At 43.3% G+C, this 576,716-nt stretch overlaps 7 protein-coding genes and 1 non-coding gene across 18 annotated transcripts; 4 read left to right on the forward strand and 4 right to left on the reverse strand.

Annotated features, from left to right (window-relative positions):
- Positions 1-127,963: 127,963 nt before the first annotated feature.
- LOC121537005 (basic leucine zipper and W2 domain-containing protein 1-A) lies at positions 127,964-148,277 on the reverse strand. The gene is made up of 12 exons (XM_041844717.2): positions 148,164-148,277; positions 147,296-147,369; positions 147,030-147,206; positions 136,014-136,108; positions 134,974-135,039; positions 134,390-134,525; positions 133,875-133,984; positions 133,302-133,472; positions 132,844-132,990; positions 132,486-132,624; positions 128,920-129,042; positions 127,964-128,676 (listed from the first exon to the last, which is right to left on the reverse strand). Exons 2-12 carry the CDS (start codon positions 147,357-147,359, stop codon positions 128,645-128,647), a joined length of 1,260 nt encoding a protein of 419 aa, XP_041700651.1. The 5' UTR covers positions 147,360-147,369; positions 148,164-148,277; the 3' UTR covers positions 127,964-128,644.
- Positions 148,278-189,014: 40,737 nt separating this feature from the next.
- LOC121536318 (trans-1,2-dihydrobenzene-1,2-diol dehydrogenase) lies at positions 189,015-200,397 on the reverse strand. Its single transcript, XM_041843594.2, has 7 exons — positions 200,255-200,397; positions 199,596-199,707; positions 199,217-199,380; positions 196,662-196,914; positions 196,409-196,533; positions 189,961-190,111; positions 189,015-189,689 (listed from the first exon to the last, which is right to left on the reverse strand). Exons 1-7 carry the CDS (start codon positions 200,348-200,350, stop codon positions 189,577-189,579), a joined length of 1,014 nt encoding a protein of 337 aa, XP_041699528.2. The 5' UTR covers positions 200,351-200,397; the 3' UTR covers positions 189,015-189,576.
- Positions 200,398-203,718: 3,321 nt separating this feature from the next.
- LOC121537004 (unconventional myosin-Ib-like) lies at positions 203,719-332,434 on the reverse strand. Of its 8 annotated transcripts, none has more exons than XM_045206693.1 (33): positions 332,228-332,434; positions 305,426-305,571; positions 296,610-296,725; positions 266,947-267,041; positions 257,761-257,865; positions 256,570-256,616; positions 253,974-254,037; positions 246,954-247,052; positions 246,271-246,374; positions 242,054-242,201; positions 240,760-240,878; positions 235,108-235,194; positions 234,868-234,933; positions 234,563-234,568; positions 233,181-233,285; positions 231,530-231,592; positions 230,943-231,143; positions 230,021-230,247; positions 229,156-229,356; positions 219,355-219,448; positions 216,712-216,861; positions 215,116-215,184; positions 214,927-215,013; positions 214,466-214,552; positions 211,238-211,324; positions 209,898-209,984; positions 208,708-208,782; positions 208,141-208,269; positions 207,771-207,877; positions 207,500-207,632; positions 206,916-207,068; positions 206,470-206,600; positions 203,719-206,244 (listed from the first exon to the last, which is right to left on the reverse strand). In XM_045206693.1, exons 2-33 carry the CDS (start codon positions 305,549-305,551, stop codon positions 206,112-206,114), a joined length of 3,501 nt encoding a protein of 1,166 aa, XP_045062628.1. In that variant the 5' UTR covers positions 305,552-305,571; positions 332,228-332,434; the 3' UTR covers positions 203,719-206,111. The 8 variants fall into 8 exon arrangements, with proteins under 8 accessions (XP_045062628.1, XP_045062627.1, XP_041700650.2 ...); XM_045206692.1 differs by lacking the exon at positions 332,228-332,434 and adding an exon at positions 310,086-310,132; XM_041844716.2 differs by lacking the exons at positions 234,563-234,568; positions 332,228-332,434 and adding an exon at positions 310,086-310,132.
- Positions 239,667-239,742, forward strand: trnaa-agc. The gene has a single exon. It is a non-coding gene; the product is annotated as a tRNA-Ala (tRNA).
- A 1,712-nt stretch (positions 332,435-334,146) lies between the features above and the next one.
- Positions 334,147-348,388, forward strand: LOC121537002 (GDP-fucose protein O-fucosyltransferase 2). Of its 2 annotated transcripts, XM_041844714.1 has the most exons (9): positions 334,147-334,355; positions 335,844-336,094; positions 340,512-340,656; positions 341,181-341,291; positions 341,548-341,614; positions 344,664-344,789; positions 345,009-345,189; positions 345,909-346,032; positions 347,066-348,388. In XM_041844714.1, exons 1-9 carry the CDS (start codon positions 334,165-334,167, stop codon positions 347,217-347,219), a joined length of 1,350 nt encoding a protein of 449 aa, XP_041700648.1. In that variant the 5' UTR covers positions 334,147-334,164; the 3' UTR covers positions 347,220-348,388. The 2 variants fall into 2 exon arrangements, with proteins under 2 accessions (XP_041700648.1, XP_041700649.1); XM_041844715.1 differs by lacking the exon at positions 347,066-348,388 and having other exon boundaries at positions 345,831-345,915.
- Positions 348,389-358,715: 10,327 nt separating this feature from the next.
- On the forward strand, positions 358,716-387,955 carry LOC121536152. Its single transcript, XM_041843433.2, has 23 exons — positions 358,716-358,790; positions 359,151-359,244; positions 363,229-363,388; positions 364,809-364,933; positions 365,301-365,374; positions 368,776-368,955; positions 369,184-369,389; positions 370,335-370,456; positions 371,365-371,468; positions 372,576-372,719; positions 375,184-375,353; positions 375,670-375,800; positions 375,959-376,089; positions 377,310-377,480; positions 377,879-378,090; positions 382,502-382,632; positions 383,260-383,380; positions 383,926-384,256; positions 384,526-385,185; positions 385,280-386,659; positions 386,984-387,336; positions 387,675-387,793; positions 387,939-387,955. Exons 1-23 carry the CDS (start codon positions 358,722-358,724, stop codon positions 387,953-387,955), a joined length of 5,205 nt encoding a protein of 1,734 aa, XP_041699367.1. The 5' UTR covers positions 358,716-358,721.
- Positions 387,956-388,300: 345 nt separating this feature from the next.
- Positions 388,301-458,124, forward strand: abca12 (ATP-binding cassette, sub-family A (ABC1), member 12). 2 transcript variants are annotated; one of them, XM_041844712.2, is made up of 58 exons: positions 388,301-388,412; positions 389,348-389,499; positions 389,813-389,943; positions 391,870-392,012; positions 393,532-393,708; positions 393,856-394,079; positions 396,310-396,439; positions 396,595-396,691; positions 396,826-397,178; positions 397,342-398,796; positions 398,927-399,221; positions 399,505-399,730; positions 400,228-400,331; positions 404,750-404,856; positions 405,204-405,412; positions 405,611-405,687; positions 409,009-409,139; positions 409,621-409,791; positions 410,390-410,554; positions 411,026-411,221; positions 411,549-411,688; positions 411,818-411,937; positions 412,220-412,310; positions 412,712-412,891; positions 413,094-413,345; positions 413,834-413,912; positions 414,853-414,967; positions 415,170-415,345; positions 415,529-415,682; positions 415,900-415,969; positions 416,241-416,375; positions 416,662-416,829; positions 417,069-417,252; positions 417,514-417,732; positions 418,033-418,229; positions 418,813-418,970; positions 419,197-419,433; positions 419,614-419,758; positions 420,143-420,389; positions 422,946-423,035; positions 425,404-425,497; positions 425,609-425,736; positions 426,268-426,355; positions 432,317-432,425; positions 433,488-433,542; positions 435,749-435,926; positions 437,883-437,998; positions 439,440-439,599; positions 440,005-440,258; positions 440,738-440,942; positions 441,180-441,289; positions 442,933-443,083; positions 451,905-452,039; positions 452,743-452,846; positions 453,752-453,844; positions 456,020-456,125; positions 456,558-456,695; positions 457,203-458,124. In XM_041844712.2, exons 1-58 carry the CDS (start codon positions 388,302-388,304, stop codon positions 457,317-457,319), a joined length of 10,152 nt encoding a protein of 3,383 aa, XP_041700646.2. In that variant the 5' UTR covers position 388,301; the 3' UTR covers positions 457,320-458,124. The 2 variants fall into 2 exon arrangements, with proteins under 2 accessions (XP_041700646.2, XP_041700647.2); XM_041844713.2 differs by having other exon boundaries at positions 409,012-409,139.
- Positions 458,125-499,297: 41,173 nt separating this feature from the next.
- On the reverse strand, positions 499,298-530,072 carry LOC121537000 (von Willebrand factor C domain-containing protein 2-like). Of its 2 annotated transcripts, XM_041844709.2 has the most exons (5): positions 529,061-530,072; positions 527,481-527,887; positions 523,292-523,429; positions 516,471-516,600; positions 499,298-503,219 (listed from the first exon to the last, which is right to left on the reverse strand). In XM_041844709.2, exons 2-5 carry the CDS (start codon positions 527,868-527,870, stop codon positions 503,068-503,070), a joined length of 810 nt encoding a protein of 269 aa, XP_041700643.1. In that variant the 5' UTR covers positions 527,871-527,887; positions 529,061-530,072; the 3' UTR covers positions 499,298-503,067. The 2 variants fall into 2 exon arrangements, with proteins under 2 accessions (XP_041700643.1, XP_041700645.1); XM_041844711.2 differs by lacking the exon at positions 523,292-523,429.
- Between the last annotated feature and the right edge of the window lie 46,644 nt (positions 530,073-576,716).

A 576,716-nucleotide genomic window follows, 5' to 3' on the forward strand; every position in this document is an offset into this window, starting at 1 on the left:
GCTCCCAGGGAACCGCTCGTCTGCTGGATGCTGCCTCCACTTCACACACTATAGGCTAAACAGGTGTGGGAGCGTAGTCCAGAATGGGAAAATTCTAAATGATGCGGTAGTTACAACATGTGTCTTGGGGGGGAATCTACCAACATCAGTAACACATATGTTGCTGTCATACTGTCATAATTACATGTTTACAGCATAATCACTTAGTGCTTGGCTGCAAAAGCGCTTTAGAAAAACCCTATCTCATATTGATGATGGTGGTGACCATTGCAGGAGCTTCAATTTCTCTCACAGCACACTCAAACGTTTCATACACAATAGCTGCTTCTCACACATCATAGCTACTTGTTTGGTTGATGATTAGCATCAGAAACCCACTTATGGTTGAAATGTCACCTTTACCCTTAAATGTAAAGCCCTTATGCTATTAAAGGTGGCAGCCGTGCACTGAGGGAACTGAGGGGACTAGCACCTGTCAATAATAATAACACTCTTATCCAGACCTGGCGGCCCTGCTGCAGAACACACACACAGACACACACACACACACATCTCTTACATACATAATCAGAACGCACATCTCCTTGACATCTGGTTATATATCTACCGACCTTTAAGGCAGGTCATTTACATTGTATTCTGAGGATATCAAGGGTCACCAATACTGTTGCATTGACCCTGTGACCTCAAATTATGATGTCACTTACGGGTAAGGACAAGAGGACACTCAGAGGTTACTTCAGAATATACAATTTTAGGGTTAGAATTGATTCACACATTTAGTTAACAGTAAAATGAGTGAGACATGATTGTCATGTTGGGTTGGTGGCCGAGAGATAAGTATTGTTGCGTAGCTCCAGCAGTCCCACTCTAACTGACCAAGCTCCAATACCAATTATTACAGCAATTTGATGGATGAATAATTTCACTAGCTACACAAACAACAACCGAGAAGTGGATGAGTCTGTCCACTCTATACATAGTCCGTCACTATGATGTGCTTTCTATTTGCTGTTATTTATAATGGATCAATAAAATTATGATAGTGCAGTAAAAGTCTGGCATGTTCTTTTTTTTACATTATAGAAAACTGTTTAAGTGTCTCTGGTTGTTTTGTTCTATGTTGTGAGAAATGAAGACGTAAATAAATCAACCTTGGACACACACACACACACACACACACACAGTGTAGATAGTTGATACAATGAACAAACTCATAAGAAAAGTGAAAGTGTTTATTTTAGAGGAGAATGACATGCTTCAGCAGAAATAAGTAATTTGTCGTTTTATGTTCTCTGTAGGTAATTACCCTCTGTGTTAATATTGACATCAAAGCAGTTTCATACAGTTATTTGGATAGTGGATACACACAATGAAACACAAAGCAAAGTTAATTATACTTACACTGTTGTTTAACTAATCAGATTTGGTAATGTGTGATTGGGGACAGAAGTTGACTGAACTTCAATTTTTATATACCACAAACCTCTCAACATGTTATTTCGATTTAAGATCGCACACACGCTGTGATGCATGCACCACTTGGCCAGCCTAAAACTGTTTTTGATTTATTTAGATTTCATTATGCATAATCTTATACAATATCCCCTAACACCATGTCAACACCATGTCATTGTAGCTCCTTCTCAGTCCCTGTAAATTAGTTTCAGTTTGATTGCCCAGAGGGGGTCCAGTTCAGCCTACTACTTTGCCCCTTAGGGCCACTGTAGCTCTCAGATCTCTGAGATGAGATTACTTTATATTGCCTACCAGGTTTCATCACCTTCCATCCACCTTTGCAAATGATGTAGCCTAGTTCTAATTATTCAAATGTTCTCCTGTATCTACCTGTATTACTACTGCACCCAGGGCCGTCTTAAGGCTATTTCAATTACTCTCTCTGGCATACATCCCCCTTGATTGGCAACGAATTGAAGATGTGTGCCAGAGGCAATACTGGGTCTGTGGATATGAATCAGGCCTGATAAATACCCCTCTCTCTCTCCCCTTGCTGGAAGGATGGTGAATGTCCCTTCATTCAACCACTGATTGAGATGAAGCAGCCAAAGGACATCAACATCAGATCCGACCAGACCTCGGTCCTCTCATCAAACCACATCTGTTCGCCATCCCATTGCTAAAATTGTCCCTAGAATTGTTCCAAAAGTGTTGCTTTCCACCCACAAGTATACACTCCCTCCCATTTCACCCCCCACAGACACACTTATCCAATCGATTCAGGCCATGGTGATGTTGTTGTGGCAACCATGCCATCCTTTTTGTTGATGTCTCTGTGACAGCCCCAGCTAGGCTACTCTAGGCGGTGGCAGACCTTCATGGCACCTTCCCTTCCAGAGGCTATAGCAGTGGCACACACACACACACACACACACACACACACACACACACACACACACACACACACACACACAGACAGACAGACAGACAGACAGACAGACAGACAGACAGACAGACAGACAGACAGACAGAGACAAACAGACAAACAAACAAACAAACAAACAAGGCTCTTCACCAGCAGCGAGGCTAGCTGTCTGGGTGAAATATAAATAGGTAATTATCTGACTTGTGTGAGCCGGAGAGGAGAAAGGCAGCCAAAGCACCACTTGGCCAGCCTAAAACTAAACCTTCCTCTTGGCACAGGAATATTAATTGCTTCTCTAGTCGGTGCCCGGGAGTCTTTGTATTCTTCCATTCAGTTATTTCCTCCCCAAAAAGCCAAAATAAGGTAATCTCCTACTCTTCCTTTATACATCCACCCATTGATTGTTTACTTCTTTTAACAAGGTTAACATTTGAGGGTGTTTTCATCCCACACATTCATTGAGCCCCTAAAGTGACAGTGTAGTGAATGTATATTATTCTGCATCTCTCTCAGTCTGTCTCTGCTGCTCGTGTCATGAGTTGTTACCCTTTGTATTGTCCTCCTGGCCAGAAATAGATCTGCCTGTCTGTGGTGCCTGGGTGCCCCCTATAGGGCTCTGCACTGAACAGGCACTAAGAGAGGAGTGCTTGGATTCAGCCTTCACCACTTTCAGAATGTATTGTGGATCAAATCTAATAGGAGAGAATATCAAAGAGTGGTGTTTTTGCAGTAAATAATGGAGATAAAATCTGTGTATGTTTACAACTATTATGATGGGTGTTGTGTTGTTGAATTAACGAAGTTGTCCATAGGTTGTAGTTTAACTCGCTTTAATAACAAATAATGTATTATACAGGTCTAACAGCTCAACGCCATTCTAGTTCTCTCCATTCTAGTCATGTCTTCACTACTATAACAGGTAGGTAATCTCACGATATAGTCTAATCAACTATACTGCAATAGGGGCTATATCAGAATTGTGCAGAGAATTTGATATGCTATCCCTTTATTCTATGACCTTTTAATGTTGCCTTAGCCGAGATGCTTGAGATCTCTGGACAAAGATGAAGTACAAAGAAGAATGTCTGTTCGGTCTAAATACAAAAGTACACTTTTGCTACCTTTTAAATCTAACAAAGGTACAGACAGGCAATGATTGGGTAAATTAGAGGTATTCAGACACTGGGAGGCTGATAGAAAATTCTCAAAACCTTTTAACAATAACAGCAATAATAAAAAAAATTCTATGAACTTCCATTTGTCCTCAACAGTGGCTGAATAGCTGTCACCTCTTCGGTATGATCGAGAGACGCTGGCTGACTGATTGGTAACAAATTATCCTGCTTCAGGCAGCTTAGCTCAGCTTACTGCAGCAACACAGCTGAAATAGCCTGCAGTCAGTGGCTCCTATTCAAAGGGACAATTGTAATGGGGAGGACTGGAGAGGCGACTGTCTGAAGATGGATTTCCTCTGTCCTCCACTCAAGCATGGCAGCAACAGTTTTAAGTTTTCTGAGAAATAAGGTGTATTTCAATTTGAGCCACTGATTAGCGCTGTACTGTATGCTGTGTCGGCTGATATTGTACTTCAGAGCCATATGTAAATAAGAGAAAATACTATAGGCCTAAGCCTGTAGTAATAATGCAGTCCAGTCACATACAGTATAAATGTGCATAGAAACTGCAAACACTCTCAGTTCAAGGACTGCTTTTGTCACAGTGTCCTGTATAAATGGGACCACAGTATTTATTTCTAAGGATTTGCAAGTATGCAAATTGTGTTATATATATTCAGAAAGCCTGGTGAGCGAGTGTCTACACAATGAGAGAAACGCCATAGAAGTGGGTCCCTGATGATTAAGAGCTGCATCTTTCCCCAGGCGACTCTCTCTCTGTCTCCAGAGACACATCATCTTCCTGATAGTTTCCAGGGTCTAATGCTGCTGCTGTGGACCTTAGACAGATGAGAGAGAGAGATGGAAATTGATGGAAAGTGGGGTTGGGGGAAAAACATACAACATTATAAAATCCATGTACACAAACAACAAATGTGCGGTTAAAATTGGCAAAAAACACACACATTTCTTTCCACAGGGCCGTGGGGTGAGACAGGGATGCAGTTTAAGCCCCACCCTCTTCAACATATTTATCAACAAATTGGCGAGGGCACTAGAACAGTCTGCAGCACCCGGCCTCACCCTACTAGAATCTGAAGTCAAATGTCTACTGTTTGCTGATGATCTGGTGCTTCTGTCACCAACCAAGGAGGGTCTACAGCAGCACCTAGATATTCTGCACAGATTCTGTCAGACCTGGGCCCTGACAGTAAATCTCAGTAAGACAAAAATAAGGGTTTCCAAAAAAGGTCCAGTTGCCAGGACCACAAATACAAATTACATCTAGATACCATTGCCCTAGAGCACACAAAATACTACACATACCTCGGCCTAAACATCAGCGCCACAGGTAACTTTCACAAAGCTGTGAACGATCTGAGAGACAAGGCAAGAAGGGCCTTCTATGCCATCAAAAGGAACATCAAATTCGACATACCAATTAGGATCTGGCTAAAAATACATGAATCAGTTATAGAACCCATTGCCCTGTATGGTTGTGAGGTATGGGGTCTGCTCACCAACCAAGAATTCACAAAATGGGACAAAAATATTGTCTGTGTACAACGAGAACCACCAAGTAATGCATGCAGAGCAGAATTAGGCCGATACACGCTAATTATCAAAATCCAGAAAAGAGCTGTTAAATTCTATAACCACTTAAAAGGAAGCGATTCTCAAACCTTCCATAACAAAGCCATCACCTACAGAGAGATGAACTTGGAGAAGAGTCCCCTAAGTAAGCTGGTCCTGGAGCTCTGTTCACAAACACAAACAGACCCCACAGAGCCCAGGACAACAACAACAACACAATTAGACCCAACCAAATCATGAGAAAACAAAAAGAGCATTACTTGACACATTGGAAAGAATTAACAAAAAAACTGAGCAAACTATAATGTTATTTGGCCCTAAACAGAGAGTACACAGTGGCGGAATACCTGACCACTGTGACTGACCCAAACTTAAGGAAAACTTTGACTATGTACAGACTCAGTGAGCATAGCCTTGCTATTGAGAAAGGCCGCCGTAGGCAGACCTGGCTCTCAAGAGAAGACAGGCTATGTGCACACTGCCCACAAAATGAGGTGGAAACTGAGCTGCACTTCCTAACCTCCTGCCAAATGTATGACCATATTAGAGACACATATTTCCCTCAGATTACACAGATCCACAAAGAATTCGAAAACAAACCCAATTTTGATAAACTCCCTTATCTACTGGGTGAAAAACCACAGTGTGCCATCACAGCAGCAAGATTTGTAACCTGTTGCCACAAGAAAAAGGCAACCAGTGAAGAACAAACACCATTGTAAATACAACCCATAATTATGTTTATTTATTTTCCCATTTGTACATTAACTATTTGCACATTGTTACAACACTGTGTATATACATAATATGACATTTTAAATGTCTTTATTCTTTTGGAACTTCTGAGTGTAATGTTTAATGTTAATATTTATTGTTTATTTCACTTTTGTTTACTATCTACTTCACTTGCTTTGGCAATGTTAACATACGTTAAAATTGAATTGAGAGAGAGAGAGAGAGAGAGAGAGCACCTCTGGATGGATCTGGGCTTATTTATCTTACAGATGAGTGTATCATAAAGCTTCTAGATGTCTAACTGCAAAGCCACTAGTACAGCAGAGTGAGGGAGCTGCTGTGTTGCTGAGGCAGCTACATGCAGTAGCTCTGTTTTCATAAACTTACTGTAGCTACTAGCTAGCATCCATCAGACTGCATAATCTTTGTTCCAAAGACTGAGCCTACTTCTCAAAGAAACACTACACTAATCATATTTGATCCACTATGATTTCATCTCACTGCCTATAAAAAGCATATCTCTGTGATGAAAAGACCAATGTATTTCTTTTCTATTTTCAGCAGAAGAAAACAAGTTCCTACCTCCACTAATTAGCTAACACAGGAGCTCAGAGAGAGAAAAAAGAAAATTGCTTGAATCGTCCTCTCCTCTGAGTCTGGTGTAATTAGCACCTTTTCTTCCAACCACACAACATCACAGGCTTCCTAAATAGTTGTTTCTCTGCACCCAGTGGATTTCTCGACTCTCGCCTTCTATGGAGTGACCTATATGTAAAAGAAAGGTCAAGCTAGAGACAGAAAGCAGATGAGAGAGAGAGAAACACAAAGGCAAAGGCAGACCCACACCAACCCACCAACCCACACTCAGATTCAATGGAAGAAAAAAAGCTTTGGTTTTCCCCCATGAGAACTCACCTCCTCACAGTTACATGTCAGAGCTGGAAGGTGCACGTAGGGTGTGGGATCCTCCGCTAGTTTTAGCGAGATCAAAGCCCAATTATCAACCAAGGAGAATATTTAGAGCCAATGACATTATTGTGTTTTCGTATTCTAGCTAGTAAACAAGATAGTAGCTTTACCCCTGTGTGTTGTGGTTAGAGATGTAGATACTGAATCTGCCTCTACAAGCTACTGCTTGTGTTGCCTCAGCCTGTGAGATCCTGTTGGTTGCCTATAGTAAATTCAATAGTTTAAAGGGAAATCAAAACGTAACTTGCTACGTTTACCAGAGACTCTTATCCAGAATGATCAGAGGTAAGTGCCTTGCTCAAAGGTACATCCACAGATTTTTCACCTAGTCATCCCTTGATTCAAACAAGCTAACTTTTGGTTACTGGTCCAATGCTGGTACACTGTGGGGGAGTGGTAACTTACCATTTCTGAGCACCTCCAAGACGTGTGATACCTACTAATGGTCTAGTAGTTACTTGAGACAGAAACTAAAGTAGGGAGGATGGGTGGGCAAAATCTGCAACATTTAAGTCATTTTAGCAGACACTCTTATCCAGAGCGACTTACAGTTAGTGAGTACATATATTTTTCATACTGGCCCCCTGTGGGAAACGAACCCACAACCCTGGCGTTGCAAGCGCCATGCTCTACCAACTGAGCTACAGGAGGGCAACAGTCTAGCAATACAAAGGTTGCATGTTTGAGTTAAGTCGGAGACAACTGCAGCATTTTAGCTAACCTTTATTCTAAACATAACCCAATTTACCTAACCTACGTAAATTCACCGAACCTTTGTTGTTAGTTCCCCTAACCGCCAACGTAAATTCTCCCCGTAATTCTACTTTGCTGTTATGCTGTTACTGCACAACAAGCAACCTGGTCTCAGATAGAGACGTGCAATACTATACAAGCTCCAAGATGAATGATAAGTCACATCATCTAATTTGTATGCTATTGTAATACCGGGTAAGGCGTATGATACCATACACCCTCTAATTTGTATTATATTATACGACCGCTGTTCCATTCATAATGTAACCTAGCTTAACATAACATATCATACTGAATGGAGTTCACCGATTTTACGTACAGAATAATACAAATTACCCTGAGACCATGTTGAACTTAGGTATCAGGCAATGGATGTACATAACTCTGGCAGAGGGAGAATCCTGAGGCTGTCTGAGAAACAAGCAGAGGAAAGGGTGCCAGACTAACACTATATCCTCAAAGATGTAAGTAACAGCAAACAATGACATTTTATTAACTTGCTTGCCACATTGTCAAACTCATTATACTTTACAGTATGCCTCGGCCTGATAATATACCACCAGTTAGAGGCTTTACGCAAGAGGTGCTCAAAATGAATCCATCATAAGCAAACTACAGCCCATTAAAAGTTGATAACAAAAAGTATACAGTGCTTCTGGACCTGCCCACCTCTGTGCTTGCTTCACTGAATAGTAGACAGATTATTATTTTAATTTTGCTCCGGGAACTTGATCTTAGCATTTTTACCATCACTGGTTTGACCCGTGGCTTTGGTTTACTTCTGAGCTGACCTCTATGGAGGCATATTAATACATCTAAAGTTGAGGTCGGAAGTTTACATACACTTAGGTTGGAGTCATTAAAACTCATTTTTCAACCACTCCACAAATTTCTTGTTAACAAACGATGGTTTTGGCAAGTCGGTTAGGACATCTACTTTGTGCATGACACAAGTAATTTTTCCAACAATTGTTTACAGACAGATTATTTCACTTATAATTCACTGTATCACAATTCCAGTGGGTCAGAAGTTTACATACACTAAGTTGACTGTGCCTTTAAATAGCTTGGAAAAATCCAGAAAATTATTTCATGGCTTTAGAAGCTTCTGATAGGCTAATTGACATCATTTGAGTCAATTGGAGGTGTACCTGTGGATGTATTTCAAGGCCTACCTTCAAACCTCTTTGCTTGACATCATGGGAAAATCAAAAGAAATCAGCCAAGACCTCAGAAAAAAATGTGTAGACCTCCACAAGTCTGGTTCATCCTTGGGAGCAATTTCCAAACGACTGAAGGTACCACGTTCATCTGTACAAACAATAGTACGCAAGTATAAACACCATGGGACCACGCAGCCGTCATACCGCTCAGGAAGGAGACGCGTTCCGTCTCCTAGAGATGAACGTACTTTGGTGCAAATCAATCCCAGAACAACATCAAAGGACCTTGTCAAGATGCTGGAGGAAACAGGTACAAATGTATCAACATCCACAGTTAAACAAGTCCTGTATCGACATAACCTGAAAGGCCGCTCAACAAGGAAGAAGCCACTGCTCCAAAACCGCCATAAAAAAGCCAGACTATGGTTTGCAATTGCACATGGGGACAAAGATCGTACTTTTTGGAGAAATGTCCTCTGGTCTGATGAAACAAAAATAGAACTGTTTGGCCATTATGACCATCGTTATGTTTGGAGGAAAAAGGGGCTTGCAAGCTGAAGAACACCATCCCAACCATGAAGCATGGGGATGGCAACATCATGCTGTGGGGGTGCTTTGCTGCAGAAGGGACTGGTGCACTTCACAAAATAGATGGCATCATGAGGAAGGAAAATTATGTGGATAGATTGAAGCAACATCTCAAGACATCAGTCAGGAAGTTAAAGCTTGGTCGCAAATGGGTCTTCCAAATGGACAATGACCCCAAGCATACTTCCAAAGTTGTGGCAAAATTGCTTAAGGACAACAAAGTCAAGGTATTGGAGTGGCCATCACAAAGCCCTGACCTCAATCCTATAGAAATTTGTGGGCAGAACTGAAAAAGTGTGTGCGAGCAAGGAGGCCTACAAACCTGACTCAGTTACACCAGGTCTGTCAGGAGGAATGGGCCAAAATTCACCCAACTTATTGTGGCAAGCTTGTGGAAGGCTACCCAACATGTTTGACCCAAGTTAAACAATTTAAAGGCAATGCTACCAAATACTAATTGAGTGTATGTAAACTTCTGACCCACTGGGAATGTGATGAAATAAATAAAAGCTGAAATAAATCATTCTCTCTACTATTATTCTGACATTTCACATTCTTAAAATAAAGTGGTGATCCTAACTGACCTAGGACAGGGAATTTTTAATAGGATTAAATGTCAGGAATTGTGAAAAACTGAGTTTAAATGTTTTTGGCTAAGGTGTATGTAAACTTCCGACTTCAACTGTAAATGATAATGGGCACTCCATCCCAAGAACCTCTTTTTGTTTATTTCTCATGTCAATCAAATATATATTTTTTACTCATCTGAAGAGATGAGCTAGAGGAAGCTTTTATGAAGATGGACAACTTGTTTGCCATAGGAGTGGCTTCAGATTGGGGACAGTTTTCACATCCAACAATTAAATAGGCCCATATGCATTCAAAGATGTGTCTAACTCTTTATAAGACATGACCATTGTTAGAAAACATGTTCGCCCTTCAAATGCAAACAGAGAGATGTTTATCTAGCAAATACAGTGCCTTCGGAAAGTATTCAGACCCCTTGAATTTTTCCAAATTTTGTTACGTTACTGCCTTATTCTAACATTTTTTAAATTGTTTTTTCCCCTCCTCAATCTACACACAATACCCCATAATGACAAAGCAAAATCAGGTTTTTAGAAATGTTTGCTAATATACAGTACCAGTCAAAAGTTTGGACACACCTACTCATTCAAGGGTTTTTCTTTATTTTTACAATTTGTTACACTGTAGAATAATAGTGAAGAAATCAAAACTATGAAATAGCACATACTGAATCATGTAGTAACCAGAAAAGTGTTAAACAAATCAAAATATATTTTATATTTTAGATTCTTCAAAACCCTTTGCTTTCATGACAGCTTTGCACACTCTTGGCATTCTCTCTTCTAGCTTCATGAGGAATGCATTTCAATTAACAGGTGTGCCTTCTTAACAGTTAATTTGTGGAATTTATTTCCTTCTTAATGCATTTGAGCCAATCAGTTGTGTTGTGACAAGGTAGGGGGGATATACAGAAGATAGCCCTATTTGGTAGAAGACCAAGTCCATATTATGGCAAGAACAGCTCAAATAAGCAAAGAGAAATGACAGTCCATCATTACTTTAAAACATGAAGGTCAGTCAATACGGAACATTTCAAGAACTTTGAAAGTTTCTTCAAGTGCAGTCGCAAAAACATCAAGCGCTATGATGAAACAGGCTCTCATGAAGACCGCCACAGGAATGGAAGACCCAGAGTTACCTCTGCTGCAGAGGATAAGTTCATTAGAGTTACCAGCCTAAATAAATGCTTCACATAGTTCAAGTCACAGACACATCTCAACATCAACTGTTCAGAGGGGACTATGTGAATCAGGCCTTCATGGTTCGATTGCTACAAAGAAACCACTACTAAAGGACACCAATAATAAGAAGAGACCTGCTTGAGCCAAGAAACACGAGCAATGGACATTTGACCGGTGGAGTCCAAATTGGAGATTTTTTGTTCCAACCGGCGTGTCTTTGTGAGACGCGGTGTGGGTGAACGGATGATCTCTGCATGTGTAGTTCCCACCGTAAAGCATGGAGGAGGAGGTGTTACACTGTCTGTGATTTATTTAGAATTCAAGGCACACTTAACCAGCATGGCTACCACAGCATTCTGCAGCGATACGCCATCCCATCTGGTTTGGGCTTAGTCCGACTATCATTTGTTTTTCAACAGGACAATGACCCAACACACCTCCAGGCTGTGTAAGGACTATTTTACCAAGAAGGAGAGTGATGGAGTGCTGCATCAGATGACCTGGACTCCACAATCCCCCGACCTCAACCCAATTGAGTTGGTTTTGGGATGAGTCGGACGGCAGAGTGAAGGAAAAGCAGCCAATAAGTGCTAGGCATATGTGGGAACTCCTTCAAGACTGTTGGAAAAGCATTCCAGGTGAAGATGGTTGAGAGAATGCCAAGAGTGTGGCTATTTGAAGAATCTCAAATAGAAAATATATTTTGATTTGTTTAACACTTTTTTGGTTACTACATGATTCCATATGTTTTATTTCATAGTTTTGATGTCTTCACTATTATTCTACAAAGTAGAAAATAGTAAAAAAGAAAGAAAGAAAAACCCTTGAATGAGTAGGTGTGTCCAAACTTTTGACTGGTACTGTATATATACAGTGGGGAGAACAAGTATTTGATACACTGCCGATTTTGCAGGTTTTCCTACTTACAAAGCATGTAGAGGTCTGTAATTTTTTATCATAGGTACACTTCAACTGTGAGAGACGGAATCTAAAAAATCCAGAAAATCACATTGTATGATTTTTAAGTAATTAATTTGCATTTTATTGCATGACATAAGTATTTGATCACCTACCAACCAGTAAGAATTCCGGCTCTCACAGACCTTTTAGTTTTTCTTTAAGAAGCCCTCCTGTTCTCCACTCATTACCTATATTAACTGCACCTGTTTGAACTCGTTACCTGTATAAAAGACACCTGTCCACACACTCAATCAAACAGACTCCAACCTCTCCACAATGGCCAAGACCAGAGAGCTGTGTAAGGACATCAGGGATAAAATTGTAGACCTGCACAAGGCTGGGATGGGCTACAGGACAATAGGCAAGCAGCTTGGTGAGAAGGCAACAACTGTTGGCGCAATTATTAGAAAATGGAAGAAGTTCAAGATGACGGTCAATCACCCTCGGTCTGGGGCTCCATGCAAGATCTCACCTCGTGGGGCATCAATGATCATGAGGAAGGTGAGGGATCAGCCCAGAACTACACGGCAGGACCTGGTCAATGACCTAAAGAGAGCTGGGACCACAGTCTCAAAGAAAACCATTAGTAACACACTACCCCATCATGAATTAAAATCCTGCAGCGCACGCAAGGTCCCCCTGCTCAAGCCAGCGCATGTCCAGGCCCGTCTGAAGTTTGCCAATGACCATCTGGATGATCCAGAGGAGGAATGGGAGAAGGTCATGTGGTCTGATGAGACAAAAATAGAGCTTTTTGGTCTAAACTCCACTCGCCATGTTTGGAGGAAGAAGAAGGATGAGTACAACCCCAAGAACACCATCCCAACCGTGAAGCATGGAGGTGGAAACATCATTCTTTGGGAATGCTTATCTGCAAAGGGGACAGGACACTGCACCGTATTGAGGAGAGGATGGATGGGGCCATGTATCGCGAGATCTTGGCCAACAACCTCCTTCCCTCAGTAAGAGCATTGAAGATGGGTCGTGGCTGGGTCTTCCAGCATGACAACGACCCGAAACACACAGCCAGGGCAACTAAGGAGTGGCTCCATAAGAAGCGTCTCAAGGTCCTGGAGTGGCCTAGCCAGTCTCCAGACCTGAACCCAATAGAAAATCTTTGGAGGGAGCTGAAAGTCCGTATTGCCCAGCGACAGCCCCGAAACCTGAAGGATCTGGAGAAGGTCTGTATGGAGGAGTGGGCCAAAATCCCTGCTGCAGTGTGTGCAAACCTGGTCAAGACCTACAGGAAACGTATGATCTCTGTAATTGCAAACAAAGGTTTCTGTACCAAATATTAAGTTCTGCTTTTCTGATGTATCAAATACTTATGTCATGCAATAAAATGCAAATTAATTACCTAAAAATCATACAATGTGATTATCTGGATTTTTGTTTTAGATTCCGTCTCTCACAGTTGAACTGTACCTATGATAAAAATTACAGACCTCTACATGCTTTGTAAGTAGGAACATCTGCAAAATCGGCAGTGTATCAAATACTTGTTCTCCCCACTGTATATATTTTTTGTACATGGAAATATTACATTTACATAAGTATTCAGACCCTTTACTCAGTACTTTGTTGAAGCACCATTGGCAGCGATTACAACATAGAGTCTTCTTGGGTATGACGCTACAAGATTTGGGGAGTTTCTCCCATTCTTCTCAAGCTTTGTCAGGTTGGATGGGGAGCGTTGCTGCACAGCTATTTTCAGGTTTCTCCAGAGATGTTCGATCGGGTTCAAGTCCAGGTTCTGTCTGGGCCACTCAAGGACATTCAGAGACTTGTCCCGAAACCACTCCTGCGTTGTCTTGGCTGTGTGCTTAGGGTGGTTGTCCTGTTGGAAGGTGCACCTTCGCCCCAGTCTGAGGTCCTGAGCGCTCTGGAGCAGGTTTTCATCAAGGATCTCTCAGTACTTTGGTCCATTCATCTTTGCCTCGATCCTGACTAGTCTCCCAGTCCCTGCCGCTGAAAAACATCCCCACAGCATGATGCTGCCACCACCATGCTTCACCGAAGGTATGGTGCCAGGTTTCCTCCAGACGTGACTCTTGGCATTCAGGCCAAAGAGTTCAATCTTGGTTTCATCAGACCAGAGAATCTTGTTTCTCATGGTCTGAGAGTCTTTAGGTGCCTTTAGGCAAACTCCAAGCAGGCTGTCATGTGCCTTTTACTGAGGAGTGGCTTCCGTCTGGCTACTCTATCATAAAGGCCTGATTGGTGGAGTGCTGCGGAGACTGTTGTCCTTCTGGAAGGTTCTCCCATCTCCACAGAGAAACTCTAGAGCTCTGTCAGAGTGACCATCGGGTTCTTTGTCACCTACCTGACCAAGGCCCTTCAGATTGCTCAGTTTGGCCGGGCGGCCAGCTCTAGGAAGAGTCTTGGTGGTTCCAAACTTCTTCCATTTAAGAATGATGGAGGCCACTGTATTCTTGGGGACCTTCAATGCTGCAGACATTTTCTGGTACCCTTCCCCAGATCTGTGCCTCGACACAATCCTGTCTCAGAGCTCTACGGACAATTCCTTCGACCTCATGGCTTGGTTTTTGCTCTGACATGCACTGTCAACTGCGGGACCTTATATAGACAGGTGTGTGCCTTTCCAAATCATGTCCAATCAATTGAATTTACCACAGGTGGACTCCAACCAAGTTGTAGATCAAGGATGATCAATGGAAACAGGATGCACCTGAGCTCAATTTCGAGTTTTATTGCAAAGGGTCTGAATACTTATGTAAATAAGGTTCTTTTTTTTATACATTTGCAAACATTTCTAAAAACCTGTTTTTCGCTTTGTGAGTATGGGGTATTGTGTGTAGATTGCTGAGAAAAAAAATATTTAATCAATTTTAGAATAAGGCTGTAACGTAACAAAATGTGGAAAAAGTAAAGGGGTCTGAATACTTTCCGAAGGCACTGTATTTATCAAAACAGATTGAAGTCATTGATATCTGAAATAATAGACAAATTCATATTTTCTGAAATTGACTTTCTGTTTCTCCATAACAGTCTTTGAACGTGTGGCTTTGATGCTGAGTGTACACATTGATGTTTACAATCACAGAAAGCTGTTGCAATAAACATCAAAACTCTTTGCACCTGTACTACATTATATCTTATAGTGAAAACAAAGAATAACAAATGTGGAAGGAAATAATCATGAGTCCTGCATCCCCAAAGCCATAGATACATCTCCAGACACTGCAGATTCAAAATTCCTTCCTTGATCAATGTGTAATTTCTCTAGAATTCTAAACCTACAGAACATTCTATCAAGGAGTTAGTCTGGTATGTTGGTGCTTGTTGTAAAATATAATAAACAAAAGTAGAGTGCCACATACATATTACATTTTTTTGTCCTGAAACAAAACGTTTTATCAAAAACGAGATAAACCACATTGACAGTACAAAGCATCTTACTAATCGACAACTGGAGGCCAGTTGACACTTAATTTCAGAGAATCCACACATACACTCTTCTGAGTAACCTTTGACCTCATATGCACTCCTCTGAATGACCTCTGCCGTATCAATTAACCAGTTTTGCCAAGGTCAACCATCAATGTCACCTTTCCTCCCCTTGTGTGACACCCTAGCTACCCAGACCACAGCTGTGGGACCTCAACTTTCATGGAGGCAAAATGTCACGATCATAAATAACTAGCTTTAACTCCATCGAGGCACCATGCATCATAGGCCAACTACACCAACTGTCAGAGATAAATTCTTCAAACCCACGGCAGTACATCAATGAGGTAGTGAACAGTGAATACTCATGCTTTATACTGTCCTTCTAACACCAAAAGCTACTCTGGTAATGATGGAACAAATAACCTCTCTCTGTAAAAGCATCAAAGTCATTCTCATCTAAACCCATGCCAAACCATGCTGTTCAACAACCTCAGGTCTCCTGGCACTCCCTCGACTATAGAGACTTTGGGCATGTTCTATGTCCCACTCTTACCTCTTTAGTGTTCTTCTCCCAATGATAGAACAAACTTCCCATTACTATTAGTCCCATTACCTTCAGTCCTTGGCCAAACCCCAGCTGAAAACAGAAAGCCCATGATGTTCATTACTTCCTTTCCATGTTCACCACTGCTCAACTGAAACATCACTTAGGAACTGTAACTCAGACTGCAGAGCAGTAAGTAATCACTATAATTCATCTTAAGAGGGCTCTAACTAAACATGAGCCATAATCCTTTCTTCAGTCTCAGGGAAAACGATAAACGGACATGACAAGATACTAAAGCATATTGGTCCTTTTCACATTTTCTTGAACACAATTAGACACCCATGGCACAATTAAATCATGTTTAGAGGGCAATTAAAAATAGATAGAGCAAGTTTCTTAAACTCTGTTCAATAGAATTAAATCCTTTCCTTGCAAGCTTGTTGTAACATCATAACAACATGGCAACATGACAGATTCGGCGTTCTTCTTCAGACCTTCCTCTTCTTGTAAAGATTTAAAAACAAGAGCCTTAAGAACACATGTCAAACATCAGAACAGCTTGCATTCCTCAATGCTTGAATAGATCACATCTATTGAAATTGTATGTGCTGTACCTGATCATAAAGGAGGAGTTTTACTGTAAGTGTGCTATAATATGAAGAAATATGTCTCAAAGACTACTCAAAGACAAATAACTGAAGAAGTAAAAAAAAGTAGAATGACTTTCAATGACCTTGCATGTGGAGCAGTGTGTGTGGGGCAAGCAGTGGAAGAGGTATCAGTTCAAGTAGAAGCAGTTGCAGAAGTAATAAGTGGTAGAAAACATGAAAGGTCTCAACCACAGGCACACACACACAAGCTTATTAAGTCTGATCATGATAATAATTACTTGGCCAAGTTCTGTTTCCAAACATGCAAATGTATTAAAATGGCTATAAAAACACAAATTCTGCAAAAGGACAATACTCCACAAATGTTATTTATTTAATATGCAGACAACTGATAAGAGGAACTGATAAGAACACTTCTCTGTACATGCCGTCTGGAATCCCTAATCATAGTTAATACCGCTTAGCATCTGTAGAAATGTGAAACCGGATATCATCTCCCAACATCAAAAGAAAGCCTAATTAATATGGATGTTAATGCATATGTCATGAATAACAGACTTACAATAATTTGTCACTGCTGTTTAGTTAAGCCAAATAGTCATTAATGAATTCACTTTCATGGTGTTTGTTTTGACTTAACAAGGGGAATTTATAATCTTCATGATCACAAAGCTACAATGTTATCAGCCAACCTAAGACATAATTTAAAATATATATATATATAATGCTAACAATAATAATAACAATAATAATAATAAAAGCAACATGCCAATGTTCCCTCTAAGCTGCGCGCAGGCACGCAGTAGCCCGAGACTGCCGCGCAGCTCCCCAGGACTGCCATACAGAATAAATATTAGCCCATGTAGAGAAGCATGAGATTGAACTTTCTAAAGTCTTCCCTGTTCGTTAACACTATCAACGTTTCCTTTTACTGTGGCAATTGTCAACACAATATTAGCCACATTTAATGCAACATACCAAAACAAACTATGCAAGACTTAGTTTGCAAGAGATTTTGTTGTAGGCAGAACGCATACTCTACACAGACCGGTGCAGCATAACCAATCAGAGCTGCAGTAGGCCTACTGTTGAAGTCGGAAGTTTACATACACTTAGGTTCATTAAAACTTGTTTTTCAACCACACCACAAATTTCTTGTTAACAAACTATAGTTTTGGCAAGTCAGTTAGGACATCTACTTTGTGCATGACATAAGTAATTTTTCCAACAATTGTTTACAGACAGATTATTTAACTTATAATTCACTGTATCACAATTCCAGTGGGTCAGAAGTTTACATACACTAAGTTGACTGTGCCTTTAAACAGCTTGGAAAATTCCAGAAAATGATGTCATGGCTTTAGAAGCTTCTGATAGGCTAATTGACATAATTTGAGTCAATTGGAGGTGTACCTGATAGGCTAATTTCAAGGCCTACCTTCAAACTCAGTGCCTCTTTGCTTGACATCATGGGAAAATCAAAAGAAATCAGCCAAGACCTCAGAAAAAAATGTGTAGACCTCCACAAGTCTGGTTCATCCTTGGGAGCAATTTCCAAATGCCTGAAGGTACCACGTTGTCACGACTTCCGCCGAGGCTGCCCCCCCTCCTGGTTCGGGCAGGCTTCAGCGTTCGTCGTCACCGGAGTACTAGCTACTGCCGATCCCATTCTCATCACTCCACTTGTCATGTCTTGTCAATCACACACACCTGGTGCTCATTCCCCTAATTAGTATGTGTATAATTGTTCCCTCTTTTCCCCTTGTCTTTGTGAGTGATTGTTTGTTGTGAGAGCGTGTAGCTCGGTTGAGCTACTATTCTTAGTGTTTATGCCAAGGTGGATGTGTTCCCTTGTTAGTATCGTTTTGACGCTTGGAGCGTTTGATTTATGTAAACGGAATAAACTCTGGACTTCAGTATTTTACCTCCTGCGCCTGACTCCTTCCTTCACACCTCGTCACACACGTTCATCTGTACAAACAATAGTATGCAAGTACAAACACCATGGGACCACACAGCCGTCATACCGCTTAGGAAGGAGACGTGTTCTGTCTCCTAGAGATTAACGTACTTTGGTGCGAAAAGTGCAAATCAATCCCAGAACAACAGCAAAGGACCTTGTGAAGATGCTGGAGGAAACAGGTACAAAATTATCTATATCCACAGTAAAACGAGTCCTATATCGACATAACCTGAAAGGCCGCTCAGCAAGGAAGGGGACAAAGATCTTATTTTTTGGAGAAATGTCCTCTGGTCTGATGAAACAAAAATAGAACTGTTTGGCCATAATGACCATCGTTATGTTTGGAGGAAAAAGGGGGTGGCTTGCAAGCCGAAGAACACCATCCCAACCGTGAAGCACGGGGGTGGTAGCATCATGCTGTGGGGGTGCTTTGCTGTAGGAGGGACTGGTGCACTTCACAAAATAGTTGGCATAGTGAGGAAGGAAAATGATGTGGATATATTGAAGCAACATCTCAAGACATCAGTCAGGAAGTTAAAGCTTGGTCGCAAATGGGTCTTCCAAATGGACAATGACCCTAAGCATACTTCCAAAGTTGTGGCAAAATGTCTTAAGGACAACAAAGTCAAGGTATTGGAGTGGCCATCACAAAGCACTGACCTCAATCCTATAGAAAATTTGTGGGCAGAACTGAAAAAGCGTGTGCGAGCAAGGAGGCCTACAAACCTGACTCAGTTACACCAGCTCTGTCTGTAGGAATGGGCCAAAATTCACCCAACTTATTGTGGGAAACCTGTTAAACAATTTAAATGCAATGCTACCAAATACTAATTGAGTGTATGTAAACTTCTGACCCACTGGGAATGTGATGAAAGAAATAAAAGCTGAAATAAATAAATCTCTCTCCTATTATTCTGACATTACACATTCTTAAAATAATGTGGTGATCCTAATTGACTTAAGACAGGGAATTTTACTAGGATTAAATGTCAGGAATTGTGAAAAACTGAGTTTAAATGTATTTGGCTCAGGTGTATGTAAACTTCCGACTTCAACTGTATATGCAAATAGACTGTGCTATATGGATCTGTGCGAGAGCTGCATGTTGCCACGTGTGCACATTTTGTTCATATCCTTTGCTAGTTAGTGAGTTATAAGCCCAGTTATAGATCATGTGTAGGCAGCAATAGGGGAGTGATTGCTTCCTACAAGAGCATATGACATGTACATTTTCAGTCACCTCCTTGTCTGAAAGACAAGTGGATAAACAGGTTAATGTCAAGCCAGCATGTTTTTTTTCAAAAGTCTCATGGAATGTAGGCCTACATTGAACACCACACATTGGCTGCTACTGTAGGCTGAATGATAGAAAAGCTATTTCCATGTTAAAATGTTATGGGATGCATTTTCTCCATTGTTTTGATGGTATGCCACTCTGGTAGGCCTACATTATGATCAAATACATTTACATTTACATTTAAGTCATTTAGCAGACGCTCTTATCCAGAGCGACTTACAAATTGGTGCATTCAACTTAGGATAGCCAGTGGGACAACCACTCCCCCTTTAATGGGGGGGTGGGGGAGGGGGGAGTAGAAGGATTACTGTTATACTATTCCAGGTATTCCTTAAAGAGATAGGGCTTCAAGTGTCTCCGGAAGGTGGTCAGTGACTCCGCTGTCCTGGCGTCGTGGGGGAGCTTGTTCCACCATTGGGGTGCCAGAGCAGCGAATAGCTTTGACTGGGCTGAGTGGGAACTGTGCTTCCGTAGAGGTAGGGGGGCTAGCAGGCCAGAGGTGGATGAACGTAGTGCCCTCGTTTGGGTGTAGGGTCTGATCAGAGCCTGAAGGTAAGGAGGTGCCGTTCCCCTTACAGCTCCGTAGGAAAGCACCATGGTCTTGTAGTAGATGCGAGCCTCAACTGGCAGCCAGTGGAGTGTGCGGAGGAGCAGGGTGACATGAGAGAACTTGGGAAGGTTGAACACCAGACGGGCTGCAGCGTTCTGGATAAGTTGTAGGGGTTTAATGGCACAGGCAGGGAGCCCAGCCAACAGCGAGTTGCAGTAATCCAGACGGGAGATGACAAGTGCCTGGATTAGGACCTGTGCCGCTTTCTTTGTAAGGTAGGGTCGTACTCTCCGAATGTTGTAGAGCATGAACCTGCAGGATCGGGTCACCGCTTTGATGTTAGTGGAGAACGACAGGGTGTTGTCCAGGGTCACGCCAAGGTTCTTTGCACTCTGGGAGGAGGACACAATGGAGTTGTCAACCATAATGGCGAGGTCATGGAGCGGCCAGTCCTTCCCCGGGAGGAAGAGCAGCTCCGTCTTGCCGAGGTTCAGCTTGAGGTGGTGATCCGACATCCACACTGATATGTCTGCCAGACATGCAGAGATGCGATTCGCCACCTGTTTATCAGAAGGGGGAAAGGAGAAAATGAATTGTGTGTCGTCTGCGTAACAATGATAGGAGAGACCATGTGAGGATATGACAGAGCCAAGTGACTTGGTGTATAGAGAGAATAGGAGAGGGCCTAGAACTGAGCCCTGGGGGAGACAGATTCTCGCCACGCCACCTGGTAGGAGCGACCTGTCAGGTAGGACGCAATCCAATAGTGAGCAGCGCCGGAGATGCCCAACTCGGAGAGGGTGGAGAGGAGGATCTGATGGTTCACAGTATCAAAGGCAGCAGATAGGTCTAGAAGGAGAAGAGCATAGGAGAGAGAGTTAGCTTTAGCAGTGCGGAGAGCCTCCGTGACACAGAGAAGAGCAGTGTCAGTTGAATGACCAGTCTTGAAACCTGACTGGTTTGGATCAACAAGGTTATTCTGAGAGAGATGCAGGATAGTTGGCTAGAGACGGCACGCTCAAGAGTTTTGGAGAGAAAAGAAAGAAGGGATACTGGTCTGTAGTTGTTGACATCGGAGGGATCGAGTGTAGGTTTTTTGAGGAGGGCTGCAACTCTCGCTCTCTTGAAGACGGAAGGGACCAGCGGTATCATTTGACTTAATAAATGAGGATCGGATGTCGTCAACCTTCTTTTCAAAATGGTTGAAGAAGTCATCCACAGAGAGGGAGGAGGGAGGGGGGAGGGAGGGGGAGGGGAGGCTCCAGCAAAGAGGAGAAGGTGGCAAAGAGCTTCCTAGGGTTAGAGGCAGAGGCTAGACACAAACGCCTCACACCGCGTGGCTGCTGCCTCTCTAACCTGGTGGTCCCTGCACGCACCACCCACCTGGAGTTCCAGGTCTCAGGCAGCCTCTGGAACTGCCGTTCTGCTGCCAACAAGGCAGACTTCATCCCAGCCTATGCTACCCTCCAGTCCCTCAACTTCTTGGCGCTGACGGAAACATGGATTACCACTGAAAACACTGCTACTCCTACTGCTCTCTCCTCGTCTGACCATGTGTTCTCGCATACCCCGAGAGCATCTGGTCAGCGGGGTGGTGGCACAGGAATCCTCATCTCTCCCAAGTGGACATTCTCAATTTTTCCCCTAACCCATCTGTCTATCTCCTCATTTGAATTCCATGCTGTCACAGTCACTAGCCCATTTAAGCTTAATATCCTTGTCATCTATCGCCCTCCAGGTTCCCTTGGAGAGTTCATCAATGAGCTTGACGCCTTGATAAGTTCCTTTCCTGAGGATGGCTCACCCCTCACAGTTCTGGGGGATTTCAACCTCCCTACGTCTACATTTGACTCATTTCTCTCTGCCTCCTTCTTTCCACTCCTCTCCTCTTTTGACCTCACCCTCTCACCGTCCCCCCCTACTCACAAGGCAGGCAATACGCTTGACCTCATCTTTACTAGATGCTGTTCTTCTACTAATCTCACTGCAACTCCCCTCCATGTCTCCGACCACTACTTTGTATACTTTTCTCTCTCGCTCTCCTCCAACACTACTCACTCTGCCCCTACACAGATGGTAATGCGCCGTCGCAACCTTCGCTCTCTCTCTCCCGCTACTCTCTCCTCTTCCATCCTATCATCTCTTCCCTCTGCTCAATCCTTCTCCCTCCAATCTCCTGATTCTGCCTCCTCAACCCTCCTCTCCTCCCTTTCTGCATCCTTTGACTCTCTATGTCCCCTATCCTCCCGGCCGGCTCGGTCCTCCCCTCCAGCTCCGTGGCTTGATGACTCATTGCGAGCTCACAGAACAGAGCTCCGGGCAGCTGAGCGGAAATGGAAGAAAACTAGACTCCCTGCGGACCTGGCATCTTTTCACTCCCTCCTCTCTACATTTTCTTCATCTGTTTCTGCTACTAAGGCCACTTTCTACCACGCTAAATTCCAAGCATCTGCCTCTAACTCTAGGAAGCTCTTTGCCACATTCTCCTCCCTGCTGAATCCTCCCCCCCTCCTCCCTCTCTGTGGATGACTTCGTCAACCACTTTGAAAAGAAGGTCGACGACATCCGATCCTCGTTTGTTAAGTCAAATGACACTGCTGGTCCTGCTCATACTGCCCTACCCTATGCTTTGACTTCTTTCTGCCCTCTCTCTCCAGATAAAATCTTGCGACTTGTGACTGCAGGCCGCCCAACAACCTGCCCGCTTGACCCTATCCCCTCCTCTCTTCTCCAGACCATCTCCGGTGACCTTCTCCCCTACCTCACCTCGCTGATCAACTCATCCTTGACCGCTGGCTATGTCCCTTCCGTCTTCAAGAGAGCGAGAGTTGCACCCCTTCTCAAAAAACCAACACTCGATCCCTCTGATGTCAACAACTACAGACCAGTATCCCTTCTTTCTTTTCTCTCCAAAACTATTGAGCGTGCCGTCTTTAGCCAACTCTCTTGCTATCTCTCTCAGAATGACCTTCTTGATCCAAACCAGTCAGGTTTCAAGACTGGTCATTCAACTGAGACTGCTCTTCTCTGTGTCACGGAGGCTCTCCGCACTGCTAAAGCTAACTCTCTCTCCTCTGCTCTTGTCCTTCTAGACCTGTCTGCTGCCTTTGATACTGTGAACCATCAGATCCTCCTCTCCACCCTCTCCGAGCTGGGCATCTCCGGCGCGGCTCACTCTTGGATTGCGTCCTACCTGACCGGTCGCTCCTACCAAGTGGCGTGGCGAGAAGCTGTCTCCGCACCACGTGCTCTCACCACTGGTGTCCCCCAGGGCTCAGTTCTAGGCCCTCTCCTATTCTCGCTATACACCAAGTCACTTGGCTCTGTCATATCCTCACATGGCCTCTCCTATCATTGCTACGCTGACGACACACAACTAATCTTCTCCTTTCCCCCTTCTGATAACCAGGTGGCGAATCGCATCTCTGGATGTCTGGCAGACATATCAGTATGGATGACGGATCACCACCTCAAGCTGAACCTTGGCAAGACGGAGCTGCTCTTCCTCCCGGGGAAGGACTGCCTGTTCCATGATCTCGCCATCACGGTTGACAACTCCGTTGTGTCCTCCTCCCAGAGTGCGAAGAGCCTTGGCGTGACCCTGGACAACACCCTGTCGTTCTCCGCTAACATCAAGGCGGTGACCCGATCCTGTAGGTTCATGCTCTACAACATTCGGAGAGTACGACCCTGCCTTACACAGGAAGCGACACAGGTCCTAATCCAGGCACTTGTCATCTCCCGTCTGGATTACTGCAACTCGCTGTTGGCTGGGCTCCCTGCCTGTGCCATTAAACCCCTACAACTCATCCAGAATGCCGCAGCCCATCTGGTGTTCAACCTTCCCAAGTTCTCTCACGTCACCCCCCTCCTCCGCACACTCCACTGGCTTCCAGTTGAAGCTCGCATCTGTTACAAGACCATGGTGCTTGCCTATGGAGCTGTGAGGGGAACGGCACCTCCGTACCTTCAGGCTCTGATCAGTCCCTACACCCAAACGAGGGCATTGCGTTCATCCACCTCTGGCCTGCTGGCTCCCTTCCTCTGCGGAAGCATAGTTCCCGCTCAGCCCAGTCAAAACTGTTCGCTGCTCTGGCACCCCAATGGTGGAACAAGCTCCCCTCACGACGCCAGGACAGCGGAGTCACTCACCACCTTCCGGAGACATTTGAAACCCCCACCTCTTTAAGGAATACCTGGGATAGGATAAAGTAATCCTTCTACCCCTCCCTTACCGCAACCCCCCAAAAAAACAAAAAAAACATTGTAAAGTGGTTATCCCACTGGCTATAAGGTGAATGCACCAATTTGTAAGTCGCTCTGGATAAGTGTCACGATCGTCAGGGAGAGACCAATGCGCAGCGTGATGAACGAACATACTTTAATTAGTTAAAGTGTAAACACAAATACAAAACAAGAAACGACTCGTGAAGTCCACGGTGACAATGACCGAACACGGAACAAAAACCCACAAACACAAAGGGAAAAACTGACAGTTTAAATATGGCTCCCAATCAGAGACAACCAGCCAACAGCTGACACTCGTTGCCTCTGATTGGGAGTCACTCAGGCAAAACATAGAAATAGACGAACTAGAACCCCCAACATAGAAATACACCACATAGAACAAACACACCCTGGCTCAACAACTAGAGTCCCATAGCCAGGGTGTGACAGTACCCCCCCCTAAAGGCGCGGACTGCGACCGCGCCTCAAAAAGAGCAAAACAGGGGAGGGCTGGGTGGGCATACCTCCTCGGCGGCGGTTCTGGCTCCGGGCTTGCCCACCACCCTCCAACAAACCCCCCATAGCGCCCCTGGTCCGGTCTGGCCCCGCTGGCTGGAGCTGGACTGGACGTAGCAGGAGCGGTTAGCTTCAACTCAGTAGTGGAGCCGTTGACCGGTACCTGGTTAGGCACCGGTGACCCAGGCACGGGTTGTGCCGGACAGACGACGCGCACCCCTGGCTTGGTGCGTCGGGAGTCTAGTTTTCCTCCATTTGCGCTCGGCTGCCCAGAGCCCTGTTCTGTGAGCTCGCAATGAGTCGTCAAGTCACGGAGCAGGAGGGGAGGACCGAGCCGGCCGGGAGGATAGGGGACATAGAGAGTCAAAAGATGCAGAAAGGGAGGAGAGGAGGGTTGAGGAGGAAGAATCAGGAGATCGGCGGGAGAAGGATTTAGCAGAGGGAAGAGATGATAGGATGGAAGAGGAGAGAGTAGCGGGAGAGAGAGAGTGAACATCAACTTCCACTTTAGAAATTATAATTGTTGTAAACTACAGCGGTTCAATGTTTTCTAGGAATAGACTCTAACTTAGTTTATTTAGCTAGCTAACTTGGTACAGTATTCTTCAGTGAAAACCGCCCAGGGCACCATATCCTATGATGCCATAGCTAACTAGCATGCTAGCTTCCAATAACACACGGTTTAGCACCAATACTCGGTTACAACAAACTACCAATAGTGTGTTAACACACTAAACAGATAATTTGTGTCCGTGTCTAACGTTGTGTAAAGTTTTGGGTTAGTTTTGACAGTTTGAGTGAGTACGTCATCAACTTATTCAGCCAGTTAGTTAGCTAGCTAGAATAGTTAGCATATTAACTAGCCATCGCTCTCTGTCAACGAACCAACCCCTCCTCCCACGGTATGAAACACACAGAGAAAGCCAAGCTAACGTTAACTAGTCACCCATGTCTTGAATTCCTTTTAAACGACTCTGGTTACCAGTATGTAAAAAATAAAATAAAAAATAAGTGTAGGTTATAAACTTACCCTTAGTAGATACTGTTAGCTAGTTAAGTATAAAGCTAGCTACTGAATCAATTTATAGCCACAGTAGCCTACTTGGCCACAGTTAAAACTGTAACTTAAAGCGGGTACAGCCTCAGTGTTCACTGTAAATATGCGCTGGAAGTTGCACAGAATTTTCACAACATTTACGTTTGCGCTCAGCAGACCTGTAATTTGCTCAGTGGCTATTTTTTTTTAGAGGGAACATTGGCTACATGTACTGTGTGTAGCGTTGGTTGCTTTTTGTATTTGCTGACAAAGATCTCATAAGACTGCTTGTGATTGGTCCTATACTAAGCCATTAGACTAACATGTCCCAACATGGCACTGATGTTGTTTTGTATTAGGGGAGATATAGGTCCTACAGTAAAGCTCTGCTTGACCCGAGCCCGACAGGCCCCGACATTTTACATCAGGTAAGGCCGTTTTTTTCATCAATAACTAGGGTACGGGGAGGGCTCGGGTATCACTAAATTGATCACTAACATTTTGATGCTGAGCCATTTGCTTGTGCTCTGCTGCGCAGTACAGTCATATTTGACTAAGATCATAACATGTTGTCAGAAGTGCTTTAACCTCGTCAAATATAAGACAGAAAATAATAATGTTCCTAGAGTTTTGTCGGAGTTTAGAGCGACAAATAGTAGCTAAGAGGTAACTGCTCTCTCATGTCTTTTCATTGAGCAGAGCAGCCCAAGTTGAGCCATTGCTATGGATACTCACCGACTCAGAGCTGCAGTGTTGCCGACAGCAACTTTGTCGCTATATTTAGCAAGTTTTCAGACCCCTGCCAGTGTTGCCAACTCCTCAGTAAGGAAAGTAGCTATTGGCTGTCCTAAAAGTCGCTAGAAGTCACTAAATTATGTCATCACCTAATTTGCATAATGTACATTTACATCCTGCCCTGAATGTAAGCCAGGGCGGGATCAGCCAGCGGCGGCTTCCCACATGCGCGATTCATTTGCAGTCTGGACGCAGAGAGGTGAACATCTCCTGCTCTGACTGCAGCTGGGAGGGACTGCTGCGAGAGGACTGGGCTGCCTGTGAGTGCTTTGGGACAGGGGTGGGGCCCACGCACCCGCTGCTCGTTGAGAAGAGTAAGAACGATACGTGCTTTCACGTCAGTCTCCAAAAGTCTCCAATAACACCAGAAAAAGTCGCTAGATTTGTCGCTAGTCGCTTTTTTGAAAATGTGTCGCTAGAGGGGTCTGAATACTCGCTAAATATAGCGACAAAGTCGCTAAGTTGCCAACACTGGTCACAGCAACAGCGCACACACAGGCAGAGAAGCACAAGTGGAGGGGGTGTGCAGCAGGAGAGGGGACACAGCTGTGCCACAGCAAGACAAATTGGTGCTGTGACGTCGTCGCGGCAAGGCAAAACATCATCTAGCGACAAATCAAGGGGCCAATAGCGGATCTCACTGAAAAATAGTTGGCAACACTGGTCGCCATGAGCAGAGAGCGAGCATGCAGCGACTGACAGGTCACTAGTTACCCCAGCCACAAAGTCAGAAGGCCCGCCTACTCAACCAATCAGATGACTTAACATAGCCTTGCAGTCCAACTTTTTGGTATTTTGTACCAGTTGCCATGTTTGTACAAAGGCATGGTCTTCAAGCTATGGAAGATGGCAAAACATGTCATAATAATAATTGATTGGACTTACATGGCACTTTTCTAGACACCCAAAACTCTTGATAGTGTAAGGGTATACTCAACAACCTAACCCTACTTACATACTCTTTATTTTTATTTATTTTATTGTTACATATATGTACATTATTCATAGACTTTACATACATGGTACTTTATACACAGCATTACACATAAAATGGTACTCATCATTACATACAGTACTCTTGCAATAAGTGCCATGGGATGTTTAGTGACCACAGAGTTAGGACACCCATTTAAAGTCCTATCTTCTTCAATTTTATTGAGGAACATTACATTGCTAGTTAGTATTTCAACATTATTCAAATTAAATTAATGTTGTAAAAGTGTATGGTATGAAATACAGTGATACGTCTTTGAACTTACTGCCTTCTTGTTCATTTTAGCAGCATATTTCTCATTGGCTTTTGCTTGTCTGTCTTTCCCCTGGTGGCATTCATACAGTGAGGGAAAAAAGAATTTGATCCCCAGCTGATTTTGTACGTTTGCCCACTGACAAAGAAATGATCAGTCTATAATTTTAATGGTAGGTTTATTTGAACAGTGAGAGACAGAATAATAATAAAACAATCCAGAAAAACGCATGTCAAAAATTTTATACATTGATTTGCATTTTAATGAGGGAAATAAGTATTTGACCCCCTCTCAATCAGAAAGATTTCTGGCTCTCAGATGTCTTTTATACAGGTAACGAGCTGAGATTAGGAGCACACTCTTAAAGGGAGTGCTCCTAATCTCAGCTTGTTACCTGTATAAAAGACACCTGTCCACAGAAGCAATCAATCAATCAGATTCCAAACTCTCCACAATGGCCAAGACCAAAGAGCTCTCCAAGGATGTCAGGGACAAGATTGTAGACCTACACAAGGCTGGAATGGGCTACAAGAACATTGCCAAGCAGCTTGGTGAGAAGGTGACAACAGTTGGTGCGATTATTCGCAAATGGAAGAAACACAAAATAACTGTCAATCTCCCTCGGCCTGGGGCTCCATGTAAGATCTCACCTCATGGAGTTGCAATGATCATGAGAATGGTGAGGAATCAGCCCAGAACTACACGGGAGGATCTTGTCAATGATCTCAAGGCGGCACACTACGCCGTGAAGGACTGAAATCCTGCAGCGCCCGCAAGGTCCCCCTGCTCATAAAAGCACATATACAGGCCCGTCTGAAGTTTGCCAATGAACATCTGAATGATTCAGAGGAGAACTGGGTGAAAGTGTTGTGGTCAGATGAGACCAAAATCGAGCTCTTTGGCATCAACTCAACTCGCCGTGTTTGGAGAAGGAGGAATGCTGCCTATGACCCCAAGAACACCATTCCCACCGTCAAACATGGAGGTGGAAACATTACGCTTTGGGGGTGTTTTTCTGCTAAGGGGACAGGACAACTTCACCGCATCAAAGGGACGATGGACGGGGCCATGTACCGTCAAATCTTGGGTGAGAACCTCCTTCCCTCAGCCAGGGCATTGAAAATGGGTCGTGGGTGGGTATTCCAGCATGACAATGACCCAAAACACACGGCCAAGGCAACAAAGGAGTGGCTCAAGTAGAAGCACATTAAGGTCCTGGAGTGGCCTAGCCAGTCTCCAGACCTTAATCCCATAGAAAATCTGTGGCGGGAGCTGAAGGTTTGAGTTGCCAAACGTCAGGCTCAAAACCTTAATGACTTGGAGAAGATCTGCAAAGAGGAGTGGGACAAAATCCCTCCTGAGATGTGTGCAAACCTGGTGGCCAACTACAAGAAACGTCTGACCTCTGTGATTGCCAACAAGGGTTTTGCCACCAAGTACTAAGTCATGTTTTGCAGAGGGGTCAAATACTTATTTCCCTCATTAAAATGCAAATCAATGTATAACATTTTTGACATGCGTTTTTCTGAATTTTTTTGTTGTTATTCTGTCTCTCACTGTTCAAATAAACCTACCATTAAAATTATAGACTGATCATGTCTTTGTCAGTGGGCAAACGTACAAAATCAGCAGGGGATCAAATACTTTTTTCCCTCACTGTACATATTTGTGTCCACACCATTGAATGGGAAACTTTTAATCTCCCAACTGTTTTTTTCCTGCCACTGTGCATATGTTGAAGGTCAAGAATATGACACATTACTATTAGAATGAAAGGCTTGTAGGGGAACTAACAACTTTGCTCTATCAAATAGAATAACTCCTCAGTGCTTGAAATGGAATCCCTTATGCTAGCAAGCTCATTTTAGATGAGTGGAAAAACGTAGCTACTTAGCTACTATCTAAAAAAAAGAAAATACAACTTATCCAAAACATTTGTCCTTTCTCAATGTTCTGAATTTTAGTGACGTTGCCAATTCTTTTACATTTTAAATTTTTATTGAATTTTAAAACATACAACCTACCTGCAGTGAAGCTCCTCAACATGTACATTACATTCAGTCATCTAGCAGACACTCCCATCCAGAGTGACCCACAGGAGCAACCAAGGTCAAGCGCCACACCCAAGGGCACATCGACAGATCTCCCACCAAGTCAAATTGGCCACCAGCCCTAGCTCCCAACCACCAGGCCAGCAACCATCCAAGATCCCCCCACAGTTCCCCCGAGAGCTGCCCCTCAACCATCTGAGATCCCCCCACAGTCCTCCCCCCAAAAACCTCCCCCTCCACATGTGTGTGTGTGTGTGTGCATGTGTGCGCTTGAATGTGAGTGTATGCATGTGTAACAGCGTTCCGCCACAGTGTCATTCCAATTGTAATTTTAATTGTTAATTTATTTTTTGCTTTTATATTTGACCGTCATTCAGCAACTCCACTCCCACTTGTCTCCAATTCCACATCCCAACCCTCAGCTTCCCAAAACCCATTCCACCTACAGTATCTCTGCTGCCCACCCTCTTCAGATTTTTACGCGCCATATACTGTAAGTGTACAGTGTACATGACCAAAACTACATGATCAAAAGTACACGATATGACTGCTCATCGAACATCTAATTCCTAAATCATGGGCAGTAATATGGAGTTGGTCCCCCTTTGCTTTTATAACAACCTACACTGTTCTGGGAAGGCTTTCCACTAGATGTTGGAACATTGCTGCGGGGACTTGCTTCGATTCAGCCACAAGAGCATTAGTGAGGTCAGGCACTGATGTTGGGCAATTAGACCTGGCTCGCAGTCGGCATTCCAATTCATCCCAAAGGTGTTCGATGTGGTTGAGGTCAGGGCTCTGTGCAGGCCAGTCAAGTTCTTCCACACCGATCTCGACAAACCATTTCTGTATGGACCTCGCTTTGTGCATGGGGACATTGTGATGCTGAAACAGGAAAGGACCTTCCCCAAACTGTTGCCAAAAAGTTGGAAGCACAGAATCGTCTAGAATGTCATTGTGTGCTGTAGCGTTAAGATTTCCCTTTACTGGAACTAAGGGGCCTAGCCCGAACCATGAAAAACAGCCCCAGACCATTATTCCTCCTCCACCAAACTTTACAGTTGGCACTATGCATTGGGGCAGGTAGCGTTCTCCTGGCATCCGTCAAACCCAGATTTGTCCGTTGGACTGCCAGATGGTGAAGCGTGATTCATCACTCCAGAGAACGCGTTTCCACTGCTCCAGAGTCCAGTGGCGGAGAGCTTTACACCACTCCAGCTGATGCTTGGCATTGCGCATGGTGTTCTTAGGCTTGTGTGCACAGCTGCTCAGCCATGGAAAACCATTTCATGAAACTCCTGACGAACAGTTATTGTGCTGATGTTGCTTCCAGAGGCAGTTTGGAACTCAGTAGTGAGTGTTGCAACCAGTAGTGAGAAGTTTCCTCTTCACAATAACAGCACTTACAGCTGACTGGGAGCAGCTGTAGCAGTGCAGAAATTTGACTAACTGACTTGTTGGAAAGGTGGCATCCTATGACGGTGCCACGTTGAAAGTCACTGAGCTCTTCAGTAAGGCCATTGTACTGTCAATGTTTGTCTATGGAGATTTCATGGCTGTATGCTCGATTTTATACACCTGTCAGCAACGGTTGTGGCTGAAATAGCTGAATCCACTAATTTGAAGGGGTGTCCACATACTTTTGTATATATAGTGTATCATTCAACTATGCTGTGATGTTTTACATACAATTTTAATCTTTCTAATCGAATAGAATCCACAGATTGCGAGTTGAAAATAAATACTTTTACTAAGAGTATTATTATATTATTAATTGACTGACCATGTCTCTCCAAATCTCCCAACAATGCTATTTCTAGGGTCAATTTTAGATTCATGTTATGCTTCTTTTTTTTGTGCCATTCCTGAACCTGAGACCAGAAACAGGCTACCTGAGGGCAATACCAGAACAAATGGTCTATTGATTCTTTATCCTCACCACAAAATCTGCAGAGCTGCGATGATTGTATACCCCAAATATTCAACATTTTGTTGGTGGCAAGAATTCTGTACAAGAATTTTAGCTGAAAAGCACTAAGTCTTGAATCTTGCTTCATTTTATATATCAACACTTACACCCTGTGCCATGGAATCAGTACATCAAAATCTAAATTTTACAATCTGTGTGGCACAGCTGTCAACATCCTGGTCCTCAAATGAAACTGGTATAAATTCCTATTTATGCCATTTTTGTTCCTCCGCCAGTTTTGATCCTTTATATTTCGCAGACAGACCAGTTCCCTACCTCCTCCCACTGCCACCTGCCTCCTCCATTTTTGGGATAGTACTGTAATCATTTGGTTGTAATCTTGGATTGAGCAGACCTTCCCATACAATTCCGATAGCCCATGAATACATAACTCTACCATTCCAATCTACAATATCATTTAAAAACAAAATACCCTTTTCAAACATATTTTCCATAAATACAGGTATTTTATCAACCAGAACATTTGAGTTATTTGTTGTAATATTTGTTCTATCTTTTCTGGGGGATGAAATTGAAATTGTAACCAGCTCTGCATTGCCTATTTGAAAAAGAGAGATACTTTGAACAAGGTTTCATTTTCAATTAATCGAAAATGAGACATGGCAATCTGCACTAAGGCAAAAAGGCCATTTTTAAACAAGGGATGAGCTTTTCTTAGTAATCTACTTGAGAACCATTTTGGGTTCAAGTAAAACATTTCTATAAGTTACATTTTTTGAGAGGGGTTAATGCTTTTATATTTAATAATCTCAGCCCACTCAGTTCTGGTTTAGCATCCCAGATAAAGCGAAATATTTTTTGCTCATACGTTTTGCAAAATGAATCATCAGGAGTAGGCAGCGCCATAAGTAAGTGAGTAAACTGAGATATGACTAAGGAGTTAATCAGTGTAATTTTCCCACAATAGACAGGTATTTACCTCTCCATGGTTGTAGAATCTTGTCTATTTTTACTATTTTATTGAAATTCATTGTGGAGAGCTAATTTATATATTTTGTGATATGAATACCGAGTATGTCTACTTTACCGTCTGCCCATTTTGTAGGTAAACTGCAGGGTAATATAAAAGTTGTGTTTTTTAAAGATTGAATACGTAATACAGTACACTTATTATAATTAGGTTTTAGTTTAAATTATCTAGACCTTACATTTACATTTACATTTACATTTACATCATTTAGCAGACACTCTTATCCTGAGCGACTTACAAATAGGTGCATTCAACTTATAGCCAGTGGGATAACCACTTTCCAATGTTTTTTTTTTTTTCTTGGGGGGTAGAAGGAGTACTTTATCCTATCCCAGGTATTCCTTAAAGAGGTGGGGTTTCAAATGTCTCCGGAAGGTGGTGAGTGACTCCGCTGTCCTGGCGTCGTGAGGGAGCTTGTTCCACCATTGGGGTGCCAGAGCAGCGAACAGTTTTGACTGGGCTGAGGCGGGAACTATGCTTCCGCAGAGGTAGGGAGCCAGCAGGCCAGAGGTGGATGAACGCAGTGCCCTCGTTTGGGTGTAGGGACTGATCAGAGCCTGAAGGTACGGAGGTGCCGTTCCCCTCACAGCTCCGTAGGCAAGCACCATGGTCTTGTAGCAGATGCGAGCTTCAACTGGAAGCCAGTGGAGTGTGCGGAGGAGCGGGGTGACGTGAGAGAACTTGGGAAGGTTGAACACCAGACGGGCTGCGGCATTCTGGATGAGTTGTAGGGGTTTAATGGCACAGGCAGGGAGCCCAGCCAACAGCAAGTTGCAGTAATCCAGACGAGATTCAAAGAGACATTGAAGGGGTCTAGCTTGCGGACTTGCGGACTTAATATAGAACTTGAGTCATAGGCATACATAGACACCTTTGTTTTTAAGCCTTTCTAATCCTCTAATGTTATTTGGTCTGATTTTAATAGCTAGCATTTCAATGGCCATAACGAATAGATATGGTGACAGCGGACACCCTACTTTAACTCCTCTTGACAGTTCAAAACTCTCTGAAAAGTAGCCGCTATTTACTATTTTACACCTGGGGTTGCTATACATTACTTTTATTCATTGAATAAGAGAGTCACCGAAATTGAAAAAATACAGGCATTTATACAGTGGGGAAAAAAAGTATTTAGTCAGCCACCAATTGTGCAAGTTCTCCCACTTAAAAAGATGAGAGAGGCCTGTAATTTTCATCATAGGGGACACGTCAACTATGACAGACAAATTGAGAATTTTTTTCCAGAAAATCACATTGTAGGATTTTTTATGAATTTATTTGCAAATTATGGTGGAAAATAAGTATTTGGTCACCTACAAACAAGCACGATTTCTGGCTCTCACAGACCTGTAACTTCTTCTTTAAGAGGCTCCTCTGTCCTCCACTAGCTACCTGTATTAATGGCACCTGTTTTAACTTGTTATCAGTATAAAAGACACCTGTCCACAACCTCAAACAGTCACACTCCAAACTCCACTATGGCCAAGACCAAAGAGCTGTCAAAGGACACCAGAAACAAAATTGTAGACCTGCACCAGGCTGGGAAGACTGAATCTGCAATAGGTAAGCAGCTTGGTTTGAAGAAATCAACTGTGGGAGCAATTATTAGGAAATGGAAGACATACAAGACCACTGATAATCTCCCTTGATCTGGGGCTCCACGCAAGATCTCACCCTGTGGGGTCAAAATTATCACAAGAACGGTGAGCAAAAATCCCAGAACCACACGGGGGGACCTAGTGAATGACCTGCAGAGAGCTGGGACCAAAGTAACAAAGCCTACCATCAGTAACACACTACGCCGCCAGGGACTTAAATCCTGCAATGCCAGACGTGTCCCTGTGCTTAAGCCGTACATGTCCAGGCCCGTCTGAAGTTTGCTAGAGTGCATTTGGATGATCCAGAAGAGGATTGGGAGAATGTCATATGGTCAGATGAAACCAAAATAGAACTTTTTTGGTAAAAACTCAACTCGTCGTGTTTGGAGGACAAAGAATGCTGAGTTGCATCCAAAGAACACCATACCTACTGTGAAGCATGGGGGTGGAAACATCATGCTTTGGGACTGTTTTTCTGCAAAGGGACCAGGACGACTGATCCGTGTAAAAGGAAAGAATGAATGGGGCCATGTATCGTGAGATTTTGAGTGAAAACCTCCTTCCATCAGCAAGGGCATTGAAGATGAAACCTGGTTGGGTCTTTCAGCATGACAATGATCCCAAACACACCGCCCGGGCAACGAAGGAGTGGCATCCGTAGAAGCATTTCAAGGTCCTGGAGTGGCCTAGCCAGTCTCCAGATCTCAACCCCATAGAAAATCTTTGGAGGGAGTTGAAAGTCTGTGTTGCCTAGTGACAGCCCCAAAACATCACTGCTCTAGAGGAGATCTGCATGGAGGAATGGGCCAAAATACCAGCAACAGTGTGTGAAAACCTTGTGAAGACTTACAGAAAACGTTTGACCTGTGTCATTGCCAACAAAGGGTATATAACAAAGTATTGAGAAACTTTTGTTATTGACCAAATACTTATTTTCCACCATAATCTGCAAATAAATTCATAAAAAATCCTACAATGTGATTTTCTGGAATTTTCTTTCTCATTTTGTCTGTCATAGTTGACGTGTACCTATGATGAAAATTACAGGCCTCTCTCATCTTTTTAAGTGGGAGAACTTGCACAATTGGTGGCTGACTAAATACTTTTTTCCCCACTGTATATAATATCCAGTCTTACTTTATCAAAGGCCTTTTCAAAATCCGCTATTGATACCAGATACTTTATATTTGCCATCCGGGTCTTGTTTCAATAATAGTGAAATCAGACCTTCCTGCTGAGTACCTGACAGACTACCATTCCTACAGAAGTATTTAACCTCTTAAGAATCTGACCCTTTTTTTCAATTTTTGCCTAAAATGACATACCCAAATCTAACTGCCTGTAGCTCAGGACCTGAAGCAAGGATATGCATATTCTTGATACCATTTGAAAGGAAACACTTTGAAGTTTGTGGAAATGTGAAATTAATGTAGGAGAATATAACACATTAGATCTGGTAAAAGATAATACAAACAAAAAAACATGCGTTTTTCATCATCTTTGAAATGTAAGAGAAAGGCCACCATATAATATTGCAGTTTAGGCGCAATTTAGATGCTAGCCACTAGATGGTAGCAGTGTGTGTGCAAAGTTTCAGATTGATCCAGTGAAGCATTGCAATACTGGAATATTTTGTATAAAGTCTGCCCAAATGTGCCGAATTGGTCAATTGATACATTTTCAAGTACATAACTATAGAGAACATACAAAAATGATATGGTAATACAAAATGGAAGTTTACACACTCCCAGGAATGTCATACATGATGGATCATTAGCTTATACATTAACTTTCACACATCTAGATGGCCGGGCGGGGTGGGTGTGGAGCCAGAGACAGCAGAGGTTCAAACTGTAGAACCCAGTTCCTACATTGGAATATAACATTTGATTTTATCAAACAAAACTATGCTACATTTTATCTCTGGGACCCTTAGGATGACAAATCAGAGCAAGATTACTGAATGTAAGTACATTATTTACCTTCAGAGGTGAATGTATCAAACCAGTTGCCGTGATACGTTTTTTGTTGTTGTGCACTCTCCTCAAACAATAGCATAGTATTTTTTTCACTGTAATAGCTACTGTAAATTGGACAGTGCAGTTAGATTAACAAGAATTTAAGCTTTCTGCCCATATAAGACATGTCTATGTTGTTACTTACAACAGTCATGCTAATCACATTAGCACACGTTAGCTCAACCGTCCCGTATACGGGACACCGATCCTGTAGAGGTTAAAACAAGCTAATACTGGAGCTTTGAATATATCAAAAAAGACTTGATATACCTCTACCGGTATGCAATCAAGCCCTGGGGTTTCCAGGATTTAATAGCCTCGAACAGTTATTCCTCTGTAATTTGGCCTTCGCACTGATCTTTTTGTGCATTTGTTAATTTTTCACTTTTTTTATTATTTGGAAATAATTCCTTACAGTAATCATCATTCAGAGGGTGAGGAGTGGACGGAAAAGTAAACATCTGCTTAAAATATTTAGCTTTTTCTTCGGACTCCGTCTTTAGTAATGAGTTTCTGCAAATGAGTTTTGGTAGCGTTCCTATGTTGAAGATTCAGGAAGAATTTGGTGAATTTTTCTCCATATTCCATCCAGTTTGCTTTATTTTTGTAATAGATTACATTAGATCGTTCTTGAATAAGTTCCTCCAGTTCTTTTAGTTTTTCCTCTAACTTGTTTTTTATCTCTGTAGTACCGTTTTTATTGCTATCTACCTGTACTGTTAGTTCCTTGTTAGCCTTGTCTCTTTAGACAGAAACAGCTTTTTCTTTACTGATGAATATTGAATTGAATGACCTCTGAAGGTATATTTAAAGGTATCCCAAATACTGTAATAAGGGGATTTGCTGAACCTATATTGTACTGGAAAAATTCAGTTATAAATTATTTTGTCTTAGTTAGGAACAAATTGTCCTCCAGTAGACTTTGATTAAATTTCCAATATCCCCGTCCAAGAGGAAATTCTGTAAGAGTTATGCGAAGGCCAATTAGAGGATTGTCCGATCTCATTTTTTCTCCTATCAATAGTTTTTTAACCTTTGATGCAAGAGAGAAAGAGACAAGAAAGTAGTCAAGACAACTAGCTTGATTAAGTCTCCTCCATGTATATCTCACTAGGTCAGGATTTTTTAGTCTCCAAATATCCACTATTTCTAATGTGTCCATAATATTTGTGATCTCCTTAATGGACCGTAAAGGAAATCACCCTATAAACTATCATCAATGTGCCCTTGAGGTACTTAACTCTGTGTTATAGTCTCCCACCATAATGGTTTGATCGTTTGTTGACTGTAAGATCAATAGATTGGTATAATATTTTCAAAGAAGTGTGGATCATCCTGATTTGGACCATATAGATTAATGAGAAAGTGTACGCCGCTTTATCTCTTGACCAGAGTTCAGATTATGACACTGTTAAAGCTGCTATCCTTCAGGCTTACGAGTTGGTCCCAGAGGCATGAAGACAACAGTTCCATCAATTACGAAAGACAGAATCACAATGCCATGTTGAGTTCGCAAGGGAACAAGCATGTCTTTTTGATCGGTGGTGTGGTTCTCAAGAGGTCAAAGACCTTGAGGATTTAAAGACACATACTTCTCGAGCAGTTCAAGAATTGCCTTCATGAAAGAGTTGCTACCTACATTTATGAGCACAAGGATCTCACTCTTGAGAGAGCTGCAGTCTTTGCAGATGAGTTTGTGTTAACACATAAAACTACCTTCACAAACAAAGCACCCAGTAGTTAGCCCTACACAAAAAGCAATCCAGAGCCACTCTTAAATATCACCTGGGCTAGCACAGGTGAAACATCGTCCGACTAACAAGATGGACAAGCCAACACAGGTGTAACATACAAACTAGGTGACACCAATCCGTGCGCGCTAACGTGCCACCTCGAAATATAAATAGAAAAAACTAAACCTGTAACACCTTCCGCCTTAAGACAAATATAACCTATATTTTTGTTGGACAAGTTAGCTCACCACCAACAGAAAACAACTTTCATTTCACAACATAATCAACTTAAATGCATCGCTACTTAAATGCATTGCCTTCTCCCATATAAAGATGGCGTCTACTGGCTGTCAACAATTTAAAAAAAATATTTTTTATACATAGTTGCCTAAAACTCAAGTTTTGAGAAACGGGTAAAATAATGTAAGTTTCTTATACTCTCATCCCCTTGGAATGAGCGCAACCAAAATAAAACTAATCTCCAAAATGGCAAAACATGCAGTAAAAATGAATTGTGAGCCAGGGCTACACACTGGCTAAACACAAAATGTATTGACTGCTCACCCTTGAAAGACAATCAGCAACCAAGTTGTCCTTACCATGGACATGTCTGATTTCAAGGGGACACTCCTGTAATATGAGACTCCAGCGAAGGAGTAGGTGGTTCGTGGAGCTCTTCTTTTGCAGGAAAACGAGAGTGTTATGATTGGTATACACCACCAGAGGTGTAGAGACCAATACATAAATCTTAAGGTGCTGAAGAGCGAGTACCAAAGTGAGCGTCTCCTTCTCGATAATCAAGTAGTGTTTTTGATATGAGGCCAATTTCTTTGAAAAGTACCCCACAGGGTGCTCAACATTATCGTCTTTCTGTAGGAGCACAGCCTACATCACTGGCATCGGCGTACAAAGCAAATAGACGACGGAAATCTGGAGCAGCAGAGACCAAAAAGGTCTTTGTCTTTTTAATAGCCTCCTGACAGTCGGGGCTCCAACGGAAAATTACTTTCGGACTGGTTAAATCTGTATGTGGCGCAACAACCTGGGAAAAGTTTTTGCAAAAAGCCCGGTACTAGCCAGCCATTCCCAATAATCGGCGTAGTTCCTGGGAGAAGCTGGCACTGGAAAGTTATTGATGGCCTCCACTTTTGCCAGGAGCGGTCGTACTTTCCCTTGCCCCACCACCTTCCCGAGATATTTGACTGTTACTCAGGCAATTTCGCTCTTTGACAGGTTACCTGTCAGGTTGGCAGCTGCGAAATAACTTATCTTGGTTAACTGTCATGTTGCCAATTTTTGTTCCCGAATGTATTTAGTTATTTGGTCCTCAAACCTGAACTCAAGATATGCCATTTCGAAAATGAGCAGTTTCCTACAGACCGGAATATGCATCATCACACTCCCTCATCTGATTGGTCGGGTAGGTGGGCCTTCTGAGCTGGCATATGCGTCATCACACTCCCTCATCTGAATGGTTGTGTAGGCAGGCTTTCCGAGACGGAATAAGTGTCATCACACTCCCTCATCTGATTGGTTGAGTAGGCGGGCCTTCTGACTTTGTGGCTGTGGTAACTAGTGATGACCGTGACAGACAGAAAGAAGCAGCTAATGGATTTACTAACGGAGGAAGTAATTTCTGATTTCGGGTTTCGGGGGAGGCCGGGCCTTCAATTTGGCAGAAGCAATCAGGCCTGGGTAGGGCCTGAACATCGCAGGCATGGGTAGGGCTCGGACTTAATATTCATGCCCGTGCAGGGCTCTACCCTACAGTAGGCTGCGCCTATTACAGATAAGCAAGACCAAACAAGGAAACGCACAGCATCATGGTTCCACTAGTTAACCTAAAGCACCAGCAGTGAGCTGTTGTCAGAATTCAAAGTGGCATCAAAGTCCTTACACATCAAACACCATCATTGATTCTTTATCATCCTATTGCAAATTATGGCAGACAGGTGCACGCTGTTGTTTCGCTCCATCAGTCAATCAGTCAGGCTGCCGATTATCTTTTTCAGAGAGAGAGGGGCCATCGTTGCCTCGCCGACATCCCTGACAAGCGATAGGATTACTTGGAGATGCAATTAAGAGCTCGACAGGGAATCAGCGTTTGACACACTCAGACAGGATTCAGAGGTACACCTTCCAGATATTTCCCTGTTAATGCTCAAACTGTGAAGTGCAACGCAGACCTTGAGTCATGTTAGATGACTTCGCTTCAATTGTCATGGTGTTAATTTATTCTGGGTTTGTGGAGGTTCCATACTTCTTGAGTTGAGGGCAATTACTTATTCGCTGCAGCAAACCAATTACATAATGCAAATTATTACAGTATGTATGGCAAGGGGAAGATAGTCATTTTATACAGTGGCAGATACAGGAGCCGTTCAAAGCCCTTAAAAGGCATGTGATCTGGTGAATAGCTCAAAATACATATCATAGGTCTTTCATATCAAATAGTAACAACCAATATAGCCAATGAAAGTACCAACAATAAGCTTACAAGCATTACATTATTGTCAACAAACTCTGTATCTGTTAAGCAATCTTTGCAGATATGCAAACAGTTTCTAGTTAGTTTCCTAGTTAGTGAGCCGCTACCTCCCAGCACTCTGATCAATAATTCAAGGTAAGAACACAACATGGGTCTGGGTTTTATAACTAGCAGCCTGATCCATCTGATCCATATCCCTACAGCCCCAGTCTCTTTCCTCCATAGTGCCCAGCAAGGAAAACACAAGGAATAAGTACCTTGAAGCCCTCAAGCGAAGCTCTCAGCGAGCAAACATGACCTTATGCGATCATTACGAACTACAAATACTCATAGTCTAACCCGGTCTAGTAGAAACAGTCCCTCCCCAGGGGTTACTCCTCCGCTAGCAGACAAGGCTTCACAACATAGACTGCAACAATAACTAGAGGGCCGGTCGGATAAGGGTTAGGGATGATCTAATAGAGGACTATTGCTTTTTCAGAACTGTATTTGATTGCTCTATCATCCAAAGTTTGTTTGTTTGTTCCTCACTTCACACTTTTCCAATTGTTAGCTATTTCCCTCTCCTCTTCTGCTCTCTCTCGATCTCTCTCTCTCTCTCTCTCTCTCTGTCTATCCGTCTGTATGTCTGCTTGTGTCTCTCTCTCTCTCTCTCTTTGTCTGTCTGTCTCCCTTTCTCTCTGTCTGTCTGTCTGTCTGTCTTTCCGTCTGTCTCACACTATCTCGGTCAATAGGAGTTTTGTCTTCAGAGCTGCTCATTGTCATCGTAATGACCCCCTAAGGGACTTGGGGGTCTGTCTGACTGTCTCTGTCTGTCTGTCTTTAATGCTGCCGGACTGTTTGCTGGAGGAGGAGGTCACCACTGAAGGATTCAGTATGCGGTATGCTGACTATAGAGCCCCGTGTTAAAAATAGAACAGCAGAGCAGAGACCTCCACATCGAAATCAGGAGACATTATTACACAGACCTTCTACACTGGATGGGTAGCATAAGCCAGTCTAGATAGCAGGAACCAATCTAGCAGTTAGTGTTAGACTTGTTTGGCCAAGTGGATACAGTGAGGGAAAAAAGTATTTGATCCCCTGCTGATTTTGTACGTTTGCCCACTGACAATGACATGTTCAGTCTATAATTTTAATGGTAGGTTTATTTTAACAGTGAGAGACAGAATAACGCATGTCAAAAATGTTATAAATTGATTTGCATTTTAATTAGGGAAATAAGTATTTGACCCCCTCTCAATCAGAAAGATTTCTGGCTCCCAGGTGTCTTTTATACAGGTAACAAGCTGAGATTAGGAGCACACTCTTAAAGGGAGTGCTCCTAATATCAGCTTGTTACCTGTATAAAAGACACCTGTCCACAGAAGCAATCAATCAATCAGATTCCAAACTCTCCACCATGGCCAAGACCAAAGATGTCAGGGACAAGATTGTAGACCTACACAAGGCTGGAATGGGCTACAAGACCATCGCCAAGCAGCTTGGTGAGAAGGTGACAACAGTTGGTGCGATTATTCGCAAATGGAAGAAACACAAAAGCACTGTCAATCTCCCTCGGCCTGGGGCTCCATGCAAGATCTCACCTTGTGGAGTTGCAATGATCATGAGAACGGTGAGGAATCAGCCCAGAACTACACGGGAGGATCTTGTCAATGATCTCAAGGCAGCTGGGACCATAGTCACCAAGAAAACAATTGGTAACACACTACGCCGTGAAGGACTGAAATCCTGCAGTGCCCGCAAGGTACCCCTGCTCAAGAAAGCACATATACATGCCCGTCTGAAGTTTGCCAATGAACATCTGAATGATTCAGATGAGAACTGGGTGAAAGTGTTGTGGCCAGATGAGACCAAAATCGAGCTCTTTGGCATCAACTGAACTCGCTGTGTTTGGAGGAGGAGGAATACTGCCTATGACCCCAAGAACACCATCCCCACCGTCAAACATGGAGGTGGAAACATTATGCTTTGAAGGTGTTTTTCTGCTAAGGGGACAGGACAACTTCACCGCATCAAAGGGACGATGGACGGGGCCATGTACCGTCAAATCTTGGGTGAGAACCTCCTTCCCTCAGCCAGGGCATTGAAAAGGGGTCGTGGATGGGTATTCCAGCATGACAATGACCCAAAACACACGGCCAAGGCAACAAAGGAGTGGCTCAAGAAGAAGCACATTAAGGTCCTGGAGTGGCCTAGCCAGTCTCCAGACCTTAATCCCATAGAAAATCTGTGGAGGGAGCTGAAGGTTCGAGTTGCCAAATGTCAGCCTCGAAACCTGAATGACTTGGAGAAGATCTGCAAAGAGGAGTGGGACAAAATCCCTCCTGAGATGTGTGCATTCCTGGTGGCCAACTACAAGAAACGTCTGACCTCTGTGATTGCCAACAAGGGTTTTGCCACCAAGTACTAAGTCATGTTTTGCAGAGGGGTCAAATACTTATTTCCCTCATTAAAATGCAAATCAATTTATAACATTTTTGACATGCATTTTTCTGGATTTTTTTGTTGTTATTCTGTCTCTCACTGTTCAAATAAACCTACCAGTAAAATTATAGACTGATCATGTCTTTGTCAGTGGGCAAACGTACAAAATCAGCAGGGGATCAAATACTTTTTCCCCTCACTGTATATCCAGCTGGGAGTTGCAGGATGGCATTTATTGGGATGAATCTTGTCCTGGAGGCAGCTCTGCAGGGTGGTCACTAGCTGGCACAGCCACAGAGTCATACAATCTTATTTTAAACCTAACCCTAACCTTAACCAGACTGCTAACCTTATGCCTAACCTTAAGTTAAGACCAAAAAGCTAATTTTATGATATAGCCAATTTTGACTTTGCAGCTGGCCCATCTAGCGGAAACCGCTCAGCTCTGCCTCCAGGACAAGATTCATCCCAATAATAAATGTCACCCTGCATAGGAGTTATCATTACCTGTGTTATTAGCAATGTATATTTGTTCAAACACATCTTGAAGAAATTGTAAAACTGTTACATGAAACTCCAATTCAATTCAATTTTAAAGTGTAGGGATACTATCCTTAAAATTCAATATAAAATAACTCACAGTTGTATAGGCTTAGACAGGTCTGAAGAATATTGTGTCTATGCGAGCTGGGAACATTGACAACCTAGAAAGGAAGCTGCTCTCTCAATGATCAGATTCTAATGTCCTGTTGTTTATAATGAGTGTCAATGTCTAGTCTAGACAGTCCCATAATTCAGACCTGAAATGTGTCCTTTTCTAAAGCCATCCCATCCAGACCTGAGAGCCACTGTATCCTCCATTAATTATCTGTCACACACAGAGAGCCGTTATATTATATTCAACACTGATGACTCAGAACTGCATCCTCCCTTCTCTCCTCTCTGTGTACTTCCCTGTTGATTAAAAATACATCTAACAGTCATTGGAATCCATTAGAATCATGTCTGTTCTGTCATCTGTCTGCCATGTGGGTACCCCATCTGACATCCCTCCAGATTGGGTAGTTTCCATTATGGTAATGGTCAGTCATCTTGTCGGGATAAGGTTGTTACAAAAATAGGACTTCATCTGGATACACTGTCAGTCTATCATGATATAAATTACTTGTTAGTTTAGTTACAAAATTAAAGATGACAGTGCCTAAATGAACATAGCTTGTTTCTACTACCCTTTAACCTTGACAATGGCCTCTGTCCCAGAGATGTGCAGTATTAATCAATGTGTATTGCACTAGATACAACTCAACAGCAATCCGTCTCATTGAAAAATAATCATAACCCATTTTCTAGCCTTCAATATTAGCACACAACTGTTTCAATCAATTGTGTTATTTTGTCTGCACTTCTTTGACAAAGTTTATGATGATACTGTCCTCTCATTCACCTATCATTTAGTGTTTAGTTTTATGGTAATCGTTATGGTGATCTCTTACTCTTTCATAAAGTCATTATTCAAATAAATTGAACACATATTTCGAGATATACTTTCATGCAACTGTAAATCATCGTAAAGATCATCATTACATTTACATTTACGTCATTTAGCAGACGCTCTTATCCAGAGTGACTTACAAATAGGTGCATTCACCTTATAGCCAGTGGGATAACCACTTTACAATGTATTTTTTTTTTTTTTGGGCGGCGGGGGGGGGGGTTGGAGTAAAGGGGGGGGTAGAAGGATTACTTTATCCTATCCCAAGTATTCCTTAAAGAGGTGGGGTTTCAAATGTCTCCGGAAGGTGGTGAGTGACTCCGCTGTCCTGGCGTCGTGAGGGAGCTTGTTCCACCATTGGGGTGCCAGAGCAGCGAACAGTTTTGACTGGGCTGAGCGGGAACTATGCTTCCGCAGAGGTAGGGAGCCAGCAGGCCAGAGGTGGATGAACGCAGTGCCCTCGTTTGGGTGTAGGGACTGATCAGAGCCTGAAGGTACGGAGGTGCCGTTCCCCTCACAGCTCCGTAGGCAAGCACCATGGTCTTGTAGCAGATGCGAGCTTCAACTGGAAGCCAGTGGAGTGTGCGGAGGAGCGGGGTGACGTGAGAGAACTTGGGAAGGTTGAACACCAGACGGGCTGCGGCATTCTGGATGAGTTGTAGGGGTTTAATGGCACAGGCAGGGAGCCCAGCCAACAGCGAGTTGCAGTAATCCAGAAGGGAGATGACAAGTGCCTGGATTAGGACCTGTGCCGCTTCCTGTGTAAGGCAGGGTCGTACTCTCCGAATGTTGTAGAGCATGAACCTACAGGATCGGGTCACCGCCTTGATGTTAGCGGAGAATGACAGGGTGTTGTCCAGGGTCATGCCAAGGTTCTTTGCACTCTGGGAGGAGGACACAATGGAGTTGTCAACCGTGATGGCGAGATCATGGAGCGGGCAGTCCTTCCCCGGGAGGAAGAGCAGCTCCGTCTTGCCGAGGTTCAGCTTGAGGTGGTGATCCGACATCCACACTGATATGTCTGCCAGACATGCAGAGATGCGATTCGCCACCTGGTTATCAGAAGGGGGAAAGGAGAAAATGAATTGTGTGTCGTCTGCGTAGCAATGATAGGAGAGACCATGTGAGGATATGACAGAGCCAAGTGACTTGGTGTATAGAGAGAATAGGAGAGGGCCTAGAACTGAGCCCTGGGGGACACAAGTGGTGAGATCACGTGGTGCGGAGACAGATTCTCGCCATGCCACCTGGTAGGAGCGACCTGTCAGGTAGGACGCATTCCAAGAGTGAGCAGCGCCGGAGATGCCCAACTCGGAGAGGGTGGAGAGGAGGATCTGATGGTTCACAGTATCAAAGGCAGCGGATAGGTCTAGAAGGATAAGAGCAGAGGAGAGAGAGTTAGCTTTAGCAGTGCGGAGAGCCTCCGTGACACATAGAAGAGCAGTCTCAGTTGAATGACCAGTCTTGAAACCTGACTGGTTTGGATCAAGAAGGTCATTCTGAGAGAGATAGCAGGAGAGTTGGCTAGAGACGGCACGCTCAAGAGTTTTGGAGAGAAAAGAAAGAAGGGATACTGGTCTGTAGTTGTTGACATCGGAGGGATCGAGTGTAGGTTTTTTGAGGAGGGGTGCAACTCTCGCTCTCTTGAAGACAGAAGGGACATGGCCAGCGGTCAAGGATGACTTGATGAGCGAGGTGAGGTAAGGGAGAAGGTCTCCGGAAATGGTCTGGAGAAGAGAGGAGGGGATAGGGTCAAGCGGGCAGGTTGTTGGGCAGCCGGCAGTCACAAGTCGCAAGATTTCATCTGGAGAGAAAGGGGAGAAAGAAGTCAAAGCATAGGGTAGGGCAGTGTGAGCAGGACCAGCGGTGTCATTTGACTTAATAAATGAGGATCGGATGTCGTCAACCTTCTTTTCAAAATGGCTGACGAAGTCATCCACAGAGAGGTAGGAGGGAGGGGGAGGAGGAGGAGGATTCAGCAGGGAGGAGAAGGTAGCAAAGAGCTTCTTAGGGTTAGAGGCAGAGGCTTGAAATTTAGATTGGTAGAAAGTGTCTTTAGCAGCGGAAACAGAGGAAGAGAATGTAGAGAGGAGGGAGTGAAAAGATGACAGGTCCGCAGGGAGTCTAGTTTTCCTCCATTTCCGCTCGGCTGCCCGGAGCCCTCTTCTTTGAGCTCGCAATGAGTCGTCAAGCCACAGAGCAGGAGGGGAGGACGGAGCCGGCCGGGAGGATAGGGGACATAGAGAGTCAAAAGATGCAGAAAGGGAGGAGAGGAGGGTTGAGGAGACAGAATCAGGAGATCGGAGGGAGAAGGATTTAGCAGAGGGAAGAGATGATAGGATGCAGTGAGATTAGTAGAAGAACAGCATCTAGTAAAGATGAGGTCAAGCGTGTTGCCTGCCTTGTGAGTAGGGGGGGACGGTGAGAAGGTGAGGTCAAAAGAGGAAAGGAGTGGAAAGAAGGAGGCAGAGAGAAATTAGTCAAAGGCAGACGTAGGGAGGATAAAGTCACCCAGAACTGTGAGGGGTGAGCCATCCTCAGGAAAGGAACTTATCAAGGCGTCAAGCTCATTGATGAACTCTCCAAGGGAACCTGGAGGGCGATAAATGACAAGGATGTTAAGCTTGAATGGGCTAGTGACTGTGACAGCATGGAATTCAAATGAGGAGATAGACAGATGGTTCAGGGGAAAAAGAGAGAATGTCCACTTGGGAGAGATGAGGATTCCTGTGCCACCGCCGCGCTGACCAGATGCTCTCAGGGTATGCGAGAACACATGGTTAAATGAGGAAAGAGCAGTAGGAGTAGCAGTGTTTTCTGTGGTAATCCATGTTTCCGTCAGCGCCAAGAAGTCGGGGGACTGGAGGGTAGCATAGGCTGAGATGAACTCTGCCTTGTTGGCCGCAGAACGGCAGTTCCAGAGGCTGCCAGAGACCTGGAACTCCACGTGGGTCATGCGCGCAGGGACCACCAGATTAGAGTGGCAACAGCCACGAGGTGTGAAGCATTTTTATGGCCTGTGCAGAGAGGAGAGAACAGGGATAAACAGACACATAGTTGACAGGCTACAGAAAAAGGCTACAATAATGCAAAGGAGATAGGAATGAAATTAACTAAACATCTGGGAAATTGAGAGAGCGTGACCTCCCTCACTTACGTCTCACTGAAACACTCAAATATAACTCTCCCAACTTCAACTTCAGAAATTATAATTGTTGTAAACTACAGCGTTTCAATGTTTCTAGGAATAGACTAACTTAGTTTTATTCAGCTAGCTAACTTGGTACAGTATTCTTCAGTGAAAACCGTCCAGGGCACCAAATCCTATGACGCCAAAGCTAACTAGCATGCCAGCCTCCAATAACACGGTTTAGCACCAATACTCGGTTACAACAAACCACCAGTGTGTTAACACGCCAAGCAGATCATTCGTGTCCGTGTCTAACGTTTTGGGTTAGTTTTGACAGTTTGAGTGAGTACGTCATCAACTTATTCAGCCAGTTAGTTAGCTAGAATAGTTAGCATACTAGCTAGCCATTGCACTCTGCCAACGAGCTAACCCCTCCTCCCACGGCACGAACACACAGAGAGCCAAGCTAACGTTAACTAGTCACCCATGTCCCGAATTCCCTTGAACGACTCTGGTTACCAGTATGTAAAAACAAAACAAAAATAAATGTAGGTTATAACTTACCCTTAGTAGCTATTGTTAGCCAGTTAAGTGCAAAGCTAGCCACTGAATCGATTCAGCCAGTTCGCGTCTGTCCCAACGGACACTTCACATATGATATCTGAAGTGAAATAAAAGGGGATTGTAGCGATCAGGTTTGTTCCACCATGCTAATCATAACCACCATTGATAATATAATCAGTGCTCTGTTTGTGTGTAACCTTTGATGAGGGGCCAGGAGCTGATCTACGCTGCTATGCCCATCAATGGGGCGGTGGCAAAGACTTTACCTCCAGCCTCACATCTTACTTGCTCGCCAACGGTTGTCTATGGGGAGACCAGAATTAGGTAGGTTTAGTCTGACCTGTTCAAACTTCAAAATAGTATATGTTTGTTTGTCAGATATCACCTATCCTAACTGCCATTGGTAATAGCACAGTGACTGTATGTGTTCACAGATGCATCTATGAAGCCAGCACTTGGAGACTTGCAAGATGATGCAATGAAATCCAGACTGACATATCAGCTTGATACTGATGTCTCTAAATGGAGAGAGACTTGGCAATCGACATAAACAATTTACTAGACACAACTTTGCCATGTATTTACTTTTTTTATTATTGAATTCAATGGTATTAGTCAATATGGGGAGGGAGAAACCCTGTGTATATTCTGCACCAGTATCAGGGAACCCCTGTTGTATTTTTTTATTTTTTTATTTTTTACCTTTATTTAACCAGGTAAGCCAGTTGAGAACAAGTCCTCATTTACAACTGCGACCTGGCCAAGTGGGAGAACTTGCACAATTGGTGGCTGATTAAATACTTTTTTCCCCCACTGTATACAGTGAGGGAAAAAAGTATTTGATCCCCTGCTGATTTTGTATGTTTTCCCACTGACAAAGAAATGATCAGTCTATAATTTTAATTGTAGGTTTATTTGAACAGTGAGAGACAGAATAACAACAACAAAATCCAGAAAAACGCATGTCAAAAATGTTATAAATTGATTTGCATTTTAATGAGGGAAATAAGTATTTGACCCCCTCTCAATCAGAAAGATTTCTGGCTCCCAGGTGTCTTTTATACAGGTAACGAGATGAGATTAGGAGCACACTCTTAAAGGGAGTGCTCCTAATCTCAGCTTGTTACCTGTATAAAAGACACCTGTCCACAGAAGCAATCAATCAATCAGATTCCAAACTCTCCACAATGGCCAAGAACAAAGAGCTCTCCAAGGATGTCAGGGACAAGATTGTAGACCTACACAAGGCTGGAATGGGCTACAAGATCATCGCCAAGCAGCTTGGTGAGAAGGTGACAACAGTTGGTGCGATTATTCGCAAATGGATGAAACAGAAAAGAACTGTCAATCTCCCTCTGTCTGAATGATTCAGAGGAGAACTGGGTGAAAGTGTTGTGGTCAGATGAGACCAAAATTGAGCTCTTTGGCATCAACTCAACTCGCCGTGTTTGGAGGAGGAGGAATGCTGCCTATGACCCCAAGAACACCATCCCCACCGTCAAACATGGAGGTGGAAACATTATGCTTTGGGGGTGTTTTTCTGCTAAGGGGACAGGACAACTTCACCGCATCAAAGGGACGATGGACGGGGCCATGTACCGTCAAATCTTAGGTGAGAACCTCCTTCCCTCAGCCAGGGCATTGAAAATGGGTCGTGGATGGGTATTCCAGCATGTCAATTACCCAAAACACACGGCCAAGGCAACAAAGGAGTGGCTCAAGAAGAAGCACATTAAGGTCCTGGAGTGGCCTAACCAGTCTCCAGACCTTAATCCCATAAAAAATCTGTGGAGGGAGCTGAAGGTTCGAGTTGCCAAACATCAGCCTCGAAACCTTAATGACTTGAAGGAGATCTGCAAAGAGGAGTGGGACAAAATCCCTCCTGAGATGTGTGCAAACCTGGTGGCCAACTACAAGAAACGTCTGACCTCTGTGATTGCCAACAAGGGTTTTGCCACCAAGTACTAAGTCATGTTTTGCAGAGGGGTCAAATACTTATTTCCCTCATTAAAATGCAAATCAATTTATAACATTTTTGACATGCGTTTTTCTGGATTTTTTTGTTGTTATTCTGTCTCTCACTATTGAAATAAACCTACCATTAAAATTATAGATTGATAATTTCTTTGTCAGTGGGCAAACGTACAAAATCAGCAGGGGATGAAATACTTTTTTCCCTCACTGTACCTGCTGGAGCGCATACTAGGGGTGGGTGTTGCTATGGTGACCAATGAGCTAAGATAAGGCGGGGATTTGCCTAGCAGTGATTTATAGATGGCCTGGAGCCAGTGGGTTTGGCGACGAATATGTAGTGAGGACCAGCCAACAAGAGCGTACAGGTCACAGTGGTGGGTAGTATATGGGGCTTTGGTGACAAAACGGATGGCACTGTGATAGACAACATCCAATTTGCTGAGTAGAGTGTTGGAGGCTATTTTGTAAATGACATCACCGAAGTCAAGGATCGGTAGGATAGTCAGTTTTACGAGGGCATGTTTGGCAACATGAGTGAAGGAGGCTTTGTTGCGAAATAGAAAGCCGATTTTAGATTTAACTTTGGATTGGAGATTCTTAATGTGAGTCTGGAAGGAGAGTTTACAGTCTAACCAGACACCTAGGTATTTGTAGTTGTCCACATACTCTAGGTCAGACCCGTCGAGAGTAGTGATTCTAGTCGGGTGGGCGGGTGCCAGCAGCGTTTGATTGAAGAGCATGCATTTAGTTTGACTAGTGTTTAAGAGCAGTTGGAGGCTACTGAAGGAGTGTTGTATGGCATTGAAGCTCGTTTGGAGGTTTGTTAACACAGTGTCCAATGAAGGGCCAGATGTATACAAAATGGTGTCATCTGCGTATAGGTGGATCTGAGAGTCACCAGCAGCAAGAGCGACATCATATATATACACGGAGAATAGAGTCGGCCCAGGAATTGAACCCTGTGGCACCCCCATAGAGACTGCCATAGGTCCAGACAACAGGCCCTCCGATTTGACACATTGAACTCTATCTGAGAAGTAGTTGGTGAACCAGGCGAGGCAGTCATTTGAGAAACCAAGGCTATTTAGTCTGCCAATAAGAATGCGGTGGTTGACAGAGTCGAAAGCCTTGGCCAGGTCGATGAAGACGGCTGCACAGTACTGTCTATTATCGATCGCGGTTATAATATCGTTTAGGACCTTGAGTGTGGCTGAAGTGCACCCATGACCAGCTCGGAAACCGGATTGCATAGCGGAGAAGGTACGGTGGGATTCGAAATGGTCGGTGATCTGTTTGAAGCTGGTGTACAAAACTGGAATTAAAATATGCATAAATGAAACTTAAGAACGGGAAGCATAGACATAGCTCACATAGAACAGATTTACCACTTCTTAGACTTGCTTTTAATGAGAATGACAAATCTATAACTAAAATGTCTATGTTAATTTGGTCGGGTCGCCCCGAAAAGTTACATATTGCAGCTTTAAGGTTTTTACTATATTAGAGAATTCCTGTTTAATCGATTGTTCTGTATAATTACCAGTGTGTCTTCAGTGTACCTCTAGTGTGCCACCAGTGTACCTCAATAGATGGTTGAACAATTACCAGTGTACCACCAGTGCACCTCTATAGATGGTTGAATAATTACCAGTGTACCACCAGTGAACCTCTATAGATTGTTGAACAATTACCAGTGTACCACCTCTACACAGGGACAGGGATAGATTAACAAGGCTGAGCTCCAAGAGCTGTAATCAGAGGGGCATACTACAATGCAGTTCAATGAATTAGCCAGCTAACTTTGATAAACAACCAGAAATAACAATGTATTTTCTGGTTCATAAAAAAAAAGTGATTTTGGTTGTTGAGTTAAGTAGACCATGCTTATTTCAAGCTTATATTTCAGAATATTTTGGCAAGTTAGCAGGCTAACTCATTGATGCTGCTTTGTAGTATACCCCTCAGGATGTTCCTCTCTTAGTCATCACAACAAAATAAGACAGGATCATGAATATGCAGCAGTAGGAAGGGAGGATCCCCTCCAGGCCGGAGAAAAGACACCATTAAGCTCTGATAATGATATCCTCTTCTCCTCAGAACAATAGAGAGCATGGCGTTGAAGTGAGGATCACCTTCTACTTAGATACCTCCAACCATACCCTTACCTTAACCACTCACTAACTTGCTTAATGTAAATATCACATGTTTTGCAATTCTGAGGATATACCATTTATTTATATGGCTGTGTAATACCACCAATGTGATCGATCGTTGTGAGTTCATGTTGGATATCAAGCTCAATTCACTCAAATACACCGCTGGGTTATTTCATTCATGAAAGCAACAACAATCAATAAACAACAACAAAATCCTGAATAAAGAAGATCAGAGCCATTACAAACACTCTTATTATATCACAGCATTATAGTGAGTATGCTGGACTAGGTAGAATGACTTGATTTAAATGCATTGAATATTAAATTACACCGCTGCTTATGGCTGGCGAAGGTGATCCTTAATCCGGTATAATGGCCTTAGGAAGCCGGCATCATGCATAGTACTGATTCAATTACATCAACAACCCTGTCCAGTTCATGGAATAATGGCCATTAGTCAAAAGCTGGCAGAGTAAACATTGTGCAGAGCTGCATTTTTACATGTTTGTTTATAAGCTCATTCCCGTCTATGTGCAGCACAGGCTGTGTATGTACGGTTGGTTGTTTGCAGATTTTTATTTTGTAAGTTTTCCCTACATCACAGTAAATTGTTGTCTTTATCTGTTGTATTCAATACCGCTGATAATAAGGAGGACTACCGCTGTTTTGCAGTCTAGGAGGTTGACTATGTATTCTGTATTGCCTTATCGTCATTCTCTCTCTCTCTCTCTCTCTCTCTCTCTCTCTCTCTCTCTCTCTCTCTCTCTCTCTCTCTCTCTCTCTCTCTCTCTCTCTCTCTCTCTCTCTCTCTCTCTCTCTCTCTCTCTCTCTCTCTCTCTCTCTCTCTCTCTCTCCCAGGCTGTCACATTATTTCTGGGATAATTATTACTGTTTAGTTTGATTTGAAAAGTGGCCTTGAGAGCGGATGGTTCCAAATCCTTCAGAATAATTGGCTGCAGCCTGCTGTAAGGGGAAAATACATTGACACTGTAAAAGCACCTATTACGATTACAGTATGCAGCCAGCTTGCCTTGCCCTGAGAATTTGAAAGTATGGGTCTTTCTGCAAGTTACTTGTCCAACTTCCAATGACTTTCGTGGAATAAGGAGTTGAAAAGAGACCTTTCATACATAAATTATTGATCCCAACTGAACCATGGTACCCCAACAATGGCTGACAATCCTTTCTGTCTGACTGTCTGTTTCTATCCTCCATCCCTTCATCCCTCCATCCAAGCCTTTTTCTTTTCCCTGCTGATGTCTCCATCTTTGTCTGACTTTGTTTCCATCACTCCATCCCATTCTCTCTCTTTCCCTTGCTGATATCTTTATCACTGTCTGTCTGTCTGTAGCTATCCTCTATATCTCTCCATCCCAGTCGTTTCCCCTGCTGACGCCTCCATCTCTGCTGCCATCAGTTAATGAAGCTCAGGCTGGGGCTCTGCACCTGTGGAGCTCTGCTCAACCAATCTGGAGGATAGAGGTCCCCATGTGGTGGATGGAGAGGGGATTTGGGATTTCAGAACCATGTACAGGGATTCAGAGACAGCTCTATTACTGCACTGTCTGTAAGCCTCATCTTCAAACACTAGTCATGTTGACTCATGCTAGCCTCACATATTCAGTTGGGATCTTTTGAGTTCAACCCAAATTTGTTTTGGAGAATGGACATCACACAGACCCAAGTTTATATGTAGGGCTGTAAACTCTTAGAAAAAAGGGTTCCCCATAGGAGAAACATTTTTTGGTTCCAGGTAGAACGCTTTCTGGTTCCAGGTAGAACTATTTTGGGTTCCATGAAGAACCCTCTGTGGAAAGTTTTTTTACATGGAACCCAAAATGGTTCTACCTGGAAACAAAAGGGTTCTACCTGGAACCAAAAAGGGTTCTTCAAAGGGTTCTCCTATGGGGACAGCCGAAGAACCCTTTTCAGTGCTAGATAGCACCTTTTTTTCTAAGAGTGTAGTCAATTGAACATGGCTAGTTTCAAGAGATAAGCCAACAAATAAGATGATTCTTGCAATGCAAGAATACCGGGTTGGATTCATGGACTCAAAAAAGCTATGTTTACAGTGAGACTATAAGAAACTCAACTACATGGCAATTCACAATTCAACTGCGCAAAAACAATCATGTCTTGGCCTATGCCAGAACTCAGGTAACCTGTTTTTATTAAATAGGGTTTTATTCTCTCTGGAACTGAAACCTGATAGTCCTACCTCAGAATGCATTGCCTCCCTGCTTTGTCTTTTTATGTCTGGCTCAGTATTTACAAGAAAGTGTGTGCGAAGAGATGAGACCACAATATTACACCTATACCATGAGGCAGGTAAGAATTGAAACGTTGAGTAGAGAGAGAGAGACATTGCTTTGTCAATGTTAACATATGTTTCCCATGCCAATAAAGCCCTTAAATTGAATTTAATTGAAATTGAATTGAGAGAGAGAGAGAAATACATCGAGAAGGTAGAGCGAGTCAGTCAGCGCTTAGCTTTCTCTTTCTTCCATCAGAATTCTGTCAGTGTTTATATGAGTGGTGCCCTGGGCACCATCTTGAAGTCTCATCCCAGGTATTAGCCTGACCGTCACTTCACTGTTTGGTCAGGTCCCTTCATCAGCACCTCATTACCTCCTGTCAATGTTTATGTGGCCTGAACGGGAATGTGCAGATTCATTGCTGAGAGAGGTACTCTTTCTCTTTCTCTCTCTCTTACCGACTGCTTCTCTCTCTCTCGCTCATTCTTTCACTTTCTCTCTCTCGTTCTGTCACTTCCCCTTTTCTCGGTCTCTGAGAGGTTCTCTTTCTCTCTCTCTATTTTTTCTTTTATGGCTGAAAGGCTGGTCGTTTCTGAGGGATTGAGAGAAAAATGAGGCAAGCCCGGGATCATTCTCTCTGCCTGCATAGCTCTTGTTTGCAGACCTTTCCTGAATTTGGAAGTGTTCCGTTAGAATCACCTCAGAATAGTGTTTTCAGAACAGAATCAGAACACTAAGAACAAAAGTTTAGAACACCTGTTTGTGCGCTCACAAGAATAAGCTGAGTGCTTATCATTCCATGGCACATTCCAAGCACCTGGAATCAGATGCAAAAATATCTTCTCACTGCAGAAAATGATTTCAAACTAACTACATGCATTTTTTATTATGTTACTTTGTGTCTATTTCCAACTAGAAAAATAAATTGTAGTGTTATATAGAGGTGCCTGTTTGAATGGCCCATTGTTCATATTTACCTCCACAATGCCCTAAATATAGAAGCAGGGTTCTTCATACGCTTCATGTAATTAGGGCAGAATAATTACTCTCTCAAAGTAATCAACATGTTGACACTGGATCCATCTAGGCTCCGTCCCTAATGGGACCCTATTTCCTATATAGTGTGCTACTTTTGACCAGGGCCCATAGGGCTCTAGTCAAAAGTAGTGCACTTTATAGGGAATAGGGTGCCATTTGGGAAGCAACCATAGTCTGCACAATCAGTGTGTGTAAACAGGTTTATTATGTGAGGAGGGAATATCATATTTGCATGAGAAATGAATGAAAGTGAGCCAAGTTATTCCTGTAGTGTAGGGATACCTTACCTGCAGCCGAGTTCTCTCTGTAGGAATACCTTACCTGCAGCCAAGTTCTCAGAGCATGTGTAGACCAGCTGGCTGGAGTGTTTACGGACATATTTAATCTCTCCCTATCCCAGTCTGCTGTCCCCACTTGCTTCAAGATGTCCCCCATTGTTCCTGTACCCAAGAAAGCAAAGGTAACTGAACTAAATGACTATTGCCCCGTAGCACTCACTTCTGTCATCATGAAGTGCTTTGAGAGGCTAGTTAAGGATCATATCACCTCCACCTTACCTGACACCCTAGACCCACTTCAATTTGCATACCGCCCCAATAGATCCACAGACGATGCAATCGCTATCACTCTGCACACTGCCCTATCCCATCTGGACAAGAGAAATACCTATGTAAGAATGCTGTTCATTGACTACAGCTCAGCCTTCAACACCATAGTACCCTCCAAGCTCATCATTAAGCTCGGGCCCTGGGTCTGAACCCTGCCCTGTGCAACTGGGTCCTGGACTTCCTGACGGGCCGCCCCCAGATGGTGAAGGTAAGAAACAACACCTCCACTATGCTGATCCTCAACACAGCCCCCTCCTGTACTCCCTGTTCACCCATGACTGCGTAGCCAAGCTCGCCTCCAACTCAATCATCAAGTTTGCAGACGACACAACAATAGTTGGCCTGATTACTAACAATGACAAGACAGCCTACAGGGAGGAGGTGAGGGCCCTGGCGGAGTGGTGCCAGGAAAATAACCTGTCCCTCAACGTCAACAAAACGAAAGAGCTGATCGTGGACTTCAGCAGACAGCAGAGGGAGCACGCCCCCATCCACATTGACAGGACCGCAATGGAGAAGGTGAAAAGCTTCAAGTTCCACAGCATACACATCACTGACAATCTGAAATGGTCCACACACACAGACAGTGGTGAAGAAGGCACAACTGCGCCTCTTCAACCTTAGAAGGCTGAAGAAATTCGGCTTGGCCCCTAAGACCCTCACAAACTTTTACAGATGCACCATTGAGAGCATCCTGTCGGGCTGTTTCACCGCCTGGTACGGCAACTGCACCACCCGCAACCGCAGGGCTCTACAGAGGGTGGTGCAGTTACTCAACCCTGCACCTTAGAGGCTGCTGCCCTATGTACTGTACACAAACATGGAATCACTTTAATAATGTTTACATACTGTTTTACTCATTTCATATGTACTGTATATAGTTTATTCTACTGTATTGTAGTCAATGCCACTCCAACATTGCTCGTCCTAATATTGATATATTTCTTAATTTCATTCTTTTACTTTGAGATTTGTTTGTATTGTTGTGAATTGTTAGATACTACTGCCCTGATGGAACTAGGAACACAAGCATTTCGCTACACCCGCAGTAACATCTGCTAAATATGTGTATGTGACCAATCAAATTTGATTTGATTTGAAGTTATCTCTGTAGGAATACCTTACCTGCAGCCAAGTTCTCTCTATAGGAATACCTTACCTGCAGCCAAGTTCTCTCTATAGGAATACCTTACCTGCAGCCAAGTTCTCTCTATAGGAATACCTTACCTGCAGCCAAGTTCTCTCTATAGGAATACCTTACCTGCAGCCAAGTTCTCTCTATAGGAATAAGTCTAACACATGCATGAGGAGAAGAGAAGCACCACATGTGAGGAAGAAAACACAAAGACAAAGTCAAAATGTTTTGCAATTTTTTTTAAATCATTTTCATTGCAATTGACTCAGCAGTCAAATCATCTCCTAAAGTGTTCTTCAGTAAACCATTCCAAATTGTAATTCTCAAGTAGGAGAGATAGATATAATTCAATTTGTTTTGGGCAAGAGATTTTTGACCGTTTCAAATTCCAGTCTGTTTCCTCTCCATGCATTCTCTCCTGAGACTGAACGCGCACTGTTTCGCTGGAACAGCATAGTTTTCTTATCTGCTGTATTTCCTCCCGTCGTTTTCAAACTGCACGCCACGGCACTCCATCAATTCCCTTTGACAGCTGGGACAAATGGGAACAATAGGGAGAAGGTTTTCAGATTCATTAGAAGTCAGGCTCATATTCATTTCCATACAGAAATCTCTCTCTCTCCTCTCCAAGGTTGCCTTCCCAGGGAGGGATTGACTGACAGTCCTCCAGGTCTGGAATGGTCGTCCACTTCCTTTTATACCTGGTGGTGGTCAGGGTACCAGTGTTTGGCGGTCATGGTAGATAATTTAATTTGAAGTATGTGCTGATAGCTGGGAATTGAACAGTGACCCTTCTCCTGATAGCTTTCACATATAGACACACACACACTCGTAATCACGATAACGCACACACACAAACACAACACACACCAGGCACATAGACATATACAGTATAGCTCTACCATGACCCTTTGCCCTTCCAGTCTCTAAAGTTCCCTTTTGTTTTGGGTTTAAAAAAAATATTATACCGTTTTTGTCGTTGTTCTGAATCAACTGCCTGCAAGTTATTGTTAAATTCGTGTTAAATATGACCCTGCTATAGTGGGAGCACTCCCACAGACAACAACCATACCAATGTGTCTCCAGAGGGGAGGAATGGGTAAGGCTACACAAACCAGCTCTGAGTGCTTGGAGAGACAATCAACAGTATAATAGTTCATTTAATAACTGTATTTTTGTGGATGGCAATACATTTCTCCTCAGAATGTCAGTACATTTCATAATTTATGTGGGAATCATTTGAAACAGCCCAAGTCCCTGTTGAATATAACTGGTCAATAACAAATGAGTCAGAATAAATATTTTTGTCTTCCTAGGGGTAAACTTAATTGGGATACGCAACTAAGAAACATATTTCCACTGTGCTACGAGAGACGTGGAAGCCAGGGGAGCAGAAGTAGAAGACAAGAGTTTGCAGCTAGAGTTGGATTTGTCTTATTTGGCGCCAAAGACTTGGTTATTTTAAGGATTTTTTTCTTTGTCGTTGTTTCTCATTGAAAGCCTCATTGAACGATTTATTTTGAAACAGATGGTAGTTAAAACTTTCGTACACATTCAGTTTGTATATTCAAAGCATCTGAACATAGAACATACATCACATGCTTTCTATTCCCTGTATGGACAGTTTAGCTGTGTCTATTCCCTCTGTAACCCAGTTTAGTTGCATTTGAAAACAGTTTTATTTAGCCAGTATAAATAGCTACATTATAATGTGGCTTCAATGTGGGAATGGCTTTCTGGCAATGAAATATGCTATTAGACAGCAGTACCAGCGTTAACCAGGGACTTGCTATCTCCATTCTATTTGGCTACCGCTGAAATGCTGAGGCTAAACGTCTTAGCCTACCTCATGCTTTTTCTGAAAAATAAAACATTATCAATTTGCTAAATGTATGTTTGTGCCTACATTTCTGACCACATTTGACAAGCGCCAGATAACATTATCCAACGTCAACAACCTAATCATCAACTTAGCATGTCTTGCTGCCTCAAAGCATTGTGGGGCGATCAATAAAGGGTGGCTGGTAGCCTAGTGATAAAGAGCGTTGGGCCAATAACTGAAAAGTCGCTGGTTTGAATCCCTGAGCTGTCTAGGTTAAAAATATGTTGGTGTGTCCTTGAGCAAGGCACTAAACCCTGATTCCTCTTTTAAGTCACTCTGGCTAAGAGCGTCTGCTTAGCGACAAAAATGTAAGGTGACTTTGAAATCCCATGAACATGTTATTTGCTCTTTTTCTCTGAATGAATTGCTGTGATAATAGGGAGTCAGAATTGCCTAGATTGGTAATGTGGACCAATCCTGAGATGATTACAGAATCAGTTTGCTGAATATGTATTTTTGAATGTGACTGCATCCCAAATTAACTATTCCCTACTTAGTGCACTGCTTTTGACCAGAGCCCAATAGGGAACTATATAGAGAATAGGGTGCCATTTAGGACACGCCCTGTCTTTTTCTTGTTAATACATGAGGGGATATATTTCTTTATTTCTGCAGGGAGAAGACGTGGCTTTACACAAAGAGGATGGATTTAATATGGCTTATATACTCTTTTAGGATAAAATTCAAACAAAACGTCTAACAACGTGATAAGCGCTAATGTGTATTGATTTACAGTATTAGAATCAGTTTCAGCGTTTCAGTTTCATTCCAATGTTATGTGAAAAAATTATCCAAGGATGAAAAGGTGTTAGTATCTACATCAATTTAGAACATATTTTCAGTATCATAATAAGAACATAGTACTTAGTAAAAAAATCTCCCATATACAGTATATTAGCGTTTAATAGTATAGCATAGAAATACCAGTAAGTTGTGGCCTTCCGTAAATGGGTCCAACCTCTCTCCATATGCCAGACTACTCACCTGTATAAATGTGTGTCAGCTTCCTGATTGCATTAATATCCATGACCTCCAGAAATAGAGAACTTACTGGGCTAAACGACATACAGATTCCTGCTTTGCATAATAACAGGTCAGTATCTGGAGAAGCAGTCATATGATTGAAAAGGGAACAATGGAAAATGGCCATGGATGGAGATTTATGTTTTGGTCTAACCAATTTCTTCCCCACGTCTTCCTTTTTTCAGTTCTTCACGCATTTTCAGATATCAGGTGATACTGACCTTTACCCTTACCTTGACCCTCACCCCCATGGGAAGAAATTCTAAGGTGAGTGTTTGAAATTTTAAGGTGAGTGTACCTAGAAATAATATATGGTAACTGATACTTACAGTATAACTATGGACATTATTACTGTATATGTGAGTAATGAGTTTCCTCACAGTTTCAAGACCCTATCCACTAGCACCAGTTAGCATCACAGAAGAATATTGTATTAAGTCCGGAAATTGATGTTCAGAGTTATGCTTTTAAAATGTCCCCACAGTCTGTGGTTTCTCCATTTTAATTACAAATGTGAACTTTCTCAGGTGCTTTCCCAAGCTTGAACTGTATGTTAATAAGGAGTGAAAGCTCCCGCTCTACGCATTAAATGTAGATGTAAGATTAAAATCATTTAATGGTACGTAAAGATGACATGAATTTAAATCCTTACAAATTAGATGCAAAGGTCTCTGTACACATTAGTAATAACACGTTGAACATTGCATTTGAATGATTTATAACTACCAAAGTTATACTACTTACAATGTCAATACAGCGTCCTTGATAATATAATATTTTCTCTAAATGTATGTTTTGCATGTCAAATCTAATTTAAGCAAAGCTCTAGCAGCAAGAAGATCTTCCGTCCCTTGACGACCAATAGCCACACTGTGATTTCCAAACTGCTGTGCTTTGAATGGAAAGCTCTAAGGAACTCCATCCATCCATACCCCCCCCCCCCACCCCCCATTGTGTGGTAGTTATTACAGTTGAGACTCAAAAACACTTTTGTTCACTTGCCAAATGTAAATGCCATATCAAATCCCTGGAGACTGTGAGCGTGTCTGTAATGTGGAGGAATACAGGGTTTAAATCTTGCTCATAAATCCAACTTAATTCCACTGTATAATCAATACTCTGCAATAGAATGCTTCCACACAAATGTACTCCTCTGTTCCTGTTAATCTTTTAATACATACTAAACCATCTCACAAGAAAGAACAACGTCTTCGTCGTCCCCTTTGTGTTGACTGAATAAGTAATATGCTTTCAAATTGGATAGACTATCATTAAGACTTAAGGATACTTACCATCAGTAGGAACCATACTGGATATGAGTAGGACTACGTCTCCCCAATCTTAGGCAGAACCACACAAAAAACAGGGGTTAATTAATGGCAATTGTGTTCCCAAAACGTATAATTTTTTATTGATTGATTTTCATTTACAAACAAACACAATGACTAAAAAAATATTTGACATAACTCAATGTCTTTAGGTTGGTATCAAAGCTGTATGCAGAAGGGCTGGCCATTCCCTTGATTGTCTGGGCCGACTCTAGCCTTTTAGTGGCGAAATGTTTTGCCGCGAGGTGGGGGGCCCCCCAACAAAATCTCGCTTAGGGCCCCCAAAGCAAGTTTTTTTAAATTCTACACATTTTTCCATGGGGAGGAGAGAAAATTTGGCATTATTTTAAAAAATCTTGCAATTTTACTAATTTTGCCATGGGATAGAGAGATATTTTTTGCAGTTTAAAAAATAATTTCCGGCAATTCTCTACACATTTTGTAATTACTTATTTCAAGTTTACAGCTAATTTCCTGCAATTCTACCCACTTTGCTATGGGATAGAGAGATTGTTTTGCAGTTTTAAAGATAATTTCCTGCAATTCTACATATTGTGTAATGACTTATGCCATGTTAATATGATATCTGAGTGAAAATGACAAAGAAAATCAATGGGGGCCCCCTGGAGGTCAGGGCCCCTGGGCACGTGCCCTGCGTCCCCGGTCGTTTAGGTGGCTGGCTAGACTAACTACCCCAAAAAAAATGTTAGCTGACATGGCTAATTGAGTGACTGTCAATGACTGACATAACAACTGAAAATCTGCTGATGCACAACCAAATTTCGAAATTGCACCTACTGTATTCTACCATTCTTACTCTCAATAGTAAGTTCAGTAAGTTCCAAAAAATATAAATATATAACTTGTTAAATCCACTTTAATCAGCGTAGATGAAGGGGAGGAAACAGGTTAAAGAAGGATTTTAAAGCCTTGAGACAATTGAGACATGGGATTGTGTACAGTATGTGTGCCCATCCGCTAGGGCCCCCCCGACCCAAATAAATAAAAAATAGAAAAAAACATATACAGTACCAGTCAAAGTTTGGACACACCTACTCATTCCAGAGTTTATTTTATTTTTACATTGTAAAATAATAGTGAAGACATCAAAATTATGAAATAACACATATGGAATCATGTAGTAACCAAAAAGTGTTAAACAAATCAAAATATATTTTATACTGGAGATTCTTCAAAGTAGCCACCCTTTGCCTTGATGACAGCTTTGCACACTTATGGCATTCTCTAACAGGTGTGCCTTGTTAAAAGTTAATTTGTGGAATGCGTTTGAGCCAATCAGTTGTGTTGTGACAAGGTAGCGTTGGTATACAGAAGATAGCCCTATTTGGTAAAAGACCAAGTCCATATTATGGCAAGAACAGCTCAAATAAGCAAAGAGAAACATCAGTCCATAATTTCTTTAAGACATGACGTTCAGTCAATCCGGAAAGTTTCTTCAAGTGCAGTCGCAAAAACCATCAAGCGCTATGATGAAACTGGCTCTCATGAGGACCGCCACAGGAATGGAAGACCCAGAGTTACCTCTGCTGCAGAGGATAAGTTCATTAGAGTTACCAGCCTCAGAAATTGCAGCCCAAATAAATGCTTCACAGAGTTCAAGTCACAGACACATCTCAACATCAACTGTTCAGAGGAGACTGCGTGAATCAGGCCTTCATGGTTGAATTGCGGCAAAGAAACCACTGCTAAAGGACACCAATAAGAAAAAGAGACTTGCTTGGGCCAAGAAACACAAGCAATGGACATTAGACCGGTGGAAATCTGTCCTTTGGCTCCAACCGCCGTCTTTGTGATACGCAGAGTAGGTGAACGGATGATATCTGCATGTGTGGTTCCCACCGTGAAGCATGGAGGAGGAGGTGTGATGGTGTGGGGGTGCTTTGCTGGTGACATTGTCAGTGATTTATTTAGAATTCAAGGCACACTTAACCAGCATGGCTACCACAGCATTCTGCAGTGATACGCCATCCCAACTGGTTTGTGCTTAGTGGGACTATCATTTGTTTTTCAACAGGGCAATGACCTAACACACCTCCAGGCTGTGTAAGGGCTATTTTACCAAGAAGGAGAGTGATAGAGTGCTGCATCAGATGACCTGGCCTCCACAATCACCCGACCTCAACCCAATTGAGATGGTTTGGGATGAGTTGGACCGCAGAGTGAAGGAAAAGCAGCCAACAAGTGCTCAGCATATGTGGGAACTCCTTCAAGGCTGTTGTAAAAGCATTCCAGGTGAAGCTGGTTGAGAGAATGATAAGAGTGTGCAAAGCTGTCATGAAGGCAAAGGGTGGCTACTTTGAAGAATCGAAAATATAAAATATATTTTGATTTGTTCAACACCTTTTTGGTTACTACCTGATTCTATATGTGTTATTTCATAGTGTTGATGTCTTCACTATTATTCTACAATGTAGAAAATAGTAAAAATAAAGAAAAACCCTTGAATGAGTAGGTGTGTCCAAACTTTTGACTGGTACAGTATATATATTCTTTATTTTTTTATTGAGTCGGGGCCAACGTCAGCTGGGCTGGATTGTGTGCAAGAAGTAAGGCAGTGGTTACCTGACAAGCTCACTTTCCCGTTGAACTAGTCATCTTTCTTCTCATATCTGCAGGACATAAAACAATATAGAGGTAACATGGATATTGATTTTGAGACATGACATGTAGTATTTTTTATATTTTAGTATACGCTTTTCATATTAATGAGAAATTCCTGTACTTTTTTGAAGATTTCTCACAAAAACAAGCATATCTCTGTGAAATGTCAACGGAGCACTGAGTGTATACCAAACTTTTTATTTTCTAAGCCTTTTATATTTAATTCAGCTCGTGTCATGCTAATTTAGCTTTTTGCGACCTACACGGAAATAACTTTGAAGACGACGACCATAACATTTAAAATCCTCAATAGTTGTTACGAGAAACCTGCACCGCTATGTCAACAGAGCCCGGTGGTTATTATTGGATGTCAATGATCTGTTAGAGAAAGACCCCCCTGAACGATTCAAAACATGAATAATTATATTTATCTTGGTAAAATGTATTTTCTAACATAACTTTCATCAACAAAGCGCATTTTGGGCAGAGTGGGTGGACACACTACTACTACTGTTACTCCTACATACTGCACAACTGAACTACCTCTACCCAGGGGCAGACTGGAACCATAAATTGGCTCTGGCATTTCTAACACACCGGCCCATTTTTGCCCATGAGGCCCCTACAACGGCCCATTTTTTTCCCTTGAGGCCCCCACGATTAGCCAGATTATACACAAAATGATGCACAGATTATGCACATTTTGCTAAAAAAATAACAAGTTAGACAGGCCCACTTGGCTAAAAATTTACCACTTGGCCAAAAATGTTGCCCGAAATTCCAGATGCTTCTACACTCTTAGAAAAAAGGGTTCCAAAGGGGTTCTTTGGCTGCCCCCATAGAAGAAGCCTTTTTGGTTCCAGGTAGAACCCTTTTTGGTTTCAGGTAGAACCCTTTTTGGTTCCATGTAGAACCCTCTGTGGAAAGGGTTCTTCATGGGACCCAAAAGGGTTATACCTGGAACCAAAAGGGTTCTACCTGGAAATAAAAAGGTTATTCAAAGGGCTCTCCTATGGGGACAGCCAAATAACCATTTTAGGTTCTATATAGTACCATCATCCTTCTCATTCTTATTCAGAGGAGCATAACGGCAGCAGGCTGACCAAGGTCAGGTATTGTCTTGCTCATACACACCAGACAGAGTATCTCAAGTCCAGGTTTCCTCCGACACCTCACACCTGACTGGCCCCCTCGCTAAACGTCTTTGATCCATGCTGTTGGAGCAAGGAGAGCAGATACCACAGTGGATCACAGAGTCTTCCCCATCACCCTTATCAGCGTAATAGAGAGAGAAAGAGAGAGAGAGGGAGAGAGAGAGGGAGAGGGAGAGAGAGAGAGAGAGAGAGAGAGAGAGAGCGAGAGAGAGAGAGAGAGAGAGAGACAGAGAGAGAGAGAGAGAGAGATGGGTGATAAAGAGAGGGAGGAAGGGGGGAAGGGATGGAGGGAAGAGAGAAGGGGGATAGAGAAGGAGAGAGAGAGAGGGTGTGGCAGAGAGAAAGAGAGAACAAGAGAGAGAGAGGGAGAGAAGAGCTGTGTGGAACGAGGACTGAAAATACAAATACAAGACTCATTCTCCCCTGCTCACCCTGCTCTTAGCAACCCAGGCTGAATACTAAGCAATCACAGGAGTGGGTGGCATCTGCAATACCTGACCATACTTCTCTCTCTCTCCTCCCTATCAGACATACACAGCTCCTTGTTCTTGAAGAACTGTTATATATTCAAAAGAATACATCTCAGCAATGTAATTTATAGACATCAATTAGTGTGGTCCTGACCTGTATATGAGTTGGGTGAAGTACATAGAGATCCAGCCTTATATCAATAGATACACATCAATAGGCTATGCATAGAACATCATAAAATACATCAATGTACATCAGATAATCAGACATTTATTTGATCCTATGTACTAGATAGAGGTAAATACATTCAGCCAACTTCTGTTTGTGAGCTAATTACTGATGAAAGGTGTTGAATGACAGATGTAAGGCATCATGTTGAAAATTAATCTGAAATTCCTTGTTGACACTGATATATACTGACAGTAGAATTATCTCTAAGTTTCTGATGATGTCAGAAAACTTTAGAGTGATACTGCGAATGACCTTTCTGCACAAAGCTATACAAGGAATGTGTTGTGAATAAGGTTCCCATGGCATATAAATGGCAAATTTAGAATGAATTAATGTCAGGTGAATGTTTTTAATTTCACATTTGTTTCACTTTGACCTTGGTGTGAAGAATTCTCTCCCATCTCACTACGATGATAGATTATGGGTTTTGTAGTTTATTAGAATTTCCTGCCTCATCTTGTATGACAGAAGGTGATACTCGCGAAGGTGATACTCGCGACTAGCGACTTGCTGGTGCTTAGGCCCAGCATGAGGACTCAATACATTGTTTGGATGGATGTCTGTATATTTTCATCTCACAGAAGAGTCACACTGTCACTAGAACCGATGTGGATGTGGTGGAGGAGTCAGGCGCAGGACACAGAGGTTAAGTCCAACAGACTTTAATGGTCTAATGATTATGAGGAAAAAACCCGACCTCGAATAACACCAAGAGGCGAGGGAAAATTACGCACACGCGTAAACACTAAACACGAAACAAAACAGAGTGCAAACACGTAGCTCTGACAAAGTGGCAGCAATCACAACACACAATCAGTCTAGTGCAAAAACAAGGAACTTATAAGACACGTAATCAACACACAAATGGACACAGGTGTAACAGACAGACAAAAGCAATCAAATAACGAAACATAGAGCGGTGGCAGCTAGTACTCCGGGGACGGCGAACGCCGAAGCCTGCCCGAACCAGGAGGAGGAGCAGTCTCGGCAGAATCCGTGACAGTACCCCGCGCCAGGAGGACGCGGACCCGGGCGCGTGGGATGCCCACGGTGGAACTCAGTCAGGAGGGATGGATCGAGTATGTCCCTCCTGGGCACCCAGCACCGTTCCTCCGGACCGTACCCCTCCCACTCCCACGAGATACTGGAGACCACTCGTCCGGCGCCTCGAGTCCAAGATGGTCCGGACCCTGTACGCCGGGACCCCTCGATGTCCAAAGGGGGCGGAGGGGTCTCTCCTATCTCATCTTCTTGGAGTGGGCCAGCTACCACCGGCCTGAGAAGAGACACATGGAACGAGGGGTTAATATTTTTATACTCTATAGGCAATTGTAACCTGTAACACACCTCGTTCAATCTTCTCAGGACTTTGAAGGGCCCACAAACCGCCGACCCAGCTTCCGGCAGGGCAGGCGGAGGGGCAGGTTTCGGGTCGAGAGCCAGACTCGATCTCCCCGGTGCGTACACCGGTCCCTCACTGCGGTGGCGATCGGCGCTCGCCTTTTTGTTGGCGGATGGCACGCTGCAGATGGACATGGGCAGCGTCCCACGTCTCCTCCGAGCGCCGAATCCACTGCGTCCACCGCAGGGGCCTCGATCTGGCTCTCGTGCCATGGTGCCAGGACCGGCTGATAACCTAAAACACACTGGAAAGGTGTTAAATTGGTGGAGGAGTGGCGGAGAGAGTTCTGGGCCATCTCTGCCCAGGGGATGAACCTAGACCACTCCTCCGGCCGGTCCCGGCAATAGGACCTCAAAAACCTACCCACATCCTGGTTGACACGTTCCACCTGCCCATTGCTCTCTGGGTGGTACCCCGAGGTAAGGCTTACCGAGACCCCCAACCGTTCCATGAACGCTCCCCAAACTCTGGAGGTGAACTGGGGACCTCGGTCAGACACAATATCCTCGGGGACCCCATAGTGCCGGAACACATGGGTAAATAGGGCCTCAGCGGTTTGTAGGGCAGTAGGGAGACCCGGCATTGGAAGGAGACGACAGGCCTTGAAAACCGATCCACAACGACCAAAATGGTGGTATTCCCTGGGAGGGGGTAGGTCGAGTTCACAATCCACCGCTAGGTGGGACCATGGTCGTTGTGGAACGGGCAGGGGATGTAGCTTACCCCTGGGCAAATGTCTAGGCGCCTTACACTGGGCACACACCGAGCAGGAGGAGACATAAACCCTCACATCCCTAGCTAACGTTGGCCACCAGTATTTCATGCTAAGACAGTGCACGGTCCGGCCAATACCTGGATGTCCAGAGGAGGGTGATGTATGAGCCCAATAAATAAGACGATCACGAACCTCGAGCGGAACGTACGTCCGCCCCACAGGACACTCGGGGGAGTAGGGTCGGTACGCAGTGCACGCTCGATTTCATCGACCTCCCATACCACCGAGCCACCAAACAAGACTCCGGCAATATGGAAGTAGCCTCATTGGACCTCTCCTCTGTGTCATACCGCCGGGACAGGGCGTCTGCCTTACCATTCTGGGACCCTGGGATGTATATGATCTTAAAAACAAACCGGGTTAGGAACATATTCCACCTAGCCTGACGAGGGTTCAATCTCCTAGCTGCCCGGATGTACTCCAGGTTACGGTGATCAGTCAGAATGAGGGAAAGGGTGTTGAGCCCCCTCAAGCCAATACCTCCACACCTTTAGGGCCTGGACTACGGCTAACAGCTCCCTGTCCCCAACGTCATAGTTGCGCTCCGCCGAGCTGAGCTTCTTGGAGTAGAACGCACAGGGGCGGAGTTTAGGTGGCGTGCCGGACCGTTGTGACAGGACTGCCCCAATACCGGTCTCGGACGCGTCTACCTCTACTTGGAATGGTAAAGAGGGATCCGGATGCGCCAGCACCGGAGCCGAGGTGAACAGGTTCTTCAGTTTGACAAATGCCCTGTCCGCCTCAGCCGACCACTGCAAACGAACCCGGACCCCCTTTAGCAGGGACGTAATGGGAGCTGCAACCTGTCCAAAAACCCCCGAATAAACCTCCGGTAGTAATTAGCAAAACCCAAGAACTGCTGCACCTCTTTTACAGTGGTTGGAGTTTGCCAATTACGACGGCCGATACCCGGTCTACCTCTATCTCCACACCAGACGCGGACAACCGATAACCCAAAAAGGAGACGGACTCCTGGAAGAACAGGCATTTCTCTGCCTTGACATACAAGTCATGCTCCAACAGTCTTCTCAACACTCGGCGCACCTGGGCTACATGCTCGGCTCGTGTAGAAGAGTACACTAGGATGTCGTCGATGTAAACTACTACACCCTGCCCATGTATGTCCCGGAAAATCTCGTCAACAAAGGATTGGAAGACTGAAGGAGCATTCATTAACCCCGTATGGCATGACGAGATACTCGTAATGACCCGAGGTGGTGCTAAATGCTGTTTTCCATTCATCCCCTCTCCTAATGCGCACCAGATTGTACGCGCTCCTGAGATCCAACTTTGAGAAGAACCGCGCTCAGCGTAATGACTCCGTCATCGTCGCAATCAGTGGAAGTGGGTAACTGTATTTAACTGTGATCTGATTGAGACTACGGTAATCAATAATACGGGCGCAATCCCCGGTCCTTCTTCTTCACAAAGAAGAAACTCGAGGAGACCGGGGAAGTGGAGGACCGTATGTATCCCTGTGCCAAGGACTCGGCTATGTAAGTCTCCATAGCCGCTGTTTCCTCTTGAGACAGGGGATACACACGACTCCGTGGAAGAGCCGCTCCTGTTTGGAGATTTATCGCACAGTCCCCCTGTCTATGAGGAGGTAGCCGTGTTGCCCTCGATTTGCTGAACACGAGTGCTAAATCCTCATACTCAGGGGGAATGCGCAGTGCGGGCACTTGGTTCGGACTCTCTACCGAGGTCGCCCCTACGGAAACACCTAGACATCTCCCTACACACTGGGCAGACCACTCCATAAGAGCCCTCTGTTGCCACGCTATGGTAGGATCATGGGTGCTTAACCAGGGAAGGCCAACACCACGGGGTACGCAGGAGAGTCAATCAGATAAAACTGAATGATCTCCTCATGACCCCCCTGCATCGTCATCGTCAGTGGTGCTGTGACCTCCCTGATCAGGCCCGACCCAACGGCCGGCTGTCTAATGCGTGGACAGGAAATGGAGCTTCTACCGGCCGAGGGGGAATTCCTAACCTACAGCAAAATGCCCGATCAATAAAGTTCCCAGCTGCGCCTGAATCTACTAGCGCCTTATGCTGGGAATGAGGTGCCACCTGTGGAAACCTCACAGGAATACTCATGTGACCAACAGAAAGCTCTGGGTAAGTGGGGCGCCTACTCACCTGAAATGACTCCCCAGTGCGTGGCCTGTTGTCACCTCTCCCAGGAGACCCTCCCCAGCACCTGGCCGCGGTGTGTCCTCCACGACCACAGGTGGTGCAGGGGATGGCCCCCTCGGGTTCCCTCTCCTCCTCTCTCTTGCGCCAGCACCCCCGAGCTCCATGGGAATCGGCTCGGAGGTGCTGGAGGGTGGAATGGACGACCCCCACTGGGACGTCCCGCGGGTAGCCAGCAGGGTGTCTAGACGGATGGAAATGGTCAAAGCGACAGGTTGGTGTCCCTGCAGGCCAGCTCACGACGAACGTCCTCTCGTAGGCTACACCGGTAGTGGTCGATGAGGCCCTCTCATTCCACCCCGCATCCGCCGCTAGTGTCCGGAACTCCAGTGCGAACTCCTGTGCGCTCCTCTTCCCCCTGTCGGAGGTGGAATAGACGCTCTCCCGCCGCTTTCCCCTCAGGTGGATGATCGAGACAGCCCTGAAGCGGCGGGAGAACTCCGCGTAGGTGATGGTTGCGGCGTCTATTCCCCTCCATTCGGCGTTGGCCCACTCCAACGCCTTGCCGGAGAGACAGGAGATGAGGGCGGAGACGCTCTCGTATCCCGAGGGCGCCGGGTGTATGGTGGCAAGGTAAAGTTCCACCTGCAGGAGGAATCCCTGACACCCGGCTGCAGAACCGTCATATGCCCTCGGGAGCGAGAGCCGAATGCCACTGGGTTCCGGTGCTGAGAGAGGAGGACTGGCCGTTGGTGATGGGATGTTGTAAGAGTGCGTGGGCACCTCTCGATTCACCAATCGGCGCAGAGTGTTGGACACCTCGTCCATGGCGGCCCCGAGTTGCCGGATCATAGTGTCCTGGTAGTTGATCCGGTCTTCCAGGGATTCGGGTGCCGCCGCCGTTCCTGCTGACTCCATGATGGTGTGTTGTTCTGTCACTAGAACCGATGTGGATGTGGTGGAGGAGTCAGGCGCAGGACACAGAGGTTAAGTCCAACAGACTTTAATGGTCTAATGATTATGAGGAAAAACCCGACCTCGAATAACACCAAGAGGCGAGGGAAAATTACGCACACGCGTAAACACTAAACACGAAACAAAACAGAGTGCAAACACGTAGCTCTGACAAAGTGGCAGCAATCACAACACACAATCAGTCTAGTGCAAAAACAAGGAACTTATAAGACACGTAATCAACACACAAATGGACACAGGTGTAACAGACAGACAAAAGCAATCAAATAACGAAACATAGAGCGGTGGCAGCTAGTACTCCGGGGACGGCGAACGCCGAAGCCTGCCCGAACCAGGAGGAGGAGCAGTCTCGGCAGAATCCGTGACACACACCTTCACCGTGGCAATCTCCGGGGACGAGACGTTCCCACGGAAGTCCTGGGGTCACTGACGCCAGGAGAGGTGTGAAGAGTTTATAAAGAGCTAAGAATATTGATATGTATGATTACATTGTATATTGGGTTGACTGGTTATCAGACACATTCCTGTTGTTCAGTCATAACATTCAAATGTAGTTGATTAGATTATAGTCTGAGTGTGTTGTTTCTGCCTATTGTTTTCACTAGCAAAGTTGGGGGTGAGTTGGGGGTGAGTTGGGGGTGAGTTCCTGCTTGAATTTGGTTAAAAGGGCAGTGAATTTGCTCATACTTTGAGAACTTATTAGCAAGCTCCTGTGTGTATCAGACACATATCGTTTTTTCTCTTAGAGATCATTTTGAACTGAAGACGTGTAATCACGTTAAGCCTTATCTAGTTGATAGTAATTTACTCTGTGTTAATCATGTACTTCATGTACACTGTAATTGTTTGAGTGTTTGAATTCTTTCGTAACTAATACAGCCTATTAGTTGAATTAAGTAAATGCATCCTTGTTTTAGAGTGTAATTATTTGTTTGACTATACGTTTATAATTTAGTAGGTCTATTGGTATATTATTATAATTATTATTTGTACTACACATAGCATATGCTTCGGTTACACCTTGACATCCCTGATCTACTTCACTCAATACATTAGTGCTAGAACATTGGTCGCCAGGAGTAGCTGTTAGTATCCAGCCTCTTAATAATTGCATAACGGTGCAAGATAGACACATGTTCATTATAGCCATACTGAGAGGTGATGTAAGGCTCGCTACCTTGACTACAGTGGGGAGAACAAGTATTTGATACACTGCCGATATTGCAGGTTTTCCTACTTACAAAGCATGTAGAGGTCTGTAACTTTTATCATAGGTACACTTCAACTGTGAGAGACGGAATCTAAAACAAAAATCCAGAAAATCACATTGTATGATTTTTAAGTAATTGATTTGCATTTTATTGCATGACATAAGTATTTGATACATCAGAAAAGCAGAACTTAATATTTGGTACAGAAACCTTTGTTTGCAATTACAGAGATCATATGTTTCCTGTAGGTCTTGACCAGGATTGCACACACTGCAGCAGGGATTTTGGCCCACTCCTCCATACAGACCTTCTCCAGATCCTTCAGGTTTCGGGGCTGTCGCTGGGCAATGCGGATTTTCAGCTCCCTCCAAAGATTTTCTATTGGGTTCAGGTCTGGAGACTGGAGACTGGCTAGTTGCCCTGGCTGTGTGTTTTGGGTCGTTGTCATGCTGGAAGACCCAGCCACGACCCATCTTCAATGCTCTTACTGAGGGAAGGAGGTTGTTGGCCAAGATCTCGCTATACATGGCCCCATCCATCCTCCCCTCAATACGGTGCAGTCGTCCTGTCCCCTTTGCAGAAAAGCATCCCCAAAGAATGATGTTTCCACCTCCATGCTTCACGGTTGGGATGGTATTCTTGGGGTTGTACTCATCCTTCTTCTTCCTCCAAACACAGCGAGTGGAGTTTAGACCAAAAAGCTCTATATTTGTCTCATCAGACCACATAACCTTCTCCCATTCCTCCTCTGGATCATCCAGATGGTCATTGGCAAACTTCAGACGGGCCTGGACATGCGCTGGCTTGAGCAGGGGGACCTTGCGTGCGCTGCATGATTTTAATCCATGACGGTGTAGTGTGTTACTAATGGTTTTCTTTGAGACTGTGGTCCCAGCTCTCTTCAGGTCATTGACCAGGTCCTGCCGTGTAGTTCTGGGCTGATCCCTCACCTTCCTTATGATCATTGATGCCCCATGAGGTGAGATCTTGATTGACCGTCATCTTGAACTTCTTCCATTTTCTATTAATTGCGCCAACAGTTGTTGCCTTCTCACCAAGCTGCTTGCCTATTGTCCTGTAGCCCATCCCAGCCTTGTGCAGGTCTACAATTGTATCCCTGATGTCCTTACACAGCTCTCTGGTCTTGGCCATTGTGGAGAGGTTGGAGTCTGTTTGATTGAGTGTGTGGACAGGTGTCTTTTATACAGGTAACGAGTTAAAACAGGTGCAGTTAATACAGGTAATGAGGGGAGAACAGGAGGGCTTCTTAAAGAAAAACTAACAGGTCTGTGAGAGCCGGAATTCTTACTGGTTGGTAGGCGATCAAATACTTATGTCATGCAATAAAATGCAAATTAATTACTTAAAAATCATACAATGTGATTTTCTTGATTTTTGTTTTAGATTTGGTCTCTCACAGTTGAAGTGTACCTATGATAAAAATTACAGACCTCTACATGCTTTGTAAGTAGGAAAACCTGCAAAATCGGCAGTGTATCAAATACTTGTTCTCCCCACTGTAGATCCTCCAGAGACGCACAGGGCCTGTTGCATTTACTCACATACAGTGGGGAAAAAAAGTATTTAGTCAGCCACCAATTGTGCAAGTTCTCCCACTTAAAAAGATGAGAGAGGCCTGTAATTTTCATCATAGATACACGTCAACTATGACAGACAAAATGAGGAAAAAAAATCCAGAAAATCACATTGTAGGATTTTTATGAATTTATTTGCAAATTATGGTGGAAAATAAGTATTTGGTCAATAACAAAAAGTTTCTCAATACTTTGTTATATACCCTTTGTTGGCAATGACACAGGTCAAATGTTTTCTGTAAGTCTTCACAAGGTTTTCACACACTGTTGCTGGTATTTTGGCCCATTCCTCCATGCAGATCTCCTCTAGAGCAGTGATGTTTTGGGGCTGTCGCTGGGCAACACGGACTTTCAACTCCCTCCAAAGATTTTCTATGGGGTTGAGATCTGGAGACTGGCTAGGCCACTCCAGGACCTTGAAATGCTTCTTACGAAGCCACTCCTTCGTTGCCCGGGCAGTGTGTTTGGGATCATTGTCATGCTGAAAGACCCAGCCACGTTTCATCTTCAATGCCCTTGCTGATGGAAAGAGGTTTTCACTCAAAATCTCACGATACATGGCCCCATTCATTCTTTCCTTTACACGGATCAGTCGTCCTGGTCCCTTTGCAGAAAAAACAGCCCCAAAGCATGATGTTTCCACCCCCATGCTTCACAGTAGGTATGGTGTAGCTCAGTTGATAGAGCATGGCGTTTGCAACGCCAGGGTTGTGGGTTTGATTCCCACGGGGGGGCCAGTATACAAAATAAAAAAAATGTATTCACTAACTGTAAGTCGCTCTGGATAAGAGCGTCTGCTAAATGACTAAAATGTAAATGTAAATGTGTTCTTTGGATGCAACTCAGCATTCTTTGTCCTCCAAACACGACGAGTTGAGTTTTTACCAAAAAGTTCTATTTTGGTTTCATCTGACCATATGACATTCTCCCAATCCTCTTCTGGATCATCCAAATGCACTCTAGCAAACTTCAGACGGGCCTGGACATGTACTGGCTTAAGCAGGGGGACACGTCTGGCACTGCAGAGTCCCTGGCGGCGTAGTGTGTTACTGATGGTAGGCTTTGTTACTTTGGTCCCAGCTCTCTGCAGGTCATTCACTAGGTCCCCCCATGTGGTTCTGGGATTTTTGCTCACCGTTCTTGTGATCATTTTGACCCCACGGGGTGAGATCTTGCGTGGAGCCCCAGATAGAGGGAGATTATCAGTGTCTTCCATTTCCTAATAATTGCTCCCACAGTTGATTTCTTCAAACCAAGCTGCTTACCTATTGCAGATTCAGTCTTCCCAGCCTGGTGCAGGTCTACAATTTTGTTTCTGGTGTCCTTTGACAGCTCTTTGGTCTTGGCCACAGTGGAGTTTGGAGTGTGACTGTTTGAGGTTGTGGACAGGTGTCTTTTATACTGATAACAAGTTCAAACAGGTGCCATTAATACAGGTAACGAGTGGAGGACAGAGGAGCCTCTTAAAGAAGAAGTTACAGGTCTGTGAGAGCCAGAAATCTTGCTTGTTTGTAGGTGACCAAATACTTATTTTCCACCATAATTTGCAAATAAATTCATTAAAAATCCTACAATGTGATTTTCTGGAGAAAAAAAATCTCAATTTCTCTGTCATAGTTGACGTGTACCTATGATGAAAATGACAGGCCTCTCTCATCTTTTTAAGTGGGAGAACTTGCACAATTGGTGGCTGACTAAATACTTTTTTCCCCCACTGTGATCTTTTTAAGTGGGAGAACTTGCACAATTGGTGGCTGACTAAATACTTTTTTCCCCCACTGTGATTTACAGGATTTTTTTCCCTCAATTTGTCTGTCATAGTTGACGTGTACCTATGATGAAAATTACAGGCCTCTCTCATCTTTTTAAGTGGGAGAACTTGCACAATTGGTGCATTAAGCCTTGTTCTAAAATTTATAAAATAAAACATTTTCGTCATCAATCTACACACAATACCCCATAATGACAAAGCGAAAACAGGTTTCTAGAAAGTTTTACAAATGTATTAAACATTTAAAACAGAAATACCTTATTTACATAGGTATTCAGACCCTTTGCTATGATACTCGAAATTGAGCTCAGGTGCATCCTGTTTCCATTGATCATCCTTGAGATGCTTCTACAACTTGATTGGAGTTCACCTGTGGTAAATTCAACTGACTGGACATGATTTGGAAAGGCACACACCTGTCTATATAAGGTCCCACAGTTGACAGTGCATGTCGGAGCAAAAACCAAGCCATGAAGTCGAAGGAATTGTCCAGAGAGCTCCGAGACAGGATTGTGTCAAGGCACAGATCTGGGGAAGGGTACCAAAAAATGTCTGCAGCATTGAAGGTCCCCAAGAACACAGTGGCCTCCATCATTCTTAACTGGAAGAAGTTTGGAACCACCAAGACTCTTTCTAGAGCTGGCCGCCCGGCCAAACTGAGCAATCGGGGGAGAAGGGCCTTGGTCTAGGAGGTCACTCTGACAGAGCTCCAGAGTTCCTCTGTGGAGATGGAAGAACCTTCCAGAAGGACAACCATCTCTGCAGCACTCCACCAATCAGGCCTTTATGGTAGAGTGGCCAAACCGAAGCCACTCCTCAGTAAAAGGCACATGACAGCCCCCTTGGAGTTTGCCAAAAGGCACCTAAAGGACTCTCAGACCATGAGAAACAAGATTCTCTGGTCTGATGAAACAAAGATTGAACTCTTTGGCCTGAATGCCAAGCGTCACGTCTGGAGGAAACCTGCCACCATCCCTTCGGTGAAGCATGGTGGTGGTAGCATCATGCTGTGGGGATGTTTTTCAGCCTGCAGGGACTGGGAGACTAGTCAGGATCAAGGAAAAGGTGAACGGCGCAATGTACAGAGAGATCCTTGATGAAAACCTGCTCCAGAGTGCTCAGGACCTCAGACTGGGGCGAAGGTTCACCTTCCAACAGGACAATGACCCTAAGCACACAGCCAAGACAACGCAGGAGTGGCTTTGGGACAAGTCTCTGAATGTCCTTGAGTGGCCCAGCCAGAGCCCGGGCTTGAACCCTTTCGAATATCTCTGGAGAGACCTGAAAATAGCTGTGCAGCGACGCTCCCCATCCAACCTGACAGAGCTTGAGAGGAACTTCCCAAATACAGGTGTGCCAAGCTTGTAGCGTCATACCCGTACTCCTGAATGGCGCAGTGGTCTAAGGCACTGCATCGCAGTGCTAACTGTGCCATTAGAGATCCTGGTTTGAATCCAGGCTCTGTCGCAACCGGCCGCGACCGGGAGACTCATGGGCGGCGCACAATTGGCCCAGTGTCGTCCAGGGTAGGGGAGGGAATGGCCGGCAGGGATGTAGCTCAGTTGATAGAGCATGGCGTTTGCAACGCCAGGGTTGTGGGTTCGATTCCCACGGGGGGCCAGTATAAAAAAAAAAATGTATTCACTAACTGTAAGTCGCTCTGGATAAGAGCGTCTGCTAAATGACTAAAATGTAAATGGAAAATGTAAGAATCTAGGCTGTAATCGCTGCCAAAGGTGCTTCAACAAAGTACTGAGGAAGGTTTTTTTTATTTTAATAAATTTGCTACATTTCTAAAAACCTGTTTTTGCTTTGTCTTTATGGGGTATTGTGTGTATATTGATTAGGGGGGGAAAACAATGTAATCCTTGTTAGAATAAGGCTGTAGCGTAAACAAAATGTGGAAAAAGTCAAGGGGTCTGAATACTTTCCGAATGCACTCTATGTTAGGTGGCAAAGTGACAACTCAAAGGTTTTATCTATTTTTATCTTGGCACTCTCAGTTACAGCTGAGCTTTCAATGAATGGACACCATGGTCACCCAGACAACTGTTGGAATCTAGCCTACTCATGTTACAGTTTAATCTTAAACAATAGTTTGAAATTGAGATGTTTAAATACATGTAATTTAAGTTTGTTTTTTTATAAGTAATTTTAAATATATTTATATTTAATAGGTATCACAAGTACTAGAGTAAATAACAAGGTGTGCCTAATGGGTATCGCTAGTAATTACACTGTACTTAGGCTGCATGAGTTTTAACAAAGTTCATGGTCTAGCCTATGTATTGTACAACATCATGCAACATACAAGAGTAGATTTTAGACACTAAACTTTATTCATTTTCTGGCATATAGATGAAATACTATTGATGTGAATTTGTAACTACAGCATAAAGAGTCCATCATATTTAAAATAGATTATATTTTATATTGCACTGCACACATGCAATGTATTTTAATGAACACATGATCCGGATGACTTTGCCGATCCACAAAGCAAAAAGAAAACAGAGGGGTTTTCAAAGACTGGACTACATATCAATCTGCATACATTACATCTCTCAGCTCCCTGGAACACCATCTGGAATTATTTGAGAGAATACACAGGGAGACAGGGGCTGTATCCCAAATGGCACCCAGTGACCTACATAGTGCATTACTTTTGACCAGGGCCCATAGAGCTCTGGTCAAAAGTAGTCCGCTATGTAGTGAATAGGGTGCCATTTGGGACGCACACAGATACTTTCCAAACAATGTATTTGAAAAAAGTTTTCCCCTTGTTTTTGCACATTGTCTACTACGCCTCTAGTCCTCACTTGGGGTTGTGCTTTTACATTTGACCGCTTTTATTATGAAGTTGATCATACAACAACCATTAGTTTATATTTCCTTGGGTGTTTTGTGTGAGACACAGGGAGGGAGTCTTTGTAATCAAACAGATCTGAGTGGAATAGGACCTGCATAAAGAATGAAGAGATTTTGAGGTGCAGCCAGACTGAGCTGCTGTAATTGCTGGAAGCATTAATCATTTGCAACACTGAAAACAAAATGTAATTTCCTTGCTGTCTGTACAAATGAAATTCAAAAATATTCAGAAATGAAAGGCAGCAAAATACACCTACCTAACACACACACTGACACATGAGCATGAACGTATGACACACACACACACACACACACACACACACACTAGTTAATGCAACATCCCAATTACAGAGTGTCTTATTTTTCCCTCTAAAAAGGTCCATACTCCTCCGCCGCTAGGAGCCTTGAATGTTGAGCCAACATTTGCATGCTAAAAAAGGTTTTATAATTCATGACAGTCATAATAAAGTATAATTATCATATGGTCCTGCTCATGAAAATGGGGCTATCCAACATAATGTGGTGGGTTCTTTATTGCATTGTCTTCGCTTGAATTCAAAAGTCCATATACATACTTAAGTACTCAGAAAGCATGACTAGATTCTCCTCATTATACAGCTATGCCCTTGGCCTGCAGAAAATAAGAGGAGCCTGAGCAACAGGGAGCACCAGGTTCCATATGAAGAATGGCATAGGGATGAATGCTAAATTGCAACCTATTCCCTATACAGTGCACTACTAGAGCAGCAGGCTCTGATCAAAAGTAGTGCACTATCTAGAGAAAAGGGTACAATTTGGGACATAATACTAAGAGTCTTTGGATCAGCATGGAGCAGCAGTAGCATGTGAACAATGGCATACATTTGTCTGGCTCCAAGAAACAGACCAGGTGTCTTTCCTTTTGCAAACACGTTTTATCTAGGTCTTTGGTTTTTTCTCTCTCCTTTTGTCTTTCTACTTCCAGTTTCGTGTAGAATATATTTTAGTAAAGAAAGAAAGAAAGAGAGCTGTTGCTTGTTTTTATCTAAAGAAAAGTCACAGGAGCAAAAGCAATAGCAAGGTTACAGTGAAAATCATATCTCCCTTGATGTTAATCAGTGTTGAGTAGGTTACTTTCTAAATGTAATCCGCCACAGTTATCAGTTACCTGTCCACATTTTGATCAGTAGCGTAACGTTTGGATTACCCAAACTCAGTAACGTAATCTGATTTTTTTCCCCTTAAGAGGCATTAGAAGAAGGCAAAAAGGATCCATCGAACGCATTTGTTGTGTCATCATAGTGTGAGTTTGTGTTTGTTTCAATAAGAATCAAATTATGACTGTACTTAGAGGTGATACACTGCATCAGGCTGCCCTAAACAATGGCAATACACACAGACACCAACAAACTACACTATATATACAAAAGTATTTGACACCCCTTCAAATGAGTGTATTCGGCTATTTCAGCCACACCCGTTACTGACCGGTGTATAAAATCGAGCACACCACCATGCAATCTCCATAGACAAATATTTGCAGTAGAATGGCCTGTACTGAAGAGCTCAGTGACTTTCAACGTAGCACCGTCAAAGGATGCCACCTTTCCAACAAGTAATTTCGTCAAATTTCTGCCCTGCTAGAGCTGCCTCGGTCAACTCTAAGTGCTGTTATTGTGAAGTGGAAACGTCTAGGAGCAACAATGGCACACCGCGAAGCATGGAGGAGGAGGTGTTATGGTGTGGGGGTGCTTTGCTGGTGACACTGTCTGTGATTTATTTAGAATTCAAGGCACACTTAACCAGCATGGCTACCACATCATTCTGCAGCGATAAGCCATCCCATCTGGTTTGCACTAAGTGGGACTATCATTTGTTTTTCAACAGGACAATGACCCAACACCTCCAGGCTATGTAAGGGCTATTTTACCAAGAAGGAGAGTGATGGAGTGCTGCATCAGATGACCTGGCCTCCACAATCATCTGACCTCAACCCAATTGAGATGGGTTGGGATGAGTTGGACCGCAGAGTGAAGGAAAAGCAGCCAACAAGTGCTCAGCATATGTGGAAACTCCTTCAAGACTGTTGGAAAAGCATTCCAGGTGAAGCTGGTTGAGAGAATGCCAAGAGTGTGCAAAGCTGTCATCAAGGCAAAGGGTGGTTATTTGAAGAATCTCAAATATGAAATATATTTTGATTTGTTTAACACTTTTTTGGTTACTACATGATTCCATATGTGTTATTTCATACTTTTGATGTCTTCAATTTTATTCATTGTAGAAAATAGTAAAATAAAGAAAAACCCTGGAATGAGTAGGTGTGTCCAAGCTTTTGACGGGTACTGTATGTCAGGAGAACGCTCCCTGCCTGAGTGCATAGTGCCAACTGTAGATTTTGGTGGAGAAGGAATAATGGTCTGGGGCTGTTTTTCATGGTTCGGGCTAGAACCCTTAGTTCCAGTGAAGGGAAATCTTAACGCTACTGCATACAATGACATTCTAGACGATTCTCTGCTCCAACTTTGTGGCAACAGTTTGGGGAAGGCCCTTTCCTTTTTCAGCATGACAATGCCCCCGTGCACAAAGCGAGATCCATACAGAAGTGGTTTGTCAAGATCAATGTGGAAGAACTTGACCAGCCTGCACAGAGCCCTGACCTCAACCTTATCAAAGTCCTTTGGGATGAATTGGAACGCTGAATGCGAGCCAGGCCTAATCACCCAACATCAGTGCCCGACCTCACTAATACTCTTGTGGCTGAATGGAAGCAAGTGCCCGCAGCAATGTTCCAACATCAAGTGGAAAGCCTTCCCAGAAGAGTGGAGGCTGTTATAGCATCAAAGGGGGGACCAACTCCATATTAATGCCCATGATTTTGGAATGAGATATTCGATGAGCAGGTGTCCACATACTTTTGGTAATGTAGTGTATGTTTGGGTGGGTTTTTACCAATATCTGTTATGTAACATCGGAACTCCCTGGGGGTTATTTAATATTAAATGTATTCTTCCTACTCAAACAAACAGTTTTGTAGAGGCTTTCTGTGTGCCTCCATAGCCTGCTTATGTCCCCAGATCCATTGGTGCATAAGTGGGTAAATGAAAGCAGAGTGCGCCATGTAGACCTAACACGCCGTATATTTCTCCCCCTCTCTTCCCATTCCAGAGTTACACAGTCATCAAGGCACACTCCAGGGAGACTTGTTCAACACATTCTGAGAGATCCAAAACTTTCATTTGATTTGTAAGTTATCAGTGCGGTTTATCACTGCCAAAGCGCTGCCATGTAGTCCTGTTGTTCTCCAGGGAATTCCGCCACATATTTTCTTCCCTTGTAGTTGAGTTCCAATTGAATGTTCTTAGTTCCGTAATTCCAGCTCCCATTCTGTTAAGCCAGTGTGCTGCTGATGATGATGTAAAGGGTTGGGTTAGAGGTTTGAGGCATTAATAACCCCTTCGCCCTTCCGATCCAGATCAGCTAACCAGACAGCCTCCCTCCAAGAGAAAGAGAGGAGTGCTAATGAGTGATGTATTTGTAATGTGGGAGAATGCACCATAAATAATCTTTCCTGTAGCCAATACAACACCTTTTTTTTTAGGTCCTTGGGACTAAGCTAAACATAACACAGGTTCTTTCTATCAGGGAGTGGAGCATGGAATAACCAGTCAGATATCATACAAAAATATAGGCTTTATTCACAATTCTGAAGCAACTCCATAAGAGATTGTTCTGAGACAAACTTCCATGGCGTTGCGTTCAATACTCTTTAAGTCAACAGACAAAGGTTACAGCTTGTTATCATAGAATAACGTCATCACAGACAAGTATTCAATCACAATTCAACACAGCATACACTATATATACAAAAGTATGTGAACATCCCTTTAAATTAGTGTATTCGGCTATTTCAGCCACACCCATTGCTAACAGGTGTATAAAATCGAGCACACAGCCATGCATTCGCCATAGACAAACATTCGCAGTAGAATGGCCTTACTGAAGAGCTCAGTGACTTTCAACGTGGCACAGTCATTGGATGCCACCTTTCGAACAAGTTAGTTCATCAAATTTCTGCCCTGCTAGAGCTGCCACGGTCAACTGTAAGTGCTGTTATTGTGAAGTGGAAAGGTCTAAGAGCAACAACGACTCAGCCATGAAGTGGTAGGGCCACACAAGCTCACAGAACCTGACCGCCGAGTGCTGAAGCATGTAGCACGTAAAAATCGCTTGTCCTCGGTTGCAACAGGAACTGTTTGTCGGGAGCTTCATGAAATGGGTTTCCATGGCCGAGCAGCCACACACAAACATAAGATCACCATTCGCAATGCCAAGCATCGGCTGGAGTGGGGTAAAGTTTTGCCGCCATTGGAGTCTAGAGCAGTAGAAACGTGTTCTCTGGAGTGATTCATCACGTTTCACCATCTGGCAGTCCGACGGACAAATCTGGGTTTGGCGGATGCCAGGAGAACGCTACCTGCCCGAATGCATAGTGCCAACTGTAAAGTTTGGTGGAGAAGGAATAATGGTATGGATCTGTTTTCCATGGTTCGGGCTAGGCCCCTTAGTTCCAGTGATGGGAAATCTTAATGCTACATCATACAATGATGTTCTAGACAATTCTGTGCTTCCAACTTTGTGGCAACAGTTTGAGGAAGGCCCTTTTCTGTTTTAGCATGACAATGCCCCCATGCACAAAGCGAGGTCCATACAGAAATGGTTTGTCGAGATCTGTGTGGAAGAACTTGACTGGCCTGCACAAAGTCCTTTACTCAACTTCATCGAACTCCTTTGGGATGAATTGGAACGCCGACTGCGAGCCAGGTCTAATTGCCCAAAATCGGTGCCCGACCTCACTAATGCTCTTGCAGCTGAATGGAAGCAAGTCGCCGCAGCAATGTTCCAACATCTAGTGGAAAGCTTTCCCAGAAGAGTGGAGGCTGTTATAGCAGCAAAGGGGGGACCAACTCCATATGAATGCCCATGATTTGGAATGAGATGTTTGACGAGCAGGTGTCCACTTACTTTTGGTAATGTAGTGTACATTCTCAGTGGTAGAATAATAATAATTGAGATCACCAAAAATATAATTCCAGAATGAAAGGACTCCAAAAACAGGAAAATTGCAGTAATTTGAGATTGTTTGGCAGTTTTTATTTCATAGACTGTAGAATCATCTAGAGCTTAATAGGAATGTTTCAGAGTTATTTCAGTAATATCTTGACAGATACTAGCTAATTCTTCATGTGTATTTCAAACAATCATTATTTCTGTGTCTAAAACATGGCATAAATGTGTTCCCTGTGGCGTTCCTTACACAGTTTCCACCCACAAGAAGTATAATTGCACACATGTTAGTTAGACTAAGGTACCTGTATAATGTGATCATTTTTCTGACAGTTTTAACCCTGATTGACAAATTCTGAGGAGCTTTTGGGCTGCCATTCTGCAACTCTGATGGACAGGAGATTTCTGTTTTGTTTAAACAAGCAATATTAAATACACTTTATCAAACAAAGAAAAAAACCAATTAATGTGGAGAGGAGAGATATCAGTATTGTTAATTACCAGCACTGCTTGTGTGATGTTTAAAATAGCATTAAGTCAGTAAATCAATCATGTTTTCAGCTTTTAACCAAACAACTATGCATATAATACTTATCTTGATCTTTCTAAGTGAAGAGTGACTTTGATTCTGTCGCAAGAGTAGCCCTTTGAAGATCAATTAAGAAATCTGTTTTACAATTAGAGAATGTGGTATATGAAGAGTTTATCATTCATTTTAAAAATTATTTTGGCGCTGATAAATCTGTTCAAGTAAATATACGGAAAGGTTGTGGTTGTCCTTCCAAATACCATTTCAATCATTTGAAAACAGAAAAACTAGATGTCAAGTTACATAACTGAATCACACAAATAACTTTATTTAACAGGCATGTAAGGCAAAGTGAACGTGTGTGCATGTCTGAGTTGTGGCTTTCAGCAGCAAATACATATAGTACTGTAACACACTTTGTTTAGCTCGGCTACATGCATGCCTGCACACGGCTGAGTAAACAGGTCAAACATGATTCCAATTAAAACAGGTTCACTATGACCTATATCCTTAACAGCATGCTATAGGACAGGGGTAGGCAACATTGTTCCTGGAGTGCCGCAGGTACTGCAGGATTTTGTTCCAACTAGGCACCACACCTGACCAACTGAGCAAATTGATAAGTTCAGTGATTGCCTAAATTCAACACACCTGGTCTTCCAGGTCACTTAAATCAAAACACTGAAGTGCCTGCGGCACTCCAGGACCAGGGTTGCCTACCCTTGCTACAGAACATAATGTAGGAAATGATGCAATAAGATAGATACAGAAACTCTGCTTTTGCGTGTTGAATAGATCATGTCCTTGGTGCAGGGTTTCAAGAGTGAAATTCATTATTTTTATGTACAACAACAATATACCAATGAAGAGATATACAGGATACGGTGCAGGTGAACTGTACTCTTAGCAGTCTTGGAAATGTTACATTTTTGTGATATCAGTGGGACAATATTGGTGCTCTTCTCAAGCATTTTGGCATTTTTAGTAATACTCTTCTGGCCAGTGAGGGGAACTACAACCTATTCCCTGTTGGCGCTCCAGTCACGTACTGTGCCTTCAGAAAGTATTCACAACCCTTTACTTTTTACAGCCTGCATTTAAAATGGATTAAATTGAGATTTTTGTGTCACTGGCCTAAACACAATACCCCATAATGTCAAAGTGGAATTGTGTTTTTGGAAATGTTAACAAATTAATTAAAAATGAAAAGCTGAAATGTCTTAAGTCGAAAGGTATTCAACCCCTTTGTTATGGCAAATCTAAATAAGCCTAAACATTTGCTTAACAAGTTACATTAGTTGCATGGACTCACTCTGTGTGCAATAATAGTGTTTAACATGATTTTTGAATGACTACCTCATCCTTGTACCACACACATACAATTATCTGTAAAGTCCCTCAGTCGAGCAGTGAATGTCAAACAAAGATTCAACCACAAAGACCAGGGAGGTTTCCCAATGCCTCGCAGAGAAGGCCAACTATTGGTAGATGGGTAAAAAATAAAAAAGCAGACATTGAATATCCCTTTGAACATGGTGAAGTTATTAATTACACTTTGGATGGTGTATCAATACATCCAGTCACTACAAAGATACAGGCATCCTTCCTAACTCATTGCCAGAGAGGAAGGAAACCGCTCAGGGATTTCACCATGAGGCCAATGGTGACTTTAAAACAGTTACATAGTTGAATGGATGTGATAGGGGAAAACTGAGGATGGATCAACAACACTCTAGTTACTCCACAATACTAACCTAAATGACAGAGTGAAAAGAAGGAAGCCTATACATAATACAAAATATTCCAAAACATGCATCCTTTTTGTAATAAGGCATTAAAGTAAAACTGCAAAAAATACCAAGTGTTATGTTTGGGGCAAATCCAACACAACACATCACCGAGTATCACTCTTCATATTTTCAAGCATTTTCAAGAAAACCTGGTTCAGTCTGCTTTCCAACAAACATTCACCTTTCAGCAAGACAATAACCTAAAACACAAGGGCCAAATACACACTGGAGTTACTTACTAAGACGACATTGAATGTTCCCCGAGTGGCCTGGTTACAGTTTTGACTTAAATCGGCTTGAAAATCTATGGCAAAACTTGAAAAATGGCTATTTAGCAATGATCAACAACCAACATGACAGATCTTGAAGAATAATGTGCAAATATTGTACAATCCAGGTGTGCAAAGCTCTTAGAGACTTACCCAGAAAGACTCACAGCTGTAATCGCTGCCAAAGGTGATTCTAACATGTATTGACTCAGGGGCAGCAGCTACTCTTCCTGGGGTCCAGCAAAATTAAGGCAATTCATACAATTTTAAAAACATTACAGTACAGTCACAGATTTCACAACACACTGTGTGCCCTTAGGCCCCTACTCCACCACTACCACATATCTACAGTACAAAATCCATGTGTACGTGTGTGTATAGTGCGTTTGTTATCGTGTGTGTGTATGCATGTGTCTGTGCCTATGTTTGTGTTGCTTCACAGTCCCCGCTCTTCCATAAGGTGTTTTTTTATCTGTTTTTTAAACTTGCATCAGTTACTTGATGTGGAATAGAGTTCCATGTAGGCATGGCTCTATATAGTACTGTGTTTCTCTGTCTGTTCTGGACTTGGGGACTGTGAAGAGACCTCTGGTGGCATATCTTGTGGGGTATGCATGGGTGTCCGAGCTGTGCGCCAGTAGTTCAAACAGACAGCTCGGTGCATTCAACATGTCAATACCTCTCATAAATACAAGTAGTGATGAAGTCAATCTCTCCTCCACTTTGAGCCAGGAGAGATTGACATGCATATTATTAATATTAGCTCTCTGTGTACATCCAAGGGCCAGCCGTGCTGCCCTGTTCTGAGCCAATTGCAATTTTCCTAAGTCCTTTTTTATGGCACCTGACCACACGACTGAACAGTAGTCCAGGTGTGACAAAACTAGGGCCTGTAGACCTGCCTTGTTGATAGTGCTGTTAAGAAGGTAGAGCAGCGCTTTATTATGGACATACTTCTCCCCATCTTAGCTACTGTGTGTAGATGAGTGAGAGAAAATATATATTTAATCAATTTTGAATTCAGGCAGTAACACAACATAATGTCACATAAGTCAAGGGGTATGAATATTTCTGAAGGCACTGTATATGCCCTTCCATAGACCTACTACAGTATGTGCCTCTATGATATTAGTAGACATATGGAACATGCTTGAGTCAGTTCTGTTGTTCTGCTGATGGCTACAGAACAGATACTATATGAAAAACTGTGTCTGTGAACATAGTCATGAGGGATTGGCAATGCATCACTAGATCCAAGTATGTTGATGTGTCAAATGGGCCAACTGACACCCATACATAAACTAAGAACTAATCTAGGGAACATAAGTAATTACTGGCACACTTTAGATAAATACTCCGTACTGCTGTAGTTGATTAATTTACCCAAAGTGATAAAATGTTACTAAACCTCCAATTGTTCAATGTTTTGCTGAAACAGGGAGGACACCATTCCTTATCAGCAGCACAAAAGAAGGCAAAGACTTGACTCAGCCGAATAAAGATGTCTAAAGCCTTGTAGCGTTTCCTCAACCATGAGATGAGGGATTTGAATTAGAATAACTGTAGCGGGATGTAAGCCGGGTGAATGTGTTTGGAATCAAATAGTTCTGTCTCTGGCAGTGAGGGTGCCTCAGCACGCACACACAGACACTGTCGGTGCCCCAGCAAGCACCCAACAAGCTCTGATTTATCTGCTGTAGTTCATGACTTCATAAAACACATGCATATAAAATCCTTTGTAGTTTAGGCTGTCATGTTAATATACACAAATATTCAAATACACACGCACATGAGTAAGTACACACACACACACAAGCGGGTAGTAGGGGGTTGGGTAGTGGGGGGTTGATCTGCCAGCTAGGACTGTAATCATTCTGTCATGAAATGTATGCAATCATGGAAATGTGTTGGCAGTTTTACACTCTTTTGAACAATGCCTGATGATGTCTAAAGTTATAAATGTCATTCCAAGAGACCAACATACATGTGTGAGGTATTACGTTAATGTATGTATTACATTAGAGGTGTGTGTGTGCATGTGTGTGTGTGTGTGTGTGTGTGTGTGTGTGTGTGAACCATACACTGTTACAGTAAGGGTGGTGGGTGAATCCTGGCAGTATGTAGTATGAGAGGATTATTAAGAAAGCTGTCATGTGTAGCCCCTTGTAGAATCCCTTCAATCAACATAATAGATTTCCTCCATGGCAGAGACGTTCAATACATAAGGATGTAATGAAAACTTCACCAATGAGACTGACAATGAAATACCCAAAGTATCCAACCGTGAACTTAGTCACTCAAAGATTCCCACGCAGTAGGCCTATACAGTGCATTCGGAAAGCATTCAGACGCTTTGACTTTTTTCACATTTTGTTACGTTACAGCCTTATTCTAAAATGGAAAAAACAGAAATACCTTATTTACATAAGTATTCAGACCCTTTGCTATGAGACTCGAAAGTGAGCTCAGGTGCATCCTGTTTCCATTGATCATCCTTGAGATGTTTCTACAACTTGATTTGAGTCCACCTGTGGTAAATTATATTGATTGGACATGATTTGGAAAGGCATACACCTGTCTATATAAGGTTCCACAGTTGACAGTGCATGTCAGCGCAAAAACCAAGCCATGAGGTCGAAGGAATTGTCTGTAGAGCTCAGAAACAGGATTGTGTCGAGGCACAGATCTGGAGAAGGGTACCAAAACATGTCTGCAGCATTGTAGGTCCCTAAGAATACAGTGGCCTCCATCATTCTTAAATGGAAGAAGTTTGGAACCGCCAAGACTCTTCTTAGAGCTGGCCGCCCAGCCAAACTGAGCAATCGGGGGAGATGGGCCTTGGTCAGGGAGGTGACCAAGAACCCAATGGTCACTCTGACAGAGCTCCAGAGTTCCTCTGTGGAGATGGGAGAACCTTCCAGAAGGACAACCATCTCTGCAGCACTCCACCAATCAGGCCTTTATGGTAGAGTGGCCAGACGGAAGCCGATCTTCAGTAAAAGGCACATGACAGCCCGCTTGGAGTTTGCCAAAAGGCACCTAAAAGACTCTCAGACCATGAGAAACAAGATTCTTTGGTATGATGAAACCAAGATTGAACTCTTTGGCCTGAATGCCAAGCGTCACATCTGGAGGAAACCAGGCACCACTCATCACCTGGCCAACACCATCCCTACGGTGAAGCATGGTGGTGGCAGCATCATGCTGTGGGGATGTTTTTCAGCGGCAGGGACTGGGAGACTAGTCAGGATCGAGGGAAAGATGAACGCAGCAAAGTACTTGATGAAAACCTGCTCCAGAGCGCTCAGGACCTCAGACTGAGGCGAATGTTCACCTTCCAACAGGACAACAACCCTAAGCATACATCAAAGACAACGCAGGAGTGGCTGAATGTCCTTGAGTGGCCCAGCCAGAGCCCGGACTTGAACCCGATCTAACATCTCTGAAGAGACCTTAAAATAGCTGTGCAGCGACACTCCCCATCCAACCTGACAGAGTTTGAAAGGATCTGCAGAGAAGAATGGGAGAAACTCCCTAAATACAGGTGTGCCAAGCTTGTAGCGTCATACCCAAGAAGACTTGAGGCTGTCATCGCTGCCAAAGGTGCTTCAACAAAGTACTGAGTAAAGGGTCTGAATATTTATGTAATATTTCATTTTTTGTTTTTAATACATTTGCAAAAAAATCTAAAAACCTGTTTTTGCTTTGTCATTATGGGGTATTGTGTGTAAATTGATGAGGGGGAAAAAAACACTTTAATCAATTTTAGAATCAGGCTGTAACGTAACAAAATGTGGAAAAGTCAAGGGGTCTGAATACTTTCCGATTGCACTGTACAGGACAAAAACTTCAAAACCTTGTTTCTTATTATTATTTTTATTAATTTTTTGCCATTTATGAATGTGTTGTTCTATGCGTCTGAATACTTGTGTATATGTGATATTTCTAAAATCCTGTTTTTGCTTCGTCATTATGGGGTATTGTGTGTAGATTGATGATGGGAAAAATACAATTTAATCAATTTTAGAAGAAGGCTGTAACGTAACAAAATATGGAAAAAGTGAAGGGGTCTGAATACTTTTCAAATGCACTGATGTACACTGAACAAAAATATAAACGCAACATGTAAAGTGTTGGTCCCATGTTTCATGAGCTGAAATAAAAAATCCCAGAAATGTTCCATACGCACAAAAAGCTTATTCCTGCTTGCATCCCAGTTAGTGAGCATTTCTCCTTTGCCAAAAAGATCCATCCACCTGACAGTTGTGGCATATCAAGAAACTGATTAAAGAGCATGATCATTACACAGGTGCACCTTGTGCTGGGGACAATAAAAGGCCACTTTAAAATGTGCAGTTTTGTCACACAACACAATGCCATAGATGTCTCAAGTTTTGAGGGAGCATGTAATTGGCATGCTGACTGCAGGAATGTCCACCAGAACTGTTGCCAGAGAAGTGAATTTTCATTTCTCTACCATAAGCTGCCTCGAACGTCGTTTTAGAGAATTTGGCAGTACGTTCCAACCGGCCTCACAACCACAGACCATGCCAGCCAGGACCTTCACATCCGGCTTTGTCACCTAAGGGATCGTCTGGGGGGTGGGGTGGGGGTGCTGAGGTGGATTTCTGTCTTTAATAAAGCCCTTTTGTGGGGAAAAACTAATTATGATTGGCTGGGCCTGGCTCCCCATTGGGTGGGCCTTGGAGGGCATAGGCCAAGCTGCACCCCTGCCCAGTCATGTGAAATCCATAGATTAGGGCCTAATGAATTTATTTCAAATTACTGATTTCCTTATTTCCTGACTGTAACTCAGTCAAATCTTTGAAATTGTTGCATGTTGGGTTTATATTTTTGTTCTGTATATTATGTCACAGCAGGTGCTAGGGAGAAAGTGTAGTTTTTTGTCCTCAGAGAAACTGGCACCGGTACAAAAGGAATAGATGCCACATCTTAAGAAAGACGGAGAGTGATATTAAAGATGTAACAGACTCTACCAGCTTCACTTCCACTCATCAGTTTGGCCCCCTGTAATGGCGCTGTGACTAGAGAAGCAAAACTCCCCTCTCTTCTTTGAATAAAACATATTCTTTTTCTAAAGTAAGCTCCTTGAGTGACATCAATGAATATATGGGGCCTGGCCAAGGGTTTAAAAATGTATACATCCTCCACTTCAATGCTCTGACTTTTTGCTGTGTGGTTTCTGATCTCATTTGATGTGGTGGGGACAGTGCTGCACAACTTTTCTCCTCACAAAGGAGACTTATTCATTTTCTTTCTTTTTATAGTCGAAGATTAAATGGTTAATGTATGTGTCTATACAGGATGGACCTGCTGTGTCCATATGCTAACATGGAATACATCCCAGCTGTCACGGTTTCGGCCGAGGCTGCCTCTCTTCCTTGTTCGGGCAGGCTTCGGCGTTCGTTGTCTCCGGAATACTAGCTGCCACCGTTGTATGTTTCATGTTCGTTTGCTTTTGTCTGTTTGTTGTGACACCTGTTTCTCGTTTAGCGTAATTAGTGTCCTATAAGTTTCTCGTTGTGTTTGTCTAGTGTTGTGTGTTATTGTATTCTTGCTGTCGTAGTGTTGCTTGTTTGTTGCATTCTCGCTCGGTTGAGCTTTTCTCCACTACGTTGGAGCATTTTTCGCACATGTTTAGTGCGCCGTTATTTTGTCGCCTTCGTGCGTAATTTCGCCTTCGGGCAAGTGTGTTCATCTTTTCCTTGTTGGAAATACTACTAAAGTCTTTTGGACTATACTTCGGTGTCCTGCGCTTGATTCCACCACCACAACCACCTACAGCACTTGACAGAATAACACACCTAAATATGGAATCAGCAGGAGCCGCAGCAGCCCAGGTGACGCTGGAGGACAAGGTTCGGGAACAAAGTGACCAGATCCTGCAGATGGGGACCGCACTGCAGGAGGTGATCACCACCATCCGAGGCTGGAGGACGCCTCCACCGCCATCCTCCCTGCCAGCACCATCGGCCAGTCAGCCCATTCCCGCACCGGAACCCCGAGGAGTCCGACTCTCACTCCCGAGGGCCTACGATGGGACCGCGGCCGGGTGTCAGGGATTCCTTCTCCAGGTGGAGCTGTACCTGGCCACCGTGCACCCGGCGCCCTCGGGACATGAGAGCGTGTCCGCCCTGATCTCCTGCCTTTCCGGGAAGGCATTGGAATGGGCCAACGCGGAGTGGAGGAGGATCGACGCGGACACCATCACATACGACGAGTTCTCCCGCCGCTTCAGGGCGGTGTTTGACCATCCCCCGGAGGGGAAGGCGGCGGGGGAGCGTCTGGTCTTCCTCCGGCAGGGGAGGAGGAGTGCCCAGGAGTTCACCCTAGAATTCCGTACTCTAGCGGCAGATGCAGGGTGGAATGAGCGGGCTCTCGTCGATCACTACAGATGTAGTCTACGAGAGGACGTCCGTCGGGAGCTGGCCTGTAGGGACACCAGCCTCTCGTTCGACCAGTTGGTCGACATGTCCATCAGGCTGGATAACCTGCTAGCTACCCGCGGACGTCCCGAGGGGGGTCCGTCCATTTCACCCTCCAGCGCCTCCGAGCCGTGCCCCATGGAGCTCGGGGGCGCTGGCGCTAGAGAGAGGAGGGGTCGGCTTTCTAGGGGGTCTATCTCCTGCACCAACTGTGGTCGGGGGAGGACACACCGCGGCTAGGTGCTGGGGATGGCCTCCTAGGGGAGAGGACGACAGGTCCCGCACTGGGGATTCCTTCCAGGTGAGTAGGCGCCCCACTCACCCAGAGCTCTCTGTTGCACATTTCTGTATACCTGTGAGTTTTCCACAGGTAGCACCTCATTCCCAGCATAAGGCGCTGGTAGATTCAGGCGCGGCTGGGAATTTTGTTGATAAGAAGTTTTGTTTAGCGTTAGGGATTCCCCTTCTTCCTGTTGATGTCCCTTTCCCCGTTCATGCCCTAGATAGCCGTCCGTTGGGTGCGGGCTTGATCAGGGAAGTCACTGCGCCACTTAGGATGTGTGCGCAGGGGGGTCATCAGGAGATGATTCAGCTATTTCTGATTGTCTCGCCTGCGTATCCGGTGGTGCTGGGCATGCCCTGGTTGAGTACCCATAACCCATTTATTTCGTGGCAGGAGAGGGCTCTGATGGAGTGGTCTGCCCAGTGTGTGGGTCGTTGTTTGGGCGTTTCCGTAGGGGCTACCTCGGTGGAGAGTCCAAACCAGGTGCCCGCATTGCACGTTCCCCCTGAGTATGGGGATTTGGCTATTGCGTTTAGTAAGTCGAGGGCGACGCAGTTGCCGCCCCATAGGCAGGGAGATTGTGCGATAGACCTCCAGGCAGGAGCTGCGCTCCCACGGAGTCATGTGTATCCTCTGTCTCAGGAGGAGAAGAAAGCTATGGAGACTTACATAGACAAATCTCTGAGACAAGGATACATACGGCCTTCCACTACCCCTGCGTCCTCGAGTTTCTTTTTTGTGAAGAAAGGATTGGTGGTTTACGCCCGTGCATCGATTATCGTGGTCTCAATCAGATCACGGTGAAGTACAGTTATCCACTCCCGCTGATTGCGACCATGACTGAGTCGTTGCATGGGGCGCGTTTCTTCACTAAATTAGATCTCAGGAGCGCGTACAACTTGGTGCGCATCAGGGAGGGCGATGAATGGAAGACAGCCTTTAGTACCACCTCGGGCCATTACGAGTATCTTGTCATGCCATACGGGTTGATGAACGCTCCGTCAGTTTTCCAATCATTCGTGGATGAGATCTTCAGGGACATGCAGGGGCAGGGGGTGGTTGTGTACATAGATGACATTCTCGTGTACTCGCCTACCCGTGTCGAGCATGTGGCCATGGTGCGCAGAGTGTTGCGGAGGCTGGTGGAGCACGACCTGTATGTTAAGGCAGAGAAGTGTCTGTTTTTCCAGGAGTCGGTCTCCTTTTTGGGTTATCAGTTGTCTGCGTCAGGGGTGAAGATGGAGGTAGACCGGGTGTCAGCCGTGCGTAATTGGCAAACGCCAACCACTGTGAAGGAGGTGCAGCAGTTTTTGGGGTTTGCGAATTACTACCGGAGGTTTATCCGGGGTTTTGGACAGGTGGCAGCTCCCATCACGTCTCTTTTGAAGGGGGGTCCGGTGCGTCTGCAGTGGTCTGCCGAGGCGGACAGGGCGTTTGGGAGGCTGAAGGACCTGTTTACCTCGGCCCCGGTGCTGGCGCATCCGGATCCCTCTTTGCCATTTCCAGGTAGAGGTGGACGCATCTGAGGCCGGTATAGGAGCCGTGCTTTCACAACGGTCAGGCGCGCCACCTAAACTCCGCCCCTGTGCTTTTTATTCCAAGAAGCTCAGTCCGGCGGAGCGAAACTATGACGTAGGGGACAGGGAGCTGTTAGCCGTGGTACAGGCCCTAAAGGTGTGGAGGCACTGGCTTGAGGGGGCTCAACACCCTTTCCTCATTTTGACGGACCACCGTAACCTGGAGTACATCCGGGCAGCGAGGAGGCTGAACCCTCGCCAGGCGAGATGGAATATGTTTTTGACCCGGTTTACATTTAAGATCACGTACATCCCTGGGTCACAGAACGGTAAGGCAGATGCACTGTCTCGGCGGTATGACACGGAGGAGAGGTCCGTGGAGCCCACTCCCATACTGCCGGAGTCGTGTCTGGTGGCACCGGTAGTGTGGGAGGTCGATGCTGAGCTCGAGCGGGCGTTACGCACTGACCCTAGTCCACCGCAATGCCCGGAGGGTCGGAAGTACGTTCCGCTCGAGGTTCGGGATCGATTGATCTATTGGGCTCACACGTCACCCTCCTCTGAACACCCTGGTATCGGCCGGACAGTGCACTGTCTTAGTGCCAAGTACTGGTGGCCCACGTTGGCAAGGGATGTGAGGGTTTATGTTTCCTCCTGCTCGGTGTGCGCCCAGTGTAAGGCGCCTAGACATCTGCCTAGGGGTAAGTTACTACCCCTGCCCGTTCCACAACGACCATGGTCTCACCTCTCGGTGGATTTCCTTACTGACCTTCCTCCTTCTCAGGGGAATACCACTATACTGGTCGTTGTGGACCGGTTTTCTAAGGCCTGTCGTTTGCTCCCCATGCCGGGCCTTCCTACCGCCCTGCAAACTGCCGAGGCACTATTCACCCATGTGTTCCGGCACTACGGGGTACCCGAGGATATTGTGTCTGATCGAGGTCCCCAATTTACCTCCAGGGTCTGGAGAGCCTTTATGGAGCGGTTGGGGGTCTCGGTGAGTCTCACCTCGGGTTACAACCCGGAGAGTAATGGGCAGGTGGAACGCGTGAACCAGGATGTGGGTAGGTTTCTTAGAACATACTGCCAGGACCGGCCGGAGGAGTGGGCAAGGTACGTTCCCTGGGCCGAGATGGCCCAGAATTCCCTACGCCATTCCTCCACTAACCTAACCCCTTTCCAATGTGTGTTGGGTTACCAGCCGGTTCTGGCACCTTGGCAGCAGAGCCAGATCGAGGCTCCTGCGGTGGATGAGTGGGCACGGCGCTCGGAGGAGACATGGAACGCTGCACACGTCCACCTGCAGCGGGCCCTCCGACGTCATAAGGCGAGCGCCGATCTCCACCGCAGTGAGGGACCGGTGTACGCACCTGGTGATCGAGTCTGGCTCTCTACCAGAAACCTGCCCCTCCGCCTGCCCTGTCGGAAACTGGGTCGGCGGTTTGTAGGGGCCATTTAAAGTCCTGAGAAGGTTGAACGAGGTGTGTTACAAATTACAACTACCTGTTGAATATAAAAGTATTAACCCCTCGTTCCATGTGTCTCTTCTCAGGCCGGTGGTAGCTGGCCCACTCCAAGAAAGTGAGATCAGGGAGACTCCTCCGCCCCCATTGGACATCGAGGGGGCACCGGCGTACTCCGTGAAGTCCATCTTGGATTCGAGACGTCGGATGGGGGGTCTCCAATATCTAGTGGAGTGGGAGGGGTACGGTCCGGAGGAACGGTGCTGGGTGCCGAGGAGAGACATTTTGGACCCGTCTCTCCTGACGGAATTCCATCGTGGGCACCCGACGCACCCTGCTCCGCGTCCTCCTGGTCGTCCCCGAGGCCGGAGTCGGCGCACGTCTGGAGCCGCGCGTCAAGGGGGGGGTACTGTCACGGTTTCGGCCGAGGCTGCCTCTCTTCCTTGTTCGGGCAGGCTTCGGCGTTCGTTGTCTCCGGAATACTAGCTGCCACCGTTGTATGTTTCATGTTCGTTTGCTTTTGTCTGTTTGTTGTGACACCTGTTTCTCGTTTAGCGTAATTAGTGTCCTATAAGTTTCTCGTTGTGTTTGTCTAGTGTTGTGTGTTATTGTATTCTTGCTGTCGTAGTGTTGCTTGTTTGTTGCATTCTCGCTCGGTTGAGCTTTTCTCCACTACGTTGGAGCATTTTTCGCACATGTTTAGTGCGCCGTTATTTTGTCGCCTTCGTGCGTAATTTCGCCTTCGGGCAAGTGTGTTCATCTTTTCCTTGTTGGAAATACTACTAAAGTATTTTTGTCCTGCGCTTGATTCCACCACTACACCCACCTACAGCACTTGACACCAGCTAGCACATTCTAATAAGCATATGTTTCTTAAAGCTTGGTGAGAGTGTGGTTGTCCTATGGTTATTTTGTATACAATCTTCCCACAACTTTCTGTAAATAGCGCAGGGTAGACGCTTGGCTTTGGAACATTCTCAGCACATTTGTCAAGTTTAAGGAACTTGACAAAAAAATCATTACTTTCTTGGTATTTCATTACTTAAACAGAACGTTTCCTAAAAGTTTGAACATGGTTACATTTAACATTTGGTCATGTTCTTGGAACGTTCTCCAACTGGTTTCACCTTGGGAATGTTCTCAAATAGTTCAGAGAACTTTAAGAAACAACGTTCTTCTGTGGGAATTTCAGTACTTCAGCATAACGTTTCCTACACGTTTCCTCATGGTTTTATTTAAAGTCAGGTTCTCAAATGTATCCAAAAACGTTAAGAAAAATGTATTCAAAAACCACAAGAAAACTTTAGTAACTTTAAAGTTTTCTAAGAATGTTCTTTAAAAACATATACATTCCGTTCTCCGCATCAACAAAACTCTCTCTATCCTCTATCTTGTTAAGTGAGTTCAGGTGTGTTGGTCGCGCCCACTAATTGGCCACACCTGCTCTTAATGAGTGCTTGTTTCCTTTGAAACGGGGTCTGTTTGAATAGACAAGTTTGGCTGATAATGTCATGAAAATGATGCGTGCGCATCAATGTGGCCAGAAGCCGTGCTTTGTTATGATTCTGAGTGGTCAGATAGCTAGCAACAATGACAAGAAGCTGCCATGTGGGGAATCATAGGTGGCTCGTTTCAGCTAGTTTTATCTTGTTCTTGATGCAATGTCTTGTTTTGAGGTGTTTTGACTGATTTCATGTCAATGCTAATATGGCAAAATTTTCCTAACTAGCTAACCAACAACTGTAACGATGTATTTGAGAGACAACAAGTGCTCATTGTGCAAAAAGTATTTATTTTTTCAACAAACATTTGGAGACTAAATATAGTTTACATATTGTCAACAATCTAAGCCAACCCAGTCTGTTTTGCTCCATAGTTGCCCACACGTCGGTTTTGTTGCTAAACAACCAACCCGTCTATTGGCTAAAATACCTTTGAATGCATAACTAAACAGGGCACGCTAGCTCCATGCTGGTGGCGCAGTAGACTAATTCCGTTGCTAGAGAACAGAAGATTATAGGTTCGAATCTCACTGATGCCCTGTCACAATAAAAAATAATGTCTAAGGAAATGAATTTCCATGTGTCCTATCTGTGCTTGGAGTTAAAAAAGGTTAACCCCAAATAAGCTAGCAGTGTTATTAAAAGTCCCATTGAAACATTCAGTGAAAGTTTTAAGGAAGTTATTCAAAAACATCAAAATAACCTTTCCCTTCTCTGAGTGTTAATAAAAACCTCCCAGGGAAACTGTCAAGGAACCAGAGTAAAACGTTCTCAGAACCTCCCTGCAACCTAAAAATAAACATTCCCAGAACAGGTTTACATTTTCACTTCTGTTCTCAGAACATATATATATTTTTTAATCAGTTTTACCAGTCAGGAAACGTATGGCTTCATTCCCACAACCAATGTGAAACCAAAAACATACGTTCCCACAATTTCCAAGGAACCAAATGTGCTAGCTGGGTAATCATGTCATGCTACACCAGTTCCAGAACCCTTTTATGGTAGTAGTTCTCAGAGTTTTGCACATGTAAGCATTCCATTAATAGGGATTCAGTTCAACAAGGATGAAGGAAGCATGGCTAGAATGCATGGGATCTATACCAACCAAAGAGTGCACAGATCAAACTATGGCTTAGTTCAGCATATACACTGAGTGTTCAAAACATTAAGAACCTGCTCTTTCAATGACATAGACTGACCAGGTGAATCCAAGTGAAAGCTATGAAGGGGAGGATTTTTAAGCCTTGAGACAATTGAGACATGGATTGTGTATGTGTGCCATTCAGAGGGTGAATGGGCAAGACAAAATATTTAAGTGCCATTGAACGGGGTATGGTAGTAGCTGCCAGGCGCACCGGTTTGTTTCAAGAACTGCAACGCTGCTGGGTTTTTCACGCTTAACAGTTTCCCTTGTGTATCAAGAATGGTCCACCACTCAAAGGAAATCCAGTCAACTTGACACAACTGTGGGAAGCATTGGAGTCAACATAGGAGCATCCCTGTGGAACGCTTTCGACACTTTGTAGAGTTCATGCCCCAACAGATTGAGGCTGTTCTGATATTTTATTTTATTTTGTCTTGTCTTCAATGCAGTATTTGTATGCAGGCTATGTGGCTGCCTTTTTTTTATGATTCAGATAGAAAATGGTTCTCCCCTGCAGGAGAAAAGTACCTATTCTGAAGGAATGCCTATATTTGCAGAGGTTTTTGGAGTTAATGCCTGCCTTTTTGTTTTGTAACCTTTAGAGCGATGCCATCTTTGTGACTATTCTGCGCATAAATGCAGCTGCTCCGTCCATAACCTTTAGAAAATTGCAAACTATAAGATGGAATCCTTCAAATTGGCAACGCACTACCGTACCTCTCCTGAGGGCTAGTGGATGTAATATATACACTGTATATTTTAAGTTTAGGTGATGGAGAGACATGTAATAAAGATAAATAGTAATTGACTCAGTGTGGAAAACTATAATATTAATTTGTTCAAATGGATACAAAGTTATTATGATTGTTGAAATTATCCAATATATAGTTAGTGCTACAAAAGCAACCTCAAAGTGTGATAAAACGAAAATGACTCATGCCTCGTGACAGAATCCCTCAGAAAAACCCTCAGATTACTAACTGTGGTCTTGACATTTTGTTACCCTTCCATTGATACTGTACCTTAGATAAATGTATAATGCTAGCTTCTTACAGGGGCAGTAGAACAAACACACTTATTCTCCTTATGAAAGACACAATCCTCCCTCTAGTGAAAAGACACGCATGACTCTTTTATAACACAGCAGCAACACAGTTACTGATATTCAGGTGTGAAAAGTTGTGCTGCCTGTTAACCCATGCTTAATTTTCTAAACTCCACTCACATGGAACTCCACTCACATGAGAAATATGTAATGTGTTACTGTAAGAAGCAGGATGAATCTCAATTTGCTTAGGGTTTCTTCTATTCACGTTTGGCCTTATTTTGAATAACTTCCAATCTGAAAAAGGTACAGAATTGCTTTGATGTCAAGACGGGTGTGTAATTTAGCCACCTGGTGGCGTCCACATCATTCTCAAACACAATGCCCATCTTTTTTCTTCCTTCTAAATTATATCAAACTGTTTACATCTCTAAAAGAGTGTTTGCGTTATTGTTACAGAGTGACAGAAAGCTATTGACATCGAAAGGAATTTTTGCATGATTCTGCACAGCCGGTGGATGGAATATTGGTTGAATAAGAGGAGCCAAATAATATTCACTTGACATCTTAAATTACAATACAAACACATCAGAACAACCAAAACAAAATGAAATTCACCTTATTCACCTCTGTTCTATATTCTCCAACAGTGCGTTCATAACACAGGTGCATTCTGATTTCCCATAATAGGAGACAGGCAGGCCATGCAGGCAGGAGGTAGCGGCTTAACATGGGGAAATGAACGTTGTCCAAGTCCAAAGTGATTATTCCTCCACAGTCAGTCAACACCACACAGGAGCCTGGAGAGACCAAGGCATTCATTATTCATCCCATTGCAGTGCTCGTAATATATTGTAGGGACAAAAGGCAAACGTGATGGAATATAGTCCCTAAGCCTGAGTAAGGAATGCGTCCCAAATTGCACCCTATTCTCTTTAGTGCATTATGAAGGGAATATGGAGCCTTTGGTATGCAGCCTAAAGCATGTGCTCACCCCTATGTTCTGTGTGAAGTAGTCTATCACGATGATGACAGACAGCACAGGTTATTGATTTATAGGAGAGGCTTGGTGGGAGAAGGATAGAAGACTATTGTGCATCCCAAATGGGATTTGATTCCCTATATAGTGCATTACTTTTGAGCCCTATCAAAAGCAGTGCACTATATAGGGAATAGGGTGCCATTTGGGATGCGGCCTATGGGTACCATTGATGATTCAGATCCAGAACGCCCACTGTTTAACATTTATAGTCTTGCTTACATCATGAAGTGAAGTGGAAGACTCCCTGTGGTTTTAGTCTTGTTAGAGCAGGGCATCACACCAACCAGGGAGAGACTTTGGGGAGAGGTTGGATCTGAATTGTGATGAAATATGAAGGTGTCATACAGAAATAAACACTACTTTCCAATCATCGTTTTTCGTTTCTTAAATAAAACGGTGCTGCTCATGTAACACAAAAAACACAAGCACTGAATAGAGCAGATTCTTTCTACTGAAACAGCGTTGAAAGTATAAAATATCAAATATTAAGGTGTCATTAATTAATAATAATATAATATAATAATATGCCATTTAGCAGACGCTTTTATCCAAAGCGACTTACAGTCATGCGTGCAAACATTTTTTGTGTATGGGTGGTCCCGGGGATCGAACCCACTACCCTGGCGTTACAAGTGCCGTGCTCTACCAGTTGAGCTACAGAGGACCACAAATAAAATAAAATAAAATAAAATGTTATTGGTCACATGCGCCGAATACAACAGGTGCAGACATTACAGTGAAATGCTTACTTACAGCCCTTAACCAACAGTGCATTTATTTTTAACAAAAAAAGTTATAATAAAACAACAACAAAAAAAGTGTAAAAAAGGATGGGGTGGGGGGGGCAGTGCAAATAGTCCGGGTAGCCATGATTAGCTGTTTAGGAGTCTTATGGCTTGGGGGTAGAAGCTGTTGAGAAGTCTTTTGGACCTAGACTTGGCACTCCGGTACCGCTTGCCGTGCGGTAGCAGAGAGAACAGTCTATGACTAGGGTGGCTGGAGTCTTTGACAATTTTGAGGGCCTTCCTTTGACACCGCCTGGTATAGAGGTCCTGGATGGCAGGAAGCTTGGCCCCAGTGATGTACTGGGCCGTACGCACTACCCTCTGTAGTGCCTTGCGGTCGGAGGCCAAGCAGTTGCCATACCAGGCGGTGATGCAATCAGTCAGGATGCTCTCGATGGTGCAGCTGTAGAATTTTTTGAGGATCTGAGGACCCATGCCAAATCTTTTCAGTCTCCTGAGGGGGAATAGGCTTTGTCGTGCCCTCTTCACGACTGTCTTGGTGTGTTTGGACCATGATAGTTCGTTGGTGATGTGGACACCAAGGAACTTGAAGCTCTCAACCTGTTCCACTACAGCCCCGTCGATGAGAATGGAGGCGTGCTCAGTCCTCTTTTTTTTCCTGTAGTCCACAATCATCTCCTTTGTCTTGGTCACGTTGAGGGAGAGGTTGTTGTCCTTGCACCACACGGCCAGGTCTCTGACCTCCTCCCTATAGGCGGTCTCATCGTTGTCGGTGATCAGGCCTACCACTGTTGTTTCAGTCGGCAAACTTAATGATGGTGTTGGAGTCGTGCCTGGCCATGCAGTCATGGGTGAACAGAGAGTACAGGAGGGGACTGAGCACGCACCCCTGAGGGGGCCCCCGTGTTGAGGATCAGTGTGGCAGATGTGTTGTTACCTACCCTTACCACCTGGGGCGGCCCGTCAGGAAGTCCAGGATCCAGTTGCAGAGGGAGGTGTTTAGTCCCAGGATCCTTAGCTTAGTGATGAGCTTAGAGGGCACTATGGTGTTGAATGCTGAGCTGTAGTCAATGAATAGCATTCTCACGTAGGTGTTCCTCTTGTCCAGGTGGGAAAGGGCAGTGTGGAGTGCAATAGAGATTGCATCATCTGTGGATCTGTTGGTGTGGTATGCAAATTGGAGTGGGTCTAGGGTTTCTGGGATAATGCGGTTGATGTGAGCCATGACCAGCCTTTCAAAGCACTTCATGGCTACAGACGTCAGTGCTACGGGTCGGTAGTCATTTAGGCAGGTTATCTTAGAGTCCTTGGGCACGGGGACTATGGTGGTCTGCTTGAAACATGTTGGTATTACAGACTCAGTCAGGGACATGTTGAAAATGTCAGTGAAGACACTTGCCAGTTGGTCAGCACATGCTCGGAGTACACGTCCTGGTAATCCGTCTGGCCCTGCGGCCTTGTGAATGTTGACCTGCTTAAAAGTCTTACTCACATCGGCTACGGAGAGCGTGATCACATAGTCATCCGGAACAGCTGGTGCTCTCATGCATGCTTCAGTGTTGCTTGCCTCGAAGCGAGCATAGAAGTGGTTTAGCTCGTCTGGTAGGCTTGTGTCACACTTAATGAGTGAAAGCTGTACTGTAGTCTACAACGGCATAGCTTTGCCTAACAACCCAAAGTCTGGCTTGAAAAAGGAATCTCAGAATTGCATCTCATCTCATATTAGCCTCCTGCAGCTCAGTTGGTAGAGCATTGCGCTAGCAATGCCAGGGTTGTGGGTTCGATTCCCACGGGGAGCCAGTATGAAAAATGTATGCACTCACTAACTGTAAGTCGCTCTGGATAAGAGCATCTGCTAAATGACTAAAATGTAATGTTAACATAGCTACTGTAGACACAAACGCACGCATACTGACACGCACACACACACACACCTCTCCTTTCAGGCCTGACATATGAGATGGACCTCCCCTAGGGATGATTAGCCAGAGATAGATGTATGTTTCTCATCTGCTGAAGTATACTACAATAGTAAAGCCATGCTGTGGTGGGTATCTCAGCTCAACTACCAGCAGACATAGGGATGAAAGAGGCTTATGCTAAGCCTTACTCTCCATACAGTAAGGTTAGATGTTCTGCCTGGCCGTGGCCCCATATCTATCACTGTTTACTGCAAGCTGAATAGTAATGTGGTCTTCGCAAAGCAAGGGGTCAGATTTAAATTGGCATTTATGAGACAATCCACAATTATTTTTGTTTGTAAAGTTAGAGGTGGGGGTAAATGTGAAGTTGAGTTTCTAAAGGTTTTATTTAGGAGCTAGATGCAAGAGCTAGGAGGAGGGTAGGCCTATATATCATGCATTATTTGGGCTTGGATGAGATTTGGTTCCCATGAAAGAAAATGACCGTCAGGTTTCAGGTAGGAATCATTGATGCGTTTGACCCTGGCTGTCAGAGGGTTTTGTGATGGAAGGGACTCAGCATGGGAGGTGAGAGAGGAAGGCTGCCTCATTACTTCCGCTTGATTGCAGGGGAGTGAGAATGAGAACAATGGAAGGAGGCAAAGGAAAACGATCCTATTCCTACCGCATTGATCTGCAATCAGGCGCAGGCGTTTGTGTGTGTGTCATGTCATGTGTGTGTGGCCATCGGTGTGGAAACACACAATAGAAGGGAATAGAAGGGGAAAAAAACACGATAAAAAACGAACCTGATCAAGTACAGTTCATTGCTGCCCTGAGACGAACTATCTATTTCCCAGGGTTCAATAATGTCAATATTTATTACTGTTCCATTAGTTTCAGCACCTCCTCGTTAATATGGACATAGTGGCTCAAGCTGACCTTCACAATTACTCAGTTTCTTTCCTGGTTTGCCTCCTGTGTCTACACTCAGAAGAAAAGGTGCTACCAAGAACCATAAAGGGTTCTTCAGCTGTCCCTGTTTGATAACCTCTCTTGGTTCTAGGTAGAGCCATGTAGCATGGACTCCTGAGTCCTGAATCTAGCTGCATTGAACTTAAAGGGCTGGTTTCCCGGACACAGATTAAGCCTAGTCTTAAATAGCCCTTTTAATTCAGATTATTTTTGGTCCAGAACTAGGCTTACTCTGGGTCTGGGGAAATTAGGCAAAAAAATGTTGTCCCAGTCCCCTTCATGGTTTTGACCAATCTATTTTGTTTTGAAATATCTGTCACTGCAGGACAAACTATTGAGAGAGGGGAAAAAGCAATTTGTCAGTGCAGCTATGCTTGATGTGTTGTGCCCTCTGTGATTGGGGAGAAAATCAAGGATAAATGTCAACAGCAAAATGCTAACTACTGGGTGGCTTTACTGAGAACCCCTCTTGAATGTTTTTCCGCCACTCTTCATGCTTGCCCAGGCAGCGTTTCCTTTAATCAGTGCAACCATTAGTTCAATCAGGGGACTTAGTGGATCAGTGGAAAACCCTGGCTCTCGAGAACTAACGGGGTTGAGTAGCCTCACTGTAGGTTGAGTAACTTAGCTGTAGGTTGAGTGGCTTTAAACTGTATTGTATAATACTAGCACTGACTTTGCTGAAACTTCTTTATTGAGGAAAAATGTACTTACTACGACTGTAATATGTGGTTATCTTACCTAGTTATCTTAAGATGAATGCACTAACTGTAAGTCGCTCTACCATTCTTTATTCATGGCTGTGTTCTTAGGGAAAATTGTGAGTGAGCCCACACATCATGGCAAAATCCAAAGAAATCAGCCAAGACCTCAGAAAAAAAATTGTAGACCTCCACAAGTCTGGTTCATCCTTGGGAGCAATTTCCAAACGCCTGAAGGTACCACGTTCATCTGTACATGTGGTTTCAACAGGCTTCCCATTACGACGTCGACCACGAAGATCCATCTGCTAGCCCCGGCCCGCTAGCACACGCAAGCCGTGGCCTCTTGCTTGCCAGTGCTGTAGCAGCCCCCGAACTACCTCCGAACTCTCCTATTGCTGTTCACCGGACCTTATGATAACTCAGCTATACAGCTGATGCCTGCTGGACTGTTCCTTTATACGGTACCGCATCCTGTTTATGTTTAGCCTCAGCCCAAACTTTGTCGCCATTACCAGCTGTTGTCTTAGCTCTCTCGAATAACACCTGTGATTGCTTTATGCCTCTCTCCCATGTCAATTTGCCTTGCTTATTGCTGTTTCGGTTATTTCTTATTGTACTATTTAACTGTAGATCCCCCAGCCCAGCTCAACCTGCCTTAGATAGCTCCTTTGTCCCACCCCCCATACACGCAGAGACCAACTCAATTGGTGCCTCCAGTGATGCTATCTCTTTCATCGTTACCCAACGCTTAGGTTTACCTCCACTGTACTCATATCCTTCCATATCCTTGTCTGTACATAATGCCCTGAATCTATTCTACAATGCCCGGAAATCTGCCCCTTTTTTTCTCTGTACCCAACGCACTAGAAGACCAGCACTTAAAGCCTTTAGCCGTATCCTTATTCTACTCATCCTCTGTTCCTCTGGTGATGTAGAGGTTAACCCAGGCCCTGTAGCCCCCAGTATCACTCCTACTTCCCAGGCGCTATCATTTGTTGACTTCTGTAACCGTAAAAGCCTTGGTTTCTTGCACGTTAACATCCGAAGCCTCCTCCCTAAGTTTGAGTTATTCACTGCGTTAGCACACTCCGCCAACCCTGATGTTCTAGCAGTGTCTGAATCCTGTTCATCCTCAACTACAACATTTTCCATCTCGATAGAACTGCCAAAGGAGGTGGGGTTGCAATCTACTGTAGAGATAGCCTGCAGAGCTCTATTGTACTATCCAGGTCTGTTCCCAAACAGTTTGAGCTTCTACTTCTAAAAATCCACCTTTCCAGAAATAAGTCTCTCACTGTTGCCGCTTGCTACAGACCCCCCTCAGCCCGAGCTGTGCCCTGGACACCATATGTGAACTGATTGCCCCCCATCTCTCCTCAGAGTTCGTACTGCTTGGTGACCTAAACTGGGATATGCTTAATACCCCGGCCAACCTACAATCTAAACTAGATGCCCTCAATCTCACACAAATTATCAACAAACATACCAGGTACAACCCTAAATCTGTAAACATGGGCACCCTCATAGATATCATCCTGACAAATTTACCCTCTAAATACACCTCCGCTGTCTTCAACCAGGATCTCAGCGATCACTGCCTTATTACCTGTGTCCGTAATGGGTCCGCGGTCAAACGACCGCCCCTCATTACTGTCAAACGCTCCCTAAAACACTTCAGCAAGCAGGCCTTTCTAATTGACCTGGCCCGGGTATCCTGGATGGATATTGACCTCATTCCATCAGTAGAGGATGCCTGGTTGTTCTTTAAAAGTGCTTTCCTCTCCATCTTAAATAAGCATGCCCCATTCAAAAAATTCAGAACTAAGAACAGATATAGCCCCTGGTTCTCCTCAGACTTGACTGCCCTTGACCAGCAAAAAAACATCCTGTGGCATACTGCATTAGCATCGAACAGCCCCCGCGATATGCAACTTTTCTGGGAAGTCAGGAACCAATATACACAATCAGTTAGGAAAGCAAAGGCTAGCTTTTTCAAACAGAAATGTGCATCCTGTAGCACTAACTACAAAACATTTTGGGACACTGTAAAGTCCATGGAAAATAAGAGCACCTCCTCCCAACTGCCCACTGCACTGAGGCTAGGAAACACTGTCACCACCGATAAATCTACAATAATCGAGAATTTCAACAAGCATTTTGTTACGGCTGGCCATGCTTTCCACCTGGCTACCACTACCCCGGCCACCAGCTCTGCACCCTCCGCTGCAACTTGCCCATGTCCCCCGCGTCTCCTTCACACAAATTCAGACAGCTGATGTTCTGAAAGAGCTGAAAAATCTGGACCCCTACAAATCAGCTGGGCTAGACAATCTGGACCATTTCTTTCTAAAATTAGCCACCGAAATTGTCGCAACCCCTATTACTAGCCTGTTCAACCTCTCTTTCGTAACGTCTGAGATCCACAGAGATTGGAAAGCTGCCGCGGTCATCCCCCTCTTCAAAGGGGGTGACACTCTAGATCCAAACTGTTACAGACCTATATCCACCCTGCCCTGCTTTTCGAATGTATTTGAAAGCCAAGTTAACAAACAGATCACCGACCATTTCGAATCCTATGCAATCCGGTTTCCAAACTGGTCATGGGTGCACCTCAGCCACGCTCAAGGTCCTAAACGATATTATAACCGCGATCGATAATAGACAGTACTGCACAGCCGTCTTCATTGACCTGGCCAAGGCTTTCGACTCTGTCAACCACCACATCTTATTGGCAGACTAAATAGCCTTGGTTTCTCTAATGACTGCCTCGCCTGGTTCACCAACTACTTCTCAGATAGAGTTCAACGTGTCAAATCGGAGGGCCTGTTGTATGGACCTCTGGCCGTATCTATGGGGGTGCCACAGGGTTCAATTCTCGGGCCGACTCTATTCTCTGTGTATATCAATGATGTCCCTCTTGCTGCTGGTGACGCTCGGATCCACCTCTATGCGGACGTCACCATTTAGTATACATCTGGCCCTTCATTGGACACAGTGTTAACAAACCTCCAAACAAGCTTCAAAGCCATACAACACTCCTTCCGTAGCCTCCAACTGCTCTTAAACACTAGTAAAACTAAATGCATGCTCTTCAACCGAACGCTGCTTGCACCCGCCCACCCGACTAGAATCACTACTCTCGGCGGGTCTGACCTAGAGTATGTGGACAACTACAAATACCTAGGTGTCTGGTTAGACTGTAAACTCTCCTTCCAGACTCACATTAAGCATCTCCAATCAAAAGTTAGATCTAGAATCCGCTTCCTATTTCACAAACAAAGCCTCCTTCACTCATGCTGCCAAACATGCCCTCGTAAAACTGACTCTCCTACCGATCCTTGACTTCGGCAATGTCATTTACAAAATAGCCTCCAACACTCTACTCAGCAAATTGGATGTAGTCTATCACAGTGCCATCCGTTTTATCACCAAAGCCCCATATACTACCCACCAATGTGACCTGTACGCTCTTGTTGGCTGGCCCTCACTACATATTCGTCACCAAACCCACTGGCTCCAGGTCATCTATAAATCACTGCTAGGCAAATCCCCGTCTTATCTTAGGTCACTGGTCACCATAGCAACACCCACCTGTAGTCTGCGCTCCAGCAGGTATATTTCACTGGTCATCCCCAAAGCCAACACCTCCTTTGGCCGCCATTCCTTCCAGTTCTCTGCTGCCAATGACTGGAACGAACTGCAAAATCTCTGAAGCTGGAGACTCTTATCTCGCTCACTAACTTTAAGCGTCAGTTGTCAGAGCAGCTTACCGATCACTGCACCTGTACACAGCCATTCTGTAATGAGCCCACCCAACTACCTCATCCCCATATTGTTATTTATTTTGCTAATTTGCACCCAGTATCTCTATTTGCACATCATCTTTTGCACATCTACCATTCCAGTGTTAATACGAAATTGTAACTAATTGCACTATGGCCTATTTATTGCCTTACCTCCATAACTTACTACATTCGCACACACTGTATATATATTTTCTGTTGTATTTTTGACTTTATGTTTTGTTTACCCCATATGTAACTCTGTGTTGTTGTTTTTATCGCACTGCTTTGCTTTATCTTGGCCAGGTCACAGTTGTAAATGAGAACTTGTTCTCAACTGGCTTACCTGGTTAAATAAAGGTGAAATAAGTACAAATAAAATAAATAAAAACAAACAATAGTACGCAAGTATAAACACCATGGGACCACACAGCCGTCATCCCTCTCAGGAAGGAGATGCGTTCTGTCTCCTAGAGATTAACGTACTTTGGTGCGATAAGTGCAAATCAATCCCAGAACAACAGCAAAGGACCTTGTGAAGATGCTGGAGGAAACAGGTACAATAGTATCTATATCCACAGTAAAACGAGTCCTATATCGACATAACCTGAAAGGCCGCTCAGCAAGGAAGAAGCCACTGCTCCAAAACCGCCATAAAAAAGCCAGACTACGGTTTGCAACTGCACATGGGGACAAAGATCGTACTTTTTGGAGAAATGTCCTCTGGTCTGATGAAACAAAAATAGAACTGTTTGGCCATAATGACCATCGTTATGTTTGGAGATAAAAGGGAGCTGCTTGGAAGCCGAAGAACACCATCCCAACCGTGAAGCACGGGGGAGGCAGCATCATGCTGTGGGGGTGCTTTGCTGCAGGAAGGACTGGTGCACTTCACAAAATAGATGACATCATGAGGAAGGAAAATTATGTGGATACATTGAAGCAACATCTCAAGACATCAGTCAGGAAGTTCAAGCTTGGTCGCAAATGGTCTTCCAAATGAACAATGACCCCAAGCATACTTCCAAAGCTGTGGCAAAATGGCTTAAGGACAACAAAGTCATGGTATTGGAGTGGCCATCACAAAGCCCTGACCTCAATTCTATAGAAAATGTGTGGGCAGAACTGAAAAAGCGTGTGCGAGCAAGGAGGCCTACAAACCTGACTCAGTTACACCAGCTCTGTCTGTAGGAATGGGCCAAAAGTCACCCAACTTATTGTGGGAAGCTTGTAGAAGGCTACCCGAAACGTTTGACCCAAGTTCAACAATTTAAAGGCAATGCTACCAAATACTAATTGAGTGTATGTAAACTTCTGACCCACTGGGAATGTGATGAAAGAAATAAAAGCTTAAATAAATCATTCTCTCTACTATTATTCTGACATTTCACATTCTTAAAATAAAGTGGTGATCCTAACTGACCTAAGACAGGGAATTGTGAAAAACTGAGTTTAAATGTATTTGGCTAAGGTGTATGTAAACTTCCGACTTCAACTGTAGGTCGTCAGGTTTCCTTAATGATGAGCCAAAGCAGGCTAATCAACACTGTCCTCCATGAGGCTGCTGTACTTCAGAAAGTGTCAGAAAGTGTGCGTCCCAAATGGCACCCTATTCCCTATATAGCGCACTACCTTTGACCTGAGCCCAGTGAGCCTGGTCAAAAGTAGTGCACTATATAGTGGATACAGTATAGGGTGACATTTGGGATGCAGTCAAAGTTGCCATTGCATCGGCCTGCCTATCTAAATGGAAATGACCTGCGGAGGGAGGAAGGCTGAGGCTGCTACAGTGGCTATGGCTACGCTAGCAAATATGCAGGTGAGGGATTGGATGCACATGAGCCATATTTCCATGGGGATCACCTTGTAACTACTACACAATACAGAGGAACAGATTTTTTTTAAAGTTTGATCCCTCTCCTTCAGTCTTGCCTTCATACTTCTGTATCCCCTGATTGTATCACTTGAAATAGGTTATAGGATATACAGGCAATAGAGGGTGCCATTGTGGATGCAGGCAGTCACAGTGATTGTCAGGAAGGAGGATAAATCCATAACCAAGGACCTTAGGCGTTGCTCTGTGTGTGTGTGTGTGTGTGCGTTTGAAAGTTTGATGAATGGGACTGGAGGCCCAGAGTCAATCACTGTCTCAACACACAGCTGCCTGGTCTGAGATGTTAATTAGTGATGGCTTCCTTTCCTGCCTCCTGCCTCTCACTGAGGCCAGGTGAGACAGAGAGAGAGTGGTAAAAGAGGGAGGGAGGGAGGTGGGAGAAAGGGAAAGAGCTACTAAGGTTGAAAGAGAAAGGGAGGGAGAGAGAGACAGATACAAATACAAATAATGTTCGACCATATTAGAGACATATTTCCCTCAGATTACAGAGATCCACAAAGAATTCGAAAACAAACCCAATTTTGATAAACTCCCTTATCTACTGGGTGAAAAACCACAGTGTGCCATCACAGCAGCAAGATTTGTAACCTGTTGCCACAAGAAAAGGGCAACCAGTGAAGAACATACACCATTGTAAATACAACCCATATTTATGTTTATTTATTTTCCCTTTTGTACTTTAACTATTTGCACATCATTACAATACTGTATATAGCCATAATATAGCATTTGAAATGTCTCTATTCCTTTGGAACTTTTGGTCTGCTTTAGCTTTAGCTTTTGATCTGCTCCCATCACACTCATCTATCTACAGCTCTGTTCCGTTTAGTGAAATTACACAATGATTACAGAGGGCCCTGCTGCAACATCTAGGCTACTACACTGATAACATCTCGAGACAATGATCTGCGTCCCAAATGGCACCCTATTCCCGGCCTATATAGTGCACTATTGGCCCTGGTAAAGTAGTGCACTATGTATGGAATAGGATGCAATTTGCGACTCAGACAATTATCTTCTATGACACATCACAGACAGATTCACCCACTTGACAGTGACTCACTCCCCACGCAGACACCACACTAGACAGAAATCCCACTGGGCACACACTGGTTGAATCAACGTTGTTTCCAATGTAATTTCAATGAAATTACGTTGAACCTGCATGGAATAGACTAGAGGTCTTCAGAGGTCCAAAAAGTTGTACCCGGACCCAAACAGACCCGAGGACAATCAGATCCAAACCGAATGGACCTGATAATAAAACAATTTAAATGGGAACCCGGGTCCAAGAAGTTGTACCCCGACCCGAATGGACCGGAGAACAATCAGACCCGAACCGGAATGGACCCGTGGAGAACTCGACCTAGACCCGACAAGTACCCTAACGGGTCCGGGTCTAGACCAGAAAAAAACATGTTTATCAGCCAAGTTGCTCTTCTGGTTAAATAATAGGTATTTATATGTTGGCTAGGCCTTCTATAAGTCAATATATTCACGTTATTGGCGTAAAAATAAATATGCTATAGGCTATGCGGGTCCATTCCGGTCCACTCGGGCTGTAGTGCCTTCAGAAAGTATTCACACTCAACTGTGTGAAATAATATTTTTTAACAATCTTTTTTTAATGACTACCTCATCTCTGCTCTGTACCCCACACATACAATTATCTGTACGGTGGGTCCCTCAGTCGAGCAGTGAATTTCAAACACAGATTCAACCACAAAGACCAGGGAGGTTTTCCAATGCCTCGCAAAGAAGGGCGCCTATTGGTAGATGGGTAAACATTTTAAAAAGCAGATATTGAATATCCGTTTGAGCATGGTTAAGTTATTAATTACACTTTGGATGGTGTATCAATACACCCAGTCACTACAAAGATACCTGCTTCCTTCCTAACTCAGTTGCCAGAGAGGAAGGAAACCACTCAGGGCTTTCAATGGTGACTTTAAAACAGTTACAGAGTTTAATGGCTGTGATAGAGGAAAAGTGAGGATGGATCAACAACATTGTAGTTACTCCACAATACTAACCTAATTGATAGAGTGAAAAGAAGGAAGCCTGTACAGAATTAAAATGTCCCAAAACATGCATCCTGTTTGCAACAAGGCACTAAAGTAAAACTGCAAAAGAAATGTGGCAAAGCAATTAACATTTGGTACTGAACACAGTTGTATGTTTGGGGCAAATCCAATACAACACATTACAGAGTAGCACTTTCCATATTTTCAAGCGTGGCTGCATCATGTTATGGGTATGCTTGTAATCGTTAAGGACTGGGGAGTTTTTCAGGATATAAAATAAACGGAATGGAGCTAAGCATAGGCAAAATCCTAGAGGAAAACCTGGTTCAGTCAGCTTTCCACTAGACACTGGGAGATGAATTCACCTTTCAGCAGGACAATAACCTAAAACAAAAGGCCAAATCTACACTGGAGTTGCTTACCAATACGACATTGAATATTCCCGAGTGGCCTAGTTACAGTTTTGACTTAAATCGGCTTGAAAATCTATGGCAAGACTTGAAAATGGCTGTTTAGCAATGATCAACAACCAACTTGACAGTGCTTCAAGAATTTTTAAAATAATATGTGGAAATATTGTACAATCCAGGTGTGCAAAGCTATTAGAGACTTACCCAGAAAGACTCACAGCTGTAATCGCTGCCAAACGTATGTATTGACTCCGGGGTGTTTATGCTTATTTAAATTCACATAGAAATGTAAGTTATAGATCTGTCATTCTAATTGAAAGCAAGTCTAAGAAGCAGTAGATGTGTTCTATGTGCGCTATTTCTATGCTTCTTGTTTTTAAGTTTAGTTTTTGCGTCTTTTACTTTCGGTTTTGTACACTAGCTTCAAACAGCTGAAAATACTATATTTTTGTTTATGGAAAATATATTTCACAGCAGTTTAGATGGTACAATGATTCTCTACACTACACTTGCTTGTTTTGTCACATAAACTGAAATTAGGCAAACTATTAGAATTTTAGCAACCAGGAAATGGCGGAGCGATTTTTTGCATAATGCATCTTTAACTTAGATATTGCTGTATTTAATTTTCAATAAATGTGCACACATTTCTAAAAACATGTTTTCACATTGTCATTATGGGGTATTGTGTGTAGATGGGTGATTTAAAAAAAATCTTCAACCACTTTAGATTCAGGGCTTAACACTACAAAATGTGGAATAAGTCAAGGGGTATGAATACTACCTGACTACTACCCGAATGACATGTTAGAATTTCAGACCCGAACCCGATCTAGCCTGTTTAATTGACGTCTGTACCCAGAGGATGCCATTGACTGTACAGTAAATGAGTAAATCTGTGTCCCAAATTGCACAATATTCCCTATATATCTTTTGACCATGGCCCTTTGGTATCTGGTCTAAAGTAGTGCACTATATAGAGAATAGGGTGCCATTTGGGATGCAGCCTAAATGTCACATAGTTGACAGCGCAGGCGCTCCATCTTAGTTAGTGGGGTTCAGGCATGTCGATGAGGCCAGGACCGCAGGCTTCCACAATGCACCCTGTGTAGTCCAGGGATGCCATAGGGATGATTCAGAGTCTGTAAAAACAGTCAGGACTGTAAGAGCCAGACACAGCTTGTGTCCCAAATGGCACCCTATTCCCTACATAGTGCACTACATTTGACCAGGGCCCATAGGGAATGGGGTGCACCATATAGGGAATAGGGTGCCATTTGGGACGCAAACACACTGACATTTCATTCCTCAGACAGGGCCCTTTGTTAGCATATTTTCTCTCACACTTTAGGGGGCTGATGAAAAGCCCCTGAGACTACCAATGATCAGTTCTTCATTAGAGAACAGCACATCACTTTGAGCCAGTGCCATGGTGATGAGGCTAGTCACCCTTACGGTTGCCCTTTTGCAGGGGGATAGAGTTCTATGATCCTCTCACCATAGATTGCATATCCTCACAAGCATGGGACATCCATACTGTGCTGTATGCAGTGGCAGACTTACCATTAGGCAGAAGAGGCATTTACCTCAGGCCTCACATCATCAAGGGGCCTCGTGAGCTGGGCAAAATTAAAACAAAATATTACTAGTAATATTTACAAAGGAAATGGGGAGGGAGGGGGTCAGCTTTGCCTGGCCACTGTGCCCAGGTTAATAAGGCCACATTGTTGAAAATAATCGCTGCCAAATCTGATTCTAACATGTATTGACATGTTTTTATTTTATTTATTGTTTTATTGTTTTGTTTTACAAATGTTTGAATTTTTCTTCCACTTTGACGTTAGAGTATTTTGTGTAGATCGTTGACAAATAATGACAATTAAATCCATTTAAATCCCAAATCAAGGGTTGTGAATACTTTCTGAAGGCTGTGTAGCCCATGTATCTGATGCTGTCGGGCCAAAAATATTATGGCATGTCATGCTCTTTTTGGCCAGACAGCATCAGATACATGGGCTTCATATAGTATGACAGAGGGGCACTGTTTTACTCGCTCGGATGCTTTCTCCGGTGAGATAGTTTCAGCCACTTGCAAATTGAAGGAAAGTTGGCGGGTTCACAGTGCACTGTTCGGATGCTGGAATTCTTTGGATGAACGTGTGAAGATAACCTACCTTTTGAAGTGATTTGTTTGACAATCAGATGAAAACATAATGACTAGTTGTGTTCATGGGACATTAACAGGTAATACATTTTTACAGTTAAATTACTATTAAACCCATTTTAAAAAATTGGCACACATAGGAGGGGGGGCAGATCACTAAGTCACTAACTCCTCCCCTGACTGTATGTAATATATGTGGATGGATAGAACAAGGGCAAATTCAACCACTTGAGGAATTGGCTGGGTCTAATACTGAAGAAGGTCAAATGAAAATGGAAAGAAAATGGCATTTTCATACCTTGGCATAATTACGCATCTATTGTCATCTCATATTGAATATCCTCGTAAGTATAGACCATGCTGTGTGTGGATTAAATGAACAAGGCTATATTCAAGTTAGGAATTACATGTACCATATATGAGAATATACTGTGTCTCTAATGCCAGTAAAGGTCAAATGGGATTCTGAAAGGAAATGGCATAATCCTAGACATACCTTGGCCTAATCACCTGTCCATTGTCCAATCTCTCACGTCATCATCGTCCCTTCAGCCTTATCAGAACGTGGGATGTCACACCTTGTCTATGTCTTAAATAGCACCCTATTCCCTATTGCACTACTTTTTACCAACGCCCTATGGCGCTTGTCAAAACTAGTGCACTACATAGGGAATAGGGTGCTATTTGGGATGCATGCACTACTGTACCAGTGACTGGTGACTCATGCACAGCAGCAGGACAAATGACTAATTATTGATTGCTGAAAAATATAATACCCCTGTAAAATAGATTGGGAATAAAATGGACTATAGGCCTATGACACTCTCTGGAATTGGTTAGCATGTGTCTATGATTTGTGAAAATGTCTCCTCTCATTCTGATGTCAGGATGTAATCTGTCACTACAGGTTGTTGGGGTCGCCTGAAGATACAGTACCTAGGGAGGCGTGCCATGGGAGAATGGGAACCAGTGGCTACGAATACATTTGACACAAACATACTCACAATCCATTCTCATCATCAATTTGGTCTAGGCCACGGTCGTCACACTTGTCCTCCCAAGGTACGCCAGCCTGTACACCACGTGTCAAACTCATTCCACGGAGGGCCAAGAGTCTGTGGGTTTTCGCTCCACCCTTGTACCTGATTGATGAATGAAGGTCACTAATTAGTAAGGAACTCCCTTCACCTGATTGCTTAGGTCTTAATTGAAAGGTAAAACCAAAAAGCCGCAGAAACTCTGCCCTCCGTGAAATGAGTTTGACACTCCTGCTGTACGCAGTAAGGGGGTCCCCTGAATGAGAGAAACAGCACAGCTTACATACAGTGCAATCGGAAAGTATTCAGACCCCTTGACTTTTTCCACATTTTGTTACGTTACAGCCTTATTCTAAAATGGATACAATTATTTTTCCCCCTCATCAATCTACACACAATACCCCATAATGACAAAGTGAAAACAGGTAAAAAATATATATATATATAAAAAGAAAAATACCTTATTTACATAAATATTCAGACGCTTTACTCAGTACACGGGCATGGCAGCCACGCCCTTAATTAACATTTACAGACACCTGGTGCTGAAATAGGGTGTGTTCAACAACTTCATCAGTTTCACCCTGTTACATATTGTCTCACTTATATTTGGCTACTGAGCTCAGAGACCAAATGATGGGCTAACTTCAGTGTACAGCACAGATTGAAGCTCTGTTGTTTTCTCCGTCAAATCAAGCCATCCATTTCTCTGGTCACTTCCCTGTGTACACAAACACATACTGTATAGGAGCCAGTGGGAGGGACAGGAAGGGATGGAGGAATGGCTGTCTGGGCCTCAGTAATGATTTCATTTGTGATGACTGTGTTGACTCAGGGTTATGTGTTTAATCCCTTCACTCTCTCAGCCAGGCGATTATACACCACCACTAGTGTGTTCTGGGTTTCATAAGCCGGCAGAAGGAACTTGAGCCATGAGTGAAGACGCTCTGTTAAAGGAGCTCTGCCTATCCAGACTACTACTCTTTCCTCTCCACATTCTGACCTTATTCTGTTCATAGAATACTGTTTAGAAATTCGGGGGGGTTCTAAACTGATATATGGAATTGTTTTAAGATGGTCATACTATGGATCATTTAGCTTTTTGATTTTGAATGTTAGGACCCCTTTAGGTATCAAAATAAATATATAAAAAATTATTTGACCAAATATTTAATTTGGCCTTTACTACTATAGCCCAGAGAAACACATATAACAACAAATTCATAAATGGCAAAAAATAAATAATAATAAGAAGAAGAAACAAGGTTTTTACGTTTTTGTCCTGTACAGTGCAATCGGAAAGTATTCAGACCCCTTGACTTTTCCACATTTTGTTACGTTACAGCCTGATTCTAAAATTGATTAAAGTGTTTTTTTCCCCCTCATCAATTTACACACAATACCCCATAATGACAAAGCAAAAACAGGTTTTTAGATTTGGTCACCTCCCTGACCAAGGCCCTTCTCCCCCGATTGCTCAGTTTGGCCGGGCGGCCAGCTCTAGGAAGAGTCTTAGTGGTTCCAAGCTTCTTCCATTTAAGAATGATGGAGGTCACTGTGTTCTTCGGGACCTTCAATGCTGCAGAAATTTTTTTGTACCCTTCCCCAGATCTGTGCTTCGACTCAATCCTGTCACGGAGCTCTATGGTCAATTCCTTCAACCTCATGGCTTGGTTTTTGCTCTGACATGCACTGTCAACTGTGGGACATTATATAGACAGGTGTGTGCCTTTCCAAATCATGTCCAATCAATTGAATTTACCACAGGTGGACTCCAATCAAATTATAGAAACATCTCAAGGATGATCAATGGAAACAGGATGCACCTGAGCTCAATTTTGAGTCTCATAGCAAAGGGTCTGGATACTTATGTAAATAAGGAATTTCTGTTTTTTATTTGTATTTTATTTGCTAACATTTCAACAACAAAAAACTGTTTTCGCTTTGTCATTATGGGGTATTGTGTGTAGATTGCTGAGGATTTCTTATGTATTCAATCCATTTTAGAAAAAGGCTGTAAACGTAACAAAATGAGGAAAAAGTCAAGGGGTCTGAATACTTTCCCGAAGGCACTGTATCTAGGAGATATAAGAAAGCTCAGGAAATATATTTTTTCTTACATATATTTAACCCCTTTTTTGGGTAGGTATAAAACTACCTTCATACTTCCATAATAAAAAATAAAAAAACAGTACCGCTTACCTTTTTACATTTGTGTCATTTAACAGACGTTCTTATCCAGAGCGACTTACAGTAGTGAGTGCATACATTTTCGTACTGGTCCCCCTTCAGATAAGTCCCGTGACACTTGTGGGGGTCGTAGAGCAAAACAGACAACACCATCGTGTTCGTGAGAGTCTCCCCTTTCGATAGAGTGGAATAATAATAATAGTTTGTAGGTCAAACCGTTCGGATGCTACAGAAGTTTTTGTAAGAAGATCGATTTCGGGATGTCTCATGGTCTGACAAACAGCGCTCTACATTTACATTTTAGTCATTTAGCAGACGCTCTTATCCAGAGCGACTTACAGTTAGTGAATACATATATATATTTTTTTATACTGGCCCCCCGTGGGAATCGAACCCACAACCCTGGCGTTGCAAACGCCATGCTCTATCAACTGAGCTACATCCCTGCCGGCCATTCCCTCCCCTACCCTGGGCCAATTGTGCGCCGCCCATGAGTCTCCCGGTCGCGGCCGGCTGCGACAGAGCCTGGATTCGAACCAGGATCTCTAGTGGCACAGTCAGCACTGCGATGCAGTGCCTTAGACCACTGCGCCACTCAGGAGACCACTCTAGCTCTGCCACCTTTCACCGCAGATGCAGAAGTGTGACATCGGCGGGTGTGGTGGATTGAGACGCATCCAATGCAAAAAATCTCTAGCTTAAACTGACTGATTTTGATGGGGATTGTATTATGCTACTTATATTGACACACCGGTGTGCGTCAATCGACTCTAGGGGGATATTATAGTTCTCCTCACTCTGATCTCTGGGTTAGCCTATTGATGGGGTATTCAACACACCCTATGAGGTACAGAGCCTGCTAATTTTCTGTTCTACCTGATAATTAATTGCACCCACCTGGTGTCCCAGGTCTAAATCAGTCCCTGATTAGAGGGTAACAATTAAAAAATACAGTGGAACTGGCTTCAAGGTCCAGAGTTGAGTTTGAAGGGCCTATTGTGTTGGAATCTGAGTAGGTTGAATGCTGCTTGTTGTACCACTACCAGCTGTTTTCACTAGACTGTCTCTAAATATATCTTATCTCATCATGCAAGCCATTGCAATCCCAGGGCAGGCACAGAAGCCTGGTAAGATACGAAGCAGGCACTACACTGCCAAGATGATTACAGCCATTCTCCCCAGAGTCCCATTCACAGAGACACACAGAGCTGCTGTCTGACCTGATTGACTCTTACATGAGCTAGATTAGAACATTGGTAGTAGAGGACAGACTTCATGTAGCCTGGAATCCAAACTGAATATCATGTGAAACAGCAATATTCAGTTTGGATTTTAGGCTTGTATCCTGGAGCCTTCATGGAAGTTGCAAAAACATGTTCAACTACATTTGAATGGTTCACATCAACTAGAACTGAGGGTTCATTTCACATTATTGTCTGTCTGTTCACATGTGCCGAGACACTGGTCTCACAATGGAGGACCTTGCAGTTTCCATGAAGGACAGAGAGCTATCAGTTATGGCATGCCATCATTCAGCGCATTGTGCCTCCATAAGTAGGTACACATTTTCTGCTCGTAATTGAAAATGTATACTCAGTTACTAAGATAGAGTAGGAACCAAATGCTCCTTAATTAGACAAACTGATGAAAGCAGGGAATGTACAGTAGCAGCAGCATGAGCCCTTCACAGCAGCACATGCCTTTGGCTTACACAACTACCTGAGCATCTACTGACATTCAGGGAGGAGAAGAGAGGAGTGCACTGTGACAGCTTACCAAGACTACGGCAGGCAGCAGCAGTGTGACAGGCACAGCAAAGTCCCACGGCCATAGCGCCTCTGGTGTTGTTTACAGTATAGGGAGGTGGGAGGAGGACATCACAGCCACCCACAACATGGCTCTCTGCTCTGCTCCTATCACACACAAACACACCTAAACAAAAGCGTGCACACACGCAGCAGGTAGCCTAGTGTTTAAAACGTTGGGCCAGTAACCGAAAGGTCGCTAGTTTGAATCCCCAAGCTAACAAGGTGAAAAATCTGCCGATGTGCCCTTGAGCAAGGCACTTTACCCTAATTGCTCCAGGGTCCCCGTTGATAATAGCAGACCCTGGCCATTACCCCACTCACCGAGGGTGTCTCAGAGGGAGTTGGGATATGCAATAAAATACATTTCCAATTAACACATGCGTATTAATACGCACGTGTGAAAAATGACAAATATAAGCACCCAACAAATTATTATTGCACATGGCCCTCTCAGAACAGTGCCTTCCCTGTACCGGCATGCCACGCTTTCCAATTTTTTCACTCTCTTAAAAAACAAAAAACAAAAAACAAAGCTAAGCTTCCTCGAGGACAGAAGAAAAAGTAGCACTGAGACTAATACTTCCTACTTTTGATAACACTATAGCCAATTTAATAGGTTTCTTTGTCCTATAGGTTTCACTGGAGGAGCACATCTTTAAACATTCCCATACTGCCATCTATTGGTGAGGAGTAAAAATGTATTGCACTCATCTTATTCTCTAATCTTAGTAACTATGGACTCAAAAGCAGTAGAACAAATATGTTCCCTGCAATCTTTACTTTATTATTGTAGCCTTTTTGTGATGGAGGTAAATGCATGCATGGGGCTTCAAAAATATATAGTACATAATGTTCTGCAGGCTGGAAAAACAAGTCAAGGACGGACAGTTCCAGGTCCGCAGGGTGAGGTTCACTGCTTGTTCAATGCACCAGAGTACAGACTGCATTTGTTTAATTAATTCAATCAAAACTGTGTTACCTTACTCAGTGACACAAAATAAAGTGTCTTGCTAATTAAGATATCTGACAACCCCCCAGTCTAACTGCACTGGCCTCAACATTACCCACAATGCAAAGGAATTTGTTTATATATTATATTCTTCTGTTAGAATTGCTGTCATTAATTATCTGTTTTCCCTGCCTCGACCTCCTCAGTGATACTCAGGCGTTTTTCCAACAATTGTTTACAGACAGATTATTTCACTTATAATTCACTGTATCACAATTCCAGTGGGTCAGAAGTCTACATACACTAAGTTGACTGTGCCTGTAAACAGCTTGGAAAATTCCAGAAAATGACATCATGACTTTAGAAGCTTCTGATAGGCTAATTGACATCATTTGAGTCAATTGGAGGTGAGTTATGTCCTATATTGACATAACCTGAAAGGCCACTCAGAAAGGAAGAAGCCACTGCTCCAAAACCGCCATTAAAAAGCCAGACTACAGTTTGCAACTGCACATAATAACCATAGTTATGTTTGGAGGAAGGGGGGGGCTTGGAAGCCGAAGAACACCATCCCAACCGTGAAGCACAGGGGTGGCAGCATCATGCTCTGGGGGTGCTTTGCTGTAGGAGGGACTGGTGCACTTCACAAAATAGATGGCATCATAAGGAAGGAAAATTACGTGGATATATTGAAGCAACATCAAGACATCAGTCAGGAAGTTAAAGCTTGGTCGCAAATAGGCCTTCCAAATGGACAACTGAGTTTAAATGTATTTGTCTAAGGTGTATGTAAACTTCCGACTTCAACTGTATGTATGTATATATACAGCTGCGGAAAAAATTAAGAGACCACTGCAAAATTATCAGTTTCTCTGGTTTTACTATTTATAGGTATGTGTTCGGGTAAAAATATTTTTTTTGTTTTATTCTATAAACTACTGACAACATTTCTCCCAAATTCCAAATAAAAATAGTCATTTAGAGCATTTACTTGCAGAAAATGACAACTGGTCAAAATAACAAAAAAGATGCAGTGTTGTCAGACCTCGAATAATGCAAAGAAAATAAATTCATGTTCATTTTTAAACACAATAGTAATGTTTTAACTTAGGAAGAGTTCAGAAATCAATATTTGGTGGAATAACCCTGATTTTTCAATCACAGCTTTGATGCGTCTTGGCATGCTCTCCACCAGTCTTTCACATTGATGCTGGGTGACTTTATACCACTCCTGGCGCAAAAATTCAAGCAGCTCGGCTTTGTTTGATGGCTTGTGACCATCCATCTTCCTCTTGATCACATTCCAGAAGTTTTCAATGGGGTTCAGGTCTGGAGATTGGGCTGGCCATGACAGGGTCTTGATCTAATGGTCCTCCATCCACACCTTGATTGACCTGGCTGTGTGGCATGGCGCATTGTCCTGCTGGAAAAACCAATCCTCAGAGTTGGGGAACAATGTCAGAGCAAAAGGAAGCAAGTTTTCTTCCAGGACAACCTTGTACGTGGCTTGATTCATGCGTCCTTCACAAAGACAAATCTGCCCGATTCCAGCCTTGCTGAAGCACCCCCAGATCATCACCGATCCTCCACCAAATTTCACAGTGGGTGCGAGACACTGTGGCTTGTAGGCCTCTCCAGGTCTCCGTCTAACCATTAGACGACCAGGTGTTGGGCAAAGCTGAAAATTAGACTCATCAGAGAAGATTACCTTACTCCAGTCCTCTATGGTCCAATCCTTATGGTCTTTTGCAAACCTCAGCCTGGCTCTTCTTTGCTTCTCATTGATGAAGGGCTTTTTTCTAGCTTTGCACGACTTCAGCCCTGCCCCTAGGAGCCTGTTTCTAACCGTCCTCGCCGTGCACTTCACCCCAGCTGCCGTTTGCCATTCTTTTTGTAGGTCACATGATGTCATCCTACAGTTGTTGAGTGACATTCGAATTAGTTGGCGGTCATCCAGGTCAGTAGAGAGTAGTTTTCGCCCTCTGCCGGTCTGTAGCTTTGTTGTCTCCAATGTCTGCTGCTTGACCTTGTACTTATGAACCGCCGTCTTTGAAATTTTAAGGATGGAAGCAACCTGACGCTCACTGTATCCCTCTGCCAGTAAAGCCAGAATTGAACCCTTCTTTTCCTCACTCAAAACTTTCCTTTTCAACTCTTTTGGCATGGTCAATAGTTATTCTTTGATTAATATTACTTTTGAGGTACTATTATTACTGTTTTGACCACAGCAGTGGTTTTTATACTTTTCCTCGTTAAATAACATTTGGTTCATGTGATCACCTAATCAGTACCTAATTCAGTAGAATGAGGTGTGCCTGTGTTGGAATTCAACAGACACTGGAATGGAATGGATGCTGATTTAAGACAAATTTGCAGTGGTCTCTTAATTTTTTCCACAGCTGTATGTATATATACACTGCTCAAAAAAATAAAGGGAACACTTAAACAACACAATGTAACTCCAAGTCAATCACACTTCTGTGAAATCAAACTGTCCACTTAGGAAGCAACACTGATTGACAATACATTTCACATGCTGTTGTGCAAATGGAATAGACAACAGGTGGAAATTATAGGCAATTAGCAAGACACCCCCAATAAAGGACTGGTTTTGCAGGTGGTGACCACAGACCACTTCTCAGTTCCTATGCTTCCTGGATGATGTTTTGGTCACTTTTGAATGCTGGCGGTGCTTTCACTCTAGTGGTAGCATGAGACGGAGTCTACAACCCACACAAGTGGCTCAGGTAGTGCAGCTCATCCAGGATGGCACATCAATGCGAGCTGTGGCAAGAAGGTTTGCTGTGTCTGTCAGCGTAGTGTCCAGAGCATGGAGGCGCTACCAGGAGACAGGCCAGTACATCAGGAGACGTGGAGGAGGCCGTAGGAGGGCAACAATCCAGCAGCAGGACTGCTACCTCCGCCTTTGTGCAAGGAGGAGCAGGATGAGCACTGCCAGAGCCCTGCAAAATGACCTCCAGCAGGCCACAAATGTGCATGTGTCTGCTCAAACGGTCAGAAACAGACTCCATGAGGGTGGTATGAGGGCCCGACGTCCACAGGTGGGGGTTGTGCTTACAGCCCAACACCGTGCAGGACGTTTGGCATTTGACAGAGAACACCAAGATTGGCAAATTCACCACTGGTGCCCTGAGCACATGTGACAGACGTGACAGAGTCTGGAGACGCCGTTGAGAACGTTCTGCTGCCTGCAACATCCTCCAGCATGACCGGTTTGGCGGTGGGTCAGTCATGGTGTGGCATTTCTTTGGGGGGCCGCACAGCCCTCCATGTGCTCGCCAGAGGTAGCCTGACTGCCATTAGGTACCGAGATGAGATCCTCAGACCCCTTGTGAGACCATATGCTGGTGCGGTTGGCCCTGGGTTCCTCCTAATGTAAGACAATGCTAGACCTCATGTGGCTGGAGTGTGTCAGCAGTTCCTGCAAGAGGAAGGCATTGATGCTATGGACTGGCCCGCCCGTTCCCCAGACCTGAATCCAATTGAGCACATCTGGGACATCATGTCTCGCTCCATCCACCAACGCCACGTTGCACCACAGACTGTCCAGGAGTTGGCGAATGCTTTAGTCCAGGTCTGGAAGGAGATCCCTCAGGAGACCATCCGCCACCTCATCAGGAGCATGCCCAGGCGTTGTAGGGAGGTCATACAGGCATGTGGAGGCCACACACACTACTGAGCCTCATTTTGACTTGTTTTAAGGACATTACATCAAAGTTGGATCAGCCTGTAGTGAGGTTTTCCACTTTAATTTTGAGGGTGACTCCAAATCCAGACCTCCATGGGTTGATACATTTTTAATTTCCATTGATCATTTTTGTGTGATTTTGTTGTCAGCACATTCAACTATGTAAAGAAAAAAGTATTTAATAAGATTATTTCATTCATTTAGATCTAGTATGTGTTATTTTAGTGTTCTCTTAATTTTTTTGAGCAGTATATATATATACATATATATATATATAGTGGGGAGAACAAGTATTTGATACACTGCCGATTTTACAGGTTTTCCTACTTAAAAAGCATGTAGTCTAATTTTTATCATTGGTACACTTCAACTGTGAGAGACGGAATCTAAAACAAAAATCCAGAAAATCACATTGTATGATTTCTAAGTAATTAATTTGCATTTTATTGCATGACATAAGTATTTGATACATCAGAAAAGCAGAACTTAATATTTGGTACAGAAACCTTTGTTTGCAATTACAGAGATCATACGTTTCCTGTAGGTCTTGACCAGGATTGCACACACTGCAGCAGGGATTTTGGCCCACTCCTCCATACAGACCTTCTCCAGATCCTTCAGGTTTCGGGGCTGTCGCTGGGCAATACGGACTATCAGCTCCCTCCAAAGATTTTCTAGTGGGTTCAGGTCTGAAGACTGGCTAGGCCACTCCAGGACCTTGAGATGCTTCTTACGGAGCCACTCCTTAGTTGCCCTGGCTGTGTGTTTCGGGTCGTTGTCATGCTGGAAGACCCAGCCACAACCCATCTTCAATGCTCTTACTGAAAGAAGGAGGTTGTTGGCCAAGATCTCGCGATACATGGCCCCATCCATCCTCCCCTCAATACGGTGCAGTCGTCCTGTCCCCTTTGCAGAAAAGCATCCCCAAAGAATGATGTTTCCACCTCCATGCTTCACGGTTGGGATGGTGTTCTTGGGGTTGTACTCATCCTTCTTCTTCCTCCAAACACGGCGAGTGGAGTTTAGACCAAAAAGCTCTATTTTTGTCTCATCAGACCACATGACCTTCTCCCATTCCTCCTCTGCGCTGGCTTGAGCAGGGGGACCTTGCGTGCGCTGCAGGATTTTAATCCATGACGGCGTAGTGTGTTACTAATGGTTCTTTGAGACTGTGGTCCCAGCGCTCTTCAGGTCATTGACCAGGTCCTGCAGTGTAGTTCTGGGCTGATCCCTCACCTTCCTCATGATCATTGATGCCCCACGAGGTGAGATCTTGCATGGAGCCCCAGTCCGAGGGTGATTGACCGTCATCTTGAACTTCTTCAATTTTCTAATAATTGCGCCAACAGTTGTTGCCTTCTCACCAAGCTGCTTGCCTATTGTCCTGTAGCCCATCCCAGCCTTGTGCAGGTCTACAATTTTATAATAATATAAATATAATATGCCATTTAGCAGACGCTTTTATCCAAAGCGACTTACAGTCGTGCGTGCATAAATTTTTTTTTGTGTATGGGTGGTCCCGGGGATCGAACCCACTACCTTGGCGTTACAAGCGCCGTGCTCTACCAGCTGAGCTACAGAGGACCACGAAGACCTTACACAGCTCTCCCTGAAGAGCTTTATCCCTGAAGACCTTACACAGCTCTCTGGTCTTGGCCATTGTGGAGAGGTTGGAGTCTGTTTGATTGTGTGGACAGGTGTCTTTTATACGGGTAACGAGTTCAAAACAGGTGCAGTCAATACAGGTAATGAGTGGAGAACAGGAGGGCTTCTTAAAGAAAAACTAACAGATCTGTGAGAGCCGGAATTCTTACTGGTTGGTAGGTGATCAAATACTTATGTCATGCAATAAAATGCAAATTAATTACTTAAAAATCATACAATGTGATTTTCTTGATTTTTGTTTTAGATTCCGTCTCTCACAGTTGAAGTGTACCTATGATAAAGATTACAGACCTCTAAATGCTTTGTAAGTAGGAAAACCTGCAAAATCTGCAGTGTATCAAATACTTGTTCTCCCCACTGTAATTAACAGCTATATATATATATATATATCTCAAAGTTAGTAATGGATCATTTAAATAATTTACACAAACCTCCCATAGATTACCATCTTCTTAAACAGACAAGGCACATAATCCATATTTTCAAATCCCTCAGATTTTGAGGTTACATTGACAAGATTTCTATGCCCCACCTTTCCATAATTACTGCAGAGGGTCATTTAAGAAGCTTAATGAGAGAACACTATTCAGAATGACAAGCTCAGAGAGTAATTACATCAACACTGAATACTAGTACTGAATTTTATTTTAAAAAGTCAAATTGATATCAGGGTAAAGAAATTATAACAATAACCAAAATTAAATCTCGCACAGTGTTACAGAAGATGTCAAAGAGCGATTACAGTTCATTTTAAATGGTTGTTTACACCACCAGTACCTTTTCAGTAGACTGGTAGCTATAACTTCATCTAGTGTGGATAATAGAGTTCTAGTCTGGCATTCAATTTAAAATCTGATTATCTGGACATGTCACAAAAATGCAAAAGGAGTTAAATAGTGAGCATTTATGTATAAACCACAGGCAAATAAGAGTCCAACTACCGTAACAGATAGCTATGAATCATGCCAGCGGAATGAATAGTCAAATTTAAAAAGGGAACATTCTTTCATAAAACACAGATACATACCAACAGAGGGGCTGGGTGAGTTAAGGGGGACGTTTTTACAAATGTGGCAACATGTCTTTCCCTTCAAATTAGGAATTATTAAGTGTGTCAAGGGACAATGTATTCATGATTCTTGCTATCCAGAAGTGTAAACTTTATTAGTAAAAAAATGAACATGATGTAAAAGCCCTTAAATTACATCTAGACATTATGGTTGTAGTTGAGGAGGTAGAATAGAAAAAAAAGACGTTATTTCATTATTCTAAAAAAGAAAACGAGCCTTGGATTTGGCTTGAGGTTCTTTAGTCAGCCTCTTCCTCCTCGGACTCAGATTCTGAAAAAACAGATGAGATTCAAGTCAACTGCATGCACAGACAAATGTGCTATGGTGAATACAGACAAAACTACATGCTCAGTCACATCAGACAATGGGACAAGCGGCTATTTTGAAGGCTTTACCTGCAATGATGGCGAGGTGGTTATTGTATCTACTATAGTTTAACTGATTTTCAGTCGCTCTGGATAAGAGTTTCTGCTAAATTACTCAACTGTAATGTAAAATGTAAGCCATGCTCACCTTCCTCCGCATTCTTGAGCCACTCCACAAACTTTTTCATTTGTTCCAGGAAAACACTCCTTCCTTTGGCAACGTGGGCCTCGGTGTACCACTTCAGAATGGCCTCCTCACTCAAAACATCCGCTGGGAAAAATAAATCAACATGATCATTACAAACCGGCAGTCATCCCGGGATAAAGATACAGTTATGGCCACTTGACAAAGACAATTATGACCAACTAAAATGTGTTGATGTGAATCTGCTAGGCAACCTTGCATTCACACACTAACGCAGAAATCTGCTTAGATTGGCCGAAATGTTAACTTGTATTTTTCCTTATATAGGACACATCCTGTGTTTTATCCAAATCAACGATATGCACTGAGCTTGTCTGATGCCATAAGCGCACTGTCTGATGAAAAATTAAGTCACACAAATGACTAAATTGAGTATGACTGCAATTTATTTCATTTGATTGAGCCAGGCTCAGACTTGGGTAAGAAATTAAATGATAGCGAGTGACTGTGTCTAGCACCCATAACACGTGAGAGCAAAATGGATGCAGAGGAAATGACAAACTAGAAACGGGGGAATGTTTACTGGTTACTCAGGAGATAAAGGGGAAGTCAGACGTGTGGAATAAATTTGACTAGCTGTGGAAAATACTGGAGATCAAGAAAAAGTAGATATGGAGCAAGTGATGCGTGCATATTGTGTGCCAAACAGGTGCTGTTAGATTACAACATAATTATTCTGAACGTTTGGAACAATGTAAACACTAATAAATAAGCGTACCAGAGTTAGTTGTAACGTTGTTTTGTTTGTAAAGCCTTTATTACAGCAAAGATTAAAAACAGTTGCGTGCATTCGTGAATGCAATTGCCAAAATGGAATGGTTTATTTATTGTTCACGCTAATTATTCAAGGGTTGCTTCATTTTATAATAAAACTCGTATGCTGTGTGATGACATGAACAAATGAATGACTGATACAGTAGCCTATGTAATAATTTAAATATAGGCCTAAGTAAGTAACAGTATTAAGACTAAACAGGATGCACTCTAGGGATCAAGAAAAAGGAGGGTTATTATTACAAATATAATTTCTGACAATTTGGAACAGTGTAAACACTAAATAAGTAATATCAGGAAGGCTGTTCCAACCCCAAAAAAAGTGTAAAGCCTTCATTACAACATAGCAAAGATTGAAAACAGCCACATTTGTGAAATTATTTATCCGCCGTGTGGTTGCGTGATGCTTGGTGCTCACGGAATAAGTAGGCTATTAACCAAACACTCAAACAGGCAACAAAAGCAGGATCAGTCTTATTTCTGTAGATATATACACTACATGACCAAACGTATGTGGACACCTCCTCGTTGAACATCTCATTTCAAAATCATGGGCATTAATATGGAGTTGGTAGAACCTTTGCTGCTATAACAGCCTCCAGTCTTCTGGGAAGGCTTTCCACTAGATGTTGGAACATTGCTGCGGGGACTTGCTTCCATTCAGCCACAAGAGCATTATTGAGGTCGGGCACTGATGTTGGGCGATTAGGCCTGGCTCGCAGTCGGCGTTCCAATTCATCCCAAAGGTGTTCGATGGGGTTGAGGTCAGGGCTCTGTGCAGGCCTGTCAAGTTCTTCTACACCGATCGACAAACCATTTCTGTATGGACCTCGCAGGGGCATTGTCATGCTGAAACAGGAAAGGGCCTTCCCCAAACTGTTGCAACAAAGTTGGAAGCACAGAATCGTCTAGAATGTCCTTGTATGCTGTAGCTTTAAGACTTCCCTTCACTGGAACTAAGGGGCCTAGCCCAAAGCATCAAAAACAGCCCCAGACCATTATTCCTCCTCCACCAAACGTTACAGTTGGCACTATGCATTCGGGCAGGTAGCGTTCTCCTGGCATCCACCAAACCCAGATTTGTCCGTCGGACTGCCAAATGGTGAAGCGTGATTCATCACTCCAGAGAACGCGTTTCCACTGCTCCAGAGTCCAATGGCGGCGAGCTTTATACCACTCCAGCACATGGTGAACTTAGGCTTAAGCTACTCGCCATGGAAACCCATTTCGGCAGTGTGTTGCAACCGAGGACAGGTGATTTTTACGCGCTTCAGCGGTTCCGTTCTGTGAGCTTGTGTGGCCTACCACTTCGTGGCTGAGCAGTTGTAGCTCCTAGACATTTAAACTTTACAATAACAGCACTTAGAGTTGCCTGGGGCAGCTCTAGCAGGGCAGAAATTTGACCAACTGACTTGTTGCAAAGGTGGCATCCTATGACAGTGCCACGTTAAAAGTCACTGAGCTCTTCAGTAAGGCCCTTCTACTGCCAATGTTTGTCTATGGCGATTACATGGCTGTGTGCGTGATTCTATACACCTCTCAGCAACGGGTGTGGCTGAAATAGCCGAATCCACTAATTTGAAGGGGTGTCCACATACTTTTGTATATGTAGTGTATATGGATGATTTATAAAAACCAGGCACATTTAACAGTTAGGTCTATAATCAATCAATAGCCTAATTCAGTTGGTTTATGTTTCTCCTAACTTTTTCTTTGTCAATTAAGGCAAGGGATGTTCTCATCTCCTAACTCCGCTGCTGCCTCCGCCACATTGTTCTCAACACCAATATGCTGGTTAACTTTGCTATTATGCACATAGCAACATGGTCTAGGAAAAGTTGTCAATTCAACAGTGCACTTATGTTTCAGAACTGCAGACCGCGACTGCTATCAGACGCGGCAGAAAGCGCATTTGTTATAAAATAATATTATTTGTATTAGTGTTGCACCATTGTCCTTAACCATATACAATTTCAGTAGCACATGTCTTAGAGTGACGGACTGAGTCATCCCCACAGCTTCAATGGATCAATCCACTCAGACAGGCTCGAATCAGATAGGTGTCTTGTACACCATGAAACATTACATTTTTTTTGCTAATGATCGACTTAAGAAATCTTGGTCGACCAACAGCCTATTGACCAAGCAATCGACTTAATGGGGTCAGCCCTAGAGCATATAATGTCCCATCTCTCATATTTGAATCTAAAACTGACCACTGTCCCTCCAACATTTTCTGGTGGGCTCAGGTTGGCTGAGCAAAGCAGAACAGGAAGTGTAGAAAATAAAGCAGTATTTCCACCGCTTTCACTATGGCCATTGATTCTGCTCCGCTGGGCAAAGCGGAATAGGAACGCCCACTTTTTATGGTAGTCAATGCAGATCCCGCTTTGATTAGCACAGTGGGAAGGTTTTGGCGGCTACGGTCAATGCGAGGTCAGAAGATGGAATCAAAGCTCACTGGATACAAGGATCCTAGGTCCTTCCCTCTGACATTCCCAAGGACGGAGGACACAGACAACGCTATTCACTGTTCTCCTTTCCTTTGTCTAAGTAAGTAAACCTTGTCCGAGCCAGAACAACCCATAAGGGCAGGAGCCTATGTCCTGTTTCTGTAGCGTAAGGCAGCTTGATACACAAGTTCACCCCCTGGACAGGAAGCTAGTCTGTCCCAGGGCCTTTCCCCCAATCCATCTCCTTAAATGCTGAGTGCCAAGCAGAGGCATCGCTTTTACCTTTGTAGAGCAGGACCACGATCTTCTGGAAGGAGTTCATGAAATGGATGTTGTCATAGCAGTACTCCTGCATCTTCACCAGCAGCAGGATCTCAGAGGCTCCCTGGGATGTGAACGCCTTCAGCAGGGGGCTGTATTGCTATGGAGAGACAGGGGGTGTTTCCACAAGTCATGAAATCCAGCAGCACAATATGACTCACTTCCGTCACATTGTGGAGCACCATGTACCTACGCTGTCTGACTGTGAGAATCCTGCAGAGAAGGTGTACTCAAGTTTCTCTCCACACTACTCATATCTAGTTAGATGTGGAAGTGATGGCTCTGAAATCAGTGCAAACCAATCAGCCAAGTAGCTCACCTTCAAGTGTTTGATGGCTTGTTCTGTAACCAGCTCCTCTTTCTTGTTCCACTCCACATAGCTCATAACGCTGGTCCACACGATGCCGATCATGGTCTGCTCTGAGATGTTGTTCTTCTTCATCTCCTCCCTGGCTGAGGCAATGATCTGGAGGGAAAGGAGGGTATGAAAGTAAGTCCATAAGTAAGAACTGTTTCTGGTTATTGGGCATTTCATGTCCATCCCATGCTAACAAAATGAGGAATCATGATCGAAAACTATCCTTCAACACAGAGACTGATCTGATTCTCTACCCCAAGTATGCTCAAATTCACTTCCCATGCTAAAACCAATCCAACACATCTAAATCAATTAGGGACAATGAGAGCAAGTGCACCGTTGAAGGGTTAAGGGTAGGGAATGGAACTCAACCAGAGTGCTCCTGCAGCAATCAGCATAGAGCCAGGCTTTGGACTCACATCTTTGAAAGCATCCCCGCGCTCCATCTGTTCCTGGAGCTCCTTCTGAAGCTCCTTACGGGACCCGATGGCCTGCTGGTTCCTGGCAAAGTCCGACAGCTCCTTGAGTCCAGCATCTGTGAAGTACTTAGAGAAGTGCTCACAGCTCCGCTTGTTGGCAGGAAACAGCTCCTGCAAGACACAAGGTGTAGAAATGGGCTTAACCACACAGAATTAAGTAGAACACATGCTACTATATTGCATCTTTATGCTTAAGCCCTGTCCAAATAAAGCAGCTTCTCCTTGGCTCTCAAAATTAACCTTCCCTAAATTTCTTGCATCCTCTTACCGCTTCCTTATCAAAACCCATTGGAAAGAGGTGAAGTCAGAAGGGAGGGACCTTGAACCTTCTCCGATACAATTGAGAAGGTGAGGAGATAGGATGCGAGGAATCAAGGAAAGACAGAACCTTTGTATTCTGAGAGCTCCCTTTTCTTAACTTCCCTGCTACCCAATGATTGTTTACGCTGAGCCAAGGAAAGCTAGCAGGGCTTCAGATTGGACATCACCCACATAATTGGTGGTCTCACTCACCAGAAGCCTGTTATCCATGCCGACCTTACGGAGACTTCCAGCCACAGAGTTGATGTCCTTCTCATGGATCCAGGATTTGAAAAGTTTCACAGCAAAGGCCGCAGAGACACCTGGGTAAAGAAAGATGGGAAACCATTTATTTTAGGTCTACCAGGTGAAAAGCCAGATTCCACAGGACATGATTCCAGAGGTTTTACAAGCCTGCCCAGTAAAAACAGAAATTAAGCAATTTCACACACAAGGACTGTTGTACGAGACAAAACAATAAATACGCCCTAGGTAAATTAACATCTTACAGTGAATGTTTGCAACTTTCATTTGACTTAAGTCCCTACAAGTCCTTTTCACAAGTAACTGTATATGAGCTTGTAAGTATATAGTCTGGTTTCCCCAGACACAGATTAAGCCTAGTCCTAGATTTAAAATAATACTCAATGGAAAATCTCTATTGAAAGTGATTTTTAGTCCAGGACTAGGCTCAATCTTTGTCCTATTGAGTTGGCACTGCTGCACACCTTCTTTGACAAGGTTCTCGTTGTAGAGGCTGTTGAGGATTGAGGCTGAGATGTTGCCGTTGGCTAGCAGGATGCCAGTCAACATGGCCAGCTTGTTGCGCTCAGACTCAGTGAACCCCTTTAGGAACAGCAGCAACTGAACAAGAGATAAGAACAAGAGGGAAACTCAAACACTGAAAGTTAGAATGGAATACAATAGAATGCTAGTATAAGGATGGAATACAATAATATTCCATTCTATCCTTACCCAACTTGAATTGCACATTCTCCAAAGACAAGAGTATACTTTGGATAGAATGCTGTACTTTGAACTGGATAACACTATGGAACATACGGCCAAGAGTTGAAAGAATTGCATATTCTAGAGCAAAAGTCTCATGCCAGGCTCAATAATGTAGTCTATCAAGTCTGTATCCCAAATGGCACCCTATTCCCTTTATAGTGCACTACTTTTGACCAAAGCCCTATGGGGGTCAATTGGGAAGCAGCAATGAGTTGAATAACTCTACGGTGACAACAGAAAGATCCAACAGAAAAGAGAATGCAACATTTTGAACAATGCTGCACAACAAGAATGTATTCACCTTCTTGATCTCCTCTTCGAACCCTTTCTCCAGGTACTTGTAACGCCTGATTAGCTTGTTGAAAACCTAGGTAACGACAGGGAATATAGTCAGGGCCGGTTTCCCAAAAGCATCTTATGGCTAAGTTAATTATTAGAACCTTCGTTAAAACTGAGCGGTTTCCCAAAACCATTGTCACTAAAGTTGCACTTGAACTACACCACCCATAGAACAGCTAAGTGTGTTATGTTAGATGCTTTTTTTGCCCTCCCATGTCACTTTACACACAGATCTCTGCTAAACATAGAATCACATGGTTTTCAGTCTCTGTGACCGCCGATAACTTCACAACGAAATTGACTACAAATACAAAGTTGCCAATGCCTTTGACAAGTGAAGAATAAAAAACATGCTTCAAATGAAAACCGAGATGACTGCATTAAAAGATAAATTGCCCACCAACAGTATAGGTTACATAGGCCTATATACTGTATTTCAATGATATTGAAAGCAATTTTCTGTTCATTCAATCTAGTTTTATTTTGCTATTTGGCTAGTCTAATTTTTGCCTCAATATATTTCATGTGTAGCCTACCATGTGCGCAATGATGTGCAAAATCTTGATTTAATGCATTATTATAGGGTAAGCATTAGGATAAGCCACCTCAATAATTGCAGCCAAAATCTCTCTAGGGCCTGATCCAGCGTTAGTATTGTGGAATAATTACAATGTTAAGGTAAGATTTGAATGGAGAAAGCTGAACCGAGAGCAGCACTGCCTTTCTTTCGATCCTATCAGTATCGACACGCACCTCAACGACGCACTAAGCGAACGTTCTCTCGGAGTGGCGTTATGAGACACAAATGTTACATCTTCAGCCATTGTAGGAAAGATGCATCGTTAAAACTTGTATCATAATCAACCTTTTCCTTCAGTAGAAGAGGGAAAGGGGTTTGAACCACAGTTACTAATGTAGTGAAGCAAAAAAAGAGACAAGTCAAGGCATCATCATCTTCAGCTCTTTATTGCTAAACCAATAAACTCCATTGCACAAGTGTACCTGAGCATATGCTTGCATGGTCTCCAGGTCTTCTTGGGCTGTAAAGAGACAGAACTCTGTACGGGTCAAGTCATCTGACAAGGTACCCCCTGGGGCTGAAAAAGAAGAAAACAAAAGTGAAGGTTAGGGACAGTTGAAATGTACGCAATTGTACCCGGAGGGTCATGCTTTTTCAATTTCAGTCAGGGGGAAGGTTTACCAGTCAAAAGTTTGGAAACACCTACTCATTCCAGGGTTTTTCTTTATTTTTACATTGTAGAATAATAGTGAAAACAAACACTATGAAACACATTTGGAATCCTGTAGTACCCAAAAAAAGTGTTAAACAAATCCAAATATATTTTATAATTTCAGATTTTTCAAAGTAGCCACCCTTTGCCTTGACGACAGCTTTGCACACTCTTGGCATTCTCGCAACCAGCTTCATGAGGTAGTCACCTGGAATGCATTTCAATTAACAGGTGTGTCTTGTTAAAAAAAGTTATTTAATGCATTTGAGCCAATCAGTTGTGTTGTGACAAGGCAGGGGTGGTATACAGCAGATAGCCTTACTTGGTAAAAGACCAAGTCCATAATATGGCAAGAACAGCTCAAATAAGCAAAGAAAAACGACAGTCCATTACTTTAAAGTCGCAAAAACCATCAGGTGCTATGATGAAACTGGTCTCATGAGGACCGCCACAAGAAAGGAAGACCCAGAGTTACCTCTGCACCAGAGGATAAGTTCATTAGAGTTACCAGCCACAGAAATTGCAGGCCAAATAAATGCTTCAGAGTTCAAGTAACAGACACATCTCAACATCAACTGTTCAGATGAGGCCGTGTGAATCAGGCCTTCATCGTCGAATTGCTTCGACCAAGAAACACCAGCAATGGACATTAGACCAGTGGAAATCTGTCCTTTGGTCTGATGAGTCCAAATGTGAGATTTCTGGTTCCAACCGCCGTCTTTGTGAGATGCAGAGTAGGTGAATGGATGATCTCCGCATGTGTGGTTCCCACCGAGAAGCATGGAGGTATGATGATGTGGGGGTGCTTTGCTGGTGATTTATTTAGAATTCAAGGCACACTTAACCAGCATGGCTACCACAGCATTCTGCAGCGATACGCCACCCCATCCGGTTTGCGCATAGTGGGACTATCATTTGTTTTTCAACAGGACAATGAATTAGCAATCTCCAGGCTGTGTAAGGGCTATTTGACCAAGAAGGAGAGTGATGGAGTGCTGAAATCAGATGACCTGGCCTCCACAATCCCCTGACCTCAACCCAATTGAGATGGTTTAGGATGAGTTGGACCGCAGAGTGAAGGAAAAGCAGCCAACAAGTGCTCAGCATATGTGGGAACTCCTTCAAGACTGTTGGAAAAGCATTCCAGGTGAAGCTGGATGAGAGAATGCCAAGAGCGTGCAAAGCTGTCATCAAGGAAAAGGGTGGCGATTTGAAGAATCTCAAATATATTTTGATTTGTATAACACTTTTTGGGTTACTACATGATTCCATATGTGTTATTCCATAGTTTTGATGTCTTCACTATTATTCTACAATGTAGAAAATAGTACAATTAAAGAAAAACCCTTGAATGAGTAGGTGTGTCCAAACTTGACTGGACCTTTCTGGACCATGTTAACTATAGAGAAAAAGATACATAACTGATCCAAATGATTGCATAATCATGCATAGGCTATATGGTACTCCCTGTATATACAGTTAAAGTTGGAAGTTTACATACACTTTGGTTGGAATCATTAAAACTCATTTTTCAACCACTCCACAAATTTTTTCTTAACAAACTATAGTTTTGGCAAGTCGGTTAGGACATCTACTTTGTGCATGACACAAGTACTTTTTCCAACAATTGTTTACAGACAGATTATTTCACTTATAATTCACTGTATCACAATTCCAGTGGGTCAGAAGTTTACATACACTATGTTGACTGTGCCTTTAAACAGCTTGGAAAATTCCAGAAAATGATGTATTGGCTTTAGAAGCTTCTGATAGGCTAATTGACATCATTTGAGTCAATTGGAGGTGTACCTGTGGATGTATTTCAAGGCCTACAGTCAAACTCAGTGCCTCTTTGCTTGACATTATGGGAAAATCAAAAGAAATCAGCCAAGACCTCAGAAAAACAATTGTAGACCTCCACAAGTCTGGTTCATCCTTGGGAGCAATTTCCAAACGCCTGAAGGTCCCATGTTCATCTGTACAAACAATACAATAGTAGGCAAGTATAAACTCCATGGGACCACGCAGCCATCATACTGCTCAGGAAGGAGACGCGTTCTGTCTCCTAGAGATGAACGTACTTTGGTGCGAAAAGTGCAAATCAATCCCAGAACAACAGCAAAGGACCTTGTGAAGATGCTGGAGGAAACAGGTACAAAAGTATCTACAGTGGGGAAAAAATGTATTTAGTCAGCCACCAATTGTGCAAGTTCTCCCACTTAAAAAGATGAGGCCTGTAATTTTCATCATGGGTAAAAAAAAATCCAGAAAATCACATTGTAGGATTTTTAATGAATTTATTTGCAAATTATGGTAGAAAATAGGTATTTGGTCAATAACAAAAGTTTCTCAATACTTTGTTATATACCCTTTGTTGGCAATGACACAGGTCAAACATTTTCTGTAAGTCTTCACAAGGTTTTCACACACTGTTGCTGGTATTTTGGCCCATTCCTCCATGCAGATCTCCTCTAGAGCAGTGATGTTTTGGGGCTGTCGCTGGGCAACACAGACTTTCAACTCCCTCCAAAGATTTTCTATGGGGTTGAGATCTGGAGACTGGCTAGGCCACTCCAGGACCTTGAAATGCTTCTTACGAAGCCACTCCTTCGTTGCCCGGGCGGTGTGTTTGGGATCATTGTCATGCTGAAAGACCCAGCCACGTTTCATCTTCAATGCCCTTGCTGATGGAAGGAGGTTTTCACTCAAAATCTCACGATACATGGCCCCATTCATTCTTTCCTTTACACGGATCAGTCGTCCTGGTCGCTTTGCAGAAAAATAGCCCCAAAGCATGATGTTTCCACCCCCATGCTTCACAGTAGGTATGGTGTTCTTTGGATGCAACTCAGCATTCTTTGTCCTCCAAACACGACGAGTTGAGTTTTTACCAAAAAGTTATATTTTGGTTTCATCTGACATTCTCCCAATCCTCTTCTGGATCATCCAAATGCACTCTAGCAAACTTCAGACGGGCCTGGACATGTACTGGATTAAGCAGGGGGACACGTCTGGCACTGAAGGATTTGAGTCCCTGGCGGCGTAGTGTGTTACTCAATCAATCAATCAATTTTATTTTATATAGCCCTTCTTACATCAGCTAATATCTCGAAGTGCTGTACAGAAACCCAGCCTAAAACCCCAAACAGCTAGTAATGCAGGTGTAGAAGCACGGTGGCTAGGAAAAACTCCCTAGAAAGGCAAAACCTAGGAAGAAACCTAGAGAGGAACCAGGCTATGAGGGGTGGCCAGTCCTCTTCTGGCTGTGCCGGGTGGAGATTATAACAGAACCATGCCAAGATGTTCAAAAATGTTCATAAGTGACAAGCATGGTCAAATAATAATCAGGAATAAATCTCAGTTGGCTTTTCATAGCCGATCATTAGAGTTTAAAACAGCAGGTCTGGGACAGGTAGGGGTTCCATAACCGCAGGCAGAACAGTTTAAACTGGAATAGCAGCAAGGCCAGGCGGACTGGGGACAGCAAGGAGTCACCACGGCCGGTAGTCCCGACGTATGGTCCTAGGGCTCAGGTCTCTCAGTTGGCTTTTCATAGCCGATCATTTAGAGTTGAAAACAGCAGGTCTGGGACAGGTAGGGGTTTCGTAGCCGCAGGCAGAACAGTTGAAACTGGAATAGCAGCAAGGCCAGGCGGACTGGGGACAGCAAGGTGTCATCATGCCCGGTAGTCCTGACGTATGGTCCTAGGGCTCAGGTTCTCAGAGAGAAAGAGAGAACGAGAGAATTAGAGAGAGCATACTTAAATTCACACAGGACACTGGATAAGACAGGAGAAGTACTCCAGGTATAACCAACTAACCCCAGCCCCCCGACACATAAACTACTGCAGCATAAATACTGGAGGCTGAGACAGGAGCGGTCCGGAGACACTGTGGCCCCATCCGAAGAAACCCCGGACAGGGCCAAACAGGAAGGATATAACCCCACCCACTCCGCCAAAGCACAGCCCCCGCACCACTAGAGGGATATCCCCAACCACCAACTTACAATCCTGAGACAAGGCCGAGTATAGCCCACAGAGGTCTCCACCACAGCACAAACCAAGGGGGGGCGCCAACCCAGACAGGAAGATCACGTCAGTAACTCAACCCACTCAAGTGACGCACCCCTCCCAGGGACGGCATGAAAGAGCACCAGCAAGCCAGTGACTCAGCCCCTGCAACAGGGTTAGAGGCAGAGAACCCCAGTGGAGAGGGGAACCGGCCCGGCAGAGACAGCAAGGGCTGTTCGTTGCTCCAGCCTTTCCGTTCACCTTCACACTCCTGGGCCAGACTACACTCAATCATATGACCTACTGAAGAGATAAGTCTTCAGTAAAGACTTAAAGGTTGAGACCGAGTCTGCGTCTCTCACATGGGTAGGCAGACTGTTCCATAAAAATGGAGATCTATAGGAGAAAGCCCTGCCTCCCGCTGTTTGCTTAGAAATTCTAGGGACAATTAGGAGGCCTGCGTCTTGTGACCGTAGCGTACGTATTGGTATGTACGGCAGGACCAACTCGGAAAGATAGGTAGGAGCAAGCCCATGTAACGCTTTATAGGTTAACAGTAAAACCTTGAAATCAGCCCTTGCCTTAACAGGAAGCCAGTGTAGGGAAGCTAGCACTGGAGTAATATGATCAAATTTCTTGGTTCTAGTCAGGATTCTAGCAGCCGTATTTAGCACTAACTGAAGTTTATTTAGTGCTTTATCCGGGTAGCCGGAAAATAGAGCATTGCAGTAGTCTAATCTAGAAGTAACAAATGCATGGATTAATTTTTCTGCATCATTTTTGGACAGAAAATTTCTGATTTTTGCAATGTTACGTAGATGGAAAAAAGCTGTCCTTGAAACAGTCTTGATATGTTCGTCAAAAGAGAGATCAGGGTCAAGAGTAACGCCTAGGTCCTTCACAGTTTTATTTGAGACGACTTTACAACCATCAAGATGAATTGTCAGATTTAACAGAAGATCTCTTTGTTTCTTGGGACCTAGTACAAGCATCTCTGTTTTGTCCGAGTTTAAAAGTAAAAAGTTTTCAGCCATCCACTTCCTTATGTCTGAAACACAGGCTTCTAGCGAGGGCAATTTTGGGGCTTCACCATGTTTCATTGAAATGTACAGCTGTGTGTCATCCGCATAGCAGTGAAAGTTAACATTATGTTTTCGAATAACATCCCCAAGAGGTAAAATATATAGTGAAAACAATAGTGGTCCTAAAACGGAACCTTGAGGAACACCGAAATGTACAGTTGATTTGTCGGAGGACAGACCATTCACAGAGACAAACTGATATCTTTCCGACAGGTAGGATCTAAACCAGGCCAGAACTTGTCCGTGTAGACCAATTTGGGTTTCCAGTCTCTCCAAAAGAATGTGGTGATCGATGGTGTCAAAGGCAGCACTAAGGTCTAGTAGCACGAGGACAGATGCAGAGCCTCGGTCTGACGCCATTAAAAGGTCATTTACCACCTTCACAAGTGCAGTCTCAGTGCTATGATGGGGTCTAAAACCAGACTGAAGCATTTCGTATACATTGTTTGTCTTCAGAAAGGCAGTGAGTTGCTGCGCAACAGCTTTTTCTAAAATTTTTGAGAGGAATGGAAGATTCGATATAGGCCGATAGTTTTTTATATTTTCCGGGTCAAGGTTTGGCTTTTTCAAGAGAGGCTTTATCACTGCCACTTTTAGTGAGTTTGGTACACATCCGGTGGATAGAGAGCTGTTTATTATGTTCAACATAGGAGGGCCAAGCACAGGAAGCAGCTCCTTCAGCAGTTTAGTAGGAATAGGATCCAGTATGCAGCTTGAAGGTTTAGAGGCCATGATTATTTTCATCATTGTGTCAAGAGATATAGTACTAAAACACTTAAGTGTCTCTCCCGATCCCAGGCCCTCGCAGAGTCTGTGCAGATCCAGGACAGCTAAGCCCTGGAGGAATACGCAGATTCAAAGAGGAGTCCGTAATTTGCTTTCTAATGGTCATGATCTTTTCCTCAAAGAAGTTCATGAATTTATCACTGCTGAAGTGAAAACCATCCTCTCTTGGGGAATGCTGCTTTTTAGTTAGCTTTGCAACAGTATCAAAAAGAAATTTTGGATTGTTCTTATTTTCCTCGATTAATTTGGAAAAGTAGGATGATCGAGCAGCAGTGAGGGCTCTTCGGTACTGCACGGTACTGTCTTTCCAAGCTAGTCGGAAGACTTCCAGTTTGGTGTGGCGCCATTTCCGTTCCAATTTCCTGGAAGCTTGCTTCAAAGCTCGGGTATTTTCTGTATACCAGGGAGCTAGTTTCTTATGACAAATGTTTTTCGTTTTTAGGGGTGCAACTGCATCTAGGGTATTGCGCAAGGTTAAATTGAGTTCCTCAGTTAAGTGGTTAACTGATTTTTGTCCTCTGACGTCCTTGGGTAGGCAGAAGGAGTCTGGAAGGGCATCAATGAATTTTTGTGTTGTCTGAGAATTTATAGCACGACTTTTGATGCTCCTTGGTTGGGGTCTGAGCAGATTATTTGTTGCGATTGCAAACGTAATAAAATGGTGGTCCGATAGTCCAGGATTTTGTGGAAAAACATTAAGATCTACAACATTTAATCCATGGGACAAAACTAGGTCCAGAGTATGACTGTGGCAGTGAGTAGGTCCAGAGACATGTTGGACAAAACCCACTGAGTCGATAATGGCTCCGAAAGACTTTTGGAGTGGGTCTGTGGACTTCTCCATGTGAATATTAAAATCACCAAAAATTAGAATATGATCTGCTATGACTACAAGGTCTGATAGGAATTCAGGAAACTCAGAGAGGAACGCTGTATATGGCCCAGGAGGCCTGTAAACAGTAGCTATAAAAAGTGATTGAGTAGGCTGCATAGATTTCATGACTAGAAGCTCGAAAGATGAAAACGTCATTTTTTTTTTGTAAATTGAAATTTGCTATCGTAAATGTTAGCAACACCTCCGCCTTTGCGGGATGCACGGGAATATGGTCACTAGTGTAACCAGGAGGTGAGGCCTCATTTAACACAGCAAATTCATCAGGCTTAAGCCATGTTTCAGTCAGGCCAATCACATCAAGATTATGATCAGTGATTAGTTCATTGACTATGACTGCCTTTGAAGTGAGGGATCTAACATTAAGTAACCCTATTTTGAGATGTGAGGTATCACGATCTCTTTCAATAATGGCAGGAATGGAGGAGGTCTTTATCCTAATAAGATTGCTAGGGTGAACACCACCATGTTTAGTTTTGCCCAACCTAGGTCGAGGCACAGACACAGTCTCAATGGGTATGGCTGAGCTGACTACACTGACTATGCTATTGGCAGACTCCACTAAGCTGGCAGGTTGGCTAACAGCCTGCTGCCTGGCCTGCACCCTATTTCACTGTGGGGCTAGAGGAGTTAGAGCCCTATCTATGTTGGTAGATAAGAGGAGAGCACCCCTCCAGTTAGGATGGAGTCCGTCACTCCTCAGCAGGTCAGGCTTGATCCTGTTTGTTACTGATGGTAGGCTTTGTTACTTTGGTCCCAGCTCTCTGCAGGTCATTCACTAGGTCCCCCCGTGTGGTTCTGGGATTTTTGCTCACCGTTCTTGTGATCATTTTGACCCCACGGGGTGAGATCTTGCATGGAGCCCCAGATCGAGGGAGATTATCAGTGGTCTTGGATGTCTTCCATTTCCTAATAATTGCTCCCACAGTTGATTTCTTCAAACCAAGCTGCTTACCTATTGCAGATTCAGTCTTCCCAGCCTGGTGCACGTCTACAATTTTGTTTCTGGTGTCCTTTGACAGCTCTTTCGTCTTGGCCATAGTGGAGTTTGCAGTGTGACTGTTTGAGGTTGTGGACAGGTGTCTTTTATACTGATAACAAGTTCAAACAGGTGCCATTAATACAGGTAACGAGTGGAGGACAGAGGAGCCTCTTAAAGAAGAAGTTACAGGTCTGTGAGAGCCAGAAATCTTGCTTGTTTGTAGGTGACCAAATACTTATTTTCCACCATAATTTGCTAATAAATTCATAAAAAAATCCTACAATGTGATTTTCTGGAGAAAATAATTCTCAATTTGTCTGTCATAGTTGACGTGTACCTATGATGAAAATTACAGGCCTCTCATCTTTTTAAGTGGGAGAACTTGCACAATTGGTGGCTGACTAAATACTTTTTTCCCCACTGTATATCCACAGTAAAACGAGTCCTATATCGACATAACCTGAAAGGCCGCTCAGCAAGGAAGAAGCCACTGCTCCAAAACCGCCATAAAAAAGCCAGACTACGGTTTGCAACTGCACATTGGGACAAAGAACTGTTTGGCCATAATGACCATCATTATGTTTGGAGGAAAAAGGGGGTAGCTTGCAAGCCGAAGAACACCATCCAAACCATGAAGCACGGGGTGGCAGCATCATGCTGTGGGGGTACTTTGCTGCAGGAGGGCTGGTGCACTTCACAAAAAGATGGCATCATGAGGAAGGAAAATTATGTGGATATATTGAAGCAACATCTCAAGACATCAGTCAGGAAGTTAAAGCTGGGTCGCAAATGGGTCTTCCAAATGGACAATGACCCCAAGCATACTTCCAAAGTTGTGGCAAAATCGCTTAAGGACAACAAAGTCAAGGTATTGGAGTGGCCATCACAAAGCCCTGATCTCAATCCTATAGACAATTTGTGGGCAGAACTGAAAAAGCGTGTGCGAGTAAGGAGGCCTACAAACCTGACTCAGTTACACCATCTCTATCAGGAGGAATGGGCCAAAATTCACCCAACTTATTGTGGGAAGCTTGTGGAAGGCTACCCGAAACATTTGACCCAAGTTCAACAATTTAAAAGGCAATGCTTCCAAATACTAATTGAGCAAACTGCTGACCCACTGGGAATGTGATGAAATAAATAAAAGCTGAAATAAATCACTCTCTACTATTATTCTGACATTTCACATTCTTAAAATAAAGTGGTGATCCTAACTGACCTAAGACAGGGAATTTTTACTAGGATTAAAAATGTCAGGAATTGTGAAAAACTGAGTTTAGATGTATTTGGCTAAGGTGTATGTAAACTTCAGACTTCAACTATAGCTCCATACTTGTGTATTTTATTCCACGTTACCATTTTATTTTTAAACTCTTCATTGTTGGGAATGGCTCGTAAACAAGCATTTGACAGTAAAGTCTACACCAGTTGTAGTCGGCGCATGTGACAGATAAAACTGTTATTCGGCATGAAGCATTCAAAACAGGACATTTAAGCGGTCTTGCTCTTCACCGTAATCAGAGGGCTAATATCAATAATATTCATGCCAGTCTCTCTTAGCTAAAAGTACAGTTGCAACTGACTGCATCAATTTTTGTTTTTAGAAGCTTTGCGTTAAATTCCAAATTGTTTGCATAGTGAACTTACACACAGCACTGACACACCCACTTACCCTAACAGCTACAGTTGAAGTCGGACGTTTACATACACCTTAGCCAAATACATTTAAACTCAGTTTTTCACAATTCCTGACATTTAATCGTAGTAAAAATTCCCTGTCTTAGGTCAGTTAGGATCACCACTTTATATTAAGAATGTGAAATGTCAAAATAATAGAGATAATTATTTATTTCAGCTTTTATTTCTTTCATCACATTCCCAGTGGTTCAGAAGTTTACATACACTCAACTAGTATTTGGTAGCATTGCCTTTAAATTGTTTAACTTGGGTCAAACGTTTCAGGTAGCCTTCCACAAGCTTCCCACAATACTTTGGGTGAATTTTGGCCCATTCCTCCTGAAAGAGCTGGTGTAACTGAGTGAGGTTTGTAGGCCTCCTTGCTTGCACACACTTTTCCAAGCTGTTTAAAGGCACATTCAACTTAGTGTACGTAAACTTTTTTATACTAGGCCTAATAGGCTTTTTATGGAGAGAAGCAGAATTGCTCTTGCTAATTGCTGAATGTAAAATAGACCTATTAATTGTCGGGGAAAGTTGCAGAGAGAGAGTGTGTCACTGGCCAGTGATGATAACATTGTTGCACTGATGTAGCCTATTAAAATGGTTGCACAGGACAGACAGTTCTGAGCAGCGAAAAAGAGGCCAACGAATTGACATCCATTATCCATTGAGCAACGAGGCAAGCAATGACATGTAAAAGATGCACACGCTAAACAGCATTTCTTGTTGAATTTCTACATGTAATATTATTTTTCTACGCTGGTATTATTTGCAGTTGTCACTATGACAACAAACACACCATGAAGCACTGAATGGTCTGTGTTACCACATTAATAGGCCTACAGCGTGCAGTAGGATGCTTTGATCAGTTGATTGACATGTGTAGGCTACTGTAGAACGATAAACCTTCCTCTAGTTGGATGCTCTCTAATGTTTTATAGATATGTATAATTTATCGTTATTGTCGTGTGGATGCCCTTAACGCTTAAATGAATATGGTATGAACACAGCTGTAGTTCTCAACCACGGTTTGATTTGATAAAAATCACGACAGCAACATCATTGATAGCCTAATATGGGATTTAATATTACCTGCTATTTTGTTTTGGAGGCGGAGGGTTATATATATATATATATATATATATATATATATATATATATATATATATTATTATTATTTTTTACGCTCGGGGAGGGCCAGGTAATAATATATTTTCATCAGGGGGAGGGCCATCCATTTTCACTTCAAAGAGGTCCGATTACCTCCAGGTATCCCCCAATATAAATAACGTTCACTACCTTATTATACAGACTTTCACACAAACACACATTCCTTTCTATTCTATCCTTACCCAGCATTCCGCCAGCCACCAGGATGTCAAAGAGTGTCTCAGCATAGCGGCGATAGTCAAGCTTGGCACCAGAGGCATCAAGAAATTTCGCAACAGCGTCGAGATCACTGCCAGTTTGGTTCAGACCTTGTACAATGGTTTCCTGAAACTGAGTAGGGTCAAACACCTTCTTTTCATCTGTTGAAAGATCAATGCATTCATTAGGGACACAAAATCATAACAGAATATTGCCAGTCATGATAGTAATACATTCAGTTTACACCCACCTCTCTTCCTAGTTTTAAAACGCTGGCCTGTAAGCGTTGGCTTCTGAATCTTCTGATTACTCATAAAAGACACCCTGAATGAGAATGAGTAGAGGACATTATTATTATTATTATAGCTGAAAGATAAGCTTGTTGCCTGTAAGTCAACTAACACCACAATATATGTACAAGTGGCATTGACAGGTGTTGGTTTGGGATAAAAGTGTAATAATTGACAAGTCAGCAACCCCATGGCAATGTCATCCATAGCACACAATGTTGGCAACTGCTGTTAACCAGTCTAGAGCCATATGGCTTTGCAGTCAACTAACTTTAGCTAGCTAGTTAAATTTACATCATAGCTAGTTAGCTAACGTTACCTACATTATGACTTGTTACAAATAAATACCTAGCTAGATAGCTATCTATCTATTTGACAATCATAGGCTGATCATGTCATGACTGCGATGATGACTGTTGAAAAAGTAGCTAACGCGTTACTTAGCTAACGTTAGCTATCCAGCGTAAGGCCCGCCGGATGGGTACCCTGGTCTAGGAGATGCAATACATGCATGGCCCGTTCGCTAACTAGCAAGTTACTGACTAAGGTAACTGCTAATCGGCCTGAAAATCAACAAATACCAGCCATCTGTAACATATTGTAAGGCGAGCTAGCTAGTTATTGCTACTATAAAGACATACCTGCCATGCATGATTGACAGAGTTAGCTAAACGTTAGCTAGCCAGAGTAAGCAGGCTAACTTTAGATAGCTAGCATGGTTGCTAACGCGTAAGCGAACTTGCGCAGAGGCTAATAAACCTAATTGATTTAGCTAGCTACTATTGAAAGCATACCAGTTAATTAACATTACTGTTATATACTACTTACCGAAATCAAAGTTACTCTCAAAAACAGTCGAAAAAATAAGAACGTTACTGCGACAGAACTGAACTGAATTCTCTGGCCCGACAAAAAAAAACTGTGAAACGTGAAGCGGCTGCGCAATCGTCTTCTAAATCTTCTTCTTCTTTGAAATACAGGGGCGGTTGGAATCCATTCATTAAAGGTTCATTAACGCCACCTACTGTGCTGGAGTGTTGGCCAGCGACAGGAAGGCATTAAAATCCTATTTGCCAGCCGGTCATGTCCAATGGTGGCAAAAGTACCCAATTGTCATACTTGAGTAAAAGATACCTTAATAGAAAATGACTCAAGTAAAAGTGAAAGTCATCCAGTAAAAAACTACTTGAGTAAAAGTCTAAAAGTATTTGGTTTTAAATATACTCAAGTATCAAAAGTAAAAGTATAAATCATTTCAAATTCCTTATATTAAGCAAACCAGACTGCATGAGTCCGCCAGATCAGAGGCAGTATGGATGACCAGGGATGTTCTCTTGAGAAGTGCGTGAATTGGACCATTTTACTTTTGGGTGTCAGGGAAAATGTATGGAGTAAAAAGTACATTATTTTCTTTAGGAATGTAGTGAAGTAAAAGTAAAAGTTGTCAAAAATATAAATAGCAAAGTAAAGTACAGATACCCCAAAAAACGAATTAAGTAGTACTTTAAAGTATTTTTACTTCAGTACTTTACACCACTGGTCATGTCTAGATGGGATACAGCTTTTGTCCAATTGACTTCAAAGTAGATATTTTTTTTGCATTTTAGCTAACCTTAACCTAATTCTCGAGAGTAAGAAGAGGGCCCCGACGGAGAAGGGCGACATCTTACGCATTCCAATCCACTTTTACCAGTGTAACGGCTCTTATATGGCTCATCAACAAAGGACACAGTGCTGTTCCACTTTCACTGTTTATTCGGCAAATACATACACAACACTGTGTAAACTTCAGAACAACTGCAAACCCACCAAGCAATATCCATCAAAGTTTAACAACTATTTTGCTGGAAGTGTAATAATTTTATACAAGTTAAATGTATATTTATAATATACATTTTATATATTACATTTATAACAACATAGCTACAGAGGAGCGCTCAACTATAATGACTCCGTCTGACGGCCATAACACATCACCACAGCACATGAGCTACATGTGTACAGTAACATAACATTATTCCATATAATTTGGGAGCACGTACCTGTAAATACATATACAACACTGTAGAAACTTCAGAACAACTGCAAACCCACCAAGAAATCTGAGTGACATGAAATAACATAAAATAAAAATACATTTACACTTCATGAGGTGACTAGCCTCATTAGCAAAGAAAGTACAAGCGAACGTTAGCTAGCCTTTCGCATTACTCAACGTGCAAATTTAGTAAATGTCCATAAAATGTTAAATACATGACAGAACTCTGTAACGCTATCTTATCACATAACATGTCAACATCGATAGTGATTATAAAACAATATGGTTTTCAGCCTAACATACATTAGATATCATTTTAAAAGTGAAAACACTGGGTGCAGCATCGATCATGATACATACCTCCATCAAAGTTTAACAACTCTTTGGCGGATACAGCGTGATCATGTGCACATATATTATATACACAGGGATGCAGTTACTCAAATAATACAGCAGGTGGCTCCACAACTATATATACATATACAGTGAGGGAAAAAAGTATTTGATCCCCTGCTGATTTTGTACATTTGCCCACTGACAAAGAAATGATCAGTCTATAATTTTAATGGTAGGTTTATTTGAACAGTGAGAGACAGAATAACAACAAAAAAATCCAGAAAACCGCATGTCAAAAATGTTATGAATTGATTTGCATTTTAATGAGGGAAATAAGTATTTGACACCTCTGCAAAACATGACTTAATACTTGGTGGCAAAACCCTTGTTGGCAATCACAGAGGTCAGACGTTTGTTGTAGTTGGCCACCAGGTTTGCACACATCTCAGGAGGGATTTTGTCCCACTCCTCTTTGCAGATCTTCTCCAAGTCATTAAGGTTTCGAGGCTGACGTTTGGCAACTCGAACCTTCAGCTCCCTCCACAGATTTTCTATGGGATTAAGGTCTGGAGACTGGCTAGGCCACTCCAGGACCTTAATGTGCTTCTTTTTGAGCCACTCCTTTGTTGCCTTGGCCGTGTGTTTTGGGTCATTGTCATGCTGGAATACCCATCCACGACCCATTTTCAATGCCCTGGCTGAGGGAAGGAGGTTCTCACCCAAGATTTGACGGTACATGGCCCCGTCCATCGTCCCTTTGATGAGGTAAAGTTGTCCTGTCCCCTTAGCAGAAAAACACCCCCAAAGCATAATGTTTCCACCTCCATGTTTGACGGTGGGGATGGTGTCCTTGGGGTCATAGGCAGCATTCCTCCTCCTCCAAACACGGCGAGTTGAGTTGATGCCAAAGAGCTCCATTTTGGTCTCATCTGACCACAACACTTTCACCCAGTTCTCCTCTGAATCATTCAGATGTTCATTGGCAAACTTCAGACGGGCATGTATATGTGATTTCTTGAGCAGGGGGACCTTGCGGGCGCTGCAAGATTTCAGGCCTTCACGGCGTAGTGTGCTACCAATTGTTTTCTTGGTGACTATGGTCCCAGCGGCCTTGAGATCATTGACAAGATCCTCCCATGTAGTTCTGGGCTGATTCCTCACCGTTCTCATGATCATTGCAACTCCACGAGGTGAGATCTTTCATGGAGCCCCAGGCCGAGGGAGATTGACAGTTCTTTTGTGTTTCTTCCATTTGCGAATAATCGCACCAACTGTTGTCACCTTCTCACCAAGCTGCTTGGCGATGGTCTTGTAGCCCGTTCCAGCCTTGTGTAGGTCTACAATCTTGTCCCTGACATCCTTGGAGAGCTCTTTGGTCTTGGCCATGGTGGAGAGTTTGGAATCTGATTGATTGATTGCTTCTGTGGACAGGTGTCTTTTATACAGGTAACAAGCTGAGATTAGGACCACTCCCTTTAAGAGTGTGCTCCTAATCTCAGCTCGTTACCTGTATAAAAGACACCTGGGAGCCAGAAATCTTTCTGATTGAGAGGGGGTCAAATACTTATTTCCCTCATTGAAATGCAAATCAATTTATTACATTTTTGACATGCGTTTTTCTGGATTTTTTTGTTGTTATTCTGTCTCTCACTGTTCAAATAAACCTACCATTAAAATTATAGACTGATCATTTCTTTGTCAGTGGGCAAACGTACAAAATCAGCAGGGGATCAAATACTTTTTTCCCTCACTGTACATAACCTGGCTGCTAACACATTTGGGGCTGCCTTTGAGATCACTGGACCACCTGAAGGCATCTTGGACTGAAGTGATTGACATTGCTTGAACGTCACTAAGGAGGTTTTCGTAGGGCTCACGAAGCAGTCTGTGGCCAACTCCTTTGACAAAGGGCACTCAACTCAGAGCATCAGCAACCGTATTCTGAGGACCCGGCACGTACTTGATGTCAAAATCGTAACTGGCTAACTTGGCCAACCAGTGCTGATCGCAACCGTCCAGCCTCGGCTTGGTTATAATGTGAGTAAGTGGATTGATGTCAATCCAAACAGTAAAGACATGGCCTTTCAACCAGTGACTGAACTTGGCTCAGATTGACCCCTTCCTTGCCAGGAACTCTAACCGATGAGCTGGGTAGTTCTTCTGAGACTGAGACAAAGACTTGCTGGCAAATGCAATGGGCCTGGCACAGGTTTCTCCGTCTTGCAACTGTGACAGGACAGCACCAATGCCATCCAGGGATGCATCTGTCGACAACATGAACGGACAGGAGAAGTCAGGATGTGCCAACACCACCGTGTCTACTAGAGATGTCTTAAACTTTTCGAAGGCCTGCTCATGTTCGCGTGTCCAGTCTGTGACGCTCAACTTTCGACACTGTGAGGAGTGCTTTACTTTCTGGCAACCCTTTTTTCTCTTTGATCCAGTCAACAACGAGAAGAGAGGTCTGGCAATTGCGGAGAAACCTGGCACAAAGTGTTGGTAGTAGTTTACCATGCAGAGGAACGACCTTATCCGTTTCTGTGAAGGAGTCACATCATCAAATTCCATCAGATCAGCACTGCTCATCTTAGAGATGCTGTCAACTTTACTAGGATCTGTAGACACACCATGTTCATCAGTTATGTGACCAAGGAACTTGACAGACTTCCTGAGAAACAAGCATTTATTTGGGGCCAACTTCATGTTGTGACTACGAAGCCTGCTGAAGACCATCTCCAAGAGTTCCAAGGCAGTCTTCTCATCTGGGCCAAAGACCAACAGATCATCCAAGTAACACAGCAAACTCATGAAGTTCTGATCTCTGAAGATACTGGTCATCATGCACATGAAGCTTCCAGGGTTGTTACAGAGACCCTGAGGTAGACGGTTGTATTCAAAGAGCCCCATAGGTGTTGTAAAAAGGCAGAATACTTCCTGTCATCTTCGTGCAGTGGCATGTTATAGAACCCAGAGGTGAGATCCATTGTGCTGAAGAGAGCGTTGCCGCCGAGCGCAGCCAATCTCGCTTAAGACCTGCCGCAACTTCTGGTATTGACTTGGAGGCACTCTTCAGAACGGAAGCCGGAACGGTCTGTTATCGGTCATGCAGATTCTGTGAACAAATCCTTTAGCTTCTCCACAATCAAGATGGTGACGTGAGAAGATATCCTCATAGCGCACTACTAGGTCAGCCAGATGACTCTTGCACAGGAGCTGAGGTCCAAAGCACTCAACTCCAGCAGTCTCAGCTTCTCTTTCGTGGAACGTGTGTCTCTCATGTGGCCCGTCACATCGGCCTCAGACGTGGCTTGAGGACAGCTGACCAGGTGGACTACAGTCTGTTCTAGTTCGGCGTCTTGCATGACCTCCATTGCTACACATGGGAAGACATCTGCAAGCTTCACATTGCGCTTCAGCCACACAGGACGGCCAGACGTGTTGATCAGCTTCAGTGGGACCCATCTTTCTCCCGACAGAGGCATAACAATCCTTGCCACCATGATCCCCCGTGGTGCTGAGCGAGACGTAGTAGGTTCTGTCATCACCTCACTGCCAGGACACACAACAGTGGTTTTCGGTAGCTTACCCCAAACCAAATACTCGCGACCAGGGTCAAGGCAAATGACTGAATTACATCTCACTGTTCTTATCTTGTCAGGGATGTCGTCACCTCTCCAGCAGTTCATTCCAGCCAACATGACGAGAAACTGCTCAGATTCCATGTCATCTGTGATGCAGGGGGCCGTGACTGCTTTCCAATAATTGTCACATTGTGTCGCGATCGTTGAGAGACGGGTCAGACCAAGGTACAGCGTGGTATGCGAACACATGTTTATTTAAACCAAATAAACATTAAACAAAACAAGAAACAACGTAACGTGAAGTCCTCAGGCTAAACACATACAAGCCTAACACGGAACAAGATCCCACAATTAAGGTAGGCAAACAGGTGTCGTAGAAATGTTTGACTCAAAAGTAGTCAACTCAAAAATATCTCTCAAGAGACTGGAGCTTGTGAATCCAAAAATTAGACTTTATTATTTGCGTAACAAAGCCGAGCCACTCCATGGAACGGCTGTCTCTCTTTGGCTCAGAGATCTCTTTCATACACACACAAATGCACAGTCATGTATACATAGCTTACAAAGCTACTCCCCTTAAGATAACTGATTAACATCTTTAACTGCCACGCCACTCTTATCTTTCAAAGTCCAATAACACATGTTGTTTACTCCAAACGGCCATGGGCACTTTTCCTCTTTCCCTTATCTCATTATATTGGTGGCGTGGCTCAGACACTTTAAAAAATAATATATATACATCCATTAAAGCATGTTTACACACTGTCTTGGACATTTCCCAACATTTTCCTTAATGATACATCAAATATTACCATATAAGCCCCCCTTTGGGACATTCCAACAATGTCCCAAAAATACAAAGATACATTTTTAAATGAATGTAAGAATGTGCATTTACTTATTCTTAGCCTTGCCATATGTGGTTACTTTTCATATGCATATATTTAAACCAATATATATTCCTCATTGTTTGACCCATCCTGATGAGGACCCAGAGCCCAGTCAGGTATTGGATACAAGTTTGGAAGGTTTTCCTCTAAATTAACCTCCAAGTTGTTCTATTAGGCTTTGTAACCATTGCAGGCCCATCCACCCCCAGGAACAACTTCATACAAACATTCAGGATTCCCAAATTCCCAAAATTTCCCATATTCATTTACCTACTGTCCTGGAGCTCCGTGAACTGGGTGTATTTCTTTATAAACATTGCTCCCCACTTTTGTTTAGTTATAGCATTTCCCGTATATGTGTTAGTATCCTAACACATCAACATATGAAACTTTGTCTTAACAATAATATCTAGGACATGTTAAGAATGGTGTCAATATCTTTAGCTTACATAACCTTTTTCACCCATATCACAAGTATTATAACAATCAAAATAATCAATATCAATATCTAATCCATTAATTGCAACGTCAACATCACTAGGCATTAATATTAATAACTTATTCAGATCAATCAGTCCACTTATAATTTATAATCATAATCAAATTAATTACCCAAAACAACTTTAGAATGACAATTCTTAGTTAGTCACCTTTGTTCCATCATTCAAAGTTAAAGCTCTCACCTTGGCACATATTGACACTGGCGGAATATATATTTATATTACAATAATTCTAGCATTAACTTCCTCATAATGAGAATTACGACAGATCAATATCTTAATGCATTCCTAGTCCAAATTACTATACATTTAGTAGTGTATAATACCTCCTTAATCAACATACTACCTCAACTAACAGTCCCTTCCTCTACCGGCACTCAATCTTCTGGCGTCTTCATTATGTTCTTCAGATAGCTTCATAGTTCATCTTGCATTACCCATGGCAATGTCCCAATTCCAATGTCACACCTGAACCACCTCACCTCTACCCCCATTCTGTTTTGTCCATTTGCCAACCAGTATACCCAAACTACGAAAAACGTTGCATTGGCATAGACCTCTCTCTTCCTGCTCACTCCACATGGACTCCTGTCACATTCTTGAGAGAAAAGGCACAAAAGAGAAGGCAATTGATTGCTTTGATTTGATGCTGGTTTCAGGTCTCCTGGCAGAGGTGGTGTCGGACAGGAACGTCTTCACCGCCATTGTTTATCCTCTTCAGGCGGGTAGAGGGTTTTTGGTTTTTATTGAGGTTTACACCGCTCTGGACCGAATTATTTCTGCTATGCATTACGACACCATCCGTAGTAACCTCAGGAAAGGACAGATCATAACAGTTTAGTTGAGTTAATTTCCAATCCAAAACATCCCTATTAACATTGTCTACATGACAAATCATTATGTTTCATCACTCATTCTTAATACCCATTTCTATCTAATGCCTGATAGATTTTTCTTTCAGGGGTCCTTGTATTCCAAAAGCTATCTGTTTAAACACCCCCTATTTTCACATTCTCCCTTGAATTCTCCCAAACTATATAACCCAATTGTTTTACTTTAACATTCCTATATTTTTGCTCATAATCTATTTGACATTACTCTGGTGTTTCCCTTTTCCTTGTTCCTATTCTAACAATTGCTTACACTTCTCTCCTCATCCTGGTTGATCATAAAATTGTTTATAGTTAGAATTTCCTAAATATTACAAAAGTTGTGATTGAATCCTAGCACACAGTCCTAGTAACTGTGAAGATGTTGAACTACTGTTAACTATTTAAAACGGAGATGTGGTGCATATTAGACTATTTAATTTTATTTAATTTTAATGCAATATATTGTACTCATCTATACCAATCATTGTTTAACGGCTCCTTCAATTCCCTTTCTTCTGTATTTGGTATGGCTCTAACATGTACAGGGTTCAGTGCACTTTCCAAGGAATAACTACTCCAATAACACTTCCCCCTGGAAATCTAACACTAAATACTACATCAAATTGTTTATCTAAGTCTTGGACTGTTCTCCTTATGTCTATGATTCACCTGTCTCTTTCTTTCATTATCTTAAGGTCACACTACCCCATGTGACTTCCCCATACTCTTTGTGCTGGTTCCTCACACACCAATAATATTTTAACCCTTGTATTTTAATAGTGATCCCATCCTGCATTTTAGTTATGGTTCCTGCCTGTGCAAGAATATACATTATAATCCTGTCTATATCCCTTCTATGTCTTGTTCTTCTGCTCGCTACTATTATCAGTACCCCATTCCCCTTATTCTCAGGGAACTAGTCAAATACAGAGAAATCAATGATGAGGATATCTGGTGCGTCTTGGAGGTCTGGAATCTCTTGGCGGTCTGGAAAGTCTTGGGAGGTCTTGAAAGTCTCGGTGGTCTCTTAGTCATCCGTTCCCTCACTCTGGTACAATGGTTTAGATGATACCCGATTGCGCTCCCCTCTATCCGTACCGCTGTTGGTGTAACCTGGACGACGATGTATGGTCACTTTAGCTGTTAACCTTCTTCCATCACTAGGGTCTCCGGATCAGCCAGAGTCCCTCTCAATCTATTGACATCGTTCTTCGAAGAGTGTCCTTCTATCAGCCTACCCATAGGGAAGCTCTGAGTTACTGCTGCAAAGACACAAGCACAGACACACACAAAAGACAACAATGCTACCCAAATGGCTGAGGTTGGAACACTCATATAGTGGGAAACATGGATCTAAGTATCTGTCTCCACCACTTTTACCAACATTAAGGCAGCCAATAACACCTGGTACAGGCCCCTCCACATAGGGTCTTTCCAGCTCTTTCTTCTGTAGTCTTTTGCCATCACAGCGTCTCCAGGGCGCAGAGAATGCTAAGACTCTCCTACTTAGTTGGGCAGAGTTATCTTCACCCATGAAAATAAAATCTTAAGAGCATTGTTAGGTTAGGTGAGACACAGTATGCTACTTACAGTGGGGGAAAAAAAGTATTTAGTCAGCCACCAATTGTGCAAGTTCTCCCACTTAAAATGATGAGAGAGGCCTGTAATTTTCATCATAGGTACACGTCAACTATGACAGACAAAATGAGAAAAAAAATCCAGAAAATCACATTGTAGGATTTTTAATGAATCTATTTGCAAATTATGGTGGAAAATAAGTATTTGGTCAATAACAAAAGTTTCTCAATACTTTGTTATATACCCTTTGTTGGCAATGACACAGGTCAAACGTTTTCTGTAAGTCTTCACAAGGTTTTCACACACTGTTGCTGGTATTTTGGCCCATTCATCCATGCAGATCTCCTCTAGAGCAGTGATGTTTTGGGGCTGTCGCTGGGCAACACAGACTTTCAACTCCCTCCAAAGATTTTCTATGGGGTTGAGATCTGGAGACTGGCTAGGCCACTCCAGGACCTTGAAATGCTTCTTACGAAGCCACTCCTTCGTTGCCCGGGCGGTGTGTTTGGGATCATTGTCATGCTGAAAGACCCAGCCACGTTTCATCTTCAATGCCCTTGCTGATGGAAGGAGGTTTTCACTCAAAATCTCACGATACATGGCCCCATTCATTCTTTCCTTTACACGGATCAGTTGTCCTGGTCCCTTTGCAGAAAAACAGCCCCAAAGCATGATGTTTCCACCCGCATGCTTCACAGTAGGTATGGTGTTCTTTGGATGCAACTCAGCATTCTTTGTCCTCCAAACACGACGAGTTGAGTTTTTACCAAAAAGTTATATTTTGGTTTCATCTGACCATATGGAATAAGAGTGGTAAATGGTGTAAATGAGTCGCACTCTAAAGTTTGAATGATGAGATATAGAGGTGTGTATGATAATTATATATATACGTTGGAATAATAAGCTTTTCTTGTAAATGATATCTTGGAGTTTTGTACAACAATGGAAGGAACTATATTCCAAATTGGAATGTTAACCCTATCCCAGTTATTATTTTACTGTAGTCAATTTATCATAATACTACATCACCTCTAAAGTTTCCAAATATAATGTCAGAAACATACCCTAAAAGATTGATCAAAATACAATGTATAGACGTCATACGATCACACCGGTACACGTGACCTGTTCCTCCAACAGGATTTATTCTACCCCTCCTGGTAACGTGAATTTTCTACACTCAGTTGGTCAATGAATATCCACGCACCTCTTTCCTAATGTGAGATTGGGCACGCCCTTTCTCCATCAGACAGAAGCTTCAAACGACCTCAAATATAGTTCCTTTCCTTACAGAAAGGCTATTACTTGCAGGATTTCTTATTATACTCACTCACACAGATTAGCAGCCACTTGTGCCCAAATGAATCAGACAGTTGAATGACTCACAGCCGCCCAAGCAAACCATTCACCCATACGAGATGAGCAGACCTACTCTATTTAATACTTTCTCTATATTTTGAAGCCTTAGTGCTTCTACACCTGCATTACTAGCTGTTTGGGGTTTTAGGCTGGGTTTCTGTACAGCACTTCGAGATATTAGCTGATGTAAGAAGGGCTATATAAAATAAAATTGATTGATTGATTGATAGTGACTGTTTAACCCATTCACCTACTCAGGATGACCGGTGTTAACTCCAATTTATGTCACCTACTCCGGATGACCTATCTTTTTACCTGATCGACCCTTTCTGATTCACTTCCCCGACACAAGAAAGACGATTTTATACAGGATTTCTATTTATTTAGCCCCCTAGGTGATACACTTCCTCGACACACTTGGACTTCTACTACGCTTTCCTAAGCGACCTGTAAATTCTGCCCTTTTTTTTCTGATACACTTCCTCGACACAGAAAAGAAGCGGTATTGCACAGGATTTCTGCCTACCTAAGCAGCCTATAAACGATACACTTCCTTGACACGTTTATAGCGGTATTCGCAGGACTTTCTAACATGTTATTGTCTGATCGCTCAACCAGATGGACAACCGCCCGTGCCGAAATGACCCAGACAAAGCGATCAGCTGGATGAATCAAATGAATCAAATGAATCAAATGAATCAAATGAATCAAATGAATCAAATGAATCAAATGAATTGAACAGACGGTTCAGACGAACAACAGAGTGACATCGACATGTATTCTTAAATTCAAAAGCTCCCAGTCTCTAATTTTCTGGTTCTTAAATTTGGAGAGACCTACTTGGTTTTCTGCATCTAATGCCGGACCCCGGATCGAACCACACAAACGTTATACTATATAAGTAAGAACTTGGCTTACCTTTTAAAAGCGGCCGCTATTTGTTTGTATGGTTCGTCCAAGCCGTTTCACAACCACAGATGTACACTGTCTCTTGTCCCTGTTTTCAACTCCTGGCTAGCTCGCCAAATATGTCGTAGAAATATTTGACTCAAAAGTAGTCAACTCAAAAATATCTCTCAAGAGACTGGAGCTTGTGAATCCAAAAATGTGACTTTATTATTTGCGTAACAAAGCCGAGCCACTCCATGGAACGGCTGTCTCTCTTTGGCTCAGAGATCTCTTTTATACACACACAAATGCACAGTCATGTATACATAGCTTATAAAGCTACTCCCCTTAAGATAACGGATTAACATAATTAACTGCCACGCCACTCTTATCTTTCAAAGTCCAATAACACATGTTGTTTACTCCAAACGGCCATGGGCGCTTTTCCTCTTTCCCTTATCTCATTATATTGTTGGCGTGGCTCAGACACTTTAAAAAATAATATACATACATTCATTAAAGCATGTTTACACACTGTATTGGCTATATTCCTTATTTAGACATGCATCTGGATTATAAAATGTCAATCATGTTTGCTATATTTTATCTTTGACATTTCCCAACATTTTCCTTAATGATACATAAAATATTACCATATAATCCCCCCTTTGGGACATTCCAACAATGTCCCAAAAATACAAAGATACATTTTTAAATGAATGTAAGCATGTGCATTAACTTATTCTTAGCCTTGCCATATGTGGTTACTTTTCATATGCATATATTTAAACCAATATATATTCCTAATTGTTTGACCCATCCTGATGAGGACCCAGAGCCCAGTCAGGTATTGGATACAAGTTTGGAAGGTTTTCCTCTAAATTAACCTCCTGTCACGCCCTGGCTCTGGGGACACTGTTATGTTGAGCCAGGGTGTGTAGTTCTATGTTCTTTATTTCTATGTTGGCCTGAGTGACTCCCAATCAGAGGCAACGAGTGTCAGCTGTTTGCTGGTTGTCTCTGATTGGGAGCCATATTTAAACTGTCGGTTTTTCCTTTGTGGGTTCTTGTTTCTAGTTGGTTGTGTTTAACCGTGTACTGTCACGTTACCGTCTTTTGTTGTTTTGATCACGTTTCGCTAATAAATGAGTATGTTTGCCTGCAACGCTGCGCCTTGGTCTACTCCTTACTCTGACGATCGTGACAGAAGAACCCACCAAGACAGGACCAAGCAGCGTGAAGAGGAGAGAGGATGGACCTGGGATCAGTGGAGTAGGAGTCTCGACTGGGCCAAGCCAAGTGAGGAGCAGAAAGGTTGGACTTTGAAGCAGTGGAGTGAGTGTCTGGCTAGAGACATGGAGACCTGGTCCACGGGTAGGAAAGAACCCCAGAACATTTTTAGGGGGGGGCTCACGATGTCGGGGCAGCAGGAGGCCGCGATAGAGCGGTCCAACTGGTTGGCAGAGGAGGCCGCCAGGTTACGGGGGCCACTGGTCGAAGAGGGGATGGAAGGTGGAGAGGCACGGCGAGAGGTACTGGGGTGTGTTACCAGTCCGGTCCGGCCCGTTCCAGATCCCGGTGTAGGGCCAGTGGTGTATGTCCCCAGTACGGTCCGGTCTGTTCCTGCTCCCCGCACCAAGTCTGTGGTGCGTTTCGTCAGCCCTGTCCGGCCCGTTCCTGCTCTCCGCACCAAGTCTGTGGTGCGCGTCGCCAGCCCAGTCCGGCCCATTCCTGCTCCCCGCACCGAGCCTATGGTGCGCGTCGCCAGCCCGGTCCGGCCTGTTCCTGCTCCCCGCACCAAGTCTGTGGTGCGTTTCGTCAGCCCTGTCCGGCCCGTTCCTGCTCTACGCACCAAGTCTGTGGTGCGCGTCGCCAGCCCGGTCCGGCCTGTTCCTGCTCCCCGCACCAAGTCTGTGGTGCGTTTCGTCAGCCCTGTCCGGCCCGTTCCTGCTCTACGCACCAAGTCTGTGGTGCGCGTCGCCAGCCCAGTCCGGCCCATTCCTGCCCCCCTGCACCAAGTCTGTGGTGCGTTTCGTCAGCCCTGCCCGGCCCGCTCCTGCTCTCCACACCAGGCCAGTGGTGTGCGTCGTCAGTCCAGCACGGCCCGTGCCTGTTCCACGCACCAAGCCAGGGGTGCGTATCGTCAGCCCGGTCCGGCCAGTTGCTACTCCACGCACCAAGCCAGGGGTGCGCATCGTCAGCCCGGTCCGGTCCATTCTTGCTCCACGCACCAAGCCAGGGGTGTGTATCGTCAGCCCGGTCCGGCCAGTTGCTACTCCACGCACTAAGCCAGGGGTGCGCATCGTCAGCCCGGTCCGGTCCGTTCCTGTTCCACGCCCAAGCCAGGGGTGCGTGTCGTCAGTCCGGCTCCGGCCAGCGGGGCCAGACCGGACCAGGGGTACTTTGGGGGGTTGGAGAGGGAGTGGGGATCGGGCCCAGAGCCGGATCCGCCGCCAAGGCGGAGTGCCCACCCGGTCCCTCCCCTGTGGTATTTAGTTGGCGCGGTCGGAGTCCGCGCCTTTAGGGGGGGGTACTGTCACGCCCTGGCTCTGGGGACACTGTTATGTTGAGCCAGGGTGTGTAGTTCTATGTTCTTTATTTCTATGTTGGCCTGAGTGACTCCCAATCAGAGGCAACGAGTGTCAGCTGTTTGCTGGTTGTCTCTGATTGGGAGACATATTTAAACTGTCGGTTTTTCCTTTGTGTTTTGTGGGTTCTTGTTTCTAGTTGGTTGTGTTTAACCGTGTACTGTCACGTTACCGTCTTTTGTTGTTTTGATCACGTTTCGCTAATAAATGAGTATGTTTGCCTGCAACGCTGCGCCTTGGTCTACTCCTTACTCTGACGATCGTGACACCTCCAAGTTTTTCTATTAGGCTTTGTAACCATGGCAGGCCCATCCACCCCCAGGAACAACTTCATACAAACATTCAGGATTCCCAAATTCCCAAAATGTCCCATATTCATTTACCTACTGTCCTGGAGCTCCCTGAACTGGGTGTATTTCTTTATAAACATTGCTCCCCACTTTTGTTTAGTTATAGCATTTCCCATATATGTGTTAGTATCCTAACACATCAACATATGCAACTTTGTCTTAACAATAATATCTAGGACATGTTAAGAATGGTGTCAATATCTTTAGCTTACATAACCTTTTTCACCCATATCACAAGTATTATAACAATCAAAATAATCAATATCAATATCTAATCCATTAATTGCAATGTCAACATCACTAGGCATTAATATTAATAACTTATTCAGATCAATCAGTCCACTTATAATTTATAATCATAATCAAATTAACTACCCAAAACAACTTTAGAATGACAATTCTTAGTTAGTCACCTTTGTTCCATCATTCAAAGTTAAAGCTCTCACCTTGGCACATATTGACACTGGCGGAATATATATTTATATTATAACAATTCTAGCATTAACTTCCTCATAACGAGAATTACAACAAATCAATATCTTAATACATTCCTAGTCCAAATTACTATAAATGTAGTAGTGTATAATACCTCCTTAATCAACATACTACCTCAACTAACAGTCCCTTCCTCTACTGGCACTCAATCTTCTGGCGTCTTCATTATGTTCTTCAGATAGCTTCATAGTTAATCTTGGATTACCCATGGCAATGTCCCAATTCCAATGTCACACCTGAACCACCTCACCTTTTTTTATTATAAAATGTCAATCATGTTTACTATATTTTATCTTTGACATTTCCCAACATTTTCCTTAATGATACATAAAATATTACCATACAGGCTACTTAAGTATGATCCCCAATCAGAGACAACGAGCGACAGCTGTCTCTGATTGGGAATCACACCCGGCCAAACATAGAAATACACTACCTAGATCACAAACATAGAATCTCCAGCATAGAATCTCACGCCCTGACCAAACCAACTAAAGACAACAGACCTCTCAAGGTCAGGGCGTGAAAGTAACCCCCCAAAGGTGCGTACTCCGGCCGCACCAACCTGACTCATTAGGGGAGGGTCCGGGTGGGCTTTCAGCCTCGGAGGCGGATCCGGCTCCGGGCGTGACGACCCCCTCCTCTCTGCCTCCCCGTTGTGCCCCTGGTCTGGTCTGGACATTGGCGCGATGCTTCCCCTCTCCTTCCTCCCACGATGCACCAAGCCCTGTCTGGACCCTGGTGTGGGAGACCCCGAACCTGGAGAGGGGCTGACGTCTGGGCCTGGATCGGCAATCCCCCCACGATGCACCAAGCCCTGTCTGGACCCTGGTGTGGGAGACCCCGAACCTGGAGAGGGGCTGACTTCTGGGTCTGAAGTGGAGCCGCTGACCGGAGCTGGACTGGAACCCGGTGGAGCGGAATGCTCTGACACCGGAATGGAGCCGCTGACCGGAGCTGGACTGGACCCCGGTGGAGCGGATTGCTCTGGCTCTGGAGTGGAGCCGCTGACCGGAGCTGGACTGGACCCCGGTGGAGCGGACTGCTCTGGCTCCGGAGTAGAGCAGCTGACGGAGCTGGATCAGGCACCAGTGGACCGGATTGCTCTGGCTCAGGAGTGGAGCCGCTGACCGGAGCTGGATCAGGCACCGGTGGAGCGGACTACTCTGGCTCCAGAGTGGAGCAGCTGACCGGAGCTGGATCAGGCACCGGTGGAGCGGATTACTCTGGCTCCGGAATGGAGCCTCTGACCAGAGCTGAACTAGACCCCAGTGGAGCGGACTACTCTGACTCCGGAATGGAGCAACCGACCGGAGCCGGATCAGACACCGGTGGAGCAGGCCGGGCCGGACTGGGGACACGCACCACTGGTCTGGTGCGAGAAGCAGGCACGGGCCGTACTGGACTGGGAACACGCACCACTGGCTTGGTGCGAGGTGCAGGCACGGGCCGGGCCGGACTGGAGACACGCACCACTGGCCTGGTGCGGGGAGCAGGTACGGGGCGGACCGGGCTGGCGACACGCACCACTGGCTTGGTGCAAGAAGCAGGCACGAGGCGTTCCGGACTGGGAACCAGCGCTGGAGGTCTACGACTGTACCCGTCCTTTACTCTCCGCACCCAATCCTCCTCCAGTGAGGACTCCTCCGGGAGCCCCCACGAGTTAGGGAACAGAAACTCATCGTCGTCGTCATCCTCCGACTCCTCAGTATAAAACTGTTCCCATTCCTGTTCCCATGGTCGTAGGGACTCAAACTGGAAACCCACCGGGTGCAGTGGTCGGGGCTCTTCTCTCTAACTCCCCGACCACCCCTTTAGCCCCCCAATTTTTTTAAAATGGGGCTGCCTCTCGGGCTTCCTCCTCGGCCGAGTCGTTTTGGGTCGCCGTTTCTCATCTCCTGCCTGGGCTTCCTCCTTCGCCCAGGGTCCTTTACCCGCAAATATCTCCTCCCAAGACCACATCTTCCCCACCTGTGTCCAGGGTGTTTGCTCCTCCTGGGCACGCTGCTTGGTCCGTTGGTGGTGGGATCTTCTGTCGCGATCATTGAGAGACGGGTCAGACCAAGGTGCAGCGTGGTATGCGAACATGTTTATTTAAACCAAATAAACAAACAAGAAACAACGTAACGTGAAGTCCTCAGGCTAAACACATACAAGCCTAACATGGAACAAGATCCCACAAATTAAGGTAGGCAAACAGGCTACTTAAGTATGATCCCCAATCAGAGACAACGAGCGACAGCTGTCTCTGATTGGGAATCACACCCGGCCAAACATAGAAATACACTACCTAGATCACAAACATAGAATCTCCAGCATAGAATCTCACGCCCTGACCAAACCAACTAAAGACAACAGACTTCTCAAGGTCAGGGCGTGACACATTGTTTTGATTCACGGAGGATGTGTTTGATCACGTTGGTTCCCAGTATTAGTTCATTATGTTGACCTTCTACTACCAAGGTTGGAACAACCATCTAGCATCCATAGACTTCCATGTTTATGTTGAATGCAGATTTAGGCCTCACACAGCGTCCTCCACAGCCAACAAGCACGACATCTGAGTTAAACTGGCTTTTCTATGCCAGCATCTATCAACTTCAGCCATCTCACTCATTGTGCACGCCATTGACCCACTGTCAAGCATAGCGCCTAGAGTAACTTTGTTACTAACAATCACAGGCGTGTAAAACAGGCTGTCGCTTCTTCCTATCACATGTGCATTCTGGTACACAACATCTCCAGTCATGTCACTAGAGTCTTTGGCTGACATGTATAGAGCTTCGGCATTGGGAGTATCTTCAACTTGACATGTATTGCCTCCCTCAGAATACAGGTCGGCTAGTTTCCCTCAGCCGGACTAGACTGTGACAAAAGCCTGGGGCATGCATGTCTCGTGTGACCAGGAGTGAAACAGAGGAAGCACAGACGCTCTCCCATGCAATGAGACTGTGTTGAGTGACTAGTATCATTACAGACCCTGCAGGCCTGTTCCCTGGTACGATGTTGAGACCTTGTGTTTTGTGCAGGGGGGTTGTGTTCACGAGAACCACTGCTTTGTCGCTGCACTTTCTCCAGCATTAGTTCCAACATACCCATCATACGACCCATCATCTTCTCATCTGGCTGCTGCTGTGCATGTTGAACCAGGGCAGGAATGGCAGAAGTGTGCGGAACTTGATACAGTTGACTTGGAACAGTGTGACACAGATGACAATGAGCCGGAACAGGAGCAAAAGAGGAGTGTGAGGCATGACATTCTTCATCTTTAGATTGGTTGTGTGACACTGGGACCTTGTCATGCAGAGCAGTGGCATGACTCTTCAGCTGTGTAACGCTGCTTTGTTTCATTAAAGCTCGCTGCTCCCTCTGGTACTCATCGATCCTCACCTGAACATCTCTGGAACTCCACTCACGGAGTGCTTGGCAGTTGAACCTGCAGGAGAGCTCAGGAACAGGGCAATGTTTCACAAACATGCAGGCTACTTGATGACTTATGTTTTCCATCCTCCCACCCTGTCTGCGTAAACCCTCATCAGCTAAATCCGCTGCTTTGTTGAGCCTGATCTTGTAGTCTACCGGGTCCTCCCTCAGTTTGGGCTTGGTAGAGTAGAAATCTTCAAGCAGGAGACATGATGACATGTCACTGAAATACTGCAGGAGGATACAAGAGATTAGATCTGGGTTCTGTTTCACATCCAATGACTCGTCACTCCGCAAGCCTATCTTCACTACATCCCTAGCTTTTCCCATCAACCTGCTCATGATCTCTTCCGCTTGATCAGGCACCTCACATCTTTGCTTTTTCAAATAGTCTGTTGTCATATCAACCCACTCTTGAACTGTGTACTTGTCAGAGCTGTCACCTCTGAGCACTCTGGGTTCTCTCTCGGACTTGACATGGACTGTCACATGTGGAACTGGTGGAACTTCCTGTCTTACTGAATAAGTTGCTGACGTTTCTCTTCGTGGTGTACTGTGGAGCTCACCACTCGCATCTATGGCTCCAGCTCACATCAATCTGGCTACTATGGAGTCACCTATCTCCACTCCTAACTGGCTTACCATGTCAGTAAGGTGTAGTATGGCATCTGTATTGCTACTGGGTGTGGATGTGTGTGAACCTCCCCTTAAAAACGGACCCATAGGAGAACAACCTGTGCTCTGACCTTGCCCCGCTCTCCTAACACTATCAGCTAATCACAGATATGTCCCCACTCCCCGAACATGAAACCCACTTGACATCGCATTGCTACCTGTTTGCTTGCCAAACCAAACACCCCTCCCCTCGGCAATAGTAGGAGTAGTAAAATCATCAACTATTTCACTTTCAGTTGAAGATTTGTGAGCCATGACACCACCCTTAGATGAAACACATTAAATGTAAAAGAAAAAGTTAAAGAACAATTGACAGAGAAAATAAAAACTGGAAAAACCCTCAACACTGAAATTACAAAACAGCAGTCCTATAGCCATGAAACCAAAAATCTGACCAGAAGAGCACACTTGATCTTCACTTCCCCCGGTGATCTGCGTCTGGCTGATCTTGAGGATCCAACGGGTCACGGCACCAGTGTAACGGCTCTCATATGACTCATCAACAAAGGACACAGTGCTGTTCCCTTTCACTGTTTATTCTGCAAATACATACACAACACTGTGTAAACTTCAGAACAACTGCAAACCCACCAAGCAATCTCCATCAAAATGTAACAACTCTTTTACTGGAACTGTAATAATTTATAAAAGTTAACTGTATATTTATAATATACATTTGATACATTACATTTATAACAACATGGCTACAGAGGAGCGCTCAACTATAATCACTCCGTCTGACAGCCATAACACATCACCACAGCACATGGGCTACACGTGTAAAGTAACATAACATTATTCAATATAATTTGGGAGCACGCACCTGCAAATACATGCAAACCCACCAAGCAAAAATAACTGAAAACCCACCAAGCAATCTGAGTGACATGAAATAACATAAAATAAAAATAAATGTACACTTCATGAGGTGACTAGCCTCATTAGCAAAGAAAGTACAAGGCGAATGTTAGCTAGACTTTAGCATAACGCAACGTGCAAATGTTTTAAATGTCCTGTTGTGGAGAATTGTCCTTATCCTCAGTAAAAAACAAAGTACTTCCAGAGTTTTTGTAGAATCAAGATATACTTTATTACACAAGCAATAGAGCCGAGCTGGTCTGCAGAGCAACTAACTCTCCAACCCTCAGTTCTCAGTTTATATACAGTTTCATTCCTGCTTATAGTACACACCTTTTTAGCTTAATCACTCCCTGTTGAGTTCCTCCACCATTGTTTCCAAACTTAACATCTTGACCGCCCGCCCACTTCCTTATTCTTTAATAGTGGCGCAACCTGGCTTCTCTTCCTTCTATTCATTCAGTTTTTGGAAACAATAGTGGCGCAACCAAACCTTATTATGTAAAAAATAACAGGTACATTTCCTGACTCTGTTTCCATTTTAAGTCTTTAATTGGCCATTTCCTCCATAGGCATAATCAAATAACAGAGTCATTTCCTGGCTCTGTTTTAAGGCTTCTTCCTTATAATCATTTCCTGTCTTTGTTGGAGGCCTCTTCCTTTGCACCATACTTAGCTTGTCATTCCTTCTATACTTGTATGAGATAGTGTTTAACTGTGATTAACTATGTTTAACTGAAAAATCTCCAATATATCCCCCCTTTGGGACTTTATATGTCCCACACATTTCAATACAATACAAAGGTTTATTTTTCATAATATCCCAAAACAATATAAGTGTTAGTATCCCAACACATTAAAATATATCAAAATATTGCTGCTTTGTTTTTAACCATAATTTCTATATAAGGCATTTATCTTGCAATTATATAAGCCATACATCCCTTATAATATCATCCCTTATGCTTTACAAGGTCTAGTAATGTGTGCTCTCCCTCTCGGACACCTCCCTGACAACTTTTTCTGAATTAAAGCAGAACCTTTACAGGGGATTAAGAGCCTATACTACTTACAGTGGGGGAAAAAAGTAATTAGTCAGCCACCAATTGTGCAAGTTCTCCCACTTAAAAAGATGAGAGAGGCCTGTAATTTTCATCATAGGTACACGTCAACTATGACAGACAAATTGAGAATTTTTTTCTCCAGAAAATCACATTGTAGGATTTTTTATGAATTTATTAGCAAATTATGGTGGAAAATAAGTGTTTGGTCACCTACAAACAAGCAAGATTTCTGGCTCTCACAGACCTGTAACTTCATCTTTAAGAGGCTCCTCTGTCCTCCACTCATTACCTGTATTAATGGCACCTGTTTGAACTTGTTATCAGTATAAAAGACACCTGTCCACAACCTCAAACAGTCACACTCCAAACTCCACTATGGCCAAGACCAAAGAGCTGTCAAAGGACACCAGAAACAAAATTGTAGACCTGCACCAGGCTGGGAAGACTGAATCTGCAATAGGTAAGCAGCTTGGTTTGAAGAAATCAACTGTGGGAGCAATTATTAGGAAATGGAAGACATACAAGACCACTGATAATCTCCCTCGATCTGGGGCTCCACGCAAGATCTCACCCCGTGGGGTCAAAATGATCACAAGAACGGTGAGCAAAAATACCAGAACCACACGGGGGGACCTAGTGAATGACCTGCAGAGAGCTGGGACCAAAGTAACAAAGCCTACCATCAGTAACACACTACGCCGCCAGGGACTCAAATCCTGCAGTGCCAGACGTGTCCCCCCTGCTTAAGCCAGTACATGTCCAGGCCCGTCTGAAGTTTGCTAGAGTGCATTTGGATGATCCAGAAGAGGATTGGGAGAATGTCATATGGTCAGATGAAACCAAAATAGAACTTTTTGGTAAAAACTCAACTCGTCGTGTTTGGAGGACAAAGAATGCTGAGTTGCATCCAAAGAACACCATACCTACTGTGAAGCATGGGGGTGGAAACATCATGCTTTGGGGCTGTTTTTCTGCAAAGGGACCAGGACGACTGATCCGTGTAAAGGAAAGAATGAATGGGGCCATGTATCGTGAGATTTTGAATGAAAACCTCCTTCCATCAGCAAGGGCATTGAAGATGAAACGTGGCTGGGTCTTTCAGCATGACAATGATCCCAAACACACCGCCCGGGCAACGAAGGAGTGGCTTCGTAAGAAGCATTTCAAGGTCCTGGAGTGGCCTAGCCAGTCTCCAGATCTCAACCCCATAGAAAATCTTTGGAGGGAGTTGAAAGTCTGTGTTGCCCAGCGACAGCCCCAAAACATCACTGCTCTAGAGGAGATCTGCATGGAGGAATGGGCCAAAATACCAGCAACAGTGTGTGAAAACCTTGTGAAGACTTACAGAAAACGTTTGACCTGTGTCATTGCCAACAAAGGTCTATAACAAAGTATTGAGAAACTTTTGTTATTGACCAAATACTTATTTTCCACCATAATTTGCAAATAAATTCATTAAAAATCCTACTATGTGATTTTCTGGATTTTGTCTGTCATAGTTGACGTGTAGCTATGATGAAAATTACAGGCCTCTCTCATCTTTTTAAGTGGGAGAACTTGCACAATTGGTGGCTGACTAAATACTTTTTCCCCCACTGTAGGTAATTCAATAGAGAGGCCTAACTTCATTTATCCATTGTTATTGTTATCTGATTATCCATAACCTATTTAAACTAGTCTTCCTGGCATCTCCTGATGCCCATTTATAGGGTCTTTATCATCACTAATGTGATATGGAACATGATATAAATCTGGGAGATTGACATCCCCTGCTCCTGTTCCCTCCAGCTGTTGCTGGTCCTTGTAGTCATGACAAGCCCATCCTCCTCCTGCCACTACCCCATATAGACATTCTGGGTTTTCATAAGGGCAGTCAAGTGGTCCTCCTTTGATGTTGCAGGGCTTCCCGCTAGCATTTGTGTAATGTCTTGGTTTCCCTGGGACTGGGATCACCTCTATCAAGTTCATGTCCCATTCGATTCTGGTCCTTATGGTCATTCTCCTCACAGTCATTTGTTTTACCGTGGTTTGGACCAGGAGTGATTTCACCAAAGGTATTATGCAGCAAAAGACCACTCCCATTACCACCAGTGTTACGCCTGACATGATTGCCATTTTTGCAAACATAGCTCCCCACTTTCCCAGAGTTAAGTCCATCCAGTCCCAGATGTGAGTATCAAGCCCAGCATTGTCCTTAACTTCCTGTCTAAGTCCTTTAAGTTTAATCATAGCTTCAGTGAAGGATCCTTCTGGGGCGGTGTTATTGGGGATAAAGGTACAACACTGTTCCCCAAACATTACACAAACTCCTCCTTTTTCCGCTAACAACCAATCCAACACCTGTCTGTTTTGCCAGGTCATTCTACTGGTTGCATCTACTTGCTCTCCCAGGGCTGTCAGTGCAGAGTCTGTGTAGTTGATAAACCTCTGTTGATTATAGTAAATGTAATTTATCCACTCTAGATATTTGTTAGGTGATATCCAGAGAAATATTGATTTTAATCCAGATGCAATCTCATCCCTTGCCTTATATTCATTTGGGATCCCTCTTGGTTGTCCAATCGCATCCAGATAAACTTTTGGGTCAGCCTTATACGCTCTTCTAACTCTTTTTGGGGTAATGTCTTGATCGTCATTTTCCAAAGGGTCCCAATCTACTATTACCGCTTGTTGCACCAGCTGCACCCTAGCACAAAGTCCTTCCCATTCCTTCGGTAATGTTGCTCTTAGTTGTCGTCCCTGACAAACCCAGAAGAAATCTGCCAATGCCACTGTCTGATCCTCATATGGATTCTGAAAGTGTTCTGGCGTCACTACTTGTTTTCTGCTTGTCCCTGCTGCCTGATACACAGTCCTTTTTGGTGTATCCGCGTTCCAAAAAGTATTCTTGGTTAGATGCCAGATAACGCCACACTCACCCTTGAATTTCCCTAGGTTGTGTTTCCCATTTGTTTCCATTCTTTTAGGGTCTATCTTTATGTCCAGCTGTTTGCACCCCTCTCCCCACCCTGTTCGATTGTAGTATGTTCGATATTCCGAGCTGCCCAGATATGACAAACATTCTGCTGGACAGTACGGTCCCTCCCAGTCTTTTAGATGACAGAAGTTGGTTAAAGTCAGCACATTCCTGGTAACTGTGGGGGTTAGGCATAACTACCAATTCCTTCAGCAGAGAGGGAGTGCATACCAGACAATTTTCCCTCTTCAGGTTTAATGCAGTATATTGTGTCCACTTATACCAGCCATTACCCAGCGCTTTCCTCCATGCCCTTTCTTTTCCGTCTGTTGTGATCCTTATCTCTGGTTCAGTTCTAGTTGCCCAGGGAATAATTATTTCAGTATTGCCTCCTGGGTCTTCCGTGCTTGTAATTACTACATCATATTGTTTATCTAGGTCTAGGGCTGCTGCTCTTATGTCTATGGTCCACCTGTCTCCTTCTGTGGTCATTTTGATATTACAGTTATTATCGCCATCCCATGTGATTTCCCCATGTTCCCGGTGACGGGCCCACCCACACAGTCGTACTTCTGATCCTTGCTCTTTAATAACAACTCCTTTCTGTACTTCCTTCTTGGTTCTTGCTTGTGCAGGAATGTACATTCTAATCCTTTCTGTTTCTCTTCTTTGTCTTGTTCCTGTGCCTTTCACTCTTGCCAGTATGTCATTTTCCTTATTCAGCCGTTTTGGTTTCCGATTTCTGTTAGGTGGACCAGCCAAAGGTAGAGAAATTAATGGTGGGGAAGTCTGGTGACTCTTGGAGGTCAGGGATGTCTTGGAGGTCTGGAAGGTCTTGGAGGTCTGGAATATCTTGGAGGTCTGGAAGGTCTTGGAGGTCTGTAGGATCGTGGAGGTCTGGGATGTCTTGGGGTCTGGAAGGTCTTGGAGGTCTGTCCCTCTGCTGAGGGAATCAGCCAGAGTACATAGCTCATCAACAGCATTCCCACTGCCATCCTCCCCCATTGATTGCAGCCCCAGCAAATACCTGGAAGCCCTCTTGGTCCTCCGTTTTGGTGTGTCTGCTGCTGTGGTCGGTGCCCTTGATTTTTGGGTCCGTTTCCATTGTTTTTGTTTTGCCACTGTCCCGGGGATTGTTGCGTGTACACATTCACTACTGGTGTGGCAGGAGCTCTTTGGTCTTGCTGTTGAGGCAGTGGCTGTGGGCCTCCCTGGGTGACAGGTGCCATGGTGCCCTCTTCTGGCGGTGATGGAGTGATCAATGGGGCTGTGTTTTCTTTTTGTCCTTTCTTGTCAGCTCTTCCAGCTGCATCTGTGTCAGTTTTCTCTGGATGTCTCTCCCCTGCTCTGCCAGTTTCTGTTCGTCCTTCCTGTATCTTTCCATGTGAGCTTGCAGTGCCTCACCTAGTTCTGTTACTATGGATTTGTTTCCAATTTGTTTCTTCCTGCTTTGTTAATTGTTTCTCTAGCCCCCTCTGCTCTTGTTCAGAGGCAGCACAATTTCTTAATTCTTCATCTTCTTCATTACTCTCATCATCCCACTCACTTTGCCCATCATCATCTTGTTCATTTTCCCCATAGTTTTCCAGTTCTGCTAACATGCCCCTCAGTGCTCCATAGCAGTCCATGTCTACTTTTTGTTCTCTTTTTTCTATTGGGGTGGAATCCTAGCTTTACATTTCCTGTTATTTCAACAAGTCCTGTAACCTGAGGGTTTGTCCCCCTTGAATGTATGGTGGGGGTGCGGTAGCGCAAGCCCTTTTTCCTTCTCTCTCTTTTTCTTTTAATATTATTCTGGCCTTAGCCATGCTTTCTCTCCAACCCTTACCTTCCTCCCAAAACATTTTCAAAATCTCTCTCTTTTTCTCTCTTATTTTTTATTTTCTCCCCTTTCTCTCCTACTTTATAGTTTTTTATTACTGTATCCATTTTCTCACACACTGCCACATCAAACGTCCCTTCCTTTGGCCATTTTGTTTCCATCTTTCTGGTTCATATTTCCCATTTTCCAGAGATTTTTCCAATCTCTTCTTTGTTCAATGAGAACCTTCTCTTTATTATGTCTACTGGTGTTCCTGCCATTTCTATTCCTTGTATTGTTGGTCTTCCTGTTGATAGCCTTATGTTTGGTTCAGTGTCTATGTTAGGATGTAGGGTCAGCAATATTTTCCTTACTGTTTTCCTCGTGCCTATTTGTTCCCTTAGTATTGTTACTAGTTTTGGAATAAGCCACTGAACTTCTGTCACAACTATAGACACCTCTAGTTGAGGTTATTTTATTGTTTTTCCTGTCTGTTCTTTCCCTCTTTCAAAACCTTGCTCTTCCCCTAGTGTCAGCCAAGGTTAAACTTGTTTATACATTGGGATTATTAGAAAATATAACCTTTTTTGATCTGCAAACTCTTCAAGAGTTTCTCCAAATTTCTGTACTGTCCAATTCCTTCCTACTATCCCAGCCCAATCCACATATGGCCACTCTTCTCTTGTTTCTGCTAAATTCCCTATTTCTGTTAACGATCTCAACTGAAAGTTTTTATATTCCTCAGTCAATGGTATCCTTCTCCCTAATATATCTTCATACTCTGCTTCTTTCCAAAAATGTGTTTTTATCCCTTGTGTCTCTTTTAATATTATTTTTATTCTTTGTTCCCTTGTCTCATCTCCCATTAAGAAACTACTCTCGCTCTCCTGTCCTTAGGCATTTTCCCAGTGGTCTGTTCAGCCTTGGTCTATTCGACCACACCCTGTTTTCCCCTATCAGTATCCACGTTACTTCCTTCTCTAATGTTCCTCCACTTGTATTACCGTACTCTATGTTTTCTGTATCTAAATTCTTACATCTGTTTTCTCTTTTAAATCGTTTATATCCGGACGGCTAGTCCATATCCTAAATTCTCCTGCCCAGATTTCTATTATTACTATTTCCTGTGCCCACCACTGTTTAATCAGTCGTGGTTTAAATGTTATCTTTTCTCCTGGTCTACACCACCACCTTTGAATGTTGTATTGGGGTGTTCTTATTTGTACCCACCTTACTCATAATTCTAACCCTCCTGGTAGTGTGATTTTTTCCACACTTAGTACTTCAATGGGCATTCACGCACCGTTCACTTTTCCTCTCCTAGTGCGAGATTGGGCACAGGAAATAGTAATAATAGAAATCTGGGCAGGAGAATTTAGGATATGGACTAGCCGTCCGGATATAAACGATTTAAAAGAGAAAACAGATGTAAGAATTACACTTGCCGGGTTACACTTAAGCAATGGTCCAGGAGAGGTGCGCAACCCCTTCCCCACCAGAGACAGAAGTTTTCACACTTCTTACTTTTAGTACTTTAATCACACATGCATTCACACTCTTCCTTACGCTTTCCTAAGCAACCTGCAAATTCAGCCCTTTTCCTGATTCACTTCCTCAACACAGAAAAGCGATATTGTACATGACTTATGCCTGTCAAAACAGCCCTTTATTGTTCCACTTCCTCAATATCATACAGCAATATCCGTAGGGCTTCTTATTTATTTTCTATTTATTTCACCCAAACAGATGGGCAGCCGCTCGCGCCAGAATGAATCGAACAGAATAATCAGCAGGATGAACAGATGAATCAGACGAATTGAACAAATGCACCAGATGAACAACTGAGTGACCCCGATGAATTGAATGCCCGAATTGAGTCAGACTAATTGAATAAGATTGATTGCATTCACAAACTCGAACAGGTTGAACAAAGCAAGTCTGGACAAAACTAACAGATAAAACAACCGGATCAACCAGATTGATTCAAACTCATCAAATGAGCAACCTGAATGAGACAGGTGAACAATCCAACTTAACCGAACTGAATGAAACAAAGCCACCCAAGCAAACTATCCACCCGCATGGGCTGAGCAGATCTACTTCTACCTAGGCTTTTTCTACGTATTGCAACCCTCTAGGCTTTTTATTCCCTAACTTTCCCGTCCGTTCAGACCTCTAGTTTTTATACCAGAGCGGTATCCACGGTTCTATTTATTCTGCCCGTTCAGACCCCTAGTATTACACACTAAGGCGGTATCCACAGAATCTATTCTGCCCGTTCAGATCCCTTGCACTGTACTAAAGCGGTATCCACAGAATCTATTCTGCCCATTCAGACCCCTAGCACTGTACTAAAGCGGTATCCACAGAATCCAACCTGCCCGTTCAGACCCCTAGAGTTCTACTTTCTTAGTTCTCCAGAGCGGTATCCACAGGTACCTGTCCGTTCCGTCCTCTAGTAATATATTTCCTTAATACACCTAGAGCGGTATCCACAGGATTTTTGCCTACCCGTGCAGTCCCCTAGTGATACACTTCCTCAACACACTAGAGCGGTATCCACAGGACTTTACTTATGTTAACATACATGCATGCTTTTTAAAAAATTTCAACAAAAACTCTGTACTTTTCCTAAATTTAGCCCTTAATTCTGGAGAGACCCCCGGTACCTGACCTCCAAATCAGCTGATCCGAACCACACAAATGTCTATGCTAAAAAGTAAGAACTCTGCTTACCTCTGTTACAGTGGCCACTGTGTTTTGTGTGGTTCGTTCAGTCCGATCCGGATGGCTCAGTACCCGTCTAGTCCCTTTTTCCAGTCCCTTCATGGTCGCCAATTATGTTGTGGCGAATTGTCCTTATCCTCAGTAAAAAACAAAGTACTTCCAGAGTTTTTGTAGAATCAAGATAGACTTTATTACACAAGCAATAGAGCCGAGCTGGTCTGCAGAGCAACTCACTCTCCAACCCTCAGTTCTCAGTTTATATACAGTTTCATTCCTGCTCATAGTACACGCCTTTTTAGCTTAATCACTCCCTGTTTAGTTCCTCCACCATTGTTTCCAAACTTAACATCTTGACCGCCCCGCCCACTTCCTTATTCTTTAATAGTGGCGCAATCTGGCTTCTCCTCCTTCTATTCATTCCGTTTTTGGAAACAATAGTGGCGCAACCAAACCTTATTATGTAATAAATAACAGAGCCATTTCCTGGCTCTGTTTTAACCCATCAATCCAATAACAGGTCAATTTCCTGACTCTGTTTCCATTTTAACTCTTTAATTGGCCATTTCCTCCATGGGCGTAATCAAATAACATAGTCATTTCCTGGCTCTGTTTTAAGGCTTCTTCCTTATAATCATTTCCTGTCTTTGTAGGAGGCCTCTTCCTTTGCACTATACTTAGCTTGTCATTCCTTCTATACTTGTATGAGATAGTGTTTAACTGTGATTAACTATGTTTAACTGAAAAATCTCCAATAGTCCATAAAATGTTGAATACATGACACAACTCTGTAACATTATCTTTTCACATAACATGTCAACATCGATAGTGATTATAAAACAATATGATTTTCAGCTTAACATACATTAGATATCATTTTAAAAGTGAAAACACTGGGTGCAGCATGGATCACGATACATACCTCCATCAAAGTTTAACAACTCTTTGGCTGGATGCTGCGTGATCATGTGCACATATATTATATACACGGGATGCAGTTACTCAAATAATACAGCAGGTGGCTCCACAACTATACATACATAGCCTGGCTGCTTAATTATGACAAAACTCATACAACTAAGGTCTATTTCAAGCCTGTTACACCAGCACGTCTCCGGCGCCACTTGGGGTGCAAAAAACCCTAGACCACTTTTATTCTACCAACAGAAACACATATAAGGCCCTCCCTCGTCCGCCCTTCGGCAAATCTGACCATGACTCTATTCTCCTGCTTCCTGTTTACAAACAAAAGCTCAAACAGGAAGTACCAGTGACGTGCTCAATACGGAATTGGTCCAATGAAGCAGACACAAGGCTACAAGACTGTTTTGCTAGTACAGACTGGAATAAGTTCCGGGATTCATCCGATAGCATTGAGGAGTTTGCCACATCAGTCACAGGCTTCATCAATAAGTACATAGATGACGTCATCCCCACAGTGACTATATGAACGTATCGAAACCAAAAAACATGGATTACAGGCAATATCCTTGCTGGCCTAAAGGCTAGAGCTACCGCTTACAAGATACGGGACACGGTCATGGACGTATAAAAGAAAGCCCACTTCGACCTCTGATGAATCCTATTAAACCGGCTCTGACGCACGTTGTATGTGGCAGGACTTGCGGACGATAACGGATTACAAAGGGAAACCCAGCCGTAAGACGCCCAGTGATGCAGAACACCCAAACGAGCTGAATGCCTTTTATGCTCACTTCGAGGAATACAACACTGAGTCTTGCGTGAAAGCCCCTGTTGTTAAGGATGACTGTGTGATCTCTGTGGCTAATGTAAGTAAAACTTTTAAACAGGTTATCACACGCAAGGCCGCTGGGCCAGACCAAGGCGCGTTCTCAAAGCATACGCAGACCAGCTGGCAAGTGTCTACATGGACATTTTCAATCTCTCCTTGTTCCAGTCTGTAATCCTAACATGCTTCAAGCTGACCACCATTATCCCTGTTCCCAAAAACTCCAAGGTAGCCTGCCTAAATGACTATCGCCCTATAGCACTCACTCCAATTCACATACCGCCCCAACAGATCCACAGATGACACAATCTCAGTTGCACTTCACACTGCCCTCTCCCACCTGGACAAGAGGGGAAATAACTATGTGAGAATGCTGTTCATAGACTACAGCTCAGCGTTCAACACCATAGTCCCCTCCAAGCTCATCACCAAGCTAGGGACCCTGGGACTGAACACCTCCCTCTGTAACTGGATCCTGGACTTCATGCCGTTACAGCCCCAGGTGGTGAAAGTAGGCAACAACACTTTTGCCACGCTGACCAACAACACGGGGGGCCCCTCAAGGGTGTTTGCTTAGTCCCCTGCTGTACTCCCTGTTCACCCATGACTGCATCGCCACGAACGACTCCAATACCAACAGCCTACAGGGAGGCCAGAGACTTGGCAGTGTGATACCATGACAACAACCTCTCCCTCAACGTCAGTAAGACCAAGGAGCTGATCGTGGACTACAGGAGAAAGAGGGGAGAGCACGCCCCCATCCACATTGACAGGGCTGTAGTGGAGTGGGTCGAGAGCTATATCTATCGATTTTCTACTCAAATCCTGTATCCTCTTTTCTCTCATACAGCTTCTCAATCTCTCACTCTCCCTCTCATATTGCCCACACTGTACCAACACATGTCTCAATTTGTTTCAATTTCAATTTCCTGGCAGTAATCACACCTTCCTGATGGATGCCTTCCTATTAGGTAATGACTTGTTCAGCCGGCTGTGTCCTACCCTACTAAGACTAGTGAAGATGGCCTCCTCTTTTCTGTCTCATCCAACAATCCTACCATCCCCTTCTCTTCTCTATATTTGGAAGAGATGCCTGCCCTTATTGTCTCTATTCCACTGCCCCTGCCATCTCTGCACCACCAATGTCCATATCAGGCCTTTTGCCTCTGCCTTGCTCATTGAAACTTTACCGTCCACCACCCCAACGCTAACGGCCTATTTCGCCAGTACATCAGCTGCCTCATTCCCCTCCAACCCCACATGGGCTGGGACCCAAGTTAATCTCCTCTGTATATCCATCTGTCTCACCCAGCAATGGGTTTGTAGTACCTCATACAGCAGGTCTTGTCTGCTACGTGAGCTAAAGGACTGCAGACTCATCAATACCGCACATGAGTCAGCACCAGTAGCGGTGCGTGGGTAAAATCACTGGGGAAGCCAAAAAAAAAGCCATATTACAACCTATGTGTTGTGATAATTGCGTTGTTTGCTCTATAACCTGTTAGTTCATATGCCTTCCATAATATACAGTGCCTTGCAAAAGTTTTCATCCCCTTGCCGTTTTTCCTATTTTGTTGCATTACAACCTGTAATTTAAATTGATTTGTATTATTCTAAAAAATAAATAATGGAAAAGTAGTGGTGCATATGTATTCAGCCCCTTTGCTATGAAGCCCCTAAATAAGATAGGGTGCAACCAATTACCTTCAGAAGTCACATAATTAGTTAAATAAAGTCCACCACTGTGCAATCTAAGTGTCACATGACCTGTCACATGATCTCAGTGACTCGGTTAATAAAAAAGTGGTCAGATGACGCAGATGCTAAGCTACAGGACTGTTTTGCTAGCACAGACTGGAACATGTTCCGGGATTCTTCAGACAGCATTGAGGAGTACACCACATCAGTCACTGGCTTCATCAATAAGTGCATCGATGATGTCGTCCCCACAGTGACCGTACGTACATACCCCAACCAGAAGCCATGGATTACAGGAAACATCCGCACTGAGCTAAAGGGTAGAGCTGCCGCTTTCAAGGAGCGGGACTCTAACCCGGACGCTTTTAAGAAATCCCGCTATGCCCTCCGACGAACCATCAAACAGGCAAAGAGTCAATACAGGACTAAGATTTAATCGTACTACACTGGCTCTGACGCTCGTCGGTTGTGGCAGGGCTTGAAAACTATTACAGACTACAAAGGGAAGCACAGCCGCGAGCTGCCCAGTGACACAAGCCTACCAGACGAGCTAAACCACTTCTATGCTCGCTTCGAGGCAAGCAACACTGAAGCATGCATGAGAGCACCAGCTGTTCCGGATGACTATGTGATCACGCTCTCCGTAGCCGATGTGAGTAAGACTTTTAAGCAGGTCAACCTTCACAAGGCCGCAGGGCCAGACGGATTACCAGGACGTGTACTCCGAGCATGTGCTGACCAACTGGCAAGTGTCTTCACTGACATTTTCAACATGTCCCTGACTGAGTCTGTAATACCAACATGTTTCAAGCAGACCACCATAGTCCCCGTGCCCAAGGACTCTAAGATAACCTGCCTAAATGACTACCGACCCGTAGCACTGACGTCTGTAGCCATGAAGTGCTTTGAAAGGCTGGTCATGGCTCACATCAACACCATTATCCCAGAAACCCTAGACCCACTCCAATTTGCATACCACCCCAACAGATCCACAGATGATGCAATCTCTATTGCACTCCACACTGCCCTTTCCCACCTGGACAAGAGGAACACCTACGTGAGAATGCTATTCATTGACTACAGCTCAGCATTCAACACCATAGTGCCCTCTAAGCTCATCACTAAGCTAAGGATCCTGGGACTAAACACCTCCCTCTGCAACTGGATCCTGGACTTCCTGACGGGCCGCCCCCAGGTGGTAAGGGTAGGTAACAACACATCTGCCACACTGATCCTCAACACGGGGGCCCCTCAGGGATGCGTGCTCAGTCCCCTCCTGTACTCTCTGTTCACCCATGACTGCATGGCCAGGCACGACTCCAACACCATCATTAAGTTTGCCGACGACACAACAGTGGTAGGCCTGATCACCGACAACGATGAGACAGCCTATAGGGAGGAGGTCAGAGACCTGGCCGTGTGGTGCCAGGACAACAACCTCTCCCTCAACGTGACCAAGACAAAGGAGATGATTGTGGACTACAGGAAAAAAAAGAGGACTGAGCACGCCCCCATTCTCATCAACGGGGCTGTAGTGGAACAGGTTGAGAGCTTCAAGTTCCTTGGTGTCCACATCACCAACGAACTATCATGGTCCAAACACACCAAGACAGTCGTGAAGAGGGCACGACAAAGCCTATTCCCCATCGAGAGCATCCTGACTGGTTGCATCACCGCCTGGTATGGCAACTGCTTGGCCTCCGACCGCAAGGCACTACAGAGGGTAGTGCGTACGGCCCAGTACATTACTGGGGCCAAGCTTCCTGCCATCCAGGACCTCTATACCAGGCGGTGTCAGAGGAAGGCCCTCAAAATTGTCAAAGACTCCAGCCACCCTAGTCATAGACTGTTCTCTCTGCTACCGCACGGCAAGCGGTACCAGAGTGCCAAGTCTAGGTCCAAAAGACTTCTCAACAGCTTCTACCCCCAAGCCATAAGACTCCTGAACAGCTAATCATGGCTACCCGGACTATTTGCACTGCCCCCCCACCCCATCCTTTTTACGCTGCTGCTACTCTGTTAATTATTTATGCATTGTCACTTTAACTCTACCCACATGTACATATTACTTCAACTACCTCAACTAGCCGGTGACCCCGCACATTGACTCTGCACCAGTACCCCCCTGTATATATAGCCTCCCTACTGTTATTTTATTTTACTTCTGCTCTTTTTTTTCTCAACACTTTTTTTGTTGTTGTTTTATTTTTACTTTTTTTGTTAAAAATAAATGCACTGTTGGTTAAGGGCTGTAAGTAAGCATTTCACTGTAATGTCTGCACCTGTTGTATTCGGCGCATGTGACCAATAAAATTTGATTTGATTTGATTTGATATATGCACACCTATTCTGAAAGGCCCCAGAGTCTGCAACACCAATAAGCAAGGGGAACCACCAAGCAAGCGGCACCATGAAGACCAAGGAGCTCTCCAAACAGGTCAGGGACAAAGTTGTGGAGAAGTACAGATCAGGGTTGGGTTATCAAAAAATATCTGGAGGAAAGAAAACAGGAGCTACCTCCACTATTCCAGGACCGTTTCAACTTCAACATCATCAAATCACCTATGTATAGTCTAATGCAGTGACAACTAGAAGATACCAAAAACTATTTATTCGGAACAACATAAGCTAAATATGATATGGCTGTCCATGGTTCTGATTTCTGTGTGTATGTGTGTGCGCATTCATGCAAGAAGAAAAAACATATTGACTCACCCTACTTGTAGAGAAATGCCAATGCCATCCTCCTCTCTTTCATGTTGACGAAATGGTCTAGCACTCTGTCATACAGTACACACTTTTATTTTTTGTTGTCCTAGGCTACCTGGCTAAAATGCTTTCTCACTAGCCTAACTTCCTTTCATGGGCAATGTTAGCTCGTTAACATTAGCCTTCTACATCAAGCTACATCCACTCAGGCCAGGGGCACAATGTATGAATTAATGGTTGGATCAGAATCGCCGTTATAATCATTAGCCAGCATGGAGAATTAAGTAAAATCACAAGTCCAAATCCCTATCTCTATCCATGGCTAATTTAGGAAAAGGCCCATTTTAGCAAGCTAGCTAGCCACCGGAGGACAACAACACAACGAGATGCAACAATTCAAGATGTTTCTGTCATTGACGTATGCTCTCAATGCGATAGAAATGACGCCAAATCCAAACTGGTTTCCCTTTACACTTTTCTTTGGTGTGCTAGGACCATTCACAGTTGAGCTCACTCAGTTTGGCTATTATTTTACACTTTTTTTATCAAGAGAGGCCCAATGCTTGCTGGCTTCCCTTGCATTCAATGCAATGGGCGGCAACAATGTCATACTCTTTTGGACCAGACAGCATCAGATAGATGGCCTACACATACAGGGACAGAGGAGCGCTGTTTCGCTCAGTCTGATGCTTTCTCCGGTGAGATACATTCAGCCTCTTGTGAATTGAAGGAAAATTGTGAAACACAGAAAGACGAAAGATCCAATAATGTATCTTTGGCATCCATGAATACACACCACTGGTCAGAGCAAATAACTACTCTGTCTGGCTTGACTTCCTCCACCCACTGCAAGGCCAACAGTACAGCCATCAGCTCTGTCATGCATACCGCCAGGTGGTCTATAATACATTTCCTGACAGCAACCCCACATTCCTACACTACGAATGCTGACCCAGTACGAAATGTCCTAAGGTACAGTATTTTGAACCATCTGCATCAGTATCCAGACGTCTTTTAAAGGTCCAGTGCAGTCAAAACATTTATTTTCCTGTGTTTCATATGTGTTTCCACACTACGCGGTTGGAATAATACTGTGAAATTGTGAAAATTATGATAATGCACTTTTAGTGTAAGAGCTGTTTAAAAGACCACCTGAAATTTCAGCTTGTTTGGCTCGGTAGGGTTTTTGGACGGCCTGGTGAGTTAATAGACCAATACGAAAGATAGTTTGCCCTCCTCTCTGCCATTAACAGCTCGCTTTCAGGTTACACATCCCTCCCATTAGGCTTCTCCAATTAGGCCCTTCTCTCAGTCCACTCCCAGACAGTCCCAGCTAAATTCTTGCTTGAGAAATTGCAATTAGCTAAGAAGCTTTTTTTTTTTTTTTTGACAATTTTAATTGAAAACAATCACAGTAAGGTACTTAATTGTTACCCAGAAATATTTTGATATTGAGATAAAAACGGCTGGAACTTTTAAAAAATCAGCAAGGCGCTATTGCGAACGGCCCAGTCCATCACTTGGGCCGAACTCCCTGCCATCCAGGACCTTTATAACAGGCGGTGTCAGCCACCCAAGTCATAGACTTTTCTCTCTGCTACCGCACGGCAAGTGGTACCGGAGCGCCAAGTTTGGGACCAAAAGGCACCTGAACAGCTTCTACCCCCAAGCCATAAGACTGCTGAACAGTTAATCAAATGGCTACCCGGACAATTTCCATTGATCCCCTTTACTATTTACAGTTTTGCTCTGACTCCTTTGCACTCTACCCACACATACTACACTGACACTCCAACACACACACACACACACACACACACACGCTGCTACTCTGTTTATTATATATTCTGATTGTCTAGTCATTTTTACCCCTACCCACATGTACTGTGTTACCTCAAGTACCCCAACTACCTTGTACGCCTGCACATTGACTCGGTACTGTTACTCCTTGTACAGTGAGGGAAAAAAGTATTTGATCCCCTGCTTATTTTGTAAGTTTGCCCACTGACAAAGAAATTATCTGTCTATAATTTTAATGGTAGGTTTATTTGAACAGTGAGAGACAGAATAACAACAAAAAAATCCAGAAAAACGCATGTCAAAAATGTTATAAATTGATTTGCATTTTAATGAGGGAAATAAGTATTTGACCCCACTGCAAAACATTACTTAGTACTTGGTGGCAAAACCCTTGTTGGCAATCACAGAGGTCAGACGTTTCTTGTAAATGGCCACCAGGTTTGCACACATCTCAGGAGGGATTTTGTCCCACTCCTCTTTGCAGATCTTCTCCAAGTCATTAAGGTTTCGAGGCTGATGTTTGGCAACTCAAACCTTCAGCTCCCTCCACAGATTTTCAATGGGATTAAGGTCTGGAGACTGGCTAGGCCACTCCAGGACCTTAATGTGCTTCTTCTTGAGCCACTCCTTTGTTGCCTTGGCCGTGTGTTTTGGGTCATTGTCATGCTGGAATACCCATCCACGGCCCATTTTCAATGCCCTGGCTGAGGGAAGGAGGTTCTCACCTAAGATTTGACGGTACATGGCCCCGTCCATCGTCCCTTTGATGCGGTGAAGTTGTCCTGTCCCCTTAGCAGAAAAACACCCCCAAAGCATAATGTTTCCATCTCCATGTTTGACGGTGGGGATGGTGTTCTTGGGGTCAAAGGCAGCATTCCTCCTCCTCCAAACACGGCGAGTTGAGTTGATGCCAAAGAGCTCCATTTTGATCTCATCTGACCACAACACTTTCACCCAGTTCTCCTCTGAATCATTCAGATGTTCATTGGCAAACTTCAGACGGGCATGTATATGTGCTTTCTTGAGCAGGGGGACCTTGCGGGCACTGCAGGATTTCAGTCCTTCACGGCGTAGTGTGTTACCAATTGTTTTCTTGGTGACTATGGTCCCAGCTGCCTTGAGATCATTGACAAGATCCTCCCGTGTAGTTCTGGGCTGATTCCTCACCGTTCTCATGATCATTGCAACTCCACGAGATGAGATCTTGCATGGAGCCCCAGGCCGAGGGAGATTGACAGTTATTTTGTGTTTATTCCATTTGCGAAAAATCGCACCAACTGTTGTCATCTTCTCACCAAGCTGCTTGGCGATGGTCTTGTAACTCATTCCAGCCTTGTGTAGGTCTCCAATCTTGTCCCTGACATCCTTGGAGAGCTCTTTGGTATTGGCCATGGTGGAGAGTTTGGAATCTGATTGATTGATTGCTTCTGTGGACAGGTGTCTTTTATACAGGTAACAAGCTGAGATTAGGACCACTCCCTTTAAGAGTGTGCTCCTAATCTCAGCTTGTTACCTGTATAAAAGACACCTGGGAGCCAGAAATCTTACTGATTGAGAGGGGGTCAAATACTTATTTCCCTCATTAAAATGCAAATCAATTTATAGCATTTTTTACATGAGTTTTTCTGGATTTTTTTGTTGTTATTCTGTCTCTCACTGTTCAAATAAACCTACCATTAAAATTATAGACTGATCATTTCTTTGTCAGTGGGCAAACTTACAAAATCAGCAGGGGATCAAATACTTTTTTCCCTCACTGTATATACAGTTGAAGTCGGAGGTTTACATACACCTTAGCCAAATACATTTTAACTCAGTTTTTCACAATTCCTGACATTTAATCCTAGTAAACATTCCCTGTCTTAGGTCCGTTAGGATCACCACTTCATTTTAAGAATGTGAAATGTCAGAATAATAGTAGAGAGAATTATCTATTTCAGCTTTTATTTATTTCATCACATTCCCAGTGGGTCAGAAGTTTACATAACTTGGGACAAACGTTTCGGGTAGCCTTCCACAAGCTTCCCACAATAAGTTGGGTGAATTTTGGCCCATTCCTACAGACAGAGCTGGTGTAACTGAGTCAGGTTTGTAGGTCTCCTTGCTCGCACACGCTTTTTCAGTTCTGCCCACACATTTTCTATAGAATTGAGGTCAGGGCTTTGTAATGGCCACTCCAATACCTTGACGTTGTTGTCCTTAAGCCATTTTGAAACAACTTTGGAAGTATGCTTGGGGTCATTGTCCATTTGGAAGACCCATTTGCGACCACGCTTTAACTTCCTGACTGATGTCTTGAGATGTTGCTTCAATATATCCACATAATTTTCCTTCCTCATGATGTCATCTATTTTGTGAAGTGCACCAGTCCCTCCTGCAGCAAGGAACCCCACAGCATGATGCTGCCACCCCCGTGCTTCACGGTTGGGATGGTGTTGTTCAGCTTGCAAGCAGTCCCCTTTTTCCTCCAAACATAACGATGGTCATTATGGCCAAACAGTTCTATTTTTGCAAGGCCCCCCTTTTTCCTCCAAACATAATGATGGTCATTATGGCTAAACAGTTATATTTTTGTTTAATCAGACCAGAGGACATTTCTCCAAAAAGTAAGATCTTTGTCCCCATGTGCAGTTGCAAACCGTAGTCTGGCTTTTCCATGGCGGTTTTGGAGCAGTGGCTTCTTCCTTGCTGAGCGGCCTTTCAGGTTATGTCGTTATAGGACTCGTTTTACTGTGGATATAGATAATTTTGTACCTGTTTCCTCCAGCATCTTCACAAGGTCCTTTGCTGTTGTTCTGGGATTGATTTGCACTTTTCGCACCAAAGTACGTTAATCTCTAGGAGACAGAACACGTCTCCTTCCTGAGCGGTATGACGGCTGCGTGGTCCCATGGTGTTTATACTTGCATATTATTGTTTGTACAGATGAACGTGGTACCTTCAGGCGTTTGGAAATGTCTCCCAAGGATGAACCAGACTTGTGGAGGTCTACAATTGTATTTCTTAGGTCTTGGCTGATTTCTTTTGATTTTCCCATGATGTCAAGCAAAGAGGCACTGAGTTTGAAGGTATGCCTTGAAATACATCCACAGGTACACCTCCAATTGACTCAAATGATGTCAATTAGCCTATCAGAAGCTTCTAAAGCCATGACATCATTTACTGGAATTTTCCAAGCTGTTTAAAGGCACAGTCAACTTAGTGTATGTAAACTTCTGACCCACTGGAATTGTGATACAGTGAATTATAAGTGAAATAATCTGTCTGTAAACAATTGTTGGAAAAATTACTTGTGACATGCACAAAGTAGATGTCCTAACCGACTTGCCAAAACTATAGTTTGTTAACAAGACATTCGTGGAGTGGTTGAAAAACAAGTTTTAATGACTCCAACCTAAGTGTATGTAAACGTCCGACTTCAACTTTAGCCTTATTGTTTTTATTGTGTTACTCTTTCCTTTTTTATTTAGCAAATATTTGTCTAACTTTTTAACTCTACATTGTTGGGAATGGGCTCGGAAGTAAGCATTTCACTATGACAATAACATTTTATTTTAATCAAACCCCTCCCTATCTGTGCGTAGTCTCTCCAACACTTCTACTACTAGAGGCAGGAGTAGCCATGGTGTGTTTACAGGTATGGTCACAGTGGGGCTAACCTCCCTTCCATACAGTCCCATCTCCCTCAACTGGGTATACCCAACCACCCAAAGCTCATGTTCCATCTTTGCTCATGTTCCCAGCATGCCTGTAGCACCCATTTCGCAGGATGAGACACCCCATGTCCCAGTAGGTTGCAAGGTTGATATGATGTGGATCCCTTTTACACTTCAGCGGGAGGGAACAGGGTTGGAGAAAAACATGAATTAATACCAAAATATTATGTAATGTTGAAATATTACATAGCAAAGGATAAAATAATCCCAATTAAAATATTATGAATGTTTATTCTGAATTTATATCCAGTAAATTGATCTAAATCTTACACATGGTAGCCTCTTTCTCCCCATTTCTGACAGTTGCCATGCTCCACTAGAATCAGTCAAGAGTAGAGATCCTATTAAATTGTTCTAATTCCTAATTCTTTGGCACTAATACGTTTGACCTATTTATATTCATTTATATGTCTCGAGCTCTGCACCTGGCTGGCATGTACCTGGCTCCTAATTCTATGGCACTTGTACACGCCCCCTCATGGATTTTGCTTACAGGGGAGTGAACAAGTGCACACTTATTGGGACAATTGGTTTTGCTCAATGCTCCTCCGTCCTGTCCTCGTCTGCTTTTGAAAAAGGTTAAAGGTAATCGAGAAGCAGAGGTGAGGAAACATGGAAACAAATGCACTTCAATGAAATTACTCTCCTTCCCCACTCTTGCCTCATTAGGCAAATGACATTTACATTGGTGGAATCCCAAAATAAATGTGCAAAGTGATCAAAACAAAATGAGCTAGTTGTGTAAGACATTTTATAGATAAAATAATAAGTAGCGTATAGTTTTTAAATGTGTGCATGCTTTTCTTCTTTGAGAAAACAACAGCTGATTCAAAGGGAACTGAATTAAATCACAAATCAAGCTCATTCAAAACATAATTTAGGCTTTGGATTGCACTCAACTCCAATCTGGAGATCAATGCTCTCGCTTACTAGCAATGCCGACCGTATTATCTCCCAAGAGAATTGTCTTACATAGGTATTCCATTACTTGTTAGATATTACTGCACTGTTGGAGCTAGAAGCACAAGCATTTCGCTACACCCGCTATAACATCTGCTAAACACGTGTATGTGACAAATACAATTTGATTTGATTTGATTTGGTTACACGTAGTCTGTTATAACCTATTACCTACTAAGTGACTGGCCAATAGCCTGAGGTCAAACAAGCAAAACGGCAAACTAAAGGGGATGGATGCTGACAAGCTGAACATAACTGGCACATATCCATACAAAAATTCACCATTAATGGGTTGGTCCTCATGAAATAAACATCATAGGCCCATTAGCCTCATAAGTTATTAAAACCTCCTGAGACCATGTCTGCATCCCAAATGGCACCCTGTTCACTTTATAGTGCACTACTTTGACCAGGACTCATTTGGGACACAACCCAAGCTGTAAAAAAAACAACAAAAAAACATTATTACCAGGCAGATCAGATCAGAGGGAGTCTCCCCAAGCATGCCCCCCTTAGTTTAACCATCATAACAGGGTAACCTATAGCATTCATTGGACCGAAGTCACCACTGACTAGCATCAGTAGAGAGTGCATCCATGACTGAGAAAGGGGGACTTGGGTCGCATGATATCTCATTGGATGTTGTCTTGAGTATATGTCACTCCCACCTGTCTTCTGGCTTCATCCATGACCTCGGCGAGAAGGTGTGAGTGTGACCAAGGCATTCCAGAGCTCTCCTTCAGTCCTGATGGAGACAATCAGCATGTTTGAGGTGGTAAGTTTGAGCAAGGCAAAGTGCATAATCGCTAACCTTGATCACATAATGACCAGTTATTTGGGATGCAAGGTGATTTGTAAATGAGTAATTCTGACTGCAACGTAGTCGGTCTCAAACCTGCATATTCCCATACCATTTCCCCTATCGGCTTGGGCTAGTTTTGGTGCAAACTCTATTTTCATTTTAGCAAGGTGTATTGTAATATTCAATGGTTCACTTTGCTTTGTGTAAAGCCTACCTTTAAGCATACACTGCCTGACCTCCTCTGCTTCGTAGCGCAGCCCAGTACTGTGGATGAAGTTGAGGGGAAGGCTGGGCTCAGGGAGAGGGTATTGCTTCACCTCTCCATTCAACTCCAGGCTCGTAGGACACCACATGTGGTTGGGGACCTCAGATAGAAACAACACATAATATGATATTTTCTCTTTGAAGCCATTGATATGAAAGTACAGTGCAATATTGAAGAGCCCTCACTGCTGCTCGATCATCCTATTTTTTCAGCCTAATTGAGGAGAATAAGAAAAATCCTAAAGTTATATTTGATACTGTCGCAAAGCTAACTAAAAAGCAGCATTCCCCAAGAGAGGATGCCTTTCACTACAGCAGTGATGAATTCATGAACTTCTTCGACGAAAAGATAATGATCATTAGAAAGCAAATTACAGACTCCTCTTTGAATCTGAGTATTTCTCCAAAGCTCAGCTGTCCTGAGTCTGCACAAAACTGCCAGGACCTAGGATCAATGGAGACACTCAAGTCTTGACACATTCATGAAAATAGTCATGGCCTCTAAACCTTCAAGCTGCATACTGGACCCTATTCCAACTAAACTACTGAAAGAGCTACTTCCTGTGCTTGGCCCTCCTACGTTGAACATAATAAATGGCTCCCTATCAACTGGATGTGTACAAAACTCACTAAAGGTGGCAGTAATAAAGCCTCTCTTGAAAAAGCCAAACCTTGACCCAGAAAATGTAAAAAAACTATCGGCCTATATCGAATCTCCCATTCCTCTCAATTTTTTTTTAAAAAGCTGTTGTGCAGCAACTCACTGCCTTCCTGAAGACATATAATGTACACGAAACGCTTCAGTCTGGTTTTAGACCCCATCATATTACTGAGACTGCACTCGTGAAGGTGGTAAATGACCTCTTAATGGCGTCAGACCAAGGCTCTGCATCTGTCCTCATGCTCCTAGACCTTAGTACTGCTTTTGACACCATCGATCACCACATTCTTTTGGAGAGATTGGAAACCTTAATTGGTCGACACGGACAAGTTCTTGCCTGGCTAAGATCTTATCTGTCGGAAAGATATCAGTTCGTCTCTGTGGATGGTTTGTCCTCTGACAAATCAATTGTAAGTTTCGGTGTTCCTTAACGTTCTGTTTTAGGACCACTATTGTTTTCACTATATATTTTACCTCTTGGTGATGTCATTCGGAAACACAATGTTAACTTTCATTTCTATGAGGACAACACACAGCTGTACATTTCGATGAAACATGGTGAAGCCCCAAAATTGCCTACCCTGGAAGCCTGTGTTTCAGACATAAGGAAGTGGATGGCGGCACAATTTTTTACTTTTAACCTCGGACAAAACAGAGATGCTAGTTCTAGGTCCCAAGAAACAAAGATATCTTCTGTTGGATCTGACAATTAATATTGATGGTTGTACAGTCGTCTCAAAAGAAACTGTGAAGGACCTCGGCGTTAATCTGGACCCTGATCTCTCTTTTGACGAAAATATCAAGAATATTTCAAGGACAGCTTTTTTCCATCTTCATAACATTGCAAAAATCAGAAACTCTTTGTCTAAAAATTATGCAGGGTTTTACTGCTAACCTACAAAGCATTACATGGGCTTGCTCCTACCTATCTCTCCGATTTGGTCCTGTCGTACATACATACATACACGTACGCTACAGTCACAAGACGCAGGCCTCCTTATTGTCCCTAAAATGTCTAAGCAAACAGCTGGAGGCAGGGCTTCTCCTATAGAGCTCAATTTTTATGGAATGGTCTGCCTATCCATGTGAGAGACACAGACACAGTCTCAACCTTTAAGTCTTTACTGAAGACTCATCTCTTCAGTAGGTCCTATGATTGAGTGTAGTCTGGCCCAGGGGTGCGAAGGTGAACGGAAAGGCACTGGAGCGACAAACCACCCTTGCTGTCTCTGCCTGGCCGTTTCCCATCTCTCCATTGGGATTCTCTGCCTCTGACCCTATTACATTTTTATATTTTAGGCATTTTAGCAGACACTCTTATCCAGAGCGACTTACAGTTAATGAGTGCATACATTTTTTCATACTGGTCCCCCGTGGGGATCGAAACCACAACCCTGGCGTTGCAAGCGCCATGCTCTACCAACTGAGCTACACAGGACTACAGGGGCTGAGTCACTGGCTTACTGGTGCTTTCCATGCCGTCCCTAGGAGGGGTGCGTCACTTGAGTGGATTGAGTCACTGACGTGATCTTCCTGTCCAGTTTGTCGCCCCCTCTGGCTTGTGCAGTGGAGGAGATCTTCGTGGGCTATACTCAGCCTTGTCTCAGGGTAGTAGGTTGGTGGTCTGTTGATATCCCTCTGGTGGTGTGGGGGCTGTGCTTTGGCAAAATGGGTGGGGTTATATCCTGCCTGGTATCGTCGGACGGGGCCACAGTGTCTCTTGACCCCCCCTGTCTCAACCTCCAGTATCTATGCTGCAATAGTCTATGTGCCGGGGTCAGTCTGTTATATCTGGTGTTATTCTCATGTCTTATCCAGTGTCCTGTGTGAATTTAAGTATGCTCCCTCTAATTCTCTCTCTCTCTCTCCCCTCCCGGAGGACCTGAGCCCTAGGACCATGCCTCAGGACTACCTGGCCTGATGACTCCTTGCTGTCCCCAGGCCACCTGGTCGTGCTGCTGCTCCAGTTTCAACTCTTCTGCCTGCGACTATGGAACCCTGACCTGTTCACCGGACATGCTACCTTGTCCCAGACCTGCTGTTTTCAACTCTCTCTCTCTTCCGTACCTGCTATTTCAACCTCTAAATGCCCGGCTATGAAAAGCCAAGTGACATTTACCCCTGATGTCCTGACCTGTTGCAACCTCTGCAACCATTGTGATTATTATTTGACCCTGCTGGTCATCTATGAACGTTTGAACATCTTGGAGAAAAATCTGGCCTTAACGGTCATGTACTGTTATAATTCTCCACCCGGCACAGCCAGACGGGGACTGGCCACCCCTCAGAGCCTGGTTCCTCTCTTGGTTTCTTCCTAGGTTTCTGCCTTTCTAGGGCAGTCCCCGTTCTCCTGAGTGGCGCAGTGGTCTAAGGCGCCGCATTGCAGTGCTAACTGTGCCACTAGAGATCCTGGTTCGAATCCAGGCTCTGTCGCAGCCGGCCGCGACCGGGAGACTCATGGGCGGCGCACAATTGGCCCAGGGTAGGGGAGGGAATGGCCGGCAGGGATGTAGCTCAGTTGATAGAGCATGGCGTTTGCAACGGCAGGGTTGTGGGTTCGATTCCCACGGGGGGCCAGTATAAAAAAATATATAATATATATATATATGTATTCACTAACTGTAAGTTGCTCTGGATAAGAGCGTCTGCTAAATGACTAAAATGTAAATGTAGGGAGTTCTTCCTAGCCACCGTGCTTCTACATCTGCATTGCTTGCTGTTTGGGGTTTTAGGCTGGGTTTCTGTATAGCACTTTGTGACATCTGCTGATGTAAAAATGGCTTTATAATTGACTGATTAACTGATCAATGTCACACTTTGTTGTTCTCAATAGGGAATTGAAGAGAGAGGCTTGTTTGATGATACTAATAAACTTCCAACATAAACTCAAATGGTGTGCTTAATCAAAAACATGCTTTGACAAACACTATGAATAATAAACTCTCAAACTTATCAAATGAACTACTGTGGCTTGCGAAAGTATTCACCCCAAATTGTATTTTTCCTATTTCGTTGCCTTACAGCCTGGAATTAAAATGGATTTTTTGAGGGTTTGTATCATTTGATTTACACAACATGCCTACCACTTTGAAGATGCAAGATAAAAAAAATTGTGACACAAATAAGAAATACGACAAAAATACTGAAAACTTGAGCGTGCATAACTATTCAAAGTCAATACTTTGTAGAGCCATCTTTTGCAGCAATTACAGCTGCAAGTCTCTTGGGGTATGTCTCTATACGCTTGGTACATCTAGCCACTGGGATTTCTGCCCATTCTTCAAGGCAAAACTGCTCCAGCTCCTTCAAGTTGGATGGGTTCCGCTGGTGTACAGCAATATTTAAGTCATACCACAGATTCTCAATTGGATTGAGGTCTGGGCTTTGACTAGGCTATTCCAAGACATTTAAATGTTTCCCCTTAAACCACTCAAGTGTTGCTTTAGCAGTATGCTTAGGGTCATTGTCCTGCTGGAAGGTGAACCGCCATCCCAGTCTCAAATCTCCCTCAAGAATTTCCCTGTATTTAGCGCCATCCATCATTCCTTCAATTCTGACCAGTTTCCAAGTCCTTGCCAATGAAAAACATCCCCACAGCATGATGCTGCCACCACCATGCTTCACTGTGGGGATGGTGTTCTCAGGGTGATGAGAGGTGTTGGGTTTGCGCCAGACATAGCGTTTTTCTTGATGGCCAAAAAGCTCAATTTTAGTCTCATCTGACCAGAGTACCTTCTTCCATATGTTTGGGGAGTCTCCCACATGCCTTTTGGCAAACACCAAACATGTTTGCTTATTCTTTTCTTTAAGCAATGGCTTTTTTCTGGCCATTCTTCCGTAAAGCCCAGATCTGTGGAGTGTACAGCTTAAAGTGGTCCTATAGACATATACTCCAATCTCCGCTGTGGAGCTTTGCAGCTCCTTCAGGATTATCTTTGGTCTCTTTGTTGCCTCTCTGATTAATGCCCTCCTTGCCTGGTCTGTGAGTTTTGGTGGGAGGCCCTCTCTTGGCAGGTTTGTTGTGGTGACATATTCTTTCCATTTATTAATAATGGATTTAATGGTGCTCCGTGGGATGTTCAAAGTTTTGGATATTCTTTGATAACCCAACCCTGATCTGTCCTTCTCCACAACTTTGTCCCTGACCTGTTTGGAGAGCTCCTTAGTCTTCATGGTGCCGCTTGCTTGGTGGTGCCCCTTGCTTAGTGGTGTTGCAGACTCTGGGGCCTTTCAGAACAGGTTGTGTATATATACTGAGATCATGTGACAGATCATGTGACACTTAGATTGCACACAGGTGGACTTTATTTAACTAATTATGTGACTTCTGAAGGTAATTGGTTGCACCAGATCTTATTTAGGGGCTTCATAGCGAAGGGGGTGAATACATATGCACGCACCACTTTTCTGTTATTTATTTTTTAGAATTGTTTGAAACAAGTAATTTTTTTCATTTCACTTCACCAATTTGGACTATTTTGTGTATGTCCATTTCATGGAATCCACATAAAAATCCATTTAAATTACAGGTTGTAATTCAACAAAATAGGAAAAACACCAAGAGGGATGAATACTTTTGCAAGGCACAGAGCAAAAAATATATAAATGCAGCATGTAACAATTTCAAAGATTTTACTGAGTTACAGTTCATTTAAGGAAATCAGTCAACTGAAATAAATTCATTAGGCTCTAATCTATGGATTTCACATGACTGGGAATACAGATATGCATCTGATGGTCACAGATACCTAAAAAAAAAGTAGGGGAGTGGATCAGAAAACCAATCATTATCTGTTGTGACCACCATTTGCCTCATGCAGAGTGACACATCTCCTTCGCATAGAGTTGATCAGGCTGTTGATTGTGGCCTGTGAAATGTTGTCCCACTCCCCTTCAATGGCTGTGCGAAGTTGCTGGATATTGGCGGGAACTGGAACACGCTGTTGTACACGTTGATCCAGAGCATCCCAAACATGCTCAATGGGTGACAAAAGTATGCAGGCCATGGAAGAACTGGGACATTTTCAGCTTCCAGGAATTGTGTCCAGATCCTTGAGACATGGGGCCATGCATTATAATACTGAAACATGAGGTGATGGCGGTGGATGAATGGGACGACAGTGGGCCTCAGGATCTCGTCACGGTATCAGTGCATTCAAATTGCTATCGATAAAATGCTATTGTGTTTGTTGTCTGTAGCTTATGCCTGCCCATACCATAACCCCACCGCCACCATGAGGCACTCTGTTCACAATGTTGACATCAGCAAACCTCTCGCCCACACGACGCCATACACACTGTCTGCCATCTGCCCAGTACAGTTGACACCGGGATTCATCCATGAAGAGCACACTTGTCCAGTGTGCCAGTGGCCATCAAAGGTGAGCATGCAGTCAGGTCAAGACCCTGGTGAGGACGACGAGCACGCAGATGAGCTTCCCTGAGACGGTTTCTAACTGTTTGTGCATAAATTCTTTGGTTGTGCAAACCCACAATTTCATCAGCTGTCCGCGTTTATATTTTCGTTCAGTATACGTAGGTTATTGAAGTTGTTCAGGAGGCTATGGAAATGTTCATTCAAGTCAGCTCTTCAATAAATCATAAACTTGTTTAATTTACTCAGAATCTTCATCATTAGATCAATTATAGTGTGCAGTTCTTCCCTCACCCTCCTCTGGCTGTGACTTGTTAGAATTATGTATTTCCTCTGTGTGTGTGTGTGTCTGCTAATTCCTACCTTGATGGTCCCCTTGGTCCCAGTGATAACAGCATCATTTGTCAGCATCATCGTGATGGAGCACGTGCACACAGCCATTCTGTACCCAGAAAACTTTAAGACCAAAACTACTGTTCCATCCACTCCTGGAGGTGCAAATACAAAGCCTTAGAAATAGCAAAACCATTTATTTATTTCAGTGGGAGACATGAAAAGGGAGACTCTGGTATGTGAGTTAAGCAAGTGGATCTCAAGTCAGAATACCACCAATTACCTGTGTCAATACAGTGTCCCGTGGCTTGGATGGACTCAGGTCTCTCCCCATTAAACACCATGAAGACAAACTGCAGGCAGTAGATCCCCAGGTCTAGTAGTGCCCCTCCACCCAGTTCTCTCTGGGCCAGGCGAGGGATGTGTGTGAGGGGGGCTCCCAAGTCGGCCCTTACCATCTGGACCTCTCCCACCTCACCCTGGCCTAGCAGCCTGCCCACCTCTACAGACACAGGGAAGAAACGAGTCCAGATCGCCTGGGAGACAGAAAGATATAAGGGAGATAGATATAAGAGGGATGTCTTACTACTGCCATACTGCTCTATGATAGAGGCTATCTGGTGTGTATGAAGGGGGATATAGGAGGAATGCTTCCGTACTGCCATACTGCTCTATGATAGAGGCTATCTGATGTGTATGAAGGGGGATATAGGAGGAAAGCTTCACTACTGCCATACCGCTTTACGATAGAGGCTATCTGGTGTGTATGAAGGGGGATATAGGAGGAATGCTTCACTACTCTAGCATAGAAGCTTTCACTTTCTGTGTTGCATTTCATCAGAACATAGTGTACACACGTACAGTACCAGTTAAAAGTTTGGACACACCTACTCATTCAAGGATTTTTCTATATTTTTACTATTGTAGAATAATAGTGAAGACATCAAAACTATGAAATAACACATATGGAATCCTGTAGTAACCAAAAAAGTGTTAAACAAATCAAAATATATTTTATATTTCAGATTTTTCAAAGTAGCCACTCTTTGCCTTGACGACAGCTTTGCACACTCTTGGCATTCTCGCAACCAGCTTCATGAGGTAGTCACCTGGAATGCTTTAATGCGTTTGAGCCAATCAGTTGTGTCGTGACAAGGCAGGGGTGGTATACAGAAGATAGCCCTACTTGGTAAAAGACCAAGTCCATAATATGGCAAGAACAGCTCAAATAAGCAAAGAAAAACGACAGTCCATCATTACTTTAAAGACATGAAGGTCAGTCAATACAGAAAACTTAAAGTTTTTTCAAGTGCAGTCGCAAAAACCATCAAGCGCTTCATGAGGAATGCTTTTCCAACAGTCTTGAAGGAGGTTCCACATATGCTGAGCACTTGTTGGCTGCTTTTCCTTCACTCTGCGGTCCAACTCATCCCAAACCATCTCAATGGGGTTGAGGTCGGGTGATTGTGGAGGCCAGGTCATCTGATGCAGCACTCCATCACTCTCCTTCTTGGTGCTAAATAGCCCTTACACAGCCTGGAGGTGTGTTTTGGGTCATTGTCGTGTTGAAAAACAAATGATAGTCCCACTAAGCCCAAACCAGATTGGATGGCGTATTGCTGCAGAATGCTGTGGTAGCCATGCTGGTTAAGTGTGCCTTGAATTCTAAATAAATCACCAACAGTTTCACAAGCAAGGCACCCCCACACCATAACACCCCCTCCTCCATGCTTCATGGTGGGAACCACACATGCAGAGATCATCAGTTCACCTTCTCTGCGTCTCACAAAGACACGGCGGTTGGAACCAAAAATCTCAAATTTGGACACATCAGACCAAAGGACAGATTTCCACTGGTCTAATGTCCATTGCTCGTGTTTCTTGGCCCAAGCAAGTCCCTTATTTTTATTGGTGTCCTTTAGTAGTGGTTTCTTTGCATCAATTCGACCATGAAGGCCTGATTCACGCAGTCTCCTCTGAACAATTGATGTTGAGATGTGTCTGTTACTTGAACTCTGTGAAGCATTTATTTGGGCTGCAATCTGAGGTGCAGTTAACTCTAATGAACTTATCCTCTGCAGCAGAGGTAACTCTGGGTCTTCCTTTCCTGTGGCGGTCCTCCTGAGAGCCAGTTTCATCAAAGCGCTTGATGGTTTTTGTGACTGCACTTTAAGTTAGTTCTTGAAATCTTCCGGATTGACTGACCTTCATGTCTTAAAGTAATGATTGACTGTCGTTTCTCTTTGCTTATTTGAGCTGTTTTTGACATAATATGGACTTGGTCTTTTACCAAATAGGGCTATCTTCTGTATACCACCCCTACCTTGTCACAACACAACTGATTGGCTCAAACACATTAAGAAGGAAAGAAATTCCACAAATTAACTTTTAAGAAGGCACACCTGTTAATTGAAATGCATTCCAGGTGACTACCTCATGAAGCTGGTTGAGAGAATGCCAAGAGTGTGCAAAGCTGTCATCAAGGCAAAGGGTGGCTACTTTGAAGAATCTCATATATAACATATATTTTGATTTGTTTAACACGTTTTTGGTTACTACATGATTCCATGTGTTATTTCATAGTTTTGATGTCTTCACTATTATTCTACAATGTAGAAAATAGTAAAAAAAATAAAGAAAAACCCTGGAAGGAGTAGGTGTGTCCAAATCTTGACTGGTACTGTATGTCAGCCCAACATATATTATTCAGGAAAAACCATACCACAGTTTAAATATGTCAGTGTTGATGTACTGTATGTGTAAGTATATGATCAGAAGGAGCTTTAGAGTAAACTTGTATGGACAAGTTTAAAATGTCAGGTGTCCCCCGTACAGTACCTCCATCAGAAAGACATCATTCTCCTTGGCTGTGTTGGTGAGCTCCAGTACCTCTCTTAGATTCATGGCCAGGGGTTTCTCTATGAGCACGTTCTTATGGGAGGTCAAGAAGAGCTTACCTGTACTCAGGTGGTGAGAGTGGATTGTTCCCACATACACCACATCTGCAAAGAGAGATAGGGGTACGAGCATGGGTTTACAGCTCCAGTCAATTTAAAGCAACAAACCTATACCAAATAGGTTATCAGGTTTTGTCCTCTGGTTACAGCTGATTTTTGGCCTGAAATGGCCAAACACCTTGGCTCTACAGTATCTCTTGTCAAGGTAAAAATGTTAATCAGGTCTGTACCAGGCTAATGGATTTCATGATAGAACCCACCTATGTCTGAGTCTTTTGCTAGCTCGTCATAGCTCCCATAGGCTCTTGGGATGTTGTGATTTTTGGCAAACTCTTGGGCATGCTGCAGATTCCGAGCAGCAACAGCCACAATCTGAAAAATATAACAATTTTCATTGTTTCAATCAGAGGTGAATTGAATAGAATTTATTTTGTAAAAAATATATACAACAAGATGTACAATGTATTCCCAGGGTATAGCACTTAAAACGCTTATTTCCAAAGTGGTCCTAGATGGTAATAGTATTTAGAGTAGTAATAGCACTCTAAATTACCTTTAATTTCTTACTTGAATCCCATCAACATGTATGTTAGCTTTTCCTCAACCACATTCCTCAATTTGGCAGGGTCAGGCTGTTGAAATGACACATTGTGCCTTACTTACCATAAATAAATATTTGATGGCCCAGTATTTTGAGAATTACGGTAAAGTTTTACACAACATGCAATCAATGGAGAAAATGGAAATGGAGTTATTTACAAAATATATATATATATGTTTTCTTCTCACTGATGTCACTAACGAGTAAAACTTTCATTAAATTATTTTACAATAATACCAAATGGCTGCTCAAAAATACACTTTACCAAGCACCAAGTTTTAGGATTCCCCCACATTCCCAATCACAAATAACGTTTACCTGGTGGTCGTCGTGAGGTAGGGTCCTCAGAGCTACTGTAAAGTCGTGGCTGATTTTCCCTGCACTGCAGATTCCCCACCGTGTTGCCATGATCATTTCTAAACTAGCACGTCTCTCTATCTACCCCAGACAGATTTAGCAGACTTTTTTGATAAGCAAATATTTCCCACCAGTAGGGGGAGACAGAATACCGATAGCCAATCTCAGCTGGTACCTTAACGGAAATTCCACTAGGTGGAGCCAGAGGCTTAACTCTGAAACCTAGAAATACCCGAGGGCCCCATAAGTCTATTTATTAGCATCACTGATGTGATACTATTATGCAGGCATTTAGTTCCAAAAGTATTTTAAGTATTTTAGAGACCACCAAACTCAAACTATATACACAAGAAGGTGATTAATCAAATTATTGCAATGGTGTGCAATAGATTATATTTCTATGTTGAGAGCTCTGATTTCTTATCCACTGTCAATCACATGTAGCCTACATGTGTCTACATAATGTGCTGCTTTGTCTGTTCTGTTTGCCCTTAGCCCTACACACAGAGTGCTGGTTGTCTTCTCAACAGAAGGATAGGCCATGCCATCCTTTCCCAGCCTGCAGAAGACTTCAAGACGGTGGGAACTTGGTCCAGGACAGCCCATAATTGTGGGCTATTTATATCAGTGCTGTGCACAATCTGTCAAGGGCTATTCCCAGGGGCCTGCTGCCGGCAGCCTCCCCAAGCCGCGGAATTTAACCAGGGACAACTCTCCAGATGTGATGGAAAACATCTGGGTCGCTGCCTGGTCTGGTCTGCCTACATACAGGCCTTGCCTGTCCACCCCTTGCTATCAGTGTACCAGGAGAGCTGAAAGAGAGAGAAGGCCTCTCTCAGCTCACCTTTTACACTAGTGATAAATAGCACTTCAGTTTGATCTAATGGATGAAGTGGTGTTAGAGTTTACAGTGAGTGCCCTATTCACTTTAAGTAATGTAGGGTAGGCCTACTGTGGATGGCCAGATGTGACAATACATGCATAACAGGAGTCTAGAAAGAGCTCGAGAGTTCAGAAAGAGTGTTTACTTGAGTTGTGTGATGGACCATAATTATATCCTCCTGATTCCTGCTTACAAGCAAAAACTAAAGCAGGAAGCACCAGTGACATGGTCAATAAATAAGTGATCAGATGAAGCAGATGCTAAGCTACAGGACTGTTTTGCTAGCACAGACTGGAATATGTTCCGGGATTGAGGAGTACACCACATCAGTCACTGGCTTCATCAATAAGTGCATCGATGATGTCGTCCCCACAGTGACTGTACTTACATACCCCAACCAAAAGTCATGGATTACAGGCAACATCCGCACTGAGCTAAAGGGTAGAGCTAACGCTTTCAAGGAGCGGGACTCTAACCCGGAAGCTTATAAGAAATCCCGCTATGCCCTCCGATGAACCATCAAACAGGCAAAGCGTCAATACAGGACTACGATCAAATCGTACTACACTGGCTCCAACGCTCGTCAGATGTGTCAGGGCTTGCTAACTATTACAGACTACAAAGGGAAGCACAGCCGCGAGCTGCTCAGTGACACGAGCCTACCAGACGAGCTAAATTACTTCTATGCTCGCTTCGAGGCAAGTAACACTGAAACATGCATGAGAGCATCAGCTGTTCCGGATGACTGTGTGATCACGCTCTCTGTAGCCGATGTGAGTAAGACCTTTAAACAGGTCAACATTCACAAGGCCGCAGGGCCAGACGGATTACCAGAATGACCAACTGTCTTCACTGACATTTTCAACCTCTCCCTGTCTGAGTCTGTAATACCAACATGTTTCAAGCAGACCACCATAGTCCCTGTGCCCAAGAACACTAAGGTCACCAGCCTAAATGACTACCGACCCGTAGCACTCACGTCTGTAGCCATGAAGTGCTTTGAAAGGCTGGTCAATGCTCACATCAACACCATTTTCCCAGAAACCCCAGACCCACTCCAATTTGCATATCGCGCCAACAGATCCACAGATGATGCAATCTCTATTGCGCTCCACACTGCCCTTTCACACCTGGACAAAAGGAACACCTACAGTTGAAGTCAGAAGTTTACATACACTTAGGTTGGAGTCATTAAAACTCATTTTTCAACCACTCCACACATTTCTTGTTAACAAACTATAGTTTTGGCAAGTCGGTTAGGACATCTACTTTGTGCATGACACAAGTCATTTTTCCACCAATTGTTTACAGACAGATTATTTCACTTATAATTCACTGTATCACAATTCCAGTGGGTCAGAAGTTTACATACACTAAGTTGACTGTGCCTTTAAACAGCTTGGAAAATTCCAGAAAATGATGTCATGGCTTTAGAAGCTTCTGATAGGCTAATTGACATCATTTGAGTCAATTGGAGGTGTACCTGTGGATGTATTTCAAGGCCTACCTTCAACCTACGTGCCTCTTTGCTTGACATCATGGGAAAATCAAAAGAAATCAGCCAAGACCTATAGGGAAGAGGTCAGAGACCCGGCCGTGTGGTGCCGGGTGATCAAGACAAAGGAGATGATTGTGGACTACAGGAAAAAGAAGAGGACCGAGCACGACCCCATTCTCATCGACGGGGCTGTAGTGGAGTAGGTTGAGAGCTTCAAGTTCCTTGGTGTCCACATCACCAACAAACTAACATGGTCCAAGCACACCAAGACAGTCGTGAAGAGGGCACGACAAAACCTATTCCCCTTAAGGAGACTGAAAAGATTTGGTATGGGTCCTCAGATCCTGAAAAGGTTCTACAGCTGCACCATCGAGAGCATCCTGACTGGTTGCATCACTGCCTGGTATGGCAACTGCTCGGCCTCCGACCGCAAGGCACTACAGAGGGTAGTATGTACGGCCCAGTACATCAATGGGGCCAAGCTTCCTGCCAACCAGGACCTCTATACCAGGCGGTGTCAGAGGAAGGCCCTAAAAATTGTCAAAGACTCCAGCCACCCTAGTCATAGACTGTTCTCTCTGCTACCGCACGGCAAGCGGTATCGGAGCGCCAAGTCTAGGTTGTAGAGGCTTACAAACAGCTTCTACTACCAAGCCATAAGACTCCTGAACATCTAATCAAATGGCTACCCAGACTATTTGCCTCCGCACATTGATTCGGTACCGGTACCCCCTGTATATAGCCTCGCTATTGTTATTCTTACTGCTGCTCTTTAATTATGTTACTTTTATTTCGTATTTTATATTGTATTTTTTTGTGATTTTCTTTGGTATTGTTTCTTGAAACTGCATTGTTGGTTAAGGGCTTGTAAGTAAGCATTTCAATGTAAGGTCTAAACCGGTTGTATTCAGCACATGTGACAAATACAATTTGATATAAGATACAGTTAACATGTTTGTGTATGCCTCTCCCCCATAAAGATACCATAAACTGAACTCATTAACATCTGCTTCCACTCTTTCAAAACCAACAATCACAAAGTAGTCAATTTATTTATTGCTTTTTTTATTTGAAAAACATTACTTGTTAATTTGTTACATTGAGGACTATTGAAACACTTCCATGTTCTCTGTCTCGCAGCACAGGTTACATTAGGCACACAACAAGAATGCATACATCAACTTTCTATTTTCGTCTTTTACTTCAAATACAAACACAGAGAGAAGGAGGGTTATAGCAAACTGCATTGACATTTCTAACTGTACAGAACTGAGATGCACAAACACGCTTCGACTCAGTTCAACATCTTCCCTGTGGAAGGAAAAAACAACAAATCATTCCTCAAGTCCACCTGTGGAATTACAAAAACATGTAAACATGTTTTTTTAAAAAAGGTACACCAGTAATCTATAGGAATGTGATCTAGAGCAGTTTGGCTGAGCTTTCACCTGCACATTGCCACCACCAGAGAACCCATTGGTTTAACTTTGAAGTGAACAGTACAAAACCCCCTACTAAAACATCCTGATAAAGAATATCATTAAATATACTTCCAAATAGAGCAATCCCTTAAGTGACATTGGCTTGTGCATGTGTATAAAGTATATCACATTTGTACACAGGCAGAGTAGACAGTGAAGCTGTGATTGCTAGATTTCTGAAAAAACTTCCCAAGAATGTACTATATGGCCATAATCAAAATCCCAAGAAAAACACTGCATTTATTTTTAGCCAGAGTGGGCCTACAAAAAATATAACAGCCCACATTGCAGTGACAAAAACATAGATATTTCTGCAGAACAACAATAAGAGAACTAGCTTAAGGATATTATAATGTATCTGTACATACTCCATCCATGCTGGGTCTATGTTTTAGCATGTACAGTTGATGTGTATGATAGTGAGTGAGTGTTTCTCTCAACAGCATGCGTTTGAGAAATGTCAGTCACAGAATGTAGGACTCAATCTTGTGTCCTGTCTGTCGCCATGCTGCCTCCTCTTACTATTTTATTAGTCTCATGGAGGAGGGATGCTTGAGATGGTGTAGCCTAGCCTAGGCAGCGTTGCAGGCAAAGAGTTACATTTCCCTTCAATTTCACACAAGAGGGCCTTTGAAAACAAGCAGCCTTGTGGCTCTAAAAAAGACTGATCAGCGTTGAATCTGGGATAGTTATCAAGGTAGACTTGGGAACCCTGGGGTCCATCTCAATTATTGTGGTGGTTGGGAACTTCCTGTCCATCCTGCCTATCATAATCCTTCATAGGGGGGAGTACTGACATTTATAAGGATATGGATCTCCACTGCTCAGTTACACATAGCAAAGATAACAGTATAATCATTATTTGTACATGTATATCGAGTAAAGCTTAGAGATGTAAAGTACTTTGAGGACAACTGGAGAGTGAGAAAATAGATATTGATCACATGTGCAGTGTTTTCAAATAAAGTCTTGGTCCTGGTTGATTAAGCCCCCCTTTCAACATATTTTTTTGGCATTTACTTATAATGATAAACTGAGTACGGACCATTCAACTTTGTTTTTTTGTTAGCGTCCAAGACATGACTAGATGACTACACACTAATACATGCAACACGTCATGGCACCTCACAGAGTAGGGGCCAGCTGAATGGCACATTGGAGTTATTATGGATACTAAGTGGTTGACAATCGATCACTTGGCAAATCACATTCTTCTACTTGACCACCCACTGTATAGTAAGGTGTGTAGGTGTCAGCAAAGCACAACGAAAACAATATTTGGACTATTCATCATTATCTTTTCTAATTTTAACTCACCCAGGTGAACATTACAAGTGCAGTCATAGTTTAACTTTCAGAGAAAACTTTAGAGCAACCCTGAAAGCTCTCTGGTCATCGTTGGTCTATAGAGTTGCCATTTCAGAGCTCAAACAGATAAGCCGATGATGACCCAAATCTAGTTCAGGGGTGTGTCTCCACTTTCTTTCTTTGCCCTTTACAGATCTCTGAATATGGGTACGGCTAGGCACAGCTGACTATGATACCACACCACACAGCCATCATATTAGCTTTACCAAGCTCAACAATCATTATCATCATCGTTATCATAATCTGACTGGAGATATCTTGTGCTCCATTGACAAGAGGAGAGCACTTCTTTCTTTCACCCACATCCTTAAAAACAAGTAAAACAAAGTAACTTCTTTATTTATTACTTTCTCTCTCTTATAACCTTATCGTCATGCAATCCTATGGGTCTTTCACGCTCTACCAAAAGTGTCAGCGCAGTTAAATATTACAGTGATGCAATGATTCTGAATAGAGGATATAAGAGAACAAATAACAACAAAAAGCAGAGTAATTGCACAGTCATCGGGGCGGGGGGCTGGGGGGTAGAGTTTAGGCCTGATTGTGAACTGTCATGACAAACCAGTATTATAGGAGGCTATGTCGTCTCTATGGTGATGATGGCACAGACACCTCCAGTAGGCGGTTGTTCTTGCGTTTGCAGGCAGCACTGTTTCCGTTCTTCGGTCCCCCCTGGATGAACTTGACACACACCTTGTCCTGCTTGAACTGCACCAGGAACCTGCCAGGGAGACAGAGGAAGTAGGATAAGAAACCATCTGACATCACATCCTGGGATTGAATTAGCTTGATCCCAGATCTGTTTGTGTAAACATAACAATGACCATAGCGGTTGGCAAGACATTACAAACACATCTGGGACCAGGCTAGGATTTGACTAAGGGAAACGACAACAGCATTGCGTTGCAATGTAAAGTCAACATGGTGACGTGTCTCCTGTTCTTACTCGTCTGAGATGTCGATGTTGATCTGGTCCCTGTCTGCAGCAGTGGTCCCTATGCGGTGGAGTTTGGTGATGATCTCTATAAGATGCTCACTGCTCAGCAGGAAGTCACCTTTGGAAGCTGAAGCAGAGCCCTATGGGTAAAAAAAACACAGAGAGGGGTGTTAATAATTTCAATATCAATATGCCTACCCAATCTTTCCATGATTAGCCCTTAACGTTACACAAAAAGATATTGATCAGGACATTACTACTATAACTAGATACACAGCGGGCTAAACTGGTTGAAATTACATCATTAGAACCAGTTTGCAACCAGTGGATTTATGCAGCAAGCAAAGCAGGTTCATTTCAACCAGCTTTGGCCGCTGCGTGTTCGCTAGATGGATGATGTCCATATGTAAGTTTAATCACAGTGGAGCTGGAGTGAGGCTCCCTCCCTCCATCACCTCTTTGAGCTTGAGGGCGAAGAAGCCGTCACTCTGGGTGCTGACCGACACGCTGGTGAGGTCTGGCAGGGGCACGCTGGCCTTCACCTGGCCTGTCTTCTGGTCAGCCAGGACAAAGTTGCTTTTGGTCAGCAGGAAAAGCCTCGGCGACCCCTGTAACAAGGACAGACTAGGTTTAATACGCCAAGAATTTGGTAACATTATTTTACGGTACAGAAATCACCAGTTATTTAATTAGAAAGTACATGGCAAAATTGTAATTTTAAAGTAATAACCTATACACGCATAAACTCATTCATAGCAAAAACTGAGCATTTATACAGTGATAGTGGTATAAAAGCATAGGTAGGCTGAATCTGTGAAATATAAAACATTCGTTTTCCTTTGACTACTGTACAGCATAGTTACAGACATCCTCTAATAATAAAGCTATGACTCTGAAGAGTTTGGGCCATATGAACTGTGCTCAGGCCTGTCAGACTGTTGACTCCCTCAGGCTTCAGTACAGTTAAATTAACAGTCGTAAATGTGACAGAGAGACGGCTGATTTTGCTGAGGTAAGGTACTTTGAGAAAGGTACTTGCCTTGCCGTTGGCCCTGTTGATCTTGTTCACCAAGTCAGCCAGTAGCACCTTCTCCTCCACAGCACTTTTCAGCTTCTGGTACTTGGGGTTCTTCTGGATCTCCAGATAGTCTCCTTTGAAAGGCTGGCTCACACTGAAACAATAATAATGCATTTTATATAGCGCTTTCATGGACCCAAGGACACAACAGAGAGGAAATCACTGCAATGCAACATTATCTTCACGTCAAACATTATGTCATGTGTGAATCAAAGAGGAAAATATGATATACCTGCTGGGGTACAGAGCCTTCTTGTCCTTGAAGATCTCACTGGCCTCCAGTTTCTCCTCATACACAGCCTTCTTCTCCTCGGTGAACTGGCCCCGGTATTTCTTGCACTGATAATTCAAAAGATACATCATCAATCCATGGGAAATTTGTTGTATTAATGTCCCTCATACTGTAAGCTATAAAGACAGCGGGCAAAGCCGGTTGTACATCAGTACAACCAGTTTACAATGAGGTTGTAATCTGGTAATAATGACATCCTAGCAACCAGATTTGCCCGCTGGGTAGTGGCATATACAACAACTTGAACCTTTAACCTGTAAGATCAGTGATGACCCCTTGAAAGAACAGCCAAAGATAATAACTAACTGACCCTCCAGAGGTGGAAGATCCTCCTGAGTTCAGTGTGAGCTCCCTCCAGGAAGCCATAAGGCCGGGCCGGCCAGGTGTTGTCCATGGGGGACATAGTGGTGGTCTTCAGACCAAGGAAGTACTTCTGCATCTGGAGGGAGGGAGGGAGACAGGCATATATTCAATACATCCCTTTCAGACTTGGATTACTGTTGACCTTCAGGAACATATAACGCTGGTTTCCCGGACAAAGTTCAAGCCTAATCCGGGAAGCATGTTCAATGGAGATTCTCCATTTAATGTGATTTTTACTCCAGGTCTAGGCTTAATCTGTGTCCGGGAAACCGTCCCTTAGTGATTCAGATGGACACTATCAATCAGTGCTTAAAGTATTCAAAAATTTATGCACTCACTAACTGTAAGTCGCTCTGGATAAGAGCGTCTGCTAAATGACTAAAATGTTAAATGTTAAAGGGATAGACGACTCATTCATTCTAGCCTTGTCCTAGATCTGATTGTGTGGACTTGCCAACTTGGCAAGACCGCACTAATAGATCTGGGACCAGGCTACATTCATGCTTCTACTTACGATTCTCTGGATGGTGAAGTCGTAGATTTTCTTTCCAGCGTTGGCCCTAAAGAACTTCCTGTACTCCCGGCGGACCTGTAAGCAAGGAGACAACTGGCCGTCAATCATCCATCACCATAGTCATCTGATTTGAGGCATGGGGCCAATAGAGAAGAGATTACAGTGGTGATAACTAGAACAGGCAGATGTGGTTAGTTACAATGAACCCAAGCAATATCATACAAACAATGGGAGGGAAAAGCTTCTAGGTACATCTGTTGAGCACTCAACTCAACTTCAATCAGAATGGAATTTTCTCCTAAATGGTTTTGCTGAAAATGAGATGTTACATAGTTAATTGATGAGGTGGTCAATTTAAATCACACTGATTGGAGTCAATGAATCGTAAACAGGTTCTGAGAGCTGCTCTGATGCGCAAAGGTGACGTGCACATTGTGCAGTCAATTAATGTGATGAGAGGATTGGGGCCACTCAGACTACAATAATACATGTGAAAATGACTGAAGAATGGAGTAGATATAGCATCAGACAACAAGAAATGTAGAGGGTTAGACAGCTTATCATGCACAACGATCGCTAGAGAGAGACAGACTGACACAGAGACAGACAGACATCCATGTCAGTCAGGGTCAGTAGTGTCTTTGACCTCTCTGTTAAGAGGCTGCAGTATTCAGGAACGAGCAGAAACATAAAATAAAAAAATATAAAGAGCATCTGTGAATCAATTATAACCAGCCATAGCCAGCTTATCTAAAGCCCTGCTGGACTCATGGAAAGAGTGGGAGAGACGTACATTACACCTCACGGTACGCCTTAATCCTCTAACCACTGGACGTGGAACGTAATGTGTGTCACTGCAGGGATACAGGAGGGGAAGGAAGGTAGGAGGGCATATCTTTTGGTACTGGACTGCCCAGATATCAAATCAGTCACTCTGGAGCTCGCATGCATGAACTGTGTCATCACTGTGTCGTTGGTCCAGGGGGCTCCCAAGTTTTTGACAGGCTGAGGCTGGCTGCATGCTGGTTATGTGAAGTATGCCTACCCCTCCAACACCAAAGACAGGGGAGTGGCTGAGAGGGTAAGAGGGAGTGTCTGGGCAGTGTAAGGGGTGGCTGGTTAGGGTAGAAAGGAGTGGCTGGTTAGGTTAGAAGGGTGGCTGGAGGGTAGGGTAGGCTGGGCAGATATACCTGGAGTCCCAGCCAGTAGGCCCAAATGACGGCGACGGCGTGCTTACGCCTGGCCTCCTCCTTCAGGCTCCTCAGCTCCCTGCGTGCCTTTTGGGAAGAAGGGAGGAAAGAGAGGGAAGGAAGGAAAGATTGAAAGGAGGGAATAATAAGAGACTGATATGGAGGAAGAGATACTGGCCTGTGTAAGGACACCCGTCACACAAGAGCCCTGTCTAGTTACCAAGATCCTGAAGACGATTTAACCCACTATGGGAAGAATGCAATTATCATGAAATAGACATTATAATAATAGTGTAGTTTGATTATGTACTGTACATCGACATTGACTAGAGCCTTTTAGATTGAAACAGACATGTCTCTGTTGGCCAGGAGCCAAGTACAACGTTAAAGGTAACACAAGTCAGTCAGGAGGTCTCTCCAAGGTTCCATACATTGCACACTGAAATAAAAATCACTGCAAGCCTCAAGGAATCAGCAAGCAAAGAGGCGTAGCATGCAACTTATGATGAGAACAGCATGCAGAGAGAGAGAGAGAGAGAGCAGACATCCTGCAGATAGAGGTTGTAAAAGGTGAGGCATGGGCCTCAGGGAGGATAAGAAACACAACACACCCAAACATCCTGACCTTTGGTAACAAGGGAGGAGAAAGCGATGCCAGGATAGCGGAGTGTGAGTGTGTTGATGGTTTGGGGTAGGGCAGGGTTCATCCAAGGTTCCAGACACTGTGTGTGTGATGCCAGTCAAGTGCGTGGCAACATCCCCCCCTGCCATCCCCCGCCTTCCTCACCCGCCTTCCTCTCCCGGTGTCAGTCTGGATCAGCTATAATCCATCAGGCTGCGCAGCAAAGAGGCTTAAGTGACTGTATATTCACCCTTACCCCAACCCTCCCCCACCCTTTCCCCTAGTGCCCAGGCCTGTCTATTATCTACCAGAGCCAAGGTTAACCAGAACTCCAGCCATCCATCTCTAGATATCTTCCATTAAACCACTAAAGACTAAATAGCAGCTAGCTAGGCTGAAAGAGCCAGCATGGGTGTTTAGGGGTCTTGCGCCAGTCCAGTAGGCTAAATGAGACCCCCTCCTCCCGATTCTGTTTTAGCATGCAATGTGACATTGGATGAGGGGTTCGTATGGCACCTTGTCATGCAATATAGATGGGATGGGTGGTGGTAATGGGAAGGATAGCTAGAGAGACATTCGTAGTCTCTCCAGACCATTGTTTAGCTAATGCAGGGGTCTGGCATCTGTCTGGTTGGATCTGATGGAGAAATGGGAAAATGGCAGGCGGGCGGGCAGCAGGATATGGATGGATATAGTTAACAGGCTGCTTCCCAAATACCTTGGTCCCCTGCCAGCCGGCCCAAATGACAGACACAGCGTGCTTTTCTTGCGCCTCCTTCTTTAGATGCCGCAGTTCTCGCCGAGCCTGGGGAAGTGGTGGGGTTGGGTTTATTGTGTTTTGGGAGGAATATACCCATTGGGATTGGTGTTGGTAGAAATAAGAAGCAGACAGACAGAAATATGTAGCCTACCCGGCAATGAAGTAGCAGAAAGATTAAAAGATTAAGACAATGGAGGAAAACATTAGCTACCCGTTGGAGCTAATGACAGTGATCACTAATAAACAGAATAATTCGACAGGGGTCTTCCCGATCATTGATAGCCTGATAAATCCTACCCCCGCAAACCTATGTGAACTTTCCTCCACATCTAAATGTGATGAGTTTGCAGCATATTTCAGAGATAAGATAACGAACATTAGGCTGGGTATCAATCAAGCAAGACCTGATGAGAAGTTTGATGATATGTTCCCTAGCCTACCACGCAAAGGCACTATGGATTTATTTTCCCTGGTTGACACAGACATGCTCAGGAAAGTGATATCACAACTTAAGCCTTCTACCTGCCTTCTCGATCCTATCCCCACCACCTTCTTCTTCAAAACCACATTTAATTGCATATCTGAAGAAGTGCAAGCTATTGTTAATCACTCCCTGTTCATAGGCACTTTCCCCACTGCACTAAAAACTGCTATGGTGAAACCCCTTCTGAAGAAAAATATTCTAGATTCTTCAGCTCTTAGCAATTTTTGGCCAATCTCCAACCTTCCATTCTTAAGCAAAATTCTGGAGAAATTGGTTTTCAAACAGCCAAATGATTTTTTTAAAATGCCAACTGCATTTAAAATAAATGTCAATCAGTTTTTTGTGCCCACAACAACACAGAGACTGCCTTAGTTAAAGTGGTAAATTATCTTAGAAACAACACAGATGCCAAACAGCTCTCTGTCCTTGTATTCTTGGATTTAAGTGCTGCATTTGACACTGTTGAAAATTATGTTCTTTAGGACAGACTGGAGAGGTGGGTTGGCCTCTCCGGTCCAGTTCTAAATTGGTTTCGGACCTATTTAACCAGTCAAGAGTTTGTCACCCTTGGTGAACATAACTCAGAGAAAATACATATCACGTGGCATTCCACAAGGTTCAATTTTGGGTCTGGTACTGTTCAGTTTATATATGTTTATATATGTTTAATTCACGGTCAATAAAGATAAAACACCAGGTAAAAAACCTAGGTGTTACTTTAGATTCTGAACTCAATTTTGAATCACACATTAGGAATGTGACCTAATGTCACCACCTGAGGAACATTGCCAAGGTGCAGCCGTTTCTCTCTCAGGCTGATACAGAGAGACTCATCCATGCTTTTATTACAAGCAGGCTTGACTGCTGTGATGCTCTCCAAGAAAGCCATTGGTCAACTGCAAAACATACAGAATGCTGCAGCACGGGTACTGACCAAGACCAGACGGAGAACACACATTACACCGGTTTTAAGGTCTTTGCACTGGCTACCTGTGAGTTTTTGAATTAATTTAAAGATTCTTCTATTGTTTTTTATATCAATCCACGATTGTACACCCCAATACATGTCAGACATGCTTTTAAATTATGTACCCAGTAGGTCCCTCAGGTCTTCTGGCACTGGCCTTTTAACTATCCTAAAGCCTAAGACCAAAAGGCATGGAGGCAGCCTTTAGTTATTATGCCCCTAGCCTCTGCAACAGCCTGCCAGAGAACCTGAGGGGAGACGAAACTGTGGAAATATTAAAAAGAGATCTTAAAACACACCTTTTTAGCTTTGCTTTTCCTTAGGTTGCTTTTCAGTCATTCAGTTGTTGTTATTCTTTTGTTTTTTATCCTGTTATGTTTGTTGTGTAGTAAATATTTCAGTTTTTATTAGTTTTTTCCTGTGACGCACATTGCATTGCATTCCATGTCTGAAATGTGCTGTATAAATAAAGCTTGATTTGATGAACTAGCAACATTAGTACAAAAGTTAATTGTATACAGTATAGTATCTGATCGATTATATTCATTAAACTTTGTGACTACTGCATATGGCCATTTGATACCCCATTAGAACTTGGCATGGTCTCACATAACTCACTGACGCCACTCTGATAGCCTGATTCAGTGCCAGTACAGTGGGCCTTGCCCAGACTAAGAAACTAGACTAGATCCACCAATCAGATGGGCCAATTAGTCGATAAATTAAGCCACACGCGACTGCTTTGGTCATGCAACATGTGGCAATACAAGGCCTTTGATGATTATCTGGTGAGTGTGGCTGTAATGCCTTTAGATAAGATCATGCAGAGTTACAAAATAGTTTTAAAGGTTATTTTTCAATGGATAGCAGGACTGAGTTGATCTGCATCCCTTGTTGTTGTTAAATGCCCATAAAACATGACATGTTGTGCATGGCCTGTTTTAAAGGATTATATGTGGCCTCTAAAACATATAGCACTTTAAAAGTCAATAAAGTGCTAATGGTGGTATGTGCTATGACCATTAGGCTATATGATCAGTGGATCTCTATCAGGGTTGTGGCCAATTCCATTTAAATTCCAGTCAATTCAGTAAGTAAACCAAATTCCAATTCCAAATTTTCATCATTGAAAAGCATTGAAGATAATTGGAATTTGAATTTCTAACCCTGCTCTGTGTGTTTCTGTAGTGGCACATGGAATACAGTCTATTCTCAGCACAGTCCTCAGAATTATTACATCAAAGTGAAAACATGATATTCATTCTGATTGGATACTGTACGTACATTATCATGTACTATCCGTCATGTTTCTCATTAAAACAGATTACAGAGGAATGCAATGACAAACATCAAGAAAACAACAGACATAGACAAGGGAATGGAAAGGAGTATTGTGTTGTGGGACTTGCTGTTGTTCCTAAAGGGAGAATGTAAGGAAGGCACCATAGCAGTAACAGAGGACTAGCAAACAGAGGTTTTTAAGTTGAAGGGTAAATAGATGTTAGTGGTATAAGGTTAGCCGCCCAGTATCCCCCAAATGACACCTATTAAAGGGTCAATAAAACAGATGAGTCACAAACACCAGACACTGGTAAGGGACGTTAGTGGACCAAAGTGACAACGGCGGGACGAGGAGGAGCCATTCAATTGGTCAGTTTCAAGGGGAGGGGTGGGACATGGGGGATGACGGACAGCTGGGATGGCAAAACACGACAATGGCAACCGGCTTAAATACCTTGGTCCCCTGCCAGTATGCCCATATGACAGACACAGCACGCTTATTCCGCGCCTCCGTCTTTAAGCGCCGCAGCTCCATCCGAGCCTGGGGGTGGCCGAGAGGGTGGAAGGATGGAGGGAGGAGAGTGAGGTTAGGAGGGAAGAATTAGAGAGAGGGGGGAAGATAGTGAAAAAGAGTGTGAGAAAAGCAGCGGTGGTAAGATCAGCGACAGTAGAAGAAGACTAAAGAGGAAAAAGCTTTGAAATTGCTCTAGTTTAGCTTTTAGTATAGCTGGGAGACCTGAGCAGAGCCATGTCTTATAATATAGTATTTCCTTACCTGGCTTTATGGCAGACAAACCTTGTAAAAGCAAAAGGCAGTGGATGTCCATAATCAAGAGCTCCCAATATCTTCATTCTATACATGTCTTTACATTGTCTAATCATTATGTTGACATCAGGTAGTGTTTGAGCGAGTACCTGATTCCCGTGCCAGTACGCTGCAATGGTAGTCACAGCCTCCTTGCATCTCATCTCGTATTTCAGCTGCCGCAAGATGTTGCGGGCCTGAAGAAAAACTATTGTTTTTAAACATGCCTTTACAACAGCGTTATCACAGAAAAACATGCTTTCTTATAGTGTTTGACTGGTATGTGGACATGGACATACCTTCCACCCTCTGATGAAGGACTGCATCACTAGTGTAGCACTCTTGATCTTCTGATATTTATTTTGTTGCTGCAACAGGAGAAGGCAAAAAACCCTGAGCTCAATTGACAATAAGTACGTTCGAAACACAGACATCTAAGCTCGATAGCTACCATATTAGGCATGTGCACATTTTCCTTTCAAGACGATTCGATACGCATCTAGATACACGGGCTCCGATATGATACAGGAAAGAAAGGTTTTAGTTTTAAACAATTCGGTGCGATTCGGATTAATTAATTTCCATTTTAAATTAAAATCTCATCATAGACATATACATATTTTACAGACAGACAGACAGAGACACAGACAGACACTGTCTGTCTGTCTGTCTGTCTGTGTCTGTCTGTGTCTGTCTGTGTCTGTCTGTGTCGGTCTGTGTCTGTCTGTGTGTCTGTCTGTCTGTGTGTCTGTCTGTCTGTGTGTGTGTCTGTCTGTGTGTCTGTCTGTGTGTCTGTCTGTGTGTCTGTCTGTGTGTCTGTCTGTGTGTCTGTCTGTGTGTCTGTCTGTGTGTCTGTCTGTGTGTCTGTCTGTGTGTCTGTCTGTGTGTCTGTCTGTGTGTCTGTCTGTCTGTGTGTAAAATATGTATATGTCTATGATGTATATAGGCACCTGAGCCATAAGGGAAACTGGGCCTCTACCACCCCACTATCAGTTATAGCCATTGACATAGCCAATGAATATATAGCACAACTTTGGATTTCACCCCTGTCTCATAATCAAATGGTTTCGACCGTTTTGAAAACTAAGTGTTGGAGTGAGCTTCTCTTCTTCTCCTGCTTCGATCATGCAGTGCGGGTAGCAAAAGTAATTTTTGTCCAGTATGAAAATGTATGCACTCACTAAACTGTAAGTCGCTCTGGATAAGAGCGTCTGCTAAATGACTAAAATTTAAAATGTCCTTATTATGAGAAATGATCAACTATATCTAAAAATGACCATATACACTGTTTGTTTCAAGCAAAACTACCAAAACTACTGCTGATAGTCAACCTGGACAATCAAAATAAAATCTAATGTAGCCTAAGCCCCGATCAGCATGTAGCCTACCTATAGCCAGATGAGAGTTGTGTCTCCGGCGATAGCTTATGCTACCTTTATTTTCAACAGCGCATTTGATCAAAATAACCTAGAAAATTACATTGGTTGTCACTCAACTAATAAAGCCTAATATTGCAAAAGCCATTTTACAAACATTTGAATGCTGAAGGTGACATGCAGATGTACCAGATCAAGAATAGGCCTACCTCTCATTGGTCAGAGAGTGAAGCTGTGCACAGCGCGCAGTTTGACTAAGCTACTGATATTACCAAGGGTTGTTCAGCATGCAAAATAACTTGTAGACCAATGACTGTCAACATGCTTACATGAAAGAGAGGACGCAGTTGTAACAAAAGATGAGGTATTGTTACATTTGAATTGATTTTCTGACCGATGCATGCTACATTTGGATCAGATTGGGCTCCCACAGACGGATGCACTCATATCTTAAACATTTCAACCGGTATGAAGTTCTGTATGTGCGTGTGTGTGCATAGTTGAGACAAGCTAACTCACCGCATATCTGCGGTACCAGGCTGCCACCACCACCTGGCTCTTCTTCAGCAGCAGGAAGTGAGTACGAGACTTCCACCCCCGGTAGATCTTCTGGATCAGGGTTGCCAGGTCCTCCAGACATGCCCTCCTCCTCTCCTCCAGAGTGAATAGCTGGGGACACAGGAAGAGGGCATCAAGAGGATGATAGGAACATGAAGATGTACTAGGATACTAAGAACATCAGCATAGTCTGTACAATTTAGGAATGAGAGGACATTTTAATTAATTTAATTTAATTGAGACAGGATGTCATTTTGGGACAATATTGTGTGGTTTTGCAGACAGCACAAAATCTTTAGAATGATAAGAGCTTCTATAGCTGCCCAAACACATTCTCCACCACAAAGACCGTTGCAGACAGAGACCTAGGGGATGAGAGTTTAGTGACCTAGACTAGTCCCCACCCTACCACCACCCTGATTGAACTGTAGCTTCACTGTACAACAGAGATGGAGATACTTAGCTAACCTGGTAAGAAGGTACAGTAGATCAAGGATAAAGGCACACCCATATGAGATCATGCTTTAATAGCTTTGTTTAGACTGGCTCCTGGACTGACAAGAGTCCATTGTTCCACCCACCACTGCATGTTCTTAAAAGCCCATGCTACCATGGAAAATAGGCCTAAATGTTAATTTTTTCCCATGGTCCTGACTGCGTCGCCGTATAATGGATAGAACTGATTAGGGCTGTCACCAACTAAAAAAAATATTGGTCGACCGAGATTCATCCGTCCTTTCGACCAATTGTTTGGTCAAATTTTAAAACGTTTATTTTTCCATATATAGACTCACCCTGTTTGAATAAAATCAACTATATGTAGGCTACTGAGCTTGTCCGATTCTTTAAGCACTGCAAATACAAATTAAGACACAAATTACTAGAGGGAGCTAGAGATCAATATAGCTTAACCAGAAGAAAAAAACCTGTTCCCGACCCGACCCGACCCCCCTCCTCCTCCTCCTCCTCCTCCTCCTCCTCCCGCGGCTGCTGGTTCCTGAAGTTGCCAGTAATAGGCTACACCAGCGGTCGGCAACCTTTTCCATTTGGATTGCCAAGTTATCGTACCATTTTTACTGATCTGCGTGCCAGTTATGATTTTCATATGCACATTTTTGTGGAACAGTTTCATTTATAATGTAGTCTTCATATCTCAAAATCAATGTCATGTGGTTAATCAAAATTCTATATAAATGAAATTGATACAAATCTAAAAGTAACTTTTATTGCCATTGCTAATATGTAACAATTGCCTACGTTAAGCCAACAAATAAAAACAGTGCAGCCCGCAGGTAGAAAATATCCGGATAAAAATAAATATCCTATAAATAACATTGGCTACGCATGGCCTGTCTGCAAGGAACTTGAAACATTGTATCAACTTGGTCCACCCGAAGCTCTTGCTAGCAAACTTGCAACACTGTATAAAATATTCTGGGACCTCAGAATGTCAGTGAGCTCCGGAAAGACAGACATAGTGGTAGGCTATTTGTGCAAGGGATAAGAAGTAATCAGGTAGGCCTATTTTATGACGTTTCCACCGGATCCAAGCATGTTATTTTTCATGTTGAGTGGTTATCGAAAGGGAGAGAGTTGGAAAGATTTTTCAAATAGGCTACGTTGAGAAACTATTGTCATTATCAATGGATGTAAAAACAGACTTATTTTACTTGCTGTTTGAGGCAAAGACAAAAAATACTTTGAGAAGCTCCACAGTGATGGTAAATGGGCACATTTATAGACCTACATTTGCATGCAGGCCAGGTAGCCTAGGCCTACTTCTATGCGTAATCAGGTGCGTGTCTTTACTCAAGATTGACAGGAGCGCTCCAAACAAAATTCACAAACCAAAACGTTTTTCCTCACAAGTGTAGCCTAGGTTGTGCGCTCTTGCAAACAACGTGTCCACTCCTACAATGACAACAGTAAGACTGTAACAATAATATATTGAATGCATTAACAGAAATTACCGTAACCAAACAAACATTGTAGATGAGAAATTATGTTAATTAACGGTAAATGTACTACTGGTGATATTGGTGTGCCATCGCCACGGCCTCCGCAATGGATTAGTCCACTCAGACAGGCATGAATCAGACAGGTGTCTCATGTGCCATAATTTTTTGTTCCACCAACAGCCTATCGACCAAACAATCGACTAGTCGACTAAATGGGGTCAGCCCATTTAAAATTGATAAATGAAACCATGTGTTTTCAGAATGTTCCAGAATGTTGGTTAAGTGTTGTAATTAGTAGAGAGGGGCTCAGCAGAGCACGACTTCCTGCTTTCAGAAGCCTTTTAATGCAGTCAAACATAACAGCATGAGCCCACTGGATTATGGCATTAGCCATACTGTATATGAATACATCCAAGTCTCCTCACATCTATGATCTATGGCTAAATTTACGACTTCCGTACTTATAAAACTGGAAAAATGCCAGTTACAGAGCATGCTGCTCTTTTCAAAGTTATTTCACATCCTTGGCAGTAAACCCTCTTTCTAAATCTAACGTAAAAAAAAACATAAAGTAGTACTGTTAATACTATCAGCGATAGTGACAGGTTCCAGGTCAACTGGGCGTGCTTATGCAATGTCATTCTACCGTTCTGGGGTTCCTGATGAAGATCTTGGAACGTCCATAGGCAAACTCCTCAGATGGAACAGAACAGTCTGTCAGCAGCACCTCCACTCCGTCCCTACAGGAAGACAGAAGTACAACTCTTCACTATTCTGTTCTGACCCTAACTAATTAGACATGGTGGGACTGTGAAATGTACATTATTAAAAGGGACAAGATGGGGATAGTTCAGATGAAGGGGAAAGGACAAAAGATAGGGGACTAAGAGGAATGGACATACACAGAGACAGACAGACACACAAACACAGCGACACAGAGAGAGAGGACAAAGCAGATGAGGTAAGGCAGGGAGAGACAGGGGAAAAGAATGCCATTCTAAGAAGATAACAGTCCATTTCTGAAGTAACTTGTGTGATGAACATGTTGTAACCTGATGAACCACTTCCACACCATATAAGGAGGATAGTAGGCACACACACTAGACACCATATAAGGAGGATAGTAGGCTCACACACTAGACACCATATAAGGAGGATAGTAGGCACACACACTAGACACCATATAAGGAGGATAGTAGGCTCACACACTAGACACCATATAAGGAGGATAGTAGGCACACACACTAGACACCATATAAGGAGGATAGTAGGCACACACACTAGACACCATATAAGGAGGATAGTAGGCACACACACTAGACACCATATAAGGAGGATAGTAGGCACACACACTAGACACCATATAAGGAGGATAGTAGGCACACACACTAGACACCATATAAGGAGGATAGTAGGCTCACACACTAGACACCATATAAGGAGGATAGTAGGCACACACACTAGACACCATATAAGGAGGATAGTAGGCTCACACACTAGACACCAAATATGCTGTTGTTTATAATCCACATCAGATATGAATCGATGTTATACCTTTAAATACATTTACATTTTAGTCATTTAGCAGACGCTTTTATTAATTTTTTTATTTTACTTAACCTTTATTTAACTAGACAAGTCAGTTAAGAACAAATTCTTATTTACAATGACGGCCTACACCGGCCAAACCCGGACGACGCTGGGCCAATTGTGCGCCGCCCTATGGGACTCCCAATTACGGCCGGTTGTGATACAGCCTGTAATCCAGAGCGACTTACAGGAGCACACGCTTTGTAAACAAACCAGTGAAATTTTCACTTACGGGCCCTTCCCAACAATGCTGAGAGAAAAATAGAACAATAGAAAAATAATAACAAGGAATAAATACACAATAAGTATTGATAAGTCCTGTTGGTACCAGACTTGGTGCATCGGTACTTCTTGCCGTGCGGTAGCAGAGAGAACAGTTTATGACTTGGGAGGCTGGAGTCTTTGAATTTTTTTTAGGGCCTTCCTTTGACACTGCCTGGTATAGAGGTCCTGGATGGAACGGAGCTCGGCCCCAGTGATGTACTGGGAGGTACACACTACCCTCTGTAGCACCTTGTGGTCGGATGCCAAGCAGTTGCCATACCAAGCGGTGATGCAGCCAGTCAAGATGCTCTCAATAGTGCAGCTGTAGAACTTTGAGGATCTGAGGGCCCATGCCAAATCTTCTCAGCCTCCTGAGGGGGAAGAGGCGTTGTCGTGCATTCTTAACGACTGTGTTGGTGTGTGTGGATCATGTTAATTCCTTAGTGATGTGGACACCGAGGAACTTGAAGCTCTCGACCTGCTCCACTACTGCCCCATCGATGTGGATGGGGGCGTGCTCTGCCCTTCGTTTCCTGTAGTCCACGATCAGCTCCTTTGCTTTGCTGATGTTGAGGTTGTTGTCCTGGCACCACACTTCCAGGTCACTGACCTCCTCCCTATAGGTTGTCTCATCGACATTGGTGATCAGGCCTACCACTGTTGTGTCGTCAGCAAACTTAATGATGGTGTTGAAGTTGTGCACGGCCATGCAGTCGTGGGTGAACAGGGAGTACAGGAGGGGACTAAGCACGCACCCCTTAGGGGTCCTTGTGTTGAGGGTTAGCATGGCAGATGTATTGATGCCTACACTCACCACCTGGGGAAGGCCCGTCAGGAAGTCCAGGATCCAGTTGCAGGAGGAGATGCTCAGTCCCAGGGTCCTGAGCTTAGTGATGAGCTTGGAGGGCACTATGGTGTTGAACACTGAGCTTCCCACAGGGTGCCAGTATGAAAAAAAAAATGTTTTATGTACTCACTAACTGTAAGTCGCTCTGGATAAGAGCGTCTTCTAAATGACTAAAAAATGTAATTGATAAAAAGCCAGTATTTTTTGAAAAAATGTTTTAAAAAAGGTATAATCTTCGTAAATGATATCATAGGTAGGACTGGTGGAGTTATATCGCACATGCAGCTAACAAAAACATATGGAAATGTCTGCTCTACCCAAACTTACAACCAAATAATTGCAGCATTACTGCAAAAATGGAAGAGGAAAGTGGAAGGGGGAAAAAGTAAGGAACTTGTCTGTTGGCCCTGCTTTAAAGAACATAATTGGTTAAAGAAAATTGTGATAAATAAAAAGTATACAAGTTTCATTTAAGAACCAAAAGATTTACAGCTGACCCGTATAGATTGCAAAATAGTTGGGAAGAGATTTTTGACGTACCGATTCCATGGCATTGTGAACTGATACGCAAAACAACGCCGGATTCAAAACTTAGAATCTTTCAATTTAAATTATTATACAAAATTCTTGCTACCAATATAATGTTATTTATATGGGGGATACAATCTTCCCAGCTCTGCAGATTTTGCTGCGAAGAGACAGAATCATTAGATCATTTGTTTTGGTACTGTCCATTTGTGGCTTGTTTTTGGTCACAGGTCCAGGAATGGCTGAAGGATTGCAATATTTACCTGGCGCTAACCCTGCAGATAGCACTACTGGGTGATCTGAAAAGTCATAGTCAATGATAATAGAAGGGTTTAGAACTTTTGTTGAAAAATATATGGCAAATAGAAATCCAATATGGATGGTGTTAAGAGATAGATGGGTGGTGTTGAATGGAGTTGAAGGATGGGACTAATAACAACTAACAACAACTAATAACAACAAGATAACTAATAATGTAAGCATACTGTGTCCATAATAAGTATATAGGTAATAGATTGAGAACTTTTGTGAAAGAGCACAGTTAGAAAGATATGGCATATAGAAGCAAACCGGATGGACATCATGAAAATGATCGGAGAGGTTGAGGGTAGAGGAAGTTCAGGAGTAAAAAAGAACAAAATATAATTATTGTAAAATTGACTGTGTCCATAAAATGTATATAGTATGTATAAGCTGGAATTAGAGGCCTAAGCATTGTTGTTCACTAGTTTGCTCCAATTAGGGAAGGGGTGGTGGGGTTGTAAAGTAATAAAGGGAAATATATTTTTAAAAAGGAAATGTATGTGTATATATGTATGTATATATATATGTATATGCGAGAAAAAAAACATATGGGGGATTGGAAGTGATGCAGACAATTACATTGATGGAAGTTACAATCTATCTGCAATATTAAAGCTGATCTACCCCCTACAAAAATAATAATAATAAATAAATAAAATGTTATTCTGAAATAGTCTATTCCTGTTCTGAGAAATGAAGGCTATTCCATGCGAGAAATTGCCAAGAAACTGAAGATCTCGTACAACGCTGTGTACTACTCCCTTCACAGAACAGCGCAAACTGGCTCTAACAAGAATAGAAAGAGGAGTGGGAGGCCCTGTGCACAACTGAGCAAGAGGACAAATACATTTGAGTGTCTAGTTTGAGAAACAGACGCCTCACAGGTCCTCAACTGGCAGCTTCATTAAATAGTACCCACAAAACATCAGTCCCAACAGTGAAGAGGCGACTCCGGGATGCTGACCTTCTAGGCAGTGTTGCAAAGAAAAAGCCATATTGCATTCAGAACCCGAGGGCTTGGTTCAAAACGCTGTTCTTGGACCGCTCACAATAGTGGCAAACTCTGAAACCCAGATCCCCAGTGAATCCATAAAGTATCCTATTGTAGAACAAGTTGACTGGATGGTGTAATGGTCTGGAACACTTTGCTTGTCAGGGATTTCTGTCTCCACAGCCATCTGCCTGTTTTAGAAGGCCTGAAGGGTGCAGCCCTTTCCAGTACATTTGGAGAAGTGGTAGAAACTACAACCCCATATGGATATGAAGTTCCTTGACTTCAGCAATTTTCAATAAATTGAGTACTTAAAAAAAAGAAAAAAAAAGCCATATCTCAGACTGGCCAATAAAAATAAAAGATTACGATGGGCAAAAGAACACAGACACTGGACTTTTTCTTTGCAACTCTGCCTAGGTCAGCATCCCGGAGTCGCCTCTTCACTGTTGACGTTGAGACTGGTGTTTTGTGGGTACTATTTAATGAAGCTGCCAGTTGAGGACCTGTGAGGCGTCTGTTTCTCAAACTAGACACTAATGTATTTGTCCTCTTGCTCAGTTGTGCACCGGGGCCTCCCACTCCTCTTTCTATTCTGGTTAGAGCCAGTTTGCGCTGTTCTGTGAAGGGTGTAGTACACAGCGTTGTACGAGATCTTCAGTTTCTTGGCAATTTCTTGCATGGAATATGCTTCATTTCTCAGAACAAGAATAGACTGATGAGTTTCAGAAGAAAGTTATTTGTTTCTGGCCATTTTGAGCCTGAAATCGAACCCACAATTGCTGATGCTCCAGATACTCAACTAGTCTCAAGAAGGCCAGTTTTCAGCTGTGCTAACATAATTGCGAAAGGGTTTTCTAATGATCAATTAGCCTTTTAAAATGATAACCTTGGATTAGCAAACACAACGTGCCTTTGGAACACAGGACTGATGGTTGCTGATAATAGGCCTCTGTACGCCTATGTAGATATTCCATTAAAAATCAGCCGTTTCCAGCTACAATAGCCATTTACAACATTAACAATGTCTACACTGTATTTCGGATCAATTTGATGTTAGTTTAATGGACAAAAAAATTGATTTTCTTTCAAAAACAAGGACATTTCTAAGTGACCCCAAACTTTTGAACGGTAGTGTATATGTGTATGTGTGTAAAAAAAAGAGAACAAGAATGTAATTGAACTTAGCTGAAGAAAAATAGAAAGGATATTTTTCCCATTCCAGAGCGAGTGTGCATATGAAGTGGCTGTGTCGAGCATAAAAGTGATCATTTGAAACAGGTCCTATCCGCTAGATTTAGAGTTATTTGGCTAATTTAGTTGTGAACGATAAGCCTTAGAATGTCTTAGAAATCAAAACATATATGGGATGCATGATGCAACTATAGGCTATTTACTATTTGAAAAAGTAGCAAAAAAGCTTGCGCTCTGTTCTTCCCAAACTCTTTATGCCATGGGCTCTCCAACCATGTTCCTGCAGCTACCCAGTGCTTAATTTGGGAAACCAAGTCTAATCTGTTCAGGAACATTGATAGTAACATGTTTTCACAACAAAACATATTTAATTATCTGCGAGCTCGAGAAAGGAATGAAGGAGAGAGAGAGGAGATGGAAACGCACAGTGGTGAGATAGTCTATAGCTAAAGGTAATGTGTCAGCCTATTAATTATGAAAATATAAAAACATGCCCTATTACTAGGCTATTCAAAATCAAATACATATTCTATCAATGAACCAACAGCATCTCCTAGGCCTATACGTTCTCTCCCAGACTTCTGGATAGAAAGTTTGCAGTATAGCATAAGGTAACCAGGCCATCCAGTATGCATAATAATACAGCGCACACTCAAAGGTGATTTCTAGAATGTGTTTAATTTGGGAGTATAAACTAGACCAATTATGTACCAAAGACATCTTAAAATCAGTTTTTCTGCCATGTGTAATATGCCATGTGTAAAATTCAGTTTTGTTTTTGGGGGTGGGGGGCTGGGCTCATATATGGGCCTATGCATAATCTGTAATATGCATATTGTGTTCTACATGCAACGTCTTAAATCCTTTGAATTAATGATCACCTTAGAAAGTGCTGTCCATTTCATTGTTTGACTTTGAAACAAATCCACAATGACCATGTTTTCCACTGTTTCAACCTGTTGTTGAACCTTCAAATTGATCACAGTGAGGTCAAAAAATTTAGCCTAATGGTTAGTTTTAAAAGCATGATACTGTTTTCATGATACGTGTTTGATCTGATTTTCGATTGCATTTGCATTGATGTCAGAGTGGTTTGAGGGACAATAGCGCACTGAGTACCAGGCCATTAGGCACTTGTTAGTGAGTTGGGTACTACCAACGCATGTCCAGAGTGCATAAAAGGAGATTATCGTGACTCAACGGTCACATGGAATTTGACTGCGGTCATGACTCATGACTGCCGGTGTGGCCGTAATAGGGTCCCCACAACAGCCCTACTCACATCACTGGGCAGCTCGTGGCTGGGTTTCCCTTTGCAATCCGTGATAGTTTGCAAGCCCTGCCAAACCCGACGAGCATCAGAGCCGGCGTAGTAGGTTTTGATATTAGTCCTGTATTGACGCTTTGCCTGTTGGATGGCTCATCGGAGGTCATAGCGGGATTTCTTACAAGCATCCGGATTAGTGTCCCTCTCCTTGAAAGCGGCAGCTCTAGCCTTTAGCTCAGTGCAGATGTTGCCTGTAATCCATGGCTTCTGGTTGGGATATGTACAGTGAGGGAAAAAAGTATTTGATTCCCTGCTGATTTTGTACGTTTTCCCACTGACAAAGAAATGATCAGTCTATAATTTTAATGGAAGGTTTATTTGAACAGTGAGAGACAGAATAACAACAAAAAAATCCAGAAAAACGCATGTCAAAAATGTTATAAATTGATTTGCATTTTAATGAGGGAAATAAGTATAAATAAGTATTTGACCCCTTCTCAATCAGAAAGATTTCTGGCTCCCAGGTGTCTTTTATACAGGTAACGAGCTGAGATTAGGAGCACACTCTTAAAGGGAGTGCTCCTAATCTCAGCTTGTTACCTGTATAAAAGACACCTGTCCACAGAAGCAATCAATCAATCAGATTCCAAACTCTCCACCATGTCCAAGACCAAAGAGCTCTCCAAGGATGTCAGGGACAAGATTATAGACCTACACAAGGCTGGAATGGGCTACAAGACTATCGCCAAGCAGCTTGGTGAGAAGGTGACAACAGTTGGTGCGATTATTCGCAAATGGAAGAAACACAAAAGAACTGTCAATCTCCCTTGGCCTGGGGCTCCATGCAAGATCTCACCTCGTGGAGTTGCAATGATCATGAGAACGGTGAGGAATCAGCCCAGAACTACACGGGAGGATCTTGTCAATGATCTCAAGGCAGCTGGGACCGTAGTCACCAAGAAAACAATTGGTAACACACTACGCCGTGAAGGACTGAAATCCTGCAGCGCCCGCAAGATCCCCCTGCTCAAGAAAGCACATATACAGGACCGTCTGAAGTTTGCCAATGAACATCTATCTGTATGATTCAGAGGAGAACTGGGTGAAAGTGTTGTGGTCAGATGAGACCAAAATGGAGCTCTTTGGCATCAACTCAACTCGCCGTGTTTGGAGGAGGAGGAATGCTGCCTATGACCCCAAGAACACCATCCCCACCGCCAAACATTATGCTATGGGGGTGTTTTTCTGCTAAGGGGACAGGACAACTTCACCGCATCAAAGGGACGATGGACGGGGCCATGTACCGTCAAATCTTAGGTGAGAACCTCCTTCCCTCAGCCAGGGCATTGAAAATGGGTCGTGGATGGGTATTCCAGCATGACAATGACCCAAAACACACAGCCAAGGCAACAAAGGAGTGGCTCAAGAAGAAGCACATTAAGGTCCTGGAGTGGCCTACCCAGTCTCCAGACCTTAATCCCATAGAAATTCTGTGGAGGGAGCTGAAGGTTCGAGTTGCCAAAAGTCAGCCTCGAAACCTTAATGACTTGGAGAAGATCTGCAAAGAGGAGTGGAACAAAATCCCTCCTGAGATGTGTGCAAACCTGGTGGCCAACTACAAGAAACGTCTGACCTCTGTGATTGCCAACAAGGGTTTTGCCACCAAGTACTAAGTCATGTTTTGCAGAGGGGTCAAATACTTATTTCCCTCATTAAAATGCAAATCAATTTATAACATTTTTGACATGCATTTTTCTGGATTTTTTTGTTGTTATTCTGTCTCTCACTGTTCAAATAAACCTACCATTAAAATTATAGACTGATCATGTCTTTGTCAGTGGGCAAACGTACAAAATCAGTAGGGGATCAAATACTTTTTTCCCTCACTGTACGTACAGTCACTGTGGGGATGATGTCATCGATGCACTTATTAATGAAGCCGGTGACTGATGTGGTAAACTACTCAATGTTATCGGATGAATCCCGAAACATATTCCAGTCTGCACCAACGAAACAGTCCTGTAGCTTAGCATCCGCTTCATCGGACCACTTCCGTATTTAGCGCATCACCGGTACTTCCTGTTTTAATTTTTGCTTGTAAACAGGAATTAGGAGGATAGAGTTATGGTCAGATTTGCCAAAGGGAGGGCGAGGGAGCGCCTTGTATGCATTTCTGTGTGTGAAGTAAAGGTTATATAGAGTTTTGCCACCTCTAGTTGCACAGGTGACACGCTGGTAAAAATGAGGTATTGCAGTTTCCTTGCAATAAAATCACCGTCCACGAGAAGCGCCGCCTTTGGATGTGCATTTTCTTGTTTGCTTATGACCCTATACAGCTCATTGAGTGCGGTCTTTGTGCAAGTATCAGTTTGTGGTGGTAAATAGACAGCTACTAAAAATATAGATGAAAACTCTCTTGGTAAACAGTATGGTCTGCAGCTTATCATGTGGTATTCTAACATTCGAGATCGCGCACCAGCTGTTGTTAACAAAAACACACCCCTCCCTCCATCGTCTTACCCGATGCTAACGTCCGGTCTTGACGATACATGGAAAAAACCAGCAAGATGTATATTATCCATGTCCTTGCTCATCCATGACTTTGAGAAACATTGAATATTACAGTTCTTCAGGTCCCGTTGATAGGATAGTCTCGAATGGAGCTTGTCCAGTTTGTTCTCTAGTGACTGTATGTTCGCCAATAGAACAGAGGATAGAGGTAGTTTATTTGCTCGCCAACATAGTCCCGTCAGGATTCCAGCTCGTCTGCCTCTCTTGGGCCGTCACTTCCTCTTTCGAGTCCCGGAGATTAGGGCCTGGTCTGGAGTAAGCAGAACGTCCAGAGCTACCGACTCGTTGAAGTAGAAATTGTCAACCAAATCGAGGTTAGTGATCGCTGTTCTGAAAAAAGTTAAGATCAGTGTAAAAAAAGCACACAAAATAGCAGAATTGGTCAGGAGTCCGTAAAATGTCTGCTATCCACTGCAGCGCCATCTCACTTGTCAGTGAATGTAACATGACATATATGGATACATAGCATCAGAGCTATGGACCAACTGCCTCAAAATACCCAGGGCAGAGTAAAGGAACCATGGATTGACTGATCGTCACCAAGAGCAAGCAGATCACTACAAGATCTAACCACCCCAACACAGCTTGTTGACATAGTTGTATCATGGTGGGATATGTGTGGGCAAATCATCTATGGATGACTACTGCTGTTACTACATTATCCTGTCGTTAGTATGCTGTTATTTCACAGCATTCTGCTGAACGTGGGAAAGGAAACTGTAAAAGCACTTTGTGACAACTGCTGATTTAAAAAAGGGTGTTATTCCTTGATTTGAATGAGGAAGACTGAGGTAAATATTTTTACTCTAGGTTCATCATATGGTAAATACAATATTCTGAACAGGCAGATAATAACTACATTATTTCTGTTCAGGCAGAGCAGAGGTCCTACCTGGCGGGTCCTCTCCACTGGGGCCAGGTCTTCTTGCAGAGCATCTTGTATCGCTTCAGACAGGACTCGTAGAGCTGGCGGAAGGCATAGCCAGCCCTCCTCACACGCACATTCTCCATCAGGCCCAGGTAACGCACCTGGTGACACACCAGCGAGTCGGTGAAGATGTGGGCTGCCTTCTTATCGTTGGGCTTGATGCACCTGAGGAAAACAGACAGTCAGACACTTTGGTATGGACATGCATGGTCACACAATGGTTATCAGTGGATTAGAGTTGAGACAACTCATAGTTTTGTGTAACTTTTACAAAAAATGTAGTTAGCTCAGGTCTCAGAATACTGCTCCAAGTTTATAGAGTTTATTGAGGGAACTTTTTGGAAACACTTTATTTGGATAGTCCATCTGTAGATGCTCTGCAGACTCGGTAACATTTCAACTAACTATCCACTAACCTTAACTCTAGCTCTAACCCTTATCCCAGCGTTTCCCAAACTCGGTCCTGGGGATGCACGTTTTGGTTTTTGCCCTAGCACTACACAGATTATTCAAATAATTAACTCATCATCATGTTTTGATTATTTGAATCAGCTGTGTAGTGCTAGGGCAACAACCAAAATGGGCACCCCTTGGGGTCCCCAGGACAGAGTTTGGGAAACTCTGCACTTATCCTAACCCTAAACTTAACCAAGCCCTAAACCTAACCCTAACTGTAACCTTAGCAATCCGTTTGTTGATGGTATGACTATCTGTAGAGCATCTACAGATGAAAAATCCAGACTATCAAAATAAATTGTGACCAACTTTTTTTCTGATCACAATACTGTTCATTTAGTATAAATGATCCTCAGAGTGAATGGTAACTTACCTGATGTAGTTGGGGTTTTTGGTCTGCAGGTTCCTCATGAGTACACCTACAGAGGCCTTGAACTGGAAGCCTGCAGTGGGGGGTCTCTTCAGGTTGACCTTAGCAGGGTTTCCTTCAGGAAACAGCTCTCTCATCAGGCTGTGGGTGGCCTTGTACATGGCCTGGGACAGGTCTCTGTACAGCAGGTCATTGTTCTTGTCTACAAAGCCCTCCACACGGTACAGCACCTACACAAAAGATTACAGAGGAACAGATTAACACAAACAGTCGGATACAAAACACAAAACATATCTGTTGTCGTCCCTTAATTATGAAAATATACTTACTTTAACTGCCAACTTCTTTCTTGTCATTTGTCTGAATCCAGTAAAAGTGTGTGCCCATGTACGTCACGTTTTTTGTAGTAGTAGTTGTAATACTAGTGTATTACTGTCAATCCTAAACTCATCCTGAGGAAATGTTTGCTATAGATTGATTCATAAAAATGCATCACTGTAAGTGGTGCATGTTGACGAAACAGGGATTATAAATCTATTTACCCAGAGAATCTTTCAAGATGGAGATATTCTGGGCTATTCTAATCCCATCATGTCTGATATTTTTACAATCACTGCATGTGACGCCTTCAGGTAATGCTCTTAACCCAAATCTGCACGCTCTGCTCTGGTGACTATAATCAGTATTTATCCTGTCTCGACACCTGGCCAGTGATTACATGTATACCATGTTGTCCCATTCCCATCAATTTTGAAGATGTTGCAGACCTGGGTTGAAATAGTATTGGTTTTCTTTCAAATACTTTGAGTGCCAGTTGGGCGAGCTTTGCAATTTCTATTCAATTGGTTCCTTTGCGCCAGGCAAGCTCAATCAAGTGCAGAAAAAGTATTTGATGATGTGCAAGGTGTGTGTTCCACCTCCGTACCTTCCCAGCATAGTGTTGGATGCGGAAGCAGCTGTGTGGCAGGCTGTGGTCTGTCAGGAACTTGGAGTTCTTGCTAAGGCGGCTCTCAAAGTGCTGGTGCTCAGCACAGATGGTGTTCAGCTTGTCTAGGAAGGTGTCGTCAGTCACTGTGCCTGGCCGCAGGCACTCCTCATCCAACATGGCCAAGATACCATTCTGGTTCTAGAATAAAGAGAGGAGGGGTAATTCTTAGAAATACTTTTAGACATTAAGGGTAATTCAATAATTTTTAACAACGGTCTATCCAGCATGGCCAAGATACCATTCTGTTTCTAGACAGAGAGATGGAGGAGAGGTTTCTTAGAGGTTCTTCATAAGAAATCCTAAATTTAGGATACAGTAATATAACTATTCTAAACAACAGAGTCAACTGTGATTACAGCACAAAGTTCTCATCTTTAAGGTAATCATCTCCTGTCTGTGGCAATAAGACACAGGAAATTGGTATACAGTATCAAGGACAATTGTTTCAATTGATTTATTCACAGATTCTTGTGAAATTGCTTTGTTTTCCAAGAATCAGAGGACATTGAGGGAGACCTACTTACTTTCTCGATGAGTTCACAGATAATGGCGTTGTTGAAATACTCTATGTTGGTCCATTCAATGTCCTGTCACAAACAAGAACAGATGTCAAGAGGTTAAAGAGGGGTTACTATTCACTTTTTTCCACTAACTTTCACTTACTTCTTCCAAGAAAGCGTTGTCCTGTAGTTTTAATCCTGACCTCACCTAGACTTACTTATACAGACCTGAGTGGCTTAAGAGAAAGCCATTGACCTTCTATAATCTCAGACAGACAACTAACCAATGGGCCATGAAGTCAAGAGATTGAGAATCGTTTAAGCAGTTCGCTATCTGTCTGATAGTATCTAAAACATCTGTCTAGCCTGGCTGACCAAAGCTATTCAGTCATTGACCTTTTCTATAGATCTAGATCTGCTGTGTTCATGGGCAGACACAGCTGCAGCTTGGGCCTTATACAGTAACAGTCCTTATAAGATATTTTCTATTCAACGTATATACATTTATATACAATTCAATAAGAGCACAAGACTCAGGATTACGACATGTTTCTGAGAGTGCCTGGATGAACAACACTACAAATGGTGCCGAGCCATAGGGCTTGGATTTGGAGCTTTATGTCATGTTGTGGCTGGAAACTGGTGGTTCAGGCTGACTTGGTCTGTGTGACAGACAAACAGAGGTTCCAGGTTTGGGGGAGAGGAAAGGGGCGGGGCTGGGTTAGCCATCTGGGGATGTGAACTCTGCATCCTGATTGGTCAGTGGTCCCCACTGTCCCGCCCCCTGTCCCCTCCTGTCTTCCACAGTGTAGTATTTTCCCATGCACTGTTCTGGAGGGAGGCCAGGCAGTGGAATATCATGGAAGGGAGGTCAAGGGAGCAGCACTCACATACTTAGAGCTCTAAAAGCAAACAGAGGCCTGAGCCCCAGGGGGAGAAGTGTGTTTACCCCTGCTGGAGTGAAGGATCAATTCCGTCCCTAAAGCCCACAGAGGAGAGGGAGAGAGGGAGGGAGAGAAAGGAGAAGAAAGTAGGGCAAGAGAGGGAGTGAGAGGGATAGAGAGAGATGGAAAGTATGGTGAAAAGAGCAGGAGAGAAGGATGAGGGCAAGGAATGGGGATGGAAAGAGGGGACTAGAAAGATAGAGATGGATAATAGGAAATTGAGGAAGAGAGAAATGGGGTACAGAGGCAAAGAGAAAAGTAAAAGACAAAATAGATGGGATAGGAAGGAGTGAAAGAGCAAGAGAGGGACATAAAGAGAAAACTGGGAAGGCAAAAGGTGAAAGACTGATATTGATCAATAACACAGCCCAGTACTAAAACACTGCATGACAAACCTGGTTCACACTACAAATTGGCCTGTCAATGTGTGGAATGTAAACTAGGTGTCAGGGGGCCACAAAGAGAACAGTGAGAGATGGATGGCTTTATGGGGCAACGCCCTCCTCTGACTACATGCCAGTAGAGTGCAACGACTGGGTTGTGTTCATTAAGCACCAAAGAGAAGAAAACACACTGAAACAGGGAGGGACTAACACGATTTGTCCCAATAAGAAACACTGATTTTTGTTGTCCTTTTTGAAAGGTTTGACACAAAAAATATACGATATGCCCTAGTGAACACACCCTTGTTGTCTCCAGTAAGGTGGACGAGGGAACAGGGGACAGTTTACCTCTCTGATGTACTCCTCCTGCTCTTCGCGTAGCGTCAGTTCGATGAAGATCTGCTGCAGTTTCTCATTGCAGTAGTTGATGATGAACTGTTCAAAGCTGTTGTCCTGTAGAGAACCCCCATTGACACCATTTAGACTCATGTTCTAAATAGGCAAAAATGTAGCAATTCCAGATGCACACAGCATGGTACCACATCACACCACATTCAGTACATATTGGGGGTAAAACTCAGTAATATACTGACTGCTGTCCTCTCTTGCCTGTCTGACACTGTGAAATGGCCCCCATCTGTTGCCACCTGTTGCTATGTTGACATGCAGCTTTCGATAAGCTTTCAGGTCACTCCCGGGTCCTGTTCTCCCCCTGTGGCTTCCTTGTTGGATACCACTAGGGTAATGCCAAAAAAGACAACAATTCCTTGATCCCCATTCCTTCACTGTTATGTCACGCTAACAAAGAAAATGTATCTTTCCAAACAAACAGAGATAATCTCTTCTCTCTCTGAACTACTGTGGGAACAGACTATACATGTGTGGCAATACTAGTTACAGTACCAAACAGCCAGGGCAAATGAGGGCATAGAACTTTCTTTGACTGGCATTCCTCCTTATTGCTTTACAACAGCTCTTGAACAAATCCAAAGGACAGATAGCTGCCTGATAGTATAATCCTATCTGTGTTTCTTATCATGGATACATGTTAACTAATCTTGGCAAGGCTTCAGTGTTTATCAGCTCATTTCAACAGCATTGAACAGAGACAGTGAACAGGCATGAAGTATAAAAGATTGTTAACCATTTAAAATACCTAACTTATCTAAATTATCCCCCTTTCTTATCAGTTAAGAAGACCAGTTTAGTTTCCAGTCATTACTCTTGGCTAACAGCAGCAGCGTTGGGTTAGGTAACAATATCACTCCATTTGCTTAGGTTACAGAGGGTTAGAACAGCATACCTACTGGGCATGAATGACATGCTGGTGACCTCTGGTCAGGAAGAGAAGGACCCACATGGCAACAGAAGGAGGGTGTTCATACATAGCCTGGTCCCAGATCTGTTTGTGCTGCCTTGCCAAACCGTATGGTTATTGTCATACCAAACATTTGGCTTGATGAGGACCATAGGAGTTGGCAAGCCAGCACTAACAGATCTGGAAAAAGGCTAATTCATACACTCTTCAGAATAGCTCTGCTATTGTATGTTCTCTTCTTCCCTTAAGAGACACACCAATACTCTTTCATACCCCCCCCCCATCAAAAAAAAACACAAGGGAGGTCCTGTTATAGATATGATCTGAATTAAGACTAGGATTAAGGGCTGAGCTAGATCACAGCATGCACACTGCACCCAGCACTCAGCATACCCTCAGCAGGTGTACTTACTCCATCCTGTCGGCCCAGACACAACAACATTCAGGAGAGAGGAATGAAACAACTTCATAATGAGTGGGGAACAGTCAGGAACATTAGGAACATGTACCTTAGAGATCAACTTAAAGAGGCACTGTGGAAGTTAAGTTGCTAGTTGTTCATGTCAAATGTATTCTCTCACAAAACCACACAAATTCTTTCTTTTAGGCAAACAATAAGCTTCCGCTCATGGGTGATGAGAGGTGTGAGGTCATTTCTGGACATATTTCTGTCCATTTAGGCGACCCCTTTCATTAACTGTGTGCCATTACTCTTACCTCGAAGATTTCAAAACCATAGATGTCCAGGACTCCCATCACCTTGTGGCGTGTTTTTGCTTGAGCCTGAGAGGAGAAATAAAGGGAAAGAGAAAGTATAAGACACACATAAAATGTGTCTTTTAGTTTGGTAGGGCATATCTTTAAAGTCAATGTCTTGTAGAATAATACAGTGTAGAATAAATCATGAGACAAGAGAGGCCAGAGCGAGGCCAGAGAGAGGCCAGAGAAAGGCCTTACCTTGATGCTTTCATTGATCCTGGTGATCAGCCAGCTGAACAGACGGCTGTAGAGGTTTTTGGCCAGGGCATCACGGGCATAGTAGGCCTAGAAAATCACAAATGAGGGCTTACTATATAGATTTCAGTGCTCTCATACGCAGAGAATAATAGCTGTAGTAAATATCTCAGGCAAATGCTTTTAGTAGTGTAGCATTCACCAGTCAACTGGGACAGGGCCCATGGAGCTCAGATAGATAAGTCATTATGGACGTGAAAGTGGCATCAGTCAAGCTATACAGTGGCTCGCAAAAGTATTCACCCCCCTTGGCATTTTTTATATTTTGTTGCCTTACAACCTGGAATTAAAATTGATTTTGTATCATTTGATTTACACAACATGCCTACCACTTTGAAGATGCAAAATATTTTTTATTGTGAAACAACCAAGAAATATGACAAAAAACAGAAAGAGTGCATAACTATTCACCCCCCCAAAGTCAAGACTTTGTAGAGCTACCTTTTGCAGCAATTACAGCTGCAAGTCTCTTGGGGTATGTCTCTATAAGCTTGGCACATCTAGCCACTGGGATTTTTGCCCATTCTTCAAGGCAAATCTGCTCCAGCTCCTTCAAGTTGGATGGGTTCCGCTGATGTACAGCAATCTTTAAGTCATACCACAGATTCTCAATTGTATTGGGGTCTGAGCTTTGACTAGGCCATTCCAAGACATTTAAATGTTTCCCCTTAAACCACTTGAGTGTTGCTTTAGCAGTATGCTTAGGGTCATTGTCCTGCTGGAAGGTGAACCTCCGTCCCAGTCTCAAATCTCTGGAAGACAAACAGGTTTCCCTCAAGAATTTCCCTGTATTTAGCGCCATCCATCATTCCTTCAATTCTGACCAGTTTCCCAGTCCCTGACGTTGAAAAACATCCCCACAGCATGATGCTGCCACCACCATGCTTCACTGTGGGGAGGGGGTTCTCGGGGTGATGAGAGGTGTTGGGTTTGCGCCAGACATAGCGTTTTCCTTGATGGCCAAAAAGCTCAATTTTAGTCTCATCTGACCAGAGTACCTTCTTCCATATGTTTGGGGAGTCTCCCACATGCCTTTTGGCGAACACCAAATGTGTTTGCTTATTTTTTTCTTTAAGCAATGCCTTTTTTTGTGGCCATTCTTCCGTAAAGCCCAGCTCTGTGGAGTGTACGGCTTAAAGTGGTCCTATGGACAGATACTCCAATCTCCTCAGTGGAGCTTTGCAGCTCCTTCAGGGTTATCTTTGGTCTCTTTGTTGCCTCTCTGATAAATGCCCTCTTTGCCTGGTCTGTGAGTTTTGGTGGGTGGCCCTCTCTTGGCAGGTTTGTTGTGGTGCCATATTCTTTCAATTTTTTAATAATGGATTTTAAATGGTGCTCCGTGGGATGTTCAACGTTTCAGATAAAAAAAATTATAACCCAACCCTGATCTGTCCTTCTCCACAACTTTGTCCCTGATCTGTTTGGAGAGCTCCTTGGTCTTCATGGTGTCGCTTGCTTGGTGGTGCCCGTTGTGGTGGTGTTGCAGACTCTGGGGCCTTTCAGAACAGGTGTATATATACTAAGATCATGTGACAGATCACGTGACACTTAAATAAAGTCCACCTGTGTACAATCTAACTAATTATGTGACTTCTGAAGGTAATTGGTTGCACCAGATCTTATTTAGGGGCTTCATAGCAAAGGGGGTGAATACATATGCACGCACCACTTTTCCGTTATTTATTTTTTAGAATTTTTTGAAACAAGTAATTTTTTTCATTTCACTTCACCAATTTGGACTATTTTGTATATGTCCATTACATGAAATCCAAATAAAAATCCATTTAAATTACAGGTTGTAATGCAACAAAATAGGAAAAACGGCAAGGGGGATGAATACTTTTGCAAGGCACTAACTCCAGCTGTAGAATGTTTCTCTTTCCAACAATCCACAACGGAACATTTACATTTACATTTTAGTCATTTAGCAGACGCTCTTATCCAGAGCGACTTACAGTTAGTGAGTGCATACATTTTCATACTGGCCCCCCGTGGGAAACGAACCCACAACCCTGGCGTTGCAAGCGCCATGCTCTACCAACTGAGCTACAGGGGAATAACAGTGAAATTAAACATTGAGCTGTTTGAAGAGGCGTGTCCTAGAGTGGGCCAAATAACATCCCTATAGTTACTAGAGGCTCATTCTCTGGCACACAGCCACACTGGAGTAGAGAAAAGCTGTCATTCCTCATGTAAACAACACACACAGGTACAGTGCATTCGGAAAGTATTCAGACCCCTTGACTTTTTCCACATTTTGTTACGTTACAGCCTTAATCTAAAATTGATTAAATAAATAAAAATCCTCATCAACCTACACACACAATACCCCATAATGACAAAGGGAAAACAGAAAAAATATATATACCTTATTTACATAAGTATTCAGACCCTTTGCTATGAGACTCGAAATTGAGGTCAGGTGCATCCTGTTTCCATTGATCATCCTTGAGATGTTTATACAACTTGATTGGAGTCCACCTGTGTTTAAATTCAATTGATTGGACATGATTTGGAAAGGCACACACCTGTCTATATAAGGTCCAAGAGTTGACAGTGCATATCAGAGCAAAAACCAAGCCATTAAGTCGAAGGAATTGTCCGTAGAGCTCTGAAACACGATTGTGTCGAGGCACAGATCTGGGGAAGGGTACCAAAAAATGTTCTGCAGCACTGAAGGAACCCCAAGAACACAGTGGCCTCCATCATTCTTAAATGGAAGAAGTTTGGAACTACCAAGACTCTTCCTAGAGCTGGCCGCCCAGCCAAAGCAATCGGGGGAGAAGGGCCTTGGTCAGGGCGGATTCTCTGGTCTGATGAAACCAAGATTGAACTATTTGGCCTGAATGCCAAGCGTCACGTCTGGAGGAAACCTGGCACCATCCCTACGGTGAAGCATGGTGGCAGCATCATGCTGTGGGGATGTTTTTCAGCGGCAGGGACTGGTCAGGATCGAGGGAAAGATGAATGGTGCAAAGTACAGAGAGATCCTTGATGAAAACCTGCTCCAGAGCACTCAGGACCTCAGACTGGGGCGAAGGTTAAACTTTCAACAGGACAACGACCCTAAGCACACAGCCAAGACAACACAGGAGTGGCTTCGGGACAAGTCTCTGAATGTCCTTGAGTGGCCCAGTCAGAGCCCGGACTTGAACCCGATCTAACATCTCTGGAGAGACCTGAAAATAGCTGTGCAGCGACACACCCCATCCATCCTGACTGAGCTTAAGAGGATCTGCAGAGAAGAATAGGAGAAACTCCACAAATACAGGTGTGCCAAGCTTGTAGCGTCATAACCAAGAAGACTTGAGGCTGTAATCGCTGCCAAAGGTGCTTCAACAAAGTACTGAGTAAATGGTCTGAATTTGCTCAAATTTATAAAAACCTGTTTTTGCTTTGTCATTATGGTATTGTATGTAGATTGATGAGAAGAAAACAACAACAATGTAATCAATTTTCGAATAAGGCTGTAACGTAACAACATTTGGAAGAAGTCAAGGGGTCTGAATACTTTCCGAATGCACTGTACACACACAGGCACACACACACAGGCACACACACACACACACACACACAAACAGAATGGAAGAGTTAAACTTGGACAGGACCAGGCATAACCTCCCTGACAAACAAACACTTCTTGGAGCTGATGTTTGAACTGGTGATGATGTGCTATGGATAATCTGGTGATCCTTAGTTTGATAGTTCCTCCAAGAGCTACAACCAATGTGCTCTGAGTTATTGTCTCTGTCTGGCCTTTTTATACCCTTCTGTTTATGCTATCTATTTGTTAAGATAAGTTCTGATGGACTCTAGAGACACCACACAGCAGCACCAGGGGGTGGTGTCTCTGTCTCAGGGAAGCAGGTCTGTTTGTGCTGCCTTGTCAACTCTTATGGTCATTGTCACGGCAATGAGTATAGAAGTTGGCAACACAGCACAAACAGATCTGAGACCAGGCTAGCAGATATCTGCCAAGAGTGTTTAAATCACTTTTCAGGAGAAGTGAAGCTCATCCCTTTGTTCTACCCTCCTTCATAAGCTGATTTTGTGGAGCATAGGGAGAGGGCTAGGGCGAGGACTAGGGAGAGGACTAGGGAGAGGACTAGCCTCTATTACTTTATTTTCATCTCCAACTGAATGTTGCCTGAACTCACAGACCTCCAGGATTGGGAGAGGAGACTAGCTTCTATTCCTCTCATCTAAAAGATGAATGTGCCTGCTGCCTGAACTCACTAACCTCCAAAATATGACCAACTTCTGCATTTCCAGGGGAGAATTCACCAACCCCTCTTCTATTATGGATATGTTTCCATGTACAGTAGGTGGGGATGGGATGGGGGTTAGCTAGCTGCTAGAGAACTAAGTCAGAGGGAATTGATCTTCTCCTTTCTCATCCACCCATCCAGAACTGGAGTGTGAAACATCCCCTAAGACTTAGTCTGTCAGTGCTATCATGAAAGGAAGTGTGTTGCTATACAATGATGACAGGACCTTTTGGTGGTCCTGGGTGGCTCAGTTGGTAAGGGCATGGTGCTAGCAACGTCAAGGTCGTGGGTTCAAGTCCCACAGGGATCACATACAAATACTAAAATGTATGCACTGCCACTCACTGTAAATTGATAAGTGGCATATAATATTACATTATATATACTCATGTTTAAATAGATTATGTAAAGTAAAGTAGTGTGTTGCTATATAGGCTTGAGCGGTATCCAGATTGTCATACCTTCATACTGACCTTGTGCCATCTAAATGCTAACGAGCGCATTGGGAACATTTTATACAGTCTCTGACCTAAACTATATTCAGGACAGACATCCCAGCTCAAAGTTTCACAAGTAACTCAAGAAGCTAACCACTTAGCTAGATAGCTAACTAGCTACTAAATTAGAAAACCAACCGCACAACTGCAGAGCATTTAGCACATTTTAGACATTTAACTTAATAGTTATATAAGATATCTAGCTGGCAAACATTTAGCTGCGAATTCCATACTGTAACTAGTTTGTTTTATTTTTTATTTTATTGAACCTTTATTTAACTAGGCAAGTCAGTTAAGAACAAATTCTTATTTACAATGACGGCCTACACCTGCCAAACCCAGACGACGCTGGGCCAATTGTGCGCCGCCCTATGGGACTCCCAATCACGGCCGGATTGTGATACAGCCTGGAATCGAACCAGGGTCTGTAGTGACCCCTCTAGCACTGAGATGCAGTGCCTTAGACCGCTGTGCCACTCGGGAGCACCTGGCGCGTGCTGCACAACAGTGAGCGACTCACAAGGCTCCGGTCTGTGTGCTTGTAAACAAACACCAAGTGACTAGGGACTACCGGTAAGCTTCATAATGATATGTGACAGGTGAAATGAAGAAGGCAATCTTCTTTATCTCCTAACGTATTGCACAAGTTGACCGCAGGTATTTACTTAAAAAGTAGCTACAAATATTCAAATGTATTTTTTTTTTTAAACATCTAAGAAATATTTTCTACGGTATTGAAAAACCATCCCATGGCTATTTCCAAATACCCCGGTATACGGTATACCGCCCAAGCCTATTGCTATACAGTGATGACAGAGAGTTCTTCTCACCTGGGCCACGTTGAGTGTGGTAGACATCTTCTCCATCTTGGCTTCCACAGTGCGGTAGCTGAAAGCCCTCTCCAGCACAGACTGCTCAATCCCCAACAGCTCACACATCTCCTTCAGGTCTGGAAGATAGAGCAGAGGAAAGACACATTCACTAAGAGAAAAGACAAACACTCAATCATCATAGAGCTTTGTATACAGGCCTAGGGCAAAGAAACAAATAGGCAATGACTAGATGAAATCTATCAATAAAATACATTTATCCCCTGCAGGGATGATGGAATCCATATCAACATTAAGCTCTACCAACAATGGCACATGATGTCAGTATCAGGGTTCCAGTGGGTAGCCATAAGGGCATTAGCTAAACCCTTTCCATAAAGAGATAAGGTAATCTACTCTCTCTCTTCTCAGAGGATCTCCTTTAGGATCAGTATTGTGTCTCCTGGCCAGGAATTCCCAAAGCAGCTGGACATAGTAGTGTTTAAGAGGAGTTACTGAAGCGCATTAACCTTAATGTCCTTAGGTATTTACATGTCAATTGTCTCACTAAATGGTCTTCTGTAAGAGTGGTGTTGTTGACTAATGTCTTTGTGTACCGTGACAGTCCATACAGCCGTCAAATGGTCACAAGGGGAAATGCCATTAATAAGCTGGTGTAATTTTAGAAAGTAGATGTGTGGATTTTATGATTCACACCACAGACCATGTGGAGTTCCACTTTAGTGTGACATCATGTAGAGAAGTTGTGTTTGCAAAGAAATAATGCAAAGTTGTGCCATGGCTGGGTTACTAAGACATGCTAAATATTATGTTTGCTTAATAGGGGACAGCTGTAATCAGTAGGGTTATCAATAGGCCTATTGTACTTACAATCATAAACTATAGCATATTGTCCTTAGTAAGCCATTAAATGTATTAATCATTAACCAGTAGGGGGAAGTACAATAACAAACACATATGCTACTGTTGATATAATTTACAGGCATGGCTTGTGGTGGAGGGACTGACTATTGGTCAGTGGTGATAATCTAACCGATACCTTACAGTGTGCTTATCTTATCTATCCTTCAATTAATAAGACAATGCATAACCAAAACAATATTTTCTACAGCCACAATACGGGATATTTACATTTTCAAGATGCAAGGGAAATGCAGGCATCCACATTATTTGGTATCCACAAGTGGGCACAAAGTTATTTAAAAAGTGAGATGTGTGTGCATGTGTACTGTAACAGGAAACGATTGTGTCCCACAGCAAAGCTGCTGGTTGTCCAGTCCGACTATGGTCTCACCATTCTTGTCCTTGACCCTGCTCTCGTCAAAGCCGTTGACCCTGGACTCTGGTTTGAACTCAATGTTCCCCAGTTTGAGGACGGCTGCCACCAGCTCCAGAACCGACTGCACCTCATCCTCCATGAAGCCCACAATCTGCATGGCATTCTGGGATGGCACAGGGAGAGAGACAGCCAATCAGACATTCAGCGTGTTTGACGGGATCAGTTGGAGCAAGGGGAGGTGCAGAATAACTCATCTTGATCTGTTAATGAGTAGTTATTTGCAGGGTTCTACAATAACTTTTTCCACTGGTGGCAGTGCCACCAACTTTTTCAGTTGGTTGCACCAGCACAATTTGGTCACACCAATCTTTCTATAATTGATAATGGCCTGACCTGCGTCCCATAATGTGCCTGCATTCCATACAAAACCAGGCTAATGATGACTAGCCATCTTTTAAATTAGCATGCCCTTGTGTTCTTACATTGATTTTGATAGATTTACTGTAACAGCAAAGAAAAGAGACTTAAACATTGTATCCATGAGTTCATCTGACTCTGGGGAAGTAGATAAAGGGCCTCATTGCCAAAATCCCTAAGTATCCCTTTAAATTATAGTGAGTTTGTTTCTCCCCCCCTTTTGCTTTTTAAAATATTTGTTTTACTCAAACCTCCCGCGGGCCGTATTGGACCCGTGTATGTTTGACACCGCTGCTCTAGAGGATTTCGCAGAAAATAACACATGGCATTTTGAAATCTGCAATAAATACATTGTGCACTTTATTTTATTTCTCTGTGTGCAGTTTGAAGGGAGTTGTTAACTAGCGCTAGCGCAGTTGCTACTGTAACTAGTGTTAGCGTAATGATTGGAAGTGTATGGGTATCTGCTAGGTAGATAAAGGGTAGATAAAGGGCCTCATTACCAAAATCACAAAGTATCCTTTTAAAATCACTAAAACCAAATCGAAACTGTGTAGAAATGATAATCCAGGCTCTGCTGTAGCCGGCCGCAACCGGGAGACCAATGGGGCGGCGCACAATTGGCCCAGCGTCGTCCAGGGTAGGGGAGGGAATGGCCGGCAGGGAGGTAGCTCAGTTGGTAGAGCATGGTGTTTGCAACGCCAGGGTTGTGGGTTCGATTCCCACGGGGGGCCAGTATGAAAAAAAAAGAAAAAAAAAAGAATAATGTATGCACTAACTGTAAGTCGCTCTGGATAAGAGCGTCTGCTAAATGACGTAAATGTAAATGTAAATGTAAAATAATGGACCTATATTCATACAGTATCTTCACTGTCCAGCTCGCTAATAATCACTAGACGTCTGGGAGCATTGAACATTTCAAAATCGATGGATAGAGCATAATTTTGACAGCAAGGAAATATAACATATTTCAGTGTGGCTCTACGGACCTCATTGAAGACTGAATGCGCCCCCTCCCGGAAAAATGAGTTAGACACCACTGCTCGAGAGGGCAGAATTTGAACGATACTTGATACCAAAACGATACCACAACATACCATTTTTGTATACAGACAAGTCAAATTCAAGGTCTTTCAATAACTTTTTCAAACACTTAATTTTAATTTTCAAGGACCTACATTTTATATTTAATTGTTGTATTAGCCTATAGAAAAAATCCCCCCAAAATGTATGCAAAACAAGTATACATTACCACTAAGAATAAAGCTTTTTTTAAATTTTTTATAGGCCTACCCAATGGCATTATGCATTGACATTCACATTATTTTAACATTCTATGTCAGAATAATGTGGGCATTGCATGACTAAAGACAGCATTCTCCCGGCACAAACACACTAATGAAGTCTGTCCATGTGGTAGCTAGTCAGTCTCGCCATTTGAGATGTTGAAGAGTTATTGAGGGGTTACCGTATCATGTTTTAAAAGGAGAACGCAACCAAAAACTGGGTTCCCTTTGTATTGGAACGCTTTGTATGGAAAACTAAGTTGAAGCCAACATTCGATGTTGTCTTGCTCATAATAACCGCATATGGTTTTACCACAACAAGCGCAACACCCTTCCATTGAAACGGCAGGAAACAAACTGATCAGATAAAACTGATCAGAAAATAAATCACATATTATATTGGCGCAGTAGAACTTCTAAATCGGGTACCATAACTTCAAGGACCAAAGAGCCTAGAGTAAATGTCATTTTCAAGGTAGGTTATTCCATGATGACTGAATTGTGCACTGCAAATATTCAACCAAGACTTTTAACTTTTACCTTGTTTGCATACCCATTCTTGCCTTAGCATTTACTGGTAGATATCATAACTTGGAACATCTTTCCTTCCGCTACCGTTGTCTGTCTTCACGCCAAGCAACAACCAGCTGTTTGAGAGCTGCTCGCTCTCTCTGTCCGAACGATTATCTATAGGCTATGTGTGTCCAGCGGGCGTGTGATAAATAATAGACATAATGAATGAACAGCTTCGGGAATCCATCTGTTTTTTAATCCATTATATAGCCTAGATTAAAAAATGCATAAATTTTTTCACTGACAGGGATGATCGACTGGCCCGGAGGGTTTCCAACACCTCCCCTGACACACACAGACGGACATTCCCGTGCCGTTGTTGCCTATTTTTGGTCAATTGCACATTACTGTTTGAATAAATCATGATGATAAAAAAAGCAAATTGTGAACCAACAACTAAAGTGACCAGGTAAAAAAAAATCACTGCCACCCTTGCGACCTATAAAAAAGGTCTGTCACACTGCCAGGTCAAACAGTGGCAAATGCGACTGTTTTGGTCGCAGTATCGAACCCTGATTTGGGATGCAAGGTGATTTGTAGATCAGTGATTCTATGCAGTTGGACTTTAAAATGTACATGTAGTCAATCTCAAACACACAATGATAACATGGACAACAGAAAGGGGGATGAGTTTCTGGACTGGATAGGGAAGAGAGTGAGACAACTAGTGACAGAGGGCACAGTGATGTGGACTGTGTGGTTGGGGAACTATCTTGAATTATTAAATGTGTGTTACTGTGATTTGACACCATTTTTTAAATTTTTAGTCATTTAGCAGACGCTCTTATCCAGAGCGACTTACAGTTAGTTAGTACATACATTTTTTTTTTTCATACTGGCCCCCCGTGGGAATCGAACCCACAACCCTGGCGTTGCAAGCGCCATGCTCTACCAACTGAGCTACAGAGGAGGCCATTGTGAACAAGGGCGAGAAAAGACTGTAGCAGGCTGCCTTTGGCTCCTACAACAACATCATATCCAGTGGAGAGTCCTATTGTTGTAAAGCACTGAACTCTATTGTGTTGAGTTGGACTGCAGCTGTGAGGTGGCCTACTAGCTCCCTCACTGAGAGAAGTGCTAAGACAGGATGCTGAGTGCATCCTAAAGTGCACTATATAGGGAACAAGGTGCCATTTGGGACACAACCACTGCTCCTGAGAGTCCAAGGGCAGGGAGACAGTAGAGTACAGGACAGTCCTGTTAAGGGAGTTAGGAATGGATAAAGCTCAGGCAGCTCATAACATAACATCCTCTGTGTGTCACCAACAGTAACTGAGTCAGGAGGAAGATGGAGGTAAAGAGAAAGACTTACACATGATGACCATGCTCCGCATGTCAGAGAGCGAGTGTGTGTGTACTTTAGAAGGGAAGAATGCAGCTGCTGTTTCTCCCTTATGTTTCCCACATCAGTACAGCATCTAATCTGCCTGCCACTGTGTGTGTACTCTGAAGCATTCTGCTATTGTTTATAGTACGGGAACGCCTTCACGGCAGGTGGAATGGGATTCCCTCTCTGCGCTAAACTCATCCTTATGTCTCACTCACCCGCTGTGGATATAGTTCAAAGTTCAAGTTAGGGTCTGTACACAACTACACACATGGATAAGCAAAAGACTGCGGCAAAAAGGAAGACATTTCATTGGTTCTAGCTGGCAAAATTATGGGGCGTGTCTGTGCAAGTTTGCAGTTAATTGGTGAATTGTTTTTCAGCAACGTGTATGGACCCTCACATAACAGGTAGAGAGGCTGTAGAAGAGGCTAGCTGGCTAAGAGCATGGACCAGAGCTGTCTTAAACCTGAATCCAATCTACCTGCTAGTTTGTTCGGTCAGTAGATAAAGAGGATCAGACTCTCACCCTACTCTCACCCTACCCTTTGCCACAGTGTACCTCTAAGCTAAGCCAAAAACAAATTGACACAATGACAGACAGGAATTAGTGTGTGTGTGTGTCTCACCCTGACGGTCCTGAAGCTTGCTGCGTCATCCAGCCCATTGACGGTGGCTGAATCCAGACTCAGGTAGTTGTATTTACTGAAATCTCTGTCCAACTTCAGTTTCACTGTGGGCCAGAAAGACAAAAACACATGGCTTTAGCATGGTGCATATTGACTAAAGTCCTATACACTTTAGAGCAGCAGTTCACACACACACACACACACACATACGAGCAGCAGTTTCAAATGGCCCTTTAAAGTCCCATATCTGGTATCAAGGAAAGCCACAGCATGGTGTATTGGATTACAGGTTAAATTAAGTGCAGCTAAATCAAGTCTTTTGATGTTTCTCCACCATTGAATCAAAGACCATTATATTGTTCTCCTTCAACAAGACTGCCAAACAGTGGCTGAGCTCCAGCTGAGCACAAATAAACCATACTGGTTTCATAGTCTTTGTTCTCTGTAGTTAAACACAGGCTCATGTTTAAGTATTGGTCACATGTTTCTTTAGAGTAACTAAGACATGTTGCGGTTAGATAAATCGGTTACATTTTATTTGACGTGTAATAATAATAACTCTGTCATGACATATCAAACATTCTTGACCGTTTCTGAGATGTTATGCCACATATAATGAAGCTTCATACCATGTTAGTAATATTGTCATGAAGGTATTACCGATAACTGTGAGTATAACTTACTCAGGGTGTCATCCGAGGCTCCAGAAAGAAGCTGGTAGAAGATGTGGAAGTTTCTCTCGCCTCTCGGCTGCTTGCAAACCCTGGACTTCTCCAGAAGATCTGAGGATAACAATATATAAAGGACATAATGAAGACATGGATGTTAAAAACAGGCCTTATACTGAATTACCTGCTAGAACAATTCAACAACGGGTAAGGTAGGAAAAGGAAATGTAAACCAAGATTTAACAAGGTATTATTATTACTCTACCATGAGTTTCCTACACATGGTAGAGGTTAGGCAGGACATACACTGTAAAATAAGATTTAATTTAATGAGCTAAGAACACGACTGATGCGCAATGTCTAAAAAAATAAAATAAAAAAAGAACACGACTGATCTTTTATTTCTACACATGGTCAGTGTCCAGACCACATCTGTAGAGCTCTGATGGATGCATCTCCCTGTTATAGCCAAATATTAGTGTTTCCAAGGTGACAGAGTCACGGTTATGTTGGCGTCTCATTGTTCATTGTGTAGAAGTGGAGTCTCTGAGCCGGCCGGCACAGGAAGACTCAAAGGAGGAAACCATATGAAGGGATCAAATGTCAAGTCAGCTCCTTCTCCTTAGCTACTGACCAACTACAACACCTAGATTGAAAAGGATGTACTCTTGTGATACATACTTTTACATTTCAACAGTTAATGTGGTTTAAGTGGTTCACATAGCTCTATTTACTATAAGTTGATCAGGAAAGTAAGATAATTTAGCTTTTGAGTTTGGCATTGGCCAGGCATACAGAAGCACGGTTTGCTTGACAAGCCGAATTAAAGTTATATTCAGCCCACGGACCTGAGTGGGAACTGCTAGCTACCGGTCAGCTACGAGCCCTAAGTCCTGAGTCATCCTCTCAGTGGGGGCATTAAACGCTTAGAGAGTCAGGGACCACTTCATAATGCATTTATACTTTCTCTGGCACAGCACTTAATGCCACTGGCCCACTACAGAGAAACGGGAGGTCAATAGACGGTGTGTGTGTGTGTGTGTGTGTGTGTGTGGAGAGAGCCACAGGTGTCAACAGCTAGCAGGTAGGTGGTGGTTACGAATATGTGCCAGCCATGCTTCACCACCACATGGTAATCACTGTGTGTGTGTGTGTGTGTGTTCGTCACTAAGTGATTCTCTGAGATTTTAAACACGTGTCTATCTCTTTAGAGCGCGACAGACGAGCAGATCTGAGCAATGCACTGCCTCTGAAATGTAATCAAAATGGAGCCTGACAGCATGGATTCTATCCCCCATCTCTCCTTTTCTAATACAGAGTACATAAAATACCTCTTGACCAGACAAAACTCACAACAGTGAGTTCCAACAGCAGAAAATAAGATGCAGGAACAGGAAATGTGGCTCAAGAATGTTCTGAACATTCAGTCTCCCCCATAGGGGGCTCTTCTCTCTGTCATGACCTTTCACCTTTTGTATACTAGAAGAGTTCAGCCCTGTTATTGCTTTTTACTACTAAGGCTGCTGCGCTGTTTTTCATGCCTGCTGTAAAGCATTTGTAAAATGTTGAATGCTATTTAGTTATTTGCAGCAGGCAGGCTGCATCCAGGATATGGTTCCTAGATGAACAAACATACATTAAAGGAGAAATGCCAGACACGCTATATACTGCAAAGTAAGAATGGAAGTCCATATCCTGTCTTGTTGTTTAGACTAGGATTTAACAAGCACCAAAGGATTGTCCGCTTGGTTATTGATATCCTCTTCCTCGCACGTTACCATTATCTAAGTCGACTTTACTTTGTTATACAAAATGGGAAATGAACAAGGCACAATCACATAAAAAATATTTTTAAACAGATTATCAAAGCAGACAAAATTCAACACATACAGTTTGACACATTCTCCCATACAAAACTAGCGAGCATGAGCTGTAGTGTCCTAAACCCTCCTCGACTGTGGCCTAACCCTAGCTGCTCCACTGTACTGTGACCATGCCCTAGAGCAGTGGTTCTCAAACCTCTCCTGGGAACCCACAACCATTCCATGTATTTGATATATTCCAGAGCTAGCACATCCTGATTCAAATTGACAACTTGACATTATTATTATTATTATTATTATTATTATTATTATTATTATTATTATTATAAGCCCTTGACTAAGTGAATCAGGTGAGCTAGTTGAGGGCTACAACAAATTTGTGAAACATCTGGGGGTGCCGAGGACAGGTTTGAGAACCACTGCCCTAGAGGTGTTCCTGCTCTTTATCCCCAGTTAAAGAAGACCTCTGGGCATGGAGAGGGGGCCATAATGAGGTGTCTGCTGACTGTGCTGCAGCAGCGACATAAAGAAACAGGGGAATTTATAGCTAGTGACTTCTGAGGGAAGCCCTCAGGCATGAGAGAGGCCTCTCATCTTCCATTAGTGGTGCGCAGGTCAGCTGTTTGTTCACCCGCACCTGCTCGCAATTGCTAATAACTAATCCGCAACCGCCCGACTATATGTGATAGTGAAAATTTGAGCCCCGCACCAAACCCGCAATTTCTTTTGGTTGCCTGATTTAGATACACTACATCACCAAAAGTATGTGGACACCCCTTCAAATTAGGGAATTCGGCTATTTCAGCCACACCCGTTGCTGACAGGTTTATAAAATCAAGCACACAGCCATGCAATCTCCATAGACAGAGTGGCGAAGTGGTAGGCCACACAAGCTCACAGAACGGGACCGCCGAGTGCTGAAGCGCGTAGGCCGTAAAAATAGTCTGTCCTCAGTTGCAACACTCACTACCGAGTTCCAAACTGCCTCTGGAAGCAACGTCAGCACAATAACTGTTCGTCGTGAGCTTCATAAAATTGGTTTCCATGGCCGAGCAGCCGCACACAAGCCTAAGATCACCATGCGCAATGCCAAGCGTCAGCTGGAGTGGTGTAAAGCTCGCCACCATTGGACTCTGGAGCAGTGGAAACGCGTTCTCTGGAGTGATGAATCACGCTTCCCCATCTGGCAGTCCGACGGACTAATCTGGTTTTGGCGGATGCCAGGAGAACGCTACCTGCCCCAATCCATAGTGCCAACTGTAAAGTTTGGTGGAGGAGGAATAATGGTCTGAGGCTGTTTTTCATGGTTCGGGCTAGGCCCCTTAGCTCCAGTGAAGGGAAATCTTAACGCTACAGCATACAAGGACATTCTAGACAATTCTGTGCTGCCAACTTTGTGGCAACAGTTTGGGGAAGGCCCTTTCCTGTTTCAGCATGACAATGCCTGAATGCCTCATGTCTCCCGAGTGGCGCAGTGGTCTAAGGCACTGCATTGCAGTGCTAGCTGTGCCACTAGAGATCCTGGTTCGAATCCAGGCTCTGTCGTAGCCGGCCGCGACCGGGAGACCCATGGGGCGGCGCACAATTGGCCCAGCGTCGTCCAGGGTAGGGGAGGGAATGGCCGGCAGGGGATGTATCTCAGTTGGTAGAGCATGGCGTTTGCAACGCCAGGGTTGTGGGTTTGATAAAATAATATATGTGCTAACTGTAAGTCGCTCTGGATAAGAGCGTCTGCTAAATGACTAAAATGTAAATGTAAATGTAATGCCCCCGTGCACAAAGTGAGGTCCATACATAAATGGTTTGTCGAGATCAGTGTGGGAGAACTTGACTGGCCTGCACAGAACCCTGACCTCAACCCCATCAAACACCTTTGGGATGAATTGGAACGCCGACTGCGAGCCAGGCCTATGCCAGGCCAACATCAGTGCCGACCTCACTAATGTTCTTGTGGCTGAATGGAAGCATGTCCCCGCAGCAATGTTCTAACATCTAGTGGAAAGCCTTCCCAGAAGAGTGGAGGCTGTTATTGCAGCAAAGGGGGGACCAACTCCATATTAATGCCCATGATTTTGGAATGAGATGTTTGACGAGCAGGTGTCCACATACTTTTGGCCATGTAGTGTATGATGCTTCTGCTTATAATTTCCGACATTTTGGTAGGCTATTTGTTAGTCAACTTGTCTATAGTTAGATACATGTAGCTTCTCTTTTGTCATTATATGTTGCCCTAGGAGACTAAATAAACCCTTGCTCAACAGAATAATGTAATAGATCGATAGAATGAATGCTTCTATCTAGTTGACATCAATAAAGTTCTCTGTCATCTTTCGCGGAGCAAAGACGTTTAGGGAATGGGGAGAAAATACAATAAAGCAACAACAACAAAAAACTGGAAAGATGTTCTGTGCAAAATGTCCAAATGACATCAGTTTGACCGGTTGTAAGGAAAAAGAAAGCTGTGAAAATGACCCAACGTGTTTCTGATAAGATTTCAGTTCGGCTTCGATGCATATTTTATGTGGTTGAAATACATAATCAGCTTTTATGATGAAGACAGCACCTCTAAAGATGGTATTCTAACTGAGCATTGTATTCTCTCAAGATGCAGAAACAAATAAATCATATTTCTTCACTCCTGTTCCCAAGTCCATATTTTGCCAATATTTGGTGTATAATTTTACTGCAAGAAATGCTGCAGGAGTTATTATTAAGGATATAGCACTATTCGCACAGGACTAGTATTACTAGAGCACGCTGGTTATGTATTTATTACCACAGAATATCCGTTATTCCAGAGGACGATTCGTAATTATTTCTTATTTTTTCTATAAATTGACAGTTATGACAGAAGCCTGGAGTTCTTTTTCTAGGCATGAAGATATTTCAACAAGTCCAGGTGATAACAGGCTAAACTGATAACTCGAGCTTGGTTCCCAAGTTTCTAAACCATACCAAACCATCTTTGGTATATTGTCGCCATAATATTTGAATTGAGGAAGTGTGATCATAATCATTCGGATATTTTAGCGATCCGCAGTAGAAGACATCCTAGCCCCCCAGCCTTCAGATGTGAGCTAAACTGTTAACTTGCACTTGATATGCATTTTTAGGCTATGGATGTTCCAAATGTTTAGCTCAGTTGTATACTCCTTTGTGCTCTATTAACAGCAATGGTTGCATTAAATATGCGCAATATTTTGTATGATGCATTTGGCGATATTCAATTAATTCGCACAAAACGTATAAACAAAAGCATTCACTGTGAAAGTCGATACATGTAGGCCCTTCATATATAGGCTATGCGCAGCACTTTGTTCAATTTATCGAATCAGTTATTGTTTTCTTGTTCAAACATTTACATTTTTTACATTTACGTCATTTAGCAGACGCTCTTATCCAGAGCGTCTTACAAATTGGTGCATTCACCTTATAGCCACTTTGGATAACCACTTTACAATATATATATATATTTTTTTTTCTCCTTTCTTTGTGGTGGGGTAAGGGGGGGTAGAAGGATTACTTTATCATATCCCAGGTATTCCTTAAAGAGGTGGGGTTTCAAGTGTCTCCGGAAGGTGGTGAGTGACTCCGCTGTCCTGGCGTCGTGAGGGAGCTTGTTCCACCATTGGGGTGCCAGAGCAGCGAACAGTTTTGATTGGGCTGAGCGGGAACTGTGCTTCCGCAGAAGTAGGGGGACCAGCAGGCCAGAGGTGGATGAGCAACCTGTCAAACTCAGACATTTCTCTCAAAACACAGGGATGTCGATTCGCACGGGACTAGTATTATCAGAGGACATTGGAGTTTGCCAAAAAACAGTAGGTTATTCTGGTTAGTCAATGTCCAGATTTCATTTTCCATTTAACCCATCTAAACAGTAGGCTACAGTTCCCTTGACATGCCATAGGCCTATTTGAAGTCCCGTCTTGTGACTGTTGAATTTGAATAGAGCCTCACAATCATCACACATAACATAGCCGGCACAGCTATCATCCTCTTTTACCACTTCACCAAATATTTTCCAAACATTACTTTTCTGGCCCTCCCTTCTCTTTATTTTCAACTCTCCTTTCGCAGCTATTGTCTTATTGAATTAAACTTCGGTAATGTCCTTTTTGCCTCCGTGGATTGACGTTAACTTTTTCTGCCCGTTCCCAAAAGCATTATCTGGCGATTGGCTGTGTAGTTAAGCTAAAGTTTAAGCTTATGCAGTAAAACCAGATAGTCTAAAATAATGAAAGAAAAACCTAATTGTAGCCTATTTAAATTGCACAATAATTATACATTTATGGAGTTTTTAAGGTATTGTTTCTCTTTATTCAACCCGCCCTTCAGCCACACAATATTTATATGACTCTAAAAACGTCCGGTTATGAGTCAACCAGCACATCACTAACTTCCATCCATCCTCCTCTTTCTGTTATATACCATTGCTCCATAGAGTCACATGGCCCTCAGTCTCCCTCTCTCCATCATAAACCTATGAAGGTACTGGGCAGTCTCCATGAGCTCTCCTCTCCCAACAGACAGAAAGGACAGACGACTATCTGTGACAGAGATCAACCCGATCTTTGTTTCCCGTGACCTCATGGCTGAATCTCTTCAGACTAGACAAAACAATATGAACATGAGACAGGACAAAACAATAACAAAGCGGTTGATACGAGGCACAATACGAGGTACTGCAGTCAGAAAGTAGTCACTGTTTGGCAACTGTTCAGGTTGTTTTAGTTTGTTTTTTCCCCATCTAGTTCCTGTGTGTCACTGACCCTCCATTGACTGAAAACAAACAGTGTAATATTGATCTCCCTCTCTCTTTGGTGAGCCGACCGACCGAGCGTGCAGGGACAGCATGTGTTGAAGTGCTCGACTCCCTCTCCCTCCCACCCTCTCTGTCCCTGGCCCTCTCGCCCCTTCTTCATGGCCCTCACCCTGTCCCTGGCCCTCTCACTGTCCCTGGTCCTCTCCCTCATCCAGATCCTGTCCCTCGCCCAGTGTGTGAGACAAACCATTACCATGGTAGGATGACTGACTGACTGGGGGGTTTAATTGAGCTAACTGTGTCAGTGGGCTATAACAGTGGGAGGGCTACACTATCGCTACCATGCTCACCGCAGTGACATGTGAGAGGGCTAGATGGGTGTAGGAGAGCTTAGCATGTGGTTATTTAAGCATGAAGTGTGTGTGTGTGCGTCTTCCTTATAATACTCACAGTTGCTAATAACTCCACCCAGAGGGTCTCCTTTGAAGTCAAACTCAATGTCCATGTATTTCCCCTGTAGAGAAGAGAGAACACAGTGATTAGAACTCCCTGACACCACACTAACATATCAGCATGTTATTGGGTAAATAAAACAACAACTAGCTTGTCTCAGAGGCAAATCTATGTTGTTTTCTTTCAGCAATGAAGCGGTTTTCCAGGCAGCCAAAACAAGAGATAAACAGATAAAACAGGAGGAATAGGATGAGTCGGGCCCAGGGCTTATAATAAGGTGGCAAAGTTAGGTTGCTTTGTAGCAAACTCAGCACAGGCCCTGGATGCATTTAAGTTATATTGTTTAGGAATCAATGGGTAAATATTAATAATTGAAATGGCCATTGAACACATTCCCAGATCCCAGGCAGTAGCTTTAAAAATGCAATAGGAAGCGTGCACAAGCACAGGCAGGGATCACAGAAAACCTCACTGAAATATGAGCTTTACGTTACGAGAGGGAATCGAAAGGAGAAAAGGGTTTCTCTCCAAACTCATTTTGAAGAAGTAATTTTGTCTCCAGGCACTGGACGTGTTCATAAAGTCAGCTGCCAATCACACATAGGTTTGCTGTGAAGAAACTGACTACTGTGAAGTGAAGGAAATTACTTTTTTCTTCTCCCATTTGAAAGGAGAGTAAAACAAACCAGCTTGCTTCGCTCACCCTCTCTGTTCTGTTTAAAATGTGGGTTAGAAGAACACTGGGCCCAGTGTCTTCGCAGCCATTTGATATGTCTTCCTTTTATTTATAACTGACAGCTTTGTTTTTTAAGCCGTAGCTTAAACTGGCAATGGCCGCTGCCAGATTCAACAACATCCCCAGTCTCTCTGCAGGGGGAAGAAACAGATCAAACAATCTGTCCTCGTCCTGAGGAGATGAGTTAGAACTAAATGGCATTCAGTAGAACAAGCAGGAGGTGCTCATTCAGTGGTTTATACCAAGGTTACCTAAATATAAACAGATCAGGCATAATCCTAAATAATTCCCCTGCTATGATATCCTAAACCTGAGCACAGGCTAGGGACAGGTAGGTAGCTACACTGACTTTGGTGGGTGAGTGAGTTGCACAACTTTATGAAAGCCACAGAGGTTGAATAGTATGGTACACAGAGCACTTGAACACCAGACTAAACTAACTAACTAATATCGTGGGATATTAGTTAAAATAACAATGGTACATGACAAGGGCCTGTGAGTTTTGGTTTTGTCCTGACAACGTGACCTGACCAGTGCCCTAGACATTAGGTCATCATTGTGAATAAGAATGTGTTCTTAACTGACCTGCCTGGTTAAATAAAGGTTAGATAAATAAACAGGCATTAAGTGAAGACTGGTTAGCCCGAGGCAGGGTGGGATATGATTCAGTCAGTCAGTGTGTTTCCAGTCTGATTGGGGAAGCCTGCAGTAATGTGGTGACATCGGAAACAGTGGAATCTACAATCTAAAACAGGCAGCTGCTGGCTGCCAATGGGCCCCTCTGGAAAACACAGCCAGCCAGCCAGCGAGGAAGCGTGAGAAATAAAAAGACTGCAAAAACGTACTGCGGTCCAAAACGGGACGTCTCATTTAATATCTCCAGCATCTGGAAATGAAACGATTTCTTAGATTAGTCTGCCAGATAAAAAACCTCAACAGAGTAAGATAGTGGTTGCATCACCACTCTGCTGATGTTATCTCCATTTGTCAAAGCGTCAGTCAGTTTCCTAAAGCTCCAATGCTGCAGGAGCCATGTTTGCACCAGAATGCTCACTGTGCATAAGTCATATTGGAGGAGAGGTAGTGTAGGTCTCCAAGTATGTTAGTTCCGCAGGGGCAGTTGGCCAATAGTCAAAAGGTCAGAGGTCACAGTAACACAGTTACCGTAAACCTAACCATCCCATTGGCTGACGATCGTATCGTCGATACCGTCTCCACACCAGCCGAGCGAGGCCTGAGACACAAGCTGTTTTGCATGATGTGATGTAATCTTTAACTGTACAAAGCAGCACCGTACTGGCGCCTGTGCCATGTGGGAGTGGAATAAGTTGATATATTTAGTGCTTTAAGAGCCATGTCACTGTAGGAAAACATTACATGACACCAGAGGTAGTGGTTTCTGGAGAAAAGAGCAGTTTCCCAAACACTAAAGCGATCTTGGCAGGGGCCATCGGCAGACATTTGGTGATAGTTGCCAAAAAACGTTATGATGACTTGGGTTTCACTTCTATCCTGGGCTGCCTCTATGCTGTAACTGTAACGGCTTGGTCTTAAGTCAGGGTCTGCAGAGAGAGCCAATTGCAAGCTATACATAGGGAGAACATGAGGGAGGAACTAGGGGAGAAAGAGTGATATGAGAGAAATGGGAGAGAAAAAGAGATAAAAGAGAGAAGGGGTGAGGGTTTGTTTGCCTGTGGTGATGTCAAGATCAAAGGTCCACCTGTGTTTAATCTAAAGTAAACACAGCTTCAGTGGAGGAGATCACCAAACACTGATTCTTATTGGAGGATCAGACCATCAAAGCACCCACAGACTTCAGTGTTAGTGTTAGGGCAACAAAGAAAAGATGATACTTACAAATCGGGATGAGTTGTCATTTCTCACAGTTTTAGCATTCCCAAAAGCTGAAAAGAAACATTTCAACATGAGTATCAGTCAGGTAGACAGGGCAACCAAACTCAGTATATTTTACATTTTGATAGACCATAAGTCTGTATTACTTCAAGTAAGTGAAAGGTTATCATCAAGCAAGCATCACTTTCTCTGCTAAATCATAGGCACTAACTAACACATACATACTGATGGCTTGGTTGGTGCTCAGTTCATCAAATCTACTTAACAGTGTCTGTCGAACCTGTAAAAGCTGATCATATTCTACCTAGTCCTCACTTATCTGTCAATCATGCAACACCTAGATGGTCACAAAGCCTTTTGGTCTGATGTCTAATCAGTCCCATTATGTTATTGAGGGTCTGGATTAAAACAAAGCTCGGAGGCTTTCAAAGCATAAGGCTCAACATAGCAGTCTCGCTACATTTAAGTCAGTGGTTGTGTGTGAACTGTGCACTACACATAGTACAAAATGATGAAAATGACCAGAGACCATCAATTATAAGTTTGCAGTATTTCATAGTTCAACACACATTTCTTAACACAATGACCATACAAGAAAAGACCCTGAACAAAGAAAGTACAAAATTGCACATTAAGTACACTCCTTTAAGCAGGCTGAAATTTGTGGGAGCACCAACTACATTAAAACTATATTATTAGTGTTCTCTGACTACAGATCTCCAATTAAAACACTGCTGTCTTTGGTTCCTGAGTGGTGCAGCGGTCTAAGGCACTGCATCTCAGTGTTTGAGGCGTCACTACAGACACCCTGGTTCGATTCCAGGCTGTATCACAACCGGCCGTGGTTGGGAGTCCCATAGGACGGCGCACAATTGGCCCAGCATCGTCCGGGTTTGGTTGGTGTAGGCAGTCATTGTAAATAAGAATTTGTTCTTAACTGACTTGCCTAGTTAAATAAAGGTTAAATAAAAAACTAAAAAATGACGTGTGTGAGAAAGAGACCGGTACGAGAAAAAAAGCAAAACTATCTGTGTGTTAAAGTGGGTGTGTCCCTGATGCCTCGGCCATTCTAGTTGAGCCCCATCCCACTCTGAACCTGAATCATGGGAGCCACTTCCACTCGCATATATAAGCCCCTCCTATTCTGAACTTGCATGGGAAAGAGCGAAAGGTGGGTGGGGTTAGAACACTCACCCTCCAACACGGGATTGGACTGCAGCAGCTGCTCCTTCACCTTGTTCACCTCCTGGCCCTTCCCACACACCGCCGCCACATATGACATCACCAGCTTACTGGCCTCTGGAACAGGAACAGACAGAGAGAAAGACAGGGTTAAAGGTCATTCTCATCTAGATCTAGACAGGGCTGAGGCAAGAGCCCCTCCACACCCCACACCCCAAAGTCCTCCATTACGCCAACCCTAGCCACACACCAGAATCCCCCTTACATCACCCCCCAGCGGCCTCTACAGAAACAGGGTGTGTACCCTCTCTGGGGTCCCTCTCCACTGTTCACACACTCCATAACCACCAACCATCTTACTTGGATGGTGTTCATTATTAGATTAATTATTACAGTAATCATAATCAATAATAGTCCTGACCTCACTAGACACTGGACACCTAGAGACACATTATATATGAGAACTTGTTGAGAACATGTACCCAGACCCAGCCTTTTAAAAGCTGGGGTTAGAATCTGTGCGCCTTTATGAGTTTATGTGCATTGATAGGAATATGAAATGCTCCCGAATCATCCTCTTCTCAGCACAGAAATCATTATGCTAAACGTTACATGGTTTGTAGTATTAGTGTAATGTTCTGTCCAGACTCCAGAACATCCCTAGCCCTAGTCGATGAGATGACTAACGGTCTGGAGCTGACTGTGACCCAGAAACCAAAAATAAGAGGAAATCTTAAGAGGGCCTTTGACAACCCCTAGATATAGATTGTTAGGAGAGAGCGGGTAGGGGGAAAGCAGGAAATCAGCACAAGAGTTGAGGGATCCTAGAAATGACATACAATAATTGCACAACATAGAGCCCTCAAACTCAAATCTGGACCTCGAAGCCAGTTTCACTGCTTTTCTTCATTGTTCCCCTCTAATCAGGGACTGATATATCAGGTGTGTGCAATTAATTGTCAGGTAGAACAGAAAACCAGCAGGCTCCGGACCTTGTAGGTTAAGAGTTGAATACCCCTGACAGAGTATAGTATCAGTAACAAACCTTACAGTGAGTAAGCCAACAGTCCTCTATATCATGTTGTGCAATATCAAAAAGGTATAAAGTAAGATCAAAAGGAGATTGTTTCTGATTTGTAACTATTTATAACCATCATAACTAAACATGCTGAGGCACTCCCTAGATCATAAAGGTATTGTCTGACACAATCAGTGACTACTTTTTAATCAATCATCCATTTATTTACTATCTCACACATATCAGATCTTCCTGACTGAAGTCTTGAGATGTTGCTTCAATATATCCACATAATTTTCCTTCCTCATGATGCCATCTATTTTGTGAAGTGCACCAGTCCCTCCTGCAGCAAAGCACCCCCACAGCATGATGCTGCCACCCCCGTGCTTTACGGTTGGGATGGTGTTCTTCGGCTTGCAAGCCACCCCCTTTTTCCTCCAAACATAATGGTCATTATGGCCAAACAGTTCTATTTTTGTTTCATCAGACCAGAGGACATTTCTCCAAAAAGTACGATCTTTGTCCCCATGTGCAGTTGCAGTTTTGGAGCAGTGGCTTCTTCCTTGCTGAGCGACCTTTCAGGTTATGTCGATATAGGACTCGTTTTACTGTGGATATAGATACTTTTGTACCTTTTTCCTCCAGCATCTTCACAAGGTCCTTTGCTGTTGTTCTGGGATTGATTTGCAATATTCTGAGGTCTTGGCTGATTTCTTTTGATTTTCCCATGATGTCAAGCAAAGAGGCACTTTGTTTGAAGGTAGGCCTTGAAATACATCCACAGGTACACCTCCAATTGACTCAAATGATGTCAATTAGCCTATCAGAAGCTTCTAAAGCCATGATATCATTTTCTGGAATTTTCCAAGCTGTTTAAAGGCACAGTCAACTTAGTGTATGTAAACTTCCGACTTCAACTGTATCTCTTAATACCATCCATATTGGACTTCTAAGGAACTACTTGTTAGTGGGACTCTTCAACCATTCAAATCTGCAGAAAAGTATGTTTGAGGTCAGGTATGCAAGTTTAGATTTGCAGAAGTATTAAATTGATGACGCTCAGTATGGTCAGAAACAAATGCACTGAAACACTCCTGTCAGGCACTGCACTCAAGGCAGTAAGATAAATACATTAGTCCTCCTCTGAAAAACACCTTAGCAAGTAAAAGATTACCATGTCTTCACAAGATGACTCCATAATGAATTGGACTAATGTATTTAGGGTAACACTGTGTGACCCCAGTCACCCCAAACCGACAAACCCAGACCCATTTTCATCAGCCTCATCTACCCCCTGTAAACCTACAAAAAATTATGAGGGATTACCCAAAATCCTAACTCATCTCATTGCCCTGGATTTGCTGATTCATTTCCTGGATTGGGACTTGAAACACATCAGCGGTTGGCACACAGAAATGCCAGTATTTACTGTAGAAACCCTCTGCCCCCGCCCACACTGACAAAAGTAGGAAGAAAGACACAAAAACAAATGGTGTGGTTGTAATGTACTGTACACTGTTGTCAGCAGATTGTAGAAAGCTACGTGGCTGCACTTGACTTCATTAGACTAAAAATAGTTTGTTTTGCATTTGAGGGAGAAAAGGAGTTATATAAAAACAATAGTGAACTCTGTGACCTCTGTGTCATTGCTAAGGTGACCAATTAATGATGTTGAACAATGTCACACCACTTGACTAACATTAATGTTCTGTATCAAAGTAATTAGGATGTTAACATTGGCCTTGCAGTGACAGATAATCCAAGGCCTTGTAATCAAAGCACCAGTTAACCACAGAACGGTTTCAGGGCTGTGGGATATCTGCTGGTATAAACATCAATGTATTTCTGTCTCTCCTTTAGTGAGATGAAGGCCACTTGTAGAGAGTTTAATGGGAACCAAATGGAGAGTCAAATGGATTGACAACATGTGCGTAAATCACCCAGTAGCCCACTCTTCACCTGGCAGGCACGTGTACTGCAGTTTGACTCTAGCCTCCAGGACTCCAGATGAGAAGTGCCACGCCAGCAGAAGAATTCTAATAATAGAACAGTTAGAACCTCTGAGAATTATATTATTCTATTAATTCCAACACAAACGGATAGCACAAATGGGGCTTCTAACAGCTAAAAGATAATTGGTATGAAACTTTTTTTTATAAACATAAGTCCTGGTTTTATCATGTCAGATTTTCAAAGCCACGTCACCCAGAGCACTGTACTATCGAATGAAAGTCCCTCCGACAGTCTTGTGTTATTATACCAGAAATTAGAAACAGTTTGGTTAGAGGCAGAGAAGAATGAAACTGATAAAAAGAGGAACAGTAGACCACAATGTTATGTGAAGTTGGCTTCTGATAGCTTTGGTAAGTGATGTAACACAAAACTACCAAAGAAAATGAAGAGAAGCTTTCATTTTAACTGATGTCAGAGGGTGTGATGGTGATATCGTCATATACAGTGAGGGAAAAAAGTATTTGATCCCCTATTGATTTTGTACGTTTGCCCACTGACAAAGAAATTATCAGTCTATAATTTTAATGGTAGGTTTATTTGAACAGTAAGAGACAGAATACAAACAACAAAATCCAGAAAAACGCATGTCAATAATGTTATAAATTGATTTGCATTTTAAATGAGGGAAATACGTTTTTGACCCCCTATCAATCAGAAAGATTTCTGGCTCCCAGGTGTCTTTTAAACAGGTAACGAGCTGAGATTAGGTGCACACTCTTAAAGGGAGTGCTCCTAATCTCACCTTGTTACCTGTATAAAAGACACCTGTCCACAGAAGCAATCAATCAATCCGATTCCAAACTCTCCACCATGGCCAAGACCAAAGAGCTCTCCAAGGATGTCAGGGACAAGATTGTAGACCTACACAAGGCTGGAATGGGCTAACAAGACCATCGCCAAGCAGCTTGGTGAGAAGGTGACAACAGTTGGTGCGATTATTCGCAAATGGAAGAAACACAAAATAACTGTCAATCTCCCTCGGCCTGGGGCTCCATGCAAGATCTCACCTCGTGGAGTTGAAATGATCATGAGAACGGTGAGGAATCAGCCCAGAACTACATGGGAGGATATTGTCAATGATCTCAAGGCAGCTGGGACCATAGTCACCAAGAAAACAATTGGTAACACACTACGCCGTGAAGGACTGAAATCCTGCAGCGCCCGCAAGGTCCCCCTGCTCAAGAAAGCACATATACAGGGCCGTCTGAAGTTTGCCAATGAACATCTGAATGATTCAGAGGAGAACTGGGTGAAAGTGTTGTGGTCAGATGAGACCAAAATCGAGCTCTATGGCATCAACTCAACTCGCCGTGTTTGGAGGAGGAGGAATGCTGCCTATGACCCTAAGAACACCATCCCCACCATCAAACATGGAGGTGGAAACATTATGCTTTGGGGGTGTTTTTCTGCTAAGGGGACAGGACAACTTCACTGCATCAAAGGGACAATGGACGGGGCCATGTACCGTCAAATCTTGGGTGAGAACCTCCTTCCCTCAGCCAGGGCATTGAAAATGGGTCGTGGATGGTTATTCCAGCATGACAATGACCCAAAACACACGGCCAAGGCAACAAAGGAGTGGCTCAAGAAGAAGCACATTAAGGTCCTGGAGTGGCCTAGCCAGTCTCCAGACCTTAATCCCATAGAAAATCTGTGGAGGGAGTTTCGAGGCTGCCAAACGTCAGCCTCGAAACCTTAATGACTTGGAGAAGATATGCAAAGCGGAGTGGGACAAAATCCCTCCTGAGATGTGTGCAAACCTGGTGGCCAACTACAAGAAACGTCTGACCTCTGTGATTGCCAACAAGGGTTTTGCCACCAAGTACTGTTTTGCAGAGGGGTCAAATACTTATTTCCCTCATTAAAATGCAAATCAATTTATAACATTTTTGACATGCATTTTTCTGGATTTTTTTCTGTCTCTCACTGTTCACATAAACCTACAATTACAATTATAGACTGATCATGTCTTTGTCAGTGGGCAAACGTACAAAATCAGCAGGGGATCAAATACTTTTTTCCCCTCACTGTATAGGGAGCATGGAGACTTCCCTGCCAATTCAATATGGCCAGCACCTGGGAATCACATGTGCCAAAGTATATAACTAGCCAGCAAATACCATTCTTCCATGATTCTGTGTAGCATGTGTGATTTCTTACAGTTAATCTTTACCTATAGAACACATTCCAAGATTAAAACATAGATTTTTATACAAGTTGACAGCACACCATGACAAAACATAAATAATGGAGGTGTATTTAAAGAGTTGTCACTGTTTATATGGTTTTGTCTGACTTTAATTTTATTGTCAGAGTTTGTTTCCATAAGTCAGTCCCTTTGTCTTTACACTGCATTGTTTTGCTATGCCTGCATGTACATTTGTGACTCGTTTCAGGAAACTAGGCATATGTCGCACGTCACTACTTCACAGGAGAGGCATTTTTTTGGGCAGAAATGGCTTCTGGAACAGGTGAACATGTGCCTTAATAACCAACTTGTATTCCATCCGTAAATACAAATAAAATTGTTAAATTACGAGCCTAGTTGGTTTAGCCACGGAAAAAGACAGGAACCTTCCCGCTAGCCATGATTGGCTGAGATAATGGTTGGGCTGGACATGCTGGGAGATGAGTATGGATTGGTCTGCCATTTAGCACGCTTCTGTTTATAACGTGAGCTGCTCAGTATGTGTTGATAGTACCTTCTACCGCGCCATTAAAAAAAATATATAAAGTTAGCCATCGAGAACTACAAAAGTTTTGCTACTTTTCTCAACAACATTGATGCCCTGAATTTAGCAGGCGCTATCGACAGATCAGTTGGGAAAAAAAGGATTTGCTACTTTCTGCACACACCACGGTCAGTGTTTAACCGGAGTGACTTGACACAACACTGGCCAAACAAAACGGAGTTAAATGGTTCCAGTCTGCCGTGAAGCGTTCATCCATGTATACGTGAAAGAGTCTAGCTACATTTTCAGATATTCTAAGTTTCTAATTTTGTCAGAAAGTCGTTTTCATTGCAAGTTCAAGCGTACTGTTAGCTAGCTAGCAAACGTTAGCTTGCTGGCTTGCTAGCTAATGTTATGTGTATGATCTGTGTAGTAATATTATTTGAATCAGAAAATCATTTGCATTCTTCGTTATAGTCTAATATTAGCTAGCTAACATTGAACCTGAAGCTACGACAATGTTTGTATTGGTCGGTAGTAGTATGAGTTGGGATTATGCCGGTTCATTATTTAGCTAGCTAGCTAGCTACATGTCTAAACGAATGACAAAGACTGCATGTCTAAACAAAACACTTCGCTAGATGATTACATGACCCATCAAGTTAGCCAATAACTAATAATTATTAAATATCTTTATCTGGACACTTTCTGTTTTGATATATGCACCTTCTGTATCAAAACTTTTTATTTTATTTGATATAGTGTGCCTTTACCAGAGAAGGTAATGTGAAAAACAACATGACCTGCACCAAAGTCAGATTAGGATATAGGCCAAGGACTATATAAAGTGTATTTTTGCCTGGAGTTTTTCCTTATTTTAGGCTACTACTTTCACAACTTTTAGTCTTGAAATCTTTGGTTGTTTACTAAACTAAATCACTCTGTTTAGAAAATGGCCTCACATGTGAATCCTTAAAGAGATGGGGCTAAGGCTTAAGAGGGTGTGAACTATGCTGAATGGGTGTAGACAAAGAAGAGCTCTCCAGTAGGTGTACCAAAACATTCAAGGGCCATTTCTCAAAAGTGGGGTTACAAGTTTACCAACTTTCAAAGCAGAATTACTTTCCCATTTTTCTTCAAATGATATGATAAAAAATATGATATACCATTTTCTAGCTCTGAGTCTCTACTTTCATCCAATGTAAAAAACAATTTCAAATGTTGCTACATAAGTTTGAGTCGGTCACATTTACCTTGCATCTGCCATTTCACGTACAAACCTGACTTATGCTTTCCCAAAACAAATCCCAGTCCCAGCCCTGGTCTGGTAGGCCGTAGGTTTATCTAACTCTAATCTAAATCCTACTGTTCTTGTGGCTACTGCTGTCTGCCTGCATGCCCCCATCATTGAGTTTCCCTCAGCTACAAGTTCTACAGACAGAACAGAATGTTCTAGAACACTGAAAACAAAACACAGGCCTACAGGACTTATCTAGAAGTCTCAAGATCACTTAACCCTTGTGTGGTACATTCGAAAGATTTACATTTGACATTTTAGTCATTTAGCAGAGACTCTTATCCAGAGTGACTTACAGTTAGTGAAAGTGAGTGCATACATCTTCATACTGGCCCCCCTGGCCCCCCATGGGAATCGAACCCACAACCCTGGCGTTGCAAGCGCAATGCTCTACCAACTGAGCTACACGGGGCCACGTGTTGTAAACGTCTATGTATTGATATGCTATTTTGTAACAGTGTTACAATACAACAATAGAATTGATGTACTGCAATGGCAAAATAACTTTTACATTGAACCATGCTTTGTCCAGAATATTTTACTAATACAGTTGATTCCTCACAAATGTGAGCTCAAAATATAATGGGCCTATTGTTTGTAGGCTACCTCAAATCGAATCAAATTTCATTTGCCACATGCGCCGAATACAACAGGTGTAGACCTTACAGTGAAATGCTTACTTACAAGCCCTTAACCAACAATAAAAAATTAAAAAATAAAGTGTTAAGTAAAAAATTGATAAGTAAAAAATTGAAAATAGCATATAATTAAAGAGCAGCAGTAAAATAAAATAACAGTAGGGAGGCTATTTACAGGGGCACCGGTTAGTCGAGGTAATATGTACATGTGGGTAGAGTTAAAGTGACTATGCATAAATGATAAACAGAGTAGCAGCAGCGTAAAAGAGGGGGTTGGATGGGGTGGGGGGGCAATGCAAATAGTCCGGGTAGCCATGATTAGCTGTTCAGGAGTCTTTTGGCTTGGGGGTAGAAGCTGTTAAGAAGCCTTTTGGACCTAGACTTGGCGCTCCGGTACCGCTTGCCGTTCGGTAGCAGAGAGAACAGTCTATGACTAAGGTGGCTGGAGTCTTTGACAATTTTTAGGGCCTTCCTCTGACACCGCCTGGTATAGAGGTCCTGGATGGCAGGAAGCTTGGCCCCAGTGATGTACTGGGCCGTACGCACTACCCTGTGTAGTGCCTTTCAGTCGGAGGCCGAGCAGTTGACATACCAGGCGGTGATGCAACCAGTCAGGATGCTCTCAATGGTGCAGCTGTAGAACTTTTTGAGGATCTGAGGACCCATGCCAAATCTTTTCAGTCTCCTGTGGGGGAATAGGCTTTGTCCTGCCCTCTTCACGACTGCTTTGGTGTGTTTGGACCATGATAGTTTGTTGGTGATGTGGACACCAAGGAACTTGAAGCTCTCAACCTGTTCCACTACAGCCCCATCGATTAGAATGGGGGCGTGCTCAGTCCTCTTTTTTTCCCTGTAGTCCACAATCCTCTCCTTTGTCTTGATCACGTTGAGGGAGAGGTTGTTATAATATATAATAATAATATAATATGCCATTTAGCAGACGCTTTTATCCAAAGCGACTTACAGTCATGCGTGCATACATTTTTGTGTGTGGGTGGTCCCGGGGATTGAACCCACTACCCTGGCATTACAAGCGCCGTGCTCTACCAGCTGAGCTATCCTGGCACCACACGGCCAGGTCTCTGACCTCCTCCCTATAGGCTGTCTCATCGTTGTCAGTGATCAGGCCTACCACTGTTGTGTCGTCGGCAAACTTAATTATGGTGTTGGAGTCGTGCCTAGCCATGCAGTCATGGGTGAACAGGGAGTACAGGAGGGGACTGAGCACGCACCTTGTGTGCACAGGAGGCTGCTGAGGGGAGAACGGCTCAAAATAACGGCCGGAATGGAGCAAATGGATTGGCATCAAACACCTGGAAACCATGTGTTTCATGTATTTTATACCATTCCACCTATTCCGCTCATTAACACGAGCCCATTCTCCCCAACTAAGGTGCCACCAACCTCCTGTGCTTGTGTGGTACATTTTAGAACCCTCAATAGTGTTGCTCGTAAGTGTGTTAACCCATTATTGTGCGTGTTTGATGACATTCATCTAAGTGTTAACTCCCCATTAAATGGTGGGCCTATTGCATTTGTTTGATGGAGGACTTGTCTCACCAGTCTTTCCAGCTCCACTCTCTCCTGTGATGAGGATACACTGGTCTTTATCCTGGTCCCTCAGGGAACGGTAGGCCTCGTCTGCCAGGGCATAGCTGGAACACACAACAAGCACATCCACATTGGCATACATTCACAGTCCAAACACATTGGATATTCAATTGCATCACAGATGTAGGTCCATCATTTCAAGGAAACTTCTTGGTCATACACAACACATCCATTCCCATATCATCTATCATTCAAGCTTTTCTATCTTATGTGACACAGGCCAACTACATAGAATCTCAGAGTCTATTAGTTTCAATCTACAGAATATTCCTGTTTCTCCATTGCTCACTGGGTTGATATTAGTGCTGTCCCAGACTAAAAATTCGAAGTCGTCTGTTATTTCGACCAATCGATTGGTAGAAATTTTAAAACATGTATTTTTCCATATATTAGACACACCCTATGTGTTTTAATAAAATCAACTATATAGGCATTGAGCTTGTCTGAATGCTTTAAGCTCACTGTTTGATGAAATAAGACACAAATGATGGCTTAAGAGGGAGCCAGAAATCAGGATAACCATAAGAACACGAGGAGTCTGCAAACTTTCTCATGCGGAATGCCAATTTATCGTACCATTTCTACGTGCCAGTTATGGTTTTCATATGCACATTCTTGTGGAACAGTTTCATTTCATTTATAATAACGTCTTCATATCTCAAAATCATTGTCATTTGGTTAATAAAGATTATTTCCAAATCTAAATGAAAATGATAAACCTAAAAAGTAACTTATATTGCCATTGCCAACTATTTAAAAATAGCCTATAAAGCCAACAAATAAAAACATTGTAGTGGGCAGGCAGAAAATATCCTGATAAATATCCTATAAATCACATTGGCTATGCATGGCCTGTCAGCAACGTACTTGAAACATTGTATCAACTATTAACTTGGGTCCAGCCTGAAGCTCCTTGCAACATTGTATAAAATATTAGTTCCCACGCCAGTGTCGGGAAATACACAGCTGTAGGCTATTTGCACAAGGGATAAGTAGTAGTCAGGTAGGCCTATTTTATGGCGTGATCAGAGCATGACATTATTCCCTTTCACACTGAGTGGTTATCGAAAGGGAGAGAGCTGGAAAGATTTTTCAAATACATTCAGGAATTATTGTCATTCTCAACGGATGTAAAAACAGACTTTGTTTGCTTGCTGTTTGAGGCGAAGGAAACATTACTTTGAGAAGCTCCACAGATCTTTAGTGGTGGTGCATTAAGCCAATCAGAAATACTATCAGATCTCCAAATGGGCACATTTATTTGCCAACATTTGCGCACAGGCCAGGTAGCCTAGGCCGTCTTCTATGCGTAATCAGGTGCACGTCCTTCCTCAACATTGACAGGAGCGCTCCAAACAAAAGACAATTGCTAAATTGACAAAACTCGTAAACGGAATGAAATAAACCAAAACTTGTTTCTCACAAGTGTAGCCTAGGTTGTGCGCTCGGCACACAACCTGTCCACTCCAACAATGAGAACAGTAAAAAACTGGAATAATAATATATTGAATGCATTAAGAGACATTACCGTAACCAAAACAAACGTGGTCCTCTGTAGCTCAATTGGTAGAGCCCGGCGCTTGTAACGCCAGGGTAGTGGGTTCGATCCCCGGGACTACCCATACGTTAAAATGTATGCACGCATGATTGTAAGTCGCTTTGGATAAAAGCGTATGCTAAATGGCATATTATTATTATTTATCTCTAGAGAAATTGCGCAACGTGCGCATTGAGTTCACAAAAAAACTAAATGAAATTCAAATAATTGAACCGATGTTGGTCAATTAGTTGTTTAAAAAACAAATAATAAACTAAAATGTCAGTTAATCGCCCAGCACTACTAATCACTGACACATTGCATCCCAGATCTAGGTCTGAATGTAGGTCGCATCGGTGGAACAATCAGATTTGTTTGTCCGACTTGGAGCATTATCATGTGGATGCATTTGTTCACTTTGCTGTGGTATTGGCACTGTTGTATTGACCTGGTCGCATTTAGTCAATTTGCTGTACTTAGTTAGCAGTGTCCCACTGATTACAATGCATTTCCAGCAGGATCACCTAGACTAAACTCTGATTGAAAAACAAAGATCTTCTGTGAGTGAAATGCTGGATGCTTTGATCTGAAGCCTGTGGCAAGTGTGTGGAAAATGGATAAGGCGCCATGCATGACATTTTGATTATCTTTGTTTAATGAGAGCAATCCTATTGAGCAGACAAAGTTGAGTGGAAATCAGTTGCAGCTGCAAGCTTCCATTGAGAGGCAATGAAACTTGAATGATGCATTTTGCATTAGCGTAACTGATATTACCCTAACTATCAAAAACAAGGGGACGGTGGGCAAAATAAATTGGGTAAAATGAACCCCAGCCATACATTCCAGGACGGTGACACAATGGGAAAGTGGGACAGTATAGCAGACTAACTGGATTCCCCCTAACAATGCTGGGATTGTCATTGTCCTGCTCTAATGGTTAAATATCAAGTGTGTGTGTGTGTGTGTGTGTGTGTGTGTGTGTGTGTGTGTTTGGGGGGTCATTTAGAGGTGGCAAAGCCTGCATAAGTGTACAGCTTTGATGATGGATGACTGGGTGTTGCGGGAAAAACTAAAAAAGGGGACGTTGCTGACGTGCAAACCGATATTTAATTTTCTAATTGGTTAAAATTAGGTTAAGTTTAGGGTTAGGGGTTTGGTTAAGGTTAAGATAAGGGTCAGTTATAGATTTTGGCAAGTCGGGCTGTCAATGGGCAGCTTGTCAGAAAAGTCCCCTTAGTCTCTGCCAGGTGTTGCGGTGGTCTATACTTTGGAAGGGACACACCCACATTGTGTAGAAGCAGCCACCCTATTGGGTGAGGCCATAGTTCTTTATGGATAACCAGCCCACCAGACTCCAAATTAGCCCTGCAAGCCTGCAAAGTCTACCAGCTCCCATTTTCCTCTCCGTGTGTACTTTTCTACATTCATTACTCAGGAATTCTCCAGAGCCACCACTAATAATAGCTCTGATTGTGGAGGAAATGTTGCATGTAGTTTCCTTTTTGCACAAATCCCTTAACACCCCCCTCCATTCTAAGAAAAATGGCAAATGGTTTCTTTTTAAAAGGCAAGGTAAGCAAACTCTGGCAGACATGCCTTTGTAGATGCCACCTAGGTAGGTCTGCCCTCCAATATGACAATGAACTGAGCCTGAGGAGATTCATGTTTCAAACTACCAGGTAATTTAGTTGATGCCAGATGTTTTATACTCTGCATTCATTCCTGGTCCCAATAGGCTGTCTATGATATAGAAATAGAATACTAATTCTATGGTCTACGGTCCCCTTGAAATATCACTAATAATGGAGGTAATTTTGCAGGAATGTAGGCATCACCAACGAACTATCATGGTCCAAACACACCAAGACAGTCGTGAAGAGGGCACGACAAAGCCTATTCCCCCTCAGGAGACTGAAAAGATTTGGCATGGGTCCTCAGATCCTCAAAAAATTATACAGCTGCACCATCGAGAGCATCCTGACTGGTTGCATCACCGCCTGGTATGGCAACTGCTTGGCCTCCGACCGCAAGGCACTACAGAGGGTAGTGCGTACGGCCCAGTACATCACTGGGGCCAAGCTTCCTGCCATCCAGGACCTCTATACCAGGCGGTGTCAGAGGAAGGCCCTCAAAATTATCAAAGACTCCAGCCACCCTAGTCATAGACTGTTCTCCCTGCTACCGCACGGCAAGCGGTACCGGAGTGCCAAGTCTAGGTCCAAAAGACTTCTCAACAGCTTTTACCCCCAAGCCATAAGACTCCTGAACAGCTAATCATGGCTACCCAGACTATTTGCACTGCCCCCCCACCCCATCCTTTTTACGCTGCTGCTACTCTGTTAAGTATTTATGCATAGTCACTTTAACTCTACCCACATGTACATATTACTTCAATTATCTCAACTAGCCAGTGCCCCCGCACATTGACTCTGCACCGGTACCCCCCTGTATATATAGCCTCCCTACTGTTATTTTATTTTACTTCTGCTCTTTTTTTCTCAACACTTTTTTTGTTTTTGTTTTATTTTTACTTTTTTTGTTAAAATAAATGCACTGTTGGTTAAGGGCTGTAAGTAAGCATTTCACTGTAATGTCTGCACCTGTTGTATTCGGCGCATGTGACCAATACAATTTGATTTGATTTGATTTGATAACAAATGGCTGTTTTCCCAAGTGTCTAATTTTAGTGGCATGTCGTGACCTCATTCCTCACCCACCCGAGGGGGATTGTGGGTATTCACTAGTTTTAACAATGTGAGTAATGTTATTAAGTAATTACATGACACTTCAGACCATAGACTGTCTAAGCTTCAGATGCACGCAAGATCTTTCACACGCCACAATCAGAGCCTCAGACCCACAGCAGTTCTACATACTTTATATTCAGACAATAATGTAGGCTTACATTATGTACATTATATTATTACATAATGTAGGCTTACAATGATTTAGGAGATTGGGGATTAACTCAGCCTTTTACTGAGCTTGTAAAGACTGAAAAACTGGAATCTATTAAATCGTATTTACGATCAGATATAAGGTATAACATGCGTATGTAACAGGGATCATTGTGGAAAGCAACATAACTTGCATAATCACAAAAAGCTGAACCATTGCAGACCCTGATATGCTTTGTGCACTGATTGACTTGACTGCTAGCCCAGCAGACAGCCGTGAGGAGGAGAGAGGCAGATGAATGTACGCCAGGCAACAGTTAAAAGTTGACACTGCATCCTGCCTGGCTGGCTATTAGAGATCTGGGTTCCACACCATCACATACAGTGCCTTCAGAAAGTATTCACAACCCTTGATTTTTTCCACATTTTGTGTTACAGCCTGAATTTAAAACAGATTAAATATAGATTTTTTTGTCACTGGCCTACACATAATACCGCATAATGTCAAAGTGGAACTATATTTTTTTAACGTTTTACATATTAATACAAAATGAAAAGCTGAAATGTCTTGAGTCAATAAGTATTCAACCTTTTTGTTACAGCAAGCCTAAATACATTCAGGAGTAAACATTTGCTGAACTCACTCTGTGTGCAATAATAGTGTTTAACATGATTTCTGGATGACTACCTCATCTCTGTACCCCACACATAAAATAATCTGTAAGGTCCCTCAGTCGAGCAGTGAATTTCATATACAGATTCAACCAAAGACCAGGGAGGTTTTCCAACGCCTCGCAAAGAAGGGCACCCATTGTTAGATGGGTAAAAAAAAAAAGCAGACATCGAATATCCCTTTGAGCATGTTATTAATTACACTCTGGATGGTGTATCAATACACCTAGTCACTACAAAGATACAGGTGTCCTTCCTAACTCAGTTGCCGGAGAGGAAGGAAACCGCTCAGAGATTTCACCATAAGCCAATTTAATGGCTGTGATAGGAAAAAACTGAGGATGGATCAACAACATTATAGTTACTCCACAATACTAACCTAATTGACAGAGTGAAAATAAGGAAGCCTGTACGGAAAACAAATATTCAAAAACATGCATCCTGTTTGCAATAGGGCACTAAAGTAAAACTGCAAAAAATGTCCTGAATACAAAGCGTTATGTTTGGGGAAAGTCCAACAACACTGAGTACAACTTTATATTTTCAAGCATGGCGGTGGCTGCATCATGTTATGGGTATGCTTGTCATCGGCAAGGACTAGGGAGTTAATAAAAATAAACGGAATAGAGCTAAGCACAAGCAAAATCCTGGTTCAGTCTGCTTTCCAACAGACACTAGGAGACAAATTCACCTTTCAGCAGGACAAAACTCACAGTGGTAATCGCTGCCAAAGGTGATTCTAACATGTATTGATTCAGGGAGTTGAATACTTATCTAATCAAGATATTAGTGTTTATTTTTAATACATTTTCCACTTTGACAATTAAATCAATTTGAATCCCATTTTGTAAGAACAAAATGTGGATTAAGTCAAGGGATGTGAATACTTTCTGAAGGCACTGTAGTGTTCTGGGCCAAGATCTGGTCCAGGGGCAGGCCCAGCCAAGCCACTGGCTATTCCCAGACCCGCCCAGCCCAAACACTAACCCACCCAGCCAGCTTAGCTCTAACCCATCCCTTACCCAGCCAACACCAGCTCAGCCCTAACCCAGTCCCACCACTGGGTTCACTCCACTTACAGGAATCGGGGATGAGAGTTAGGAGGTCATGGGGCATTACATCACTGTTGAAATGTGCAGGGCATCCAGCAGATGTCTGTGCTTTGTACAAAACAGCCTGGCCGTTCGACATGAGCCAGACAAAAGTCAAGCATCACGTAATTTCCATGCCCTGAGAGGGGGGTGTTCGAGGGGCTGAGGAGTAGGGGGTAGTGATGGGGAGGGGGGGGGAACGACAGTTTCATATCAGGATATTATTTTTGACGATATAGCGTATCATTTTACAATATCGCAATATTATTATTGCACTAGTTTGCTGTACCGGCACCAAAACTCTTTTTAAATAGGGAGCCCATTTGTTTTCAGCACTTTACATTTCCATGACTGATCAAAACTCTTTTTCTCATGTTCTCTCGTCTCTGCAGCAGACATTTGGTGAACAATATGTTTGGAACATTGAATCGCAATCAAATCCAGGGGTGAAAGTAAGCCGGAACAGTCCCGTACGGCGTCCCGGCAAAATAAATAGTGGGGTAAGCCGTACTGGTAAAACATGAGCCTAATACAATAATTAAAATATAAATTCCAAGAAAACTGTAGGTTATTACACTATTTATCATTAACGCATGTCAGTCACATGAAAAATGAGCAAATAGACTCCAAAATACTGTATGGTTCGATAACACCAACATTTTGCCAAGGCAGAGATTAGTGGCTGAGACTGAGATGCGCACGGACAGCAGTATAGCATCAATTAAGGTTACAAGACTTGTGTAGGCCTAATGAATGACAATCCCTGAATGTCATTCATAACACTTTTTGGTGTTTTGTAAGTGATGTCTCTTTGCATTTATCAAATGGCACGGTAAGGAAGCCAAAATTATTATTAGAATGGATTAGCCTAATAGTTGGAATAGTAACTGAAGTCTGGACACTGAATCTAGGCCTCACATGTAGCCTATTATAATATTAAATCCTGCAGAATGAAGTGTTACTCGCAGTAAAATGATAGACCAAATGTTAATTTTGTCTCGGGAACAGGAGTGGAGAAATATTATTTATTTATTTCAGCATCTTGAGAGAATGCGAATGCGTGCTTAGGGACCTGTTGTGTAGCCTAAACGTGCAATTTCTTTCAGCAACATAAAAACTGACAGTATTTAATTTTCATCCACATAAAATATGCATCCAAGACGAAATGAAATACTTTTCAGAAACATGTTGGATCTTTTACACAGCTTTTAAAAGGTGCAATATGCAGAAATCGCTGTGCCATTTCCAGGTTGTAAAAATTCTAACTGTAAACGTGCAATTTCTTTCAGCAACATAAAAGCTGACAGTATTTAATTTTCATCCACATAAAATATGCATCCAAGACGAAATGAAATACCTTTCAGAAACATGTTGGATCTTTTACACAGCTTTTAAAAGGTGCAATATGCAGAAATCGCTGTGCCATTTCCAGGTTGTAAAAATTCTAACTGTATCATCATTGTACCATCTAAACCGCTGTGAAATGTATTTTCAATAACCAAAAAGAGAGAGAGAGAGAGAGAGAGAGAGAGAGAGAGAAAGAAAGAAGAGGTGTAGGGGGCAGCAGGGTGGAGTGATGCCTGGCACACCCTGATCACACACACACATCCAACAGCTGTAATTTGGGCCTCCTCATGGCAGTGGTGAGATGCAAAGCCACACTGGCATGAGGCAAGCGCCAGAAAATAGCCACTCAGCCTTTCTTCTCCTAACCCTGAGAATGAGGGAGGGAGGGAGGGAGAGGGATCTGAGACATGTAAACTGCTGCATCCGAAAGGGAAGGACGTCATTCCTCTCTCAACGCAGAGTTAAATTCCTCTGCAGACATGATTCATGGTTAGCATGATGAAAGTCAGTGATGAAACCATGGCCCACTCAGCCTAATGGGGAACGACAGATCCTCCCTCAACCAACTGCAGAGTTTATTTCTGATATTGAGACGTTAAACTGTTTTAGGCCTACAGTACCAGTCAAAAGTTTGGACACCTACTCATTCAAAGGTTTTTCTTTATTTTTTACTATTTTCTACATTGTAAAAAAAGAGTGAAGACATCAAAACTATGAAATAACACATATGGAATCATGTAGTAACCAAAAAAAAGTGTTAAACAAATCAAAATATATTTTAGATTCTTCAAAGTAGCCACCCAATCTTGATGACAGATTTGCACACTCTTGGCATTCTCTCAACCAGCTTCATGAGGTAGTCACCTGGAATGCATTTCAATTAACAGGTGTGCCTTGTTAAAAATGTATTTGTGGAATTTATTTCGTTCTTAATGCGTTTGAGCCAGTCGGTTGTGTTGTGACAAGGTAGGGGGGGGTTTACAGAAGATAGACCTATTTGGTAAAAGACCAAGTCCATATTATGGCAAGAACAGCTCAAATAAGCAAAGATAAACAACAGTCCATAATTACTTTAAGACATGAAGGTCAGTCAATACGGACAATTTCAAGAACTTTAAATGTTTCTTCCAAGTGCTGTCGCAAAAACCATCAAGCGCTATGATGAAACTGGCTCTCATGAGGACCGCCACAGGAATGGAAGACCAGAGTTACCTCTGCTGCAGAGGATAAGTTCATTAGAGTTCCCAGCCTCAGAAATTGCAGCCCAAATGAATGCTTCAGAGTTCAAGTTACAGACACATCTCAACATCAACTGTTCAAAGGAAACTGTGTGAATCAGGCCTTCATGGTCGGATTGTTGCAAATAAACCACTACTAAAGGACACCAATAAGAAGAAGAGGATTGTTTGGGCCACGAAACACCAACAATGGACATTAGACCGGTGGAAATGTGTCCTTCGGTCTGGAGTCCAAATTGGAGATTTTGGTTCCAACCGCCGTGTCTTTGTGAGACGCGGTGTGGGTGAACGGATGATCTCCGCATGTGTATTTCCCACCGTAAAGCATGGAGGAGGAGGTGTTATGGTGTGGGGGTGCCTTGCTGGTGAAACTGTTGGTGATTTATTTAGAATTCAAGGCACACTTAACCAGCATGGCTACCACAGCATTCTGCAGCGATACGCCATCCCATCTGGTTTGGGCTTAGTGGGACTATCATTTGCTTTTCAACAAGACAATGACCCAACACACCTCCAAGCTGTGTAAGGGCTATTTGACCAAGAAGGAGAGTGATGGTGTGCTGCATCAGATGACCTGGCCTCCACAATCCCCTGACCTCAATCCAATTAAGATGGTTTGGGATGAGTCGGACGGCAGAGTGAAGGAAAAGCAGCCAACAAGTGCTCAGCATATGTGGGAACTCCTTCAAGACTGTTGGAAAAGCATTCCAGGTGAAGCTGGTTGAGAGAATGCCAAGAGTGTGCAAAGCTGTCATCAAGGCAAAGGGTGGCTACTTTGAAGAATCTAAAATCTAAAATATATTTTGATTTGTTTAACACTTTTGTGGTTACTACATGATTCCATATGTGTTATTTCATAGTTTTGATGTCTTCACTATTATTCTACAATGTAGAAAATAGTAAAAAATAAAGAAAAACCCTTGAATGAGTAGGTGTCCAAACTTTTGACTGGTACTGTATGTCTACATAGCGGTTTACATTGTGTTTACTGTTACACTGCTGAGTGTTTCTCTTATATCAAAAGTAATTACACAGTATTTAATGTACTTGCAGTAATGTTTTCCAGCGGCTTGATGTTATTCAAATAACAGCTAGCCAAGTTTGTAGGAAGCTCGATCATACAGTAGCAGGCTCTGATCTCATCCAGCTCAGACCAGCGAGTGGCTCTCCAGGGGCAGGTTCCAGGATATCCGTGTCTTGCACTGATTGAGCCACAGAGGAAGCTACCCTTTCCTGCTCCAGCCATGGGTCCAGGTGGCATGATTAATGTGACCACTGTGTCAGCCTTAGCCGTGACACACACAAACACAATGGGTCTAGAGTCACGACAGGCTACTGGAGCTCGGAACAACCTACCCAAAATGCAGGTGCTGGCAGCCAGGCGGATAAACAGAAAAAGGACAAGGAAAAAAACAGGGCTACTATCAGGAAGAGGTGTGCTCTCTAACAGGGCCAGGGTCTTTCTTCAGTTCAGACACATGTGAGTATCTGACAGGGCCATGTGAGTATCTGACAATGTGGCTGCTACATACATTTACATTTGACATTAGTCATTCATCCAGAGCAGCAGGATAATAATATGACTTATGCAGCAGGGGGATGTCGTCACAGGACGCCTATAAATAGTGGATCAATAATTAAGTACTTTTATATAACACTTTTCCCCAAGGCTCCAAGTGCTTTACGTACTATGAGACTACTGTAACACATTCCATCCATCATCATCTAGATAGAAGGACATTTATGAGGGTAACATGCTGCAGTATCAAACTTGAATAGTAGATAACACATGGAAAATCTGCAACAGGGTGAATAGAAATGTAAGCACCTCAATTGTAGTTAGGAGGATCCTCAAAGGAGACTGGCTACTTATATCAATGTGTTTTTCTCCTCAGACTTTCAGGGGGTCCTGGCTTTGATTTTATCAACTGCACTGCAATTTAGTGAGAGAACCTTCCACATATAAAGCTGTTGGTTTGATCCTTGAGAAAGTACCATGCTGACTAACAGACGTTTTTCCCCATACTAGATCAAAACAAGAAGAGTCAAAGCACTAGGCTATTTGAGGAACCTCGATATATACTTGTGAGGGCTAGCATCGAAAGGGGTAAAACATCAACCTTGCTAACTGAGTTAGAGTTGCATTTGGTCATAGAACAAACCCGATGATTAATTTCATTCTGCCCCAGACCCCCAAAAGAATATAATACATCTCTTCAGTGGGTGATAGACAGCTTTCTAAGTGGTGAGATTTGACAGTCAATCCCCTGGCTAACAGCCATAACCTACAGACAATTGGGAGTGTGTGTAGCCTCTGGGGTAGCATGTGTGCGTGACTGGCTTGTGTTCTGAGGGGAACCCCACCATCATCTCCTTTGGCCAGAAACACACACACCCCTCTCACAACAGGATGTTGGAAACAGAGGGATAAGTCAGGTCTGTTTTTAGCTCCAACAGTGCTACAGTAGCTTTAAAGCTTTTACATGTCTCTCCTGGCCCTGCATGATTAATCAGCTTCACTCCTTCGGTCCTGTTGTCTTCATCCTACAGCTGCCACCTCTATCCCAAGCATGGAGATACTACATGAAGATTAGAAAAGTTTATTAAAAAGTGCCAGTCCTCAATATAACAACATTTGACAATTAAAAAGGTAAAGAAACTGAGGCTGACTGAATGAGATGAACGTCAGACAATTTGGATCCATCCCTCTACCATAAATACAGTGAGGGAAAAAAGTATTTGATCCCCTGCTGATTTTGTACGTTTGCCCACTGACAAAGACATTATCAGTCTATAATTTTAATGGTAGGTTTATTTGAACAGTGAGAGACAGAATAACAAAAACATCCTGAAAAATCCATGTCAAAAATTTTATAAATTGATTTGCATTTTAATTAGGGAAATTAGTATTTGACCCCTCTGCAAAACATGATTTAGTACTTGGTGGCAAAACCCTGTTGGCAATCACAGAGGTCAGAGATTTCTTGTAGTTGGCCACCAGGTTTGCACACATCTCAGGAGGGATTTTGTCCCACTCCTCTTTGCAGATCTTCTCCAAGTCATTAAGGTTTCGAGGCTGACGTTTGGCAACTCGAACCTTCAGCTCCCTCCACAGATTTTCTATGGGATTAAAGTCTGGGACTGGCTAGGCCACTCCAGGACCTTAATGTGCTTCTTCTTGAGCCACTCCTTTGTTGCCTTGGCCGTGTATTTTGGGTCATTGTCATGCTGGAATACCCATCCACGGCCCATTTTCAATGCCCTGGCTGAGGGAAGGAGGTTTTCACCCAGGATTTGACGGTACATGGCCCCGTCCATCGTCCCATTGATGCAGTGAAGTTGTCCTGTCCCCTTAGCAGAAAAACACCCCCAAAGCATGTTTCCACCTCCATGTTTGACTGTGGGGATGGTGTTCTTGGGGTCATAGGCAGCATTCCTCCTCCTCCTCCAAACACGGCGAGTTGAGTTGTTGCCAAAGAGCTCGATTTTGGTCTCATCTGACCACAACACTTTCACCCAGTCCTCCTCTGAATCATTCAGATGTTCATTGGCAAACTTCAGACGGCCCTGTATATGTGCTTTCTTGAGCAGGGGGACCTTGCGGGCGCTGCAGGATTTCAGTCCTTCACGGCGTAGTGTGTTACCAATTGTTTTCTTTGTGAGTATGGTCCCAGCTGCCTTGAGATCATTGACAAGATCCTCCCGTGTAATTCTGGGCTGATTCCTCACCGTTCTCATGATCATTGCAACTCCACGAGGTGAGAGCTTACATGGAGCCCCAGGCCGAGGGAGATTGACAGGTCTTTTGTGTTTCTTCCATTTGCGAATAATCACACCAACTGTTGTCACCTTCTCACCAAACTGTTTGGCGATGGTCTTGTAGCCCATTCCAGCCTTGTGTATGTCTACAATCTTGTCCCTGACATCCTTGGAGAGCTCTTTGGTGTTGGCCATGGTGGAGAGTTTTTGGAATCTGATTGATTGATTGCTTCTGTGGACAGGTGTCTTTTATACAGGTAACAAGCTGAGATTAGGAGCACTCCCTTTAAGAGTGTGCTCCTAATCTCAGCTCGTTAACTGTATAAAAGACACCTGGGAGCCAGAAATCTTTCTGAATGAGAGGGGATCAAATACTTATTTCCCTCATTAAAATGCAAATAAATGTATAAAAAATTTTAGATACATTTTTCTGGATTTTTTTGTTGTTATTCTGTCTGTCACTGTTCAAATAAACCTACCATTAAAATTATAGACTGATCATTTCTTTTACAGTGGGCAAACGTTCAAAATCAGCAGGGGATCAAATACTTTTTTCCCTCACTGTAACTTTCAAGGAAGCAGGGAGAGACTGTGTGGGCATCAGGCAAAGTCAAGACCCAAACACATTAAGAAAAACCTCTTTCATTCATTCAGCATTTTCCTTGAATAGACAACTGTTGTGCTCTTCAAATGTAATTATGTTTGATAATACACTGCACTTGGTTAACAATCTGGTATCTGCTTAAATACACTCTACACATTAGGCTAGTAAACAATAAGGGCACAGCCCAAGACACCATCCATTGCCCTCTATCTACACACATACATAACCCAGCACTCTAGAGGGGACAAAGGCATAGTACAACATAATGTCCTGTTGAAATAGCACAAGTACCACTTGACATGTCTCCAAGGAAGCAGTGGCCTGTGCATGACCCGGAATCCCTACTGCGGGCCAGCCACTGGGCTCAAATCACACTACAGACACTGTTATTGCGGCTCTGACTAGCCGTCTAATGTTCCCCCCTTCCTCACCACACCGAGGAGGGAGTGACTGTTTACTCAGCCCCACGCCAGGAAACGAGGAGGGGTAAGGCGGCTTGAGAGGAACATCGTTGAGAGTAGGGGGATTGGGTACTTTTTCTAAATCTCATGTGCCAAAACAATGCAACTGCTCAGTGAAATATTAAAGTTGAAATGTGAAGTAAAGCTACTGGTGAAAAATGGGACAAATTCTTGTTTGAAAAAGACAACGAAAACAATGATGAACTTGAGAGCTGTGGATTTTCTTCAGTAGTCGGCACCATGGGTGTGTAAGACTCACTTTGATGAATGAATACGAGTAGCATTTGCCAATATACCAGCCACGAGCAAAAACAAAGTTTGTTGGTTTAAACAGGCCTTATAATAAAATGTACACTGTGAGATGTGCCAAATAAAGATGTGGCCAAAAGAAAATCTCCAGCTCAGGGCTCCAGCTCGCAATTGGTTTGCTAACTTGCTAGCTACTATGCATTTGGTTTGCTAACCAAGTGGCTCGCTTGCAAGATCAAGTTTCTTGGTTACAGCAGAGACAATCAATCATCTCCTGGATCAAGATCCCTGCTGCCTAAATGTATTTGTGCGTCAATGTTTTTATTTATTTTATTTTGTAATACTGTATACCACAGTATTGTACAGGAACGGTATGAAGGTATGAAAATCTGGATACCGCCCAACCCTAGACTCCACACAGTAACATAGGTCAGAGTTCAAACTAAATGGAGTAGCTCCTTGAAAAGGAATGACATGGATGTTTAAGGTACTGCAATTTAAGCAGTCTTCATGGTTTGTCAAAGGTGACATGGAAGGAACAAGCTTGGCTAAATTGAAATCAATCTTGTCCATTTGTCTCCATTGTGCTTGATTTTGGTACACAAAGATACAGGTGGACATTATTGTTTTGGTAATGAATAGGGAGGTTTCACAAAAACACTGGTTAATCAATCCACAACAGAAATCTACCTGCTCCTACTCATTTTTACATTTTAGTCATTTAGCAGACGCCCTAGGACAGACATTGGTCCTTATCATTTCAGGGAACTGAACTGGCTTCCAGTTGATCTCCGGGTGGTGCAGATCAAACTGTTGATGTTTTTTCAAGTTATACATGACCTTGCTCCCAGTTACCGGTCTGGTTATTTACATTTCATTAGAGACTATCATAACCATCACACCAGAGCCAGTGTAGCCAATATCAGACCGCTGCGCTATAGGAGCATGGCTGGAAAAAACTATTTCCTTAACACTGCTGCAGAGGAATGGAATGGTGTACCAAACCATATAAAATCCATCCCTACGCTAGGGAATTTTAAGATAAACCTTAAGAAATGGATTATGGCCAAAATGCTTTAAAACTGCACAGGCTTAAAGAAAGTATAATTGTATCAATGAACGTTACTTGGTCATCTATTTTATTCCTTTTACAGTTTCCTCCCTATTGATTAAATTATTTGAGATGTATTTTGATTTCATGTTATAATCTTGTGTACATTTTGTTTTCATGTATTTCCATGAGGACCACAATGGTCATTTTGTGTCATCCTCAATGATTTTAATGGCATTGTACTGTATCCACATGTGAGGATGTATTGTGTTTAAAATTGTCAAATAAATCAACCCCCCCAAAAAACCTATCCAGAACGGGGACGCCATGAAAGTTTACATGAACAATTAATCAACGTAAAAGCCAAAGTAAAAATCATGGACGGCCACAGAGATGATTTTGGGGCCTCAATGGGGTAATCTGACTGGCATATGGTCTTTGAAATTCTCACTATGATAATATTTCTGCTTCTAATGCACCATATTCATAAACACTTTGAGAAGGACATCTAGCACCACAAATTGCATCCGTTTCATCAGAAGATTTGCGATGCACACCATGCCAACGCAAACAGTCTATCAGAGGCAGAATAAACCAATTTTTAACATCTTAAGGATCGGACTGCCTGTATCTCAGGACCTGAAGCAAGGATATGCATATTCTTGATACCATTTGAAAGGAAACACTTTGAAGTTTGTGGAAATCTGAAATTAATGTAGGAGAATAACACATTAGATCTGGTAAAAGATAATACAAACAAAAAAATCTTATTTGAAATGCAAGAGAAAGGCCACAATATAATATTGCAGTTTAGGCGCAATTTAGATTTTGTAGTGTGTGTGCGCAAAGTTTTCAATTGATCCAGTGAAGCATTGCAATACTGGAGTATTTTGTATCAAGTCTGCCCAAATATGCCGAATTGGTCAGTTAATACATTTTCAAGTACATAACTATAGAGAACATACAAAAATGATATGGTAATACAAAATGTAAGTTTACACACTCCCAGGAATGTCATACATGATGGATCATTAGCTTATACACTAACTTTCACACATCTAGATGGCCGTGCGGGGTGGGTGTGGAGCCAGAGACAGCAGGGGTTCAAACTGTAGAACCCAGTTCCCACATTTGAATATAAAAATTGATTTTATCAAACAAAACTATGCTACATTTTATCTCTGGGACCCTTAGGATGACAAATCAGAGCAAGATTACTGAAACGTAAGTACATTATTTACTTTCAGAGGTGAATGTATCAAACCAGTTGCCATGATACATTTTTTTGTTGTTGTTGCTGTAATAGTTACTGTAAATTGGACAGTGCAGTTAGATTAACAAGAATGTAAGCTTTCTGCCCATATAAGACATGTCTATGTCCTGGAAAGTTTGCTGTTACTTACAACAGTCATGCTAATCACATTAGCGCATGTTAGCTCAACCATCCCGTATACGGGACACCGATCCCGTAGAGGTTAAATACTATGTGGCAAGAGTACAATAAACCATGGAATAATTTTCCTGGAATAATTTTCCAGTCAGAGTGTGAGTCTCTTTCCTCATATTTCTCTCGGGAGCCATAAACTAGAGAGACTAGGGCTGTTCCTTTCCGTGTCTGTAGCCTAGGCTTTGTCGGTATCCACATATATAGGATGTTGATTGTGAAACGATTACCATAGGTACAAAGGTATCACATTTGCATTGTATTGTCTGGGCTGGGCACGATGTGGTGTGGTGTGGGGGTGGGAGGAGGCTAGAGGCAGGCTTACTCAGCTAGGAACACTGCTGCCCCCTCGTCCCTCTCTACCTTCACCTATACAGGATTACACCAACACACACACAATAGAGTGTAGGAGAATTCTACCCACCTGAGTCAACATGGCATTTTCAAGTGCCAACAATTACATACAGTACATACACGAGAAGTGCCCTCTAGCAAATACATACATGTTGCACATGGACTTTCTGGTCAGGTGTTCTGTAAAACCATCTTGGATTCAATGCTGTCATACCGGTTTGTTGATGTTTGTCAAATCCACAACATGGAGGAAAGTTCATGACGTGGGTAAGTGTATAAAAGGCCTTCAACCAGGTATGATGGATAAAATGGAATGGATGGCTGCAAATTCACCATAACATAATGTTATTGGAACCTCATAAGGTAACATAACCAGGTATTTTTTCAGCACATTGCAAGAAAAACCTGCCACACACCACACGGACAGCCCCTCACAAAATTATACTGTTCTAAGAGTGTCTGGAAACGCAAACAAATGATGTAGCCTGTACTGTTGAAAAAGAAAAGGAGAGCTGCACACTCTAGGAGCTCAGATGCAATAATTTAATAACCAACGTTTCGACAGACAAGCTGTCTTCATCAGAGTTATTAGGTTATTAAATTATTGCATCTGAGCTCCTAGAGTGTGCGACTCTCCTTTTCTTTTTCAAGTGTTCTACTCCATTAGCCAGCACCTCACCTAAATAGGTGTGCGTTTCCTTCGCCTCCATAGTAGCCTGTACTGTTAACATATGAAAGCGGAACGGAGGGCTGTATCTTTTTTATGGTCACACCTGTTCCCTCTTGGAACACTCATCTGACTGTTCTAACTGCTGATTGGACAGGATAAAAACCTGACATTCCTATGACCTTTTTGAGTGTTATCACTGTATTGTTACTGGAAAATGGTTAACATTATCAGTATCCTTTTTCCTCATTGGCCTTTGGACACTGCGCTCATTTACCTGCAACAGTGATAAAGCAAACAAAGCTAAGGGTCTAAAGTACAATGATTTCCCATCGCCATGGCACATCACCATGACTCCATTACTATCTAGTAAAATTCTAGATAAAACTGGATAATTTTAGATTAATAATTGGCACAAATGCCTGTGTGTCTCTGCGTTTGACTTGGTCTCTTAGACGAGGCAGCTGTTCTTATTATCCAGGGTGTGGGCCAGATTTCTGGCTCTCTCGGTCATCACTACTGTGAACCCCTGGCCACAGTACAGTACCGCAGTCTTGTTAGAAACAAAGGTCTGAACTCCTGGCCTCAATGCAGTACAACAGTCCTGCTAGAAACATTTAACTTCACTCCATGCCTCATTCAGACCAGGACATACACCAAGATGATAACACAGGGCTAGTGATTCTCATAAAGAGGTCTTTCTCTGCTATGGAGGATTTTCATCTACTGTAGGTGGCACGCCAGTTTAATGAACCTGCTGATATAACATCCCACTCTCTCCCTGTGTTTCTCCCTGTACTCTGTGTGGGAGGGAGCTCAAGAGTGGTACTCTGTGTAATACTGGTTAGTCTTCACTCCCTCTGCTTCCTACCTCCTCCCCTACCTCCTACTTCCACACACATAAAACACTGCTTTGCCAACCTCCGCTCTGGAGCGTATGTTGTTTCGGGCCTCCCTGAGAGGGCTTTCAGGATCGGAGTAACCATTTCTGATGGAGGTGTATGTCATCATCATCGTTGGAATGCAGAACAGTCAATCAAAAGCTTCCTTTCAATAGCTTCAGTCACTAGCAAGGTTTGCCATTTATGTGGTTGAAGCCACTCTGTATGCAAGTCCTCCACTATAGATAGGCAGGTGTTAGAGTTGCAATAGGACACTTCTTCCTCTATGAAAAGCGGAGGAATCAGAACTAGACCTTGATACATGCAAGGCTCAGCTAGTTTAATGTCATTCCACCATATCTGGCACAGTGGGCTGCAATCATATTATGGGCTGAAGCAGCATGCAGTGACCCTGTCATTTTCAGATCAAAACATGAATCCCAGTTAAGATCCGGGGATAAATCCTAACCCTCTCAGCCTTGGGTTGTGGCCCCTGGCAGGAGGCTGGACCTGCTCACTGGGTCTGAGGTGAAGTGAAGTGGGACAAGACTCAATAGTAATGCTCATTAGGGCACACCGTAGAAAAACGTTTTGCAACAGAAAATGAAAATGAGAGTTTCTTAACTGCACGAGTTCAGATATTATATCCCTCTTGTAAGCAGCTTTTATCTGTTTTGTGCCTACTGAACACGACCCAGCAGACAGAAGGTTGCGTTGTGTTCCCAGAACATGGCCAGGACAGGACATCCTATCTGCTCCAGGCCGTCTGCAGACTAAACCATATGAGTAGAGAGACATAATCTGCAGCACAACTTTGCAAGTGGAAGTATAGTATGCCATATTGGGTGTAACACAGGTTTGACACTGGTCTTTGTCTTTCCTTGTTGAAAATGAATGACAGGCTCAGGCCCCAACAATGTGGTATCATCCACAATGAAGATAGAAATATATTAATACTAATTGATCCTTGACAAACACTGAAGAATGGGCTAGCTAATGCATTGTGCTCTCTGGGACTCAGTCATCCTTTCCCATCCCACTTCCGGATCAGATTTCCAACATGAATAATGCCACTGTATTATCCCTTGTGTCAGAAACTCTGTCTACATTCCAGGGAGTAGACTACCACGTCACTGCTATCCCAGAGACCCCCATGCTGTCCCACGCTGCTATTCAGAGCGACCTCTCTGGTCCATCAGCCGACTGTGACGACCCCTGTAGACCAATGAATACTCTGCTGGATCTGGGGCCTCAGCTGAATGGCATAGAGCGGCGCTCTCTCTGTATGTGTGTGTGTGTGCGTGTATACGTGTGGTTGTTATAAGGGAGAGTGGGGTTGTGTGGGCCATGAGGGGAGAGCGGGGCTGTGTGGGCCATGAGGGGAGAGCGGGGCTGTGTGGGCCATGAGGGGAGAGTGGGATTGTGTGGGCCATGAGGTGAGAGTGGGGTTTTGTGGGCCATGAGGGGAGAGTGGGATTGTGTGGGCCATGAGGGGAGAGTGAGATTGTGTGGGCCATGAGGGGAGAGTGGGATTGTGTGGGCCATGAGGGGAGAGTGGGATTGTGTGGGCCATGAGGGGAGAGTGGGGTTGTGTGGGCCATGAGGGGAGAGTGGGGTTGTGTGGCCCATGAGGGGAGAGTGGGGTTGTGTGGGCCATGAGGGGAGAGTGGGATTGTGTGGGCCATGAGGGGAGAGTGGGGTTGTGTGGGCCATGAGGGGAGAGTGAGATTGTGTGGGCCATGAGGGGAGAGTGAGATTGTGTGGGCCATGAGGGGAGAGTGGGATTGTGTGGGCCATGAGGGGAGAGTGAGATTGTGTGGGCCATGAGGGGAGAGTGGGATTGTGTGGGCCATGAGGGGAGAGTGGGATTGTGTGGGCCATGAGGGGAGAGTGGGGTTGTGTGGGCCATGAGGGGAGAGTGGGGTTGTGTGGCCCATGAGGGGAGAGTGGGGTTGTGTGGGCCATGAGGGGAGAGTGGGATTGTGTGGACCATGAGGGGAGAGTGGGGTTGTGTGGGCCATGAGGGGAGAGTGAGATTGTGTGGGCCATGAGGGGAGAGTGGGGTTGTGTGGGCCATGAGGGGAGAGTGGGGTTGTGTGGGCCATGAGGGGAGAGCGGGGTTGTGTGGGCCATGAGGGGAGAGTGGGGTTGTGTGGACTACGGGTGTTCCGACATGGCCATACTCGTATTCATAATCGTATCCTTAAATTGACAGTTGATAGTCAGATCTGATGATACGTGTGATCGGAAAAAAGGTAAGTGTTTTAATATACCTAAGTACAGTAGATGTTGGTAAAATACCTCCCCGCACAAAAGCTGCAGATTAGGAGCAGCACGCGGAAGGGGTGTGCGTGTGTGTGTCCACAACTTGCAGTGGGCAGCCAAGTTTGCTGTCACTCAGTCAGAATCCGCATCAGCATTTCATATTTTTTCCCTATCCTTGCCCCGCTTGATAGATATTATGCACATTGATAGCTTGATCGCAAATGTCTTCACCATGTGATTTATCATAGTAGCAGGCAGCAGCAATCTAAATGATCTGACCAAAAACATGCAAGAAAATTGATGAGAGTGGACGGAGAAATCCAGCTTCACTCTATCTAATCAGAGAAGCAGGATCAACATACAGCCCGCCTTTCTCTTTACAGACAGCAAGTTGAGTTATTTAGACCACGTAGAACATCGCACGACTGACTGCCATTAGAAAGATGCGTGCTGGCACCAGATATATATATATTTTTGCAATCACGGATAATTACAAAAAAATCCTAGCTCGAAAATTGCCCCTATCCGTTACGATACTTGTTTTGTCCGACTACTAGGCACACCCCTAGTGTGGACCATGAGGGGAGAGTGGGGTTGTGTGGGCCATGAGAGGGCACCAGGGTCTCATTACCTCATTTCCTACAGCTGTAACATGATCCCCTCAGGAGACACTAAGCTGCCCTGCCTGCTGTACAACCCCGCCCCCCACACTCCCCAGGCCCCACCCCCACCATCCAGGCCCCAGCCCCACACCATACTCCCCAGGAGCCACTGTACCAGCCCAGCGCAATCTGTGCCTGGCTGGCTGGCTGCCTGGACACCACTGAGAAAATACAAAACACAGGACACACCATCTGCAAGGCCACTGCAGGATTGATGCCTGATTAATCCATTACTCTATAAGACCATGATGAGTGTTGAAGGGGCAATACCTGCCTTTTAATATACAAGGGCTCATTAAAATAGACACACAACATTTGCCATTGGGTAGCCGAGGGAGGAGGAGGGCTACGTAAATAAATGCCTTCTGGTCTGTGGTGTGGTCTGGTAAGGACAATACAGAGTGAGATCACTGCTCTACCCTGTAATGGGCTCTGATGACAGTGGAACCCAATAAGAGATAATTAACCCATTAGAGTAGGTCCAGGCCGGGAGCACAGCTGCAGCCTTTAATAGTACCCTCCTAGGGCCCCTTCCCTCCCAGGGGCCAGGCCCTGGTGTGTTTACATCCCTGTTAGTGAGCATTTCTCCTTTGCCAAGATACTCCATCCACCTGACAGGTGTAGCATATCAAGAAGCTGATTAAACAACATGATCATTACACAGGTGCACCTTGTGCTGGGGATAATAAAAGGCCACTTTAAAATGTGCAGTTTTGTCACACAACACAATGCCACAGATGTCTCAAGTTTTGAGGGAGCGTGCTGACTGCAGGAATATCCACCAGAGTTGTTGCCAGAGAATTGAATGTTCATTTCTCTACAATAAGCTGCCTCCAACATCGTTTTAGAGATTTTGGCAGTACGTCCAACCGGCCTCACAACCGCAGACCACGTGTAACAACGCCAGCTCAGGACCTCCACTTCTGGCTTCTTCACCTGCGGGATTGTCTGAGGGGGGAGGTAAGGAGTATTTCTGTCTGTGATAAAGCCCTTTTGTGGGGGAAAAAAATCATTTTGATTGGCTTGGCCTGGGTCACCAGTGGGGGGGCCTGGCTGAAAAGTGGGTGGGCCAATGCCCTCCAAGAACCACTCATGGCTGCACCCCTGCCCAGTCATGTGAAATCCATAGAGTAGGGCCTAATTTATTTATTTCAATTGACTGATTTCCTTATATGAACTGTAACTCAGTAAAATCGTTGAAATTGTTGTGTTTATATTTTTGTTCAGTATAGAATGTTTCTTCCACCATTTTAAACTGTCTGTCAATAAGTCACCTTAGATGATAAACTTCCTTTTATATTTGGCAGATAGCCTGTTCCTACTGGGTGTTAAAGAGTTTCCCATAAAACCATATTGAACATGAATAACACATCCAAGAATATGCAACTTTTTATGACATTCTCTATTCTCCCCGACTGTCTAGGTTTTATTTTGGTGATTGTTAGTTCTCAAAGATTATAAAAAAACATACATACAGTTGAAGTCGGAAGTTTACATACACTTAGGTTGGAGTCATTAAAAATCGTTTTTCAACCACTCCACAAATTTCTTGTTAACAAACTATAGTTTTGGCAAGTTGGTTAGGACATCTACTTTGTGCATGACACAAGTAATTTTTCCAACAATTGTTTACAGACAGATTATTTCACTGTATCACAATTCCAGTGGGTCAGAAGTTTACATATACTAAGTTGACTGTGCCTTTAAACAGCTTGGAAAATTCCAGAAAATGATGTCATGGCTTTAGAAGCTTCTGATAGGCTCATTTACATCATTTGAGTCAATTGGAGGTGTACCTGTGGATGTATTTCAAGGCCTACCTTCAAACTAAGTGCCTCTTTGCTTGACATCATGGGAAAATCAAAAGAAATCAGCCAAGACCTCAGAAAAAATATTGTAGACCTCTGGTTGATCCTTGGGAGCAATTTCCAAATGCCTGAAGGTAACATGTTCATCTGTACAAACAATAGTACGCAAGTATAAACACCATGGGACCACGCAGCCGTCATACCGCCTAGGAATGAGACGCGTTCTGTCTCCTAGAGATGAACGTACTTTGGTGCGAAAAGTGCAAATCAATCCCAGAACAACAGCAAAGGACCTTGTGAAGATGCTGGAGGAAACAGGTACAAAAGTATCTATATCCACAGTAAAACAAGTCATATATCGACATTACCTGAAAGGCCGCTCAGCAAGGAAGAAGCCACTGCTCCAAAACCACCATAAAAAAGCCAGACTACGGTTTGCAACTGCACATGGGGACAAAGATCGTACTTTTTGGAGAAATGTCCCCTGGTCTGATGAAACAAAAATAGAACTGTTTGTAATGACCATGGTTATGTTTGGAGGAAAAAGGGTTTGCTTGCAAGCTGAAGACCACCATCCCAACCGTGAAGCACGGGCGTGGCAGCATCATGCTGTGGGGGTGCTTTGCTGCAGGAGGGACTGGTGCACTTCACAAAATAGATGGCATCATGAGGAATGAAAATTATGTGGATATATTGAAGCAACATCTCAAGACCTCAGTCAGGAAGTTAAAGCTTGGTCGCAAATGGGTCTTCCAAATGGACAATGACCCCAAGCATACTTCCAAAGTTGTGGCAAAATGGCTTAAGGACAACAAAGTCAAGGTATTGGAGTGGCCATCACAAAGCCCTGACCTCAATCCTATAGAAAATGTGTGGGCAGAACTGAAAAAGCGTGTGCGAGCAAGGAGGCCTACAAACCTGACTCAGTTACACCAGCTCTGTCAGGAGGAATGGGCCAAAATTCACCCAACTTATTGTGGGAAGCTTGTGGAAGGCTACTCGAAACATTTGACCCAAGTTAAACCATTTAAAGGCAATGCTACCAAATACTAAATTTAGTGGGGGATCGAACCCACTACCCTGGCGTTACAAGCGCCGTGCTCTACCAGCTGAGCTACATGAAACAGTGATAAATATTTCCAGCCAACTTCGCACAGACAGGGTATTTCCTAAAAGCAGAGCAGGCAGCTAGTCCGGCCATTATAAAATGACAGTGATGGGCTTGGTTCTTCTATTGAAACCACAGCAGCAAACATGCAGCGATCCAGGCTTTAATAACGGACAGAAACCTCAATATATCACCAGTCATTATGGAACGCCATGAAGTTAAACAGTCAAGCCTTATTGCCTAATCACGTGTGTAATATTAAAACTCAAATAGAACAATAATCCAGCTGGAAAATGCTTACAGTTCGAGCAGGACAGAGCAAACCAAGCCAAACTGAGCTAGAACAGATGATTGTATGTGTTTTCACAAAACCATCCCATTCAAAACAGGCATGGGCATGGAAAAAACGTTGTCTAAAATCCATAACAGTGTGCTTTGCATGTTGGCCTCATTGAACCACATCTGAATCCCTAGACACTGTGTGCATTGAAGGGAGACTAATAAACTGCCTGTAACTTCCTCTACTTTACCCCTCCTTGGACAACCACAGGACTGGTCATAAAACTGAAGGTCTAGGATGGTCTAGGATGGCCGACCCTGGTCATTAGCACCATACAGCAGCTCACAGCCTGTTAAACCCCAGGCCACACAGCTGGAGACACCTCCTGTCTGTGGAGCTTGAGGGGGCCTATAGTCTTAACAGTCTCAGGCTAGGGCCTTGGCTTGCTCCTCCTCACTAGCTAGAGTGAGCAGACTATACAACAACCCATAGACAGTTTTATTTCTATGCAACAGCCTCTGTTTATTTAGTTTATGACTTTAACTGCTCCTTCCATTCCTCTGGTGGACACAGTATAAAACCGTAGCAAAATGTTAATATTTTTTAGATGAGTGGAACTGAAACACTGGCACTGAAATGCACGCCTGTTTTTCCCCACAGTGCCAACTGGGTCGTGTTCATTAGCCACGAAACTGAAGAAAAGTGGTATAAGAAACACTTGCTGTCGTTTCTGTGTGCCCTAATGAACAGGACCCTCGACCCTGCATGGCTAAGCTGTGATCTGCCCATCAGTCTTGTTCCTACTGATGGTTTTAGGGTGTTTAAGTCTCTAATGAGGATCAACTAGAGGAGATGAGGGAGAGGAGGGGTTAGGAGGATTTTGAGGGAGAGGGGAGCAGAAGATGGAATCAGAGAGGAGAGGAGGATGCTTAAGGCTCACACACACATCGCACCGAATGTGGATCTAGCGTTCATCTGCCGATCATTCAGTACGCTGTTTTAGGGACCACCCGCTGTAGATGTCTGACTGCCAACATTTTTCACATGATTCTACTACTAAAATCGGTGCGTACTCGGTTTGCAAATTACATTCAGGAGGTGCTCAGTACTCTAGGAGGTGCTCAGTACTCTAGGCCAGCAAACGTTACTGGAGTGTCTGAGCCCTTAGGGTTCGGAGGGGAGCAGAAGAGGGGAGAAGAGTGGAGAAGAGAGGTTAGAAGGAAAGGACCAGAGGACCTCCCTGTGTTACTTAATTAAAGCCTAACACTGATCCCCTTTAGGCTAGCCTAACCAATCAGACAGCCTAAATGGCCCCAGCCCCGGGGGATCAGCTTCCAAACCCACAAACAATAATGAAAAATGGGAAACAGGAACCATTTCTGGCATGAATAAAAAAAGAGCATTGGTTTGGAAAGAGCAAAGTTTATGAATGAACACATTGCTATTGTATGTCATTATTTTTTTAAATATTTATTATATTGGATGTGGGCGGGTTCTTCCCTGAATAATTTGAGTTGTGGGAAACATAGGAAATATAGTAGTTTTGGGATTACATTATGTCAGCTCTATAAATGTTATAACCCTTTAAGTGAGCATCAATCCATTGAGGAGTGAGTCAGGGTAATCCTTTAGACAGTAGGATCAAACCATGCATGGATGAATTAACTAACGGCTTCTTATCATTCATATAGTCACGATTATAAAATCACGATTATATATCAGGATGTTTGTCCGTAGCGAAAACCGTTAAATAGTAAACTCCTTTTTGTTAACATTTTGGAGTGTTTAGTTTTGTATGAAAACACTATGTGTGTGTGTGTGTGTGTGTGTGTGTGTGTGTGTGCGTGTTCTTTTTGCACACTGTAAATACCCAAAGCGGCAATGGGTCGTAGGCATAAAAGACCACTTGGCTGAGCAGACCTGAATGTTCGGAGATCTTGCTAAGATAAACATTTACTTATCTTTCATTTAAATCAGGTTGTTTTACTGCTCGGGTGACCTTTGAAAGCACAGTTTAGTGTGGTAAAATAAACAGGGTTTTCTGAAGGAGCGGCTCATTCATCTATTGAAACTAACTAGTCAAAACTGCATCCCAAATGGGACCCTAATCTCTATAAAGTGTACTAATTTTGACCGGGGCAAATGTAGTGTGCGATATAGGGAATAGGGTGCCATTTGGGACGACCACACAATGACGCTTTCCTCTCTACCAAGATGTCTACAAGCTGCATTAATACCCACTGCCTATCCCGTCCTGTTGGGCTGATCCAACTCTCCACTTAGTCATATAGCAAGCCCACACTGTTGTCTTTTGTCACTCGTAGATCTGATAATGGTAATCGAGGGAAATGGCTGTAGATTAAAATCAACACCATCCCAAATAGTGGCTTAAGTACTACTTGGCCTTATTCATAAAGCATCTTTGAGTAGGAATATGATGTGCTTTTCCTCATGCAGTATCAACATCATATTTCTATCACATAGCTTGCATAACTTAAGTTATATAGAAAGATCATTAACTCAAGGTCAAACCTCCCGGTCTGCAAACTCCATGGCCTGCAGTGATACATATTTGTCTGCTCTGTTTTGAATACCAGCTAAGCTAAGGCAAATACACGTTAATGTTCTACTCAAATCGGTTTTCCCACCACAGATTACCATCTCCAGCTGCCTTTGGGGATGTTTTTTTTTACTTCATAAAATACAAGCATGTTGATCATTCACATCATCCTTCTGTGACTGCATTGTCTCTGCCTCTGAAAATTGTGATTTGAACTTAAGATCGCATCTAAGGAAGCAAAATGGTGGAGCATCCGATGAAGTCATATTGTTTGTGAATCATGATCCTCAATTACTTCCAAAATTGTCATACAGAATCTCAAGTAACACTGAGCTGTAGCAGTGACTGACTTCTCCAGTCATGTTCAGCCCTGAATATGGTATTTCCTCATAGTTTTCAGTCGTGGTGAGACAGAGTGACAGACAGGTTTAACATGTGGCAGTGGTCTGGACTCAGTAGTCTCATGTTACACAGAGCTGGTGGTCAGTCAGCAAAACAAAGACAAAACGACAAGTCCAGATGGCCTGACAGGGACAAGAAGATTAAGATGTTATGGAGCGTTTGGTTTGGGCCATGACAGACAGCCACTTCAGGACCACTCTGAGAAGGCCCCCAATTAAAGAGGAACTAATCCTTTATGCTGAAACCCAACTAAGGGTTGTGTCCCAAATGGCACCCTATTCCCTACATAGTGTACTACTTTTGACCAGGACCCATGGGGCTCTACATTGGGAATAGAGCACAATTTGTGACGCATCCTAGGAGAGCAGTGGTTCTGTTGCTTTGTTCAGCTGTGTTTACCGTATGTATTCCTGTTGGCTAACGGTTTAGCATCAGGTGAGATTTGTTGGTTTACATTCATCCACTTCTAATGTTATAACTCTTGACTATGAACAAGAAACTATGTCTGACTAGCAAGTGATATAGAAGTTACAGTTCATTCAGAAACGTTGAGTCAGCGTTTAACATGCATGTCGTGTCACCTGGATCTGCCCCTAGCAGATACGGATAACCATCTAAGCCTAGATTGGCATCTTTCAACATAACCTGTCTATCTGAAAGGATTTAAGAGAGCTGAAAACTCACTGAGTAGCAACCTTGAATGTAGAATGTACTGTAGGAAAGGATCAGACATGGCACTGGCAGATACTGATTGTACGTATAATGACAGACCGAACTTTAAACCGAAGATCAGTGTAAACTGTAACAGGTTGGTGTGTGTGTGTGCGTCTGCATCTGGCAACTGCTACTTAAGCTGTAATGTTTACTAAGAGGAATGAAGCGTTGACTGTCCAACTCCTCTTAACTGTTCAATGGGCCCTATAATGACCTGCAATGGTGCATTGTCTCAAGCTGAGCCCGGAGCCCCATGGGCCTATAAATCCATGGCCTTGGTTATCACTTTCTCCCCATCTGAGAGCTCTGTTTCTGTGCCATGATGGGCAAAACAGATGCCCTGGATCAGCCCAGGCCCTTGCATAGCTCCAAATCCAAGAGCAATAAGGGCCCTGGGCACTGAAGGCTGATATCAGCATTAGAGAGGAAAGGGATATATTTGTTCACTGGAGCACTTCCATTAAACAAGACTGATAACGCTGGTGGAAGAGAAACTGCAGGCGAGAGAAAGACAGTGAACAGAACAGCAGTGGGTCTGGAGACGGAGAGAGAATGGAAAACATCCTTTAAGGAAGGAGCTTGCCAAAATAAACAGCTGGACACATCTGTCCTGTTTGACTGTCCTGCTGTCTGCTGAGTCACCGCATGTGAAGAGAAAGAGGGGGTTCTGGAACAGGAGCAGGCCCTTTGAAGTGTAAGCTCTAGTGTAAATAAAATATCCTTTCCATTTGTCTGGCTGTCTTTCTGTCTGTGAGGAGCCCGTCAGTACTGGGACAGCTAAGGGGCCTCCCCCTCTCTCTCTCATTTCTCTCCCCCGTCTCTCCCCCACTCCCTCCCTCTATTTTGCCCTCCCCCTTTCCCTCCCCCCTCTCTTAGAGAGCCGTGTAGTGTCTGCTCCAGGCCAGGGAGACGGCAGGCAGGCAGGCAGGCAAGCTAATTGACGAGTGCTGGCCTTTGTTTTACCGTGTCAGAGCAGCAGGACCAGCAGGGCCCCTACTTTATTTTACTATGGCAGAGCTGTGCAGCAGGGCCTCTGGGCTGGCTCTGGCACCGCTGTGGAAGGACAGGCAGATGGCCACCCGCTGGAGGGTTTCTGAGAGGAGAGGCCCCCCACTACTCAACTGTCTGTACCCCAAAATAAGGTCTAATGTGTGGGACAGCAGCACAGCATGTCCTCCATCTCATTAATGGTTCATTTGGTTGAACTTTAGTTAAACCATACTGGTCCTTGGAAATCACAAAGGGAACAGTAAACTGTGAACAGTGAACTCAAAGGAGGCAAAACAAAAACCTCTCCGCCAACCTACTGGCCGAGATGTGCACTGTCTGCTGGGCTCAAATGTTTCTGATTGTGTGCGCTAATCAATACTGTTCACTTGTGTGTTTGACATTTTGCCTGAAACATCAGGCATTTATAAACAGGGTGCCTTTGTTGCCTGTGGCCTCAACTTGGACAAAAAGACGCATCCTACACAACAACATGCCAGCAGTGGGGTGGAGGTAGATGGCTCTACACAACGATAGGGTGGAGGTGGAGGAAGGACCTAGGCCAGGCACTCACATGTGTGGGCTGAGCTCATAGAAGTTCCTGTTGCGATACTCCTCCACCTTCTGTGGTGTGTAGATGGGCAGAGACCTGTAGGGGTTAATGGAGATCACCACACTGCCAATGTACGTCTGCAGAGAGAGGGAACAAGATACCAGGGTATGATTATTAGACATTAGATATCACTCCACTGCCTAGGTAAGTCTGCAGAGAGACAGCGATAGAGAGTAGAGTGAGAGACATCAGGGTGTGATGGATTGACTAGTGTTCAGAGAATTTCTCTAAGGTAGGGCATACTGCTGTGATGTCTGAAAGTGATAACATGCTCAGCTCTGCTCTGCTCTCAGGGAAGCACTGAGGTGAGAGGAGTTTCATTTTTGCATCCTCAGCTCTTCCCAGCTATCCTGCTGCATTGTTCAGGCATGCGGGAGGCAGAGATGAGTGGAAAGAGCATCGGCACGGGAGACGTAAAAACAAAGGAAAAATTTGTGGAATCCTGGGATGCGGAGCGGCGGCAGGAGAACAACACTTCTGTTGAGAGAACAACACTTCTCCCCGTGGGTGTCACAGGGGAGTCTGGTAGATAGAGGAATCTAGGAGTGGAGGGTGGTGGGCACGAGGAGAGGGGATGAGACTACATCTCCAATAGTGATGACTGATATCAAAGACACTGCACTCAAGTCATTGAAACTGAGATTTGGTAACAAAGAAAATGGGTCAGCTTGGCGCAGCCGGGTCAATCTCTATGTACAGTACATCTTATTTCTGTAAATTATGCTTGAGAAAAACATTATGTACTTTGTAATTGCTGCTTAGAGTATGTTAAGAAAATTATACATAATAACTTCACATTTGGCATCTTTCCTGGGCTCCATTTATTACTGCAGAGTGTGACGACAGGCTGTAATTTCTGAAAGAGCTCCAAGTAATCAGTCAAACTGTAAACCTTACATTGAGATAGAAGAGGACCACACTGCATTTTCAGGTGGTTCTAAACAACTCCTGATCCTCTCCACTCTCTCTGTTATAATGAAGTTATATAACCCACTCAGAACAGGAGAGCCAGACCTTTTCCATGGCAACACCACCTCCCACTGCCTATTGTCAGAAAGTCCATAGGAGGCAAAATCGACTCTTTGGAGAAGCCGAGGCGAGGACGGACAAGATATTGGAGTGTGCAGAATAAAAGCAAACACTGGGTTGGTAGGGTCACTGCTAGACGGCCATCAGATGTGTACAGGACCATTAAGTGTCTCTCTCTCTCTCTCTGCATGTACACTCCCTTCTCCCCCTGAATACCTCAGATAATTGTGCTACAATGGGACTGAAGGGATATACAGTAGAGATCATTATCAGGACTTAAGAGAAGAGAATGCTTAGTGTAAAAAATGATATCCATATAATGAATGAGGGACCAATGGTGTTTTATGGCAAAGAAAACAGGGGCTTTCCAACCACATGGACCATTGATCCTAACTGAACGCCAGAGTCAATAATAATAGTAACCAGATCACTGTTTGTCCCATTATATCAGTGTGTAGTCGTGATCGCCCATATAAAAAAAAGGGCCATTTCAAAGCTAGTTCTTTCAAGTTGAGGATGAAAGTTAGACAGTGCTGAGTAAATTACAGAGGAAGGGGAAACGTCTCCTTGCAGGACTTTGTAATTACAAGTTCCAAACAGTAAAAGAAAATACTTCCTCATTACAAACTAAGCATTATAATCCAGACATCACAGTCTAACAACATTCCCATTAGATCTAAGCTAAAACAGCAAGACCTTTTCAAGGGGTTGTGTATGGTCAACACAGAGGAAATGTCATGCCTAAACTGACATTTAAATGTGTCTGTTTGACTTGGCTCATCAAAATAGATGGATGACATCAGAAGGGGAGGAGTCATAGGTTAAAAAAAATATATATATATAGATATTTTCTTCTAAATCTCAGGAAAACAAATCCATGGAGGTTGATGTTGTGGGCAGGGTGTCATGTGATAGCCTAACACTGGGTGGTTGGCATGACAACCGGTAAGGAACGAAAAGACCCAGCAAGATTCACCTCATGAATGAAAACAACTGACACCATTACAAGCATTCCGCTACACCCGCAATAACATCTGCTAAACACGTGTACGTGACAAATAAAATTTGATTCGATTTGAACATGTACTAGGGACACTCACCTAATGGGCCTGTAGGGATTCGTGGCTAAACCTAGGCTGCAGCCAGCCAGTCAGCTTTTAAAACCACTCCTGGTCAGTGGAGGTGGAAGGCACCACCCAAATGTTATTATTACTGTACTACCTTTATCACTACGGGGTAGAGCAGAGGCAATAAAGATGAACATACTCCCTAGACTCTCGTTCCTTATGTCAGCTATACCACTTCAGTTCCCTCAGTACTGGTTTAAAGAGATACGTAGTTTCTTTTCTGGCTTATTGTGTAAAGATAAGAAACCAAGAAGCAAGGGTGGATTAGGTGTTCCTGATGTTTATTTGTATTACTTGTCTTACAATGCAAGATAACCATTGTCATGGGGTTATACAAATGGGAGAATAGTAGGCGGCTGGGAGTGGTTAGAGGACCAAATTGTAACAGAAGATAGCAATTTGATCTCCATATCATCATTATGGTATTAGCTCAAGTTCCACTGTAAAATAGATAATCCACTACTTGAGTTTTCATGTGAAGTGGCAAAGATACTACCTGCCCCAATGCATAGCGCCAACTGTAAAGTTTGGTGGTACGAGTCAAGCCTGGGGGGGTTCACAAACAAATACAGACAGTTCATATATTAGGCTATGCTTTTTGATATACATATGTTCCTATAATGTCCCAGAGACCCTCTAGACCATTGTCATAGTCCTGAAGGGCCGACGCCGCTTGTTCCATAGTCAATAAATCCATGAATTTCCTTAACCAAATTTCCAATGCCGTAGCATTGCGCATTACGCTCTTTCCAATTCATAAGTATTGTTCGTTTGACTGGCAGGAAGGCCAATGCAATGATGCGTTGCGTGGTTCTAGGTTGGATATTGTCCAACCTACTTCCTAACAGGCACACTACAGGACAAAGTGGAATACATACATTCAAAATTCCAGACAACATATCATCTACCTCGGTCCAAAATCTTTTGACAGCTGGACATTTCCATAACAGATGCATTAGAGTGTACCAACCTCACCGCAGACATAACACCACAAATCTGAAAGGCTTTGATTCATTTTTTTCAACCTGTGAGGTATAATATAAGCCCTATGCAAAACCTTAATTTGATTAATTTGTGTTTTTCCGTATTGCATCGCACTGTACTGCGGTCAGAGATGCACCAAAGTCCTGTTCCCAACGTAACCGAGTAAGGATGTTGCTGTTTGGGGGGGAGAGACCAACAAGCTTGTATAAGGCGGAAACCATTCCTTCCCATTATCAGCACCCCTCTCTTTGTTGTCTATCACACTTTTAGATCCCACATAAATACCCTTTGAGAAATAAATTGTATTATTGATTTGAGCTGCAAATAGGGTAGAAATTCCATATCATTCAGGCCAAACTCTGCTATCAACCCTTAAAATGGTTTGATATCACCATCCCTTATGACCTGCCACACCTTAAATCAAATCACATTTTATTGGTCACATACACGTGTTTAGCAGATGTTATTGCGGGTGTAGCGAAATGCTTGTGCTTCTAATATCTAAAAAGTATTATCTAACAATTTCACAACATATACCCAATCCACACAAATCTAAGTAAGGAATGAATTAAGAATGTATACATATATGGACAAGCGATGTCAGAGCGGCATGGACTAAGATACAGTAGAATAGTATAGAATACAGTATATACATCGCGGCTGAGCCATTGTTGCTCCTAGATGTTTCCACTTCACAATAACAACACTTAAAGTTGACCAGGGCAGCTCTAGCAGGGCAGAAATTTGACAAACTGACTTGTTGGAAAGGTGATCTATGACGGTGCCACGTTGAAAGTCACGAGCTCTTCAGTAATGCCACTCTGCCAATGTTTGTCTATGGAGATTGCATGGATGTGTGTTCAATTTCATACACCTGTCAGCAATGGGTGTGGCTAAAATAGCTGAATTCACTAATTTGAAGGGGTGTCCACATACGTTTGTATGTACAGTGGGGAAAAAAAGTATTTAGTCAGCCACCAATTGTGCAAGTTCTCCCACTTAAAAAGATGAGAGAGGCCTGTAATTTTCATCATAGGTACACGTCAACTATGACAGACAAAATGAGAAAAATGAGATTTTTTATGAATTTATTTGCAAATTATGGTGGAAAACAAGTATTTGGTCAATAACAAAAGTTTCTCAATACTTTGTTATATACCGTTTGTTGGCAATGACACAGGTCAAACGTTTTCTGTAAGTCTTCACAAGGTTTTCACACACTGTTGCTGGTATTTTGGCCCATTCCTCCATGCAGATCTCCTCTAGAGCAGTGATGTTTTGGGGCTGTCGCTGGGCAACACGGACTTTAAACTCCCTCCAAAGATTTTCTATGGGGTTGAGATCTGGAGACTGGCTAGGCCACTCCAGGACCTTGAAATGCTTCTTACGAAGCCACTCCTTCGTTGCCCGGGTGGTGTGTTTGGGATCATTGTCATGCTGAAAGACCCAGCCACGTTTCATCTTCAATGCCCTTGCTGATGGAAGGAGGTTTTCACTCAAAATCTCACGATACATGGCCCCATTCATTCTTTCCTTTACACGGATCAGTCGTCCTGGTCCCATTGCAGAAAAACAGCCCCAAAGCATGATGTTTCCACCCCCATGCTTCAGAGTAGGTATGGTGTTCTTTGGATGCAACTCAGCATTCTTTGTCCTCCAAACACAACGAGTTGAGTTTTTACCAAAAAGTTATATTTTGGTTTCATCTGACCATATGACATTCTCCCAATCCTCTTCTGGATCATCCAAATGCACTCTAGCAAACTTCAGACGGGCCTGGACATGTACTGGCTTAAGCAGGGGGACACGTCTGGCACTGCAGGATTTGAGTCCCTGGCGGCGTAGTGTGTTACTGATGGTAGGCTTTGTTACTTTGGTCCCAGCTCTCTGTAGGTCATTCACTAGGTCCCCCTGTGTGGTTCTGGGATTGTTGCTCACCGTTCTTGTGATCATTTTGACCCCATGGGGTGAGATCTTGCGTGGAGCCCCAGATCGAGGGAGATTATCAGTGGTCTTGTATGTCTTCCATTTCCTAATAATTGCTCCCACAGTTGATTTCTTCAAACCAAGCTGCTTACCTATTGCAGATTCAGTCTTCCCAGCCTGGTGCAGGTCTACAATTTTGTTTCTGGTGTCCTTTGACAGCTCTTTGGTCTTGGCCATAGTGGAGTTTGGAGTGTGACTGTTTGAGGTTGTGGACAGGTGTCTTTTATACTGATAACAAGTTCAAACAGGTGCCATTAATACAGGTAACGAGTGGAGGACAGAGGAGCCTCTTAAAGAAGAAGTTACAGGTCTGTGAGAGCCAGAAATCTTGCTTGTTTGTAGGTGACCAAATACTTATTTTCCACCATAATTTGCAAATAAATTCATAAAAAATCCTACAATGTGATTTTCTGGAGAAAAAAAATCTCGATTTGTCTGTCATAGTTGACGTGTACCTATGATGAAAATTACAGGCCTCTCTCATCTTTTTAAGTGGGAGAACTTGCACAATTGGTGGCTGACTAAATACTTTTTCCCCCCACTGTATATACAGTGTGTGTGTATATATACACACACACATATATATACACACACACACACACACACACACACACACACACACACACACGTTACTGTTGAGGAAAAACTTGTTCCAAGGATCAGGCAGAGCTCATTTTCCAGTTTATAAGAGTTTTATACAAGCAATTGGCAGGAAGTTCCCTCTCAGGATAAAGCCAGAGAGTAACTTAATTATTTACAAGTCGCACAGTCTTTATATATTTCATCTACACAAAGAGCTGTTTACCCCTCAAATGCGGTGACTCTGCACCGGTACCCCCCTGTATATATAGCCTCCCTACTGTTATTTTATTTTACTTCTGCTCTTTCTTTCTCAACACTTTTTTGTTGTTGTTTTATTTTAATTTTTTTATTAAAAAATAAATGCATTGTTGGTTAAGGGCTGTAAGTAAGCATTTCACTGTAATGTCTACACCTGTTGTATTCGGCGCATGTGGCCAATAACATTTGATTTGATTTGATTTGAAGAGATAAGGGGCAATTGGCTCTACTTCCTTAAAAGAATAGTACTAACATGAACATGTTCTAACCAGTTCTCACAGCCTACGTGTCTAAGATTAAGTCATTAAGTTTGCCGATGACACAACAGTGGTAGGCCTGATCACCGACAACGATAAGACAGCCTATAGGGAGGAGGTCAGAGACCTGGCAGTGTGGTGCCAGGTTAACAAACTCTCCTTCAACCTGATCAAGACAAAGGAGATGATTGTGGACTACAGGAAAAAGAAGAGGACCGAGCACGCCCCCATTCTCATTGACAGGGCTGTAGTGGAGCAGGTTGAGAGCTTCAAGTTCCTTGGTGTCAACATCACCAACAAACTAACATGGTCCAAACACCAAGACAGTCGTGAAGAGGGCACGACAAAGCCTATTCCCGCTCAGGAGACTGAAAAGATTTGGCATGGGTCCTCAGATCCTCAAAACGTTATACAGCTGCACATTCGAGAGCTTCCTGACTGGTTGCATCACCGCCTGGTATGGCAACTGCTCGGCCTCTGACCGCAAGGCACTACAGAGGGTAGTGCGTACAGCCCAGTACATCACTTGGGCCAAGCTTCCTGCCATCCAGGACCTCTATTTCAGGCGGTGTCAGGGCAAGGCCCTAAAAATTGCCAAAGACTCCAGCCACCCTAGTCATAGACTGGTACCGGAGCGCCAAGTCTAGGTCCAAAAGGCTTCTTGACAGCTTCCACCCCCAAGCCATAAGACTCCTGAACAGCTAATCAAATGGCTACCTGGACTATTTGCATTGTCCCCCCACCCCCTCTTTTTACACTGCTGCTACTCTCTGTTTATTATCTATGCATAGTCACTTTACCTCTACCCACATGTACATATTACCTCGACTAACCTGTGCCCCGTCACATTGACTCTGTACCCCCTGTATATAGCCTCACTACTGTTATTTTACTGCTGCTCTTTAATTAATTATTTGTTATTTTTCTTATTTTCTTTAATTATCTATTTTTTACTTAACACTTATTTTTCTTAAAACTACATTGTTGGTTAAGGGCTTGTAAGTAAGCATTTTACTGTAAGGTCTATTTGACAAATACAATTTGATTTGAGATAGGGGAGTGATAAGATATTTAAAGCCTAAATAGAGGAAACTAGATTTCCGCCTGGCTTTTAGTCCCTAAAGATAATCAGCCAGTAACAAATCACTCCTCTGTGCGGTATGTAAAGAGGTTACTGAACAGAATGGAAAATTACCAGTTGAATAGTATTATTCAACTCAAGCATTTACACAGCATTAGACTAACAAAACAATTTTGCTCCAACATTACAGACTGACTTAGACCAACCATATGCTTTAGACCCCCCTCTATGTTACTGACTGACTGTTTCCATTCAGTGCTCAGCTGATGCACTGCTGGAAATCCATGCAGCTTAACATCTTTGTTGAGAGTCAATAAACCAAATTGTAGCAGATCTAGTCTGAATCTTGTCACATTAATCCAGATGAGTAGCTGCAATAAATGTTCTCTTGATAGGCCTATATCTTGGACCTACTTTGTACAACGCATGGGTCACCACATGCACTGAGCAGTTCTGAGTTTACAGTTCTTGACAGAAATTTGAGGGCAGCTTAGATGTCACAAACAACACATATGCACACAGGAAGCGATATGAATTTAACTACAATATCACGAAGCTGAGGTAGCCAGCCAATCATAGTTGAGCGTGGTGACATCAATCTCTGGGCTCTGACTTGGCTCTGTCCTAGTCAGCAGCGAGGAGAGAACCAGAGCCATAATCATAGAGGCTGATGTCTGGAGATGCCAACCCACAGATAGGCAGTGGTTTCTGGGAGAAGCCAGGTTCAGAGCCATGAGACAGAGCCCTCATCCAGCCTCTCTATTCCAGACCTGGGTTCAAATATTATTTGAAATCATTTAAAATACGTTGCATATGCTTTATTGAGCTTGCCTGTCTTAACGGACCAATACAGTAGTGCCAAAACTGCCCACCCTGCCAATCTGGCACTCCAGGCAGGCTGGCGCAATCACTCAAAGTATTTGAAATATTTCAAAACAGTATTGGAACCCAGGTCTGCTCCATTCATTTACCCCCCTCGAGGGAAGTGGCAGCAGCCAGTTGAATCTCCTCATCCCTGGAGCTCTGAATGTTCTGCCTTATTTGAGACATCTACATTCTTCAGTGATGTGATTTATTAATTGGTCAACTCAGGGCTTTGTGGTGAGGTTGCTGTATCTGTGCTGCTGTTTTTGAGGCCAGGGCTAACATGAATAGGCTAAGCACAGGCTCTAGCAGTGAGTTAAGGAACAATGAATGATGTATCTGCAGATTGCTTAAGTGCACACTTTGTGTTTGTCTAAGCTAAGTGTAAACATGCACTTTTAGGGAGAGGGAAGCTGTGGGAACAACACAGCTGAACCACAACATTGAGACTGGAGGCAGCTGGGGCAAAACCCAGTTACACAGTCAAATGCATTTGAATGTTAGCGTATATTCAAGCATAATCTGAGTGTCAAATACATTGAAAATATATTAATGATATAACTCAGTTATGACTAAACCCAGTTTAACACTTGACGAGGGGGAACTTACATAGATCTCATTGTGGTCGAAGCGTTTCCTCAGGTTCTCGATGAAGGAGTCTTCGTTGAGGGTTTCTAGCAGGACCATGTCTCCCACCCCTATCATGTTGTCCAGAAGTGACATCTTCACCTCCATCTTGGAATCAGCAGTCCCCCCTGTAAAGAAGAATAACAAATGGAATACATTAGACACAGGCAGTGATTTGAAAACAAGAGAACGGGGGGTGAACATGGATGTGGGTACGATATTGGTAGCAAAAGTAAGTAGCCGCTATAGATTACATTATCTGCAATCTGTTAGTCAATGCATCAACTCTAGAACTTCAGTCATGAACGGTTTAGGTGAACTCCTATAAAGATTAGGCACTCATCCTCATGCAGTGGTAATCTAATCTGGAATAGTGATGCATATGAGGGCTTGATGGGCAGTCCACCATCTTATACTAGTCCATAGTCCAATAGTAGTCCAGCTGTGGTCTGTCTGGAGTGTTCATGTCAAGGACAGTCAGTGCCCCTCCCCGACCCCCAGAGTCAGCCCAGCCCACCATCCATCCCCCTACCCATATATATCCCCCTCCAGACCAGATAGCATGCTCCCTGCTGATCCAATCGCTGTAATCCCCTCACATTAACTTGCCTCATCCAGGTCCATCATGACCCGATCATGTAGGTTCATGCTCTACAACATTCGGAGAGTACGACCCTGCCTTACACAGGAAGCGGCACAGGTCCTAATCCAGGCACTTGTCATCTCCCGTCTGGATTACTGCAACTCGCTGTTGGCTGGGCTCCCTGCCTGTGCCATTAAACCCCTACAACTCATCCAGAATGCCGCAGCCCGTCTGGTGTTCAACCTTCCCAAGTTCTCTCACGTCACCCCGCTCCTCCGCACACTCCACTGGCTTCCAGTTGAAGCCGGCATCTGCTACAAGACCATGGCGCTTGCCTACGGAGCTGTGAGGGGAACGGCACCTCCGTACCTTCAGGCTCTGATCAGTCCCTACACCCAAACGAGGGCATTGCGTTCATCCACCTCTGGCCTGCTGGCCCCCCTACCTCTGCGGAAGCACAGTTCCCGCTCAGCCCAGTCAAAACTGTTCGCTGCTCTGGCACCCCAATGGTGGAACAAGCTCCCTCACGACGCCAGGACAGCGGAGTCACTCACCACCTTCCGGAGACACTTGAAACCCCACCTCTTTAAGGAATACCTGGGATATGATAAAGTAATCCTTCTACCCCCCCTTACCCCACCCAAAAAAAAAAAAAACATATTGTAAAGTGGTTGTCCCACTGGCTATAAGGTGAATGCACCAATTTGTAAGTCGCTCTGGATAAGAGCGTCTGCTAAATGACGTAAATGTAAATGTATTTGACTTATTCAAAAGGCTGTCTTAGACTGCTCTATATACTGTAAAATTCGTGCCTATAGACTACTAGTCTAGATAACTAGTTTTCCCAGCTTGATGGCCCCAACTTTGTGCTGTACAGTGTGAGACAGGTAAAAACTTTCCCAAAAATGTTGACAGTCACAGCATGTTGCAGTGAGTTATCACACTATGCCAATATTACAAGTCACCTTTGAAGAAAATAACCCAAACCAACCCAGAAGCCCATGTTTGTGTGTAGTGCTTGTTTCTGCTGATCTAAAGAGCTGGGTTAGCAAGGGAGAACTGAACAATAGACGATGAGCACATCGCTTCACCCCAGCCCATCTGTTACAACAGCACAGAGTTCGGGGTACAGCAAAGCCCCGTATCAAGGCCTCTCTCTTTATCTCCGTCCCTATAGCGCTAGGATTAGTGTCCACAGGAGATGGGAAATATTGGCGGAAAACTGCCACCCCCAGCAGTGTCTGTCTCCTGCTTTCTGGTTCGGATCTCTCCCCTTTCTAAATATTACCCCCAGTTCGCTGTTCAAGTAGCTGGGACAGAAAGGTATTAGTTGCAGAGCGTTCCCCAGGTTTCGCAGCTCTGAGGCCATTGGAACTGTATGACTCTGGGTCGGGTCTTTATGTTCAGATGATGAACGGGGGGCTCTGTGCGTCCCACAAATGGCACCATATTCCATATAGTACACTACTTTTGACCAGAGCCCTCTGCACTATAGAGCAACGATTCTCAACTGGTGGGTTACGACCCAAAGGTTTTGAATGGTTGGGGGTATTTTTATTTATTTATGACAAAATACTCCATTCTGAACTTTAACGAATTAAACCAGGTATATCAAATCAATCAAATGTATTCATAGCCATTTTTACATCAGCAGATGTCACAAAGTGCTATACAGAAACCCAGCCTAAAACCCCAAACAGCAAGCAATGCAGATGAAGAAGCACGGTGGCTAGGAAAAATTCCCTAGAAAGGCAAAAACCTAGGAAGAAACCTAGAGAGGAACCAGGCTTTGAGGGGTGGCCAGTCCTCTTCTGGCTGTGCCGGGTGGAGATTTTAACAGTACATTAAGGCCATATTTTTCTCCAAGATGTTCAAACGATTATAGATGACCAGCAGGGTCAAATAATAATCACAGTGGTTTTGTAGAGGTTGCAACAGGTCAATACATCAGTATAAAGTGTGTAGAAATGATAATGAACTTTAATCTCTGAACAAGTTTTCTTCAATCACAGTATTTTCAATATAGAGCTATTAGCAGCACTATTTTTCGTTGATTTTGTAGTCTCAAGACAGTGAGTTTAACATTTTTCATTAAGAATATGGGCAACATTTTATTATTGAAAATTAAAGAGGTGGGATTGTTGTTCCCTTGTCATATAATTGCTACATTTACTATCAATATAGCATTAAAAATAGTTTTCCAGATTGCATTTTGGCAATTATTTTTTCGCCATTGCGAATATTGAGTAGCAACTGAGACAACATGGTTCAATTTGGGTCCAGTTGAGAACAAACCACTGCTATACAGAATAGGGTGCTCTTTGGGATGTAGCCTCTGAGGAGCAAACCCAACCCCCCCTCTCTCAAGCCAAGTGGATGTCCATGGTCCACCGGGAGGTCAAGTGCGAGGTCCGTTCTTCCATTACATAATTCCCTGAGGAATCTCTCAAGTCCACTGTGTGCCGAGTCGCGAGGTTTGAACAGGCATTGCGCAAGCAGCCAATCAAACGGCCCCAAACCAAACAGTCGCTGAACAAGCACGTCCCGCAGTGTATATTTGAGATGGCTATGTTTAGAACTGTTTGTTATTGGCTGTTCAAGAGCTCCTCTGGAGCCCTCAGGCCATTGGGATTAATGGACTTCTGGTTCCACAAAGACTGCAGTTTTCGTTTGAAACGCAAACACAACTCCTGCTGACTTTCCTGACCAGGGCCCATATTAATAAAGCATCTAATTCCCTTAAAAGGCTAAACTGATCATAGATCAGCACTCGTACTTTTAGATACTTTGTAAATACGGGCCCAGAACTATATAAGTAATAATAAATAATAATAATATGCCATTTAGCAGACGCTTTTATCCAAAGCGACTTACAGTCATGCATGCATACATTTTTGTGTATGGGTGGTCCCGGGGATCGAACCCACTACCCTGGCGTTACAAGCGCCGTGCTCTACCAGCTGAGCTACAGAGGACTAAGTGAGCAGCGTCTGTATAGTAGACTTCTCCAGGTGCATGTAATGCAAGGAGATGAAGCTTAATTCATTGTGATAGTACCCTGTTTACAACATTTTCCAACATCTTGGGGAAACCCTATTGGCTCCAGAAATCTAACTGCTCCTTCGAGAAAAACAGGTTTATTTTCTTCAGTGCATAGGAACAGGGAGAGTTCTGTTGAAAACTGGACTCCCTGAATGTGTACCCCATCTCAGACTTTCTCTAGCTTCTGTTCTGCTGGAGGGCACAATGTTCTGAGGCTATAAAACTCTTCTTAGTAGGACACAAGCTTCCACAGTCCAAACCCACATAACTTACTCCATGTAACACACACACACAGTAAAAACCTTTGAAGATATGTGAAAGAGCTCAAGGATTCACAGGTAAAACTGGTAACATTCTGTCCCATTTTATGCTGAGGAAATATCTTAGAACTTAATTTATTCATCTCATACATTCAATACGTTGGCGCCGTGTATACATTTTCACAAATATTAAGACTTATATTCTGTGACAAACTAGTTTCACCGCTAAACCCATTCTATTGACCTAGTTTTCATTACAGTAATATTGAAAATGTAAGCCTTGTGGTGGTCTTCTGTCAGTCAATGTTAGCCTACCTGTTCACAGTAGGTTGGATGGGAAAATATGGGACAACAGCAGAGTGGTTTGCTTCAGTTTAAAACAGGCGGACCCTCTCAGACTAATTGAGGAAATAATAATCCACAAATGAATTTAGAGCAGGAAGGTAACATTAACAACGGGAAGAACCCCACTGCACCTGGCAGTAGCTGGCTGTAGCTAAACAACAGCTGGCTCTGGTTGTAGCTGAGAAACAAGCCACAGCTGCTCTGGGCCGTGTTCATTAGGTACCAAATGGAAGAACAGACAAACGAGAAGGGACTACCTGAACACTTGTTTTTTTCTTGCAACACATTTTGCTACGACATGTCCTAATGAATAAAACCGTAGCTGAATGTAAATGAAACAGGCCACGGCTGCTGTGGATGGTACTGCCTAGTCTGGATGTATACTATACAGCTGCTCATTTATGGGCCATACCTTTGGGACTAATTAGAATATCAGAGACTGTCATCACCCACCACCATGGGCCTGCATAAAGAAAGAGAGGCAGAGCAAGAGAGAGGGGGAGAGAGAGGCATATAGAGAAAAGGAGAGAGGCATATAGAGAGAGACCGGGAGAGCGAGAGAGAGGCATAGAGAAAGAGAGGGAGAGAGTGAGGATAGAGAGAGGGAGAACAAGAGAGAGGCATAGAGTTAGAGGGGGGAGGGCATAGAGAGACTGTTGCTAGCCAGATAGCCACAAAGAATTGACATTACATTTGACATTTTAGTCATTTAGCAGACGCTCTTATCCAGAGCGACTTACAGTTAAGTGAGTGCATACATTTATTTTTATTTTTTTCATACTGGCACCCCGTGGGAATCGAACCCACAACCCTGGCGTTGCAAGCACCATGCTCTACCAACTGAGCTATACGGGGCCCACATCTACCTTGCATAGCATTCGTTTTAGGTCATTTTTGCCTGTTAAACTATCTGGTTAGCTACATTATTACAATTCACATACAGCTGATAGTTAGAAAGTAAAACGTTTGCTTTGTGTAGATCTTGTTCCGTTGCCATTGTCCTGGCTGGAAGAAGGTGAAGTGAATGGGAAGGTGTAGCTTGAGGTTGTACCGTAGGGGGAGCGTGACTGCTTCTCAAATGTAATGTTTTATGCATTCTCCACACTCTCGACTTCAAAAGAACGTACTCAAGAGAACGTCCTCGGAGAATGAACTCAGAACATGACTGTGAGGAGCACGGTAATATGCATATTGACAAACGCTGCGAGAGCGAGAGGTGCAGAGAGGGACAGAGGTGCAGAGAGAGAGAGAGAGAGGCAGGGAGACAGAAATACTCCCAAAATCAGATAAAACTATGTTTAAAGCTGGGAATTATTCTGGGTGAGGGAGAAACCACAAATATTACTGCCAGATATACCGTTGATGTCGAAAGTTTACATACACCTTAGCCAAATACATTTAACTCAGTTTTTCACATTTCCTGAAATGTAACCCTAATAAAAATTCCATGTCTCAGGTCAGTTAGGATCACCACTTTATTTTAAGAATGTGAAATGTCAGAATAATAGTAGAGAGAATTATCTATTTCAGCTTTTATTTCTTTCATCACATTCCCAGTGGGTCAGAAGTTTACATACACTCAACTAGTATTTGGTAGCATTGCCTTTAAATTGTTTAACTTGGTTCAAACGTTTCGGGTTGCCTTCCACAAGCTTCCCACAATAAGTTGGGTATATTTTGGCCCATTCCTCCTGACAGAGCTGGTGTAACATTTAGGTTTGTAGGCCTCCTTGCTCGCACATGCCTTTTCAATTCTGGCCACAAATGTTCTATAGGATTGAGGTCAGGGCTTTGTGATGGCCACTCCAATACATTGACTTTGTTGTCCTTAAGACATTTTGCCACAACTTTGGAAGTATGCTAGGGGTCATTGTCGATTTGGAAGACACATTTGCGACCAAGCTTTAACTTCCTGACTGATGTCTTGAGATGTTGCTTCAATATATCCACATAATTTTCCTTCCTCATGATGCCATCCATTTTGTGAAGTGCACCAGTCCCTCCTGCAGCAAAGCACCCCCACAGCATGATGCTGTCACCCCCGTGCTTCACGATTGGGATGGTGTTCTTCGGCTTGCAAGCCACACCCTTTTTCCCCCAAACATAACGATGGTCATTATGGCCAAACAGTTCTATTTTTGTTTCATCAGATCAGAGGACATTTCTCCAAAAAGTACGATCTTTGTCCCCATGTGCAGTTGCAAACCGTAGTCTGGCTTTTTTATGGCGGTTTTGGAGCAGTGGCTTTTCAGGTTATGTCGATATAGGACTCGTTTTACTGTGGATCTAGATACTTTTGTACCGGTTTCCTCCAGCATCTTCACAAGGTCCTTTTGCTGTTGTTCTGGGATTGATTTGCACTTTTCGCACCAAAGTACGTTAATCTCTAGGAGACAGAACACGTCTCCTTCCTGAGCGGTATGACGGCTGCGTGGTCCCATGGTGTTTATACTTGCATACTATTGTTTGTACAGATGAAGTGGTACCTTCAGGCATTTGGAAATTGCTCCCAAGGATGAACCAGACTTGTGGAGGTCTACAATTTTCTTTCTGAGGTCTTGGCTGATTTCTTTTGATTTTCCCATGATGTCAAGCAAAGAGGCACTGAGTTTGAAGGTAGGCCTTGAAATACATAATAATAATAAATAATATGCCATTTAGCAGACGCTTTTATCCAAAGCGACTTACAGTCATGCGTGCATAAATTTTTTGTGTATGGGTGGTCCCGGGGATCGAACCCACTACCTTGGCGTTACAAGCACTGTGCTCTACCAGCTAAGCTACAGAGGACAACCAGGTACACCTCCAATTGACACAAATTATGTAAATTAGCCTATCAGAAGCTTCTAAAGCCATGACATAATTTTCTGGAATTTTCCAAGCTGTTTAAAGGCGCAGTCAACTTAGTGTATGTAAACTTCTGACCCACTGGAATTGTGATACAGTGTATTATAAGTGAAATAATCTGTCTGTAAACAATTGTTGGAAAAAGTACTCGTGTCATGCACAAAGTAGATGTCCTAACCGACTTTCCAAAACTATAGTTTGTTAACAATACATTTGTGGAGTGGTTGAAAAACAAGTTTTAAATGACTCCAACCTAAGTGTATGTAAACTTCCGACTTCAACTGTATATATGATTGCCATAGCCTGAAGGACATCCCATGACCATCAATTACCTATAGTATTTACATTGTACACTGCTCAAAAAAATAAAGGGAACACTAAAATAACACATCCTAGATCTGAATGAATGAAATAATCTTATTAAATACTTTTTTATTTACATAGTTGAATGTGCTGTCAACAAAATCACACAAAAATTATCAATGGAAATCAAATGTATCAACCCATGGAGGTCTGGATTTGGAGTCACCCTCAAAATTAAAGTGGAAAACCACAATACAGGCTGATCCAACTTTGATGTAATGTCCTTAAAACAAGTCAAAATGAGGCTCAGTAGTGTGTGTGGCCTCCACGTGCCTGTATGACCTCCCTACAACGCCTGGGCATGCTCCTGATGAGGTGGCGGATGGTCTCCTGAGGGATCTCCTCCCAGACCTGGACTAAAGCATCCGCCAACTCCTGGACAGTCTGTGGTGCAACGTGGCGTTGGTGGATGGAGCGAGACATGATGTCCCAGATGTGCTCAATTGGATTCAGGTCTGGGGAACGGGCGGGCCAGTCCATAGCATCAATGCCTTCCTCTTGCAGGAACTGCTGACACACTCCAGCCACATGAGGTCAAGCATTGTCTTACATTAGGAGGAACCCAGGGCCAACCGCAGCAGCATATGGTCTCACAAGGGGTCTGAGGATCTCATCTCGGTACCTAATGGCAGTCAAGCTACCTCTGGCGAGCACATGGAGGGCTGTGCGGCCCCCCCAAAGAAATGCCACCCCACACCATGACTGACCTACCGCCAAACCGGTCATGCTGGAGTATGTTGCAGGCAGCAGAACGTTCTCCACGGCGTCTTCAGACTCTGTCACGTCTGTCACATGTGCTCAGTGTGAACCTGCTTTCATCTGTGAAGAGCACAGGGCGCCAGTGGCGAATTTGCCAATCTTGGTGTTCTCTGGCAAATGCCAAAGGTCCTGCACGGTGTTGGGCTGTAAGCACAACCCCCACCTGTGGACGTCGGGCCCTCATACCACCCTCATGGAGTCGGTTTCTGACCGTTTGAGCAGACACATGCACATTTGTGGCCTGCTGGAGGTCATTTTGCAGGGCTCTGGCAGTGCTCCTCCTTGCAAAGGCGGAGGTAGCAGTCCTGCTGCTGGGTTGTTGCCCTCCTACGGCCTCCTCCACGTCTCCTGATGTACTGGCCTGTCTCCTGGTAGCGCCTCCATGCTCTGGACACTACGCTGACAGACACAGCAAACCTTCTTGCCACAGCTTGCATTGATGTGCCATCCTGGATGAGCTGCACTACCTGAGCCACTTGTGTGGTTTGTAGACTCTGTCTCATGCTACCACTAGAGTGAAAGCACCACCAGCATTCAAAAGTGACCAAAACATCAGCCAGGAAGCATAGGAACTGAGAAGTGGTCTGTGGTCACCACCTGCAAAACCAGTCCTTTATTGGGGGTGTCTTGCTAATTGCCTATAATTTCCACCTGTTGTCTATTCCATTTGCACAACAGCATGTGACATTTATTGTCAATCAGTGTTGCTTCCTAAGTGGACAGTTTGATTTCACAGAAGTGTGATTGACTTGGAGTTACATTGTGTTGTTTAAGTGTTCCCTTTATTTTTTTGAGCAGTGTATATAACTTACAGGTAATGCATAGTGTAGCCATCAACCATGTACATTTTGGTTTTTATTTATTAGCCATTCTTTCTAATCTTATTTAATTAAATGTATCGACTGAAGATTACACAATACAACAGCAGTAGTGTTGTACCTGTATACATGATTATATGTACTATTATTATTAATACATATTTCATTTTCCCGAAATTAGAACAATGAATTAAATATGTTGATTACAATATTTAATTGGCCTAATTAGTTTTAATCCATTTAATTTAATCATCATTAACCAGTTATGCTGAGTTGATAAACCTGAACGGCTAAATGACTAGCATACACATTAAGCAGATATTTCTTTCCTCATAGAAAAGGACTCAAACATGTAATACGTGAGGAAATGGTTGCCAGTTCATCCAATACATGTCATGCAACTGTAGGTCAATGTACTTACGATTTGGGTATGCACATAATTGGATGAGTTTACAGTGCATTAGCAAATTATTGTTCTGTTCCAACATCAAATACATTTCATAGCTTGACATAAAATAGTAAGCATCTTATTCATTGATAATCCGTAGGATTAAAGAGATGTATTATTTTTAGAAACTAGATTACATGCCCCCAAAAAATGAAATGCTTTTGCCATAGGGCATTTCCATGTAAAAAGCCCCATGATCACTAACATCATCAAGTTCATAATCAAATTGTGTCAAATGAAAGCAAAGTCTATATTTGAGAAATGAAGACATTTTTCAACCATTTTCCAGCATAAAAATTTGGAATAAGCGAAGGCTTATCAGAAATACATCAAAACACAATAACGTTGTAGTAAAGACCCCTGCCAACATTTATATTTCGTTTTACAGAAATAATTTGTTCAATAACTATTGCCTAGTGTCTTGTCATTCTGTTACCAAAAACCCACATATCTTTAAGATATTTTCTAATTTCTCTCCTTCATAAGGTGGGAGGATAATTAAAGTTCACAGAAGTAACAAGTAAAGGTAGACCTACCAATTAGTGTTTTTACTGTTAACAATTTGGTTTATAATTATTAAGTGATTAAAACGTGTCATTCTGTTAGCAAATCGGTAACAGAATGACCAAAAATATCTAAACAGAATGACTGCAACTGAATAGGTTACAATGGGAAATCATAGTAGTTACAAACCACAGTTGGGTCACCTGCTACGGTCATCCTTTCCACTGGCATACTTATATGTTCAGCTCATAATGGTTTTCTTTCTCTGTTGCGTGGTGGTCAAAGCAAGAGTGTGAAAACAGTCTGGACAACCCCTCCCTCTCACTCTCCCGGTCTCTCTTCTCTCACCAGTTAATGTCATCTCTCTTCTTACTGACACCTACCCATGAGCCCCCTCTCTTTCCATTTACTGTAACCATACTCATCACCCACTGACCACAGCCCGACAGACACCGGATGTCCATGCAACGTTGAATTTAAAATTTGATCAGTCCAAATCTGAACCAATTATAGCAGTCTGTTTCGCAAGTTTGGACAACACCGAACAGTAGAGCACAGTACAGTACAGTTTAGTACAGTACACTAGAGTTCAATAACCAAAAGATACTTTATCAAACTCTGTGTCATATACATTTACATTTTAGTCATTTAGCAGACGCTCTTATCCAGAGCGATTTACAGGAGCAATTAGGGTTAAGTGCCTTGCTCAAGGGCACATCGACAGATTTTTCACCTAGTCGGCTTGGGGATTAGAACCAGCGACCTTTCGGTTACTGGCACAACGCTCTTAACCAGTAAGCTACCTGCCGCCCATATCATAGCCAACACCCCATTCTTTCTGCAGAAATCTTTACATCTTAATTCAAAGTCGATAATTAAGAGTTTTTGGAAAACATGGTCACAAAGAGAGATTTTACAGTCATTCGGTTACCAAACTTTACATCTGCACTGTTCTTCGAGTAAATGTGTTTTTCATAGCCGCGGGAAGTAGGCTATGAAGCACCCCCTGATAAATCACAATTAATAATAGTTTTAGTCAAATTTTCTGTGGACATTTTTTTATTATTAGTCCTTGCACATATAGTTATATCCTTTGTTTAACTTAAATCAATGTTTTTTGTTTGGCATACTTTTAAAGTGAAAAATCGGAGCCTCTGATTTTCCACTTGCATACCGTGGTACGAACTATAAATTATTCCCCCCCATCTCACCCTCGGGCAGAGCAGACAGCCTCAAACACACACACACACACACACACAGATCTGGCACTATTATTATAATAAACACAGAAAAATACACATGTAAAAGCTTCCTTACATAAAGGAATATTAGTGGTAATATAGCCATGATACAAACAAAAGAACGGAGAATGAAATATATTTGAAAAGCCTAAAATTGAAAAATACATTGAGAGCAGAGCCTCAAAACACACACACAGAGAGATCTGGCACCATGCTACCGTGCTATACAGACAGCCCTCATTGACTAGGCTACATTAAAAACTATGCAGATGTGACCAAATGGAGAGGAAAAAGTATATCAAGGGCTAGCTGGATATTGACTTGAATTGAAAGGACACCTGACGTAGGTTTTCAACCATACTGCAATTTAACCATGGGAAATTATATAATCTAGATGAAAAACACAAACACTTTGGTAAAAAGCTTATTTACATACGTTTTCAGACCCTTTGCTATGAGACTTGAAATTGAGCTCAGGTGCATCCTGTTTCCATTGATCATCCTTGAGATGTTTCTACAACTTAATTGGAGTTCACCTGTGGTAAATTCAATTGATTGGACATGATTTGGAAAAGCACACACTTGTCTAGATAAGGTCCCACAGTTGAGAGTGCATGTCAGAGCAAAAACCAAGCCATGAGGTTGAAGGAATTGTCTGTACAGCTCCGAGACAGTATTGTGTCGGGGCACAGATCTGGGGAAGGGTACCAAAAAATGCCTGCAGCTTTGAAGGTCCCCAAGAACACAGTGGCCTCCATCATTCTTAAATGGAAGAAGTTTGAAACCACTAAGACTCTTCCTAGAACTGGCCGCCCGGCCAAACTGAGCAATCGAGGGAGAAGGGCCTCGGTCAGGGAGGCGACCAAGAACCCGATGGTCACTCTGACAGAGCTCCAGAGTTCTTCTGTGGAGATGGGAAAACCTTCCAGAAGGACAACCATCTCTGCAGCACTCCACCAATCAGGCCTTTATGGTAGAGTGGCCAGACGGAAGCCACTCCTCAGTAAAAGGCACATGAAAGCCCGCTTGGAGTTTGCCAAAAGGAACCTAAATGATTCTCAGACCATGAGAAACAAGATTCTTTGGTCTGATGAAACCAAGATTGAACTCTTTGGCCTGAATGCCAAGCATCACGTCTGGAGGAAACCTGGCACCATCCCTACGGTGAAGCATGGGGGTGGCAGCATAATTTTTCAGCGGCAGGGACTGGGAGACTAGTCAGGATCGAGGGAAAGATGAACGCAGCAAAGTACTTGATGAAAACCTGCTCCAGAGAACTCACGACCTCAGACTGGGGCAAAGGTTCATCTTCCAACAGGACAACGACTCTAAGTACACAGCCAAGACAAAGCAGAAGTGGCTTTGGGACAAGTCTCTGAATGTTCTTGAGTGGCCCAGCCAGAGCCCGGATTTGAACCCGATTCAACATCTCTGGAGAGATCTGAAAATAGCTGTGCAGCGACGCTACGTATCCAACTTGACAGAGCTTGAGGGGATCTGCAGAGAAGAATGGGAGAAACTTCCCAAATACAGCTGTGCCAAGCTTGTAGCGTCATAACCAAGAAGACTTGAGGCTGTAATCGCTGCCAAAGGTGCTTTAACAAAGTACTGAGTAAAGGGTCTGAATACTTATGTAAATGTGATATTTACATGTTTTATTTGTATCTGTTTTTGCTTTGTCATTATGGGGTATTGTGTGTAGATTGATGAGGGGGAAAAAACAATTTATTCAATTTTAGATCAAGGCTGTAACATAAAAAAATGTGGAAAAAGTAAAAGGGTCTGAATACTTTCCGAATGCACTATATAAAAAGGTACAACTTTTACATTCCCTGTCTGAGCCAATGTCAGAGCACTGCCTGGAGCAACAGGAACTGAGGAATTTTATTTTATTTATATATAATATTAAAACATACAATATACCTGCAGTGAAGCCGCTCAACATTTACATTACATTCAGTCAGTCAATCTAACAGACTCCCATCCAGAGCGAACCACAGAAGCAACCAGCGTCAACGCCCTGCCCAAGGGCACGTTGACAGATCTCCCACCAGGTCAAAACAGGGACCCGAACCAGCGACCTATCGGCCACCGGCCCAAGCTCCCAACCCTCCAAGATCCCCCCCCACAGCTGCCCCTAAACCATCCGAGACCCTCCTCCCCCCACAGAAAAACAACATATCCCTCCATTCCCCACCCCCAAACCACAGTCTCCCAATGCACCAACAAAATGAACAAAAGAGAAAAACAAAGGAAAACAACAATGCAAAAACAAAAAGACACCAAGGACAACAAAAATCTAAACAGCAAGGCCAACTGTATAGGTTTGAGTGCATGTGTGGCACTATTTCAAATCAAATCAAATGTTATTTGCCACATGCGCCGAATACATTAACCAACAATGCATTTTTTTTATTAAGAATAAAAGCAAATAACTAAAGAGCAGCAGTAAAATAACAGTAGGGAGGCTATATACAGGGGGGGTACAGGTGCAGAGTCAATGTGCAGGGGCACCGGCTAGTCGAGGTAATATGTACATGTGGGTAGAGTTAAAGTGACTATGCATACATAATAAACAGAGTAGCAGCAGCGTAAAAGAGGGGGATGGGGTGGGGGTGGGGGGGGTCAGTGCAAATAGTCCGGGTAGCCATGATTAGCTGTTCAGGAGTCTTATGGCTTGAGGGATAGAAGCGGTTGAGAAGCCTTTTGGACCTAGACTTGGCGCTCCGGTACCACTTGCCATGTGGTAGCAGAGAGAACAGTCTATGACTAGGGTGGCTGGAGTCTTTGACAATTTTTAGGGCCTTCCTCTGACACCGCCTGGTATAGATGTCCTGGATGGCAAGAAGCTTGGCCCCAGTGATGTACTGGGCCGTACGCACTACCCTCTGTAGTGCCTTGCGGTCGGAGGCCGAGCAGTTGCCATACCAGGCGGTGATGCAACCAGTCAGGATGCTCTCGATGGTGCAGCTGTAGAACTTTTTGAGGATCTGAGGACCCTTGCCAAATCTTTTCAGTCTCCTGAGGGGGAATAGGCTTTGTCGTGCCCTCTTCACGACTGTCTTGGTGTGTTTGGACCATGATAGTTCGTTGGTGATGTGGACACCAAGGAACTTGAAGCTCTCAACCTGTTCCACTACAGCCCCGTCGATGAGAATAGGGGCGTTCTCAGACCCCTTTTTTTTCCTGTAGTCCACAATCATCTCCTTTGTCTTGATCACGTTAAGTGAGAGGTTGTTATCCTGGCATCACACGGCCAGGTCTCTGACCTCCTCCCTATAGGCTGTCTCATCGTTGTCGGTGATCAGGCCTACCACTGTTGTGTTGTCAGCAAACTTAATGATGGTGTTGGAGTCGTGCCTGGCCATGCAGTCATGGGTGAACAGGGAGTACAGGAGGGGACTGAGCACACACCCCTGAGGGGCTCCCGTGTTGAGGATCAGCATGGCAGATGTGTTGTTACCTACCCTTACCACCTGGGGGCGGCCCATCAGGAAGTCCAGGATCCAGTTGCAGAGGGAGGTGTTTAGTCCCAGGATCCTTAGCTTAGTGATGAGCTTTGAGGGCACTATGGTGTTGAACGCTGAGCTGTAGTCAATGAATAGCATTCTCACATAGGTGTTCCTCTTGTCCAGGTGGGAAAGGGCAGTGTGGAGTGCAATAGAGATTGCATCATCTGTGGATCTGTTGGGGCGGAATGCAAATTGGAGTGGGTCTAGGGTTTCTGGGATAATGGTGTTGATGTGATCCATGACCAGCCTTTCAAAGCCCTTCATGGCTACAGACGTGAGTGCTACGGGTCGGTAGTCATTTAGGCAGGTTATCTTATTGTCCTTGGGCACAGGGACTATGGTGGTCTGCTTGAAACATGTTGGTATTACAGACTCAGTCAGGGACATCTTGAAAATGTCAGTGAAGACACTTGCCAGTTGGTCAGCACATACTCGGAGTATACGTCCTGGTAATCCATCTGGCCTTGTGGCCTTGTAAATGTTGACCTGCTTAAAAGTCTTACTCACATCGGCTACGGAGAGCGTGATCACATAGTCATCCAGAACAGCTGGTGCTCTCATGCATGCTTCAATGTTGCTTGCCTCGAAGCGAGCATAGAAGTAATTTAGCTCGTCTGGTAGCCTTGTGTCACTAGGCAGCTTGTGGCTGTGCTTCCCTTTGTAGTCTATAATAGTTTTCAAGCCCTGCCACATCCGACGAGCGTCAGAGCCGGTGTAGTACGATTCAATCTTAGTCCTGTATTGACTCTTTGCCTGTTTGATGGTTCGTCGGAGGGCATAGCGGGATTTCTTATAAGCATCCGGGTTAGAGTCCCGCTCCTTGAAAGCGCCAGCTCTACCCTTTAGCTCAGTGCGGATGTTGCCTGTAATCCATGGCTTCTGGTTGGGGTATGTACGTACGGTCACTGTGGGGACGACATCATCGATGCACTTATTGATGAAGCCAGTGACTGATGTGGTGTAGGCGGCAGGTAGCTTAGAGGTTAAGAGCGTTGTGCCAGTAACCGAAAGGTCGCTGGTTCTAATCCCCGAGCCGACTAGGTGAAAAATCTGTCGATGTGCCCTTGAGCAAGGCACTTAACCCTAATTGCTCCTGTAAGTCGCTCTGGATAAGAGCGTCTGCTAAATGACTGTAATGTAATGTATACTCCTCAATGCTATCTGAAGAATCCCGGAACATATTCCAGTCTGTGCTAGCAAAACAGTCCTGTAGCTTAGCATCTGCGTCATCTGACCACTTTTTGATTAACCGAGTCACTGGTGCTTCCTGCTTTAGTTTTTGCTTATAAGCAGGAATCAGGAGGATAGAGTTATGGTCAGATTTGCCAAATGGAGGGCGAGGGAGAGCTTTGTATGCGTCTCTGTGTGTGGAGTAAAGGTGGTCTAGAGTTTTTTTTCCTCTGGTTGCACATTTAACATTCTGGTAGAAATTAGGTAAAACAGATTTAAGTTTCCCTGCATTAAAGTCCCCGGCCACTAGGAGCACTGCCTCTGGATGAGCGTTTTCCTGTTTACTTATGGCCTTATACAGCTCATTGAGTGCAATCTTAATGCCGGCATCGGTTTGTGGTGGTAGATAGACAGCTACGAAAAATATAGATGAAAACTCTCTTGGTAAATAGTGTGGTCTACAGCTTATCATGAGATACTCTCCCTCAGGCGAGCAAAACCTTGAGACTTCCTTAGTATTGGATTTTGTGCACCAGCTGTTGTTTACAAATATACACAGATCGCCACCCCTTGTCTTACCGGAGTCAGCTCTTACAATATTCAATGATTACATTTATCTAAAAACAGGCTTTAGGCTACATGTGCACCGCCAAGTCAGAACAGTAGGCTAAGTTATGAGGGGGAAAGGGACCAAATTATTAGGGTGAGGCACATGGGCTACTAACAGCTTACTACACAACATACATTTAGTTTTACTTTCTTAGCTACAGTATACATATCTCCCTGGCATATTACATAATTTATGCAGCAGAATACAATACATTTTTGGACTCACCTTGTTGTACTGTGCTCACTTGAACAGGAAGGTGTGCAAATCTTGTCATCAAATTGTGTCTTCAAAGTCTGGCATTCTCTGGATTTATGGTGCTTTCAAAACAACTAGGATGACTTGGAATTCCAAATTGGATGACCGTTCAAAGCATATTTTCCCCAGTCGGAGCTCGTTCCCAGTTGTCTTGAACTCACTGAAGTCTGAGATTTCTCAGTTCAGAGTTTCCAGTTGTTTTGAACGCGGCAGAAGGCATGCTGGATTGACAGCATGGCCAATGTATTCAACCTTTTCTGGCCGATGGTGTTGAATGTTTATCCTTTTAAGCTTGGAAAAGAGACCCTTAAACCCAGACTTGGACCACACACCCTCTCCACTGAATAGCAGGCTAGTGATTGCTTTGCAACGCTTGCAGTTAGCCACGGATTCTTTCCAAACCACTCATTGTTGAATTTGCGATTTCCAACTTGTGTAATGTTTATGTACAGTGGGGGGAAAAAGTATTTAGTCAGCCACCAATTGTGCAAGTTCTCCCACTTAAAAAGATGAGAGAGGCCTGTCATTTTCATCATAGGTACACGTCAACTATGACAGACAAAATGAGAAAAGAAAATCCAGAAAATCACATTGTAGGATTTTTAATGAATTTATTTGCAAATTATGGTGGAAAATAAGTATTTGGTCAATAACAAAAGTTTCTCAATACTTTGTTATATACTCTTTGTTGGCAATGACACAGGTCAAACGTTTTCTGTAAGTCTTCACAAGGTTTTCACACACTGTTGCTGGTATTTTGGCCCATTCCTCCATGCAGATCTCCTCTAGAGCAGTGATGTTTTGGGGCTGTCGCTGGGCAACACGGACTTTCAACTCCCTCCAAAGATTTTCTATGGGGTTGAGATCTGGAGACTGGCTAGGCCACTCCAGGACCTTGAAATGCTTCTTACGAAGCAACTCCTTCGTTGCCCGGGCGGTGTGTTTGGGATCATTGTCATGCTGAAAGACCCAGCCACGTTTAATCTTCAATGCCCTTGCTGATGGAAGGAGGTTTTCACTCAGGATTTTTAATGAATTTATTTACAAATTATGGTGGAAAATAAGTATTTGGTCACCTACAAACAAGCAAGATTTCTGGCTCTCACAGACCTGTAACTTCTTCTTTAAGAGGCTCCTCTGTCCTCCACTCGTTACCTGTATTAATGGCACCTGTTTGAACTTGTTATCAGTATAAAAGACACCTGTCCACAACTTCAAACAGTCACACTCCAAACTCCACTATGGCCAAGACCAAAGAGCTGTCAAAGGACACCAGAAACAAAATTGTAGACCTGCACCAGGCTGGGAAGACTGAATCTGCAATAGGTAAGCAGCTTGGTTTGAAGAAATCAACTGTGGGATCAATTATTAGGAAATGGAAGACATACAAGACCACTGATAATCTCCCTCGATCTGGGGCTCCACGCAAGATCTCACCCCGTAGGGTCAAAATGATCACAAGAACGGTGAGCAAAAATCCCAGAACCACACGGGCGGACCTAGTGAATGACCTGCAGAGAGCTGGGACCAAAGTACCATCAGTAACACACTACGCCGCCAGAGACTCAAATCCTGCAGTGCCAGACGTGTCCCCCTGCTTAAGCCAGTAAATGTCCAGGCCCGTCTGAAGTTTGCTAGAGTGCATTTGGATGATCCAGAAGAGGATTGGGAGAATGTCATATGGTCAGATGAAACCAAAATAGAACTTTTTGGTAAAAACTCAACTCGTCGTGTTTGGAGGACAAAGAATGCTGAGTTGCATCCAAAGAACACCATACCTACTGTGAAGCATGGGGGTGGAAACATCATGCTTTGGGGCTGTTTTTCTGCAAAGGGACCAGGACGACTGATCCGTGTAAAGGAAAGAATGAATGGGGCCATGTATCGTGAGATTTTGAGTGAAAACCTCCTTCCATCAGCAAGGGCATTGAAGATTAAACGTGGCTGGGTCTTTCAGCATGACAATGATCCCAAACACACCGCCCGGGCAACGAAGGAGTTGCTTCGTAAGAAGCATTTCAAGGTCCTGGAGTGGCCTAGCCAGTCTCCAGATCTCAACCCCATAGAAAATCTTTGGAGGGAGTTGAAAGTCTGTGTTGCCCAGCGACAGCCCCAAAACATCACTGCTCTAGAGGAGATCTGCATGGAGGAATGGGCCAAAATACCAGCAACAGTGTGTGAAAACCTTGTGAAGACTTACAGAAAACGTTTGACCTGTGTCATTGCCAACAAAGAGTATATAACAAAGTATTGAGAAACTTTTGTTATTGACCAAATACTTATTTTCCACCATAATTTGCAAATAAATTCATTAAAAATCCTACAATGTGATTTTCTGGATTTTCTTTTCTCATTTTGTCTGTCATAGTTGACGTGTACCTATGATGAAAATTACAGGCCTCTCTCATCTTTTTAAGTGGGAGAACTTGCACAATTGGTGGCTGACTAAATATTTGTTTTCCCCACTGTATCTATTATTTCTCTTCATATGACAGGGATTAAAAAGGATTTGCCAGTAGATTGTCGACATGATTCATGATGACGACTGCTTGTCTAGCTTGCTAAACTAAGATTTTGAAAGTATGATGTTGACATGATCAGTCCAATCAAAGCTACGGTACATATAACGTGATTTGACGTCATTTTATCTGTGGCCAATGACCTTGAGCCGTCTTGGATGGGCACTTCTAATGTAACTCTATGGCAGCACCCAAGGGGCTTGAATTTTCGAGCTCTCCCCGTAAGTTTTGTGGTGACGTAGTGTCCCCATGAGTGACAGAACACTGAGCCAATCACGTCGCAACTAGAGAATATTACCAACCCCTACGCTCCGTATTTTCCGCTGGCTGCCCCACTACCACAGAAAGTACTGAGCTAGGCTGAAACACCTACATTTTAGAGCTGCCTTACTCAAGAAAGCAAAAAAAGAGACCATGTTTTTATGCGGCTTTATTAACAAAATATTTTATTATATTTTTTCCTTGTTTGCAAACTGATATGTGACACTTAATAATGCCAAAATAACATGCAAAACAGGCGGGCTCTGCCCCACCTGCCCTGAATGACGGGTCGCCACTGGTGCACGTGTGCGTTTGAATGCCAGCGTGTCTATATGCATGTGTACACGTGTACAAGCACCTGCGTGGCATCAGCCTCAGGCAAACATTGGATGTAACAGCGTTACTCCTCAGTGTCATTCAATCTTACTTTTGTTTTGTTTATTTTTACTTTATCTTTGACCGTCAATCTATCCCCCGCCCAGCAACTTTATGAGGACTTGACATTAGTTTGACAGTTTCACCTTCTGACCGTCTTGGATAATATTCAGTAAAGAAAATGGTTGTCATTTTTGCTGGAGGTGTTTTAAGGGGCAGGTTAGGGTCTGTCCCCCTGATCTATTATGGGTTCAAAAACTCTTGTTTTACTTCAGCAAAGGAACTGACCATGCTTGTCCCTAACAAACAAAAAGTGTCCCACCTAAAGAGACCATCACCACATAGCAAATCTCTTTGCCTTGTTGACAGTGAGACAAACAGCTGGTTTGTGGTCCCCACCACCCCATCACCACATTGCCACCAGTCCACTCAATCATCTCTGTTAGCCCAATGTGATAATCACTACCACTGCAGATTATTTATGTGTACGTGCTGCTGGTCCGCTAGAGTGGAGGAAGGGTTCCTCTCCTATTTAAATCTACCCCACCCTCTCCCCCATACTCCTACCCCCTCATGCTGTGGCCCTGCCTTCCCTGGTTGATATGGTGTTTGTCCTGTTCAATCCATGTGCTTCACCAGCGCTGATGCTCTCTAACTACAAACGCACCACCCCACTGAGTTAATACCCTTGGTCCCAGTGGTTGCCACCTCCCTCCACATCTCCCCCCTCCCAGAAGTGCCATCTCACTCACTCGCTCCCTGTACATGTCCCTTTCAATCTCCAAAGTATACGCTACGCTGTGGGAGGCCTAGCTGCTGCCATCAACTCTGTAGTGCCCCCCATTCGTTGATTCAATGGATACAAAAGACTGTGGAGCAAAATTTTCTGTACTGTATTAGCCACACACTAGAACATGTTCCACTACCTCAGTGAACGAACATTTCCAGGTTTTGGGGAGTGAAATCTGTCTGTGGGTTACAGTATGTAGCTCTGCTGTGGCTTACAGCGCCTTCAGAAAGTATTCACACCCCTTGACTTTTGACATTTTGTTGTGTTACAGCCTGAATTTGTCACGGTCTACACAAAATACCACATATATAATGTCAAAGTGGAATTATGTTTTTAGAAATGTACACATTTATTAAAAATGAAAAGCTGAAATGTTGGAGACAATAAGAATTCAACCACTATGTTATGGCAAACCTAAATAAGTCGCATAATACGTTGCATGGACTCTGTGTGCAGTAATAGTGTTTAACATGCCTTTTGAATGACTACCTCATCTCTGTACCTCACACATACAATTACCTTTAAGGTCCTGCAGTCGAGCAGTGAATTTCAAAACACAGACAAAGACCAAGGAGGTTTTCCAATACCTTACAAAGAAGGGCACCTATTGGTAGATGGGTAAACATGTAAAAAAGCAGACATTGAATATCCCTTTGAGCATAGTGAAGTTATTAATTGCGGATAAGATGTCCATTTCATCAGCCACGTTGGCGGGTGGTCAGGGCTCCACAGTGCGAGCATTTCACTCACATTTGTGAATAAAAATAGTCAAGCACGATCACATTTATAGTCAAATAAATGCTGCAGTAGCTCTTTTCCAAGCATTTCTGCAGTTGTTTCATAGCTGTTAAATTAATTGCACAAAATCAAAGAACTATGAATCCTATATAGCCTATTCCACCTTGCACTGCAACACTGCCTGGCTGGGGGCTGTGCGAACGTGAAAAGCTGAGTGAAAGATTCATTTTTAGAAGTGCTGTGCACATGCATAAAAGTTGGTCTAATTTATTTGAAACAAAAGTCTACTGAAGTGAAACTTTGTCCTTGTGTTTCTTGGCTATTTACATTGTTTTGCTCACAAGGTAGGTTGTTTTTCTATGTTTGAGTTTCAACTGCTAGGAAAGAGAAAACAAATGCTTCTACTAGTCAGACTCAATCTCACAGGCACAAACATGACTGGCTATTAAAGGGGCAGGTGAACATTTTTGTCTCATCTGTGATATTTTGGTTAGAAGAAAAAAAATGAAATTAAACAATATACCACATTACTTCTTACTAGTAATACATTTATAGTTTTAGAAACATTACAAAGCATGCTCATCTGTTTTTTGTGTTTTGTTGGTGTAATTTTAGCGTAAAGATTATATTTTGGCTGGTAGAAAATCTGAGTGACTGGTAGATTATTTTTATCTACCTATCACAGCGGCTGGTGGTCCAAAATGTTAATCTTATGCCCTGTTAATTATACCTTTACACCCAGTCACTACAAAGATACAGGCGTCCTTCCTAACTCAGTTGCCTGAGAGAAAGAAAACTGCTCAGGGATTTCACCATGAGGCCAATGGTAACTTTAAAACAGTTACAGAGTTTAATGGCTGTGATAGAACAAAGCTGAGGATGGATCAACAACATTGAGTTCCTTCACAACACTAACCTTAATGACAGAGTGAAAAGGAAGCCTGTACAGAATAAATATATTCCAAAACATGCATCCTGTTTGCAACAAGGCACTAAAGTATAACTGCAAAATATCTGGCAAAGAAAATACTTTATGTCTTGAATACAACGCGTTATGTTTGGGGCAAATACAATCCATCACTGAATACCACTTAATATTTTCAAGCATGGTGGTGGCTGCATCATGTTATGGGTATGCGTTTCATCGGCAAGGACTAGGGAGTTTTTTTAGGATAACAAAGAAACGGAATAGAGCTAAGCACAGGCAAAATCCTAGAGGAAACCCTGGTTCAGTCTGATTTCCAACTGACACTGGGAGCCAATTCACCTTTCAGCAGAAAAAAAGTAAAGAAAAAAAAGCCATATCTCAGACTGGCCAATAAAAAGAAAAGATGAAGATGGGCAGTCTGAGATATGGCTTTTTCTTTGCAACTCTGCCTAGAAGGTCAGCATCCCGGAGTCGCCTCTTCACTGTTGAGACTGGTGGTTTGCGGGTACTATTTAATGAAGCTGCCAGTTGAGGACCTGTGAGGTGCCTGTTTCTCAAACTAGACACTAATGTATTTGTCCTCTTGCTCAGTTGTGTACCGGGGCCTCCCACTCCTCTTTCAATTCTGGTTCGAGACGTTTGCGCTGTTCTGTGAAGGGAGTAGTACACAGCGTTGTATGAGATCTTCAGTTTCTTGGCAATTTCTCGCATGGAATAGCCTTCATTTCTCAGAACAAGAATAGACTGACGAGTTTCAGAAGAAAGTTATTTGTTTCTGGCCATTTTGAACCTGTTATCGAACCCACAATTGCTGACGCTCCAGATACTCAACTAGTCTCAAGAAGGCCAGTTTTATTGCTTCTTTAATCAGCACAACAGTTTTCAGCTGTGCTAACAATAATTGCAAAAGGGTTTTCTAATGATCAATTAGCCTTTTAAAATGATAAACTTGGATTAGCAAACACAACGTGCCATTGGAACACAGGACTGATGGTTCCTGATAATGGGCCTCTGTACGCCTATATAGATATATGTAGATATGTAATGTGTGTGTTTGGTGTGGTCCTCTGTAGTTCAATTGGTAGAGCATGGCGCTTGTAACGCCAGGGTAGTGGGTTCGATCACCGGGACCACCCATACGTAAAAATGTATGCACACATGACTGTAAGTCGCTTTGGATAAAAGCGTCTGCTAAATGGCATATCATTTATTATTATATTCCATTAAAAAAATCAGCCGTTTCCAGCTACAATAGCCATTTACAACATTAACAATGTCTACATTGTATTTCTGATCAATTTGATGTTATTTTAATAGACAAAAAAAGTGATTTTCTTTCGAAAACAAGAACATTTCTAAGTGACCCCAAACTTTTGAACGGTAGTGTATTTTTTTTTACGACTAGCGTTTAAGTCAGATATAAACATAGAAAATGCAGTAGTCTGCCAGCCTATGCCACATCTAGCAGTAGAGAGGATATCCTCACATCTGTAGCCTAGCCTCCTGTGATGGTCTCATCCTTCAAAAGTCCAATTCCACACACTGGAGATGCCAACCAGGAACAGCTGGCATCAGGAGCGATGGAACATGAGCATTCCCAGATAGAACTTGAACATTCCATGATGGAACAGGGAATGATCAGGGAACAGGGGCTTTAATAAATCTCAGTTGAAGTCGATAATCAAACAGAACTTGACGCAACATGGATCTGTCAGTGATTGCCTGGCTGCTGTCAGAGCTAGAACCAAAATGGCAAGCCCTGCATCTCTCTAGTCAGCCAGTAGAGCTGAGCCGGTAGTGCTGCACTTCTCTATCACCCTCACAACCACCTCTCTTTGGCCAGAGCTAACACCCAGGACACACACCTCAGTAGTACTCACCACAGGCAGATCAGAGCAAACACCATTCATCACCATGGCTGAGGGACTTTGCTCCTAAACAACATGGCAACTAGTACAGCCTAGAGGGCAAACACATGGTTCTGGATACAGATGAGGGTTGAAAACAGTATAAACTATGCAAACACTGGACAAATACACATTTCCTTATCAAAATCATTTCAGCTAGCTGTGTTTCTGAATCAATTATTTTCATCCCAATGGGTAAATGAATAGCTATTCAGACAGAAACTCCCCAATCGCCGAGGCTGGACCACAACATCCACTATAAACATATGGGAAATTCCAAGGTAACAGTGTATGTTTTTTGTTTGTTTGTCAAACAAAAAACAAATGATTGCAAAGTTAAACAAACAACTACAGAAAACACACAGACAATTTTACAAAAACACATTTACTTGAACAGTGCAGATGAAAAGTTTGGTAACAGAATGATGGCACAACAGGTCATTCAAGTCTCAGCATCACTCTTACCATGAAATTGCCCATATGTCTTTGTTTGTTTGATCAGTCCTACTAATAAAGTTCATCTGGTGACTTGCCTCATGAAGGCTGTGGCATATCTGATGAACCACAGAAGCCACAGTAATACAGAAAAGGGGAACTGCTTTCTGGATGGAAGGACTTATGGAACCCATGGGCTGAGGGGGCCATTCCCCGCTCTCTTCCACACACAGAAATAGACTAACATACCGTAATGGTGTCCAGGGTAAATTGATAACATTTTAGATGATCATGAATCTAAAATGAAGGCGCTGTAGTGAGAGCAGACGTTGTTATAATAATAATAATATGCCATTTAGCAGACGCTTTTATGTGCAGTGTGCATTTGGTTTTCCAATAACATTTGGTATTTTGGCAGTAAACAGCTGAGAAGTCGATAGTAAATATCCTTTATCTTATCATGTCTATAACATATACAGGACCTTCATGAGCAGTCACCTGGGATCAACTACTTCATCTGTATGAAAAAAAATGTATGCACTCACTAACTGTAAGTTGCTCTGGATAAGAGCGTCTGCTAAATGACTAAAATGTAAAATGTAAAATCTGAACCAGTATCTTTGATAGCAGCACTTCAAACATACAGTAGCTACTGATCTTCAAGGGTAGAAACTAGAATCATATTTTGGACATTCCCTTACTGTTGTTAGGCAACTTGTAACACAGAAGACCCTATGCCATAAACGTCAAAAGTTGAGTCCTGAAACAAAGCAGGACGCAAATCTCCTTTGTATGAAGCACAGTGACAAAAGATTGGGTTAATATCACTCCACCAGTCCCAGACAAAAACACAGACAGCATGAAACCCAGACCCTGGTTGCACCTGAAGCTTCATTAAAAATGCAGACCTAACCCAATTTTGGTTTATGTTTTTGGGCGCGTGCCTTCTGCAAAGATTTAGTTTTCCATGCTCCAAAATTCCAAGTTCACATAGAGTGCAAGCTTGGCCCTGGCTCCAAAGGGAATTCCAGCAGGAGGAAATGCAGAGAGACTTGACTGGAGAATCTCTGGGATGTTTCTCAAAGAACAACAGCTGCTTTTTATGCTTTAAATTAGATGGTGTGTAGGCTAGTAATACATTTCAATCTCCATTACAAATCTCTGTGTGTGTGTGTATTTCATTCAGGGATATTTCAAAGGGGCTGCAATGTAAGTACATTATTCTGGCGTGAAATCGCATGTTTATGCATAGTGGAGTGAAGTGTGGAGCAGTGTAGGGCAGTAACATAGATCGCCTAGTCTAGTGAGTGCATGAAATCTCAGAGAAGACATCTGCTTTGTTTTTAGAGTTGCACTGCTATTTTCCCCCTTGTTTAACGTTGTGTTCTGCTCGAGCACACTGACCGCAGATGTTCGCAATCACGAGAGTGCATTCTTAATTAACAATACAAAATCGCCCTAGATTTAGCGAGGGGAGACGAGCAACAAAAGTAGACCCACCCTCTCCCGATAGTAGCCTACCCACCTCTCTCTTCCCCTCACACGAAAAAGAATATGGGCTCAGGAATGGTCGAAACGATTCTGAGTGAAAAGTTGTACAAAACCATTACGCAAACCAAACAAGCTACAAGTAGCCTACTCAAAGACAAAGAAATGTAAGGATGCGTGAAACATTTAAGGGATAGTTTTACGCAAAATAAAGATTTCACGTGGCATTAAAGTTGCACAAGTAATACAAATCAGCTAAAAAAAGAACAGAATATGCTATGTGAAGATCTTGAACATAAAAGCTCATGGGACTGGTGGCATTAGTGTAGGCTAAATAACTAACTGGCTGCATGCACATGTATATGAATGGGCAAATACCCTACTGAATAGACACATTTGGAAACGAGAATTCTAGTTATAAAAAAAAAAGCGTCCGATTATGTAACCAACGCTGAATTATCAATTACAAAGTAACATTCAAGTGATAGGCCTACAAAAAGTTGCAAACAATGACTAGGCTAGAACTTCTTGTGTTAGGCTACTCAGACAGTGTGGAAAATCTTGAGAATAAAACTATTCTACTTGCCTCCGAATTGGAAATGTTGTCCCCTAAATCCACTCTGGTGGACAATGTAGAATCCCAGAGATATCTCTACAGATGAAAAAAGTTTCCTCTATCCCCGTTGTATAGACGCGTCTCTCATACGGCTCTGAGGACTTCCACTGGAGCACTAACGGATAGGGACTACGGGCATAGGGAGTGGCTAGCTGCACACGTGCTGCTGCGCGCCCTTCAATCGCCTTAGGTGAGATTTTAAGAGAGAGAAAAAACTGCCTAAATTCTTCGAAACGCAGTCTCAGCATCATCATAACTATCATAACTCATTGCCAGTAGGAGATGAAGGCATCTGGCAGTGCAATACCGCCCTCTTGTGACATTTTCATATCAATCATAGACAGCATGCATTGCAGTCCTCTAGTCCAGAGGTTCCCAAACTGTGGGGCGCGCCACCTAGGTGGGAGGGATCGGCAGGGGAGCGCCCCCATTTTTATTTTATTTGTTTTAATGGAACTCAGTCCGGATTGAAATGTACTCTTGAATGTTGTAATAGTAGAATGGACAAGGTGCAATTTCGAAATTTGGTAGTGCAGCATCAGTTCCTCTTGTCATGTTAGTCATTGCAAACCTTAGAGAGCTATTTATAACTTATAAGAAATTTCCAGATCAACTAGCCCATTACAGCTAACGTTTTTTTATTTAGGTTTTTTAGCCCATAGATATTGTTGTGATTTTTTTGTCACTCAAATATCACATCAATACACATTAGACATGGCAAATTGTATAGAATTGAAAGAAATTTTGCTGTAAAACTGCACAATTTTCTTTGCACCCCATTACAAAATCTGTAGAATTGCAGGAAATAATGTTCCCCAATGCTGAAAGAGGGGCCTCTAGTGAAAAAGTTTGGGAACCCCTGCTCTAATCTCATGTTGGTGGAATTGCAATATGCAAACTCAAATTATGGAATGATGCACCTATTTTACTCCATTCCATGATATGCTCCAAAATATTGATAGGGACAGTTAGCCTACTCTAGTTCCAAGTAACATGATGTGTAGGATCTATTATATTCTATTATATCAAAAATATCAAGTGTGACAGTTACTCTAGTTGCAAGTAACATTTATAGGATGAAATGATTTTATATTTCTATTCTATTCATTCTATGCCATATTATACCAATATATCAATAGAGTGATATGGAATGTTTCTGGAATGGGACGTTCTAAATTGTATTCCAATCTTACTGTCTGTGCACATAATGTAAATTTACAGAAAGAAAAGACAGACCACTGCCTGTCGTTTCCAATGGCAGCAAAGGAATCACAGTGGGCAGAGCCAAGCAAGAGCTAGCGAGATCCTATTGGCGCGTTCTAGCATGTATTTGCATATTTCCGTTAGGGAACGCGTACTCTGTGAAGTGCGCGTGTGCAATAACTAAATCAGGTCTTGCCCTCCTTTTTTAACAACGCAATTTTTTTAAAGCTTTGGGTGAAGTCTACAAAACTTAGTTCACTCTGTTCGTAACAGTTTGCAGTTTTTGGAACAGAAAACTGTATTGAGATCAAATGTTTAATCGATTAGAAAATTAGCAGAATATCGCCCAACATCCATCTCGCTGGGCTTCCTCTCATCACCATATTTGGTGGTGAGCGGAAACGCCAACCAAATGCTTCAGATTTATACATCCGGTTAAACATCTGGCTCATTCTTCTACCTGTTGTGTTACTGTAACTCGTTCAGATAATGGGTGCGTTGGTAAATTCGCTCTGGCTATCTACTACGATTTCAGAGCGCTCTTGTAATGAATGTACGAACGCCCATGAGCGCAGAGCGCACTCTGGCACTCCAGATGTAATATACGAACACACTTACTGTTAACAAATTGTTACAAAAATCAATGCAGTTGCTATGTAACCACAGACGCTTCACCCTCCCGGAAGTGCGTGCCTCAAAATAAAATGGCGGACCACAGCTGCATCAGAGGTTTGAATTCGCCGCGGTTGTGGCTTTTTTCTGTGCAATCTTTAATCAATTTGTGTTTGTCTTTTCTCGCGTTGAGAGCTGTAGTGGTCGAGGGTCAAACTGAAGATGCATTCCGAGCAGGAAATACCGTTGTTTCACCGGTCGCTGCAGCAGCACGGGATCTACGGTAGGGGGAGCAGGCTAAACACATTGGCCTACCTATGCTGTAAACCTGCTGTAGCCTGTATTTCAATATTGTATTAGGGACGCATAGAATATCCGTTATTTGCTTCTATAGCAGTCATTTCAGTTTTAAAAATGTGCTCAATATTTAGGATACATAATGTAATCAGAAAACATTCTTCAAACTGAGAATAAATCAAATCTGCCTGGTACTATCAAACCTGTAGGGCAGGCACAACACTAACACAACATGTTCAAATGTAGGCTACAGTTGTCCGCCTGACCGCCGATGAGTGAACATCACCTTCCCTGCGTACCTGGGAAGTATAGCTCACTGCAGTGAAGTGAGCCGACACTCGCAAAGCCATCCGTCTTCAGTTTCCGTCTGAATTTGTGCGCAAATACACAACACTTTACGGTATCGCGTGTTTTCTGGTTGTGAAACAGCAACAGTCACGCACAGATAGATTATATCTACAAATAATTCTCAGGGTCAGGGTGTGCCGTCTTTTCAAGAAAACGTGTCAGCCATACCTGCCCACAATATACATAAGGACAGACATAAAGGAAGAAATCATAGTCCTACCAGATAGCACACTACAGACCTGTATATTGTCAGTAAACAACATTTGTTGAAATCGCAGAAAGATAAAGCGGACTAGCCCTCAGGCTGGAAAAACAAGTTTGTTAAGATTTACAGATGTGAAAAATGGCTATCCTTTGGCAAACATTTTTTGAAGGGAAGTACGTGTGCAGACGTGACAAAATGTTTACCATCCAATTTTACTGTGTTAAAATTATAATCCATCAAAGTTCACTGTAAGATAAAGTAAACTTGTGTTTTTCCAATGTTGAAGCTGGCATAATGTTATGCTTTGCAATTTTAATGACAATGGATTACTAATGTATTAGTGGCAGACATATTGCAAAATGTTTACCATCCATTTTTACTGTATTAAAATGTAATTATGCGGCAGATAGCTTAGTGGTAAAGAGCGTTGTGCCAGTAACCGAAAGGTTGCTGGTTCTAATCCCTGAGCCAACTAGGTGAAAAATCTGTCGGTGTGCCCTTGAGCAAGGCACTTAACCCTAATTGCTCCTGTAAATCGCTCTGGATAAGAGCGTCTGCTAAATAACAAAAAATAAATAAAATAAATAATAAATTACCTCAAATTTCACTGTAATATAGAATAACCAGTTATATTAACCCATATTTTAAGATGGCATAATATGGGCATCGTATCAAAATAATTGTTGATAAGGCGCTTGTCTCTATCTGTGCATGACAGTGCATCTTACTCAGTTTCCCTACCAGAAAACACATGATACCTTAAAGTGTTATGTATTCGCGCACACAAATTGGCTCACTTGACCGCAGTGTCTAGCTCCAACAGAACTCATGTTTATGAGGCTGCCAGCCAGGCGCATAGCGCATAGCCTAATAGAACACAATAAGACATATAATTCTATCTCTATATCTTTATGCTGCCAGGTACCTGCTTTACGACATCAACCCCCCAGAGGGTTTCAACCTGCGTCGGGATGTGTACATTCGCATGGCATCCCTGGTGAAGACCCTGAGGAGACACAGTGACTGGGTGCTGGTGCTGCCCCCCTGGGGACGTCTCTACCACTGGCAAAGCCCAGACATCCACCAGATCAGGATCCCCTGGGGAGAGTTCTTCAGCCTCACCAGCCTGCAGGGCAACGTGCCTGTCATAGAGTACGAGGAGTTTATAGCTGGTGAGTTCAGCAGTCTCATACCCTTTCCACACTACTGAACTGACCTGAGACGAACTGAGCTGGGCCTCGTTTCCCAGAGCCTTCATAGCATTAAGATCATCGTTAGAACCATCTTTCAATATATCTTTAGTAGCCGATGAGACATCCCGAAAATTGTTCTTCTCACGAAACCGCCTGTAGCGTCCGAACGGTTTGGCCTACAAACTATTATGAACACTCTATGGCAGGATGAGACACTCACGAACACAAACGTCACAGGACTCAGCCAGGCCCAGCCAATCAGAATTAGTTTTTCCCCATAAAAGGGCTTTATTACAGACATAAATACTCCTCAGCACCCCCTCCCACTCCTCAGACAATCCCGCAGGTGAAAAAGCCGGATGTGGAGGTCCTGGGCTGGCGTGGTTACACGCGGTCTGTGGTTGTGAGGCTGGTTGGATGTACTGCCAAATGCTCTAAAATGACGTTGGAGGTGGCTTATGGTAGAGAAAGTAACATTAAATTATATGGCAACAGCTCTGTTGGACATTCCTGCAGTCAGCATGCCAATTGCACGCTCCCTCAAAACTTGAGACATCTGTGGCATTGTGTTGTGACAAAACTGCAAATTTTGGAATGGCCTTTTATTGTCCCCAGCACAAGGTGCACTTGTGTAATGATCATGCTGTTTAATCAGCTTCTTGACATGCCACACCTGTCAGGTGGATGGATTATCTTGGCAAATGAGAAATGAACACTAACAGGGTTGTAAACAAATTTGTGCACAAAATTAAGCTTTTTGTGCTTATGGAACATTTCTGGGATCTTTTATTTCAGCTCATTAAAAATGGGACCAACACATTACATGTTGGGTTTATATTTTAGTTCAGTATACATGTCGGTTGTTTTGCTCTAGGACGCCCACAAGCCTCTCAAGACCTGTCTGAAGGTCCCCTGTACCAGTTTCAAAAAGTTATGGAAGTATACAGTGCATTCGGAAAGTATTCAGACCCCTTTTCCACATTTTGTTACGTTACAGCCTTATTCTTAAATGGATAGAATATTTATTTTTTCTCATCAATCTATCCACAATACCCCATAATTACAAAGCGAAAACAGGTTTTTACAGAAATACCTTATTTACATAAGTACTCAGACCCTTTGCTATGATACTTGAAATTGAGCTCAGGTGCATCCTGTTTCCATTGATCATTCTTGAAATGTTTCTACAACTTGATTGGAGTCCACCTGTTGTAAATTCAATTGATTGGACATGATTTGGAAAGGCACACACCTGTCTATCTAAGGTCCCACAGTTGACAGTGCATGTCAGAGCAAAAACCAAGCCATGACGTCGAAGGAATTGTCCGTAGACCTCCGAGACAGGATTGTGTCGAGGCACAGAGCTGGGGAAGGGTACCAAAACATTTCTGCAGCATTGAAGGTCCCCAAGAACACAGTGGCATCCATCATTCTTAAATGGAAGAAGTTTGGAACCACCAAGACTCTTCCTAGAGCTGGCCGCCCGGCCAAACTGAGCAATCAGGGGACAAGGGCCTTGGTCAAGTAGGTGACCAAGAACCTGATGGTCACTCTGACAGAGCTTCAGAGTTCCTCTGTGGAGATGGGAGAACCTTCCGGAAGGACAACCATCTCTGCAGCACTCCACCAATCAAGCCTTTATGTTAGAGTGGTCAGACGGAAGCCACTCCTCAGTAAAAGGCACACGACAGCCAGCTTGGAGTTTGCCAAAAGGCACCTATTGACTCCCAGACCATGAGAAACAAGATTCTCTAGTCTGATGAAACCAAGATTGAACTCTTTGGCCTGAATGCCAAGCGTCACGTCTGGAGGAAACCTGGTACCATCCCTACGGTGACTGGGGCAAAGGTTCACCTTCCAACAGGACAACGACTCTAAGCACACAGTCAAGACAACACAGGAGTGGCTTTGGGACAAGTCTCAATGTCCTTGAGTGGCCCAGCCAGAGCCCAGACTTGAACCCGATCTAACATCTCTGGAGAGACCTGAAAATAGCTGTGCATCAACGCTCCCCATCCAACCTGAGCTTGAGAGGATCTGCAGAGAAGAATGGGAGAAACTCCCCAAATACAGGTGTGCCTAGCTTGTAGCGTCATACCCAAGAAGACTTGAGGCTGTAATCGCTGCCAAAGATGCTTCAGCAAAGTACTGACAAAAGGGTCTGAATACTTATGTAAATGTGATATTTCAGTTTTTATTTGTAATACATTTGCTAATCTTTCTAAAAACCTGTTTTTGCTTTGTCATTATGGGGTATTGTGTGTAGATTGAGGATTTTTTAAATTTATTGTTTTAATCATTTTAGAATGAGGCTGTAACTTAACAAAATGTGGAAAAAGTGAAGGGGTATCAATACTTCAGAATGCACTGTATATGGAGATAGTTCAGTGCCTAAAATAAGGGGAAAATATATGTCAAAAAAAATAGTTTCCTGATCCTCTTATATCTCTCAGATATAGGACAGACACACTTCAGAACAAACTTCCTTTTGATTTTTTGGGGGACTATCTGTTGTTCCATGTGGTGAATCTGTTATTCAATGCGTTTCTATTGGCTAATAGCAATCTTTATTTTTTATTTTTTATTTTACACCTTAAAATAGATTTAATTGTCATTTTCTGTCAACGATCTTCACTAAATACTCTGTAATGTCAAAATGGAAGAAAAATGTGAACATTAAAACACAAATATATGTTGATTAGATAAATATTCAACCCCCTGAGTCAATACGTTATAATCACTTTTGGCAACGGTTACAGCTGTGAGTCTAGCATTTTGCCTGTGCTTAGCTCTATTCCTAAAAAAAAAACAGATGACAAGCAAACCCAGAAACATGATGCAGCCACCACAATGCTTGAAAATATGAAGAGTGGTGCTCAGTGATGTGTTGTGTTGGATTTGCCCCAAACATAACGCTCTGAATTCAGGACAAAAAGTTAATTTCTTTGTTTACAGTTTTACTTTAGTGCCTTATTGCAAACAGAATGCATGTTTTGGAATATTTTATTCTGTACAGGCTTCCTTCTTTTCACTCTGTCATTTAGGTTAGTATTGTGGAGTAACTACAATGTTGTTGATCCATCTTCAGTTATCTCCTATCACAGCCATCAAACTCTGTAACTGTTTTAAAATCACTGTTGGCTTCGTGGTAAAATCCCTGAGCGGTTTCCTTCCTCTGTGGCAACTGAGTTTGGAAGGACGCCTGTATCTTTGTAGTGACTGGGTGTATTGATACACCATCCAAAGTGTAATCAATAACTTCACCATGCTCAAAGGGATATTCAATGTATGCTTTTTTCTTTATACCCATCTACCAATAGGTGCCCTTCTTTGCGACCCTTTGGAAAATCTCTCTGGTCTTAGTGGTTGAATCTGTGTTTGTAATTCACTGCTCGACTGAGGGATCTTACAGATAATTGTATGTGTGGGGTACAGAGATGGGGTAGTAATTTTAAAAAATCATGTTAAACACTATTGCACACAGAGTGAGTCCATTCAACTTATTATGTGACTTGTAAGGAGCATTTTTACTCCTGAGCTTATTCAGGCTGTAACACAACAAAATGTGGAAAAAGTCAAGGGGTGTGAACTTTCTGAAGGCACTGTACATGTGCCTATGAATGTTATTTAAATCATATTGAAATCAATTTAATGTTCAATCAATGTAATTATATTTTGCGACTAGGCTGCTGTCTGTAATTTTTGCCTGAATGTGTTTCATGATATGTGACAACATGTGTGCAATGATGTGTCCAATCTGTGATTTAGTGCATTATTATTGGGTAAGCATAATAATCCGCCGCAATAGCCTGTTTGCAGCCATAGGTGGTAATATCTCTCTAGGAGCTGATCCGTCGTCAGTATTTTGGAATAATTCTAATGTTAAGGTAAGATTTGAATGGAGAATGCTGATCAGAGAGCAGCACTGCTTTTCTTTCGCCACATGATCTAATGACACACTTAGTGAACGTTCTCTCTGTGCTTGTTGGGAAACAAAAAGTTGGCTCATAAATAACAATGCATCTGGTATGATCATCGTAATGCTTAAGTTACATCGCAACTGGGAAACGAGGCCCTGTACTGGGCTGGCCTGGTTTTGCATCCATCATAGTTGCTGGGATCGTGCTGGAAAGGCCAATGTAAAAGGCAAATATCAGAGTAGCATTCTGGTCACCCCTCAGACATTTGAGTAAATATCCATGTTTTTGTGGTTGGTCGACTTTACCTGACGTTTGGCTGATTTCAATTTTTTCCTCTGTTAATGATTGTTCCAATGGTATAAATAATGCATAATGATGCATGGTTATAAAGGCTTATACGTGCTTAGAACAAGATATAAAACATTATACCTTCAGGCTTAAAGTAAAGTGTTATATTTCCATGTTTTTGGCTCCAGAGTCTGGAGGCCCATTTATTGAACAGGTCCTGGTGCTACAGAACTACGCTGAAGGGTGGACTGACGGGAAATGGGAGGAGAAAGTGGACGAGCGACCCTGCGTTGAGCGGTTAATGTACTCCAAAGACAAACAGGGTTATTACAGGTACAGTAATCACCAGGTTCAGAGATGGATAGGAACATAACGGATTCAACACAATACATTCAAAAGATTCATATGACTACTGCATGTAGACACTAACAATGAGTCTGTCATCTGTGCTTACCTACCTTTATGTCTCGCAAAGTTCAATTATCAAAGGTAGCTCAGCTGGTAGAGCACGGCGCTTGTAACGCCAAGGTAGTGGGTTCGATCCCCGGGACCACCCATACACAAAAAAAAATTATGCACGCAGGACTGTAAGTCGCTTTGGATAAAAGCGTCTGCTAAATGGCATATTATTATTATTATTATTATTATTATTATTATTAATTATAAATTATTAAAATGTGTTCTATGGCAGTGGAACAAGCTTTAGTAGTTGTAGTAGTAGCAGTAGTAGTATAGTCGGTGTAGTGAGTATGACTTATATTCGTATAAATAAAATCATCATGTTCGTTATGAGCAGTTTTCCCTAATTTGAAAACATTTCCTTCCTTTCTTTCCTCTCCTTCCTCTCCCTCTGTTAGAGGCTGGTTTTGGGGCTATGAGGAAACCAGGGGTGTGAACGTCACTTGTCTGTCAGCTCAGGGCCACGCCTCCATCCTGGCACCACTCCTGCAGAACAACATCACATCAACGTGAGTCAATAAATGTCCATGTGTTTGGCTAAGATAGATACAATTATTGAATCCTTGATTCAGTCCAAATCTTCTTGTCTACGGATGTGATATCATTATAACACTATTACAGGTTTAATGTGGACTTCCTATTTAAACTAAAACAAAAAGTCATATTCTAGAGTTGGCAGCATCGTCTTTATTGGATTTGCTGTATGTACTGTATGAGATGTGGACGTGTTCACTGATGGAGCTCTTTCCTTTCATATCCCCACAGATCAGTGATGTTGGACAAAGCAGAGACTGTCCTCCATGATCACTACGCAGGAAAGGACTACTGGGATGTAAGTCTGATGTCAAGTTGTAAAGAATGTATCTATGTCTGGTAATGGTTGATAGCCTACAATCATAGATAAGATACTGTAGTGACAAGATGATTAACTAAATCGTGCATTTCAATGCCTCTACTTTTTTCAAATGAATTGATCGTCATCACAATTGTACCTTATTACCACTAATTTAAAGTGACTGTTGCAAAATAGTTGAAGAGATTTTCGATGTGCCGATTCCATGGCACATGGTTTATAAACTGATAAACAAAACAAAGCCGTATTCAAATCTTAAATTATTATACAAAATTATTGCAACCAATAGAATGTTATGTATATGGGCGATACAACCATCCCAGCTCTGCAGACTTTTGCTAAAAAGAGACAAAATCATTAGATCACTTGTTTTGGTACTGTCCATACAGTGCCTTCTGAAATTATTCAGACCCCTTGACTTTTTCCACATTTTGTTAGGTTGCAGCCTTATTCTAAAAATTGATTAAATTGTTTGTTTTTCCTCATCAATCTACACACAATACCCCATAATGACAAAGCAAAAACTGTTTTTTTGAAATGTTTGCTAATTTATAAAAAATAAAAAAAACTGAAATTTTACATAAGCATTCAGACCCTTTACTCAGTACTTTGTTGAAGCACCTTTGGCAGCGATTACAGCATTGAGTCTTCTTGGGTATGATGCTACAAGCTTGGCACACCTGTGTTTGGGGAGTTTCTCCCATTCTTCTCTGCAGATCCTCTCAAGCTCTGCCAGGTTGGATGGGGAGCGTTGCTGCACTGCTATTTTCAGATCTCTCCAGAGATGTTTGATCGGGTTCAAGTCCGGGTTCCAGAGAATTGTCCCGAAGCCACTCCTGCGTTGTCTTGGCTGTGTGCTTAGGTTCGTTGTCCTGTTGGAAGGTGAACCTTTGCCCCAGTCTGAGGTCCTGAGCGCTCTGGAGCAGGTTTTCATCAAGGATCTCTCTGTACTTTTCTCTGTTCATCTTTGCCTCGATCCTGACTAGTCTCCCAGTCCCTGCCGCTGAAAAACATCCCCACAGCATGATGCTGCCACCACCATGCTTCACCGTAGGGATGGTGCCAGGTTTCCTCCAGACGTGACGCTTGGCATTCAGGCCAAAGAGTTCAATCTTGGTTTCATCAGACCAGATAATCTTGTTTCTCATGATCTGAGAGTCTTTCGGTGCCTTTTGACAAACTCCAAGGGGACTGTCATGTGCCTTTTACTGAGGAGTGGCTTCCGTCTGGCCACTCTACCATAAAGGCCTGATGGGTGGAGTGCTGCAGAGATGGTTGTCCTTCTGGAAGGTTCTCCCATCTCCACAGAGGAACTCTGGAGCTCTGTCCGAGTGACCATCAGGTTCTTGGTCACCTCCCTGACCAAGGCCCTTCTGCCCCAATTGCTCAGTTTGGGCGGGCTGCCAGCTCTAGGAAGAGTCTTGGTGGTTCCAAACTTCTTTCATTTAAGAATGATGGAGGCCACTGTATTCTTGGGGACCTTCAAATCTGCTGAAATGTTTTGGCACCCTTGCCCAGATCTGTGCCTCGACACAATCCTGTCTCGGAGCTCTACGGACAATCCCTTCAACCTCATGGCTTGATTTTTACTCTGAGATGCACTGTCAACTGTGGGACCTTTTATATAGACAGGTGTGTGCCTTTCCAAATCATGTCCAAACAGGTGGACTCCAATCAAGTTGTAGAAACATCTCAAGGATGATCAATGGAAACAGGATGCACCTGAGCTCAATTTCGAGTCTCATAGCAAAGGGTCTGAATACTTATGTAAATTAGGTATTTCCGTTTTTTGTTTTTAATATATTTTTAAAAAATGTCTTTAAAAAAAAATGTTTTTGCTTTGTCATTATGGGGTATTGTGTGTAGATTGCTGAGGAAATTGTTTTATTTAATTCATTTTAGTATAAGGTTGTAACGTAACAAAATGTGGAAAAAGTCAAGGGGTCTGAATACTTTCCGAAGGCACTGTATGTAGCTTGTTTTTGGTCGCAGGTTCAGGAATGGCTGAAGAATTCAAACATTTATCTGGAGCTAACTGCTGTGTGACTTGAAAAGCCAGAGTCAATTGATCAATAATAATACAATACTTTTAGTAAAAAATGTCATCTTTAATTTACACTCTAGAAACTATGAGAATCGAAAGATTCAGAACTTTTGGGAAACATTACAGCACAGTTGAAAAATATATGGCAATTAGAAATCAAAACTGAATGGTTTTCAGAGATACTGTAGATGGGAGGGGTTGAGGGTAGCTGAAGGGTGGGACTAAAAACAAAGAAAAAATATATAACTAATGTAAAATATACAGTGTCCGTAAAATGTATGTAGACTGTATAAGCTGGAATTAGAAGAATAAGTATTGTTTTCTATTAGTTTACTCCAATTAGGAAAGGGGTGGTAGGGTTAGGGGAAAATAATAAATAATATATGGGGTATTGGAAATGATGCAGACAATTACATTGATAGAAGCCACAATCTATGCAAAATTAAAGCTGATCTACCCCCTACATTTTTTTATAATAAAATAAAATAATGTCCATTTGAAAATCTCACTTTTAAAAGTTAATATTCTGTTAAATCATATCCAAATAATGCTGTTAACTTATCCTATACTCGTATTTGTGGCCAAAGCATAAATAGGAGGGGGGAAAAAACACTTAAAAAACCATACCTCAAACTTGTCAAACAGACCATTTCAAAAATGCTTTCTATTTCCTCATAGAGGATTATGTTATCCTCCTGAGGAGAATGAGCTGGCCAATCAGCGACGTACTCGCATGAATCTTTTTTATGACTGGTATACACCCACACCATTCTGTTGTTGGGGTACGCACGCACTATTCCAACACAGAAGCTGCTTTTTAACATACTTTAAACTATTTTACTCATATTGTAATTAATTATAGATCGTATTTCATAGAAATCTGGTAACACTGGATAGTTACTTTAATGCAGAGTAGTGAATAGTTCCTTCCTGATTTGTTTAACACTCCCCCATTTTGCCTGTCTTTTTGTGTCTTCTCTCTAGACTCGCCGCAGTATGGTCTTTGCCAAACACCTGCGTCTCCTAGGGGACGAGTTTCGAGCAAAGTACCTGAACTCCACAGACGAGCTGGACCAGACCGTATACAATGAAGACTGGACTCGCATTAAGGTTTTCAGACCTCCTTCACATACATCCACGCCTTGCACATTTCAATTATATGTATTTATCTATGCACATTGATTACTTGTTGCACTAGCAACATGTACTGTGTGGGAAAAATGGGGGGAAATGTCTTAAGCTATGAATAGTTCTGGTTTGCCATTGGTGGCTGATTTGGATTGGGCATGAGTGGTTTGACATGTTATTCATTTCTGTGTGTAAACTCAGAATAAGCTGGGTTCTGCCAGAGGGGGGCCGTACTTGGGTGTCCACCTGAGAAGGAAGGATTTTATCTGGGGTCACAGAGAGGATGTGCCCAGCCTCAAAGGAGCTGTCAAGAAGATCAGGAACCTCATGAAGAAAAGCAAACTAGACAGAGTCTTTGTTGCCACTGACGCAGATGAGGAAGGTACTGTTGTACTTTGGTGCCAATGAGATGGATTGATATTGAATGTAGAATACAGAAGTTGAAAAAAAAAGCCATTCATATTTACAGCCATAAGAAAATAAAAACAATAATTGTGTTAGGAATTGGAATTTCAATTGACTTTTGAAATGGAATTGACCCCATCCGTATAACCCAGTACAGAGAATGCCTACATCAAGGCTTGGCAGGTTTATACTGTGTAGCCTACTCCACAGAGAGTCTGTGGTTTATACAACGATATTAAGGATGCTCTTTTTCGTCAGCTCTCCAGACAAAATGATAATTTTAACGGTCTAGATTAAAAGAATAAATTGTGTGACATTTTATCAGGTAACAATAAAGTAAATGTCTGTGCCAAAGCCTGCCACCTTATCCTCCAATGGGGACTTTTCTTTATAAGTGCCTAATTCACCTTTTTCCTACTATTTTTTGATTATGCTTACATGTGTATGATGTAATGTATTATACAGTAGATGATGCCTGTACCATCTTTGACTATGATTGTTTTTTAGTGTCTCAAAACTAAATTTGAGTGGTCCACAATGTTTTTGTTGTTGTTGTTTTTGTATTATTGTATCATTGTGGAGTGACACTTAAATACACTTTTCTAATCTAATCTCTAGACCTAGAGAATAGGGCCAGTCAGAGTATGGCTCTAGGGCCAGTGTGTTCCTGATGAGGCATCTGTCTGTCCTGTGCAGAGCTGGAGGAGCTGAAGAAGATGTTACCAGAGATGACACGCTTTGAGCCCACCTGGGAGGACCTGGAACTACTCAAGGACGGGGGCGTGGCTATCATCGACCAATGGATCTGCGCACATGCCAGGTACAGCTCTCCTCACAGTGTATGCTTATATGTTCCACCAGTCAGTTGAAAGAAAGTGTTGCACAATGTGTGCAGACTGTAGGTAGGGAGCTGTGACAAGTACACATGATGCAGACATTCTTGTACTTTTCTTTTGTTGAAGTGCACATGAGCATACTGTAGTTAAAACAGCTTTTGTTATCCCCGCATTCTGTAGGCTACAGTAGGATAGGGGGTCATGTGATACCACTTACAGTATTGTAATACTTTTATTAGCCTGTAAGTGTCCTTTTAAGATCATATTTCTATCAAATGTCTGTTAAGGGAATTCGATTGTCAGAGCAGTGTAAAAATAGGCCTAAACAAATCCTTAAAACATTTTCCAGGTTTGCTTTACATCATCATTACTCAACATCAAAATGTTTAAATGTAATACGCCACCCATGATAGAGGGATAAACAGTATCATTGAAAGATACTTAAAGGAGCAAAGAAAGATCATTGAAGTTTTTGTGCCCCATTTTAAACGTGAGATGGCAGATCTAGGTGTTCATGATAATACTCTGTACTTCAGACATACTGTATATATATATTGTACTGTATGTTGTCCAAGATTCTGCTGTTAAATTAAGTAAATATTTTCAACTGAAAAAACGGATCATATGCGTCAGACCCACACATTGACTTGAAAGCCATTGTCCCTTATAATCACATGGTCTGAGGGTGCATTCCAGTCACATTCGTTTCTGGATCACTCCGCTAGAAATCTGTTAGAGTACTGGAGTGTTAAACACATCATTACACTTCTACTGCACTTTAGAACATTTGCACTGCATTTAAATATATATTATTAGCCTATTGTGTGTTGTGTATTTTGTATGGGGTGATGTATTGTATTGAGGAATGTGAAGTCTATTGTATACTGTATTTCGTATGTTGAGGACTTTCTGTTGATTTGATACTTGTAAAACGGACTTGCCTTTCTTAATTGCCCCTGGTGGGATAAATAAAGTTGCATTGAATTCAATTCCTTCTATCTCCCTCCCATTTCCCAGGTATTTTATCGGAACATCTGTGTCGACCTTCTCTTTCCGGATCCACGAGGAGAGAGAGATTCTGGGATTCGACCCCAAAACCACCTACAACCGCTTCTGTGGGGACAGTGAGAAGGAGTGTGAACAGCCTACACACTGGAAAATAGTTTACTGATGCAACGACGCAACACCCCTTTCAACACCTCTCAATGAACATGCCAATTGCAGTGTTAACGTGGAGCTTTGTTCTTTTTATATATATATATATATATGTTCTAATAGTGTTTTTTTGTGTAATGTTTTTATTGTTTTGAGAATTGTCCTAACTGGCCTGTATTGACCACTGTGAATAGACAAACAAACTTCGAAGACGTTTTAAAGGTCACCACTTTATTTTCACTCGTTTGCACTCATGTCTGCTAAATTTACGTATATAAACCATTGTTTTATCAATCATGATGGCAGCACCTATGTGAAAAATGAGCATCAGATTTGGCTGCAATGCATGGTATATATTGCTGCCTTTTTTTGTGTAACATGAATTGAAAGAGCAGTGTCTTTCATTTACTTCTGCCAATTCAAAGTCTATTTGGTTGTTTATCTTCCTTATTATGCTGTACCATATTTGGTGAGCTTATTATGCTGTTCCATATTTGGTGAGCTTATTATGCTGTACCATATTTGGTGAGCTTATTATGCTGTACCATATTTGGTGAGCTTATTATGCTGTACCATATTTGGTGAGCTTATTATGCTGTACCATATTTGGTGAGCTTATTATGCTGTACCATATTTGGTGAGCTTGAGAAACCTTTTTTCTTTTTGTTTTGTTTTCCTTTGTGAATAGCCTATGATAGAAACTTTGTTGCTTGGTTGACATTTCAGTCTTCCAACAGAGAGAAGCAGATATATGTGACTAAATATAGTATGTTGATGTGCCATTTTTGTTCCACTTGATCTGTTAAAGGTAAGTTCAAAGCCGCATAGTGAACATGGATTGACCAGTTTATTATGGTGAAACCCCAAATATGATCTATATGATCAGATATCAACAGAACTTTGACAAGGATTACAATTACAGTAAGGTTTGTTCTTCAGACTACATATACTGAATGGCAATGCATTTTAGTATTTTTCCACTTGTATGACTGTCATTTAGGAAATGATTTAATTTTAAACACGTTTCAAGACTATCAATCAGAGCACATACCATATTTTCGCTGATTACATCATCCTTTTTCTTTCCTTTTTCTTACATCAAAAGGACTGCTGAGACTGACACAAAGCTATCACCTGTCAAGATGTTCTAAGGTGACCGTCATTAAAGAGACTATTTTCAAAGAACTAGACCCAGCCCTGTTTTTATTCCTGAGAGAGCAAATATGTTCAATGACGAGGAGGATGAGGACATGCATTGGTTCATTTCAAGAGGAAAAACCTCAGAATGTATCTTATCAGTTGGTCAAATACAATTTGTTTGTACAATTGAGAGTTGATTTAGTTAATAATGAGAGTTCACTACTATAGCACAACAGTAGGCAATAATCCTATTCAAGAGTTAGCTATTGCCACTTTAGTTGTTCGGCTATGAGAGAGGAGTGTTGCAAGTCATTGTATACGTTTTTCAATTTTTTTAAAGTCTGAAATAGTCCAATATGGGTTCACACAAGCACTGTGTTTTCTGTACCAAATACCATTAGGTTAGTATAGTATCTTTCTTTTGAATGAATAACCAGTTTTAGTAGTAAGGAGATACTTCACTTGATACAGACACCATAGTGAACTGAGTGTTGTGGCTAGAAGCCTTCCGAAGGGCCTGAAATCAGGGCACATAAGTAACTTGACTCCTTTGGCTCTAAAAAGAACAGACAGTGTCTGTAACTGATTAACCTGCCCTGATTTACATTTCCCTTCCCCATGAAAATAAACTGTATATAGGTCCATTATCATTTCTACACAGTTTTGATTTGGTTTTAATAATTTAAAGTACATTGAGGTTGTTTAGTTTCTTTTTTTCTTTTTACTTCAACCACTTGCGGGCCAGATTGGACCCCCTCGCGAGCATATGTTTGACACCTCTAATCTAAAAGCACCAAATTCCAATGGAAAAACAATGTCTGATTTTTGGTTTAGTTATCATCTAAATGTGTTATTACTGTGGTTTCAACCATTTAAAAGCACAACAAAGTTCAAATGGAAGTACAATGTCAGATATTTGGTTTATTTATTTTACATTTACATTACATTTGAGTATTTATACAACAATTGAACTGTGCTTCATCTAATAGCGCAACCAAATGACCTGGATTGCCCTGTAGCTCAGTTGGTAGAGCATGGCACTTGCAACGCCAGAGTTGTGGGTTCATTTGCCACGGGGGGCCAGTATGAAAAATGTATGCACTCACTAACTGTAAATCGCTCTGGATAAGAGCGTCTGCTAAATGACTGAAATATAAATTTCAGTTGCAATTACATTAAAAGTACATAGTGCAAGTGATCAATTCTGTTCAAGATTCTGCACAGATTATTATAGCAACTGTGAAGACCTGTGACCTTTGCAAGCTTTATATGATTACCTAAGAAGACATTTATAGTTACATTAGGCTAACCTCAAAATGTGGCCATGGATGTGTTACTCATTTTAAGGTTGAATAACTACTGTTACATTAGTTTGTAAGATTAGGCTATGTACTGTATTACAAAAATATTATTGTAATTGTATTTGGTTGACAATGCAACCAAATATCAACATTTAAAGAATATCTAATGCTTGGATAGTTACATTACAAATTAATTACATATGTTGGATTCACGTCTCAATCTCAACCCCAAAAAAGCAACGTTTAAGTATAGGACTAAATCTAATCAAACTTTAAATGGACTTTATATAAAGTTTTATTTGATTGTCCTATTCTTTAACTTTGATTATTGGTTGCGATGAGACGTGAATCCAACATATCTGTCACGAGTTGCTAAGCCAGAACCCAGAAGCAGACCAGGACAAGGTAAGTTGAAACGAAGGTGAGTGTTTATTTACAAGTTCAAGAGTGATGCTGAATAATCCAGGGAACAGAGCGGGCGGCGTTGATTAGTTGTTGGGGGTGCAGTGGTTGATCCCATCCTGGGTCGGCAGCCGCCGACCACCAGGCAGAGGTTGGATGAAGGTTCCGGACGGGTGACTGCAGATGGAACAAAACGGGGGTAAGTAAGCAACAAACCAACAAGGTGCAAAAACAACAAAACTAACGCTAGGCTCTAAGACTGATACTCTGGTAAACCTACTGTTCATGGCTAACGATCCGGCAGGGAATGGATGTTAGGCCAGAGCCTAAGAAGGGTGATGATCAGGACCAGGTGTGCAGATTGCTGATGGGATGCAGGTGCGGAAATCAAGAGAGCTCCCCGGAGCGTTCCAGAACCCTCGGAAAACTGGAGATCACGAACATAACAACTAGTCCACAGACAGGACCCGACTCAGACTGCCGGGATCGTTACAGTACCCCCCTCCGACGAACGCCACCGGGCGGACTCCCGGAGCGCCAGGATGGAGGCGGTAGAAGTCACTGATGAGGTCAGCATCTAGGACCTGTCGCCGCGGAATCCAACTCCTCTCTTCAGGACCATACCCCTCCCAGTCCACGAGATACTGGAAACCCCGGCCCCGCCGTCTGGAATCCATGATGCGACGCACCGTGTAGGCAGGACCACCTCCGATCATCCGAGGAGGAGGAGGAGGAGGCGGAGGAGGCAACAGAGGACTGAGGAAAACAGGCTTGAGGCAGGAGACATGAAAGGTGGGATGGACTCTGAGCGTCCTCGGGAGTTTGAGTCGAACTGCCACCGGATTGATCACCTTCTCCACCACAAACGGACCAATGAACTTCGGTAACAACTTCCTAGACTCAGTCCGTAAAGGAAGATCCCGTGTGGCCAACCAGACCCTATCTCCGATGGTGTAGGTGGGAGCGGGGATCCGGCGACGATTCGCCTGGAGCTGATACCGGTCCGAAACTCTAAGGAGTGCTTTTCTGGCCCGATGCCAGGTCCGGTGGCAACGACGAATATGGACCTGAACAGAAGGCACTGAGAGCTCCTTCTCCTGAGAAGGGAACAAGGGAGGTTGGTAGCCATACAGGCACTGGAAGGGAGACATCCCAGTGGCAGATGTAGGGAGAGTATTGTGGGCATACTCAACCCAAGGCAACTGAGAGACCCAGGAGGTGGGGTTGGAAGAGGCCAGGCAGCGTAGCGTGGATTCCATCTTCTGGTTGGCTCTCTCCGCCTGACCATTAGATTGGGGGTGAAAACCAGATGTGAGACTGACTGTAGCTCCAATGGCCAAACAGAAGGACTTCCAGACAGCAGAGGTAAACTGAGGGCCACGGTCGGAAACGATATCACTGGGCAACCCGTGGACCCTGAAAACCTCCCTAACCAGGATCTCGGACGTCTCCGAGGCAGAGGGAAGCTTGGCAATAGGCACAAAGTGGGCGAACTTGCTGAATCTGTCCACGATAGTCAGAACGACCGTGTTCCCCTCAGAAGCGGGCAACCCAGTGACAAAGTCCAGGGCCAGATGCGACCATGGTCGCCGGGGAATAGGAAGGGGGTGAAGTAGTCCAGAGCTGGGCCGATTGGTACTCTTATTCTGCGCACACACTGGACAGGCAGCAACATAACCCCGAGTATCCTCGGCCATGGCAGGCCACCAAAAACGTCTGCGAAGAAACGCCATTGTCCGAGCCACGCCAGGGTGACAAGCCATCTTGCTGGCGTGGGACCATTTGAGGACAGCAGGACGAACCGACTCAGGCACAAACAACCGACCGGGTGGACCGTTACCGGGACCGGGCTGAGTCCGAAGGGCCGCCAGCACCTCCTCCTCAATCTTCCACATAACTGCTCCCACGACGCAGTTCCGGGGGAGAATTGTCTCGGTCTTGGACCCACTCTCCTCCGTCTTGGAGAACATCCGGGACAAGGCGTCCGCCTTGCCGTTCTTAGATCCAGGTCGGAACGTCAGGGAAAACTTGAATCGTCCGAAAAACAACGCCCACCTGGCCTGACGGGAGTTGAGACGTTTAGCCGATTGCACGTAAGCAAGATTCTTGTGGTCAGTCCAGACAATAAACGGTTGCTCCGCCCCCTCCAACCAGTGGCGCCACTCCTCCAAGGCAAGTTTCACCGCGAGAAGCTCCCGGTTACCCACATCGTAATTCCTCTCCGCAGGCGAAAGGCGACGAGAGTAGTAGGCGCAGGGATGGAGTTTACTGTCCGTGGAGCATCGCTGCGACAGGATGGCGCCAACTCCCACATCAGACGCGTCCACTTCAACGACGAACTGACGGGCCGTGTCCGGTTGAGAGAGAATCGGTGCGTTGGTGAATCGCCTCTTCAAATCCAGAAACGCTCGATCCGCCTCCGGATTCCACTTGAAGGTCCTGATACTGGAAGTCAAGGCAGTTAACGGAGCGGCCACACGGCTGTAATCCCGGATGAATCTGCGGTAGAAATTCGCAAACCCCAAAAATCTCTGGAGCTGCAATCTCGTACCGGGCTGGGCCCATTCCAGAACCGCTCTAACCTTCTCCTGGTCCATCCTAATCTCTCCCCTGGAGATGATGTACCCGAGAAAGGATGTCGTGTGGGCGTGAAACTCGCACTTCTCGGCCTTCACGAACAGGCGATTCTCCAACAATCGCTGCAGAACCTGCCGGACATGCTGGACGTGGTCGGAAGGTTCCTTCGAGAAGATCAGAATGTCATCCAGGTAAACAAACACAAAGAGACCGATCATATCTCTCAGGACGTCGTTCACCATACTCTGGAATACCGCTGGAGCATTGGTCAGTCCAAACGGCATCACCTGATACTCAAGTGACCCATCGGTGTATTGAAACCCGTCAACCACTCGTCCCCCTCTCTGATCCGGACCATGTGATACGCATTGCGTAGGTCTAGCTTGGTGAACACCGTAGCACCCTGTAAGGAGTCGAAGGCAGAACTCATCAAGGGCAGGGGATACTTGTTCTTGACCGTGATGTCATTCAACCCCGATAATCAATACACGGTCGAAGAGAGCCATCCTTCTTACCCACAAAGAAGAATCCTGCCCCCAGGGGTGATGACGAGGGACGAACGAGACCAGCAGCTAGGGACTCCTTGATGTAGGTCTCCAAAGCCTCACGTTCAGGTCGGGAGATACTGTATAACCTTCCCTTGGGGTAGACAGCTCCAGGGAACAGGTTGATGGCACAATCATATGGTCGGTGGGGAGGGAGTGACAGAGCCTTCTGCTTACTGAAAACTTCCCCCAAATCGTGATATGTCTCGGGAACCAGGGACAAATCTGGGGGTTTAGCCTCAATCACCTGACTGGGAACCGAATGGGGGCAGGCAGTCTTGAGACAGTTAGCATGACAATCAAGGCTCCAACTCGTTACCTTGCCCGTCACCCAATCGAACGTGGGATTGTGTTCCTTCAGCCAGGGGTATCCAAGGACCAGAGGAACCTGGGAAGACGGCAGAATGAAGAATGAAATCATCTCAGAATGATTCCCGACAACCGCATCTTAACCGGTTCAGTCCTCATCGTGATACGTGCCAGACTACTGCCGTCCAGAGTGGTAGCTTCAATGGCTTCCGGCAATTGCTCCTTGGAAAGCCCCAGCTGTTCCACCAACTTCGGCATCTAGAAAGCTTCCATCGGCACCTGAATCGATAAAAGCGTTAATCGCTAAGCTCTGATTCCTGTTCATAAGGGTAGCCGGGAAACGGGGTCTGACAGAGGTATTGAGAGGTCGAAACTGGCTCGCTAAAAGTCCTCCCAACTTTAGCGAGCCGCGCAGTTTGACGACCCAACTGGAACCTGAGAAGCTGATCGGTTGGACGGAACCCATTGCTTCTCCCTCCTTCGCTCTCGGACTCGATTATCCACCCGAATAGACAAGGCTACCAAGCTGTCCAGGTCACTAGGCTCCGGATAGGAGATCAACTCATCCTTGAGCTGCTCCGACAGACCCTGGTAAAAGGCCGCTTGCAGAGCCTCCTCATTCCACCCACTCTCCACAGCCAACGTCTTGAACTCGATCACGAAGTCGGCCACGCTGCGAGTTCCTTGGCGAGCGAAAACAGGCGCCTAGCTGCGTCCCTCCCTCGGACGGAATGGTCGAAGAGCTTCCTCATCTCGGCCGTGAACCCCTGGTATGAAGCCATGCAGGGATCCTGTCGTTCCCAAACGGCTGAAGCCCACTCCAGCGCTCGACCACGCAGCAACTCAATCACAAAGGCTATCCTAGCCTTGTCTGTGGCATAAGAGTAGGGCTGTAGATCGAACACTAATCCACACTGCATAAGGAAGGAACGGCATCTTCCCAGCTCCCCCTCATATTTATCCGGCGTCGGAACCTTGGGCTCACGGAAGGACACAGCTTCAGAAGCGGCAGGCGAGATGGGTGAAACCGGTAGTGGATCTTCCACCGGACACTTGCGTTGGTTCTGGACCTCCGTCAGACCGGTAGAAAGGTTCCGAACTGACAACGCGATCTCCTGTAGTACCGTGCTATGATGGCCCAACATCTTCTCCTGCTGGGTAATGGCATGGCGAACAGAGTCCAGGTCCGCTGGGTTCATTACTGGCCGGATCGTTCTGTCACGAGTTGCTAAGCCAGAACCCAGAAGCAGACCAGGACAAGGTAAGTTGAAACGAAGGTGAGTGTTTATTTACAAGTTCAAGAGTGATGCTGAATAATCCAGGGAACAGAGCGGGCGGCGTTGATTAGTTGTTGGGGGTGCAGTGGTTGATCCCATCCTGGGTCGGCAGCCGCCGACCACCAGGCAGAGGTTGGATGAAGGTTCCGGACGGGTGACTGCAGATGGAACAAAACGGGGGTAAGTAAGCAACAAACCAACAAGGTGCAAAAACAACAAAACTAACGCTAGGCTCTAAGACTGATACTCTGGTAAACCTACTGTTCATGGCTAACGATCCGGCAGGGAATGGATGTTAGGCCAGAGCCTAAGAAGGGTGATGATCAGGACCAGGTGTGCAGATTGCTGATGGGATGCAGGTGCGGAAATCAAGAGAGCTCCCCGGAGCGTTCCAGAACCCTCGGAAAACTGGAGATCACGAACATAACAACTAGTCCACAGACAGGACCCGACTCAGACTGCCGGGATCGTTACAATATCAATGATTCACTTGAAGATTACAATTGAAATCATCCAAAGCTTGAAACCATAGGCCTATATTTATTGTCTATTTTTAGTTTAACACTAGGTTGAATTGAAACAATAGCTGTTGATGACTTTGCAAATGCTATATAGGCCTAAATAGTTTCATTGATGATATACAGTGGCTTGCGAAAGTATTCACCCCCCTTGGCATTTTTCCTATTTTGTTGCCTTACAACCTGGAATTAAAATTGATTTTTTGGGGGGTTTGTATTTTTTAATTTACACAACATGCCTACCAATTTGCATCAACAAGATGCAAAATAAAAAAAATGGTGAAGCAAACAAGAAATAAGACCAGAAAACTTGAGCGTGCATAACTAGTCACCCCCCACCCCCCCTCCCTATTCAGAGTCACCTTTTGCAGCAATTACAGCTAGAAGTCTCTTGGGGTATGTCTCTATAAAACTGCTCCAGCTCCTTCAAATTGGATGGGTTCTGCTGGTGTACAGCAATCTCTAAATCATACCACAGATTCTCAATTGGATTGAGGTCTGGGCTTTGACTAGGCCATTCCAAGACATTTAAATGTTTCCCCTTAAACCACTCAAGTGTTGCTTTAGCAGTATGCTTAGGGTCATTGTCCTGCTGGAAGGTGAACCGCCATCCCAGTCTCAAATCTCTGGAAGACTGAAACAGGTTTCCCTCACGAATTTCCCTGTATTTAGCACCATCCATCATTCCTTCAATTCTGACCAGTTTCCCAGTCCCTACCGATGAAAAACATCCCCACAGCATGATGCTGCCACCACCATGCTTCACTGTGTGGATGGTGTTCTCGGGGTGATGAGAGGTGTTGGGTTTGCGCCAGACATAGCGTTTTCCTTGATGGCCAAAAAGCTCAATTTTAGTCTCATCTGACCAGAGTACCTTCTTCCATATGTTTGGGGAGTCTCCCACATGGTTTTTGGCAAACACCAAACGTGTTTGCTTAATTTTGTCTTTAAGCAATGGGTTTTTTCTGGCCACTCTTCCGTAAAGCCCAGCTCTGTGGAGTGTACGGCTTAAAGTGGTCCTATGGACAGATACTCCAATCTCCGCTGTGGAGCTTTGCAGCTCCTTCAGGGTTATCTTTGGTCTCTTTGTTGCCTCTCAGATTAATGCCCTCCTTGCCTGGTCTGTGAGTTTTGGTGAGCGGCCCTCTCTTGGCAGGTTTGTTGTGGTGCCATATTCTTTCCATTTTTTTATAATGGATTTAATGGTGCTCCGTGGGATGTTCAAAGTTTCTGATATTTTTTTATAACCAAACCCTGATCTGTACTTCTCCACAACTTCGTCCCTGACCTGTTTGGAGAGCTCCTTGGTCTTCATGGTGCCGCTTGCTTGGTGGTGCCCCTTGCTTAGTGGTGTTGCAGACTCTGGGGCCTTTCAGAACAGGTGTATATATACTGAGATCATGTGACAGATCATGTGACACTAAGATTGCACAGAGGTGGACTTTATTTAACTAATTATGTAACTTCTGAAGGTAATTGGTTGCACCAGATCTTATTTAGGGGCTTCATAGCAAAGGGGGCGAATACATGTGCACGCACCACTTTTCCGTTATTTATTTTTTTGAATTTTTGAAACACGTTTTTTTTTTTTTTTCACTTCACCAATTTGGACAATTTTATGTATGTCCATTACATGAAAACCTTATAAAGTATGGTTACATTTCATTTGCTCTGTTAAACCTACACTTTGGAATGACTTCAATAGCAACTGTGAATATATTTAGGTATTAAGAGGTCTTTTAATAATCATTCTCAACATAGCACATTGCTAATAGTCTGTAACAAATATAAAAGCTAAGCAGGGCTGGTCTTGGTTAAAACCCTGGATGAGACCAAATAGCTGTACATCAACTGTCTTGTAGGAAGTGCTGCCTATTGTTCGTTTTTTTAAATCGTGGATATAAAGTTGAAGATCTGACATTGTTTCAAAGGTACAAATCCAACATATTTTATTCTAGGTTAGTCTATGTTGAAAGTGGGTTACAATTATGAAATAATCCTTTGGTTGAAATTTCACCCTCAAAACAACAGTTTATGTTGATTACTTTTTGCAAATCCAGTGTATTTTAAATTTAAACTAGATCCACGTCACAATACGTTGACACATTCCGTTGAAACAACTGTGATTCAACCAGTTTGTGCTCGGTGGGATGTTGCGGTTTGCAATATGTTACGTGTTTGGTAATGTAGGCTGCCTATTTTCTTGCCGCTCACTAATAACACAATAATTAGCTATTGAGGATCAGCATTTACAACACAAATTGAAGAAAAATTAACGTTATAGACAAAATGTTGAAGCCTACGTTAAAATAGTTATAACCTTTTATTACATTAGTTTGGGAGCGCATTTTACGCACGCACGCACTCACACACACACACACACACATTCAAAGAAACAGGTAAAGCAAGTTGCAACACCCGCCCCTTAGGCTGCATTATAAGTCCATGACTGTCTTTGACGCACCTGCAGAAGCCAAGAATCACGGCAAACTAATTTGGATACAGACAACCACTCTGGACTGTAACTCTTGGCTGGGACATTTAGCATATTATACTAAGTCACTAAAAGCTGTGGATTAAAGTAGCCTATTTCTTTATTTTCTTCAAGTGGTTCGGATTGATGGAGAGCAGCTGCTAGGATTTACTTTTACGATGTCCCAGTCTGTCGATAATATCCGATAAGGACATTAGCCTGCCCCGGGAAAAAAAGAAGAAAAAATGTAACCTATTTGAAATTTAAATGTTATTTTCATGTTATATGTTATGTGTTCATTTGAATATGTTCTAAAGACGATGATAGGCAGGTTAATATGGGGAGAATCTGTAACAAGATCGAATTGATATAAAAATCATGTTGGCTTAGATCTGGTCACATTAGATTAGGGTATTCTCACATCAGGTCATGGTCTAGTTTCTCTAATTACTTAACACAATTTCTCGAACTATTTAACAACCATTGTTATATTCACAGAGACATAAAGTAGATAGACTACATTAAAGCCAGTTGCTCAGATTTTAATGCATTCAAATAACATTACAAAACTCCACACTTTTCCAATCTTAGAATTCAGGATAAAGGAATATATAATGTGTATGATTTCTGTATTGCTGTCCAATTGTCAATTTCTGTCCCTTACAATACAAATTATAGTGATTAATGGTAATCTACAATGTGATATTGGATGTTGTGCAAAGCTGTAGACAACTGTCTCTAGACAGTGAGGAATCCCTATAGGTTTTTCTCCCTGGTGTCTGTTATATGTAATGATTTGATGACTTTATATATTACTTTATATAATGCCACAAATAGTACTGATTATACTATAGTACTGAGCATATTATAATGATTAGTATATTATTAGTATATTATACTATTCTACAATTACATATTATACATCATTTGACAAGTCCTTTATTCCTATCCTTTTCTCCCCCAGCTTCCTTTACTGATGGCCAGATTTTTCCAACAGCTGCGACTTTTACTCTGGAAAAATGGCCTTGGTGTCATCAGACAACCGGTAAGTAAAAAAATAAGCATTCCATTGGTTTATTGTGAAAGCTATTCCTGTTTCATCTGAAATTTACACTGCAATAATTATATGAGGAGCATGAGTGAACAAAAATAATGACGTCATACCAAACGTATTTTCTCATGTTCTAAGTCTCTGATGATCTATTACACTATAAGGCACACATTTTAGATCACCATGACATTTTCTGTCATTTCAATGCACTTATACAAAACTATGAACAATTTAAAGAGACATTGACTGTCTTCAGAAATGGCCTGTTTTTATCTAGTCTAAACAATGTAAGGTGTTGTGTGTGTTAGGGCTGGACTGTCTGATCTGAAACATGCTTTGCATTCTGTCCATCAGGGCTGGACTGTGGCCCTCCTGGTTTGGCCACTGGTTATCTTCATCATCTTGGCCATCACCCGCTCACAGTTCCCCCCTCAGCTGAAAGAGTCATGTAAGTAAAGGAGCGTTTCTAGAGAGCTGCACTGATTTATGACAATGCATAATAACTTGTTGGTGAATTTATAACACATTTAAAAAATATATTTACTCATTGAGATTAGAGAATACATCAGTCAATACGAAACTAAAGTGATTTCACTTCAGTTAATCAAATACCAATTACATTTTTGTACGGGTGTATGTGGTTATTATACTACTGAGTTAAATGAAATTTCCTTTAGTGATGGAGTTTAACTACTGTGATTGCTTCATCTTCAGTCACAATGTTTTGTCCTGGAGATCTTTTCAAAAGCTTGAAAACAAGAGATAAACAGATTTGCGTGTATGTTTCCCTCCCTGATGTAAAACTCTAAAGAGTTAGTTGGAGAGCAATTAAGACGAGGAGATCTCATGACCCTGGGGTCCTCAACACACACAAAGCTCCCCATCATGTGATTCAGCAAATAAAAGACAACAAACAACACAAATAGGAGTGACCAAATTGTGTTAGAGTTGAGATGCCATCATGATTGGTCTATGGGCTTTTGTATAGCAATAACAGTATATTGTGTTGTTTCTGTCTAGTTTTAAGTCAACAAAGCATGGCCAAAATAACTTACATTGAAGATGCATAATCGGTAGGGCTGGAAATTGCCATGGAACTCACGATATTATCACGATACTTAGCTGCCGATACAATACAGTGCCTTGCAAAAGTATTCATCCCCCTTGGCATTTTTCCTATTTTGTTGCATTACAACCTGTAATTTAAATGGATTTTTATTTGGATTTCATGTAATGGACATACACAAAATAGTTGAAATTGGTGAAGTGGAATGAAAAAAATAACTTGTTTCAAAAAATTTGAAAAAATAAATAAAGGAAAAGTGGTGCGTGCATATACAGTGGGGAAAAAAAGTATTTAGTCAGCCACCAATTGTGCAAGTTCTCCCACTTAAAAAGATGAGAGAGGCCTGTAATTTTCATCATAGGTACACGTCAACTATGACAGACAAATTGAGGAAAAAAAATCCAGAAAATCACATTATAGGATTTTTAATGAATTTATTTGCAAATTATGGTGGAAAATAAGTATTTGGTCACCTACAAACAAGCAAGATTTCTGGCTCTCACAGACCTGTAACTTCTTCTTTAAGAGGCTCCTCTGTCCTCCACTCGTTACCTGTATTAATGGCACCTGTTTGAACTTGTTATCAGTATAAAAGACACATGTCCACAACCTCAAACAGTCACTCTCCAAACTCCACTACGGCCAAGACCAAACAGCTGTCAAAGGACACCAGAAACACAATTGTAGACCTGCACCAGGCTGGGAAGACTGAATCTGCATTAGGTAAGCAGCTTGGTTTGAAGAAATCAACTGTGGGAGCAATTATTAGGAAATGGAAGACATACAAGACCACTGATAATCTCCCTCGATCTGGGGCTCCACGCAAGATCTCACCCCGTGGGGTCAAAATGATCACAAGAATGGTGAGCAAAAATCCCAGAACCACACGGGGGGGACCTAGTGAATGACCTGCAGAGAGCTGGGACCGAAGTGACAAAGCCTACCATCAGTAACACACTACGCCGCCAGGGACACAAATCCTGCAGTGCCAGACGTGTCCCCCTGCTTAAGCCAGTACATGTCCAGGCCCGTCTGAAGTTTGCTAGAGTGCATTTGGATGATCCAGAAGAGGATTGGGAGAATGTCAGATGAAACCAAAATATATTTTTGGTAAAAACTCAACTCGTCGTGTTTGGAGGACAAAGAATGCTGAGTTGCATCCAAAGAACACCATACCTACTGTGAAGCATGGGGGTGGAAACGTCATGCTTTGGGGCTGTTTTTCTGCAAAGGGACCAGGACGACTAATCTGTGTAAAGGAAAGAATGAATGGGGCCATGTATCGTGAGATTTTGAGTGAAAACCTCCTTCCATCAGCAAGGGCATTGAAGATGAAACGTGGCTGGGTCTTTCAGCATGACAATGATCCCAAACACACCGCCCGGGCAACGAAGGAGAGGCTTCGTAAAAAGCATTTCAAGGTCCTGGAGTGGCCTAGCCAGTCTCCAGATCTCAACCCCATAGAAAATCTTTGGAGGGAGTTGAAAGTCTGTGTTGCCCAGCGACAGCCCCAAAACATAACTGCTCTAGAGGAGATCTGCATGGAGGAATGGGCCAAAATACCAGCAACAGTGTGTGAAAACCTTGTGAAGACTTACAGAAAAACGTTTGACCTGTGTCATTGCCAACAAAGGGTATATAACAAAGTATTGAGAAACTTTTGTTATTGACCAAATACTTATTTTCCACCATAATTTGCAAATAAATTAATAAAAAATCCTACAATGTGATTTTCTGGATTTTTTTTTCTCATTTTGTCTGTCATAGTTGACGTGTACCTATGATGAAAATTACAGGCCTCTCTCATCTTTTTAAGTGGGAGAACTTGCACAATTGGTGGCTGACTAAATACTTTTTTTCTCCACTGTATATTCACCCCCTTTGCTATGAAGCCCCTAAATAAGATCTTGTGCAACCAATTACCTTCAGAAGTTACATAATTAGTTAAATAAAGTCCACCTGTGTGCAATCTAAGTGTCACATGATCTGTCACATGATCTCAGTATATATACACCTGTTCTGAAAGGCCTCAGAGTCTGCAATACCACTAAGCAAGGGGCACCACCAAGCAAGCAGCACGATGAAGAACAATGAGCTCTCCAAACAGGTCAGGGACAAAGTTGTGGAGTAGTACAGACCAGGGTTGGGTTATAAAAAAATATTAAAAACTTTGAACATCCCACGGAGCACCCTTAAATCCATTATTTAAATAATATCCCGATATGAAACTGTATCGATATTTTCCCCCATCTCTAATAATCGGATAGGATTTTCCACCTGCCACTCCCAATTATTTTAGTTTTGTGGAATTGACAGACAAAGGTATAATTACCTGAATGCCAGGGCAGTGACCCTTGCCCTAAACTCAGAGGCCTGTATTGTTTCCTGTGTGGTGATGTGTGGGTGCGCCAGACAATGGATGGTATGTACATGTATGTTTATTGAGGTTAGATGGAATAAAAGACACAATCTTCTGTGCGTCATTGCTCGGAATGTTCTATGTCCTCCATCAAGTCATATTCTCATAGTGTTTGCTATATTATCAGTTTTTATTAGTGATGGGCTGGTCAAATGATCAGATCAGTATTTTGAGTAATATAGATCATTACATTTCTCCATATTTATTACCAATCCATATAATCAGGTTAGCGGTCATTTGTTTGATATTGCTAATGTCATGTTTGTGTAACCTGTTGATCATGTGAGTGTACGGGCATAACCTGTTGGGTAACCTGAAACCTGTAATATACAGTAAGGTGTGACCAGATTAATGACCTCTGAGACAGGTCCAGTGTTTCTTAATGTACTCTGTATTCCATAGGCTCTATGGACATAATGGACATGTGTTTGCTTAGCAATCATTTCACCATTCGGAAAATTCTTGCACAAATATAAGTTATTGTACTATGATTTAATGTAAATTATGCAACAGAACTATGTGAACTACAGGAAGGGTATTTGAAGTAATAACCTATTATTAACTATTATAAGGTGATTCATGTGAGAAACAGTAGGCCTAAGTAATTACCAGTAGTTTCCACTTTATTACCATGTTATTAACTCTATATTCCAGCAATAGGCCCCATTTGGTGCCAGGTAGTTACCAACTATGTTGAATTGTTTGTAAGTAAGTCCTATAAAGTACACAGTGTTACTTTCCTATGAAATACCAGGTAAGTTATACTGAGAAACAGTACTGTAATGTCTTATCTCTATATACAGTATTTTTCTATTCCATGTTATAATGTGCTATCCAAATGACTGAAATCCTTCTGTTACTCTGTTAATGACTGTTATTGGGGTGTCTGTCTGTCTGTCTGTCTGTCTGTCTGTCTGTCTGTCTGTCTGTCTGTCTGTCTGTCCCAGGCTATGTGGCCCCGAGGAACCTCCCGAGTACAGGTTTCTTCCCCTTCCTCCAGACCCTCATGTGTAACACAGACAGCTCCTGCCACAACACGTCTCGTCTGTTCGCCAAGAGATCAACTAAGAACACCAGGGCATCCTGGACAGAACACGATGCAAAGAGGTACTCTGTCTTCACATAGCTTAGTGCTTTTATATAGTGTTTTTCCAGATGCTCAAAGCACTTTACATAGTAAGGGGGGACACTCACCTCATCCATCATTGGCCATTCTCATACAACATTCTCCTGAACCTGAACTGCTCTACTTGTGTGGTGGATGATGTTGTAGTTTTGATTTTGCAATTCCACTGACTGGAAGGATAGAGTCAGGGAATAGTGTGAGAAATTTTGATTTGAGAGCAGAAAGGCCTCATGAGTCATAATATAAGTTAATTTAGTCAAAAGTCAAACCTCAACATCCACCAGAACTGAACAAACTAATATAATGATAACCCAAAATGATTTGTTTTTACAGTAAGTAGTTTGTGGTTGTGTCACATCATTTATTCCTCTCAGATTCATCAATATTGTTTGTTTTTCATTTTATCATCTGGTATAGTTTTAGTAAATAGAGAGACACAAAGAGACAGGCCAGAGATCAGCAACCCCACAGCACAGAGGAGGGAGACACCACAAGGGAGGCGATGAGTGTTTTCATGGAACATTACCTTTGGGGGGGGGGGGGTGGCTAGGCGGGAGAGAGAGGTTTGTCTCGCTAGCCTCAGACAATAGACGCAATCTCTGGAATGATTTCTAACTCACGTTTTTTGAAGTACAGTATTTATTTTGTATTGGTCAAAAATATATTTTTAAATGATAGATTTTAGTCATTTTCTGAACATTTGGCCATGGAAAACGGATTGCTTTGTAAAGCTTGGTGTATTGCATATTTCAAGTTCCTCTGTGGAATCAACTGTGACTCCACCATTATGTTTAGTCCATGCTGTCGTTGTCACTTAATTCTACTTATTGTTGTTGAGCGTAAGAACATTCCATGAGGGTGCCAACGTTAGGAGAACCTGTTTGGGTTCCCCTTTACCTGGTGATGAGTAACTGACTGCATGACTGACGGATTGCTGTTACAATGCCTTACCCTTCAAAAAAGTCACATCTTCTGCCTTTTATCAATCATCATTATCGTCACCATTCAAGTGTAGTAAGCGTTTCTTTGTGTTAAAAACAACAGCTATTACATAAGTAACTGATGAGTGTTTGTTGTCAAAGTGTAGGGTTGTGTGAAAAGATTGTGAAGAGGCTATGCATTATGTTAGGCATTTGTAAAGGTCGTTGGTTGTCATTGTAGTCTACTGTATGATACATTTCTATTTTCTCAGTGGCAGTCTTTTTCTGCTCTCTCATTATCTAATTGTCATGCCAAACAGTGTTTGGCTTGACAATGAAAACAATGGACAAACAGATCTGAGACCAGTCTAACTGGTCCCCTCTCTCACCTTACCGTCTCTCTCCACCCCTTCTCTCCTTGCATAACCACTCTCACCGTACTTTCTCTCTCCTCTCCTCCCCTTCTCTCCATATATAACAGGGTATCCCTGCTGGCCCCTGGCACCCCTCTGCTGATGAACATCGGGATGGGTGGTAGAGTCCGTGCTGTGCTGCAGGAGACATCTGACCAGCCTGAGATCATGGAGATCTGGGACAAGTTTCTGAGTAGGTCCCCTCCCTCAGTAACAGAAAACCATGGTCTGGTCCCAGATCTGTTTGTGCTCTTGCCAACTCAATTTTTGTCAATGTTTGGCATGACAATAAGTGACAAGGAGTTGGCATGATAGCACAAACAGACTGGCACTCAGGCTAGAGAAAACATAGGAATGTCTAAAAACATACAGGCTAACTGCTAATAAATACTACACTCAATATGACTATGTTGATTTGTTTCCCTTGTAGCCTATGTTAACAATCTCTGTGGCAATGTCTCTTGTTTATATTTGTTACAATTTATACAATGACCTAAGGATGGTGTAAGGAATGGTACTGCACTGTCCTATATATTAACTATATCCTTAATCTTTTCCAGATGCCAGCCACCAAGGCAAACTACATAACATCTCTCTCATGGAGGGATTTAACAACACCCTACTGGGAGACGAGGTGCGTCTGATGGAAATCATCAATACGTACAGTACCTGTCAAAAGTTTGGACACACCTACACATTCAAGGGGTTTTCTTTATTTTTTACTATTTTCTACATTGTAGAATAATAGTGAAGACATCAAAACTATGAAATAACACATACGGAATCATGTAGTAACCAAAAAAGTGTTAAACAAATCAAAATATATTTTATATTTGAGATTCTTCAAATAGCCACCCTTTGCCTTGATGACAGCTTTGCACACTCTTGGCATTCTCTCAACCAGCTTCACCTGGAATGATTTTCCAACAGTCTTGAAGGAGTTCCCACATATGCTGAACACTTGTTGGCTGCTTTTCCTTCACTCCGCCGTCCGACTCATCCCAAACCATGTCAATTGGGTTGAGGTCGGGGGATTGTGGAAGCCAGGTCATCTGATGCAGCCTGGAGGTGTGTTGGGTCATTGTCCTGTTGAAAACAATTTATAGTCCCACCAAGCCCAAACCAGATGGGATGGCGTATTGCTGCAGAATGCTGTGGTAGCCATGCTGGTTAAGTGTGCCTTGAAATCTAAATAAATCACGTACAGTGTCACCAGCAAAGCACCCCCACACCATAACACCTCCTCCTCCATGCTTTACGGTGGGAGCTACACATGCGGAGATCATCCGTTCACCCACACCGCGTCTCACAAAGACACGGCGGTTGGAACCAAATATATCAAATTTGGACTCCAGACCAGAGGACACATTTCCACCGGTCTAATGTCCATTGCTCGTGTTTCTTGGCCCAAGCAGATCTCTTCTTCTTATTGGTGTCCTTTAGTAGTGGTTTATTTGCAGCAATTCGACCATGAAGGCCTGATTCACGCAGTCCCCTCTGAACAGCTGATGTTAAGATGTTTCTGTAACTTGAACTCTGAGAAGCAATCATTTGGGCTGCAATTTCTGAGGCTGGTAACTCTAATGAACTTATCCTCTGCAGCAGAGGTAACTCTGGGTCTTCCATTCCTGTGGTGGTCCTCGTGAGAGCCAGTTTCATCATAGCGCTTGATGGTTTTTGCGACTGCACTTGAAGAAACTTTCCGTATTGACTGACCTTCATGTCTGAAAGTAATGATGGATTGTCGTTTCTCTTTGCTTATTTGAGCTGTTCTTGCCATAATATGGACTTGGTATTTTACCAAATAGCACTATCTTCTGTATACCCTCCCCTACCTTGTCACAACATAACTGATTGGCTCAAACGGATTACGAAGGAAAGAAATTCCACAAATTAACTTTTAAGAAGGCACACCTGTTAATTGAAATGCATTCCAGGTGACTACCTCATGAAGCTGGTTGAGAGAATGCCAAGAGTGTGCAAAGCTGTCATCAAGGCAAAGGGTGGCTATTTCTCCGCTAACATCAAAGCTGTGACCCGATCCTGTAGGTTCATTCTCTACAACATTCACAGAGTACGACCCTACCTTACACAGGAAGCAGCACAGGTCCCAATCCCGGCACTTGTCATCTCCCGTCTGGATTACTGCAACTCGCTGTTGGCTGGGCTCCCTGCCTGTGCCATTAAACCCCTACAACTCATCCAGAACACTGCAGCCCGTCTGGTGCTCAACCTTCCCAAGTTCTCTCACGTCACCCCGCTCCTCCATACACTCCACTGGCTTCCAGTTGAAGCTCGCATCTGCTACAAGACCATGGTGCTTGCCTACGGAGCTGTGAGGGGAACGGCACCTCCTTACCTTCAGGCTCTGATCAGTCCCTACACCCAAACGAGGGCATTGCGTTTTTCCACCTCTGGCCTGCTGGTCCCCCTACCTCTGCGGAAGCACAGTTCCCGCTCAGCCCAGTCAAAACTGTTCGCTGCTCTGGCACCCCAATTGTGGAACAAGCTCCCTCACGACGCCAGGACAGCGGAGTCACTGACCACCTTCCGGAGACACTTGAAACCCTACCTCTTTAAGGAATACCTGGGATAGTATAAAAGTAATCATTCTACCCCCCCACCCCCCAAAAAAGGAATAAATAAATAAATACATATGAAAAAACAATGAGTGGCGCAGTGGCACTAGAGATCCTGGTTCGAATCCAGGCTCTGTCATAGCCGGCCGCGACCGGGAGACCCATGGGGCGGCACACAATTGGCCCAGTGTCGTCCAGGGTAGGGGAGGGAATGGCCGGCAGGGATGTAGCTCAGTTGGTAGAGCATGGCATTTGCAACGCCAGGGTTGTGGGTTCGATTCCCACGGGGGGCCAGTATGAAAAATTAAAAAATAAATAATGTATGCACTCGCTAACTGTAAGTCGCTCTGGATAAGAGTGTCTGCTAAATGATGTAAATGTAATGTAAATGTATTTGAAGAATCTCAAATATAAAATATATTTTGATTTGTTTAAAAAAAAAAAAAGATACAAAATTATAATAAAAAAAGAAAAAGAAAACAAAATATATATATATAAAACAAATGAAAATTTAAAATATACTCTAAAATTTAAAAATTTAAATATTTAAAAAATACATAAAATGTAAAGTGGTTGTCCCACTGGCTATCATAAGGTGAATGCACCAATTTGTAAGTCGCTCTGGATAAGAGCGTCTGCTAAATGACGTAAATGTAATGTAAATGTATTTGAAGAATCTCAAATATAAAATATATTTTGATTTCTTTAACACTTTTTTGGTTACTACATGATTCCATATGTGTTATTTCATAGTTTTGATGTCTTCACTATTATTCTACAATGTAGAAAATAGTAAAAAATAAAGAAAACCCCTTGAATGAGTAGGTGTGTCCAAACTTTTGACTCGTAGTGTGAATATATAAGTATCCAAAATAAAAGAGTACCCTCTGCACGGGCCTGACAGTATTTAAATCAAATACAGTTTTGGACGGAGGCTATTGCTATAAAAAAGTTTTTTTTTTCTGTGGTCATATTGACACCTGAGATGTCCCTTCTTATTGTAGCTAATGCGGATGCTATCTTTGTCCTTTGGGTTAGATATCATCATGACTGAGGTGGAACAGTAGTCAAATGTAATACTTCTAATATAATTGCTACTCTCCAGTAATCTCTTTTCAATTACTAATTCTATTGAAGATGTGTGTTTGTTTGGAAGTGTCTATTGTGTGGAGTACTCTATACAAGGGTTATACAGTGTTAGTTTCCCTGCAGTGTTAGTTTTAGTGTAGGTGTCTGTAATGTTTGGAAAGAAGAACAAATATGGCAACCCATAAATCAATCACAAAAGTATTCAAGCCCATTAGAATAGTTAAATGGGTGTAGTCTGCTGTCTTAGACTATTCAGAACAAAACCTTTCAACAGTGATTATGTTAAGAAAGTACTTTGTATTGAGATGATGTATATATAACTCAGTCCAAATACCTATGTGCCCATCCTTCTACTCCGTGGGAGCAGGAGGCGCTGGATGCGATGCTGGATTCAGTGAACATGTTAAAGAGGTCTCTGTGCTCCTTCTCGCTGACGTTCCTCAACGTGTCCTCCATGTCCTCCGTCGACCCCCTCGCCTACGGACTGGTCACCTTCTGCAAGTCCAACAACACCCTGCTGGAGGTCTCACTGCTCACCATCAACCAGGTGTGTGTATATGTGTGTGTGTGTGTTTAACTTTTCAGATAGATATCTGATTGTCTTGTGCGATGTAAGTAGCCTCAGCTCTCAGAATTCCTCTTCCTCACTGTTCCAACAGTGACAAACAAGACTTAGAAGGATGGCAACACAAGACTAATGTTATGCCAATTCAGACATCATATAGACGGATCATGTTTGGTTTTGAATGTTGAAGCATGCTGCTGGTTTCCTCAGGTGCTGACGGAGCTGATGCTGAAAGACCCAGCGCAGGCCCTGACCACAATTGGCACAGCAGTTGTGGTGTTTGACAGGCTTCAGAGGGAGACTTCACTGTGGGAGGGGCTACTGGGCCTGCCACGCCTCTTCATGCCCACCACCCCCGATAAGATCCTGGATCAGGTGCTGGACGAGGGGGAGAGTCTTCTGCACAACATCAAGAGGTAATGTATTAATCAAATGTATTTTACATCAACAGTTGGTCATGTGTGGCTCAGTTGGTAGAGAATGCCTCTTGGAAGTCTTGCAATGCCAGGATCATGGGTTTGACTCCCGCTAGGGCCACCCATATGAAAATGTATGCATGCATGATTGTAAGTCGCTTAACAAAGTGCCTAACAAAGTGCTTAACAAAGTGCCTAACAAAGTGCTTAACAAAGTGCTTAGCAGTAACCCGGCCTAGAGCACAAAGAGCAAGCAGAAGCACACCGGCCAGGAAACAACTAACTAGAAGGAAGGACCCTAGAGAGGAACCAGGCTCCGAGGGTAGTACTGTTGAGGAAGAGGGCAGAGTTTGGGAGGAGAGAGATAGTTGTAGTATGGAGGGTATACTGTTGATGGAGTTTTAAACTGTACTGACCCTAGCTTCCAACCCTGGGTGGTTCTGGGTGTAAGGTGTAGTTGCCCCCAGATGCTGATTTGGAGTCCGTTTTGCATTTCCCCCACCAATGGTTTAGGTTACGATTGGGAGAGGGGAAGGTCATCCTAGATCTGTACCTGGCGGAAACTTCATCTTGCTGCAGGTGTCTGGAATGTGTGTGTGTTTCAAGTTTCACGTTTTATTAGTCGTATGTACGGCATACACATGGTATATACCATCCAACGAAATGCTTACTTCCAGGTTCCTTCTCGAAAAAAGCAACAGAAATAAGATAAGATAAAATAAAAATAAATGGCTCAGTAGAATAGAATAAACATTGTAGCATAAGTATAATACAGGAAGGCACAATTTATAGTCCAATATTGTGTGTGTGTGTGTGTGTGTGCTTTCATGCGTGTGTGCACATTCAGATATTTCCAGGTCTGTGCTCTCACCGTAGCCTACGTAAGGTGAGTAAATCATTATCAGGCATCTGTTTTCTCCTCCTCTCCTCTCCTCTCCTCCGTAGGACTATGGCTGCCATCGAGAGCAGCTTCCCAGAGGCTAATCTTTCAGCTGTCTCCATGGTGAACCCTGCTATTGTCGGAGGCATCAACCTGCTCCAGTACATAAGGAACTGGCATGGCAAAGGTACAGTACCTATGCCAAGAATAAAGCAATCAACAAAATCACATATGTTTATTAGAAAATTTATTCAAACACATGTAGCAAAAGACAACATGCATAAATACAATTATTGAGGATGACACAAAACAATTTTTTTTTACATTGTGATCCTCACATTTTCATTGTGGCCCTCTTTGAATCACTTCCAACCTCTTACTTCATCACATTTGATCTCCATGTCTACTATGTCTATTGGTTTCTGATTTCTAATTACTACTTTACCTCAAGCATCAAATGTTCATCTGCACTCGTTTACGTGTTTTTGATTGGTCAATGTATTTATTCAGTTGGGAAGACATCAATCTCATCTAATGCTCAGAATCAGATGCATTTTACATTTTCAAATCGCATTACTCACACAGACTCCACATACAGGCCAACAACAATAAGCCTTTATCCCAAGGGGAAACCCCCTAACTAAAGCACAATACTGTTTCACTATGTTAAGGCGTTATCATCTGTGTTGAGACAAGATGCAATGGCTTAAATAACTATTAAATAAAGTATCAGGAATTTCTGATTTGTTGCTTTTGGATAGAAATAACAATTTGTACTAGAATAAATACTGGGAACTGCAAAACCAGCTCAGTTCCATTCAGCTATGTGAGTCAGCCAGGTTAATTGGAAGAGGACAGAGGGAGTGTTTTTTTCAAATGTCATGACTTACAGAATCAAACAACATTCTTTTGATTTAGAAGGGAACACTATGAAAGAAATGAGAATGTGAACGTACATCCAACATTTATACTAGACCAAAATACAAACCCCTCAGAGGAATATTGACTGTCATGTTTTCAGCCCTCACGTGTCAGTAACCTCTTTAGATAGGCCACTTTTATCTGAAATCTCTCTACAAATATGATTTTACACAGATGTCTACATCACCCTTGGTGACGTTATCATGGTGCCACCCAATACCTCAGTAGCAGCAGCCGTCAACACCCTCATGCAGCAGGTCAGGATACCACTAGACAAGGTAAGCCTCCCTTCCCTGGCCAAAGGCCCTGTTTGAATGCTTTAGAATTGTGAGTTAAGCTTCCCAAGCCTGGTCCAGATCTGTTTGTGCTGTCTAGCCAACTCCTGTGTTCATTGTCATGTCAAATTGGCAAGACAGCACAAACATATCTGGGACCAGGCTAAAGATTCCATTCCCTGGCCTAAATCTGTTTTCAGTACAGCACAGAATGTGTCAGAATGCCCTCCAAGAAATAAAGCTTTTGCCTGTATGATGTGCATACTAAATAATATAATCTGATTAGTCTAGGTACCAGAAAGTCACTAGGAATGCTTCTATCTGATATCAGGATAGACGTAAAACCTGTTCTTACACAACAGTGATACTCATCAGCACTTTTCTAAAAGGGGCAATATAGCTCCGTCTATGAATCTGAGAGTTCTTCAGCTCCATCCCTAAGCTATTTACCCCAAAAAGTGATGGGGTGATTGTTTTGTTGTTATTTGAATGCCAGATTGTCCCTTTAAAGGAATACTTCGGGGTTTTGGCAATGAGACCATTTATCTACTTGCCTAGAGTCAGATGAACTCGTAGATACCATTTTTATGTCTCTGTGTCCAGTATGAAGGAAGTTAGAGGTAGTTTCACGAGCCAATGCTAACTAGCATTAACGCAATGACTGGAAGTCTATGGGTATCTGCTAGAATGCTAGTAGCGGCAGGTAGCTTAGTGGTTAAGAGCATTGTGCCAGTAACCGAAAGGTCGCTGGTTCTAATCCCCAAGCCGACTAGGTGAAAAACATGTCGACGTGCCCTTGAGCAAGGCACTTAACCCTAATTGCTCCTGTAAGTCGCTCTGGTTAAGAGCGTCTGCTAAATGACTAAAATATATAAATAAATAAATAATCCCTTCATACTGGACACAGAGACATAAAAATGGACTGGGGAAGTAGATAAATGACCTCATTGCCAAAATCCCGAAGTATCCCTTTAAAGGAGATTTGTACAATTACTCCTAAAAAAGTTATGTTAGTTCAAAGTAATTATGTGATTATCAAGGTATTATTAAAGTATAAATTACTTTACTGATGCATACCCAAACATGATCCTCTCCAACCACAACCTTTAGGCTGTGGCGCTAACAATGGACAAGGCCCTCTTGCATTCCTACATATGTTCAGGAAACCTCAGTGATGAGCTCCAAGCAGCTTGTACTGGAGGGACAGTGGATATGCTGCTGGGGTGGATCAGTGCCGACAAGGTGGCCCAACAGGTATGTGTGTGTGGGTGGGTGGCTATGTGTTATGGCATCAGCACAGAGATGAGCAGAGAACAGAGGAAAACAGACAGTGAAGGTGTGTCTGGGGTGGGGCCGTTGCTGTCTTTCATATCCTATCTGAATAGCATTACAAACATTTTTTCCCCTTATTCTATTCTCTGTTGTTCAAATGTAAAGACATGAAGACATTATATAATTCCACATTCTCTCTCTTTATCTCTCTTCCTCCTTCTCTCTCTATTTATCCCTCCCTTCCTCTATCTACTCCCTTCTCAATATATACACCCAATCAGAGACACAGGGGCAAACCAAACACAGGGTTACCTTGGTAACATCCTAGCTTCAACAACATATCAGCAGTGGGGACTGATGGGGGAACTCACAGGGCCACCTGTGTAACAGGACCCCAGAGATCCCCAATTGCACCTTTCTGCCAGGCTGCCACGAGGCTAGGGGTAGAGATGTTAACGAATTACCAGTCAGAGGCAGAGGCAGTTAGCTAAGCCGCCCCTCATTTGTGTGCTCACTCACTGAACTGTCTGGTTCAGAAATAATATATTCCCTGGATGATAGCCTGACTGTTTGTTCACTAATGGATTGATCTTGTGATCAGTGGTTATTATACAGTTGAAGTCGGAAGTTTACATACACCTTACCCAAATACATTTAAACTCAGTTTTTCACAATTCCTGACATTTAATCCTAGTAAAAATTCCCTGTCTTAGGTCAGTTAGGATCACCACTTTATTTTAAGAATGTGAAATGTCAGAATAATAGCAGAGAGAAAGATTTATTTCAGCTTTTATTTCTTTCATCACATTCCCAGTGAGTCCAAATTTTACATACACTCAATTAGTATTTGGTAGCATTGCCTTTAAATAGTTTAACTTGGGTCAAACATTTCAGGTACCGTTCCACAAGCTTCCCACAATAAGTTGGGTAAATTTTGGCCCATTCCTCCTGACAGAGCTGGTGTAACTGAGTCAGGTTTGTAGGCCTCCTTGCTCACACACGCTTTTTCAGTTCTGCCCACAAATGTTCTATAAGATTGAGGTCAGGGCTTTGTGATGGCCACTCCAATACCTTGACTTTGTTGTCCTTAAGCCATTTTGCCACAACTTTGTAAGTATGCTTGGTGTCATTGTCCATTTGGAAGACCCATTTGCGACCAAGCTTTAACTTCCTGACTGATGTCTTGATATGTTGCTTCAATATATCCACCCAAATTTCCTTCCTCATGATGCCATCTATTTTGTGAAGTGCACCAGTCCCTCCTGCAGCAAAGCTCCCCCACAGCATGATGCTGCCACCCCCGTGCTTCACGGTTGGGATGGTGTTCTTCGGCTTGCAAGCCATCCCCCTTTTCCTCCAAACATAATGATGGTCATTATGGCCAAACAGTTCAATTCAGACCAGAGGACATTTCTCCAAAAAGTATGAGCTTTGTCCCCATGTGCAGTTGCAAACCGTAGTCTGGCTTTTTAATGGCGGTTTTGGAGCAGTGGCTTCTTTCTTGCTGAGCGGCCTTTCAGGTTCTGTCGATATAGGACTCGTTTTACTGTGGGATATAGATACTTTTGTACCTGTTTCCTCCAGCATCTTCACAAGGTCCTTTGCTGTTGTTCTGGGATTGATTTGCACTTTTCGCGCCAAAGTACGTTCATCTCTAGGAGACAGAACGCGTCTCCTTCTTGAGCGGTATGACGGCTGCGTGGTCCCATGGTGTTTATACTTGCGTACTATTGTTTGTACAGATTAATGTGGTACCTTCAGTTGTTTGGAAATTGCTCCCAAGGATGAACCAGACTTGTGGAGGTCTACAATTTTTTTTCTGAGGTCTTGGCTGATTTCTTTTGATTTTCTCATGATGTCAAGCAAAGAGGCACTGAGTTTGAAGGTAGGCCTTAAAATACATCCACAGGTACACCTCCAATTGACTCAAATGATGTCAATTAGCCTTTCAGAAACTTCTAAAGCCATGACATAATTTTCTGGAATTTCCCAAAAAACTTCAACTGTACATACAGTAAGCTAACATCAATCTCTTAAAAGCAGAGGGAAACAGGGTGTCAATGGAGATTCATTGATTTGAGGTGAATTCAATGTCAATGCAGTCAATTTAGGAAGTAAGCTGAAATTCCAATTGAACATTTCCTCTTTTTTATAAAAATTTATAAAAATGTCAGCTTGATTCCTTGAAATGAAATTGACGGCAGCCCTGTTTCCTTATCTCCTTCTTCTATCCTCTCCAGTATCTTCCCATCTTCAGACACTTCAGTTTGACTGTTTGATCTGTAATGGGCTGATCTGATGATCAGTGGTAACTATATTAAACATACTGTGCATACAGTAATGTCCATCCCCAAAAAGCAGGGAGAAACAGGGTCGCAAAGGAGATTGCAGCATTCAATGGGGTTTATTGGTCCTCTGTGTGACTTGCCGTGTTTCCCCTCCTCAGAGCCTCCTGGCCTGGAGTAAAGACGCTGCTCCGGGGGATGTGACCTTCACCAGAGGCCTCATCCACAGCCTGATAGGACTGTTTATGGCCCCTGAGGTCCACGGCTCCTCCAACAATATCAGGTCCCAGCGTAGCAGCGACACGCAGCCTCAGAACACAGAGGAAGAGCTGTGAGTGAAAATTATTTAGTTTCTCTCATTGTGTAGTTCTGGTGCTGGATACATGACAAATACTGCACATTTAAAATGGGCAGTTAAATATTTCATTTGTCATTCAACAAGGGTTGGAAATGGACTTAAAGTAGTCGTCGGTGAGGATAGAACTTTCACTTGATTCTACCTGAAATACGTGTAACTGATCTCAACCCTGGAATCTTCAGAATAGTCCATAAACCCCATAAGAAAGTATATTGCCAAGCAAAGAAGCCCAAAGTCTACCAGTAGTGTCCATTCTCCCATGGGTGACCTCTAAACTCTGTGTTGGCAGGTTCCTGAGTGTGGGCTCAGTAGCAGTCGAGCTTCTGAAGGGCATTCCTGGCTGGAACTACGTTCAGATGGCCCTCACCACCGGCCATGCCTCCATGCAGCTGGCTACGACAGGCTTGGACCCTCTACTGAGTATGTACTGTGTGTATAGAGCTGCATATAACCCATGAAGATGAATTGGAACTGTATACTTTTGTTGTGCCAATAAAGTATTTTGAATTTAATTAAATTAAATTGAACACTCCTCTGATTTGACCATGGTCACCTTGTGTTTTCTTCCTGACACATAGAGATGATGGGAAAGGTGTCGACAGACGCCCATACCTACCAGGATATCTTCATCTCCTTGATGTCCAACCAGGCTGCCGCTGACAACTTTGCTGGACAGGTCATGGACTCAATAGTGAAGTCAATCATGAAGGTGAGTGGACTGGCTTTAATTAGGAAAAGCAGGCAAAACTGGTTGAAATGTCATCGTAAGTAGAACTAAAGTACTTATAACCTGTTTACAACCAGAAGTATACTGAACAAAAATATAAACAAAACATGTAAGGTGTTGGTCTCATGTTTCATGAGCTGAAATAAAAGATCCCAGAAATGTTCCATACGCACAAAAAGCTGCTTTCTCTCAAACGTGTTTACATCCCTGTTAGTGAGCATTTCTCCTTTGCCAAGATAATCCATCCACCTAACAGGTGTGGCATATCAAGAAGCTGATTAAACGGCATGATCATTACACAGATGCACCTTGTGCTGGGGACAATAAAAGGACACTCTAAAATGTGCAGTTTTGTCACATAACACAATGCCACAGATGTCTCAAGTTTTGAGGGAGCGTGCAATTAGCATGCTGACTGCAGGAATGTCCACCAGAGCTGTTGCCAGAGAATTGAATATTAATTTCTCTACCATAAGCCACCTCCAACGTTGTTTTAGAGAATTTGGCAGTACGTCCAACCGGCCTCACAACCGCAGACCACATGTAACCATGCCAGCTGAGGACCTCCACATCCGGCTTCTTCACCTATTGGATCGTCTCAGACCAGTGTTGTGTCGAGTAAACGTTGCTAATTATGCTGTGTGACCAAGGAGAACCCGCTGACGCTGTATTTTCATCATAAAGGTTTATTCATAACAAAGGGTTACAGCGTCGATTTACAGATACCTGCAGATACCTGGAGAATAATCGCCCCATCTCAAATCTGATTATTCTGACCTCCTTTGTCTCAACCTAGTATTTATAATCTTTACCCTGCTGTGGGTGGTTTCCCATACAGACTAATCACCTGTCTCCACACAACAGACTTCCTCTGTTCTATGGTGTGTCCCTCTAAAACTACTCCCTCTAAGCTGAATAAACCTCCTCTCAAGTTCCATTTGAAAACGTTACAAGTGCCGTGCTCTACCAGCTGAGCTACAGAGGACCACATATATGATATGGTGTTCTTGTTCGGTTCCAATAGGTCCTAATGGCTCAGGGACATTCATTCATTCAATCATCAATGAATGAATGAATTAATACATTAATTAATTAATTAATTCAATCATTCATTCATTCATTCCTTGTTGGTTTCCAGTAGGTCCTAATGGCTCAGTGACATTCATTCATTCATTCATTAATTCCTTGTTGGTTTCCAATAGGTCCTAACGTCTCAGGGACCAGTGAGGTGTGATGATCTGCTGGGCCAGTGGTCCTGGCTCTCCTCTCTGAGTTCCATGGACCCCAGCATGTGGAACGTCCTATTCTGCCCAGGGAACAAGTCTCATTTCCATGACGCTCTGCTGGCTGAGTGGATGCCTGTGGTTGCCAAGGTGAGTCAAGTGTACCTACACAGCACTCACAGGTTGTGTCTTATTGGCCAGGTCTCCCTAGAAAACGAGGTACTGGTAAAATAACTGAAGATTAAAAGGTTATCACAAAAGCAGAATACAGACAACACAAACCTCCCTCAGATCCAATACTGGTTTAGACCATGTAGGTCATTTCCATTGTAAACATTGATGAATGGTCTAGTGGGAATACTGTTTGTAGTAAACAGAAACTATGTCATATGTGAGCCTATGGATTTTCTTTATATATTTTTACTTTAAGTACATTTTTGGGATATTCATAAAAATTTTTATAAGCCAGCAATTGTTGTTATGTTATATCCTAAAACATGTATATTCATCATTCTTTGATAATTTTGTCATTTCCTTCTTTATCCAAGGCGATTCAGCTAATGAACATAGTACAGGGCAGTAACACCACCAATGTCACCCTTCCCATGATCCTCACTGAGTGGCATGCGCTGGCTGGCTCCTTTGTCAGTGGTGAAGTGGCCTTGATGAACTTCAGTAGTCTGTTGGATGCTACCTACCTGGTGGGCTGGGTCCCTGTGAACATCACTGCAGTGGACTGGACACAGATTCTCATGACAAGGTTAGTGTGTACACACCCTAATGAAGGCCCTTCGGCCAAAAGGTTGGTCAAATAAATCGACCAAGTAGAGATGAGTGTGTACTTTCTTTTTCATTTGTGATGGTCAGTGTACCTTTAGTAACCACATAATGACCATACTGTCTTGAGATAATGTATTCAAGGTTTGTGTATAAATGAGTATACAATATCCTTGCATCCACAAGCACAGTTATCAGTATGTAGGCGAGCCGACATTATGAAAATATTGAGTCTATCAACATGTGTTAGCAAATACAATATGCAGAAATGTTACTGAATACATAATTGATGTAAGGTGAGATTAGGGCTGTTGCGGTGACCGGACTACCGCTACACCAGCAGTCGTGACCGCAGTAAAATTCCACTTGACCGTTGAGTCCCGGTAATCTCCTTTTATGCGCTCTGGATATGCTTAATTGGGTGGCACATTACCTTTAGCTATACAGAATATCTCACCACCAAGTGTTTCCATCTCCTACTCTCTCTCCTTTATTCCTTTCTCGAGCATGCAGAGAAGCTGTTGTGATGGAAATTTCTGTTAAACCATTATTATGCTTGTGTACTAGAAGCTGTTTTCTTTAAACCTAGTTGCTTAGGCATTAATTATGAGATTGGTGATGTAACTAACTGGATCATATGAGATGGGATTGTGTGTGCATGGGTATGGGCCTGTTGTTTCTAACGGTTCTGTGGATGTGTAGCATAGGAACCTAGGTTTAGGGAAGTATGTACATGATGTCTGGGCGCACAGCCAAGAGCTGACAGGCAAGACCTATGGTTTCCTGCTGGTCAGAAGGGAAAGAACTGGTTCCTCTCAATCTACTGAAACCAGAGCAAAGTGTTAAATCCTGCGCACTAATGATAAAGCTGTTGTCCTGGCTACGGCCTGTTGCTGGGCAAAAGGGTCAAGCTTCTGTGTGTGTGTATGTGTGTGGGTGGCGAACCAGCTTGCTTGCCTGGTTCGAGGGACCATTAATCTACTTTTGATGAGCTATGTCTGGGGAGATTTCCTGTTGTTTTAACACCTATTGTCCTCAGAATGAGACTACCTTTTTCACAGTTAGTCTGCACCCTGTACCTCAGTTCCGTCTCATTGTCCAGCACATACACACACCAAGATCACAAGTTTTGTACATGCTTGCATAAAATGGCTTGCCTATATAAGGTTTCTGTACTCCTCGTGTCATTTGAGCTCTGGCGTACACCTCAGAAGTGTATGCCTGTCCAGCTTCATTATTGCAATAATTAATCGATAAATAAAGTTTAATTGTTTGAAGAAATAACAGTCTCTCCTTATTGGGTAGAATTTCCACGACACTGTCAATAGTTTATTGAAATATGTTTCGTTGCGACAACATGTTACTATTGATGTTCCCAAACAGATTTCACTTGGTTTCATAAAATTAAGCCCTGGGTAGCTTCAGGAACATGGTTGGAGAGCCCATGGCATACAGAGTGTGGGCAGAATATCACCTGTCGTGCAGCAAGAGCATGCTCCTCAAACAGTGGTTGATGCATGGAGTGAAATAAGTGTTCTTATATTTATTTCTCAGCTGTAGTAGGCTACCAGGCATCATTGAAAAACGGATCGGCGGGAAGTGCGCAGCCTCCATTCGCAATTCGAGTGCATACGGATGACATGTCTTTTTCCCCCCGCCACTGTTCCTGCCCATTTGATAATGGGCCATTCTAAATCGAAACTAATTTGACATATTAGTAAAGACAAGATTACATTGAGAATAATCTGATGGGTGAAAATATGATCACTTCATGAGAGAACAGCTGTGCATCCTGAGGCAAGGAACAGAGCGCAAGCTTTTTTTGTAACTTTCTCAAATCATCAATAGCCTATAGTCTCATCATGCAGCCCATATACAGTGCCTTCGGAAAGTATTCAGACCCCTTGACTTTTTCCATATTTTGTTAGGTTACAGCCTTATTCTAAAATTGATTAAATTGTTTTTTTCTTTCATCAATCTACACACAATACCCAATAATTTATAAAAAATAGAAAACTGAAATATCACATTTACATAAGTATTCAGACCCTTTACTCAGTACTTTGTTGAAGCACCTTTGGCAGCGATTACAGCCTCAAGTCTTCTTGGGTATGGCACACCTGTATTTGGGAAGTTTCTCCCATTATTCTCTGCAGATCTTCTCAAGCTCTGTCAGGTTAGATGGGGAGCGTTGCTGCACAGCTATTTTCAGTTCTCCGCAGAGATGTTTAATCGGGTTCAAGTCCGGGCTCTGGCTGGGCCACTCAAGCACATTCAGAGACTTGTCCCGAAGCCACTCCTGCGTTGTCTTGGCTGTGTGCTTAGGGTCGTTGTCCTGTTGGAAGGTGAACCTTCGCCCCAGTCTGAGGTCCTGAGCACTCTGGAGCAGGTTTCAATCTCTATACTTTGCTCCGTTCATCTTTGCCTCGATCCTGACTAGTCTCCCAGTCCCCACCGCTGAAAAACATCCCAACAGCATGATGCTGCCACCACCATGCTTCACCGTAGGGATAGTGCCAGGTTTCTTCTAGAAGTGACACTTGGCATTCAGGCCAAAGAGTTCAATCTTGGTTTCTTCAGGCCAGAGCATCTTGTTTCTCATAGTCTGAGAGTCTTTAGGTGCCTTTTGGCAAACTCCAAGCGGGCTGTCATGTGCCTTTTACTGAGGAGTGGCTTCCGTCTGGCCACTCTACCATAAAGGCCTGATTGGTGGAGTGCTGCAGAGATGGTTGTCCTTCTGGAAGGTTCTCCCATCTACACAGAGGAACTCTAGAGCTCTGTTAGACTGACCATCAAATTATTGGTCACCTCCCTGACCAAGGCCCTTCTCCCTCAATTGCTCAGTTTGGCCGGGCGGCCAGCTCCAGGAAGAGTCTTCGTGGTTCCAAATTTCTTCCATTTAAGAATGATGGAGGCCACTGTGTTCTTGGGGACCTTCAATGCTGCAGACATTTCTTGGTACCCTTCCCCAGATCTGTGCCTCAACACAATCCTGTCTCAGAGCTCTACGGACAATTCCCTTGACCTCATGGCTTGGTTTTTGCTCTGACATGCACTGTCAACTGTGGGACCTTATATAGACAGGTGTGTGCCTTTCCAAATCATGTCCAATCAATTGAATTTACCACAGGTGGACTCCAATCAAGTTGTAGAAACATTTCAAGAATGATCAATGGAAACAGGATGTACCTGAGCTCAATTTTGAGTCTCAGAGCAAAGAGTCTGAATACTTATGTAAATAAGGTATTTCTGTTTTTATGTTTAATACATTAGCTACAATTTCTAAAAACCTGTTATTGCTTTGTCATTATGGGGTCTTTTGTGAAGATTGCTGCGGATTTTTTAATTATTTAATCCATTTTAGAATAAGGTTGTAACATAAAACAATGTGGAAAAAGTCAAGGGGTCTGAATACTTTCAGAAGGCATTGTATGTTTTGATTTCTAAGGCATTCCAAGGTTTGTATCATTCACAACTAAATTAGCCAAAAAACTCAAAATCTAGCATATAAGACCTGTTTCAAATGATCACTTTTACGCTCAACATAGCCACTTCATATCAAATCAAATCGTATTTGTCACATGCGCAACAGGTGTAGACCTTACCGTGAAATGCTTACTCACGAGCCCTTAACCAACAATGCAGTTCAAGAAATAGAGTTAAGAAAATATTTACTAAATAAGCTAAAGTAAAAAATGAAATACAAATAACACAATAAAACAACAATAACGAGGCTATATACAGGAAGTACTGGTACCGAGTCAATGTGCGGGGGTACAGCAGCAGTGTAAAAACAAAACATATGGGCACTCGCTCCGGACAGGGAAAAAATCCTTTCTATTTTATTCAGCTAAGTTCAATTATGTTCTTCTTACTGTCAAATCATATAATATAAAATAATGGCACGGGACTTTTACGTATATCTTGTCAGCTAAATGAACAAGCCTACAGCCTATGGCATGGCGAATAGCCAGATAACATACATTAGGCAGACTCATATTCTGTTAATCTGAAATAAATTTTCTTCATATCATAATGTTTCTTTAGACCTGACTAAAATAAATGATGGATGTATTGTGATGGTGTATATTACATTGATTCATTAGACTTTTTTAAAATGTAGATGTTCCAAAGGTGTGCATCAGCAGCTTGTATGCAGCTTGTATGCATGGAGGCCTGGAGATGCTAAACGTGTTTATGTTAATGAAGGGTCAATTACCATGAGACCAGCAGTCTTTTGCATAACAATAACCGGTTGACAAAATGTAATGACCGCCACAACTCTAGGTGAGAAGGTATTGCTATCCAATATGTTAGTGGGATACGTAAGTGTGTATAAGTTACGAGTTGGTTGTCATTTATTAACTCAACATCCATTTCTTTATGTCTCTCAGGGGTTTGGGGGCGTTCATCACTGTTGGCTCTCACCTCCAGAACAGCCCACTGTGGCCGTCTATGGAGTCATACTTCCACATCGCCTACTGGATAATGAACTACCAGCCCAACGTCACCGCTCCACCAAATTGTGAGTCAGACACGCATACACCAATACAATACATAAAGCACACACGAACACATAAGAATGGCCCATAGGGCAGGAGCCTATTACCTGTTTCTGTAAGGTGAGGCAGCTTGATGTGCAAGTAGACCGCCTGAAGGGTTAGGGTTAGGTTTAGACAGGACATATGCTCACAAATACACAAATAGACAGTATGAAATGTACTTCTTGTTATAACTGATCAGTTAAGTTCCAATCATACCATGGAACAGAAGCTGCTGAGAGCTAGTAATTGTATTCCTCATTATTGAGGAATAAACAACCGTTTATAGTCAGCAATATCCAGTATCCATATCCAATGCTCAAAGCTACATGCATTTTAGGCAATATGGCCGCCATTGCACGTGTGTACATATCGATTACGTGACTACTCATTGCCCTGGTTGTCTTGGTGTGCGACAAAGATACATAATGACAAGATACTCTGTCTGTCCCAAATGGCACCCTATTCGTTATAGAGTGAACTTCTTTTGACCAGAGCCCCCTGGTCAGACGTAGCGCACTACATAGGATGCCATTTTGGACGCATGCTCTGTCTGTTCCGCTCATGAGCTCTATCTGTTTTAAAACAATATACATGTACTGTCATAACAGGTACTGTTGATTCTACCACATATGCCCCTATCTGCAATACTGGGTTTACCTGGCAGCAGTTTGTCCCAACCACCGCTGCTCTGGTGCAGGAGTTTTCTGCTAATCCTGCTACATTACTTAGGTAAGTAAGCTCATAGAGCAGAGAAGGATAGAGCCTCTCCATAGGTGTGGAGTCTATGATATAGGTTGTGTCCCAAATGGCACCATATTCCCTATATAGTGCACTAACTTTGACCAGGGCCCATAGGGCTCTTTTCAAAAGTAGAGCACTAAATAGGGAATAGGGTGCCATTTGGGATGCATCCCGTGCCTCTAAGTATAGTGTTATGTAACTACTGTAACTCCACTTCTGCCACAGACTTATCTCCCCTGGTGTCTTTCCTCCTCCTGCTCACTGTGTGTAATTGTTCCTCATATTGTAATGACTCCGATTCACACCTACTTCTTAGTGATGCACTCTCATCGAACAACTGTTTTGTTGTTGTCAATTGATCATATTTTTTATGACTAGATTATTATAACATATAGACTAGTAGATTATTACTAAAACAAATTATTTGTTATTGATTTTGATTAGTGGTTTATATGTGTTTATCAAATGTAAATGTACCTTTTCTAGTTGCTTATGTGAGAAGATAACAAACATTTTTTTTCTCTTTTCCACAGGCATGTCCAGGGCTACTTGTCTTTCCTCCAGGCTGTCCTTGGAAACATTGCCACAGGCACGGTCACCCAGCTCCTCAGCTCTGACCTAGTCCCAGGGGACGGCTCCATCCGAGCCCTCCTGGAGAACCTGATCACCATCCTGAACAAGGACATCACGCTGGTCTCCAACCTCACGTCCTTGGAGCAGTTCAGCACCAACCCCGAGCTGCCCCTCTCTCTCCTGGGGGAGATGTTAGAGGCCCTGGGCCTGAAGCCTCTGGAAGCCCTGTGGACCCAGGGAGGTGGATCCCAGGCCCCCAACGCCTCATCTGTGATGGCCATTGCCCTGAAGGTAGCCAAAAACATTAGTGGTGGTTTCTTGGACACAGATTAAGCCTAATTCTGGACTAGAAAGCATTTTCAATGGAGACTCTTCATTGAGCATGATTTTTAGTCCAGGACTAACGACACCGTATAGTATTTTGTAATTGTATTATTTATTATTTATTCAAAATCAATGTTTTTAAGAAACTGTAGATTTGATTAAGCTTCAGAACATCATTAAAACACAAATAAATATTATAATATGTAATAATAATAAAGTAAATTAAAACTTCTCAGGTGGCCAAGAACACCCAGCATCTAATTACCGGGCACCCCGTCGACAACGCCAACATGACAGACCTGGCCGGGCTGGAGGCTCTGCTGATGCAGTGGCTCTCAGTAGCTCAGGGAAACCTGACCCTGCCTCTGTCTCTCAGTATGGGAGACGCTCTGATCACCTACTCTGGCTCTTTCAATGCCACCTCCCTGGCCTTCCTCAGACACCTGCTCCATCCTCTCACCAACCAGAGCTCAGCGGGCATAGCAGACAACATCCTGCGGGCCATGGAGCAGCTAAAGACTGTGCTGGATGCTCCTAACGGTGATTCAACGCCTATTCTCCTGGGGTATGTGATCCAACTACAGGAGTTTTTGGTCTCGACTATACAGCTACACAGATATGAGCAGCTCCTGCTGCCGGATGGGAACCTCACCACAGCTCAGGTGACAGACCTCCATCTGGCTGTGGTGGACCTCTTCCAGCTCCTGTCCTTCCAACAGCTCAGCCAGGCTGGGGATCAGCCTGCCCTGCAGGCACTACTACAGAGACTCACTGCCCTGCTACCTCCACAGCTCCAACAGCAGTACCTGGGGATGGTCAGCCACTTCCAGGCTGTGATGGAGAGCTTGGTGTCATGTACAGCGGCAGGTCAGGACTGCACTGCTGCGGTCCCACAGGTTGGTTTTTTCAAAAAAAAATTGCTATCCATTATCCTTTAAATCCAATGTATTATGATTATTATTATGATTATTATTTGTATTATTATTACAGGTGTTCCAGATCCTGACAGGGGCAGTTGAGGCTCTGCTGGCAGCCAGTGGGGACTACGTGTTCAGTGGAGGTCAAGCTAAACCCAGCATGCCAAGCCAGGAGTCCATGAAAGTGACGGTCAACCTGCTCACTCTCCTCTTTGCCTGGCATGATACCGACATGTCTAACAATATGTCCGCCACGCCAGAGTCTGTCCTCAAGACCGTGGCCCATACTGACCTCTTCCTCCAGCAGATCACATCGACGCCCAACATCAGCATATCCTCTCTCCAGCAAGCTATGCTACAATCCAACTTTACCCTGGGGGAGCTGGAGAAGATGGCTGCCCTGGCCGGAGCAACCAACGCACCAGCTCTACTGGCTAGCATCATGGGTGTCATCAATATGCAACAATGCCTGGAGCCCCAGCCAAACAATCCCATCAGCCTGGCCCAGTGTGCACTGGAGCTGAGTGAGAGAGTCACTGGTTTTATCCTTGCGCTGCCTATACCTCCGGGAAGCCAGTCCAACTGCACAGCGCTAATATCCCTCCTCCCCATCCTGGTCAACCACTCTGTGAGTATCGGTCTTGCCGCCGGCTCTGGCCCAACCCCACTCGTGCCAACATCTGAGGCTATCACAGCTACCATAGCCAGCATCAGAGAGAATCTACAGCATCTCAACCTGGAGTCTGTGGAGCTGATCAGTAACGAGCTCCATGTCCTTGAGGGTTTGATCAAACTGTCCGCCTCTGGACAGTCTTCAGCCTACTCACTCAATTCCACTGATCCACTGATGAAGGACCCGGTTTATGCACAGAAGGTGTATTTGGAGATAGCACAGTGGTACCTGAGGAAACTAGAGAATGTGACCAGAACCAGTACCTTCTCAGAACTCCTGGACCCTTTCTTCCATATGGCAGAGATGCAGCTGGCTCTCCAACTCTCTCAGACCGAATTTACCATCTTTGTTAGTAAAGAGGTTGAGTATTTGATGAGAAGTATCCAATACCCCATCAACGGGACAGACGTGAGTGAAACTGGCCAATCGGTCATCAGGATAGTCAAGGGTAACCTGGACCTGTTCAAGTTAAACATTGCTCACCAAGAGGTTTTGCAGAACTCTTTCGGTAACTTAAACTGGCTAAACCACAGCTTGTTAAGCGAGGTCGAAACCCAGATCAGGGAGTACTTCAACCTGACACAGGATTGGCTGAGAGAGCCCAGTGTGACCCAGGTCCTGACCAATATGCTGCAATGGAACATAAGCGGTGGGATGATGAACGTGACTTCTCCTGGGATGGACCTCCAGCAGCTTCTGAGGACCCTCGGCCCTTTCCTCACCCCAGAGCAACAGGCCTACCTCACAGCCATCCAACACAACAGCCAGGCTCTCAACCAGGTAATTTCATTTTACACAGGTAGTCCCATTGAGGTCAGAATAATTATTTTACAAGGGAGTCCATGTCTTGTGATTATTTTTAATGTTGACAGTAATTGTAAATATTTTACAATGGGGTGAATTGTAACTGTCAATTGGAGACAAAGTGAAAAATTTGACTTTTACATTAGGATTACAGCCCCTATGGCTGTAGTATGACAGACAAACTCATTTCCACTTGGGGATTTATAACACAAAATCTGGTCTCTTCTCTTTTCTTCTCTTATCTTCTCCCTTCTTCTCGTCTCTTTTTTTATTTGATCCTTTCCTCTCCTCTCCTTTCAGGTTCTGTTGGTGGCCAGTCAGGAGGGAGGTATGGGTAGTGACCAGTTCATCCAGTCGATCATGGATGCTGCAAGCTCTGTCCTGAGTGGCTTCACCATGGGCCTCGCACCACAGAATGTCACTGCAGAGATCCAGGGTATTCTCCAGGGTACCCTCCAGCTGGCATTCAGACCTAACATGAGCTACGCCCAGTCACTCAACATCACCATGGAGATCGTCAGGAGGGCAGAGGGCGTGGTTAGATTGCTGGTCCCCCAGGAAGCTGTTGGGTATCTGTTGCCAGGGTTCAGGTTCATTAGCACCTACCTTGAGACCGTCTCCAGACCTGGCGGGCCTGATAAGTGGAATGAGATGTGAGTTGTACTGTGTGTGGACTGTCAAATGGCAGTAGTACTATGTGTGGAACCTGGTCAAAAGTAGTTCCTAGATAATAGGGTGCCATTTGGGATGCAACCTTACTGATTCTAAATGCTCACTGTAAATCAGAAGACTTCAGTGTTTTTTAGGATGATGAAATATTATCATCGGGCTTATGGTGATGATGACTACACATATTATAATCAGGTTGTTTTGTTACTTCCTCCCCTCATAGTGGAGAAGATGACAATGATGCTGCTACTTTTGCTGCTGCTGATGATGATGACGATAAACAATAACATAACGATAACAATAACATTTTCTTTCCTCTCAGCATTGTGAACGAACTGAAGATGGTGCAGGGCCTCCTGGACCCTAACAGCAGTGCCCATGTCTATCTCTCTGTCATCATCAACATCACTCATTTCATCCTGGACTCCAGCCAAAGCCAAGGCAAGTTGCCCATAACAGCTCCTCAATATCACTGTAGGACTAGTCCCAAATGGCACCCTATTCTCTACATACAGTAGTGCACTACTTTTGACCAGGGACCATAGGGTAGTGCACTATATAGGGAATAGGGTGCCATTTGGGACAGTGCGTCTGCTGTCCTAATGGCCTGTGATTTAGTATCGCTGGCACCATACACTTCATTATTAAATAACCCTACGAGGATCTCAGCCAGACACTTTAAGCACTGTAAATTGACATGCCAATGTCAGAGTTTGTGTCCTCTAGGAAAACAATGTCTGAATCTGTATATTAACTGTAGCCAGAAATCAACATGGCAACATACTGTACATCTATCTGTCTCGCTGTCAGAATCTATGTCTTCTTGGAAAACAATGATGTATGTTAGCTAACAGAAGCTATCAATGTGTTTGATTGTTGGCTACATATGTAATGTTAATAACTAACAATATGCTGTCATTTTTCATTATTATCTTCAACAGGGAGCAACATGGGGCCTTGGAGCAACATGAGCATTTGGAGCAACACAAGTCTATGGACCAACATGAGTCTATGGGCTAACATTGGGAATGATATGACTGCTGAAAACCTTGCTGGCCAGGTATGCATAATAAATTACAATTTTGTGTTTATTCTCAGTGTAATCTAATTCCTTCTACAACAGTGGCAGTTCTGCAAAGTAATTTTTATACATGTGCTGTAGGCTTGTCAGTTGTATGACATACACCTCAGACAGTCAACAACATACCAAACCACAAAATGCCATCCGATGCAGATATCAAGATTGTATAATTAGTGGTTTGTCCAGTTTACAGCTTAAAATATGTGTCATTGTTTTTCTTCAATGGGTTCCTACAAAGATTGAGCTGTCTCACTGACATTCAAGAGTCACAGTAGCTCATAGTGTGGACAATTCCAATAGTTCAATTTAAGTTTGTCAATCTTTCCTTCTGTCTAATTTCCAAGGAATTATTGAATACTTTTGTAGAAGACTAACAAAGAAGGCAATTTCCAATTACACATTGTTATGATGAGTTTCTCGGGTATCAAGTAATTCATGATGCAAGAAGATATTTATCAATTAGCTGGGGAGTTCATAGAAATATTTAATAGGTACCATGGTTCGTTATAACAAACAGACAGTGCTTTGCCTCTTGTCATTTCGAACTAACTAGACAAAGAGACCCTCTCACTTATATACCCTCTGTTACACGTTTCTTCAACCACATCTGGTAACCATCAGTGGGCACTCCCTTCTCTGATGTTATTCCCCTGTACCCAAGTCAGTATATCATATCCATCAATCATTCTAAGATATACATCAGTAATCTTCCTTGACAGAATTGAATCCATGTTATTCAGACTGTGCTGCACCAATTCACTTATCTACTAACTTTAACCTGGTTCACACAACACTATGAAATGACATCATAACACACATATTACATCTAATAACCATGCCTTAATAAATTGATCTATTGTTAATAGTTTTCCAATGGAGAACACTAGTAACATGATATTTTTGTATCCTTTCAGATGACTGGTCTCCTAAACTCTGTGCTACCCCTCATCCTTGGGCAGCAGGGTATCATGCCTTTCCCGCTGCCTTCTCCTGAGGTGTTCTCTGACATCCTCCCTGTGCTGATACAGATCCTCGCTCAGCAGGCTAACCAAAGCAGCTGGGACAAGTACGTTAAGGGGTCAGGGGTCATCGGTCCAAGGAAGAAAGTGGTATCTGGTTAGATGGGGAGAGGGGAGAGGGGAGAGAATTACCATGGTGTTTTAACTATAGTATGGTAGTATAGTATTATATTTTAATGAGTGGGGAGAAAATATTAATGTTTGTTTTAGTAGTATAGTATTATATTTTATACTACAGTATTGAGGGCCACAACATAATCACCTGTTATGTGTATATAATGATAGTTTTAAGCTAGCTGTATTGTGGTGGTTGTAAAGTTTCTAAACCAAGTGCTTCCCTGTGGTGTGTTGTAATGTCAGGTTGGAGGGGATGCTTGGGGCCCTCCTGTCGACCCTCAGGGACACCCCGGTGTGGGACTCTGTCCCCCCTGCTGTTTCTGTGATGAGCCAAGTCATGGGAGCCTTGGTCAACAACATGCAGGCTGAGACAGGTGAGACTGAGAGGCAGCTTTCCATACACCTTTAACAGCACTGTTGTTTTCTTTGTACCACAGATTGCTAGTAATTCTGGATTCCAGACATACAGTATATTAGATACACAAGTTAGGGAACCAACAACGATTTAGTGAACTGTGGCCTAGCATTGAAAGTTATTTATGCAAATACCTACAGTTGAAGTCGGAAATTTACATACACTTAGGTTGGAGTCATTAAAACTTGTTTTTCAACCACTCCACAAATGTCTTGTTAACAAACTATAGTTTTTGCAAGTCGGTTAGGACATCTACTTTGTGCATGACACAATACATTTTTCCAACAATTGTTTACAGACAGATTATTTCACTTATAATTCACTGTATCACAATTCCAGTCGGTCAGAAGTTTACATACACTAAGTTGACTGTACCTTTAAACAGCTTGGAAAATTCCAGAAAATGATGTCATGGCTTTAGAAGCTTCTGATAGGCTCATTTACATCATTTGAGTCAATTGGAGGTGTACCTGTGGATGTATTTCAAGGCCTACCTTCAAACTCAGTGACTCTTTGCTTGACATCATGGGAAAATCAAAAGAAATCAGCCAAGACCTCAGACAAAAAATGGTAGACTTCCACAAGTCTGGTTCATCCTTGGGAGCAATTTCCAAATGCCTGAAGGTACCACGTTCATCTGTACAAACAATAGTACGCAAGTATAAACACCATGGGACCACGCAGCCGTCATACCGCTCAGGAAGGAGACACGTTCTGTCTCCTAGAGATGAACGTACTTTGGTGCGAAAAGTGCAAATCAATTCCAGAACAACAGCAAAGGACCTTGTGAAGATGCTGGAGGAAACAGGTACAAAAGTATCTATATCCACAGTAAAACGAGTCCTATATCGATATAACCTGAAAGGCTGCTCTGCAAGGAAGAAGCCACTGCTCCAAAACCGCCATAAAAAAGCCAGACTACGGTTTGCAACTGCACATGGGGACAAAGATTGTACTTTTTGGAAAAATGTCCTCTAGTCTGATGAAACAAAAATAGAACTGTTTGGCCATAATGACCATCGTTATGTTTGGAGGAAAAAGGGGATCGCTTGCAAGCCGAAGAACACCATCCCAACCGTGAAGAATGGGGGTGGCATCATCATGCTGTGGGGGTGCTTTGCTGCAGGAGGGACTGGTGCACTTCACAAAATAGATGGCATCATGAGGAAGGAAAATGATGTGGATATATTGAAGCAACATCTCAAGACATCAGTCAGGAAGTTAAAGCTTGGCCGCAAATGGGTCTTCCAAATGGACAATGACCCCAAGCATACTTCCAAAGTTGTGGCAAATTGGCTTAAGGACAACAAAGTTAAGGTATTGGAATGGCCATCACAAAGCCCTGACCTCAATCCTATAGAACATTTGCGGGCAGAACTGAAAAAGCGTGTGCGAGCAAGGAGGCCTACAATCCTGACTCAGTTACACTAGCTCTGTCAGGAGGAATGGGCCAAAATTCACCCAACTTATTGTGGGAAGCTTTTTGAAGGCTACCCGAAACATTTGACCCAAGTTAAACAATTTAAAGGCAATCCTACCAAATACTAATTGAGTGTATGTAAACTTCTGACCCACTGGGAATGTGATGAAAGAAATAAAAGCTGAAATAAATCATTCTCTCTACAATTATTCTGACATTTCACATTCTTAAAATAAAGGGGTGATCCTAACTGACCTAAGACAGACTTTTTACTAGGATTAAATGTCAGGAATTGTGAAAAACTGAGTTTAAATGTATTTGGGTAAGGTGTATGTAAACTTCCGACTTCAACTGTATCTTAGTTGCTCACATATGTTCCCATAAGTGCCCCATTGTAAAACAATGGGTGTTTTTTTATGTTCTCTCTCTCACTGCCCCCCAATTCTCTTTCTCTCTCTTTCACAGCATTCATCTTAAGTTTCCAGAAGCCACTGACTGTCCTGATGTCAGAGATAGTACAGGCTGTGAATGGCAGTGATTTCAACATGGCTGACGTGTCTGATGGAATGCCCTCGGCCATCGAGCTGACCGTGGAAGCTGCCATACAGGTTAGGTCAGAGCACTGGCTGCATTCTTTCGGTTTTCTTCTTTCTGCCTTAGTGATAGCTGCTGGTTCTCACCGTCTTCGTGACATTTACATGGCTACCTGGTTGGTAACACAATGTCCTCAGTGCTCAATAGGAATGTCATGCTCTTCACAACAGATAACACATGGGCCAATTACATGATTTCATGGTTTTAAAAGAACTTACCGGTCTGATAGCTTCAGTGGAACTAATTAACTCAAGCTATGCTGCTGTTGAAAGACAATAGGCTCATCATGTTTTGAACGTTCCTCCTGACTTGGGTAGGCTATTGTGTGTCTGTCTAGATATCTGTTAAAAGACGTTGTCACTGAGAGAACAGTCTCAGGGATGGTCCCAAATATACTTTTTTATCTGCTTCAGAGATGTTCTTAATGACAGCACAATGAGCAAAGACACACCTTAGCTCTCTAAACAGTGGCCCAAGATACTTTTTTTTTAGTTAAAAAAATATACATTTCAGTTGACCGTTGCTAAAACTGATTGTCCCAGTCTCTCATACCCCATCTCGTTGTTAGCCACATTACCTGTTAATATTGGCTACAAAAGTTGGCTAAAACAGTTTTCACGACCTTAAGCTGTGGGGGAGAGGTATCACAATAGGCCTTTTCACATTACCTAGCCAAACCCAGTCAAACCAAACTAACTGTACTGAGCTGGCCTGGTTACACAACCACCATAGTTGCTGGAACCGTGTTGAAAAGGACAAATTGAAATAAAATATCAGAGCCAGTTCAGTTCGGGTTGGCACGACAGTGTGAAAAGGGTTAATGTGGATCAGGGTAAAGTTTTCCCATGAGAGTCCAGCCCCAGCCCAAAGTTGGACAATAAGGGACAATAGAAGATGAATAGAAAGAGAACAAGTCACAGCTTCCTCGCCTCCCTTTCAAGTTGTGGATGATCCAACAATACAATGAGACAATGAAAAACTATAACACTGAGTTTTTGTAGGTTTTATGATTCATTCTCAATATATCACCTTTCATGTGACCAAACTCTTAGTCATGCCATACATATTTACACAAGAAAAGGAAGTGTTTCTACATAAATATGGAGGTTATAGAAGATTTATTGACACACTAAACAGTCTTACTTAATTGTCTGTTCTATTAGCCTTCATATGATATACTGTATTGTTGTGTGTTTACCCTGGAGAGAATCTGATGACTCTCCGGAAAAAAGAATTCAAATAAGGCAGATATTTTATCCCCCATTGTGTGTATGAGACAGTGTGATGTCTGTAAGATTATCACAGATAACGGTGTGAATCTTCCGCCCTTCGCTTTACTGGAACTGCTTGTGGAGAAGAATGAGTCCATTTCCCCAGTGTCCTCCGACTTTTGTCTTGATGTCACTTACTTTGTTATTTTATTATTATTATTATTTAGTCCCATTCTTCTGTTAAGCTGTTTTGTTTTTTAAACATTTGTATAGAAATCATAATTCACTGTCCCTCCTTGTTGCTGTTTTTCACCCATCATAGGCTGCTAATAGGAGTACGGCCTTGGAGTGTAGGCAGGTCCTGAAAGCCTGGGAGCCGGTTAGAGAGGCGGCTGGGCTGAGTGAGGCCAGCCTGGGCTTGTGGTGTAACATCAGCCTGCTACCAGTCATGGAGGCCTACGCTGCATCCAACTATGTCTATGCCACTCCGAACATGACTGTGAGTAGTAGTAATCACACATCAGTAGGATTTCAGTTAGTAAAACTTTCCCACTAGAGGGCACTATGGTATCACCAAGTAAACTCTGCTGCTACATTACTGACACAACTCCTTTGCCTGTTGTCTTCTGCTGTCTTCTCTTCCCAGGGCATGGGAATGGGGCATGGGACAGGATCAGTGGACACTACAGCTGCTGTGATCGTGGCAGCTCTGCGTTCGTTCTACTGGGTCCAGGTTAACCGCACCATAGTTACTGAGCAGCTTGGTGCTATGCTGTTCAACACCTTATACCATCTACAGGGACTTAATATGACCGCCGAGGACCAGGCTCACTGGAACGCACAGTTCCTCCAACTACAACTGAGCCAGAGGTGAGTCCTGTGTGGCTCAGTTGGTATAGCATGGCACTTGCAATGCCAAGGTCTGCAGGTTCAAATCCCCCTGGGGACACCCATATGAAAAATGTGACTATGTCACTTTGGATAAAAGTGTCTGCTAAATATTATTATAATATATTAATTAACAACTAAAACACTAATGCCCTTTTCACATGACTGATCTGAGCTAAGCCGAGCTGAGCTCTACTGCATTGGCCTGGTTACTGTAATGAATACTCAGGGAGAAAAAGGTGTAGATTCACGCGCAGAGCGCGGCAGGTGTTTATTTCGCCTTCGCAGAAGGCAGGAATCGTGGGCACAAGCAGGCAATGGTCATACACAGGTAGGCAAACAGGCAGGAGAATCAAAAACTAGGACTGAAGGCTATAACTGGTTTTCACAAACAGGCTAGGAAAAGGCTTAGTAGAGTCAAAACGAACAATACCTCACAAGGCACAAACAGAATGAATTGAACTAAATAAGGAGACCAGTTGAGTAACTAACACAGGTGAAATCAATGAACAAAAATGAAAGACAGGGCTGCGTTCAAGAACACAAAGAAACAGGGCTACGTTCAAGAACACAAGGTTGACTAAGAAAATAAATACAGAACCTTACAGTTACGTATCCACCATATGGTAGTGGCTGGAAAGGACAGTGTGAAATTAAAATATCAGTATAGGACGGTTTGGGTCAGGACAATAGTGGAAAAAGGGTATAATAGTGACAAATACTTACCTGACCAGACCTTCACACAACGTTGGCATGACTTTGTTTCTATGTGCCACTGACGGTTGTTTTGGGTCAACAAAAGGTCAACATTGACAGTCAGAGGAAGAGTGCTAGTCAGTGCTGCTTTCTGTTTTTGTGTATTCTGCCTTTCTCAGTATACCCGACTGACACACCCGGTTTGCTTTATAAGCTGTTTATAAGCGGTTTCTCTGACTGTATTCAAAAAGCGTCCCAGAGTAGGAGTGCTGATCTAGGATCAGGTTCGCCCTGTCCATATAATCTTATTCATTATGATCTGGAAGGCAAAACTGATCCTGGAACGGCCCTCCTTCTCTGAGACACTTTGTGAATACGGGCCCTGGGTGTGCTCAAATACTGGACATCGAGAAGGAGGAGCAGAAAGCATGTTTATCTCAGAGGGTTAGAGAGAGAATTAAATAACCAATAAATACACAAATCACAGTTATTTTATCACCTACACACACGAACCAGAGGCAAACCAATTTAGATTCCTTCCTAAATTACATGAGAGAATTTGGAACAAATTAATGTGCATTAGTTTCGTTTGACTCTTTGCCTGAACACAGGTCCTGTGACTCTGCGTGTGTGTGCGCGCGTGTGTGTGTAGATATTGATGTCTAACTATTATTCAGTTATCTGAGTCTCTGTTCCTCTTTAATTGATTTCCTTTTCTGTAATAATGAACTCACTGCTGATAAGAATCACATTATACATATCTCATGGAATCAATCACATCTGTGTCCCAAATGGCACCCTTTCCCTATATAATGCATTACTTTTGACCAGGGCCCAATGTGATAGCGCACTATGAAGGGGATAATGGAATAGGGTGCCATTTGGGAAGTTCGACGGCGAGAGTCGTAGATCACTGACCAATGTCGTGGAAATATCCCAAAGAAAGAATAAATATTATACCACAGCCTAAATTATATCCCCAAATTATGAATAAGTACCCCAAAAATATATGGTTATATTCAATCCAGATTGAGAAATTATGGCATTATTGAGTCATTATTATTTTATGTAGGGGAAAAGTGTAGCAGTTGCAGTACATGAAAGCATGCAGTAAATAAACTGTTTCAATTTAACCACAGGCTATCCAACTTTAGCTATATGCTATTCTATTCTTTGTTTCTGACACCCAACATATCTCTTGCTGCTATTTCACTAATGGGAGAGTAGTTTCACTGACACATAAGTAGCATTTCTGTCCTGCATGTATGAAATTACAATATCTGTGAAAGCATTCAATTTATCGATGTCTTGAACACATAGGGCCTGTTTCCCAGACACAGATTCTCCATTGAGCTTGCTTTTTAGGCCTGGACTAGGCTTAATTTGTGTCCAGGAAACCGCCCCCTATTGTCCTCACTCACAGTCATAACCTTAAACATACAGACCTGTATATTCTTGTTGTAAATGATTATTTGTACAGTCATTGGTCCTAATCCATGTCTCTTGTCCTCCCCAGTACTCAGGGTCTTAGGATGAGCTTGGAGCAGCTGGATGCCCTGGCCATGGACAACCCCTGGATGAGACCCTACCTCCTGGCTGTAGAGATGACCCTAAACTACACTCTGGAGAACAGCCATCTACTTCAGGTAGCCTACAAGCTCCTCTCAATGTGTGTGTGTGTGTGTGTGTGTGTGTGTGTGTGTGTGTGTGCGTGTGTGTGCGTGTGTGTATCTGTCTGGCGGTGACGAATTTCAGTTTTCACCAAATGGACAATAAATTATTCTATTCTATTCTATTCTAGAATACCACATCAGCCCAGCACCTCCTGATGGAAGCCCTGGAGATGCTCCTCACTGGGTCTAATCTCACCCAGGACTCCATCCAGGCCATACTCACAGGTAAAACTTTGTATTGTTATTTCATTTAAAATGGTGACTAATTATCACATAAGCGATTGGTCACATGAATGTGACAAGACAGAAATTGAAATTAATTAATTCATCCATCCATTCTTTCATTCATCCATTCACAGAGAACATCTTCTCCAGGCCAGACGGAGGGTCGATCAACAAGCTGCTGAAAGACATGGTCAGGGAGCTGGTCCGTGTACAGTTGTTGGGAGACTGGCCTATGGTCTACGGCGTCATGGAGCAGTTCCTATCTACCAACGCCACAAACCTCATCCTGGAGAAGGCTATTGAGTTCAGCGGCTGGTGGGGCTCCTCTACCGCCTCCGGGTTTGACCTGGTAACCCAGGCTCTGCCCAGGATGTATGAGGTGGTGAAGGCCTTCTTATCCACTTTGAGACAGATGAGCGTCCCCTTCCCTCCCATCTCTGAGATGTTTGTGGAGCTAGCGGAGCACGTCATCACCATGCTCAGACAGGTATCCCAGACACACCACACACGCACTGAGGAAGGTGCAAGCTGAAATGTATGCGTGTGGTTAATTAAGACATGTTGTTATTATAAGTTAAACAAAATAAACACTAAGCTTCAATTGCAAATCACATTCAAATGTTTGCTGGCCTTTTTTTCTGAATGTTTAGGTATCTCAGACCAGTGATATCTTCACCCCGCTGGACTACTACCTGAGCCAATTACAAGGCGAGATGACCGGGCAGAGCAGGAGTCCCTTCCCCCGCCACCATGAGGGTGTGTCCAGGAGGGTCCGCCGCGAATTGATGAGGGAGGAGCCAATGAAAGAGCCAATGGATGACTTCCTGGATCTGTTCTACTTGGACTACCCTGTCTTGTTCCAGGCCCTGGCAATGCCACCCACCATGCCAGACATCATGGAGACCGCCCATATGTTCTTCGGCAACCCTGACCTGTCTGTAGTGCTCAAAGGAGTCTCCAGGGACATGGGCATGGTACCACCACCACTACCACCCATGGGGAACGTCTCCAGGTCCATGTCCAGGGCCATGGCCGGAGCCGTGACATGGGGTCCCTCAGTCTCCCCTCCTCTGGAGGACCCCATCGACGTGGCCCTGGGAATCCTCTCCTACCTCACCCTCCCCAGACAGTGGCAGGCGTACGGCCAGCTGTTCATGGAGATAGCCAATGAAGACTGGATCATGGAGGATTTGGCCAAGATACAGAAGTTGTCAGCAGGCCTGGGCAAGATGGTAGACCTGGCCATGGTGCTGTCCCAGCATCCCCCACTACAGGTCGCCCAGAGGGTGGAGCATATGGTGAGGCAGCTGAGTGCTGAGGTGGCTAGGATCATCTACAGTGGCTCCAACAATGGATCCAACAAGGCCGTTCAGTTTCTCACTGCCTTCAACGACATCCTGGCTGATAACCTTGAAGAGGTCTCGGATATCACATCTCAGATCAATGCCATCATCCAGAACATCCTCAGCTCTCTGTCCAGACCAGAAGCTTACATGAGTCTGGATCCGTACGTGATGGCTCTAGACCAGACCATTGTTGCGTTAACCTCTTACCTACCCACAGACAGCCTGATGTACCTCAACACCTCTGGCCAGATGGTGAAAGACTTCGCACTGCTGGTTGCACACCCACGGGACATGAAGAAGATGCTGAAGGCTACAAGCATGCTCTCTGCCTCTCTGGACCATCTCCTTGCCTCCGTTAGGGAGACAGCCCTTCCGGGCGGGAAGCCGATCCAGTCCATCACCCACCCTCTCCTCCTGAACAGTGCCTTAGCCACACATACCCTGTTCAACCTCTCCGCTGCCAGTCACAACTTCAGCAGCCCTCAAGAGAAAGAGGCTATGATCAACCAGACTTTCCTTGCCCTGGTGGCCTTTCTGCCTGAGGACCAGAGGATGTGCGTCCTCCCTCTGGAGCCGGTCCTCCTCGCTGCACTCTCTGGGGTCTCCAACACGGCCCAGATCCCTCCAGCCTTCCTGGGGATCTCCAAGCAGGTCACCCTGTCTATCCTTACTATGCTCAACCTAACCAACACCCCAACAGGGTACCAGGGGGCCAGTGCTGGTGCCATGGTCCAGGGCCTGTTTGGAGTGTCACAACAGGTAATGTTTATGACTGCCTATGACGGATGTTATAATGTCTTATGTAGCTGTTATAAATGCTTTATGAATGCATACATAAGGGGGTCAACAGTAAAGTGTTAGCCATATTTGTAAACATCATCATCACCAGGTGTCCACCAGCCTGTGGGAAGGTTTATCAATGTCCGGATCAGCCGTCCACGTACCTGCCGTGTTGGCATCCCTCAACCAGGCTGCCATGGCTGTGGCGCCCCTGATGCCCGATGGCGGTGAACACTACTTCAACGTCTCCCTCCATATCTTGCACATCACCGCCATGGCTATCAACTACACCGCCACCACTGGGGACATTGCCGGCGCTACGGCTGTCATCTCCAGCTCGGTTCAGAGTCTCCTGGTATCTCTGTCTTCATACCCCAGCCTGCAGACAACAGGCAGTATCATAGGTCAGTGTTTCTCCATCTTTTTTGTACCAGGGAACTATGATACAAAGCTATGGTTCCTCTTGTGTCAGGGACTGGCAAGCTATACTTTCTTCCTCCATGGATGACCATTTACAATTAAAATCAAACAAAACATTTACAAAACATTTCAAATTAATTAATTAAAACAAAATAAATTGGTTTCCGTTAACCATTAACCGACATATAATTGTTCCTCCTTGAAGGACTGCTTACATTAAAACTAGCACTGTAGAAATGACTACATTTGTGTCTGTTAACCATTTAGGCGACCTGGAACATGCCATCCAGAAGATGTTGCAAGTGTTACAGTCAGGCCGAGGCCCCCTGGCCCAGACTGCTGATATCACCCAGCTGCTTCTCCATAATGTTCAGGGTCTCCTGGGCCTGGCAAACACTAGCATGGAGGCCAGCGTGGCTCGTCTGGTACTGGCTGCAGCCAAGATGAACACTGGACATTTGCTAATGATGAACGAGACCAACTGGACACACAAGTTAGTTTTCTGTTTTTAGCCTGATTGCAGATCTGTTTGTTCTGTCTTGCCAACTTCTATGGTCGTTGGCATGAAAATGATCATAGAAGTTGGCTATACAGCACAAACAGGTCTGGGACCAGGCTAAGTTTTGCTGTTGCTTTGGAGATAAATGGTTAATGAAGCTGAATAAGTGTCACATTGTCCCATGATAATAGCTTGTGCTCACAGCTGTTGCATACAGAGATCTCAGCTTTGATGACATTGTTTTTTGCATTTCTTTGTGGTTTGATATCTAACTTATTATTTTATCTCAGAAGCAGTATTTCCCGCTTACTTGGTATTTAGTTTAATATTTTCACTTACTAATATTATCATCTATTTTCCTGACTCTGTTAGGATCACGTGCATAACAACCATGATGAAAGATGTAACTATTTGTAGTGTACAGTACTACATGCACAAATAGGATGAGCACCTGATGATGATGGTTTTTCTTCTTCTGCCCACTCCCTCAGGTTGTCGATGGTTCTGACAGACATATCTAACAGGGTTCCTGAGGACATTCCCTGTGCTCCCCTTATTAAGAACATCACAATGGGCCTGGCCACTGAATCACAAGGTAAGCCTAGTTACTTTACTCTTCAATTACTCTTAATTTACAAATCTATCAATTCTTGACTCCCTCCCCTCCTCTCTAACATGTTGACCACACCGCACGAGTCGCGTGCACGAGCGTTGCAAAATAAATGTACACATACATGTTATTCAATCATTGCACCCACACTGCTCGCGCGCGTCAACGAGCGTCTGCGTGGCCAGGCGCTAAAATAGAATTCGGTTCTATTTGTGATGCTCAACGCGCTGCAAGTCCTGCCTCTCCCATCTCCTCATTGGTTTTTAGGAGCATCTACCCACGTGGATGATTGAAAGATGAACTGAGGTCTATGCTCCAGTCCAGTTGGTCGTGGTAATGCACCATAAAGTTGGTTGCCAACCGTCATATAAAGTCCAAAGAAGAAGAAGCCTGAAGGAGGCAAGATAGCTAGAAAACCAACTTTTACCGTTTTATCTGTGGATTAATTGTCGGAGTAGAGTAACTTGTCCATTTCAGGTAAAATAACAACCCAATGTTTATATCCCAGGACAAATTAGCTAGCAACAGCAAGCTAGCTAAATTGCCATAAATGTTTAATGCTTTTCAACCTGTCCCGAAATTAATATAATTGGTTCAGAGTTTGTTTTGATATTTCAACCTGCGTGTCCTGATCGCGTCTGGTGTGGGTGGACAAAACCAACTTGTGCGCGATGGCGCACGCGCGGTCTGATAGCATGTAAGCGGCTCAAAGGCTCGCGGCTCAGTCAGGACTCCCTTGAAAACGATATGTTTTGCTCAATAGGATTCACCTGGTTTAAATAAAGGATAAATAAATGAGACAAGAGTCTCACTCACTATAGACCTGGCCGATTGGCTCCAGAAAGACATTACAAAGACAAATAAATCACATTTAGTTTCAGTCGTTAGTTAGATGGAGGGGAATCCGCGGAGTGGACAAACTTACTTTTCTTCATTCTTCCGTTATCCATAATCCTAGCCTCTAAGCATAGATTATCTCTAACTAAGGTTACATCCCAAATGGCACCCTATTCCCTATTTAGTGTAGCCTCTGTAGCTCAGTTGGTAGAGCATGGCGCCTGCAACGCCAGGGTTGTGGGTTCGATTTCCACGGGGGGCCAGTATGAAAAATGTATGCACTCACTAACTGTAAGTCGCTATGGATAAGAGCGTCTGCTAAATGACTAAAATGTAAATATAGTACTTTTGACCAGGGGCCATATGTTCTCCTACTAACTCCATCTCCCCAGTGTCTTTCCTCCTCCTACTCACATTGTGTCTAATTGCGTAACGACTCCTACAGACCTAACCCTTGCAGACAACCACATGCAGTCTTCACACTGTTAAATGTTCATATGCATAATTTGATTTCTTGGCCCCGCATGTCAGGTGTCCTCTGGTACAGAAGTCAGAAGAAGTCAGAAGTCAGACCTTCCCTCCGCCTCTCCCTTTGACTTTTATATACAGTGAGGGAAAAAAGTATTTGATCCCCTGCTGATTTTGTATGTTTGCCCACTGACAAAGAAATGATCAGTCTATAATTTTAATGGTAGGTTTATTTGAACAATGAGAGACAGAATAACAACAAAAAAATCCAGAAAAATGTATGTCAAAAATGTTATAAATTGATTTGCATTTTAATGTCGGAAATAAGTATTTGACCCCCTCTCAATCAGAAAGATTTCTGGCTCCCAGGTGTCTTTTATACAGGTAACGAGCAGAGATTAGGAGCACACTCTTAAAGGGAGTGCTCCTAATCTCAGCTTGTTACCTGTATAAAGGACACCTGTCCACAGAAGCAATCAATCAATCAGATTCCAAACTGTCCACCATGGCCAAGACCAAAGAGCTCTCCAAGGATGTCAGGGACAAGATCGTAGACCTACACAAGGCTGGAATGGGCTACAAGACCATCGCCAAGCAGCTTGGTGAGAAGGTGACAACAGTTGGTGCGATTATTTGCAAATGGAAGAAACACAACAGAACTGTCAATCTCCCTCGGCCTGGGGCTCCATGCAAGATCTCACCTTGTGGAGTTGCAATGATCATGAGAACGGTGAGGAATCAGCCCAGAACTACACGGGAGGTTCTTGTCAATGATCTCAAGGCAGCTGGGACCATAGTCACCAAGAAAACAATTGGTAACACACTACGCTGTGAAGGACTGAAATCCTGCAGCGCCCGCATGGTCCCCCTGCTCAAGAAAGCACATATACAGGCCCATCTGAAGTTTGCCAATGAACATCTGAATGATTCAGAGGAGAACTGGGTGAAAGTGTTGTGGTCAGATGAGACCAAAATGGAGCTCTTTGGCATCAACTCAACTCGCCGTGTTTGGAGGAGGAGGAATACTGCCTATGACCCCAAGAACCATCCCCACCGTCAAACATGGAGGTGGAAACATTATGCTTTGGGGGTGTTTTTCTGCTAAGGGGACAGGACAACTTCACCGCATCAAAGGGATGATGGACGGGGCCATGTACCGTCAAATCTTGGGTGAGAACCTCCTTCCCTCAGCCAGGGTATTGAAAATGGGTCGTGGATGGGTATTCCAGCATGACAATGACCCAAAACACACGGCCAAGGCAACAAAGGAGTGGCTCAAGAAGAAGCACATTAAGGTCCTGGAGTGGCCTAGCCAGTCTCCAGACCTTAATCCCACAGAAAATCTGTGGAGGGAGCTGAAGGTTCGAGTTGCCAAACGTCAGCCTCGAAACCTTAATGACTTGGAGAAGATCTGCAAAGAGGAGTGGAACAAAATCCCTCCTGAGATGTGCGCAAACCTGGTGGCCAACTACAAGAAACGTCTGACCTCTGTGATTGCCAACAAGGGTTTTGCCACCAAGTACTAAGTCATGTTTTGCAGAGGGGTCAAATACTTATTTCCCTCATTAAAATGCAAATCAATTCATAACATTTTTGACATGCGTTTTTCTGGATTTTTTTTGTTATTATTCTGTCTCTCACTGTTCAAATAAACCTACCATTAAAATTATAGACTGATCATGCAGGGGATCAAATACTTTTTTCCCCTCACTGTATCTCTTACTAGTCCTTCAGGATCCTGCACAATCAATTATTTATATATACATTAGATGACTGACAAGGGTGCTGTTTTGAAGCCACCACGCCTCCATCTTGGCACTACTCCACCATTGTAAAAAATATTTTGGAAGCTATAGAAAAGCATTTATTAATGTCTACATTTGTTTTTGCCACTGTTATGATATTACCGACACCTTAATGCATACTTTTAAGTTATATTATAAAACGGGTTGTTTGGTTCCTGGATAATGATTGGATGAGCAGCTTTCCAAGCCGTGTTCTATTGGCCGTCACAGACACACCAATTGAAATACTGTAGAATTCCATTCATTCCTATGGAGGACTGCTCTTCTGGGGAGTGCCAATATGGCCGACAGGTGGCTTCAAAGCCTCTCATTGGCCAATACATAGCATCAGCAATCGAGGGTTTATATACTTCATTGCACACAATGTGTTTTTAATGTAGACTTATTCCAGACACCATTATTATATAATGGACATATTTCATATTGAAACCATGCAGTGCAATAGGATAGGCTTAATAATGTGAGCTTTGTTAGAACTCCAGATAAGCCAGGAGGCATATGGCGCATCTCCAAGAGAAAGACACTCTGCACCTTATTAAACATTATTCAATCTCATTAGCCAAGTAAGAATTCAATCACTAAATACACCCCACCACCCACACATACATGTGCACGCGTAAGTGCACACACACACGCACACACACACACACACACACACTCAAATATAATAGCTTTGTGACCACATTTTAATTGGCTACTGTACTTGTTTTATAATGCGGTGTAACACGGTTATATCCCTGCATATGCAGTATAGTCACTTGAAAAACCGCACTACAGCTACTTTAGCTACAACCCTTTCATTTCCCAGAGGTATGCTCCTAGCTTGAGGATCATACTCTTTTTATTATTTTCTCCTCTGCAGTACCCCTGAGATCCTAAATGATTCAAAGAGTATGTTAAGTCACTCGCTTTTCTCCTGGGTTTTCAATGCAGTACACCAATATTTACTATTCACCGTAGTCCGTGTCTCGTTTTAATTAGATGTTTCACCTTGACCAGAGACCTAAGTAGTGCACTGTGTGAAGAATAGGGTGATATTTGGGATGCATAGGGTTGGTCCCTTTGCCTTGTCAGTAGTGTGTAGGGTCCCAGTTTAACCACATCATTTGGTGCTTGCTATTCAGTGAGGCCACCCTGAAATAGAGGTGGTAATGAGGTGGTAATGATGCCCTGTGGGACACTGTGTTACCATGTCACCTTAACACATCTCTACTGCCCTCCCTTTCCCTCCCTCTATCTCTCTCCCTTTCTATCTCTCTCTCCCCCTCCCTCCCTCTCTCCCTCCCTCCACAGAGAGCCTCCACCTCCTGCTGCAGACCATCCAGTTAGGGTCTGAACTCTTCAACAGCAGCTGGTCAGATGGAAACTTCAGCAACATACTGGTCCACCTGACCTCTAATGTTAGAACACATTACTTCTCATGAAACCTTCATCTGTAGGGCGAGAGGGATACAGAGGCTGTTTCTCTCTGGAATAATGTCTAGACTACCATAACATCACCAAGACTAGGGTAGACACAGACATGTGTTGCAACAGCGAGGAGCTACATGTGTTCTACAACAAGACACACACACATACAGTAACATGTTTTATTTAGTGTTTTGACTGCTACCATTGGCCTTCAATACTGACAGAAATTCACAATCCATATCACTGATCTTGCAACTTCTGCTTTGTGAGTGAGTAAGATTGTCAATGTAGGCCTATTCATTACACATTGCAAATAAACTTGAAACTTGTGTTGCAGGTGTGCACGCTGGAGGATATGGGCTCTATCCAGCAGTTGATGCAGGCTCTGTCTCTTGGCCCAGGGTTCCTGTGTGAGACTGCCATGCCCATTCTCCAGGCCTTCCACATAATGACCCGGAGTCTGTTCCAGGACAGCTCTGACCTGTATGAAGCTCTGTTTGAAACCTTCGTAGGAGACCCCAACACCTACAATGTCAACACAAACTGGTATGGAGACATTATAGGACATGTAGACTTTAAAATAAATGAAGAACTAAATGGTATATATTTTTTGTGTAAATAGATGTCATCGTTGACAAATGTGCGTGTGTGTGTCCGTGTGTGTGTATGATGTGCCTGTGTATGTGTGTGTGTGTGATGTGCCTGTGTATGTGGATAATGTGCCTGTGTATGTGTGTGATACAGGACCTCTGTACTCACCCAGGCGCTTGGCCTGAACATCAGCAGCCTGAAGACACTCAACATCAACATGACCTCTCCAGGTATACAGTGAGGGAAAAAAGTATTTGATCCCCTGCTGATTTTGTACGTTTGCCCACTGACAAAGAAATTATCAGTCTCCTTTTAATGGTAGGTTTATTTGAACAGTGAGAGACAGAATAACAACAGAAAAATCCAGAAAAACGCATGCCAAAAATGTTATAAATTGATTTGCATTTTAATGGGGGAAATAAGTATTTGACCCCCTCTCAATTAGAAAGATTTCTGGCTCCCAGGTGTCTTTTATACAGGTAACGAGCTGAGATTAGGAGCACACTCTTAAAGGGAGTGCTCCTAATCTCAGCTTGTTACCTGTATAAAAGACACCTGTCCACAGAAGTAATCAATCAATCAGATTCCACTCTCCACCATGGCCAAGACCAAAGAGCTCTCCAAGGATGTCAGGGACAAGATTGTAGACCTACACAAGGCTGGAATGGGCTACAAGACCATCGCCAAGCAGCTTGGTGAGAAGGTGACAACAGTTGGTGTGATTATTCGCGAATGGAAGAAACACAAAATAACTGTCAATCTCCCTCGGCCTGGGGCTCCATGCAAGATCTCACCTCGTGGAGTTACAATGATCATGAGAACGGTGAGGAATCAGCCCAGAACTACACAAGAGGATCTTGTCAATGATCTCAAGGCAGCTGGGAAGGACTGAAATCCTGCAGCGCCCGCAAGGTCCCCCTGCTCAAGAAAGCACATATACAGGCCCATCTGAAGTTTGCCAATGAACATCTGGGTGAAAGTGTTGTGGTCAGATGAGACCAAAATGGAGCTCTTTGGCATCAACTCAACTCGCCGTGTTTGGAGGAGGAGGAATGCTGCCGATGACTCCAAGAACACCATCCCCACCGTCAAACATGGAGGTGGAAACATTATGCTTTGGGGGTGTTTTTCTGCTAAGGGGACAGGACAACTTCACCGCATCAAAGGGACGATGGACGGGGCCATGTACCGTCAAATCTTGGGTGAGAACCTCCTTCCCTCAGCCAGGGCATTGAAAATGGGTCGTGGATGGGTATTCCAGCATGACAATGACCCAAAACACACGGCCAAGGCAACAAAGGAGTGGCTCAAGAAGAAGCACATTAAGGTCCTGGAGTGGCCTAGCCAGTCTCCAGACCTTAATCCCATAGAAAATCTGTGGAGGGAGCTGAAGGTTCGAGTTGCCAAACGTCAGCCTTGAAACCTTAATGACTTGGAGAAGATCTGCAAAGAGGAGTGGGACAAAATCCCTCCTGAGATGTGTGTAAACCTGGTGGCCAACTACAAGAAACGTCTGACCTCTGTGATTGCCAACAAGGGTTTTGCCAACAAGTACTAAGTCATGTTTTGCAGAGGGGTCAAATACTTATTTCCCTCATTAAAATGCAAATCAATTCATAACATTTTTGACATGCGTCTTTCTGGATTTTTTTGTTGTTATTCTGTCTCTCACTGTTCAAATAAACCTACCATTAAAATTATAGACTGATCATTTCTTTGTCAGTGGGCAAACGTACAAAATCAGCAGGGGATCAAATACATTTTTCCCTCACTGTACCAATTACTTTTTTATATTCATTTCTTAGGATTTTATTGTTGTTTTTGGCAGTGACAGGCATGGATGAAGGGGAGATAGATAGATTAATTAATTAAGGGGAGATACAGAGGTGAGAATGATGGTGAGGCCGGGATTCGATCTCATGCAGGCAGGGGAACCATATGTACTGGAGGCAGTGGCCTTAACCACTAGACTAGATAAACTCCAGGCACTACTTCCCCATTACTGTAATTACTGCACTCGATAAGCTAAGTTATTAATTAGCTAATTGCTTGTTAATTAAGTGTTAATTAGCTAATCACTTAGATAATTTGTTAGCTAATTGCCTAATTATACAATGAAGAGTAAAGCTCATGTAATGTATTTTGCTCTGCTGAACATGCGGTCCATACTGCTTTTAGAATTAATTATAATATACAACCTTTAAATATAATTATAACCTGGGTGGTTCGAGCCCTGAATGCTGATTGGCTGACAGCCATGGTATATCAGACCATATATCACGGGTATGACAAAACATGTATTTTTAGTGCTCTAATTACACTGGTGACCAGTTTATAATAGCAATAAGGCAACTCAGGAGTTTGTGGTATATAGAAGGATTACTTTATCCTATCCCAGGTATTCCTTAAAGAGGTGGGGTTTCAAATGTCTCCGGAAGGTGGTGAGTGACTCCGCTCTCCTGGCGTCGTGAGGGAGCTTGTTCCACCATTGGGGTGCCAGAGCAGTGAACAGTTTTGACTGGGCTGAGCGGGAACTGTGCTTCCGCAGAGGTAGGAAAGGAACTTATCAAGGCGTCAAGCTCATTGATGAACTCTCCAAGGGAACCTGGAGGGCGATAAATGACAAGGATGTTAAGCTTAAATGTGCTAGTGACTGTGACAGCATGGAATTCAAATGAGGAGATAGACAGATGGGTCAGGGGAAAAATAGAGAATGTCCACTTGGGAGAGATGAGGATTCCTGTGCCACCACCCCGTTGACCAGATGCTCTCAGGGTATGCGAGAACACATGGTCAGACGAGGAGAGAGCAGTAGGAGTAGCAGTGTTTTCAGTGGTAATCCATGTTTCCGTCAGCGCCAAGAAGTCGAGGGACTGGAGGGTAGCATATGCTGAGATGAACTCTGCCTTGTTGGCAGCAGAACGGCAGTTCCAGAGGCTGCCTGAGACCTGGAACTCCACGTGGGTGGTGCGTGCAGGGACCACCAGGTTAGAGAGGCAGCAGCCACGCGGTGTGAGGCTTTTGTATAGCCTGTGCGGAGAGGAGAGAACAGGGATAGACAGAGGTATAGTTGACAGGCTACAGAAAATGGCTACAATAATGCAAAGGAGATCGGAATGAAATGAACTAAACATCTGGGAAAGGAGAGAGCGGGGCCTCCCTCACCACAACACCCAAATATAACTCTCCCAACTTCCACCTCAGAAACTATAATTGTTTTAAACTACAGCGGTTCAATGTTTTCTAGGAATAGACTAACTTAGTTTATAATCGCAATAAGGCACCTCGGGGGTTTGTGGTATATGGACAATATATCACGGCTAAGGGCTGTATCCAGGCACTCCGCGTTGCGTCGTGCGTAAGAACAGCCCTTAGCCGTGGTGTATTGGCCATATACCACACCCCCTCAGATCATATTGCTTAAATATATGGTGTGGTCAAGATCCTGTATTTTCTCTGCAGTCACCTGTTAAATCTTTTCTACCGGTGTGGTCAAGGTGTTGAACCTCCTGTATTTTCTCTGCAGTCACCTGTTGTATTGTATTTCATAGAAGTGGTGAAAATGTCGGAGCTCTTGAGAAACAAGACAGCGTTCGCTCTGGCGGTCCAGCGTCACACTGACATCCCACCTGAGATCCTCCACCTGCTGATGGAGACCACCATGCCTAACAGAAACTTCCAGGTGAGCTAACCTCAGCTTATTCAAGCCTCAGATCAGCTGTGATGCCCATGTGATGTGTAACAATAACACCAAATGCAATTGTCTCAAAAAGAGAGAGAAAAAATGTAATCGTCATTTTTAGAAGTAGTCATGAAAGTCAGACCACAATATAGCCTACCTTCAATTTCCACAATAAACTGTATTATCCCCTTTCCTCTTCTCAATCCTATGTTGTTTAGCTTACATCTCAACCCTCTGAGACACACACACACAGAGGGGTTGGAAGCACAGGGTCCGCCTTCTGTAGCTAGTGTTCTGACCCATCTTCAACCTCTCTATGTCTACTGTAGATCCTAGCCTGGCTGGCTAACATGCACCACTGCAGTGACATATTCTCTCTCCCTCTTCTCTCCATCATATGTTCTCACTCTTCTAATTTGCTACTAGCTAGTACTGTATCTAGTGATCTGACCTATACACAATCTCTATCTCCCCTCTATAGATGCTAGCGTGGCTGGCTAACATGCACCACTGCAGGGACCCAACAAGCCTGCAGATGAATAGCACAGAGCAGCTCCTCTTCCAGGTCTTCTGCAACCTGCCTACAAACCAGTGGTACAACTTTGTGGTCATCGTGGCTCGCTACATCCACATGGAGAATGTGATATACAAGGTATGTGTGTGTAACCTGCCACCTCAGCAGTTTTACAGTACAACTTCATAGTGCTGTTTGCTTGCTACGTCCACATGGAGAGTGTCGTCTACAGGGTAAAGAATGGTCATCTCTCAGTGCCAGGGCAGGTCATGTAAAGGTTACACATCAGGATTCTCTGTGGCTATATGTGGGTCTGTGGACCCAAACGGGTGCACATTTTTGTTTTATCACTAGCAATACACACCTGATTCCACTAATCAAAGGTTTGATGATGAGTTGATTGCTAGGGCAAAAACAAAAATGTGCATCCCTTTGGATCACCAGGACTGGGATTAAGAAACACTGAGATAGGTACACGTGCAATGTAATTAAGGACAGTAAGACCGAAGGGCATTCTGTACACAGGCTCTCAGACAGAGGGTTCAGCTGTCTACAGCCTAGTCCTAGTGACAGAGGGTTCAGCTGTCTACAGCCTAGTCCTAGTGACAGAGGGTTCAGCTGTCTACAGCCTAGTCCTAATGAGAGAGGGTTCAGCTGTATACAGCCTAGTCCTAGTGACAGAGGGTTCAGCTGTCTACTGTGTGATACTAATGCCCCTCCATGTGTCTCTCCACAGCTGATGCTGTCCAGTGAGATGCAGAGCGTGGTGGGGTTCATGCTGCAGATGGTCAAGTTCCTGACGGACATGATGAGCAAGCTGCTTCCTGCCGTCGGCCGCCTGCAGGACTATATGTTCTCCATACGAGACCTCAACCTGGTCTCTGACCCAGAGTTCCGCAGCGTGAGTATTGAGGCGTGATGCTGAGACAATCTGAGAGGGTTGTAGCTAGCAGTCTGTCTACCTGTCTGTCTGTCTTCCTGTTTCTTTCTCTCTTTCTGCTCATACTGAGACAGACACAGAATTAGATAGAACAGAAGTATTGTGTTTCTCTATGGAGCTCTACCCATACTGAGATAGTAGTGAATGGCTGAGTCTGAGAGGATTGCTGCTATCAGTCTGTCTATCTGGCTCTGGGTCTGTCTGGCTGTGGGTCTGTATGGCTGTGGGTCTGTCTGGCTCTGGGTCTGTATGGCTGTGGGTCTGTATGGCTGTGGGTCTGTATGGCTGTGGGTCTGTATGGCTGTGGGTCTGTATGGCTCTGGGTCTGTCTGGCTGTGGGTCTGTATGGCTGTGGGTCTGTCTCTCTCTGTCCCTCCCTCCCTCCTGCTCACCTACATTCATCCCTCCTAACTCTTCTCTTCCCTCCCCCAGATGGTGCATGGTAAAACCAGATCAATGTCCAGCAGAGCGACATTCACCACTGTGTCCAGAGCCATGTGTAACCATGGCATCATGTCCCTGTTTGGCATCTCTAAGCTGCCCATCATGACTGAGACAGACCCCTCCACACAGCAGGAGCACAGGGTGGAGGAGCTGGTCAACAAGTTCAAGATCCCTCGCAATGCCAGTATGGAACCCACTTTGCACATGATTGATTGGTTGATTAGTTGATTGATTTGTTGACTGATTTAATTTATTAGATAATTAAAAGTAGTAGGCTGCTCCAGCCGGAGACAACATTACATACATTTTACATACATAAGCACACATTGCTTATTTGATTTAAGTATAGACCCGCTGTTCAAAGCTGATTGAAATTATGTCATTACAACAAGATTCTGAATATCTTAATTATTAATTATGATTTAATATGAGGTTGAAAATTGTGACATTTTCCTTTAAGAATGTAGGACTGACATATCTTATAACCTGCACCTTCTCTTCCCCTGGACAGCTCCTTTCTGTATGAACTTCTACCTGGACATGGTGAACACCACTGGAGGAGCCATAGCCTGGGCCTTCCTCAAGCCGATGCTGCTGGGACAGGTCCTCTACAGCCCAGACACACCACTCACTAGGGCCATCATAAAAAAGGTACAATCACACACACACACACGTGCACACACGTGCACACAGACAAACATGTGCACGCACACGTGCAAGCACAATACACACACACACACTTACTACACTGTATCACCATCTGTATGTATTGTCTTCCAGTCCAATGCCACAATGCAGCAGTTTGCCAACCTGAAGATGTACTCCCAGGATTGGCTCCAGTCCTCTTCCTACATTATGGACTCAGCCAAGATACTGAATCAAACCCTGCCAATGCTCCAGGTATGAACCAGCTATTCTTAAAGCTACACTGGGTTTATATAAGCTACAATCTGCTTTTTCCTGGACTCCATGGCTGCGTTCCAAATGGCACCCTATTCCCTATATAGTGCGCTACTTTTGACAAGGGTTCTGGTCAAAAGTAGTGCACTCTCTAGGAAATAGGGTGCAAATTCCATATATCTAGGAAAGTAGAGGAAAATGCTAGAAAGTTTTTTTCAGCAACTGAAAGTTTCAGCAACTGTATCTTGATGTTATTTTATTCAACTTCTTCCTCCCTCCTAGAATTCCCTTGGCAATTCCTTTGTTCAGAATTTCATCGAGATGCAGACAGACATTGATGTGAGCAAGATGAAGGATACTCTCAAGAACTTCTGTGAGTTTTGTATTTGAAGGTCTTACTTTTGAAAATGGCTACAGACAAGACAACCCTTATCCCTTATTCTCTAGCTATCTCCCTGTAAAATATCCCAAAAATCAAGGCTTTCAATTAAGACACATTCCAATAAAATGTGTCTTAATATATCTTCTGCATTCAAATTCCCTTCGGGGCAATACATGTTTTCATTAATTCATACATTCTTTATAATGTGGATCTTTTTTTCTTTAGTGTTTATATTATCTTTGTATTTAATATATATCTCCACCCTGACCCCTGACCCCCTCTCACTACTTCTTTGCTAATCTGTTTTAAGATATTTCTCCACTTTATTAGCTATAGATCTTCTTTATCTTTCTATTATTATTATATCTAATATAACCTTGGCCTCCCCCTAGCAAGCACGACGACCCTCCTGGAGAAGAACAAGGACATTGTGACCCAGATCACCACTCTGTCCAACCTGATGATTAACCTATCCTCCTGTATTAACTTTGACCGCTTCCACGGCATCAACTCTACTGACGACCTCAACACCATGGCTGAACACCTCACCCAGACCAGAGACCTCTACGCCAGTTAGTTGATCCTTTATATTTCAAAATAAAAGCCTTGTGTTTTGGCATCAACCTTTTTTGTTTGGCACAGTACAGCCATCTTGATTCCCATATGAAATAATTTCTCTGTAACAATAAAGTTACTTAATATAATAGTTTTCAGTTAAAATAGTCAAAAAGAAACAAAAATAGCAGTTTGGGTTCTGTTTCTGTGTCTCTGCAGGTATCATCTTCAAGCTGCCCAAGGATGATGATGACTCACACAGGAAGCGGCGAGACACCTCAGGCTCCTCCTCCTCCGCGCTGCCTCCCAAGGTGGACTACACCATCCGCATGTCCATCGAGAACGCCATGCGGACCGACCGCTCCCGCAACCCTTTCTGGGTGAAGGACCCCTACATCTCCTCCTTGAAGACCCAGCGCTACAACCGAGGCTTTGTATACCTGCAGGAGAGCATCGACAGGGCCATCATAGGTAACGTTATGTTGTTCATGATATGTTTACATTTACATTTTGGTGATTTAGCAGATGCTCTTATCTAGAGTGACTTACAGTACTCTTTTTAAAAAATTGTGCTATCTAGAACCTAAAAGGATACTTTGGCTGTCCCCATAGGAGAACCATTTGAAGAACGCTTTTTGGTTCCAGGTAGAACTGTTTTGGTTCCATGTAGAACCCTTTCCACAGAAGGTTCTACCCAGAACCAAAAATAGTTCTACCTGGAACTAAAAAGAGTCCTTCTATGGGGACAGCCGAATAACCCTTTTGGAACCCTTTTTTCTAAGGGTTCCAAAGGGTAGGTAAGGTAGGTAAGACACAACCCATATCATAGTCATTGGAAGTAAAAACATTCCTAAAAAAAGCAGCTGTCAGCTAAATCAGTGCTAGTAAGAAAAGAGGAATACAAAAGTGTTCTGTGTTATGTTATGTGATGTTTTACTGTCTATCTCATCATCTCACAGAGACGCAGACAGGACAGCAGGTCACTGAGCCAGCAGTCCAGCTACAGGCCTTCCCTTACCCCTGCTTCCTCAAGGACGAGTGAGTAGGCCCAACACACACACACACACACACACTTACTAAAAAACAATAATATGCACTACATAGGCATGCATATGCACACACACACATTATCTCCCCTCCTGTCGATGAGCAGAGCCACAATAAAAAACGGCCACATCTCTCCTCCAGCCTCCGATCCAACATCGGTTACACATAAACTACTAGCTATGTCCTTTGCATCAATACAGTACACGCTTCGCCATAAATCATGGTTGAGCATAATGTCTATGTTTACATCTTACTGAGAGTGCTTCTGAAGCCAACATTGATATCTCATCTCACGAACGCAGCGTACCCGTGCTGCTCTCTCTGCCTGGCTGCCTCCCATTGATGTGTGAGATATAGTGTGCACCCCAAATGGTACCCTATTCCCTATATAGTGCACTACTTTTGACCCAATGGGCCTATGTGCCCTGTTTAAAGGTAGTGCACTATAAAGGAAGTAGGGTGCCATTTGGGACGCATACATGGTGATCCCTGCAGCTCTGGTCCATTGATTTATTAGGGAACAACACATTATTCCCGATACGATCACTTTGAAATATTACTTGTTTTATAATAAATATTGACAAGGTCCAAGTATCAGGGTATACCCTCTCTGATTATGGAAAAAAGCTTTGAGTGAATTATGAGGTTAGGACATTGTCGTTGTTATTGTTTTTTCTAGGGCACTGTTTTTGTTTCTGTGTGTGTATGAGTGAGTGAGTGAGTTATATACAGTACATGCTCATCATAATGTGTTCATCTGAGAGTGATTGTATGAGTGTGTGCATGCATGACTATGTAATGCATATTTTTTGCAAGTGAGTGAAAATGTTGTTTTTCTTTCTCAGGGGCTACTGTGGTAGTCCCAGCGCTGGTAGCTAGGCTGTGACATTGATTGATTGATTGATTGACAGCTGTCATGTCTCTTCCTAAGGTACCTGAACAGCATCGCGTTTGCCTTCCCTCTGGTCTTGATGATTGCCTGGGTTCTGTTCATCGCCAACTTTGTGAAGAAACTGGTTCATGAGAGAGAGCTCCGACTTCACGAGGTATAGTAGGCCGCCAACCATCTCCCCTGGCAATTATGTCATTTCCTGTAGATGTCTCTTTCAAACAAACACATATTTTGCAAATCACAAGGGTGGCAGGACATGAATATTTATTAATTAATTATTCCATTCATTCATACTGTATTTGAGTCATGAGTTCTGATTGGTTGATTTCCTAACCCCTGTCTTTTGACCTCAACAGTACATGAAGATGATGGGGGTCAATCCCATCAGTCACTTCTTCGCCTGGTTCATAGAGAGTGCATGCTTCCTTATCATCACCATAATCATCCTCACCATCATCCTGAAGGCTGGGCGTGTCCTGCCCCACAGTGACAGCTTCCTGCTCTTCCTCTACCTCAGTGACTACGGACTCAGGTAGGCTACCTCAGGGTGGAAGGTTAGCCTGTGGTGTGTGTGTGTGTGTGTGTGTGTGTGTGTGTGTGTGTGTATGAATGGGCATTGTGATGGCAAATATTTCCATTCTATAAAATCAATTTCTATTGAAAAATGTGACATAGGATTCTCCTCTCCTCTCCTCTCTTCTCTTATATTCTATAGCATCCTGGCCATCAGTTTCCTGGTGAGCTCATTCTTTGACAAGACCAACATCGCGGGGCTGAGCGGCGCCCTCATCTACGTCATCAGCTTCTTCCCATTCATCGTAGTGATGTCATTGGAGAGCTCACTATCGTTCTCCGCCAAGAGCGCCCTGGTGAGAGAGAGGGGGAGGGAGGGAGGGAGGGTGGGAGAGGGAGGGACGGTCAACGGAAGGGGGAGGGGCTGAGGGAGGGAGAGGGAGAAAGAGTGAAATAGAGAGAGATCGAGAGACAGAGATGAAAAGGAAGAGTAACAGAGAGAGGGGTTGATACAGATTTTTTTTTATTGATGTCCCTGTGTTATGCCTTATCCGTGCCTCTTGTTTCCCTCAGAGTTTGTTTGCCCCCACCTGTTTCAGCTACGCCAGTCAATACATCTCTCGCTATGAGAGCCAGGGAGAAGGTACGCTGGGAAGATGGCCGTCTGTGTGTGTGTGTGTGCATGCTAGGCGTGTGCATGTGTGTGTGTGTCTACGTGCGTGCATGCGTATGTTCGTAAATGTGTGGTGTGTGGGAATGTGTGTGTCACAAAGCCATCACAGATGCTTACAAAAACAAACTCATGAGGAGACTCCCAGAAAACTAAAGCAGCCTCTATACTAGCCATGAAGATAGAGAGAGATCTAACAAATGAACTGAAACTTTTTATTGTTCCTACTTTCTACTTTCTTTAGGCATCCAGTGGAGCAACCAATATATCTCACCCCTGGCCGGTGACACGTCATCCTTCGGCTGGCTGTGTTGGCTTCTCCTCATCGACTCAGTTTGCTACTTCATCATTGGAGCCTACATCCGCATAGTCTTCCCAGGTAATCACACAAAACAGCGTCAAGTAATAAAAACACACAGCAAGCCAGACTAGACTGGAGACAGAGTCAAATACTGTTCAACAGTTGGGGTCAATTCCATTTCCATTCAGTCAATTCAGGAAGTAAACTGAAATTCCAATTGCCAATGTAACTCACTGCAATGAGGAATTGCATGGCATGTCAGTTCACTTCCTAAATTGACTGAATTGAAATGGAATTGACCCCAACCCTATGGGAAATTATGTATTGCTTTTCCTCTATTGATCATATACTTTTTGCCCATCAGGAAAGTATGGCATTGCTAAACCCTGGTACTTCCCTGTGATGCCCTCATTCTGGGCTGATCTCTTCTGCTGCTGCAGCAAGGTCCCTGAGAAGGTCAACAGGGGACTGCTCTTCTCCAACATCATACGGAATAACCTCTCTGTCTTTCCCAATGAGAAGGACAACAAAGGTACAGTACTGCAACACAACAGCCTTCTTCCTAAAGCAGCTTGCAGCAGCTAACAGATCAAGAGATGTGACTGTTGTTATATGTTTTGATCTCGCTCTCGTGCTCGCTTGTTCAATCTCTCTCTTTCTGCCCCCTCTCACTCTCTTTTTCTCTTTCTCTTTCTGCCACTCCCTCCCTCTCTCTGTCCCCCTGCTCTCTGCCTTCCTCTCTCCCTCCCTCCATCCTCCTCTCTCTCTCAGCTAAGGGGGGCTTCCCCTCTCATATGGAAGAGGAGATCTCAGGTCTTCCTGTGGGTGTGGCTCTCCATGGACTGACTAAGACCTATGGGGACAGAGCAGCCATAGAGAACCTGAATGTCAAATTCTATGAGGGACAAGTCACTGCACTGCTGGGACACAACGGAGCTGGCAAGACCACTACCATGTGAGTTCTGACAATGATCTATCTGTTCTCTACTTCTCTTTAATCAGAGATAATCTATTAGGCACACTAATTTATACTAGCTTATACAATAGCTTATACTCTAGTACACTAGCCTATAATACCCGCTATTAGGCACATTGTAATATGTCATTGGTGTTAGGGATTTAGGCCTGCTGAATATGTTTATTCATTGCTTTTTCACCATGTCTTCCCTATTGAAAAACAGGAGTTTATGCTATGTATTGATGTCTCTGTTTCCAGGTCTCTGCTCACTGGTTTGTTCGCCCCCTCCTCTGGTACCATTGAGGTGTATGGGAAGGACATGGAGACTAACATTGATGACATTCGCCGGGAGCTGGGTGTGTGCATGCAGTATGACGTCCACTTTGACCATCTGACCACCAAGGAGCACCTGCTACTGTACGGACAGATCAAGGCACCACACTGGTCACAGATGGAACTGAAGGAGCAAGTCCGCAAGTGAGTAGTCACTTACCACACGGCTGGTGTGTCTAACATTACCCATGAGTTAAGCAAAGCGAGACTAGCAAGTGAACCTACAGTACATTCTGAACCAAGATCACATCCAAATCCATACATCAAAGCATTTGGAAGAAAACAAATCTCAAAATGTAATCATATTAACCCTGTAAGATGAATTGACTTAACACATAGATTCGTTTTTAGATTGTAGTGACTAAATATGACTGAAAAGCTCTGAGTCAAAGTGATGTTTCCCACATACAGCAACACGTCTTTTCCTTCTACTGTCTTTCCCAGAATCCTGGAGGAGACTGGCATGTATGCCCACCGACACAAGAGAGTGGGGACACTGTCTGGAGGAATGAAGAGGAAGCTGTCCATCTCCATCGCCTTCATCGGGGGCTCTCGTCTGGTGGTCCTGGACGAGCCCACCACCGGGGTCGACCCCTGCTCCCGACGCTCCATCTGGGACATCGTCATCAAGCACAAGAAAGGTGAGTCTCACAGCCCAAATAACCCCACCCCTTCTCTCTCTCTCTCTACATTTAATGAAGCAGAAATAGATTTTCTCCAAGTGAACGTAGCAGTGTAGTGTGTTGTGTGTTGTGTGTGTGTTGTGTGTGTGTGTAGCTGTGGAGAAAGTAGATCCCACAGCAGCTGTAGTGGGGGAGCAGAGGGATTGGTATCCGTCGTGGCTGTGGAATCTGCTATTTAACACACACACACACACACGCCTGCTACTTAATTGGGTTTGTCTCAGTCGATGTGACTGAGAGTTGCTGCTCAGGGAGGGAAGGGAAAACTGAAAAGGTTCAGAATGGGATTGCTCATACTTTTTGTCTCTGTGTTTGTCACATGTCTCTGTGTGTGTGGGGGGGTACCTCTGTCTGTATGTGGGTGTCTCTTTGTCCTTTTCTTTTCCTGTCTTGTGTGTGTGTGTGGGTGTGCTGCATACATCTGTGTATTTGTGTGTGTGTGTGTGTGTGTGTGTGTGTGTGTGTGTGTGTGCGTGCGTCCTTGCATCCTTGCCTGTGTGTGTGTCCTTGTGTGTGTGTCTCTCTCTTCACCTGCTCTCAGACCATACCATTATCCTGTCTACCCACCACCTGGACGAGGCAGAGGTGCTGAGCGACCGTATAGCCTTCCTGGAGAGAGGAGGCCTCAAGTGCTGCGGCTCCCCCTTCTACCTCAAAGATAAGCTGGCCCAGGGATACAACCTCACACTCACCAAGAAGGTACTTATGAGCCTTATTATAAGACATTGAAAAAAATACTTCTACACGCTTATATCAAGTTTTAAAACTAACACAGGGACTACAGATGAAAACATTTATAGAAATGTTAATTGATGTGTATTGTCCCTGTCAAATAAATAACGTAATAAAATTAGTAAATAAAATGGCTTGACGTAGGCCATACTGTATGAGCACTCCTCTTCTTCCTCACCCGGTCTCTTGTTAGGTCCAGGCCCCAGACTCCCAGGCTAGGTTTGACGGAGTCGAGGTCAAGACGTTCATCCAGTCCTACATGCCAGACGCTCGTCTGAAGGAGACTGAGTTGGGAGACCTGGTCTACTCCCTTCCCCCATTCAGCTCCTCCAATGCTGAGGCCTACCGCTCCCTGCTCTCCAGCCTGGACTCTAACCTGGACCTTCTACAGCTGGGCTGCTACGGCATCTCTGACACTACCCTGGAGGAGGTTAGAGATACACAGATGCTTTTCAATGTGTTGAGAGATAGACTTTTCTCCAATTTACCTTGCACTCATGGATATACAGTGTACTTCATATACAGAGATAGACACACCCACATAATGTGCATGACATACAATTACAGTTCACACCCATTGACACACTTCTGTTTTTTGTGGTCTGTGCAGGTGTTCCTCCAGCTGACCCAAGATGAGACAGAGCCTGCAGAAGATAAGCCGTATTCTGTGTCTGAATCCATGCTAGACCTGTCTGCCTCCAGAGACAGCTTACCAGAGGACCTCCAGAGCAACTCCAGCTTCGGAGACAAAGCCAGTGAGTCACATCCACGCCACTGCTCTTTGACATCCTAGACTAGACTGACCAGCTGTTATAGTGGTATCTTACCCAGGAGGAAGAACTCTGGGTCCTAGATACAGGCTAGTTATTCACATTCAGTTAATGAAAAACTCATACAAAAACTCCTGGTCCTAGGAATAAAACATACTTACTTAGACCTTATTGTGCCAAGTGGCATAGAATATCTCCACAAAGTCCCTCAATCTCTTCCTGTCCTCTGGGCTATTTTAAACGCCTCTTTCCCGTTGGACCCTAGTCTGGTCTTGTCTGGTAATAGAATCACACCAGCCTCTTACTACTGCAAGCCTTGGCGCAGACCCTAATTATACTAATAATAACAAAACCCTTGTTTTCCTGTAGGTCTGACGGGCTCGTCCACAGTGCACGGCCTGGCCCTGACCTGGCAGCAGGTGACTGCTATGTTGATGAAGAGGGTTCACCACTCCAGACGGGACTGGAAGGGTCTCTTCTCCCAGGTGGTTCTACCTGTTTTGTTCATCATCCTGGCCATGGGTCTGGGCTCCATCAAGAGTGACCTGCAACACTTCCCAGAGATGGAGCTGTCACCTGCCCTTTACCACCTCGGACCACAGTACTCCTTCTTCAGGTCAGAGACACTGATAGACACATATTACTTACTTACACACAAAAACACACACGCCCTCTACCACCTCGGACCTCCTTCTTCAGGTCAGGGACAGGACACACTGCACTGCTGCATTATGGGATAGGAGATCAGGGGCCATATATATCAAGTGTAGGAGTGCTGATTAAGGTTCAGCTTTGCATTTTAGATCAAAATGAACTTGGGGAACCTGATCCTAGATCAGCACTCTTTGAGACATCTGATATACACAGTGCATTCGGAAAGCATTCAGACCTTCACTTTTTCCACATTTTGTTATGTTACAGCCTTATTCTAAAATTGATTAAATGTATTTTTTTCTCATCAATCTACACACAATACCTCATAATGACAAAGCGAAAACAGGTTTTCCCCCCCCAAAAATACAGAAATACCTTATTTACATAAGGATTCAGACCCTTTGCTATGAGACTCGAAATTGAGCTCCGGTGCATCCTGTTTCCATTGATCATCCTTGAGATGTTTCTACAACTTAATTGGAGTTCACCTGTGGTAAATTCAATTGATTGGACATGATTTGGAAAGGCACACACCTGTCTATATAAGGTCCCACCAGTTGACAGTGCATGTCAGAGCTAAAACCAAGTCAAGAGGTCGAAAGAATTGTCCGTAGAGCTCAGAGACAGGATTGTGTTGAGGCACAGATCTGGGGACGGGTACCAAAACATTTCTGTAGCATTGAAGGTCCCCAAGAACACAGTGGCCTCCATCATTCTTAAACGGAAGACATTTGGAACCACCAAGACTCTTTCTAGAGCTGGCCGCCCAGCCAAACTGAGCAATCGGGGGAGAAGGGCCTTGGTCAGGGAGGTGACCAATAACCCGATGGTCAATCTGACAGAGCTCCAGAGTTCCACAGTGTAGATGGGAGAACCTTCCAGAAGGACAACCATCTCTGCAGCACTCCACCAATCAGGCCTTTACGGTAGAGTGGCCAGATGGAAGCTACTTCTCAGGAAAAGGCACGACAGCCCGCTTCGAGTTTGCCAGAAGTCACCTAAAGGACTCTCAGACCATGAGAAACAAGATTTTCTGGTCTGATGAAACCAAGATTGAACTCTTTGGCCTGAATGCCAAGCGTCACGTCTCGAGGAAACCTGGCACCACCCCTACGGTGAAGCATGGTGGTGGCAGCATTATGCTGTGAGGATGTTTTTCAGTGGCAGGGACAGGGAGACTAGTCAGGATCGAGGCAAAGATGAATGGAGCAAAGTACAGAGAGATCCTTGATGAAAACCTGCTCCAGAGCGCTCAGGACCTCAGACTGGGGTGAAGGATTACCCTCCAACAGGACAACGACCCTAAGCACACAACGCAGGAGTGGCTTCGGGACAAGTCTCTGAATATCCTTGAGTGGCCCAGCCAGAGCCCGGACTTGGAACCCGATCTAACATCTCTGGAGAGACCTGAAAATAGCTCCCCATCCAACTTCACAGAGCTTGTGAGGATCTGCAGAGAAGAATGGGAGAAACTCCCCAAATACAGTTGTGCCAAGCTTTTGGTGTCATACCCAAGAAGAATCAAGGTTGTATTCGCTGCCAAAGGTGCTTCAACAAAGTACTAAGTAAAGGGTCTGAATACTTATGTAAATGTAATATTTCAGTTTTTTTTATTTTATAAATGTGCAAACATTTCTAAAAGCCTCTTTTTGCTTTGTCATTATGGGGTATTGTGTGTAGATTGATGAGGGAAAAAACAAACATTTTAATCAATTTTAGAATAAGGCTGTAACGTAACAAAATGTGGAAAAAGTGAAGGGGTCTGAATACTTTCCGAATGCACTGTACAGTCCCAGATCAGTCCCATCCAGTCACTGTCTGTTGCTGTGCAATCTTTCTCATTTTCAGGTTGTAAGTTAGGTTTTTTGGGGTAAGATAGTAGAGGTTTCTTGAAGGTTGATAGAGGGGGGGAGGGGGGCAGTGAGAGGTAGAAAGAGAGCGAGTGAGATTTAGAGATAGAGGGAGTGAGATGATTATGATGATGTGATCTGAGGTGTGAGATGAAAGTATAGAGGAGGAAGGAGATAGTCGAAGTGAAGAAGTCTTGATTGTGAAGAGCAGTTCTTTGATCTGAGGGAAAGGTAGAGAGGAGAGATAGAGAGAGATATAAAGGAGAGGAGATGCTGTGGTAGGAACACATCAAACACTGTGTGCCCTCTCACTGTCCTTGGTTGATGGTTAAATGAGATTGAATTAGCCTTTTTTGATGTTGGGCTCATATTAGTTTCCAAACCACTGTCCTACTTGGATCATTTACTAATACTGTACTGAAGGATTTGCTCAAAGTCCCTTGAAAGTATAGCCTGGTCCCAGATCTGTTTGTGCTGTATAACCAACTGTCATGGTCAGTGGCATGCCAAATTTGGAAAACATGGCATGACAATGATCATAGGACTTGACAAGCTAGACAACACAAACAGATCTGGGACCAGGCTAACTTGAGAGTATTAGACAATACATAATGTTGCGTTCTGTAATAAGTTTGTCCTGAAACATTTTGTTTTTTTGTCGTCAACAGCAACCAGAATCCAAACTCCAGCAATCTGGTCAACACTATGATGTCATTCCCTGGGATTGATAACGGGTGTCTGAACAGCCCTGGTAAACCGTATGTACCTGACCAACTTCTACATAATCACTGTATTGAAGATAGATCTCTTACTTGTCTGGCTACTTTATCTCCACCACATCTTCTCCTACTTTGTCTATATCTGGCACTTCCGAATTCTCTTCTTACCCTCTTTTCCTTCATATGTCAATATTTTCCCTTTTAGTATCTGTCTTTGTTCCACTTCTCTCACTCCCCACTATCCTCTCTCCATACGCTGTACTCTTCAGCTTTACTACATGGTGCATGTATCTAAAAGCCTGGAGCAGCTCTGCTTTGCCTTGTGTGTATGTGTGCGTGCATTTGTGCGTGTGTGCATCAGTGGCGGTCAGTGCCATTTAAGATGAGGTAGGACAATATTATTTTTTCATGAGCATGGCCTTATTTCTATTACAGCATATTGGATGACTGTCATTCATATTCCATTCACCCAGTTCAATGTAACATCGATAGGTTTAGGCTACTACCTGATAGTCACATTTTCCCTTTACCCATCATGAGGTTGCTACAACCTAGCCTATGAATGAAAGTTTACAACGTATGTGCACACAGGTTGAGAATTTGTTTTGAGGTGACAGACAGGGACACATTCAATACCGCCTTGCACACTCTTGCCTGCATCTAGCTGATATAGGGTGCAATCATTAGTTCAACAGTTGCAAACGAGAGTTTCAATTGGACAAATTCAGGTATGTTTATTCCCGTTTGCTTCCGTTTAAGATACGTTTTTCAACAGAATCGGTGGAATGAATACACCCCTGATCACAGTTCACTTTCATAGCAGCCACGTTGTATTCCTTCTCGCATCTATGCGCTCTCCTCCTCTCACCTTTTCCCTTCGCTTCTGGACTTCAATGCAGAACACATCAGCTGTATGTGACCAGGCAAAAATATATTTCCAAGCCAAACCATATCATAACCACTACACACAGCCTACATCGTTGTCACCATATTAGCTAAAGTAATGTCATGTCAACATAGCAAATAGAACTAACGTGTTAGTAAACCTGCTACAATCATGGAGTAACGTTAGTGTACAGTCAGTAAGCAGTTTAGCACTTACACTGGCAGGCCCCGGTGGCAATAAATTAGTAAAACCAAAAGCTTACCTTGAATTGGAAGAGTTCCAGTGTTGTGTTGGATAGTCATAGCCAGCTAGCTAACATAGCATCCTTCTGTTTGAGCAGGGTGTTTGAGTAGGCTAAACTAGCTAGCTCCATTTGCTAGCTAAGTAAGTGAAACTGAAAGTGAAGAAGAAAAAGATAAAATGTCTCTTGATTCTCCTTTAAAACTGTTCAACTATTGTCTTTCTCTCTCTTTGAGCCTACTACTCACTACCTTTTATGCATTGCAGTGATAGCTAGCTGTAGCTTATGCTTTCAGTACTAGATTCATTCTTTGATCCTTTGATTGGGTGGACAACATGTCAGTTCATGCTAAAAGAGCTCTGATAGGTTGGAGGACGACCTCCAGAAATTGTCATAATTACTGTGTAAGTCTATGGAAGGGGGTGAGAACCATGAGCCTCCTAGGTTTTGTACTGAAGTCAATGTACCCAGAAGAGGATGGAAGCTAGGTGTCCTCCAGCTACACCATGGTGCTACCCTACAGAGTGCTGTTGAGGCTACTGTAGACCTTCATTACAAAATAGTGTGTTTTAATCAATTATTTGGTGACGTGATTATATTTAGTATAGTTTTATCTAAAAAGGATAACTTTGTTAATGTTTTCAAAAAATGTATGAAATTCACTGAGGAGGATGGTCCTCCCCTTCCTCCTCTGGGGAGCCTCCACTGGTGTGTGTGTGTGTGTGTGTGTGTGTGTGTGTGTGTGTGTGTGAGGAATCATTGGTATTCCATAAACACTCTGTGTTTATAGGATAGATTTCCCCTTGCAGGCACTCAAATCAATGTTGGCACTCATGAACCAGACCTCAGAGGCACTATAAAATTGTCAGCCAAAAGAAAATACATTTAGCTAGACGTGCAGCTAGGCAGCAGAGCTTCTCTGTGTGTGTGTGTGTGTGTGTGAGAGAGCGATAGAGATGCCCTGTGGACAATCACTGAAGAGTGCTGAGTGCCGTGACGCTTCCTGACTACTGATTATATCTCTCCACCACTCTGTGATGTCATGCCTGTTTTACCTCGAGAATAAATACTTATTTACGGTCATCCATATGAATGGAACACTGGTATTGGTGTGTTACTGTGGTGGTGTTTATGCATGTGTGTGAGTGTATATACAAGTGTAAGTGGAGTGGGTAAGCTAGTGGCATTGTGAATCAGTACATGTATGCATTGTTTTAGTCATCTTACCATTTAAAACGGGCCTGTGGTTCACCTTGTGAATGTATTTTGTCTTTTTGAAGGCTCTGCACTAGAAGCACCAAGTCTGACAGCTGGGAAACTAAAGGAGACAGTTCAGTGCCATTTGAGTCCTGCAAATGCACCAAATATCAACAGGTGGGTTAGAGTTAATTAAAGGACATAAGTGACAAATCAGCAGATGTACTGTGTGTGTGTGTGTGTGTGTGTGTGTCCTACACTCACTCTACTCTCTGCTCCTCCAACCAGGTGTGTCAGAATAACCAGTACCAGCCTCCCCATAAGATGAACCCCTCCTCCCAGATCGTCTATAACCTGACTGGCATCAACGTTGAAAACTATCTCCTGGCTACAGCCAATAACTACATCAGGAACAGGTACACAGGATCTTTCAATGCAGTCTGCATACACTAATGTGTCTGTTTCTAGAGATGCTCTATACTGTATATCCCTCTCTCTCTATCATAACAACTCTCCACAGGAAAAAACTGTTTTCAATTACATGAAATGCAAAGGATCACTGGCCTGATAGTAAATGAATGGAACTGGGAAATCTGATGTCCTGAACCATGCATCTTCATCCAGCTCAGTTCTGTTCAGTTCATTTTATGGTCTTATTCAGGAATGAGTCTCACACCTTGATCACTGAGTTAAAGAGACAATAACATTGGGTAATTACTTATTACTAATGAATAATCGATATCTATATGAACAATTCATCATAGGTAAGGAGGCTATGGTTTCTCTCTCTCCCAACTTTCCATACTCCTTTTTTATCCAGCTTTACTACATGGTGCATGTTTCTAAAAGCCTGGTGTAGCTCTGCTCTGCCGTGTGTGTGTGTGTGTGTGTAAACATGTACATTATGTAAATAATTATCTATTATATATATGAACAACTCATCATAGGTATGGAGGCTTTGTTTTCGGGGAGCCACTCCCAACTAGTCTCCAGATGGACCTCTTGGAGGTGCCTGTAAACCGGACCCTCTCCAAGGTAGCTATATATATATAAACACTGAATATGTATGAATATATATGCTTATGGGTTACTATAGTGTAACTGACCTTTTGTACCAATATAAGTTTCCTGCTGTTATGTACAGTTGAAGTCAGAAGTTTACGTACACCTTAGCCAAATACAGTTTTTCACAATTCCTGACATTTAATTCTTGTAAAAAATCCCTGTCTTAGGTCAGTTAGGATCAACACTTTATTTTAAGAATGTGAAATGTCAGAATAATAGTAGAGAGAATGATTTATTTCAGCTTTTATTTCTTTCATCACATTCCCAGTGGGTCAGAAGTTTACATACACTCATTTAGTATTTGGTAGCATTGCCTTTAAATTGTTTAACTTGCGTCAAACATTTCGGGTAGCCTTCCACAAGCTTCCCACAATAAGTTGGGTGAATTTTGGCCCATTCCTCCTGACAGAGCTGTTGTAACTGAGTCAGTTGTAGGCCTCCTTGCTCGCACACCCTTTTTCAGTTCTGCCCACACATTTTCTATAGGATTGAGGTCAGGGCTTTGTGATGGCCACTCCAATACATTTTTTTATTTTTTTTTCAATACCTTGACTTTGTTGTCCTTAAGCCATTTTGCCACAACTTTGGAAGGATGCTTGGGGTCATTGTCCATTTGGAAGACACATTTGCGACCAAGCTTTAACTTCCTGACTGATGTCTTGAGATGTTGCTTCAATATATCCACATAATTATCCTTCCTCATGATGCCATCTATTTTGTGAAGTGCACCCACAGCATGATGGTGTTCTTCTGCAACCCCCTTTTTCCTCCAAACATAACGACGGTCATTATGGCCAAACAGTTCTATTTTTGTTTAATCAGACCAGAGGATATTTCTCCAAAAAGTACGATCTTTGTCCCCATGTGCAGTTGCAAACCGTAGTCTGTCTTTTTTATAGAGATACTGGGGTGCAAATGAGAAAAATAAATAACAATATGGGGATGAGGTAGTTGGGTGGGCTCATTACAGATGGGCTGTGTACAGGTGCAGTGATCGGTAAGCTGCTCTGACAACTGATGCTTAAAGTTAGTGAGGGAGATAAGAGTCTCCAGCTTCAGAGATTTTTGCAGTTCGTTCCAGTCATTGGCAGCAGAGAACTGGAAGGAATGGCGGCCAAAGGAGGTGTTGGCTTTGGGGATGACCAGTGAGATATACCTGCTAGAGCGCATACTACGGGTGGGTGTTGCTATGGTGACCAATGAGCTAAGATAAGGCAGGGATTTGCCGAGCAGTGATTTATAGATGACCTGGAACCAGTGGGTTTGGCGACTAATATGTAGTGAGGGCCAGCCAATGAGAGCGTACAGGTCACAATGGTGGGTAGTATATGGGGCTTTGGTGACAAAACGGAGGGCACTGTGATAGACTACATCCAATTTGCTGAGTAGAGTGTTGGAGGCTATTTTGTAAATTACACCCCCATAGAGACTGCCAGAGGTCCAGACAACAGGCCCTCCGATTTGACACATTGAACTCTATCTGAGAAGTAGTTGGTGAACCAGGCAAGGCAGTGATTTGAGAAACCAAGGCTATTTAGTCTGCCAATAAGAATGCGGTGGTTGACAGAGTCGAAAGCCTTGGCCAGGTCGATGAAGACGGCTGCACAGTACTGTCTTTTATCGATCGCGGTTATAATATAGTTTAGGACCTTGAGCGTGAATGAGGTGCACCCATGACCAGGTCGGAAACCAGATTGCATAGCGGAGAAGGTACGGTGGGATTCGAAATGGATAGTGATCTGTTTGTTAACTTGTCTTTGAAATAATTTCGAAGGGCAGGGCAGGATGGATATAGGTCTGTAACAGTTTGGATCTAGAGTGTCACCCCCTTTGAAGAGGGGGATGACCACGGCAGCTTTCCAATCTCTGGGGATCTCAGACGATAAGAAAGAGAGGTTGAACAGGCTAGTATTAGGGGTTGCGACAATTTCAGCGGCTAATTTTAGAAAGAAAGGGTCCAGATTGTCTAGCTCAGCTGATTTGTAGGGGTTCAGATTTGCCGCTCTTTCAGAACATCAGCTATCTGGATTTGGGTGAAGGAGAAGCGGGTGGGGCATGGGCAAGTTGCAGCGGAGGGTGCAGAGCTTGTGGCCGGGGTAGGGGTAGCCAGGTGGAAAGCATGGCCAGCCAAGGCAAAATGCTTGTTGAAATTCTCGATTATCGTAGAGTTATTGGTGGTGACAGTGTTTCCTAGCCTCAGTGCAGTGGGCAGCTGGGAGGAGGTGCTCTTATTCTCCATGGACTTTACAGTGTCCCAAAACTTTTTGGAGTTAGTGCTACAGGATGCAAATTCTGTTTGAAAAAGCTAGCCTTTGCTTTCCTAACTGATTGTGTATATTGGTTCTTGACTTCCCTGAAAAGTTGCATATCGCGGGGGCTATTTGATGCTAATGCAGTACGCCACAGGATGTTTTTGTGCTGGTCAAGGGCAGTCAAGTCTGGGGTGAACCAGGGGCTATATCTGTTCTTAGTTTTGCATTTTTTGAATGGAGCATGTTTATTTAAGATGGAGAGGAAAGCACTTTTAAAGAACAACCAGGCATCCTCTACTGACGGAATGAGGTCAATATCCATCCAGGATACCCGGGCCAGGTCAATTAGAAAGGCCTGCTCGCTGAAGTGTTTTAGGGAGCGTTTGACAGTGATGAGGGGCGGTCGTTTGACCGCGGACCCATTACGGACGCAGGCAATGAGGCAGTGATCGCTGAGATCCTGGTTGAAGACAGCGGAGGTGTATTTAGAGGGTAAATTAGTCAGGATGATATCTATGAGGGTGCCCATGTTTACGGATTTAGGTTTGTACCTGGTAGGTTCCTTGATAATTTGTGTGAGATTGAGGGCAACTAGTTTAGAATGTAGGACGGCCGGGGTGTTAAGCATATCCCAGTTTAGGTCACCAAGCAGTATGAACTCTGAGGATAGATGGGGGGCAATCAATTCACATATGGTGTCCAGGGCACAGCTGGGGCCTGAGGGGGGTCTGTAGCAAGCGGCAACAGTGAGAGACATTTCTGAAAAGGTGGATTTTTAGAAGTAGAAGCTCAAACTGTTTGGGCACAGACCTGGATAATAAGATCTCTACAGTAGATTGCAACTCCGCCCCCTTTGGCAGTTTTATCTAGACGGAAAATGTTGTAGTTGGGGATGGACATTTCTGAATTTTTGGTGGCCTTCCTAAGCCAGGATTCAGACACTGCTAGAACATCAGGGTTGGCGGAGTGTGCTAACGCAGTGAATAACTCAAACTTAGGGAGGAGGCTTCTGATGTTAATGTGCAAGAAACCAAGGCTTTTACGGTTACAGAAGTCAACAAATGATAGCGCCTGGGGAGTAGGAGTGATACTGGGGGCTACAGGGCCTGGGTTAACCTCTACATCACCAGAGGAGGAATATAATAAGGATATGGCTAAAGGCTTTAAGAACTGGTCTTCTAGTGCGTTGGGTACAGAGAATAAAAGGGGCGTTGTAGAATAAATTCAGGGCATTATGTACAGACAAGGATATGGAAGGATATGAGTACAGTGGAGGTAAACCTAAGCGTTGGGTAACGATGAAAGAGATAGCATCACTGGAGGCACCGATTGAGCCGGTCTCCGCGTGTATGGGGGGTGGGACAAAGGAGCTATCTGAGGCAGGTTGAGCGGGACTGGGGGCTCTACAGTAAAATAGTACAATAAGAACTAACCGAAACAGCAATAGGCAAGGCATATTGACATGGGAGAGAGGCATAAAGCAATCACAGGTGTTATTCGAGAGAGCTAAGACAACAGCTGGTAATGGCGACGAAAGTTTGGGCTGAGGCTAAACCGATAAACAGGATGGGGTACTGTATAAAGGAACAGTCTAGTAGGCATCCGCTGTGTAGCTGAGTGATTGTAGGATTTTTAATGAATTTATTTGCAAATTATGGTGGAAAATAAGTATTTGGTCACCTACAAACAAGCAAGATTTCTGGCTCTCACAGACCTGTAACTTCTTCTTTAAGAGGCTCCTCTGTCCTCCACCCGTTACCTGTATTAATGGCACCTGTTTTAACTTGTTATCAGTATAAAAGACACCTGTCCACAACCTCAAACAGTCACACTCCAAACTCCACTATGGCCAAGACCAAAGAGCTGTCAAAGGACACCAGAAACAAAATTGTAGACCTGCACCAGGCTGGGAAGACTGAATCTGCAATAGGTAAGCAGCTTGGTTTGAAGAAATCAACTGTGGGAGCAATTATTAGGAAATGGAAGACATACAAGACCACTGATAATCTCCCTCGATCTGGGGCTCCACGCAAGATCTCACCCCGTGGGGTCAAAATGATCACAAGAACGGTGAGCAAAAATCCCAGAACCACACGGGGGGACCTAGTGAATGACCTGTAGAGAGCTGGGACCAAAGTAACAAAGCCTACCATCAGTAACACACTACGCCGCCAGGGACTCAAATCCTGCAGTGCCAGACGTGTCCCCCTGCTTAAACCAGTACATGTCCAGGCCCGTCTGAAGTTTGCTAGAGTGCATTTGGATAATCCAGAAGAGGATTGGAAGAATGTCATATGGTCAGATGAAACCAAAATAGAACTTTTTGGTAAAAACTCAACTCGTTGTGTTTGGAGGACAAAGAATGCTGAGTTGCATCCAAAGAACACCATACCTACTGTGAAGCATGGGGGTGGAAACATCATGCTTTGGGGCTGTTTTTCTGCAAAGGGACCAGGATGACTGATCCGTGCTTCACAGTAGGTAAGGAAAGAATGAATGGGGCCATGTATCGTGAGATTTTGAGTGAAAACCTCCTTCCATCAGCAAGGGCATTGAAGATGAAACGTGGCTGGGTCTTTCAGCATGACAATGATCCCAAACACACCGCCCGGGCAATGAGGGAGTGGCTTCGTAAGAAGCATTTCAAGGTCCTGGAGTGGCCTAGCCAGTCTCCAGATCTCAACCCCATAGAAAATCTTTGGAGGGAGTTGAAAGTCCGTGTTGCCCAGCAACAGCCCCAAAACATCACTGCTCTAGAGGAGATCTGCATGGAGGAATGGGCCAAAATACCAGCAACAGTGTGTGAAAACCTTGTGAAGACTTACAGAAAACGTGTCATTGCCAACAAAGGGTATATAACAAAGTATTGAGAAACTTTTGTTATTGACCAAATACTTATTTTCCACCATAATTTACAAATAAATTCATTAAAAATCCTACAATGTGATTTTCTGGAGAAAAAAAATCTAATTTTGTTTGTCATAGTTGACGTGTACCTATGATGAAAATTACAGGCCTCTCTCATCTTTTTAAGTGGGAGAACTTGCACAATTGGTGGCTGACTAAATACTTTTTTCCCCCACTGTAAGTGTATGTAAACTTCCGACTTCAACTGTACATAATAAAAAACCCTGTCCTTACCCCCACCAAGATAACTACAGTCTTAACTGCTCTTCTGTCCTAGTATGTCTCTTGTTGGTAGCCTGGTCCCAGATCTGTTTGCGCTGTCTTGCTTGGCGTGATAATGACTGTAGCAGTTGGCTATACAGTACAGCACATACAGATCTAGGACCAGGCTATCTTGTTGTGATGTATAGTGGTTAAATTAGCCATGATTTCCTAATTGGAGCCGTTATGATACGGAAGCACTAAGCACTGTACCAAGATGGGACGGAATTATTACACCATCAATGTCGTCGTTAACATTGTTAATCGCAGCTACTCGCAGCAATTATGTTTTTGTCTGAATCTGAAATGGGGTAATGATGCTAGTGATTTAGACTTAGACACCTCCTCTGGAAAGTTTCAAGATAAGCTTATTACTAGAGAATTAGAAGTAGAAATGTCGAGAAGCATGTGCTGCAATCCTGAGATATTCATGAATGTGTGTGTCTACTTGAACTTGAACGTTTGTCTGTGTGTGTGTGTGTGTGTGTGTGTGCGTTTTCTTGTCTTCTAGGTCTGGTACAACCCTGAGGGTCACCATACCATGCCTGCATACCTAAACAGCCTCAACAACTTCATCCTACGTACCAGCCTTCCAGCCGGCAAGGACCCACAGAATTACGGTGAGCAGTGTATTTCTGTGAAAGAAAACAACAGCTTTATCTCTAAAGACACCAGGAGCCTGTTTCACGCGCCACTAATTCATCAAATCAGAGCTTGGAAATGCTACTTGAAGAATTGTGATGCACCAGCTCTAGGGATAGCATAACAATTGTAATTTGATAAACAGTATTAAAAACTTGGTGTGCTGAAGCTAGCTTCTCAGGGGGTTCACACCGATCAGCCACACTACCTGGAATCACTTTCACTCTCAAATCCAATTGTATGTATCAGAGCCAAGCTTTAAAACCAAGCTAATCTGCTGAAAGGTTTTAGGCACACACACACACACACACACACACACACACCCTCTCAAAATAGTTTTCAGAGAGAGGCCCCTGTCACATTTAGAGAGACCTCTGTCTGTCATTATATAATCTGATGGATATTTTGGGTATCACAGGATAGCTTCGCACCCATTTGGATCCTATAGGCTGAAAGGCTCAATTTGCCACCCTTTTCCAGAAGTGTGCATTTGCACACTCCCTGCCATGGATTTAAAAGCAGTGGATTGTGTAAACATTGGCTGGAGGGTTTCCACCATTTGTTAAATCCATGCGCAAAAGTGTTCAAAGTTGGGTCATAGTTAGGTCAGTTCCATTGTTTAAAGCCAGGGGGCAGTAGTGTGTTCTCCTCAGTCTACCATCACTATGCAGGCTGAATACCAATCAGGGAGTGTTGAGAGGTGTACTCAGGGACTGAGGCAGGCAGACTGGCGTTTTAGCCTTATTTCAGCACCACCTGAGATTTACTGTCTGCCCCCGGGCAAGATTAATACAACCCCCCCCAGCCCAGTCAATAAGGGAGCCGAGGGGAGGAAGGAAGGAATGCAATCATTCAAATGTAACCTGTAGACTCACATAGGCCGAGGAGGAGGAAGGAGAGGGAGGAGAAATCTAGAGAATTGTGTCTAGTGCTACCCTGGCTGACTCTTTTGTTTTATCGTTGGTTCAGTATATCTGTGCAGTGTCATGGTTTTATCTTATGAATGTGTCTAAAGTGATTCTGTTTTTGTGTCTAAACAGCCATCACTGTGTCCAGTCATCCCTATCCTGGTGAAGTACAAGAAGAAGATGCCATGTAAGAACACAGTACACACTCTCTCTCTTTCTCTCTCTCTCTACAAATTATGTTGCTTGTCGCTAAACGGAGTTACCATGCCTTTCAAAAAAAAATTTAATTCAAACTTTCATTGGTGCTTGTGAGATTGCTTCTATCTTGGTTGGGGAGCCAAAGCCTGATGATCCGGTGTCTGCCTGGCATACCTAAAGATACTTCAATGTTTATTACTGTCATTAACCTGAGTTGATATCTCCAAAAGGAAACCAGTCTAGCGCTAGACTGAGATAACAAGGATTATGTGGAGACTAACTCTGACATTTAAATTAAAGTCCTAATGTAATCTGACTTGCTGTATTTACCAATTTCTGATTTGATAAATGGATTTTCCTGAGCTGGCATTATTGATCAGGGACAGACAGCAGACAGTAGGCCAAATATAATGTGGATGTGTGCAAAATGGCACCCTATTCTCTATATAGTACACTACTTTTGAAAAGGGTCCATAGTGCTCTGGTCAAAAGTATTGCACTTTGTAGGGAATAGGGTGCCATTTGGGACTTAGCCTATGTGTGTTTACTACTCAGGGTGGTGCAGAGGTTGATTGATTCACAGAGCTTCCCACTTCTCTGACCGTGGCTGTTTTTAATACTGACTGCAGGCTATTTTAGGGACCTGGGATTGTTCTTCTCAGTTGTAGGCTATGCATCACGGCAGTATCCCCCCACCCACAACCTGGGTTAGCTTCAGTTTTTTTCAGACTGAGAGGAATTGACAGAGCAGAGGACAGAACCCTGCGTTGAGAAAGATGTTCTCCAATACTTTCATCATTATCAAAGATCTCTTGAGGTTTTGTGACCTCAACTTTTGCTCTTCCTTCAGATGAAAAATCACAATCAATAGCTCATATTTGTTGTGTCTACTGTTACTAGTTGACCTAATTGACTAGGCTATGCAGTGTGGCAGCCCCCCCGACTACACACACACACTGGTCTAACGTTAGCCCAAAGCCTGTTATTTTGTTCTGAGGGAGCAGGTCACTGCTTTGATCAAGGGGTTCTGAAGACATTCATTATTATCAAAGATCTGTTGAGTCTCAACTGCTGTAGTTATTTTAACTTCAATCTTAACTTTTCCTTCAGATGAGAAATGAAAAATCACTAGCTAATATTTGTTGTGTCTAATATCATTTTTGGCCTAACTAGAGTTAAAGATGACCCCAAATGATGTCTCATCCTTACTATGGTGTTCATGTATCTGCCTTAGTGGGGTTCAGTATGGCCTGTTGGTCATATTGATAATAAGACTGTCTGTGCTTCTGGCTACAGGACATACTACAGCCTGTCTCTCTGTTCCTCTGCCAGTGATTCTCTTTCATTTTTCAGATATCCTCGTCCAACATATTATCTTTGTCCATGGTCCTCTGTCCGTGGTTCTCCTGCAGCCTAGCCAAAATGAAATGAAGAGGGAGGCAGAACACCAATCATGTAGGGTAGCTAGCTCAAAAACAAAATAAGTGAAGGGGAGGCATGAATCTAGCTGAGTGAACTTGAATGGGGAGGCATCAAAGACAAAGACTCAGTAGGTGATATCTTAAAGAGCTTCAGCCAGTTCCTATGAATCTGACAACCCCATGACGCTTCTCATCAATGCCTCTTAAAATATCTTTATCACATAGACGTCTCAATAGCAGGAAGCAGCTGGTTCGATTAATAAATTGTAGGAGAGCTCTGGCAGGTGGTGTTGGTAAAACAGTAATTTCTTCTTCGTGGCTATTATCTTGTCACTGCTGGAGTTGGAACATCTCTCTTAGCGAGATACTATTTATTATTAATGAAATCCTGTTTGTTGTGAGTTTCTCCAATGAACCCTTCAAATTAATTACTGGCTCAGCTGGCCTGGAAACCTACTAACAATGTCTTCAGGCCTGTCAAATAAGGACAGGACTTTTCATAGGAGGACTAATAAACATGGGACACTTGGCTCTGTGATCGATCAATCAATCAAATGTATTTATAAAGCCCATTTTACATCAGCAGTTCTCCTTCCTCTTCTGCCTATAAGAGGACACTTGGCTGTGTGGTCCACTAGCTTAGTGACCTCTCTCTCTCTTTTTCTCTTCTCTTTCTCTTTCTCTCTCGCTCCCTCCCTCTCTCTCTCTCTCTCTCTCTCTCTCTCTCTCTCTCTCTCTCTCTCTCTATCTATCTCTCTCTCTCTCTCTCTCCAGGGTGCAAGGTCTGGTCCATATCCTGGTGGCTATGTGTGCCCTGACTGGCTACTCCATTATGACGGCTAGCTTCGTGATCTACGAGGTCCAGGAGCACCACAGCGGCTCCAAGAGACTGCAGCACATCTCTGGGATAGGAGAACCCTTCTACTGGGTTATCAACTTCTTCTACGACATGGTAGGACTACGTCAACACATCATGCTAGGCTAACTGATACAGTGGCTTGCGAAAGTATTCACCCCCCGGCATTTTTCCTATTTTGTTGCCTTACAACCTGGAATTAAAATGGATTTTTGGGGGGTTTGTATCATTTAATTTACACAACATGCCTACCACTTTGAAGATGCAAAATATGTTTTGTTGTGAAACAAACAAGAAATAAGAGAAAAAACAGAACTTGAGTGTGCATAACTATTCACCCCCCCAAAGTCAATACTTTGTAGAGGCACCTTTTGCAGCAATTACAGCTGCAAGTCTCTTGGGGTATGTCTCTATACGTTTGGCACATCTAGCCACTGGGATTTCTTCCCATTCTTCAAGGCAAAACTGCTCCAGCTCCTTCAAGTTGGATGGGTTCCGCTGGTGTATCTTTAAGTCATACCACAGATTCTCAATTGGATTGAGGTCTGGGCTTTGACTAGGCCATTCCAAGACATTTAAATGTTTCCCCTTAAACCACTCGAGTGTTGCTTTAGCAGTATGCTTAGGGTCATTGTCTTGCTGGAAGGTGAACCTCCGTCCAAGTCTCAAATCTCTGGAAGACTGAAACAGTTTTCCCTCAAGAATTCCTTCAATTCTGACCAGTTTCCCAGTCCCTGCCGATGGAAAAACATCCCCACAGCATGATGCTGCCACCACCATGCTTCACTGTGGGGATGGTGTTCTCAGGGTGATGAGAGGTGTTGGGTTTGCGACAGACATAGCGTTTTCCTTGATGTCCACAAAGCTCAATTTTAGTCTCATCTGACCAGAGTACCTTCTTCTATATGTTTGGGGTGTCTCCCACATGCCTTTTGGCAAACACCAAACGTGTTTGCTTATCTTTTTCTTTAAGCAATGGCTTTTTTTCTGGCCACTCTTCCATAAAGCCCAGCTCTGTGGAGTGTACGGCTTAAAGTGGTCCTATGGACAGATACCCCAATCTCCGCTGTGGAGCTTTGCAGCTCCTTCAGGGTTATCTTTGGTCTCTTTGTTGCCTCTCTGATTAATGCCCTCCTTGCCTGGTCCATGAGTTTTGGTGGGCGGCCCTTTCTTGGCAGGTTTGTTGTGGTGCCATATTCTTTCCATTTTGTAATAATGGATTTAATGGTGCTCCGTGGGATGTTCAAAGTTCCTGATATTTTTTTATAACCCAACCTTGATCTGTACTTCACCACAACTTTGTCCCTGACCTGTTTGGAGAGCTCCTTGGTCTTCATGGTGACGCTTGCTTGGTGGTGCCCCTTGCTTAGTGGTGTTGCAGACTCTGGGGCCTTTCAGAACAGGTGTATATATACTGAGATCATGTGACAGATCATGTGACACTTAGATTGCACACAGGTGGACTTTATTTAACTAATTATGTGACTTCTGAAGGTAATTGGTTGCACCATATCTTATTCAGGGGCTTCATAGCAAAGGGGGTGAATACATATGCACGCACCACTTTCCCGTTATTTATTTTTTATAATTTTTTGAAACAAGTGATTTTTCATTTCACTTCACCAATTTGGACTATTTTGTGTATGTCCATTACATGAAATCCAAACAAAAATCCATTTAAATTACAGGTTGTAATGCAACAAAATAGGAAAATTGCCAAGGGGGATGAATACTTTTGCAAGGCACTGTACAATACATTTCCACTAGCATTGCTGCATTGTCCAAAAATGCTAGCCAGGAGATTCTTGATGTTGCTCATCCTGTACTTCCTTCATACAGTCAATGACAGCACTACGGCCCACACCTTTTCTTTATTTGTTTTGGGATTGTAGAGACAAGAATATGATGTTCAGCTGTTAAATGAATAGGACTTGATTTATTTCCACTATTGAAAAAGGCAGTTGCAGTGATTCTACAGTTTGACGTATGTGATGTATTTAAGCGACCAGTGTACTACGGTGTGTTAAGCATTATGTGTTGCTGTTTCTCCAGGCCTTATACATGCTCCCAGTCGCTCTTTCAATTGCCGCGATAGCAGCCTTCCAGCTCCCAGCCTTCAATGACAGGCAGAACCTTGCTGCTGTCAGTCTGCTGCTGGTCATGTTTGGGTAAGTACACACGCACGCACACACACACAGATGGACGGATATACACATACACATGCACACACACACACACACACTTTGGGTGAGTGGCTGCCTCAGCAGTTTCTATTACCATAGTGACTGCACACACACACAATACAGGTTCCCTTATCCATGTCAGAGGTGAAGGATCTCAGTTGTTCGAGGATCACACCTACCTTTCCTTGAGTACCATATATACAGTAGCTCCCCAGCTCAAGCAGGTAGGAGGTTTTATCAAAGGATGAAACCATTTCTTGTCAATAAGTGATGGGTGGCTGCTTGCTACTGTACGTGTTTTCTTAAGACCACAGTCTATTTCACGCAAGGTAGAATGTGAAGCAGAATTCCATCAATGCAGAGCCTACTTCAGTGTGATTCCCCTTTCACAGCAGCCTGTCTGCCTGTCTGCCTGCCTGCCTGCCTGCCTGCCTGCCTGCCTGCCTGCCTGCCTGCCTGCCTGCCTGCCTGCCTGCCTGCCTGCCTGCCTGCCTGCCTGTCTGTCTGTCTGTCTGTCTGTCTGTCTGTCTGTCTGTCTGTCTGTCTGTCTGTACATACTCTGGACTGGTTTCTCTGCTTCTGTGTGGCATCATGGCTTGGAGCAGATAGTCTCTCTCTCCTATTTAACCAGTCTGACTGCCCTACAGCCCCCCCCCCCTCTCATCTCTCCCCCTCTCTCACTCGCTTCTCCCCCCTCTCTCTATTTCTTTCTCCCCCTCTCCTCTCTCCCACTCACTTCTCTCTGCACATACTCTCCCTTGACCCAGGCACCCCAATCAAAAGAAAAAGGCAGATCATTTAGAGTAAGAGGTGAGAGGAGAGGGGGACTCACCATGGGGGAATTTATAAAGGAACTAATTTAGCTTCTTCTCTTTTTGTGGTGTAAGTGTTTACCCTCCTTGAAAATGGAGTTAAAGTTTATTTTATTATTTTATTTTTTATTTATTTTTCAAAGTTCTCTGGCTTGGTCTCTTGTTTCATATAGTCATTCCACTGAGTCAATTATAACGAGATTAAGCAAATCATGCATTCGTCATCTGTTGCAAGTTAATCTCAGAAGCCAGAAAATTAAATCTTACGTGCACTAGCTCTATTCCATCTAGTTGTGGGGGCAAAAGTGTCGAAGTCTGAGCTAGTGGAAACATCAGATTCAGCTGCTCCCCACTACAGAACCACCCACATGTTCTGGTAAAAATCCCTGCCTTCACATCAAGCACCACATCCACGGAGTCTTTCACAAGAGATTAGTTGCAAGTTAAAGGCTGATAGTTGTAATGAGTAACCATCTCATAATATCAGAACCCAGAACCAAATATCACGTATGCTAGCTAGCTATGTTTAACAGTCTGTCATTAGACTAAACGTCTCATGCATTAAACAACATGTCTGACAAGTGACAAGTGTCATGTTGTCATCTGGTTTTCAGGTTTGCCACATTCCCGTGGATGTACCTGCTGTCAGGGGTCTTTAAGGATGCAGAGATGGCCTTCATCAGCTACGTGTGCATCAACCTCTTCATCAGCACCAACACCATCATCTCCACCTCCGTCGTCTTCTTCCTGGGACAACTCAATGAGAACGATGAGGTGAGCAGTACAATGTAGAGATGACTGAAGGAGCCATTTTATGACTGGAGCCATGTTGAAAAGATATTTCCCTGAAAAACTTTTGTTCTGATTGCCTTTTTATATTGAAGAGTCCATTACTCTTTAGGTTTGATAAAGCATTGTTCTTCTTAGGTGAACAAATAAGGGTTTTGAATGGCATCTTCCTTTCAATATTGTTCAATAGTGGAACTCAGTCTTTGTTTACCTAGTTGACATTCCAAGGACTGAGCACCCCTTCTGCGGGTTATTAGATATTCCAGCTCCTGCATGAAGTGCTTACACCTCTATCTCTCTCTCCCTCTTTATTTTTCCTTCTCTCTCTCTCTCTCTCTCTCTCTCTCTCTCTCTCTCTCTCTCTCTCTCTCTCTCTCTCTCTCTCCACAGAGGATACACGAGGTGTACCGCATCCTGTCCAATGTGTTCCTGATCTTCCCCCAGTTTAGTTTTGGGAACGGCCTGATGGAGCTGGCCAGGGTTGAGATGCAGGTTCAGATCCTCAGTGTGTATGGAGTGGACGCCTATAAGAACCCCTTCGCCATGGACATGCTGGGCTGGATGTTCGTCTCCCTCTTCCTCCAAGGCTTCATTGGCTTCACCCTGCGTCTGCTGCTCAACAAGTGGCTCATACGTAAAGTCAGGTGAGCCTGCTGTGGTGATAGAGAACTATAGCAGATTGGAATGGGCAATGATGATATATGGATGTGGGAGGCATGGTGGGCATGTAGGGCACAATTAAACTGGTCCCAGATCTGTTTTTGCTGTCTTACCAACTCCTATGGCATGGCAACGACCATATGAGTTTGCAAGATGGCACACACCAGGCTAGAGGGTCAATGGTGGAATAGCGTACATTTCTGGTCCCCATATGTTGCTGAGTTGTTCTGTTGCTGTTATCCTCATACGCATCTTCTCTCACTTTCTTTCTCCACATCTACCTCTACCCCTTCCTATGATCCCTTCCTTCCTTCTTCGAGCAAGCCACTTAACCCTAATTTGCTCCAGGGGCACGGTACTACTATGGCTGACCCTGTAAAACATTTCATTGCATCTATCCGTTGTGACAATACAACTTTTTTTTTGTATCCCTTCCTCATCCCTCCATCCCTCTCCTCCATAGGATCCTAATCTTCCCCAAGAAGGCAGTGCCCCAGTCTGATACCCAGGACGAGGATGAGGACGTGGTGGCAGAGTGCCAACGTGTGACCAGCGGAGCGGCCGTTACTGACCTGCTACAGGTCAACCAGCTGACCAAGGTCTACCAACACCTGGCCAAGAAGATCCAGGCCGTCAAGAGGCTGTCTGTGGGCATTCCTGCTGGGGAGGTAAACTCCGGCTCCGTCTGATTCTGCAACATTCACACCCTTCACAAAGGTTTATGAAGTCACTATCAGATTTGCCAATAGGTCACTTTAGGCAAGTCTAAGGCAAGTCCAAGTCTTTAAGTTATAAGTGAGGATGAGTCCAAGTTAAGTGTCGTTCTGAGTCTGTTCTAGCTATTTATTGGAGTTTGGTACAGCGGCTGCTTTGGTCCTTGACATGAGTGTGGTTGTGCTGTGCAGTGCTTTGGTCTACTGGGGGTGAACGGAGCAGGAAAGACCACCACCTTTAAGATGCTGACTGGAGACATCAGCCCTACTGAAGGGACAGCACAGATCAAGGACTGGGATGGGTAAGGCTATGGTGTAATATGTGTTACATTACCTTATACACTGCATTCGTAAAGTATTCAGACGGCTTCCCTTTTTCCACATTTTGTTACGTTACAGCCTTTTTCTAAAATTGATTAAATGATTTTTTTACTCACCAATCTACACACAATACCCCATAATGACAAAGCGAAAACAGGTTTTTAGAAATGTTAGCAAATGTATTAAAAATAGAAAACAGAAATACTGTCTTTACATAAGTATTCAGACCCTTTGCTATGAGACTCGAAATTGAGCTCAGGTGCATCCTGTTTCCATTGATCATCCTTGAGATGTTTCTACAAATTGATTGGCGCACCTGTGGTAAATTCAATTGATTGGACATATTTGGAAAGGCATCCACCTGTCTATCTAAGGTCCCACAGTTGACAGTGCATGTCAGAGCAAAAACCAAGCCATGAGGTTGAAGGAATTGTCCGTAGAGCTCCGAGACAGGATTGTGTCGAGGCACAGATCTGGGGAAGGGTACCTAAACATTTCTGCAGCATTGAAGGTCCCCAAGAACACAGTGGCCTCCATCACTCTTAAATGGAAGAAATTTGGAACCACCAAGACACTTCCTTGAGCTGGCCGCCCGGCAAAACTGAGCAATCGGGGGAGAAGGGCCTTGGTCAGGGAGGTGACCAAGAACCCGATGGTCACTCTGACAGAGCTCCAGAGTTCCTCTGTGGAGATGGGAGAACCTTCCAGAAGGACAACCATCTCTGTAGCCATCCACCAATCAGGCCTTTATGGTAGAGTGGCCAGATGGAAGCCACTCCTCAGTAAAAGGCACATGACAGCCCGCTTGAAGTTTGCCAAAAGGCACCTAAAGGACTCTCAGACCATGAGAAACGAGATTCTCTGGTCTGATGAAATCAAGATTGAACTCTTTGGCCTGAATGCCATGACCTCAGATTGAGGCAAAGGTTCACCTTCCAACAAGACAACGACCCTAATTACACAGCCAAGACAATGCAGGAGTGGCTTCGGGACAAGTCTCTGAATGTCCTTGAGTGGCCCAGCCTGAGCCCAGACTTAAACCCGATCGAACATCTCTGGAGAGACCTGAAAATAGCTGTGCAGCGATGCTCCCCATCTAACCTGACAGAGCTTTAGAGGATCTGCAGAGAAGAATGGGAGAAACTCCCCTGATACAGGTGTGCCAAGCTTGTAGCATCATACCCAAGAAGACACAAGGCTGTAATCGCTGCCAAAGGTGCTTCAACAAAGTACTGAGTAAAGGGTCTGAATACTATGTAAATGTCATATTTTATTTATTTAGCAAAAATTGATTAAAAAAAACCTGTTTTTGCTTCATCATTATGGGGTATTGTGTGTAATTGATGAGAAAAAAACAACAATTTAATCAAGGCTGTAACGTAACAAAATGTTAAAAGTCAAGGGGTCTGAATACTTTCCGAATGCAATGTATTTTACAAATATCCATTCATTAATGGATTTGAGCATATTATCTATTGGATAATCCCCTGCAATTATGCGCTTGTGAGATAAAAAATAATATTTAAGTATACTTTTCTCATGTCGCCTGCCTGTATTATTCAGAACCGTATCCTGAGAGACCTCTTACACTCTTTTAAATCACTCTCTGCGTGCGTGCTTTCAGGAGGATGGTTGACATCATTGACTGCCGTAACGAGGGCATCAACATCGGCTACTGTCCCCAAGTGGACGCTCTGGATGACCTGCTGACAGGGGAGGAACACCTGTACTTCTACGCCCGCATCCGAGGCATCTCCAAGAGGGAGATAGACCGGGTAAGACATCCCATAACCACAGGGGACTTTTGTTATCTTTGTGACCGTGTAGAGGGTGGCTTGTGTCATCTAGGATCTGGGTAACTGTGTTTCCCATCTGTTTGCGATATGGCCCTCCCTTACACCCACAACAAGACACTTAGCTTTCATCAAAACACAGAGAACAACATCACCATTGCAGAACAACGTTAAAATCTGAAAAGAAAAGACCCATATCTAGCTAGGTACTGTACTCCTTTGCTTTCCATCAAAGCACGGAGAGCAACATCTACAGAACAATTTCAGAATCTGAAAATAAAAGATTGACATCTAGCTATGTACTGAGGTACTCCTTCTTTCTTTGCTCTCATCAAAGCATGGAGAACATCAACATAACAGAATAACAAAATAAAAAAAGTAAAGATTGACATCTATCTTGATACTGTACTTGTTATGATTTAACTGGATAAGAACCCAAATGCAGACAAGTACACCAAGCCAGAGAAGTTTTAACAGGTTTATTTACAATGTTCACAGTCCAGGTTTCCAAATATATGGGAAGAGCAAGTCCAGGTACAGGGAGGGTAACAGATCCAGATCAGGGCAGGTGTGGTACCGTAATGTCCTAGTGTCCGTGGTGAGTCCAAAAGAGAGGTCCGGTAATGGAGAGCAGGATGGTGGTGGCAGGAGTGAAGCGGAGGCAGGAGTCAGGTTCCAAATATATGGTCGTCTTGACTATGATCTGACGATGAGTGGTAAGTTTGACCGGGTCTTAAAGGCTGAGGTGATATGGTGAATGAGCTGCAGCTGGAACCCTGACTCCCGCACACCAGACTTCACTCCTGCAATCAAGGACAGACAGAGGGGAGGGAGAGAGCAGAGAGAGCTACCTATCAGCAGTAGGCCTAACAGTACCCCCCTCTACGGACGCCACCTGGCGGCCGACGGGGTTTATCGGGATGTAACCTATGAAACTCTCGGACCAGATCAGGATCCACAATGAAGCTCCTGGGCACCCAGGAACGTTCCTCGGGACCATAACCCTCCCAATCCACCAGGTACTGGAAACCACGACCTCGGCGGCGAACATCCAGAAGTCGCCGGACAGTGTAGACCGGACCCCCACCCACGATCTTGGGCGGAGGAGGGGGACGAGAGGGCGGGCACAAAGGGCTAACCGACACAGGCTTAATCTGGGAAACATGAAAGGTGGAATGAACCCGTAGGGAGGCAGGAAGCTGTAGCTTAACCGCGCAGGGGTTAACAATAGACAGTATCTTGAACGGTCCTATAAAACGAGGCGCCATCTTCTTAGACTCCACCTTCAATGGAAGGTCCCGTGACTTCAGCCATACCTCTTGACCAGGAGAGTAACCGGGAGCCTGGGACCGGTGACGGTTGGCTTGCCTCTGCATGTACGCCGAAGCTCGGGACAGAGCTACCCTGGCCTTCCTCCAGACCTTGAAGCAGCGGCGCATGTGGGACTGCACCGAGGGTACCGCAAGTTCCCTCTCTTGGGAAGGGAACAGGGGAGGTTGATAACCCAGAGCACACAGAAAAGGAGACAAACCAGAGGAAGCGTTAGTCAAGGTGTTATGAGCATATTCCACCCAGGGGAGCATGGAGCTCCATGACCCAGGGTTAGACCCAGTGACACAGCGAAGTGCGGTCTCCATCTCCTGGTTCGCTCTCTCGGCTTGCCCGTTGGTCTGGGGGTGATATCCAGAGGACAGGCTGGATGTAATGCCCAAAGCTTTACAGAAAGCTTTCCACACCTGGGAGACAAACTGGGGACCCCTGTCAGAGACAATATCCGTGGGTAGACCATGAGAGCGGAACACATGTTCAACCAAAATATCAGCCGTCTCTCTGGCAGTGGGCAGTTTAGGTAGGGCCAAAAAATGAGCGAACTTAGAAAAACGATCAATCACCGTAAGAATGACAGTCTTACCAGATGAGGGGGGAAGTCCAGTGACAAAATCCATAGCGATATGCGACCAGGGCCGGCTGGGTATAGGTAGAGGTCGTAGATGACCAGCGCTGGCCTGGGTGGAGTTTTTACTTCGTGCACATACCATACAAGCAGCAATGAAGGCTCGAGTGTCCGCCTCCATCGTGGCCCACCAGAACTTCCGTCGCACAAAGTCAAGGGTCCGCGAAACTCCAGGGTGACAGGTAAGGGGAGACGAGTGAGCCCACTGAAGTACCTGGGAGCGAGCAGACTCAGGGACAAACATCCGGTTAGGAGGACCCCTCCCAGGGTCAGCTTGATGATGTTGAGCCTGTCTAACAATCCCCTCGATGTCACATGTGATGACTGCAATACTGCAGGTAGGAGGCAAAATGGGTTCAGGGTTACTACCAGTATCAACAGCCGAATGAACACGAGACAGGGCGTCAGGCTTGACGTTGCGTGACCCAGGACGGTAAGACAGAGAAAAATTGAATCTCCCAAAAAATAGTGCCCACCTGGCTTGACGGGGGTTGAGCTGCTTCGCTGACTGGAGGTAAGCCAGATTCTTATGATCCGTCCAAACGATGAAGGGTTGTTCCGCCCCCTCCAACCAATGTCGCCACTCCTCGAGAGCCAGCTTAACGGCGAGCAGTTCACGATTTCCAACATCATAATTCCTCTCTGCCTGAGAAAGTTTCCTTGAGAGAAAAGCACAGGGATGCAGTTTGTTATCTTCCGGAGAACGTTGTGACAACACTGCACCTACCCCAGTGTCGGATGCATCCACCTCCACGACAAACTGGCGGTCGGGGTCCGGCTGCATCAGAATGGGAGCCGAGGCGAAGCGATGTTTCAGTTCTTCGAACGCTGATTCGGCCCCTTCATTCCAAGCGAACGGTCGTGAGATGGAGGTGAGAGCGGTGAGTGGCGCCGCAATGCGGCTGTAGTCCTTGATGAACCTCCTATAGAAGTTCGCAAACCCCAGGAATCGTTGAAGTTGTTTTGCGGGTAGAGGGAGCTGGCCAGTCCGTGACAGCAGAGATCTTAGCTGGGTCCATCCGCAGCTCCCCTGAGCTATGATGTAACCCAAAAAAAGAGGTCTCAGACACATGAAATTCACATTTCTCCATCTTCACAAACAGTTTGTTCTCCAACAACCTTTGCAACACCTGGCGCACATGCAGTTCATGTTCCTGGGAGGACTCTGAGAAAATCAAGATATCATCCAGATAGACAAAAACAAACCGATTCAACATGTCCCGAAGGACATCATTGACTAGTGCCTGAAAAACAGCAGGGGCATTAGACAACCCAAAAGGCATAACCCGATACTCAAAATGTCCCAAGGGTGTGTTGAAGGCAGTCTTCCATTCATCACCCCTTACGAATGCGCACCAGGTGATACGCATTTCGTAGATCCAGTTTCAGAAGATGGTAGCACCATGAAGGAGGGGAAAAGCAGAATTAATCAAAGGCAGAGAATACTTGTTCTTAATGGTGATGTTGTTAAGTCCACGGTAATCAATACAGGGTCTGAGGGTCTTATCCTTCTTAGCAACAAAAAAGAATCCCGCTCCTACAGGTGACGAGGAAGGACGCATAATACCTGCCGCCAAGGAGTCCCGAATGTAGTTCTCCATAGCCTCCGTCTCCGGCCGGGAGAGATTGTACAGGCGACTGCTGGGGGAGCGGGGCTCCTGGCTGGAGGTCAATGGCGCAGTCGTAAGGCCGGTGAGGAGGAAGAGAAGTAGCTCTGTGTTTGCAGAAAACGGATGCCAGGTCATGATACACGTCAGGAACAGCAGAAAGATCCATGGACTCCAGTGGAGGTTGAGGCACAGTACTGGCAGGAGTCTGAGCAGAACACAAACAATTCACATGACAAAATGTGCTCCATGAAACAATGCTACCTGTCACCCAATCAATGTGTGGATTGTGTTTTATGAGCCAGGGGATACCAAGGACCAGGGGAGTCTGTGGGCAGTCGATAATATGGAATTGAATGTTCTCCTGATGATTTCCCGACACTCTAAGACAAACAGGAACAGTCTGATGGGTAATGCGGGTCAACAATTGTCCATTTAGACCCTTAGCCTGCAGCGGACAGTCCATAGGAACAGTCTCCAAAGCCATTTGTTGAGCCCACTCTCTATCCAAAAAGCTTTCGTCGGCACCAGAGTCAATCAGCGCACTAACAGAGAAATTCTGGGACTGCCACTGGAGGGATGCCTGGAGCAGAATGCGGGGAGAAGAGGAAGAATCCGCTGCTCGGCTCACCAAAACTTCTCCCATTAATGATGAGCCGGCCCTTTTCCCGGACGAACTGGGCAGGAAGGAACGAAATGACCAGCTTCTCCACAATACAGGCAGACCCGAGCCTGAATACGACGTGCACGCTCCTCTGAGGACAACCGTGCACGACCCACCTCCATGGCTTCGGGTTCAGTGCTCCTCGTATCGACTCGGGAAGATACGGCTCTCTCCGTAGGGACGATGCAGGGAGGAGTTTGTTGATGACAGACAGGTTGCTTGGAACTAACACTCCTCTCCCGGCGGCGCTCCCGAATCTGATTATCCAACCTGATAGTGAGTGAAATAAGATTATCCAGCGTAGGCGATTCATCATATGACACCAATTCATCTTTTAAGGTCTCAGACAAAGCATTGATGAACACTCCTTGTAATGCCTCGTCATTCCAACCACTCACTGCTGCTAAAGTCCGAAACTCCACTGCCATCTCCGCCACACTACGAGCCCCCTGCCGAAGAGAAAACAGCCGTTTCGCAGCCTCCTTGCCTCGTACGGGGTGGTCAAAAACCTTCCTCATCTCCGTGGTGAAGGCAACGTAAGCGTTGCAAATGTCCGACTGACTCTCCCAGACCGCGGATCCCCAGGCACGAGCGGAACCGCTAGTAGAGTTGATAAGGTAGGCAATACGGGCTCTTTCTGAGGCGTAGGTGAGGGGCTGTTGTTCAAACACTAACGAGCATTGAGTCAAAAAATCGCCACAGGTTCCCATGTTCCCGTCATAGCGCTCTGGAGCAGGAACAAAAGGCTCTCTGATCTGGGCTGAAGGGGTAGTAAGGGCAGATACTTGATTGGAGAGTAATTGAACCTGATTAAGCAGCACCTGACTGTCCTCAGCAATCGTTTTAAACAGGGTATCATGTTGGCCAAGTAAAATGCCCTGATTGGCTATGGCAGTCCAAATTTGAGTGCACTCTGGGGTGGTATCCGAGCTACTGTCTGCTGGGTTCATGTTGGTCAGATCATACTGTTACGATTTAACTGGATAAGAACCCAAATGCAGACAAGTACACCAAGCCAGAGAAGTTTTAACAGGTTTATTTACAATGTTCACAGTCCAGGTTTCCAAATATATGGGAAGAGCAAGTCCAGGTACAGGGAGGGTAACAGATCCAGATCAGGGCAGGTGTGGTACCGTAATGTCCTAGTGTCCGTGGTGAGTCCAAAAGAGAGGTCCGGTAATGGAGAGCAGGATGGTGGTGGCAGGAGTGAAGCGGAGGCAGGAGTCAGGTTCCAAATATATGGTCGTCTTGACTATGATCTGACGATGAGTGGTAAGTTTGACCGGGTCTTAAAGGCTGAGGTGATATGGTGAATGAGCTGCAGCTGGAACCCTGACTCCCGCACACCAGACTTCACTCCTGCAATCAAGGACAGACAGAGGGGAGGGAGAGAGCAGAGAGAGCTACCTATCAGCAGTAGGCCTAACAGTACTCCTTTTATCCTTTGCGGTCCATCAAAACACACAGAACAACATCAACAGATCCACTTTAGAATCAGATCAGAAAGGATAAAAGATTAATCACTAGCTATTGTAGTACTAAATGCTGGAACACTCACTATGAGTAAGACTGAGAAACCTAGTGAAGAACCCTTAAAGATACAGTACACCGGGCTGGTATAAAGTTGAGTGTAGTTTAGACAGAGCTGTGCTTGGTTACCTCTGTTTTCCAATTAAGACAGACTGTAGTGGATGTATCAATGGATCCAGATTGATTTTTCTTCCTAGCAGAGAGATCATGCTATGATGAGAGGATCATGTTTGACAGTTCACCGCAGGCACTGCTCCACCTAATTCATCACTCAGAAAGCTAATCAATCTGTGCATTCATTCTCCCATGATTATTATGGAGAGTGAGTGTTTCTGATGTTTCCTCTCTCGCTGTATTACTGATGAAGTCTGCATGGAGAACAGTCAAAGATGATGAGATTTTAGTTTTTTTTCTATCTGACATGTCACAAGAGAGGTCACAAGTCACATGTGAGCTCATTCAAAGCATTTTCAAAGAAATTGAATTATATTTGTAGAGAATAACACATACATGATGACCCAGATCTGCTTACAAAGGGGGAAAAGCTAGCATCCTTTGACTGTGGGTTTTTGAGGATGACTAGCATCTCTCAAGGGCTCCCTCTCCCACCCTCTCTCTCGCTCAACCTCCCTCTCCCCTCCTCCCTCTCCCTCTCCATCCTTTCAATTTGGACACCTCAGCCCCATTACACTGATAGGCTCTGACAACCTCAATGATGTCACCAATAGATACAAACAGCCAATCAGACACAGAAATGATGCTGATGACTCGCCATAATATCCATTATACCAGAGCCTTACAAGGGCTCTGGCCATTACTGCTGTCGTTACCATTCTCTGTTCCGTTCAGGATGATGACAACAATGGCTTTAATGTCCACAACAACAGTGGCTGCTAGTCTTAGGTAATTCACACAGATATGGAGAGGGAGAGGGAGAGAGGTAGAGAGAGAGAACGAACAATGGCTTTAATGACCATAACAACAGTGGTTATAGTCTTAAGCTAATTCACAGGGATAGGTGGAGGATGGGAGAGAAAGAGAGCGAGAGAGGTGGAGGAGGAGAGAAAGGGGATGACAACAATTTCCATAACAACAGAACAGTGGTTATAGTCTTAATTAATTCACAGGGATAGGTTGGTTTATATATAGCCTCCCTCCTCTGTAATGCTCTTCATCAGACAGTCATAACTTGAGGTAATTAGACAAGGGCCTAATGCCTTAATGGGGTTGTTTCATATTTACATGGTTTAGCCACTATTAATGAGGGGAGACATTATAGGTCAGTGGTAAAGGCCACCTGAAGAGAGAATAAAATAGCACTTTTAAACTAACTGTTAGTACACCTACTGTTAGCACAATCTAGGAGACCGAACATACTTTTGAACTAACTGTTAGATATTTTCTTATCAATGTTTTAGCTAGATAATCATTCAAAATTCACAGTTGTTTGATGTTGTGTCTTTATCCATGGAACACATATGTTATAATAATATATAATAATAATGAAATATAATATAATATGCAATTTAGCAGACGCTTTTATCCAAAGCGACTTACAGTCATGTGTGCATACATTTTTACGTATGGGTGGTCCCGGGGATCAAACCCACTACCCTGGAGTACAAGCGCCATGCACTACCAATTGAGCTACAGAGGACCACAAAAAGCTGTTTATATACACAGTTTATAGAGGTATACCTGGGCCGGACCAGAGAGATTTTTCAGGAATTAAAGGGTGTGGACTTTGAAAGGCATTCTATATCTCTGCTCAGGACTATTAACCAGGAATACAAAAGACAATCATGTGTAAATGTTGTCGACCTATGGGAAAATAGCTCATGCTTAAGATTGCTTTGAAGGAGCCTTAGTGTAGAATGAATATAAAACAGTTGCATTTAGAGCACCTCCACTGTCTAGGGTTTTTGATGGTGCATGTAATATGGATTATTTTAAATGCAACAAAAAGTCTAGCATACTGTAGTTAATTTCTTTGATGCACACATAATACAAAGTGTTGTTGCTCTCAGTCACTTTCAATTGCTTATTAGTCAACTCAAGCTTATAGCTTTTTTGGTTTAAATTGATAAATTGCAAGCAGACTATGTTCTCCCTCAGACTGGTTTAAGCTTGCAGAATGTACATAGGTATAGAAGACAGAGGAGATAATACAGCACACAAACAAACCCACCCTTGATGGCCAAACTTCATTAAAAATGCATGGTGGAAAAGTCTAACTAGATATTCATCTTGGTAACAGGTATTTAACTGCTGGACCCCGGTGCTTTTTAACCCAAAATGTTCTCTTTAACTAGGCAGAAGACACATTTAAATTTCTCACAAAACAATACAGTATCCTATTCTTCTTTTCTTAACATTTCTCCATTATAGGTATACAGTATACCTGTAAAACTTCAAGTAACAGCCTGGGCGTTTATTTGCTTCAATCACTGAACACAACCGGTGCTTATTAGAAACAGGCTTGTATTTGAGCCAGGCGTCTATTTCCTCAATGCACACAGGTTTTGCTCAATAAAATGTTGAAAAGAATACCACAGTTTATTGTGACCAGTATGACCAGTATAAATATTATGATAACAAATCAATTGCAGATCAGACTAGGCTGCCTATCATACACCCCTGATTCTCTCACTCGTTGAGCCTTGTATACCACGTAGATGAGCCGACCATGTCGAACCACACTGCTGTATCATCCATGGCAATGATGTTGCTCTCCTTTATCTTCTTTTGCGCAATATTTACGGTACTGACTGAAGTTCACTCCTAAACGGTTTATTTGAAACATTTATTTGCTGAAATGTGTGCCGATGCTCGGCTTGAAAAAAAGGGACAGGCGGCTATTTGAGACTGCATTTGAAGTTTTACAGTACATAACTTGGTCTCTGTTTTTAACCCAAAATGGTCTTTAGACAAATTTCAGTTTCTCACAAAATGGAGAATAAAGTATGTATTCTCCATAATAGGTATATACGTAACTGGATTTTTTGTTGTTGACCCAAACTGGTTTCTCTTGTCCTTTCTCCCTCCCAGGTGGTCAATTACCTGCTGAAGAAGCTGGAGCTGGGGTACCATAGACATACCATCAGTGACAGTTACAGCTGTGGAACCCGTAGGAAGCTCTCCACTGCCCTGGCACTCATAGGACACCCACATATACTGCTGCTGGTGAGGAGGACATGCGCGCGCACACACACACACACACACACACACACACACACACACACACACACACACACACACACACACACACACACACACGGCTGCTGGTGAGCAGTCTGAGGACCCATCTGAGAGCAACACCCATTCATCAATCTGTCATATTAACAGTGTGACATCATCATACCTACTGCTAACACAATGCTGCAGATACTCATTTCATCCCTGTATGGTGTCCATTTTAGGACATCATCAGAAATCAGCCTCATACATAGCCATGGGAAGTAGTTTGGGTGTGCTGCAGATGGCTATATCAGTCTGCTAATACAGGACTATTAAAGGCCCAGTGTACTACTTTTGTGATTTTATTTTTTATTAATATTTTTTTAATTCTGATATTTCAGGGGGTGCTGCAGCACCCTCAGCACCCCTATTTCCCGCGGCTATGGCCTCATACTGAAGCAAACATATTGCTGCTGCTCCTCCAGTGCAAGCCTTAGATTAGAACAACACAAAGAGCAATCCTTATCTCATTCCCATGTATGGTGTCCATATTACGACATCTTCAGACAGACAGTCTCTTACCTCACCTTTACATAAGTCAAGTGAGACCGCTACATGGGTCAAGCATCAGGCATTCACTCCTCTCTATTCCATCTCCCTTGAACTCACCTCTCCTCTTCCTCTCTTCCCTCTGTCCCTCTCTCCTCAGGACGAGCCTAGCTCAGGTATGGACCCTCGCTCCAAACGTCACCTGTGGAAGATCATCTCAGAGGAAGTCAAGGGGAAGTGTGCTGTAGTTCTCACCTCTCACAGGTAAACCTCCCTACATCTCCAACGACTCAACAATCCCATTACTTTCAAAAAAAGGTATCTATAATAAAGATATTGAGTGATCATAAAATTAGGGAAGGTACTGGGTTTCAGTGAAGCTACACAGTATACTGTAGGAGTTATATAATTAAGCAATAAGGCCTGAGGGGGTCTGGTATATGGCCAATATACCACAGCAAAGGGCTGTTCTTAAGCACGACGCAATGCGGAGTTCCTGGATACAGCCCTTAGCCGTGGTATATTGACCATATACCACAAACCCCCGAGGTGACATATTGCTATTATAAACTGGTTACCAACGTAATTAGAAGAGTAAAAATACATGTTTTGTCATACCCGTGGTATACGGTCTGATATACCATGGCTTTCAGCCAATCAGCATTCAGGGCTCGAACCACCCAGTTTATAATTAAGCAATATGGCCCGAGGGGGTGTGGTATATGGCCATTATACCATGGCTAAGGGCTGGTCTTATGCACAACGCAACACGGAGTGCCTGGATACAGCCCTTAGCCATGGTATATTGTCCATATACCACAAACCCCCAAGGTGCCTTATTGCTATTATAAACTAGTTACCAACGTAATTAGAGCAGTAAAAATAAATGTTATGTCATACCTGTGGTATACCACGGCTTCCAGCCAATCAGCATTCAGGGCTCGAACCACCCAGTTTATAATAATAAGTAATCTCCCATCATAAGGACAACAATGGAAATACGTCTCTGACTTCATTGTCTCATCCTCAGTGATTTTATTTATGCATGTGTTTTTTATGTGTTTTTAAAATGGTCAACTAAACTAAAATGTGTTTGTGTGTGTTGCTGTATATTCTGATAGATAATGGTTAATTTTCCCTCTATAACCTCTACTGTATGTGTGTTGCAGTATGGAGGAGTGCGAGGCGCTTTGCACCCGTCTGGCCATCATGGTGAAGGGTCAGTTCAGGTGTCTGGGCTCCCTGCAGCACATCAAGAACAAGTCAGTGGCCTCTCGTCCTCCCCTCTCGTCCCTCTCTCATCCCCTCTCAGCTAGTCATTAGTCACCTCTGGTCCTCTGCTGCTCTCCTCCTATTGTTGTCTCACTGATCTGTTGTTCCCTGTACCCGAGCCTATGCTGGGCTGGTTGCAGGTTTTTTTGTGCTGCCTTGCAAACTCCTTTAACGGTAATTGTTTGGCATTACAACAGCCAAAGGAGATTTGGGACCAGCCTATTCCTATTGTTCTCTGACTCACCTTTTGTTCCCTGTACCATATGCCTAGCCTGGTCCCAGATCTGTTTGTGCTGCCTTGCCAACTCATATGGTCATTGTTTGGCATAAAAACGGCCATAGGAGTTGGCAAGACAGTACAAACAGATCTAGGACCAGGCTATTCCTATTGTTCTCTGACTGATCTGACGTTTGTTTCCTGTACTCTAGGCTAGCTTGATCTGTTTGTGTTGTATAGCCAACTACAGCACAATGATAACTAAACACAGATCTGGGACCAGGCTAACTGTATGCTAGGCTGTAGACCCATGGGGCGGCGCACAATTGCAATGCCAGGGTTGTGGGTTTGATCCCCACGGGGGGCCAGTATGAAAAATACAAAAAATAATGTATGCACTCACTAACTGTAAGTCGCTCTGGATAAGAGCGTCTGCTAAATGACTAAAATGTAAATATAGTTTGTAGCCTAATATCAGTGGTGAACCATGACTATTGGACCTAGGCCTTCGGTGGGGGTAAAAAATCTTCCAACACATTGTACCAAACTCAAAAATCAAAAAGAATAACAGAAACATAGCATCACTTAATGCGCCCAACTGAATCAAACAGGTCTGAGGCTGAGCCACGCTTCGGGCTGCCACTCACACAGAGACAGCACCCGCACGGATAATGCTACCAGCAACAACAACCAAACTGCTTACACAACCTGTGGTAGCCTAACGCCATCACTATCACACTATCACCAAAAGCGACAACAGTGACACATCAAAGGATGTGAGTGTGACAGGCTTGTGATGCTTTTTGTAAAAGACATAGCTAGGCTTATAGAAAGACAGCAGTCACACACAGCATGATGTTAAAGAATAAGCAGTACATTCACTCTGATATAATAAGCCAGTAGGTCCCAATCATAAGAATACAAAAACCCAACCATTATGCTAAGCATTTCCCAATCGAAATGTACAACTCTTATTTCCCATTGCAAACATATTTTTCACGTTCAGCACACAAAGTAACCAGTTATCTTAAAGAATCATCAAGGACACCACACACCCCAGCCACGAGCTGTTCACTCTCTTACCGTCGGGCAGACGGTATCGGAGCATGGCTCATACCAACAGGCTCAGACAGTTTTTTGACATCAGATTCTCATCAGACTAACTCCTTGAATACTCTACTCCTTGAAGTTTGCAGTTGTGTAAAAAAAACACTTTTGTTCAAAACGAAACAAAAATACCCTTTAGTGTATGTACTTTACTGTATTTATAATTGGGAAATAGATTTTCAACAGTAAAAGTTAAAACATCGCTGGAGGACGTCTAACTTCTTGTTGAAAGTTAATCTTGAAAAGGGCGAAGCTAACAAATTAGCAACAACATCCTCTTCGATAACACCTGCTGCAGCCGCTGCACACTAGCCTACAACAAAAGCTTGCTAGCTAGACTGTGGGAAAACTACTGCTCGCTATTGTTGGCCTTCGAGAAGGCGGAAGTTTCCATACGTTTCAGTATGTGATTAGTTGATTCCACTCACTACAAAATTCTGCCCTAATACAGTTGTATGGCAGGCTTCTGAGGGCCTAGCCAATGGCTGACTTAGCTAGATAGATTTATGTCTGGAGAGACCACCAAATAAATATTCTGATTGGATATATTTTTCTCTTCAGTGTTAACCCTTTCCTTTCCAACACAAACTGAAGAGATCAAATCAGAATATCATTGAAAATAAGAATATAATTAGAATATTATAGAAAATATTAAATTAAAAGTAAATGTATATTTTAAAACTACAACAATTATTGTATAAATCCTTAGGCCTTCTCTGAAGGCATAGAAGGCCCTCACACCGGTTCCATACTGCCTAATATCCCCCCTTCCAACAGACATGAACTCTGATTGGTAATAAAAAAGTAAACATTCCTTCGTGATGATGTGTGTTTCTCTCAGGTTTGGCAGCGGCTTCACGGTGAAGATGTACCTGGCTGTGTCTTCCTGTGACGTGGAGGTCATCACCAACTTCATGCAGCACCACTTCCCCAGCACGTACCTCAAGGTAAGATACCTGGGACAGTCTGGTGTGGGGGACTGAATGAATGAATAAACTGTATTGATCCCCAGAGGGGAAATTGGATTTGTACCAGTATAAAATACATTCCTATAAAATTCCCACAAAGCACATTCACACACACTGCACTATAACGGTTAAAAACAGTTTTGGTCAAAAAATAATTTGGTCAAAAATCTTTCATCTGTTGTAACGGCCAGGTATATTACCTGATTAAATGTGGTATTTAGTTTCCTGACACAAGAACAAGCCAGTTGATTAGAAATGGCTGTCTGTCTAGATAGAAAAATACTTTGAAGTCAGATTTAGAAGTAAAAAATAAACGTAGTTCATGCGTTTTGCCTTTGTACTGTAGAACAGCGCAGTTTGACATGTGGCACCTGATTGATTGAGATGTGCCCTCATGTCTCCTCCTCCCAGGACCAGCACTCTTCCATGGTGGAGTATCATGTGCCTGTAGCACCTGGAGGTGTGGCGGACATCTTTGACCAACTGGAGTCTAACAAGGCCGCTCTGCAGATCAAGCACTTCTCTGTCAGCCAGACTACCCTGGATGAGGTGAGAGCGAGAGGGGATGATGTGAAAGAGGGAGGGGGTGGAGGGCGAGAGATGGAGGGAAGGATGGTGGAGGGTGGAAGGGAGAGAGAGGAACACGGAGAGAAAGGCAGATGGAGAGAGTGAGCGATGGGATGTGAGAATAAGAGAGAAAGAAAGAGAGACGGGGGGAGTCTGTCGGAGGGAGAGAGAGACCTAACAGACTTAAAGGGCAATTACAGTATGTCTTCACACTTCAGAAATCAAGTTGCAAAAATAGGTTTTGAATCCTATTCAGAGTAACTGACAGAGGGTATGAACCTACTACCTACACTCTTAGAAAAAAAGGGTTCCAAAAGGGTTCTTTGGTTGTCCCCATAAGATAACCCTTTTTGGTTCCAAGTAAAACTTTTTTTGGATCCAGGTAGAACCATTTTGGGATCCATGTAGAACCCTCTGTGAAAAGTATGTAAAGCAATCTGAACAACCAACCCAGTCACTGATCCTGTAGAATTATTCATTCCCCTCCAGGTCTTCATCAACTTTGCCATGGGGAAGATTGGCATCGAGACCATCCCAATCCACAGCGAAGAAGATTCCGAAGCAGACAGCATCAGCCTCGAATCCATCGCGGCCTCAGAAACGTAGCTTTGGCGGCCATCTTGTTCACAATGTGTCTGTCTACATGTCTGTCTGTCTGAAGACACACACTGTGAAGGAAGAAGATAAATATTCACGCTAGATAGAAATTAATAAATTGATCTATGTTTTAATAATAATGGAAACATTTAATATATGAATCAACCTGTAATCACTTTACTTTATTTTAATTGTATAATTTCTCTTTGGTACTGTTCTCAGTTTATCAAATCACTTTTATACCTTATGAAGGATAACTTATGAAGTGACTTTGTTGCGACTTTGGACTGTTAAATTGAACAGGGTTTGTCTCTTGTTATTTCATCAGGTAATGAGAATCAAAGAGATGTGAACATGCTTCTATCATGTATCTTCACTAATATGTGTCGAAATCCTAAAAATGTAATGGCCTTCCTTCCTCAATTATCTGTTTACTTGTCATGAACAAAATATATATTAATGGAAATCATGCCCAAGATCAAATAAATGGTATTGTCATGTTATTATCATTACAAATCTAAGTACTGTGGTGGAGGCACTGATCTTTAGCAACAGTTGTAACCTTAGAGAGATGCGCATTCCATTGGTGAAACTCGTATCTTTTGTTGATTAAATTCTATTGATTTGGCCCATTGGTTAGAATTATATATATATATATAATAAGCTACATCAGTGGTTCTCAACTGGTTTTGCCTCGGGACCCACATTTAACCAGGTTGTCTCAGTTGTGACCCAAAGGATCGGCAAAATACAATCTGGAAAACGATTTTAATGCTATATTGATATTAAATGTAGCAATTACATGACAAGGGAACAACATTCCCACCTCCTTCATTGTCAATTATTAAACGTTGCCCATATTCATGATGAAGAATGTTAATAAACTCACTGTCTTGAGACTACAAAATCAAACAAAATAGTGCTGCTAATAGCTCTATATTGAAAATACTGTGATTGAAAACGTGTTCAGAGATTAAATTATAAAAAAAATGTAAGTTCATTATCATTTCTACACACTTTCTTATTCATTTATTTTTGTTACCCCTTTTTCATGATATCCAATTGGTCTTGTCCCATCGCTGCAACTTCCGTACGGACTCGGGAGAGGCGAAGGTCGAGAGCCACGCGGAAGCCAGCTGCACCAATGTGTCGGAGGAAACACAAACACCGTACAACTGGCGACCGAAGTCAGCCTGCATGTGCCCGGCCCGCCACAGGAGTCGGGACAAGGACATCCCGGCCGGCGAAACCCTCCCCTAACCCGGACGACACTGGGCCAATTGTGCGCCACCTCATGGGTCTCCCGCTCGCGGCCGGCTGCGACACAGCCTGGGATCCTCAAGCCTCAAGCACTGCCGCTGCGCCACTCGCGAGGCCTCTACACACTTTCTACCTGTTTTAATTCGTTTAAGTTCAGACTGGAGCATTTTTTCATTAATAGTTAAATAATATACAGTACCAGTCAAAAGGATGGCTACTTTGAAGAATCTCAAATATAAAATATATTTTGATTTGTTTAACACTGTTTTGGTTACTACATGATTCCATATGTGTTATTTAATAGTTTTGATGTCTTCACTAATATTCTACAATGTAGAAAATTGTAAAAATAAAGAATAACCCTGTAACGAGTAGGTGTGTCCAAACTTTTAACTGGTACTGTGTACAGTGGGGAGAACAAGTATTTGATACACTGCCGATTTTGCAGGTTTTCCTACTTACAAAACATGTAGAGGTCTGTAATTTTTATCATAGGTACACTTCAACTGTGAGAGACGGAATCTAAAACAAAAATCCAGAAAATCACATTGTATGATTTTTAAGTAATTAATTTGCATTTTATTGCATGACATAAGTATTTGATACATCAGAAAAGCAGAACTTAATAAAATAATTGCCAGACGGCCAATCCGCCCATGGCTAAATGCTATCAAAACCATAGAAACCCTTGATGTCAAACTTCCCCAAAGGCAGTCTTCTACCGATAAGTCACTGGAAGGGTCTGAAACTCACTAAATATAGCAACAAAGTTGCTAAATTGGCAACACTCCATTGACCCAGGGCTGCGATTAGTACTTTTTTTACTTTCTGAAACGTTCAATTGAATGGAAACTGTGCTGTACTGAACGACCAGTTGAAAAACGGGGAGAGGTTGGGTGGTGGGTTGGGGATACCGATGTATAATAACAACTGGAGACTGAGTCCAAGTTGTCAGACCTTTGTTTTCAAGGTATTCTAAAAGGGGCCAGGGCAAGGGGCCAGGCTTCCGGTCGAAGTTATTAACATTTTAGATTCATGCTGTGACATGAGCACTCTCTAACTGGACCTGGTGGGACTAAGTTAGCTAGCTGGCTATCAAAAAAAAAAATTCAAAAAAATAATTAGATAATCTAATGTCAGAGTCCACGTGAAATCAACGTTCTAGCTAAAATAAGCTATCTAACTAGAATCCACGTGGATCAATTTTAACTAGATATCTAGTGGTAGTGAGATCGTTAGATCGCTAACAAGCTAAATGTGACATATCTAATGTGACTCCAAGTCAGCCTGGCTATAACTAATGTTAGCTAGCTACTTTATCCCCCTCAAATAAAATGTATTTACAAACTATCTATGCATTTTGCCTAGCTAGTGATTATCTATAGCTAGTAACTATCTTGGTTAGCCCCCATTGAATATCATTAATTGAGGATAGCAAGCTAGTTTGCATCAAATTCACATTAAATAACTTTCACAAACACGTTTCTATAGCTGACTAGGTAAACACCATTACTATCCTGCTATCTAGATCATAAATGTTAAGTAAAACTTAGGCCAAGTGTAATTACATTGATCATTGTGTCTACATTGCTTGACAGCAAAGTTATTTTAGAAGATTCAGATGAAAAGGTGGTCTTCAAAAGCGGTCACAATGCCCCAGGGAAAGATGAAGAAATATGGTATGTACAGAGGTAAGTGGCTATGTTGATCATGCGAAAGCGTCTGCTGTACATGATCATGCTTACTGTGTAAGTAACATCGTTGAGGTACTTGTTGATGATGCAGATGTTGATCACAGCGATATCACTGTGATGCTGGATGTGCATGATGACACCAGTTGTGTGTCAGATGTAGGCCTACATCACAATGATATAGCTGTGATAGTGGATGTAAGTGAGGAAAGTGTGGCGTCAGAGGTCCATGATACTGGGGTTAATGATCATGTTTATGTCATTGAGTACACCCCTTGTGCTCCTGAACACAACTACAGAAGGCTGCTGACGTCACCAGGTGATTTTCCCACACCTCAGCTGAGCAGAGAGAATCCAATACCAACAAACCTACGCTCTCTATCCCAGTTTGCCCGCAAATGTTTTCCATACTTCTTTATTGGCGTGACGTGACTGCCATTTACCGTTTGTTTTCACATGCCACTTATCTGAAGTCCTCCTGTGTGTTCCCGCTAACGTTGTTAATCACATTTTATCCAATTTCACTTGTGTGTTCCAGGCTGGCCGCTGTTGATTCCTTGCCTCTACCAGAGAGCTACCTGGCTGACTACAAAGGAGCTGCAGGCTGCTGACGTCACCAGGACGATGTTCCCACACCTCAGCTTAGCAGAGGATCCAATATGACAAACCATGCAGTAGATCCTCAATCAAATCAAATCAAATCAAATTTTATTGGTCACATGCGCCGAATACAACAGGTGCAGACATTACAGTGAAATGCTTACTTACAGCCCTTAACCAACAGTGCATTTATTTTAAACAAAAAAGTAAGAATAAAACAACAACAAAAAAGTGTTGAGAAAAAAGAGCAGAAGTAAAAATAAAGTGACAGTAGGGAGGCTATATATACAATAGAATAAAGTGACAGTAGGGAGGCTATATATACAGGGGGTACCGTTGCATAGTCAATGTGCGGGGGCACCGGCTAGTTGAGGTAGTTGAGGTAATATGTACATGTGGGTAGAGTTAAAGTGACTATGCATAAATACTTAACAGAGTAGCAGCAGCGTAAAAAGTATGGGGTGGGGGGCAGTGCAAATAGTCCGGGTAGCCATGATTAGCTGTTCAGGAGTCTTATGGCTTGGGGGTAGAAGCTGTTGAGAAGTCTTTTGGACCTAGACTTGGCACTCCGGTACCGCTTGCCGTGCGGTAGCAGAGAGAACAGTCTATGACTAGGGTGACTGGAGTCTTTGACAATTTTGAGGGCCTTCCTCTGACACCGCCTGGTATAGAGGTCCTGGATGGCAGGGAGCTTTGCCCCTGTGATGTACTGGGCCGTACGCACTACCCTCTGTAGTGCCTTGCGGTCAGAGGCCAAGCAGTTGCCATACCAGGCGGTGATGCAACCAGTCAGGATGCTCTCGATGGTGCAGCTGTAGAATTTTTGAGGATCTGAGGACCCATGCCAAATCTTTTTAGTCTCCTGAGGGGGAATAGGCTTTGTCGTGCCCTCTTCACGACTGTCTTGGTGTGTTTGGACCATGATAGTTCGTTGGTGATGTGGACACCAAGGAACTTGAAGCTCTCAACCTGTTCCACTACAGCCCCGTCGATGAGAATGGGAGCGTGCTCAGTCCTCTTTTTTTTCCTGTAGTCCACAATCATCTCCTTTGTCTTGGTCACGTTGAGGGAGAGGTTGTTGTCCTGGCACCACACGGCCAGATCTCTGACCTCCTCCCTATAGGCTGTCTCATCGTTGTCGGTGATCAGGCCTACCACTGTTGTGTCGTCGGCAAACTTAATGATGGTGTTGGAGTCGTGCCTGGCCATGCAGTCATGGGTGAACAGAGAGTACAGGAGGGGACTGAGCACGCACCCCTGAGGGGGCCCCCGTGTTGAGGATCAGTGTGGCAGATGTGTTGTTACCTACCCTTACCACCTGGGGGCGGCCCGTCAGGAAGTCCAGGATCCAGTTGCAGAGGGAGGTGTTTAGTCCCAGGATCCTTAGCTTAGTGATGAGCTTTGAGGGCACTATGGTGTTGAATGCTGAGCTGTAGTCAATGAATAGCATTCTCACGTAGGTGTTCCTCTTGTCCAGGTGGGAAAGGGCAGTGTGGAGTGCGATAGAGATTGCATCATCTGTGGATCTGTTGGGGCGGTATGCAAATTGGAGTGGGTCTAGGGTTTCTGGGATTATGCTGTTGATGTGAGCCATGACCAGTCTTTCAAAGCACTTCATGGCTACAGACGTCAGTGCCACGGGTCGGTAGTCATTTAGGCAGGTTATCTTAGAGTTCTTGGGCACGGGGACTATGGTGGTCTGCTTGAAACATGTTGGTATTACAGACTCAGTCAGGGACATGTTGAAAATGTCAGTGAAGACACTTGCCAGTTGGTCAGCACATGCTCGGAGTACACGTCCTGGTAATCCGTCTGGCCCTGCGGCCTTGTGAATGTTGACCTGCTTAAAAGTCTTACTCACATCGGCTACGGAGAGCGTGATCACATAGTCGTCCGGAACAGCTGGTGCTCTCATGCATGCTTCAGTGTTGCTTGCCTCGAAGCGAGCATAGAAGTGGTTTAGCTCGTCTGGTAGGCTTGTGTCACTGGGCAGCTCGCGGCTGTGCTTCCCTTTGTAGTCTGTAATAGTTTTCAAGCCCTGCCACATCCGACCAGCGTCAGAGCCAGTGTAGTATGATTCAATCTTAGACCTGTATTGACTCTTTGCCTGTTTGATGGTTCGTCGGAGGTCATAGCGGGATTTCTTATAAGCGTCCGGGTTAGAGTCCCGTTCCTTGAAAGCGGCAGCTCTACCCTTTAGCTCAGTGCGGATGTTTCCTGTAATCCATGGCTTCTGGTTGGGGTATGTACGTACGGTCACTGTGGGGACGACATCATCGATGCACTTATTGATGAAGCCAGTGACTGATGTGGTGTACTCCTCAATGCTGTCTGAAGAATCCCGGAACATGTTCCAGTCTGTGCTAGCAAAACAGTCCTGTAGCTTAGCATCTGCGTCATCTGACCACTTTTTATTAGCCGAATCACTGGTGCTTCCTGCTTCAGTTTTTGCTTATAAGCAGGAATCAGGAGGATAGAGTTATGGTCAGATTTGCCAAATGGAGGGCGAGGGAGAGCTTTGTATGCGTCTCTGTGTGTGGAGTAAAGGTGGTCTAGAGTTTTTTCCCCTCTGGTTGCACATTTAACATGCTGGTAGAAATTAGGTAGAACGGATTTAAGTTTCCCTGCATTAAAGTCCCCTGCTACTAGGAGCGCTGCATCTGGATGAGCGTTTTCCTGTTGATTAATGGCCTTGTACAACTCATTCAGTGCAATCTTAATGCCAGCATTGGTTTGTGGTGGTAAATAGACAGCTATGAAAAATATAGATGAAAACTCTCTTGGTAAATAGTGTGGTCTACAGCTTATCATAAGATACTCTACCTCAGGCGAGCAAAACCTTGAGACTTCCTTAGTATTTGATTTTGTGCACCAGCTGTTGTTTACAAATATACAGAGACCGCCACCCCTCGTCTTACCCGAGTCTGCCGTTCTGTCCTGCCGATGTAGCGTATAGCCTGCTAGCTGAATGTTATCATTGTCGTCGTTCAGCCACGACTCCGTGAAACATAAGATATTACAGTTTTTAATGTCCCGTTGGTAGGATAACCGTAATCTTAAATCGTCCATTTTATTCTCCAAAGCTTGAACGTTGGCTAATAGGATTGATGGGAGAGGCAGTTTACTCGTTCGCCGTCGGATCCTTACAAGGCACCCGGATCTGCGTCCCACGATATCTCCGTCTCTTCCTCACGCGAATGACGGGGATCTGGGCCTTGTCGGGAGTCTGTAGAATATCCTTCGCGAACGCCTCGTTGAAGAAAAAGTGTTCGTCCAACGCGAGGTGAGTAATCGCTGTCCTGATATCCAGAAGCTCTCTTTGGTTATAAGAGACGATGGCAGAAACATTATGTACAAAATAAATTACAAATAACGCGGAAAAACACACATAATAGTACAATTGGTTAGAGGGCTGTAAAACGGCAGCCATCTTCTTCCGGCGCTGTTCTTCTTTTTTTTTTTTTTTTTTGGTACAGTAGTACAGCGTTTGTTAAATACAAATATTCTCTTTTATATTCTTCTCTACATTTGGATTGACAATGGTGCTTGTGTGCATCTAAGATGTTTTATGAGCTTTGATGAGGCGTAACCATATGGCTTTAAAAGTATCACAGAAACTATTGATAATGCTATCCATAAATCTTACCGATTATTTTCTGAAAAAGTTATTTTAAAACTTTTTTGGTCCCTTTCCTACAGAAAAGAATCCTACTCGTAACTCTGATTTGGACTACCGGTTTCTGTCAAAACACCCACACTTTGATGAATGTGACCTTGAGGAAAGCCTAGATATCGAACAGCTTGGATGTCATCAGTCTTTGGGCAAATCATGAGGTTAAATCATGTCCTCTGTCTCTCTTTCCTCTCTGTCACTCCTCTACAGTACGTGGACATTGCGGCCCTCCTGATCAAGGTCAAATTAAGTGTTCAGTATTCTCTGATGATTCTCAACACAAGCAAGAGAGCTCTCATAGGTTTTTTGCTCATAATGGTAGACATAGTGGATGTATGCATGTCTTATATCTTTCTAGTTGCTCAACTAAGGATCTGATTTACAATGACATAGTCTGCTCACTATAATTCCCATCCAATATATTTAATCACCCAGTAACGCTTCCTACGTCAGGCTGATGATATCCGTGCCCTGTTGATGGACACTATGCCCCCAGATGCAGAAAAAAAGGATCACCAGCTCAGCTCATCAAACTGTGTAATCTCTGGAGGTGACAACAGACTTTGCTCAATCAGCGCTTGATTTGGCTCATTTGCTAGCAGGCTAAACGGATTAACGTTTTAATACACAAATCCTTTAGCCATTTTATTTTAACATTTTGTGTGTATTTCTTAGAAGCTGGCAGGTTATTGGGGGGCTGTTCTGAGGTTCAAACAGTTTCATTGTTTAATATCAGCTCATAATTATACTGAACAAAAATATAAACTCAACATGCAACAATTTCAAAGATTTTATTGAGTTACAGTTCATAGAAGGAAATCAGTGAATTGAAATAAATAAATTAGGCCCAATCTATGGATTTCACATGACTGGGCAGGGGCGCAACCATGTGTCATGACGTGACCTTCATTAATCTGAAGACTGTTATTTCTCTAATTAACTAACTATGTTTAATTGTTACCCGATTAAATTAATCATGTAACAATTAACTCATTAGGATTTGGGGCACCACGGGAGCGGTTGTTTAAAGAGTTACCATCTCCCGAATTAAACTCTTGAAGGTATATATATATCTATTACATCAATAAACAGCCAACTTATTAATCATAACCTCGTATCATATCATCATTCTATACGTCATATCCTCCTTGTATCTGCAAAAACCCCAGCCTTACTTATGATTTAGTACTACACAAATTGGTTTAATTATTTATTTACTAGCTAACTAAATGGTAACACAGGATAACATACACACTTAATACATTAACAACATGTCCCTAGCGGACTGATGACAACATGACTGCTGATTACAACAGATGGAGAGGTAGAGAGAGAGAGAGAGAGAGGCACAACACTTTGATACATTTGGAAACTACCCTCACAGTAATCATATACTTCACACACGAACCGCCAGCCATTTGAAGTAAGAAATCATGAATGTATTTACGTGAGATGCCTTGGTTCTTCGTTTATTTATGTCGGAACCAAGTCTTCTTGGAAAGGGCCTTTCCGCGGCCCGCTTGTGAGGCTCTGATTGTCCACAAGAGGTCACAATGTCCTTCTTCTTAGTTGTCCGTGGCTCCAATGACTTGTCTTGTAGTCTTGAACAGAACTACAGAATTGATTCTTCTTTCCGTCGCTCTTGAAGTTGCGTATTTGAAGATAGGTTAGCCCGCCCTGTCGATGGTTCCCCAGTGGGGTGACGAAAGTAGCTTAGTAGGATGGTTTGGATAGAGTATGAATATGGTGTCACTTAAATTCGCTTTTCTAGATACTTTGCTCAGAACAGCTAATCAGCAGTACCAGTGATTGTCCGGGAGGTGACTTATCGTCTCTACCTCGTGTTGATTCAGGTTTCTAACCACTTTGAACGTGAGCTGCAGCTCGTCTTCCTTCTGGTCTCATATGTTCCAACCATTTTTAACGTGTAGCGGCTGCTTCACGTCTTTCTGGTCTAAAGGTTAATTTCTCTACCAAGCCTATATGCACTCTGGTCGAAAGGGACGGTTCCGTCAGGCTGACACTCTGACCTCACTCAGGGCGTGGCTACTTACTGTGCAAAGTTTATAGGAGACAAATTATCTCAAGGCTCCTAAAATCACATTCCTATCTTAACAAAAATACTTTAATCATTTTTCATATTTCATATACAACGTAAAGGATGGAGACTTCGTAAATGTAGTGTACACTACCGTTCAAATGTTTGGGGTCACTTACAAATGTCCTTGTTTTCGAAAGAATAGCAATTTTTTTGTCCATTAAAATAACATCAAATTGATCAGAAATACAGTGTAGACATTGGGATGCTGACCTTCTAGGCAGAGTTGCAAAGAAAAAGCCATATCTCAGACTGGCCAATAAAAAGAAAAGATTAAGATGGGCAGTCTGAGATATGGCTTTTTCTTTGCAACTCTGCCTAGAAGGTCAGCATCCCGGAGTCGCATCTTCACTGTTGACGTTGAGTGTCACGAACGTCTTGAAAAGAAGCGGGCCAAGGCGCAGCGTGAGATGCGTACATATTATTTTATTGTACACCACAGCGAACAAAACAACAAACGAAACGTGAAGTCCTTCGATACAAACACAAATCAAAAGGAACAAGAAACCACACGAAACGAATGCCTTACAGCTACCTAAGTATGGCTCCCAATCAGAGACAACGAGCAACAGCCGTCTCTGATTGGGAGCCACCCTGGCCAACATAGAAACACAAAACTAGAACCTAACACCCTGGCTCAACATACGAGAGTCCCCAGAGCCAGGGCGTGACAGTACCCCCCCCCAAAGGCGCGGACTCCAGCCGCGCCAACCAAACACAACAGGGGAGGGACCGGGTGGGCACTCCGCCTCGGCGGTGGATCCGGCTCCGGGCATGACTCCCACTCCCTCTCTAACCCCCCAAAGCGCCCCTGATCCGGTCTGGTCCTGCTGGCCGGAGCTGGACTGAACACTGGTGGAGCGGAATGCTCTAGCTCCGGAGTGGAGCAGCTGACCGGTGCCGGACCAGGCACCAGTGGAACAGGCACGGGCTGTGCCGGACTGACGACGCGCACCACAGGCTTGGTGCGGGGAGCAGGAACGGGCCGGACCGGGCTGACGACGCACACCATTGGCTTGGTGCGGGGAGCAGGGACGGGCCGAACCGGGCCAATGAAGCGCACCACTTGCTTGGTGCGGGGAGCAGGAACAGGCCGGACCGGGCTGACGACGCACACCACTGACTTGGTGCGGGGAGCAGGGACGGGCCGAACCGGGTTGGGACGGCGCACCATTGGCTTGGTGCGGGGAGCAGGGACGGGCCGAACCGGGTTGACGAAGCGCACCATTGGCTTGGTGCGGGGAGCAGGGACGGGCCGAACCGGGCTGATGAAGCGCACCACTTGCTTGGTGCGGGCGCAGGAACAGGCCGGACCGGGCTGACGACGCGCACCATTGGCTTGGTGCGGGGAGCAGGGACCGGGCCGAACCGGGCCGGTGAAGCGCACCACTGGCTTGGTGCGGGGCGCAGGAACAGGCCGGACCGGGCTGGACGGGCGCACCATAGGCTTGGTGCGGGGAGCAGGAACAGGCCGAACCGGGCTGGCGACGCACACAACAGGCTTGGCGCGAGGGACAGGAACAGGCCGGACCGGGCTGGTGACGCGCACCACAGGCTCGGTGCGAGAGGCAGGAACAGGCCGAACCGTACTGGGAACACACGCCACTGGCCCTAAGCGGGGATCAGGAACGGGCCGGACCGGACTGGCAACACACCCCAGTACCTCTCGCCGTGCCTCTACATACTCCTTCCCCCTGGTGTCCAGTAACTCCCTTAACCTGGCGGCCTCCTCTGCCAACCCTCTGAACCACTCTATCCCGTACTCCTGCTGCCCCGTCGTCCACGGCGTGAGCCCCCCCCTAAAAATTTTCTGGGCTTGTCTCTCCCCCGTGGACCAGGCCTCCATGGTTCTCGTCCAATTCTCTCTCCACTTCTCGTAATTCCAACCTTTCTCCTCATCACGCTGCTTGACCCAGTCGTGGTGGTTTCTTCTGTCACGAACGTCTTGAAAAGAAGCGGGCCAAGGCGCAGCATGAGATGCGTACATATTATTTTATTGTACACCACAGCGAACAAAACAACAAACGAAACGTGAAGTCCTTCGATACAAACACAAATCAAAAGGAACAAGAAACCACACGAAACGAATGCCTTACAGCTACCTAAGTATGGCTCCCAATCAGAGACAACGAGCAACAGCCGTCTCTGATTGGGAGCCACCCTGGCCAACATAGAAACACAAAACTAGAACCTAACACCCTGGCTCAACATACGAGAGTCCCCAGAGCCAGGGCGTGACATTGAGACTGGTGTTTTGTGGGTACTATTTAATGAAGCTGCCAGTTGAGGACCTGTGAGGGCTCTGTTTGTCAAACTAGACACTTTAATGTATTTGTCCTCTTGCTCAGTTGTGCACCGGGGCCTCCCACTCCTCTTTCTATTCTGGTTAGAGCCAGTTTGCGCTGTTCTGTGAAGGGAGTAGTACACAGCGTTGTACGACATCTTCAGTTTCTTGGCAATTTCTCGCATAGAATAGCCTTCATTTCTCAGAACAAGAATAGACTGACGAGTTTCAGAAGAAATTTCTTTGTTTCTGGCCATTTTGAGCCTGTAATCGAACCCACAATTGCTGATGCTCCAGATACTCAACTAGTCTCAAGAAGGCCAGTTTTATTGCTTCTTTAATCAGCAACAACAGTTTTCAGCTGTGCTAACATAATTGCAAAAGGGTTTTCTAATGATCAATTAGGCTTTTAAAATTATAAACTTGGATTAGCAAACACAACGTGCCATTGAAACACAGGACTGATGGTAGCTAATAATGGGCCTCTGTTCGCCTATGTAGATATTACATTAAAAATCAGCCATTTACAACATTAACAATGTCTACACTGTATTTCTGATCAATTTGATGTTATTTTAATGGACAAAAAAATTGCTTTTCTTTCGAAAACAAGTACATTTCTAAGTGACCCCAAACTTTTGAACGGTAGTGTACATGGTTATTTTATACACAGTATTACATGAAAGGAATACAGCTTGATATTCCCATTACACATAAAATGGTACTCATCATTACATACTCTTGCAATAAGTGCCATGGGATATTTAGTGACCACAGAGTTAGGACATCTGCCATCTTCTTCACTTTTATTGAAGAACATTCCATTGTTAGTTAGTAATTCAACATTATTTAAATTAATGTTGTAAAAGTTTAGATTACAGTCTATAAATTACAGTCTTTTAACTTACTGCCTTCTTGTTCATTTCAGCAGCATATTTCTCTTTGGCTTTTGTTTGTCTGTCTTTCCCCTGGTGGCATTCATACATATTTGTGCCCACAACTTGAAGTGGAACACCATTGAATGGGAGACTTTTACTCTCCCAACTGAGTTTTTTTTCCTGCCAAAGGCGGTGCATCTGTTGAAGGTCAAGAATATGATACAGTGCCTTCAGAAAGTATTCACACCCCTTGAGTTTTTCCACATTTTGTTGTTTCTCAGCCTGCATTTAAAATGGATTAAATTGAGACGTTTTGTCACTGGCCTACACACAATACCCCATAAAGTAAAAGTGGAATTCTGTTTTTCAAATTAATAAAAAATGAAAAGCTGAAATGTCTTGAGCCAATAAGTATTCAACCCCTTTGTTATGGCAAGCCTAAATAAGTTCAGGAGTCACATAATTAAGTGGACTCACTGTGTGCAATAATAGTGTTTAACGTGATTTTTGAATGACAACCTCATCTCTGTACCCCACACATACAAATATCTGTAAGGTCCCTCAGTCAAGCAGTGAATTACAAACACAGATTCAAACACAAAGACCAGGGAGGTTTTCAAATGCCTCGCAAAGGGCACCTATTGGTAGATGGGTAAAAAATAAAAAACATGGTGAAGTTATTAATTACACTTTGGATGGTGTAGCAATACACCCAGTCACTACAAAGATACAGGCATCCTTCCTAATTCAGTTGCCGAGGAGGAAGGAAACCGCTCAGGGATTTCACCATGAGGCCAATGGCTGTGATAGGAAAAAACTGAGGATGGATCAACAATAGTGTAGTTTCTCCACAATACTAACCTAACTGACAGAGTGAAAATAAAAAATACTCCAAAACATGCAACCTGTTTGCAACAAGGCACTAAAAAATGTGGCAAAGCAATTAACTTTTTTCCTGAATACAACGTGTTATGTTTGGGGCAAATCCAATAAAACACATTACGGAGTACCACTCTCCATAATTTTCAAGCATAGTGGTGGCTGCATCACGTTATGGGTATGCTTGTAATCGCTAAGGACTGGGGAGTTTTTCAGGATAAAAAAGAAACGGAATGGAGCTAAGCACAGACGAAATCCTAGAGAAAAACCTGGTTCAGTCTGCTTTCCACCAGACACTGGGAGATTAATTCACCTTCAGCAAGACAACAACCTAAAACACAAGGCCAAATCTACATTGGCTGAGTTACAGTTTTGATTTGAATCTATTAGAAAATCTATGGCAAGATGTGAAAACTGAAAATAATTTTGAAAAGAATAATGGCCAAATGTTGCAAAATCCAATAGAATACCCTCTGCTTGGAATGGAATCCCTTATGCTAGCTAGCTACTGTAGCACATTTTAGATGAGAGTAGCAAAAGTTAGCTACTAGTTATCTAACAAAGAAAAGGCAAGTTACCTTTTGCCCAAAACATTTGTTCTTTCTTAATGTTATTAATTCTAGTGACGTTGCCAATTCTTATTCCCGAAAGTTTTAGTTATTTGGTCCTCAAACTTGAACTCGAGATATGCCGTTTAGAAAATGAGGCATTTCCTGCGAACCGGACTATGTGTCATCACACTGTCTCATCTGATTGGTCGGGTAGACGGGCCATCTGAGCCGGAATATGCGTCATCACACTCACTCATCTGATTGGTCGGGTAGGCGGGTCTTCTGAGCCGGCATGCACGTCATCACACTCCCTCATCTGATTGGTCCAGTAGGCTGGCCTTCTGAATTTGTGGCTGTGGTAACTAGTGACAACCATATCTTCGGCTGTGAGTGATTAAAAAAAAAAAACTTCCTCAGCGACAATTATTTGAATAATTCAATGGATATTTTGTGCACAAAGGTGATGACTAAAGTGTCTTATTAGGATTTTTTTATTTGACTTCTCTGTGTGGCCATATATGGAAATAGTCTTTCTGGGCCAGGCATAAGTTAAACTGCAGTACCGAAGCAAAACTATAGAAGCAGTAGAAACCGTGCTTCAACAGGTTGAGAGCTTCAAGTTCCTTGGTGTCGACATTACCAATGAACTATCATGGTCCAAACACACCAAGACAGTCGTGAAGAGGGCACGACAAAGCCTATTCCCCCTCAGGAGACTGAAAAGATTTGGCATGGGTCCTCAGATCCTCAAAAAATTCTACAGCTGCACCATCGAGAGCATCCTGACTGGTTGCATCACCGCCTGGTATGGCAACTGCTTGGCCTCCGACCGCAAGGCACTACAGAGGGTAGTGCGTACGGCCCAGTACATCACTGGGGCCAAGCTTCCTGCCATCCAGGACCTCTATACCAGGCGGTGTCAGAGGAAGGCCCTCAAAATTGTCAAAGACTCCAGCCACCCTAGTCATAGACTGTTCTCTCTGCTACCGCACGGCAAGCGGTACCGGAGTGCCAAGTCTAGGTCCAAAAGACTTCTCAACAGCTTCTACCCCCAAGCCATAAGACTCCTGAACAGCTAATCATGGCTACCCGGACTATTTGCACTGCCCCCCCACCCCATCCTTTTTACGCTGCTGCTACTCTGTTAATTATTTATGCATAGTCACTTTAACTCTACCCACATGTACATATTACTTCAACTACCTCAACTAGCCGGTGCCCCCGCACATTGACTCTGCACCGGTACCCCCCTGTATATATAGCCTCCCTACTGTTATTTTATTTTCCTTCTGCTCTTTTTTTCTCAACACTTTTTTTGTTGTTGTTTTATTTTTACTTTTTTTGTTTAAAATAAATGCACTGTTGGTTAAGGGCTGTAAGTAAGCATTTCACTGTAATGTCTGCACCTGTTGTATTCGGCGCATGTGACCAATAACATTTGATTTGATTTGATTCAAGACCATTAAACCCCTACAACTCATCCAGAATGCCGCAGCCCGTCTGGTGTTCAACCTTCCCAAGTTCTCTCACGTCACCCCGCTCCTCCGCACACTCCACTGGCTTCCAGTTGAAACTCGCATCTGTTACAAGACCATGGTGCTTGCCTATGGAGCTGTGAGGGGAACGGCACCTCCGTACCTTCAGGCTCTGATCAGTCCCTACAAGCTCCCTCACGACGCCAGGACAGCGGAGTCACTCACCACCTTCCGGAGACATTTGAAACCCCACCTCTTTAAGGAATAGGATAAAGTAATCCTTCTACCCCCCCAAAAAAAAAATTTGTAAAGTGGTTATCCCACTGGCTATAGGGTGAATGCACCAATTTGTAAGTCGCTCTGGATAAGAGCGTCTGCTAAATGACGTAAATGTAAATGTAAATGTAACCCTTCCCTTTAAATACGTCACTCATTGCTTCAAGCCACACCTCACCACACCCATTAAACGGAAGCAAACGTACCTCGAAGTCTGTTCAAGAACGTACAACAACGTTTTGGGGAAACGTGTCATTCAGTAGAAACCATTCCGCAATGGAGCAAATGTTCAAGAAAACTGAATGTACCTCAGGGTAATTCGACAAAAGCAATGCTGCCAAAAAAAAATCATTGCGACATGTGAAATGGAAATGGCATGTATAGGAGACATTTTCTAAAGATCAACAAAAAATGTATCCATCGACAGGTGTGGATTTTTATTTTGTCAAACTTGCTTTATTGCAACACATTATGATGGAAACAGTGTTTTTCAAATAAAAGATGATTGCCGAATAAATTTGAATGTACACGGGCACAAAATGTCATCACGTAACTATAAAGTTCCATTTTAATTCTAAATGCCTACTGTTTGCTAAATACATTTTTTCAGCTATGAAAATGTTTCTTTGCAGGACAGGGATTGACCTGACTTTCAAGAATGACTTAATTGCTTCGCCTTGCTTTCTGGTTGGCTGTGATGGAAACATTAAGTTTCGGTAGGCCTACAATTGTATACATTCTGACAGATCATTTGTTCGGTCGACATGGGATCCATTTGCGTGGGTAAAATGTATTATGCTAGGAATGTCGGTGGAAACGCCTATATGCGCAAATATTGATATTTATAATCATATCGAAGAAAACTTGGGAGTCACGCGTTGATATACTGTGTGGTCCTCCCACTACGACTCGGGAAACCATTCAATTTATTAGGCTACAGATTAAATAATTTATGATGAACTTCACAGGGTGGTGGAAGTGCACGTGATCTTGATGCTCCATTCCTATAAATATCGAGGGTCATATTCAGGTAACATAATGATCGAGGCTTTACTGCCATTTGACAAATACAAATATTCTCGCTCTTATCCATAATAATCTCATCATGTAGTCTAGCCTACCCACACAGCCTACCTGCACTATAACTGCAAGCTGCTGGCTATGAGCACATGCCAAAACCATTGTAGGGACATTTGCTATTTAATGCAACAGTTTTTGGTCAAAATGGGATGGAAATACATTTTATTTGGTACATGAAAACTTAAATGAAAAAGTACATTTGGTGTGAACTACATCATCAGGCACAGCCTTTTACCCGCTACAAGTCAATTTGATGAAAACATCTCTGGTGGGAAAATGTGCATATTGTTTTAATGCAGATTTGAGAATATTCACATAAAAATCTGTTGCGAATTGGACACAAGATTTTATGGACACCAGATGGTTAAATGGAAACGCACCCTAGCAGGCAATTGTGACGTCTATTTTCTATGTAAACTTTCTAAATGTCGACCAAAAAATCACTGGACAAGTTAATGGAAACATAGCTAGTGTCTTTCGCTCCTGCTTGCCGTAGTAAGGAGAGGGAAGTAGCTAGCTAGATAGATCTGGCCAGGGTGACAACTAAAGCACATTTATAGCTGGAAAAGGGTTTCCTGACTGAACTGAAATCGTTCCTCTGGCGTAGGATCAGATAGGGCCAAAGTAGTGGAATAGTGGTGAGGTTTTAAGGGGTACAGGGTTAGTTGGTAGGGCAATTTTTTCACAAAGTGTAATGGATTCATACTACAGAAGAGTAGGCTGACACACATCCAATACAGTAGGTGGCGGCATGCACATATAACATTTGTTTGCAGACCGCCATAATACCGAAGAAGAAGAAGAAGCAGAAGAAGAAGAAGAAGAAGAAGAAGAAGAAGAAGAAGAAGAAGAAGAAGAAGAAGAAGAAGAAGAACAAGAACAAGAACAAGAACAAGAACAAGAACAAGAACAAGAACAAGAACAAGAGTTGGAGGGTGGGGTTAAGCAGTTACATCACGGACACCCCCCTCGATGACGCTTTGGCAGGAGAAACGATAAAGTAGGAGCACAGACTGGCAGAACCACAGATTATCCATCATATAGACAGACCTCTTTCCGGGACGCGACACACTGACTTCACGCACAGATGTGTAAGTATTTAAGATCGCTGTCGCCACCTGCGCCCATTTAACATAGCCTAGATTTAAGTTTTTATTACTTCTAAACAAAATAACTTTTTGGGGTTCTCATACGCTTACAATGATGTTTTCATTCTTGTTTGAACAGTTACTAATATTATATTTGGTTGTGATCTTTGCACAATAACTATTTTGGATGCAGCAGTTGTCAACTAGACAACTAGTCAACAAGCTCATTGATATAGGCTGTAGAAAAGGCTAGCCTAAGAGCCATTTTACTGGTTGAAGTTGAAGTGTTTTTTAAAAGTATAATGCAGTTGATTTGCGATGATGACACATACATTATGTTAAGTAGGACATTCATTCATAAGAGCCTTAAAATCCGATTATAATCCAAAAGTAGTGTGAAATGCACTCATAAACAACATGTAAATAGAGTTTTCTATAAATTCTATAAGAACTTCCCCTTGTTCTGCCACCAACCTACGCGCATCGCCTTCATGTCTTCAAGAATGGAAGGCAGTCGGGAGGAGGCAAGATCAGGGTGGATCATTCTAGCCAATGAGTGGGCAGGTACATGTGTGAACAACAGGCACAACTCCGATAAATAGTTTTTTCTCAAAGTCGCCGGGATGTCACGTGTCCTACTTATATCAGTACACTCGTAACAACCTAAGCATTGCGAAATGTATATTCAATCAAATAAGCCACATGTAGAAAATAAACCATACATTTTTTGTTAACCAAATTCGACACTCATTGACCTTCATACCAAAACTCCCCGCTTGGAGAGCGAAACAACGCCACCTGCTGGAGAAGACAGATTTTAAACCCAGTTATTCCTCTCGCTTCACCTCTTTCTTTCTGGCAGAACTCCTATCCACCGTGGGAGTATTTAGAAAGCAAGCTTGTTGTATGAATAGAAGGCGATAGTGGAAACGGTGCATTTCGGATAATGGAACCTAATCAGTGCACCAACGATTAGGACGTCTTTCTTGTTATGAAACTGAGCATGTTGGCTAACGTTGGCTGCTTGTTATTGTAATAAGCCAATAATAACTCAATATAATTTAGCTACACGATTATTTTCATATCTTTGATATACTTTGTCGTTACAGTTCAAAACTGATGAACGAACCCGTGTGCCTTGGAGTTTGTGAACATATGCTTTGCAGGTAAGTAGCTGAGTGGCTAACCGCGCATGCGCCGATTATGTCCCACTTGGCCTAACTGATGCTGATTGTTTCACTTTACTTGGCTTGTGATTATTTGTACTACTAGGTCGTGTGCTGGTCCTCAAGATGGAGTAGGCTGTGTGGTGTGTCAAAGTCCTGCCTGTGTGAAAGACATCCAGATAAACAGACAGTTTAGCAACATCACAGAACTCTTCCGTAACTCTGACTCACTGCTCAATCCCTCAGACCCTGAAGATTCAGGGACTTTACAAAAGTATTATAACCTTAGAGTATAACGACTGTCACTGAACAGGATAAATAGACAAATATTTTACAGACAGCACTGAACTCTTCAACAACCTAGACTCACTGTTGATTCCCCCTGGGGACAGGTTACAACTGTGACTGTGTCACTAAACATGATAATTAGCTAGACAAAGGACTAAGCTTTCCCATCGTTTCCCCTGTAGGTAGGTACAACCTGTAGGATATGAAAGATAGTATTCTTTAACATAGGTAGGCCTATATACCTAAGCCCTGAATGATAGTATTACAATGTATTCACTCTGATTTTTTTTCTCCATATCTCTCATCAGCCTCCCTGTTAATGACAGTAATGATATAATGCCATTATGTATGGTGATGTTTAGCTTGTAGACCTGAGCTCTAACAAACAGGGGTGATGTTCATGTTGTTGCAGTGGTAGAGGACTACACTGACTGGCAGCTACATGCCCCCTGGGTCACCAAATTAGATGCTAGCTTGCTTGCTAGGCAGAACAGGCTGGGTGTGTGACAAGCAAGGCAGACTGTGAATGAATGCAGAGCAGACAACCGAACACAACCACAGGGGATTCTAGTTGAATATAAATTGTACAGTGACAAGGAAAGAGAAAATTATAGTGCTACCTTACCACTTTTTTCACCAATGCCATTATAGCCCTTGCATTGGATTCGTTTTTGGAAATGTAATGTCGTTCCCAGACATTTCCACCCAAATGCGCGAAGAGTCTGGTGGACCAATGCGTCAAACTTGGAGAAATTCCTGGTGCATAGGCATTGGCTTAATGGACTTACTTTACCAACCAATCATCTCCCACAACACCTTCACCCTAACCCTGCCCCGTACGTGTCTTGTGCACCTCAGTTTACTTACCCCTTGCATTCAGCCTCACAGTCGTGTGATTTATTAAAATGAAATGATAACAAATACTTTACTCACTAGGTCACTCCAATAGTATTCTATGTTCACTTCCATTAAGGCCAACTTTGAATCGTTGATATCCCAGGCTTATATGCGCTGTGCGCAATAGCCTGGGGACGAGGTTATTGGAAATGCAATAGTCTAATGTACATTGACTTGCAATGTTAGCTTAGGTGAGAGTAGTTTTGGTGTGTGGTTTTCAGTCCTTTTGTTTTCTTCACTCATTTCAGATGCCCTTCCCATTGAACTACAAGCACAGTCAGAGAACTCTGTGTTAAAGCACAAGAAAAACGTCAAGATCTGGTTCAGTTCCCGCAGCCGTAAGGTGTGTTGTCGGGTAGAGAAGCCTGCGGAGATACCACAACCATCAGACCGTGAGACGGGGAGTGGGAAAGCAGCCCCAAGACCTCCCAACACAATACCTGAGTCCAAGTTTAAAGACCTGTCTGTCTTTAACTTCAACTCCTCCTCCCTTTACTCGGGCTCCTCCTCTCCTCAGAGAGCGACTAATGATGACAAGAAGAAGAAGGCAACTAAAAAGACGAGAAAGTGGTGTCAGGAAGCCTGCAGCCGGGGGTTGGCAGAAACCAACGACACGTAAAGGAACCAAGCAGAAGATCAAGATGCAGAGGTTGGAGGTGATCAACTGGCAGTGGGGCTTTGGTGGAGAAGGAGATGTCAAGAGAGGAAGGAGAGCAGGTCAATGCAGGGGAAAACGAGTGATTCTGCAAAAGGGTTTCTTACCAGAGCCAAGCTACCCTACCTGTGGAACCCCAGAAGGAGGATCACCAACAGGGGAATACCGTCATCCTAAGCCCCAGCAGAAGCATCCTAAAGGTGGGTCAGCCAGGAGAGAGCATCCTTCTGTTGGAGGACCAAGACCAGCCTGCACCAAGCACATACACCAGCCCCTCTCAGCTAGATAAGCTCTCTGCTAAACACCTCAAACAAAATGAGAAATCTACTACAAAGCTGGTTCTATTCTCTCCTCCCAAGCACACTCCCAAAAGATCCTGTGCAGAAGAGAAAAACGTTTCACAGAGTACCCCAAAGAAAACCAAGGCATCTCCCAGCTAGGGTAGACGTCAGACAGGGGAGAGGGTCCCACTCCCAGCCCTGTCTACCCCTCCCTCCCATGCTGACAGCCCCAGACAGGGATGGACCACCGCCAGCATCAGGAGATCCAGAGGAGGAGAGCACCAGAGGGGCAGCATTCCTTGTTCCCCAGCCTCCCTGGGGAAGAGACCTCCATGGAGAGTGTCACAGAGCAGCCCAGCTGTGGTGAAAAGAAACCACAACGGAGAGACACCCCTGCACCTGGCTGCTATAAAGGTGAGATTAACAGGACTTGTGTCACAGGGTCTGGGTCAGTTCTTAAGAGAGATGGTAAAATACCCTCCAAACACAGCAGTTGATCTCAGGCTGATCCCAGACCTGCTGCTTTTATCAATCATTCCCAGGTTCTGTTACTAGAGACAGGTGAATATGCTCTCCAAACACAGCAGCTGATCCCAGACCTGGTGCTATTATCAACCATTCACAGCATTGGAACATTGATTACCTTGTGGAGGAACGAGGCAGGGATTACAGCTGTGTTTACAGGGCTTATGTTAAGCTCCCCACTATTCTCCCAGGGCTGAGAAGGGAAGGGAATGCTTGTCTGATCAACTAAGAGTAGTACAATGGGCAATGAGAGAACCACAGTACAACCAGGAGAGATTTAGAAAGTCCGATTTAAGACAGATTCGAAAGGCACCCAGAAAACCTTAGACTACAATAAAATACAAGAGTAACATAAAACCTGGGGGAATATGTCTCTCTTATTTCTGACTGTGTCCCAAATTGCACCATATTGCCTATATAGGGCATAGGGTGCCATTTGGGACAAATATGCTGGTTGTGTGAAGGGCATGTTCTCATGTCTCTAATAACTGACTCTGTACCTGTGAACCTGATTTGATAATAGCTGCAGGCCCCATGATGCCTTTGTAGGATCAGTTTGGATGAGCCAATGTGTTTGAATGGCATGTTCACATGTCTCTACAAACTGACCCTACACCTGTGGCCTATCTCATCCATCTGTCCACCCCACAGGGAGATGTGGAGACAGTAAAGGAGCTCCTAGACCAGGGTGCTGGCCCCAACCTGAAAGACAAAGCTGGATGGACCCCACTGGTGAGTGAAGCCTCGTCTCCCTGTCTAGACAGCAAAATACAACCAACCATCTACAGTACATGTTGTTATAGCATGCCAGTCTTTAACTTTGTCCTGCCGGATACAAGAGCTGTTATACTTAAGCATATTGCTAATCTATGACTTTTGTATTTTTTAACAACGTAACTGAATATCTACGGTAAATATTCAAGTGAAATGTACCTTTATTTGTAATGTTATCAGTGCGAGTGATGTAGTATTTACATATTAATATGATACAGCAGGGATTATCAACTAGATTTTTTCTTGAGCTGATGGTTGGGGGGCCGGAACATAATTACAAATCATTTGTAGACTGCAAATTGACCGCAAGAAGCCCAAACCAATATAATATTTCACTAAAACATAATAATTTCAAACCTTGCTTACACTTGTATACGATCACGTCTTTCTATTATGCATGGGAATACTTGGGAACAGATTTTCAAGATTAAAATCACTCGGAACTGATGTCCTGGCGGGCCACCAGTTGGGGAACCCTGTGATACAGTATGTAATAGGAAGGATGCAATTACCGAAGTATGTAGTAGGCCTATACTCACGTTTATAAACTGGGTAGTTTGGATACTGGTTGCTGATTGGCTAAAACAGCATTTAGCCGTGTGTATGTGAGACCATATGCCATGACTATGACGTTTAGCCTTTTCACCTTGATATCATTGCGGCTTTTCACCTCGATAAAATGGCTACATCAACAATAGTTCAACATGCCAATGTAGAAAAGAAGCGTTTAGATGAACTTGAGAGAAATCTAAATGAAAATATCACTGTGAAACAAACAAAGTGGGCACTTACCTGCTTCCCTGACTGATGGGCAGAAAAGGGGATTCATTGTGAGTTTGGGAATACAACAAAAACAGAGCTGAACGTCATTCTACAGGACTTTTATGGTTCAGTGAGAAACATGAATGGCGAAGAATATGGGATTAGCAGCTATGCTGGACTCAGAGCTGGTTTGAACTGACATATCAACGACCCCCCCTCTCAGTTTGGCATGGAATATACAGAAGGACGCCGAATTCACAACAAGCAACAATGTGTTTGTAGGCGTAATTAAAAAGTTGAGGAAAGGGCCGTAAAAACTGCCCACCACGCAGCCATAACTGAACACGACATGCAGCTCATCAAACAATCCAAGGCTCTGGACACTGAAACACCTGAGGGTTTGGTGAACAAAAGTGTGGTTTATTGTTCAACTTCATTTTGGGGAAGGCGGGAAACCGTTTTCTTAAAACTGACTCATTTAAAATATGTACAGACACGGTTTCTGCATACATTTCATGTACGTTTGCTAGCTAGCCTGTGGTTATGTTGCATATCAACCAGTCTAGCAACACGACTTTTGTCCGGACTACTTTTTCTGGCGGAATGTATTTATTATGAATTTATTTATTAAAGCAACATTTTCAATTTAGATGTGTTGTTCCTGGCCTTGCTGTGTTGGCAACTGGTTTATAAGAGCAATAAGGGACCTCGGGGGTTAGTGGTGTATGGCCTATATACCACGGCTAAGGGCTGTATCCAGGCACTCCAAGTTGCGTTGTGACTAAGAACAACCATTAGCCGTGGTATATATGCCATATACCACACCCCCTCTGGCCTTATTGCTTAAATGTATAAGGTATGTAATAACGCTCCTGTGTTTCAGCACGAGGCGTGTAACCTGGGCCACCAGGGTGTAGTGGAGCCGTTGGTTAGGAGAGGGGTGCTATTGAACACACCAGGCAATGAGAACGACTCTCCTCTACACGACGCTGTAAGGGTCAGACATATTGGCATTGTCAAGCTACTGATGCAGCACGGGGCGTTCTCAGAGCATCTTTGTGAGTATGGATAGAATAGAGAAGATGTTTATTTGTCCATCCTTTGCACAGAAATTCTTTGTTTGCCCTCACAGTCATAGAGATCGTATATGTAATTTTACATTTAAGTCATTTAGCAGACGCTCTTATCCAGAGCCACTTACAGGAGCAATTAGGGTAAAGTGCCTTCCTCAAGGGCACATCAACAGATTTTTCACCTATTTGGCTCGGGGAGTCGAACCAGCAACCTTTCGGTTACTGGCCCAACGCTTTAACTGCTAGGCAACTGCAGCCCCAAGGAAAATTATCACTACCTCAATCTCTTTTCATGCTGACTTCATGCTGACTCATTCACCTGAAGTCAGCATGAAAAGAGACTGAGGTAGTGATCATTTTTCTTGTTGCATGATGTGCACTAGATGGATAACCACAATCACACAGTAGGTGACACTGATTGGTTGTTGGATGGTCAAGTGTTGTGACCTCGTGATGTACAGGCCAATGGAGCGGGGCCGATGTATTCTGGTGTGTGTGTTGTGAGACAGGACAGTCATTAATGGAGAGCTGGAGGAGCAATTGCTTTCTTTTTTTTGTCCTCAGTCTTTTCTCTCGCTTCCTTCCTTCCTTCTCTTTTTCCAGTCTTTTCTGTCTCCTCCTCCTTCCTTCCTTCCTTCTCTTTTTCCAGTCTTTTCTGTCTCCTCCTCCTTCCTTCCTTCCTTTCTCCTCTTTTTCCAGTCTTTTCTCTCTCCTCCCTCCTTCCTTCATTCCTTTTATATTTCCCCCTCTCTCCCCCCCCATCTTTCCTTTCTTTCTCCTTCTGCCTTCTCTTTTCCCCACTGCTCACTGCTGTAGTGGGTGGCGCCCGGGGCCTTGGCGAAGGAGGTTAGCGACAGCAGATTTACTCAGGTTTATCCTACCTGCCTGCCTGCCTGCTAGTTGTCTGCAAGGCAAAAGAGACAGGGGCCCAGACAATCTGTCATGATGCCACAAGACAAATGCAACCCTTGCCCGTCACACACTATCAATTAATCTAGCCTCCACACAAACGCAGGGATGCACACATGCTGCCACACACACACACACACACACACACACACACACACACACACACACACACACACACATACCCCCTGGTCAGAAATTATTTCCCTGAAGGCTGGGTTGGAGTCAGACAGAGAACCAGTGCCACACAGAGCTGCACAGTGAGGGGAAAACATCTGGGTTGTTCATTTATAGCAGGGTTTGTCATATGTAAATGGGGTAAATTTGAGCAAACTTTTGGACAGAACGCTTTGCACTGTGTACAGTATGTGTGTGCAACTCTGAATTGATCAATTAATACATTTTCCCTCATCAATATGGAAGGCATGTCATTGCATTTTGGTACACCAGAAGAACATTAATTTCCAATGGAACGCTGCGTTTGCAGTGTGTTCTGTGTGGTGCGTATGTTGGATTTATCCAACGTATGCATCAAATTGTATGCGTAACCTTGACAGAAATAGTAGCAAAAGGTGAATATCGATCGAGGCGTTGGAGACACACTTGCCCAAAACATTTTCCATGCCTTTAACTTTTATTTAGCAACTCCGTTGGTGTGCTGTTCAATAAACCAAAACGATGTACTTCCTTTCAGTGTGTATGTGTGTGTCTATCTGTGTGTGTTTGTTTGTGTGCGTGTGAGTGTGTGCGTGCATCTGTGTGTGTTTGTAGGTGTGTGCCTATCTGAATATATGTGTGTGTGAGAGTTTGTGTGTGTATCTATCAGTGTGTATGGGGGGGGTTTGAATCCAAATGAAATATTTTATGGACCAGTGGACCTATTAATTGTCCCCCAGGTGTTATCTTTGCTGACGCCTAATCTTTAGGCACCAACCCGTTCTTCTTCTCCTCCTTTTTCTCATCCCTCCTTCTTCCCCTCCTCCTTCAGGAACGTGCCGTTTCACTTTGTCTTCAGTGTCTCTACGCTGCGTTGCTGCACACTGGATCCGCATAGTTTGTGTGTTCTTGTATTATATTGTCACCAATGAGTGAGTTCATGTTACCATGATCCATGCCTGTGTAACCCTAATCTCAGCATCCAGAAGAAAATCTGTCTTTCATGCAGGCCAGCTACAAGATGGTAAAGGGTATGTCACAAGAGACCAGTATAACCATTGATTAGTGTCAGGATACAGTGTTTTGTATGGTTTGTCTGGTTTAAGTCTGTGACATAAACTGTCTATCTCTGTCTAACAGGAATAAGTTTGGTCTTCGTACTGTGGACTATGCTGTGAACCCAGAGATGCAGGCAATCCTTCGGTCAGCCTCTGAAGGACCCCAGTCAGTCAGCCCCCATATCAGTCCTCCACCCAACCTCAGTAAGGTATCAGCCCAACACTGTTCTCAGACAAAATCAATGTTACATTAACGATTACTGAATTTACTTTTCTCCAATGTACAATACAACTATGAACAAAGGAGTTTAGAGGAGTTGTGGTATTGTGGGTAGTGTTTTAACTGGTCTCTGAATTTGTTTATTTATTTTCTATCAACGGGCCTGTATAAATTAAGGTCCCCCCCCAGAAAATGTATGTAATATCTGAGTTGGTCTGTCTACTGGCTATTGTCTTTCAGGCCAGTGATGGGGTGAGACGGAAGGAACAGGTGGTAGTATTGGGCAGTAAACTGTCCCAGTCCCAACAGAACGAGCTGGCCAAACTGGGAATCCTCCTGGGAGGAAAGAGGGCTGATGCCTTCTCCTGCTCAGGTAACTTACCTGTCCACTTCAACCTGCTGGAGCACATTTGATACCTTAACTGTATCTGACATGATCTCATCACAACCCAAGATAGTCTAACCATAGTGCTTAGATACTACCGCCAAACCTAGTGCATTTGGTTTGGACCTTTTCTGTTTTGCTGAAGCACTATCTAGGTTTGAGTAAGATACACCAAAGACAGTTTTAGTAGTGTGAAAGGAATAGTTGCTTTCTTGGAGCTTTGCAAATCCTAGTAGTAGAGAGCAACAGAGAAGGCAGTTTGTCAGCTCACTGGTAATGGCAGTTAGAACAGGGAACATGGCTGAATGTCTGTAAAGTAATTGAAGTAATTTCTCATAAGCTGTTTGTGACTTCTGTTGTGATGAACATTAGACTACAGTATTCAAACGAACGGAAAATGGAAGTGTTCGTCTCTCTCTGTGTCTCAAAGTCTGTCTTCAGGGCTTTGGGTAGTAAAGACTTTAGTGTCTGAGCATCGCCTATTATTTTAAAGTGAAGGCAAAGCAAAGTTCCACAGCATGTAAACCATAGAGTTTAGCCCAGAGATACAATTAAGGTCATTTTGCAGACTGTCAGCCACAGAGCCTTGTTGACTGAAGAGGCAATAAGAATGTCTTACATTTTTTATTAGAAGAAAGTCACATTATCTAAGCCTGTTGTGAATGGGGCTGATTATACCCATGTCTGTGTTACAATCACTCACAGCAAAGACATTGCACGACACTGCCAAGCTTTTTATTTAAATAATGTTATGGAGTATTCTATTAAACTTTTATTCAACTGTCTATTTCTATTCATTGGAACATATTGTGAATGGTAGCTCTTCCAATGAAATCCAGTTTTTCTTCTTCCATTCCTCCAGTCACCCATGTGGTGGTACCAGACAGGCCGATGCCCACCAACATGTCCTCTCTCCTGGGTCTCCGGAGCGGCTGCTGGGTCCTCAACTTCAGCTGTAAGTAACCTAAGGCCCTATAAAATCTGCGTTGCGGAGAACAAGGACTGAATCACGGAATCCAGACATTAAAACGGAATTCAACAATATTCCAAAATGTATTGAACTATATTGAATTAAATATAAACGCAACATGTAAAGTGTTGGTCCCATTTTTTCATGAGCTGAAATAAAAGATCCCAGAAATCTTCCATATGCACAAAAAGCTTATTTCTCTCTAATCTTGAGCACACATTTGTTTACATCCCTGCAAGTGACCATTTCTCCTTCGCCAAGATAATCCATCCACCTGACAGGTGTGCCATATCCAGAAGCTGATTAAACAGCATGATCATTACACAGGTGCACCTTGTGCTGGGGACAATAAAAGGCCACTCTAAAATGTGCAATTTTGTGACACAACACAATGCCACAGATGTCTAAATTTTTGAGGGAGCGTGCAATTGGCGTGCTGACTGCAGGAATGTCCACCAGAGCTGTTGCCAGATAATTTAATGTTCATTTCTCTACTGTAAGCCGCCACCAACGTCGTTTTAGAGAATTTGGCATTACCTCCAACCGGCCTCACAACCGCAGACCATGTGTAATCACGCCAGTCCAGGATATTCACATCCGGCTTCTTCACCTGCGGGATCGTCTGAGGGGGGAGGGGGGTGCTGAGGAGAATTTTTGTCTGAAATAAAGTCCTTTTGTGGGGAAAATATAATTCTGATTGGCTGGGCATGGCTCCCCAGTGGGTGGGCCTGGCTCCCAAGTGGGTGGGCCTATGCCCTCCCTGGCCCACCCATGGCTGCGCCCCTGCCCAGTCATGTGAAATCCATAGATTAGGACCTAAAGCATTTATTTAAATTGACTGATTTCCGTCTGTGAACTGTAACTCAGTAAAATCTTTTAAATTGTTGCAATTTGCGTTTATATTTTTGTTCAGTGTGTGTATATATAAATGTATTGAACTTATTAGAAAATGCATTAATTTGCCGAAGTTAATTATAAGACATTAACAAAATTCATCAGTGATTTGTATTTTCCAACAACTTTCTGAAATGGCACAGGAATGCCCCTCTCTGTGTGTGTGTGGTGCGCACGTGTATGTCTACGCTTTGTGTAGCTGTTAGCAATGATGCTAATGATAACTTTCTGGTAGAGATGGAAAGGCTTTCCCCAAAACCTTCTCAATGAAATCTTAACTACAAAGTAGCCTATGCCTACCTGGCAGAATTATGTCATGTTATTTGTTTAGCAAACTCTGCAATCACATGAGCACTACAGAAACATTGCTAACCAAAGAAATAAGTATCTTACTGGTGCACACTTGCATTAAAGGGGAACTACACCAAAACATGTAAATGTCTTAGTTTTTACCAGACCTCAAAAGTGGTCTCCTGATGTGGTTTAAGCATTGTTGTGGACATCCAATTGTGTTGTTTTTCTATAAAAAATGTGTAATTTTGAGAGCGAAAACCTGAAAGAATTGGGCAAAATTGAATTTTGGATTTGTTTTATTGGAAATTGTCAAAAAATATAATTATTAGGGGCCTAGTAACTTGCACCTCTACCTCATACAGTAGCCTACACTACACCTCTACCTCATACAGTAGCCTACACTACACCTCTACCTCATACAGTAGCCTACACTACACCTCTACCTCATACAGTAGCCTACACTACACCTCTACCTCATACAGTAGCCTACACTACACCTCTACCTCTAACCATGACTTTGGCCTATATGAACTTAAGATACTTATCTAATGTTATTAAGCATCTTATTATTCTTATACAACCTGTGTCCCAAATGGCAACCTTTTCCCTTAAAGTTGGTTGCCAACCGCCATATGAAGTCCGAAGAAGAAGCCATTACTAGAAACAAACTCTGTTTACACTTTTATCTGTGGTTTAATTGTCGGAGTACAGTCGTGGTCAAAAGTTTTGAGAATGACACAAGTATTGGTCTTCACAAAGTTCGCTGCTTCAGTGTTATGAGATTTTTGTCAGATAACTACTATGGTATACTGAAGTATAATTAATAATAATATGCCATTTAGCAGACGCTTTTATCCAAAGCGACTTACAGTCATGTGTGCATACATTTTTACGTATGGGTGGTCCCGGGGATCGAACCCACTACCCTGGCGTTACAAGCGCCATGCTCTACCAATTGAGCTACAGAGGACCAAGCATTCCATACGTGTCAAAGGCTTTTATTGACAATTACATTAAGTTTATGCAAAGAGTCAATATTTGCGGTGTTGACCCTTCTTTTTCAAGACTTCTGCAATCCGCCCTGGCATGCTGTCAATTAACTTCTGGGCCACATCCTGATAGATGGCAGCCCATTCTTGCATAATAAATGCTTGGAGTTTGTCAGAATTTGTGGGTTTTTGTTTGTCCACCCGCCTCTTGAAGATCGACCACAAGTTCTCAATGGGATTAAGGTCTGGGGAGTTTCCTGGCCATGGACCCAAAATGTTGATGTTTTGTTCCCCGAGCCACTTAGTTATCACTTTTGCCTTATGGCAAGGTGCTCCATCATGCTGGAAAAGGCATTGGTCGTCACCAAACTGTTCTTGGACGGTTGGGAGAAGTTGCTCTCGGAGGATGTGTTGGTACCATTCTTTATTCATGGCTGTGTTCTTAGACAAAATTGTGAGTGAGCCCACTCCCTTAGCTGAGAAGCAACCCCACACATGAATGGTCTCAGGATGCTTTACTGTTGGCATGACACAGGACTGATGGTAACACTTACCTTGTCTTCTCCGGACAAGGTGTTTTCCGGATGCCCCAAACAATCGAAAAGGGAATTCATCAGAGAAAATGACTTTACCCCAGTCCTCAGCAGTCCAATCCCTGTACCTTTTGCAGAATATCAGTCTGTCCCTGATGTTTTTTTCCTGGAGAGAAGTGGCTTCTTTGCTGCCCTTCTTGACACCAGGCCATCCTCCAAAAGTGTTCGCCTCACTGTGCGTGCAGATGCATTCACACCTGCCTGCTGCCATTCCTGAGCAAGCTCTGCACTGGTGGTGCCCCGATCGCGCAGCTGAATCAACTTTAGGAGACGGTCCTGGCGCTTGCTGGACTTTCTTGGGCGCCCTGACACCTTCTTCACAACAATTGAACCTCTCTCCTTGAAGTGCTTGAAGATCCGATAAATGGTTGATTTAGGTGCAATCTTACTAGCAGCAATATCCTTGCTTGTGAAGCCCTTTTTGTGCAAAAGAATGATGACGACACGTGTTTCCTTGCAGGTAACCATGGTTAACAGAGGAAGAACAATGATTTCAAGCACCACCCTCCTTTTAAAACTTCCAGTCTGTTATTCTAACTCAATCAGCATGACAGAGTGATCTCCAGCCTTGTCCTCGTCAACACTCTCACCTGTGTTAACAAGATAATCTCTGACATGATGGCAGCTGGTCCTTTTGTGGCAGGGCTGAAATGCAGTGGAAATGTTTTTTGGGGATTAGGTTCATTTTCATGGCAAAGAGGGACTTTGCAATTCATTGCAATTCATCGGATCACTCTTGATGACATTCTGGAGTATATGCAAATTGCCATCATCAAAACTGAGGCAGCAGACTTTGTGAAAATTAGTATTTGTGTCATTCTCAAAACTTTTGACCACGACTGTAGAAGACCTTGTGCATTTCAGGTAAAATAACAACCCAATGTTTATAGTGGGGGAAAAAAGTATTTAGTCAGCCACCAATTGTGCAAGTTCTCCCACTTAAAAAGATGAGAGAGGCCTGTAATTTTCATCATAGGTACACGTCAACTATGACAGACAAAATGAGAAAACATTGTAGGATTTTTAATGAATTTATTTGCAAATTATGGTGGAAAATAAGTATTTGGTCAATAACAAAAGTTTCTCAATACTTTGTTATATACCCTTTGTTGGCAATGACACAGGTCAAACGTTTTCTGTAAGTCTTCACAAGGTTTTCACACACTTGCTGGTATTTTGGCCCATTCCTCCATGCAGATCTCCTCTAGAGCAGTGATGTTTTGGGGCTGTCGCTGAGCAACACAGACTTTCAACTCCCTCCAAAATTTTATATGGGGTTGAGATCTGGAGACTGGCTAGGCCACTCCAGGACCTTGAAATGCTTCTTACGAAGCAACTCCTTCGTTGCCCGGGCGGTGTGTTTGGGATCATTGTCATGCTGATAGACCCAGCCACGTTTCATCTTCAATGCCCTTGCTGATGGAAGGAGGTTTTCACTCAAAATCTCACGATACATGGCGCCATTCATTCTTTCCTTTACACAGATCAGTCGTCCTGGTCCCTTTGCAGAAAAACAGCCCCAAAGCATGGTTTCCACCCCCATGCTTCACAGTAGGTATGATGTTCTTTGGATGCAACTCAGCATTCTTTGTCCTCCAAACACGACGAGTTGAGTTTTTACCAAAAAGTTCTATTTTGGTTTCATCTGACCATATGACATTCTCCCAATCCTCTTCTGGATCATCCAAATGCACTCTAGCAAACTTCAGACGGGCCTGGACATGTACTGGCTTAAGCAGGGGGACACGTCTGGCACTGCAGGATTTGAGTCCCTGGCGGCGTAGTGTGTTACTGATGGTATGCTTTGTTACTTTGGTCCCAGCTCTCTGCAGGTCATTCACTAGGTCCCCCCGTGTGGTTCTGGGATTTTTGCTCACCGTTCTTGTGATCATTTTGACCCCACGGGGTGAGATCTTGCGTGGAGCCCCAGATCGAGGGAGATTATCAGTGTGTCTTCCATTTCCTAATAATTGCTCCCACAGTTGATTTTTTAAAACCAAGCTGCTTACCTATTGCAGATTCAGTCTTCCCAGCCTGGTGCAGGTCTACAATTTTGTTTCTGGTGTCCTTTGACAGCTCTTTGGTCTTGGCCATAGTGGAGTTTGGAGTGTGACTGTTTGAGGTTGTGGACAGGTGTCTTTTATACTGATAACAAGTTCAAACAGGTGCCATTAATACAGGTAACGAGTGGAGGACAGAGGAGCCTCTTAAAGAAGAAGTTACAGCCCCCCCATTTTTACATGATTGATGATATCAGGTATTCAGAGTTATCTTCAACCCTCTGTTTCACCTGAGCTTTAAAGCAGTATTGATTCATACTCCATAACAGTCTAGATGGAGAAATATGCCTACCTTTATTCATCTACCCTTGCATGATCTCTTCTCTGATGTGTTACTCTGGAGAGTGTTGTTTCCTTGGTTTTGGAAGATTTTTTTTTGCATTTGTACTTTATTATCTTCTTTATTCTATGAAATGCACAGTGTCCTGAGGCATAAAAGGGTATGTAGCACGCTTCTGTCTATAATGAGCTGATCAGTATGTGTAGGTAATCCTTTATAACACTGATAAAAAAAGAAATAGCTCACCACTTTCTGTAGGACCGAGTTTTGAAATCAGTGGAATGCCCTGTGAAGCAGAGTATGATAGCTAAGGAGATGGAGAAAATTCAAGCGTTTGATTGCAAATGCAGAGGGAGTCGAAAAGAGAACAAAGAAGGCTGTTGTATAAAACACCTGTCTCCGGATTACATCTTAAAAACTAAGGGCAACCATGGCATCCGTGACAGAGAGGGAGAAGTGTTCATCCATGTATACGGGTAAGAGAGTCTAGCTAGCTACATCTTCAGATATTATACGTTTCTAATTTTGTCATTGTCGTTTTCATTGCAAATTAAAGCATACTGTTCGCTAACTAGCTAATGTTAGCTGGCTGGCTCGCTAACGTTACGTGTATGATCTGTCTAGTAATATTATTCATATCTCAGACCATTTACATTGCTAGTTATAGCCTAATGTTAGCTAGCTAATATTGAACCTAGTTGGTTAGCGTTTAGCTGCTACCTGTAGATACATGTAGGGCAGTAACGTCATGAGTTGGGATTATTTAGAGGTCATTGTTTAGCTAGCTAGTTAGCTACATGTCTAAACAAAAGACTCCACTATGCAAGTAACCATTTCACTGTACCGTTTACACCTTCTGTATCTTGTGCATGTGACAAATAAACCTTGATTTTATTTTATATAGTGTGTGTTTACCAGAGACTGTAATGTGAAGAACAACATGACCTGCACCAAAGTCAAATTAGGATATAACGTTAGGCTAACGAGACAGTGTCCAAATTCTAAATTCTCCGGTAGAATCCCTGCTTTTACACTACAAGCGTAAGCTATTTTCTGTAATTAGCTCGCCAATAACTTGTAAATAATGATCTTGTTGTTAGTTTATTTTCCTGTAATAATGAATGACAACTGTATACAGATATGTAGATAGACATAGTATAAACCAGCCTTTAGTCTTAATCTTTGGTTGTTTAGTACACAACTGTACTCACTGTTTAGCACATTGCCTCACGTGAGTACTCACTGTTTAGCACATTGCCTCACGTGAATCCTTAAAGAGATGGGTGGGGCTAAGGCTTAAGAGGATGTGAACGATGCTGAATGGGTGTAGACAAAGATTAGCTCGCCAGTAGGTGTACCAAATCATTCAAGGGCCATTTTCTCAAAAGTGGGTTAGGGTTAGGAAATGGTGTTTTTACTTTCCCATTGATCCTCAACTGTAGTGTATGATATACAATTTTCTAGCTCTGAGTCTCTACTTTTATTCAATCTAAGAAAACACAATTTCAAATGTTGCTACATAAGACCGAGCCGGTCGGTCACATGTGAAAATGGCGCATTTCTATGTTTTGTAGTAAAACAGATAAAGGATGATAAGTGTTTCCAATGACATCATCAACCAATTAGTAGGCAATGCCTAATCATAATTGGTTAAAATCACATGCACACCGATGATGTCATTGGAAACACTTATCTTGCTCAATATTATTTTACACAAAACATAAACACTCAATTTTCACATATGTTGGTGCTGGAGATGATGAATATGAAGTTGAACAATTTAGAAATATAAATGTGGGTGTACAGGCACACCTCCACAAGCAAATAGTGGATTGAAAAAGGGAGAGTTGTAAATTGTCAGAGGACCCGGAAATCCGTAGAAGTCAAAGACTAAAACTCTCGTCTTGTGCTTGATTTCTGCAGAGGTGAATTTATGTGGAAACTTTACAATTTCCACAAATTGTTTTTAGCAGTCTATTCCTAGCAGCAACAATAAAATACACCAGATATTCACAGGCAGTCTAGTCTACCTCAAAAGGGAAATAAAGGGACTGTCATCAAGGTGTCTAATGACTGTGTGTCTGTGCGTGTGCCTGTGATAAGTGTGCACATACCTGTGTGTGTGTGCATGTCTTGTCAGGATTGTGCACATTTTGTTATTCCCAACACCTCTCTCTTCTCCACGGAGGATGAACACTTGACACAGACTGTCTACCCTCAAGTGTGCCACACCCCACCCCTCTCTGTCCCTTTTTCCATGTACCCAAGTCGCCCCTCTCCCCATTCCACCCCTTTGTCTGTCCTTCTGCTCTCTGTGCCCTGTCTATAGTGTATACCTTCAGTGTCCCATGCTTCAGTGCCCAGGATCCTGCCAGTCAAGCTAAAGTTCCTTTGTCTGAGCCCCCCCCCCGCCCTCCCTCTCCTCCTCCATCTCTGTGAATCTAATTAGCTGATATGCTAATAGTTCCTCTGCTAGCGATTGGCGGCAGGGCTAACTAACTGGCCCAATAGTCTGTAGTGGAGCCAAGCGGGAGCCGGGATTAACCCCGGTATCTCTTCCCCCCGCTGAGGCCTCGCAGGGTCCCTCCAAATGAAAGCTGTAATTAAGGGGCACGAGTAAATGTAATTACTCCTGATGACTGCTATAGAGTGTGTGTGTGTGTGTGTGTGTGTGTGTGTGTGTGTGTGTCAGACACTGTGTATCCGTGAGTGTGTGTGTGTGTAGTGTGCGACTGTATCTGTGTGTGTTCATATGGGAACTGTCCTCATGAGGAAAGACATAGCTGCCACTGCTGCGGTTGGGCAGTGATCAAGATAACACTGTTGTGTTGTGACAGGGAGTAATGTGTTAATGTCTCCATATCATCATGCCAGGCACAACGGCATCATGAGACGTTAAAATGGAAATTGATGTTGCTATGAATCTAAGAGATTGTGGAGGTGTTCAGAAACTGATGGTTACCTGGCTTGCAGATCGTCATTAAGCTTTAGGGCATGTTATTTGAATGAGTAATTAAAGCAACCCTCCATCCCCTTAAAATGCTTCTTATTTTTGTGGAGGAAGGGTTGTGTCTGAAATGGTCCTCTATTTCCTATATGGTGCACTTCTTTTGACCAGGGCCCATAGGGCTCTGGTCAAGTAGTGTACTATTTAGGAGATAGAGTGCCATTTTGGATGCAGACAATGTCTATAAATTACCCCAACCAACAAAAGTTTAGAGCAACCCTCCCTCCCCTTAAAGTTATTTTAATTTTAGTCCTGACTATGCTTTCTCAGTACTGAGCAACACAACAAAACCATGTCTGCTTCCCAAGTAGCACCATTTTCCCTATATAGTGCACCTTTTTTTTTTACACCAGAACCCTATGGGCATTGGTCAGAAGTAGTCGAACTATGTAGGGAATAGGGTGCAATTTGGGATGCATTCTAGGGCCTTTTCAGCATCTCCCTGTATGTAACTTCTCCTCTGTCCCGTTTTGGAAAAACATAATTTCCCCCCCAGAATTGTTATGTTTAATTGTGACATTACAGTAAGAAATGAAAGGGGGAGATAGATTAGAGTGAAGTAAAGAGGAAGAAGGCGGATGCGGGACTGAACCCCTGCCACTACGAGCCATATGTAGCCTAGTCAGTGGTTTGAAACCACTACCACTAGACCAGATCCTGGGACTGAAATAGTTTTCAAGTGCTATGTGGGAAAAACACTGCTTTTGTATAATATTAATTTCATACACTTGGGACCCGTAGAGTGGAAAGCTGGAAACGATGCTCCAGGTTTTTAAAAGTGCCTCCTTGCTCTTATGTGGGCAAACCACTCCTGTCAGTTCTTCTCTTTCACTTGGGACTTGAAGAGTGGCGAGAAAGAGATACTACACTAAAGCTTGCTTTATGTTAATCTGTGTTGCGTCATTAGCCAACGGCCAGAAGTGTGATGCGCGCATTCTGCTCTTAGTCATCACACAGTTCTTTAATTTCTCAAATGGTTTCTTCAGATACGTAGGACTTGGCCATGGTTACACCTGATCTGTAGAAGTTTGTGGTAGCCTAGGTCATGGGTTCATTTCACTTCAGGGATCTCATACACAAACAAAAAATGTAGGCCTATACACTCACTGTACTGTAAGTTGCTTTGGATAAAAGCTTCTACTAAGTAGCTATTAGATGAGTTTTCAAGTTCCCTGCACTCCTCTAAGCTACTGCTGTCCCCTTGTCTCTGTCTCTCTCTCTCTCCCTCTCTCAGAGGGGTAGAGGTGTGCCTGCAGGCAGATGGCTGGATGGCTGAGAGTGACCATGAAGCAGGAGAAGGACCTCAACGCAGCCGTATTAACAGACACAGCCTAGTAGGTAACACACGTACACACACACACATCCCTGCAAGCAAGGAACAAAACAAAATGGAGGCAATTAACCTGCTAAATCTAAAACTCTGGAGAGTAAAAATTTACAGCAGAAAACAATTGAGTGGATTGGTTCACTCCGTAGAGGGGCCTTCTGGCACCTGAATACACAGCAACTAAACTGACGAGTTATTGTAAAAAAGCTGCAGTGATGGAGTATGACTCTTGGCTTGAAAAGCAATGTCATTACAATGCTGCCCCAATATAATAGAATAGAGTAGAATTGAATTGAATATAGTAGAATAAAATGCAATATCAGTAAGGGATAAACACCAACATTCTGTACATTACCTTGGAAATAATGGACGACGCAGCGGAGTCCTTTTTTCCAAGGTAATGTACAGAATGTCGCCGTTTATCCCACTTATACCACAGTTGCCAAAGAAAACAATATGAAAGCACACATTTACCGGTATAAATATATATATATATTTTTGTTGATATTTTCGTTTTTATAAGCAAATTCATACTTTCTCATCTTTTGGTTGTTAGCGACACAACCCAGTCATTCGTTCGATTAGTTCGATATTTATGGACGTGACCCAGCCGTTCGTTCTTTATGTTCCATTGCCATGCTCTCTGGCAACTTTCTTATCCCTTACTTGCTATCTAGCCGGCTAGCTATGGCTAACACAGTCATGACCTCTGCAGCCAGAATAACAGCAAAGGAGCTGTTTTCATATTGACATTCATTTGGATACATCCATAACAATGAGCTGATAATGCCCGATTTTGCCTGGCATAGCTAGAAAAGTTTGCCTTTTCGTCAGGACACTTGTCAACACTGACTGTTAATTACGAGGAGATTGCATTGCATATCAAACACTAGGCTAGAAGCTATAGTTTGTTGTTAGCAAACCTGCCAATATGACAACCGAATTCAAAAATATCAGTTGCTGAAAACAGCTGGTCAAACTAGAAACATACAGGAGAATTTGAAAGTCATGTTCATCACTCACCATGTCAGATGCTCCAAAAAAAAAATGTCTGCAAAAACAAATCAATGCTAGCTAGCTAAGTTATTTCCTCGCTGGACCTGCGTTTACAATGTATCCAATTTTGGTTTGTGTGGTTGTTGGTTTAGCTTTAGTATGGTCTGCATGTGTAGGGGCATTTTGTGTCATGATTGCAAGTTGTCCCGATATCTTTTCCAACTGTTCCGATATCTGGTTTTAATGTCCATCCTAGAATGCCATTCTAGCCCATCAGAAGAGAGTATTCAACAATTCTGTGGTATAATAGAGTAGAATGCAATAGAGTAGAATGGAACAGAATGAAAGCTGCCCCGTTGTTGCGGTTATGTAAGAATTGAAAGGTCCTGGCTATGATTTTTGCATTGATTCATCATCATTTAAACTCATTACAGAACAAGGAGAAATTCTCTCTCTGTTGTGCAGACACTTTGTTCAGACACTAGGCTATTCTTAGTGGGACTCATTTAATCCTGAGGCACTAGAATGGTTAGTATCGTTTAGGATCCAGGAAGAAGATACAGATCTCTCTTCTCTCTGTTCTCTTTATTCTCCCTCTGTATGTGCAGGGCTTTGATTAATTTGTAAGGGCTTGCCTACCGTAATTTACAAGATTGATGAAACAAATGAAACCGCCTCACTTCTCCTTGTTAGAAGAAGAATAATACTTTTTCATTTTCCTTACAGTCCACAGAAATGTGTTTTTGTCTCAATAACCCATGTTTTATTTGACTTTTGACGTTAAAGCCTTCTCTCGTTTCTCTCCCATCTTCCTATTCTACTGTATTTGACTCTACTACATGATTCTATTTGACTGTTCTCTACTCTGTTCTTTTTTACAATATTTTATTCTACTCTACTCTATTGTACTCTACTGTCCTCCACTCTTCTCTACCCCAGCTGCCCCCACTGTTCGATGGTTGTTTCTTCTACCTCATGAGCTTCTCCAGCTGGTGAGAGAGGAAGGGGGCCAGATACTGGCCCGACAGCCCAAACCAGACAGTGATGTGACCCAGACCCTGTCTGCTGCAGCCTACCACGCCCCGTCTGGCTCGTACCAGGCCCTGTGTACCCAGTACATCATCTATGATCCCCTGGGCCCCTACAGGCCCCCCAGGGTGAGGTTAGGGAAGGTGTGGTCAGCTCTGTCTATATGGGTTGTAAAATGTATATCGGCCTTCCAGCTACTGTCAGTGCCTGAGCCATAGACACACCAGGTAAGCACCAAACGGAGAAAAATGGACTGAAATGGGGAGGGACTTAAATTGTCCAATAAGAAATGCCAATTTGCTAACGTTTTTGTTTTACGTTTTTAAACTTTTTCTGTTTTGTGGCTTAATGAACATTACCCTGGACTGGTTCTGTCTGCTTGCAACCTGACATCAGGGTATAGTCAGAATAAACAGACAGCCAGCTGTGATTCTATGTCAACTGTAACCTTGAAGTAAGGGGATTCACTGACTCAAATACAGCCACCAACCACCACAAGCCATGACTTGTTGTTTTGGTCTGTAGCTCAAAGATAAGTTAATTAAGTGTTTATTTTTGTTATCCTTCCCTGCTCGATGATGATCAAAGATTATAAACATTTCAGCACTTTTCAGTATGTTGAATGAAGAAGTGGAAAATCAGTCATTTTTCTTCTCCTGGGGATCTTTTCATAACGTCAGTACTTTTGAGAAGACCCTTTTCTTTGAAAGTATTTTTAATTGAATTGTGACTGCCCGTATTCTCTGTTTACTATGACTTGTCTGCAATTTCCTTTAAAAATAAATAATGAAACTGTTTTTGAAAGCAGCCATTTTCAATACTAAAGTCACCTCTTCCCTCTGTGCTGTTCAGAATGAATGGTTCAAAATAAAGACCATTGTTGCAGTAACAAAATTACATAGTTGCAATGAAATGCATTATTTGTCCTGACTGTAATTCATCTTAATGATATATTTCCAATACAAACTCTCCTATCCCTGGTCTAGACCAAGTCATCTCCAATTTAAAGGAATGGGCTCATTCACGTCTAATTGGGAGTGTCAGCCCTTTAAAACTAAAGGGGGAGGGGGGGAGTGGGTCTCAAAATATCGATTCTAAAGCGAGACGAATAGTAGAGCAGAAAAGAGGAGAGCAATTAATCGTCTAGTCACCAAGTTGGCACTTCCTGTGGAAACTGAAAACAAACAAGTTTTCTTTTCATTTTGTCTCTGGCAGCAAGAAGACAAGAAAAACCCCACCAACCAACATTACCCACCAGACAGCGCACAGCCCACTACTTTACAGACCTGGGTTTAAATAGTATTTTAAATATACTTAATCTGTGTTTGATGGAGCTTGCCTGGCTTAATGGAAGCAATAAAACAGTTCCAAAACGGCAAACCCTGCCTATCTGGCACTCCAGGCAGGTTAAAGCTTTAGATGCAAAAGTTGTTGAAAGATTTCAAATAGTATTTGAACCCAGGTGTGCTGCTGCAGCTTTCTGTCTCTGAGCCCCAGAGGTCCTGGGTGTCTCCCAAGTGCACTACTTTTGACTAGGGTCCATTCACATAGGGCTCTGGTCAAAAGTAGTGCACTATATAGGGAATATAGTGCCATTTGGGACACAGCCATCCTCTCTTGGCTATCTCCCAGGATGCCCCTCTCCTTCTCAATAGGATTAGTCAGGGATAGGCCTAATTGCTATTGATTGCTGTGTGCCGCATTAAATTGCTTCCTCCTTCCTGTGCATGCGGGAGGTGGAAGGGGGAAATTAGTGATGCGGACAGACAGAACCTCGGCTCAGCCTGGTAATGAATAGGAATGTGGAATAGAACCAGAGAGTTTAAGCAGTTATAGAGTTTGTATCCCAAATGGCACCCCATTTCCTACATAGTGCACTTCTTTTGACTAGAGCCGTATGGGCCCTGGTCAAAAGTAGGGGAAAGGGCGCTATACTGTATAGGGAAGAGGGTGCCATTTGGGACAAAGACAAAGGAAAGCCCTGACTCACTTCATTTAGTAGACCTCAGAAATGTGATTTCTCTGACATTATATCCTCTGTCCATACATCAATAACGTACCTAGCCCCAAACCAGTATCCTCCTTTTCCTGGTTTTCTATAGGAGTAGGTTATGGCACTATCCTCCTAAGAGTTATTTTCTGACCTCTGAATGGTTTGTCTGACTGGTGTTAGTAGGTTGTGGGGAGCTAGCGAGCTACATTCTGTTCTCTTGCTCCCAAATACATGGGGATGTGAAGGAGCATGATGCTTCAGATGTAAGTCATATAAAATATTGTCCATGTCAGTGGTGAAGAATTGGAAGTAAAATGTTAACACACACCCCAACATGTTTCTCTCATTTGTGGTGCAGGGAATTACAGACCATACGTTTCATTCAGAGGTCATATTTTGAACAAGGGGTTACCTTTCCTACAATAAAGTGGTGAAGAATTGCAGTATCTGCAATCTGTGCACTCTCACCCTGAGCCTGAGTAGAGATGTGGAGGACAGTAGGTGGTAGGAGTGGGTTTCCTCCTGGGCAATAGAAGAAAGAACAACACACACACCTTTGCTGTATAATAACACTTATTTTTCAGTCTTTAACAAAATAGTTTTTGTCTTCATAAATAATACACATTTTCTTTTCTCCACCTCTGATTTCCAGAACACACACAATACGTTTTGAAGGTATTTACAAGTTATTATACACTATGAAGGGCACCAAGGGTTGTTTCATTTCATTTGGAATAAACATTTGGAGTGTTTGGTTAGATGTACCCACTATGTCTTCTAAACTGTGGTGTAGAGGTGTGTGTGTGTGTGTCTTGTTACTTCCAACCAAACCCTGTCTTTATTTTATTATTATAATTTCTGGCTCTAATTCAATATAACATTAAATTATAACAATCAGAGTTAATATTTGTATCATCTTTAGGATTAACCCCCAGTGCCCATGTAATAATACAATTTGTTTAATGTGTTTTTCTCTCCTTATTAGATAGTACTCTGTTGGTTTTTCAGGCACACTTTATGTAACAGTGTTTTTTTTTTTTTAAAGCAATATAACAATCTTTCATATCGTCCAGCTACAATAAGTCTGTGTCTCCTGAAAAGAGCAATGGTATGGTACACCTTTACAGCATGGCGACAGGCGGTGAATGAGCAGTGTTTGGAGTTGGTTGGCAGGCGGGTGAGTGCATGAGTAGTAGGCTAGACTTTCAGGGCCAGAAACACAAAAGACCAGACTCTTTTATGAACAGAAAATGAACAGGGATATTGACTGCTCCCTCAGACTATCTTTTGATACATTTTTTAACCTATTACTGAAGGCTAATTCTTGACTCCAGCTGGAGTCTCAGAGTTGGATTCAAAATCTAATGCACACTTCTGAATATTTTCATATCGAATTGGAAGGTCACTGAACAGTTGGACTACTTTGAAAGCTCCCTGTAGTAACCCATTGTACAACTGTTCATGAGACAAACAAAAATGTGAATGTCAATATAGCGTAAGTATCAGAATAAGTGATTATCAATATATTTGTGAGATAGGTTATTTCAACATGATCTTAGACCGGAGGGTCTGCTCTGCATGAGCTTGAGGGAGTTACTAAGGGGTCACTGCTGACCCTACACCCCACACGACCCCTCGAGGATCCCTTCCCTATCCCCAGAGCTGTATACTGTATGTGCATTGTTATGATAATAATACATTGCATTTGTAGAGCACTTTTTGTTTACAGACGTAAATCACAAAGCTCTTTGACATTGAGGGCAAACATTAAAAGATAAAAGCTTTAAAATAAAATAAAAAAAAGGGCTAAAAAACATTAGGCGAGAAATTAAAAGATAGCTAGTGGCCTAGTTCTATACAAGATACACAAAATAATAAAGGAGGACAAGGACAAAACAAGAATCTATATCCAGTCATAAAAATGAATGACACACTGAAGAGAAAATCCCAGATATCAGGCCTATGATAGACCTAATTAAAAGAGATGACTGATAAAGCTGTCTAAAGGTGTCATGGAGTCGCATACAATGTATGGACCTGTAGAGTGATGTGTAGGTATATACTGTCTGTGTAGGTATTCTGGCTTGATAAATGCAGTCTCTCTTCTCATTATGAATGACTCATTCATCACGAGCCAAGGTCATGATCAAAATGACCTGAGCAACTCTGACCATAATGATGCAACCGGAATTTAAGTCAGTTTCCCTCATTCGTTCATCATCTGAATTCCCCATAATTCAATAGTAAAAAGACTGCAGGCAGCTGAGTAGAACAGAATGTAGTCTACAATACAGTGGCTGCACTGCAGACAGAGATGTGTTTGGGAGGGGAGGCTCATTAGGTAATGTATATGTTGGTTGTGTCCCAAATGGGACCCTATTCCCTCTATAGTGCACTACTTTTGACCAGGGCCCATAGGAAATGGGGTGCCATTAGGGATGTAGACTATGTGATATTCTATTCCTCCTCCTCTAGTCAGGGGTCTCCTGTGTTCATTTCTGTCTCATTACCAGGAGCTGGAAGGCGTTATTAAGTAGTTCATCCATCAAACAGGAGGAATAGCTTCTAAAAGGTTAACAGGAATGGATTTACACTGAAGCACACACAAAAAGCATCAGTGATAAATTGCATGGGCTTAGTAGGAAATTCGCCTTTGAATAATGACTAGTATTCATCATTTCAAAAAGAAAGAGAGCGTGGGTTGTGCACGCTACCCAGGTTATGGGTGGGGTTGGTTGGAGTGTGATGCTGAAACCAATAGGAATATATAGGCAAAGCAATGCATTAGCTCAAACAGAATCTATTGTGTAATCTATAGACAGGAGGAGAGGAGCTTTTTTATCTCGGCGAGAGCCTTATTGGCTTAAGTGCTTCTTCTTGGGGTGCAGTGTATAAACATTTTTTAAGGTGAAAATGAATTGCCAGGACTATATGTATGGGCCTATAGAGGATGAAAGGGTGTGCATACAAGTATGTGTGTGCATACGTGTGTGTGTGTGTGTGTGTGTGTGTGTGTGAGTGCTCCTTTGCTTTGAAGCATCAAGAAGACATATGCAGATTTCCCCTTTGTCTCTCTCAGAGTTCTTGCCAAGTGTGCTGGGTGCTTGGCTTCTGCTTGCAGACAAAATGCGGGCGGCATACTGCTGAGTGCAGAGAGGCCCGGCCTGAATACTCCTTGATTAAGGGAAATGAAAGCAGGCCGCTGCTTGGCTCGCTAATTGCTTCGATATCAAGTTCAAGCTGTTCGCTCTGAGGAATATTTTTTGTTGGTTTGGGCCTTCAGGGAAAACAATAAAGGCAATTAAGCCAAGAGGAATGGCCCCGGTAGTGTATTGATGCTGGAGCAGTTTTTACCCCCTCTGTTATGGGTTGCATGGCTTCTAACTAAATTCCTTATTTCAACTCCTGTAATAAGTAAAGTTGGTTCCCTTTTTTACTTTTTCCAGTAACTTTTATCACTTACTAATGTATCGGTTGGATATATTGGATAAAACTGGCCTCCATTCTCCCCATGCAGAGAAGAGCACCTCAAAGAATATTCTGTGTTGTAAATACTGTAACTGAAGGGATCTGTTTGTGGTTATGCAGCTTTTGCCAGCCCAGATGACACATCAGGATGCTGACATTGTATGTCATTCATTCATTTCAGTGACCCCATCCTCAAGAGTGAACTCGTGTTATTGACTCATACAGAGATCATACAAGAAGTGAGAAGCCAACAGCTGTGAGTGATCTCCTTGGGTGACCATTGTAAATCATAGTGGAGCAGCGTGATGAAGACATCTCACTTATTCGATTGAAACCCCAGCCCCATTTTTGCTAAAAGCGCCATGAATTGTGTGCTTACTGGTTATCTGGTCATTGTGTCCTGTTAAACCCTCTAGATCTAATTTCAAAACACCTGTAAGTGAGTGAGTGACAGCTACATCAAGTTTACAGACTTACAGAAAACAACTGAGCATTTTAACAGTGCCAACAGTTAGGAGGAAATTAGTTCATGAAATATATTGTGTTTATAAGCAGCAGAAGCAAGAAGTAATTATCAGAAAATATATATAGTCAGACAGTCAAAACAGGAAAAAAACAGTCTCAATAAAAGTTCCTCCTCCTGCTCTCTCCTCTCCTCTGTGTTTAAAGTTGTGGTAGTGGTAGTGTGTAGGTACTGTGTACGAGAGCTTTTCATTTCAGCTAGTTATTCAGTCTCCTAGCCAAAGTTGCCAAGGAATTGTGCTCCTGTCCTGTCCATCATATCAATAACACAAGATGAGGGTTTTGTTGGTTTGCCACGGCAGCAGGCAGGACCGCTCCCTGACCGCACATCACCGACACCGTCCCCGGCGGGGTTTCTATGACAACGTCTGGCCGTTGAGGCACTCCCGGCGCAGGCACTGTGCTGGCTTCCACCAGTCCCCATTGTGACAGCGGCAGATGGTGCAGTCGTCCACCTTCACTTCAATACCGGCTGGGATGATCGTCGTTCCAGCAAAGCAATTTGGACCTGCCTCATGGGAGGAAAGGACGAGAGCGAAAAGAGAAGGAGGGAGAGAGAGAGAGAGAAGGAAGAAAGGGGGAAAGGGGGGGGTAGAGAGAAGGAGAAATGAGTGTGGTGGTGGTTCTCTCGGGGGGGTTCTGTTAGAAGACGATGGCAGAGTGATGTGGAGAACCCTGCCTGGGGAGTTTTGAAGTCAGAACCGACGCACAGATCCTTTCACGGGCATGCACCGATGGGCTTGTTTTTGCAACACTAAAGCGCTTTTGTTAGCCTGGCTCTCCCTCGACGTAGAACGCTTTGCATCCTAATGCGCCGCGAGCAGAGGAGGAGAGAGGAGGAGGAGAGGAGGCTGGCAGACAGGGCAGGCGGCAGCTTGGCAGCACAGAGAGGGCTGGAGTATATACACGCGCACATACACACACACACACATATACACACACACACACACACAGAGAAAGCTGCTTTGAGAGGCAGGAGGGAGATGCTGTTAATCACTCCTAGTCTACATGGAAAGGCCTCCTCAACCTCTGTGGAAAGACCCTCCTGAACACAGAGCTACAGTGGCTTGCAAAAGTATTCACCCCCCTTGGCATTTTTCCTATATTGTTGCCTTACAACCTGGAATTAAAATGGATTTTGGGGGGGTTTGTCTCCCGAGTGGCGCAGTGGTCTAAGGCACTGCATCTCAGTGCTAGCTGTGCCACTAGAGATCCTGGTTCGTATCCAGGCTCTGTCGTAGCCGGCCGTGACCGGGAGACCCATGGGGCGGCGCACAATTAGCCCAGCGTCGTCCAGGGTAGGGGATGGAATGGCCGGCAGGGATGTAGCTCAGTTGGTAGAGCATGGCGTTTGCAGCGCCAGGGTTGTGGGTTCGATTCCGACGGGGGGCCAGTATGTATAACTGTAAGTCGCTCTGGATTAGAGCGTCTGCTAAATGACTAAAAATTTAAAAAAAATTGATTTACACAACATGCCAACCACTTGGAAGATGCAAATTATGTTTTAATGTGAATCAAACAAGAAATAAGACAAAAAAACTGAACTTGAGCGTGCATAACTATTCACCCCCCAAAGTCAATACTTTGTAGAGCCACCTTTTGCAGCAATTACAGCTGCAAGTCTCTTGGGGTATGTCTCTATAAACTTGGCACATCTATCCACTGGGATTTTTGCCCATTCTTCAAGGCAAAACTGCTCCAGCTCCTTCAAGTTGGATGGGTCCCGCTGGTGTACAGCAATCTTTAAGTCATACCACAGATTCTCAATTGGATTGAGGTCTGGACTTTGACTAGGCCATTCAAAGACATTTAAAGGTTTCCCCTTGAACCACTCAAGTGTTGCTTTAGCAGTATGCTTAGGGTCATTGTCCTGCTGGAAGGTGAACCTCCGTCCCAGTCTCAAATCTCTGGAAGACTGAAACAGGTTTTCCTCAAGAATTTCCCTGTGTCTAGCGCCATCCCATCCATCATTCCTTCAATTCTGACCAGCTTCCCAGTCCCTGCCGATGATGCTGCCACCACCATGCTTCACTATGGGGATGGTGTTCTCGGGGTGATGAGAGGTGTTGGGTTTGCGCCAGACAAAGCATTTTCCTTGATGGCCAAAAAGCAAAATTTTAGTCTCATCTGACCAGAGTACCTTCTTCCATATGTTTGGGGAGTCTCCCACATGGCTTTTGGCAAACACCAAATGTGTTTGCTTAATTTTGTCTTTAAGCAATGGCTTTTGTCTGGCCACTCTTCCTTAAAGCCCAGCTCTGTGGAGTGTACGGCTTAAGGTGGTCCTATGGACAATACTCCAATCTCCGTTGTGGAGCTTTGCAGCTCCTTCAGGGTTATTTTTGGTCTCTTTGTTGTCTCTCTGATTAATGCCCTCCTTGCCTGGTCCGTGAGTTTTGGTGGGCAGTCCTCTCTTGGCAGGTTTGTTGTGGTGCCATATTCTTTTCATTTTTTTAATAATGGATTTAATGGTGCTCCTTGGGACGTTCAAAGTTTCAGATATTTTTTTAGAACCCAACCCTGATCTGTACTTCTCCACAACTTTGTCCCTGACCTGTTTGTAGAGCTCCTTGGTCTTCATGGTGCCGATTGCTTGGTGGTGCCCCTTGCTTAGTGGTGTTGCAGACTCTGGGGCCTTTCAGAACAGGTGTATATATACTGAGATCATGTGACAGATCATGTGACACTTAGATTGCACACAGGTGGACTTTATTTAACTAATTATGTTACTTCTGAAGGTAATTGTTTGCACCAGATCTTATTTAGGGGCTTCATAGCAAATGGGGTGAATACATATGCACGCACCACTTTTCCGTTATTTATTCTTTTGAATTTTTTGAAACAAGTGATATTTTTCATTTCACTTCACCAATTTTGACTATTTTGTGTATGTCCATTACATGAAATCCAAATAATATCCATTTAAATTACAGGTTGTAATGCAACAAAATAGGAAAAACACCAAGGGGGATGAATACTTTTGCAAGGCACTGTACATTCTGCATTTCATGGCCTCAGCTCTCCTTCCTCAAATACAAAGCTAACACAGAGCTACAGTCTGCATGGAAAGGCCTCTCAGTCTTTCTAGAAAATATTCTTCAAACACAAAGCTTCCCTACATCATATTCCTACTAGTCTCTTTTAACTAGAGTTGCAAAGGGAGGGTATATTACTGGAAACTTTACAAGTTTACCAGTAAACTACCAGAATTTTGGTATCTTTCAAGGATTTTATGTCATCTATCACAAGACATCTAGTGGTGTCACAGGTGTCTGTAATTATCTCTGACCCTCTGTGTGGCCTTATCACATGTAAAATATATATAATAATTCAATAAGATGATAAAAATAAAAATAAATGACAGAGCTGTAAAACATTATCCTAAATATAAACCATCAACTTAGTGAATACCATTGGTGTCGGCATGACATATCCTTTATTTTTTTTACACACTTTTATTTATTTTATTATGTCAACATGTATTTTGTGTTAAACTGGTGGCAGTTGTGAAGAAAAGTCAATAGTTGGAAGAGTTGCAAAATTAACTGAAAATAATGCCAGTGTTGATTAGATATTTTTACATGAATTAGGCTAGTTACGTTCAACCATATGGTCTATCTACTAGAAGCTAATCGACAATTTAGACACAGATATAACACAATTCTTAATATACTGTATATGAATCCTTTATTATTATTTTTAAATATAAATGACCAAATTTACAATAGATCGCCATAGATTTTCTGTTAATTACCAAAATTACTAAAGATTCTGGTAACTTAGGTAATTACCAGTAGCTTTGCAACCCTACTTGCGACAGACTTAACAATTAATGTTGCTCAGCGTGCACGTGAGATTTGGTTCTGGGTGCTAAGATTAGGAAAGCCTAACAGCTTCTCTAGAAAGTCTTCCTCGAACAGAACTTCCCAGCACACAATAGCCTACCATACACCATACCAACATCTTATTACACCAGCAAATAATCCTGATAAACGATTAAGGCGGAATCTGTTTTTCCTTGAGTTTACATTAGTTTTGCGGTTCCCTTTTTTCTTCAGATAAGATATGTGTTCCTTTTATCCCAAGATTTATTTAATATCTACGGAAAAGCTAATTATCTCCAGATTGTGATTTTGATAATCAGATGGCTTGTGAATGACCTACCCTGCTGCCTTCTATGGGTGCGTCCTAATAAGATCTCCTTTCATCTGAAGTGTGCACTCGTTCACTACTTTGCAAAAATCTAAAGGCATTGGATTGGTGGAGGCATGGGTTAGTGGGAGTTTCCACCATATTTTGTATACCAGTCATTTAATTTCAAATCAGTGCAGGGAAGTGAACAAGTGCACACTCTGGGAGGAAGGAGAACAAGTGCACACTTTGGGAGCATGGAGATATATAAACCGGGATGTAGCCAAGGATTCATCATTTCCACTACCCTTGCAATCTCATAAATAACTATTCTACACAACAACCACAGTGATAGATTTTAGTATTCAGGTTTTGTACTCACAATCTTCAGGAAGCAGCACCTTTTCATTCTTCTGCTACAGGAGAGCATGCAGGTGGTGGCAGGAATTTTCTCTCTCCAGTTTTAATCATTAAAACGAAGCAATCAGTGGCTCAATTGGTGTGACGGTGACTTTGGAGCCGCTCTTTTAAACAGTCCAACAGAGATCTATAAAACCGTCTAGATTCGGGGAAGGGCGGGCCTTTCAGTCCAAACCTATACTGAGGATCGTTTCTAGCAGCAGAACACTTCCACCTACTCTCAGAGAAATGGCTTTACTGATTGATTTGTGTGATCAGCAAATTCACAATGACCTTGTCATTGTCCAAAATGATCAGGTCAAAAGTAGTGCACTATTTAAGGAATGGGTCCCATTTCAAATGCACCCTTGACTCTGTCTGTTCAAGCCACATAGGATAATATCATGAGTTTGGAGTGATCATTAGTAAAAACAGTAATAATAGACTTCTACACAATATAATAGGATACAAGCCCCACACATAGGAACCAATATACACAAGCAGTCAGGAAAGCAAAGGCTAACTTTTTGAAACAGAAATTTGCATCCTGTAGCACTAACTCCAAAAAGTTTTGGGACACTGTAAAGTCCATGGAGAATAAGAGCACTTCCTCCCAGCTGCCCACTGCACTGAGGGTAGGAAACACTATCACCACCGATAAATTTACAATAATCGAGAATTTCAACAAGCATTTTGCTACGGCTGGCCATGCTTTCCACCTGGCTACCACTACCCCGGCCACCAACTCTGCACCCTCCGCTGCAACTTGCCCATGCCCCCCCCCCCGCTTCTCCTTCACACAAATTCAAACAGCTGATGTTCTGAAAGAGCTGCAAAATCTGGACCCCTACAAATCAGTTGGGCTAGACAATCTGGACCCTTTCTTTCTAAAACTAGCCGCCGAAATTGTCGCAACCCCTATTACTAGCCTGTTCAACCTCTCTTTCGTAACGTCTGAGATCCCCAGAGATTGGAAAGCTGCCGCGGTCATCCCCCTCTTCAAAGGGGTGACACTCTAGATCCAAACTGTTACAGACCTATATCCATCCTGCCCTGCCTTTCGAAAGTATTTGAAAGCCAAGTTAACAAACAGATCACCGACCATTTCGAATCCCACCGTACCTTCTCCGCTATGCAATCCGGTTTCCGAGCTGGTCATGGGTGCACTTCAGCCACGCTCAAGGTCCTAAACGATATTATAACTGCGATCGATAATAGACAGTACTGTGCAGCCGTCTTCATCGACCTGGCCAAGGCTTTCGACTCTGTCAACCACCGCATTCTTATTGGCAGACTAAATAGCCTTGGTTTCTCAAATGACTGCCTCGCCTGGTTCACCAACTACTTCTCAGATAGAGTTCAATGTGTCAAATCGGAGGGCCTGTTGTCTGGACCTATGGCAGTCTCTATGGGGGTGCCACAGGGTTCAATTCTTGGGCCGACTCTTTTCTCCGTGTATATCAATGATGTCGCTCTTGCTGCTGGTGACTCTCAGATCCACCTCTACGCAGACGACACCATTTTGTATACATCTGGCCCTTCATTGGACACTGTGTTAACAAACCTCCAAACGAGCTTCAATGCCATACAACACTCCTTCAGTAGCCTCCAACTGCTCTTAAACACTAGTAAAACTAAATGCATGCTCTTCAATCGAACGCTGCTGGCACCCGCCCACCCGACTAGAATCACTACTCTCGACGGGTCTGACCTAGAGTATGTGGACAACTACAAATACCTAGGTGTCTGGTTAGACTGTAAACTCTCCTTCCAGACTCACATTAAGAATCTCCAATCCAAAGTTAAATCTAGAACCGGCTTCCTATTTCCCAACAAAGCCTCCTTCACTCATGCTGCCAAACATGCCCTCGTAAAACTGACTATCCTACCGATCCTTGACTTCGGCGATGTCATTTACAAAATAGCCTCCAACACTCTACTCAGCAAATTGGATGTAGTCTATCACAGTGCCATCCGTTTTGTCTCCAAAGCCCCATACACTACCCACCACTGTGACCTGTACGCTCTTGTTGGCTGGTCCTCACTACATGTTCGTCGTCAAACCCACTGGCTCCAGGCCATCTATAAATCACTGCTAGGCAAATCCCCGCCTTATCTTAGCTCATTGGTCACCATAGCAGCACCCACCCGTAGTCTGCGCTCCAGCAGGTATATCTCACTGGTCATCCCCAAAGCCAACACCTTTGGCCGCCATTCCTTCCAGTTCTCTGCTGCCAATGACTGGAACAAATTGCAAAAATCTCTGAAGCTGGAGACTCTTATCTCCCTCACTAACTTTAAGCATCAGTTGTCAGAGCACCTTACCGATCACTGCACCTGTTCACAGCCCATCTGAAATTAGCCCACCCAACTACCTCATCCCTATATTGTTATTTATTTTGCTCTTTTGCACCCCAGTATCTCTATTTGCACATAATCTCTTGCACATCTAGCATTCCAGTGTTAATACTAATTGTAATTATTTTGCACTATAGCCTATTTATTGTCTTACCTCCATAACTTGCTACATTTGCACACACTGTATATATATATATTTTCTGTTGTATTTTTTGACTTTTTGTTTTTTTACCCCATATGTAACTCTATGTTGTTGTTTTTAACGCACTGCTTTGCTTTATCTTGGCCAGGTCGCAGTTGTAAATGAGAACTTGTTCTAAACTGGCTTACCTGGTTAAATAAAGGTGAAATAAAAATAAAAAAACATGGGGGACATGAACCAGCAGAATTCTAAATATGCAATCACAAAACTTCAGTGTTTCTCGAAGGTCTAATATTTATTGCATTCTAATATCTTGTCTCCAGGCTCAATTCAAATTGAAGGCAGTCAATTCAGGAAGTAAACTCAAATTAAATTCAATAATGGAAAAAATGACATTTATTTTCAATGACTCTTCAATAAACTGAAAAGTACTTTTTAAAACTATTTATTTCAAAAGTTAAAAAATTTCTGAATCTTTTACTCAAATCACTTCTTGAATTGACCGCCTTCAATTCGAATTGAGCCCAACCCTGCTTTAGGCCTACAGTAAGCAGTCCTTAATGATAGTAGTATAGTCTCTTATTCTTCTTCCTCAGGGTACGCTATTGATTCAAGTCAAGGGTTTAACAGAGAGCCAGGCATCCAGAAAATGCCCCATGGACCAAATCTCAATTTCTGGCTTTTTCACGTAATACTCGAGTGAACACATCACTTTAAATATATAATACACCAAACACCCTCTAGTCTATCACCTGCTTCCAACACCTTGTGAGACTACTGTAAACCAAATCATAACCAGTATCTGCTGGACCAAACAAACCTAATGGCATGATCCAATATATAACACACCAAAAACCCTCTAGTCTACTACCTGCTTCCAACACCTTACCCACCACCTTAACTCACCCTCATCTACGCCCAGGACGAGTCTCCTCTCCTGTAATGATGTCTGCATAAAAAACATTACGCACATTACAACAATTCAACAATCATTTTCTACCACCACCTGCTTCCAACACCTTAACCACCTCAGCCTCATTTATGCCCAGGAACACTCTCCTCTCCTGGTCTACTCAGACATGATAAAAGCCCATAGATTGACCTGTACCTCAATGGACACATCATAAGCGAACTGTTGCCAAGCCCTAACTCCCATTGATCCACCATCCACCCTTAGTATAGCTGGCATGGTTTACAGACAAACCAGGCAGAGGTTGATGAGAGAAGTGGGCATCGAGCAGCCCTGCCAAGTGTGGTTGTTTACAACTGGAGAGTCACAGCAGGAGGAAGGCACAGGATGCTTCCCAAATGACACCCTATTCCCTTTATAGTGCACTACTTTTGACCAGCGCCCTGTTCAAAAGTAGTGCACTATAAAGAGAATATGGTGCCATTTGGGACGCATCCACAAGCAAGGACACAGTCTCCACTGCCTATCACTGCAGAAGATGGACAAGACAAGGCTCTGGGACTTTAGGACGTTGCGCCATTCAAAGCCAATGCTTGTCTGTCAGGGCTGTCAACAGGGATGCATGTTACCTGTTCACAGCTGTCTCTATGTTGTCACATGAGTGTCCACCAGGAAGTTACAGTGACAGACAGGTCAGATGAACAGTAATAGACAGAAGCTGATAAGACTAGCAAATTCCCATGTGTATTTCCACTGTAAAACTGAAAAACAACTTTATGTAGGCTACATTTACATTATTCAGCATGTAAATCCATATCTAAATCAAATTCATATAAGTTAAATTTGCTGCGCAAAAATAACAATGGCATGGAACTATATTTAACAATCAATTTTCGCTATAGTCCTTTCAATTAATTATAACACAGAAATGGATTACCCCTCCACAGTTTTCTTAATCTAGTAATTTTTGAATCACCCAAATTTGATTTAGCCTATGTTGTTGGATGCACTTTCTGGCCATGGGCATGGTTGTTCATGCGGTAGTTATAATGTATCACTTGGTCAAACGTTCATTAAAAGGTCTGCGGCGAAAGCCGGGAGCAAACGAGTTGGGTACAGGGCTAGACATAATTTTTACATGCAAATGTGATTGGATACAGCGTTTGATTATTGAAATATCACCGACAATTTAACTTCAGAGTTGCTTTTTTCTTTCTGAGGGCTAATCGGGGACATTTCCGGGGACAGATCTAGCCAGGGACAGGCCACCAAAATCGGGGACTGTCCCTGGAAATCGGGGAAGTCTGGTCGCGTTATCTGAGGGGTCATATGGAAATGTGTTTCCAGAGCTTGGCATAGCTCTGTGAGCATGCAAAACAGTGGGATCAGAAAGTGTGTGTGTGTGTGTGTGTGTGTGTGTGATCACATCCGCGTGTGCTTCAGAGACTTGCGTATCCTAACTGTAAGTTGCTCTGGATAAGGACGTGTCCTAAATGGCTAAAATGTATAGGTAAATATAGTAAATAGGGTGCCATTTGGTATGCATACTATCTGTCCAATCTGAGGGAGGCTTTGTAGGCTTGAAGCTGGCCATCATCTCAAGAGCAGGCGAATTGAAAAGGCATGTCTCTCTGTCCCCTGCAAACTCCTAAAGACGTCCAATTGGAATAGGGTACAAGAGTGGATCTATCCTCCCACAGTACACCAGGAATGAGCATTACAGTAAATACTCCTCCTGCACACACACACACACACACACACACACACTCCAGGCTCAAGAGAATAATCTTGCCAGAGCTGAGCGTGGTTTCTTAGGGGGCTGGAGATGGCAGGCAGGCTCCTTTAAATGCCACCGCCACAAGGGCGTCACCGTATCCTGTCTGTGTGGATTAGTGCTTCCTCCAGCTGCAGGCCCAGTGTGTGGGTATGTGTGTGCTTGGGTATCTGTGAGTGTGTGTGTGTGTATCGTATGTTTGTGTGTTGCGCGCACGCTCGTGTGTGTGTGTGTGTGTATGTGTGTGTACTAGCATTTTCCTTGTACACCTTACAGCTTCGTTACCCTCTGTCAGAGAGCTTAGCCTATATAGGTCAAACTACGCCACAAAGGAAAATACGCAGTCATTTTAAGGAAGATAATATTTTGATTTCCTCTGAAGTCTAAATTGGGAAATATATTTATTGTATTTATTCTATCTATCTATCTATCTATCTATCTATCTATCTATCTATCTATCTATCTATCTATCTATCTATCTATCTATCTATCTATCTATCTATCTATCTATCTATCTATCTATCTATCTATCTATCTATCTATCTATCTATCTATCTATCTATCTATCTATCTATCTATCTATCTATCTATCTATCTATCTATCTATCTATCTATCTATCTATCTATCTATCTATCTATCTATCTATCTATCTATCTATCTATCTATCTATCTATCTATCTATCTATCTATCTATCTATCTATCTATCTATCTATCTATCTATCTATCTATCTATCTATCTATCTATCTATCTATCTATCTATCTATCTATCTATCTATCTATCTATCTATCTATCTATCTATCTATCTATCTATCTATCTATCTATCTATCTATCTATCTATCTATCTATCTATCTATCTATCTATCTATCTATCTATCTATCTATCTATCTATCTATCTATCTATCTATCTATCTATCTATCTATCTATCTATCTATCTATCTATCTATCTATATCTATCTATCTATCTATCTATCTATCTATCTATCTATCTATCTATCTATCTATCTATCTATCTATCTATCTATCTATCTATCTATCTATCTATCTATCTATCTATCTATCTATCTATCTATCTATCTATCTATCTATCTATCTATCTATCTATCTATCTATCTATATATTCTGCTATGAGCAATATCCTGAGTGGATACTCTTGTGTGGAATTCCTTCTGATTGAGAATGCACTGAAAAGGCCTTTCCTGTCTCTTGCATTTGAAAAGCCTTTTCTGTGTTTTTTGGTCATTGTTTACTTGGAGCTAGTTTGATCAACCATCAGTTCAGACCCTCGATTGCATTTTCCTTTGATAGAGTTAGCCTATACTACGGCAAAATCATCATCATGAATTCCGACCAGCAAGACTATACCATCACAGTGGATATTTGGTTCAGGTAACAAAATATACATAATCAGATGATAATTAAATAATTATGACATTCCAGCATATAACATTCATGATCCTTGATTGTCCCAGTTGTCTATTGATCAATCCAGCCCTTGAGGCTAATGAAACCAAATGAGCCACAACCAGACCACACCTCTCTCTCTCTCTCTCTCTCTCTCTCTCTCTCTCTCTCTCTCTCTCTCTCTCTCTCTCGATCATGCAGAGGTAAAACATCTGTCCCCTTGGATTGGGCTGGCTCAGCCATATCTCCTGCCCTGACTCCTATAACTAGCCAATGAGCCATCGGAATTCTATAATTATAATTTGGGGATTGGTTGCGGCTGACAAGGGCATCAGGGCAACAGGGAGATAAAGGGCCCTCCAGGGGCCCATTACGAGCATCCCACACACACACACACACACACACGCGCGCACACACAAACACACACACACACACACACACACACACACACACACACTGTTATGCTCTCTCTGGATGCCCTGTAATCAATGGGCCTATCTGAGCCAGTGTTTTTTCTGCTTAGTGTGTTGTATTTAATTAAAGCAGTTAGTATTGTCCTCATTAGCAGTCGGGCAGCCCCCCAAGGTAATGATTTTGATATAAAACATAAAACACTGAAAGAGACTGAAGACTGATCATCAAAAGATAGACATAGAGAAAGAGATAATCTTTTGGTTGGTTTCGATGTCATCAAAGTGTAATTATTCGTTGTGTGTGTGTGTGTGTGTGTGTGTGTATTTTGGTTGAGTTTGAAACAGTTACAGGTTTCACGTTTATTTGTGTAATGAATGTGTAATGAATAAAATGGAAATGTTACACTCACAAAAAAAAACTACAAGATCAGCAAGAAATATACAACTCCACTAGCCTCGTTCATCATTCTGAAACAATGGTGAGCACAGCGTCAGTCTGATTTACCAGCCTACATATACAGTTGAAGTCGGAAGTTTACATACACCTTAGCCAAATACATTTAAACTCAGCTTTTCACAATTCCTGACATTTAATCCTAGTAAGGATTCCCTGCCTTAGGTCAGTTAGGATCACCACTTTATTTTAAGAATGTGAAATGTCAGAATAATAGCAGAGAGAATGATTTATTTTAGCTTTTATTTCTTTCATCACATTCCCAGTGGGTCAGAAGTTTACATATACTAATTTAGTATTTGGTAGCATTGCCTTTAAATTGTTTAACTTGAGTCAAATGTTTCGAGTAGTCTTCCACAAGCTTCCCTCAATAAGTTGGGTGAATTTTGGCCCATTCCTCCTGACAGAGCTGGGTGTAATGGAGTCAGGTTTGTAGGCCTCCTTCCTCGCACATGCTTTTTCAGTTCTGCCAACACATTTTCTATAGGATTGAGGTCAGGGATTTGTGATGGTCACTCCAATACCTTGACTTTGTTGTCCTTAAGCCATTTTGCCACTACTTTGGAAGTATGCTTGGGGTCATTGTCCATTTGGAAGACCCATTTGCGGCCAAGCTTTAACTTCCTGACTGATGTCTTGAGATGTTGCTTCAATATATCCACATAATTTTCCTTCCTCATGATGCCATCTATTTTGTGAAGTGCACCAGTCCCTCCTGCAGCAAAGCACCCCCACAGCATGATGCTGCCACCCCCGTGCTTCACGGTTGGGATGGTGTTCTTCGGCTTGCAAGCAACCCCCTTTTTCCTCCAAACATAACGATGGTCATTATGGCCAAAAAGTTATATTTTTGTTTCATCAGACCAGAGGACATTTCTCCAAAAAGTACGATCTTTGTCCACATGTGCAGTTGCAAACCGTAGTCTGGCTTTTTAATGGCGGTTTTGGAGCAGTGGCAGTTATGTCGATATAGGACATGTTTTACTGTGGATATAGATACTTTTGTACCTGTTTCCTCCAGTATCTTCACAAGGTCTGTTGTTCTGGGATTGATTTGCACTTTTCGCACCAAAGTACGTTCATCTCTAGGAGACAGAACATGTCTCCTTCCTGAGTGGTATGACGGCTGCGTGGTCCCATGGTGTTTATACTTGCGTACTATTGTTTGTACAGATGAATGTGGTACCTTCAGGCGTTTGGAAATTGCTCCCAAGGTTGAACCAGACTTGTGGAGGTCTACAATCTTTTTTCTGAGGTCTTGGCTGATTGTTTTAGATTTTCCCATGATGTCAAGCAAAGAGGCACTGAGTTTGAAGGTAGGCCTTGAAATACATCCACAGGTACACCTCCATTTGATTCAAATGATGTCAATTAGCCTATCAGAAGCTTCTAAAGCCATGACTGGAATTTTCCAAGCTGTTTAAAGGCACAGTGAACTTAGTGTATGTAAACTTCTGACCCACTGGAATTGTGATACAGGGAATTATAAGTGAAATAATATGTCTGTAAACAATTGTTGGGAAAATTACTTGTGTCATGCACAAAGTAGATAAGTCCTAACCGACTTGCCAAAACTATAGTTTGTTAACAAGAAATTTGTGGAGTGGTTGAAAAACAAGTTTTCATGATTCCAACCTAAGTGTTTGTAAACATCCGACTTCAACTGTACACAACAACCAGCAATGCAATTGTAAGGTTGATGTACAAAAAGTTTGTGAGTAAAACTGGTGTGTTTGTGTGTCCGAAAGACACAACTGGAAGAGCCCTTACCGTTTTTACAGATGGGACAGCACTGTTCTGGCTCGTAGACTGGGTTGACACACTCTGGGACGGCACAGTCAGAGACCACACAGTGCACCTCGTTATTTGGTTCACAGCGACACCACTCACAAGGCGAGGGCTGGAGGGAGAGGGGGGGAGGGAGAAAATGGAGAGAAAAGAGGAAAGAGATATTTGAATTGCATTTGAAAACCAATCATCTTACCATTGTTAATATCAAGTTGGTTTCCCTGACAATAAAAAGCCTTGAAAACCTACAAGGTTTATTCGACTGAACATTAAAAAGATCAACCCATGGTCACAGTGAGATGTCTGTAGGGTTACTCATTACAACTAATTTGTAAATCCACTTAAACTCCACTTGAAAACAATGCTTAGTCTACTCAACCTTGGGGGGCATTCTAAAAACAGAGTGATTGAATTGGAACATATCAATCAAGCCACATAAACCTGGGTATGTTTCCAATTGCCCCTCTCTACCTATTGAGATTCAACTGCTACCTAATGTCATGGCCAGGTCTCCTACTGGAAAATAGATATTGTATCTCCATTGGACTGAGAGAACTTAACCCACTTGAAACAGAATGAACTCCAACAGTCGTTGTCAAGCCATGTCTGCATAAGCAGAAACAGTTTGTTTACCCACTGACCACATTTTAATCATAGTTTGTACTACAGGCCTTTTGTTGTGTAGAATGTATGCCGTAATGTTGTAAGCTACAGTGAAAGCAATTCACAATGACAAAACTATCTTTCATTTGCACATTCACACACAGCAAGTGGTTTCCTTTTAGCAATATTTAAAGTCCTTGCAGCCCCGATGGCCTTTTCTCTGGCCCAACACCCAAAGTGTGCCAATTAAACACATTTCCGTATGAGTCAACATCTCTCTGGCTACGTCTCAAATGGCTCCCTATTCCCTATATAGTGTACTACTTCTGACCAGAGGTCTATGGGCTCTGGTCAAAACTAGTGCACTATAAAGGGAGTAGGGAGCCATTTGAGATGCAGATAGAGAGATGTGCCTCGCTGGCTGGCTGGTGTGTGTGTGTATATTTGTATTTGTATTTATTATGGATCCCCATTAGCTGCTGCCAAGATAAAATTAAGGCAGTTATAGATTTTATAACAGATTTCACAACATATTAAGTGTGTGCCCTCAGGCCTCTACTCTACTACCACATATCTATAACACAAAATCCATGTGTACATGTGTGTATAGTGCGTATGTTATCATGTGTTTGTATGCATGTGTCTATGGTTGTGTTGCTTCACAGTCCCCGCTGTTCCATAAGGTGTTTTTTATCTGTTCTTTAAATCTAATTTTACTGCTGGCATGAGTTACTTGATGTGGAATAGATTTCCATGTAGTCATGGCTCTGTGTAGTACTGTGCGCCTCCCATAGTCTGTTCTTGACTTGGGGATGTGAAGAGACCTCTGGTGGCATGTCTTGTGGGGTATGCATGGGTGTCCGAGCTGTGTGCCAGTAATTCAAACAGACAGCTCGGTGCATTTAACATGTCAATACCTCTCACAAATACACATATTTGTTACAAGTATTTGTGTGTGTGAGTGTGAGTCAGGGTCAATAGGGTAGTGATGAGAGAGAGAGGTGAGCCCTGAGCCCTCTCAGTAGCCAGGGTGTTTAAACTTTGTACATTGTGTAATTGCCAAACTGAGACTGTCTATTCCTTCAAATTGAATGAATTACACTGTTTGGCCTCAGAGCCTAGGACTTGTGAACTTATCCATGGACATGCTCCCTAATTGTGCTGAACTCAATGTTAAACAAGAGCAAACAAACAAGTTTGTGTCTGAGGGTGAAATGGCAGTTTTTAATTGTCAACTTAAACTGTATGACTTTTACTGAGACGGACCTCACTATTAGTAATACCATACTATCTCCATGTAATTACCACTTTATCCTGTGTAAATTGCTACCCATATTCCTATAGAACCAAATCTTTGGTGAGATTAAATCTTGGTTTTGAGTGCGCTGGCCTATTGGTTCACCTGACAGGCAAACCAGTTTACTTTAATATAAATCAAAGACACAATTCATAGAGAATCTGTTCAAAGTTGAACAAATAACTAGAATCTCAGTAGCATCCCTGGGATTGAACTGACTACTTTATTGGCTGGGTGCTGGTCAGCACACATAAAGCACTTTTTATCTGCAGACTGTTGGTCTGTTTGTAACATTTCCAACAGATAAAATATATTTAAAGGTCTTTGAAATCGTTATATAACTGATATCACTGATGATGAAACATAGCTAAATACGTAGTTATTGAACAAAATGTAATCTGGTGAGATTAAATCTTGTTTTTTCAGTGCACTAGTCTGGGGTCCCCTGATTTAACCAAACAAAACCAAATAAACAATCCATAGAGAATTAAACAAACAACAACAATCTCAGTTACATCCCTGGGATTGAACGGATGTCTGCTTGCAGTACTTTATTGGCTAAGTGCTGGTCAGCATACATAAACAATTCTCAATCACCAATCTGACTGCAACATTTCCAACACATAAGATACATTTAAAGGGCTATGAAATCTCTATACAACTGTAGCATTGAAATAATGATCTTACAGAACCTTTAGAAGACGTGAGCTGTCAGACAACTCAAGCATCCTCTGCATGTAACTAGTAAAACGCCATTTCATGATACAGACTTTCATGAAACCTGCCATATTCACAGGTTTCTTCCATTTTTCAAACACTACCAGCCTCTTCAACTTGTGATACCTGTGATTGACATTTGAATAAGAAAAATTTTCATGCAATTTATCTTTTCACATACCTATAACTTTTTCCCTTTCTCAGCACTAGATGTACAGTAAAATGCCTTAAGTGTTCTGTATGTAAATGGGTGGATTTATTTAGCTGACTGTCCTTTTGGTGAATTTGCTTGATATGGTGCCAAATCTATGGGGGAGGTGATGACTCCGAAACATGCTAAAAGTTCAAACACTGACAACAAGCATTCACTGAACTCTATTCAGCATCATTTAATCAACATTTTAAAAAATGATTTATGGCATAGATAGAAGATGAGAAATTGCACACTACTCCTCCAGGGACACATTAGATATGGATGGTTGAATTCAACTGAAGCTATTATTTATTTTATTTTTCCAAGTTGTGTTTCTTCCCTACTGTATTTGTTCATGTGCTGTCAGGGTTTCTCTTACGAAGACTTTAAGATTAATTTATTCAATGGAATCAACCTGAATAACTTCATATATCTCTGTAATCATGACACGACAAACACATTAAATACCATTTCTTGACTGGTTGCATTGTTAAACATTTGATACATCTGAAATGACAGTATATTTAGCCTTAACGGAAATTACCCTTTCCATACTGTACATCTTTATCTCAATAATACATTGCAGGCCAGTGCACGCGTCCATCAATGTATTTACTGTAACAGGGCTAGAGTGCTTTCAATGCAACCTTGTGTGAGATTTATTGTACTGTGAAGTGGATTCATGCCCCGGTCTGTAAGTACTACAGTAACTCACAAAATAAAGTAGAACACCAAGACTATATTTAGCCGTGCCGAGGGGTGTGTTAGTATGTTTCTGAATCAAACTATGTGGTGATTTGTGATCCCATCCACGTTCATATTAAAGTGAACTGACCATCAACACTGCAATAGAGACTGTAGTAGTGGAACTCTGAGACTGTTGGGATGAGGGAGATGAGGAAGATGCAGACAATAGTCAAACTCTCTGGGGTGTAGATAAGGATGTAGTTTGGAGTGAAGGAGAGGGGTGGGGAAAGTCATGCAGTTGCAGGGTGCTGGCAAGAGTGATGAGAGTTATGGATAGCCAACATACATGCTAGTGACGCCCACGTCAAAACATCTTATCTTAGCAGGGTGATGGAGTGCAGAGAGGAGAGGTGGAGTGGAGATGGGAGATGAAGGGATGAGAGAGGAGAGGTGAAGTAGAGATGGTAGATGAAGGGATGAGAGAGGTGAAGTGGAGATGGGAGATGAAGGGATGAGAGAGGAGAGGTGAAGTGGAGATGGTAGATGAAGGGATGAGAGAGGTGGTGGAGATGGGAGATGAAGGGATGAGAGAGGAGAGGTGAAGTGGAGATGGGAGATGAAGGGATGAGAGAGGTGAAGTGGAGATGGGAGATGAAGGGATGAGAGAGGAGAGGTGAAGTGGAGATGGTAGATGAAGGGATGAGAGAGGTGAAGTGGAGATGGGAGATGAAGGGATGAGAGAGGAGAGGTGAAGTGGAGATGGTAGATGAAGGGATGAGAGAGGTGAAGTGGAGATGGGAGATGAAGGGATGAGAGAGGAGAGGTGAAGTGGAGATGGGAGATGAAGGGATGAGAGAGGTGAAGTGGAGATGGGAGATGAAGGGATGAGAGAGATGAAGTGGAGATGGTAGATGAAGGGATGAGAGAGGTGAAGTGGAGATGGTAGATGAAGGGATGAGAGAGGTGGTGGAGATGGGAGATGAAGGGATGAGAGAGGAGAGGTGAAGTGGAGATGGGAGATGAAGGGATGAGAGAGGTGAAGTGGAGATGGGAGATGAAGGGATGAGAGAGGAGAGGTGAAGTGGAGATGGTAGATGAAGGGATGAGAGAGGTGAAGTGGAGATGGGAGATGAAGGGATGAGAGAGGAGAGGTGAAGTGGAGATGGTAGATGAAGGGATGAGAGAGGTGAAGTGGAGATGGGAGATGAAGGGATGAGAGAGGAGAGGTGAAGTGGAGATGGTAGATGAAGGGATGAGAGAGGTGAAGTGGAGATGGGAGATGAAGGGATGAGAGAGGAGAGGTGAAGTGGAGATGGGAGATGAAGGGATGAGAGAGGTGAAGTGGAGATGGGAGATGAAGGGATGAGAGAGATGAAGTGGAGATGGTAGATGAAGGGATGAGAGAGGTGAAGTGGAGATGGGAGATGAAGGGATGAGAGAGGAGAGGTGAAGTGGAGATGGTAGATGAAGGGATGGAAGTATCCAAAGTCAGATACAGACACACAAGGCAACCTTTTTTGTTTAGCTTTTATTTACCTTAGTCAATAACTAATATAAAGTTAGTTATGAAGGGAAGTTGCTCAAACTAGTTCAAAGCTCCAGTTCTCTCTGGCCTACGTTTGTGTCTCGTTTGTGGCTTAATCAGCATTTCAAATTAAAACAATGTTTTTTCCTCAGGCAAATTGGATAGGAAAATCTATTTGTGCAACTCATTTTAGATGCGTTTTATAGCAATAGGTGTCAGTGCTGAAGAGCACAGTCACTAATTAGGATGTGCACTGTGTGGGTGGTGGAGGGGGTTTGTGTGTGTGTGCCTGCATGCATGCATGTGTGTGTGTGTGTGGGTGTATATGTGCGTGTGTATGTTCTTTCACCCATTATATCTTTTTTTTAATGTGCAAAAGGTGATATATTAGTTAATTACTTTGTAAAACAAGCAATTTTCGGACGCTGACGTATGGTCTGGATTTCCTGTAATATTTGTGATTGTGAAAGGCACTGTATTTTGTTGTGGAACTTCTACTGCAGTCATTCACTTCTGAGTCTGATCAGTGTTTAAAAAGCTGTTGCAATGCCCTTATACAAATGTGGGCAGTTGAGAGAGAGCTGAAAGATATTCAACCTTCAGAATAGAACCTTAAACGTGACATTTTGTCAAAATGTAACTTTAGTAAATCACAGCATTTTTTGGTGGAACTTCTGCTGATGTCACTTCTGTTGTGAGTCTGCTTTCTTATTCAGTAGATTCAAAGCTGTCTCGTTTGGGTTCCCATGTCAATAGACTGTGTCTAATCTGTCTCTCTTGGGTTCCCATATCAGTAGACTGTCTCTAATCTGTCTCTCTTGGGTTCCCATATCAGTAGACTGTCTCTAATCTGTCTCTCTTAGGTTCCCATGTCATTAGACTGTGTCTAATCTGTCTCTCTTGGGTTCCCATGTCAGTAGACTGTGTCTGATCTGTCTCTCTTGGGTTCCCATATCAGTAGACTGTCTCTAATCTGTCTCTCTTAGGTTCCCATGTCATTAGACTGTGTCTAATCTGTCTCTCTTGGGTTCCCATGTCATTAGACTGTGTCTAATCTGTCTCTCTTGGGTTCCCATGTCATTAGACTGTGTCTAATCTGACTCTCTTGGGTTCCCATGTCATTAGACTGTGTCTAATCTGTCTCTCTTGGGTTCCCATGTCATTAGACTGTGTCTAATCTATCTCGTTTGGGTTCCCATGTCATTAGACTGTGTCTAATCTGTCTCTCTTGGGTTCCCATGTCAGTAGACTGTGTCTAATCTGTCTCTCTTGGGTTCCCATGTCATTAGACTCTGTCTAATACATCTCTTTCATAACAATATGTGTAGTAATGCCTAGGAGCAGAGAGCTACAGAATCTCTACAGAACCTTCATCATTTAGCCTTAATCATGCCATTTTGTCAAAATGTATCTTTAGTAAATCGGTGTATTTGGATTAGAAGTCAGAAACTATATTCAAGAGCCTCAACATTATGCACCAACAAAACAAATCAGTGTGGCTTGTAGGATTATGGTTACTTTTTGTGTCTGTTTTTGAATCGATGGGGACTCAACAACAAAAGTCCTTGAGGTCCTTCACGCCCCCTCTCTGTAACCCTCTCCCCTAAGGATCTCAGTCAGGAGCATGAATGGGATGGGGATTGATCTGAGTTCACATCCCAGCCCTATAGCCTGTTCTGTCCTGTTCTGTTCTGTTCTGTCCTGTTCTGTCACGTCCTGCCAGCCTGGGACATAGATATAGAACAGTTGTTTTATCTCTATGGCCTGGGATCTGAACTCACCCTATATCTCCTGGTTCTTGATTGGAGCTGTGCTGCAGAGTCTGGGGCTGAGGCTGGGGGAAGGGCCGGGGGTAGTACAGGCGCGACGGCGGGAGCCACGACGGGCGGACTGGTCCCTTCCTCGTCGGATGGGGAACCCTGTAGGTGAAACACCTACCGAGGGTGAGTGGCACAACTCTCTCATATACTCTTATGTACTCTCTTTTTGATATACTTATACTCTCTCTCTCTCTCTATCTTATATCTATCTTATATACTACAAAACATACATCTAAAATGAAAGTATATTTAGCATCGACGGTGAGTGGCACAACTCTACTGAGAGTGGGCTATAGTATACAGCACAGCAGAGCCCCCGTCACCCAACTGTCCACCAGACTTAATAAAGTAGCTTCACTCCAACTACATTACATCTACATAAATAATGGACCACTGCCCAACAGAGACTGACTCAGCATTCTGCGGATGGAAAGATTCACTTTCTGACGAATTAGGTCTTTAAGGCAGGAGCATATTTCTTAACAGACTACAGGGCACCATCCATGATCAATCAATGGTTAGAGAGTCATTCCTTATCAATGGGTTTTATTACTGACATGGCATCTATAGAATGTAACTCTGAGACACTTGCTATGGGTAATGCACAAATTATTGACATTCCCTATTCCATCAGTGAATTAGTATCTATGAGACACATAAGATGTTGGACAAGGTAGTGATATAGTCTAGTCTATGAGATTAAAACCTGCCTTTTGGGTGTTAGACGTACTGCTCATGTTCCAAAGCCCCAGTGTTTCTATCATGCTCCCTATGGCTGCATGCCTGCTTGTTTAGAAGAGATATCAGAGAGATCTCCAACCTTATAAAGATCTAACCTGCCTTGTGGGTCTTAAAGATGCTGATCTCTGTTGGACTCCTTCCCCGCCTGCTGTGTTCAGTAAACAAGGAGCTCTGCATAAAGCGCCAGGACGGGGGCAAAGGAAATGCCAACCAGCACTGTCGGTATCCTCTTAATTGGGGCTTTCTTTAGAAGCTACTGACACCCTTTGATTTCTGTTAACTCCGCTGGACACCATGCAGTGCTTGTTTTATACAGTAATTCAAAGAGATATAATACTTTCATATGTCTTTCATGCTGTCATAAATAGGCATTTTCATGCTGGACACAACCATGGTTTTATGACTTTAGCTTCCTCAAATCATCAGATTCCTGTCACGCATCAACAATCCCACAACAGTGATCTGATCGAAGCTTTGAAGTTGTGGTCAATGGCCATCCTTGCCTATATCAATTATTTATCTAAACTAACTGAAGAGTGGCCATTTTTATTGTTCCAGTCACAGTTTCCACTCTCTGTTCTGGCTCCACGTGTAATTTCTCTGTTGAGAAAATCAATAGGAACAAATGAATGGTTTTTCAAGAGGCGGAAAATGTCCTTCCCTCTCGCCGGGCCCCGCCACTCAAGGTTAGTGGGGATTGGAGGTTGAGATGCACTATTGATGGACTTGATCTCACATCAAACCAGCAGGCTTTAGACACGCTCACAGGCCTCTCTCTCTCTCTCCCTGAGGGGTGCATGGCTGTGCATCCCAATACAGGGCTAAGAGGCTTCGTTGACGTGCCGCTCGTTCGCTCAACACCGATCCACCCATGGGCCCTGATCAAACTAGTGCACTAGAAAGGGAATAGGGTGCCATTTGGGACACACACCCAGTCACCGACCACAATGGATTAAGTACACAGGTGTAAAGGGCTGATCTCTCACAACCTTATTAGAAATGCACTGCTTCACTGAAGTCGCCCATACTAATTAGCTAATGCCAGGCCTCTTGTTGGAGATGTAAGAGCATTGTAAGTGATATGGAGCTGTCTAGAATTAGTGGCAGGTGTATCGCTTGGGATGAGCAATCACAGTTTGATTTAATTGAATTGAGTTGAAGAATATGATCAAGGACTAAGGAGGAACATGGATATTAGGATAATCAAATGAACTACCTGGCCTTTTTGAGAGATTTGATTTCTTGGAAACAAAATTACAAAGAATAACGTAACAGAAACAGACAACTATGGACTATGGTCTATGCCCCTCAAACTCAACTCTGGACCTCGAAGCCAGTTCTACTGCTTTTTTTCATTGTTCCCTGATTTAGACCTGGGAAACCAGGTGGGTGCAATTAAGTTTAAGTAGAACAGAAAACTAGCAGGCCCAGGAACTTGTTGTGTAAGAGTTGAATACCCTTGGTCTCTGTGTTGCATTTACCACCAACCTAGACACACTTGTATACCAAACTTCACAGGAATACTTTAGGGACCATGCTTTTCTGGGGAATGGAAATGGAACATTAGCATAATTTTATATTATGCTAACCATCACACAAGTGGATGATTGGGGACACAGTATAGTTTCACAAAAGCGTAAATGAAGTCAATGTCATTGGTCACCTCATGCACTAAAATGCTAAATCATAATGGAAACTACCCAAACTATACAATCAAGTTCCATCACCCGTAGAGCTCAATCATGTGCAATTGTGTTACAGGGTTTGAGCAGAAGTACTTTAGGTTGGTCTTTATATTACAACACATTTTCAGTTAAAGTAAGTCAAACAAAAGATTTCGAATGAGATCATCTTTGCTCTCTTCTATAAAATGTCCTTAAATTGTTTAATTTCATTACATTTCTTTATAATCTGCAGTAAAAAAATTATGAGTCCTGTAATTAGTGTTGTATATGTTTTAGTGACATGTGGACTGAAACAATGTTATCTCTTACTGACATTCAGTCGAGTCATCTCATCATGTTTATTTGGTATAAAGAGGATTAGGGAGGTGTCATGGGAATACCCTGATCATCTAGCTATTTACTAGAACATCTCCTATTTCACATCACTGAACAGGATTGATTCGGATTTACATTGTAGTGTACAACAACTAACAACTACCCATTACTATTCAGGGCATATCTCTGGTTTTGTTTATGTTTGTCATGTCAGTGCTGCTGTTACAGTATTCAGCTCATTGTGTATTCACCAGGTGTTTCCTCCTGTCACTGTGACAGGTCAAAAAAATGCATCTTCTGAGGGGAAAGTTGGCACAATTCCTTCTCATATTTAGAATGAATGCTGCATTATCCAGCATAGTTCTAGTAAACACTGCTGGGTATAGGCAACAGTATATGGGTCTGAAAAATGCAAGTGAAAATTGACTTATTCCTGGCCCCTACTCTATTTTTTTAATCTGTCGGTCAACTGACTCACTCACAGCAAAATATAAAGAGCAGCACTATAGTATAGGCTATTTTTATAAGCCAGTAATAAGCAACACTAATGGTGTTAATCATTTGTCAGTATAGACTAGGACTGTCCACGCCAACACTAAATGACTCTGCCCTCTTCTCCTGCTCTCACCCGACTGACGCATACCCCTCCTACGCTGACAATGTGCTACAGCCTCTTCCACCATGTAATGTCCGACTCCAACACAACTAATTGCCATGATTAATAATCATATACTATAAATAGATCAGCCCAGTTGAGGCTTGAAGGCAGGCCTGGGTATGGGTTTCATTCAGTATGGTAGACAAGCCTACTTCAAGCATGACACAATAATACTCAAACCATGGCTCAAAACATCTCCAGTTTGCCATTGATGAATTTGCTTGCTTGGGGAATCTCCAAGCCCATTGATACAGTGTGAGGCGCCTGTAGTTATTATGCAGCACATAGTTTCATAACTAATCAGTCATTTCCTTTAAATAGGACAGATGTCAAATAACGCAGTGAGTTAATGAGTTCGTGTTGCACTGTGACTCTACACACAGAATAGATTAAATGGATTATCCTACCAGCAGAGACCATTGAGGGGAAACAAAATACCAGTTATAGTTGTCCCTCTCCATCTGGCATGGCCATGCAAATCTTTACACTTACTATGTTATGAGAGGGCAAACATTACAATCATTTTTTGAGTGGAATGGTTGTTGGGGTTGCAACAATTATGCAGTCAACACTGCTGCATTGTTTTGATCACATTCAATTGTTCTCGCTCAGCTCATTACCTAATTAAGCAAAACGAATTATATGCCTGATTATGGTGTGCATCCAAATGAGAAATTAACATTTTAAATGATTACAAACGACTGATCAATAGACAATGCAAATTAAGACAAAAAACACAAAACATCCCTACCTTAAATTCCTCCAGGATCTTGTAAGTTTTCCCCCGGTATTCACAAAAGTTTTTAACCTCCTTGCATTCCGGACAGCATCCATTGTGCTCCACTTTTGTGCACTTCGGGTGTATCTTGGGGCACTCCGGCTGGTCGCACACCGGCCCGTCCTCGGTGCACACGCACGGGCAGTTCGAGTGTCCCGGGAAGAAACGCTCCCCCAATTTGTAAACGAAGCCACTGTCGTCCACGCAAACTTTCCCCCGGTAGTCGTCGAAAATGATGGTGTCGCTGTTGGCAGTTCGCTCGGCCTCGTCCGCGGCGTAATCCTCGGGATTGAGGGAGGCTGGTGACACGGTGGCGTGGAGGGCGAGGAGGACAACGCAGGTCATTGGAAAGAGAGGGCCCATCCTTCGCCGCGGTATTCCTATTGCATTCAAGGAGAGGGTCGAAGTTGCATTTACTTAGCCTTTTACTTTCCATTCACAGCCTGTTCAGCATGAAGGGAGACAAGGCTGTTTGGGACAGGTGGCAAATAAACATCCTGATGATATCATACAAGTGGTGTGGGATATTTTCAATTAGACGTATCCACAACAAGGGACACAATCACAGAGAAGGTTTACAATCTAAGTCGTCTTTGTGTGTGTGGGGGCTTGAGAGAGAGAGAGAGAGAGAGAGAGAGAGAGAGAGAGAGAGAGAGAGAGAGAGAGAGAGAGAGAGAGAGAGAAAAACAAAAAATTAAAGAAATTAAGAGAGACAATATGTGTATTAGAATAAATTAGACCAATAAATAGAAATGGGTCGAGTAAATGTCTTAGGCTAATGTTGGATTCCCAAAAATGAGGTCGGCCATTGCATCGGTAGTGGAAACCTACCAGGTAAAGGATTGGTACAGTTGATAGGCTCGTAGGCTACATTGCAAATACGGGTGTTTTCTTATAGACTAAAGGCTATTGCACCTTGAACCCAGTGCAGTGCAGAGTGAAATTATAACCTAACCTTATATGTCTCCCGTCCTTTGCTTTCATAAAAATAAAAACAGATTTGGATCTTCAATGTGAATTACATGACCAACAGGTTGCTCCATGATAATCATTTGAACACCCTTGTCAGTGGAGATTTGATCACCCCCCCAAAAAAAATAAATAAATATATATTACATGCTTAGTGTTGCTTTTATTTTACTTCAACAGCCTTTACCAAATTACAAATTTCCCCAGTCAGTGCTTAATGCGCAATGGGCTTTAGTCCAAACCCTTCGCCCCTCGCGATGGTAGCTAGAAGAACGGAATCCTGTACTAGCCTCGAGACTAAACTGAGCTCGGTTCATTCTATTCCTTCCTGCCAAGGGAGAGACTCACTGAATCTTAATTGAAAGAAAAATTGATTGACAATATTGTTGTCTTCAAATACCAATCTAAAGTAGGCCTATTTCCTATCATTACATTTATGATATAAACTGCACAATGTCAGTATTTCAAGTAAGAGAAAGCTCCAAGAGAAATAAGATGTGTTGACAATGGAAAAAGGAGATGAGGTCTTATAATGGATTTTACAGTGAATGGGAAGGTGGATAAACTGGGCATTACGGACTCACCGCGTTGAAATGCCTGGTTCCACTAGTAGGAGTCCGGATCAACAGAGATCCAAACCCGGTAGAACGGATTAAAACACAGGACACAACAACTTCCAGATGAACAATTCGATAAAACCACCAGCCTCCAGATAAAAAGATAATCCCCCTTCAGTTGCTATTGTTGTGCGTAAAAGCAGTTAGATACTAGACCATTCTCGGTACCGATGCCTTTGGAGCAGCGCGAGCGATGTGATATGCACACACAAATCGGTCTGATACATGATTATACCTTATTTCCCTGAGATTAAGATAACAACACCACAATAGGCAGTTCATGTGTGAAAAATAAGACTCGAAAAAAAGATTTACGAAATTATATTTCCCACTATTGTTGTCAATAGGCTGATCCTAGTCGTCCACGGCAGTGAGAGTCATTTCAATCAACTTCCAAATGCTGCAGATCAAAAACACCATTCGGTCTTGTTGCATACATCCAGCAGCCCGTGCATGGCAATGGGAATGATAATAGACCAGAGATCCGGAAGATACAACTTTAAGAGGAGAACAAAATAACTAAAATAAACGACATTTACACCTAACATCTCCTTTTCGCGAGGGAAAGTTAAATGTTAGCCTAAATAGACGTTTTATCTTCCACACTTTTCCGTGCGCACTCACTGGGAAGAAGTAGAGAACATAGTAACAATCATAGCTTGATGGTCGTTAGTTGAATAAGCTGAGGCGGAAAAGTACGGATTCAAGTCCTCCGCCTATACGGCCAATGTTGTGAAGAGGAGCATGCAGAACAGCGGCGTTTTTCATGACCCTTGTGAGCAAGACGACGCACTCTACTTCAGGACCACGGACAGCAGCAGAGCAGAACAGCGGCAGACAGCGGTGTCTTCAAGACTGTCGCTGTTCAGTCGAGGATCGCACTGAGCACGCGGAGATTCGAGAGTTTTCCCATCTTGCGTTGAAAAGGCGAATGGAGAACTCTTCAGAGAACTTGAAGTGGCGTTTTATTTTACCAATATCCTCCCAAAATGCACTGAATCAAACGAAATAGCTGGATGTGGTTTGCACACTCAAATATCACATGGAGCCGATTTCATTAAAACCAGAGAGCACAGTTTCTCCATGCGCAGAGGTTATTTCTGCTACTGTAGCCTGTGATCTCTATGTTAGCTGGGTGACCACACACACATTGACATTCTTACAGCAAATAACCGAAAAATAGACTTCACAATTTGATAACTTGTACAGAACAGATGTTGCATAATGTGACATTCTGTTTCTTTCAGAATAGACTACACAGTAATTTCACAGTATTTAAGATTTGCACAATTCCACATAATATCTGCTCTCTGTATGATTGCCCGCAGGGGCCACTGCCTGTCTGCATTTAGAGTCAAAAGAAAGATTACTGAGGCAGAACCAAAGATGATAAATTATACAGTAGACATTCTGGAATTGAATTAAACAGATGCGATCCAATCAAATGAACCCCACTGACCTGCATTGGACTAACGGAGCAGAGCATGCAATAGGCTACGGGGGCTTAGCTATTATTAGAAATGCAATGGGGAACGAGATAGTGAAGGCTGTGGGTCTTGCATGCATCTCGTGCATATGTCACGGTGTAACGCCAATTCACTTCATGCTGTCTGAGTCTGACACTGAAGGCTGTGAAATCATTTAACGTTTTAGACCCTATTGAGTCGTAGACTATTCAACAAATTTGGAAATGAAGCCATGAAGTTAAGATTTATTCTCGAACACCTTAGGCTATATCATCAATATGGTAGCTGATGTCATGATCAATTTCATCAATGTAGCTAGGTTACCTCATCCCACTTCATCCAGGTCCCTGAGGAAACCCATTTAAAAGCCAGTTACCACAATGCTTCTCTTAAGACTTGTGTGCCAGAAAGAACTTTGAGTCTATTTAACCTCTTAAGGATCTGACTCTTATTTCCAATTTTCGCCTAAAATAACATTCCCAAATCTAACTGCCTGTAGCTCAGGACCTGAAGCAAGGATATGCATATTCTTGATACCATTTTAAAGGAAATACTTTGAAGTTTGTGGAAATGTGAAATTAATGTAGGAGAATATAACACATTAGATTTGGTAAAAGATAATACAAACAAAAAAACATGTTTATTTATTTATTTAATTTTTTTTTTTTTTTATCATCTATGAAATGCAAGAGAAAGGCCACAATATAATATTGCAGTTTAGGCACAATTTAGATTTTGGCCACTAGATGGTAGCAGTGTGTGTGCAAAGTTTCTGATTGATCCAGTGAAGGATTGCAATACTGGACTATTTTGTATCAAGTCTGCACTAACGTGCTGAATTGGTCAATTGATACATGTTCAAGTACATAACTTTAGAGAACATACAAAAATGATATGGTAACACAAAATGTAAGTTTACACATTCCCAGGAATGTCATACATGATGGATCATTAGCTCATACACTAACTTTCACACATCTAGATGGCCGGGCGGGGTGGGTGTGGAGCCAGAGACAGTAGGGGTTCAAACTGTAGAACCCAGTTCCCACATTTGAATATGAAAATTGATTTTATCAAACAAAACTATGCTACATTTTATCTCTGGGACCCTTAGAATGACACATCAGAGCAAGATTACTGAATGTAAGTACATTATTTACCTTCAGAGGTGAATGTATCAAACTAGTTGCCATGATACGTTTTTTGTTGTTGTGCACTCTCCTCAAACAATAGCATGGTATTTTTTCACTGTAATAGCTAATGTAAATTGGACAGTGCAGTTAGATTACGAAAAACTTAAGCTTTCTGCCCATTTAAGACATGTCTGTGTCCTGGAAAGTTTGCTGTTACTTACAACAGTGATGCTAATCACATTAGCGCACGATAGCTCAACCGTCCCGTATACGGGACACCGATCCCATAGAGGTTAATAGCCCAATTTTCTGCATGAGTAGAAAGCCAATAGCTTCTGAAATATAAACATGCCAGTTAAAATAACCAAGGTGTCATGCATTGACAGATCAATAGTAGAACCAACCACATGTAACCCAATTAAATGGAAAATACATTATAACCAGAATACATGTTTTAAAGATCAATACAGTATGATGTGCATCCCAAATCGTACCCTATTATCCATATAGTGCACTACTTTTGAGAAGGATCCATACGGAATAGGGTGCCATTTTGGACACGACTAACTATAATAGACATGTCTGCGCCATACAAGATTCTCATATTAATATTAGATATCAGGGATTCAAGGTTTTGAACACCTAAAAAGGTGCAGCATATTTTCAAGTGGAGGGGAGAGAAAAAAGAGAGAATAGAAAATGCAGAGCTCAGCTCTCTAGGAGTTTGCTTGTACAGTACAGCGGTATGGCTCTTGTCTTTAAGGGATATACTGTACAGTAACTAGAGTTCTCTTCTCAGGCTGTCCCTGGGGCTCTCAGGCTAACATGGTGTAAAATGTCAAGGGCGGATTAGTCTTTGAGTGAAAACAAACTCATAATACCTCACTGGACAAAGCAGCCATGCAGAGGCATATAGTATGTGCTGTAGTGTAGGATGATGTTTGTGTTTGTGTGTGTGTGTGTGTGTGTGTGTGTGTGTGTGTGTGTGTGTGTGTGTATGTGAGTATGTGCATCTGTGGGTGTGTGTGTGTGCTTGCCTGCGTGTGTGTATACTGTCTCTGTGTGTGTCTAGCCTTGTCTCTGTCCACTCTGTCAGTGTCAGTTCTATGCTCCTTTAAATGGAGTATAAACGACAACACAGGCTCTCCCAACCCCTCTCAGGGCTCATCAGGATCAGTCGTGTCAGAGCTCTGGGTTGATGTCATATCCCTGCTCCTCGGTAATTCAGGCATGTTTTCTCACTTTTTTAATAGCAACTTGTTAGCTCCCTCCATGTTAGGTCCCCAAAGCCATGTACACTCTAATTGGCTCCTGACCCACCCCATCACCCGTCTCACACACAAACACACACACACACGTATGCAGGCACACAGGCACGAACACATGCACACACACACACAGGCACACACGCACACACACACACACACACAAACACACACAAACACACACACTCCAAGTTGAGGCACTGTCACTGCTGCTAAAATGCTAGATGGGTGATTTCTTGAGGTGACAGACAAGTGAAATGCGGATGCAATCACAACATAATGGTAAGCAGTAGGCGCTTTAAGTGTGCTTTCAACGTCTTTGTGCATGATGTGACATACATTTATATGGCACGAATTACAGTGTCAGCTGAAACGTTAACAAGCAAGGACAAAGTTGCACTTGCACTGATGAAAATAAAACGTTTTTCTTCTGAATGTACAGTATAAATTGTGCATTTGTTCACCTTTTCTGTAGATGTACAGTACATTTATGCCTTGGCAAGATGGTACCTTGTCATGGTGAACCAGTGCTGACCCTGTCTCTCACAGAAGCCCTGTTTATACATGGTTCTAACATGTGTCCTTTGTCCTGATCTTGTCCACATTCTGATTTTGCCCACATTTTTAGACAGGTGTAGACGACTAAAATACACATTGTGATCTGATTGTGATCAGATCTTAAAGTGTAAACAGACAAGATCAGGACGAAGGATGCATTTTAGTGGCAGGTATAAACAGGGTTTAAAAGACATTGCTATCAGCCATTGTTAACTGGCAATATATTATCCAATTCTAAGTTATGTACACTACCGGTCAAAAGTTTTAGAACATCTACTCTTTCAAGGGTTTTTCTTTATTTTTACTATTTTCTACATTGTAGAATAATAGTGAATACATCAAAACTATGAAATAACACATTTGGAATCATGTAGTAACCAAAAAAGTGTTAAACAAATCAAAATAGATTTTAGACTTTAGATTCTTAAAATAGCCACCCTTTGCCTTGATGACAGCTTTGCACACTGTTGGCATTCTCTCAACCAGCTTCACCTCGAATGCTTTTCCAATCGTCTTGAAGGAGTTCCCACACATGCTGAGCACTTGTTGGCTGCTTTTCCTTCACTCTGCGGTCTGACTCATCCCAAACCATCTCAATTTGGTTGAGGTCGGGGGTTTGTGGCGGCCAGGTCATCTGATGCAGCACTCCATCGCTCTCCTTCTTGGTAAAATGGCCCTTACACAGCCTGGAGGTGTGCTGGGTCATTGTCCTGTTGAAAAACAAATTATAGTTCCACTAAGCCCAAACCAGATGGGATGGCGTATCGCTGCAGAATGCTGTGGCAGCCATGCTGGTTAAGTGTGCCTTGAATTCTAAATAAATCACAGACAGTGTCACCAGCAAAGCACCCCCACACCATAACACCTCCTCCTCCATGCTTTACGGTGGGAAATACACATGCGGAGATCATCCATTTTACACACACCGTGTCTCACAAAGACACAGTGGTTGCAACCAAAAATCTCAAATTTGGACTCCAGACCAAAGGACACATTTCCACCGGTCTAATGTCCATTGCTCGTGTTTCTTGGCCCAAGCAAGTCTCTTCTTCTTATTGATGTCCTTTAGTAGTGGTTTCTTCGCAGCAATTCGACCATGAAGGCCTGATTCACACAGTCTCCTCTGAACAGTTGATGTTGACATTTGTCTGTTACTTGAACTCTGTGAAGCATTTATTTGGGCTGCAATTTCTGAGGCTAGTAACTGTAATGTACTTATCTGCAGCAGAGGTAACTATGGGTCTTCCATTCCTGTGGCGATCCTCATTAGAGCCAGTTTCATCATAGCGCTTGATGGTTTTTGTGTCTGAACTTGAAGAAACGTTGAAAGTTCTTGACATTTTCCAGATTGACTGACCTTCATGTCTTAAAGTAATGATGGACTGTCATTTCTCTTTGCTTATTTGAGCTGTTCTTGCCATAATATGGACTTGGTCTTTTACCAAATAGGTCTATCTTCTGTAAACCCCCCCCCCTACCTTGTCACAACACAACTGATTGGCTCAAATGCATTAAGAAGCAAAGAAATTCCACAAATTAACTTTTAACAAGGCACACCTGTTAATTGAAATGCATTTCAGGTGACTACCTCATGAAGCTGGTTGAGAGAATGTCAAGTGTGTGCAAAGCTGTCATCAAGGCAAAGGGTGGCTACTTTGAAGAATCTCAAATGTAAAATATATCTTGATTTGTTTAACACATTTCTGGTTACTAACTGATTCCATATGTGTTATTTCATAGTTTTGATGTCTTCACTACTATTCTACAATGTAGAAAATAGTAAAAATAAAGAAAAACCTTTGAATGAGTAGGTGTTCTAAAACATTTGACTGGTAGTGTATATTGACACTATCCCTCATCTCTTAATATTATTCTACACCCTCAAAGCCTATGGTTCCGGACATAGTTTACTAAGCCTAGTCCTGGACTAAAAAGCATGCTCAATGGTTAATCTCTACTGAAATTAATTTTGAGCCAGCAAACCGGGAACGTTCCCAGAACATTAGCTAAGATTCCCATTAAGTTCTAGTTAGGGTTTTATCTATCATTAGGATAATAACATCCCCAAAACATATGTAACAACCACCACAGAACATTCCCAAAAGTTGTCATTAGGTTTCCAGGTAATATATGCCATTCAGCAGATGCTTTTATCCAAAGTGACTTACTGTCATGCGTGCATACATTTCTTCATATGAGTGGTCCCGGGAATCAAACCCACACTCCTGCCTTTGCAAGTGCCATGCTCTACCAACTGAGCCAGTAATGTTTTCCCAGCAAGCCAAAATTGTTTCTGTGAAAGGTCCCAGAACATTCGTTAGGTTGCGGCAAATGTTCTCATAACACAGAAACTGTCCGGTGGGAACTGTCCGGTTGGAACATTGTAGGGACATCACAAAAGATATGTTGCCAAAACACAAAAAAAGTGTTCCGTTGTGCAGATGACTAAACAATGTTTATTTTAGGGTGAAATAAAACATTGAGCTGATGTTACAAAAATTTCCCAGAACACATTTTGTCTGTTCTTTAATGGTTCTCAGAATGTTTCTTTGGTTGTGGGAACATTGTAGGCATATGACTAGAGATACAATAAAGTCCTCAAATTCGAATTGCCATTAAATCTGGAGAGAAACATAATGAGGATTTATTCTAATCTTTTTTCTTATGCTTTAAGGCGCTACACATGTGCATGCTGAAAATATTGTGGTAATATTAGGTAAAACTGAAATATAAAATGTTCTAAATGTTCTTTAAATGTTCTGAAGACTTTTAAGGCAAGGTCAAATGTACTGTATACTGTGTGAACATCAATGGAATATTATGTTAAAACTAAAACAAATATGCTATTGATGTCATAAAACTGACTTATTTGGACATTTTGGAACATTGTGGGCATATCCTGTGCAACCATTATCTGAATGTCAGCACAACTGTACAGTTTTAGTGTTTTGGGAACCTATTACTTGTCATATTCCCACAATGATCCCACAACCTAAAACATTCTGGGAACCTTTAAAGAACAGACGAAATGTGTTCTGGGAACATTATTGTAACATCAGGTGACATTATTTTGCACCCTAAAATAAATATTGAAGAATCATCTGCACAACTGGACTTGATTTTTTAAATTATTATTATTATTAGATCCCCATTAGCCGACGCCAATGGCGACACCTAGTCCCCGACACATAATAAAAAAGACATTCGAAATAAAATACTTTACAATTTACATACAACTAAAACATTAACATGTAGAGTGCTTGTGTGTTCATTTATCAGCTACACATACATGTCAGTACATACACACAACAATTAAGTCACATTGGGGAGAGGCGTTGTGCCTTGCGGTGTTGCTTTATTCGTTTTTTGAAACCAGGTTTGTTGTTCACTTGCGCTATAAGAGATGGAAGGGAGTTCCATGCAATCAAATCAAATCAAATCAAATCAAATTGTATTGACCACATGCGCCGAATACAACAGGTGCAGACATTACAGTGAAATGCTTACTTACAGCCCTTAAACAACAGTGCATTTATTTTTAATAAAAAAGTAAAATAAAACAACAACAAAAAAGTGTTGAGAAAAAAAGAGCAGAAGTAAAATAAAATAACAGTAGGGAGGCTATATATACAGGGGGGTACCGGTGCAGAGTCAATGTGCGGGGGCACCGGCTAGTTGAGGTAGTTGAAGTAATATGTGGGTAGAGTTAAAGTGACTATGCATAAATAATTAACAGAGTAGCAGCAGCGTAAAAAGATGGGGTGGTGGGGCAGTGCAAATAGTCCGAGTAGCCATGATTAGCTGTTCAGGAGTCTTATGGCTTGGGGGTAGAAGCTGTTGAGAAGTCTTTTGGACCAAGACTTGGCACTCCGGTACTGCTTGCCGTGCGGTAGCAGAGAGAACAGTCTATGACTAGGGTGGCTGGAGTCTTTGACAATTTTGAGGGCCTTCCTCTGACACCGCCTGGTATAGAGGTCCTGGATGGCAGGAAGCTTGGCCCCAGTGATGTACTGGGCCGTATGCACTACCCTCTGTAGTGCCTTGCGGTCGGAGGCCAAGCAGTTGCCATACCAGGCGGTGATGCAACCAGTCAGGATGCAGCTGTAGAATCTTTTGAGGATCTGAGGACCCATGCCAAATCTTTTCAGTCTCCTGAGGGGGAATAGGCTTTGTCGTGCCCTCTTCACGACTGTCTTGGTGTGTTTGGACCATGATAGTTTGTTGGTGATGTGGACACCAAGGAACTTGAAGCTCTCAACCTGTTCCACTACAGCCCCGTCGATGAGAATGGGGGCGTGCTCAATCCTCTTTTTTTTCCTGTGGTCCACAATCATCTCCTTTGTCTTGGTCACGTTGAGGGAGAGGTTGTTATCCTGGCACCACACGGCCAGGTCTCTGACCTCCTCCCTATAGGCTGTCTCATCGTTGTCGGTGATCAGGACTACCACTGTTGTGTCATCGGCAAACTTAATGATGGTGTTGGAGTCGTGCCTGGCCATGCAGTCATGGGTGAACAGGGAGTACAGGAGGGGACTGAGCACGCACCCATGAGGGGCCCCCGTGTTGAGGATCAGTGTGGCAGATGTGTTGTTACCTACCCTTACCACCTGGGGGCGGCCCGTCAGGAAGTCCAGGATCCAGTTGCAGAGGGAGGTGTTTAGTCCCAGGATCCTTAGCTTAGTGATGAGCTTTGAGGGCACTATGGTGTTGAATGCTGAGCTGTAGTCAATGAATAGCATTCTCGCGTAGGTGTTCCTCTTGTCCAGGTGGGAAAGGGCAGTGTGGAGTGCAATAGAGATTGCATCATCTGTGGATCTGTTGGGGCGGTATGCAAATTGGAGTGGGTCTAGGGTTTCTGGGATAATGGTGTTGATGTGAGCCATGACCAGCCTTTCAAAGCACTTCATGGCTACAGACGTCAGTGCTACGGGTCGGTAGTCATTTAGGCAGGATATCTTAGAGTCCTTGGGCACGGGGACTATGGTGGTCTGCTTGAAACATGCTGGTATTACAGACTCAGTCAGGGACATGTTGAAAATGTCAGTGAAGACACTTGCCAGTTGGTCAGCACATGCTCGAAGTACACGTCCTGGTAATCCGTCTGGCCCTGCGGCCTTGTGAATGTTGACCTGCTTAAAAGTCTTACTCACATCGGCTACGGAGAGCGTGATCACATAGTCATCCGGAACAGCTGGTGCTCTCATGCATGCTTCAGTGTTGCTTGCCTCGAAGCGAGCATAGAAGTGGTTTAGCTCGTCTGTAAGTCTTGTGTCACTGGGCAGCTCGTGGCTGTGCTTCCCTTTGTAGTCTGTAATAGTTTTCAAGCCCTGCCACATCCGACGAGCGTCAGAGCCAGTGTAGTACGATTCAATCTTAGTCCTGTATTGACTCTTTGCCTGTTTGATGGTTCGTCGGAGGGCATAGCGGGATTTCTTATAAGCGTCCGGGTTAGAGTCCCGCTCCTTGAAAGCGGCAGCTCTACCCTTTAGCTCAGTGCGGATGTTTCCTGTAATCCATGGCTTCTGGTTGGGGTATGTACGTACGGTCACTGTGGGGACGACATCATCGATGCACTTATTGATGAAGCCAGGGACTGATGTGGTGTACTCCTCAATGCTATCTGAAGAATCCCAGAACATGTTCCAGTCTGTGCTAGCAAAACAGTCCTGTAGCTTAGCATCTGCGTCATCTGTCCACTTTTTTATTAACCGAGTCACTGGTGCTTCCAGCTTTAGTTTTAGCTTATAAGCAGGAATCAGGAGGATAGAGTTATGGTCAGATTTGCCAAATGGAGGGCGAGGGAGAGCTTTGTATGCGTCTCTGTGTGTGGAGTAAAGGTGGTCTAGAGTTTTTTTTTCTCTGGTTGCACATTTAACATGCTGGTAGAAATTAGGTAGAACGGATTTAAGTTTCCCTGCATTAAAGTCCCCGGCCACTAGGAGCGCTGCCTCTGGATGAACGTTTTCCTGTTGACTTATGGCCTTATACAGCTCATTCAGTGCAATCTTAATGCCAGCATTGGTTTGTGGTGGTAAATAGACAGCTATGAAAAATATAGATGAAAACTCTCTTGATAAATAGTGTGGTCTACAGCTTATCATGAGATACTCTACCATAGGCGGGCAAAACCTCAAGACTTCCTTAGTATTTGATTTTGGGCACCAGCCGTTGTTTACAAATATACACAGACCGCCACCCCTTGTCTTACCGGAGTCAGCCGTTCTATCCTGCCGATGTAGCGTATAGCTCGCTAGCTGTATGTTGTCCATGTCGTCGTTCAGCCACGACTCGGTGAAACATAAGATATTACAGTTTTTAATGTCCCGTTGGAAGGATAACCGTAGTCTTAGGTCATCCAATTTATTCTCCAATGATTGAAGATTGGCTAATAGGATTGATGGGAGCGGCAGTTTACTCGCTCGCCGTCGGATCCTTACAAGGCACCCCGACCTACGTCCACGATATCTCCGTCTCTTCCTCATGCGAATGACAGGGATTTGGGCCTTGTCGGGTGTCTGTAGGATATCCTTCGCGGCCGACCTCATTGAAGAAAAAATATTTGTCCAGTACGAGGTGAGTAATCGCTGTCCTGATATCCAGAAGCTCTTTTTGGTTATAAGAGACGATGGCAGAAACATTATGTACAAAATAAATTACAAATTACGCGGAAAAACACACATAATGGTACAATTGGTTAGAGGGCTGTAAAACGGCAGCCATCTTCTCCGGCGCCATTATTCATGGTTCTGTATAATTCTGTTTGTTTCCTTGAATTTGTTCTGGACCTGGGGACTATGAAAAATACCCTGGTGGCATGTCTGGTTGTGTAAGTGTCAGTGCTGTGTGTAAGTTGAGTATGCAATCAATTTTGAATTTCCAACACATACATAAAAATAAAATAAAAAAGTGACACAGTCAGTCTTTTCTTATCTCTTAGCCAAGAGAAACTGGCATGCATAGTATTGATATTAGCCCTCTGATTACAATGAAGAGCAAAACGTGCCGCTCTGTTCTGGGCCAGCTACAGCTTAACCTTTTACTGCAGTGGGTTAAATCAGGGTCACACAGAGTGTTTCTTGGTGGTCTTAAACAAATCTACTTTGAAACCAAAGTATATACCACACACACTTAAAGAAAGAAGACACCTGTACCATGTCAGATATAGAGTTGAAATGTATTCAATTTTGAGTTTGCATCCCAATATGAAAGTTTATATACATCACAGAAGACTGAAGTATAACAAAACTGTGTGACATAGAAACACTGGATATCTGGCATAAAAAATAAATACAATAAATATGAAATATACTTTCTTTGTGGAATGTGGTGTCAAAGAAGCAAAGAAGAAATCTCTTTATCACGGACAGACCTCTGCCCATCTTTACAACCATTGAATCTATGTGTCTTCAAGATGACAATTTACAATCTAAGGCAGGACTGCCCAACCCTCTTCCTCAAGAGCTACCGTCCTGTAGGTTTTTGCTCCAACCCTAATCTAGCACACCTGGTTCTAATAATTAGCAGGTTGATAAGATGAATCCGGTTAGTAACACCTGGGGTTGGAGCGAAAACCTACAGGAGGGTAGCTCTCCAGGAACAGGGTTGGGCAACCCTGATCTAAGGTAACACCAAGTAATTTAGTTTCCTCAACTTGTTCAACAGCCACACCATTTATTACCAGATTCAGCTGAGGTCTAGAATTTAGGGAATGATGTGTACTAAATACATTGCTCTTAGTTTTAGAGATATTCAGGACCAGTTTATTACTGAACCATTCCAAAACTGACTGCAACTCTTTGTTAAGGGTTTCCGTGACTTAATTAGCTGTGGTTGCTGATGCGTAAAGGGTTGAATCATCAGCATACATGGACACATAGGCTGTGTTTAATGCCAGAGGCAGGTCATTGGTAAAAATAGAAAAGAGTATAGGGCCTAGAGAGTTGCCCTGCGGTACACCACACTTTACATGTTTGACATTAGAGAAGCTTCCATTACATACAACCCTCTGTGTTCTATTAGATAGATAGCTCTGCATCCACGATATGGCAGAGTGTCATGACTCCCTCCAAAGCTACCACCTCTTCTTGTTCGGGCAGGCTTCGGCGTTCGTCGTCACCAGCCTTCTAGCCACTGCCGCTCCTCATTTCATCATTCCATTGGTTTTGTCTTGTTCATTACACACACCTGGTTCATATCCCCTCATCAGTACCTGTATAAGTGTGCCCTCTGCCCCCTTGTCTTTGTGTGTGATTGTTTATTGTGAGGATAGTGAAGCTCGGTGGAGCTCCTTGTATTTTGTATCGGCAGGTTATTTTTCCTGTGTGCCTTGTTGGTTCCAGTGCGCCTGTTTTGCACACTGGACATTTTTGACGCATTACTGCGTAACTCTGTTTTCCGGAATAAATCCTGTTATTCTGTGATTTACTCTCCTGCGCCTGACTCCTTCAACTCACCCATCACAGAATCACAAACCCGCCATGGAGTCAGCAGGAGAGGAGCACATGCCTGGAGTCGTGGCACGGGTCCGGGAGCATTCAACGATGCTAGCCAGCTTGGGAGAAGTGATGGATCGGGTTCTCCAGGTCATCCAACGCCTGGAGAGCAGAGGACCTGCTGGCCGACCGGCTCCAGCCACGCACACCCCAGCACCCAGAGGGATCCATATATCCCGACCATGGGATTTCGACGGGACAATACGTTATAGTTATCCTCTACCCCTCATTCCATTTGTGATCGAGTCAATGCATGGGGCGCGCTTCATCACAAAATTAGATCTCCGGAGTGCGTACAGCCTGGTGCGTGTCCGAGAGGGGGACGAGTGGAAGACAGCATTCAGCACAACCACGGGGCATTACGAATACCTGGTGATGCCGTACGGTTTGATGAATGCTCCATCAGTCTTCCAGTCCTTTGTGAACAAGGTGTTTCGGGACATGGTGTAGTGGTCTACATCGATGACATTCTGGTATATTCCCTCATCAGATACCGCATTACCACCTCAGGTGTGGAGATGGAGGGAGATCGCATTTCAGCCGTGCGTAATTGGTCGACTCCAACCACAGTTAAGGAGATGCAGCGCTTTATTGGCTTTGCCAACTGCTATCGGAGGTTTATCCGGGGCTTTGGCAAGGTCGCAGCTCCCTTCACATCTCTGTTGAAGGGGGGGCCGTCCCGGCTCCACTGGTCTGCTGAGGCTGACAGGGCCTTCAGTAACCTGAGGGTTCTGTTCACCTCAGCCCCGGTACTGGCCCATCCCGATTCATCACTACCGTTCGTAGTGGAGGTGGATGCGTCCGAGGTAGGGATAGGCACTGTCCTATCTCAATGCTCGGGCACGCCATCCAAGCTCTGCCCCTATGCCTTCTTCTCCAAGAAGCTCAGTCCGGCGGAGCAGAACTACGACGTTGGTGATCGGGAGCTGTTGGCTGTTGTCCGAGCCCTGACCGTGTGGAGGCACTGGCTCGAGGGAGCGAAACACCCTTTCCTCCTCCGGACGGACCACCGTAACCTGGAATATATCCGGGCAGCGAGGAGGCTGAACCCTCGCCAGGCCAGGTGGGCCCTATTCTTCACTGGTTTGATTTTACATCCCGGGTACGAAGAACGTGAAGGCAGACGCACTGTCACGGCTGTACGACACAGAGGAGAGGCCCATAGACAACACTCCCATACTCCCAGCCTCCTGTATTGTGGCACCAGTAGTATGGGGCGCCTGTTTTGCGCACTGGACTGTTTTGACGCATTACTGCGTAACTCTGTTTCATTAAATAGTATCCGCAAAACACCAGTCTCAACGTCAGAGTTGCAAAGAAAAAGCCATATCTCAGACTGGCCAATAAAAACAAAATATTAAAATGGGCAGTCTGAGATATGGCTTTTTCTTTGCAATTCTGCCTAGAAGGTCAGCATCCCGGAGTCGCCTCTTCACTGTTGACGTTGAGACTGGTGTTTTGCGGGTACTATTTAATGAAGCTGCCAGTTGAGGACCTGTGAGGCGTCTGTTTCTCAAACTAGACACTCTAATGTATTTGTCCTCTTACTCAGTTGTGCCCCGGGCCTCCCACTCCTCTTTCTATTCTGGATAGAGCCAGTTTGCGCTGTTCTGTGAAGGGAGTAGTACACAGCGTTGTACGAGATCTTCAGTTTCTTGGCAATTTCCATTTATGTGCTGCGAAGTGACTCCCGCTCAAGACGCCGGCTCATAAGGTGAGATTTCTCACAATTTTGTGCGCGGGTTGATTCGCTTGCTTGTGGGTGTGTGCGCTGGAGAAATGTACCGTTTAAAAGACTTATGTGTGCAGATTTTGCTGTTATTTGCTGTGGGATAGGAGTCCGTTCTAATAATTCTAAATTTGTTTGCGCTGGTAACAACGCAAACAGGGGGGGGAGTGTCTATAACTATTGAATAATATAATGAAGGAATAAGGCCAGGGTAAATGTATACAAATTAGACCATTGCGAATCTATGGAAGCCCTCTAAGGAGGCGATCATTAGGATGGGCCGAAAATCCTAAAAACACGTTAGGTGTATTTAGGTGAGTCCAGGGGACTTGAGGCTGTGGTATATATATTCGGTTGCAAGTTACCTCTCAACATGTGGTTGACGAATTATATGATTGATGTGACCGCTCGTTGGATGTCCGCGGAACTCGTGGTAGCAGAAATTTAGAGACAAAGGAATTATACGGCGCAATGTAGGTAGAATACTACCATAGATGTCCATAAGAATGGGACAAGCCTCTTAAAACTGTGTATGTATGAAAGAGAGAGAGAGAAAAATAATAAAATAAAGACGTCTCTGTTGTGTTTAAACTGTGTGTCGACTCATATTAGGATAAGATTTATGTTAGAGATATATACATTTATATGTTTTGGTTGAGGATAGGGGTTTTTGTTTTTATAAGGAAATACGTAAGTTAAGGTTAAAAAATCTTATGAGTCTCCGTTGGTGAGAACGTTAATAGTTGTTAACTATATATGAGCCCACTGGAAGGACGCTAAGGTTAGAAAACGTATGAGTCTCTATAAAAAGAGAACGTTTACTAACTATTAGAATATCATGAGCCTACAGGGAGGAGTTTTTAATACTGTATAGAGATGTTTTGTAATAGATAAGGAAATAACTATAAATCTGCAGATTAGGATAAAGGGAAGTTAAGAAACTTCTAAGTAGGATTTGTGTTCAATGTTTTATGTTGGTTTGTGAGCTCTGTTAAATGTTACTGTTTGCCTCATGAAGAACGGAGGTAAAGTTGGCGTGTCTACTTTCTGTTGTTTAGCTGGGAGAGAGCTCCATCCACTCTGAAATCGTATTGGTGTATGAACTACGCATGCGTGTGATTTCATGACTTTAGAGTTACGTAGGGCAAATATGCCACTCCCCTGCCTGCACTGAGCTGCTGGGAGACGCACACAAAGAGAGAGAAGATTTAGACACTAATAGTGTATTCTGGTTGTTAAATCGGCTGTTGTTTAAAGATTAAACTGTTTTCTTGAGACCTATCGAATTGATAAACTAGAGATATGTTGACGGATTAAAAATAAATAAAATACAATTTTATTGAGCTATTTATACTATTCCTGAGTTAAGTTGTTTGCTTATTTCTTAGCGCGAATGTGAACGGAGGAGTATTGAATGGTTGAAATAACTCAGTGTGTGCATAAAATACTAAATTCTTGTCTGTCCTTTGTTATTCTGTCATATGAGAGACGAGAAGGAGGAGAGAGAGAGAGAGCGGAAGTGCTGACGTGTACATCACGCGACAGGGTGTGCTGCAACGGATCCAGTCAAACTAAGGCCAGTACTGTTCTATTTACAAAACTTACCTTCCCATACAGGATATTTTGTGTGCCTAGCATATTTGATGTTGTGACAATTTGACAGGGACTTGGCAACAGACTGATCAATTGATGTAATTGCATATTGGAGTTTTTGTGAATAAGTTGGTTTGATTAGAGTTATGTTGGGAATCGAGTACTGACATTATTCTGTAAAATTAAGGTAATTGGGTGCTTATTAAGCAATTGGTTTGTGAGTACTGTAGTGTTGCTGGATTGTAGGTCTTTCTTTTTTGGATTGCTCTGAAGTTGACTACTTTCCTTTACTTTTCCTGATCGGATGTGGTAAGATTGCCACTAAGTAATAAATGGGTAAAATAAAAAAATATATATATTTTTTTTAATTATACATAAATTGATTGATTAATTAATTGTTTGATTATTAAAAAATAATAAAAAATAATAAAAATAAAAAAACCAATTGTTTTTTGTTTTTTATTAATAATTAAAGGGAGGAAACTATAAGCTATATAGTCTAAAATAATAAAATAATTCACAATAAAGGAATATAAAAGAGTTGTTACAATGGGGAAAAAGGACATCAAAACTATGAAAGGAATTACTCCTGTTGATATAGTACAAAATAGTAATCCTCTAGTTAATGGTATTGCAAGGTTATCTGGAAAATGGAATAAACGTTGGCCTGACATTGAACAACCATGGCCAGTGGTAGGGACTTTTAACCCTGACGTCATCAACATAATGAAAGTGCTTCTGTCAATTCATAAGGCAGATCAAAAGAAGGGAAAAAAAAGGGAACAACGTAAAGAAAAGAGACAAAGAGAGCTGGGTGTTCTTAAGCTGTTTGAAAATGAAGGACAAAAACTGATAAAAGATACCAACGATAAAAGAAACAAAGGTATAGAGAAAATTGTAAAAGCAGTGAAGGTGACAGAAAAACTAATGACAGAAGTCAGTACACCTTTCTCACATACGGATTCAGCATAAAGACCCCCACCTTATGAGAAAGAAGTAGAGTTTAAGGACATCTATCCTCAGCTTCCAGTGATCATTCAGGAGGGTGATTATTGCATCAGAGATGAGGATGAACGAATAATAGAGAGGACAAGCAGAAACGACCATAAAAATGAATCCAAACTCCAAAAGTATGAAAAAAACGAGATGTCTGGAAACTAAGGGTGGAGTGAGGTTCAGGAGGATGGAACTTGAAGATGATGATGATGATGATGATCAGAGTGATTCAGAAGAGATCATGGGTGGATATGACCCTGTGATCAGACGGAGGTTGGCCAGAGCGGAAAGAAGGGGTGATGGATGTTTGAAGAAGAAGAATACAAGATATTCCAGTTCTGATGAAAGCGAAGATGAAGACAGCGATAAAGATTTGGAGATTAAAGGTGCTTCATATTCAAGAGGATTTTTTCCTACAATGACTAGCACAGAAGAAATAGAAAGAGATATAGACCGATGCGTATCATGCCTGGATAAAGCGAATAATTTAGAAGAAGTAAGAGAACTGGAACAACAACTCAAGAAGCTGAAGATACAGAAGAACAAACTGCTGAGAAAAGGACCCCAAGAATTGGAGAAAAAGTATACATTGAGGTCAAGGAAAGAGGGCACCAGTAAGAAGATGATGCCAGTGATCATTCGAGGACAAAACCTAGAATATAAGCCTTTGCAAAATACCGATATGTCAGATATACTTGAGAAGCTGCCTACTCTTCAAGATGGAGCCTATCCTTGGATTTCAAAATTGGAAGAAATTACGGTGGGAACACAGTCAGCCATAGGAGACATTAAGAGACTTTTGGCTAATCTCCTTGGGATTCCAGATATGGAAGAAATATTTCAGTGAGCTGGACTCAATAGATATGTGGGGACTGCAGTGAACGACCCTGAATTGTTGGCTGCAAGTAGGAATCGTCTGTGGAGAGCACTGAAAGACACGTTTCCAACAAATGTGCATCCTGACAACATTCTGATTGATCCACTAGGACAACAAGAAAATCCGAGAGCCTATGTGTCAAGAGTCCATCAAGTGTGGAGAAATATTACGGAAATGATCCAGATGTGAGTCAAATTGAGCAGTCAATTTTGAGAGCTAAACTGCAGATGGGACTGCCCTCACCAGTAAGGAGCAAACTGGCAGAGGTGGTTGGACTTGGAAGCATGACAAAAGGCGTCTATACAGATCATATAGCCCATCAAGTGGATCTGTACAGGAAAAAGGAACACAACCAGAAAGAACAGGACCAAGAAACTCTCAGAAAACTCAATCAAATACAACTGGTGGAGAATAAGAAGGAGAAGAAACAAGCTTTGGTTATGCAGAATCAGTCAATCACCAAATCAACAATCGCTGCCACAGCTTCAACCGGACCAGTTCCAACCGCAATTGTACCAGCCACCAATAGCGGTACCAGTTGTTTCATATTCATAGCCAGTTTCTGGACAGACACAGAATTGGAGAGGAAGAGGACGAGAAGGCTTAGAAAGAGGAAGAGGAGGAAGATTTAAGCCATACTTCCAGCAATCTCCAGAAGTGTGTTATAGTTGTGGACAGGTTGGTCACTTTGCCCGTGAGTGCAATGGGCCAGGAGGAAACATCAGAGGGAATTTCAGAGGAAGATACAGGGGTCAGTCAAGATCATCTGGAGGACCGGTGAACCCCTATAGGGGCCCGGAGCATGGATTCTAGGGGTGCCCAGAAGATCCGAGAGGGGGGTGTCAGCTGGTAGCATCAGGACCGGAAAAAGATCCAACAATTGAGGTAAAAATAAACAACCGACCATTGGAAGTGATGGCAGATAGTGGAGCTGCTTTTACCTGCGTTCGGCCTGAAGATGCTACACATCTCCCTATGTCCAATCAACTCATTAGGACAATCGGATTCGAGGGAGTAAAACAGCTGATTCCTCTTACGGAACCAATTGAGTTCTGCTATAAAAATCAAAAAATTACAATACCCATACTGGTATCAGAACATACACCTATTGCATTATTGGGAAGAGATGCATTGTGTAAGTTGAACTGTACAATAAGATGTACACCAGACGGCTGTCTGGTAGAAGTGCCAAAGGAAAAGGTTTACCAATTGTTGATGATGACAGAGATGGATTCGTCTTCAGTATTCTGGATTGGAAATCTCAGTGAAGATTTTTTGAAGCAGGCTAAGATATGGGAGAAATTTATTGTGGCAAATATGCCAGATGCGAGGCTTCCGGAATATCCATTTCATTGTACGCTCAAGTATTTCAAGAATGCTGCCCAATCGAACTCAGGGAAATGGTTGAGTCATCAACCAAATAATGTTCAACTCAGCTCATGTTGCATTATTTTAGGACCACAAGGTGCAGATATGAAGATAAACACAGACGATTATCTGAATAAAGAATTTGAGATTGAGAAGAGTGTGCCACATGTGACCTTGTTGGTTTCAGAAGGCTATGAGCAGAAGCAAATAGGATAAATGATGACAGAAGCAGAGAAAGCTGTTTTCAGACCGATTAAAGAGAATTTGGCGATTTGGAGGAGTGAAGATCAACGATTTCTCAAAATAATGATTTCGGCTCAAGGACAAGGAGAGCCACAAGCTGTAAGGATGACACATTAATCTATTTGCAGTGTGCAGATGAATTCAGACCCTATGAAAGAGAAGATGTTGGAACAAGTTCCAGAATGTTTGTGGTCTCAACACAGTACCGATATTGGACTTGTGAAATCAGCCCAACCTGTGAAAGTTGAACTTCGACCAGGAGCCAGACCTCCTTGGAAGAATCAGTATCCATTGAAAGATGAAGCAATCCAAGGGATTGAACCACAAATTGAAGGACTTTCGAAAGCAGGTGTTTTAAGGACAACAAAAAACCCTCAGAGTAACACGCCTTTGTTGCCTGTGAAAAAACCAGATGAAACTTATCGTGTGGTTCATGATTTGAGAGCAGTGAATGAGGTAGTGACTGACTTTCCAGCAGAAGTGCCAGACCTGCATACCTTGTTAGCCCAAATTCCTCCTGATGCGACACATTTTACGGTGTTAGACTTATGTGGTGCATTTTTTAGTGTTCCACTTAGTGTAGAAAGTCAGGGTTTATTTGGGTTCACATATAAGGGACAATTCTATGAGTATAGTCGTTTGCCACAGGGGTACAAGCATAGTCCTCATATCTTCAATAAAGTACTGAAGGATGATTTGGTAGGGATAGATCAGATATTGCAAAGCACTGTCATTCAGTACGTAGATGATATAATAATTTGCTCACAGAATAAAGAAACATGTCATAGAGACTCAATTAAATTGCTACAGGTATTGGCAGAAAAGGGGCATAAGGTTTCACAGAAAAAGTTGCAATATTGCCAGGAGAGGGTTGTTTATTTGGGTCAGAAAATAACGCATGGACACAGAAGCATTTCGGACAGTCAATTGGAAGCTATTCGTAAGGCTCCGAAGCCTAGAACTGTCAGAGAGATGATTACATTTCTTGGTATTGCTGGTTATTCCTCAGCTTGGGTGGAGAGCTATACTAGTTTGATGGGACCTTTGAGAGCTATGGTTAAGGATACTGGAAGTGGACAACTCCATAGCAATCTTTCCTGGACACAGGAAGGCCATGTGGCATTTGAAACGATCAAACAGAGGTTGCAGGAGGCACCTGCACTTACACTACCAGACTACTCTAAGAACTTTTTGCTATATGTGTCTACTTCTACTGGAGGTAGATATGCATGTGCAGTTCTTTGTCAGCCGACAGGCACAGGGACGAATCCTCAGCCTATTTCCTACTACTCTACTGCCTATTCAGAAGTAGAACTAGGGCTACCACTGTGCTACAGAGCAATGGTAGGAGTATATTCAATGTATGACAAAGCATCATCGGTTACGATGGGTTACCCAGTAACAATTCTTACCCATCACAGTCTCAGAAATCTTCTGAACTATGGGAAATATACATTGACTATGCCTAGGCTCAGAGACTATCATAGGCTCTTAGAGCAGGAAGATGTCACCCTAGTGAGGTGTGATACGGTAAATCCAGCTGAGAATTTGCCAACTTCAGAGGATGGTGAGTCACATGATTGTGTCCAAGAAGCAGAGAAATACTCGAGGCTTAGATCAGATTTGCAAGCCTTTCCATTACGTGAGGCAGACCTGGAGTATTGGACTGATGGGTCTTGTTATCGTGTGGGAGATAAATTGTGTGCTGGCTATGCAGTAGTTAAAGCCCAAGGAACTGGATTTGTTGTTGAAAAGGCTGAAGTAATACCACAGCCTGCGTCTGCACAACTTGCTGAACTTGTGGGGCTAACAGAAGCATGTTTGTTAGCAGCAGAAGGAAAGCGAGTGACGATATACACTGATTCAGCATATGCACATAGTGTATGTCATTTGTTTGGGGCAGTATGGAAAGGTCGAGGGTTTAAGAAAGCGTATGGTTCTCCGATACAACATCATGCGCAAATAATAAAACTGTTGCATGCTATGATGAAGCCTAAAGAGATAGCGATAGCTAAGTGTGCAGCTCATAAAACAGATGTGTCAAAAGTCACACAAGGGAACAAAGCTGCTGATGAAGCTGCAAAAGCCGTCACAGGAGCGGACAAATTGGGCAAGGTTTTTCTGGTCACTCATGGAGTGGACTTGGAAGACAAAATTACGCTTAAGGATGTGATTTTGATGCAGGAAGCTGCTTCTATGATTGACAAACAGCTGTGGCTAGACTGAGGGGCGGTCAAAGATGCTACTAGTCTTTGGAGAAACCATGAGGGGTTGATAGTAGCGCCTCTAGACCTCTTAGGTCTGATGATTCAGGAAGCACATGGGTTAGCTCATGTTGCAAGGGGGGAGGTTAGGAGAAAGATCACAAAGGAGTATGGTTTTTGGGCACCATATTTGCTTGAACAGATTGACTATATAATAGGAAGGTGCACAATCTGTCTGAAAAATAAAGTTCGCAGGGGTGTGACCGTTCTTCCTGGTTATATTCCTACACCGAGAGGTCCTATGCGTGAGTTGGTTATCGACTTTGTTGATATGATAAAACCAGTTGATGGGAAAAGATACATGTTGGTGGTTGTAGATAGATTTTCACGATGGCCGGAGGCCTGTCCAACCAAGCGAAAAGATGCTCAATCGGTTGCCAAGTTCTTGTGTAAAGAAGTCATAAGCAGGTGGGGATTACCCGATCGAATATCCTCAGATAATGGGAAGGAATTTGTGGATAGATCAGTGAAATTGATGTTGCAAAATTTGGGAATTAAGCAACGTCTTGGAGCAGTTTATCACCCACAAAGTCAAGGGATTTGTGAAAAAATGAACGGTGTCTTGAAAAATCGCATTGTCAAAATTTGTCAGCATACGGGTCTAAACTGGATAGCGGCGCTTCCTTTAGCATTAATGGTGTGTCGCTCAAGTAAGTTGCGTGATCTACGTATGACACCCCATGAATTGGTAACAGGAAGAAGGATGCCTACGCCTTGTTTGCGAACAAGCGGAAAGGGTCCAAGCTTGGCTCTTTTGGAAGATGAAATGAGAGCGTACGTTACATATATGGCCAGTTTTCATAAAAAGTTGTCCACATATGTTTCTGACAGGCAAAGAAAAGAAGAGGTGCAGGAGGAGCTTGATGAGAAAAAAAGGAGTACAGTGCAACCTGGGGACAAGGTGTTCGTGAAGGTATTTAGAAGGAAGTGGTATAACGAACGTCGTGAAGGACCATTTGAAGTTGTTCGTAGTACTGGAACAGCTGTTCAGGTTAAAGGATCTCCAACGTGGTATCATTTGTCACATTGTGTTAAAGCGCCTGGAGAAGAGGTGCCACGCGCAGAGAGAGAGGATGGTGAAGGCTCAAGAGAGCAGGATGGAGATAGGGGAGAACAGGAAGAAGGAGAGATTGTCAATGTTGGGGATAACGTTGATGATAATGTTTACACTTCTGATGATGCCAGAGATGACTCTGCAATGGAGGGAAAGGAAAGGAGATTTGGGGAAATTGATTTTCAATACGTCCCAGGAACAACAGGGAATATTTCAGTGGAATGTGAAGCAGCGGAGATCACCAAGGGCAACTCTGTTACAGGAGAAGCTGGTGATTCGGTTAGACAAAGTAGGCCCAGACCAGTTAGGAGAAAAGTCAGACCAAAACGTTACGAAAATTAGGGTTGAAGTAACTCTGGGACAGTCAGCTCAGCTCCCATGTAAGTGCACGAGAGAGAACAGTGGTGAAGGGAAATTTAGAGTTCAGTGGGAAGATACATATGTTAGGAGCAGTTGCATTGAGAAAGTATACGTTGCTGAATGATAAGAGAATAATGAAGATTGAGGGTGATTGCAGTATCTATATTTACAATTCCCAGCAGGAAGATCAAGGTGATTATAAATGTATTTTTTATAATCAACAGTTTGAAAGTGAGGGATTAGAGTTGGGACTGAGAGTTAATGTAGTGACACTAGTGGTGATAGATGGAAATACAAGTAAAGAGTTCAAAGCTTTAGGGAAAATGGATGAATCAACAACAATGACATCAACACTTCAGCCTATTATAACAACAGTGAGAAGCAATTCAACTCTTTCAACATTGACAGTTATGAAAGCCATAAATGTATCACATTTGATTACAAGGGAGCCAATCGCTCCAGCACCAATTTTAGAGGAAAAGACTGTCATTAGGGTTAGGATGGGTGGTACAGCTCATCTTCCTTGTAGATGTGAGAGATGGAGTGGGGGTGGTGACGTTCCTCCCACATGGAGAGATAATTATGGAGAAGAAGTGTTGTTATCAGGACCAGAAGTAGAAGCTGTGCCCCCTAGTCAAAGGAAGTATATTTTGTACAACGATATGAAGTGGAAGAGGGTTATGAGTGATTGCTCACTTATTTTGCGTAATGTTACATGGAAAGATCAGGGAGAATATATGTGTACTTATTTAGTGCAAGCATTAAAGTTTGTTCCGGCTAAGAATTATTGGTTAAAAGGCAATGTGACTCGTAAGGTGACGCTTATGATGGAAGATTTGAGGTCTGTTGAAGCTTCCACAGTCACCAAAGGAGTTCAAGAGAAGTATATTACAGTAGCCACTCCAACAGTAAATAATACACAGAGGATATCTGTAACTTTCCCACTGGAAATAGTTAAGAGTGTTAATACATCAACTAAAGCAACTATTTTAATAGCAACTTTGAAAGAGATTAATGGTACGACGGCAATAACAAATGTAGGAAATATGACACAGACACCAACAACAACTTTTCTGAAACTAAAGGATGTAGCAAGAGTGACTCAGGAGTTTATGATACGGATGGAGTGCTGTCAATGGTAGTAAGGATAGTGTTGAGATAGGAGAGCAGATGGTAGTAGAGAATTATGTAGATTCATCTGAAATAGTGCAGAATACTATCATGGAGGTACAGGATGAGTTCTTTGATTTTAATGGAAGACAAGAAGATATATCTGATCAATACCGCTCGTTAGGGAAGAGAGAAACTAAATGGAAGGCATATGGATTTGATTCTTCTGTTTTGCAAATTAAAGATGGATGGGCAGGTAGGAATCTTTGGTTCCAGCAGTTAACTCATTCTGTAAGATCAGTGAGGAATCTTGAGGGTCCATGTCTGTTGAGAATTCCAGCACCAGGCACATGGGGGTCTATTTTAGAGACGGTAGCTAAACCTCTATCAAGTACGTGTCAATCTTATGCTTTATCATGGCTGTTGTATCAGCAACAATCATTAACAGATAAAATAATGTCGTTTAATTGTTCTTGGTTAAATGAATTACCCTATGTGAATTTGTTAGATGGGAAGGAAAATCAGTTAACAGCGATTCCTGAAGCATTGGAGGTGAAACCCGTGAGGGCTAAAAGCTGTTTTTGTTCTAATAAAACATATGATGGAAAGGGTATGTTTATGGGAATATCAGATTGTGATGATTATATGATGACTTTGGGTAAGCATGAACATAAGGTTAGTAATGAGAAATATAATGTATCTTTTTATGTTCCAGTTAGTAAGAAGAGCAGGACTTTGATGGTGAAAGATCAGCTTTTGCCTGGTAATGTGACTATTGGAAATTTTAGAGATATTTGGTGGGTTTGTGGTGATAAAGCGTATATATTCTTACCCTATGGATAGACAGGATGTTGTTACAGGTTTTTACCATTAAAAGAGGGGAAGCACCGGACACAGATACATCTGAGTCTAGGTTTGGAAATAGGGTGAAAAGGAACATGGCGAAATTTCATAGTCTGGAAGCCTACCATTGGAGGATACGTCTAGGAGAGAAGTGGGGACAGGGACTTTTTCCATGGTATGGTGTAACATTTTTGGCAGATCACATTGATAATATTACCTATACTTTGCAGGGTTTTGCAAATGAAACGATAAGAGGGTTTAACCTTCTGTCGAATACTCAAAGAAGTCACAGACTGACGCTGTTGAAACATGACATGGCTCTTGACTATATTTTAGCAAAACAAGGTGGCTTATGTTTGGCTATGAATTTGACGGGGGATGATTGTTATACTTTGATCCCAGATAGTTCCGATAATATCACTAGTGTTATAGATGCATTGAAGAATATAAGGGATGCGTTTGGTAGATCTGAAGGAGCTGGATGGTCAGCGAAGGCTTGGTTGCAAGATCAGTTAGGCCCAGTGGGAGCAGTGATGGTTCAGATTTTAGTAGCAGCTCTGATAGCGCTGTGTGTGATGTTTTGCTTTTGTACTTTGTTGTTGACTTTTGCGAAGGCTATGATATTGAGATGGGTTGGAGTTGTGATGCCTGGAGAAAACACTCAGATGCCGTTGTTAACTGTTACTGATCTAGATGAAGATGAACAAGTGGGACTGGATGGAGTATTGATGGATAGATATCCATTTTGAATATCTGATTATTTTTCAAATGTTTTTAAATGTTAGTGTGATTTTAGTATTTTGTGATGAATCAAAGGGGGGAAATGGTATGTGATTCATTTTATATATAATTGTATATATTATTTTTAGTTGATATTGATGTTTTAATTTGAATGTGTTGTTTTGCAAAAGATACTGTTTGGTCTTTTCTTTTCTTCCAGAAGCATATGGGGGAATGTGTAGAGGGGATTCAAATACTCTGTCACACCCTGGCTCTGGGACTCTATATGTTGAGCCAGGGTGTGTTCATTCTATGTGTTGTGTTTCGATGTTGGGAGTTCTAGTTTGTTTATTTCTATGTTGGCCTGAGTGACTCCCAATCAGAGGCAACGAGTGTCAGCTGTGGCTGGTTGTCTCTGATTGGGAGCCATATTTAAACTGTCTGTTTTCCCTTTGTGTTTGTGGGATCTTGTTTCCGTTTGGTTTGTTCCGTGTTGGTCTATGTTACCTAGGACGTTACGTTATCGTTTTGTTGTTTTTGTATCGTGTGTGCACTTTAATTAAATAAAGTATGTTCGCTCAACACGCTGCGCATTGGTCTACTCCATACGACGATCGTGACAGAAGATCCCACCATACCAGGACCAAGCAGCGTGTCCAGGAGCAGGCAGCCTGGACGTGGGAGCAGATCTTGGACGGGCAGGGGTCCTGGACCTGGGAGGAAATCCTGGCCGGGATGGATCGCCGGCCATGGAGTGAGACGGTAGAGGCGCGACGGAGAGAGGAGCAACGGCGTAATCAGTGTCGTCGTCGGACGGACGAGAGGCAACCCCAAAAAAATTTTAGGGGGGGGCACAGGGCATGGACGACGGGGCTGACGGAGGCAGACAAGGGGCGAATTCAGAAGGCCACCAGGTTACGGGGGTCACTGGTCAAGGAAGGGAAGGAAGGTGTAGAGGCACGGCGAGAGGTACTGGGGTGTGTTACCAGTCCGGTCCGGCCCGTTCCAGATCCCGGTGTAGAGCCAGTGGTGTGTGTCCCCAGTACAGTCCGGCCTGTTCCTGCCCCTCGCACCAAGTGTACGGTGCGCGTCGCCAGCCCGGCCCGGCCTGTTCCTGCCCCTCGCACCAAGTGTACGGTGCGCGTCGCCAGCCCGGCCCGGCCTGTTCCCGCCCCTCGCACCAAGTGTACGGTGCGCGTTGCCAGCCCGGTCCGGCCTGTTCCTGCCCCTCGCACCAAGTGTACGGTGCGCGTCGCCAGCCCGGCCCGGCCTGTTCCTGCCCCTCGCACCAAGTGTACGGTGCACGTCGCCAGCCCGGCCCGGCCTGTTCCTGCCCCTCGCACCAAGTGTACGGTGCGCGTCGCCAGCCCGGTCCGGCCTGTTCCTGCCCCTCGCACCAAGCCTACGGTGTGCGTCGCCAGCCCGGCCCGGCCTGTTCCTGCCCCTCGCACCAAGCCTACGGTGCGCGTCGCCAGCCCGGCCCGGCCTGTTCCTGCTACTCGCACCAAGCCTACGGTGCGCGTCGCCAGCCCGGCCCGGCCTGTTCCTGCTACTCGCACCAAGCCAGGGGTGCGAGTCGTCAGCCTGGTAAAGCCCATTGCTGCTCCACGCACCAAGCCAGGGGTGCGCATCGTCAGCCCGGTCCGGCCCGTTGCTGCTCCACGCACCAAGCCAGGGGTGCGAGTCGTCAGTCCGGTGAGGCCCGTTCTGGCTCCACGCACCAAGCCAGGGGTGCGCATCGTCAGCCCGGTTCGGCCCGTTGCTGCTCCACGCACCAAGCCAGGGGTGCGAGTCGTCAGCCCGGTAAGGCCCGTTCCGGCTCCACGCATCCAGCCAGGGGTGCGCATCGTCAGCCCGGTCCGGTCCGTTCCTGCCTCACGCACCAAGCCAGGGGTGCGCGTCGTCAGTCCGGCACAACCCGTGCCTGGGTCACCGGTGCCTAATCAGGTACCGGTCAGCTGCTCCACAACGGAGCTGAAGCTACCCGCTCCTACTACGTCCAGTTCAGCTCCAGCCAGCGGGGCCAGACCGGACCAGGGGCGCTATGGGGGGTTTATTGGAGGGTGGTGGGCAAGCCCGGAGCCAGAACCGCCGCCGAGGAGGAATGCCCACCCAGCCCTCCCCTGTTTTGTTCTAGTGGAGGCGCGGTCGCAGTCCGCGCCTTTAGGGGGGGGTACTGTCACACCCTGGCTCTGGGACTCTATATGTTGAGCCAGGGTGTGTTCATTCTATGTGTTGTGTTTCGATGTTGGGAGTTCTAGTTTGTTTATTTCTATGTTGGCCTGAGTGACTCCCAATCAGAGGCAACGAGTGTCAGCTGTGGCTGGTTGTCTCTGATTGGGAGCCATATTTAAACTGTCTGTTTTCCCTTTGTGTTTGTGGGATCTTGTTTCCGTTTGGTTTGTTCCGTGTTGGTCTATGTTACCTAGGACGTTACGTTATCGTTTTGTTGTTTTTGTATCGTGTGTGCACTTTAATTAAATAAAGTATGTTCGCTCAACACGCTGCGCATTGGTCTACTCCATACGACGATCGTGACATACTCAAACATGGACAATATGAAAGGACAATATGAATGGACTGGAGGAAGTGGAACAAGGAAGGTGTGGAAATGTTCAGATTCCATCATCAACGATGCATTGGAAGTCGACACTGCTGAGGAGAAGAAGTGTAGTGGACTACATTCCAATGTCTGCAATGATATATAGACATATTTGCATGTGTAATACATAATTTGTGTCATATTCTTTCTGTATAGATTTTTGTAGAATGATATTTGCTGTTATTGGGTACATGTGGGGATCTCAGATGCTTTTGTTTATTTCGTGGATGCTTAGGGATATTGGGTTTAGGCAGGGATAGAGAGAATCCACAGGAGGGTCCGATGGGTTGACCAGCCTGAATGTGGACATATTTGATTGTATTTTGTTTGCTGAGGCTTTCATGTGTATTCAAATTGCATCATAGTTTCAAATGCATTGATAAAGATAGATGAATTGATCTGGAGTACTTAGGTGGTTGCCTGGGGCAGAGGGGCCGTGAGAGAATTTTACTGTCTTGATTGATTGATGGATATTTGGAAAGAAGGCTGCCAGACAGGTTTTTCGCTCTCACACTCCATAAAGATTTGTTCATATTTCATAGAAATTTATTTACACTCCATAGAAAAATGTGTTTTTGGTTTATTGTTAAAGATACTCAATAAGAGAAATAGTTATTGGTCATAATCCTATTCTTTTTGTTTTCGAGACTTAATTAGTCTCGAAGGGGGGAAATATGTAGTGTTTAAACACTTTATGACTTTGCTAATGGTTTCAAGTGGTTTTAGAGGATGTTGACTAAGCTTAAGGGAGCATCTGGAGAGTAGTTCTATAGGGGCACCCTAAAGCCGAGGGAGTCTGTTAGGTGCAGTCCTGGGATTGGTTTATGGGAAAACACCCATATTATGTTACATAGGGCATAGGATATAAATACCACAGTTAAGACAAAGGAGGTCAGAACAACTTATTATTTTGGGTCGTTGGTCTCCAGATGCCTGCAGACGTCTGTAAACTTATGCTGAAATCTTGTGATATAAATAAACCTTTATAATCAAAGTACAGTGTAAGCGGACTCCTTGGTCTCACAGCAAAGATTAGCATCATTTTTAGATACAACACCCTCAAGGAAACCATGCTAGCTTCATAGCCAGCTAGCAGCTTGGCTATCTGCTACACCAAGCAGCTCCTTGGTCGGCAGGATCCCTGGACAGATAGCAGCGGTCCCAGGAACTGATGGCAACAGAATCGCAGGATCGAAACTCAACAGGTAACCAAACTTTTTCAATAAAACAGTTTTTCTGAGACTTTTAAAACTTTCCAAAACAACATATTTTCCAAAACAACAAACCGAGCTCTCCCTCGTTTCGCATTCAACAGGAAGTTGTTTTGCGAACACATCTTTTGTCTCCACAATGTTCTCACCAGACTGTTCTCACAACCTAATCAAACATTCTAGGAACCTTTAAAGAAACAGACTAAATTTGTTCGATGAACATTCTTGCAACATCAGGCAAATTATTTATTAAAACAATTATATTATCATCAGCATGACTGGACAGTTTTTGTGTTATGAGAACATTTTCCACGACCTAACGAATGTTCTGGGAACTTTCACAGAACCAATTTTGGTTTGCTGGGTAGTCTACTCGGAAACCAGCCCTAAGTGTGGCAGTTGCCAATTGGCGTGACAAGATGACATCTTCTTCTCCCTCTGGTCCTGTATTTCTCAGTCCTTCCTCCTTCCTCCTGCCTCTTCAAGTCATGATCGCCCTCTGTGTTAGCCTCTGTAGATGTTAACAAGACCCAACAGGCTGGTGTGGGGTTCTGAATGAGATCCCGCTCTTCATGACCACGGGGCATGCCGCCAGGCGTGCAGCCAAAGTCATAGGCTGTGCCATGCTTAGGTTTTAGTTCTGGATCACGACATCTCCCATCTCTCCCATCTCTAACGCTATACACTTCTCTGTGACCTGGTCGTATGATTGTATGAAACCTAGAAACACTGATGGTTTGTAAAGCTCTTCACCTTCTCCATGTTTTCAAGGCTACAATCTTTTTTTTTTGTTCAGTACAATTGTAGTCCCGCCACTTTCCCTTTTAAATTTACATTTACGTAATGACCAATGAATAAATGACCAATAAACAGATTCCCAGATCCAAGATTCCACCTTTAAAGCAGGACTCCAGATGTCTGAGAACTGGGAAGACATCAGGGCATCAAGCCAGAACAGTGGATTAATTATTTAGTGACACTACTGCACACTGGTCCATATTGGGTTGTAAGGCAGGCTATATAGAGTTTGTTGTTTTCGACAACTTGCCGCCACTACAGCAAGCCTTGGTCTATTAGCACTTCACTTTGGCTTGTGGAAAACATGCAACAGATAATACTGTTGTGTACAGCCGAGCAGAAACAAGCGAAATGGGAGTTCATATACAGTGAGGGAAAAAAGTATTTGATCCCCTGCTGATTTTGTACGTTTGCCCACTGACAAAGAAATGATCAGTCTATAATTTTAATGGTAGGTTTATTTGAACAGTGAGAGACAGAATAACAACAACAAAAATCCACATAAACGCATGTCAAAAATGTTATAAATTGATTTGCATTTTAATGAGGGAAATAAGTATTTGACACCCTCTCAATCAGAAAGATTTCTGGCTCCCAGGTGTCTTTTATACAGGTAACGAGCTGAGATTAAATAGAGAGATAGTAGAGATTAGGAGCACACACTTAAAGGGAGTGCTCCTAATTTCAGCTTGTTACCTGTATAAAAGACACCTGTCCACAGAAGCAATCAATCAATCAGATTCCAAACTCTCCACCATGGCCAAGACCAAAGAGCTCTCCAAGGATGTCAGGGACAAGATTGTAGACCTACACAAGGCTGGAATGGGCTACAAGACCATCACCAAGCAGCTTGGTGAGAAGGTGACAACAGTTGGTGCGATTATTCACAAATGGAAGAAACACAAAATAATCTCCCTCTGCCTGGGGCTCCATGCAAGATCTCACCTCGTGGAGTGCAATGATCATGAGAACAGTGAGGAATCAGCCCAGAACTACACGGGAGGATCTTGTCAATGATCTCAAGGCAGCTGGGACCATAGTCACCTAGAAAACAATTGGTAACACACTACGCCGTGAAGGACTGAAATCCTGCAGCGCCCGCAAGGTCCCCCTGCTCAAGAAAGCACATATACATGCCCGTCTGAAGTTTGCCAATGAACATCTGAATGATTCAGAGGAGAACTGGGTGAAAGTGTTGTGGTCAGATGAGACCAAAATGGAGCTATTTGGCATCAACTCAACTCGCCGTGTTTGGAGGAGGAGGAATGCTGCCTATGACCCCAAGAACACCATCCCCACCGTCAAACATGGAGGTGGAAACATTATGCTTTGGGGGTGTTTTTCTGCTAAGGGGACAGGACAACTTCACCGCATCAAAGGGACGATGGACGGGGCCATGTACCGTCAAATCTTGGGTGAGAACCTCCTTCTCTCAGCCAGGGCATCGAAAATGGGTTGTGGATTGGTATTCCAGCATGACAATGACCCAAAACACACGGCCAAGGCAACAAAGGAGTGGCTCAAGAAGAAGCACATTAAGGTCCTGGAGTGGCCTAGCCAGTCTCCAGACCTTAATTCCATAGAAAATCTGTGGAGGGAGCTGAAGGTTCGAGTTGCCAAACGTCAGCCTCGAAACCTTAATGACTTGGAGAAGATCTGCAAAGAGGAGTGGGACAAAACCCCTCCTGAGATGTGTGCAAACCTGGTGGCCAACTACAAGAAACGTCTGACCTCTGTGATTCTCAACAAGGGTTTTGCCACCAAGTACTAAGTCATGTTTTGCAGAGGGGTCAAATACTTATTTCCCTCATTAAAATGCAAATCAATTTATAACATTTTTGACATGTGTTTTTCTGGATTTTTTTGTTGTTATTCTGTCTCTCACTGTTCAAATAAACCTACCATTAAAATTATAGACTGATCATGTCTTTGTCAGTGGGCAAACGTACAAAATCAGCAGGGGATCAAATACTTTTTTCCCTCACTGTAAATAGCTACATCTCACAGGTTAGCATTTGCTGGGTGGGCATTTATTTATTTTCTCACTGCTGACTTTTTCTTTCTCTAGCTACTTCCAAAACAAGTATAATTATTTGCAGCTCCTATAAGTGCGCTTGCTTGCCATACTGTAAAAAGCTAAATGGAAGAAAATCACAGGCTACAGAGTAGGAACGATTCCAATTCAATTAGCTAATAGAAGAAGCAGCATGCTTCCTCCTCCTCCTCTTTTTCCCCAGCACTGCATTCACACACTGCAGTCAGGCAGGGCCTGTAACGATGTTAGAATGATTCAGCCATTAGGGTTACATTTATAGACTGCTAGCAGGTTTTCTCAGTATTATATTCAGTCACGGCTGTTCACACTGGCTTAGTAAACTGAATGCCACAGTAAGAGTGGCAACAGAAGCCTGAGGTGAGGCCTGGCTCTACAGCCTTGAGGTGTCTATTATGTCAGTCAATGAACAAAGCTGTTCTCTTGCATGACAGTCACAGGGCTGTAAGTATGTCTTTCTTGCAAAGACTTGTACTGTAGGAAGGAATTTCACGAGAGTAGAGTTCCAGTAGAATAGACAGTGTTCTTCTTGCCGACATAATCGTCCCAGTAGACACTGGTTGTGTCCGAAATGGGACCCTATTCCCTAGGGGCCCTGGTCAAAAGTAGTTCACTACACAGGGAATAGGGTGTTATTTGGGACATAGATTTCTTGATGTCATATTCTTCCTTTGCAGTATAGGAGACTGTGTCATAATCTTGCCATCCACTAGGCTGTCATTCTTGACGACGTCGTATTCTTCCCCGTCCTTAAATTAATCCTAGCATAATTTCACTGTGACAAATCTAATCCTTGGCAGAGCTGCTGGAATCCCCTTGCTGTTAAGAATAGCGGAACAAAAATTAATTCATCTCTCTCTCTCTAGATTATTCAAATATTTCTGAGGAAAAAGTTTATTCTGTCAGTTAAGCAATCCTATTATGGTAAGAATATAAATGTTTACACATTATGAATGCATGGAATTAACCCAACCGTTCAATGCTTGAGCATACAATATCTTATCATGTCTTTATACTGCATTGTAATAAAATTGATATTATCATTACTTTGTGATCAGTGTCTTTCATTTCAATATTACTGCAAGTATATAGACCTGGACATTTATTATGGATATTATCATTATTGTATTCAGTGAATGACAAGTGTACTTTGTGATCAGTGTCTTTCATTTCAATATAACTGTGATCATAGACCTAGACATTAATGATCATATATGGAAGATATTCCATTTGAATAAATTACACAGTAATTTACACAGTCATGGATTGCTGTGAATGAGTGTATTGATTCAACATCCCCTCTGTCTCCCATTATACAGTACAGGTACAGTGAGTGAGTCCCGGTGTATGTTACATTTGAATAAACGTCTCAAATATTGTTTAACAGTAGTCATGTTTGTGAATGAGTGTATTAATTAAGTGATAATGCCCGAGAAGCCGGTGTTTGGAGGATATATCGGCACAGGTCTTGTTAGGCCCGAGACGAACATATTCAAATAATGATCGACATATTTTCATTAACACGACCCAGTCGTTCAGTCTTTTTGTTCTGTATCTATGGACACGGCCCAGTCGTTTGTTCTAAATGTTCCATTGCCATACTGGCTGGCAACGTTCTTATCCCTTGCTTGCTAGCTAGCCAACTATGGCTAACTTACAGTCACGTCAAACAGTGCAGCCAGAATAACAACAGTAGTTTCATTTGCATTTGTTTAAGCTGTTTTCTAATTACATTTATTTGGATGCATCCATAACAATGAGCTAATGAGGCGCGACTTCGCCTGGCATAGAAAATGTGCTCTCTCGTCAGGACATTGTTGTTCAGAGGAGCTAGCCAACAACACAGCTAACACAATCACTTCAAACTGAAGCAGGAAAAACTGCAAACTAGCTGCACTTCATTTCGTTTGACCTTTTTTCAATTGACATTTCTTTGTATATATCCATAAAAATGATGCCAGCTGATTCATGATTTCGACTGGCTGAGAAAAGCTGCCTGCCAGTCTGTCTCGTCCTGACTCCCAACACAATCATTACTATGGGACAGCTGAAGATTGAATTTCAATATTGAAACAATGTTGCAAATGTCGGAGAGACAGATAGCAAGGTTTATACAAACTAAATGTTAGTCTAAAAGAAATGTGAGATAATTTCTAGATACTTTTTATAGTGGAGATCAAGTTTATAAATTGCCTGGCTAGGCTGATGAGACAGTGGATTGCACAGTCAGATGGAACAGAGTAAATAGCCATTTTAATGTCATAGATTTAGCCGGTGGTAACTTGTGGAATAGACACAAGCTGCAATGCGGTTTTAACCAATCAGCATTCAGGATTAGACCCAGCCGTTGTATTTAGTCAACATTTCCCCTGTCTCCCAAAGCCTTCTACATTGACTCCTTTCATCCCCTCTCCCCCTCTCCATTTCCCTATGGCCCTACTGACATATTACATGGGAGACCATTTCCCTATGGCCCTACTGACATATTACATGGGAGATACACAGGCATTTAAAGAGCTCCTCTCTAGCATGAGGGGAAGCAGCATGGCATTGCAGAGTCCGCGTCCCAAATAACACCTTATTCCCTACACAGTGCACTACTTTTGAGCAGGCCCCATATAGAGAATAGGGTGCCATTTGGGACACATCAAGAGAGTGAACAGGATTTGAAATGACTTAGCACCAGTGTCGAAGATGAGAGACTGGGGATAAATCCATGTTCTGGTATCAGCTCAGCTGTAGTGGATCAGAGAGTTTGTGTGTATATGTGAGTGTGCATGTCTGTGTGTGTCTGTGTGTGTATGTGTGTGTGTGTGTGTGTGTGTGTGTGTGTGTGTGTGTGTGTGTGCGTGCGTGTATGTTCAGCTGTAGTGGATCAGAGTCTCTCTCTCGCTGATACTTATTAGTCCAACTAGACCAGGGGTGTCAAAGTCAAATGGACGGAGGGCCAAATAAAAAATTTAGCTACAAGCCGAGGGCCGGACTGTTCGAATGTTCATTGAAAAATTTTTAAATGACGCATATAGTCTAGTGAACCTAATTGAACCTACTGAAAACCTAACAAATATATTCCAATATGATCAGATAAATAAAGCAATATTTTCTTATGGCTCTGTCAGTAATCTTTAATTTTCAACAGACACAAAAGACAAATTTCCTTTATATAAAAATCCCCATAACATGAACATTAAATGAAAGAAACCGGTATTCAAGGCACCATCAGTAGCCTATATTTTCTATTTTAGCAAAAGTGGGCTAAATTTACTTCAAAGAAAAAAACAATAATAGCAATTTTCTATCATCCACTCAACTGAAATATTTTTAAAATATAATTGGATTGAAATACAATAAAATAAAGTGCAAAAATCTATTAATCAAAAACAACACTTTGTTTAAGGAGAAGTAACATGCAGTGAAAACAAATATTAAACTTTAACTTTTAAACTTGAACTGAGTAAAAACTCTAAATATGTGATTGCACAGTAATGTTCACTTGTTTGAGGTTGAGGGTGATACTTGGTGGTGTCCCATCTTTTCCACAAGTTCATCAATGTTCGGGGTAAGGCTCTGAGCTGAGGAAATCCTCAGAATTGAGTGGAGGTGTTCAGCAGTAAGTCGACTTCTGTGTGATGTTTTGTTCAGGTTCATCAAAGAAAACAGTTGTTCACACAGGTATGTGCTGCCAAACATAGACAACGTTTGAGCAGCCTGGATGCGCAGCTGGGGCATTGTGTCGGGGAGGAAACGGGCGAACTCCGCAGCACCCACTGCCGCATATTTTGCCCTCAGTGCATCATTGCATTGGAGGTCAATCAACTCCATTTGGAGGTTTGGTGGTGAGCTTTCCACGTTTTTTGAACAGAGCCTGTCGAGATTTGAGGCCTCGTTTTAATTCCTCTGCCTTTTGTAGCCTTTGTTCCATGTCCATATTCTTGTTTTTGTCCGCGTGTTTCGTTTCATAATGTCGTCTCAGATTATACTCTTTCAGTACCGCCACACTTTCTCCACACAGAAGACACACAGGTTTTCCAGCTACCTCCGTGAACATATACTCCGACTCCCACCTTGTTTGAAACCCCCGGTTCTCAGTGTCCACCTTCCGTTTTGCCATTTTTGATGGGTATCTGAAAGTTAATTTTACTGTGATGCTGACGACTGCTGTGCCAATAAATATTGAAATGAAGCAGCCTACTGCTCGGTGCGTCACCGTTGCATTGTGGGAAATGTAGTATTGGTGCGTGTAAAAGATCTGCGGGCTGCCGCTTGCTGCCGGTCTGCGGGCGGTTCTAATAATAAATCAAGATCATCCCAGGGGCCGTAAAAAACCTTCTCGCGGGCCGGATGTGGCCCGCGGGCCTTGACTCTGACATATGTGAACTAGACTATGTGTAACGGTTCCCCTGTGGGTGATGGCATTTTCCACTGAGTTAGGCTAAGAGCTCTCATTCCTTCTGCCTCCTATCCCAAAGAGCTGTGGTAGTCCTCTGTTTTGTTCAGTTTGTTCCCTATCATCCCTCCTTCTCGTATAGAGCTGTGGCTGGTATTCCTTTAGCTCTGCTCCGTCTCTGAAGACTGATGCAGCACTCTATCAGACCTCAAATAATTTCTAATACTTAAGCTGTGCTTGATTGAGCTTGCCTGCCATAATGGAACCAATAGAATAGTTATAAGAGCGAAACCACGCCCACTGAAACTCCAGTTAGGTTAAAGCAAACGCTAAAAGATTTCAAATAGTATTTGAACCCAGGTCTGCTGCTCTGTCTCCAAAGACTGATTCAGCACCCCACACACTGCTGCTAGGAGACAGAGAGAGGCTGTTGAGTTCATGTCACCATTCATTGATTTTAATGAAGCCTCTGTTTTTAATACCGCAGTAGAGGTGAAGTGGCAGAAAAGGCCTGAGCCTGTATTCAAAAAGTCCCAGAGTAGGACTGCTGATCTAGGACTGATGATCTAGTTTTGTCTTTCAGATGATAATGAATAAGATGACATGGACAGGAGGGACCTGATCCTAGATCAGCACTCCTGCTCTGAGACGCTTTGTGAAAACAGGCCCTGGACTATAGAGTATTGTCGCACATAATAAAGAACTCACCCTGGTTTCGTGCCAACACAATTCTGTATAAACTCAAACATCTGATATCGACTTATCTAATGGACTTGGATTGATTCGCCATAGACATTTGCTTCAAGTCTTTAGCTGCTTGATAAGGCAGGCAGCAGGGAGAAAGAAGCAAGGAGAAAGAGAGGAAGGAAAGAACGAAGGAAGATCTCCAAAGGCCCAGCTTAAACAGCGGTGCAACGCGTGGGAGGGGGGAGTGTGCTACTGCACTGCACAGGCAGCCAGGGGCCAATCAGATTGATTATCACCGCGTACAGGGTCAAAGGGTGTCTGATATGGGTGCAATGTATTCTATGTAATTATGCCATCCCCTGAGGATAGGGACAGAGAGCTCATCTCTTCGCCTGCCTTTGATATAGCAGACTCCAGCAAGCTCCTGATGTTTCCACAACAAGCTAACTGGATCTAATGAGGGAGGGGTTAGAGGGAAATAAAGCTCTCGTCATTATGGTTATAAACAAGGAAGTGTTGCACAGCATGATGGTGGATTTCAATGGTGGGTTTATCATTGAACGTAAATTGATTATGTGTAAGACTGGGGTTAGATCCCACGTCATTAGACTGTTAGCTTAGTCATTAGCCTAGTCATTGACTTGGGGAGGCAACACGATTGTTCAGGTCTCAGGCATGGTTACTGATCAAATGAACGTGGACCAAAACAACTTCTGTTACATTTGCAAAATGAATAGAAAATGGGGGCTTTCACTCCCTATCAGCTGCATTGATTTTTTTGCAAAAATATCTAACTTCTTGGTTTCCGCTTTCTGTGGGTTAAATCAATGCAATGAGCGCGCTCCCATTCACTCTAATGAGAGCTATGTCAAGGTCCATGCAAATAACTCCAATAAATCCATAAAAAGTAGATGATGCTGGTGCATGATTGCAAGACATTTGTCACTAAATCAGCTGTTTTATTAAAGCACATTTTGTGTTATTCAAAAATCTCTCTGTATGTCTCTCACCACTGTGCATTCAGAGGAAAAACTAGTTCCGTTTATGGGAATGCATCATAATGCATTTAGTTTTATCCCAAATGGCACGTTAGTCCCTATTTAGTGCACAACTTTTGGCCAGAGCCCTATAGTGAATATATAAGGAATAGTGTGGCTACAGTGTAATGGGAAGAGTGTGCGATTTGAGACACAGATTTAGCCTCAATGTGTTGCTTTCTGTCAGAAGTCAACAATTTAAAATCTAACCATTGGCTCCCATAATGCTTTAAGATGCCGATGATCATGGACTGGCTCCTTGGTAATCATCGATCCCCATCCTCTCTCTCTCTCTCTCTCTCTCTCTCTCTCTCTCTCTCTCTCTCTCTCTCTCTCTCTCACCCTGTCCTTCGTCTCCATCCCTCCTCCTAGCTCCCTAATGGGGCAGATTTGCTGGGGGTTCATCTATGTGGCTCTGAGTGGGGATTTGATTTGGTAGTGGAATTAATGGGTGAGCAGGAGGATTGAAGGGAAATGGTGGGGGACCTGATGACCTCATTAAAACATGTCACTGAGGAAAAGGCCCAAATGACAGGCACCCTATGCCCTAAAGAATGCACTATTTGTGACTAGGGCTCTGGTAAAAAAAAATGTCACTGTACAGGGAATAGGGTGCCATTTAGGACACAGACAAAATATCAGACAGCAGGAAGAGATGGCTACTGTGGTAACGAAGCTACTGTGGTAACGATGGGGATGCTGCAGTCAGACTGGTAGTAGAATATTAATTAATTATTATCATGGGGTGAAACATAGTGGACTTTTCTTCCCACTGTCATTAGTGGCAGAATGGCGAATGGGATAAAATGAATATACGGAATGAAATAATGTCCAAAAATGTATATTAGTAACTCTTAAGAGTTCCTATGAAAGTGGAAGTGGGAAAATGAGGTAATTGTGTGACAGCAGCTGCAGGTAAATCCTATAAAGGCATATTGAACCAAAATTGTTTACATGTTTTGCAATTTCCTGGCAGGAAGGCTGGACTTCCATGTGATTAATCAATACATTAGCACCTACTTACCCCTCCTCTCCTTTGTGCTACCCCATTTAATGACACTGGTCCCACTTTACCTGTTTTTTTCTAGAGCCACTAATGAAAGTCTGTATTTGCCATTCATTTGGAACGCATACAACACACAATAAATGGTTCCTGGAGGATCCTTCAGGATAATTTAAAGTTACAAAAGGAACCTTAAGGTTCCTGTAATTTAAGGTTAAAAAAATTACCTGTAGGTTCATTTAATAACCCATACTCTGCTATCAAACTGAACTTAAATCTACAACTGTACATGGTCGTTACTCTGCATTTAAGATGGGAATTGCCAGTATAGTTTCGTCTTACTTAGAATATACACTACCGGTCAAAAGTTTTAGAACACCTACTCATTCAAGGGTTTTTCTTTATTTTTACTATTTTCTACATTGTAAAACAGGTTTGCCGTGTTAAAAGTTAATTGGTGGAATTTCTTTGCTTCTTAATGCATTTGACCCAATCAGTTGTGTTGTGACAAGGTATGGGGGGTATACAGAATATATCCCTATTTAGTAAAAGACCAAGTCCATATTATGGCAAGAACAGCTCAAATAAGCAAAGAGAAACAACAGTCCATCATTACTTTAAGACATGAAGGTCAGTCAATCTGGAAAATGTCAACAACTTTGAAAGTTTCTTCAAGTGCAGTAGCAAAAACCATCAAGCGCTATGATGACACTGGCTCTCATGAGGACCGCCACAGAAATGGAAGACCCAGAGTTACCTCTGCTGCAGAGGATAAGTTCATTAGAGTTACCAGCCTCAGAAATTGCAGCCCAAATAAATGCTTCACAGAGTTCAAGTAACAGACACATCTCAACATCAACTGTTCAGGGGAGACTGTATGAAACAGGCCTTCATGGTCAAATTGCTGCAAAGAAGCCACTACTAAAGGACACCAATGAGAAGAAGAGACTTGCTTGGGCCAAGAAACACTTGCTGGTGACACTGTCTGTGATTTATTTAGAATTCAAGGCACACTTAACCAGCATGGTTAACACAGCATTCTGCAGCGATATGCCATCCCATCTGGTTTGGGCTTAATGGGACTATCATTTGTTTTTCAACAGGACAATGAGCCAACACACCTCCAGGCTGTGTAAGGGCTATTTTACCAAGAAGGAGAGTGATGGAGTGCTGCATCAGATGACCTGGCCTCCACAATCCCCCGACCTCAACCAAATTAAGATGGTTTGGGATGAGTCGGACCACAGAGTGAAGTAAAAGCAGCCAACAAGTGCTCAGCATATGTGGGAACTCCTTCAAGACTGTTGGAAAAGCATTCCAGGTGAAGGTGGTTGAGAGAATGATAAGAGTGTGCAAAGCTGTCATCAAGGCAAAGGGTGGCTATTTGAAGAATCTCAAATATAAAATATATTTTGATTTGTTTAATACTTTTTTGGTTACTACATGATTCCATATGTGTTATTTCATAGTTTTGATGTCTTCCCTATTATTCTACAATGTAGAAAATAGTAAAAAATTAAGAAAAACCCTTGAATGAGTAGATGTTCTAAAACTTTTGACCGGTAGTGTATTAAGTCAAAATGAAAATCACCAAACTTTGTCAACATGACCCGGCAGTCGTAATTAATGTTATTCTGTTTGTAAGTGGCAGGTTATCATTCTTCATGCTAATGCTTGATATTAAGCTAATGATGTGGACTGGATGCTGAACATCTGATTGTTCCTGGTTTTGCTGATAATCAATTAGAGTGTGTTAGTGGTGCAAATGGCCTCCCCACACTGCACTCTGAGAGAGAGAGAGAGAGAGAGAGAGAGAGAGAGAGATCCCCTTCAGGGACTGTTCACACAAGGAAAACCAAATCAAACCAAACCTCTCTATCTCTCCTGAGGCCTTTCATCCCTCCATCTCCCACCTCTATCCCCCTGGATGGTGAAGTGATGAGAATCGGAAGCCCTGGGGGCTGTTGAACTCTAGGCGGTGTCTTTGAGAATCAACAATGTAGGAAAAACAATCATTTTCATACCACTCAACTACCATTCTGCCTCTGTCGCTCACTGCAATTCGGCACAGCGCCTGTTCAGCTTCACAGCTTGAACCAAACCAACAAATAGGAATCTCACTGCGAAAGCTGTACTGCATAATAATACAGTCCCATGAATGAATGCAGAACCCAAAACATGTCTACAAAGTTACGCAGTGGCTCAGTTTGTCATTAGCTTTTATGGTTGATCAAAAATTAGGTTTTCTGATACTGTCACTGCAGGGCTTGTGGATGGATGCCCAATGGCTTAGAATACAATGTATTAATAAGTAGCAAACAGCAAGGAACCATGGTAATACTCAGATTAGCCGCAATATTCTATGGGTACAGCAAGACAATCATGTCAGCCACAATACCAATTTTAGCGCTGCATTGTGAATGTTGAAACACTAACTCTAGAAAATCAAGAAGAAGGCATAATTATACTGATTATAATGTACTTCCTTACTTTACACTGACATCAGACATTAGAAAGAGAGAGAGAACGAGAGGGAGGGATTGAGCAAAGGAAAGAGAAAGATCTGTAAAGAATTTTCAAAGCTTTATCACACTCTAAAAAGCTCAATAATTCCTTCTGTTTATCCACAGAAAAGCATTTGGCACAACTTCCTGCACAACTGGGAAGTCAAGGGCTGGGATGCTCCAGGCTGATACATTTTCCTCTGTATTTAAAATTTTCCCTAGCAGGGCAAATTACGCAATGTTATGCTAATGAGAGCTACTTTGGAATGGCATGTTGGCACCAGAAGAGAGTAGTGAGGGTCTCTATTACAGTGGTTGCCATATATCTATCAAATGTGAAAATACTCCTTTATTTATTCATTCATGCGTAGCTTAAAACTTGCGTGCCAAATCACTTAGCTAAGACTTTCTTCATCAAGGTCAGTTTGATAGCTTTTACATGTTCACACCCCTCTTGTTGGCAGAATATTTCTTGCATTTTTAAAGCCTAATTTCCCACAATTGAACACATTTAGTATGGGGCAGAGAATTATTTTACTGTTTTAAAGCTAATTTCTTACAAAAAATTAATGAACTCAAGTCTTATGTGTGTTTATATGATACCAGATGTCTGTGGTCTGTATTGACCCTGTTCTGGGTCCGGATCCGGACCGCGGTCCACCAGTTGAGTATGGGGGATGTAGGGAATAGGGTGCCATTTGGGATGTAGCCCTAGTGTTAGATGGAGATGGACTTTACTTCTGAGTGCAATCACAACAATATGCAAAGGTTTGCTGAGGCCTTGGAGTGGTTGCTAGCCTCCAGGAAAATAGGCTAAGGCATACACTGGTTTTAGACATGCGAAAGTCAGCCTGTTTACCATAATAATTGGATTTTTTTGTGTGGCCAGGGGCCTTCGGCCTATTAAGTGGCAGCCTTAACCTCAGTTTTAGCACAATTTTGGCCTATTTTCTCCCTTCTGCTAATTTAGCCATTGATCATCTAGTCATTTGGATTCAGAGAACTGACATCCACTGCCAACTTTCTCTTTCTTTAGAGTTTTTAACATAAAATTCAAGTGTTTAGAAACATATCCATAACCCTGGAACATTTGATTTTCACAACTGCTAGTTATACATTTCTATTTTGTATTTTACTTTTTATATCTATTCAGAATCAGGGTTGGCCCTGTCTTTTTGGGGGCCCTAAGCAAGATTTGGTTCGCTTATGTTGCTTTTTGGGTAGGGCCAGCCCTGATTAGAGTGTACAGTATGATTTACTATACATTGATTGTTGAAATTAGCCAGAGGTGTCAACAGTACTTGCATGGTTGAAAGTGAATAACTCAACTATGCCTAACAGGGCAACTTTTGTCAGTCTCTAAAGTTCAACTTACTGGCAGGAATTTTTATTTAATTTGTATTTATTTCATCTTTATTTAACCAGGTAAGCCAGTTGAGAACAAGTTCTCATTTACAACTGCGACCTGGCCAAGATAAAGCAAAGCAGTGCGATAAAAACAACAACAACACAGAGTTACACATGGGATAAAACAGAACATATAGTCAATAACACAATAGAAAATCTATATACAGTGTGTGCAAATGTAGTAAGTTATGGAGGTAAGGCAATAAATAGGCCATAGCGCAAAATAATTACAATTTAGTATTAACACTGGAATGATAGATGTGCAGAAGATGATGTGCAGATAGAGATACTGGGGTGCAAATGAGCAAATAAATAACAATATGGGGATGAGGTGGTTGGGTGGGCTAATTACAGATGGGCTGTGTACAGCTGCAGTGATCGGTAAGCTGCTCTGACAACTGATGCTTAAAGTTAGTGAGGGAGAGAAGAGTCTCCAGCTTCAGAGATTTTTGCAGTTCGTTCCAGTCATTAGCAGCAGAGAACTGGAAGGAATGGCGGCCAAAGGAGGTGTTGGCTTTGGCGATGACCAGTGAGATATACCTGTTGGAGCACATACTACGGGTGGGTGTTGCTATGGTGACCAATAAGCTAAGATAAGGCGGGGATTTGCCAAGCAGTTATTTATAGATGACCTGGAGCCAGTGGGTTTGGTGACGAATATGTAGTGAGGGCCAGCCAACGAGAGCGTACAGGTCACAATGGTGGGTAGTATATGGGGCTTTGGTGACAAAACGGATGGCACTGTGATAGACTACATCCAATTTGCTGAGTAGAGTGTTGGAGGCTATTTTGTAAATGACATCGCCGAAGTCAAGGATCGGTAGGATAGTCAGTTTTACGAGGGCATGTTTGGCAGCATGAGTGAAGGAGGCTTTGTTGCGAAATAGAAAGCCGATTCTAGATTTAACTTTGGATTGGAGATGCTTAATGTGAGTCTGGAAGGAGAGTTTACGGTCTAACCAGTCACCTAGGTATTTGTAGTTGTCCACATATTCTAAGTCAGACCCGCCGAGAGTAGTGATTCTAGTCGGGCAGGCGGGTGCAAGCAGTGTTCAATTGAAGAGCATACATTTAGTTTTACTAGCGTTCAAGAGCAGTTGGAGGCTATGGAAGGAGTGTTGTATGGCATTGAAGCTCGTTTGGAGGTTTGTTAACACAGTGTCCAATGAAGGGCCAGATGTATACAAAATGGTGTCGTCTGCATAGAGGTGGATCTGAGAGTTACCAGCAGCAAGAGCGACATTATTGATATACACAGAGAATAGAGTCGGCCCGAGAAATGAACCCTGTGGCACCCCCATAGAGTGATGCAGATGTAATCATTTGTATCCAGCCAGAAGACTGACGGAATGGCCTGGGAGGATATATCAACAATTCATAGTGCTGAAATGTGAAAAGTTATAGCCCAGCAGGGACCTAATTTATAATCGTTGCATACATTTCTGCGAGCGCCATTTCTGAAAAGTCTGCGCATGTACAAATATATTGAGATTTATAAACTTGACACACGTCATACAGTACATACGCATGTTTCCCGTTATAAATCAGACCTGTCGTAAATCTGTTTGCGTGTGAACTAACATTAGTTCTCCGCCTGGAAAACGCCCTCCATTCACCTTTTATGGTGACAAACAATAACGCCCTTTATTCGCTGCATAATTTGGAACTATTGGCATTAGGGTGTTTTCCTAATCTGGAGTGTCAGAGTGCACTCAGAGTGCGCTCAGGGTGTTCATAAACTCAGAGGGTTGTCAGATTGTCCGTTCGTAAATTCAGAGCGTTTCGTGAGCGCCATCTACACTGAACAAAAATATAAACACAACATGCAACAATTTCAACGATTTTACTGAGTTACAGTTCATATAAGGAAATCAGTCAATATAAATAAATAAATTAGGCCCAAATTTACATTTACATTTACATTTACATCATTTAGAAGACGCTCTTATCCAGAGCGACTTACAAATTGGTGCATTCAACTTATGATAGCAAGTGGGACAACCAACTTTTTTTTTTATGGGGGGGTGGGGGAGTGGGGGGTAGAAGGATTACTTTATACTATTACAAGTATTCCTTAAAGAGGTAGGGTTTCAAGTGTCTCCGGAAGGTGGTCAGTGACTCCGCTGTCCTGGCATCGTGGGGGAGCTTGTTCCACCATTGGGGTGCCAGAGCAGCAAATAGCTTTGACTTGGCTGAGCGGGAACTGTGGTTCTGTAGAGGTAGGGGGGCTAGCAGGCCAGAGGTGGATGAACGTAGTGCCCTCGTTTGGGTGTAGGGTCTGATCAGAGCCTGAAGGTAAGTAGGTGCTGTTCCCCTCAAAGCTCCGTAGGCAAGCACCATGGTCTTGTAGTAGATGCGAGCCTCAACTGGAAGCCAGTGGAGTGTGCGGAGGAGCGGGGTGACATGAGAGAACTTGGGAAGGTCGAACACCAGACGGGCTGCGGCGTTCTGGATAAGTTGTAGGGGTTTAATGGAACAGGAAGGGAGGCCAGCCAACAGTGAGTTGCAGTAATCCAGACGGGAGATGACAAGTGCCTGGATTAGGACCTGTGCCGCTTTCTGTGTAAGGTAGGGTCGTACTCTGCGAATGTTGTAGAGCATGAACCTGCAAGATCGGGTCACCGCTTTGATGTTAGCGGAGAACGACAGGGTGTTGTCCAGGGTCACGCCAAGGCTCTTTGCACTCTGGGAGGAGGACACAATGGAGTTGTCAACCATGATGGCGAGATCATGGAGCGGGCAGTCCTTCCCCGGGAGGAAGAGAAACTCTGTCTTGCCGAGGTTCAGCTTGAGGTGGTGATCCGACATCCACACTGATATGTCTGCCAGACATGCAGAGATGCGATTTGCCATCTGGTTATCAGAAGGGGGAAAGGAGAAAATTAATTGTGTGTCGTCTGCGTAGCAATGATAGGAGAAACCATGTGAGGATATGACAGAGCCAAGTGACTTGGTGTATAGAGAGAATATGAGAGGGCCTAGAACTGAGCCCTGGGGGACACCAGTGGTGAGAGCACATGGTGCAGAGACAGATTCTCGCCACGCCACCTGGTAGGACTGACCTGTCAGGTAGAACGCAATCCAAGAGTGAGCAGCACCGGAGATGCCCAACTCGGAGAGGGTGGAGAGGAGGATCTGATGGTTCACAGTATCAAAGGCAGCGGATAGGTCTAGAAGGATAAGAGCAGAGGAGAGAGAGTTAGCTTTAGCAGTGCGGAGAGCCTCCGTGACACAGAGAAGAGCAGTCTCAGTTGAATGACCAGTCTTGAAACCTGACTGGTTTGGATCAAGAAGGTCATTCTGAGAGAGATAGCAGGAGAGTTGGCTAGAGACGGCACACTCAAGAGTTTTGGAGAGAAAAGAAAGAAGGGATACTGGTCTGTAGTTGTTGACATCGGAGGGATCGAGTGTAGGTTTTTTGAGGAGAGGTGCAACTCTCGCTCTCTTGAAGACGGAAGGGACATGGCCAGCGGTCAAGGATGAATTGATGAGCGAGGTGAGGTAAGGGAGAAGGTCTCCGGAAATGGTCTGGAGAAGAGAGGAGGGGATAGGGTCAAGCGGGCAGGTTGTTGGGCGGCCGGCCGTCACAAGTCGCAAGATTTCATCTGGAGAGACAGGGGAGAAAGAAGTCAAATCATAGGGTAGGGCAGTGTGAGCAGGACCAGCTGTGTTATTTTACTTAATAAATGAGGATCGGATGTCGTCAACCTTCTTTTCAAAATGGTTGATGAAGTCATCCACAGAGAGGGAGGAGGGAGAGGGAGGAGGAGGAGGATTCAGCAGGGAGGAGAAGGTGGCAAAGAGCTTCCTAGGGTTAGAGGCAGAGGCTTGAAATTTAGAGTGGTAGAAAGTGGCTTTAGCAG

This window comes from Coregonus clupeaformis, chromosome 23, assembly GCF_020615455.1.
Source record: "Coregonus clupeaformis isolate EN_2021a chromosome 23, ASM2061545v1, whole genome shotgun sequence".
NCBI lineage: Eukaryota > Metazoa > Chordata > Actinopteri > Salmoniformes > Salmonidae > Coregonus > Coregonus clupeaformis.

What these genes read in the sequence shown, in the direction of transcription:
- LOC121537005 (XM_041844717.2), bottom strand. Translation starts at nt 147,359, where the DNA reads ATGAGTAATCAGAAGATTCAGAAGCCAACGCTTACAGGCCAGCGTTTT. An exon ending in CCATGCAAGCATATGCTCAG is followed by an intron (nt 135,040 to 136,013) that starts GTACACTTGTGC and finishes GTCGTTACCTAG; the next exon opens with GTTTTCAACAAGCTAATCAG. An exon ending in CGAGAACCTTGTCAAAGAAG is followed by an intron (nt 133,985 to 134,389) that starts GTGTGCAGCAGT and finishes TTCTTTACCCAG; the next exon opens with GTGTCTCTGCGGCCTTTGCT.
- LOC121536318 (XM_041843594.2), bottom strand. Translation starts at nt 200,350, where the DNA reads ATGATCATGGCAACACGGTGGGGAATCTGCAGTGCAGGGAAAATCAGC. An exon ending in GGGACACTGTATTGACACAG is followed by an intron (nt 196,534 to 196,661) that starts GTAATTGGTGGT and finishes TTGCACCTCCAG; the next exon opens with GAGTGGATGGAACAGTAGTT. An exon ending in GGACCAAGGGGACCATCAAG is followed by an intron (nt 190,112 to 196,408) that starts GTAGGAATTAGC and finishes TTTCTATCTGAG; the next exon opens with GTCCCCAACCACATGTGGTG.
- LOC121537004 (XM_045206692.1), bottom strand. Translation starts at nt 310,119, where the DNA reads ATGACAGTCTCTGATATTCTAATTAGTCCCAAAG. An exon ending in CATACTGGCAGGGGACCAAG is followed by an intron (nt 211,325 to 214,465) that starts GTATTTAAGCCG and finishes CCACTTCCCCAG; the next exon opens with GCTCGGCGAGAACTGCGGCA. An exon ending in CCGGCTGGCAGGGGACCAAG is followed by an intron (nt 209,985 to 211,237) that starts GTATTTGGGAAG and finishes TCTTCCCAAAAG; the next exon opens with GCACGCAGGGAGCTGAGGAG.
- LOC121537002 (XM_041844714.1), top strand. Translation starts at nt 334,165, where the DNA reads ATGGCGGACCACAGCTGCATCAGAGGTTTGAATTCGCCGCGGTTGTGG. An exon ending in CAGAACAACATCACATCAAC is followed by an intron (nt 341,292 to 341,547) that starts GTGAGTCAATAA and finishes ATATCCCCACAG; the next exon opens with ATCAGTGATGTTGGACAAAG. An exon ending in CACTGACGCAGATGAGGAAG is followed by an intron (nt 345,190 to 345,908) that starts GTACTGTTGTAC and finishes TGTCCTGTGCAG; the next exon opens with AGCTGGAGGAGCTGAAGAAG.
- LOC121536152 (XM_041843433.2), top strand. Translation starts at nt 358,722, where the DNA reads ATGGCCAGATTTTTCCAACAGCTGCGACTTTTACTCTGGAAAAATGGC. An exon ending in CCCTCAGCTGAAAGAGTCAT is followed by an intron (nt 359,245 to 363,228) that starts GTAAGTAAAGGA and finishes TGTCTGTCCCAG; the next exon opens with GCTATGTGGCCCCGAGGAAC. An exon ending in TAGTGAAGTCAATCATGAAG is followed by an intron (nt 376,090 to 377,309) that starts GTGAGTGGACTG and finishes GGTTTCCAATAG; the next exon opens with GTCCTAACGTCTCAGGGACC.
- abca12 (XM_041844712.2), top strand. Translation starts at nt 388,302, where the DNA reads ATGGGGCCTTGGAGCAACATGAGCATTTGGAGCAACACAAGTCTATGG. An exon ending in CAAGATCCCTCGCAATGCCA is followed by an intron (nt 411,222 to 411,548) that starts GTATGGAACCCA and finishes TCCCCTGGACAG; the next exon opens with CTCCTTTCTGTATGAACTTC. An exon ending in AACTCAATGAGAACGATGAG is followed by an intron (nt 439,600 to 440,004) that starts GTGAGCAGTACA and finishes CTCTCTCCACAG; the next exon opens with AGGATACACGAGGTGTACCG.
- LOC121537000 (XM_041844709.2), bottom strand. Translation starts at nt 527,870, where the DNA reads ATGGGCCCTCTCTTTCCAATGACCTGCGTTGTCCTCCTCGCCCTCCAC. An exon ending in AGATCCTGGAGGAATTTAAG is followed by an intron (nt 523,430 to 527,480) that starts GTAGGGATGTTT and finishes TTTCACCTACAG; the next exon opens with GGTTCCCCATCCGACGAGGA. An exon ending in CAAGAACCAGGAGATATAGG is followed by an intron (nt 516,601 to 523,291) that starts GTGAGTTCAGAT and finishes CTCTCCCTCCAG; the next exon opens with CCCTCGCCTTGTGAGTGGTG.